Consider the following 576,716-nt stretch of genomic DNA (forward strand, 5'->3'; position numbering starts at 1 on the left):
GAATTTCATTATGTGCTTCTACGTTATTTCTTACTTGGCTATCACACCCCTATGTATACTTGCTGTTAGTCAGGGCTCAAGAGGGAGAGATATTATTCCCCATGCCAAACTATTTATAATAATCTTTGGGAGTAGTTACATTTTTATTTATTTTATGGATGAGAAAGTCCAGTGCTCAGAGAGTAGAAGAGTGACTAGGTTAAAATAACATACAGAATAAGATGTAACACTGGAATTTCCTTTTAAAGATTCTCACAAGTCGTACTGTACCACTTCAGTGACTTGTCTTCAGATTAACTTTATATGTTCATTTCTGATTGCTAGTGTAATAAATAGATATAAATATATTGGTTTCAAACCAAGCGGATGTACTATTTTACAGTATATCAAAGTTCAAAACAGAGTTCAGTTGGTGGAACCACGACAGAGCCCCATCTCTGGGAGTTTCCAGAGGACAGTCCGTTTTTCTGTCTTTTGTTCTTGGGGCATGGAGCTGAACACATTTCTTGGCTACTGGCCCCATCCTCTGTTTTCAAAGCAGATGGTACAACATCTTTTAATCTCATGCTTAGTCTCCTGCTTTTCTCTCCAAAGGACACTTGCGATAACATTGGGTTTATCTGCAGAATCCAGGATAAGATAATCTCCCCACCTCTAAGTCTTTAGCAATCACAGTGACAAAAGCTCTTTTAACCTGCCATATGAAATAACACATTCACAGTTTTCAAGGGACTAGGATATAGAAATCTTGGAGGGACTGAACATTATTCATTCCAGCAACTACAATATTTCTACTGGTGAGTGTGCTCAACAATAGAGTCTAGGTTACCCTATAAAATATTATTTTCCAATATAAGTGATCCATTTTTGGTAATTGAGAAGCCATAGACTTGGTATATGTACCTTGCACTATAAAATGGAAAGACTTGCTGTGTGTATTAAAGGGTAAAAAGGCCAACCAGAGTGTTACATAATGGCATATGATCAGACTTGGCAGCATAATCTCCCATTGTCTTAGAGAAAGTCCTCCCTGGAGCTAAGTAGGATTGAGTCACTTACATTGTTCTTTCCTCTTTTCCTGTGGGATGGAAGAGTATTACAGCCACATCAATGAAAGATAACTGAGTTGTTTATTTATACGACAAAACAGAATTTCATCTGAGGAGGAGAAAAAGACCTTCCTTGGAGCTGGAGAGATAGTTCAGGAGTAAGACACTTGCTTTGCATACCAATGACCATGTTCAAATCTCCAGCACCATATATGGTCTCCTGAGCCCTCTCAGAGATCAGTCTTGAGCACAGCACCAGGATTAGTCCCTGAGAGTTGCTGGGTGTGTCTCCAAACTCAAAAGAAGGGAAAGGAAGGGAAAGGGAGGGGAGAGAAAGGAAGGGGAGAGGAGGGGAGAGAGAGAGGGGAGGGGAGGGGAGGGGAGGGGAGGGGAGGGGTTAGCTCCTAGAAATAATATGATGGTGTGGGTCCATCTGTTTTCTAAGAAAGTTTAGAGAAAGGACATAGCATCCCAAGAGTTCCCCTGAGAAGTGAAGCAATAATTGCCTGGCATGAGCAGTGCCACTCTCCACCCTACAGAACTCACCATTTTCCTCTGTGGTTCTACTTAGTTCAGCTAACTCTCCATATCTGTATCTTCTGAGTCTAAAAATGGAAAAAAATGTACTATAGAGTTAGGTGTGTGATGATTGGGTCTGTATTAAACACAGACAATTTTCCCTTAGCGATAGCACAGCGGTAGGGTGTTTGCCTTACAAGCGGCCAACATGGCCGACCCGAGTTCGATTTCTCCGCCCCTCTCGGAGAGCCCGGCAAGCTACCGAGAGTATCTTGCCCGTTCGGCAGAGCCTGGCAAGCTACCTGTGATGTATTCAATATGCCAAACACAGTAACAACAAGTCTCATGATGGAGACATTACTGGGCCCGCTCGAGCAAATCGATGAACAACGGGAGGACCGTGACCGTGACTGTGATTTTCCCCCAAACAATATAGTATTAGAATTCTTTAGCAATCATTTACAGTGGACAATATATTAGTCCTCTAGGATGGGATCAGAGTACATGGGGAACTGTCCTGAGAGAGACACAAACGCAGCCTCATTTGTTTACAAAAAATACTTGAACATTCTTCAACTCTGGGATCCCACAGGGTTCCTGAAACCAATCCCCTGTGAAAACTATGGATAAGAATCCTCTTACTCTCCACTATGGACTTGGGTTCTTGGTTCCTTCCCTCCTTCCCTCACCTTTTTCATTCAACTCCTGCCCAACTTCCTGCCAGTTCTATGCTCCCTCTGGACTGCATCATCTGCTCCTCTCTGCAGTGACTTCTGCTCATACAACTCCAGCCTCACCACTCACATGAACCTCTGATCTCTTTGCTTTTCTCCAGGAAACTCTTCCTACATCAGCCAACACTTTTCTTAGGCATAAATTGGGTTTTATTATTTCCTTCAGAAGCACAGTGGGGGCCAGATAGGTAATGCCACTGGAAAGGTACTTGCTTCGTAGATAGTTGACTCAGGTTCAGTTCCCAGAATCATGCAGAGTCCCCCGAGCAACCCCAGGAGGGATACCTGACATAGAACAAGGAGTGAGTCCTGGTCACACCTGGATATAGCCTCCAAACCAAAACAAAACCAAAACCAAGACTGGAATCCTAATAGTTTCTGTTGCGCTTAGGTCAACAACGCAAATCCTTATTGGCTTCCTTAAGGCTGACCAATGTCCTCTCTGGCGGCCCTTTCCCTTCTGTCCATGGTTACAGGCCAACTTCTTAAGACTCCTGAGCTTTCCTACGACAAAATCTTCAAACACTGTCTTCTCTGTGCCAGGAACATTCTTTAGCTCTCTATGACTGGGCATCTACTTTTGTACTGAATCTCTCTCTCTCTCTCTCTCTCTCTCTCTCTCTCTCTCTCTCTCCTTAGCTTTTGGTGAGAAAACAAAGCCTTGAGTATATGTAGTGATGGAGAGGCTCTCCTGGGCTACCTGCTATCTGCAAATTTCAATCCTTCACAGTTTCCCTTGGGCTGGAGCGATAGCACAGCGGGTAAGGCATTTGCCTTGCATGCAGCCAACATGGCCAACCCGAGTTCGATTCCTCCGCCCCTCTCGGAGAGCCCAGCAAGCTACCGAGAGTATCTTGCCCGCACAGCAGAGCCTGGCAAGCTACCCGTGATGTATTTGATATGCCAAACACAGTAACAACAAAGTCTCAAGATGGAGATGTTATTGGGCCCACTCGAGAAAATTGATAAACAAGGGGAGGACAGTGACAGTGACAGTGACACAGTTTCCCTGAAGAACAAAGGCCTTTACTAAGGATTGTAGTGCTATAATACTGTCCTCCTGTTGTTCATCGATTTGCTCCAGCAGGCACCAGTAACGTCTCCATTGTGAAACTTATTGTTACTGCTTTTGGCATATCGAATACATCATGGGGACCTTGCCAGGCTCTGCTGTGTAGGTGGGATACTCTTGGTAGCTTGCCTGGGATGGAGGAATCGAACCGAAGTCAGCCGCTTGCAAAGGCAAATGCCCTACCTGCTGTGCTAATGAATTTATTTGCTGGAGAGGGACTCTTTCAACCTGAGCTTGCACATTATAAGAACAACTGAGAACAATGACTTCTTCCTAGAAACGAGGTATGTTTTGAGGAGATGGTTCAATGTATGTTGGCTTGGAGAGATGGTCACCAAAAGCCTCAGGTCACTCATCTCTCACGACATGAGCTGAGAGGTTTATAGAGCCTGGGTTTAGGCCTTGCCAGGTCTGGTATCAATTCCGTGTGTTTTCCTTCACAGGGAAAGACTGCATGATTCTTGTAAGGTACCTCAGTAGCATCTTCTGGACTGTAACGGCTAGAGTCTAGAGTCTAGAGAAAGCTCCTGCTTTCTCGCTGTGTGAGCACAGGGTAGTTTCTCATCCTCTCTGAGCCTCAGGTCTTTAAAGCAATGGTTGTAAATGCTGTTTTGAAGATTAAGGAGAATTTATGTAAATCATTCGGCGCCAGTAATCTTTAAATATTCATGGTAACTACATGTTGATTCATGATTACTAAGATTTACCTTGAACACAATCACTGCCTTGAGTAATATTGCTCAACCCTATTCAATCAACAGATATTTATCTGTCTCCTAATGTTATACTGTGAAGTTCCTGTGACCACAACAGAGGAGGAAACATCCAGATAATAACAGCCACCTGCAGACTTTGTGCAAAAAAAATGACAGGAGATGATGTAAAATTCAAGTACTGGTTACGCTTTCTGGCATAATTATTTCACTAAAAAGATGTTAATTTTCTCCCTTCTTCCTTCTTATTTGGTGAAAGGGTCTTCTTTTGCTTTTCAACAAAATCTAAATGTGATCACCTTCAATAATAATGGCACAGCAATGGAATAAATTATTTGTCTTCTTTTTACTTTAAGTCAAACATGAGTAGATAAGATACAAATTTTTAAATGAATGCCCCACATCGTGCTAAATTATTTTGAATACTATTAGAAACATTAGAGGACAGAGCTACAAAAATGAACAGAAAGGAAATGACAGATATGTCTTGTTCTTATCAGTGATCATGACTATATATGTGCTTATTTCCAGTATCCAGTTCCATTAAGACTGGTAATGCCTAAGGGTAACTTTTGACATTTCAGTTGTTATAAATCATGTGGCTGATCCATAGAGATGGAGTGACAGACAGTCACTGGGCAGACACTGAAATGAAAAACCTCATAAATAATAATTTAAAAATATTGCTTTCTGGTCCCTGCTGTCACCTGTATACTCCTTGTTCCTAAAAGGGATGGAAGGTTAATTCTCACATCCCCACATCACAGCGCCTTAGGCAGGGCAAAGTGACAGCATCTCAGCTCCTCAAGGACACATACAAGGATAAGGGATTGCACAAAACAGAACCTCAGGGAGACAGGGTCCAAACGGGGAGCCAAGAGCCTTTCGAGGCTCAGGGGGTGTACAAAACAGAACCACAGGGAGATTGCATCCAGACCAACTGGAAAATGTATTTACTTATGAAGTGCCAAATGTTTCTGACCAGGTTTTTGCTTATATGTCTGAGCTCAAGAAGCATGAATTGCTGAAAGTGATTTTCAAGGGCTGGAGAGATAATTCGGCAGAGAGGGCTCTTCCTTGCACTTCAGAAACCTAGGTTCAATCCTCATCACCACATACAGTCCCCTGAGTCCCTGAGTTCACCAAGAGTGATTCCTGAGCACAGAGCTCAGTAGCCAAGTGTAGGTGTTGGGTATAATTGGGTGTCACTGGCCCCCAAACCCCAAATCCAAAAGTAAAAGAAAGTTGATATTAAGTAAAGTCAGATACCATCTGTGATCTTAGGGAGGGAATCATATAGAGTGTGCTCTTGTCTCATTAGGGAGTTGAAAGAGAAAACCAGGACTGGGGAGAAAATAGAGTCTAGTTCTCTAGTAAATGAGAATTGAGGATGTGAGAGCTGATAAAATTAAGACAATAGAAGATCTGAGAAGGGGACCTAACATTATGGCTTTGAGTTGCATATATATGTATATATGTATGTAACTCATATATATATATATATATATATATATATCATTTGGAATGGTGGGGAAAACTTATTCAATGTTTGGTTTGCAAAATACTAATAATTTGGCATAAATAAAGGTAAAGGTAAAGGCCCTCCCATTCATCGTCGATTTGCTCGAGCGGGCCCAGTAATGTCTCCATTGGAGACTTTGTTGTAACTGTGTTTGGCATATCGAATACTCTTGGTAGCTTGCCGGGCTCTCTGAGAGGGGCAGAGGAATCGAACCTGGGTCGGCCATGTTGGCCGCTTGTAAGGCGAACGCCCTACCGCTGTGTTATTGCTCCAGCCCTAAATTTATATTGACTCCCATTTTCCTACTTCTAGAATTTGTAGCACTACATCTTAAGTGGTAGCACTAGGAAATTTCTACTACTAAAAATATAGTTTATGGGGCTGGAGCAATAGCACAGCAGGTAGGACGTTTGCCTTGCATGCGGCTGACCCGAGTTCTATTTCCAGCATCCCATATGGTCCCCCGAGGACTGCCAGGAGTAATTCCTGAGTGCAGAGCCAGGAGTAACCCCTGAGTATCGCTGTGTGTGACCCCAAAACCAAAAAAAAAAGTTTAGGCCGGGTCAAAGAAATAGTACAGGGGAAAGGCACTTACTTTGTGTGAATTACCCTAGTATTATCCCTGCATTCTGTATGGTCCCTGGAGTACCAGCCAGATGATCATAAATGCAGAGCCAGGAGTAAGATCTAAGTACAACTGTGTGTGGCACAACCTTCTGCTTTACCAAAAAAAAAAAAATAGTCAAACTGATCATTTTCACTGCACATACAAATAATTCCACAGATGCCTTGGGAAAGATCACAAGTCAATACAAAGGTGTCTTTTATTTTGGACAAGGATTAGTTTTAATCCCATCAATTTTATCAGCTTCCTCGACTATAACCGAACGCCCAGGATGCCTTTAGCCTCCATCAGCAGCTTTCCTTTGGAACTGTTTATGTATTTAAAATACCCTGGCACCTCCCAGGTGAAATTAATGGGTTTGTGTGGGATAAGATAATGATGATAGGTTCAACTTCAATCATCTCGAAAGGTTCTGGACATTTGTTTTGCAAACCAGTGCTAGTATTCTAAAAACATACTTTAATATAAAAAAAAGTTGAAGTCTCTGGAGCAATTTCAGTTATGCTGTAAGCATAAGTGACTAAGTGACTTCTTAAGAGAGATTGGCGCTATTATAGTAAATGAAAAGAAGACATATAGGCCCAAAGAGAAAGAATTAGGTTGTTCTGAGGTGAGTACTGTAAAATATAAATGATGCTACTTTCTAAATGCATACACTTATAAAATTAAACATAACTCTATTCTTGACACTGGCATTCCCTTTTGCAAAGTTGAATCACGAAAATCAAAAGTTCCAAATACACTCTAAAAAGAATGAAAATAGTTTGGAGCCGCCTCTCAGATTTATACCTTAATTTATTTAAACTCTTTCTCAAGGTTGTTACTACTTCCCACTGTGTCCTCTTTATTTTACTTCGGTCTTCTTTCTGTTTTAGAGATTCACTAGCAATTGTCTTGGTGATTTTGTAATATGGGGGGAGATACAATTAGCCAACAGAGATTTATAAAAGAGATACAAAACCTTCGCATGCAGATGCTTTTGAGGGTCCCCGCTGTGCACCTCTGTTCTTAATGTGCCTTTCCCCCATCCAGCAGTCAATCATTGCACTGTTTTATTTTAGAGATGACCTTGGCCCAGAGGGACAGGACAGCCACAGACTTGATGAACGTTGGCTGAGAGTTCCCTTACCTCTAGCGCGAGGATGTGTCTTCTGGTCTGTGCCTCACATTTGCTGTCTTTTCTTCAATTTTTAAAATCAACTTCTTAAAGTCTTAGAAAAGGAGGTCTGCTATGCAGGGTGGCACAGAACATGAAAGAGAGACAAAAGCTTCTGAAAGGGAGACTGGAATCAAGGTAAAAGAGCTAAACTGCAAGTTCCAATTGTCTCTAGGGAGAAGAGAGAAGTATCCTAGAACAAGGGGAAATTTTGAAGAAAACGCTAAGTCAGTTCATGCTGTTGGCAGCATGAAAATGCATTGGTTGAGCGAGGAGGCGGAAACACATTTGCCTTGTGGCTGGCAGGTGAGGAAATATCTCTGATTCTCAAATTTAAGGTTGAAAAGGGTAAAACAGAGCAATGCCTTTTAGCACAGCGGCTTGAATGACTAACAGAACGGCTCGGCTTCTTCCAGAATAAAAATTTAAGAGATCAATGTCAACCACAGCTAGAGAGGTAGCCAAGGCTATTTTTTTTTCCCTCCCAGAAATCTTCCTTTAGATCTTTGAAAGGAAGACAAGTATTTGCAGTTTATTTGAAGCAGATGAAAAAGTTCTGGGAATAGGAGAACTCTGGCCGAACCTGGTGGAGGATCTTGGGGATCACTTCCTGGGAGAAGATGCGGGAAAGAACAGCTCCCTGTATAGGAGCTCACTGATGAATGCTCTTTGAGGAGCCAGTGCTGGATTCCAAGAGAAAGACGGCCGCGAAGGAGTGCATTTCCCCTCCGCCACATTTCTGAGCACCTCTGAGGAACTCTGCAAGTCTGGATCCAAAGATAAATGGAGAAACCTCATTTTTTTGTCCTAAAATCACCAAACTTAGGTTCTGTGCTGACTCACGTGCTTCCACCCCAAAGCCACCTAATATATGTGTTCATTTTTTTATGTTATGACTTTTTTTTCTTTTGGGGTCACATCTGACGATGCTCGGGGGTTCCTCCTGGCTCTGCACTCAAGAATAATGCCAGGCGGTGCTCAGGGGACCATATAGGATGCTGGAAATTGAACCCTGGTCGGCCACATGCAAGGCAAATGTCCGACCTGCTGCACTCCAGCCTCTCTGCTAAGACTTTGGAATCTTATTTACATGTTTCTTGGTCAGCTCTAGGATGATTTTCAGAAACTGAACTTGAGTTCCTAACGTGCCATAGCCAAGGAATAAAGGGGGGGGGGTCAGGGGGAGGCTCGGACTCCCCAGCTGGGAGCAGGGAACTTCTCAGCAATTTGCTTTGAGTTGCCCCCCACCCACTCTCCTTTGTGCCAGGGCCTATTAATTGATTCCCCCTTCTCCCCTCTCCCCAATAAACAACTGTTCATCGTCACTGCTTCTAATTTTTCTTTTATGTTTTAGCTAATTTTTCTGTTTTAGTACTCAATTTCTCCTAAAAGACCACTAGTACAGTGCTCCACCCAGAACAGTGCTCCCCTCACCACAATTTTCGGTAATGTTAAGATTGATATTCTTGAATCATTGATTAATAGTGTTAATATCGATTAATATTAATTAATCAATGAATTTTTAATAGTCTTAATATTGATATTTCAAGAATTCCATATTGCTACCACATTCACCACCAGAAAGTGGGGATCCCTCTATCAAGCCGCCTCTCACTCCCTCCTTCCACCGAGAGACTCATTTCTACAGATACAGTTGCTGAAACTCAGGCTCTGTGGTGGTGGTCTTTGTTTTCCCACTCCCTGTGTGACATTTAAAATGCAATCCTGAAGATGGACTCCAGGGCCCAAGCAGGTGAAATGACATTAGGGATGATAAACAACAGGCTATCTCTTCCAGAAACTCTGAAAGTCCCCGGATGGCCTTTGAAATTCACCGAAGATGTCCAGTTTCTCCTCCTCCTCCTCCTCTTCCTCCTCCTCCTCCTCCTCCTCCTCCTCCTCCTCCTCCTCCTCCTTCTCCTTCTCCTGCTCCTCCTGCTCCTCCTCCTCCTCCTCCTCCTCCTCCTCCTCCTCTTCCCAGTGTATTCTGGAATTGGAGATGCATTTTTTTAGATTTATTTTTTTGTTTTATTAGTGAAACACCATGAGGTACAGTTGTAGACTTACAAGTTGTTGTGCTTGGGTTTCAGTTATACAATGATTGAGTACCCATCCCACCACCAGTGCTCATTCTCCACCCTCACCAATCCCAGTATCCCTCCCACCCCCCACCCCCCCATCCCACCCTGCCTCTGTGGCAGGGCACTCCCTTTTGTTCTCTCTCTCATTTTGGGTGCTGTGGTTTGCAGAAGAGGCATTGGGTGGCAATCATATTTGGTCTATTGTCTACTTTCAGCATGCGTCTCCCATCCTGGGAGGATCCTCACAACACCCTTTATTTGGTGCTCCCTTCTCTATCTGAGCGCATTTTAAAATTACTATTAAACATAAGTATTTCAGTTTCATACAGTTTTATTCTGCAACTGTATAAAAATCTATTTTAAAATTGGAAAGCTGCATCTATTCTGAAACTGCTTAAATATATTTTTGTGTGATTGCCAAGAAAGCTAACTATTTCTAGCATTGTTTCCAAGGGATAAATGGACTTTTGGATCATAAACTGTTTATAACCCAAGAGGCTGCCAGCATACTAAATAAGAATGTGGCTTGTACCAAGTGCTTGTGAAGAAACATTTGATAGAAAATTATGTTCAAATGGCTTTTTTTTTAGGTCTCCTGAAGTTCATCAAATAGAGAATTCTTGATTTGCTACTTAGTTCTGTCACTGTCCTTCTCCATTGATTTTCATTGGAATTAAATATCCTCGTTTATTTGAGGGGTTCTCAGGAACTTTAGAATTTTAGAAATAATTTTGGAAGCTAAGTCTCTTTTCTCCAGATTAGTGCTACTTTCAGTTGCAAAACTATCCTTTTAAGTTTGTCACATGGATACCATGTTTCGTTTCATTTCAAACCAACAATTCCTTTCCGGTTCAGAGGTGACTGTGATTTGCGGGTGAGAGGAGGTCTCTGGCATTCGCATTGTTCTGGAAATGCCTGTCCTGACTGTGGTGGCCTGACTCTCAATGTCCTGGGCCCCTTGTGCCTCTCAGGCGCAGTGTAGCTGGCAGCCACTGACCGCTCCTGCCAAACTCCAGGTCCCCCAAGGCTATGCCCCATGGGGCCAGGACTCCCTCAGAGGTGCAGATTGGACTCTGGGCCTGGAGAACAAAGCATGCCCTCCAGCCCTTTGAGCTATTTCCCTGCCCCATGATGGAGATTTTATCTTCTTGGAAATAAGAAATAACATACAAGCAAAGAACAAAGGGAAACCTTCAAAGCTTTGCAGAAAATCACCAACATTAATTTGGACTTGCTAATTCAACAAAAGACAATCATTCTCTATTAACCTCAATGAAATTTTTCTTTTTTTTTCATAAAGACATTGACATCAATGACAGGACTGTGCCTTAGAGCAACTGACTTTGTGTGTGGGGGGCTAAGTGGGCATTAAAGGGTGGGAAATTGGCCACAATTCGTGATGCTTAGAGGCTACTCTTGGCTCCATGCTCAGGGGATCAGATGTAATGCCAGAGGTCCTGTCAGAGTTGGCTGCATGCAAGATAACCATCGTTCCCTTTATATGATCTCAAACCAGCCCTTTTATTGACCAAGTTTTATTAAGCAAGTCAGAGGAGGCCAAACCAAGAACGTGAATACTGAATGCAAGTGAGCAATCCCTAGCCAGTCTTCCTAATATATTTTTATTCTTGCCACTTTTCAATTTGGGACACAATCAAGACTCTTTGTTAGTCTGAGAGCTGAAGGATCGGTTTCCAATAATGAAAATTTTGATGTGTTAGAATTCACATACAATTTTATTTTTTCCCTGCCTGCATGAATCAGCTTCTCTACTTTTCCCTTCGGTTATTTTCTTGAGCAAGAGCAGGAAGGCTCACACATCCTGGCTTTCATGTTTTGACACGTTGATATGCTAGTAGGGAGTCAGCCACAGGTACCTGAGCAGACACTGCATCGAGAAGGAATTTCATCTCTGAAAGTGGATCACTACAGCCATTCAGGTTCATTTTGTCACTGGCATGCAGGCATCCGCTGAGTGAATGTGAAGCTTGGACTCCATTTGTCTATAATGACTACTCCGGGAGTTCTAACTTCTTGAGTGAATAGCCCTTGCAGGCTCTGATGGTTCTGAGTAGTTGGATTTTTACAGCACTAATAACAGTGATGGACAGTAGATAGTTCACAGCTTTATTTGCTTCTTTATTTCTGTACGGTCGATCAAGGTAGATTTTGTTCAGAGTCTCTGTTGCTGAGTCTAATAAGACCTGATCATCAGATCACCCTGCTTCAGCAGTGCTGTGGGGTTCTCTAAACCAAATGTGCCTTGCCCGAAGTTGCTTCTGGGCCCTTGATGCTGCACCTCCAGAGGATGGATCACTGCCATCCTGGCTCAGAGGACAGGGTTTCTCTTAGGAAGGCGTCGGCCAACTGCCTTGTCTGCTGAGGATACCGTAGAGATACTGGATGCAGGAAGCTACAGGAAGCATTTCTATGGAGAATCTAATTTAGTGCATGCCCAGAAATTCCTAAGGAATGGGCCAAGAAAATGTCAACATTCTTTCAAAATCAAATTGATTGATAAGTTTTCTTTCATATATGCTGGATATACCACTTCAGACACTAACTCCTAGGAAGTCTTTAAAAGATGATACACCTACATTGTGACTTCCTTTATACATGGGGGAAAAAATGTCATCCATGAAGTTCATCTTCAAGCAACACTTTCATTTATACACTGCCATGGGAAACGTTCTCAAAATATGGAGGAATGAAAATACCCTGGTGGATGTTTTTCAAAAATATTAATCTGTAAAAATGAGAAAGCATTTACATTAAATAATCTGAAACTACTGCAAACACAAATTAGAAAACAAGTACTTTTATTTGTTTTATAGCATATTTTGTAATTATTATTTTCCTGTTCACATTTTCTGTGATAATTGTCAATCTTCAACCTTGCAAAAGCACAGGGAAGGTAGAGTTTTACATAATTGTATATGATATTTTCAACAAGTAGGTTTTGTCATTAATTTTTTTCTTTTTTATTTTTTTTCAGTGCCAGGCAGGGAATGAACACAGGCTCACCCAAACATGCAAGGCACATACTCTCTCTCTAAACTACATGCCTAACTTCTCATTAATATTTCTTATTAAAATTTTACCTACTACTATTTTTACAAAAAAATAGAAATTATATTTATTTATTTATTTAGCTTTTTGGGTCATGCCCAGCGATGCTCAGGGGTTACTCTTGGCTCTGCACTCAAGAATTACTCTTGGAGGTGCTCAGGGGACCATATGGGATGCCAGGATGGAACCTAGGTTGGTCACATGCAAGGCAAATGCCCTACCCGCTGTGTTATTGCTCCAGTCCCTAGAAATTATATTTTTTATTGGGACTTTCGCTCAGTTATAGTAAAGTGCACAGCTGGCTGTGATTGCCAACCCTGGCAATTTGACTTTGCTTTAGTCTCCAGCTTCATCTCCAAATAGCAATGACCTGCTACAGTGCCATTTGGTGATTGTGTAAGTACAGTCAACATAGTCACAATTACTTTCAGATGGTACCCAAAAAAGCATATAACATTTCTTGAGTACAGAGATTAAGGAGTTTTCAAAATCTTAGATGTCAGAATGGTTTCATTAAATAAGATTTGATTCTATGGATTTATCAGTCACTGTTACTGTCCTCCTATTGCTCATCGATTTGCTCGAGCGGGCCCAGTAACGTCTCCATTGGAGACTTTGTTGTTACTGTGTTTCGCATATCGAATACATCACAGGTAGCTTGTCAGGCTCTGCCTTGCGGGCGAGATACTCTCGGTAGCTTGCCGGGCTCTCTGAGAGGGGCGGAGGGATCGAACTCGGGTCGGCCATGTTGGCCGCTTGTAAGGCAAACGCCCTACCACTGTGCTATCACTCCATCCCTATGGATTTATATTGGCAAGAATTTTTACAAGGCATACACCAAGAATTTAGACAGTACTTTTAGAAATATTTTCAATAATTACATCTATCTCGTGATGTTTCATTTCTGCTAATATTCAATAATTAGAAAGTAAAGTATTTTGTTTATTATTAAATTTAATCCAGATATATGGGCTAGAAATAATTAAGATTATTCAAAACACCTAGTGGAACATCATATTAATATTTACCCATTTAAAGGAAACCATTGAGAGTGCAGAGTAAAAGTATTTCACTTAATAATGGTACCAAATGCTATTTTTTTGCTTTGGGGCCACACTCAGCAGTGCTCAAGGCTTGCTACTGAGTCTGAACTCAGGGATCACTCTTGAGTGACTGGATTCCTCTGCCCCTTTCGTAGTCCATCATCTGGCTTGGTGGACTTTAAGGGGTGCTGCTAATTGATCCCAAATAAGCTGTGTTCAAAGCAAGTGACTATCCCCACACTGTACTACCCATTCTTCACTTTTGAGTAGTTTAATTCTTTCCTACTTAACAGTTGGGACTAGGGAACATGGATTTTGGCTTGCTCTATCTATCTATCTATCTATCTATCTATCTATCTATCTATCTATCTATCTTCCTGTCACTGTCATTGTCTTCCCATTGTTCATCGATTTGCTCAAGTGGGCTCAGTTATGCCTCCATTGTGACTATTGTTACTGTGTTTGGCATATCGAATACGTCATGAGTAGCTTACCAGGCTTTGCCGTGAGGGCGAGATACTCTCGGTAGCTTGCTGGGCTCTTCGAAAGGGGCAGAGGAATCAAACTCGGGTTGGCCATGTTGGCTGCTTGCAAGGCAAATGTCCTACCCACTATTCTATCGCTCTAGCCTATATATATATATCTGTTGTCCTACCCTGTTGCCAGGAAGTTAATGGAAACCAAACAGAAAACCCATTTCAGTACAAAGTAGGAAAATAATAGTAGTACATGCTGTAGAGAATCATAAAAATAAAGACATACTGTGCTTTGAAAAATGTGTCTTAATAAATAAATATAAATAATGGCTTATTAATGGTTACCACACACTTTTTTACATATTCATCGATTTGCTTCAAGTGGGCCCAGTAACGTCTCCATCATGAGACTTCTTGTTACTGTATTTGGCATATCCAATACGTCACAGGTAGCTTGCCAGGCTTTGCCGTGCAGGCGAGATACTCTCGGTAGCTTGCCGGGCTCTCCAAGAGGGGCGGAGGAATCGAACCCAGCTCGGCTGGGCTGGCTGCACACAAGGCAAATGCCCTACCACTGTGCTATCACTCCAGCCCTACATATTCATATGTAAGTAGAATGAAACAGCTTTTAGAATCCAAGTAAATATTCACTTACTAACATTAGAACACCAAAATATGCTTTGGGTAGAGATGGTCAAAGGAAAATATGTTCTTTCATGCATGTCTACTCACAGTGATCAATAATGGGTCAGTAATTAACATGATTTTTCTCTAGTTTTAGAATGACAATGAGATAAGAGTACAGTCTGCCTGGGATGTCTGATGTACATGTCTGCTTCTGTTCTGGATGAGATCACTAGATTAATTACCAGAACTTGGTTAACCAACTGCTGTGACCCAGAAGTCTTATGCTTAAGAAGACTTGTTTTAGAAGAAGAAACTAACCTATTTTCAAATTTGCCTAGTAGTTAAACTGAGAAATGCTAATGTCATAGAGAGACCAGAGAAACTCTTGTTGCCATAGGAAAGCCACAGGGGAAGCTGAATTAAAATCAGAATATTGCTTGGTGAGTAATGAGTCAGTGCAAGAGGAGCTGGTTGCATGATTAAAATCCTTAATAGTGCCAACTTATAATAACCCAGTGCATCTGCTGCCATCATTAGGACTGGTTGCCACGGGAGCTACATAGTTGAGTATGATGTAGTACCACCACCAGCTCGGTGCACGGTAGCCAGCTTGTCAGCTGGGAGTCACCTTGCTTCCTAAGGTGGCATTTGCTTTGATTATATTACATCTCTTGTGCAAAGACTTTATGATATTCACTTTTAATATCTTGGTAGATCCTTCTGATGGTAGCATGTAGTAAGAACAGAGTAAAAAGAATATACACAGAACACATCCACATGAATATTATGAAAGTATATCATAATTAATATAATATGTTACATTGTTATTATTAATCTCTCACTGCACCTATTTAAGATTGCTACCATTGATATGTATGTATGGGACAAAGCATAATCTCTATATTATATTATATATATTATATGTTCTATATTATATGTGGTTTCAGGCATCCATTGGTAGTCTTGGAACATATTTCCCAGTGGCAAGGGGTACTGCTGTATCTGTCTAGTTAGTATTCAATGTTAGCTCAGCTCAATAAACATTTTGTACTCCATGTGGTGTTTAACAGTATTGATTTTAGAGTCAGAGAGACCTATCTTAGGTTCCAGATATACTATTATTTTTTCTTGAATTCTCACTTTTGTTATACACCCATAAACCCGTATTAGTACAGAATAAAATTTAAAAAAGAGACTTGGTCACAATTTCTGGTTATTCCAATACATTGAATAAAAATGTGGCCACCGGGCTGGAGCAATAGCACAGCGGGTAGGGCGTTTGCCTTGCACACGGCTGACCTGAGTTCGATTCCCAGCATCCCATATGGTCCCCTAAGCACTGCCAGGAGTAATTCCTGAGTGCAGAGCAGGAATAACCCTGTGCATTTCCGGGTGTGACCCAAAAAGAAAAAAAAAATGTGGCCACCATAAATAAAAGTAAAAGCACTATTGGTATTCCTTCCATTTTGAGATTTAACATCCCTCTATAGGAAAATGTCCTTAAACAGATAAATGTGAGACTAATACTTAAAGCTTTTCAGGACTTTAAGGGATCCTCTGGTTTGAAAGGTTCTAACTGTTCCTATTGTTCAATTGGTGGTGAGGGTTGATTGGAGGCAATTACCCTTGAAATTGATGGGCTCTTATCAAGAGATTTTTTTTAACTTGGTATCATTATTGGCCCTGAATAATGGTAAATTCCAAGGAGGTCAAGATCTTACTGCCCATGATACAGTTGTTACAGACATTCAATATGTCAACACCTAATCCTACCACCAATGTTATCTTCCCTCTACCATTGTCCACATTCCTCCTTTGGCAGACACAGAATAATTAATTTTGCGTTGCATTTTGCAATTAAATGACTAATAAAAAATGCTTCAGTAATAGAAAATTTGTATCTCCCCTTGGGGTCATTTAACCCTTGTCTGAGGGTTTATAATGATGTTTGTTGCTGGTTGAGACTTCTGTGTTACTGACTTTGTTTTAGGGAGCTTAGGGGACATCTATGTTGCTTTCCCATCTAATTTGTTAGGATCCTACTGTGGAGGTTGGAAATGTGACACTCTAGGAACTCCAGATTCTGTAGAATTGGGCCATTGGATGAGTTGGCATAGAAGCAGCTAAGGATGTGGATGGGATGCTGGGGCATCCAGAAGTTCTAGGGCTGGGTGACCCCTACTCCAAGAAGATTGCAGAGTCTTCAGCCTGAAAATTGAGCACCTGGGATTTTTATCAGCTTTATGTCTCTGTAGAGATTAGTTATGAAGCAGTGGTGCTGGGCTGTTGGCTTGGTGGCAGTCCTGAGGTGTAGGCGTGGCTGCCACGGCTTTGGGAAGGCTGAGACTTGGCCTGCCTCCCTCTCAAAGATAGCCCAGAGTTTTCATCAGGGAAGACTGGTGTACCTGTGAGACTTAGCAGCTTGACTTGTGTCTGCTTGGAGATTTAATCATAAATTTATAAAACTGAGTCAATGGATGAGCTTTTACCTGGTGTTGGCTGAGGGATGTGAGTCTCTCTCTTTTAACTGGACTTTGATTCCTACAAGTTGGCTCTCTCCTTAGTTTTCTCACTGGCTCTATATTTCTTGTATATATTTCTATACGCTCATCAGCTTTATGCTTCTTGTGATCTCAATTGTTACTTTTGCATCATTAGATACATCATCTGTATAAGGTGTTTTAATGGTTTTATAGAATTTTCAGTTTTTATCTTTAAGTGAATTCTTCAATGTGCCTGAATAATATTTCCTAATATAAACATACCATAACCATCCACAAGGTCTTCTATTATTCTTCAGACATTCTAACCCCAGCTGCTTCTCTAGCTCCATAAGCAAAGACACAATATACATTCTTATACATATGTTTTCATGTCATGGCTGTATTTTATATGTATTGGTTTTTGACTTACCAGGGTAGAAGGTGGAAGATTGCAAAACTCTAAGATAAACAAATTGCAATGTAGGGTTTTTATATCCTTTCAAGATATCATTTTTCTATCACAGTAGAAAAAAAAGATATTTGAAGACTCTGCTTGGATTCTGAAACTATATCAGGCAACATCGGCTCTAAGTAAAATGTTAGAGAAAGCAATCTACAAGACAAATGAATCAGAACGCCCCTGATAGCAAAAGATGAAGTAGCAAGCAAACTGGTGAGCAATGAATCTAGCAAAAAGTACAGTTAATTCTGAATGGGAAGTGATAGGCTGTGAATGTAGAAGTTAAGAGATAAGTAAAGATTGAAATTGAAGAGATGTACTGCAGGTATCCACACGCATGAAGGTACCAGCAAAGGAACAAAGGCATGCGGGTCCCAGGGCTGAGATCTCCAAGCCTGCTCAGATCAGGGCTGAGCATCCTCCACCCAGATCCTCCAAATTCCAGTAGACAGGGGTTACACCCACCAACTGGCCCCCTGGCACCATGTAATCCCATCAACAGCCAAGACTCATAGACTATAAAACCTAGATCCTGGAAGCTCGCGGTCGCATTTGTGGCCACACGACATCTTATTATCTCATTCCTACTTTGGACAAACTGGCAGGCTACCGAATGTAACCTGCCCACACGGGAGAGTCTGGCAAACTCCCCATGGCATACCCAATATGCCAAATACCAGTAACAATGATGGGGTTCATTCTCCTAACCCTGAAAGAGCCTTGAATATGCCACTTTTTAAAAAATCTCAGGGCTAGGACAAAGGAGACGTTACTGGGGCCCTCTCGAGGCAATCAATGAATAACTGCAGGGATAAAGCTGGAATTAAAAGTCTTAAAAGTTACCCTAGCAAAACTTGGGACAGGAGGAAGGTGGGGAACATTTGTTGTAAGAATTCCATCTCATGAGTAGGACCTAGTGGAATGAAAGCCTATTTTCAAAGGGGTGGGTGCATGAATTTCAGGAAACAAAAAATACATTTACACAAGACCTTAAAAATGAGCAGAGCTAAAACCTCATATGTTCCTAACAAAAAAATAACCAACCACCAAACAAAAAACCCAAAAAGTAAGTCAATTACAAAACATAAATAGGATGAAAATAGTAAAATCAGATGAGCACATTACTTGTTACTCTGTGGGCATGCTCAATTATTCTTTTTGAAGTAAGATAATTGTAGGATAACATTGGTTTGCCCTTCCTGCATTGCCTCAGATAGTTTAGGTTTATTGGGTTGCTCCCATCACAGTGCTCCCAATCCTCTGCATTATTTATAATTTCTTTCTTTGTGCACTGTTGACTTGTAAATATCATTTTTCTCTTCTCCTTAAGTCCTTTGCATAGTTTATTCAGAGCAATGTCCTTTTATTATGGACACAAGAAGACTTCAATGCTATGCTTTTGTAATGTGGGAGTTTATTGACTCTCAGTGATTTTTTTCTCCTGGGCATCTGTTCTCTCACCTAAGCTTCAGCTGCCCTTACTTCCTAGCACCCCAAAGGCAGGGTCCCTAGGAGGAACTGGATGAACCCAGGGCAAGCAGTGAGCTATGTGCTAGCCTGGCATCGAGATGGGTCTGGCCAAAGTGCCTAATGCTTAACTATAAATTAAGAGCTTGGTCATGGATAAATGCTGTCATGATCAAAAAAGTAATAACTAGCTTTGGACCCTACTAGGGTTAGGGATGATTAATCTGGCCTGAGCTCTATAGTCTGAGTCTGTGGCAAATTGTCCCCAGGACAGTGGCCCTACAAGCCTCAATGTATCTCTTACTGTGTCCATACAAAAATAACTAGTATTAAGATGTTGACTGAGTTATTGGACTGAGAAAGGAGAAAAACACCTTAAGAGATACTTTGCCCAAGGGCCGTCAGGAAGGGCTTTGGACTTCCCCTAGGTGATGTTTCTGCCCTTGAGACTGATAAGCAGTCAGGAAGGGCTTTCTTATATTGATTTGGCTACCTTGCTGGGTGCAGCATGGCCCAGAGAGAGAGAGAGAGACTTGGAGAGAGGAGAGAGAGCAGGGCAGCAAGATGGAGTGCCACGAGACTCGCAAGGGGGAAAGAGGGAGAAGAATGTAGAAGAAAAATGAGGTGCAGGCACGTGGAGAGAGAAATCACAGGCTGCGAGATGGAGCGCTGAGAGATGAGTGGGAGAGACAGGAGGAGATGGGAATGAGGGGTAGCATGAGACTAGGATGAGAGGCTCAGAGAGACTGGAACTGGCGAGTGGGGAAAATGAAATAAATGGCAACTGATCAATCATCTGGCTTGGCCCTCATTTCCTCCTCAGTCTGCACCATGTCCTGGGCCGCCTGGGCTGGAGGAACAGCCCAAGGCCCCCCAAACCCGGGCGACAAGGGGAAGGGCCAGGGCCCTCCCTAGCAGCCCTGGGAGATTTTATACAGATAATATTTCAGAGTAAAACCTCAAACCTGGCTACTTGTTATTCATTAAAAATACAAAATATTACCCTTGGAAATGAAAAAAATAAAACTGATGAGAGAGAGAGAGAGAGAGAGAGAGAGAGTAGGGCAAAGAAGCAGAAAAAATGGCAAAATTAATATCACTAAAGGGGAGTTTGGGGTTAATGGCAATAAAATGTAAGCAAACTTTAATGAAAAAGTTGAAAATTATAAAAAACTGTTAGTTGAAAATTCCTGTTTATCAAACAAACTCAATGTATTTTAGTACCTTTGAAGCAAAAATTATTAGTACAAGAATACAAAAATTTAGTAAGATTTAAATATATTTCAGCATTAGGCTATAATAAGCAAAAAGATAAAACATAGATCAAATAAATATGATGCAAATTTATAATCCTGTACATGTAATAACTATATCAATACATATATGAATTATTTATGAATCACAAGGTAAAGGTAAAGGTAAAGGCCCTCTCGTTGATCGTCGATTTGCTCGAGCGGGCCCAGTAACGTCTCCATTGGAGACTTTGTTGTTACTGTGTTTGGCATATCGAGTACTCTCGGTAGCTTGCCGGGCTCTCCGAGAGGGGCGGAGGAATCGAACTCGGGTCAGCCATGTTGGCCGCTTGTAAGGCGAATGCCCTACCGTTGTGCTATCGCTCCAGCCCCCCTTGAATCACAAGTTAATAATATTATATACCTAAGATACATTTTAATCTATAATCACAAATAAGTAGCATTGTAGCACTGTAGGAATGTCATCTCATTGTTTATCGATTTTGCTCTAGCAGGCACCAGTAACGTCTCCATTGTGAAACTTGTTGTTACTGTTTTTGACATATCGAACATGTCACGGGTAGCTTGCCAGGTTTTGCCCTGCGGGCGGTATACTCTCGGTAGTTTACTGGACTCTTCGAGAGGGGTAGTGGAATCGAACCCAGGTCAGCTGTATGCAAGGCAAACACCCTACCTCGGTGCTAGAGCTCCAGCTCTGTATGTTCTAAAAAATATAAAATCATACCAATTTAAAAAGGGCTGGAGCGATAGCACAGCGGGTAGGGCGTCTGCCTTGCACGCGGCCAACATGGCCGACCCGAGTTCGATTCCTCCGCCCCTCTCGGAGAGCCCGGCAAGCTACCGAGAGTATTGGATATGCCAGACACAGTAACAACAAAGTCTCCAATGGAGACGTTACTGGGCCCGCTCGAGCAAATCGATGATCAACGGGAGGGCCTTTACCTTTACCTTTACCAATTTAAAATCAACCTAGATTCTCATAAATAGTCACATACAGGAATAAAATTAACATAAAATGCCATTCAAAAGTTAATGTAAATGAAAATTCTTCATGTCATAGCAGGTTTTTTTTCTATGACCTTAAGTGCACATAATAAAAGAGAAAACGCATAGGAAATTTGACAAAACCCTTTTACTGCTCATAAATACTCAGCATTGACAAAATATAAGATCCCATAACTTGAAAGTTCTTGATAAAGTTAGAAGCTCAGATGAATTAAGTTAATAAAAGAAGCTGGAGGGATAACTCGATGGACTCTGGGCATGCCTTGTATGCAGGATGCTGAAGTTTGATCCTATCACTACAAGGTTTCATGAGCACTGCAGGGAGTAACATCCAACACAGCTGGAAGTAATCCTTGAGTACTTGCTTCTGGGCATTGTCCAAAGTCAAAAAAGAGACAGTCAGAGGAAGGAGGGAGGGAGGGAGAAAAGGGAGGAAAGGAGGAATGGAGGGAGGAAGGAAGGAAGGAAGGAAGGAAGGAAGGAAGGAAGGAGAATGAGAAAAATTTCAAAATTTCTTTTAATAAAAAAACAAAATGTATAAAGTATTTTTATCTATGATAAAATTATTATTTACAGAATCCTTCTTGATATACTTTAGTAGTAATGCTATGGATCAGTGATGTGACTCGTGTAGTAGAATATATGCCTCTTACTTTTGCATGGCTCTGGGTTTGATTCTTGGTAATGCATGACTCCCCCCCCAGTACCAGAGTCACCCAACATCAATAAACATACAGTAGTATGCATTTTTATTAAGAAAATGTTCATCTTTATCCAGATCTAAGATGATATATAATGTGAGTGGCACCATGATTTTATGAGGCTCTAAAGAGAGTGCCTGGCAGAGCCTGGCAAGCTACCCATGGAGTATTCAGTATGCCAAAAACAGTAACAATAACGTGCCTCAGTCCCCTGATCCTGAAAGAGCCTTCAATATGCCATTTGACTACATTATCACATGACAGGAACGAATGGAAATGTTACTGGTGTCCGCTGGAGCAAATCCATGGAACCACGAGATAAGTGATAAGTGATAAGTGATAAGAAAGAAAACAGATTATTGTAAGATGTGTGCTGAGGAAAGCTGTGCCTCACAACAGTGGGGGACATTCATGTTTTCCCAGTGATGATGAGACGTAGTTCATGGGTCAGCCTGAATTTTTTTTTTCATTTTACTGATATGTAGTATTCTACACTATGGCTGCATTTACTAATTCTGAGCATTAAGCTTCTTTTGTGTCAATTATTACAACTAGGTTTGTAGCAGGTATTCTTCTAATAAAATATTATTTGTTCGTTTGCTTTGGTTCAGGGCTGGAGCGATAGCACAGTGGTAGGGCATTTGCCTTGCACGCAGCCAGCCTGGCCGAGCCGGGTTCGATTCCTCTGCCCCTCTCAGAGAGCCCGGCAAGCTACTGAGAGTATCTCGCCTGTACGGCAAAGCCTGGCAAGCTACCCGTGACATATTCAATATGAAAAACACAGTAACAAGTCTCATGATGGAGACGTTACTGGGCCCGCTCGAGCAAATCAATGAACAATGAGAGGACAGTGTTCGGACAGTGACAGTTTTTGGTTTAGGGTCCATACCTGATAGTGCCTACGGCTCACTCCTGACTTTGTACACAGGAGTCACTCCTGGTGATATCTTGAGTGACCATATTATATTGAGGATTGAATCAGGTTTAGCTACATGCCTTAAAGGGCAACTGCCTTATCCCCCATAGTTTCTCTCTCCAGTCTCTAACCAAATCTTTATACATAGATATAGCCTAGGCATGGCACTACTCAGTGAAAAAAAATGTGGTTATAGCAAATAGAAATGTATGCAAACATACGCTGCTAAATGCCTATGTTAAAATGCTTAATTTATGTTTTTATAAAAGGTACATTAGAGCGATCATTTCTTATAGTTTCATTTTTGCTATCTATAAATGCTATCATAGAAATGATATTGCATCGATCATTTAATTGGAATTTTCACATTACAAGTAAATATATTTACCTAACTGTATTACTCATTTGCATTTTGTTCTTGGATAATTTCCCTTTAGATTTGTATTGTTATGGTTTAGATTATATGTTGACAGTAGTATTAATGGTTATGATCTTGACGTCCATAGTTACAACTTCAAAGTGCCCCAAACCTTCCACTGATAATCTAATATCACATTTAGCCCACTTCATTATCACCCCCAATCATTTGGTAATCTCACTTCTGTAATCCAATGAGTTTGTCATCATTTGATACTTTCCATTTCCTTGTTTGATGAATGAGGTCATCTGATGTTTATCTCTGTCCTACAGACATTTTACTTAACATCCAAGTTTCAGTAAACTGAAGGATTTCATATTTTGTTATAGTTTCCTAGTACTTAGTTATATATAATATCACATATTATATATTATATATCACATATTATATATATAATGCTGTATATTATGCAAACCCCAGTGGAGGAATGTTCTAGAAACTATCTGCCACATCTTCAAAACTGTCAAAGATCATCAAAACAAAGACGGTCTGAGAAGCCGTCACATCCAAGGGGGGGGTCAAAAAATTCTCAAAACTAAGTGTAATGAGACATTCTGAGGATAAAAAAAGAAAGAGGATGCCAGATAAACTGCCTTCTAACCTCTATCTGTCTTGCATACTCGTCTGTGGAGCTGCAGTTACAACCAAGATAGCGGACCACTGTTTTTCAATCTTTCCACATCTGTAAGTTGGTACCAGTCCACAGACTGAAGTCCACTGAACAAAAGCAGAAAGGTCTAAATGAAGAATTACTTTGTTCTTAGTAAAGTTTCATGATGATTTCATGAATGTCTGCTAAGTACTAAGATGTAAGACACCGGAGGCTCTATTTCTGTGCCAGTTTAGAGGTTTCTTTTGTAAATCTAAAACTGTTCGCAGATAAAAGTTTACTTATAAAAGCAGTATAAGATGAATGCCTGGACTCAACCCTTGTAAAGGTAAATTATATGGTGGAAAATTTTACTTCCTTTTGATATTGCTTGTGCGGTGTCTTGTGGAGATGGTGAGTGTGTGGTTAAGTGGTAACCATGCTGCATGAGGAATTAATATCATTTATGTATGAAAGCCAAGTGGGAACTCTACCTCCAGTGGGAGTAAGGACTGCACTAAGTTCTTTTCTGGAGCAAAATTAATAGATTGAAATTAAGATGGCGCTCTTTCTCCCACTTTCCAATACCTATTCTCACATCTAAATTAAAAGCACTAGAAGAAAGCCAAAAAAAATATTGGGAGATTATATTGAAACAAGGAAAATATCGTAAAAGGATAAAAATTTAACAACCTATTTTTTCCCTACTGCTAATGTACTCTCAGGTTGATGACATGGATTCCTCAAAATGAGATATATTTTTATATATATATATATATTTGGGGGTCACACCCAGCAATGTGGGTTATTCCTGGCTTTGCACTCAGGAAATACTCCTGGAAGTGCTCAGGGGACCATATGGAATGCTGGGAATCGTACCCAGGTCGGCCGTGTGCAAGGCAAACGCCCTACCGGCTAAAATATTATTCCATCCCCAAGATATATATTTAATACAGTTTACACAGATCTTAGGTAAACGATTTTTAGTTCTGTAGCATTTTTATGAGTGTTAGATATTTTCAAATAGTCGTTTTCTATTTAAAATTACAGACCAAGTTTTCTAAAGACAGTGCCTGAAGAAACCTTCTCAGATGTCAACGATGTGAACATTTACTTCAGAGAAACTCTACTCCAGTTTTAATTGGATAACCAAATGAGGATCAGAGCTTACTCTTCTGATTTATACACATATGGTATCTCCATCCTGCACACCTATTATTATTAAAGGAGACTCGAGATTAGAAGTGAAAGCCTTCGAACAAGCCTGCTTCCTTTCTTGTTTGAAATGCTTTCAAACAAGTACCTTCATTTTACTTTCTTTCTTTCTATTTTTTTTATTAGTGAAACACCTTGAGGTACAGTTATGGACTTATAAATTTTTGTGCTTGGGTTTCAGTTATACAATGATCAAGTACCCTTCCCTCCACCAGTGCCCATTTTCCACCACCACGGGTCCCAGCATCCCTCCCACCCCCCATACCACACCCTACCCTGCCTCCGTGGCAGGGCATTCCCTTTTGTTATCTCTCTCCTTTTGGGTGTTGTGGTTTGAAAAAGAGGCACTGAGTGGCAATCATGTTTGGTCTATAGTCTACTTTCAGCATGCTTCTCCCATCCTGGGAGGATCCTCCCAACACCCTTTATTTGGTGCTCCTTTCTCTATCTGAGCTCCCTTTTCCCCTAGCACATGTGGCTGGCCTCCAAGTCATGGAGCAAAATTCCTGGTACTAGTCTTGGCCACTCCTGGGTGTTAGTCTTCCATTATGTTACTTTATGTTCCCCAGATGAATGCAATCTTTCTGAGTCTATCCCACTCTTTCTGACTCATTTCGCTTAACATGATACTTTCCATGTAGTACCACTTGTAATGCACAGACTAGGTCAGAGAGATATCTTCAAGGACTGTAAGTAACTGCATGTGAGAGGCCTGAGTTCTCTCTCCAGCACCAATAGGTCCCAACTTAGTTCCTCTGGAAGCAATCATGAAATAAAGACCTGGGAGCCCCTGAGCTCCACTGAGTGTAGCCCCCAAGTTAATAGTAGTAGTAGTAGTAGTAGTAGTAGTAGTAGTAGTAGTAATGTAACTCCAAATGTGCATACTCACCATTGATCCTAGTCTGTCTTTTGAAATTAGTGTGCATATTGTATTTTTCACAACTTGCAAAATACAGTAATGTCAGTGCTTATGTATTCTGCAAACATCTCATATAACTACTTATACTGATAAACACTTCGTTTTAATAATTATTAAAACTTACTTTGTTTTTCCCAGGGGATAATTGATTTTTAACAGATAAAAATGTTAAAGTGGACTTTAGCTCTTATTGTGTATGACAACAAGCTAATTCCCCTTTTGTTCACAGGCTCATAACTGCATCTGTTGTCCCTATCTTGTTCGAGGACTAACAGCCTTCTTTCACTCAGAATCATTTCTGTTCTTCTTACACTAAAACTTTACTGCTAATTTTGTGTAGCAGCAGCTCAATTCTTGTTTATACAGTATAAAACTTAGTAGCCCAATTTGGGGTTTTTATCATCCATGAAGCTCATTTCACGTCTCATGGATTATATGAATAAAATGTGAAAATAATTGTTTTTCTAAAATTACATTGTTAAAACTGATCCCAAGAAAAAGATATAGAAGAAAATCCAGAAGCTCAAGTAAGTTGATATAGATGTGAAGAATGGGATATTCACAACATCTAGTGGTACTCGGGGTTTACTCCTGGCTCTGTGTTCAGGGATCCCTATTGGCAGAGTTCAGGGAATCCTAAGCAGTATTGAGAATTGAACCTGAGTCAGTCACATGCAAGGTAAAGCCTTGGCCCCACTATCTCTCTAGGGCTGATAGATCTTTTTTTATTTTTCTGTTAATATTTGCAAAAGAATACCAATTGCCTAGCTCACACTTGTCAAGCAATAACCCCCAAAAGTCTGGACCATAACCTTCAAGGTAAACATTAGTAACAGGAGCCCAAGCAGGCGGAGTGCAACATTTGTAGCTTTTCTGACTGTTGCAGACAAAGACAGTCATTATCATTGCTGAGTGCAGATGCGGGCTGGAGCGATAGCACAGCGGTAGGGCCTTTGCCTTACAAGCGGCCAACGTGGGTGACCCGAGTTCGATTCCTCTGCCCCTCTCAGAGAGCCCGGCAAGCTACCAAAAGTATCTCGCCCGCATGGCAGATCCTGGCAAGCTACCCGTGACGTATTCAATATGCCAAACACAGTAACAACAAGTCTCACGATGGAGACGTTACTGGGCCCGCTCCAGCAAATCGATGAACAACATGACTGTGACTGAGTGCAGATTCACATTCTACCAGGCCTCAAACTGAGTTCATGGAAGTAGAGGATTCTCTTAAAAGCAATATGTACGTTTGGGGCCAGAGTGATAGAACAGTGGGTAGGGCACTTGCCTTGCATGAGGCCAACGCAGATTCAATTCCCAGCACCCCATATGGTCCACTGAACGCTGCCAAGCAGTGATCCCCAACCAGAGAGTCTGGACTAGCCCGAAGCAGTGCTACGCTGCTGGGGGTAGCACTATTCCCCCCTGCCCCCCAATGTGTAAATTCAAATTCAAAATGCAAAATCAAAGTCAATAGTTAGTATAAACATTTCCTGGGCTTTGGGAAGGCTTCAGTTCATTTCACCGGGTATTAAGGAATGCACGAATATTGCTTCCGGTTCCCTCCCAGACTCTTTTACCCAGAGAGGATTTTTTCCACCATTCCAAATCATGAACCCCATGTTCATGTGGGTGAGAATAGAAGGGACCTAAAGCTCAGGTGCAATTATCTTCAGGCGAAATCTAGACCACCCCATGATTTCCCCCCTCTGTCTCTGCCTCCAGTGTTACTAAACACACTTCCCGGGCTGTCCTGCAATGTGGGTCCCACTTGATCAATGTAGCTTTTTCCCCACTGGTTACAGCTTTTCTGTAAGCAATGGGAAACAACAACAATTTTAGCTCTTTGGCAATGCTATGACATTTTAAAACCCTCTTTATGGCAGGTGAGCAAACTGGTTTGTACCCAATTCTTAAGTTTTATTACCTTTCCTTTTGATAAAAATAAATATGACCATGTGCTCTTGCCACAGATGTGGAAGAGCTTCTCAGGTTAATAATGTGAATGGCCACAGTAAGTCAGCCACCCGAAGGGAAAATAGATGGTACCTGGGTAAGTTGAAATCAAGATGTCGAAAAGGGAAAGTTGGAGGGAAGCATTATAAGTGACAAATACTTGGCCAATGTTCGTTGAGACTTAGAGCACAAAGCTCTGAGACACTGTGCTCAGCCCTCACTGAGCCTTTCTCAGTGAAACCTAAGGACCACTTTCAGTGATGTCAGGCTGCTCACATAGCCTGCTCACACAGCCTGCTCTGTTTGCATCTGGAACCAAAGGAGAATGCTGATATTAGAATACTGGAACGGAGACGAGACAAGCACATTTATGTGTGCATTTTTTTCCAGTATCATGATACAGTAGCTTGCTCATCTACTATTGTTGAAAATTAACTCAACACTAGTTAGTTGATAATCCTCTGATTCTCTATCTACTTTCTCACAGATAAATTTGAATCTAAAAGGTTAAGTCTCTAATTGGGATAATAAAACTATAAGAGATGCATGGGGTTTCATGCTATTTCCAACTGCCCTCAGGGATAACTCCTGGCTCAGTGCTCACTTCTGTTAGGCTTGGGGAATCTGGTGGAATGCTGGGAGACAGAATTCAGGTCAGCATGTACAAGGCGAGTGCCTTACCCGCTGAACTTTCTCTCCAACCCATTTTTCCCCCCTTTTATAAATGAAGTTTCAGGACAGTTTCAATTCAGGTAGAAGTCTTATAAATTTGGAAAAGCACATTTATAAAGATCAAATTATGAAGAACACTTACATCATGTTTAAATTTAATTGAGTAAAATTAAATATAGTATAATTTAGCTGAGTCTTTTCCCAAATAAACTTATTTAGAAAACTAGTTTCAACACAGTAATTTTTCTAATGGTATGTTATGGGCAAAGTAAACAAAACAAAACACTAGTTGGCTTATAAGAATGGAGGAGGAGTGGTGTTGTATTTATTGAGAACTATTTTGTGCTGGCACTATGTTGAGAATTGTATTATCTCATCTAATGGACGATGCAAATAAGCGAATCAAAGTAGAGACAAGAAGTACTCGTCACTATTATTGGTACCATGTTGTTTCATGACGTAGGTTGGAACATAAGATTTTGGAAGTGGTTGCCAATAAGAGCTCCTGGAAGAAAGTGACAGTTAATTCCTCTCCTGAAGGTCTCAGAGTACTTGGTCTGCCAAAGGAAGAGGAAAGACTTGGCCATGTCAAGGAAAGAACATGTGAAGAGACAAGGTTAAATGCATATAAGTTAGGCATGTTTAAGACAATTTCAGAACAATAAATCTACACAGCACACAGATGATAGTGAGAGATTTAGCTGGTTATGTGTGAGATGAGGACATTTATAGAAACTTAAATGTTCTCATGTTCTCATAGGAATAATGGGAGATATTGAAAAAGGTTAACAAATCAATATGATCATACATTCATAGAAGGTCCTCAGATTGTAGAGAGGGGAAATCAGAACATATTCACTAAATAGATACATAGGTACTACTTTACCATATTTTAGAATGATCCTAGATGTGCTGGTTTGATTTAACAGGGTCTGGCTAACACACACACTAATAGAGCACATTTAAAGTGAAGTCAGCTCACCAGAAGACTTCCCAAACTCGGTCTCTATAAACAGCCATTCCATTTCTAAATATTATACTAAACACTCGGTATAATGTTTACTGACAGATACCTGTCAATTAACCTGATAAATACTAGAAAGACATTAATATTAGTTTTTGAAGAGATGAGAATGACTAAAATACTTCACATATTATCAAACATTGATTATATAGGATATAAGCATTCTAGGAGGTCTGAGCCTACATCCTTTATGATGCTCCGTAAGTTTGATCCCTGGTCAATCCTATACTTAGGAACTGGTTTAGGAGGGTCTCTGATTGCAAGATGCAAACCAGAGGCAAGGATTGAATATTACCAAATACTGCATGTCTAATAAATGTTTACAGATTTGTCAGAATTTGGCCCAAGACTTTCTTTTGTTAAAGTTAATAGCAAGGTAATTGGGGAGAAGGTAATCCTCGCTATCTGAAATTTCTTTCTCAGCTATTATTATCCACCAGAAAAGCACCTAAAGCATGTGCGGAACCAATTTGGCATCATTCAGTCTGTATCTTACCATCACCATCATAACAGCTGCTTTTGCAGATTGGCTTGGGGTAGTCTAACCACTAGACTTAGATACAAGGATTGGCTTAAAGAATATAGCAGAGGTAGATTTATTCAGATACAAGAGCAATCAATGTGATGTGAGACCAAAGGGGAAGAAAGAAAGAAAAATCAATTAAAGTCTCCCCTGCAACTAGACTGGGGAAGTTTTCATTCACAAAGACAGAAAACAAAAGCAGAAACGGGTGTATGAAAAGATGCTGGCTTCAACTTTAATAAACCTTGTGTTTGAAGCTATCAATTAGATCTGCATCTGGAACCACGCAGGATCTGTGTGACAATTGTGATAAGTATAGTTGCCTACCTGCCTTGTGTGTCATATTTTCCCAGTAACGGAAAATGTGAGTCTGGCCATAGCAAGAGTGCATTGGCTCGGGTCCCTGAAATGGTTGGATCTGTTGCTCAGTCATCACGCAGCTCCAACCTTCAACAGGTGCCTTCCTTTTTAGGGACTCCAGTCAATGCACCCTTGCCATGTCCAACCTCACATTTTCCTTTACCAAGAAAATATGAAACACAAAGCAGATAGGCAACTATACTTTTCATTTTGTTTAGCAGGATGTGGGAACTTCCTCCCAGTGGTTCACAGATGCTCTGAGGCTCATTTCTGATAGGGCTCAGGGCACCATATCGTACTAGGGATTAAATTTAAGGCCTCCTGCATATGAAGGGATATGCTCCAGTTCTTTGAGTTATCTCCTGGCTCCCCAACCTTACACTTTATTGGCACAGGTTAAAAATAATTTTAGTGGGGCTGGAGCAATAGTACAGTGGTAGGGCGTTTGCCTTGCACGTGGCTGACCCAGGTTTGATTCCCAGCATCCCATGGGGTCCCCTGAGCACCGCCAGGAGTAATTCCTGAGTGCAGAGCCTGGGGTAATCCCTGTGCATCGCCGGGTATGACCCTAAAATGGGGAAAAATTAAAAAATAATAATTTTAGTGAGAAATAAGAAATGCAGTCTGGTCAGTTTAGCTCGTTTTGTAAAACTGTTTCTCCTGAGACTCTTTTGCAAAGGAAAGCTAACTGCACCTTGAGTTTATTTATCTCTGATATTTTATTTCATTGATTTGGGGCCTCCCTCACAAATGTCCAGTTTTATATTTTAGCATGGGGGAAGTCTCTATATTAAGACTTCTGGCTATGATGAGCATGTCAGAGAGACTGACCAGCAACCGCTGGCTTCTTGTCTCATTTCTTTTCTTCAGTGAATATAAGACAAACTTTCTCAGAGAATTTCTTATTTTACTTCTTCATAATCTCTTGATGACATATTTATTCCTTTGAATGTACTGACTTCAGATATTTCACTTCTACTCACTATTTGATATATCTTTCTTATTCTGTATACTACAAGATCAGGCCTTCAAATTCATATTAGTTTCTTCACAGAGTTTATTCATAGAAAGTGAAGAATAAAGACAGAAGAGGTCCTTGATTATTCATAACTCAAATAAATAGTCCAAGCCAAGCAAATCAGGAGAGGTATTTAGGGACTGTAGTGATGGTACAGCAAGTGGGGCATTTGTCTTGCTTATAACCAACCCAGGTTTGATCATCACTGGGTATTGCTCCCTGAGTCTACCAGGATTGATCCCTGAAAACAAAGGCAAGAGTAGCACCTGAGCACTGCCGGGAATGGTACCCAAATTTAAAAAAAAAATGGCCCAACATAGACAAACTCTTATCAGGTTTAGAGATATAGTTATCTACCCAGAGGAGAAAATGGAGGAGCATAAATTTAAGAGGAAAAAAGATAATTTTAGAAGGAGGAGCAATTAGCAAAGCAATTGCTTGCCCTCATAAACATCTATTTTCCTCAATGATACAAGATTTTATATATATGTATATGTATATATACATATGTGTGCAAGTGTGTGCATTATATATATCGGTCACGGTCCTCCCGTTGTTCATCAATTTTCTCGAGCGAGCCCAGTAACGTCTCCATCGTGAGACTTGTTACTGTGTTTGGCAGATCGAATACGTCAGGGGTAGCTTGCCAGGCTCTGCCGTGTGGGCGAGATACTCTCGGTAGCTTGCCGGGCTCTCTGAGAGGGACAGAGGAATCGAACTCCGGTCGGTCATGTTGGCTGCGTGCAAGGCAAACGCCCTACCTGCTGTGCTATCGCTCCAGGAGCTGGAACGATAGCACAGCGGGTAGGGCGTTTGCTATGCACGCCGCCGACCCGGGTTCGATTCCCATCATCTCATATGGTCCCCTGAGCACCTCCAGGGATAATTCCTGAGCGCAGAGCCAGGAGTAACCCCTGTACATCGCCAGGTGTGACCCCCCCAATTATATATATATATATATATATATATATATATATGATACATAATATATTTTAGGACCATCAGAGGAATAGTATGAAATGAAGAGAAGTAAAAAACAGTTGGCTCAGAAAATGTGGAAGGAGTAAATAATAATCCTTTTGAGACATTTGGTTCATTGGGGAAGGTGTTTAAAGGAGCTAGAGTTATGGGGTTTTGTGTCATCTTTCTGTAAGGTTGTGTTGTGGTTGTAGGGTTTGTCTTGTCTTATAGTAGCCCCTTTAGCCCTTGTTTTAGGTTTGGTTTTGAGTCTATGAAGTTCCTGAGCTGCTGTTTGTCTGGAAAATAGTGTACTGTTCCTTCAATTTTGAGTGAGAGTTTAGCTGGATAGAGTATTCTTGGTGAAGCATTCATTTCAGTGAGTTTTTTCACTATATTTAGTCACTACCTTTGGGCTTGGAGGGTTTCCTCTGATAGATCTGCTGTGAATCTAAGGGGTGCTCCTTTGTATGTGATTTCCTTCTTTTACCTTGCTACTTGCAGTATTGTATCTCTATCAGCAGCATCAATCATTCTAACTATGATATGTCTTGGAGTGTTTTTGTTAGGGTCTCTTTTAGCTGGTACCCTTTGGGCTCCTTAAACCTGAATGACTGCATTGTGGAGCTCTGGGAATTTTTCAGCAGTGATTTGTTTCACCATATTTTTGTCGTTGGGATTGTTTCCCTGAGCTTCTGGTAGTCCAATGATTCTAATGTTGTTCCTCTTGGAATCATCTGCTAGGACTCTGATTCTCTGTAGAACTATGTTGAGGTCCCTTGCCACTGTTTGTTGTTGCTGTTGGCTTGGTGCAGCTGATCTTCCAGCTCACTGATGCTCTCTTCAGCTGCAGTCATTCTATTGTTGAGAGAAGACTGGGTTTTTCTTTTCATCTATGGAATCTTTTAATCGTGACATTTCTGCTCTCATTTCTTTGCGTAATTTGTTGATTTTTTCCAATGATCCTCTTGGAATCATCTGCTAGGACTCTGATTCTCTGTAGAGCTATTTTGAGATCCCTTGCCACTGTTTGTTGTTGCCTGTTGTACCTCATGGTGTTTCACTAATAAAAAAATAAATTTTAAAAAAAGTAATAAAATAAAGATTTCTAGAACAAAAAAAAATAAAGGAGCTAGAGTGGTTAATGGTAGAGAGTAATGTGCAAGTTTGATCCTGGCATCCCACTCACCTCCCCCCAAAAGAAAGTCCTGTGTTGGCTTATCTTTAGAAGTCTGATTTAGTTTCTACACCATAACAAAGTCATCTCTCATCATGGTTTTGGTTTTTGGACCACCCCTGATGGTAATAAGGACTTACTTCTGGCTCAGAGCTCACTCCTGGCAGACTTGGGAGGCCAGTCGGGGTGCCAAGGATTGAACCCAAGTTAGCTGCATGCAAGACAAGTACCAACCGGGTATTCTATCACTCTGGTCCCTAAACTCATATTTTAAAATTTTATTCTGAGCAAGTGTCTCCTTGGCCTTATAGTATAATGGGAAGTGTTTCCTATGTCTATCTTAATCCAGTGTTTTTCAAACGGGGCCCATTACTCACCAGTAAGGCTAAAATTCTATAGGAGATAATAATGGTTTCAATGTGTGTGTGTGAGTATGTCTGTGCCCTGTTCTTGACCTACAATTGGGTTTTCTTATAGATTCTAATCACAAAAAGTGAAAAGTCACTAATATAATCATTTCTATCACTCCTTCATGATTTTTTCTAGTTAAACTGGTGATCTTCTGATTCCTGTAATGGTCTTTTACATTCTATGAAATTGAAGAGCTGAATGCTCGGTCATAATTTTATTAGGATACCCTTCATTGTTAAACAAGGTCAAACTTTCCTATAGCATAACTCACAAACATGCTCAAATCTTTCATAGTATTTAACCAAGTTTTTTGTCTTTCTTATTACTTAATATCTATCTTCCCAATTAGATGCTATTTATTAAATAAAATTTGGTTTTATTTAATTTAAATATTTAATTTTTAATTTAATTTAATTTTTTATTTAATTTAAAGATTTTATTCATTGAAGAAAAGCACCATACTGACACTTATTTGCTTAATAAAATCAGCAAGGCTGTATTAATTGACAGATTTCAAATTAAATGCTTTAATATGTGACCAAAAGGGTGTTTTTAAGGAGATCACACTAGAAGTAACAATTAAATGGTGAGAACAGGTATAAAAATACCTGAGGACAGAGTCAAGTAAGTGTTTACATAAATGTACGTGGTACCAGCCTCACTGGTGCTAAAGAGCATAATGCTGAATAAACGAAAGCATAGAGAACTGAATAAATGATTTTTGCAGATGGCAGGGCTAGTCTCTGAAAAAAATAGTTTTTATGTTTATGAATTTGAAAACATTGCAATAAGAGGTAAGTACATCTTCAGATGGTGTAGATAAGAATATATTTTATCTTTCCAAGGAAATATATAATTATTACTCTTAAAAATGTTCAACAATATGAATGCAATCTGCTTTTCTTTTTAATGCCCATAAAATAGTAATTTGACAAGGCAATGTTTTCATTTTGCAAAGGCATTTGTTAGCTATATGTTTGGCTCAGATATGGAATTACATAATAAAATGGAAGGTAGATCAGAAATTAACATTTTAGAACTCATTTCCTGACAAGATTATACTTTCATATGAAACAGTATAATCTTCAGAAAAGAGAAATTACAATAAGAACAGATGGTTTCATTCTAACATGAACCGCAAAGCCTCTTTCACATTCCTAAAATGAGAGTTAAAAAATAATAACGAACAAATTTCTACACCTGTAAAACTGTATTTTTGTATATCCTTAAGATGGAAAATATCAGAAGCACACTGATTTTAAAACCACAAACTAATTACACATTTCCTTTACGTTTATTTCCTATGCAGATGTACCTAGATTTAACAAGCTATTTCTTTTCAGAGTAAGAGGAAAGTTTTGGGAAGGAATTCTGGAATTCCATTTTATGATCTTTTTAAATAAGTAGTAATTTATAAAATTATTTGCCTTCTTCATTCAAAGCAGTAAAGGGTAGTGGATATCTCTATCTAAAAATGAGTATTATTAGACTTAAAAAATTCCACTAACTAGGGAATGTTGATCACCTATTCAGATGTGAAACTTGTAATAAATCTCTTTATTCACTGTTTGTTTCTTCTCTAATGTTAGTGAGGCAAGAGCTGGATGCTGGTTCTCAAACTTACACAAGATAGTTCCACATGGATTAACTATAACTATAAATGAGATTGTTGTAATGCTTTTCCCAGTGGGTCTAAATATTTTGAGTGCATCTTCTCTCTCCCAGATTCCCTTGCCTAGGCAAGTGCTCTGTTCTTTTCCTTCTCTATTTTGGCGTATGCTCCAAAAGGGATCAGATTGTACCTCCCTCGTCCCAGGAACAAATTCAGAGTATATCTATTTCATGACTGTACTTATTCCTCCAGAAGAGAACAGGTGACTCAAGTTGGTTCATCAAGAGACTTGCCTGGGCCTTGAGAACTTGAGGACAACACAAAGCTCTTTTATCTTTATCCTAAGCAAGGATATGACTTTCGGGTCTTTTGGTATTTCCAGCTCCAATGGGGGGAGACAAACAAAGGAAGAAATTTGTTACACAAAGTGAATCAGAGCTTGGGAGTGGGAAGAAATGAGTAGAAACTCCATAGACCGTTTTCGTTTGCCCTTCATGCCTTGTTTGCCCAGATATTCATCGAGAAAATTGAATGAATATGCATTCATGCCCTCATTATTTTTTATTACCTAAGAAATCTCAAGTTGAATTTCTATTTAAGTTAGAGGGTTAGTTTCAGATGACATATACCAACACTAGTTAGTTTAAGAAAAGAGGCAGATTTGAAGGGATCTTCTAACCCAGACTGAGTGAACCCCTAGGCTGGCCTGGAAGCGATGCATAGAGATGACATATCCAGGACCCTAATGCATACCAATTTACTATCAATCTGGTTATGACCCCTCTGGCTGTTTCCTCTAGGTGCACAAACTGGCTTTGTAGTTGACAGTACCTAGACTCTGACACTTACAACTCTGTAAATTGAATGTCCCTGCTGCCTTGAGCGTCTGTGCTGTGTTTGACAGGAATGCTTCTAGTGACAGGGGTTATTCACCCTCATTCTTGCTGCTGAGGCATTGGTTTTTGACAGTAGGTGTCAGAAATATATCCCCAACTCTTTGGAAGATGTATAGAGAGCTTGGTCACTAGAAAGAAATACAAACGTGACTATACTATAGGTGGCCTACACCCAAATATGTCCATAGTCCTATAGCTTATGGGTTAGGTTGTATCCAAAGGAAGATAGGTTGAACTCTTAAGACCTGAAATCTGAAGATGTGATTTTACTTAGAAACAGAGGCTTTTCTGATGACTGAGTTTGACAGTGTTCTAAGTCCAGTAGGACTGGTGTGTTTGTTGGCGATAAATTTGGACCCAGAAAGAGTCACATAAGGTAGAATCCCTTTGTACTGGTGTTTGACGTATCATTTATTTTGTTTATGATTCAATTCCTCCACTCTCGGAGAGCCCGGCAAGCTACCGAGAGTATTCTGCCCACACGGCAAAGCCTAGCAAGCTCCCCGTTATGTATTCAATCTGCCAAAGACAGTAACAAAAAGTCTCACAATGGAGACATTACTGGTGCTCTCTCGAGAAAATCTATGAATAATGGGAGGACAGTGCTACCGTGCTACAGTGTTCATGATTCCAAAGATATAATAGTCTAAGATGAGAACCATGAATAACTATGAATAAATTCCTTTCCAGTCTATATAGTCATGCAATCCAGGAAGTGATCTTTTCAGGCCAGTTAGATAATACAGCACTCTGGTGTTTGTTTCCTTGCTCATGGCTGACCCAGGGTTCAGTCACTGGCCTGCAAATATTCCACTGGTCATGGCCAGGAATTGATTCCTGTGCATTGACCCATCAGTAAACCCAATCACAGCCATCTGTGACCCAAATTGTTTTTTATCAATAGTAAAATAATAAAGGAATGAAAAAAAGAGAAAATGACCTTTCCTAAATATAATAATAGACTGTATAAGCAGTATTTTATTTTTTTTTAATTTTCCTATTGTTGGAGTACATGGAGCTTAGGTTTATCAGGTTGCACCCATCACAGTGCTCCCGAGTCACTCCCATTACTTTGTCTGTCTGTAACCTCTTCTATGCTCTCTTCCCCAACCAATTTGTAAGGTCTCATCCTGCTTAGACACTGAAGCTGTACTGTAAGTTAATATTGTCTTTCTCCTCTCCTTATGTCTTTTGAGCAGTTTACTTTAATGCAATGTCCTTTTGTATAGATACTGGAAGACAATTAATTAATATTATGGTTTATAATTTAAGATTTAATTGGCTTTGGATATTATTCACTCCTGGGCATCTGCCTTCTCAACTTAAGCCTCAGTTGCCCTCACTTCCTAGTACTCCAAGGGCAGGGTCCCGACGTGGGACTGGATGGAACCAGGGCAAGCCGGTAAGTTATGTCCTACCCTGGCATCGTGATGGGCCAGGCCAAGGTGCCACGATTCTTAACTAAAAGTTAAGAGGTTGATCATAGGCAAATAATGTCATGATGCAAAATTAACAATGAGACTAGGGCCCTGCTGCTAGGAATAGGAAAGATATCTGGCCTGAGCACTGCAGTCTGAGATCCAGATGGCCCTAGTAGAGCAATTCTATAACCTCAAGGTATAAGCTCAAGGTATTTCTTACTGTATCCATACAAAATGATTAATATTATGTATGCTTATATGTTGGTTGGACAAGGAGAGGAGAAACACTTCCTAGAAGCAGTTTTCCTGTGTGTTCTGACTAGCTTGGATGAGACTGCTTTCTCCCCTTCAAACTGCCTTCAGTAAATGATTTCAGTATATTGAGACAGTCTCCCTTTTCTCACAGAAACCTAGCTGGTCTTGGATATGCAGATCTCAGGTGCTAGCCAGGCCTGATCTTTGGGATGTAGATTTCCAGCTCTGGCCAGGCTGGTCTTTGGGATGCAAATCCAAGTGCTTTTAGCTTGTAAAGGTGAGGCCAGGATTCCTGGCCTGTGGATGTAAAGAAACAATGTGGATGTAAAGAAACAATGTATGGTTTGCCACCTCAATGTTCTTCCTGTAACTCCTTTTGATGACATCACTATATTGTGCCCTTTAGAGGTACTATGATCTTTATAAGGGAGATTTCAGGGTTCTCTGGGGGACATGTGCATCAGAGAACCTGGGAAGATGGGGCTGATGACAGAAGCTGAGAGAACAAAGGTGCACGTGCTTGAGGATTCCTGAGGCCTCCATGACATACATCTCTTCCATGTAATAAACTGCTGCTAAGACCAACCAGCTTGGCCTCGTTTCCTTCCTTTGCCTGACCATCGCCATCGACCTCCCTGGAGTGGGGAAATGACCTAACCGCCGGCCTTTTTATTTTTTGTGTGTTTACACATCCTATCATTAAAGAACTGATCTAATTATGATGCTAAGATGCTACATGGATTTTTTAAATGACTAAGAGTCTGTTCTGTTGCTTGAATTTTTTTAAGGTTAATGAACAAAGGACAGTAGATTTAATTCCCCTCTCCTTTCAGAAGACTCTTGAAGTAAGACTTCAACATGGACCCCACTGGAAGGTGAGAACTAGTTCACAGAATGAGTTCTCTGTGGAAAAGACCATGCACAGTGACCTTGAATGGCAGAGTTAGAAGGGCTAATTACGTATCTTCATGCAGCCTAAACACATGGGCCAGATAGGTCTATCCAGAGTCAGAGAATTATTATGCAGGAGAAATATTGTTTGCATAGCTACTGTGGAAACAAAAATAATCCTCCATCTATCAAGACCTGTAAAACTAAAGTACAGAGAAGCTTTTTGTTGACTGTTTCTTTGACTCTGTCAGTATAGTATTTCTAGTGAATACTACACTTGAGTGGGCTGGAGCGATAGCACAGCGGGTAGGGCGTTCGCCTTACAAGCGGCCAACATGGCCGACCCGAGTTCGATTCCTCCGCCCTCTCGGAGAGCCCGGCAAGCTACCGAGAGTATTGGATATGCCAGACACAGTAACAACAAAATCTCCAATGGAGATGTTACTGGGCCCGCTCGAGCAAATCGACGATCAACGGGAGGGCCTTTTTTTACTTTACTACACTTGAGTAATGTCTAAGCCCTGCAATTATAGGCTAAGGATTAAGGCATTTAAGCAATGCATTAGGTTGAAATATTGGGCTGAATTTGTAAGTTTTCTGTAGGCACAGTAGGGCAGGAAGTAGATAAGCTTCCAGAAACGTGCATCCGGTCCTGAGTACTTGACGTGAAGAATTAATGTCTGAGGTAGAATAGTTTATTAGGATGGCATTTATCTTCACATAAAGTAACATTTGATATGAGAGGCCTATTTTTTTATAATTACTCATATGATTTCTTTGGTAATAAACATTGTTTTATCTCTTTTGTTCTTAGACTACTATGAGTTTTTTTTATCTTAAATGCTAAAAATAGATGATGTAATATATTGTTTTTTGGGTTACTCCTGGCTCTGTGCTTGTGAATAACTCCTTTCATGGTGTGAAGGGATTATAATGGGTGCCAAGGACCAAACTTCGGTCAGCCTCATGCAAGGCAAGCGTCCTGCCACTGTACTATCTCTCCAGCCCAGTTTCTCTTGTATGTAAACTTTGCCTCAAAGGAGGCAAAAATCATTGTTGAGTGAACAAAAGACACATATAATACTGATAAAGTATGAGTATATCAAGAACCACAGAAGTAAAATAGCAAAAACTCTTATTCTGCTTTTTTAGTAGTATTTAAGGTGTTCGTAATATTAAGGATCAAGAATATATTTTTATTAAATAAAAGATAGCACATATTGTGGTACATTGTAATAATAAAAATGAATACGATTAAAGTGCTTTAGAAGGAAATATATTATTATAAAAAGAACTATAGTAATTTTTTTAAAATTAATATACCCAATTATGAAATCATAGGTATTGTAAGATACTATGTTTACTTAAAATTCTGGAAGAGTGTCAAGCAAACTTTTGGAAGCATTCTCAGCAGAATTCTGAAACAGAATGTAATGTCACAAAACTTGCTCTACCAGTTGCTAAGACGTATTATTGAAACATTTTCTAAGTCCTTTGAAAAAGAAGGTGGATGATAGGATTATAGGTACATTGTTTCACTTATTTAAGTTTTCCCATATTTTGTTTTCTGCAATTACTAGGTATTATTGTGTAATTAAATATAATAAAAGTTAATATTCAAAAAGTCTCAAGCCAAGTACCTCAGGGTACATTTCCTAAGTGAATTTTATCTCACAATACTCTCACCTATTAAGAAAAGCTGGGCATGGGGTTTCAGTCTCTCCATTTGTGCTGGAAGTAAATTGTCTTCAGTGAAACTTGTCTGCAAGTTTATATCAGTTGAGTATGCTTTCCAAAGTAATTTTTCCCCATGTATTTTTTTTAATCAACTAATACAAGTAAAGTACCAAAAGTATCCTGCCCACATGGCAGAGTCTGGCAAACTTCCCGTGTCGTACTCAATATGCCAAACACCAGTAACAATGATGGGTCTCATCCTCCTAATCCTGAAAGAGCATTGAAATGGCTCTTTCAAAATCTCAGGGCTAGGACGAAGGAGACGTTACTGGTGCCTGCTTGAGAAAATCGACGAACAACAGGATGCTTGTGATCTTGTGAATACAAGTAGAGCACATATTTGCACAGAATTATCACAGCTATATAAACACCATGGTTGGAGAAACTACTAGTCGGACACAACTACTACCTGTTAAATGGGTCTAGTTCCTGAATTAGATTTTGGCAATTGTGGCAATTGTTAACATGCTACAACATAACAATGTGCTTTATTAAGTAGCAATCTAAAACATAGCTGAGCTTATTTGCTTGTCAGAAAAACAACGGTAATTTAAATAGAACTTTATTTTGACTGCGCAGAGGTCAAAAGTTTATTACAGATTTTAAAAGGGGGCCAGAAGAATAGGACAATGGGTAAGAGGCTTGCTTTGTACATAGTACAATGGGGTTTGATTGCCAGCACCTGAAATGGTAATCCTGCCAGGAGTGACTCCTGAGAGAAGAACCAGAAATAAGCCCTGAACCCTGCTTGGCATGGCCCCCAAAACCAAACCAAAAAAAAAAAGAAAATGCAAAGGTATGTGAATCTGGCAACTTTTCTAAATTCGAGTATTTGGCTGACTTACAAGTAGGTAATATGGTTCTTGACTGCTAAGTGGAAACCTTGTTCCAACAAGTATAGAACGGGTGTATATAACTCATGTTCTTGCATAATAAAGTTGTTTCTCATACACAATTCACAATTACTGTACATGCTCAGATAATACTTTTCTTTAATACATTAGACATTAGCTCTAAGTTTGTTTGTTTTTTTATAAACCACGCAGTATATACTTTTTATATTTGGCTTCTTTTGCTTAGTACATTTAGTTGTCCAAGTTACTATATAATTATCTTCTATGAATTTATTACAATTTAGCCATAATTTTATTTTTTATTAATGGGTTTTTGGTTCTTACCAATAAACACAATAAATATGTTTTTCTAGTATTTTTATACCTTTATACATAAACTGGGCCGACTCGAGCAAAAATCGATGAACAATGGGAGGACAGTGCAACAGTGCAACAGTACACATAAACACATATATACACATACACATTCATTGAAGCATACACCCAGGGGAATGTGTGAGTAATGCATATGGTAACATTGGTAAATACATGAAGTTTTCCACAGTAGTTAAACTAATTTACAGTCCTACTACCGTCTAGTTTCTTCACGTCCCTTGAAACACAGTGTAGTTTGGCTCTTCATTTCAGTTGTCTCACTGTATGTAAAGTGACGGCTCAGTGAAGCTTAAATTAGCTTTTCCCTAGTAAAAGTGAATATTTTGTATGACTCTTGATCATTTAGATATCTATGTTTATGGAACACTTGTCTAAATTTAACAAATTTCTATGAGGTGATTTTTTTGTCTCTTAATAATATAACCACACACAGATATCATGTATTGCGTTTGTATAATCACACAACCACTACAAATACATATATATATACATATACACACATGTATATGCACATGTCTGTCAATAATTACATTTATATTATATTTATGTCCTTTTTTCTAGTCTGCTTTTTCCTCCTTTTCCTATGGGTGACTTTTTAAAAAACCTTCCTGGTTTTCTAATTAAATCTAAACTCATGAAGAATAAATTATCAGTCAATTCAAATTTTTATTTATCTGGAAGCCATCCCTTTAGTTAAAATTTTTGATTTGTTGGTATAAACTTTCTATTGCTATCACATTATGATTGAAAAAATTTAATTTGTTGTGCTTAACTCTTTTTTAGTTCTAATGTTATCTAATTATACCCATTCTGTCTTTTGATCTTAATCACATCACACTTTTGTTTATTTATTAGTAAATTAAGATATTTAGATATTTAAAATATTTTCTACTCAGACATCTTAATCCTAGTGGGCCATTTCATATCACAAATTTAAACTTTTCCAAATGTTATGCAAAATATATGGAAGACTTGATAGTCTTTTCTTGAGCACTTGAATATTTAATAGTATCTATATGAGACTAACAACATTTCACAGAGTCCAGAAGGAAATAGAATATATTCTTTGATTTTTAATTTTAGGTTCTTTGTTGAATTTGGTGACATTTTCAGGAATTCATCAATTCTATTATATTTTTAATCAACTTTATTGTCTCATGGATTTTATGTATGGGTCTGAGAAATATGCTAATACTGACAGAAATTATGTTATATGAAACTGTTAGTTACAAAAGTGCTGAATAAACATAATGGAAAAACTTCAGTTCATGATTTCCACAGTAATTTTAGTGTAGAGTAAGTCGGTCTGGAAGTTTGAAAAGCAAAGTTCTAATTTGCTTCAAGACAGAAAACCATACAGGATCTTTGACTTCTGGTGGAAGCCCGTTTTTCTCTAATCTTTGAATTTAAGGTGGTTTATTTTCACTCATATTCGAGGTAGAGCAGAAATCCTTTACTCCCCACTGCAAGTCATCAAAAAAAGCAGGGAGAGAGGAAACAAGAGGAAGAAGAGGAGGATAGAAAGGTAGGAGGGTAGAGCAAAGAGAGGGCGAGAGACAGCACTCGGCTGAAATTAGAGAATATTTGCTCACTGTTCACCTAATAAAGGGTTGACATCCAAGACAGATAAAGCACTGGTAGAAATTTACAAGAAATAAAAACCAACTTCATCAAAATTGGGAGGGAAGAGATGAACAGAGACTTCTGCAAAGAGAACAGCTGGCCAAAAGTCATATGAAAAAAAAATGCTGTGCATTACTTATCATCAGGGAAACGCAAATCAATGAGGTACTGAAGTTGGTGGGAACCCACACATGGCTGATGTGAAGTGGGGAGGAGAGAGATGGTCTCAGACTGTCTCCAGATCCGCCTCACCACCCTAAGACCCAGAGTTACTGGGTTCTTGTCTCGACTCGAAGATAAGTGTTTCAGGAGCAGTATTAGCAGTGAAGTAAACAGATTTTATTTGAAAGTTTTTTTTTAGGAAAGGGAAGGAGGGGAGAGAAAATGGGAGGGGGAGAGAGAGAGAGAGAGAGAGAGAGAGAGAGAGAGAGAGAGAGAGAGAGAGAGAGAGAGAGAGATTCAAGACAGAACAGGAGCTTCTCCAAAGGTGGGGAGAGCTCTTACACACACACACACACACACACACACACACACACACACACAGGAGACATGAGGATTTCTGGCTGGGTAAGAGTTTGTTGCTAGGGTTGTAGGGTTGTTTCCAAGGGTTAGTGTTAAGTGTGGTCTTCTTTGAAATTCCTTTTCTTGACCTTTCTTGTTCCTCCTGGAGCTTTGGAAAGTAGGGTGGTTGCTGGGGGAGGGGTGGGCAGGTTCCAGCTGGCTCTGATCTGGGCTAGCTGAGGGTTAATAATCAGGTGAAAAGAAGAAATCACACATTCTCCAGTAATTTTCTCAGACTCTCTCTGTAAGGAGGGGTCCCATCTCCTCAGGGTCTGCTGCTCAAGGTCTTACAGGCCTTGCTTTCTGTATCCATAAGATGCATCACATTTAGGACTGGTGACTTTTTTACTTCCAAGAAATTTCATTGTCATGGGAGGGGGGGACTTCTTTCCTAATCGCCCTGTCTGCATCAGTATTATCTCACATGAGTGAGACTGACCACATCACAGAGAACAAAAACAACCAGAGTTGGCATGAATATGGGGGAAAAGGGTAATGCTAGTGGAATGTGGACAGATTTACAGTCTTCTTGGTAAACAATATGAACACTTCTCAAAAAAACTATGAATTGAATTTCTGCATTAACCCTCAATACCACTTCTTGCACCAAAAGGTGTGGTGCAGGGTTGCTTAAACATTTCCACTTATCACCCCTGTTGAAAGAATCCATATTAGGGCATCAAATTTTTGTGTGCTTCAGCTAACTTGCAACATTGCTTTCTGTAAAACTGCTTGGCTGCTTTGCACCTGGGGGAGAGGGGACTTGGAAAGTGAACAGGGCATAACTTCTTTCTAAACCAAGTGTGATAGGATTCAGGTGTATTTACTGTTCCTGAAATGTATTGTCTCAGTAAAGTACCCTGCAGACTTGGGTAAAGGATAACTCAGGATGTGGTGGTTGGGGGAAATTGCCCTTTCCTGGAGTGTATTGTCTCACTAAAGCACCCTGCAGACTTGGGTAACTCAAAATGTGGATGGTCAAGGGAGGTTACCTAAGGCTTAATGATTCCGGCTATAACCTTGCTTGTGCTGACAATCGATGTACGTAAATGCTGATCTTTGAATCTATAGGCTAAGGAGTGAGGTACTTTTAAATGGATTGGTTAAGAAAGTATATATTGTTACAAATCTATTGGCTATGAAATGTGCGGGCCTTGCTGTGACGGCCAGTGAAGGCCTATATAAGACCCCCTTTGAAGAAGCTCGGGGCTCTCAGCCACTGCCCACTCTGGGGTATGCTGTGGAGCCCCAGCATGCTGGCCTAAATAAACCCTGTTTTTACTCCTGCAGGAATTGTGTCTATCTGGTCTCTCCGCGCCTCCCAGGGCTAGGGAACTCCCGATCCCAACACTGTTTCCCCAAGAAAGTTTGAATTGACTCCAACATATAGATATCTAAAAGACATGTACAAATCAGCATTTGCTGGTAATAAAACATTGTTTTAAAACACATTCTTTAAAAGTTACGTGACCCTGTATGGGGTCACAGTCCAAAGTTTTAGAAGTTGTATTGAACATCTTAAATACAGGAAAAGAATTCTTACAAACAACACATTCTACTTTAACACCCATCCTGAAAATTAGGTTCATTTGTTTTTTGATCATGCCCAGATCAATATTCCTTGTATTTATTACACATATGAGCTGTAAAATAATTATCTCAGGAAGTTGTGTTCAGGGCTGAGGGCATATAATAAGCAAGTGAGTGGTCATAGGGAAATATTTCCAAATGTTGGTTTCGGTGGCAGCTAAGAGAAACCAGGAAAGTTTACATTGTCCCAAGAGGAGTCAAATACTTCAGTGTCAACTAGCTACAAAGAGTGCTTTATCATATTAGCTCTATTTTTTATCTGCAAGTAGATAGATCCCCAGGGCAACTTCAATTTCTTTATATGACAGTCATATTTTCTAGTGAAGGCTGATCCTTGGATGATATTTCAGTGTTATATTTCCGGGTATCCTTCTCATCCTTGATTTAAAAAAAAAATGAGATGGTATTGATGTCAGTGAGCCCCACCGGTGACTTATGTGAAGCGGGGACGAGAAAGATGGTCACTTTCTCCCCACCCGCCTCTGCCACTCGGGACCCAGGGTTACTGGGTTCTTATCTCGCCTCGCAGAAAGGAATTTCAGGAGTAGACAAGCAGTGAAACAAATAGATTTTATTTGGAGGATTTTGGGAGAGGGAGAGCAAGGGATAAGCAGATAAGCAGGGGAATGGAGAGTAAGAGAGAGAGTAACACATTCAGAGAGAAGCAGGCTTCTCCGAGGGTGGAGAGAGCCCCTACACACATCCTAGCATTAGACATGAAACCATGAAAGTACACATCTCAAGAGGGGAGATGCGGCGACACATGTGTTCGGGCACCACATGTGCTCAGTCACGTGGGCGCAAGCAGCACATGGGCTCGGGCAGCATATATGCGCCCTTCCAGGTGTTCAAGGTGGCCTTTATAGGGTTTCTCCAACCTGCCCCCAAGTGGGGCTTCTTCCCAGGTAAATGTCAGTTGCTAAGGAGGTTACCAGGGAGGATGGGAGTGGTGATGGTCTTCTTTGAAATTCCTTTCCTGGCCTTTTGTTCCTGCAGGAGCTCCTTTGGGTCTGTTGCTGGAGCCAGGTGAGGGTCTTATTAAGCCTTAGTTCCTGTTTTCCTATTTTCTGCAGGGCTGGCTTTTGTCATTGCTTCAGGAGGGGACCTTCCCTGTCTACCTGCCTACATCAGTATGGTCTGTAGCCGGAGTGATAGTACAGTGGGAAGGGCATTTACCTTGCACATGGCTGATCTGGGTTGAATCCCCTGCACCCCATATAGTTCCCTGAGTCACCCAGGAGTGATCCCTTAATGCAGGGCTAGAAATAATTCCTAAGCAGAGCTAATGTGCTCCAAAGCTAGACAAAGACAGGGGAAAAAAAGAAGGTATGATTATCTTCATTATGAATTATGTGATCTTGCCATAATCTCATAGATCCTTTTTTTAATCTCATAGATTCTTAATTAAGTCACATAAAATTCTAGAATATAAATTCCCAGACTTATGTGATCTGCTGTCCCCTTTTCAGAATAAAAACTTACTGGGCCCCAACAATCGATCTTCCTTATACAAAGAGAAAGTGCCTCACCCCAAGCGGGGGCATGAGATTTGACATCACTACTGTCCCCTGGATCACTGGATTTCTTTTGAGGTGAAATACTGCCCATCCTGGGAAATGACACTACATTTATGCAATCTGTAAAAAGATATGAAGATGGAAAAGTATGTTTAAACAACAAAAAAAATTAAAATAAGCAAGTTAAAAGTGTCGAATTTTTGATTGCTCAGTGATTATTTTTCACATATGGAAAAAACTACTCAAATAGTTTATTCATTTTTTTCAATATTTCATCAAAAATATTTCAATCATTCAATTTATTTCTGTCATGGAAAATAATGAACCTTACCAAGTGTAATTATTAAGAATTAATATACAATTCAAAATAAATTAGGACAATGCATTCACGCTGCAATCTGTTCTCATCTCACAGGGAACACCTTCTGCAGACACAAACTGAAATTAAATGCATCGCACTAACTCAGAACAAAATAAAGAAGTTCTCAAGAGACAGTCAGACTGCACAAACCTATTCCAATTGACTATTACATGTGGAGGATTTCAAACATTGTTGACCTAAGAAAGGTGAGTTGAGACTGATCCATAATTTATCAATTGCACTGAAAAACAATTAAAGAGGCACATTTATGCATAACTAGGTATGCTATTTTGCATCCAAAATAGATTAATAATGAGATATTTATGGCAAAGACTGTTCCCTAATAAGGTAAGATTCTATCTTTATCTTGTTAAATAATTTAATAATTAATTTTAATTTTCAAAGGTTTATACCTGTGAGAAAATGCCTAAATATTAATATTTGATCTCTAATGGTTCGGTTTCTCAATATTAAAAATATTTTTGGAGAGTGATATCAATGGAAGAGATAATTCTCTAGTAAGTCGGTGTGTTTTAAGCATAATTTTTATTTATTTATTTATTTTTAATTTTTTTTTATTGAGTCACCATGAGATACACAGTTACAAAGCTGTTCCTGCTTAGGTTTCAGTCATACAGTGTTCCAACATCCCTCCCTTCACCAGTTTACAGTACATTTCCCATCACCAATAACCCCAGTTTCCCTTCCTCTACCCCCCCCATTCCCAGTGTGCCTCTATGGCAGGCACTTTTCTTCTCTCTCTCTCTCTCTCTCTCTCTCTCTCTCTCTCTCTCTCTCTTCATGCCTCCCTTGGGGCATGATAGTTTGCCATATAGATATTGAGAGATATTATGTTTGTTCCTTTACCTATTAAGTATAATTTTATTCCTGCTTTTATTCTGTATTATTAAGAATACAATTCCATGGTAACACAGCAGTATTCTAGTTTAACCATGAAGAACTTTATAATAGGCATTGTAGATAATTATCTATTTATAGCATTAGGTTCAGCTTCTTCAAAAACACAGAGAAATTAGGGTGTGTGTGGAAAAAACTTCACTTTTGGAGGTTGATTTTAATTGTTTCTTTTAATTAATTTTTTGAGTTGGAATGTATGCCTTTGGGGAAGAATGTGAAATTTGAGTTAGTTCAGACAACTAAATATCGTGGCATGAGGATTTTATGTATTTCTAAAATACGGTTAGTTGTTCTCATATTTGTCTTAACACTTGGGGCACTAGTGTTACTTTTATTCTTTCAGAAAGTCAGGTTTCAGATACAATATCCTTTTTTTTGTCCACTTACTCTCTTTCCCCTACTGCCAAACATTCATACTGTGTGTTTAATATAATCCACAATTCTTCACATAACATCTTCTCAGAAACCACTAAAACTTCCCTGTTGCATACTGAATGTTAGTTAAAACCCACTTGTGATCACATGATATTTAATAATCCTAAGAAAACTACGTTTTCAAAATTGTTTCATAAAAGCCATTGTTCCAATAGGTGATGATGGGGAGGCATGGGGAAAGAGGAGGGAAAATAAATAATAGTGAAACAGATACCAAATTATATTTTCTTCAGATATTTTAATAAAATGTCGAACAAAGATTCTATGAAAATTGAAGTATAATAAAGGGCTGGATCCAAACGGAAGCAGGGAAAAGCCAGTCACCACACAAAACATTCCTGGAATGGCTCTGAAGTGAATGTAAGATCAGTCGAAAATCAATAATCTTTGTACCATCAAAATGAACACCAGCACCGTTCCTCTGGACTTCCAGCAGGAAACAGAAGAAAAGAACGCCAGCTGAGCATGCAGTCGCTCTGGCACCAAGCAGGTGTGAGTTGCTATGTTTACTTAATAGTGTTTTGCTTTTACTGAGAAAGGTGCTTCCTCCCTATAACATTAACATTCTATCAAACAGCCACTGGAATCCTGCCAACACTGCTTCTTCAGTATGCAATTGTGCTCATTCCAGCTCATGTCACAGAAACTTACTCAGTGGGAGAGATTGTGGTACAAATTCTGCAATGGAGGGTACAGCTGAAAACCTCTCACAACAAAGCTCGGACCTGCTGACCTGAATTAACTCCTGTTCTCTCTGGTGTTAAGAAAGCCTAAAGGTTAGAGAACTGGCATATCACTTTTCCTTGCTTCACAATTCAACTCTAATACTTTTCTGTAGCTTCCTAAGGTAGATAAGGGGAACACATAATGCCTTAATTTATTCAACTGTAAAGTGATGATATTGATATTACAATCTATATCACAGCAGTAGGGCATTTCCCTTGCATGCAGCCAACATGGCCGACCCGAGTTCGATTCCTCTGCCCCTCTCAGAGAGCCCAGCAAGCTACCGAGAGTATCTAACCCGCACGGCAGAGCCTGGCAAGCCACCCATGATGTATTCGATATGCCAAACACAGTAACAACAAAATCTCCAATGGAGACGTTACTGGGCCCGCTCGAGCAAATCGATGAACAACGGGTGGGCCTTTATCTTTTTATATTTTTTTATCATCCTATTTAGGAAAATAAACTATAGTATTGGCTGGGCTTGTCTCACCATTGGAGGGAGAGGGTGACATCCATACGTTTGCACAGCTACTGATAAATACAAGCTCTTTGCCTCTGTTCTTTCCTATAATAAATATGCTAGTTCATCTTTGTTCAATCAACACCAGCTTATCCTGTAGATCAAGTTCTGACTTTTGTAGAGGTTACAAATGGACAGAATATCCTTTCATTTTGTACTCCATTTGAAGGCCTTTTCATCTGAGACCTAAGATCCAATCATTATATATACACGTGTATGCATGGAAGGGAAGGATTGTAGACACTTCCCTATTTCACATGTGATCATTTGGAAAAAGAGCAACTCATGATTACCTCAGTTAATTGGTAGTCAAGGGGCTGGGAGATGATTGTTCAATGGGCTGGAGTGCTTGCTTGGGCTGCAAGAGTCCTGGGCTCACTCTATGGAGTGGCATGATCCTCCAAGCATTTCCACGTGTGGTTTTCCAGCTGTATGTGTGTGTGTGTGTGTGTGTGTGTGTGTGAGAGAGAGAGAGAGAGAGAGAGAGAGAGAGAGAGAGAGAGAGGGAACAGGCAGACAGACAGATACAGAGACAGAGGAATAGAGACAAGTTATTCCATCTCTGCAACTAGATATGAGATATCACTTGGAAATATTTATCTCCTTGTCAATCTACCTAGATGATGTTCCTGAGATTTCTGCCAGTGACTGATAATCTCTCTGCATCAGTAGTCCAGTGGCTGGACTGGCAGCAATAGCTCTCCAAAGCATGACCCTTCTGGACTAGGCCTGCGTGAGATACTAGGAACCCAAACTAGAAAATCAGAAATTACTCGAGCTTGTTTTTTCTGAGATTTACTTTTTTTAAAAAAAAATTGAATTACAGTGAGAAACACAGTTACAAACTTCTTCATGATTGGATTTCGGTCATACCCAGCACCCGTCTCTTCACCAGTGGACATTTTCCACCACTAATGACCCCATTTCTCCCTCTCTCCCCACCATGTCTTTGTCAGGCATTTAGGTGTTTTTTTTCTTTTTCTTCTTTCTCTCTCTTTCCTTTTGCGCATTATAGTCTATAATACAAGTACCAAAAGGTTATTATAATTTGTCCCTTTATCTAATTTTAGCACTTAGTTTTTGTCCAGAGGAGTCTCTTACTTCTGAGCTTATAGCTAGATTTTTGACAGCTTAAGTTCTCAGTGAATTCTGTCCCAAGAGGTTGGAGTCCAGTCAGAGGCATAGTGTTGACTTGGGATGAGTGGCTGTCAGGGCTCTGTTTGGGTGGGCACTGGGCTGATCCACTGCCCTCTCAGGTGCCCTGGATATTTCAGTCATAAGTGGCTGTCTGAAAGCTTTTGGCAGTTGGTTGATCTCTTTTAAGATTTATTTTATGAGTTTGTGGATCCTCCGTGAGCTGTATTACGGATTCACTACCAGGATCTCACCATTCTACAAAGAAATAATCATTGATGTCAAAAGAGGGGTTCGGCAGGGTGATACCATTTCACTGAAACTCTTCAGTGCCACCCTCGAGAACATCATGCGACGACTGGAATGGGAAGGAATGGGAGTGAAGATAGATGGTCGGCAACTACACCACCTCCGCTTTGCTGATGACATTGTTTTAATAACACCAAACATTAGCCAAGCCGCACAAATGCTGGCCGACTTCGACTGTGAGTGTGGAAAGGTCGGACTACAGCTGAATCTTACATAGACAATGCTTATGAGAAACAGCCTCGTTCCTGACGCCCCATTTGCTCTCAATGGAACGATCATCTCCGAATGCAACAGCTATGTGTACCTAGGTCGAGAAGTCAACATGACAAATGACCTGGTACCTGATTTACGCAGGAGGAAGAGAGTGACTTGGAACGCCTTCAAGAGCATCAAAGAAATACCTAAAAGGATGAAGAACGTCTGGATCTGGGCACATCTCTTTGATTCCACTGTTCTTCCTGCATTAACATATGCCTCAGAGACCTGGACCCTATGCAAACAGGATGAGAACGCTATTCGGGTCTCCCAAAGAGGAATCGAACGAGCTCGAAAGAGCTATGCTTGGAATATCACGTTTCACTCAAATGAGAGAAAGAATCCAGAGTTCCGACCTCCGTCGACGATTAAGAATCAGGGACGCTGTCTCGTTTGCCAAAGTGTCAAAAATCAGATGGGCTGGTCACGTAATGAGATTTAAAGAAGACCGCTGGACTAGAGCTGTTACCGACTGGATTCCACGGAATGTCTAACGACCGCGTGGCCGCCCACCTACTAGATGGTCAGACTTCTTCATCAAGATCATGAACAATCAGTTTGAGGCTCTTCATGTTCCTAGAGCGAACAGATGCCATTGGACTACACTAGTACGCGACAGGAGACGTTACTGGTGCCCACTCGAGCAAATCGACGATTAACGGGAAGTCAAGTGATCAAGTGATCAAGTGGATCAGATCTGTTAGATTACATGGTGGTGCCAGAGGTGGTTCTCATTTATTTAACTTGTTTCATACTGTCCTTTCCCATGCAGTCCATTTGAAATCAGTTTAAAACAATAAACTTTATTTTTCTTTATATTTGTCCAATCTATGAACTAGATAACTATTTTCAACATATACTTGCATATTCTACAAGTAGAACTTTGAATGAAATTAATATCTGTGATTATTAAGATTAATATTGCATAAGCAGTTTATGGTATGTAAGTTTGTTTTCTTTTCAAAGACGTGAGTTTACTAGGAAGTTTTCTCATTTTAAGTGCAGAGGTTGTTATTTAAATAATAATATGACTTCAGGTGATTGTAGTCTATGGGGTTAGTCATCATTTACGGCATAAGTTCAAATAGAAAACATTGTGTTTTAGTAACAAAATATACATGTGACTAATGCCTATGCTTGGGTTTTCATAGATTTGCTAACTAAAGATGCTTTTAAAAATAGCTGTCAACATATAATAGCACTGTAGCGCTGCACTGTCCTCCGGTTGTTCGTTGATTTGCTTGAGTGGGCACCAGTAACGTTTCCATTGTGAGACTTGTTGTAACTGTTTTTGGCATATTGAATACACCACGGGGGGCTTGCCAAGCTCTGCCATGCGGGTGGGATACTTTAGGTAGCTTACTGGGCTCTATGAGAGGGGTGAAGGGATCGAACCCGGGTAGGCTGCGTGCAAGACAAATGCCCTAATCTCTGTGCTATGGCTCCAGCCCATCAATATACAATACTTTTGTTATTTGTGCATACAGGGAAACTGGGTCAAAATAGTCTTAGCATTTAATATATAGATGCATATGTGTTACATAAATTTAGTAAAATAATAATAAATATTTATATATATTTTGAAATTTATGCATTTATATTAATATGTTTTATTATTGAGTCAATACATTTTACTGATTTTATGGTAATGTACATAAGTATATATACATAGGCTATCTTTCATAGCCTTGGATTTTTATGCCTTTTTCATTTGGGAAGCTGTTATTTATTCATGAGCTATACTTTACACACTATTAAAGCACTGTAGCACTGTTCTCCCGTTGTTCATCGATTTGCTCAAGCGGGCCCAGTAACGTCTCCATTGTGAGACTTGTTGTTACCGTGTTTGGCATATCGAATACATCATGGGGAGCTTGTCAGGCTTTGCCGTGTGGGCGCGATACTCTCAGTAGCTTGCTAGGCTCTCTGAGAGGGATGGAGGAATCGAACTCGGGTTGGCTGCTCTGTCAACCGCGTGCAAGGCAAATGCCCTACCGCTGTGCTATTGCTCCAGCCCACACACTATTAAAATATATGAAAATTTACAGTTAGCTTATTTTTATCTTGAACATTTTCTATTGTATTTAAACTTAGCTTTTAATGTTCATTTTTATTATCTTCTGAGTAAGGAATTTTGTTCTCCTAATATGTGACAGAAGAGGCTCCACATGGGGACTATGCTTAGACAGGAGGGCAGTTCCTGTTAAAAGTGCACAGATATAGAAGACCCTGTGGATTGGACTGGCATAAGGATGTAGATGGAGATGCACAGTGATGTGGAGGTGAGGTAAATATGAACATCAAATTCATAAAGTCATCATAAACCTGAGCTCCTGCAGGAATGATTCTAAAATGCAGAGCCAAGTGTACACCCTGTGCACTGCAGCTGGACAGGTCCCTCCCCTCCCCCGACCCTCAAAAGAGTCAGAACTAGTATAAGTGTGTGACCCAACTATAATAAGTAAATTAAAAAATTAAAAAATAAATAATAATTAAATTTTCTAAAGAGGCAGGTGGGCAGATGGAGAGAGCCTTGGGTCATTGATGGGGAACCCTGTAACTGTTAGTGAGTTTTGAGTTCACTTGATCACTTGACATCCCGTTACTCATCGATTTTCTTAAGCTGGCACCAGTAATATCTCCATTCGTTCCTGTCACATGCTAATGTCGTTCGATGGTGTCTGCTCGTTCGAATCTTTCAGTGTCTTGATGAAGAAGTCTGACCATCTCGTAGTTGGGCGGCCACGGGGTCTTTTGACATCCCGTGGAATCCAGTCGGTAATGGCTCTAGTACAGTGGTTGTCTCCAAATCTCATTACGTGTCCAGCCCATCTGATTTTTGATGCCTTGGCAAACAAGACAGTATTCCTGATTCTTGACCATCAATGGAGGTCAGAACTCCAGATTCTTTCTTTCATTTGAGTGAAGCGTGATACTCCAAGCATAGCTCTTTCGATTCCTCTTTGAGAGACCCGAATAGCGTTCTCATCCTGTTTTCATAGGGCCCAGGTCTCCGAGGCTTATGTTAATGCAGGAAGAGCAGTGGAATCGAAGAGATGTGCCCGTAGCCAGAGGTTCTTCATCCTCTTAGCTATTTCCTCAGTGCTCTTTTTTTTTTAAATTTTTCTTTTTGGGTCACACCTGGCAATGCACAGGGGTTACTCCTGGCTCTGAGCTCAGGAATTACCCCTGACCATATGGGATGCTGGGAACTGAATCCAGATCAGCTGCGTGCAAGACAAACGCCCTACTGTGCTACAGCTCCAGCCCCTCCTCAAAGCTCTTGAAGGCGTTCCAAGCTGCTCTCTTCCTCCTTCGCAACTCAGGTGCCAGATCATTCATCATGTTGACTTCTCGACCTAGGTACACATAACTGTTCGTTCTGTTGAGAGTGAATGGAATGTCAGGAATGAAACTGTTTCTCATGAACATTGTCTTTGTGAGATTCAGCTGTAATCTGACCTTTCCACACTCATTGTCAAAGTTGGCCGGCATTTATGCTGAGTGGAGAATGTTTGGTGTTATTAGAATGATGTCATCAGTGAAATGGAGGTGGTATAGTTGCCGACTGTCTATCTTCACTCCCATTCCTTCCCATTCCAGTTATCACATGACGTTTTTGAGGGTGGCACTAAAGAGTTTCAGTGAAATGGTATCACCCTGCTGAACCCCTCTTTTGACAGGGATGATCACTTCCTTTTACAATGGTGAGATCCTGGTAGTGAATCCACAATAAAGCTCATGGAGGATCCTGATGTATTGTGTTTGAAAGTTCTGATTGGCTAGGGCCTCAATGACTGCTTCCGTCTCAACAGAATCAAAGGCCTTCTTTAAATCAATGAACATTAGACAGAGCGGCATCTTGAACTCTCGAGAAACCTCAGTGGGCTTGGTTATTGTGTTATTGTGTGGATATGGTCAATGGTGCTGAATCCTTTGAGGAACCCAGCTTGCTCACATGGTTATCCTTCATCTAGTGTTCTGCCAATCCTATTCAGGATGACTCGAGTGAACATCTTGTAGATGACAGACAATAGGCAGATTGGGCGAGAGTTGCCAATGTCGTGGATGTCTCCCTTCTTGTATAGTAGTACAGTCCTGCTGGTTTTCCATTGGGATGAAACCTTGCATTCAGACAGGTAGCGTGTGAAGAGCCAAGCCAGTGTATTGATGAGTACTGATGGTAGATTCTTCAGGTGTTCAGGTCTGACCTTGTCTGGCCCAGGTGCTCTTTGTTTCTTTACTGACAAGATGGCGTGTCTGATTTCGGAAAAAAATAAAATAAAATAAAAAAACTTACAATTTTCCTGAACAAAATTTTCATCACACAACCTCCATCAGCGTGCACATTTGGGTCTACCATTGTCTTTCTTGGTGCCCCATACCATCCTACTCCTGCAATTTCTTCCCCTATCCCCCTTACCTTATGACTGGAGCAATAGCACAGCAGGTAGGGCATTTGCCTTGCACACAGCCGGCCTGGGTTCAATTCCTCTGTGCCTCTCTGAGAGCCCAACAAGCTACTGAGAGTATCCTGTCCCCACAGCAGAGCCTGGCTAGCTTCTCGTGGTGTATTCTATATGCCAAAAACAGTAATAACAAGTCTCACAATGGAGACATTACTGGTGCCCGCTTGAGCAAATCGATGAACAACAGGAGGACAGTTCGAGAGTACTCCAATGCAGTGCTACCCCCTTCACCTCACCGCCACCCTATAGTAGGATACGTTCTTATCCGCACAACTTTCCCACTTTTAAAAAATCAATTCAAAAATTTCTCTTTTAGATATTAATTATGTCATCACAAAGTCACAGAATAACAGATCTGAGTTGGGATTTGTTTCCTTCCTCCACTCTAGAGTCTTACTTGTGATTGCTGTTACTGTCTTTCAAGCACCAAGAAGTTTGATATGCTAGGCCTTAAAATGTTTTTTGTGTGTGTGTGTGTGTGTGTGGGGCGGGGGGGTCAGATCTGGCGATACTCAGGGGTTATTCCTGGCTCTGCACTCAGGAATTATTCCTAGCAGTACTTGGAGGACCATAGGAGATGCTGAGAATCAAACCCCGGTCGGCCACGAGTGGGGCAAATGCCCTCCCCACTTATACTGTCTCTCCGGCCCCCTGTTTTCTTTCATAGGTGAATAGACCCGTGCCTATTAGCACCTGATTTGATTTTGATTTTTTTCCCTTCCTTTACACTTAAACCTAAATTACGTTATGAAATTTGTATCATTGACACAAAGTTTACTTGATCATTTAGCATTTTGTGTATTTTAACCAGCTTTGTTGCCCTCTGTTTAAAATACACCTTTATGTGGACAGGAAACAAGTCAGATTTAACTGCCCTTATTGCTGTAGGGAAATTCGAGTAAATATTTCTAGTCATTCCACATAGGGCATCTATAGTTGGACCAATAGTGGCTAGTCAGAGAGAAATAAGAGCAACAGCAAGGTAGATACTTAAAAAATGTGAAAAAATGTCCACGGTGTTGGGGGCTGGAGTGATAGCACAGCGGGTAGGGCGTTTGCCTTGCATGCAGCCAACATGACCGACACAGGTTCGATTCCCAGCACCCCATATGGTCCCCTGAGCACCGCCAGGAGCAATTCCTGAGTGCATGAGCCAGGAGTAACCCCTGAGCATTGCCGGGTGTGACCCAAAAAGCAAAAAAAAAAAAAAGTCCACGGTGAATATGAAATAGGCATTATGATTTTATTAAATCACCACAATATGGGACATGTTTTTCAGTGCTCAAATATTTAATTTGTTTTTTGAAATAAACTTCTATGTAAGTAATATTGGTTTATAACATTAAGATAAGTTTCAGGTGCACAGCCTTATAAATTAACATCTGTATATACTTCATCAAGATCACAACCAGCAGTCTAGATTTTCTGAATTTTAATATTTTTGAAATTGAGAAGCTTCTTTTCATTGCTATCAAAATATGAATGTTAAAATAAACTCTATGCCACTGGGAAGTAAAGTAAATTATGAAGTCACAATCAACTTCAGAGCATTTGATTACATGACCAAGAGTGGGAAAAATAGATTGATCTTATAGTTTTCTCATCAAATTGCACATGACAAGAATTTTTTGCCTCTATACCACAAGAACAGGTAGAGTTATAAATTTGGATCTGCATTGTTATTTCAAATGTCCCCAAACTAGGATTTTGCCCTTAGGAAACATGAGAATGGAAAGTTGCTTTGAGCCTCTATGATGATTATTTCTTCTGGTATCCAGTGCAATTCAGTAACTGTCATTGCCAAAACTCTTGAAATTGAATATAGACTTTTTAGAACTAGAGTACTTGTCTGGGACTGATTACTGAGTTAATTGTTGTCTATGCCAAAACAAAACAAACACTTCGTAGTTTATTCCGGTAATGAAAGGCGAAGCCTGAGCAGTATCTGATGTTTTGAAATTGTACTAGTTTTCCAGTAATTACTAAGGAAATTAGTATTATGGGAATAAGTTATCACTGTGGTGAAATGCTTAATTATTGATGGCCAGAATGAATTTAGAACGATCATTAAACATGGGATATATCTCAACTTAGGTCCTTATATTAAAGAATGACATAATTTTACAAATAAGTTTATGCATGTCTCAAGGAGTTTTTAAGTGTGTAAATTTTAATATAGTGACTTTTCTCACAATGTTATTTCTAAATTGACAGGATACTTTAAAAGTCAATACTGTTTTTCTAGGGTTGGAGCATTAGTACAGTAGAGTTCTTACCCCGCATGTGGCTGAGCAGTCCAGTCCCTGGCACTGCATATAATCTTCCAAGCACTACCAGGAGTGATCCCAAAGACAGAACCAGGTATGAGCCCTGAGAACAGCTAGCTGTGGTTCATCCCCTACCTTACCTCACACAAAAAGAACTTCTTCAAAGAAATATAGTAAATGATTGTTATTGAGAACACAGAGAAATTGTACAAGTTCATTTATATTACTCTTAAATTACAAGTTATTCATATCTGTAGTGTTTTCTCTGACAAACAAGGCAGGAAAGCTTATTGAAGGAAGAAAGTCAAGAGTATAATTTGTGTGTCCCTAAGTGTTCCACAAATTCTTGCTTATCTTTAGGAACTCAAAGTAGGTGAAGGAACATCTAAACCAGAGGGAAAGAAGGAATTGAACATAAGTCAGGAACAATACAGGTCTTTGTCATCTGATCTTTGACACTAACATTCATACTTCTAAAAATCCATTCATTCATCTGTCCTCTTGTTCATCCATCCATACCTTCATTTGTCTTTCACATATTAGGAGATAATTTCTTTATGCTAAATAGTTTTGCATGAGAATAAAAAGATAACATAAACCTAAATTTTCTTTGGGGTTAGGGGACTTTGTACAAATTAAAGTTCTCCCATGCACCATATATACACTGGATTTATCAGAGAGGAATTCTAGTTTTCTATATGCAAAATAATAGTAAAATGGTAGTGGGCTCAGAATAGTTGAAAACGATTTCATTTTCTTCATTTCAGAACTCCTATACAGTTTATTGAGGATTTTTAATAAAATTAATCTTTTGTATATCACAGATGTCTAGAAAGAGGATGTGCTGCTTCAGGTTCCTTCACTTTGATTTATTAGTCTTCAGTTGATTTGAATGCCATGTCACAGAGTACAGCTAATAAAAGCACGAGCATTTGTCCTGAAGCGAGTTTGATTTGGGGTGAATAACATTAAACAGTAGCCCATTGACAAACAATTAAACATCACTTCTTTTCCTCGCATTGCTTTGAATTATGGTTGTCCTAACTAATGGCAGCGTCCTTATGTTTTAAAATCCCAATATCATCCAAGATGAGAAGAACCATTTAATTAGATTTTCAATAGCATTGGCCAAGACCCACACTGCTCATCATCTTGATTGCTTATCTTCATTGACTAAGGCCCAAACAAAACAAAGATAAATAGCAAAATTCATTATCAATCCATTTACTTCCAGTGAAACTTCAGACTGAATGGCCATTACTCATTCTTTTTGCTATTTCCCCAGGGAATAGAAAATGACTTTCTCCAGACTGAGAGCTTCTGTGCTTTTTCAGAATAATTATGCCCACTCTTCAGTATGCTGGGTGAACCTGGCTAAAACCAAAAATGTGTTTTTCTTAAAATGCTTATTTGAAGAGTGAGAAATAATCAAGGGGCTGCCAATATTGTGTGCCTCCTGCAATAAATGAAAAGGACCCCCAATAGACAATACTCAAAAATGTCATGGGGATGTTTGCAACACCCAAGATCATATTACTGAGATGTGCCCATTCTCTATATTAAGCTGATTGTTATTCCATCTTGTAGGTGAAGAAACTACTGTTTCATCACCTGGTTTTGATGGTCCAGAAGTTGTAAGATGAAAGTATCCAATGAACCCACACCCTTACTGAGAAAGTGTGAGCTAAATTAACCTATAATCATTTATGTGTCTCCTTAGCAACCTCTGTCCAAGTAAGCCTAGACCCTTTTCTGTCCCTACCATACCTCCAAATGCATCACAGTAACAACAAAGTCTCCAATGGAGACGTTACTGGGCCCGCTCGAGCATCAGTACAGGTATTCTTTTTTTTTTTTTTTTGCTTTTTGGGTCACACCTGGCGATGCACAGGGGTTACTCCTGGCTCTGCACTCAGGAATCACTCCTGGCGGTGCTCGGGGGACCATATGGGATGCTGGGAATTGAACCTGGGTCGGCTGTGTGCAAGGCAAACGCCCTACCCGCTGTGCTATCTCTCCAGCCCCAGTACAGGTATTCTTATGTTTCACATTGTACTCTATTTTGTGGTACTTTAACAGGCAGCATTTGCTGTCAGGTCTGTCTTATTCACAGGCTGCAACAACTGGAGAACTGCTTTAACTCGCAAAGAAATGAGTGACAAATTTTGAATCTGTGTATTTTCATTGCTTGTGCTTTTCAGAAAATTCCAATGGCCATTAGTTTCAAAATCGTACAAGATTTTAAGGGCAAGGAAAAAATTTCACTGCACTATGATGCAGGGTTAAGAACTTTGAAATGATTTATACACTGCCTAAATCATACCTGGTCATTCAAGGAGAAACTAATTATGACTGGACGATAAACAGATGAAAACCAGGTTGCTAAGGAAAAAGACAAGGAAATTAGCTCCCTAATTAGATAACTAAGGCTTTTGTGTTCTACATTATGTCAAAATAACCAATTTAATATGTTGCATGGGTTAGACTGGTTTTTATTATGTTAGCAAAACAAAGCACTGATTCTCTCAATCTTCAATTAGTCATTATGGGAATATACAGACAAATATTAATGTGTTTCAAGCTGCTTTCCTTTTCTTCCTTCCTTTTCTTATTTTGTTATATGTCAGGCAACATTTTTCTAGGGAAATCACTAAAATAGAAAAACTTTTCTCAGTGAGTGAGGCAGTGATTATATCTTTAAATCCATTTAATCATCCTGATTCAGTTTCTCACTACAGATTATTCCACAATCTACAATGTAGGCTGCATTGTCTTTATGTGTGTGTGTGTGTGTGTGTGTGTGTGTGTGTGTGTGCGCGCGCGCGCGTGCAAAGATTGACCTAAATTGGGATATTTTGCACAAAGCAAACCAATTTTTCAAAAACCAGCCAAAAGTGTTAATGCATTTTAGTCAAGAAGCATTGACAAGATTATAACCAGATTGTGACCTGCTTTGGATTGAATGATGTTTCTTCCTATCTGGTTTATCTTTCATGTTTTTTTTTCGGGGGGGGGAGAGAAGTCACACCTGGTGATGTTCAGGGATTTACTCCTGACTCTGCACTCAGGAATTATTCCTGGCGGTCTTCAGGGAACCTTATGGGATGCCAGGGAATGAGCCCAGGTCAGCCGCAGGCAAGGCAAACGTCCTGCCCACTCTTCTATCATTCTGGCCCCATATTTGAGTTTCTAAAGCTAAGCATTCGAGGTCATGCATTCTGCACTATTCAGTCCTTATTGCCCATCCCTTATCTGCTCTTGGTTCTTCTGGAATCCAGTGATATGTGGGAATAATTTATAATAATTATTGACCTTTTTATTGACCTCCTATTCACATTTTCTATTCTTAGCCTTTCTGTGTTAGCTTTGAAATATTTCTTTTCTAATTCATTAGCTCCTTATTCATAGGAATGAGAGTCTTGTTTGAGTCTGCCATTAAGAATTATTTTAGCTTTAGAATTTAGTTTTCACTTTTGTCAAGTGTATAAGGAATCAAGTAATTCTGTAAGCAACTGAAAATAGTAGCATGTAGGGCCTTCCACCTCTCATTTCCCACCTATTCTGAAAATTAATCATTTCTAATTGCAATATATAGTTTGTCTCCTTATTTCCAAATAATGGGCCTGTATTTCCTCTTTATCATCGCCCAACTTTCAGAGGTGATTTATTGGTTTATGAAAATCTTTGGAAGTTAGTTTTTCAGTGGTTCTTCTGATATAGAGACACAAATCCTTCCATTGTGGGGAATATTCTGGAGTGATTTTTTGATGATTGCTTCTGTCAGGTGTCCTCTTTTTCTCTCTACTTAGAAATTGTTATGTGGAAGTTATATCTCCTGGGTTGGTCTTTATATCTTTTATTCTCTTTTTCAGCTCTACTTCCTGGAACATTTCCTTGACTTTATCTTTCAGCGTTTCTATCAAGGCTTTTATTTCTCTTCATATATTTTTCATTCCTGAGAGCTTTTTCATCCCCGAGTTCTTTTTATGTTTTCTTATTTTATGACTTATTCGATTTTCCCTTTATTTAAGGGGGTTAACTACTAGGTAAAGACTTTTTGTATATTTTCTCTGTCCCCTCTAGTCTACTCTGCTTTATTGCTGCCTTTATTTCCATGACTTTCCCAATGTGTGTGTTAATTTTGAGTTGTCTGTACATACATGTTACGAATTGTGGATGCAGGGGCCAGAGTGATAGTACAGCAGTTAAGGTGCTTGCCTTGAATTCTCTTACCCTGGTTCACTGGTTTGATCCCCAGCATCCAGTATGGTTCCCCCAAGCATCTTCAGGAGTAAGTCCTGAGCATCGTTGGGTGTGACCTAGAAATAAAACAAATTAAAATAAAAAGAATTATAGATGCTTCTGAATGCCATTGGCTATGCACCTCATCAGAGAAAGAGTGGTTGAATCTTCATTTGGAAAACTTCCTGTAAAAGAATCTTAGGTTCGATTTTTCAGATTTCTCTGAAATGTGAAAGCCCAGTCAGCTCAGCTGAGTGAGGAGAGTGGGCTTTGTTTTTTTTTTGGAGTGCAAAAGGTGGGAGGGTTGGGGAAAAGGCTCTTATCAAGTGGAATGTTGAAACTCACTTGATTATGATTTATTTGTTTTATTTATTTTTATACACTATCCTCCCTTCAACGGCATCTAATATCTCAGCACTGGAAACTCTTCAGCCAGTGAGGAAAGAAGTCAGTGTGGGGGGACAGGAAAGGGAAGCTCAACAAAGCCTCCTGGTTTTGATATACAGCAGGCTTCGTCAGCATTTCTGTGAGCCTTTCGGGAATTCCAGGAAGAACCTGGGTTCATTCTCTGCTTTCTACCTCAATTAAGACTCATCCTTCTTGACTAAACCTTGTATTCCTATGTCGCTGGCTGTTGCAGCAACTTGTCTTTGTTTTTTCTTTTGTTGTCACAAAAACTAGAGTTTTAGTGGGTTTATTGGTCTTTTCTCAAGGTTTCAGGAGAGGGAGAGAGAGAGAGAGAGAGAGAGAGAGAGAGACAGACAGACAGACAGAGAGATAGAGAGACAGAGATTACATACATTTATGCCACCTCCCAACTTTATTTGAAATTCTTCAGCATATTTTTTAGCATGGGAAAGGATTCTGTCTCCACTATTTTTTTCTCTTGGCCCTCAAACATATATGTGCTTTCTTGTGTACTTGGTGGTGTTTTTATTCTTTGGTGATCCTCTATTTCCTGGAATGTACCAGTAGGATTTCCCTCAGGCTGGATGGTGGGTGTCACTGCATTTACTTTATTAATTCTTAACGTTAAGCAGGTTTAGACAAATTTATATAGGGACACATTTTAGAGCTTCACTATTTTATTGTATTCCAAAATCCTACAGTTTTCACCATTTTCACGGTGGTACTTTATATGTTGTGCCTAGAAATATCCACCTATAAAGCATGGGGTGCGTCTGCATTTCCATCCTCTTGTTCTTTCTCTAGCCAGGAAGGCCATTTCAAACTACACTCTAGTCAGGAGAGTTCCTGGGATACTCAGGATGGTAAGTTCAAGTTTATGAATTCATAGAGAGATTTTTTTCCCAGTTCTTACTCAAGTTTAATATGATTGACTTACTTCTTTCTAACCTTAGTAGGGAACAAAGAAACTGGTTTGGGGGTGGGGCATTGATAGTACAATGGGGAGGCTGTTTGCCTTGCATGTGGCTGGCCTGGATTTGTTCCCCAAAACACCATGCAGTTCCCTGAGCCCACCAGTCCGATTTCTGAGCACAAAGCTAGGAGTAAGTTCTGAGCATCACTGGGTGTGGTCTTCAGGCACCGCCCCCCCCCCCAAAAAAAAAAGAAACTGGTTTTCTGGTTTTCTTTATTCTTTTCCTATGGATGAAATAATTTGGAAATTCAGTTTTTGTGGATTTCTCTTAAAATACCAGATTGGGCTAGCCTTCGGTTTTCCTTTGTTTTCTGATCCCAGAGTAGAAATAAGAACCAAGTGCCATTTTACTTCCATTAAGCAAAACCTTAGGCGTAGAGAGCGACTATCTTCTATGGGCAATTTAGAATTCCACTTAGACTGCATTTAGCTGATGCTGGATCCTTCACTCTCCCTCTCATTGTATTTCTTAAAAAGTTGCTTCTCAGGGGGCCAGAGCAGGTGTTTGTTTGCCTAGAATGGGGCCAACCTGAGTTCCATTTGAGGCATCCTATCAGGTCCCCTAATGCCACTAGGAGTGATCTCTGAGTGCAGAACTAGGGGTAAGCCCTGAGCACAGCTGGGTGTACCCTTAAAAACAAACAAACAAAAAAGTTACTTTTTGTAATTTATCCAGCACTGTAGGCTATTTTCAGTGAGAGGGTCAGTTAGTTATAGCATATAACCTTCCTCTAAATCTAGAGACTTGCAGTCTGTAAAATTTAGCCTGCCTGCCTGCCTGCCTGCCTGCCTGCCTGCCTGCCTGCCTTCCTTCCTTCCTTCCTTCCTTCCTTCCTTCCTTCCTTCCTTCCTTCCTTCCTTCCTTCCTTCCTTCCTTCTTTCCTGCCTTGCTGCTTTTCTGCCTTCCTTTTCTTCTTCTTCCTCTACTTCTTCCTCTTCTTCTTTTCTTCCTCTTTTTCTCTTCTTCTTCTTCTTCTTCTTCTTCTTCTTCTTCTTCTTCTTCTTCTTCTTCTTCTTCTTCTTCTTCTTCTTCTTTTCTTTCTTCTTTCTTCTTTTTTCTTCTTCTTCCTTTTTATGAAATACAGTGCCTCTTTACCAAGTTCTTTAACAGCTATATTCTGATGATGCCAGGATAATTGTCTTCATCACAACTGGTCTCTATAACCATATCTCCAAGGTGACAATTAGTTATCTTAATAATTCTGTTATGAGGTCCAGAGAGATAGTAGAGCAGTAGTCACTTGCCTTGTATGCAGCCATCTTGGATTCAATCCCAGGAATCCCGTATATCCCCTGAGCACTTCCAGGAGTAATTACTGAGTGTAGAGCTAGGAATAATCCTTGAGCATTGCCATATGTGGCCCAAAACAAAACACAACAAAAAATTCTGATATGAGAAATTATTATACTGATAATGGTTTTTGCTTTGTATATATATTTTTTATTTTTCCCCCCAAGAAAGAACTTTTCTTTTTTGCCTTTTTGTTTCTGCTTTGGGGCCACTCCCATTGTGTTCAGAGCTTACTTCTGGCTCTGCATTCAGGGATCACTCCTAGCAGGAGAAACCTGCCACATATGGGGAAACCATATGTGGTACTGGGCATCAAACCCTGGTCAGTCAGATGCAAGGCAAACATCCTACTTGGTGTACTATCTCTCTGGTCCCTTCCATTTGCCTTTTAAAAAAAATCTTGAATAACCTAAACAGTTGCAAAATTTGGACTCCTTGTTCCAATTGTTTTTACTACTCTTAGTATCACATTTAGTTACTAAGTTCCATTGATTCTGTCCTAATAGTATTTTTTTTTTTGATGGGAAACTTCTAAGCAGTGCTTAGGAGTCTGGGCCACAGCCAACAAAATATAGACAAACTTGTGGACAGTTAACGTCTGAAATTCCTTGTGTTGTTAGGGCTCAGGGGTCCAGGGATAATCAGGTCCATGCCTGGTAGTACCTGGGGCATGTGGTATCAGAGATCAAATGTGAGCTTGTGCATATAAGTATCACTGATCCTTGAGCTATTACCCTAGTCTAAATTTTTTTTTCTCCACTCATTCCCCTGATCACACCTAGAAAATCCATTGAGTTCTCTTAATCACTGTATCACTGTCATCACTGTCATCCTGTTGATGGTCAAAATTCTCGAGTGGGTGCCAGTAAGGTCTCTAGTCCTTCCAGCCCTGAGATTTTAGCAGCCTCTTTTTACTCATCTTTTCCCAATGAATGGAGGCTCTTTCAAGGTCAGGGGAATGAGACCTGTTGTCGTTACTGTATTTGGCATATCGAATACACCACAGGGAGCTTGCCAGGCTCTGCCTTGTGGATGGGATACTCTCAGTAGCTTGCCGGGCTCTCCGAGAGGCATATATTTATATATTTTTCTCTTGATTTGTTGCCTACTGTCTGAACCCCATCAGATATAGTGTAGTAATAGTGGAAAATGGTTAGAAAGTGTCTTAAAATGTGTCCAGAAAGCAGCCTGGAGTGTGGCGGTGGTTGGGTAGTGGAGGTTGGCTGCCCGGGCTGGATCCTTTGGGGTAGGGAGGGCTCTCACCTACCCCAAAGCCTGGTGGGGAGTCTGGTTCTGGTGGCATGGTTCTGGGAGCCTCATTTTATACTCCTGTCTGGGAGGAGCATCCTGAGTTCTCTTAATAGTGTTTTATTTTATTATCTCTTTTTTTCTTCTTAGTATTTTTTTTCCTTTTTTTTTTGGAGGCCACACCCAATGGTGCTCAAGGGCTACTCTCGGCTTTGCTCCTGATGATATTCCAGGGGTCATGTGGGGGTGTGATTAAATAGGACTGCTCCCCCCCACCACACACACACACATATACACACACATTGTGCGTGGTTAATCCATTGAGTTAGCTCTTAGCCTTTATTTTTTTTTCTGCTGACATTTTATTATTTCTGATGTGCAAACCTGATAATAATTTCTTGAATAAATTCCTTCCTATGAATTCCAATTGTTTTAAATTAAAAGCCCACATTTCTTAGAATAGCATTTACAATCCTCTTCAATCTGACTTTGATTAGTTTAGTCTCATTGTCTGCTATTTGGTCTCTAAGCTCTAGCAATATTCAGCTCCTTAGATTTTTCCACACATTCACAGGTCTCTGCATTCCTCTCCCTGTGCACTGCTGTCACCCTTCCCTCAGGTCCTTCTTCACTGTCCTGTCATTGAGATCTGGGACTGTATCTCTTTGCATTTGTAGCTGTTTGGATGTAAAACCATTAGCTTCATTTATCTTTAAATTTTGATCTTTATTGATTGAGATACTGTGATTTACAATACTGCTAATGACTTGAACATAATTCCAACACCACACCCATCACCAGAGACCTACTTCCCTAATCAAACATACTTTTTCCAACCCACGGTCCCCGCCCGTCTCCTGCAAACTCAGTTCTGTGGACCAGTTTTACTGTTGTGTGTCTTTGACCCTTTGCTGCTACCTTGCTGTGTATCTTTAAGTCCAACTCATAAGAAGGATCATTCTGTATCAATTCCTTTCCTTCTGAGTGACTTCTGAATATGTACCTCTTGATTAATACTAAATTGAATACTAAAGTTGAATTCCAGAATACTAAAACTTTATTCCTCATTGGTCAAGCTATAAATTGTGCTCTCTTTCCCTATGTATGTTCTTGGTCTGTAGCAGATACACAATACATTTTAAATTTGTGAATGAATGAATTGATTAGAAAGTCTGGAGCAGAGCTATGTGTCTAGACTTCCTTTTCAGTTTGCTTTTTTTTTTTTTTGGCTGCATAATCTGAATCCAATTTAATGAAAGGACTCACTTTTTTTTTTTTGGACATACTTTTCATAGCCTCGTAATTTAAAACTCTTTTGGAAACTTCTGATCTCACAATATGTTAACCTCAGTGCTGGAGAGCCTAGAGCATATTGAACCCTCCCTTCCAACCATTCTCTAACATGAGTTCTTTTGAACTATATTCAGATAACGTCAAGGAATGTGAAAATCAGGACACCATGTGGTCAATGCCTTATAACTTGGTAGAACTATGACCAAAGGTCTACTTTTATATCAAACCAAAATTACTTGCTCTTCAAATTTCATACACTGACCTTGGTAAACCCCCAAAGGCAAGGGCAAAAGGAGGACATATTTCATAGCTCTTCCACAAATTGACTCTTCGAAAAGTTAATGACATGTTACGCTCACCACCCCAGTCTTCTCTATCACAAACTAAAGACACAGTTACATGAGACATTTGTCGGTAATTGACTATGTTTTTTTGATGCCACATTCCTTTTTTTCTCCCCAAAGATAATATCTTGAATGGAATTCAAGCTTTTAAAGTCGTCTGAGGGCATCTGTGGTGAAACTAGTCAGAGACAATAATATGTGTCTTCACTCATGCATGTGCATAAGCAAAACAAATAAGCCACATGGAACAAAGACAAACTTCTAAAACAGTGTTTGTCAACCTTCTGCCATCTATGTCCTTCTGACCTTGTCTGCTTCCTCATCCCATCCTCCAATCCCCAATCCTACTGGTTGACTCCTTACTATTCTACTGTGGCTCCAAATTAGTGTGATTTTCACCTGGGGCACCCCTGGAATAATCTGGGGACCCATAGGGGTTGCATATCTCATGCTGGAAAAATGTGGTCTGGTCCAGACTGCCAGTCTTCATTGATGTTTATAGAAGGGAAGGAAGGAGGGTGAAGAAGTTGGGTATAGGTTGGTGAAAGCGTGTGGATAAAAGGGGAATGATAAAGGACAGAACTAAACTTTAAGTTGTGAGCTTAATTTAGATACACATGTTGATTTTTAATGTACACATGAATCATATACCGTTACACTGCAATGTTATTTCAAAAGAAGACCAAGAACATTTAAAAAAAAACACAAAGGAACTGACTATGAATATTTAATCATGAGCATTCAGAAGACAGGGAATTACCCATACATTTATTCTTGTTATTTCATTATAAAGTAAATGTCTTTTCCATGAGAAATATATATGTGTTGCATAATTCTGCTTTCTAGGTATCACCATTTTTTTTTTTTTTTTGCTTTTTGGGTCACACCCGGCAATGCACAGGTGTCACTCCTGGCTCCTGGCTCTGCACTCACTCAGGAATTACTCCTGATGGTGCTCAGGGGATCATATGGGATGCTGGGAATCGAACTCGGGTCAGCCGTGTGCAAGGCAAATGCCCTACCCATTGTGCTACCGCTCCAGCCCCGGTATCACAATTTTTAGCAGTTTGGAATCTTGACTTTTTCAAATATATTTAGTATTGACACACTATATATGAAATATATGTAGATAATAATAATTATAAAAACTAGGTCACACCATATAGATAACATTCTCTAACTTGCTATTTTCACTTGAAGTCATGTTTCAATGTCTGTTATCTATTTTGTATTTCCATGCCAAGTGTTCTTAACTATGAATATTAGTTGGCAGTACATAAATGTGGAAAAACATTGTACTTTAAACGAAATGCATTTATTAAACTAATTTAGTAATTATTTCCAATTGTTGGAATCAGGGCTGAAGAAGTAGTACAATGAGTAAGGTGTTCACTTTGCATGGCACTGACCTGGTTTTGATACAAGCAGCATACATGATCTCTCTCGCAGCATACACACCAGGAGTAAGCTCTAAGCACTCTATCCCCAAAGTTACCTCTCCCCCAACCCCCAAAAACCCCTTAGGCCATAAAATTTATAAAGACCCAAACAAATGTTAGAGTTATAAAAAATTCAATAAAAATGATTGGACATTAGCAGTAGGCATAATGTTGTATTAACCACTAGAGCAAAGAAGATGATGGCATTGATCTCTTCCTCCAAACTCTCCTGCTTTATTTCGAGATGACTCCATGATCATGATATAGTCTTGGTATATACATGCTGCTCAGGACTGCGTATAGTGACACAGAGCAGATAGATCCTTGCGATATTAAGGTGAAAGTTACATGGAGAGGCTAATGCTTATAATGCTTTTTGAAACATAAGTCAGAGGTCACCAAACAGTAAAGGTATTTCTAATGGCAAGGAATAACATATTTAAAATCATATTGTTATCCCAAATTCTGGTGTATGTGAGCAATTACAAGTTGTACAACATGTGACATGGTTATGGTGGAACCATTTAGGAGATAACAGGTAAAATAGAAAAGTTGCCATAAGAAAAATTTTATATTATACCTTCTGTCAGAGATAGAGGCAGATTAAATTGGTTTCCACTGCTATAGGGTCTTGCATGCATCAGTGTGAGATGGCAATAGTTCTTCTTCAAACAAGGTTTTATAGGAGATTATACTTCTGGGTTTCTCTGCTGAGGCATAACAGATGATATTTCAATTACTCTATCACCTACAGCTTATTATAGAGATCTGTAATAATCAACTCTCTTTCTGATTACATGAGCACTTTTGAAGTCAGAGACAATTCTATTGAAACCCAGAGAGAAAGAGTTGGGCAGGGGGAGGGCCAGAAAAGTCTATATGAAGCAATTCTCAACCAGTTGCCAGTGGAACTTCAACTACACATTCCCTAGTTCTCTCATCCCTGACTTGGGACGATTCTTGGGGACATTCACAACTTTGATCTCGAGCATTCCTCAAGGTTAGCGAAGCCAAACACTAGAGAAGTAACTGGTCTATTGACCCATTCTTTGCTGTTTCTCCTTTTTCTCACTGCATGCTCCTACCCCAAGGATCCCTTCCATAGGAATATCTAAAAAAATCACCTTTCTTTGATTCCTTGTCTTAGGATCTCTTTGTCAGGGATCTCAAATTAAAGGCTTGGACAACAAACTCTTATTCCAATAAGTCATCTTCCAGTCCTGTTACCTGCTTATTGATCTTGTTTGCCAGTTCATTATATGTTTTAAAGAATAATTAGATGCATAAAAAGAGACCGTCCTTATATAATCATGGGTAATACAATATTTTATTTTTGTCTTGGGGCCATACCTAAGTGATGCTCAGGAGCTTCTCCTGAGTCTGTATTGGGAGAGGCAGGGAAAGTTCCGGGTGGTGCTATGGTAGATATTAATATGGTAGTTTTATGAGAAACTACCAAATTTCCCCAAAGCATGTAGGAGGTCTGGGGTTGATTTCATGTACAAAACATGTCCTCACTCAGCAGAATCATCATTACAGCCCAGAGAGTTTGGTTTTAGTGGCTAGAATCTGTGTAAACACAAAAATAAAAAGGCCAGCGGTCAGGCCGTTTCCCCACTCCATGGAGGTCGATGGCGATGGTCAGGCAAAGAAAGGAAACGAGGCCAAGCTGGTTGGTTTTAGCAGCGATTTATTACATGGAAGAGATGTATGTCATGGAGGCCTCAGGAATCCTCAAGCACGTGCGTCTTTGTTCTCTCAGCTTCTGTCCTCAGTCCCATCTTCCCAGGTTCTCTGATGCACACGTGTCCCCCCAGAGAGCCCTGACATCTCCCTTATATAGATCATAGTACCTCTAAAGGGTGCAATATAGTGATGTCATCAAAAGGAGTTACAGAAAGAACACTGAGGCAAAACATACATTGTTTCTTTACATCTGCAGGTCAGTAATCCTGGCCTCACCTTTTTACAAGCTACAAGCACTTAGATTAGCACAACAAAGACCAGTCTGCTAGAGCTTGGAATCTACATCTCCAAAATCAGCCAGCCTGGAGCCAGGCATCTACATCCCAAAGATCAGGCCTGGCTTAGCACCTGGGATCTGTATACCTAAGGCCAGCTAGGTTCCTGTGAGATAAGAGAAACTGCCTCAATATACTGAAATCATTTACTGAAGGCAGTTTGGAGGGGGAAAGGTTCAGTCTCATCCAAGCTAGCCAGGACACACAGGAAAACTGCTTCTAGGACGTGTTTCTCCTTTCCTTGTCCAACCAACATATAAGCATACATAATATTAATCATTTTGTATGGACACAGTAAGAAATACTTTGAGCTTATAGAATTGCTCTCCTAGGGCCATCTCGATCTCAGACTGCAGTGCTCAGGCCAGATAGCTTTCCTATTCCTAGCAGCAGGGTCCTAGTCTCGTCTTTACTTTTGGATCATGACAGCATTTGCCTATGATCAAACTCTTAACTTATAGTTAAGAATCGTGGCACCTTGGCCTGTCCCATTGCGATGCCAGGGTAGCACATAACTTACGGGCTTGCCCTGGTTCCATCCAGTCCCACGTCGTGACCCTGCCCTTGGGGTGCTAGGAAGTGAGGGCAACTGAGGCTTAAGTTGAGAAGGCAGATGCCCAGGAGTGAATAATATTCAAAGCCAATCAATTCCTAAGTTATAAAGCATAATATTAATTAATTGTCTTCCTGTATCTATACAAAAGGACATTGCATTAAAGCAAACTATTCAAAAGACATAAGGAGAGGAGAAAGGCAATATTAACTTACAGTACAGCTTCAGTGTCTAAGAAGGATGAGACCTTACAAACTGGTTGGGGAAGAGAGCATAGAAGTGGTTACAGACAAACAAAGTAATGGGAATGATTCGGGAGCACTGTGATGGGTGTAACCTGATAAACCTAAGCTCCGTGTACTCCAACAAGAATCTACCCAAAGAATTTTAAGATAAAGAAAGTTTCAGGTTGGCAAGCTTAATTGAATGCATTTAACTGAAAATCATTTGACATTTTAATTTTATTCTGTTTTATTTGTGGTTTAATTGTTTTTCATATATAATTTGAAAATTAGAATCTTAAAATTATCAACCTATGAATGTTAGTTTGCACCTGGTAGTTGATTTTAAATAGTATCAAATCTGACCCCAACTATGCCTGGTATTGATCAGATCAACTACATGTTATTAAAGAAAGAATGCAATTTCATAAACATTGGTATTTTTATAAATCAATAAAGCCGGCATCAAAATTAATATAGTAGACATTTTAAATGTTTCCATATAACTTTTCAAAATCTCTTGATTTCAAAGTTTCCCTCTCCTGATCCCTTTCCCCAGGAAATTGCTTATTTATAATCTATGGATTTTAATTTATAAATTATGATCTCACCATAAACAAATTTTTATTTATGTAATTTCTTATAAGTGGGACTGTGTAATAAATATGTTCTTTTATGTCTGGCTTTTTTAATTTTGAATAATTATTTTTAGACATATCCATAGTATTTATAGATATACCACAACTTATCTATAAATCAGAATATTACTTATAAATTTAAAAAGCAATAACTGTTGATACACATAATACTATGGATATGTCTGAAAATACTGATTCCCGCTCAAGCAAATAAATGAACAATGGGAGGACAGTGCTACAGAGCTATCACAACTTATGTTCATTCATTTGGGTGGTTGGGCATTTGAGATATTTGATTTATATCCAATTTGGATTATAATGGTTCTATGAATACTAGTGCATAGGCATTTTTATAAACATGCATGTTTTCATTTGACTTAGGCAAACACTTGGGAATGGAGTTATTAAGTCATATGAAAGTATATGTTTAGATTTTTTATGAGAAACTACCCAATTTCCCCAAAGCAGTTGAAGTTTTTAACATTTCCACATGCAGTGAATGAATATATCAATTGTTTTATATTGACACTTTGTATGGTCAAGTATTTTTAATTGAATCCACTCCCACAAGCCATGAATTGTGGCATCATATTAAGATTTAAACTAGCATTTCCCCAATTGCAGAGTGTGCCAAGCCACTTTTTCTTGTCTTACTTTCCATTATTTGATCTTTTCTGGAAAATCTACTCAAAGTGATTCTCTCCCCCGCTCAAATTGGCTTGCTTGGTTTCTTATTATCAAGGTTTTCTTTTTAAAAAATATTACAATTTTTAATATTAAGTTCTAATTCATATAATGTGAAATGTATCATTTTATGTATATAATTTAGTTTATATACATTTTAGTTTTAGTATATTCAGTTTTAGTATATTTAGTTTTAAGTATATTCAATATTTAGTATATTGGTTTTAGTATATTCATAATATTTTGCAATTATCCCCACTTAATTATTCCAGAATATTTCTATCATCCCATAAAGAAGTTCCATAAATATTAGCAGTGACTCAATTTTCCTCCCTCCTCTCTTCTGGCACCAATACTACTTTCTGTTGCTGTGGATTTATAAATTCTGGACCAGTGATTTCCAACATACCTCAGGTCTTGCACTGAGTGGAAGACCAGTGGCTTAAACATTGTTTTATATATTTTATATTAGTGTACTCATGATTTGTAACTAATGCCTGTTTTTTCTTAATTTAGCGTGTTTTCAACATTTATTTAAATTTATTCAAATTTTAGAGGTCCATTCTTTAATTATTGTTGAATAATATTTGAGTTCTGAGAATTTTTTACCTAGTGAATATATATATAAATATATTCTCTATTTGATTTGCAAATATTTTATCCTAGTGAAAACAATTATCCATATTCTATCCTGTGTCCTATAGGCTTATGTTTTCCTTCTCTTCATAGCATCTTTCAAAGATATAAAGTTCTTAATTTTAATAAAGACCAAATTACCATCTTTTTTTATGGATCATACTTTTGTTTATCAAAAAGTTGATTCTAAGACAAGATTGAAGACATTTAACTTGTGCTTAATTTTAGAAATTTAAAACACAATTTTTGTGTTTAGGCAGATAAATCATTTCACATTAATATTTTTATAATATGAGAATATATCACAAAGTTTTTGTTTTATTGCCTATGGATATCCAATTGTTGTAGTGCAATAGTTTGAAAAGATTATTCTTTTTATCGACTCATATCTTAGCTTCTTTCTTAAAAATAATTTGTGTTTTTATATATTCATGTATATAAATATAGGCTGACATATATATACATATTTCTGGATTCAATCTTTCATTGAACTTACCTTGAAACTAGTACTTTACTACCTCGATATTTAATGTGTCTATAAGTCAGATTGAATGTTGTCCTGCTTTTTAAAACTAGTGTTTTAGCTGTGTATTCCCTTTGCTTTTCCATCTGAATACAAGAATTAGATAATATGTACACAAGAATGTATATTATAAATTTAATTAAAAACAGATTCACTCCAAGTAAATTTTTGGAGATGTAATATTTTAACCATATTTTCTTCTAATTTATGAACATGTCTATCTTTCCATTTACTTAGATAAAGTTTTATTTTGTGATTTTTAATTGTATTGTGTTCATTAGTTTAGGTACAGTTCTCACACATTTTATAGTTAATTGTAGCCTTAGATTGAATTTTAATGTCTTTAGAAATACCATTAAAATGTTTTAACTTCTCAAAGGTCATTCCTAGTATACAGAAATCTGATTTTTTTTTAACTTGAAACTTTATTTAGGAAGATCTGAGGGGAGAGAAAGGGAGAATGCTTGTTTGAGAGTGAACACTGGCTTTCCTAGAGTGGAAAAGACAAACAGACAAGTTGCCAAGCTACATGTTGGAGAACACGGGTGAAGAGCATACTTAGAGGGCTCACTTCCTGTTCCGTGCTCAGGAATCACTCCTAGTGGTGATTCGGGGATCATATGTTGTACTTGAGACAAACCCCTGTCTGCTTTGTGGGGGGCAAACACCCTACATGCTGGACTTTCAATCGCCCAAAATATAATTTTTTAAAATACAAATAATCTGGGCTGGAGCAATAGCACAGCGGTAGGGCATTTGCCTTGCATGCGGCCATCATGGCCAACCCGAGTTCGATTCCTCTGCCCCTCTCAGAGAGCCTGGCAAGCTACCCATGATGTATTCGATATGCCAAACACAGTAACAACAAAATCTCCAAAGGAGACGTTACTGGGCCCGCTTGAGCAAATCGATGAACAAATAGTCTGGAATTTGGAGCGATAGCACAGAAGGTAGGGCATTTGCCTTGCACGAGGCCGACCTGGGTTTGACTCCTCCATCCGTAGCGGAGAGCCCAGCAAGCTACCGAGAGTATCCTACCAGCACGGCAGAGCCTGGTAAGCTTCCAATGGAGTACTCGATATGCCAAAAACAGTAACAACAAATCTCACAGTGGCGATGTTACTGGTGCCCACTCAAGCAAACAAATGAACAAAGGGACAACAGAGCTACAGTGCATCATTCCAAACAGTTACTTGAAGATTGTATTATATATCTGCATTGCAAGGGATATAACTTGGGTTCTCTGCAGGCAAGGCCAGAGCTTTACCCCTGTAGTAGCTCTCTAGCCCCTTGTTAAATAGGTAAAATAGCTTTCTTTACGTATTTGTATCTTCTGCGATGACAGAAACAAACCAGTCTGATATTTGTAATTTCTTTAGGACTGAAGCCATAGCACAGCAAGTAGGGCGTTTGCCTTAGACGTGGTGGACCTGGGTTCGATTCCTCCATCCCTCTTGGAGAGCCCGGCAAGCTACTGAGAGTATCCCACCCACATGGCAGAGCCTGTCAAGCTCCCCGTGGCATATTCTATCAATATGCCAAAAACAGTGACATCAAGTCTCACAATAGAGACGTTATTGGTGCCTGCTCCAGCACAACCGGAGGACAGTGCTACAGTGCTACATAGAAACGTGCAAGGTAAACGCCCTATGCTCAGCACTACTGCTCTACCCCTGATATTTGTAATTCCTGACCCCTCATTTCTTCTCTTCTGGTTACTTTAGGTTTACAATCTTCTTTGTTCTAGTTTAAGGAGGAAGGTGAGGTTATTGATTTGTCTTCTCCTTTTGGCTTTTCATGATATATATCTTTTTCTATCTACAGCTAAGTTGCATCTCATAAATTTTGAATTCCCATCTTTTTTTTACAGTTGTTTAAAATAAATAAATCTCCTTTTTTAAAAAAAACTATATTCCTTGATACATTGGTTTCATGAGGTATTCTACTTTTTCAAAAAACTTTCCAGATAAATATTTATTTCTAATTTTGAAAATTCTGGTCCAAACCCAATGTTCTTAAAATTTCACTGAGCTATGGCTTCTGTACCTGCAATTCTGTGGTGTGGGTTTCTGGGGGGCTTATACGATTGTGAAACGTACTCTCTGGACATGCATACAACATCCTTAATAATATTTGTCAAGCCATGCACGCTACTGATTTTCCTAACTAGTCCCTTAAATATACTGAGATCCCGAGAGATCAGCATCCTTGCGGACGACGACCAAATCCGTGCCGTCAGCATTCCCAGCATCCCTTTCTGCATCCGAGCCCATTCAAGTCCATCCGAGTCCATCTGAGCTGTGTGGTACCATCTGCGCCTATTTTGCACCTCGCACATCCTCAGAGCCTCGAGCACACCCTGTGGGCTCCAGCTGGCGCCTGTTTGCCTTCCCGGGATATGGCAAAGACCACCAGACATCACGAGGTCCGGGCAGGCCCGCGATGTCCTCCCCACTGTTGGCAGCCCCACGTGGGGTCACTTGGACTAGCTCGGGAACACAGAGAAGCATTGGGAGGAAGATGCCTTGCAGATCCGAGATGCCGGAGTGGGCAGAGGAGTCCTAGAGGAGTCTTGAGACCTGTCCCGCTGGAGGGAACAGGTTCAGGATGCATGCGTAGGGCCTCGACTTAATTTCTAATTTTGAAATTCAGGACTTCATCACGGAAACGCTAGATGTTAAATGTGAATTTATTTCTATTTGTTTCTTCAGGCAGAGTCTCCTGCCCCCGTGCCTGGCTGTCCTCACCGGGGCCCCTTGGAGGGGGGATTGAGTTTCTCTCTTCCCCCCCTCCAGCAGAGCCCCAGCAGCTGAGGACCTCCAGAGCCAGCCACGGCCATGCTGGGATGACTCTCCACATATCCGGAGGGGCCTCATGAATGAAAGAACTGGCAGAAGAACCCAGGCATGCGGGTTCTGGGGCTGAGGTCTCCAAGCCTACTCGGGTTGGGACTAGGCCTTCTCCACCCAGACCCCCCCATCTTCCAGTAGGTAGGCGTCACACCCACCAGCTGCCGACAGCGCCAGTTTGGTCCTATCAACGGCCAAGACGCAGAGACTATAAAACCCAGCTCCCGGAAGCGACATCTTATCTTATTTTTCCTTTGGAGAACCTGGCAGGCTACCAAAAGTATCCTGCCCGCACAGCAGAGTCTGACAAACTTCCCGTGTAGTACTCAATATGCCAAATACCAGTAACAATGAGGGGTCTCATTCTCCTAATCCTGAAAGAGCATTGAAATGGATCTTTTAAAATCTCAGGGCTACTTTCACGCCCTACCGAGGTCACCAGTTGCCCCCCATGAGCGGCTCTCCAGCACGGCCACAGCCCCAGAAGCACAAGGACTTAATGCAGAAACCAGCAGCTTGGAGCAGAAAAGTGAAAGGACTATGCGTTAATCCAGGCCATCAAGTCTGCCGGAGGGGAAAGGGTGTTGCCCCATTCGCCCTCTCCTCTCTGGAAAGAAAGATGGCGGCCGCATGGGAGCCTTGTGGACAGCAAGTATGAGCCGGGGGGTGTGGGGGCGACCAAAACCTCATGGGAAGGGGGGCGTTCCGGTCCGTCCTTCACACCCTACCGAGGTCACCAGTTGCCCCCCACGAGCGGCTCTCCAGCATGGCCACAGCCCCAGAAGCACAAGGACCTAATGCAGAAACCAGCAGCTTGGAGCAGAAAAGTGAAAGGACTATGCGTTAATCCAGGCCATCAAGTCTGCCCGAGGGGAAAGGGTGTTGCCCCATTCGCCCTCTCCTCTCTGGAAAGAAAGATGGCGGCCGCATGGGATCCTTGTGGACAGCAGGTATGAGCTGGGGATGTGGGGGCGACTAAAACCTCATGGGAAGGGGGGCGTTTCGGTCTGCCCTTCATGCCCTACTGAGGCCACCAGTTGCCCCCCACGAGCGGCTCTCCAGCACGGCCATGACTCCAGAATACAGAAACCAATTTCTTAACTATCTGACTTTCAGTAGAAATACTTCCAGGGTCAATAGGTAAAATAGCAGAAATCCAAAACCAACATTTAATTCTTGAACCCAGCTGTAGAAAGCAAATCACTTCACAATGCTTTTTCAGCATGTCTGATTTGGGGGGGGTAAACTCTAAATAATAGTGGTGAATCTTTTATTGAAACAGTGAATCTAATCAAAGCAGATAGAGTGTTAACTAGAATTCATCTGCCTCACAGGGACTGGGAGGGGTGGGGGGTGGGGTTTTATTGGGGTTATTCATGGTAAAAAATAAGTATTGATAAAGGGAAATGTGCTTTATATTTGCATGACTGAGACCTAAACCTGAAAGCTTTGTAACCTTTCCCACAGTGATTCAATAAATAAAAAAAAAGATAGAAAAAAAAATAAAAAAATAAAATAAAAAAATAAAAAAAAATAAAATCTCAGGGCTAGGAAGAAGGAGACGTTATTGGTGCCTGCTCGAGGAAATCAATGAACAACAGGGTGATCATGATCGTGATTATGGAGACGCTAGATATTAAACGTGAATTTATTTCTATTTGTTTTTTTTCTGTCAGGTGTTTAAAAAAAATTATGCTGGAGCTGTGCATCAGATGCACAATCAGGATGATCATGACTCTGAGCATGCTGGGTACCACTTCTGAGTATCAGTAACATGGTGTGAAAGTTTCTGCAGGGCGGTCAGACAAACAGAAGCTATGTCCAGGTGGATAGGCATGATCCATCGATTTCCCGTTGGAAACAAGACTCTCATATAAAGACTTGCTGTACAACAGTTGGTGTGGGTGCTCAAATCTGCCAAATCTGCTGCATCGGACTGAATGTCCAGGAACGTCACATGATGACGGGTTCTAGGTAGAAAGCTGAGGACCAGGACTAAATGCTCTAGTTCCTGTCCCAAAGCAGAACTACCAGTCCCAAGGTAAGAAAAAAGTACGAGCCCAGATCAGAGAGTATTCGGGTAGGCAGGAGGAGTCTTCTCAGGGTTTTTGTTCTGTTTGAAAAGGCATTTCAGCCTTTTTGTTCTGTTCAGACCTTCGACTGATGTTCAGACCTTGTTCTGTTCAGACTTTCAACTGATAAGCGTCCCAACACATTTTAAAATTGGCGGTCTATATTGAGTATGTTTATGGTTCTGATTTCTTTTAGAATTCAACTCATTTTTTAAAGACATTTCATATTTTCTCCCTAATCAGTTATGTATCCAATGCAGTGTTTGCTTCCCATCACCCACCCTTCCTGTTTGGCTAATATATAATTAGGGGATGCTGTAGGTTTTAAGGCCCTCCCGTTGATCATCAATTTGCTCGAGTGGGCCCAGTAACGTCTCCATTGGAGACTTTGTTGTTACTGTGTCTGGCATATTGAATACGTCATGGGGAGCTTGCCAGGCTCTGCTGTGCGGGCGAGATACTCTCGGTAGCTTGCCGGGCTCTCCAAGAGGGGCGGAGGAATCGAACTCGGGTCGGCCATGTTGGCTGCATGTAAGGCAAACGCCCTACCGCTGTGCTATATCCTTAGTTTATTTCTACTTTTGATTTATACCGTGTTGTGAACAGTATAAGATCCTTATAATTGTGTAATTGTAATCATTTTCCTCTTCCTAATCTTGGTGTGTTTTTCATACATTTTACTTCTTCATGTACAATAAAGTCCTTGTTTCTTTAAACATGATTATCTTTCTAGGCTGCAACTATTTTGAATTTTTTTCCATGTACTTATTACAACTGGTGTTCTTTATTCTTTCAGTACCTACCCTTTTCTTTCAGTATTTTCTTGCTTACTGAGGGATTGTGTTTAATATTTTTATATTGAGGATCTACTGCTAATATTGTCTTGACTTTAATGTTATTGAGAACGATTTTTCACCTTTGACTTTAAAGGTATCTTACTGTGCTTTTAGATGGACAATTTTCTCATTCTTTTATTGCTTTCGAGATGTTGCTTTACTGTTTTCTGCTTTGGATTATTTTTGCTCAGAAGTTTCATCTCATTTTAATTTTTGTTTGCTTCAACAGACGCCCATCCCTCCCACCTTCCAGTGACTGCTTTTAAGTTTTTCTTTTTGTCACTGGTTTTGAGAAATTCGGCTATGATTTGCCTTATGCCTTCCATATTTCATTCCTGTTGATTTTCTGGAAGTCATGGGTTTATATTGTCTCAGTTAAATTTGGAAGGTTTGTCTTCTTTTTTTTCAATTTTTTTTCTCCTCCCCTTGGAAACTCCAGGTACATACATTTTAGGACATCTTATTTTTTTCTCCCAGTCCATGTATTTCCCCTAGTGTTTTCTTTGTCTACTTCATATTTAATTGTTTCCATTGTATTTATTCAGCTTCATTAATCTTATATTAAACTATGTTTAATATTCTATCCTGTAGATTTTTATCTATAAATATTTAATTTTCATCTCTACAGTTTAAGCTAGAGACATATGATATCTTACTTGTCTCTCCTTATTAGTCTGAATATTTTCTGTAGTTACTTAAACAAACAAAATATACATAGAACATTTTATGCCCCGTGAACTGATTCTATTATTTCTGATATTTGGGGGTCAGTTTCAGTTGATTGGCTTTCTTTTTTCTCCCCCAAAGATAGTGAATTTTAATTACATGTCAGATAAATATGCTGAATTTTACATTTTTGACTGCAAGATAATTTTTTAGTTCCATAAATTTTTTGAGCTTTCTATCAGGCAGTATTTATTTATTCAAAAATCGCTTTAGTTTGGGGGCTTGCTTTTAAGTTTTGCCAGCTAAGACCAGATAAATTGACTGCTCACTGTTAATTGTGCCCCAAATGAGGCAAAGTCATTCTGAGCTCTTTATGATCTTTGGTGCCCTAGAGTAACTGGGACTCAATCCTGGACCCTGAGAAGAGAAAATGATTTGAGGACTTGTGTGAACTGTGTGTATTGTTGAAATGTGTTTGATTTGGTTCAGGTGTTCCTCTTTAGAGCTTTGGTCTTGCCTTCAATGGCACAAACACTGGGAGGTTTTACCTGAGGCTTGGACGGCTCAATCTTGGTGCAACTGTCTCCTCACTCCACTTTGCAGCTCCACTGCCCTGTTAGACTCCCAGCTCCGCCTTCAACATAGGGGCTTAGAGGGGACTCTGTGCAGCTCCCTCTGCTCCATGTTAGAACCTAGAAACTGGGGCTGGAGCGATAGTACAGAAGGTAGGGCATTTGCCTTCCATGCGGCTCACCGGGTTTGATTCCCAGCATCCCATGTGGTCCCCTGAGCACCGCCAGGAGTAATTCCTGAGTGCAGAACCAGGAGTAACCCCTGTGCATCACTGGGTGTGACCCCAAAAGCAATAAATGAATAAATGAATAAATAAAACCTGGAAACTTCCTAAGAAAGGGGGACGTGAAGGACTGACCTCTTGTTTTTCATCACTCAGAATTCATTGTTTTTTATTGCCTAATGTTTTCAAAACTAATTTTTTAAAAAAAGTTTTTCCTAGTTTTAGTTTTCTCAGGTGGATGCTTAAGTTTCATTCCCATGACCCCATTTTAGCAAGATGTAGAATTTAGTTCAGTTTCTAAACATAGATGAAATACATTTGGACTCAGTTTGGGGGATGGTGACCTATGGGGGTGTGACAGGGACATTGGAAATGGGGAAGTAGAACAGAATAGACAGTTTCATGGAGTTGACTCTTCCAGGACACACAGGAGATTGGTCTTTAAATATAAATATGAATGTTTCCTGAAATGGTTAGACAAATGCCATGAAATGTATGGAATATACACTGTAGCACTATAGCACGGTCCTCCCTTTGTTCATCGATTTGCTCGAGCAGGCACCAGTAACGTCTCCATTGTGAGACTTGTTACAGTTTTTGGCATATCGAATACATCACAGGTAGTTTGCCAGTCTTTGTCGTGTGGGTGTGATACTCTTGGCTGCTTGCCAGGCTCTCCGAGAGGGGTGCAGGAATTGAACCTAGGTCAGCCTGGGTCGGCTGCATGTAAGGCAAGTGCCCTACCTGCTGTGCTATTCCTCCATCCCATGAAACATACTCATTTGTTGTCACATTTTAAAATATTATTGTATGTAAAGCATTTTAAAAAACAGAACTAGGGCTATAGTGACAGTATAGTGGGTAGGACCCTTGCCTTGCTTGTGCTGACGTGGGTTCAAGCCTCAAGCATCTCATCTGGTCCCCTGGGCACCACCAGGAAGGAGTGATTCCTGAGCACAGAGTGAGAAGTATTTCCTGAGTATTACTGGGTGTGACCCACCAAAACAAACAAATAAAATCAAAGCTATCAATCTAGCTGTGTGTAAATTTATATATAAAACAAAGTCAGGGGTCTGAAAATATTTCTCAGTATTATTTTTCAGGAATTATGAAAATCCTGCTTTTGGAGAGTTTGAAAATTTCTTTTGTTCTTGTCTAGAGCATTTTTGTACTTACCCGATTATACAGTTCCTGCCGATCATTTATTTCAGAATGAATGACTCTGAATTCTTTTCTTAGATCGAGATTCTCATCTTCTTATTTGAGATTTTTACTAAGAACTCATGGAATTTGTCATAAACATTTATGCTCTATGACTGTTCTTAAGAATATAATTTACAAATCCACCTCTTAAATATAGTTTTCCTACAATAGCATAAAATTTCCAACAATTAGCAGGAAATTTGATAATAATGATTTTTTATTTACACTTATAAATTATATTATGCAGGATGGTTCTCTCTTTCTCCTTGTTTAATGCAGTGCCTCTTAGTTCTGCTTGCTACTCAGCCTAGATTGCACTCACTATGACTTGCTATTTTTCTATTCGATGATAATCAGTTTTATCATGTAATTTTCATCATAGTAGCACTGTAGCACTGTAACGCTGTCCTCCCGTTGTTGATGAATTTGCTCAAGTGGGCACCAGTAACATCTCAACAAATTGTGAGCCTTGTTGTTACTGTTTCTGGCATATCGAATATATCACGAGGAGCTTGCCAGGCTTTGCCGTGCGTGCGAGATACTCTCAATAGCTTGCCAGGCTCTCTGAGAGAGGTGGATAGTACATTTTACATTTTCCCATATTTCATAGTGTCTGACCAGGCATTAAATACCTATGATAGCTACGTGAAATTTCTGCATCATAAATGTCAGTTTTCTAAAGGTTTCAGACATCCTGTCTTAATAGTTCATAAAGTGTTTTTTTAATTTTATTTTGATTTTGCTCGAGCAGGCCCAGTACTCGGATTGGAGTCAAGCATCCTCCACCCAGATCCTCCAAATTCCAGTAGGCGGGGGTCACACCCACCACCTGGCCCCCTGGCACCGTGTAATCCCATCAACGGCCAAGACTCAGAGACTATAAAATCCAGCTCCCGGAACTGTATTCGCAACTTCGGCCGCGCGAGACATCTTATCAGGACATCTTTTTATGACATCTTATTATCTCATTCCTACTTTGGACAAAATGACAGGCTACGAAATGTAACCTGCCCACAGGGCAGAGTCTGGCAAACTCCCCGTGGCGAACCAAATATGCCAAATACCAGTAACAATGATGGGTCTCATTCTCCTAAAGAGCCTTGAATATAATCTCAGGGATAGGATGAAAGAGACGTTACTGGGGCCTGCTCGAAGCAATCAACGAATAACAGGATGATGAATGAATGAATGAATGAATTTTGATTTTAAACAATTTGGGTGTATTTTGGGAAAATATGACAAAGAAGTTTTGGCTTTTTCCTATGGCGCCGTTTGAAACTATCCAGTCTGTCTTTTCTCTTACAAATATGCATATTAATGTTTATGGTGTTTTATGATGGAAGTCATACAAGGAAAAATATGACCTTGTGGGCTGATAAGTCATATTTTTAGGATTTTGATATATTTTCTGTTGACATTGTAAGAGAAGGCAAATAAATATATCTGGCCATATGGTTGATGAATATGGATGTGGTCATTTATTTGAAACATTGGATCCTTGAAAATAATGAGATAAAAAATGATGAGAAAATCCTAAAAATATTAGCAACGATTTAGGTTAGTTTCACTGTTTCACTTAAAAGAGGATTTTTTGCTATCCAGATATATACTGTGTGCACGATGAGCACATGGGTGAATTGTAGAGTAAGGGCAATTATGTTCATTCCATGTGTAAAATAGCTTATGTGCTTTCAAGTTATTAAACTGAGATGAGCCAACCATTGTTTCCTTGGTAACAATGAGGGATAAAATAACTCATTACACTGAATTCACCTGAGGTAATAGAGCTAATGAATTTTCTTCCTCCTACTCTTCTCTTTTTCCCTCCAGTATGTTATCTCCTAAGTTGTCAATCTTTCCTACAGATTCTCATTATTCAGGGTTAATGACACGAATTCAAATTGTAGAGTCATCATCTCTTAATTCTTTGTTATCTGTTTTGTTGAATTTTTAACCAATTACTTCCTTCACATGCTCCTCACTTAACTTTATGTATAGGTTCTTGGAAATTGATACTTATGTGAAATATCTATAATGAACATAGGTCCATCAATAGTCAGTGGGAAGGATTTCTTTTTCATCATAGTAAGGAATATTGGATGGAGTAACATTATTGGAGAACCACCATTCTTTTAAAGCTGATACCTGACATGAAGAGGTAACATAGCGGCTAGTACTCAGTTCATGAGTTGGAGTTATAAAAATAAACACATAGGCGCCAGAGAGTTAGCACAGAGGTGAAGATATCTGCTTAGAATGCAGATGTGAATGCAACTCTAGTTCTACTCCGAGAGTTGCCGCTCTTTGTTGAGCCAGCTATGATCTCTGAATCCAGGTGGGTGGGCTACCTTTGAGAGGGGAGACACATAAACAAATCAAAGAACCTGTATTCAGTGTTTTCTTTGTACTCAATTTAACTCCATACTCACTAGATACTATTATTTCTCCCCATTTTGTAGCCAAGGAAGCTAAGAGTTTAAATTAGTTGCATAGTGTTACAATTCTAATAGTGGGAAAACTGAGATGAAACTCAGATTCCTAGTTCTAGAATTTATGTTCTTAAACATGATGTTATTGTTCTGGCATATCTAATGATGTTTGTCAAAAATATCAGACATAAAAATGAATACAAATGGTTAAAGATAGAATTGAATGGAATATATTGGTCATATGCTATTAGAATATTTGTGATACTCAATGTATTGTTCAGTTATCATTCTGTTACATTGTATTTACTTATTTCTACTTAAAAGTCAGTGACACAATCTTTTTAATTCTTCTGATTCAATTCATTTATTTATAGTTGATATATATATAAATCACAACATTATCAAAAGATACTTCCAGAGAAAACTTACTGCATTTATTCCTTGTCATTTTTACTACTTGTATTCATTTTACTTTACAGTATATCTTCAAATGTGTAAATTTCTTCTTTTCAAATAAAAAAATCAGAATTTCCATATACTATCACCTTTTTAACTGAAAATATAGCCTTTTTAATGGAAATATTCACTGTTTTATTGAAAAGGAAGACAAAAATATGTCTTCTTATAGATGTGGAGGCTCACTGTTAACTAGATCCAGGACCCAGTGGGGCCTAGCCCCCTCAGAAGTCTTATGAGAGCAGTTCTTCTGTTTCCTCTCCTTGTGTAGCTGGTTGCCAACTATCCTGATCAGGAAAGCTGCATCTGTTCTTTCTTTCATCATCCTCATGTGACTCATGCCACAAAGACATCATTAGATAATTTGTTTTCTATTGCTGATTATGAAGAGCATATGATGTCATGTGGCCACAATAGCAGCCATGCGGATTTGGATTTCTGATATTTTAGTAATAAACCTAGAGGAGTTTCTGCCAGAAGCCCCTGAGTTCCGAGACTGGTATGTGTGCCTCTGGAATCATGGACGTTCAGAAGCCGGAGGAGGCGTTTGAGGGTGGCAACCTGGAGCATTGTCATGGAGGGGAGCAGGGCCGATTCCACCCCCCATCCCATGAGGCCCCACGTGCCACATCAATGCAGTCTCATACCTGGCTGTTCATTAGGCTCTAAAAGATGCAGGCCACCATGCCGCCGAAACAAGGGGGGAGAGGCAGAGGGACAGACACACTTCCCCTCCCAGGGCTGCATAGCTCCATAGTTAAATGCACAGTCCAGGTGCACTTCGGTTGGGCATTATATTTTACTCAGATTTTCCCACCACCATTCAAGCCTGTTTTCCAGGGACAAATGCTAGATCATTTACTTTCCATTGATCACTTTGCATATCAGGAAAAGTCAGATCGGAAAATCGTCCTTGTACCCACATACCAGAGCCATGCTTGTAGAAGCTCATGGTCACTGGGATTCCATCTGGAGAAGGCAGAGAGACAGCACGTACCCCATCTGGGACCTCCTGGTGATATTGGCTCAGTATGGGGCCCAGAGAATTCTCCAGGAGTTGTGGAGCCCTCCAGCCAGTTTTCTTTGCTGCTGTGTGCTGTCGTTATTTTCTCATTCAGTCACTGAGTATTTCATTAGAACAATCAGTCGCATGTGAGGTAAAACTCTATGTCTACACCTATTAAAAAGTTATCTATTCCCAAAGTAAAGAGACTGGACAGTCTTCTTAAGGAAAATATATCAGGCCTCAGGAAAAGCCCAAAGTGCTGGAAGGAGTGAGTGCCTCAATTGTGCACCTTAAATTTGATACCCAGATCTATTTCCAGACGGTCTCCTGAGCACTAGCTGTGTATCTCTGGTGGGTCCCAAGCCCATCAGGGCTTAACAGCACCACATCAACAAACTGTCAGGCCTCAGAAGTGACCCCAGGAGCCCTCAGCACTGTGAAAGCCCAGCCCCCACCAAGTCACTATAATATGGAGAGGACAGCAGGGCTAAAGTGAGCACTGTGTAAATTAAGTTCACAACCTTTTAGCGAACCATCTTTTAAGGTTCAGAAACTGAGAATTATTCAGCATGATTTGAGACTTGACTTATGGAAGACCCAAAGCTTGGATTTGATTCTTTCTCATTCTCTTAGTTTGTATTCAGTCACTCTTCCTTGGTCACCATGCTCGACCCTGGAAGTAGCTGTGGACCCCCGAGTGGCTTGTGTTTTGCTGTGGATTAATGAACACAAATTGCAGTGTCCTCAGCTGCATTGTTTTTGAATAAAAGAGAAGTTCCTCTAATTGTATCCAAGTGTAACTATTGCCCCTACCCCTGAATCCTTCCAGCACCCTGTTGTAGCCCACTTTGGGTAGCCCACTGCTGAGTGGAGATGAACTATAATTTATTGGACATTTGAGTTGCTTCAACATTCTGTAATTAGAGACTGTGCTAGAATACCTCAAAAGTAATATATAATATAAACGGAAGCACATCTGTAGAGTTCATTTCCTGTAACTGCAGACTTAGTCTAGGTGTAAATTCACAGGCAGTCATTTAAAATATTTCCAAACCTTATTCTGTAGAAAGTGATACCATCCCACAGTGCCACTGATGTGCGTGGGAGGACCTTTGCCTTACAGCCTCTGCAGCAAGTGCATTGTGTAGTTTCTGTATTTTTGTCAGGCTTATGGGCAACAAATCAAACTTTATTATAGTTGGTGAGTATTTTTCCATATGTTTATGGAAACTTTCATCTTTTCATTCCCTTAAGAGTTCTTTCTATATCAGACATTAGCTTTCTCTGTGATACTAATACTCTTCAATTTAACGTTTTCATTTCACTTGAATCGCAGTATTTTTTCATGTCCTCACCCACCCGCAGGCACTAGTGGTTAGAAGATATGTTCCAACCCCCCCCCCCCCCCCCCACTGCAGACCTCTGCAGTTCCTCCTGTAGAGGGAGGTGGGAACTAGAGAGAAGAAGGGGATGCTGCCCTTCTGTCACTGCTCTAACAAGATGGCTTCTCTCCCACCTGATTGGACTCAGCCTCAGTTTAACAGTGACCCAATATTCCTTGATTCTAAGTAGACACTAGCCGTTCACAGGGGCACGAGGCAGCTTCGAGGCAGCTTCTCCAGACTCAACAGGCTCTTCCACTCCTAGAAGGACTCTGATGTAGGAGATCAACATCAAACACGGGCCTTCCCAACACCCTCTGTTTCAAAATATTGTCTGCTACTCTACTCTGCAGTCTCGGCCAGGCATGACCCAATGATTGCAATCTACCACCTCCAAATAAAAAATTGTTTTTGTTTCCTAAAATTTCCACATTATTTTGAAAAGGTTAGTTCCTTTAGAATATCTTTGCTAACTCAAACAAAAAACATTGTTTTAAAATAAATTAAGCTACGATAAATCTGAGTATTTTTTAACATAATCATGGGACTTTGCGGAACTATTTTCCCTTTTTTCCTGCTTATTCTAAGCCATTTTGCAGTATCTGCATCTTTTTGTATATATCTCTCTCAATCAATTGTATCTTCTTGGTCCTCTTATGCAAGTTCCTGGCAAAGTTAAATTCAGTCCATTTACAGTTGATGCATGGGGCAGTACTCTGACCTATAAATGAGTTCGGTGAGTGGAATGGACCCATCTTCCCTACTTGTTCTGCTCCTGAGGCCCTCTGAGCTGTAGCATAGCCTTTGTCTTCTGCCTTCCCATACTCCAGGCATTTTAGGGTCTCCGTTAAGTTTAGATACCATGCAACCTTCAAACTAGAGTTACTACTTTTTTTATTTTTGGAGGGAAGAAAGATGGTCTCCCCTCCAATTTTGTGGGAATGGAATATGGGGACCCCAACTTAGAGTCACTTCTCTTTCGTTAGGAATATTTGGGGTTACAACTTGGGTGAAGTCTGGAAACTTAAAATATGTAATACCAAGTAGGATTTTTTTTTCTCAGTTGAAGGCCCTAACAGTCAATTCAAGGCAAATCTTACTTGATATCTCACAGGATTGTATTACACAGCCATTTAACAAGCTGAAACGATATCTCCCAACATGCTACTATGAAATCTCATCACAGTTAAGAACTTTAGGGATTTGGGAAACCCAGTAATGTGCTGAGTTTTCAAGAAATCGTCCCAATTTGATCTACAGTAAGGTTTGTTGGCAATTTTCCAGGTAGTTGTTTGAGTTGCTCGAGTACTTTATTTAAAATTTACAATTTGTAATGAAAGTTATATTAAGATACAGGTTAATATGCAATGTCCCTCCTTTTAATATTTGTTTTCTAGCCTCTTACTGTTCAAAAATTATAATTTTGGCAGATATTTCTAATTTGTTTTCTAGATAAGCTCATAATTTGGAACTAATACATTCTTATTCAGCTTTATATGCATAGATATAATTTCTATGTTATTTTTAACTCTAATAAGAAGTAAAATAGGACAAGGTTATAACATGATATTTAATTTTTAAAAACATGGTTATGCAGTTAGAAAAGGAGAGGAAAATAGATTCTGGATAATCACGTCAAACCATAATGATGACGAAAGTGAAAAACTAGAATGTACATTTTTACTTGAAATTTTGTGCCCCATTGAATGAAATGTTAACTATGCTATAACCAAGAAGAGAATAAGCCACACATGGCTCGAGATGTCTTTTCTAAGTAACACATCATTCGTCATCCATGTTTGGGTTGGAGCAAGCTCTTCTCTCCTCGGCCAGTGGAGGCAGCTGAAGAGACAGCTGGCCCAGCGCTGAGATGGACACTCCCTGGGTCACTGCGGCTAAGGCTTCTTGCTCTCACAGAAGCTTAGTTTACATGGGTCATCAGTAATATTGGTTGGTTTCCTCTCCTGTGTGTCTTCGTCTCAGAGACCAGCCACCCAAATGCTTCCTCAAGGGTTTCCCCTGTTGTCTTCTTGAATCCCCACAAGGATGCTTGGAAACACCACCTCACTCTCACTTTGTTGTGGAAATATGGTTGCAAAGATGTTGCAGGTCCCGACTGATACATAGGTAGGGACTATGGCACTTTGAAGAAGCAGGTCCTTGCTGATAGGAAATCAGACTTGAGACATTGATTAGAAAAATCACCAAGGATACTAACGTGGGATGAATGGTACCACATTCAAAGATTTTGTCAAAATATTTGTCCACCAATTTTCTATTTGAGACTTTAGGTTTATCTTTAGGTATATCTATTTGCATTTCAAAAAGTGAGATTATTTGGAATTTTAAGAATAATTTGGGGTCCAGAGAAATAGTGCAGGGAGTAAGGCAGTTTGTTTGTGGTTGACTCTGGATCAATACACATCATCACAAATGGGCCTCTTTGCACTACCAGGAGTACTGCCCTTGCACTCGGCCAGGCATGGCTCAATGATTGCAATCCCTCACCACCAAAAAAACTTGTTTTTGTTTTCTAAAATTTCCACATTATTTTGAAAAGGTTAGTTCCTTTAGAATATCTTTGCTAACTCAAACAAAAGAAAACATTGTTTTAAAATAAATTAAGCTAAGATAAATCTGAGTATTTTTTAACAAAATCATGGGACTTTGCGGAGCTATTTTCCCTTTTTTCCTGCTTATTCCCAGCCATTTTGCAGTATCTGCATCTTTTTGTATATATCTCTCTCAATCAATTGGTCATTCAGTCAAAAGTATTTTATCTCTCATCTATCTCCCTGTCAACCTGAAATTCAGGGAAATTATATAAGGTTATCTTGTTGGTTAAGCATTGTTAGTAGCATAGACCCGGCCCTTGTCTTTGTGTGTTGCCCTATGATTATTTTCATGCACAGAATATTAGTGAACAGGATGCATGTCAATCTTGGACCATTTATCTTCTTCACCATGTCTTTCCTTTCCTTATTGGTTAACTGGATGCAAAGATATCCAGGACCCTAACAAGTAGCAGGTCCATTCATGGAATTGGTGTCAGTCCTTAAGGTGATATAAAGATTATTGTCTTCCAACAAAAACCAGAAGCATTGAACTGGTAGGTAAGTGAAAATTTTCTATGTGCTGGGCCACTGAAAGTTAAGTTTTTTTTGTTGTTGTTGTTGTTCTAGCAGTTCTATTACCTCAATATTTCTTGTCACTCCCCTTTTCCAAGATCACAGGAAAAGAAGGAGGTACAATAAGACCTGAGGATTCCTTCCTAATGTTTTTCTCAAGTCAAACAATCTTAGTACGAAGTGCCCAGTGTCAAAGGACTAAGTCACTTTTACAGTTAAAATTCATTCCCAAGGAAGAGAGAAAGGCAGAAAAAAAAGCACATTGCTACATAAATTATCTTAGTAGCTGTCTTCAGGAAGCAGTTTAGAAGACTATTCTGATTTTCTCAGGATAAATTTTGAAAACAAGAAATTAATCCCGGAATTGATTAAGCCATTTGGGTACTAAGCTGCTACTGCTTTTATTTATTTATTTAATAGGTTGAACATAGATTATAAACATACTTAGGAAAGGAAGGCTTTAAATAGGAAACTTTGGAAATGTTTTTTTTTTTGATCTAGTCTCACTATTAATTGGCAAAATACTATCACTATTAATTAGCAAAAATAGACACCTCATTTAGGGCCTTTTCGGAGGAGGAGGAGGAGAAGGAGGAGGAGGAGGAGGAGGAGGAAGAAGAAGAAGAAGAAGAAGAAGAAGAAGAAGAAGAAGAAGAAGAAGAAGAAGAAGAAGAAGAAGAAAAAGAAGAAGAAATCTCTTCAAGAGATGTAAATTTCAGGGACAGAAATAGAAAAAATAATTCCAAAAGTGTATTAGAAAACCATTCACAACTTTGTGTCAGAGGTCACTTCCATTTAAACTTCCAATTTGTGGAGATCACTGTAAAGCTGACTGGCCCCTTTAAAGCCAGCACCTTTCATCTTTTGCGGCTGGTTAATATAGAGAGGAAGTTAGAACTTGTGTGTTTTTCTCTTCTTTTCCTTTCCTTTTTTGGGTGAATGGCTTCTAAATTTCTTGCTAGAAGAAATTGTCTTGCAGTAGCAGCAAGTGATTTTTATTTTTTAAAATCACGTAGTCTTTTGAAATATAAATGCAAAAAATAAAGGTCTCTATGCTGGGTAGTTCAGGGATGATTCATTTCTATTCTCTTGAATTTCTTTTATACCTAAAGAGTCTTTAGCATAATCATCTATCACCTATCACTAACAAAGAGAAGTGACAATTTCTAGCCCCATCTGCTGCTTCCAGGCTGTGTGACCTTGGGAAAGTTGCAGAAACTCTGAGTCATTCTCTCCCCTAAAATACAGAAATAATAGTACCTAGTTCCATAATACTGTGAAAAATAAATGAAATCACATCAGTGCATTCCTTGGCTCAACATTTCCTTTGGAAATGGAAGCTTCTACTATTATTACAGTGATTTTATTATCACATACTTTGAAAGCTTAATGAGTCATGCATGAACTTCTCCTGAGTCGTCTTTCTTTTTTTTTTTTAAATAACAAATTTGTTCACCAATTCAAGGTCTACTGTGGATAACTACCAGTAACATTTCACCAAGTGACAAATAAAATAACAGGTTGTACCTGGTAACCAATTAGTTAACTGGTTGACTTGAAACAGATTTTCTGAATGTTCCTCTAAACCTCCACCCACCTGCATGCCCTTTGCTAGTTTTGTTGTTCTTGAGACTTCAGATGAAGAGTTTCCTTGTTTCCTTACAGAACTGCCCAAATGGCAAAATCATGCAAAGACTCACCTGCTGCTCTTATATATATATATATATATATATATATATATATATATATTTATACACACACACACATATATGTGTGTGTTTGTGTATGTGTGTGTATACAGGATTTCTTCCTAACTATTCTAAAATCTGTAACTGAACCAACTATTCTATAATCTGGGGATCTGTCAGATAGATCCTATAAGTTATTCTGTGTCTATTAAATTTTTCAAGATCACGACCATCCTGTTGTTCTTCGATTACCTCAAGCAGGCCCCAGTAACGTCTCCTTCATCCTAGCCCTGAGATTTTTTTAAAAGTGTCATATTAAAAGCTCTTTCAGGGTTAGGAGAATGAGACCCATCATTGTTACTGGTATTTGGCATATTGGGTACGCCACGAGGAGTTTGCCAGACTCTGCCGTGTGGGCAGGTTACATTTCGTAGCCTGTCATTTTGTCCAAAGTAAGAATGAGATAAGATGTCGTGGGGCCGCGAATGTGGCTGCGTGCTTCCGGGAGCTGGGTTTTATAGTCTCTGGGTCTTGGCCGCTGACGGGATTACATGGCGCCAGGGGGCCAGTTGGTGGGTGTGACCCCTGCCTACTGGAATATGGAAGATCTGGGTGGAGGATGCTCAGACCCAATCTGAGCAGGCTTGGAGATCTCAATTTAAAAATTTAATTTTTAAGTGAGAACAAATATATGATCAAACTATCATCCTCATCTTTGTTTAGTTTTGTGTTTTGTCCACACCATCAGTGCTTGGGGACCGTATAGAGTGCCTGAACTAGAATCCTGGTCAACCTCATTTCAGGCAGGCAAATGCCCCCACTGTACTATTGCTCTGGCTCCAGTAGATTGCTTTAATTGTAGTATGTTTCCCCCTTTTAATATAAAAGAAAATATGTACGGAAAAATCACTTAATCGCTTAATCACTTAATCCCTGTTATTCATTGATTTATTCGAGCGGGTGCCAGTAACGTCTCCATTCATCCCGGTTGCATGCTAGCATAGCCCAATGGTATCTGTTCGTTCTAGGAACATGCAGAGCCTCAAACCAATCATTTAGGGTCTTGACGAAGAAGTCTGACCATCTTGTAGGTGGGCGTCCACGTGATCTTTTGGTGTTCCATGGATTCCAATCAGTAATGGCTCTAGTCCAGCGGTTGTCTGTAAACCTCATTACATGTCCAGCCCATCTGATTTTTGATGTCTTGGCAAATGAGACAGCGTCCCTGATTCTTGAGCGTTGACGAAGATCAGAACTCCGGATTCTATCTCTCATTTGAGTGAATTGTGATATTCCAAGCATAGTTCTTTCGATTCCTCTTTGAGAGACCCGGATAGCGTTCTCATCCTGTTTTCGTAGAGTCCAGGTCTCTGAGGCATATGTTAATGCAGGAAGAACAGTGGAATCAAAGAGATGTGCTCGTAGCTGGAGGTTCTTTGTCCTTTTAGTTATTTCTTCAATGCTCTTGAAGGCATTCAAGCCGCTCTCTTCCTCCTGCGCAACTCAGGTGCCAGGTCATTCATCATGTTGATTTCTCGACCTAGGTATATATAACTGTTGCATTCGGAGATGGTGGTTCCATTGAGAGCGAATGGAGCGTCAGGAACAAGGCTGTTTCTCATAAACATTGTCTTCGTAAGATTCAGCTGTAGCCCGACCTTTCCACATTCACGGTCAAAGTCGTTCAGCATTTGTGCTGCTTGGCTGATGTTTGGTGTTATTAGAACGATGTCATCAGCAAAGCGGAGGTGGTGTAGTTGCCGACCATCTATCTTCACTCCCATGCTTTCCCATTCCAGTCGTCGCATTATGTTCTCGAGGGTGGCACTGAAGAGTTTTGGTGAAATGGTATCACCCTGCCGAACCTCTCTCTTGATATGGATGATTACTTATTTGTAGAATGGTGAGATCTTGGTAGTGAATCCGCAATAGAGCTCACGAAGGATCCTGATGTATTGAGCTTGTACGCCCTGATTGGCTAGGGCTTCCATGACTGCTCCCGTCTCAACAGAATCAAAGGCCTTCTTTAAATCAATGAACGTTAGACAGAGCGGCATCTTGAACTCCCGAGAAACCTCAATGAGCTTAGTAATCGTGTGGATATGGTCGATGGTACTGAATCCTTTTCCGAATCCTGCTTGTTCACAAGATTATCCTTCATCTAGTGTTCTGCTAATCCTATTCAGGATAACTCGAGTGAATAATTTGTAGATGACAGACAATAGGCAGATTGGGCGATAGTTGCATTGAATTTTATGAAATTTTATGAAAAATTTTATGAAAAATCACTGCATTGAATTTTATGACACTTGGTTTCTTTGGGTTAGAGATTATTTACTTTACTTTTTGAAGGGAGGTTTCCCCTGGCAGGGCTCAGGAGACATGGGGTCTCCTCTCAGTGACTCTCAGTTCTCCAAGCCAGCAATTAATTAGAGGGCCTGAGGACAAGGTATTGCTCTGGTCCTGCAATGCCAAGGATTACCAAGGTCAGTCTGGCATTTTTGGGGAATCCCTGGGCTGTATCAGGTGACCCTTGGGGAACCATGTGGTGTGGGACTGAACTGAGCTCAGTCATATACCTTAAACCCTGGGCCCTCCCTCTGCTTCCTTTTCTTCGAGTGTCTTCCAGAAGACTCAAGAAATCTTAGCCGTAGAAAGAGCTGGTGTAAACTAGAAAGTTTTAGCTTCCACCTGTTTTAATTTTATTATTTAAAATGCAAGGCTTTTAAACTTGAGGCTCAAGATAGTCAAGAGATTTGTCCCTATTGATCAGGTGGTGGCAAATGTACCAGTTTTAATAGCGAACGTTTACTGAGTTGTCACTGTCCTCTAGGTGATCTGTCAAGTGCATTATAGGTGTAGTGTCTCATTTAAAATTCCTAAACACCTGCTTAGTCTTGCCCACTGTGGCATCTTCAGACTGAGAGACTCTCTAACATAGAGTAGACAGACATCCAACAAACGTGTGGAAAAGAATATGTGAATGGCTAACCTTAGAAGATGGAATTCTCAGACCCCCCTTTTATAGATGATGACATTGAAACTTTAACAAAGTTGTGATTTGAATGAGATTCTATAGGTAAAGATCTCCATGATGAACCTCCTCCTAAGAACTCAAACTTCAAGTTCTTAAACACTCTGTGGGCGCCCTCTGGATTATGGTTTAGTGTCGACTAGAAACTGTGAAACTAATTCTCAAGATATTTCCTATATATTCTTGCTTCGGATTTTCTCAGGACACCTTCAGTTTGGCATATTGAATACATCACGGGGAGCTTGCCAGGCTTTGCCGTGCGGGCGGGATACTCTTGGTAGCTTGCCAGGCTCTCCAAGAGGGGCAGAGGAATCGAACCCGGGTCAGCTATGTGCAAGGCAAACGTCCTACCCGCCATGCCAAAAACAGTAACAACAAGTCTCACAATTTGTTGAAACATTACTGGTGCCCCCTCGAGCAAATCGATGAACAATGGGAGGATAGTGCTACAGTGCTACCGTCAATTTAATGATCCAGGCTTTCCTAATATTGTGCAACATGAGAAATGACATGACCTCAAAATCCCACAAATTAGTTTTGAAATAATTGATTCAGAATGGGCTCAGCATAAAAATATGCAAGGGATGAGATTGAAGCCTCAGGTTATTTGTTTTTTCTTAAAAATGATAAAACAGGATTTGTTTTATGTATTTTGAGAATTAGGCAACTGGGAGAGGCACTTACAAGATATAAGGGCCAAGCTCCTGTCATAATCTAATTGCTCAATGTCTTTTACTATCCTCCACTGACTTGTGAACAAGTCTTTGCTTTTATCTACCTGCTCTGAGTTTTTTTCACTTTCACCGGGAATTCTTGACTTTCACATGTCTGTTTTCCATGTTCTTTAAGGCCCTAGTGCATCGCCACTTCCTTCAGGAAGCCCTCCCAAGTCTCTCCCCACTTTGAATCTTGATCTTTTGAATGGGCACTTCACCCATTCTACATTTAATAGCAGTCTGAGAGGGCGTTGCTTTTCGCTTTTCAGATGTGAGCACAGTGAGTACCCCAGTCCATACAAACAGATGGTAACAGATTGTAATTATTGTGGGGACCACATTGGGTGCTACTGAGGGCAGTGGTGGTGGGTGATGGGGGACCACCAGCACCAAACCCCGCATGGTGCTCATTCTGTGTTGCAATTTATGCTTTCTATAATCACAGTTTAATGTTTTTATGCATTATGTTGTCTCAGTTGATATCCATGGGGGAGTATGCAGAAAGATAAGATTATCACAGTTAAAAGACTTTTTGGAGGACTTTGTTTTAGTTCCCCCCAAAATTATAAATCTGTACCCTGATGAGTTTTCAAATATAGTCTTGCACCTTAATAAAAAGAATGTAACAGTTGAACATATTTTTTCCTTAATCTTTACCAATAACTGTGAGAGTTGGAATTTAGTGCTTAGAGCTTCAAACTCAACTGTTTGTGTGTGTGTCTGTGTGTGTGTGTGTGTGTGTGTGTGTTTCCTATTGAACTAATTTGATGGTAGGTGAGGGTGAGCAGCACGGGGGGTGGGGTGGGGAACCACACATACCTCTGTTTAGAGATCACTCATTGTCAGGAGTCTGGCAGGACTCAAGGGATCATGTGGGATTCTGAGGATTGAACCCAGGTCGGCTGCATGCAAGGCAAGGGATACCTGCTGTACTATCTCTCCAGCTCCAACTTAACTAATTTTTGTTCATTCCTGTTTATGTATAAATTTCCTCTTCTATTTTCCTAAACAAAAATAAACGTGTCCTTGGAGGAGATCCATGAAATTTAATTTATTGTTTTGGAGGCCTTTGGGACCTTGATGTGAAAGTGTGTAAAATGCAAATTAACATTGTGGACTCCTACTTCATTTGCATGTGTTGTCTCTGATATAATTCTGAAGGCTGATAATGTTTTCATTGTTTTATACACACACAGAAAAGATTCAAATTTTTTTTTTCCTAGTGAGCAGTTTGGTTCATTGGTGTCATGCTAATCAGTTTTTCATTTTCTCGTCATTTTTTAAATTACAGTTGAGATGTTAATTATCAGCATTGGTAAACTGCAGACAACTTGGAACACTGTCACTTGCACAGACATTGAAGTGGACATTTCCCAATATTCTGGACCGTTTTTCAGCCCCTGTGAGTGACAGTCGCTAATATTTTGGTAAAATCCCAGGCCTGTTGTAAGAAATTGCAGCAAGAGCTTGCTTTGAGAAGTCCAGAGGCTCAGTTAGGTAAAATCACACACATGTACCATTGCCAACTGGACTTGTCAATTAGTATTTGGCATGGCTGGCAGAGTCTGCCAAGGAAAACCCAGTGTTCTTTTGTTCTGATTATCACCCTCTTCAAAGCCAGAACCAAATTAAAGGAATGCTCGGTAATTAGCTCAAGCCAAACAGGATCAAGACTTGTCTTCTTTGCTTTTAAGATCCAAGTTGATAAAGGAAAAAAGTCCAGTAATTAGGATGCAAACAGGCTAGATGTTTCTCTTTACTAAGCTGCTTCTTATAAAGGAGACTGAGGTCAAATGAAACTTGTCATGAAAAGAGATAATAATATGAAAAGGGAATTGAAGCTTAATAGGTTCACTGAATCATTTTCAGAGAGCTAATATGCTGATCTTTTTCTAACCTTGTGAGAATTCAGTGATATGGTACTGATTCTAGATATTTTAGAGAAAGATTTATGTCTGACACTTTGAAGAGATGAACAACCTATGAATATGGAGTTTTACTTATTACACAATGTTCTTGTTCATGCATACACATTTCATCTTCAAAAATGCCCAGTGAAAAAAGGTCCCATCTGGTGCAATTTTAGAAGTTGGGAAATGGGCAATGAATCCTTACATTTAATGTTTTTTCTCAACATTAAATTAGAATTTAAGAAGACTTCTTAAGATTGTAAAAAATGACAGAATGATAAAAAAAAAACACATTAAGAAAACTGTGGATGACAAAGCAAATATACCAGCTGTAAGACAGAGAAATTAAACTCTTGTCAAGGCAGATGAAAATAAGCAGAGAGTGGTGAGATTTACCAAGGAGATTTGGAAATAAAAACGGTGGTGGATTCATCTATCAAATTACTGTAAACTATTCTCAACATCTTGAAAGTATCAAGTAGAGTCAGTTTTGCAAATGTAAAACATTTACTAGGGGGAAACGGTTAAATACTTCATATGTATGTATCCTCCGCCCTTCTCGGAGAGCCCGGCAAGCTACCGAGAGTTTCTCGCCCGTACCACAAAGCCTGGCAAGCTCCTCGTGACGTATTCGATATGCCAAATACAGTACAACAAGTCTCAAAATGGAGATGCTACTGGGCCCGCTCGAGCAAATCGATGAACAACGGGAGGACAGTGACAGTGATGTATGTATACTGTAAAACATCATAATGAGAAAGGCTGAAATAAGTGCTTCGTTTGTAAATTTTGGCATCCGCAAATATAGCATGTTATTTCAGTTACTATGAATCAAACCAGCAGAGGTGAAAAGTGTGACCTTAAGACTCATCACTGGCACCCTCTCATCTATTAATAAACTGAGGAATATAAATGCTGTAACTAATCCAGTCACAAGTTATAGTCTAAAGATTTTCTAACTTCCAGTCAAAATTTCCTGCAGTTTATTTTTGTTCCCTATAATTTTCATGGCTCTCCTCTAAGAGTTAAAACATCTATAATATTTTTCTTCCCAAGGCTCACTTTAGAATGAAGTCCTAGCCTAGACTTCTTTTGCTGGTAACTAATACGTTGATCTATTTATTCTTACAAGTTTTACAACACAGCAATAGTTGATTAAAAAACTAAATGAAAGAATCAGTAAAACTTCAAGTGGTTAGAAAAATTAAAAATATTTGCATAGTAGTTATTCACGTATTTTAGCTTTACGTAAAACGCAGCCAAGTCAGTCTAATAGTTGTTTCTTACCTCATTTTCTCTCTCCTTCTACATTTTCATCATATGCAACCATTGTTTTCAATCTCCACCTAAATTAGCCAGGCCCATAATTTGTGTGGGATTATTAGTACTTTCAGTTTTAGAATTGGATACTTTTAATTATTGCTAAGTCTTCTAGCTGCCATTTAATTAATGCTGCACACTTCTAGCTTCTCTTAGTAGCTTCAAAAACAAACATTGGAATGTTTATGTTTTAAATATTCATCAGAAGACACTGCAATAAGAAAACTGGATTAAAGTTGATAGAGCAAAAATTTTCCAGTTCTACTAATTACTCTCTGACCTTCTCTATACCAGTATTTCTTGTGCTATTACTACTCTCTACCTTTACGTGTACTTTAAAGAAATATGACTATACAATCTTTTAACTTGTAAACCAGTGATCTCATATCTGGTTTATAATGGGATAGAATAAATCTATACATTATTTATGCATTTCTTTTGACCAGTGTGTGGGAAAGTTCTATTCAAATGATATCAAGTTTATGGATTTAGTCTCTAATACATAAAATGAGCTCCAATTTGATGCATGGCATCAAATACTACAGATATCTGAACTGCATCACAAACTGAAGTCAACTACAGTGTCCAGAGTGTTATACAAAAGTAGCTGTTTGGGGTTGGGGATGTGTCTCAGTGATAAAATGTATGCAGGAGAACTGGGTTTGTTTGAGTGCCACACTTTCTCTTTAGGTCTCAAATGACTTAAATTTGCTTAATTTGTAGGCCAGTGTGCAGTTTTTTTCTGTAGAAATGCCACACAGTTTCCTCGGGATTGTTATGTGTCCTGTGGTCAAATTTTTGAGCAAATGAAGTCCATTATGTGTCTCCTTACATGTGATCATGTAAGCACAGTAAAGCTGATGTTTGCAGAGAAGCATGCTACAGCGTTTCTCATGCATCTGACAGTCTTGCTGAGTTCAAGTTTTTTCTGTGCTGAGTTAAAGGATCTGGAAAATGTGGGAAAAGGACTGAGGGAGAATTCTGAGTTCTGCCTGACAGAATTACCCCAAGAAATGAGAACTTAGTACAGAGTAGCAGTGGCAGTACTGTGAGAAGCTGAGGGGATCGTGGCCACCAGAACTGAAAAGGCATCCAGCTAGACCAGTGCAACGATGGGAGAAGGAATCCAACTGGAGTGGATGTGGACATTCTCAAGCATGGCTATAAGGGAAACCAGCAAACCAGCTATAACCTTCTCTTGGTGCGGGCTAGGTAGGAAGCGTTCTGTCAGAGAGTGCCAGTGAGAAATCGCTCCCCTGCCTGGAAGTGTTGAAGTCGCTGCAAGAGAGCCTAGGAAACAGCACCCTCTTCCCTAAATTCTCTCTGGCTTCTACCTTGAATGAGAGCCTGGATGTCAGAGATTGAAGTGAATGTTTAATGCAAAGACAAATTCAAATAATGATTACAGCAGCCTGTAACATGAGCAGAGCCATGTGACTTTCCATGCAGTGAAAATCCCATAGAGAAACAAAAACGTTTGGGGCTGTTGGATTTTTCAACTCAAAACGGGCCCGTTTTTGGCATATCGAATACGTCACAGGTAGCATGCGAGGCTTTGCCATGCGGGCGAGATAGCACAGCAGGTAAGGCGTTTGCCTTGCACGCGGCGGGTCTGAGTTCGATTCCTCTGCCCCCTCAGAGAACCCAGCAAGCAACCAAGAGTATCTTGCCCACACAGCAAAGCCGATATGCCCAAAACAAGTCTCACAATTTGTTGTGAGACATTACTGGTGCCCGCTCAAGCAAATAGATGAACAACAGGAGGACAGTGACAGACCTTTAACATTTTAAATTGTCGAATGCTCTTGACTTTCTTTGGGATCACTTCCTACAGGAAGCCTTCTTGATTTCTGCACTCATTAATTAATTTAGATCAGTGGCTTTCTAATTATACTACTCAATGTTGAGGTAATTTCCTAGGCTCTGATTACATATTATTAAATTCCGGCTACATTTTCTTTTTCTTGTATTTCTCTTCTGGTTTATGAATTGAGTATAGGACATTACCAGCCTTTAAATGATCATTTGCCTTCTCACATGACTTACAGTGTTGCTGTATTGATAATTCATAGAATATAACTTACAAAATTATTTTATGTCAGAATTTTTAATTGTTCTATGATAATTCTGGTGACACTGAAAAAGGACACATAGAAATGCATTCACATATACACGCTTACGTCAAATTGATAAAAATATTTAAAGCCTCTGGATATTTTTTTTCTGGAAAGATCCAGATCTAAGATTCTTAGAATGTGTTTAGTTGGGTTTGAGCGATAGCACAGTGGGTAGAGTACTTCCCTTATACATTTCAGCTATCTGAGTTTGATTCCCAGCACCCCATATGGTTCCTGAACCCTGCCAGGAATGATCCCATAGGACAGAGCCAGAAGTAATTCCTGAGCACTGTCCCGCTATGGCTCAAAAATGAAACAAACAAAAAGAATGTGATTAGTATGGACTTCATGCTGAACATTATTCTCTTCTGTAGTTCTCATTTCCTATCTCTCCACACAATGTGTTGTCTCAAATGGCTTGAAGTTCTTTTAGTTAATTTCTCCTGCAGAATCTTTGGCAGTATTTGAAGGAAAATTATTCCTCTTTAATAGGTGTGTAACTCTGAACTCACTCACTTTTCATCTGCACACAGTTGTCAAAATTACACATGATCAATGAACATTTGCTCAGTTTGTGTCGATATCATAAATTTATTTTTTAATCTGTATTTTCTTTCTTTTAGTTAGGGAAAACAAAGAGATGAGTTCCTTCATTTCCACTTCCATCCCAAAGTCACACCGCAGGATTTCTTGCATGACTCTTTTTCACTGATTCTTTGAATATCTACACACTTTGTACTGAAGAGAAGATCTTTTGATCTTCCTTAGCAAGGTAGGTAGCACAGTGCTCCCGTTGTTCATCGATTTGCTCAAGCGGGCCCAGTAATGTCTCCATCGTGAGACTCATTGTTACTGTGTTTGGCACATTGAATACATCATGGGTAGCTTGCCAGGCTTTGCCGTGCAGGCGAGATACTCTTGGTAGCTTGCTGGACTCTCCAAGAGGGGTGAAGGAATCGATCCCAGCTCTGCCGGGCCAGCTGCGTGCAAGGTAAACGCTTTACCACTGTGCTATCTTAAATATTCCTTATTAAGAACTATTCCTTGACTATACTAGTACTTAGAGAACAATTTTATAAAAATAGATATTAAATGAAATGAAAGGAGATGACATAAATGAGTTAAGAGAGGAATAGAGAAAGGGAAGGATGAAGGGTTAAAGTGGAAAAGAGGAAGGAAGAGAAGAAATACTGAATTTTATCCTAATGGGTATAGAATGATAAATTTTATTGTTTATTAAAAGTAAGTGAGTTTACCTCTAATATGGAATATACCTTTTGTGGAAAAAATGCATATAGTTTTTTTATATAATATCTTTATCTCAGATGAACACAGAGTAGTGCATTTCTTAGTTGTTGCATGGAGATAAAAATCTAGAAATCATGTCTTTCTGCCTGTACATCAGTTGAATATTGACACATTTATGAAAGGAATTTGGCATATGGTAGGCTACTTAGCATGCTATATGAATGAAACAATTTTTACGAAAAATAATGTAAACTTTCAGCTCAGATTCTTGAGAGATGTTTCAGACCATTTGGAGAGGGGTAGGTATCTTTTTATTCTGAATGATATCATCTTTTGATGTTGACATGAATGTTCCCCAGAATACTTCTAAATCCTTTAGTTCCTTTTTAGTCTGTTTTTATTTTTTCAGCTTTAAATTACTCCCAATATATGGATCTTTATTTTGTGAGAAAAAAACTATGGAATCATGTTTTGGGGAAAATGGACACTACTTGATTTTTAATTACCTTTGAAGAAAGCGGCAGCATCAGAAATTAAGTATAAAAGTTGGTTTTAAGCTACGGGCTTTGCTACTCAAAATTTTATAAAGTTAAGAACAATAAAAGTAATTATTAGAATCAAATGCACCTGTTTGAGCATGAGTAAACATTTCTTATATTTCCATCATATTATATTTCCATCATATTATATTTCCAAACATATATTTCCATACATATCCATTTTCTTTTCAGCACTTTGATATTCATGACTGAGAGCTGTTTCTTGGCCTCCTCCTCCCCCACTCCTTCTCCTCCCACCCTCCTCTTCCTCTTTCCCCTTCTCCCTCCTCCCCTCCGCCCCCCTCCTCCTCCTCCTCCTCCTGCTCCTCTTCTTCCTCCTCCTCTCCTTCTCCGTTTTGTTGGGAGAGAACTCAAATCTGACAGAGACATACTGACTCCAGGTGGGGACACCTCAGAAGTAACAGCATAGAATTAGGCTATGAGTGCTTTCTTTCAACTTTGACATTGTTACTTTGGGAGGTGATTTGGAAATACTTGGATAAGCCTACTTTTGTGTTCACATTGATTGTATCATAACGTGTTTATAGTGAAATGTTTATACACTACTAAGAGACAGAAAGACTTTTTTTTAAACTGTAAACTTGAGAAAGAGAGCTACAAGAATGTTCCCTTGTAACTCTAGGAGATAAAGGCAAATATTTGAGGGTTTGATTTTCCTGTTTTCATAGTCACTTAAAGATAATGGAATGAAAATTCTCATTGAAATAATAGTAAGATTTCATGTGACACTTTTTCTCTGTCATATAAAGATAGCAGTCAGTAGAGACAAAATACTTGGATTTCAGAAAGTTGGAAACCTTGAACAGCTAGTGAATTTAATTAGCACAGCTCTACTAATTTGAGCTAGAGTTATGAAATGTACTTATCATTTAAGTTGCTCAGCAGGACAACTGAATCATATTGATGATGTCAAGGGCTTATGTTTCACTTGTAAGAATTGATTAAGGTTCTTAATGTACCAAATAATTCAGCCTCAGAGGGATCATGTTGCTTTGAAAGAGAGCAATGCAGGAATTTTGAAGTGTCAAAATTTAGTATCAATCGAGTAGCTTAAATGAGCTACTAGGATTGGTTTCTGTGCCATCTTAGCCTCCACCTCCCAGTGCTGTCTAGTTTCTGAACGATTGATTGGCATTCCTAAAGTGCAAAATAATTTCCAATAATTAGCTTTTAAGATTAACTGCTGGATGTGTTTATGACCTTTTAATAGTGCAGAGTATGAGAAAAGTGAGTTCGGAGAGTATGAAGTGTATTTGAAAGCCCAGGGAATTTGGAACCTGCACTAACTCTCATTACTCTTTGGTTTGCCCATTCATTTTTCTATACGCAAATCCACTGTTGACCCTGAATGAGGCAGAATTTAAATATATTGGGGAGAAAGAAATGAGAGCTGGGTGATTGAATGCTAATTTAGTCTTTGCCTCTGATTACTTGTGAATTGGGGGCTTCAGTACTCATCAGCTTTGCCCTCTCCTATGAGTTGGGACTCTCCAAGGCCTAGGATGTAAGCACGTATTCCTTAAATTTTCAGCATCAGTATAGCAGGGACAAATGAGTCAGATGATTATTTGAAACTGTGATAGTACAACGCACTCCTCCTTGTGTCTGTTAACTGAAGATTGCAGTTGGAAGAGTCAATGATATCTGCACATATCTATCATTATCTATGAAGATTGGACTGCTATCACAATTTAATGGGTTCAGATACATTCATTAACTCAGCTTTATGTATTTTAATGGCGCTGTGTTCAGAGATTTATTTTTTCAAAGGATTTTCACAAACTGAAAATGACTTGCAATTATATTAATGCAAGCAAGTAAATTGAACACACTCAGGTGAAGAGTTTAACACAAGTATTTGACGTTCATACCGTAAGAGTTTAGGGTACATTTGAAGTTAAGATTTCTTTCCGTGTGCATTTTGTCATATTTTGCCTCTCAGAAGGGACTTATAAATATTTCTAGTAACTATTACTATTTTAATGCTTATGTGTTCTTTAATATTTTGGTGACAATGTCACTGACGTGCATAAGCACTGATGCTAGTTAGTATAAAGAGTCTTGTTAAACAAGTGGGAGGTGGTGGCTTCATATTTCCACACCTTGTCAACAGTGATATAATTTGAGTTTGCTGCATGATTGTTGCGTTTAATTGCCTGTTTTATCAGTCACTGCTGTTGAAGTTATTGCTTCAATAACTGTACCACTAATGTGGCCACACCTTTAAATAATCTAACACTGTCAAATAGGCTGTCTCAATTAGATGTTAGGTGATCTAAGGAACATATGTTTTAATAATTCTAAAGTTTTATGTGTGTGTTTATAAGTATCAACTGTTATAAGTTTATTTAAGAAATAGGTAAGGTTATATATGGGTTTGTGAAAAGTGTGAGATATGTATTAATTCATTTTATTAATATAGCGGTGGCAAAGTAGAAATCAATAAATCTTGCTTCTAAGAGAAAATATTATAGAATATATATTTATATAGAAGTATATTTATTATTGTCATATGGTTACATGTACAAACTTGTCCACACATGATGTTTAGATGTACATATATCCACTATGCATATGTATATTTCTAAATTACGTTATGTGTGTGTTTATTTAGTATATTTGAGCATTATGGATTAGCCAAAAAAAGAAAAAACATGGAAAGATTAGAGAGGCATTCTCTCTCAAGTCAGGATGCTCATCAAGAGTAAAGGAGGATTGGGGCTAGAGCAATAGCACAGCAGGTAGGGCATTTGCCTTGCACGAGGCTGACCTGGGTTCAATTCCCATCATCCCATATGGTCCCCTGAGCACCACCAGGGGTAATTTCTGAGTACAGAGCCAGAAGTAACCCCTGTGCATCACCAGGTATGACCCAAAAAGCAAAAAAAAAATGAGTGAAGGAGGATTAAGTGCTAAGGTATTGGCACTTAGGGACTTGCTTGTGTTTAGTCAAGAGGAATGTTCTTAACACAACTGTTATGTCATACAGAGTTTATTTATGCAGTGCCAAGAGGAATGGGATGTGTCTTCTTTAACAGAGAAACTCACACGGTACTGAAGAGCCAGATTTTTTCTTTTTTTCTTTTTGGTTGTTTTGGGGTCAATACTGAGTGCTCAGTGGTTAGTCCTGAATCTGCATCCAGGGATCATTCCTGGAAGTGCTCTGGGGACCATATGGATTGTTGGTGATAGAACTGGAACTCGTCATGTGCAAGGCAGACACTCAATACACTACTCTTGCTCTGACCATAAGCGTCAGACTTTTCTCAAAGATATTGGAGTCAACATCCAAAACTTAGCATCTCTATTTTCAATTCATTTTTTTAAGTCGTGAATTTATGTCACCATCTAAATCAAGCATTTGTCATGGTCATGGTCCTCCCGTTGTTCATCGATTTGCTTGAGCGGGCCCAGTAACATCTCCATCGTGAGACTTGTTGTTGCATATCAAATACATCATGGGGAGCTTGCCAGGCTTTGCCGTGCAGGCAAGATACTCTCGGTAGCTTGCCGGGCTCTCCGAGAGGGGTGGAGGAATCAAACTCGGATCGGCCATTTTGGCTGCATGCAAGGCAAATGCCCTACCGCTGTGTTATCGCTCCAGCCCTAAAATCAAGCATTTAATCAATGTTAACACTTTAATTGGAACTAGTTTTGTGCTCTTTGTTTCTTTCTAAAGGTAACCTCCTAGAGTCCCGAGATTATAATTACACTTTATAATTTCATACAGTTTTCAATTTAATTAATTCTTTTTATCTGTTATATTGCTTAGAAATCTTCACAGAGTGTCTTTGTCATCCAATTCAATAATTCCCAATAACTTAGAAATTATTCCAGAAACGGAATACACATTTTTCCTTTTTTTTCTGTTTGATAATTCTTTTTATTTATTGAATCACTGCGGGAAAAGTTACAAAGTTTTCAGGTTTAAGTCTCAGTCATGCAATGATCAAACACCCTTCCCTTCACCAGTACTTATTTTTCACCACCAAGAATCCCAATATATCCCCCTTCCCACCCCTCCCAATGCCTGTGAGACAGATGATTTCTACTTAACTCTGTCTCTACTTTGATTACATTCATTATTTGGACAAAAGACGCACCATTATTGTCTAGAATTTCCCCCCAACAATCAGAACTGCTGAAAAGGCATTGTGAAATACTTTGTTTTCTATAGCTAGTTATGAGAACCATATGATGTCGATTTTGGATTTCTGATATTTTACTAATTAAGTCTGGAGGGATTTCTGCCAAGAGTCAGATAATTATGAGATTGATTTCTGTGCATCTGGTGCTATGGCCGTGCCGGAAAGCCGCTCATTGGGGGCAACTTGTGATCTAGGTAGGGTGTGAAGGATGAGCTGGTACCACCCCCCCATCCCATGAGGCTACAGTTGCCCCATTACCACCAGCTCATACCTGGTTTTCCAATAAGCTCTGAGGTGACAGCCATCTTGCTGGGGGGAGGGGTGGAAAGGCGGAGGGGACAGACACCCTTTACCCCTGGGGAGGCATGGTGCCATAGTTTAATGCATAGTCCATTCACTTTTCTGCCATAAACTGCCGGGCTCTGGATTAAGTCCTTGTACCTCTGGAGCCATGACCGTGCCGGAATATACACAGTTTTATGCTCACGAACTAGAAGTAAAACAAGAAAGAAAGTGTCATCTGTGTCAGAGATATCCTTGAACAACCAGGCTTACATATACTTTAATCATTGTCTTCTGTTGCATCAGTAATTTCACAACAGTGTGAGAAAAGTAGTTTATGTAAGTATTTGTAAAGAGAAATGTGTTTGATATTTGCATGACCGAGACTTAAACCTGAAAGCTTTGTAACTTTTCCCACAGTGATTCAATAAATAAATAAATAAAGTGTTTCATTGAAGTACAGCTCAAATGTGGCTAAGTGTCTATATCTAAATGTATAGAACAGCTCGTTAAAATCTTACCTTTATATTCCATTTAGCTACCACCCAGATACAGTTCTAGAACATTTCCAGCATATCACTGTCTCTATCTGAAACTATGTGTCATAAATTGTGCATTTAATGGGACGGGTTCACTCTTAAATGTGTTTACATTGTTCTAATGTAAATCAGTGTATATTTTAAGAAGTCAAAATTACCTTAAGAGATTAAAATTTTGAAATATCTGAAGGGATCTTATTTGGGGATTTAGGGTCACAGCCAGTGGTTCTCAGGGGTGCTTCATGGCTGTGTATTCAGAGAGTATCCTGTGTGCTCAATCTCAGGGGACCGTGTGTGGTGCCAGGAATTTTAACCATGGTCACAGCTGTTACAGTTACATGCGAGGCAGCTAGCTTACCTCTTAGAAGATGTCTGTGGCCCCTGAACCTTTTTTAAAAAATGTTAATTTGTTGGTTTTTATTGATTGTTGCAAAAGTTATATAACATTTGATGCTATATTAATTTATCTTTTCTTATTCTGGAGACCATCCTCAGCAGTACATGAAGCAGCCCTGGGGTGTCCTTTTAGGGCCGTGCACATGGAAATCCTGTGCTCTACTATTTGACTGTGTCACAGCCCTACTTTTATTTAACTTTCACAATCACAAAATCACAAATCATCCTGTTATTCGTCGATTGCCTCGAGCAGGCCCCAGTAACGTCTCCTTCATCCTAACCCTGAGATTATATTCAAGGTTCTTTAGGAGAATGAGACCCATCATTGTTACTGGTATTTGGCATATTTGGTAGGCCACGGGGAGTTTGCCAGACTCTGCCAGGTGGGCAGGCTACATTCGGTAGCCTGCCAGTTTGTCCAAAGTAGGAATGAGATAATAAGATGTCATAATAAGATGTAAAAACCAGGAGCTGGTTTTTATAGTCTCTGAGTCTTGGCCGTTGATGGGATTACACGGCGCCAGGGGGCCAGTTGGTGGGTGTGACCCCTGCCTACTGGAATTTGGAGGATCTGGGTGGAGGATGCTCGGCCCTGATCTGAGTAGGCTTGGAGATCTCGGCCCCGGAACCCGTGTGGCTTTGTCCCTCTGCCAGTACCTTCATGTGTGCGGAGAGTGGTCTCAGCATGGTGGTGGCTGGTCCTGGAGGTCTTCGGCTTCCGGAGCCCTGGTCGGGGTGGGGAGGAAAGCTCAACCTGCTTCCCTCCAAGGGGCCCCGGCGAGGACAGCCAGGTGCAGGGGCAGGAGACTGCACTGTTTTCTTGAACACTGCCAGGTGTGAACAGCTCCAAGCACCAAGTAGGCAATAGCTCCAGAGCACTGCAGGGTCTGATCACTGTTAATCACTTTGATGTAGGTGGACCCCACGGGTGGCTCACATGAGTCAGGAGGAGAGAAAGACGATCACTCTCTCTCACTCCGCCTCTGCCACCCAAGAGTCCCTGGGTAGGCTAGGACCGGTAAAGTCTGCAGTGAGCCCCTGCTCGGCACGGGCCTAAGCCCCGCCAGCCCCACAAGGTGGCTGTCTAGCCACACCTGAAGTCCGCTTGGTCTTCTCGGCACAGGAGTTAATCCCCGCCATCCGATTGCTCGGGGAGCCACGGATTCAAGTTGGGGCGAGAATTATTTAACTTAGTTAAATAATTTAACTTTAGTTAAAATAAATAGACAAAAGCTCCAAGTTTACATAGCTGAAATTCACCTTGTGATGATATGAATTCACCACTGAGTTTACCACTCCAAGTCCAGTTCTGTCCTGTGCCAGGCACTGCACCCTTGTTTGGCTTACTCTATTCTGCTCCCCCACTTTCCCTTCCATTTTGGTAACAACTAGGCTTAAATTTGAAAGCTCAGTTTGTTTTATTGAATTCATTTGTTTGATTTTGCTCTCTACCACTGGATATGAGTGAAATAATGGAGTATTTGACCTTCTCCATTTGACTGTTTCTCTAAGAATAATACTCTTGAAGTCCAATTTTGTTGATGCAAATGGTGAAATACACAGACAGACAGACAGACAGACAGACACACACACACACACACACCATTCTTCTGTGGCCATTCATCAGTCTCCTGACAATTAGGTTATTTACATGTCATGGCTATTATAATTAGGGATTCAGTAAATGTGGGAGTGGATAAAGCTCTATGAATTTTTTATTTTTCAGGAAGAATCAGGAACTTGAGTCTGGCACCTTAGACCAATCAGATTAGGGTATTGCAAGTCCTAATCAATTACAAGTGTTAATCACAAATCATGCAAACTCCAAGGATCATGTTCTCCTGTCCTCTGAACAGAGGAACACATAAGGATTATTCTACCTGATGATGAATTAAGAGTTAAAAATATTTTGGATTCATTATGCCAAAGTATAATCACGATCACGATCTTGACCATCCTGTTGTTCATCGATTGCCTCGAGCAGGCCCCAGTAACTTCTCCTTCGTCCTAGTCCTGAGATATTTTAAAAAGTGCCATATTCAAGGATCTTTCAGAGTTAGGAGAATGAGACCCATCATTTGGACAAACTGGCAGGCTACCAAATGTAACCTGCCCACACGGCAGAGTCTGGCAAACTCCCCGTGGCATACCCATTATGCCAAATACCAGTAACAATGATGGGCCAAAGTATAATAGCTAAATGAATTATAGGAATATATATATATATCACAATATTCTCGTGAGTGTAACTTTTATCCAAAACAAGTGTTGGTGAGAATGTGGGAAGGAGAGAACCCTTGTACATGGTGTTATACAGGTGATGGAGATTGGTGCAGCCATTATGGAAAGCTGTACGAAGATTCTTCCAAAAAAAAAATCGCTGTTTTAAATGATCCTTTCTCTTATGCTTCCTGTTTCTCATCTCCCCGATCCTCTACATAATTTTGGTGATTATAACTTGGGGAACCAAAGGTTAAAATTGTTATTACCAATCTCTTGATTTTTTAGTCAATTTTTCAAATTTTCTAACTGAATTTCAAAAAAAATTTAGTTGTAATAAGGTCTTTCCCAATTTGGAAATTGACACAGTTTTTCTTGCATTTTTGTTACTGACTTAGATGGGTGGGAGTTTCCCCAATGGCGGCCATATTTCTCTGTGTTGCTCCCCAGGTCAAAGCCAGGGTGAAATGGGACAATCCTGGAGATAGGATTCCAGGGAATGAGATTAGAGACCCACAGGTAGGATGGGGATATGAGAAGAAGACAGTTTGTGAAGGGGAGAAGCATGTTTAGAAAAAAAATTTAGAAATACTGATTTCTAAATTTAGACCATTACTAAAATCTTGAATAAAAATGATTGTGGACAGCTATCTCTTTATTTCTGAAGTTAAAGGAAATTCTTTGAACATTCCTTTATTTTCATGATCTATGCTGAACTTCTTTTGCTTCTGGGGCCACATCTGATTGAGTTCAGGGTTCGAATATGACTGTGTGCTCAGAAATCGCTCCTCTTGGCCATGTGCCTGTAGGTCGTGAAAGGGGCCAGGAATGGGTTGGCCTGGGCAAGGCAGGCACCCTAGCTGCCATAGTATTGCCCTAGACATTAATTTTTTTTAAATATAATCCTTACATTTTTTTCAGAAATTAAAAACAAAACCGACAGTGAGGGCATGATAAGAAGCTTTGAGGACCCCCCTTCCAGGAGAGGGCTGGGGGGATGGGGAGGAATGAGGAGGAAACTAAAGTCAGTCAGCAGATCTCATGGGGGCTTCCCGGCTCCCCAAGCAGCCCAGCCCTGGGCCTGGTGCCTTCCTACTGCATCCAGGAGGAAGTCGAAGGCTGCCTTCTGTGTGGGAAGACTAGCTCTGAGGATAACCACTTAATGAAAGAGAAAAAATGCTTTCACTAGAACACCAGTAATCTCACATGACACACCTATATACAACATGCATAAATTATATTGATAAATTGTTAATTTAATTCATAGCCATGGAATCTATTCCTGGCAGAAGAATCTTTTTTGTTTTTGTGGCAGTGAGCATGTGGAAATTGGGGTTCCTAAGAACCATGCCCAGGCTGTACTGAGAGGCGTTGGTGTGTGTTGTTTTGATGCTATTGGATGAGTCCAACTAGAAGCAAAACTCAAGTGGCTGAAGACAAGTGGCAGGGCTCCTAGATCAGAGAGAATTTGCATTAAAGGAACCAGAGGTCTGGAGGCACCCAAAGTCCCTTCCCAAAGGGCCCCAGAAGTACCTGTGTGACATTCATTCCATGCCTAGTTTGGGGGTTCACGTGGTAACTGTCTCCCTTTCTCTCATCTGACCTTTGACTCCTTCCTGGTGAGGTGGGGAGGAATCCTGTAGGGAGAGAGTTGACAGGAACAGATGCCAGCTGTACCTGCCCCTCAAGGCAGCACTGGCGGTAATGGTACAGCAGGAGGAAGAAGGAAGAAGCATTGCCTTTGGAAAGACTTAGGGGGTCTCATCATTGCACTGAATTTGAGAGTTTCTGCATGAAACGAGTCTGCAAATACATGGTAGTTTCCATTACTAATAATTAATAATAATGTATTAATACAATTTCTATATGTTTTGTATGTGTCGTATGAGACAATTGGTGAGAGCATTTTTTCCTCTTCTATTAAGTGGTTATTCTTTCATTTTTTAGAATCCATGCCCATGTGTGCATATCTCTACCATCTTCCTAATACCGGGATGTTAAAAATGAAAATTTCTAGTACATTCTCTATGGTTTGTTTCAGCAAAATGTTAAAATCATCCTCCAGGTTAATTTTTACCTTTTCATAGCTCTTGCGTTTCCACTTTTTAAAAACAGCTTCTCCCATACTGATATCATGCTAATTATTTTTAGGTTTGTTTTTATATTTTCATTTCCAATCTTTAGATTATTGATTCTTCTGTAAAAATAGTCTCCTCGTTGAGTATATATTTTCTTTCAAATATATGATCTGGGATTTCCAAATATGTGTGCTGCATTTACTGTATATTTGATGTATACATCATGCTATTTCTAGTTACTTTATTTATTCTATTGCTCCTTTTTATGTTGCATAATACTTATATTTGTCTGGAAATCCTTATTTTTAATATTTTTCATGTTTTGCTGCAAATCCTTGTAGATTTCAACTTCCCTATAACATTTAAAATAATATATAAAATTTAATATAAAGATCCAAAAAGAATTAAAGTTTTGACTGAAGTTTTATTAGATTTATATATTAACTTTGGATATGTGCATGTTTTTATTTACTTTTGCCATTCTGGATACAGGCCATCTTGCCATCTTTCTATTCATTTGCTTTTTGCTCTCTGTACTTCTAATTTATTTTTCCTCATGACTCCTTCACTTTTGTCATTATTATTGAATTCATTTCCTTATTCTGTATAGAGGTTATTGCTCTTGCAATGAAACTGTCCACAAGTAGCAATTTGGTCCTCCAGACTCCAGGAAGCAAGCGTTAGAGAAACATCAGTCATTATGAGCTTAGGAAAAGGCCAACAACAGGTGACAGTCTATTTTGAGCAGCTTGGTAGGTATTGAGTCATTGTGATACCATAATGTTATAATTCCTTCAACAAAGCTTTACAGGATTGTCATTATTAAGTTCCAGCATACTATACTCAACAAAACTGCAATGATTAAAAAAAAACTCCTTGGATTTAAAAAATTTATACTGTAGTAAGAAAGAGAGTAAGCAAGAGCAGTAAATAATATATACTATGTTAAATAATGCTTAAAATGAAGAAGAAAAATAATTGCCAGAAAGGAGATAGGAAGTGATGGGTGGACTGGAGATTTAGGCAGGGTGCACCATCTACAGAGAAGAGCATTGAAGAGAGAAGTGAGACAGTCTAGGTCTTAGGCACAGAGCTAGGCAATTCGAGCTGAGATTGCTTTTATTCAAGTGAGATGGAAAGTCAGAAAAGATTTAGTAGTATCGTGAAATGGGCTCGGTTAACTGTGTTCTTTTCACTCTGGGGTGAGACTAAACAAAGGGCAGTAGCTCTTACCCTGGTAAGAGATGGCAGCGGGGGTGATGGGAAGTGATAAATTCTGGAGTTATTTTGAAGGAATAGCTGGCTGAACAAACAGGAAAGATTTGCTAGCTGAACGAACATGAGTGTGAAAGAAGTGGAAGAGTCAGGACTGACACCACTTATTTTTGTCTGGATGCCTGGATGGTGGATACCAGGAAGAAATAGACTTGGGCAGGGACTAGGGTTAGGAGCTCCATTCTGTATGCACCATTCAAAAACATGCTTATCAGCAACTGAGGTAGCTGCAGTGTTAATGGTTGTTGAGTGTGAATATAGGGAAAGGAGAGACAACACAGATATTGAAACCTTGGTAACATGGCTGATCCCCACAACCATGAAATTGGAGTTTACCTACCAAGTTCTACATGGCAGAGCCTGGCAAGCTACCTGTGGCGTATTCAATATGCCAAAAACAGTAACAACAATGAGCCTCATTCCCCTGACCCTGAAAGAACCTCCAATACAGCAGCATTGGGAAAGATGAGTAAGAAGAGGCTACTAAAATCTCAGAGCTGGGAAGAATGAGCTGTTACTGGTGCCCACTAGAGTAAATCGATGAACAATGGGATAACAGTGATACAGTGATATGGTGATACCTGCCAAGTTGGAAAGAATAGAGAAGAGAACCAAGGGCTGGCACTTGGACTTCAAGGCACCAGGTGAGAGAGGATAATTTAACAAAAAAGACTGAGATGGGAAAAGGCAGGTAGAAGAAATACCAGCCCCAGATGTTATGCTGTAAGCTGAAGTGAGGCAGTGGCAGCAGAACTACTGAACAGTTCATTAAGATGATGAATGAGAATTGACTGTTGTCTTTGGAAACATAATTTACTGATGTCTTTTATAAGAACAGTTTTAATGAAGTCGTCTAGGAGCAAATTCGCAGCAGTGATTCCAGGAATTTGATAAAGAAAATTAAAATAGGGCTGGGGAGGTAGTACAGTGGGTAGGGCATTTGCCTTGTACGCAGCCGACCCAGGTTAGATTTCCAGCATCCCATATGGTCCCCTGAACACTGCAAAAAGTAATTCCTGAGTGCAAAGCCAAGAGTAACTCCTGTGCATCACCGGGTGTGACCCAAAAATTAAAAAATAAATAAAGAAAATATAAAAAAGAAAATTAAGATAGATCTGATTTTTTTTTCTTTTGGGTCACATCTGGCAGTGCTCAGGGGTTACTCCTTGCTTTGCATTCAGGAATTACTTCTGGCTGTGCTCGGGGGACCATATGGGATGCTGGGAATTGAACCTGGGTTGGCCATGTGCAAGGCAAACGCCCTAGCCACTGTGCTATCACTCCAGCCCCAGATCTGATTTTTTTTAATGGAGTTTTGCTTCTAAGAATAGGAGCAGTATGGGACACTAACTGGAAAATGAAGCTCAAGAGAGATTTTATTCATACAAAAATATTATAACAGATTTGGATGCTTGGGAGTATAAACAAGTAAGAAAAAGAATCAAAGTTATGTTCCAGAAAACAGGAAGAGCATATGTGGAGTGATGTTTTTGAGTAAATGAGAATGAATGACACTTATATTTACAGTAAAAGATTGGTCTCAGCTATGAACAAGGACATCTAAAGAACCTAGATTCATTTTCAAGCCGATGGGAGAGGTGACTGTAGGAGCTTATGGATTTTTCCTTCAGGTTGTTTCAGTTTTTAAGTGGTGTATTTTTTTCTAAAAGATTCTTGGTGGAGTCTAATGTGTACATTATGTTATTTTCAAATAGCAGTAGTTTTAACTTCTTTTCTAATTTGAATCTAGTTTTGATGTCAACTTGGTGTGGATTGGACTTCCAACACTTTCCAGAACAATAGAGGAAAAATTGATAAAATTATCAAATATTAGTTCTTTTACATAAATTATTCACAGCGGGTAGGGCGTTCGCCTTACAAGCGGCCAACATGGCCGACCCGAGTTCGATTCCTCCGCCCCTCTCGGAGAGCCCGGCAAGCTACCGAGAGTATTCGATATGCCAGACACAGTAACAACCAAGTCTCCAATGGAGACGTTACTGGGCCCGCTCGAGCAAATCGACGATCAACGGGAGGGCCTTTTATTCACATTTCTATCTTCTCCTTCTGGAACAGTTATGATGTGAAATTTGTTCCTCTTAATATTATCACACAAATCTCTTATCTACACTAGGGCCAACAGTGGAATTTACCATAAATTTACCTGAGTGTAGGAGTACAAGGAGCTTAGGTTTATCTGGTTACACCCATCAAAGTGCTCCTGAAGCACTTCCACTTCCATTATGTTTAATCTGGTTATACCCATCACAGTGCTCCTGAAGCACTTCCAACTTCCATTGTGTTTATCTGTAAGCAGTCTTTCCTATGCTCTCCTCCCCACCCAGTTAATCAGCTTTCCCCTTAATCAGACTTTGTTAATTTGTAAGATCAGTTTCCCAGAAATCTATGGTTTTATATGTATGAGTGAAATATTGCCTTTCTCCTCTCCTTATGCCTTATGAACAGTTTACCTTAAAGTAATATCTTTTTTTTGTATAGATACAGGAAGACCGTTAACATCATGCTTTGTAACTTAGGATTTGATTGGCCTTGAATATTATTCACTTCCGGGCATCTGCTTTCTCGACTTAAGCCTCAGTTGCCCTTAGTTCCTAACACCCCAAAAGCAGGGTCCCGACGAGGGACTGAATGGACCCAGGGCAAGCGGTGAGCTACCCTGGCAGCGAAATGGGCCAGGCCAAAGTGCCACGATTCTTAACTATAAGTTAAGAGTTTGATCACAGACAAATGCTATCATGATCCAAAGGTAACGACGAGACTAGGATCCTACTAGGGGTGGGAAAGACTATCTGGCCTGAGCACTGTAGTCTGAGATCGAGATGGCCCTAGGAGAGCAATTCTATAAGTTTAAGATATTTCTTACTGTATCCATACAAAATGGTTTATATTATATATTCTTATATGTTTGTCGGACAAGGAGAGGAGAGGCACACCCATGGGATTCTGCTCTAGGGAGGTCCTCTTGCTGAGAAAGGATCTGTCCTAGGAGCGGCCTTCCCTGAGGCTAAGATTTCTACCCCTATTGATTTCTACCCCTATTGATTGTGACCGCACCTATGTGTAATTGATCCCCCAATTCCTCATGGAGAGAGGATTTAACTGTACTGTAGGAGTGGGCTAGGGTTCAGAAGAAAGAAGCAGAGGAAGAGAAGCAGGATGAAGGGGAATGGAGAAGGAGAATGAAGTAGCTGGGGGAGGAAGAATGGGGAGCAGAGACAGAAGCAGAGACAGACAAGAGAGACTGGTGTAGATGGAGAGAGGAATGAAATAAACTGCTACTAATACCAACCAGCCTGGCCCTTGTTTCCTTCCTCCGCCTGACCATGGCCATCGACCTTCCTGGGGCAGGAGAAGGGTGAGACTACCGAACGTGGGTGGCGGGAGAGATAGAGCCACCGCTGCTGTGTGCCATGCCCCCTCCCGCCCCCCCCCCCCCCCCCCGCTTGTGTGAGTTTACACACCTGAGCAACAATTGAAGGCTCATACTTGCAAAGTTGATTTAATTCCTCTGGCTCTGAGATTGTGTAGATCTTGTTATCCACTTGATATTTGTGGCCACAAATGTCCTAGAGAAGCTGTAATGCCAAAGGTGTCTAAAGTGATTGGCATTTGCTGATGTCTGTTGGTGGATATGAACTTGAAACCTTTGAAGATCTTAGATGTGATTAAGGATAATAGACACATGTTCCTCGGAGCACTGTATTTTAGAAGACACATGCTTAACAATATCTTGGCAGTTGGGGGATTTATATGACCAGAGCTTCTAGTCCTGCCCCTTCCCTGAATTACACAGGTCTCGGTGTGGATATAAACAGGATTAATTAATAGGATTAATAGGATGCTGGTGTCTCCAACACCATACTCGACCTCCTTATTTGATTTTCTCCTCTTAGCAAGTTTATAATGTTTGGAAGGTGAGGCCTGCTTACTAGCAGCCAACAGTGGGATGGTATAGCCGCCTTTGTTTCCTTGATTTAGCAAATATCTAGCAGACGGGACCTTGATCTTCTATTGGACCAAAGTGTTGAGACTTGACTCAGACACGTGATGCTGAGACGGGTACCAGCCACCAGAAATAATGTTCAGCACCAGGCTTGACTCTGATTTCTAGTCCTCAATTACTTTACTTCGTACTACTGGGGAAATGAATAGAGAACTGTAGTGAAACCAATGCTGCTTATGGATGACGTGAAAATACACCACCATATCACAGATAAAGTGATAAAGAATATCTGGTAAAAAATACTCGTGGAATCCTCTTCTGCCAGAAGAAAGATGAAGTCCTGTCTTTTTGTAGCAAAGTGTTCCACTTATAGTATATATTTTAGTATAAGTGACTTATAGTTGAATGTAGTAAGTTAGAAAGTGAGACAGTTACAGATGGTTTCCCCTTATATGGAATTGACCTTACTATGTGCTACAGTCAAAGTATTTTTTGGGGGGGATGGGGGAGACCAGAAAAAAGGGAAAAGGATAAATCAGAGAAAACTAATTTAACAGCCACTGTGTAGCAACTTTCTGCTCATTCTTTTGTTGGTTTTTGAGCCCTCCCCACCTTACTCCTGGCTGTGCTTTAGGGTCCTTAAGGGATGCTGCGTGGGGAACCTGGGTTGGCACCATCAGTGTTAGGCAGGAGCTGGCACGTTAGACTGTTGCCCAGGGGCCTTGCACATTATTTTTAAGAGAATGAAATTTACGTCTGAAAAACCACTAGCAGCCCCAAATAAAACTGGTGGAAGGAAGTCCAGGGAAGCTATTTTTCCTTTGCCATAAAATCCCGAAGAGGGCGCCCAGTGCTGATACAGTATTGTAACTTGGGTCGTGAAGGAACCGAGCCTCTATCTGCCACTTGGCATGCGTCCTCCGGTGCAGATGTTGTGACTTCAGCCATCTGAGGGACCCGTACATCGAGGAAGAGAGTGCCAAGGGGGAACTCTCTTCAGCCAGGGAACAATAGGCTGTCGTTTTCCAAGCCTTTTTATAATTTAATTTTTTTTTCTGTGTGTGTGTGTATGTCTTTTTGGGTCACACCCAGCAATGCACAGGCTTACTCCTGGCTCTGAACTCAGGAATTACTCCTGCCGGTGCTCAGGAAACCATATGGGATATTGGGAATTGAACCAGGGTGGCTGCATGCAAGGAAAATGCCCTACCTGCTGTACTATAGATCCAGCCCCCTTTTTATAATTTTAAACAGTCTCTTCACAATCTAATTCTTTGCTCTTAGAGGCATATTATAGTTGATGTTTATTCTTTTAACACTTTGCAGAGTACAGAATAAAAATTGAGATTTTTGTATTGATTATTTATACTTTCTTAGAGAACCTAAAAATGGCAAGTGTCCTCCTGTCTTTCAACTGCAGTCCAATTGTGCTAACTTCAGGCCATATTTTCAGATAAAGACGACAATGAAATTTACCAAAGTGCCACAATTATTTCTAAATGACTGCATTCTATTTGGGGGAAACATTTCTTTTTGTGCTAGGAGGGAAGGGTGCACTTTCTAGCACAGGAATTCCACTTTGTTCAACAGTCATGGATACCCCTGGCGTGACACTCTCAGAAATGAATGGGTCAGACTCCTGTCTTCTGGGAACTGGCCAGTGAGGAGGGAGGGGCTATGTAGGAACCCAGAGAAGCTCACATGGTCATCTGGGGTGCAGAGGACTTGGGCAGAGTTGAGAGTTGACAGTAGGAAATGATTTGTTGCACAGATAGGTACCCTCCAGTAAATATTTCAGTGATCTCACAAGGCAAATCAGAGATCATCTGATATTTTTATTTATTTATTTATTTATTTATTTTTGCTTTTTGGGTCACACCCACATACTCAGGGGTTACTCCTGGCTCTGTACTCAGGAATTACTCCTGGCGGTGCTCAGGGAACCCTATGGGATGCTGGGAATTGTACCCAGGTGTGCTGCATGCAAGGTAAACACCCTACCCACTGTGTTGTAATTCCAGCCCCAATAATCTGATATTTTAAATGTATGGAATTTCTTGGTGTGGCTGGTCCAGTCCCCGTGTCTGCCTGCATTTTGCATCCATGTCCTCTCGGGTTCAGACCTTGTGGAGGTGTTGGCTGGATTTCTGCCATCCTGTTCCTCCTCTGGGTGGACTGAAAGTGAGTGTCTAGGCCCAAGTGATGGTACAGCGGGTGGCTGACCTGGGTTTGATTCCCAGCATCCCATTGCCTTGAACACTGCCAGGAGTAATTCCTGAGGCAGAGCCATGAGTAACCCCTGAGTATTGCTGAGTGTGACCCAAAAAAGCAAAAAAAAAAGTGAGTGTCCCTCTCCTACCCCCTGAGAAACTCCTGTGGGAAGAGTTCCCAGCCTACACAATCGTGGAAAAGGAGAACTATTTTGTGCTCAGTGTGATATGGGCAATAACTCTACGTTTTCTGCGTGTTCACCTTTGGAAAAAAAATCCCTGAAAAGCAGGACAGGGTTTTGGGGGATGCCAAAAGACCTGGAAGCTTGAGTGAATTCCCACTCCAGCCAAACCCCAAACCTGTCACTGCCCTGGCTCTTTGTTTTCTTCTTCCTCCAAGGCAAACTATTTTAGAGACTTTAACTAGTGTTAATTGGGCTTCCGCATTTGCATATAAAAACAGTTCTGACAAATAGGTGTGATAAGAATGCAATGAGTAAGGAGGCCAATTCAGATTCAGACCTCCTTTGTGTTTCAGAATCCCTAACAGCCCCAGCTTTGAATCTTCACACAAAGCCTGTCTAAGTGGCATTTTGTGTGTGTGTGTGTGTGTGTGTGTGTGTGTGTGTGTGTGTGTGTGTATAAGTGCCTGAACAAAACTAATGATTCTGTGAAAAAGTTTGTTGAAGAACATTGCTAATTATGTCTCCTGCCCTACATCTTGTTAGAAATCTCTGAGAAAGCCACCCTTTGGGAGTCTGGAGATCCTGTTCAAAGCCAGCACAACTCCTACTCACCTCTTGTTTGTTTTTGGAAAACAATTTCCCCCATCAAAATTCTGTTCTGAGAAATGTAGTTTAAAACAATTTCACCTAGAGGAAGATTCTAGATTTCAGGTCAGGATTCATATGTAGATAATAGTTGTTTTTTGTGTTCTTTGAGTTTGATTTCTAGATCAAGAAATGTGAAGAACTGCTGGAGAGATCTCTCGGGATGGGAGACGTGTGCTAAAAGTAGACGAAGGACCAAACATGATGGCCTCTGATTATCTGTATTAAAACCATGGTGCCCCAAAGTAGAGAGAAAATAAAAGGGAAGGTGCCTGCCACAGAGGCAGGGGGTGAGGTGAGATGGGGTGGTGGAAGGAATACTGGGACACTGGCCATGGAAAATATATATACTGGTGGAGGAATGGGTGTTCCATTATTATATACCTGAAACTCAATCATGAAAGTTTATAACCGTCTCTCACTGTGATTCAGTTAAAAAAAAAATGAAGAAGAAATCTAATCTCCTAGAGTACGACCTCTTTCTTCCTGAAGCCTAGGCCTCGTTAATATATTTTGCTGATCTTTGAAAATGAATGTCATAGCTGTTCAGATTTGTGACATATTAAAGATGATTATTATTCTGGATAATGAATATGGAACTCTATCAAGTCAGCTGGAAAGGTGAAGTTCATCACAGAATTGCCTGAAAGCATCCAGTTGGATGTGGACTTAATTCTCATATCAGAGTGCCAAACTGTGTTTTGAAAAAAGGCACAGTTTATTATTTTGGAATAAGTCCTGTCTTTCAAGAACAGTTTGATTATTATTCCAATTTATTTCACAGTGAGGAGGCAGAAAATTATTTTGGTAAAATGTAAAAGATTTTATACACTATTTAGAGAAACCAGAATATGGAAAATCATATTGGAATTAGAGCATCTTTTGTCATTTGTATTTTTTCCAGTTATTTTCTAAATATATAGTGCTGAAGAAAAGGACAAATATAATTACAATTATACTAACTATTTAGAAATTAAGCCATTTTAACATTTTTATTTCATAACAAATTATATAAGCAAAGTTCAATTATGTGCACATACAAAATTTGCAAGGAAAATTGTGACAGAAACTGTGACTAATATATATCTTCTTATTCGGTTATTAGAAAATATCTTGGTTAGAGTCCTTTTTAGTCAGAGGTGTATTAATTGTTCTATTTTTAGGGTTTGTAGGAGGCAGAGTTCTGTTGCCCAAATATCAGAATCTGAGGGTGGTGCTTACCTCCTATGATTCTTTCTCCTCATCAGTGAGGCTGAATCTGCCATTTGTAATAAAATGGAAATTTCTCCATGGCTCTTTGCTCCTTTTGAAAGCCCTCCACCTGTCTGGCTGTATTTTGCTATTATGTGCTGTGCAAATAGCTTTCTTGCAATGAGCTTTGCCTAGAATATAGGTCCTACAAAAGCATGACAACTTGTTCTATTCTCTGTTGTATCTTAGCTCTCCAGAGCAAGAAACTCACAGTGTGAATGAAAAAAAGACTTGGTGTGTGAATGTATGAGTAAAAAGAGAGTATAATCATATAAATCCCCATTCAATATTTATTGATACCAAAATTTAACTAGTCTAATATAACACAACATCGCCTGTATGTAAACGGAATTGTTCTTACAGATTAAGTTGTGGGACCTATGGAAAGTGCCACCTGGAATATCTTTTCAGTCGTGCATAAAATGAAACCATCAGTGGTTTTTCTTTTCTTTTTCCACCTTGTCAGCTTCTTTAGGTTTTTAAATACAGAATTTGTTTGTTATAAGGAAAGCTGTATGTTGTCTGATAATGTTCACTTTCAGTTGAGAAAGGTCACATGCTCCATGCCATGTATCTTAACAGGGTCACTGCCTCTCACTTCATTGGGGATCACCATCACCCATTCAGGGTGGCTCTACAAGGGCTGTTGGAGAAGTTTTCTAACTAGGGGCTCAGTAGACTGTGACTTCTATGAAGGAGAAACTTCTTTGTACTTACTGTCTTATCCAGAGTTATCCCTTTGAATTAAAGTAGACTGTGGGTCTCCTGTATTTATGACTGCTTCTTATTCTTTTTTTTTTATCATTTTAAAAACCTAATTGTGTGCCATTACTGAGAAAGTTCCTGTAACCTGTGATTTCACCTCCCACATTTCATCTATTATCCTTCCCTCTGCCATTATCCTGCCTTTCCTGTGACTTGTCCCTATAGATCCTCTCACTTCATCCTTAACCTTCTTCTTCTCTACTTGACTCTAACTTCGTCCCTACAATTCCTCTGACTTCATCTCAACACTTCTTTTTGCTTACTATAGACTTCTTATCATCCTTCATCAGTGGGTTGCAGCAACCCTCCCCTTTCACTCTTTATCTGGATGTTCTCACAGTCATTTCTTGGCTCTTTCAAGATTTCACTAATGTTGCTCTCTCAGTGGGACCTATCCACACTAAACAAACATGCAATTATAATTCTGTTGTAATTATAACATGCAAAATACACTCTGCTGTATTTTAAAAATTTTTCAAAAGCATTAACCAACCTCTAACATAATAGAGAACTTTTTTATTATGTGAATGATTTGTCTGTCTTCTATAAGTATATATATATTCTTATACACTATATACTTATAAGTATATACTTAAGTAAAGTATATAGTATATAAGTATATATATACATAAGTATATATATACTTATAAAAGACATATAAATATATATTTTTTTCAAGTACCAAGAATAGCAGTCGCGCACAATAGTCACTCACAACTGAAAAGTGTATGGAGGGATGTCCCTGTACATGTATGCATCTATGTCTGTATGTTGCACCAGGGGTCAAACCTAGAGACTCTAGCAAACAAAAGCATGTTACTGAGTTACATCTCCCATAATATTTGTATAATTAATAGATACAGACAATTAACTTTGTGAACGACATGAAAAATATATGTAATGCCTGGAAGCCCTGGTTGCCTTTTTGGATGGATGGTGGCCCATGGTGAGGTGGATGTAAGTGCGTTGCATCTGCTCGTCAGCCCACTCCTGGGCCAGTCTGGGTGGTCATTCATTTAGCTCCTGAGCTGTGGTCAAGCCTCTCTGATAATGCTCCAGCTTTATTCCTCCGGCTTCCCATCTGCTGACAGGGAGATGGACTAAGCACAACCAGTTTCCTCTCGTGGAAGCTTCCAGCTGCAGCCCACAGTGTGTTTTTGGGTGCTGTCAGTGTGAACAACACTCATTCCCCGAGGAGAGCCTTGTTCATTCTCCTACCTGGAAAACACTCCTGTGTCCTTCAGCAACTGCTGCTTGTTGATGACCCTTTTCCTCAAAGTACAGCTAGAAGAGGACTGTGGAGATCTTATCAGAAGCTTGGTCGTCTCAGCAGCCCACTATTGACCGCTGATAAGCTTGATGATAATTTGGGTCATGGACAGAGGACTCAGAGAGAAATGCCAAAGACCTTAACTGACATACCCAAACCTATATTTTTTACAGGAAATTCTACAGTAGGCAGTATTTAGTCCAAGAATGTACTGATCACAAGATAGGAAGAAAATTAAGATGAAGAGCTTATACCTTCTGGGGTGTTTTGGGGAAATATTAGTGATGATAGCGTTTGGGTCTCAGCTAAATGCACTACTAAAACTATTAGTGGCACTTGTCACCCAAATCATGAAAGGAGCATACTGTAGAGAAGCTGATGGCAATGGAAAAAGGAAATTTGGAATGAAAGACTTCATTTTTGCACATATTGATATCATCTGGGTTTTTGTGGGGTAATTGGATTACTTTAAAAATTACCAAGTTACTTTGCAGTGAATTATATGCCTATTTTGTGCATTTTGAATTCTATGCCATCTCCCTTCCCAAATAAAAACAAAACTCACAAACCTACTGAAATTTTTAAAAGCCAAACAATCTAAATCTAAAGGCACTTCCATTTTGAGTGTTCATCAGGGACCCCCAGGAACAATCATGACCTATATCATTCTCTTTCCATAGAAAGAGTGACCATCTCAAACATTTAAGTTGTTTGGGATGTGAAATGTCCTTTCTCTGATTTTCAAATTAATTTTACAAAGCTGGTGTAATTTCATTACATCTCTTTTAGTTACTCTCGGTAGCTTGCCAGGCTCTCCGAGAGGGGCGGAGGAACCGAACTCGGGTTGGCCACGTATCTCACCCGCCGGCAAAGCCTGGCAAGCTCCCCGTGTTCTATTCAATATGCCAAACACAGTAACAACCAAGTCTCGCGATGGAGACGTTACTGGGCCCGCTAGAGAAAATCAATGAACAACGGGGAGGACAGTGACAGTAACTGTTTTAGTTCTCTACCTGTCCCAAGAACAAATTTGTTTACACAGTTATGAAGGCAAAAGTGAAAGACTCTTAGGTTATAAGTACAGATTGGCCGCATTTCAAGGCAAGGAGAGCATTGCTGAGTTCTGGAACAAAATACAGGCACACTGATGCCGCTCTTCATCCTGGCAAACAGAATGGGTCTCCCCTGGAATGGGATGGTGGGAAAAGAGGATTAGGCTGAGCTAATTTCTGGGAATCTGAGAGGGTTGAGAATTGAAGGGGTGAGGCGAGCTTAGAGCAATGATGGGATAGGCTTCCCCATTCTTGGCCTTTCAAGTTTTCCATATCTCACTATTCACCGAATCTGCTGTTTGACTGGGAGCACTTTGGGAAGGGAAGCAGCAGTCCTCCTTGGAGGAGCAGGAAGGTCTTTTCTTCCTTCCCTTCCTCCTCCTCCTGTGGGTGGTAGATCAGTCCCAGGATGTTGGGAACAGGTCGGAGAGACCAGGAGTCTTGGGGGAAGTCACTGAACACAATTTTTATTGTTTCCTCAATGACGTTTAGATTGGCAGCTGCCTGCTGGGAATCTCTAAAGTGCTTAACCCTAACCTAGGAAGTGAGAGGAGGGACGAGAGAGAATCAGTGTTGGGGATGTTTCTGGGAGGGGACTTGGAGGAAGTCACGGACTCCCTCTGTGTGAGTGAATGCGGCAGGAAACTGTGATTTCCTCTCCATCCATCAGCCATGGTCTCCTGAAGACCCTCATTCTAACATTCTGACTATGAGAAAGAAAAGAAATGGGAGAGCAAAGAGGATAAAAAAATTAACTTTTCAGAACATTGTTTTAAATGTTATTGAGCATAAAATATGTACCAGGCATTTTTCCTAACACACACACAACACACACACACACACACACACACACACACACACATACACACGTACACACACTGGGTTCAATCTGATTAGAGTTTAGTATAAACATTTATTATTGATTTCAGTTAATGACTGAGGCAATTGAGACACGAAAAGTGCGTAACTTCACCCCCAGTTACATCATCAACTTAGCTGGTCGAGCAGCTCATTTGTATTCCGGATTCTCCAGAAGGTCAAATGAAGAGTAAGGGCTGCTTGTAGTACATGACTGTGGGTCTGAGTAGCTTTGTCAGAATCTAAGACAGGAGTCAAGTAGCTCTGTTGTCAAAATGCTATTTTACATGCAAATAGAGTCATCCCAGAAAGAAATACATGTTAGATACATTGGAAAAGGTAGCATTTATTTTTGTATTTATTAAAAGTAAAATAGATCATGATTAAAAACTGAGCATCCAAGAAATTATAACTACAAATAAATAAGTGAATAAGGGAAAAAATATTCCAGCATTTTCTTATGCTTAGAACAGAACTGTGATTTGGGGAAATGAATCCCATTACATAAAAGATAGAAAATTATGTTACAAATTAAAACAAATTCTTGGGAAAATCATGATGAGAACCTGGATTTTCTATTTAGCATATTATTTGAGCATATTATTCTGTTCAAGTTGGGTTGTATTTACTCACATTCTTTTTATTTTGGGTATTAATACTCTTAAATTATTGAAAGATTGCCAGATAATATTTTGATACATTTCATTTCTGAGTATTAACAAGTTAATGTGCTTTTTTAAAGTTCTAGCATTAACCTTTTGATGATTAGGGCTTAATAGATAGCTCCAGGCATGGAGCGCACCTTGTCCTGCTGGGCATTGCCCTGGTAGCCCCTGGGTATCACGAGGCAAGACCCACATGGCCCCAAGCCCTGCCGATCTGAGCATCACAGAGTCACTGGGCCTAAGTGACAGTCATGACCACACTGTGGGACAGAACATCACTGGGAGAGGACCTTGAGCCTCTGAGCACTGCTGGGGAAGCCTCATCCCCGAATAAGAACAGTAATTTGATGTTTAAATTGCCCTTTGGAGTCATAATTATAGATTGGGAGTGAAATATACTATATCAGTAGAAAATGGGTAAGAAAATATTTTTAAAATGCACGGGAACATAAGTTATATCTAAAAGATAAAATATTATTTTCTTGCCTAGTGGATAAAATAAATAACAAAGTATTTGTTAAGCAAACCACCATACCAGGGATCGGGCACTTGGTCCCATAGAGTGAATCTTTCCCATCTTGCTAGAGTATCTATTTTCTTGGGGGAAATACTAACAGTGATATTCTAATGATGCTTTTTTAGGGAGGATAAACCTCACACAACACAATGGAAGTACTCTTTGTTAGTGAATCCCCATCTCTCTGCTTAGCTTGCAAGCTGAAAGGTCTGGACAAAAGCATCCAGGAATAACTTACCTCTTGCGTGCCTAAATAATTATTACTTGACAATCACGATCACGATCACGATCATGCTATTGTTCATTGATTGCCTCGAGCAGGCACCAATAATGTCTACTTCGTCCTAGCTCTGAGATTTTAAAGTGCCATATTCAAGGCCCTTTCAGGGTTAGGAGAATGAGACCCATCATTGTTACTGGTATTTGGCATATTGGGTACGCCACGGGGAGTTTGCCAGACTCTGCCGTGTGGGCAGGTTACATTCGGTAGCATTTGTGGTTGCACGACATCTTACCTCATTCTTACTTTGGACAACCTGGCAGGCAGGCTATTACTTGACACAGAAGATAATTTGTTAATATTAGGGAAACAATAAAAGGAAAGTTAGTATAGTAAATTTTCCTTGGTTTTGTTTGTTGCTAATTATAATTAGAGTACTCTTAAACAGAGATGAAAATGTGTTAACTGCACAATTTTTATTGCAATAAGCAATCTGGATAGGAATGCCTGAATTGTCATATACTTTAGAAAGTTTATCTATGAACTCAATCTTATTTTGAAGTAGAAACAAGTAATGTCAGATACAATTTTTTTTGTTTATTTGGAGAAGAGAGAGCAAAATATCTGTCTGTAGAGGGTGAGAACCCTTACTAAGGAGTGAATATACCAGGAACGTAGGAAGGAAGGGAGGAAGTAAAAAGAAGGGATGGAGGAGGAGAAAGGAAGAGAATCATTTTAAAGGAACTACTTGTTATAAGGCATAAAAACTCTGTTGCTCATGCTACTTGGAAACGTTTTCTCTTGGCCTAGCCAAACTCTGAGTCTGAAAGTGTTATTTTTTTTAAGCCATGATGATGCCATGCTTTCTGCAGATTGCCTTATTATATTGATAACCCCCAATGTAGGGTAATCTTGAACAATCATCACTTTCTCTGGCAAATTCTAAGTTCCCTAGGGCATCTCTGATTTGGGGGTTGAATGCCTCCAGATTAGGTCCGCAAGACCAACTAGATTTCTGCAACTAAGGGTGAAAGATTTTTGAGCAAACACCCATTTGAGAATTTTTAAATTAAGAGGAATTTTTTAAAATTATCATTTGAAGTGAGAACTATATAACCAAAGATAAGTATGAAGTTATCACACTTCTACATATTTGTGATTGGCAAAACCTTCTGGCACAGGCAGTATTTAACAACTCTATTTTTATTAATTCCTACAGTTCCAGACAAATCTTCTTTCCAGATTCTCAGAACGATATTGAAAATGAATGTTGATTACATATTTAAATATTATAAAAAATTGGGACTATTTAAATTTTGAACATCAAGAAGCCCTTATGTAACATTGAACTAAGCAAGCACTATTCAAGTGTATAAATTTATGGCACTGATTTCTTTAGTGAAGCAACACATTCACAATACCATTTACAGGCTAAAAAAAGAGTCACAAATTTGTAGAACCAATGTTCTTGCCTATAGATATAAAACCTCAAAATAATGACATGGTGATAACTTTCTCAGTGTTTGATAAATTCAGTCAGCTTCAGAAGCTGAATGTTTATACCTTGAGAATTTACAAAGAAGCTGTAAGTGCAAACTCTTCTTCACATGATGCTACCCAACTTAACAAATTCTTGTGATAAAACTGGTGGGGGCAAAAAAATGGAAAATATGTGGAAAGAATATAAAATGTCTTCATTTTAAACTTAGGAAGAGAAACTGTCCTCTCCAGATGAGAGAAAACCTGATTTCTCCTTTGAGACAAGAAATGGGAAGCATTTTGCCTTTTATTTCAGTACATCCAGTAGAAAGGAAAGAGCTAATAAGATTTCATGATGTTCTTGATATTTAGTTTGTTTTGGAAGAGGAAAAGAAACAAAAATGTTCCCTAATTCTATTTTAGTGCTTTTCGGACAGAGAAAATAGTGAGATTGTTCTGAGTGGCTAAAAGGTGGCATCAGTCTGTGGTTCCTGAGGGTTGTTCTCCGTATGGAGAACTTTGTCTCATTTTTGTGGAACAATATTAATTCCCTTGATTTATTAGGTCACTAGCAATGGTTTAAATTCATTGTATATATGGGGGGGTGTAAAACTGTGGTTGAAGTTTTGTTTTTGTTCTTCAAGTGTTGCTATAGAAAACGGGCAGTGACCAGTGAGGCCCCATGGTTTCCTCCCAGAGCTGGCTGACTGGGTTCCCATCTCGGGACAGTTCCTTCACTCAATCGAGGTTATTTCTTCCCAGAAAAAGATGGCGGATTCCTTCCAGGGCCTTCTCTCACCTTGCTCTCTCATTCTTATTCAGGTCCTGCATTCTCTCAGGACAGAAGATGCTGTTATTTAATGGGAAGAGAATGATTTGCTCATCTAGGAACAAAGAAAATTGCTGATCTAGGCTAGGATATACATAATCGAGGATTCCACAGTTCATTGGTTCTGAGAGCCCCCTTTGCTGTCTCCCCCTCTGTCTTTGAGGAAGCTGCAGTAGTGGGCAAAGATCTGGGCATAGCTTCCGTCCTCAGCATCTTGGCCAGTTACTAGTCTGGATCTAAGCTCATCTTCTTAACTCACTCTTAAACTTTGGAATGTGTTCTCTTATGTATCAAGCTTAAGCATAATTTCAGCATATTATCATCTGTGATGTGTACTTTTCTCTCAATTTCTCTCTCTACATTTTTCTCAATAAAACTATTTTACAAAAAAAAATTCTGGGTGGCATTGTTATCTGTGAAATTCAACATCACAAAACCTGGATTCTCTAGAGTTTCCATATAACCCAGAAATCCCATTGATTGGTATCTACCCCTCAAGACACAAAAGCATTCATTTGAAAAAAAAAATATATATATATATATATTTGCTTGAGCGGGCACCAGTAATGTCTCCATTGTGAAACTTGTTATTATTGTTTTTGGCATATTGAATATTCCATGAGGAGCTTGCCAGGCTCTGCCATGCAGGCCAGATACTCTCAATAGCTTACCGGGCTCTCCAAGAGGGATGGAGGAATCAAAACTGGGCTGGAGCAATAGCACTGCGGGTAGGGCAGCCTTGCATGTGGCTGACCTGGGTTCAATTCCTCTGTCCCTCTTGGAGAGCCCGGCAAGCGTCCAAGAGAATCCCGCCTGCACGACAGAGCCTGGCAAGCTCCCCATGGCATATTTGATATGCCAAAAACAGTAACAACAAGTCTCACAATGGAGATGTTACTGGTGCCCACTTGAGCAGATTGATGAATGGGAGGACAGTGCTACAGTGCCTGAAAATATATATCTGCACTCAAGCAAGCACTTAGTACAATGGGCAGTCTGTGAAACAACCTAGGTGTGGATGATGAATTTGTGATATAGCAGTGGAATACTATGCAGGTGCACAGAATGATGAAGTCATGCGATTTACTTTACTTTTACAACTGGATGATATAGCGTGAAGTCAAGTAAGAAGGACAAATGACAGATATACTCACTAATCTGTGACATATAGAATTTGTCAAGGGATTGGAAGCTATCAAAAATTTAAGCAAAATGTGAGCTCTGGGTTATAGAAACAAAAATGCCATGGGAGGAGGCAAATGATGGGGGGAGCAAGAGAAAGATGTCTGGAAGTAACATAGGTTCAAACATGGGAACCTTGGGATTGTCTGTGGCATAGGCTGAGATATTTAAACAACCACTAGACCCAACACTACTTAAAGCAATTGAAACTTTAACCAAACTCCAATAGTTAAAAAATGTGTCTGTTGAGTATCTGGACTGGGGGATGGGAGGGAACCTTGGGTCACTGGGGGAGGGATGTGGTTTCTGGTTTTGGCGGGTTTGGAGGTAGAACCATTTTGTGCTTCAAACTCCACTGTAAACAATGTTTTAGATCATGGTCTCTAGATAAAAAGCTAATGAAGAAAACCCTGGGTTCTCAGTTCTTGACATGTTATTGAACTGCTCCTTTGTCACTTCAAGAATCCACTCTCATTATCACATATCACATTTGCCATCATCTATAACATCTCACTTGGATGTAATAAGTTAAGTCTCCAAAATTCATGATTATAACCAACGTTTGTATTCATTCCTCACTCAACTTTTTCAACTTCCTGACTCTGTTTGGGGAATTTTTAATTTTTGAATCCCTTATTTATTTTATCTCTTCAATAAGCAGTTCTGAATGTTACTTTTTTCCCTGACTGTATGTTATCAGCATCAACTAGCATTTGATGGCATTTCCTCAGTCCATTGCCTTGGAAGCCACAACCTCACACATTCCCACAGTTGAGCAGTTACTCCACCCTCTCTTCCAGGCTAGTCTTTTCATATCATTTATGGATTTCACGTCATTTTGTGTTTTGGAAACACTCAACGACTTATTGTTCCTTTTTTCTGGAGCTTCTTCTATATTATTCTACATCATATGTTTCAGGTTTATAAATACTCAAGTCCTTTCTATAATATGATTGACAATCTTTCTGTCTATATTTTCTTTAATCTTTATTTGTTCTTATCTCCCATTTTATAAAAAAATACAGATATTCATTTGTTTACTATGCCTTCTTTCTTCCCTCCACTTCTCTAAACCTTTTTCTTTTAGAACAGAAACCATGGACATTTATTTTTTATAAGTATAATGTGCTGTTATCATACCTTGGATATACTGACAAAATTTAACATTTCCCATCACTCCTTAAAGTAAAGTAAAGTAAAGGTCCTCCCATTGTTCATCAATTTGCACAAGCGGGCCCAGTAATGTCTCCATTGGAGATTTTGTTGTTACTGTGTTTGGCATATCGAATACCTCACGGGTGGCTTGCCAGGCTCTGCCGTGTGGGCAAGATACACTCGGTAGCTTGCCGGGCTCTCCGAGAGGGGCGGAGGAATCGAACTCCGGTCAGCCATGTTGGCTGCGTGTAAGGCAAACGCCCTACCACTGTGCTATCACTCCTTAAAATGCATCTTTTTCAGGATTTCTTGGACAAAACTTATTTGGACCCTAGTGCTTCCTCAGTCTCTTTGCATATGCCAGTGATATATCTTTTCTTTTAAATGGTGGTCATTCATATGGTCATGAATATCTCCTGTAATTTCAAATATGGAATGAATGTTATCTCCAAATATTGTATGTTTGATAGAATTTTCTTTCTTAGTCTCCAGACCAGGGAATATGTCCATTTATTGGACATTCTAATTATAATTTCTTTTTGATACATACACGTCGTTTTATTCAAAACAGAACACAAAAAGTGGAAACCTTGCTTCTCGGAGAGAGCAGGATGGGCGTCGACTCAGTTGCCCATGCATTAATGTAGAAATCACACGGGACTATGAGAAAGTCAGTGACCCAGATCTATGGATTTGATATATTAAATGCCTTTTAAGCTTTCCCACTAGACCTAGTTCAAAGTGGAATTACTCTCCCACTATAACTTAACAACTCTTCCTGTCTTTTCACATCAACGTTGGAGTCCTTTTAAAAAATATGACTATTTGATTATCTTTGCTTCAAAGCTTGTGGATTCTATTGCTATGACGAGATTTTCAAATTCTTGTCTATGGCTTAAAAGACTTTTTATTCCCCTTGCTTATGTTTTGCCCTCCTTATTGATCGTATTCTCAATATGATCTTTGTAAGCTATGCGGAGTTAATTTCCTTTGTTTAAAGGCAATTGATCTCTATGGAGACATTTGGAGGATTCAGATCTTAACCGATTATTCCTATTTTATCTTCCTTAACTTCTGTCTTCCATTTTGTGACTCAACTTATTTTTTTATTTTTATTTTATTTATTTATGTATTTTTTGCTTTTGGGTCACAAGTGGCCAAGCTCAGTGGTTACTCCTGCTTCAGCGCTCAGGAATTACCCCTGGAGGTACTTGAGGAAATGGGAATAGGATCCTGGGAATTGAACACAGGTTGACTGTGTGCAAGGCAAATGCCCAACCTGCTGTACTACTGCTCCAGCCTCTGACTGTTTCCTTTTTTAATGTGGAAAGCTTCTCTAATGCCTCTTTTCCTCTCACCTGCCTCTCTCCTGTGAATAATCTCTCCCTTTATTTCTGAGAGGAAATTAAATGTTTATTTTCCACACATGACTTACTGTATTAGAATTTCATCTAACTATTCTTCACTTCCCTATATTTCAACCTCCTCTGTAGCAGTGATTTTTATCTGACAATCAATTATTTCCCTCATCACTAACATAGGACTATTTTATAGCCATTATTGTTGAATCAATGTAATTTAGTGTTAATAAAGATTAGTGAATATTCTGTTTGGTTTAGAAGATGGAAGTTATAATGGAAGTTATAAGGCTAAATGCAAAAACTGCCAACTTCCTGGTAGTTTATAATTGAAATGGGAAAAGAAAACTCTGCTCCTCACTGTTCCCAACAGTAGAAGTTTAAAAAGGTCTCACTATACGATTTGACCTTTATATTCAGTGATGTTCAAGAAAGAACGGAGTTTGAAATCAGATTCTCTAGTGCCTGAGACCAAATCAATGAGGTTAGCTTGGAAGTGGCAGAGGACTCTATACTATTATGATGCTTACATATGAATTGAAATAAAGATTTATAAAAAATAAAAATTGCCTTACAGAACACAAGAAGGGAACCCCTCCTTCTATTTTCCTGAAATTTCAATGACTTTTTAATTTCATCTCTGTTTACTGATACCGAGGGTCAATTGTAGATTCAGGGACACCCTTTGGCGGCATCTGGATGTTGCTGATGGCTTTCATTGGCTTTGACGTTTCAGTAGTGCAGAGAGGACTTAAAGAAGTTATAAAGCCGTGCCCTTTGGGAAGGAAGATCACGGAACAGAAATATCTTGTGACTTTCAAAGTCAATGTATAAGTCAAACTGCTTGCTTTGCACTTGAAAAACGTTTTTGATTCAGCATATTTCTATTAAAGCCACAATGATAGTTTTACTTTCCCTTTTTTAAAATAGTTTTATAAAGTTGATCTTTTCAAATGGATCAATTCCTTAATTCTATACTTTTAATATTTACTTCCTTGAGGGCTGAATCTGGCAGTCCTAGAGGCTGTCCCTGGCTCTGTGCTAAGGGTTCCTTGTAGTGCTTCAGGAATTCTGTGGAAGCTGAGCGCTGAGGTGTTGCCGGTGGTCAAACCTGGGCCTCCACAGGATAACCCTGTGCTCCAGCCAATTGAATTGTCTCCTCAGACAATGTTTGATATTTCTGGGCTGCACGTCCTATGCAGTAAAACTGGAACAATAGTCTGTACTTTGTAAGGTTATTGAGAGAAATAAATTAGTTTGTCATCCTTGTTTTAGTTCCTTTTTTCATTTTAAGAAAAAGGAATACTAGAGAGTAGAGTACAGTGGGTAGAGTGTTTGCCTTACAAGAGACCAACCTGGGTTCAATCTTCAGAATCACAGTTAGTTTTTGAGCCTCTCCAGGAATGAACCATGAGCACAAAGTTGGAGTAAGCTCTAAGCATCAATGGATCAATGTTTATGGTTCAACACTCCTCTACCTTCACATCTCAAAAAAGGAAACAGTATTTTACACACACAAATACATATACATGTATATATATGTATATAATGTATACACACACATATATACATATATATGTACATACATGCCAAACACAGTAACAAGTCTCACAATGTTACTGGGCTAGCTCGAGCAAATTGAAGAACAATGGAAGGACAGTGACAGTGACAGTGACAGTGACATATATACATACACACTACACACACACACACACACACACACACACACACACACACACAGAGTTGTTTGTTTTTTACAGAGTTTACAGAGTGAATTTTTGAGTAATTTATAGCAAGTTCTCTCTAGGGTTTCCAGTATTGCATGTTTGGTCGTAGGATTCATCTAATCATCTGTTTATCCTGAGCACTGCTGGGAAATTATCCTTAAAAAAAAAAATCCTCAAACACATTGGCGGCACATGTTTGGGAAGTAATGCATTTCTAAAGTCATATAGAGTCCGATGGACAGCACGTGTTCTTGTTATTACTAACGTTTTATAATGACTTTGCAAATGTGAGACCAGGCAAAATCTAGCACCATATTGTAGACAAGCATCTTGTAGGATGGAGGAATATTTGACACAGCCAGAAGATTCTTTCTAGGACATAAACTATTTTAGGCAGAAATGAGAGTTCCAGAACATCTTCCTAGCTCTTATCCAAAAGCACAGTAAGAAAGAAATATAGCATTATGTAGAAGGATGTAGAAGAGGAAAATCAAAGCAATGCATGAGATTTTGATTTGTGCGCCCCTTTCATAGTCACTCTTGACTTTGAGAATGCTAAGTGTCACTTAGTAGTAGTCACAGATACCATGTCACAAAATGTAGCAATACTAAAAAACAAACACAATTGCAATTAAAAAAAAACCCCTCATTTCTATATGGTGATAGAAATCACATCCATGGTTGTGATTTTGTTTTGGGGGTCGCATTGAACTGTACTCAGGGGTCTCTCCTGGTGGTGTTTGGACCCCAGATGTGGTACCTAGAATCAAACTCAGGTTGGCTGCATGTGAGACAAGTGATTTGACCCCTGTATTATCTCTTTAACCTCTAATATTTCTTATTTGTACAGCGATATTGGACACTTTGGGTGCTATCAGGTTTGTTAGAAACACAAAATTTATCCTTGATAAAATATATCATTTTAAGAAATGTTTAAGACTTGACCATCTAATTGTTTTTTATTCTCCTGAACCTCTGAAGAAAATCACTTTAAAATTGATCCACTTTTTCTTAATTTAGAAAGATAGTATTAATTTTGTCATGTGAAGGTCATGGGTTTTTTGAAATGGAGCTAAGGACACAGTGAAAGTACAAAAAGAGGGTAATTATGGATAACATTCCTCTCTCTCTTCATAAGCACACACTGATATGTAGTCTCCAAAAATAAAATAAAATAGACTTCAAAAATAAAATAAAACAAAATAGAATGAATAATATTCATTTAACTATGCATAAACTACTAACATGCTTAGGGGCTGGAGAAATATTGCGGTGGGTAAGGCACTTGCCTTGCATGAGGCTGACCTGATTATGAGGAGTTGATCCCCGGCATCCCATATGATCCCCCAGCACTGCAAGGAGTAATTTCTGAGTTCAGAGCCAGGAGTAACACCTGAGCACCACCCAGTGTAGACCCAAAAATAAACAGAAAAAGAAAAAAAAAGCTGCTAAGATATTTAGCATATTTCAGACAATATTACATTACTTAAATTGTGACTAGTGATCTCTTGATCTCTTGTCAGTTTTTAAAATGATGTACTTCTTTAAAAATATGTCCAATACTTTTAAAAATGATTACATAGGGGGCTGGAGCAATAGCACAGCAGGTAGGGCATTTACCTTGCACACAGCTGGCCCAGGTTTGGTTCCCAGCATTCCATATGGTTCCCTGAGCACCGCCAGGGTTAATTCCTGAGTGCGAAGCCAGGAGTAACCCCTGTGCATCACCGGGTGTGACCCAAAAAAATATGATTACATAAAAAATATTGTATAAGGGTATTAGTTGATTATTTATGCTTACTGCATTTAAAATTTTAAGATTTTCTTATTATGTACAAGTGTTCGAAAAAGCAATGACTATTTCATATAGTAACTTTTTAGTATTGAAATTATACTTGCAAGCCATACTTTTACTTAATGAACTTAGGTCCTGTGAAATTGTTGTGAAATACTAAGAAAATGCTAGAAATTTAGTGGTCGTATAGATAATAATATCTTGTTTTAATAAACACTCCTAGCACTTATGGAAAAATATTACTTGTCTATTTCAAGTAATATTTGACAAAAAAAGTCTTTATTTTTTCTAAAAAAAGAGTTACATTTGAACAAAACGTAATATATTTTGTTTAATATGGGAGACTATAAATGGAAAAAGTGCTCAAATATGTCCTTCTATTTCTTTGCATGTACATGTTGACACTTTAGAGTGATGATATTGGAGGTGGGACTTGTGCAAGGAAGTAATGGAACTGAGTCTAATAAAATGTGTGGGAAAGCGAGAACATCCTGAACTGCACCGTGCGATGACCATCTGCAAATCAGAAAGGGGGTTTACACCAGACATCAGATCATACTAGAAACTTGTGAGTGTCTAGAACTACGAGAAATGATCCATTCTAGACTGTGGTCTTTTTTTTGTGATCATAGTCTAATCTAGGAGTTCTGTCTATACGAGAGAGAAGGGAAGTAATGTTTGGAGCTGGGTATATTTCTTGGTTTCTTGTGCCTGAGGATTTAAAAACTAGGCATTTGTTTAGTGATAAAGGACAAGTCTTAGGGATGCTCACTCTGAGGCACTGCAGTGATTACAATAACAATAGACTCCCTGAGGAGGTGATCACCCAATGCTCAGATGCAGGCAGCCTGCCACACTATTTTTAACAGAAGCATCTGGCATCGCCCAGATGTTCTACAACTTCCCTCTAGAAGGAAAAGACAGCTATAATTCAGTGGACCATTATTAGAAAACATGTTTTGTGTGTTCATTCCTCTTGGATGACTATTAATTAGAATAATGCAGAAATATGTTCTACATAGTGTAGCTCAATTAGAAATTATGTGCAAAATATGTGCAGAATTCTGTTAAATATTTGGGCAAATGTAGACGTGAATAAGACTATCTCTAAAATAACAGTTTTGGATTTAATTTGTGACATAAGCAGGCTATGTACAAGTGTTCGAAAAAGCAGCAGCTCTTTCATATAGTAACTTTTAAGTTAAAGTTCATGTTCTTTATATAATTCATCCTCAGCTAGTAATGATTTTAGGTGAGGTACTGATATGCTATGAATAAATTACACATGAAACACTCCAGCAAAATTTTATTTAATGTATTTACCAAAGATTTTGACTTTATTCATTTTTTTTTTGCTTTTCTTCTGATAGCTGTTTTAAAAAAATTTTATTAGTGAAACACCATGAGGTACAGTTGTAGACTTACAAATTTTTGTGCTTGGGTTTCAGTTATACAATGATCGAGTATCCATCCCTCCACTAGTGCCCATTTTCCACCACCACTGATCCCAGTATCCTTCCCACCCCCTCAACCCCCAATCCCACCCTGCCTCTGTGGCAGGGCATTCCATTTTGTTCTCTCTCACCTTTTGGGTGCTGTGGTTTGCAAAAGAGGCATTGAGTGGCAGTCATGTTCAGTCTATAGTCTACTTTCAGCATGCATCTCCCACCCTGGGAAGATCCTCCCAACACCTTTTATTTGGTGCTCCCTTCTCTATCTGAGGTGCCTTTTCCCCTAGTGTGTGCAGCTGGCCTCCAAGCCATGGAGTAAATCTCCTGGTACTTATCTCTGCTATTCTTGGGTGTTAGTCTCCTGTTTTGTTACTTTATGTTCCCCAGATGAATGCAATCTTTCTGTGTCTATCCCGCTCTTAGTACCACTTGTATGTAAATTTCATGACTTCATCCTTTCTAACAGCTACATAGTACTAAGATTTTGACTTTAAAAATTAATTACCTCCATATCTATATTACACCATACCTTGTTATATTAATTTAATTATTTTAAAATAATTTTATATTAACATTTAATATAAAATTCATTCATTTTACTGATTTTTAATGATTTCAAAAAATAATTTTTTTTATTTTTCTGATTTCTATTGTCCTGTCCTCCCGTTGTTCATCGATTAGCTCGAGCGGGCCCAGTAACATCTGCATCGTGACTTGTAACTGTGTTTGGCATATTGAATACGTCACGGGTAGTTTGCCAGGCTCTGCCGTGCGGGCGAGATACTCTTGTTAGGTTGCCGGGCTCTCAGAGAGGGGATTTCTAATGATTTCAAAAATAGTTTTTGTGTTAGATTGTATGTGCTTATAATGGGCTACTTTGATAAATAATCTATAATTCCAGATAATTCCATGCTTATTCTTTATTAATATATTTTGTACCAATACTATTCTTGTGTTAATAATAGGAAGGTTATCAATCTGTATCTACTAGCTACTCATAAAATATCTGGATAGGTTTTGGCACTGACAAAGAGAAGTTATTTCTGGGATAATACTTGTTAGGACCTACTCCTCATCTGTTTTCTATTACAAATTTTCTACAGTTACGTACGTGGAAATTGAGTTCTATTATATGATGTTTACTTAAGATGTTTTCATCAATATATTCATATCTGTTAAACTTGGTCATAAGTCTACAATCATATTTCTAACTCCCTAAGATAATGTCAAAAGAGAAGGGTAATTAAAAATGCTCTAAATATATTGAGGCAGAGAGAACGTTCAAAGGCAAGCTACCTGAATATTGTGCAAGCTCATTTTTACGGCAAGCAGCCCAGGATTTGTTTTAAGTTGGAAGTCATTCTCAATGAGTTAATGAGCATATTAAACTTGCCCGAGGTAGCATTTAATTGCTACTTTTAAGCGCTCTGGAGTAAAGTGTTGACCAAGCCGTTCCAAGATTAAGCTGCTCAGAGTTGAAAGTTTGGAACATAACCAATGACCTGTTTATCTACTTATCTACCCATGAGTCAAATTTTTCATATCTTCTCCACAGAAATTCTTTGTCTCAACATGAAGGAGGTCCAAGTTCCTTATGTAATGAGAAAGGTAATATTCACAGGAACTGGTGATTTGCTCTCTGTTCTCTCAACAACTTCTTCAGGAGTTTGGAAATTTGGAAAATGAAGAAACCCAAATATGGATTTCAAAAGGCTAAGACACAGGTTAGAGCTTGAATAGCTTATCACTTCCTCTTCACGTGGGGGTTTCGAAATTCTCTCTATCACATCGATAACTCACAGAACATGACTGCGCTAAGCTTTAGGATTTTCCATCTCAGTTTGGGATTTAGGCCTAGAGATGGAAGCTCCAAATATTTTCACGAAAGAATGAGAATCCATAAAACTACTTTATATTCTCTGACAGTAACAGACATATAGGGAAATACGTCCTCATATACATATGAACACATATCTTTGCATACATGATCTTTCAATACAACCACATTTTCTTTAAGCACTGAGTCCATACACATACTCATTTAATTTTATCAATCTGATATTTTGATTAATATTTTTAGTACTTAGGGAAGTTACATACTTTTATACTCAAAACAAAAATCAATAGTACCTCTACATATGATATTGCCGTGGATTCAACCTTAAATATTCAAATCATCTTCTTTCTAAGAAGTAAAACTGTCTAACATAACTACAGATGAGCTGAATAAAGTATTTTATAAGATGCATTGCTTTTTCTATTTATGTTGTTTTAAGTTTGCTTAGTGAATCAAACCAGTTACTTCAAAGATTCACAATAATATAGGACCTTTTTCCTCTGTAAATAATTAACTAGCTTAGCTTTTGGTGATTTGAAAAGTAAGCTGACTGTTGTTTAAGATATTGAAAGTATGGTCCCCACAAACCCAAGAAAGATTTCACAAAATCTCAAAGGCTAGACTTCATACTCAAAAGCTCTCTGACCCAGTGCTATCCTCCCAGGCATTACTTTCAAAACCTCAAAAGTTCTGTGGTTATTTGTAGACTCATATTGCAAATTCCATAAAGGTAGCCTTGAGAAGCACTCAGAAAAAAAGCCATTAAGGAATAAATCCATTCGCTGTGGGGTCAATGGTGATTTCCGCCCTGAGTCAGGCTGTGAGATTTCTCTGTCACACGGTGGCTGACTGTCCTGTGTGGGCTCTTTGTCCCGTGGGCTTTGGTGGGTAATAGATTGCGATAAGAGGCAACTTCTGGGAAGTGACAGATGTCTAGCGTCTGGACCACTCCTGGTTAGCTCACATTTTGTTTACGAAGCAGCCACTCTGGGGGGAGGAAAAAAAAAAAACTCCTTTCTTGTATTTTGAACAGAGCCTAAAATCACACTTGTCTCTAAGCAGTACGTGATTTATATGTTAACCCAGGCAATTTGCCCCTTTTGCTGCTTGCTGCCAATGTACTTCCAGCAACCATACTCCACAGGCTCCTGCCCCTTTCTGAGGTGTTGTTTAATTATTTCAAATAAAGTGTGCAGCAATGTAGATTTTTTAAAAGGTCAGTGCTCAGGAAGATGAGGAGAATTTCGGTTCTCACACATTGTGCAGTACCTGAAACATCTGTTCTTCCCTTTTATCCAGGAAATGAGACTAGACCCCAGGCCCGGTTTCTATGGTGCAGCCGTTGTTGTCGAGTTATTCCGACTACAAACAGACTTTGCAATTCTCCTGCTTTTGTGTAAGCTCCATAGCTCATAAGCCTTATCTCGGGCTTTTCTTCTTCTTCTTCTTCTCTTTGATCCTGTGCCAGAGAAGTCTTTAAAAGACAAAGCGAATCGGTGATGTTTGCTCATTTTTTAGACTTTGCAGTTCTCAGACAGAACTATCAGAAGCAACAGAAAATTCACTTGCCCCAGCAATGGTCAGTGGCCAGCGATACACTTGGCCGGGTGGTGCTTCCAGGGCCAACATCTGCTTCCTCCAGAGCAGCAGCCATCTTCTTCTCCTTGCTCATGTTTTGGATGTCACTTCTTCCTTCAGTCCCTGGAAGTCTGAAGCTGGAAGCTAAGCTAGAAGTGAGAGGCAGTGAGGAACATATACAGGAGAAAATATTTTAAAAGGAGAGTAGGAGTTTGAACAGTGCAAAAGAAGGCAGATGCTGATGTTTGTTTTTTCCTCTCGGGTTAAATGTGCAAGATTCTTTTGGAATCCAAGATTGCACTTCTTGTGAAAATGCTCTTTTATATAAAGAAAATCCCTATGTAACTTATAATTTTTTGGGGGAGGGGGCAATGTTTTAAAATTGCCGAGGCTGTCTGAAATAGTGAAGAAACGTGCTGTGTTCTGGTTACATGTATAAAACTCCATTTAACACAGGGAAAGTATCAATCACTGATTAGCTTTGTATAGGACACTTGAATTTTTATTTCTTTGTTTTTGCCTCTGTGTTTGTGAGGAAGTCAGCCATTCAGCATTCATATATTGTCTGAGATTTTTGTTTGATTTTGCTTGGGGCCACAACTGGCAGTGTTCAGGGTGCTTATTCCTGTCTGTGTGCTCAAAGATCACTCTTGGTGGACTCTGGGAACCATATGCAGTGTTGGGGATTGAACCCAGGTTGACCGCGTGCAAGGCGAGAGTCCTACCCTCTGTATTATTTCTCCGGTCCTTGTCTTATGAGGAACTGCAATAAATAAATGAGTGCAGAGACTGTGACCTCTGACAAGTGGGTGGAAATTAGCTCAAGAGGGCGATGAGTATGGGATCCCCTGAGCCCCGGCTTCAGATCCCCCACTTTCTGTGGATTCCCCCCCAAGAGGTTGCTCTGACTGCTGGGGTCAGGGGGCCTAGGGTCAGAGCATCCCGCCAAGTCCTGCTCATCCCGTGAGAGCACAACCTGGTTCCTCTTGACCCACATAGTCTTCCTCAGAAAAACACACCTGGCAGGGAAAGAGAGAAGTGGAAACTGCTATTCCTTAAGAAAGGGAGAATAGAGTTTCAACAAGATTGGATTTTGTTTGTCTGGGGACTCACCCAGTGGTGCTCAGGGCTTACTCCTGGCTCTGTGCTGAGGGATTACTCCTGTCAGTGCTCAAGAAACCAAACCCAGGTTTTCCACATGCAAGTAAAGTGTCTAACCCACTGTCTCATCTCTCTGTCCCTTGGCAAGAGTAATTTAAGTAGACAGCTGGGTGAGCATTTGCTATAGAGGTCAGTGGACTTAGAGATTCAGAGGAACAAGAATTCATTACAAATTGCACCCTGGAACTATATATGAGAATGATAGAATACCAAGAAGAAGCAACCCCTAGGAAGGCTTTAGGAAAGTTGCCTATTTAGGGGAGAGAATTTGATACTAATTTGTTTGGAAAACTTTGGTTGCTGACTCTTTGAGGTTGCATGCAGCTGTCTTGGTCCTGTAATAGAGATGGTTTGAGATTAATCTTCAGACATTTTTTTGTTTATTGATTTCTCTAGTTTAGAATTCAGAAGGCTTGTGAGTGATTTGTACTATAAACCAAATTACAATTTCTTAATCTGAAGGGCTAAATCAATCATATTTTCATGGCACAAAGGCAACTGTTACATTTGGGGGATACTTTTTTGTATGTGTATATAGTTGTTTCATGAGTCATGCATTTTATTTTAAAGGCTCCCTGAAAAAATCAGTGTCAGAGATCCAAAATTGCTGACACTTAGACAAAAACAAAGGTAGGAGTGGTTGATGGCAAGTTATTTTATTGCCATATCGTTGCTAGGACAGGATCAATGAAATGCGTGAATCTGATTTTCCCAGTCCTATCCTTAGGGAAACAAGCCAAAGATGTTGAAGTCAGTAGCCTATTATCATATAAGGACCTGTTGTTATATGCTCTATATATCATTAGACAATTTTATGCTCTATTTATTATTAGACATAGATAATTTTCTTTTTTAAATTTAATTTTGCTTATTTATTTTTTATTATTGAGTCACTGTGAAATACATTTACACATTTTCATGTTTGAGTTTCAATCATGCAATGACCAAACACCCATCCCTCCACCAGTGCACATTCTCCACCACCAATGTTCCAACCCTTCCCCTTCCTCCATGGCAGGAAATTTCCCCCATATTCTGTCTCTACTTTTAGGCAATCTGGTCTGCAATACAGATGCTGAGAGGCCATTTGGCTTGGTCCTTTATCTACTTCTGGCACATATCTCCCATCCCGAATGAATCCTTTAACCATCATTGACTTAGTGATCCCTTCTGTATTCCAGCTGCCTTCTCCCCCAGCTCATGAGGTAGGCTTCCAACTATGGGGAAATATTCCTGGCCCTTGTGTCTACTGACATAGACAAATTTCTAACACCCATAAGTTGAAAGAGCTGTGGAGCAAAGGATAGAAGCACAGTGAGCATCTGTGCCATTTTGTGAAAGGCAGGTTCTTGTCCTTGGTACTGCTCCATGGCTGCCTTTGAAGAACAAGGCACCTTAATAACACAGATTCTCTACATAGAGAGCCCACGGAATGGGAAAGAATATTTACCCAATACTCATCTGATAAGGGGTTAATATCCAGGATATACAAGACACTAGTAGAATTGTACAAGAAAAAACCTCCAACCCCATGAAAAAATGGGAAGAAGAAATGAACAGAAGCTTCCTCAAAAAAAGAAATATAGAAGACCCCAGGTGTCTTCCCAGACGCCTGGAGAAAAGCAGTTCTGAGCGTCGGCCTTCCCCTCTTCACTCCTCACTCTGCGCTGATCTCCTCCCAAACCCAGGTTTCTGTGGGGGCGTGGCCTCTTCACAAGTGGGTGTGGCTTCTGTAGAAGTGGCGTGGACAATTTTTCAGCAGGCGGCCACCTATGCGGCCGCAGGTATTTTAGCCATACTAAGGAACCTAGTCCCCAAGGAATCTAGTCCCCAACATACACAGCAAGATGAAGAAACAACGCAAATCCCCACCACAAGGGGAGGACAATGAAAAGAATCCAGAAGACTTTGTCAATACTGCTCACCTAAGGGAACTTTCTGACATAGAATTCAAATACAAAGTCATGAAGATATTCAATCAACTCAATGAAACAGTCAGACAGACATCCAGTAACATGACATAAAAAATCAACAAATTACGTGAAGAAATGAGAGTAGAAATGTCACGATTAAAAGATTCCGTAGATGAAATGAAAAACTCAGTCTCTTCTCTCAACAATAGAAAGACCACAGCTAAAGAGAGAATCAGTGAGCTGGAAGATCAGCTGCACCAAACCAACAGGCAACAACAAACAGTGGCAAGGGACCTCAAAATAGCTCTCCAGAGAATCAGAGTCCTAGCAGATGATTCCAAGAAGAACAATATTAGAATCATTGGACTACCAGAAGCTCAGGGAAACAATCCCAATGAAAAAAACACTGTGAATCAAATCATTGCTGAAGTATTCCCAGAGCTCCACAATGCAGCCATTCAGGTTCAAGGAGCCCGAAGGGTGCCAGCTAAAAGAGACCCTAACAAAAACACTCCAAGACATATCATAGTTAGAATGATTGAAGCTGCCGATAGAGATACAATACTGCAAGCAGCAAAGTCAAAGAAGGAAATCACATACAAAGGAGCACCCCTTAGATTCACAGCAGATCTATCAGAGGAAACCCTCCAAGCCCAAAGGCAGTGGCAAGATATAGTGAAAAAACTCACCGAAATGAATGCTTCACCAAGAATACTCTATCCGGTTAAACTCTCACTCAAAATTGAAGGAACAGTACACTATTTTCCAGACAAACAGCAGCTCAGGAACTTCATAGACTCAAAACCAAACCTAAAACAACGACTAAAGGGGCTACTATAAGACAAGACAAACCTTACAACCACAACACACCCTTACAGAAAGATGACACAAAATCCCATAACAATAATCTCTCTCAATGTCAATGGTCTAAATTCACCAATTAAGAGACACAGAGTGGCAAAATGGATTCAGAGACAGAACTAAACATTCTGCTGCCTACAAGAAACTCATCTCAACAGCCAGAGCAAACACAGACTCTAAGTCAAAGAATGGAAAACAATCCTGCAAGCAAACAGGTCCCTCAAAAAATCTGGGGTGGCCATACTAGTATCTGAGAGCATTAGTTTTGCATTGAAAAAGATTAGAAGGGACAGCAAAGGCTATTTTCTCTTCATCAAGGGATACGTACAACAGGAAGAAATCACACTCTTAAATGTATACGCATCTAATGAGGGAACAGCTAAATATTTAAAACAACTGCTAACAGATTTTAAGGAGGACATTGCTAGCAACACAACAGTAGCTGGGGATTTGAACATCGCCTTATCACCTCTGGATAGATCAACAATAACAAAACTCAACAAGGAATCATTGGCTTTGAAAGAAGAAATAGAAGAGAAAGGGCTTATAGACCTATACAGGATTTTACACCCCCAAAAGAAAGAATACACATTCTTCTCCAGTGCACGTGGAACATTTTCCAAAATAGACCATGTCCTAGGCCACAGAACATACCTAAATAGAATCAGGAAGATCGAAATAGTATCAACAATCTTTTCAGACCACGATGCACTGAGAATAGAAGTGAATCACACACAGACATGGAGAACCAAATCAAACACCTGGAAATTAAACAACTCAATGTTGAACAACGAGTGGATCAGGAAGGAAGTCAAGGACGAAATCAAAAGATACTTGGAAACAAATGAGAATGAAGACACGGGCTACCAGAACTTATGGGATGCAGCGAAAGTCGTTTTAAGGGGAAAATTTATGGCTCTGCAAGCATTTCTCAGGACAGAAGAAAGGATGCACATAAACAACTTGTCTTCACAGCTCAAGATCTTAGAAAAGGATCAACAGAAAGAGCCCAAATTGGGCAGAAGAAAAGAGATCATAAAACTTAGAGCAGAAATCAACGACATGGAAACCAAAGAAACAATCCAAAAGATCAATGAAACCAAGAGCTGGTTCTTCGAGAAAATAAGTAAGATAGATAAACCACTAGCAAAACTCACAAATAAATAGAGAGAGAACCCTAATAAATAGAATCAGAAATAAGAATGGGGATATCACAACAGAAACCAAAGAAATTCAAAAGATCATCAGCGACTACTTTGAAAGTCTGTATGCCATGAAACAAGAGAACCTAGAAGAAATTAATAAATTCCTGGATTCCTATCATCTCCCAAAGCTGAATCCAGAAGATACAGAGTATCTGAATAGACCTATTTACATCAAGGAAATTGAAACTGTAATCAAAAGTCTTCCCAAAAACAAAAGCCCAGGTCCAGATGGATTCACATCACAGAGACTGGCACACATCAAAAAGAATAAGAACAACCAGTGCTGGAGCGGATGTGGGGAGAAAGGGACTCTCTTTCATCATTAGTGGGAATGCTGACTCATTCAGTCTTTTTGGAAAACAATATGGGCATTCCTTAAGAATCTAGAAATTGAGCTTCCATATGACCCATCAATACCACTCTGGGAATATATTCCAAGGGTGCAAAAAAGCACAGTAGAAATAATATTTGCACCTGTATGTTCATTGCAGCACTCCACAATAGCCAGAATCTGGAAATAACCTGAGTTCCCAAGAACAGATGACTGGTTAAAGAAACTTTGGTATATCTACACAGTGGACTATTATGAAGTTGTTAGGAAAGATGAAGTAATGAAATTTGCTTATAAGTGGATGGTTATAGAGAGTATCATGCTAAGGGAAATGAATCAGAAAGAGAGGGACAGACATAGAAGGACTTCACTCACTTTTGGAATATAAACTAATATAATATGAGACTGACACTCACAGACAGTAGACACATGGGTCAGGAATTTTGCTCCATAGATGGAAACCTGCCTCATGAGCTGGAAGCCTGCTTCATGAGCTAGGGGAGAAGGCAGCTAAGATAGAGAAGGAATCACTAAGTCAATGATGGTTGGAGGGACCATTTGGGATGGGAGAAGTGTGCTCAAAGCAGATAAAGGACCAAATGTGATAGCGTCTCAGTATCTATACTGCTAGCTAGTCATAATGACAAAAAGTAGAGAGAGAGAGTGTGGGGGAAATTGTCTGCCATAGAGGCAGGGGGAGCGTTGGTATGTGTGTATGTGTGTATGTGTCAGTGTGTGGCTGGGAAGGGGGAGGGGAACACTGGGAATTGGTGGTGGAAAATGTGCACTGGTGGAGGGATAGGTGTTTGATTATTGTATGACTGAAACTCAAACATTAATCACTTAATCACTTAATCACTTAACTTTCCATTAGTCGTCGATTTGCTCGAGCGGGCGCCAGTAACGTCTCCATTTGTCCCTGTCGCGTGCTAGTGTAGCCCAATGGCATCTGTTCGCTCCGGGAACATGAAGGGCCTCAAACCGATCGTTCATGATCTTGACGAAGAAGTCTGACCATCTGGTAGGTGGGCGGCCACGTGGTCTTTTGACATCCCGTGGAATCCAGTTAGTAAAAGCTCTAGTCCAACGGTCGTCTTTAAATCTCATTACGAGACCAGCCCATCTGATTTTCGACACCTTGGCAAATGAGACAGCATCCCTGATCCTTGATCGTCGACGGATGTCAGAACTCCGGATTCTTTCTCTCATTTGAGTGAAACGTGATATTCCAAGCATAGCTCTTTCTATTCTTCTTTGGGAGACCTGAATAGCGTTCTCATTTTGTTTGCGTAGGGCCCAGGTCTCTGAGGCATATGTTAATGCAGGAAGAACAGTGGAATCAAAGAGATGTGCCCGGAGCCGGAGGTTTTTCGTCCTCTTAGCTATTTCTTCGACGTTCTTGAAGGCGTTCCAAGCCGCTCTCTTCCTCCTGCGCAGCTCGGGTGCCAGGTCATTTGTCATGTTGACCTCTCGACCTAGGTACACATAGCTGTTGCATTCGGAGATGGTCGTTCCATTGAGAGCGAATGGGGCGTCAGGAACAAGGCTGATTCTCATAAACATTGTCTTCGTAAGATTCAGCTGTAGTCCTGCCTTTCCACACTCACGGTCAAAGTCGGCCAGCATTTGTGCCGCTTGGCTGATGTTTGTTGTTATTAAAACAATGTCATCAGCAAAGTGGAGGTGGTGTAGTTGCCGACCATCTATCTTCACTCCCATTCCTTCCCATTCCAGTCGTGGCATGATGTTCTCGAGGGTGGCACTGAAGAGTTTCGGTGAAATGGTATCACCCTGCCGCAACCCTCTCTTGACATCAATGATCACTTCTTTGTAGAATGGTGAGATCCTGATAGTGAATCTGCAATACAGCTCACGGAGGATCCTGATGTATTGGGCTTGAATGCCCTGATTGGCTAGGGCTTCAATGACCGCTTCTGTCTCAACAGAATCAAAGGCCTTCTTTAAATCAATGAACGTTAAGCAGAGCGGCATCTTGAACTCCCGAGAAACCTCAATGAGCTTGGTTATTGTGTGGATATGGTCGATGGTGCTGAATCCTTTGCGGAACCCTGCTTGCTCGCATGGTTGTCCTTCCTCTAGTGTTCTGCCAATCCTATTTAGGATGACTCGAGTGAACAACTTGTAGATGACAGACAATAGGCAGATCGGGCGATAGTTGCCGATGTCATGGATGTCTCCCTTCTTGAACAGTAGTACGGTCCTGCTGGTTTTCCATTGGGATGGAACCTTGCATTCAGACAGGTAGCGAGTGAAGAGCCGAGCCAGTGTATTGATGAGTACTGATGGCAGGTTCTTCAGGTGTTCAGGTCTGACCTTGTCTGGGCCGGGTGCTGTTTGTTTCTTTATTGACAAAATGGCTTGTCGGATTTCAGAAGGGAGAACGTTGGGAACGACATATCCATCCTGTGGAATTTGGTATGTCGGCAAGTGGACATGGCTATCGAAGAGATTTGAGTAGAAGTCATGGATAATCTTCTCCATTGCCGTTCTGGAGGATGTGATGGATCCATCAGGACGTCGGAGGGCAGTCATCTTGGTCTTATAGTTGGCGAAGGACAGGCGGGCGTTACGAATACTTTTCCCGGCTTCTGCTGCATCTACCAGTACTTCTGCTCTTCTCTCTTTGAGGTCTTCCTTGATCGCATCTCTGCACTGCTTTGTGAGCTCGGACGTTAGCTTGCGGTTGCCTGAGGCATGCGCCAAACCACGCTGGCAAATTAGCTCAAGAGTTTTCGAAGATAGGCGATTTTTTGTGGCTATCTCTCTCTTGGCGTTCCTCGCACATTCATGGAGGTGCTGAACCAGTCTATTGTATTCCTCGTCAATGTTGTCAACAGTGGCATCTTCCCATGTTGCTGCAATAGTACCAAAGAGTTCCCAGTTGGTGGTCATTCTGGGAGTTCTCTTTTTGAACTTTGCAGCCCTTTCTCCCCGCTCTGTGAAGTAGAATTTTGCACGAAGGAGACGGTGGTCCGATCCCGTTCGAAATTTTGGGACAACAGCGACATCAGTCAGGCAAAACCGTCGATTGAATATGATGTGGTCTATTTCGTTGTGGAATCGTCCACCGGGAGACTCCCATGTCCATCGTTTTGATTCTGCCTTCTGGAACTGTGAGTTACCATGAATGGTCTTGGTCGACATGATGAACTCAGACAGTCTCTCACCCTGTTCGTTCCATTCTAGGCCATGGGTCCCGATGTGAAGTTCTTCAGCTGATCTTCTCGGTCCTATCTTGGCATTAAAATCACCCATAATGATCTTGTAGAAGGTGTGGTCTTCTTTATAGAACTTCTCCAGCTCCATGTAGAACTTCTCGATTTCTCTTTCATCATAATGAGTTGTTGGTGCGTAAACAACGAAGATAGAAACTGCAGGCAGTGAGCCACATCTATTCAAATGTAAACGTCCGATTTGGGTTGTTAGGCATTCGAATGAATCAATGCTCTTGGCCAAGTTTGTGTTGACAAGGACACCGACGCCTCCAACACCTCTTTTATCACATGTTCCGAGGAACAATTCTTCTCCAGTGTCGAAAACGGCATGGTGAGATTCGTGCATTCTTGTCTCGGTCAGACCAATGATGTCGTACTTGATCATTCGCGCTTGTACCATCAGGTCCTCGATGGATGCATCTAATGCTAGCGTACGTGCATTGAAAGTACAGACAATCATTTTTGTCTTCCTTCGTTGTGGCAGCCTAGGTCGGCCTTGAGATTTTGTCGGCCTCTCCTTTCTCATCCTTCTCAGTGCTGCCATGTCGGCGAAGACTTCAGGGTCAGGTGAATGAGACCAGTTGTAGTTACTGGTTTTGGCATATCGAATACACAGCGGATAGCTTGCCAGGCTCTTCCATGCGGGCGGAATACTCTCGGTAGCTTGCCAGTCTTTCCGAGAGGGATACAGGCTTTTGGGGCGACCTCTAATCACCCTTGTAGGTGTTACCATATTTGAACCCTATCAAATATGGTACGACAATTCCGGAAGATGGGTATTTAGTGTCTTATGACGTGTCGCATGGCTGCTTTGCGGCCGCGCGGGTCCGGGAAGTATCCTGGAGTGTGGCGACGGCTGGGTAGTGGAAGTAGTGTCTCAACTCAAACATTAAAGCTTTGTAATTGTATCTTAAGGTGATTCAATAAAAAACAAAAGTAAAGAAAATATCACAAATTCTTTTGTGCTGAATAATATTAACAGTCACTCTAGTCATTAAGGGAACAAAGGGACTTGTTCTCAGAGGGTGAGTAGGGGAAGTTTTAGATGTGAAGAAGAAAAAAATCGTCCCATCATTTCATGTAGAAGGAGTGGAGAGGAATGGGCAGTAGGCATGTTGCTGAGATCCGAGCAGATTTCCGTGCGCCCTGGAAGAAGCCCTGCAGTTCCATTTGCCTTCTTCACACATGTGATGTCCATTAATCCTTTTTTTTGAGAACCTACAACTTTGTAGTTGAAAACAAGGGCACAGACTAATGGTGAGAAATGCATAAACTGTGTCAAGTATAAATAGGTAGTAAGTAGAGCATGAATTAAACAGAGAAGCTAGACTGAGAAATGATGACTATTCAGGAGATACTGTGTATTCTACATGAGCCACTTGAGCACCAATGCTCATGTAGAATACACAGTGCATTCACTGAAACAATAGGCACTAAATATTTAAGGTGCTCTAAATATGCATTAGCTCTTACTATGTATGTTTTCATATGTTGACTAATTCTATGCATATTGAGTAATTTGAAAACTTACTGTTGACATCATTCTCATTATATGTGCCCTTTACCTATGAGCAGCAGTGAAAACCATGGTTCTTCACCAGCTGTGGCAAGGGGTTCCTGTCCAGCCTTACTGCCAATATGTATTATTGGTTCAGAAAACTGTTCATCCATGGAGATATTTGTTCATTTCCACACTCTTAATTCTGTTTTCCCCCTATTTTTATTGAAGTATCGTGATTTAATATACAATTAGTGGTAGTTTCATTCTTCTGTTGTACTGATACCACACCCTCCACCGGAGTGTTTACTTCTCTTATGTTTTCTTCTCCACCTCCCAAGTGAGTTCAGGGTTATAGTTCTGTTGTCTTGGCCATTTGTTGCTCCATTACTATGTGCTTTTTGTCTCATATGTGAGAGAACAACTTCAATAGGTGGGAAGAGAGAGTAAAAGACGTAAGCCTGCTACCTAGGATTTAACTAACATGCTCATAGCCAGTCTTAGCTGTGTCCAACCCACTGAATATTTCCCCCTTCACTGTGATTTAAGGCTGGAGCAATAGCACAGTGGTAGGGCATTTACCTTGCGCGCAGCCAGCCTGGCCGAGCAGGGTTCGATTCCTCCACCACACTCGAGAGCCTTGCAAGCTACCGAGAGTATCTCGCCCCCACGGCAAAGCCTGGCAAGCTACCCATGATGTATTCAATATGCCAAACACAGTAACAAGTCTCACGATGGAGACGTTACTGAGCCCGCTCCAGAAAATCAATGAACAATGGGGAGGACCGTGACTGTGACCCCACCAAGTGATTGGAGTATTCGAATTTTTCAACTTTATGAGCTGTTCAGCTCTTTTACCTGGGAAAAAGTGTATTTTTTTTCTATTGCTATTATAACATATTTGGTTTAAAACCCACTAATACGTTATTTGCACTTCTAAAGGTCAGACACTCCAAATAGGTCTCACTGGGCTGAGATTAGAGCTGGTTCCTTTCTGTCGGGTGGATGGGAAAATTCCTTTAGTTGTTCTTCCCATCTGCCAGAGCCTGGCCTCACCCCTTGGGTTGTTCCCTCTTTCTATTCTCCTTACCATGTCATGTAATGAGGTCAAGTATCAATGCCATTTTCTGGTTCTGGCCTTTCCTTTTCCCATGGAAGAACTCTTGTGATTGCATCAGACTACTTGGGTAATTATGCATGATCCCATGTACACCTATGTTCCATGGTAAATGCCACAGGGCTATGGATCAGAATGTGTGCACGTGGGAGAGGTTGTATTCCAGATCTTCACATATAACTCCCTTGGCATTGCATCTGGAAGCTACCAATTCAGCTGGAAAATGACATTGTACCAAGGTAGTTTTTTCACACGATTAGTAACCTCATTGAATTGTCTTTCATTCATTTCACAGTGATTTACTAAAATGTGAATTGCTGGGCTAAAGAATTCTCTTCCCAGTGGTGAAAGAAATACTAGATCAAACGGGAGTTACTAGCTCAAATCTGGAGTGACTATGAAGAACTGCACTATTTTCCAGAGTGCAGGATTTTCAGCGCTAACATGGAGTCAGTTCTGAGTCAAGTAGGACATTAAACCTCTATTTTGTCTGTCCTCAGCATTTCCCACAAGGTCCTGGAAATAGAAGCAATATTTCCGTGGTGGTTAGTCTTGGTCAAGGACTCTACAATCAGGTCTCTGTGGCTTAAAGATCTATAGCTATGTGAGTACATCACTGAACTTTTCTTTTCTCAATGTGTGTCATGACTGAATAACTTGGAGATACAGTCACAATATTTTCTCTCAGTTCTAAAGTGCTGTGATGTTTTTATTTGTTTCTGGTAAAATTATTATTAAGGAACTTTTCAGTAGGTTCCAGAGAAGTTCAGTGTGAGGGATTTGTGCTCTTGTTACAGGATTCCTGGCCAGCCAGGCATAGAATAGCTCTTTAAGTCTTCCATTGATTTTTGGCTATTTACATAGAAAGAATTTTGTCGCTTTCTGGAATCTTCTTCCAACCAAGCAAATATTTGAAGTTTGGGGCATCTAAAGCCTTTAAATAAAGTGAGTAAGCATATAATTAGGCTTGAGTTTCTCTCATGGCCCAAAGCCTGGCTTAATCTAAGGTATTCCAAAATTCTGTAGGAAATTGTAACAAGGCTAAGTGTGCATTTGTGGCAAAAACATAAATACTTTTGTTCTGTTACCACAAATGGAAATATGCATTTCTGATTTAATAGATATTTTAGCAAGCAGATATTAAAATCTAGCAAAAGATGAGGAAATTTTATTCCATTTAAATTTGGTAATTTAAAATCAGTAACTATATGGGTGAATATGGAGTTCACACAAAATGGTGATAATTCAGATCTTCAAAGTTATAATTTATGGGATTTAGTGGCAGGTATAAAAAGGAACATACTTTGAGGGCTTGATGACCCATTTTGGCAGGAATGCACATCCTCTAGGGAAGGGAGTTAGAGAAAAAAAGGGAAAGATTGAAGCCTCCTCATTATTTGTAGGAAAAATGGAGCTTTCCTAGGGCATTTATTTAACCATTGTCTGGACTGGTTTTTCTGTGATCCACTTAAGGTCAAACTAGACTTTCCAAAGAGCCCATAGAAGTCTTTCAGAGGTATTTCAGGCTGTCTTTTCTTTCAGGATTTCCCAATATCTTGTAGTTTGAATCCAACATGGAGGTTATCAAGCCCAGCCTTTGTCCTCCATAAATGCCCTTGAGCTGTCATATAAGTGAAGGAGTACTTGACTCTTCCCTACGGACAAAGAGTGAGTGACAGGAAGTGACTCCTAGAACCATGAGGTGGCATATAACTGGTTTTGCTACTTTTTTCCGCTACATAGTCCAGTAGGAGAATAAAGGGAAATGAATAGACACTTGTGAGATTGATTTATAAAGGGAGAATCAGGGGCTGGAGTGATAGCACAGCAGGTAGGGCGTTTGCCTTGCACCCAGCCGACCTGGGTTTGATTCCCAGAATCCCATATGGTCCCCTGAGCACTGCCAGGAGTAATTCCTGAGTGCAGAGTCAGAAGTAACCCCTGTGCATTGCCGGGTGTGACCCAAAAAAAGCAAAAATAAATAAATAAATAAATAAAGGGAGATTCAGTATTCTAGACTTATTAGTCCATCTGTCTGGCTCTGGCCTGAACTAGAATTTTTTTCCATTTGTTCTTCCTGTACTCTTATACTTAGTTCCTTCTTGGGGTTCATGGGGGTTGTGTGCGTGCATGTGTGTGTGTGTGCATGTGTACATGCATGCGTACATGCATGCGTGCATGCGTGTATGGGCGTGTGTGTGTATTTGAATATATGTACACTTTAAAAAATGTTTATCTCTTCCTTTTCTAAAGTCTTCTGCTTAGAGTGTGATAATAGGTATAAAAACTTAAGAACATTTGGGGATTTAGTGAGACAGTGCTGTAGTGGCTTTAGTGGATCCCACAGGCACCGACAGGCCTGTTGGCCTAGTATCAAAAACACTGGCACCTGGGTGCCCAAAGCACTACTTAGGAGGCAAAACAAAACTTTAAGAAACAACTTGTGTTTCAATGAAGCATATGAGATTTGTGATCAGGTAAGACTCTTTCCTTAGAGGGACAGAGAGACCAGGGCAAGCACAGTTGATGATTCCATTTGTGTTATCTAGAAGATTGAGATATTCTGAGACAAATGCATGTTGTGCTTCATTAGAAAATGTGTAGGAAGTGTCTAGTTGTTTTGCTATAAATGTATTGTCCATATGTGCATATTATTTGTATTAATGATCTTAATTTCAGAGGCTTCTCTATAACTATCATAAAATAAGAGCTGAATTACATACATCTTTATGGTATTGCTATGCAAAGAATTGAAATTTAAAAATTATTGTCTTCACTATTATGTTTAAATGAGTAAATATAGTAAATATTTATTAACCATATATTTTTAGAGCTTAAAATAACAATCTGTAAACAGTTAACATGATATATATTCAACAAATATTTACCTAATTTTTAACATATTAGCACTGTGTCACTGTAGTACTGTCCTCTGTTGTTCATTGATTTGCTTGAGTGGGCACCTGTCACGTATTCATTGTGAGACTTGTTACTGATTTTGGCATATCGAGTATGCCATGGAGAGCTTCCAGGCTCTTCTGTGCAGGTGGGATACTCTCTATAGCCTGCCGTGCTCTCTGAGAGGGATGGAGGAATTGATCCCGGTTGGGCCGCATGCAAGGCAAATGCCCTACGTGCTGTGCTATCGCTCCAGCCTGATCTCCAGCCCGACTCCAGACTTGACACGAATCTTAAATACTAAGTAACAAAAATCCAAAAGTAGTTCTATCAGTTATCTCTAGTTTAATATATCTATTCTGACATTACTAATGCTAATAATGAATTATTATAACTTTAACATTTACTTGAAGGAAAAAAATGAAGCATTCAAATTCTAATGTGGTTATAGTAAATTTAATTTTAATGATCTGAATTTAACCACCAAAACTAAACTATTAGCTAAATTTTACATTCATCACTCAAAACCCACACTTTGTTCTCAACTTTCAGATATCAAAGCAAAAGAAACACAAAAACAAACATTCTGGGTTTTAAGTATTCCAGAATATAACCTGGCTTTGTCTGGAGTGGTAGTACAATGGGTAGGGCATTTTGTGGTCAATTCCTGGCATCCCATATGGTCCCCCGAGCTCCTTCAGGGGTGTTTCCTAAGTGCAGAGCCAGAGGGAAGCCCTGAGCATCACCAGGTGTGCCCCCACCCCAAAAAAAATTTAACCTAGTTTAGCTTTTATTCATATCATGAAGTTGACATTCATAATACTTGGGACAATAAAGGTACCTCCCCTCCCCAAACTAAAAGGAGTACTTCAAAGACCTTCCAAACTAGCAATAGGAGACCCAATAAAATCCAAAATAGTCTACCCAAAAGTTACCAACAAGAGACCAATAAATGAGAATGCATAATTAATTGCATGATACCCTAGCTTCTGTACCTGGCATCCCTCCCAAAAATTAAAAAAAAAAGGTAACTGCTAAGATACTGCCACTTTTCTTACATAGTCTGTTTGAAAATTAAAGGAGTGTCTTTTAAATCACACTATACAAGATAAGCAAAATCAAGCAAACCAACACTCACACTTAAAAATCATAGTATGAACTGAAAGTAGAGTGGTAGAGCGTTTGCCTTGCATGGAGCCAGCCCACTGAGCCGGGTTCGATTCCTCCGCCCCTCTTGGAGAGCCTGGCAAGCTACCAAGAGTATCTCGCCCCCTCGGCAAAGCCTGGCAAGCTACCTGTGACATATTCAATATGCCAAACACAGTAACAACAAGTCTCAAAATGGAGATGTTACTGGGCTTGCTTGAGCAAATTGATGAACAATGGGAGGACAGTGGACAGTGGAAAGAACTGAAAAGGAATCCTACCTTCCTGATTCTGACAATAAACATAACAAATTTTATCTGTGGTAAGACTTTGCAAGAAAATCTTTTAAATATATGCTACTGTATTTGGGGCCAGGGAGATAATCCAGGGAACACAGACACCTGCGAACATCATATAACTTTGCAAGCATTGCTGGGGGTAAACCCGGTGGTCTCTAAAGCACCACAGGGCCAGCACCACCATATCCTTCAGTCCCAGTAGTGAATTGCACTGGTTGGCCAAGTATTTCTGGGAATGTTCCAAGAGGTCCTCTTAACACAACTTGGGAAGGCCACCCCGCCCCCTTACAGATAACGCTACAAAGATGACTGGAAGCACTGATAGCTACCAATAAAAACATTTTAATAAAAATAAAGGTCATTACATCTTTCCAATAATACTCAGTGCTTAATGAGAATGTTTTTTCGTTCATGTTTTGTTGATGTGGAGGGTGAGTTGGGAGGGTTTTTTGGTTTGGTTAGAGTTTGTTCTTTTTTTCCTCGGTTTTGGAGTCACACCTGATGATGCTCAGAGGTTACTCCTAGTAGTGCTAGGGGGACCATATGGATGCCAGGGATCAAACCAAACCCAGGTCAGTCCTGTGCAAGACAAACGCCCTACCTGCTGTACTGTCTCTCCAGCCACCAATGAGAATGGCTTTAATTAGTGCCATACATACCAAAGTATTTCAAACTAAATGTTCACTGTCTCATCAGGGCCTCTTCAGGAAATGGAGGCAACATCTACCTAGAGGGCTGGCATTTATCTTATAAAAATTGTTAACAAAATGTAACACACAAGGACCTCATCATAAAGAAAATATCTTCACATCAAGCAATTATCTGTGCTTCTTTTTAATTATTTTCTGGTCTTTGAGCAACACCAGGCAATACTCCAGGGCTAATTCTGATTCTACACTCTAAAATTACTCCTGGTGTATTCAGGGAACCCCATGTGATGGCAGGAATTTAACCCAGGAAGGCTGCATGCAAAGTAAACACCCTACCGATTTGACTAGCACTCCTGTCTCACAATCTAATTATTTAAATTTCTTTTTTTCAATACACTTAAATGACAGAATTTCCTATAAGGAACTACATTAAAATGACTCTGAGCATTTAAAAGATTTTGATTCTGAGCATTTAAGTGCTGCTGCCTCATAGAGTTTTTTACTTTTCTATTCTCTATCACTATCACAGTCACTATCACAGTCCTCCCGTTGTTCATTGATTTGCTCGAGCGGGCCCAGTAACGTCTCCATCATGAGACTTGTTGTTACTGTGTTTGGCATATCAAATACATCACGGGTATCTTGCCAGGCTCTGCTATGCGGGCGAGATACTCTTGGTAGCTTGCCGGGCTCTCGGAGAGGGGCAGAGGAATCGAACTCGGGTCAGCCAAGATGGCCGCTTGTAAGGCATACACCCTACTGCTGTGCTATTCTCAATCTCCTTTTATCATTGACTCATTTTAATGTAGTTCTTCATATCACATATTAATATATGATTTGATCGAGCGGGCCCAGTAACGTCTCCATTGGAGACTTTGTTGTTACTGTGTCTGGCATATTGAATACTCTCGGTAGCTTGCTGGGCTCTCCGAGAGGGGCGGAGGAATCGAACTCGGGTCGGCCATGTTGGCTGCGTGCAAGGCAGATGCCCTACCCGCTGTGCTAATTCACACATGTATAATGCAGACATGTCTAATTTGAAGGAGAATTGAGAAAGATTATAGTTGCAGGAAAATATGTTGGTTAAAGAATAAGAAAGCAAAGAGGTAGATCAGGGAAGACCTTGTAACATGTGAGCCCAAATTAGAGGAGGCCATACTAAGTTAAGAGAAATAGTTTTGAGGTGTAAATATTTTGTTCTGTGGAATTGAATGACATGAATAATTGAGATGCATAATGTTCATGTCTAATGTCTGCTCTCCCCTTCACTAACCCAAACATTAAATTGATAAAGTTGTGATTTAGTTTTAGCCCTAGATTAGATTTTAGAAGTTGTATTCTCATTATATCACTACCACCTCTAAATCTGAAATCTTCCTTTAGCTGTCTTTTATACAGGTAAATCATGTGAGAACTTTTCACTGGTAATGTTGTCAGGGAGACAAGCCTGCCTTCTTTTGAAAGAAGCTTGTTGGAAATGAGGTAAATAGACCCCCCCTCCCACCTCCTGACAGCAGTGCTAGCTAGAAGCATGCAAGTGGGTGGGGGTGGGGGTGCTGAGAGGGAGAAAGAAACAATTTTTTTTAATTAGAAATTCCGAAAGGAAAGACATAGTTACAAAACAAAAACTTGCGATAAAATATGCCTTGTTCTTTGAGCATCCTGGTAAAAATGAAAATAGAAATGAAGCTTAGATCAAAAGACTTTTATTCAATTGGATAATTAATTGCATTTTCAATTTGCTAGAGATTTTCTATTGTGAAACAATAGAAGTAATGATTATTTAATTCACATGCAGTTGGCTAACCAGGATGAAACTCACTCAGTAAGATCTTCACATATTGGACTTTTTAAGCCATTAAATTCTGGAAGGCTTGAAGATAATTTTGGCCTCCATTCCAATTACTTTTTAACTGTATTTCAGGGAACTGTGCAGATTGGAATAGCAAATACAGTTTCTTCAATGTGTGAGCAGAGGTTTCTGACTATGGAGACTTCGGGGAGCTGTGCCTGGCCTTGGCAGTGCCGATGCAGTAGACACTGGTCTTCTGCTCACTGTTTCCTTGGCAACTAAGAAGAACAGGCTTTCTTATTTGGTGGAGAAGTTTTCAATGCGACCCCAATCTGATATCTGCGGAATAAATTCTGTTATAAGGAGCAGTCAATAAAACTTAACATCATCTGAGAATCAATGGAGAGGAAGTAGGACCCTGAGTGAACGGGAGATATGAAGAAACATATTGATCCGTTGGCCCTCACTGGCCTAGAATGAAGAGGTATTAAGATCAGGAGTCATTAACAGAATCCTGTTGTTCGTCGATTGCCTCAAGCAGACCCCAGTAATGTCTCCTTCGTCCTAGCCCTGAGATTTTAAAAAGTGCCATATTCAAGGCTCTTTCAGGGTTAGGAGAATGAGATCCATCATTGTTACTGGTATTTGGCATATTGGGTATGCCACGGGGAGTTTACCAGACTCTGCCGTGTGGGCAGGTAACATTCGGTAGCCTGCCAGGTTGTCGAAAGCAAGAATGAGATAATAACATGTCGCTTCCAGGAGCTGGGTTTTACAGTCTCTGGGTCTTGGCTATTGATGGGATTACACGGCGCAGGGGTCAGTTGGTGGGTGTGACCCCTGCCTACTGTAAGATGGAAGATCTGGGTAGAGGATGCTCAACCCCGATCTGAGCAGGCTTGGAGATCTCAGCCCCAGGACCCGCATGCCTTTGTTCCTCTGCCGGTACCTTCATGCGTGTGGAGAGTGCTCTCAGCATGATGGTGGCTGGTTCTGGAGGTCTTTGGCTGCCGGAGCTCTGTTCGGGCCGGGGAAGGAAACTCATCCCGCCCCCCTCCAAGGGGGTTTTATAGTCTCTGGGTCTTGGCAGTTGATGGGATTACATGGCATTTACAGAATGATGCACCACAAACCACCCAAACTCTCAAAATCCAGTGTCCTTCAACTTTATTACCCAAATGTCTATTTATTTTTTATATAAAGCAGATGTGGGCAAAGAGAATAGTAAATGACTATCATCCTGGAGATATCAGATTTGAGGGGAAGATCAGGGAAGATTAAAGTGAGTCTTGTGACTGTGACGTTCTGGATGCATCTTGCTTGGGAAGTGGCCCACAATCTTGGGGCTTTAGAATCACACAGAGAGAAAATCCACAGAGTTACTGTACTTAGTCATTGTGTATTTATAAAAGGGCCACAGTGCTCTCTCTCTGCTACCTGTGTTTGGTAGTCTTGGACTCCTTCCCCTGTCCCAGGGAGGTTGATGGCGAAGGGAGGATGAAAGAGGAATGAGGGCCAGGCTGGTTGGAGTCATTTGCAGTTCATTCCATTCCCATCTCCATTCTCCTCTGATTCTCCTGCTGCTTCTTCCTCCCCCACCCATGCTATTTCATTCTCTTTCTGGATCCCCCTTCATTCTCCTCCTGCCTTCACTGTTCTCCTTCTCCTTCTGAATCTGGATTCCCCAGCCCCCACTTACAGCCTACCTAAATCCCAAAGCATGAGGGGTTGGGGTAATAATTACACGTAGGTGTGGTCATACAATCAACAGAGTTAAGGTCTTTCCCTCAGGGAAAGCCTCTTCTAGGTCAGATTCTCATTCAGTAGGACAACCCACCCAAGAACGGAATCCCATGGGTGTGTTTTTCCTCTCCTTGTCCAACAAACATATACACATTCATAATATTAATCATTTTGTATGGGCACAATAAGAGATACATTAAGCTTATAGGATTGCTCTCCTGGGGTCATCTCGATCTCAGACTACAGTGCTCAGGTCAGATTAGTCTTTCCTATCCCTAGCAGGACCCTAATCTCATCATGACTTTTGGATCATGACAGCATATGTCCATGACCATGCTCTCAACTTACAGTTGAGTATCGTGGCACTTTGGTCTGGTCCATTTCTATATCAAGGTAGCTCACAGCTTGCCCTGGGTCCATTCAGTCCCTCGCCAGGACCCTGCTTTTGGGATTCTAGGAACTAAGGGAAACTGAGGCTTAATTCGAGGGAGCAGGTACCTCAGAATGCAGATTGTTTGGAGACAATTTAATCCCAAATTATAAAAGCATAATATTAACTGTCTTGCTTTGTCCATACAAAAAGGACATTGCTTTAAATTAAACTATTCAAAAGATATAAGGAGAGGAGAAAGGCAATATTAACTTACAATACAAGTTTAGTATTAGATATGCCAAAAACAGTAACAATAACGGGTCTCATTCCCCTGATATCTTGCCACAGGGACTAATGGAGATGTTACTGGTGCCTGCTCGAGCAAATCAATGAGCAATGGGATGACAAGTGATACAACTGAAGCGATACGATTTCAGTGTCCCTAGAAGGATCTGACCTTACGAATTAACAGAATCTGATTAAGGAAAAGGCTGATTAACTGGTTGGGGAGGAGAGCATAGAGAAAAGGTTACAGATAAACAAAGGAATGGGAATGACTCAGGAGCACTATGATGGCTGTGACCTGATAAACCTAAGCTCCCTGTAGCAAGGGAGAAAGGATTGCCAATGTTATCCTACAGGTCAGTTCTGAATTGGGGGTGTTTGAGACTGACGAGTCAGTGTCATGTTATGAGCTATGGAAGCATGCCCCATAAAACTACCACTGTTATGAAAAATAAAGCCAGACATGTCAAGTAATAGTGAAGGTAACCCATTTTTAACTCCATTGCTTGAAATCCTTGACTAAAGGAAATCATTTAAATACTGGGCAACAGCAAAGTATAGTTGTGCAGAAACTTGGGAAGGGAGACAGAACAGTAGAAACCATCCAAAATACCTACAGAGCAATATGAAGCTATGTCATGGAACTTCATCTGAATGTTAGTATGTCAAAGTAGGTTCTCCAGAGTAGAGATTTTAGGAGTATAACCAAATGCCTTGCTTCTCAAACTAACACCCTGTGACACTGAATAGGGAAATGGACATTCATCTGGTCGAGGTGTTCCCTTTATGTAATTTTGAAATGTATGAACTAGATCACCCGGCCTCCAGGTGACGGCTGGCTCTGCCTCCCTACCTGATACCCAATTCTTCCTTGGACAAGGGGAACCTTCTTGAGCAAGGTGCCATAAACTTGGAGCTCTTTACTTACAGTGCAGCTTTGAACATCTTTATCTGTGACTGATGGTTATCTCACATGAAGACAGGCTCCTCTTTCCCACGTTTACCAGGGTAATATACCTCCATCACTGTGTGCCGACTCGGAGGTCTGCAAGACCTCGATTTCTTAAACTCTGGTCACAACCTCATATGAGGTCACATAACTGAATGTGAGGGTTGTAAGAAACTTATTTAGAAATAAATTTATGCTCTATTATCAGTAAAAGTCTAATTTGTATGCTTATTTTCCATACAAGGGTCATGTGAAAAATTATTAGGGATAGGTAGAAATGCATAAAAATGTTTAAGGAGTGCTTATCTAAAAGTGTTGGGTGTGGATCGAAATCTCCGTTTAATGACAAAGAGACTCCAGAGACTACAAACAGCAAGCAGGGTTTATTGTAAGACTGGTTAGCCAGGTTCCAACCACCTACACAGACAAACAGGTACGGCAGGTTGGGGAAAGACCCTGAGCTTCTTATACAGGCCCTCCTCAGCCATTACCGCAGAGTCCATGCATTTCATAGCTAATAGATTTGTAATAACCCATACTTCCCTGACCAATCCATTTTAAAATACATCACTCCTTAGCCTATAGTTTAAAGATCAGCATTTGCGTCAGTGCTTAGGAATGTCCTGGTTTTTTAGGGTAGTCCTGGATCTTGTGACATGGGTCTTGTGAGAGACATCTGGTTATCTGGTCTGACCCCCACCCCCCTTCTTGTGATTTGCAATTTGGGGCACCTGTATCTGAATTCCTTGATCAGGGGCAGAAAAACCAGTTATTTTGAAATGTGGATTCATGTTAAACTAAGCTAGATTAATTCTGGTGGTTCATTTTGGGCCTGTCCCTCATAGAAGAACAGCCTATACAACTGTGTAGGAGCTTAATCAATTCAGGGGGCACTGGACAAGGAACTGTACAGAAATTCGACATCTAGAAAGGTTTCCAGGCTTCTAATCTTCTTCTTGCCTCTATCCAGATGTAATACTCTGATAATTTCTCATGTTTGTGACCAATGTTCAGGAAAACACGTTTTGAGCACTCAAATATGCATATGGCCAAGTAAAAATAAATAGCTCAAAGACAGAGTATGTACTTTGGGAAGTAGAACCTTCTAGAAATTATATTGCATTTCTACACTGACATGCATGGTTATTTATATATGTATATACATATATGCATACACACATTTTTCCCTTCATTCTTAGTATCTAGGTTGCAGCTGTGGAAATTGTTCTCTCATAAGGTGCATAGAAAAATCATGAATTTCAAAGGCAATATAGCAAAATTTCCTTCTTTTCTTCTAAATTTAATGCGAATCTTCCTAGTTGTGTTTCTCTCATGATCTGTTGAAATATGCACCTTTCAGTTAGTCATTCTGAAAGGGAGCGAAGTTTGTTATTTCCAGGAGGTGTTGGGAACTTGCCTTCAGGGACACAGGCCTTCTCTCCTGCTCTGCGTTTTGATGAATTAGGAACATCTCACAAGTAAAGCTTTCTGTCTTCTCTAAGAGCATTCTAGAAGCTTGTGAAAATGTCCACGTTGGTGTCTGAATCCCGTATGTCCTGAATGACTTGGACTCTGTTATTTTCCATAGAAAATCATTTGGAAGACTTTAGTTTGTGAGACCACAGGAGCACTTCCAAATGGGAAACTTTCCACTCTTTCCATTCTCATTTGAGGAACCTCTGGCATACTTTGGAATGTTTCTATATATAAAACCCTCAAGTCACCCTGTCTTCCCTACAGCCATTGCTACCAATAGGTCTTCAGTAAATGAACACCCACATAACAATGGCATATAACCCCACTGCCTTCCAGGCAAGGCACTGTATAATTCCCTAGTTTTATCAGGAGGTCTATAAAAAATATACCCCCCATGCCACTGATCAGGATGTAAGTGTCACACAGAAATAGCTGCTAATCCCATCCTTCCTCTTCTGTTTGTTTGTGATAAGTGATCTGCAAAGCTCAGGAAGAAACTTCATCTACTTTCCTTATGGTGGCTCACCCATATTTTTGCCTTGGTTGCGACTTTTTACTGTAGCTCTAAATAGATACTGGGCCCACTGCAATGTGAGGGGGGCAGGAAGCAGGGAGAACTCCCTGTGTGGGGCACCTGGGCTGCAGTGTCTCACAAGGAATATCATGGAGTCTCACAGATTCTAGAACTCACCCAAATCTCAAGATCTTTTATAACTGTGCCTTACTTTCTGGAATTGTCACCTTTAACTGGGTGCTTGACAGGCGTAGACTTTCAGCCTTGCCACTCCTTATTTTCTCTGCCTTTTTTTTGGTTTGAATAAACTAGCTTCACTTATGAATGAAATTTAGGAAAATGTCCACGAGTCTTTGAGATGATGGGGGTGGGTTCTGTGTGTATGTGTGTGAGTGCGTGTTTGTGCACTTCTAAGGCAGAAGGACTGTGCTTAGCAGAAGTGAAGCACCTCGGCTTGGCTAGTTGAACTTGCTATGCAGTTTAAACATTGTCCTGGAGATTCACGAGGAGCAGAACATTGTTTATGTTTTAAATTTTATTTATTTTATTATTTTTTTAAATTTTCATTAGTGAAACACCATGAGGTGCAGTTGTAGACTTATAATTTTTTGTGTTTGGATTTCAATTATACAATAATCAAATACTCATCCCTCCACCAGTGCCCATTTCCCACCACCACGGGTCCCAGTATCCCTCCCACCCCCCACCCCCCCCATCCCCTCCATCCCCCCCCCCCGCCTCTGTGGCAGGGCATTCCCTTTTGTTCTCTCTCTCCTTTTGAACATTGTTTTTTTTTTTTTTAGAAAAATACTGGCTTTAAGAAAGACAAGGTAAAATTCTTGGTTCAGATCTGCCTCTTGGTTCACCTTTCCATACCTTGTTTATTTAATTCCTGTTTTTATCTTGCCCATTTCACCCTCTTTTCACCACCCCATTGCAGTTTTCGTTCATTCACTGGTAAACTCATTTCTCCCCTTTCCCGAACTTACTCTTACTCACGGGTCCCTTCTTTGCTAGGCTTCTGTTCTTCTCAAGGCTTTCGAGATGATTCAGGATGGGTCATTCTAGTTGATCCTTGAATATTTCCTCTCTGTTTCTCTTTAGTCTTCCTTAATTTCTGACCTGCTCAGTCACCTCACTCCCAAGCTTATGGTACAGAGACTCTCCCTGGCTATCAGCTCTGTTTACTGTGTTTTCTTGTTTTGTGTTTTCTGTTTAAGGTTCAGGCATTCAGGGACTGGACATTGGCAGGAACTTAACCTCGAACTTTACCCTAGTACCCAAATTAGCTCTTGATCTATTAGATAGAAAGATTATTGCTTCTATGCTTGCATTAGTATGAGATTTCATTCCTCAGCAGGAAAGAGAATTTTTATATAGAAGATACAAATTACAATAAAGCTAACAAAATTGAGAGATGATAGAATCCACTGAAGATCAAATATGCTTATTTATATTTTTCATCCTTAAACATTTCAAAAGCTACAAAAGTGCTTGCTTCTTTGTCCAAATCTAATAGTCAATAGAACAGAAAAGGATTTCCTTGATCTTATTTATGTCTCTGAATTATAAAATTAATCCTTTAAGAACAGTCACAGTCACGGTCCTCCCGTTATTCATCGATTTGCTTGAGGGGGCCCAGTAACGTCTCCATCATGAGACTTGTTGTTACTGTGTTTGGATATTGAGTATGTCACGGGTAGTTTGCCAGGCTTTGCCCTGCAGGCGAGATACTCTCAGTAGCTTGTCACGCTCTCCGAGAGGGGCAGAGGAATTGAACTCAGCTTGGCTGTGCGCAAGGCAAATGCCCTACTGCTGTGCTATTGTTCCAGCCCCATAAACAAATCTTGAAATCAGGGGGTTAAAGGATCAACTATATTTAACTATATATGTATGTATGTGTATATATATATATAAACACTACATATCCATTACATGTAAAATTTCAAATATTAATAACATAAAGCAAATCTATTTGATACATGAGAGATGAGAGGATGAAATATTATAAATTACAGATGTTACATGATTTTATAATAATAATAATAATAAGGTAAATAAGGGTTGGAGAGATAGCACAGCAGTAGGGCCTTTGCCTTGTGCGCAGCCGACCCGGCTGAGCTGGGTTTGATTCCTCCACCCCTCTCAGAGAGCCCGGCAAGCTACCAAGAGTATCTCACCTGCACGGCAAAGCCTGGCAAGCTACCCGTGATGTACTCAATATCCAAACACAGTAGCAACAAGTCTCATGATGGAGATGTTACTGGTCCCGCTCGAGCAAATCGATGAATAATGGGAGGACCATGACTAAATTTTATAATAAGAAAGCAATATGCATAGCCAAAAAGAGTGGACATTTGTGGAGGTGTGATTTGAGTAAATCAGAGGAAAGCAAGGTGAAAAGGCAAGGATACTGCTACACTGCCAGGACAATGTGGAGCCTGGAAATTTTGTTTGAGCCCCAGAATAGACAGGTGTGTGGGTGTCCCAGGTTATGGAAACTGAAATGCCACCTAGAGTACGGAGCTCGAGCTAAGACCAGAAAGGTATTTACTTACAACAAAAAGTGGAAATGGACTCTTTAATAACAAGAACAGGGAAAATGTTCAAATCTTAAGTAGATATAATCCAAGGAAATAATCAGGCAAGTGTTTCAAGAACAAGAATGTTTATTTTAAGGTTATTATTACAAACACTAGACGCAGCTAAATTGTCCAATAATATATTGCTTGGTTAAATAAATTGTGAAAGATTAAAACATTAGAACAGCTTGTAGCAATTAAAATAATGACATAGATTTTAGCTTTATTTTCATGGAATTGTATTCACAATATTTATATATGACAAGGGTATGCTACCACACAGCATTGAAAGCACAATTCATCTAATATTGTAAGATTATATTATACACAGACACACACAGGGGCAGGCCTAGAGAGATATCTTTAATAATGGGACTCTGGGATGGCAAGATTAAAAGTAATTATTTTTTTTCTTTCTTAAGCTCTTCAGTATGTGCATTTTATGCTATTATTTATAATGACTATGTTGATTTTATCATCAGCAAACAATTGAATTAAAGGATTAAGAAAAGTTTGCCAATGTAAATCTATAGTTAAAATGGAAAGTGAGTATTAAGCATTTTATCAGAGCATTTGACATTTTCAAAAGATAGTTTTTTGAGGAACAAATTATATGTTCATTTGTTATTGCTTTCCCCCTGACTGGGAGCTCAATGACTATAAACACACGGTTAAAAAGGACATAGGTCTGAATTATTCACTGAACAAGGACACTTCACAAACCATCATAAATGGAAATAATTACAGGATTCATAGAATTTGTGCTGAAAAGGTTCTTAGAGATGTAGTCAAATTTTCTCGTTATATATACAAGGATGCTGAGATTCAAAGGTGCTTGATTTGCTGAAACGAACACAATAAAAGAAGCAGCAATGAGAACAAAATTCATTATTAAAAAATCTTTTATTAAGTACTGTGGTTTAGAAAGTTATTCATAATAAGGTTGTTTCAGGCATACAATATTCCAATACCACACCAAATCCCCTTTCATTGATCCGTGTCCCCAGGTTCTCCCCAACTCCAAAATTGCCTCTTTGGCAGAAATATAACAATTTATTTCAGATCACTTGCTCCAACAAAACCTAAAGGAATGGCAAATAGAATTACCAGAAAATGAATCAAAAGAGTAAATTTGTGTTAATTGTGTTGATTTAACCTATGTAAATAAAGAAATTAAAATCATTTAACACATTTAACATAGAATACTATCTATTCTCATATAATCAGCTAAGTTTTCAGCTTAGATTAAAAATATATTGTGGGGACTGGAGCACTAGTACAGCGGGTAGGGCATTGCCTTGCACACGGCTGACCCGGGTTTGATCCCCAGCATCCTATATGGTCCCCTGAGCACTGCCAGGAGTAGTTCCTGAGTGCATGAGCCATGAGTAATCCCTGTGCATAGCAGGGTGTGACCCAAAAAGCAAAAAAATATATGTTTGTATAGCGTTAAGTTTTATTTTGTGCTTGAATCTTACTGTGGTAATTATTAGGTAATTCTCTGTCATAAATAAAGCTTTAAATAAAATTCTGAGGCCAGAGCGATAGTACAGAGGGTAGGGCTTTTGCCTTGCATGTGGGTGACTTGGGCTCAATCAATCCCCTGCATCCCATTTGGTCCCCTGAGCACTGCCAGGAATAATTTCTGAGTGCAGAGCCAGGAGTAACCCCTAAGCATCTCCAGGTGTGACCCAAAAAGCAAAAGAAAAATAAAAAGAAATTCTGTGCTAATATATTTTAGAGTGTCCATGAAATAGACAAAACCTACAAATGTAAAATTTAGTAAGAGTTAAGAGAATTAAGAAAGCTTAAATGGGGAAATCTGTATAGGTCTTAATGGTTTTTTTGTAAGAAAGGGAATATTAACTTCATATTATAAAATATTATAGATAGTGCTTAAGTGTCTACACTAATACATGAAATATTGCGATAAAAATCTCCTAATGGAAAAACTGATTGGATGTAAAAAACTCCGAGGGTGGCCAGGGGGTGGCCCCAACGGCTCTTTCCTTGACCGCCCAGATTCTAGGCGGCTCTCTCCCAACTAGGGCAGCCTGGGACAGCCCAGGACATCCCGGACCATGGGACAAACGGCGGAGGAGACGAGAGCCAAGCCGGTTGGTTGATAAGTGGCCATTTATTCCATTCTCCCCATGCATCTGCCCCAGACTCTCTGAGCCCCCCATATGAGTCTCACACAGCTCCTCATTCCCGTCTCCTCCTGTCTCTCCTGCTCATCGCTCTTGCACTCTATCTCGCAGCCTGGACTCTCTCTCTCCACATGCCTGCTCCTGTATTCTTCTTCTTCATCCTCTCTCTGTCCCTCTTGCTATTCTCTGCGGTCCATCTGCCCGCCCTGCTCTCTTCTCTCTCCAGCTCTCATGTCTCTCCAACTCCCTGCACTCTGGGCTGACACTGCACCCATTCAGGTAGCCAAATCAACATAAGAAAGCCCTTCATGAGGGCCCACCAAATTCAAAGGGAAGACCACCTAAAAGGTATTCCAAAGCCCTTCCTGACTGCCCCAGGCAAAATACCTCCTAACGTGTTTTTCTCCTTTCCTCAGTCCAGTAACTATCAACATCTTAATACTAGTGATTTTTGTATGGACACAGTAAGAGATACCACTGAGGCTCGTAGGGCAGCTCTCCGGTAACATCTTGCCACAGACTCAGACTACAGCACTCAGGCCAGATCAATCATTCCTAACCCTAGCAGGGTCCGAATCTAGTTATTACTTTTTGGATCATGACAGCATTTGTCTGTGACCAAGCTCTTAACTGATAGTTATACATTATGGCGCTTTGGCCAGGCCCATCTCGATGCCAGGGTAGTACATACTTTACCGCTTGCCCTGGTTCCATCCAGTCCCTTGTCGGGACCCTGCTTTGGGGTGCGCTAGGAAGTAAAGGCAGCTGAGGCTTAGGTGAGAGAAAAGATGCCCAGGAGGGAAATATCACTGAGAGTCACATTACAAAAGCATAGCGTATACTTTCTTCTTGTGTCCATACAAAAAGGACATTGCTCTGATTAAGCTATGCAAAGGATTTAGGGAGAAGAGAAAAACAATATTTACAAGCCAACAGAGCACAAAGAAAGAAGTTACAAATAAACACAGAGGAATGGGAGCACTGTGATGGGAACAACCCAATAAACCTAAACTACCTGAGGCTATGCAGGAAGGAGAAAACAGTGTTTTCCTACAATTGGACATAAAAGAATCTATATAAATTTGAAGTTAATGGATTACTGGAAGGGTATAAAATTCCTGAGCAAACTAGGAGTAAACATATCTTTCTGAACCTAGGGAAGGGCAACCATAAGGAACCATTAGTGAGAGCCCTACCCAGTGCCACATATTGGGGAGTTGCCTTGTCCTTTCAAGTCCCTCTTTTAATTCTTCTTGCAAAACTGGTTTCATACTATGGATTTCCTAAGCCTGTCTGTGAAATTCTGTATCATTCCCATACATCTGAATAAGGAACTAATGGGTAAAGCTGGTCACTGTCCTCCCGTTGTTCATTGATTTGCTCGAGCGGGCCCAGTAACGTCTCCATTGGAGACTTTGTTGTTACTGCGTTTGGCATATCGAATAAGTCACGGGTAGCTTGCCAGGCTCTGCTGTGCGGGCGAGATACTCTTGGTAGCTTGCCGGGCTCTCTGAGAGGGGCAGAGGAATTGAACTCGGGTCGGCCATGTTGGCTGCATGCAAGGCAAACGCCCTACCCACTGTGCTATCACTCCAGCCCATGGGTAAAGCATTCTTGCTCAATTATACATTTTTTAGAGTTTTTGTACTATATTCCTCCATACTCTTCTGGCTCTTAGAGTTTCATTTGATAGATTTTCAGAATGTCTCATGGACTCTCCTTTGCATGTAATTTTCTTTTTTAATCTTGCTCCTTTCAGTACTCTGTGTCTATCTTTACATTTGTCATTTTGAGTACAGCATGTCTTGGAATTTTCCTAGTTGGGTCTATTTTTTTACTGGAATCCTACAAGCCTCTTGGATCTAAGTGCTTGCCTTTATCAACTCTGGGAAAAATTTTTTAATTATAGAAAGTTTTTTTTAATAATTTTTATTAGTGAGACACCATGAGGTACAGTTTTAGACTTGCAAATTTTTGTGCTTAGGTTTCAATTATAAAATGATCAAATACCAATCCCTTCACCAGTGCCCATTTCCCACCACCATGGATCCCAGTATCCTTCCTAGTCCCCATTCTCCTTTTGTTCTCTCTCTCTCTTATTGGGTGTTGTGGTTTATCATCACGATCAGGATCACGACCATCCTGTTGTTCGTTGATTGCCTCAAGCAGGTCCCAGTAACGTCTCTTTTGTCCTATCCCTGAGATTTTTTTAAAAAGTGCCATATTCAAGGCTCTTTCAGGGTTAGGAGAATAAGACCCATCATTGTTACTGGTATTTGGCATATTGGGTACGCCACGGGGAGTTTGCCAGACTCTGCCGTATGGGCAGGTTACATTAGGTAGCCTTCCAGGATGTCCAAAGTAAGAATAAGATAATAAGATGTCCGGGAGCTGGGTTTTATAGACTCTGAATCTTGGTCGTTGATGGTATTACATGGCACCAGGGGGCCAGTTGGTGGGTGTGACCCCTGCCTACTGAAATTTGGAGGATTTGGGTGGAGGATGCTCAGCCCCGATCTGAGCAGGCTTGGAGATCTCAGCCCTGGCACCTGCATGCCTTTGTTCCTCTGCCGGTACCTTCATGCATGTGGAAAGTGGTCTCAGCATGGTGGTGGCTGGTTCTGGAGGTCTTCCGCTGCTGGAGCCCTGGTCGGGGCAGGGAGGGAAACTCAACCCGCTCCCCTCCAAGGGGCCCCGGCGAGGACAGCCAGGCGCAGGGGCAGGAGGCTCTGTTGTGGTTTATAGATTTTTAAAAATTTTAATCAATCATCATGAAACACAGCTACAGACTTACAAATTTTCATGATTACATTTCAATCAAAGAGTGTTCAAGTACCCATCCTTCCACCATCTGGGAAATTTTTATGGATGATTTCTTTAACTATTGTTTCTTCATTGAATTTCCTTCCAGTTCTTCAGGGTCTCTGGTGATTCTTACCTTGTTCCTCTTGAACTCATCCCACAGTTCTCTGGGATGCTGTTTATTTCTTTTCAGACTAGTTTTCATATTCTGTCATTTCCTGGCGACTTCCTTCTCTTCATCTTGGATCCCTTGATCCGTTGCTTGGCAGCTGTTCTTATCCCGCTGTTCAGAGCTCCTATTCACTTTTTCTGACACCTACCAAGCTCTTCATTTCTGTCATTTCTGATTGTAGTAGTTTTCTCATTTCGAGTGCTTTGCTGATGCCCTGTGCCATAGTTTCTTTGAGCTCACTAAACATCCTCATCATGGTGTCACTAAAGTCATTATTGGAGGATTTACTGGGCTGCCTGGTGTGCCTTGTGCCTTCGGTGGTACTGTTTTTACTCACTGAACTTGATGGGGTTCTGTGTATTTTCCCCATTACATTTCTAGAGTTCTTGCAATGCTGAGCATGAGTCTTTGTAGTTAGACCCGCTGGAGGATGTGAGAGGGATTAGACTGGGATTGCTCTCTTCCTTCTCTGCCTATCTTCACAGAATGACAGGAAGTGTAACTGTGAGTCATGAGTAATTTGCTGAATTAATCTGTTGCATGGCTGTATGTGCAGTGGTGTGCTTCAGGAAGTATGGTGGCGGGGCTGGTAACATAACACAGGTAGGGTTGTGGAGACTGTTGGTGCCTTGCAGGAAGGGAAGGCTCTGCCTCTCTTTCTGGAGCAGGCCCTGTGACGTCATCTGGAGTTGGGCCTCATCTGGGATGATGGTGCAGTAAGCGGACATTCAGAAACTGGGATGTGAGCCCATTAATATAAACTTATTTTTAAAATACTCTATGTGGTTTTACTCTATACTTATATTGAAGGTGGTGAGTTGTTAAAAAAAAAGAACTCTAACTTCTATTATTTTTACTTCTTTATCATATATGAATTATGTGCATGTATTATGTGCTATTGGTAGTTTTGTACACACAGTGTTTTAATAGGGTAAAGGGGTTTATTCTAAGTATGAATAGACAAACTCACTTAACCCACAGTCTGGGTTTATAGTGTGGATTTAAGGCCAGAGCAGTAGTACAGTGGGGAGGGCATTTGCATTGCACAAGCCTACCTGGGTTCTATTCCCCGACATCCCATGTGGTCCCCCAGCACTGCCAGGAGTAATTCCTGAGTGCAGAGCCTGAGGTAATCTTGAGCATTACTGCATGTGACCCAATAAGCCAAAAAATAAAAGTAAATACAAATACGTAGTGTGAATTTAAAAAAAAGGGCATGTCCATTAATCTTGGACATGTAATGATTGATAGTGGATCCTGTTGGAATACAAGGAGCTTAGGTTTATCAGGTTGCGCCCATCACAGAGCTCCCGAGTCATTACCATTACTACATTTGTCTGTAACAACTTCTTTTTTTTTTTTTTTAAATTTATTTATTGAATCACTGTGGGAAAGGTTACAAAGCTTTCAGGTTTATGTCTCAGTCATGCAAATATCAAACACATTTCCCTTTACCAATACTTATTTTTTCCCATGAAGAACCCCAATAAAACCCCACCCCCCACCCCTCCCCGTCCCTGTGAGGCAGATGAATTCTAGTTAACACTCTATCCGCTTTGATTAGATTGTTTCAATAAAAGACTCACCACTATTATTTAGAGTTTACCCCCCCCCCAAATCAGACATGCTGAAAAAGCATTGTGAAGTGATTTGCTTTCTACAGCTGGGTTCAAGAATTAAATGTTGCTTTTGGATTTCTGCTATTTTACCTATTGACCCTGGAAGTATTTCTACTGAAAGTCAGATAGTTAAGAAATTGGTTTCTGTGTTCTGGAGTCGTGGCCGTGCTGGAGAGCCGCTCGTGGGGGGCAACTGGTGGCCTCGGTAGGGCGTGAAGGGCGGAGCGAAACGCCCCCTTCCCATGAGGTTTTAGTCGCCCCCACACTCCCGGCTCATACCTGCTGTCCACAAGGCTCCCATGTGGCCGCCATCTTTCTTTCCAGAGAGGAGAGGGCGAATGGGGCAACACCCTTTCCCCTCCGGCAGACTTGATGGGCTGGATCAACGCATAGTCCGTTCACTTTTCTGCTCCAAGCTGCTGGGTTCTGCATTAAGTCCTTGTGCTTCTGGGGCCATGGCCGTGCTGGAGAGCCGCTCGCGGGGGGCGACTTGTGACCTCGGTAGGGCGTGAAGGACGGACCGGAACGCCCCCCGACCCATGAGGTTTTAGTCACCCCACTCCCCCAGCTCATACCTGCTGTCCACAAGGCTCCCATGTGGCCGCCATCTTTCTTTCCAGAGAGGAGAGGGCGAATGGGGCAACACCCTTTCCCCTCCGGCAGACTTGATGGCCTGGGTCAATGCATAGTCCGTTCACTTTTCTGCTCCAAGCTGCTGGGTTCTGCATTAAGTCCTTGTGCTTCTGGGGCCGTGGCTGTGCTGGAGAGCCGCTCGTGGGGGGCAACTGGTGACCTCGGTAGGGCGTGAAGGACGGACCGGAACGCCCCCCTTCCCATGAGGTTTTAGTCGCCCCCACACCCCCGGCTCATACCTGCTGTCCACAAGGCTCCCATGTGGCCGCCATCTTTCTTTCCAGAGGGAGGAGGGCGGAAGGGAGCAACACCCTTTCCCCTCTGGGCAGAAATGATTGCCTGGATTAACGCATAGTCCTTTCACTTTTCTGCTCCAAGCTGCTGGGTTCTGCATTAAGCCCTTGTGCTTCTGGGGCTGTGGCCGTGCTGGAGAGCCGCTCGTGGGGGGCAACTGGTGACCTCGGTAGGGCGTGAAGGACGGACCGGAACGCCCCCCTTCCCATGAGGTTTTAGTCGCCCCCACACTCCCGGCTCATACCTGCTGTCCACAAGGCTCCCATGTGGCCGCCATCTTTCTTTCCAGAGAGGAGAGGGCGAATGGGGCAACACCCTTTCCCCTCCGGCAGACTTGATGGCCTGGGTCAATGCATAGTCCGTTCACTTTTCTGCTCCAAGCTGCTGGGTTCTGCATTAAGTCCTTGTGCTTCTGGGGCCGTGGCTGTGCTGGAGAGCCGCTCGTGGGGGGCGACTGGTGACCTCGGTAGGGCGTGAAGGACGGACCGGAACGCCCCCCTTCCCATGAGGTTTTAGTCGCCCCCACACCCCCGGCTCATACCTGCTGTCCACAAGGCTCCCATGTGGCCGCCATCTTTCTTTCCAGAGAGGAGAGGGCGAATGGGGCAACACCCTTTCCCCTCCGGCAGACTTGATGGCCTGGGTCAATGCATAGTCCGTTCACTTTTCTGCTCCAAGCTGCTGGGTTCTGCATTAAGTCCTTGTGCTTCTGGGGCCGTGGCTGTGCTGGAGAGCCGCTCGTGGGGGGCGACTGGTGACCTCGGTAGGGCGTGAAGGACGGACCGGAACGCCCCCCTTCCCATGAGGTTTTAGTCGCCCCCACACCCCCGGCTCATACCTGCTGTCCACAAGGCTCCCATGTGGCCGCCATCTTTCTTTCCAGAGAGGAGAGGGCGAATGGGGCAACACCCTTTCCCCTCCGGCAGACTTGATGGCCTGGGTCAATGCATAGTCCGTTCACTTTTCTGCTCCAAGCTGCTGGGTTCTGCATTAAGTCCTTGTGTTTCTGGGGCTGTGGCCGTGCTCCAAACTTAACTCTGACTTTCAGGGAGAAAGATTGGGTGGTTTACTTCTCATTGATCACTTTGTATATAGAGAGATGTCTCGCGGCCACGCGGTTTTGAGAAAAAGTCCTCGTTCCCGCATACTCGAGCTGTGTTTGTAGAGGCTTCTGGTCACCGGGGTTCCATCTGGGGGAGGCGGGATGCGGCACCTACTCCATCTGGAACTTGCGGGTGAACTCGGCTCTTTTTGGAACCTGTTTTTTCTTTTTTTTTTTTTTCCCTCCGGGATCCCGCACCCTCCATGTGTTCTTTCTCTTATGCTTAAGGCTTCAAAGATGGCGCTGGGGGGCGGGCTGTGGGCGTGACTTCCGGAATCAGAGGTTACCTGGGAGGTGTAGTCCGGCAGATTTGAGAAAAAGTCCTCGTTCCCGCATACTCGAGCTGTGTTTGTAGAGGCTTCTGGTCACCGGGGTTCCATCTGGGGGAGGCGGGATGCGGCACCTACTCCATCTGGAACTTGCGGGTGAACTCGGCTCTTTTTGGAACCTGTTTTTTCTTTTTTTTTTTTTCCTCCGGGATCCCGCACCCTCCATGTGTTCTTTCTCTTATGCTTAAGGCTTCAAAGATGGCCTGTCTGTAACAACTTCTATGCTCTCTTCCCCGACCAACTTGTAAGGTCTCATCCTTCTAGGACACTGAACTTGTACTGTAAGTTAATATTGCCTTTCTCCTCTCCTTATTTCTTTGGAATAGTTTAATGCAATGTCCTCTTTATATAGATACAGGAAGATAATTAATATTATGCTTTATAACTTAGGATTTAATTTTCATTTCATTTCATTTCATCATCCTGTTAATCGTCGATTGCCTCGAGCAGGCCCCAGTAACGTCTCTTTCATCCTAGCCCTGAGATTATATTCACGGCTCTTTAGGAGAATGAGACCCATCATTGTTACTGGTATTTGGCATATTTGGTAGGCCACGGGGAGTTTGCCAGACTCAGCCCTGTGGGCAGGCTACATTCGGATAGCCTGCAAGTTTGTCCAAAGTAGAAATGAGGTAATAAGATGTAATAATCCTTCCGGGGCCGAGACCTCCAAGCCTACTCGAATTGGAGTCGAGCATCTTCCACCCAGATCCTCCAAATTCCAGTAGGCGGGGGTCACACCCACCACCTGGCCCCCTGGCGCCGTGTAATCCCATCAGCGGCCAAGACTCAGAGACTATAAAATCCAGATCCCGGACGAGAACAGTGCAGTCTCTGCCCCCGCGCCTGGGTGTTCCTTCCCGGAGTCCCTTGGAGGGGAGCGGGTTGAGCTTTCCTCCCCGCCCCGACCAGGGCTACGGCAGCCGAAGACCTCCAGGACCAGCCACCACCATGCTGAGACCACTCTCCGCACACATGAAGGTACTGGCAGAGGGACAAAGCCACGCGGGTTCCGGGGCCGAGACCTCCAAGCCTACTCGAATTGGAGTCGAGCATCTTCCACTCAGATCCTCCAAATTCCAGTAGGCGGGGGTCACACCCACCACCTGGCCCCCTGGCGCCGTGTAATCCCATCAGCGGCCAAGACTCAGAGACTATAAAATCCAGATCCCGGACGAGAACAGTGCAGTCTCTGCCCCCGCGCCTGGGTGTTCCTTCCCGGAGTCCCTTGGAGGGGAGCGGGTTGAGCTTTCCTCCCCGCCCCGACCAGGGCTTTGAATTGGCTTTGAATATTATTCACTCCTGGGCATCTGCTTTCTCAACTTAAGCCTCAGTTGCCCTCACTTCCTAGCACCCCAAAGGCAGGGTCCCGACATGGGACTGGGAACCAGGGCAAGCCGGTAAGTTATGTGCTACCCTGGCATCGCAATGGGCCTGGCCAAGGTGCCACGATTCTTAACTATAAGTTAAGGGTTCGATCATAGGAAATGCTGTCATGATCCAAAAGTTATGACGAGACTAGGACCCTGCTGCTAGAAATAGGAAAGATAACTGACCTGAGCACTACAGTCTGAGATCGAGATGGCCCTAGGAGAGCAATTCTATAAGCTTAAGGTATTTCTTACTGTGTCCATACAAAATGATTTATATTATGTATGTTTATATGTTGGTCGGACAAGGAGAGGAGAAACACATCCAGGGAAATCTGTTCTAGGGTGGGTTAATCTGCTAAGAGAGAATCTGTCCTAGAAGCAGTTTTCCTGTGTGTCCTGACTAGCTTGGCTAAGACTGAACTTTCTCCCCTTCAAACTGCCTTCAGTAAATGATTTCAGTATATTGAGACAGTTTCCCTTTTCTCAGAGAAACCTAGCTGGTCTTAGACATGCTGATCTCAGGTGCTAGCCAGGTCTGATCTTTGGGATGTAGATTCCCAGCTCTAGCCAGGCTGGTCTTTGGGATGCAAATCCAAGTGCTTGTAGTTTGTAAAAGGTGAGGCCAGGATTACTGGCCTGCGGATGTAAAGAAACAATGTATGTTCCGCCTCAATGTCCTTTCTGTAACTCCTTTTGATGGAATCACTATATTGCACCCTTTAGAGGTACTATGATCTATATAAGGGAGATTTCAGGGCTCTCTGGGGGACACGTGCTTCAGAGAACCTGGGAAGATGGGGCTGAGGACAGAAGCTGAGAGAACAAAGGAGCACGTGCTTGAGAGATCCTGGGTCCTCCATGACATACATCTCTTCCACATAATAAATTGCTACTAAGACCAACCAGCCTGGCCCTCGTTTCTTTCCTTCTCCTGACCATCGCCATCGACCTCCCTTGGAATGGGGAAACAGCCTGAGACCACCAAACGCGGGCGGTGGGAGAGATAAACTGCTGCCGTCCCCCTTGTCCGTCCTTTTCTGTGTGCTTAGACAGATCCCAAGGACCTCACTTCTATTTGTTTAAGTTACTTCAGAGACCTGATAAACCTCCACCTTCTGGAGACTGTGGCTGGGTAAGTAGCTTCTTCCCCAGAGAGCCTTTAGTTATAGACCCGTGGGCTCCATCAGGCTCAGAAAACATCTTTGGGGAAATGGCTTGTTTCAGATCACATTACTTTTGATTATTTCAATATAAAAGAAAATATATGTATACATATATTTTATATATATATACACACACATATATAATAGCTCACAAAGCAGTGCAGAGAAGCAATAAGGAAGACCTCAAAGAGAGAAGAGCAGCAGTGCTGGCAAATGTGGCAGAAGCTGGGAAAAGCATTTGCAATGCCCTCCCGTCCTTCGCCAACTACAAGACCAAGATTACTGCCCTTCGACGTCCTGATGGATCTATCACATCTTCTGGAAGGGCAATGGAGAAGATTATCCATGACTTCTACTCAGATCTCCTTGCTAGCCACATCCACCTGCCCACATACCAAATTCTGCATGATGGCTATGTCATTCCAAATGTTCTCTCTTCCAAAATCTGACACGCGGTTTAATTGGTAAAGAAGTGAAGAGCACCCGGCCCAGACAAGGTCAGAACCGAACACTTGAAGAATCTGCCATCAGTACTCATCAATACACTGGCTTGGCTCTTCACACGCTATCTGTCTTAATGCAAGGTTCCATCCCAGTGGAAAATCAGCAGGACTTGTACTACTGTACAAAAAGGGAGACATCCACGACATTGGCAACTATCGCCTGATCTGCCTGTTGTCTGTCCTCTACAAGCTGTTCACTCGAGTCATCCTGAATAGAATTAGTAGAACACTAGATGAAAAACAACCTTGCGAGCAAGCCGGGTTCTGAAAAGGATTCAGCACAATCGACTATGTCCACATGATAATCAAGCCCATTGAGATTTCTCAGGAGTTCAAGATGCCACTCTGTCTAACATTCATTGATTTAAAGAAAGCCTTTGATTCTGTTGAGACTGAAGTAGTCATCAAGCCCTAGCCAAACAGGGCATTCAATGTCAGTACATCAGGATCCTCCATGAGCTGTATTATGGATTCACTACCAGGATCTCACCATTGTACAAGGAAGTGATCATCCATGTCAAGAGAGGGTTCGGCCAGGTGATACTATTTCACCAAAACTCTTTAGTGCCACCCTCAAAAACATGTGACAACTGGAATGGGAAGGAATGGGAGTGAAGATAGACGGTCGGCAACTACACTACCTCCATTTCACTGATGACATCATTCTAATAACACCAAACATTCTCCAAGCGGCACATATGCTGGCCAACTTCGACCATGAGAGTGGAAAGGTTGGACTACAGCTAAATCTCATGAAAACAATGAAAACAATGTTTATTATAAAAGGTCTCATTCCTGACGTTCCATTCACTCTCAATGGAACAAACATCTCCGAATGCAACAGTTATGTGTACCTAGTTCGAGAAGTCAACATGATGAATGACCTGGCACCTGAGTTGCGAGGAGGAAGAGCGTGGCTTGGAATGTCTTCAAGAGCATTAAAGAAATAGCTAAGAGGATGAAGAACCTCCGGGTACATCTCTTTGATTCCACTGTTCTTCCTGCATTAACATATGCTTCAGAGACCTGGGTCCTATGAAAACCGATGAGAACACTATTCAGGTCTTCCAAAGAGGAATCAAAAGAGCTATGCTTGAAGTATCACACTTCACTCAAATGATAAGAATCAGGGATGCTGTCTCATTTGCTAAGGCATCGAAAATCAGATGGGCTGGACATGTAATGAGATTTAGAGATGATCACTGGACTAGATCCCTTACCGACTGGATTCCACGAGACTTCAAAAAATCTCATGGCTGCCCATCTATGAGATGGTCAGACTTCTTCGTCGAGACCCTGAATGATCAGTTTGAGTCTGTTCGTATTCCTCGAATGAGCAGATGCCATTGGGCTACACTAGCACATGACAGGGATGAATGTAGACGTTCCTTGTGCCTGCTCGAGCGAATCAATGAGTAATGGGATGTAAAGTGATCAAGTGATAATAAATGTTAAATACTTCAAAACAGGTATATTTTAATGAGTAACGGTGTCTTATTCTTCTCTCTCTATATGCATATATATGAGGATTGAGGATTGACTATCCTCATCTCTAAAACTACCCACTTTTGACTGAGACACAAATCTAGGTATATAATTTCTTCCAAGTAAATAATTTGCATCAAATATCTACCCCTTCATTTCTGCTTACTAATGTCATGCATGGCTGTGGCTTGTTCCAGAGGTCTTCAGTTGCTGGGGCTCTCCTCAGGACAACAGCCATGCTTAAGACCACTGTCCACATGTTCGGATGAGCTTCATGCATGAAGGAACTTGCAGAGGAACCCAGGTGTGCGGGACCTGTGGCTGAGATCTCCAAGCCTGCTTGGATCGGGACTGGGCCTCCTCCACTCAGATTCCCCATCTTCCATTAGCTAGGCGTTACACTTTCTAACTGCCCCCAGCACCCTATTATCCCATCAATGGCCAAGACCCAGGGACTAGAAAACCCAGCTCCCGGAAGAGAACTGCGCAGTCTCCTGTCTCCGCACCTGACTGTCCTCACCAGGGCCACTTGGAGGGGGGCAGGTTGAGTTTTCCTCCCTGCCCCAAGCAGAACCCCAGCAGCTGAAGACCTCCAGAAACAGCCACAGCCGTACTTACGACCAGTCTCCACATGTTTGGACGAGCCTCACTCATGAAGGAACCCGCAGAGGAACCCAGGTGTGTGGGACCCAGGGCTGAGATCTCCAAGCCTGCTTGGATTGGGAGAACCCAACAGGCTACCAAGTGTATCCTCCTGCATGGCAGAGTCTGGTAAGCTCCCTGTGGCATATTCGATATGCCAAAACCCGGTAACAATGATGGGTCTCATTCCCCTGACCCTGAAGGAGCCTCCAATGTGGCACTTGCTAAAATCTCAGGGCTAGGATGAATGGAGACGTTACTGGTGCCTGCTGGAGGAAATTGATGAACAACAGGATGACAGTGATACAGTGAATGTCATGCAATATTAAATCTATTTTACCAGCTTCCAAGATTTGTTTGCCGAATCATTGCGTGAATGTAGTCTTAGTGTTTGTACTATTAGATATGTTCCGTTTTAGCCAGGAGTAACCCTGGCTGAAAGAATTCAGAAAAGAATTCTCTAAATTGGGGCAGGGAAGTAAGAATAGAATGTCTTGTTCTCTTTGTCTTCACGGAGAGCAGAAATGAGGTAAGCCATGATTTGTTTGTCATTTCATTGCCATCACACTCATCCAGTTAATCTCATTAATTTTACTGAGTTATTATAAAAAAAATTCCCCTGAAATTCCAATGTAGTTTAGCATCCACAAGATCCCAAATTGTGGCAGGAATAATGTAGAAAGTTGTGTAATTTTCTCCACCCCAGATGTCAGTTTTCCGTGTAAAAGATAGTGCTGGTTCTAGAGCCCAGTGGTCTCCTTGAGTGATGGCTTTTTTTTTTTTGGCCTGGTGTTAACTTGAACCCAACTTTGCTTGCTTACTGCATGAATCACATGCATCACAAAAATGCTCTTTGAGACGATACTTAGAGAAAATCTCAGTTCTTCTGGAAGTCCTCAGTGAACATAATATCTTATTCCAAAGGCTTTGTGATGTTGATACATAGAATAAATTTTATACTTTCCCTCAAAATATTTCTTGCCAAGAGTTGAAGAGATCCTTCAATGATCATTATGGTTTTCAGTAGCTCTCATGATCCGTGCCTGTTAGGTTTCCTCAAAGCAATATTGATTAGTTTGTTTTCTTATTCATTTGGTTTATCTGGCTTATAAATTAGAAATACATACGAATTTAGCCTATGGAATTTTAAAGCCAGGAACTGTAGCAAAAGGACAGTGGGTACAGCATTTTCTTTGTGTGTGACTTATTGGGTGGATGACCTGGGTTCGATCCTCTGCACTCTGTGTGGTCCCCTAAGCACTGCCAGGAGTGATTCCTGAGTGCACAGTCAGTGGGACCACCCTGAGCACTGCCAGCTGTGGGCACTCCCTGAAAAAAATTAAAAAACAAAAAGATAAAAGCATTGTGCACATATATCTAGATAAAGAAAGTCAAACCTTACCCAAACCTCTCTTGATTATTAGGCTGTTTTGGGTATTGCATTTTTATATAATCTCTGAAAATGGGTAAAATCAAAGGCTGCATTTTATAGTTTATTTTTAAACTTATAGTTATATAATTTTTAAAGCTGTGGTTTGAGATATGGGTTTATTAAAATGTATTATTTCTTGCATTAAAGCCTTATTATGCAAATATATGTACATATTCTGAACATTTGTATCATTTGGATCTTTAAGTTACTTATATTAACTATTTTCTGTTAGAAAAAATGGGTTATGTAAGTCCCTCTCAGAGAGGCAGATGGGGTTTCATGATTAGAACAGTAGAACACTATATTAGCACTCAATTTTGTTATTCTCTTTCTACATGGAAGTAGCTTAGTTTTGATATTATATGAAATTAGTATTTTTGAAAGCAAAATATGTGTGCTGTTGAACTTAGAATCGCAGCTAAATATGTATATTTAAAATGTAAAGTAAACAGCATTTCATTTTTGAAACCTGAAAAAAAGAAGTAATTAGAAATTCATTGCTGAAGAAATGCATTTAGTGGAATAGTCAAACACAGATGACCATCATTACTGAATAATAAATCATGACTGTGTGGGGAAAATGTTCTTTTATGTGAGTGCCATACTTTCAAACACAGTTTTGAAAACACAGTGAGATTGTGAAGATGACCACAAAAATGAACTTCATATGAACTTTGTTAACTGGTTGTTTGTATGGAGAAGATACACATGGACAGCCCCTGAAGCTGCATCTATTGCACTGGAGTTTTGGATAAGGGAGATGATTAGAAACAAATGTGATTCTTAAGTGATGTTCTTGTGAAAGGGGGAGGAAGACTTATTGAAAAGCAAAGGAGAAAAATGTATCCATGGAACTTGACTTGTACTATAAAATCCATTAAAAATCCCTTTACTGAGATAGTAACAATCTTACATAGCAAAATGTGTGTGTGTGTGTGTGAGAGAGAGAGAGAGAGAGAGAGAGAGAGAGAGGGGGACGGAGAGACAGAGACAGAAACAGACAGACAGATGGAGGGAAGGAGGGAGGAAGGGAGAGAGAAATACTTAAGCTCTGAGTTATGTTGATAAAAGAGTGATTAAAGGCTGCTTTTAATGGATGGAGGTAGGTGATTTTGTTCTCTCCCTCATGGGTTAGAAGAAACTCATGAGGTGATGGTTGAAGCATCAGTGATGGCTGCTGAGTCCTTCTAGAGCACAGGGGTGTGCCCTGAGGCGAAGTGAGGAGGAATCATGTCTCTGCAATTCAGTTAGAAATTGCTCCATACCACGCACAGAATAGGTGGGGCTCCATTTGGCCCCAGATGGCCCCATTTTTTTTTTTGCTATAGAAAAGGGAGGAAGAGTAGACAAAAGAAGCTCAGAAGGTTTGGGTACTGGGGTCAGCAGTGAGACCCAAAGGGCGGAATAAAAAAATCTTTGCTCATAGGATGTCCGTGGGTTCGGTCCTAACTTCTCTGGCACCAGAAACAAGGTCCTAGGGCTGGATTTCAGACCAGAACAGCTGAGCAGATCTTCTGAAATGCAGATGAAAAGCCAGAGTCGCACCTGAGTTTCAGCCTTAACCCTGACTCCTAATGGAACCTGGCCTGTGGTATGTGTGTGTGTGTATATGCGTGTGTGCGTGTGTGCGTGTGTGTGCGCGTGTGTGTGTGTTAAATCTCCATAACTTTGGGAAAGGAATATTTTTGTTACAAAACTCCTGTCACCCCAGGAACTCACTAAGCAGGAATCCTTAACAAGCTGCTTACTGCATAGGATGAAAACACACAGGGATTTGAAGATTACAAAATGATGTAACACATAAAATTGCATGTTGTATGTGGTATGTATGTAGATATATGAAAGAGGAGGGAATGCTGCAGTGAACGGACTTCTTTTGGACTCAGGATTTGTCCTGAGTATAACTTTTAAGAAGCAGGATGCTGACAGAAGAAGAGTATGGGGGATATTGTCCTCCATAGAGGCAGGGAGAGTGGGTGGGATGGTGATGGGGGACACTGGGAACATTGGTGGTGGAAAATGTATATTGGTGGAGGGATGGGTGTTTGATGATTCTATGACTGAAACTCAAACAGGAAAACTTTGTAACTGTATCTCAAGGTGATTCAATTAAAAAAAAAGTCTTAATCCCTAGGTAAGGCTTGAACCTCCAAACATAAGATGGCAGTATAAATTTGAAACTTTGTTTTATTTTTCTTTTCTTTTTTTGAGCCATACATTGCGGTTCATAGAGTTTACTCGACTTCTTGCTCAGGATTCAGTACTGATTGTGCTCAGGTGAAATACACAGTACTAGGGTCAAGCCTGTAAATGCAATGGGTCTCATTCCCTTGACCCTGAAGAGCCACCAATACGATAGTGTTAAGAAGGATGAGGAAGGAGGACTAATAAAATCTCAAGGCCGAACTAGGCTGCCAAAACAAAGAAGGACAAAAATGACTGTTTGTACTTTCAATGCACGTACCCTGACATTGGATGCATTCATCGAGGACCTGATGGTACAAGCGCAAAAGATCAAATACATCATTGGTCTGACCGGGATGAGAAGGCATCAATCACATCATGCCGTTTTCGACAGTGGAGAAGAACTGTTCATCAGAACATGCAACAGAAGTGGCGTCAGTGGTGTTGGTGTCCTTGTCAATACAAACTTGGCCATGAACATTGACTCATTCAAATGCTTAACAACTCGAATTGGACAATTACACTTGAATAGATGTGGCTCACTGCTGGCAGTTTTTATCTTTGTTGTCTACGCACCAACATCCAATTATGATGAAGAAGAAATTGAGAAGTTCTACATGAAGCTGGAGAAGTTCTATGAAGAAGACCACACCTTCTACAAGATCATTGTCTGTGATTTTAAAGATGGGGCCGAGAAGATCAGCCAAAGAACTCCACATCAAGACCCATGACCTAGAATGGAATGAACAGGGTGAGAGACTGTCTGAGTTCATCATGTCGACCCAGACCATTCATGGTAACTTACAGTTCTAGAAGCCGAATCTAAACTGTGGACATGGGTGACTCCTGGTGGAGGGTTTCACAACGAAACTGACCACATCATATTCAACTGATGGTTTTGCCTGACCAGTGTTGCTGTTGTTCCAAAATTCCAAACGGGATCGGACCACCGTCTCCTTCGTGTAAAATTCTACTTCACAGGGTGGGGAGAAAGAGCTGCAAAGTCTAAGAGACCTTCCAGAACGACCACCAACAGGGCGCTCTTTGGCATTATTGCAGCAACATGGGAAGATGCTGTCATTGACAACAACGACGAGGAATATGATCGACTGGCTCAGCACCTCCATGATTTTGTGAGGAATGCCAAGAGAAAGATAGCCACAAAAAAGACACCTGTCTTCAAAAACTCAGCCTCAGGCAACTTCAAGAAAACGTTCAAGCTCACAAAGCAGTGCAGAAAAGCGATCAAGGAAGACCTCAAAGACAGAAGAGCAACAGTGCTGGCAGCTGTGGCAGAAGCTGGGAAAACCATTCACAATGCCTGCCTGTCTTTTGCCAACTACAAGACCAAGATGACTACCCTCCGACGTCCTGATGGATATATCACATCTTCCAGGAGGGCAATGTTGAAGATTATTCATGATTTCTACTCGAATCTCTTTGATAGCCATGTCCACCTGCCCACATACCAAATTCCGCAGGATGGATATGTCATTCCAAACATTCTCCCTTTCAAAATCCGACATGCCACTTAATCAGTAAAGAAGCGAACAGCACCCGGCCCAGACAAGGTCAGACCTGAAGAACCTGCTACCAGTTGTCATCAATACACTGTCTCATCCCTTGACACGCTACCTGTCTGAATGCAAGTTTCCATCCCAATGGAAAACCAGCAGTACTGTACTACTGTACAAGAAGGGAGACATCCATAACACTGACAACTATCATCCAATCTGCCTGTTGTCTGTCGTCTACAAGCTGTTCACTCGAGTCATCCTGGATAAGATTGCCAGAACATTAGATGAAGGAGAACCATGCGAGCAAGCCAGGTTCTGAAAAGGATTCAGCACAATTGACCATATCCACATGATAACCAAGCTCATTGAGATTTCTCAGGAGTTCAAGATGCTGCTCTGTCTAATGTTCATTGATTTAAAAAAGGCCTTTGATTCTGTTGATACTGAAGTGGTCATTGAAGTCCCTAGCCAAACAGGGCATTCAAACTCAGTACATCAGGATCCTCCATGAGCTGTATTATGGATTTACTACCAGGATTCACCATTCTACAGGGAGGTGATCATTGATGTCAAGAGAGCGGTTCAGCAGGGTGATACCATTTCACCGAAACTCTTCACTGTCACCCTCAAGAACATCATGCGACGACTGGAATGGGAAGGAATTGGAGTGAAGATAAATGATCGGCAACTACACTACCTCCTTTTTGCTGATGACATCATTCTAATAACACCAACATTAGCCAAGCAGCACAAATTCTGGCTGACTTCGACATGAGTGTGGAAAGGTCAGACTACAATTGAGTTTCACAAAGACAATGCTTATGAGAAACAACCTTGTTCCTGATGTTCCATTTGCTCTCAATGGAACAAACATCTCCGAATGTAACAGTTATGTGTACCTAGGTCGAGAAGTTAACATGACGAATGACCTTGCATGCAAGTTGTGCAGCAGAAGGAGAGTGGCTTGGAACGCCTTCAAGAGCGTGGAAGAAATAGCTAAGAGGATGAAAAACCTCTGGCTCCTGGCACATCTCTTCGAGTCCACTGTTCTTCCTTCATTAACATACGCCTCAGAGATCTGGGCCCTACAAAAACAGGATGAGAACACTATTCGGGTCTCCCAAAGTGGAATCGAAAAAGCTATGATTGGAGTATCACGCTTCACTCAAATGAGAGAAAGAATCCGGAGTTCTGAACTCCGTCGATGATTGAGAATCAGGGATGCTGTCTCATTTGCCAAGATGTCAAAAATCAGATGGGCTGGACATGTAATGGGATTTGGAAACGACCGCTGGACTAGAGCCATTACTGACTGGATTCCATGGGATGTCAAAAGATCTCATGGCTGCCCACCTACGAGGTCAGAGTTTTTCATCAAGACCCTGAACGATTGGTTTGAGGCTCTTCATGTTTTATGAACGAGCAGATGCCATTGGGCTACACTAGCATGAGTCAGGGACGGATGGAGACGTTTTTGGCGCCCGCTCGAGCAAATCAATGAATAATGGGATGTCAAGTGATCAAATGATCAAGGGTCAAGTCTGGAATGACTCAACAATTCGGGTGCTTTAGCCCTTGTGCTATCACTCTGGCATTACTTTATTTTTAAAACCAAGAAAGTAGGATATAGTGTAGAAGATAGTCTTTGAAATCATGACCCGGCGTGACATATTTCTGTTCTCAGCAGTGATAATCTGGTGTGCAGAAGAAATTTTAGGTGGAGGCTAGAACAAAGAGATAAACCACACGTTGTCACCATTCCTTCCTCGCCTCCATTCCTGCATCATTGGTTTTCTATTAGCCATCCCTCTATTATATATGTCTCTTTCATCTTTTTCTTTCCATTTCTCCCTTCTTTTAATTGAATCACTGTGAGAACAGATACAAATCTGTTCATGATTGGGTTTCAGTTATAAAATACCCGTTCATTTCCCACCACCAATGCTCCCTGTTTTCCTCCGCCCGCCCCAGCCTGCTTCTATGGGAGGCAGTTCTCTCTCTCTCACCCTCTCTCACTCTTTCTCTCTCTCTCTTCTCTCTCTCTCCTTTAGAGCTTTATGGTTTGCAGTATAGATACTGAGAGGTTATTATGTTTGTTCCTTTATCTACTTCCAGCACGCAGTTCTTATCCAGAACCATCATTAACTTAGTGGTTCCTTCTCTATCCCAACTGCCTTCTTCCCCTGATTTGGAGCCAGGACCAATGCTCCCGGACCTTTTTTCTACTGTACTTGGGTATTAATTTATTTCCCCTTTTGCTGTTTTCTTTTTTCTTTTCTTTTCTCTTTTCACCTCCCTCCCTCCCTCCCTCCCTCCCTCCCTCCCTCCCTCCCTCCCTCCCCCCTCCCCCCTCCCTCCTCCCTCCCTCCCTCCCTCCCCCCTCCCCCCTCCCTCCTCCCTCCCTCCCTCCCTCCCTCCCTCCCTCCCTCCCTCCCTCCCTCCCTGCCTTCTCCTTTTTTTTTGTTTTGCCCACACCCAGCAATGATCAGGGCTTACTCCTGCCTCTGCATTCAGGGACATTCCTGCCAGTGATCAGAGGACCCTATGCGGCTGCATGTAAAGCAAGTGCCTGGCTCACCATCTATCTCTCAGGCATTCTACTATGTTTATCTCTTAAGTGATGATATTCTTTCAAGTAATATATGTCTTCTCAGTTTACAAACTAACTTTAGGTCAGTGTCTTAATATCATAGTATCTACTTTGTTTATTCTTATTTATTTGTGGCAGGTGAGAGGCTGCTTTAGCCTCATTTGGCTAAAGGGGCTTCTCAAGGACTTATCGTTGCTGGGGTCTCTCTCAGCAAAGCTCAGGCCACGTTACTCAAGATTGAACTCCTGCCTCTCACAGATGAAATGTGTGCTCAGCTCACTGAACTACCTCTCTGGCCCTCTACATGACTTAGCTTTTTTTTTCTGATGATTTTGAGAATCTTGAAAAAGGTATGGGTAGTTTCCTTAGATATCTGTATATGGATCTATAGATAGAAAGTTTGTCTAACAGTTTCAGATTTTGCACTCTGTTGGTTAATGATATCTGTATATATTCATTGACAAATCACAGATCTGTGCTTCTCATCACAGTTTGTGTTTTAAACTTTAGCATTGTTCAAATATATTTAATTTTCCTTTGGAATATCTTGAGGGCACTCACATAATTCAAATTCCAAAGGACCCAAACATGATTTCATCATTCTCTTAGCCCCTCTTTCTAAATACTAGACCCATCTGTGCATCTGCCCAACTGGAAACTCAAGAGGCATCCTTGTTTTCTGCGTCTTTGACCTCTCTCACTTCTCCCACCCAGTCCCGCAGTAAGACCAGGAGAAATTAGGAGAAATTGCTAGTTGACGGTAACAGAAGAGTTTACTCCAGCTACTGGGTTGCACACTGTACCCCCAGCACATACTTCATAACTGGGAGTTTGGACTTGTTGACCACTTTCATGCCACATACTTAACTCCATGAACCTTGGTTACCACAATTTGATCTCTGCTCCATGAGTTTTTAATTTAGGTTCCACAAGTGTGTGAGATAATGCAGTATTTGTCTTACTCTGCCTTTTCTCACCAGCATAGTTTGTTCATATTCCATCCATATTGTTGCAAATATGGGATTTCTCTTTTACTTTTTAGGGGTAAATTTGTCTTCCTCTCTGTGAAAAAATGTGTGTGTGTTATGATCTTTTTCTCCATTCATTCATCTTAATTGAAAGAAGAAAAGTCAAAGTACTATGTGAATAATTTTGACACTAAATTGTCTAAAATTAATAAGAACGGAAGTGAAAATAATAATGACGATGTATACCAACTAGTGACCCAAATAATTACTAGTAAGAATGTAAAATGTTGGAGTTCCTTTGAAAGGTCAGATGGCAGTTTAGTTTTAAAATAAAATTTAACAAAAGAAATCTCATCATATGATGTCCCAGCATCCACACATATTTACCTAAGACAAATGAGAAGATTCACTCAGAAATGCTTGCGCATACCTGTATTCCTAGAATAGCCAGGTGCGCAATAACCAATAATTGAAAACAACAGAAATATTCATGAACAGGAGAGTGAACGAAAGTACTATGATATTTCAATCAATCAAATGCTGTCCAGAAAAGAAACAAATTAGTCACTAATATGAGCAAAATTAGATCAATCCCCAAAACATGTATTTATTTAAATGATATAGAAGAAATACCATACAGCTTTTAATTTCCTTTAAATCAAGTTCAAGAACAAAAATAACAATATAAATGACAGAAATGAAGATGTTGTTGTTAAGTACTATGTGTTAACTTGAAATCTTGGGAGTGATAATAGTCTTCTACCCTTGAAGGGTATTGTTATACATCTGTTTGCATTTATCACAACTTATTCAATTGTGCATTTAGAATACATTCATTTAAATATTTGCAGTTTTACCTCCACTCTCTAGCCACCGCTATCCACTCTCCTTGAAACAAAGACATATTAAAGTTAAATGGCCTTAAGGTGGAGAAGATATGACCTGGACTCAACCTTTAGAATCTTATCTGGTGTCCCAAACACCTCCAGGTGTTTTGGGTGTTTTATTTCTTGAGTGCAGAAGCAGAAGTAACCAATGAGCATTGCCCCCAAACCAAATATATATTATACATGTATATATATTTAGATACTTGATATTGAATGGAGGAAACATTAACATAGATCAATTCTAGACATCATAAATAACAATAAAGTGGATATATATATTTTAAAATCTAATTATAACATTAATCTCATGGTTATATGAGATAATACACAGCTGAAGCTTAGAAATTGAAGCAAGAAAATGCTTTTTCAAAGTACTACAGGAAAGGAAGGAAGACAAGATCAAGTGAAAATAAAGAATTCTACATAAGTTTAAGATGTATAAAAAGAGGAATGATTTTTTTTTATTAGTGAAACACCATGAGGTACAGTTGTAGATTTACAATTTTTTGTGCTTGGGTTTCGATTATACAATGATCAGATACCCATCCCTCCACCAGTGCCCATTTTCCACCACCATGGATAATATCCCCCCCACCCCCAACCTCCCATCCCCCACTGCCTCTGTGACAGGTCAATCCCCTGTGTTCTCTCTCTCCTTTTGGGTGTTGTGGTCTGCAAAAGAGGCATTGAGTAGCAAACATGTTGAGTCCATAGTCTACTTTCAACGTGCTTCTCCCCTCCTGGGAGGATCCTCCAAACTCCCTTTATTTGGTGCTCCCTTCTCTATCTGAGCTGCCCTTTCCTCTAGAATGTCCGACTGGCCACTAAGCTATGGAGTAATCCTCCTGGTGCTGATCTCAGCTATTCTTGGGTATTAATCTCATACTTTGTTACTTTATATCCCCCAGATGAATGTAATATTTCTATGTCTATCCCTCTCTTTCTGACTCATTTCGCTTAGCATGATACTTTCCATGCAGTACCACTTGTATGTAAATTTCATGACTTCATCTATTCTAACAGATACATAGTACTCCATTGTGTAGATGTACCAAAGTTTCTTTAACCAGTCATCTGTTCTTGGGCTTTCAGGTTTCTTCCAGTTTCTGGCTATTATAAAGAGTGCTGCAATGATCAAACAAGTGCAGATGTCACTTCGACTGTACATTTTTGCCTCTCTGGGATCTATTCCCAGGAGTGGTATTGCTGGGTCAAATGAGAGCTCAATTTCTAGTTTTTTGAGAATCGTCCATACTGTTTTCCAGAAGGGCTGAAGCAGTCGACATTCCTACCAAGAGTGAAGGAGTGTCCCTTTCTCGCCACATCCACGCCAGCATCGGTTGCTTTTGTTCTTTTGAATGTGGGCCAGTCTCTGAGGTGTGAGATGGTATCTCATTGTGGTATTGATCTGCATCTCCCTGATGATTAATGATGTGGAGCATTTTCTCATGTGCTTTTTTGCCATTTGGGTTTCTTCTTTGAGAAAGTTTCTGTTCATTTCATTGCCCCATTTTTGGATGGGGTTGGATGTTTTCTTCTTGTGGATTTTAACCAATATTTTGTATATCCTGGATATCAACCCCTTGTCAGATGTGTATTCGGCGAATATCCTTTCCCATTCTGTAGACTGTCTTTGTATTTTGGTCACTGTTTCTTTGGAGGTGCAGAAGCTTCTAAGTTTAAGATAGTCCCATTTATCTATCTCTGTTTTCACTTGCTCGGCCAGTGGCGTGGCATCTTTGAAGATAACATTAGCTTCAATGTCATGGAGGGTTTTGCGAACTTTGTCTTCAATGTACCTTATGGTTTCTGGTCTGATGTTGAGGTCTTTAATCCATTTTGATCTTACCTTTGTACATGGTGTTAGGCAGAGTTCTGAGCCCATTTTATTTGCATGTAGCCATCCAGTGATGCCAGCACAATTTGTTAAAGAGGCTTTCCTTGGTCCACTTCACATTACTTGCACCTAAATCAAAGATTTGATGATCATATGATTGAGGGGAGATGTCAGTGTACTCAACCCTGTTCCATTGGTCTGCAGTTCTGCCTTTGTTCCAGTACCATGCTGTTTTAATTATTACTGCTTTGTAGTACAGTTTGAAGTTCGGGAGGTTGATTCCTCCCATTTCCTTTTTCCCAAGAATTGCTTTAGCTGTTCGTGGGGGCTTATTGTTCCATATAAATTTCAGGAGTGTTTGCTCCATTTCTTTGAAGAATGTCATGGGTATCTTTATAGGGATTGCATTGAATTTATACAATGCTTTCGGTAGTATTGCCATTTTGACAATGTTAAGTCTCCCGACCCATGAGTAGGGGATATCTTTCCATTTCCTCGTGTCCTCTTTTATTTCCTGAAGTAGTGTTTTGTGGTTTTCTTTGTACAGGTGCTTTACTTCCTTAGTTAAGCTGATTCCTAGGTACTTGATTTTCTGGGGAACAATTGTGAACGGGATTGTTTTTTTCATGTCGCTCTCTTCTCTCACATTGTTTGCGTATAGGAAAGCCATGGACTTTTGGGTATTGATTTTATAGCCTGCAATTTTATTATACAAGTCTATTGTTTCTAGGAGTTTTTTGGTGGAGGTTATTGGGTTCTCTAAGTATACTATCATATCATCTGCGAATAGTGAGAGCTTGATTTCTTCCTTTCCTACCTGAATGCCCTTAATATCTTTTTCTTGCCTAATCGCTTTTGCAAGTACTTCCAGTACTATATTGAACAGCAGTGGAGATAGTGGGCATCCTTGTCTCGTCCCTGATCTTAGAGGGAAGGCTCTCAGTTTTTCCCCATTGAGGATGATTCTTGCTGTAGGCTTGTGGTAGATGGCTTTAATTATATTGAGGAAGGTCCCCTCGATACCCATTTTGGCTAGGGTTTTCATCATAAAGGGGTGCTGGATCTTGTCAAATGCTTTCTCTGCATCTATTGATATAATCATATGCTTTTTATCTTTTCTTTTGTTGATATGATGGATTATGTTGATTGATTTCCAAATGTTAAGCCATCCTTGCATCCCTGGGATGAATCCTACTTGGTCATGGTGTATGATCTTTTTGATGAGTAGTTGGATTCTATTTGCTAGTAGTTTGTTGAGAATCTTTGTGTCTGTGTTCATCAGGGATATCGGTCTGTAATTCTCTTTCTTTGTGGTATCTCTGTCTGCTTTTGGTATCAGTGTGATATTTTCTTCCTAGAAACTATTCGGAAGTGTTTTTGATATTTCAATTTCGTGGAAAAGCTTAAAGAGGATTGGGAGTAAGTCCTCTTTAAAAATTTGGAAGAATTCACTAGTGAATCCATCCGGGCCAAGATTTTTGTGCTTGGGAGTATTTTTATTACCATTTCAATTTCCTTGATGGTGATAGGTCTGTTCAGGTATTTCAGGTCTTCTTGGTTCAGCCTTGGGAGTCTATAGGAGTCTGGGAATTTATCCATTTCCTCGAGGTTTTGATGTTCAGTGGCATAAAGCTTCTCAAAGTACTCCCTGAGCATCCTTTGAATTTCTGTAGTTTCTGTTGTAATCACCACCTTTTCATTTCTGATTCGGTTTATTAGGGTTTTCTCTCTCCCTTTCTTTGTGAGTTTTGCTAGAGGCTTATCATTCTTGTTAATTTTCTCGAAGAACCATCTCTTGGTTTCATTGATCTTTCGGATTGTTTTTTGGGTTTCCATCTCGTTAATCTCTGCTCTGAGTTTTATTATTTCCTTTCTCCTGTTCGGGTTGTGCTCCTTTTTTTGGTCCATCTCCTAGCTCTTAAGCTGTGAGGTTAGGTTACTTATGTGTGCTCGCTCCTCCTTCCTGAGGAATGCTTGTAGAGCTATAAACTTTCCTCTTAACACAGCTTTTGCTGTGTCCCATAAGTTTTGGTAACTCGTGTTCTCATTTTTATTCGTTTCTAGGAAACTTTTGATTTCCTCTTTGATTTCCTGTCTAAGCCAATCGTTGTTTAATAGCACACTGTTTAATTTCCAGGTGTTTGATTTAGTTTTCTGTTTTTGTGTGTGATTTACTTCTAATTTCAGCGCATTATGGTCTGAGAAGATTGGTGATACAATCTCTATCTTCTTAATTTTATGGAGGCATGTTTTGTGGCTCAGCATGTGGCCTATCTTAGAGAATGTTCCATTTATGCTTGAGAAGAATGTGTATTCAGCTTTTTGTGGATGAAGTGTCCTGTATATATCTACTAAGTCCCTTTCTTACATTGTTTCCCTCAGATGAAGTATGTCCTTGCTAAGCTTGAGTCTGGTTGATCTATCAAGAGGTGACAAAGCTGTGTTGAAGTCTCCCACTAGTATTGTGTTGCTATTGATGTCTTTTTCCAAATCTATGAGTAGTTGTTTTAAGTACTTTGCTGGTCTCTCATTAGGTGCATATACATTTATTATTGTAAGTTATTCCTGTTGTACAGATCCTCTGATCAATAAGTAATGGCCTTCACTGTCTCTTATGACCTTCTTCACTCTGAAATCGATGTGGTCTGATATTAGGATGGCTACCCCAGCTTTTTTATGGGAGCTGTTTGCCTGTAGGATTGCTTTCCAGCCTTTGACTCTGAGTCTGTGTTTGCTTTGGCTATTGAGATGTGTTTCTTGCAGGCAGCAGAATGTTGGGTTCAATTTTCTAATCCATCCTGCCACTCTATGTCTTTTAATTGGTGTGTTTAGCCCATTGACATTGAGAGAGATTATAGTTATGGTATTTTGTCCCATTGTTCTGTAGAAATTTGGTGTATTTGAGGGGCATTTCGTGCCTTAAAGTAGCCCATTTAGTTGTTCTTGTAACCATGGTTTTGAGTCTATGAAGTTCCTGAGCTGTTGTTTGTCTGTGAAACTGTGTGTTGTTCCTTCTATTATGAATGAGAGTCTCGCTGGGTAAAGTATTTTTGGGGAGGCATTTATTTCATCGAGTTTTTTCACTATGTCCCACCACTGTTTTCGGGCCATGGGGGTTTCATCAGAAAAATCAGCTGTGAATTTTAAGGATGCTCCTTTGTAAGAGATTTCTTTCTTCGATCTTGCTGCTTTCAGAATTTTGTCTCTGTCTAAGGTTTTTTTCATTTTGATCAGAATGTGTCTTGGGGTATTTTTATTCGGATTTCTTCTAGCTGGTACCCTTTGGGCCTCCTGAATGTGGTCACAAGTTTTCTTCAGCTCTGGAAATGTTGTAGCAATGAAGTCTTTGACACTTTCTTCTTCATCAAGGTTTTCTTCCTGTACCTCTGGCACTCCAATAATTCTTATGTTACCCCTCTTGGCTTTGTCACGATCTTCTCTTGCCATCTGTTCCCGAATTGTGAGTGTCTTTTCCATTTTCTGCTCTTTTCTACAGAGTCTCTGAACTTCATCTTTGAGCTCACTGATTCTGTTCTCAGCAGCTGTTACTCTGCTGCTGAGGTCTTCCACTGAGTTTTTCAATTCGCCTACGAGATTTTTCAGGTCTGACATTTCTGATTGCATTTTCCTCATTTCTGCCTTCAAATCCTCTTGTCTTCTATTGGCATTGCTTTCCATTGTTTCTTTTAGTTCCCTAAGCATCCTAAGTAGCTCCCTTCTGAATTCCTTGTCAGAGAGGTTGTCTAACACTACAGTACTGTTGGTGTCATCTGGGCTAGCCTCTTCAATAAGAAAGTTTGGTGGGCTTTTGCGTTGCTTTACCATTGTGACAAGTGTGGTTTAGTCCTTCACGTTCACTGTTACTATTCTGGTTGATATGCAGTGTGAGTTAAGATAGGCTTATGAGTTACTGGATACTGTGTTTCTAGTGGCTGAGCTAAATTATAGAAGTTTCCATCTAAGAAGATAGCTTATGGTTCCTATGGCATATGTAATGGGGAAATATTTTGCGGCCACGTTAGCGGCAATGGCTCCGGAAAGAGTCCCTGGCACTGGGCGAGGAGTTGGGAACGTCTGCTGGTTGGAATGAGGAGCCGTTCAGCTTTGTTGCCCAGAGCTGGGCCTCTGTGCCTGTCCCGCACAGATCAGGGGAGAAAACCGGCTTTCTAGGAGATGGAGCTAGCTGCGAATGCCCAGAGAGAGTCCCAGGCGCTTGGGGGCAGGCTGTACCTGGTTGGAATAGGAGCCGTTCAGCTTTGTTGCCCAGAGCTGGGCCTCAGTGCCCGTCCCATGCAGATCAGGGGAGAGAACCGGCTTTCTAGGAGATGGAGCTAGCTGTGCATGCCCAGAGAGGGTCCCAGGCCCTTGGGGGCGGACTGTACCTGGTTGGAATAGGAGCCGTTCAGCTTTGTTGTTCAGAGCTGCACCTCTGTGCCCGTCCCGCGCAGATCAGGGGAGAAAACCCAGGAATGATTTTTAAAAAAATACAGTAGTATTACAGTAATATGGTGGGGCTCTATTTTTCTGTGTAACTGTAACATTGTTTCACTCTCATCCCCTTGTTCATCAATTTACTCAAGTGGGCACCAGTAATGTCTCATTCATCCCAGCCCTGAGATTTTAGCAGCTGTATAACTATATAATTATGTAGATGAATGATTCTGATGAGTCCAACAATGATAAGACATTGGATTTTAGCCACTGTCTGAAATATAAAATTTAAGAATACAGAAGTGATAGGATCTGTTCTAGAAGCAGCAAGTATTCTCATGAACTCTCAGTGGGAGTGGATAGTGAACAGCATTTTTGGAGAGCAGTTTGGCAGCATTTGTCAAGTCAGCCACAAAGAACCTACAGAGACAGGAACAACACATGTGTGTTCATTGTGGATATCAAAGCCAGTAAACATGGCATCAAACAGATTTTAGGAGACTGGGTACCGCTGATGTGGCTGAGATCAGTGCTCCGGTGAGACCTGATGGAGAGAAGACAGCATGCATCTGTTCTCTGGCTTATGATGAGGATGCCTTAGCTGGAGTGAACAAAACTGGAATCATCTCAGCTGAGTCCAGTTGGTTAATTCAAACTACATATTTTCCAAATATCAAACATTGGAAGCAGCATGTTTTATGAATCTTATTCACATGCGCAGGGACACTGCAAATACATATGAAAAGTTTTATCTATGTGAATATTTTGCTCAAAAATTTTTATGCCCTCCCGTTGATCGTCGATTTGCTCGAGCGGGCCCAGTAATGTCTCCATTGGAGACTTTGTTGTTACTGTGTCTGGCATATCGAATACTCTCGGTAGCTTGCCGGGCTCTCCGAGAGGGGTGGAGGAATTGAACTCGGGTCGGCCATGTTGGCTGCGTGCAAGGCAGATGCCCTACCCGCTGTGCTATCGCTCCAGCCCAAAAATTTTTATAGTAGCTATAAATTGGAAGTCGCATAAAACCAGAGAGAAACAGGGCAAGTTGTAATACAAATGTCCTATCGACTCTATCTAGTCAATACAATAAAAAATTACTGTATATTGGCATTTAAAGATAAGCCCATCTGTGTGATGTCATTAAGCAAACAAATTATTTGTGAATATAGCACAACAGAAGAACAGGGAGACAAAGACACACCATACATATAAGCTCTTATGATGGTTGGAGGTTTTAAATACAAAAGATTTTCAAATTTCGTTTCAGGACGAGAATATATTTTTGTGAATTAGAACAAAAATCAATATGGTAGATATTTAATTATTAGCTCATATATCTTACATTTTATTGGAATATGATACTGGAATTTTACATGGATATCCTTACCATAATATCAAATACACATTAATATTTAATGTCTATTCTTTGAAATATAAAAGTAAAATAGAAGTTAATGACTGAAGCAGTGTATTGAACACAGAATTTTTCAAATATGATGTTATCTTACTATGTAAAAATTTGAAATTTAAAGACAAATAGACTTTTTTAAATTACAGCAGAGAAATAGACGGGTTGAGTATATGTAAAATGTAATGTATAATAGATGATTTCAGTGTTTTCAGTAAATTCTGAAAATTCTCTCTGGGATTGCTTTATGACCTTTTCATGAATATTTTATTTTACAAATTTACATATGCCACAATTACACTCCAGAACATAGTGTTTATATGATAGTAGTTATTATCAGCATTCTTATTAAAAATAAGGAAAACATGCATTCAGAATTGATATAGAAAGATGACAAAATGTAGAGATTTTGAATGGTAGAGCTCATGTTGCTGTTACTGAAAATTTTAGGCAATATCCTGTTATTAAATAGTACATATACTTTACCCATCATTCTATGATTTTCTAATTTATATGTAAGTAATTTATTGTTTCTAAAATTAACTCTTAGATCCATAACAAATTTAGCCAAAAAAATTATTCTGAAATGAGGTGAAAGGGAAAGGAAACTGAAGGTAGAAGTATATTTTAGTATACACATACATATAATACATGTATATATGTTTTGGCTTGAGGTCACACCTGGTGATACTCAGGCCTTACTCCTGGCTCTGTACCCTCCTTGTGGGCTCGGGGTACCATATGGGTTTGAACCCATGTAGGTTATGTGCAAGCAAAGTGACTTATCTGCTGTACTATCTATCTTACCCTGAGAATTTATATATTTTTAAGGTTAAAATAATTTTAGTTAAAGCATTATATACAAAAACAAATCTGAAAGGCGAAGTTAGAGCTCATTGGGGACCTACAAGAACTTCAACAAGTGTTTTTGAGTGTCAACTCTGTGCCAGTTTGTTGAACTGAGGGAAAGTCTTTAACCTGGATTTTCTTCTTAGCGAAGGGGAAGACAACCATAAATAAAGGTAGACTGCCAGGCCTTTCTGATTTCTTCATAGGCAGATGCAACAGAGAGGATTTGAGAGTCAGGTGACTTGGAAAATGGTGCATTCTTTATGAGGTTTGGAGATATGAGTGGAATTAATGAGGCTCTTTGTGTAGATGTTTGACAGAAAGAAGAGCGACTTCAGAGTTTCTTGGTTCATAAACTGCCTGGAGCATTCAAAGAAGAGCACTGTATGTAGTGCTATTCAGCCAAGCTACACAGAATATTGTAGGTGTTGTTAATGTAGTATGATTTTATTATAGATTTAGGATCAGGTGAAAACACTTTTGGGGGGCAAGAGAATGGGTGTTGTGATCCAATTTGCTTTTTATTTTTATTTTTTTGCTTTTTTGGGTCACACCCGGCAATGCACAGGGGTTACTCCTGGCTCTGCACTGAGGAATTACCCCTGGCGGTACTCAGGGGACCATATGGGATGCTGGGAATCGAGCCTGGATCGGCTACGTGCAAGGCAAATGCCCTACCCACTGTGCTATCACCCCAGCCCCCTCCAATTTGCAGTTTGAGTAGACGTAATATTTACTCTTTTGTAGAGAAAAATGGAGGTTAAGATTGAAGACAATATTTTCTACAATTGCTTCAGTGAAAGAGCGGTTGATGGGATTAAGGTTAGGAGAGTACATAACTTTGAATAGTATTCTCTTGACCTCACAGATGCAATTAATGTTATGGTCCATCTAACCAGAGAGAGATTGAAGCATCCAGGGAAGTGACCAGGGCCTGATTATATTTTGAAGGGAGAGTTAATGAGACTTTCTGAGAGATTAGATGTAAGGAAAGGAAGCCAAGAGTGATAACAGGGATTGGTACTGAAACACAATTCACTGAGAGGAGCACTGGGAGAGAGAAGGGGGTTGGGAGTACTTTAGGCTGAGAAGAAAGCCCTAACACTAGGATTGGTATAACTGAGACCGGTGAGAAGTGCTGGGGGAGGGAGGGAGTAGGGAAAGGAAAAGGAGAAAGCCAAGCAGGAATGATATAGCATACCCAGTCTGGGAACTTCGGTGCCGAAAATATCCATGGAGCTGTTCCAGGGTGAAGGCTGTTTGGTATGGCTGCATCAGGGGAACAGAATTAATAATCCTAGGGACTCCAGACTCCCTCTGTTACCTGAGAAACTTCAGGAAAAAATGCTATTTGCTGAATTGCATCCCCTAAAATTCATATGTTGAAACTCTTTACCCCCAGGGGATAGCACTTGGTGATGGAACCTTTGGGGGACTTTTAGGGTCACATGACTATTGGAGTAGGGCTACCAGGATAGAATGGATGGTTTTGTAAGAATAGGAAAGGAACACAGATGGCTTTCTTTACTTTTTGAGGATTCAGCAAGAAGGTGGCCATATGTGAGTCGTGTAACTGCACCCTAAAACCTGATGCCTCCACTGTCTCTGGGGCTTGTTCACTCCCCCTTGCTCCTAGAAGGCCTCACAGAACAATCGACCTCACAATCACTCAGCTAAGGCCATCTCAGGTGGTCATTTTTGTGCTTGGCATAAAGTGGGCTCAAGCCATTGCCTTCCAGGACACAAGAAATTTACAAGGTAACGGATAGTATCCATGCCAGAAACTGATGAAATTCTATTAATCTCCCCATTCACTAATTTGATTTGTGTGTTCCTTTCATGCAAGACACTGGCTCATCATAAATCCGACAGGCCTTGTGCTCACGCTGCCTTGCTTTTATTATTATTGTATTACAGAGTTGCAGGAACTTGGATTTAGGATTACAGACATAACTGCCAGAAAAATTTATAGCAGGTTGCCATCCCCACATTTTTATGGTTTAGCTTGCTGCAGTTTCTTTTAAAAATCTTAACACTTATCCCTGGACTTCAGTTTAAAAATACAGTTGTGCCCTTTTTTCTATAGAAACTGTTTGTATCCTGGGATAACTAGGGTTGGAGTGATAGTGGAGTGAGTAGGGTGCTTGCCTGACATGCAGTTGATGAGGTTTGACCCCAGGCACCTGATGCTGTCCCCTAGGAGTGATCCCTGAGCCCAGAACCAGGGTTAAGTCCCGAGAACTGCCAAGTGTGGCCCCCCAAAAAAACAAAACAAAAAACCTGAGATAACTAGTGTGATTCTTGACTTATGTGTAAATGTGCCTGTGTGCGTGCATTTGTGTGTGGCGGGGCGGGGGGGGGGAGGTCTTTCTCATGAAATTTGGAAATAGTCTTAATAGGAAATTTCTTAGGTTAGTCAATAGGAATTAGGCATTATTTTTAAGTAGTTCACATTTTAACATTGCATCTTTAAAATGCACTTTGAGGACACACAATGTCACTTCAAATAAAACTCAAATGTAATAGGAATCTTTGTATTGTAACTCTTAATTAGTTTTGAGGAAACCCAAAGCTTGTTCATTATTATGCTGAGGAGGGCATCTAATTTTTTTTAAAAGGAAAAAAATGATTATTAATTATATGCTTAGAATTTTATTTTTAGGCAAGAAGCATGAGATGTAAGGGAATTTTCTAAATTAATTTTGAATTATTAATGGTGGAAATAGCTAGGTTCTCTTCATTTGCCATTAAGAATAATAAGTGGTCTGTTTGTATTATCTTATTATAATGCCTTAGCATTACCTTAAGAAATAACAATATTTTAAGTGATACAAGTTATAAGGTATTGTCTTAGCTTTCCCAGAATTAAGTTTTTGTTTTTATGTGCATTAAATTTTTAGATTCTTTACAGTTTTCCCAGCATTGTTTAGTACCTGGAACTTCTTTTCTACCTTGGAATTGTGGTGACAGGGACTTTGGACAAGCTACAAAATGAGAAGAGTTTGATAGTTAAGAGTGCATATATCTATTTATATTTTCAAATTTTTTGGATAAATATTGATAAGTGTAATAGCTGGATTATATAATAATTTTATTCTGAGTTTTATGTCTTTTTTTTTTTAGTATCACAACCATCCTGTTATTGGTCAATTGCCTCGAGCAGGCCCCAGTAACATCTCCTTCGTCCTAGCCCTGAGATTTTTTAAAAAAGTGTCATATTCAAGTCTCTTTCAGAGTTAGGAGAATGAGACCCTTCATTGTTACTGGTATTTGGCATATTGGGTATGCCACGGGGAGTTTGCCAGACTCTGCTTTGTGGGCAGGTTACATTCGGTAGCCTGCCAGTTTATCCAAAGTAGGAATGAGATGATAAGATGTCACTTCTGGGAGCTGGGTTTTATAGTCTCTGAGTCTTGGCTGTTGATGGGATTACACGGCACCAGGGGGCCAGTTGGTGGGTGTGACCCCCGCCTACTGGAATTTGGAGGATCTGGGTGGAGGATGCTCAGCCCCGATCTGAGTAGGCTTGGAGATCTCAGCCCCGGGACCTGCGTGCTTTTGTTCCTCTGCCGGTACCTTCATGTGTGGAGAGAGGTCTCAGCATGGTGGTGACTGGTTCTGGAGGTCTTTGGCTGCCGGAGCCCTGTCGGGGCGGGGAGGAAAACTCAACCCACTCCCCTCCAAGGGGCCCCGGCGAGGACAGCCAGGTGCAGGGGCAGGAGAATCTGCGGTGTTCTCTTCCGGGAGCTGCGTTTTATAGTCTCTGAGTCTTGGCCATTTTTTTAGTAATTGCCATAGATTTTCCCTTTGTTTCACCAACAGTTTATTTCCATCAACAATCTATTAGTATGTTTTATACATTCCCTCACCAGTCTTTGTTGTCTTACCTTTTGAATAATAAATTTATAAAGGTAACATTTTTGCTTACTATCTCTGTAACTTAGAAAAGGAAACAGGGAAATCAAGCATGGTTAGAAGACCAAAAGGTTGGCAGTCTATTAAATATTATAGGAAAGTGGTTTACTGGTTAATGATATTTAGAACTCTGGAATTAGAAGGTATTTCAGGTATGGGTGCTAGTTTAAAATATAGATATCAGTAAATCTTTCTTTTGATCATTGCAAGGACCAAACGTATATGCTCTTCAGCTTATAAATACAGTTGCATCTGGGAAATTTCAATTTGGGAATTTTAGCTTTATACCATTTATTTTTAGTCAAAATGCATCCATCCAGAACTGCCATATGGTATTAAAAATTAGCCAAATTTTAAGAGAGAAGGAAATGTTATGATTAATATTCACACTTGGGGCAAACTCTGATGAAATTGAATGTCGCCTTGCCATGAGTTAGTGGGATAGTGCCCATATTCCATTCTTTTTAGATCAGGGATGTGGACTGATCATGACCATTTTTTTGGCTTTCCTCTGACTCAACTTCTCAAATATGTAGTTGTCACTTCATAACACCTCATTTGATGATGTAAGGTCCCAAGGTATGGCTGACGCTGCCCTCTCTACTGGTTTTCTTTCATTTCTGCATGTGGATTCATCCGACTCCTTGTGCTTCTCACTCACTCTCCAGGTGAATGGAAGTACTGCAGTCAGCCATCAGAAAGGGATGGTAGGACACTCCTGGACAGAAAAGCAGGAGATTGCGGTCTTCTTTCCTTGACTTTTCCTTTTCTCAGCTCCTTTGCTGGTTGGTGATCATGTATTGCTCTGATGAAGGCATCTCTGGGCACTGGAGACAAAAAGTAGCTTGATTCCTGTGCATTCTTTGGTGGCCAAATATTCTACCCACTTGCTACAATCATAGTAACTTGGTACTACTGATAGTTTCTGGTGTCTCAACATTTCTTGTAGATTCCTGAGAACCTCAGTCCACCTTAGTCTAGCGTCTCTTCACTGAGGTTTTCTCTCCTGCTAAATTTCTAGAGCAATTGGCATTTGTACAGTAGAATTCATTCGACTAACACACACACATATTTGGCCCCAATGTAGTACGTTTCATGAAAGCTTTTATTAATTCATCTTTGATTATTTTCCCCCTTGTCCAGCTAGGTGAACTCTATGCCCTAGACCGAAATCTCTACAGATTCAGATTATTTCTCACTGCATCCAACATTGCTGCTCTTGGGCAAATTATGCCTGAATTACTGCAAAACCTCCCAACCAGTCCCTGATTGGCCCATGCTCTTTCAAGCCACTCCCCCAAATTCACTGTTTTTCTTTGCTCCACTCAGAATCTTCCAGAGACTTCCCATTGCACTGAAAATAAAATTAAATGGCTTTTCACAGCTACCCCAATGTCAGTATCTGCCTGTCACTGCCTTGCTGCTCCTTCTTCTACACTCTTCAAGTTCCACCCCATCTCCTGCGCCCACACCTTTGCATGTCACATGTGAGGCTTGGTCAGAGATTGTCCCCAAGTTCTGACTCCCCCAGCTGCTCACACTGCCGCTTCCTCTCCTGCTCCAGAGCCAGACTGCGACCTTTTCCTCTTCCATGTCTTTACTTCACAACCGAGTTCTTCTTTTCTGGCTCTTCACAATGCAACTGCACTTACTTGTTTTTGTCTCCCCCTTCTGATGAGCTAATGAAAATTATACAGGCGCAAAGATATTTGCTGTTTTAATTGCTACCTCCCCGGTAAGTGTTTTTACCCATTTCAGAATTTAATAATACATAGATTAAGGCAGGTAATTAATACATATGGGATATTAGAGAACAAAGATATGAGTTATGTTTTGTTTGCATATTTGAATTTATGTAAATTATTTATGAGTATATATACATATATTTGCTCGAGCGGGCCCAGTAACGTCTCCATTGGAGACTTTGTTGTTACTGTGTTTGGCATATCGAATACTCTCGGTAGCTTGTCGGGCTCTCCAAGAGGGCCGGAGGAATTGAACTCGGGTCGGCTGGCCGCTTGTAAGGCGAACGCCCTACCACTGTGCTATCGCTAGCACAGCATATATAACTATGTATTTGCATGACTTACGTGTACTTCTACCCTTAAATAAAATATCAGTTATGTGTACTCCACCCCCCAATTAAATTCAACTAGTGTGAATAATCGACATGAATATTCTTGTTAATAACTCAAAAACATCTGGTCATGATGAAAAAAAATCATGGAAATTAATTTTTGAATGTGACACTGTGAGTAATCTTTTAACAATTACCTTATATATATATATATTATGTATTTAAGATAATAATTTAAAAATGTGCTTCATCTCTGTCATAGTAAACTTAGATCGTGTATTTAACGCTTATTGTTGTATTATGTTTGTTATTTGGTATGTGTCTTTTTTTTTCTTTTTTCTTTCTTTTAATTTTAACAATATCCCCAGGTTGCTTCCCACCCCCAGCCTACCCCCTTGGCAGATATATAGCAAATTTATTTTATATTACTCAGTTCAATAAAACTTAAAAGAAATGACAACAAGAATTATAGGAAAATAAGTAAAAGTCAATTTGTGATATTAATTTCTATATATTTTAACCTTTATGATCGAGAACAACAATATGCAGCATTAGTGGGTGCCATACTCAATGCCATGTAATGGGACATTTTTCTTGTCCATTAAAGTCCTTTTAATGCTTAAAAAATTGGTTTCAAGACTATGAATTCCCTAAGTTTTTGCCTCTCCATAAAGCTCTGTAGAATTCTTTCAAATCTGAATGATAATCTACCTAGACAGAATGTTCTTGGTAAGGTGTTCATTTCATTAAGTCTTTGAATTTTATCCTTCCATATTGTTCTGGCTTATAGAGTCTCATTCCCAGATCTGCGGTACATCAGATGAGGTGGCCTTTGTATATAAGTTCTTTTTATGATTTTGCTGTATTCAATATATTGTCTCCATATTTGGATCTTGTAATTTTGAGTATAATGTGTATTAGAGTTTTGTATTTGGGTCTATATTCACTGAAACCCTAGGTGTTGCCCCCTCTACATCCCCTCTACGCCCTCCAATGCCAGTCCTATCCCCCAGTCCCTTTGAGCGGTATTTTTCCTACTGAATATCCATTCTTGTGTTTGTTGTTACCATTGACTTTGAGTATTTCTTGTTCCCTCCTGAAGTTTCTTTAAATCCCACATATGAGAAATATTATACTTTGTTGATCTGTCTCCCTCTGACTAAATTTACTCAGCTTGATACCCTCCACTTAGCAGTTCATCCATTTAGCAACAAATTGTATGACTTCATCTTTTCTTATGGCCAAGTAGTATTCCATTGTGTATATGTACCATAGTCATCTAATCTTAGACACTTGGGCTGTATCCAGATTTTGGCTATTGTGGATAGTGCTCCAGGGAACATAGGGGTGCAAACTCTTTCCTCAATTTTGTTTACGGGTCTTTCGGGTGTATTCTAAGAAGTGGAGTTGCTGGGTCAAATGGCAGCACATTTTTTCTTTTTCTTTCCTTTCATTCTTTCTTTCATTTTTCTTTTTCTTTTCCTTTTTTTCTAAGGAATGTCCATATTGTTTTCTAGAAATCCTGGACCACTAGATGTTTCCACCAGCAATAAATGCGAGTTTCTTTTTCTCTGCATCCATGCCAGAACTGATTGTTCCTGTGTGCCAGTCTCAATGGTGTGAGGTGCTAACTCATTGTTTTGATTTGCATCTCCCCACTGATTAGTGATGCAGCGCATTTTTTCATGTGCCTTTTGACCACTTGCATTCCTTCTTGGAGGAAGTTTCTGCTCATTCTCTTCTCCCCATTTATTGATGGGGTTGGCTGTTTAGTTTTTGTAAAGTTCTACTAGTACCTTATATATTTTTGACTCTAACCCCTTATCAGATGAGTGGTTGGCAAATAATTTTTCCCATCCCATGGGCTGTCTTTGTATTCTGGTCATCATTGCTTTTGAGGCACAGAAGATTTTTAATTTAATGTAGTCCCATTTGTTTTTCTTTGCTTTCACTTGTTTGGTCAGTGGAGTTTTATCCTTAAAGATTCCTTTAGTCATGATGTGATGAAGAGTTCTGCTTAAGTTATTCTCTATGTACCTTATGGATTCAGCTCTGATATCAAGGTGTTTAATCCATTCTTATTTGATGTGTATTGACTAGAAAGTTCTTTTATTTTTATGTAGCTAGCCAGTTTCCTTAATACCTTTTGTTGAGGGCTGAAGAGGATCCATTTCATACTTTAGCTGTTTTATTAAAATTAATAAATTATTCGGGTCTCCCAAAGAGGAATCTTTGTTCGGGAGGTCTTCGGCTGCCAGAGCCCTGGTTGGGGTGGGGAGGAAAACTCAACCCGCTCCCCTCCAAGGGGCCCCGGCGAGGACAGCCAGGTGTGGGGGCAGGAGACTCTGCAAGCTGAGATCTCCAAGCCTACTTGGATCGGAGCCAAGCATCCTCCACCCAGATCCTCCAAATTCCAGTAGGCGGGGGTCACACCCACCAACTGGCCCCCTGGCGCCATGTAATCCCATCAATGGCCAAGACTCAGAGACTATAAAACCCAGCTGCCGGAAGAGAACAGCGCAGAGTCTCCTGCCCCCGTGCCTGGCTGTCCTCGCTGGGGCCCCTCGGAGGGGAGTGGGTTGAGTTTTCCTCCCTGCCCCTACCAGGGCTCCGGCAGCTGAAGACCTCCAGAACCAGCCACCACCATGCTGAGACCACTCTCCACACACATGAAGGTACCGGCAGAGGGCAGAACAAAGGCACGCAGATCCTGGGGCTCAGATCTCCAAGCATACTTGGATTGGGGCTGAGCATCCTCCACCCAGATCCTCCAAATTCCAGTAGGCGGGGGTCACACCCACCAACTGGCCCCCTGACGCTGTCTAATCCCATCAATGGCCAAGACTTAGAGACTATATAACCCAGCTCCCGGAAGACATCTTATCATCTCATTCCTACTTTGGACAAACTGGCAGGCTACCGAATGTAACCTGCCCACACAGCAGAGTCTGGCAAACTCCCAGTGGCGTATCCAATTATGCAAATACCAGTAACAATGAAGGGTCTCATTCTCCTAACTCTGAAAGAGCCTTGAATATGGCACTTTTTTAAAAATCTCAGGACTAGGACGAAGGCGACGTTACTGGGGCCTGTTCCAGGCAATCGATAAATAACAGGATGGTTGTGATTGTGATTGTGATTCCTGGAGTAGAGCCATTCCTGACTGGATTCCACAGGATGTCAAAAGATCGTGTGGACGACCACCTATGAGATGGTCAGACTTCATTGTTAAGACTTCATTGTTAAGACTTCATTGTTAAGACTTCATTTTTAAGACCAGTTTGAGGCTCTTCATGTTCCTAGAACGAGCAGATGCAATTGGGCTACATTAGCACACGACAGGGACAAATGGAAACATTATTTGCACCTGTTCAAGCAAATCAATGAGTAACGGGGATGTCAAGTGATTAAAATTAAATGATCATATACTAGAAGGTCTGTTTCAGGTGTTATGGTCTGTTTCAACCATAATACCACAGTCTTAACATGTTCAACTTTATTCCATGGACCTGAGGGTCTGTCTTTATTTCAGTAACATGCTGTTTTAATTGCTACCATTTTGTGCTACAGTTTGAAGTTGGGGGAAGTGATGCTTCAATCTTTTTCCTGAGGATTATTTTAGTTATTCCTGGAGGTTAATTTTTCCTATTAACTTTAGGAGGGTTTGATGTATTTATTTGAAAAATGTCATGATACACTTATAGAAACTACATTAATTTTATACAGTGCTTTGGGAAGTATTCCAAATTTGATAATATTAATTCTCCAAATCTCAGAATAGGAATGTGTATCCATTTCTTTGTTTTTACTTTTATTTTTTTAAGTAGTGTTTTGCAGTTTGTTTGTATAGGTCTTTCGACCTCTTTAAATAAGCTGATTCTGAGATATTTGACTTTCTGAAGCACAATTGTGAGTGGGATTTTTAAATATCTCTTTTTTGTCTCTCATTATTTGTATATAGGAAAACAATAGACTTTTGTAAATTAATTTTGTAGCTTGCTACTTCAAGTCTATTGTTTCTAGGAAGTTTTTGGTATTCTTTAGGATTTTCCAAATAGCACCATGTCATCTGCAAATAGTGAGAGCTTGACTTCTTACTTTCCTAACTGGATGACTTTAATACCTTTGTCATGCCTAATTGCTGGGGAAGTTCTCAGTACTACATTGAGTAGAAGTGATGAGAATTGGGAGATTTACCTTGAGGCTTATATTAGGAGATGGCGTTCAGTTTTTCCCCCATTGAATACAATGCTTCCCTGGACTTGTGGCAAATATCTGTGAATATATTAAGAAAAGATCCTTCAATTCCCATTCTGTTCAGAGTTTTTATCTGGATCTTATAACATGTTTTCTCTGCATCTAATGTGTTATATATCACTTATGATATGAGTTATATATCACATATTAGTCTGGAACCACCAACCGTAATACCACAGTCTTAACAGACATTTGTCTTCTCACGGTTCTAGAGGCTGCGACATTCAAGATGAAGAATCTTGTAGGGTTGATCTTAGATGAAAGCTCTGTCTTGAACTAGTATCTGCTTCTTTTGTACTGTGCTTTCTCTCCTGAAAAGGACACTAGTCCTGTTGCTTTAGGGTTGTATCTTTAGGACTTATTTAACCTTTAAAACTTCCTTAGAGTACTCATCTTTAACTTGGGCTTCAACATTAGAGTTTTTGGGAGAACATATTCAGTATATGATATTGAATTTATATATATTTCCTTCCAGTATCTGGCTTGTCTTACATTCTTATAACAAGATCTTTCACAGACCAAACATTTAATTTAGATGAATACCAATTTTTCACAATTTCCTTTTTTTAATCATGAGTTTGTGTGTGCATGTTATGAAAGTATGGAAGAAAGTAATGGCAAAGAATTATTTCTCTATCTGAATCTTGATGGTTTTCTGGATCTTTTCACCTCAATGTTTTTGATAGTTTTATATTTCAAATTTAAACCATTATTTATTTTTAGTTAAGTTTTGTGTGGCTATTTTTTTTTTATTTTTGGGTTACACCTGGTAATGCTCAGGGTTATTCCTGGCTCTGCACTCAGGAATTACTCCTCGCAGTGCTCAGGGGATCATATGGGATGCTGGGAATCAAACCCGGGTCATCCACATGCAAGACAAATGCCCTACCTGCTGTGCTATCGCTCTTGATAAAAGTTATTACTCCTGCTCTTTACCTATTAATGTTAATGTGCCAGAATTATTTTGTTGAGAAATTATTTTTTAGCAGATGATTGGTCAGGTGAATGAATGAGACCAGTTGTAGTTACTGGTTTGGGCATATCGAATACACAGCGGATAGCTTGCCAGGCTCTTCCGTGCGGGCGGAATACTCTCGGTAGCTTACCAGTCTTTCCGAGAGGTATAGAGGCTTTTGGGGTGACCTCTAATCACCCTTGTAGGTGTTACCATATTTGAACCCTATCAAATATGGTACGACAATTCCAGAAGACGGGTATTTAGTGTCTTATGATGTGTCGCGCGGCCGCTTGCGGCCGCGCGGTTCCGGAAAGCATCCTGGAGTGTGGCGACGGCTGGGTAGTGGAAGTAGTGTCGAGAGTGGAAGTCTGCCAGTGGGGTATTTATCTGGGTAGGGTGGGTCTCCTGTGCACAATTCGATCCCTGGGTGGTTGATGGAAGCAGACAGGGCAGGGTAGGGTGGGGCTCCTGATTAGAATCCCTTTGTCACCTGTGGTGGTGGGAGCAAGCAGAGAAGCTCTGTCCCTGGGTCCGCCGAGCCTGGAGTCCAAGGTCTCAGAGAGTTCCGCTTACCTTGTTCTGTGGGTCTTCAGTTGTGCGTGGGTCTCGGCCGGAGCTGCCGCGCGGTTCCGGAAAGCGTCCTGGAGTGTGGCGACGGCTGGGTAGTGGAAGTAGTGTCGAGAGTGGAAGTCTGCCAGTGGGGTATTTATCTGGGTAGGGTGGGTCTCCTGTGCACAATTCGATCCCTGGGTGGTTGATGGAAGCAGACAGGGCAGGGTAGGGTTGGGCTCCTGATTAGAATCCCTTTGTCACCTGTGGTGGTGGGAGCAAGCAGAGAAGCTCTGTCCCTGGGTCCGCCGAGCCTGGAGTCCAAGGTCTCAGAGAGTTCCGCTTACCTTGTTCTGTGGGTCTTCAGTTGTGCGTGGGTCTCGGCCGGAGCTGCCGCGCGGTTCCGGAAAGCGTCCTGGAGTGTGGCGACGGCTGGGTAGTGGAAGTAGTGTCGAGAGTGGAAGTCTGCCAGTGGGGTATTTATCTGGGTAGGGTGGGTCTCCTGTGCACAATTCGATCCCTGGGTGGTTGATGGAAGCAGACAGGGCAGGGTAGGGTTGGGCTCCTGATTAGAATCCCTTTGTCACCTGTGGTGGTGGGAGCAAGCAGAGAAGCTCTGTCCCTGGGTCCGCCGAGCCTGGAGTCCAAGGTCTCAGAGAGTTCCGCTTACCTTGTTCTGTGGGTCTTCAGTTGTGCGTGGGTCTCGGCCGGAGCTGCCGCGCGGTTCCGGAAAGCGTCCTGGAGTGTGGCGACGGCTGGGTAGTGGAAGTAGTGTCGAGAGTGGAAGTCTGCCAGTGGGGTATTTATCTGGGTAGGGTGGGTCTCCTGTGCACAATTCGATCCCTGGGTGGTTGATGGAAGCAGACAGGGCAGGGTAGGGTGGGGCTCCTGATTAGAATCCCTTTGTCACCTGTGGTGGTGGGAGCAAGCAGAGAAGCTCTGTCCCTGGGTCCGCCGAGCCTGGAGTCCAAGGTCTCAGAGAGTTCCGCTTACCTTGTTCTGTGGGTCTTCAGTTGTGCGTGGGTCTCGGCCGGAGCTGCCGCGCGGTTCCGGAAAGCGTCCTGGAGTGTGGCGACGGCTGGGTAGTGGAAGTAGTGTCACTACTAGCAGATGATTGGTAGAAAAAATATTTTCTCCCAGTCTGTATCTTTTTATTCTGGTCATTGTTTTTTTTGTTCTACTTTGAATCTTCTTAGTCAGACATAGTTCCTCTTGTTTAACTTTGTTTTTGTCTACATGACCAAAGACATTGGATCATTGAAGATACCTCTAGATTTAATGCAATAAATAGTTCTTACCTATACTTTACTCAGTATATTTTATGGATTCTGTACTATAACAGGCAAAATACTGAAACAACCCAAATGTCCTTTCTAGAAAAGATCACTTGATAAAGGAAACTGTGGTGTTTAAACACAATGGAATACTACTTGGCTCTAAGAACACAAAAGCTCATTCAAATTGAAGCTATATGATGCATCTGAAGGGTATCATACTGAATGAATTTAGTCAGGAGAGAGACAGATACAGGAAATGAAGAAGTATAATAGGGGATAACAAATAACCAATGGCAACTAACCCTAACAATATAGGGTTATATTATAAAGTATAGAGCTGAGCTTACAGGATAGGGAGGTTGATTGATTGAAAGTGGACACTTTTATGGAAGATGTGGTTATATGCATGAAATCTATCATTTAAAGTATTATAAATCACTCTGAGTACTATTTTTTTAAAAAATAGAGAAAAGGTAAGATATTCCTCCATTTGGATTACTTAGTTATATGTTTGCTTATAAGTGTGATCATGACAGCTGAACATGTTATTGTAGGTCTGTTTTGAGTTCTCTCTTCTGTTGCCTTGACACATGTATCTGTCTCTTTCTATTCCTCTTGAATTTTGTTATCAAATAGTAAGATTTGAAATGAGGTAAACTAATTCCTATGCTTTGTTTTCAAAAATCCTTTAACCATTCTAATTTTTAGTTTGTTTGTCTGGGGAACACATTTCTGGGTGCTCAGAGCTTGCTCCTGATTCTGTGCTCAGGGATCACTCCTGCTATCCAATCTAAATGGCTACTGTACTCTCTTTTGGTCCCAACTTAATGACTCTAAATAATTTTGGTTAAAAATTTTTTGTTGTTTGCTTTGGGGCAACGTCTATGGTTGCTTAATGTTTACTCCTGGCTCTGTGCTCAGGAATGAGCTACTTGTGAGCTACTATGCCATGCTGAGATTAAACCTGGGTCAGTTGTATGAGAGGCAAATGCACTAACTATTGTACTATTGCTCTGTCTCAATAATTACAGCTTGAACTCATCTTTTGCCTTTCCATGTAAACTTCAAAATAATCTTGTTTATAAGTTAAAAAATCAATCTTGCCTGAATTTTGATGGGAATTGTGTTAAACTACATCAATTTTTCAGTATTGACAATTTAATTATGTTGGATCTGCTAATACATGAACCCATCAAGTTCATTTAAGCTCATCTTTGATTTTTTTTAAATGTATTGAATCACTGTGAGATACAAAGTTACAAAGTTGTTCATGATTAAGTTTCAGTCATACAGTATTCAAGCATCCACCCCTTTACCTGTGTTCACTTTTCTCCAGTTTCCCTCCTTCCCCCAACGTGCTTCTATGGTAGACACTTTTCTTTTTTCATTTATGATTTGCCATATTGTACTGAAAGAGTATCATGCATATTCCATTACCTCTTTCAGCATCTATTTCTTGTTTAGTGTGACCACTTCCCACTGTCATTGCCATTGTGTTCCCTGCTTTGACCTAACTGTCCTATATCCTGGCCTTTGCTTCTGTGGTCTTTAGGTATTATTCTCCTACTGTATTTCTTCATATTCTACAAATGAATACAGTTATTCTATGTCTGTCCCTCTCTCTCTGATTCATTTCATCCAGCATGATAATCTCCATGTTCATCCAAGTATCAGTAAATCTCTTGACTTAATTTTATTCTGTTGATGGCTATATAATGTTGCATTGTGTAGATGTACCATAACATCTTTCACCACTTTTCTGTGTGTGGACACTTACAGATTTTGGCTATGGGGAGTGGTACTACAAGGACCATAAGGCTGTGCATATGCCTTTTTCGCATTGTATTTTGGGTCCCTTAATGTATATTACCCTTAAGGTATATATATGCACTGGGTCATATAGAATCTCAATTCTCGTTTTTTAAATAATGTTCCATATTGTTTTCCCAAAAGGCTGGAGCAGTCAACATTCCCACCAGCAGTGAATGAAGATTCTTTTTTCCCCACATTTTACTAGCACAGGTTGCTTCGTTCTTTGTGATCAGTGCAGTCTCTTTGATCTTTGATTTTTTCATTATCACTGTGTATTTTTAGTGCACTCATTCTGTTTGTATTGTACTACTTGTGTTCCCAATTACCGCTCTGGTTTGGGAGCTGATATAAAGTGTGATTATAGAGTTTGTTATAAAATCCAGATCCCGGACGAGAACAATGCAGTCTTTTGCCCCCGCGCCTGGGTGTCCCTCGCCGGGAACCCTTGGAGGGGAGCGGGTCGAGCTTTCCTCCCCACCCCGACCGGGACTCCGGCAGCCGAAGACCTCCAGGACCAGCCACCACCATGCTGAGTCCACTCACCGCACACATGAAGGTACTGGCAGAGGGACAAAGCCACGCGGGTTCCGGGGCCGAGACCTCCAAGCCTACTCGGATTGGAGTCCAGCATCTTCCATCCGGACCCTCCAAATTCCAGCAGGCGGGTGTCACACCCACCACCTGGCCCCCTTGCACCATGTAATCCCCTCAGCGGCCAAGACTCAGAGACTATAAAATCAGATCCCGGACGAGAACAGTGCAGTCTTTTGCCCCCGCGCCTGGGAGTCCCTCGCCGGGACCCCTTGGAGGGGAGCGGGTCGAGCTTTCCTCCCCACTCCGACTGGGGCTCTGGCAGACTAAGACCTCAAGGACCAGCCACCACTATGATGAGACCACTCTCCGCACACATGAAGGTACTGGCAGAGGGGAAAAGCCACACGGGTTCAGGTGCCTAGACCTCCAAGCCTACTCGGATTGGAGTCCAGCATCTTCCATCCAGATCCTCCAAATTCCAGCAGGCGGGGGTCACACCCACCACCTGGCCCCCTTGCGCCATGTGATCCCATTAGCGGCCAAGACTCAGAGACTATAAAATCCAGATCCCGGACGAGAACAATGCAGTCTTTTGCCCCCGCGCCTGGGTGTCCATCGCCGGGACCCCTTGGAGGGGAGCGGTTCGAGCTTTCCTCCCCAGCCTGAACGGGGCTCCGGCAGCCGAAACTACCAGAACCAGCCACCACCATGCTGAGACAACTCTCCGCACACATGAAGGTACTGGCAGAGGGACAAAGCCACGCGGGTTCCAGGGCCGAGACCTCCAAGCCTACTCGGATTGGAGTCCAGCATCTTCCATCCAGATCCTCCAAATTCCAGCAGGCGGGGGTCACACCCACCACCTGGCCCCCTTGTGCCGTGTAATCCCATCAGCGGCCAAGACTCAGAGACTATAAAATCCAGATCCTGGAACCGTGCGGCCGCATTAGCGGCCGCGCGATATCTTATCAGAACTTTTCTTTCTTACATCTTATTATCTCATTTCTACTTTGGACAAACTTTCAGGCTATCGTATGTAGCCTGCCCACAGGGCAGAGTCTGGCAAACTCCCCGTGGCGTACCAAATATGCCAAATACCAGTAACAATGATGGGTCTCATTCTCCTAAAGAGCCGTGAATATAATCTCATGGCTAGGATGAAAGAGACGTTACTGGGGCCTGCTCGAGGCAATCGGCGATTAACAGGATGATGAAATGAAATGAAATGAAATGAAATGAAAAAAATAGTGTTTGCTGTGTGTCTTTGTAGTATAGGAACATGCATCTTATCATTTGTGTGCTTCTTTGACTGAAAATAAACCTGGAACATTCTTCATTTCATGATGATGATGTATCTTCAATAATTACTGAGAAAATATGCTTTTATACTCGAACAACTTGTTTACTCAAATTTTTGAGAGAATCTTGTATTTTGAGATTGAGTAATGCATTTTAAGACTGGCCATGCTGTTTTAGACAAGGTACTTGAAGCTTGAGTGCTCTGGAAAGTGAGTTATTTAAACATTTTCTTTTTTTATCAGTGTCATTCTGTTTAGGGTGCTGGTATATGTATACATCATGAGGCTCAACTTCCTGCAGTGTGTGAAAGGAGAAAATGCACCCTGAGTTAAACAGCTCTTCTGAAGAAAAGTAGCCATTACTGTACATAGACAACAGCTATCTGGATATCACTTTCAAAATAGGATATAGTAAAATTATATTTTGTATTTTCTATTGTAAACTATCTTTCTGTATTGATTAACATTGAAATCATTTATAAATTTTTAATAATGGCCAAAACATGAAAAATATTAAATGCAACAAAGAAATGATTAATATGTAATTGGTGAGTTGTTCTATGACATTGATTTTTAATTGCTTGTTAGTTGTTCAAATAATGTTATATTAGGCTGTTGTCAAACACATGCATTACTCACAGATTTATGGAGAAATATCAGCACTTAAATATAGAAAGAAATTTTGTATGAGGTAATTGTAAACTATTAGACGTCTTCTAAGAGGAAGTTCATGAAAGTGAGGTAAAACAATATGTGAACAATGAAAATCATCCTTTTGGTGTTTTTTCTTGTGGGTTGAATTCAAAGTTCTATTTCTAAGGGTTTTCATTACTTTCCAAACTTAAAAGAGAAAAAAAATGTATATTGTGTTGTATATAGCTGATTTTAAATGAAAAAAAAAATGAAAGCCAAATTAAAAATAAACTAGTCACAACTTTTCAATGGGGTGGGAATAACTATGGCAGTGGGACTTTGTGTCACCATTACCTCGGGGCTGTTGCTGTTTCCTGCCTCTAAAGTGTGCAGATGGCACAACGAAGCAGAGCGGGAGAGGAGAACATCTGAGGACACAGTGAATGTCATGATCTGCATTGAGTCTCAAAGGAGAACATATCCCTTCTGGGTCCCAGTGACTCAGTGGATTTCATTATAACTCGTGTCATTTAACTTCCATTCTCTTTCCTACTTCGTGCTATGCTGCAGAGACTTGATTACTACTTTTCCTCCTAGGCTGTAATGGTTACTTCTGTGGGAAAGATTAACAATATGGAGGAAAGATTGTCAGCAGAGATCTCAACTCTAGGTGGCATGCAAACCATATAACTACGTCTTCCATAATACTCCATAATTACTCTATTGCCAACTCCCCTGTTTTGTTATTAATTAATTTTGGTGTGCTTCCTAGTTCGGGGAACCTAGGCATCACTCCCTGCCATACTTGGCCCAGAATAATAGATCCAGTGCTAGTTGCTTGGTGATATGGTGTGCCTGGACCCCTTGGTTCTGGTGGATGCCAGGGCCACCTCGGTGGTGATGGGGGAGGAGCATGTGTTTTCACTGATCTTAGCTGGGGCCCACACATGTAAGGCACATGCTTTGGTCCTTTGAACTTTTCTTCCAGTCTTCCTGTGTTATTTATTTATTACAGGAATTTCTTTCCAGTGATCTTAAAACATGTGTATTTATTTATTTTTTTCTAGCAATTGTATGAATGTTGGCTGTTGCCTGGCATTGCGGGAACATTCCTTGTTGGTCATTCTCAATAGGGAGCAATTTATTTTGTCAATTTTTATAAATATAAAAAACGCAGAGTTGATAAAATCAACTTGACATTTAGAAGTTGAAGCAGAGATAAAGAAGAAGGGTTTTGATTCATACCACTTAGTAGGGAGACATTCTATTTGGAAGTTAACAGTATTTTTCTGCTCATTTTTGTTTAAACTACTAAACATTTCTGTGACCCTTTCTTGTATGTTCTGCTTGAATATTCCTAGTGACGGATGACTTTTGAGTCAATTCCTTCCAGTTAGGTAAACATGATTACCAGAATTATGCAATTAGTCTTAGTTCTGACCTCTTGAGAAACAGAAAGACGTTTGTTATTTCTTCCTTTTGGAAGGAAATTCCAGCAATTCTGGCCTGGTGTGAACAGCCTCATTCAAGTGTTTGTGCAATTTCTGCACTTTTGTTGACCACTGTTCATGGCCTTCATCCTTTGAGACTCAATTTTAGGATTCTTTGTTCCATTATATAATACACTGGGTTAGATTATGGCAAACCTAGTTTTATCCATACAGCTGTTTATATGTCTAAGGGTTAATTCTAGCATGCTTTAAACATGTTAACGCATATAATCCTCTTAACAAAATGAGTAGTTTGGGGCACTGTTGTTTTCCCCATTCATATAGATGGGGGGCCAAGGTACAGAGAGAAATTAAAAGATTTGACTATGTTAGAAAATGGTAGAACCAGGTTTTCAGAATGGGTGTCATCGAAGGATGCTGTTTCTCATATATCGTGCTTTCTCTCATAGACTTTTCTAATGTGAACCTATAGAGCCCCGGGTTCCATAAGTGGTACACTTCCCAAGGAAGCCAGAAGGTGGATTCGCAGATTCTTCAGAGATATCCTACATCACTTCTCAGGTGCAGCAACTGCTCCTGTTATCACACCATTTTCTCTTAACTGTAACCGAGTGCAGTGTTATAATGCTATTAAAAAAAGCCCCAATGGTGGGGGGAAAAAATCCAAACCATGTAGAGTTCATGAGAATTCTTATGGTCACAATACTATACTTCCTTGAATGCTACCAATGACTGCTTTGGCATTTTGTTACATATATTCAAAGCACAGTGGGTAGGGCATTTGTCTTGCATGTGGCTGACCCGGGTTCGATTCATCCACCCCTCTCGGAGAGCCCGGCAAGCTACCGAGAGTATCTCACCCACCTGACAGAGCCTGGAAAACTCCCTATGGTGCATTCAATATGCCAGGAACAGTAACAACAAGTCTCACAATGGAGACGCGACTGGTGCCCACTCAAACAAATCAATGTACAACAGAAGGACAGTGTGACAGTGCTACAGTTAATGATAGGATTCTGTGGCAGGCATTCCATCACCACGCCCTCCACCAGAGTGTCCCTTTCCCTCACCCTGGCAACCCTGCTCTCAGCAAGCTCAGTTCTGTGGGCCAGTTCTCAGGTTCTACGGACTCTGACTGTATTTTATTTCCGGGCTCTATTTCTTTATATCCTACATATAAGAAAGATCATTCTGTATTGCTTTTTCTCCTGATCCACTTCTGAGCATGATACTCTCTGGCTTTCATGTATGGCAAATTGATGGTTTCTTATTTCCTTATATTCAAGTATTATTCCATAGTGCTAATAAGAATTTTTATATTGTATGTTGTAATTCAGATTTTAAAAATGTGCTTCCATGTTCCATACACTAAGTAGTACATACATATGTGAATATACATGTTATAGATAGATAGGTACCAGGCAAAAGATGTGCATGGCCAGTATGAAGGCCCCAGTGTAACCCCCAGCACTGCATGGATCCCTGAGTACACCAGGTCTAGCCCTGGTGGTCCAAGCCCTTCTGAGTCCAAGCACTGAAATGTCAGCGCATGTAGCTGGGATAGCACTAGGAGTAGCTCCGAAACTCTGCCTGGAGTCTGCCCCAAATCAAGACATAAGACTATCTCTATTCACATTACATATTCCTCTGTGACACTTATAACAATGAGATTATTATATTAATTATATCTTACAACTATATAACATAGTATTTTCATGACTGAATGTTACCTACGTGAAATTCTATTCGTGTTAATGAAGTATATCCCGCATATCCATTACTAAAGATAAAATTATCACCTATGCAAATCATATAGTCTTTAAAACACAAGGGAAAACAATCTTTGAACACTAAATTTTACTTTATTCCACACATTTGGAAGTATTTTGATTTGTAACCAACTGTCAAGATTCTATAGTATGAATTTACAGATAATAGCATAGCTTCATAGGCTTGAAAAAGTCACAGTATTTTATGATACATTTATGATGTGCATAATAATTTTATTGTGTATGTATCATTTACCAAGATATCTACCAAGTTTACTTTACTGAGTGCTAGAAATCATAAATTGGGAAATTGCTGTACCCAACTTTGGTAAAATATATACTACAAATGAATAAGAGACAGTATTCCCAAGTTGTTAAGTTTATGATTTAAAAAATAAAGGCAATGCATAAGATATAACTAAATTAAATCACTGAAGCAATTTATAGTGGATTACTGAAGAAAATATGTGACTTGGAAAATCTTAGCATATCAGATTCATATGCTCATGCTTGTAACATAATTATGAAAAATGTAGCTAGTTCTCATATGTGATCCAATCCTTAAAGTATTAGTGGTGGATATTCTTGTTAAATGTTTGCATGTGTGTGCCTGTTGGTAAAATCTTTCTACATTGGTCCGATTACCCCTCAGACCTATGTAACTAAACTGGTAGGTGAGTCCTGTGAACTCAAGGCTAACATAACAAACTGTCATCATTAGGTTCCTGCAAGTGTCCTAGGGCACTTCGCCTGTGTGGCATGAGCACCAGGAAACTGACCTGCTGCCCACATCTATGTGCCAGGATTAGCTGGCCCTGGAGCTGCCTGCCCTACACACCTTAGTAACTTGATTGTCTACCCGATTGAGTGGACTATCCCATACACTGTGACTCACTGGCATTCTGGAAAGGCACAGAATTGTCTGAAGGCACAGATTGTCTGAAGACAATCACAGAACTCAAAATTTTAAAAGAGGGACCAGCACCTGGATCAGTGAAGCAGAGGAGTGTAGAAGTGACCAGAAATACAGAGCAGTCGAACACACTCAGAGAAAGCATCAAAATGAAAAAAGATCAATAAAAACAAGATGCCTGGAGGGAGATTTCTGAGAAAAAGAATTCGAGAGGAGCAATACTGTAGGGGTCCTTCAAGGAGAATAAAGGGTCAGAAAAGTTATTTGGAAAAACCGTCTTTGTAATCTTCTCTAATTGGGATGAAAACAATGAAGGAAAAGGAATCTCTAAAAAGCATGAGATTCAGACTATAATAACCATAATATAATCATCATCATCATCATCATCATCATCATCTAAGGTTAACTAAATGAAAAAAGAATAAAATTCTTTAAATGCAGAAAAGAAAAAATTAAAAAGTAAAACATATCCCACAGCTATAAAATGATTTGTCTAACATGAGAAACATTAGGAATCAATTAGCATACTTGGGATATGCTAATAATAATAAATAATAATAACTATAATAATAATAACTAGAGCATAAGTTTTCACTAGAACAGAAATTTTCACTGGAGCAAAAATTGATAGAAATTTAGATTTAACCATTTTGCTATCCCTGTCCAGTCTTTGAAAAGTACTCAACAAAACTTCATGAACTAGTTGGTTAATGAATGAGTGTGATTCTAAGAATGCTGGACCCAAAGTGCTGTCTCTGTCTCTTTCTAGCTCTTTCTACACACACACACACGCACACACACACACACATACACACGTCTATCTGTATCTCTCTCTATCATCTATCTGTCTGTCTATCTATCTATCAATCTATCTATCTATCTATCTATCTATCTATCTATCTATCTATCTATCTATGTCTCTATATATACTCAGAGAACCTTCAAAGTAATGTTCAAGGGACCAGACCCACTCACAGCTCTATTGCCAACTGGCTAATTGATTCAGTGCTCAGGTTGGAGAGAGAGAGAGAGAGAGAGAGAGAGAGAGAGAGAGAGAGAGAGAAGAGAGAGAGAGAGAGAGAGAGAGAGAGGAGAGAGTGTGTGTATGCATGTAAGAGTGTGTGTGTGAGTGTGGTAGTGAGTGTGTGTTTGAGTGTGTATGTGAGAGTGTGTGTGTGAGAGAGTGTATGTGTGTGTGTGTGTGTGTGTGTGTGTGGTGTGATAGTCAACACCCCCACAGAGCTTAGGGACCTGCAGGCCACTCACTCCCACTGGTCCTTGTTCAGATGGTTTGTGCTGGATTCTGTGAGACAGAGCTTTTCAGGTCCTGAGGTGCCAGAAGACATTGCAGCAGCAGGCGACATCAGGAACACAAGGGGTACACACGATGGTTCTCTTTTGGTGCAGAGGCTGAATCTAGGGTTTAGTCCATGTAAGGCATTTGCCAAGCTCCCCGTGACGTATTCGATATGCCAAACACAGTAACAACAAAGTCTCCAATGGAGACGTTACTGGGCCCGCTCGAGCAAATCGATGATCAACAGGAGGGCCTTTACTTTACTTATATAATAAAATTACCAGTTATGTTTCTCACCATAAAATGTCATCACAACTATTTTCTATGTATCTCTATTGCATTGTTTCTCTTTGGCCTTTTGGTTTCTCAGTGTCTCATAGTTCTTAAAATGTGGTAGTGATTAGTAATTTTTTTTAAAAAGATATGATTTATCATCAGTGTATAATATTGCCAATTTCAGGAGCACAGCTTTATCTTTCTATCTCAGTCTAGCCCTACTGCACCCACCCACAAGTCCCAGACTTGAGAGGTCCAAAGGACCCCTTGCATCCTTTTCTCCAGCCCCTCTGCCCGTTCTTACCCTTTTGTAACCACCATAGTTTTCATTAGCTAATTGCTGTTTTTGTCATGTTTTGTTATTTTGTTTAGCAGAGATTATTATTTAACAATTGATATTTTATTGATAATGTTCATAGTGCCAAATACTTTTCACTGATATTTCATTGAGTCCTCAAAATAATCCTATGACACAGATTTTTCTGGGGGGATTATGACTTTCAATCAGTGCTCAGAGGAGTTCAGGGCCATTCCCTGGGATTTTTATGAACCATTCAGTGGAGGGGCCTAAGGTACTGGGACAACCAGGGTCAGCTGTATTTGCGTCGCTGCCCACTAGGGCACACCAGTGATAGGCTATTTTGAATAAGTTCATGGAAGATTATAACTTTAACATAAAACTGTAAAACATATAGTTTTAAGAGGTAATAAAGTTGGAACAATATATTAAGAATCAGTTTGCCAACATTTTATTTTATTTTTTCTTTCTGAAATCTTTTGTTGATGCAGTAGAACATATAGATTGCAAGGTGTACCGCAGTTGATGGTGCCTGGGTGTTACTACTGGATGATTTTCTAACCAGACAAATTATTTAACAGTAATTATATCTTTTTATGAAATTTCAATTAAAATTGAGATGATATATTTTCAATTTATAACTTTTTATGAAATTACAAAATAGTGGTTGCTTCCTATGGGTTTTACATACTAATTTTAGGAGGTAATTCATTTGGGGTACATGGCACATACTAACTGGTTTAAACTTGATTATTTATTGAAATATGCTTCTTTTATTCTACAATACCAAAGCAGTCAGGGTATTCATTTTCATTGATTCGGTGTATCCCTTAACTCCTATAATCAATACAGGTTACAATGAACTAAAATAACTTCACAAGACTAATCACAAAAAAACCCAATATTTAATATGGGACGCTTAGAAAACAGAGTATAATTCTTGCTAATATTAACTTTTTGAAAATTTAAAAGGCTGTAAAATTTACCTGAGAGGAAACACTTGCTATTTGATAAAGTGCAGGAGAAAATGAACATTGTACTGACTCATTTTACTTGAGTTAAAATCGGGGCTCAATGCCCATAATTCTCATAATATTCGCTTGCATGAATAGGATGACTATGCTTTTCACGATATTATAAATTTGCTTGAGAACTCCCTTCCCCTCCTCTCTTCATCCTCATGTATCTACCATCCCTGCTATGTTCTGGGACTAAAAAGATTGACAGTGAAAACACAGATTTCATCTTTTCATTCTTGGATCCTACTCTATTGAAGAAGGAATCTAGGCAAGACATTTTAGTAGTGCTGGACGTATCAGTGAAGGTTTGGGGATCTGAAAAATTAAATAATGAAAGGGCTCTAAAGCTTTGGATAAATACAAACACAAATATTCATAGGAATACTGAGTAATCTGAAAATAGCCCCTTTGAGACAATGTGCAATTTAACCTATGTGCACAGCACTGCTGGACAAAATAATGCTTCTTTTCATAAGCATTCCTTTTGTCTCCAATGCCTGGAATTGTGCCAACTGTCTAATTTCATTATGCCTTTCCTACTATAATAATGGTGAGGCATTGTTTTCATTGTGTTCAAGTGACTGATCGTTCAGATACTGCTGTGATTGCTTTTTTTGTATGTGGAGTAGTTCAAATACAAGAAAGAATATAGAGAATAATATAACAAAGCTCATATCCAGTCTTATTAAATGTTGAAATTTTGGTATATTCTTTTAAGATTTAAAAAATTATTCAATAAAGATTCAGCTGTAGCCCGAATTAAAATATGTAAGTAAAATATGTTAGTTCTTTTATATTTTGCTCTTTGTTGATGCTTTGACCTGTCATCAATAATTCAATTTTTAATCAGTATATTTCTTAGTTTTGATCTCACTTTTTGTCTTGACTTTGTCAGATCACAGATCACAGATCATCCTGTTATTCACCGATTACCTCGAGCAGGCCCCAGTAACGTCTCCTTCATCCTAGCCCTGAGATTATATTCAAGGCTCTTTAGGAGAATGAGACCCATCATGTTACTGGTATTTGGCATATTGGGTACGACACAGGGAGTTTGCCAGACTCTGCCGTGTGGGCAGGTTACATTTGGGAGTCTGCCAGTTTGTCAAAGTAGGAATGAGATGTCATAATAAAATGTCAATGCGGCCGCGTGGTTCCGGAATCTGATTTTTATAGTCAACCCGCTCCCTCCAAGGGGCCACGGAGAGGAACAGCCAGGCGCGGGGGCAGGAGACTGCACTGTTCTTCCCTCCGGGATCTGTTTTTTTTTTTTTTGACTTTGTCATGGCTTTATATTTTATCTGTATGAAATAACATCTTTTGTGATGTTTTAAATTTAAATTTTTAGTTTACAACAGTATTGAAGTAAGTTTGATGTCATTACATTTGTTTATTTTTGCTTTTATTTTGTTTGCCAGTGAGTTTGTATCATTATGATCCCTAAGATAGGTTTAACATTGAAGTCTTTATTCGATTTTGAACTGATCTCTGTATATGCTGTGAGATAAGATCCGATTGTGTGTGTGTGTGTGTGTGTGTGTGTGTCCAAGTCAGTGTATTTGTTAAAGAAGCTCTTTTTGCTCCAATTCATACAACATACACCATTGTCATATATTAACTGCCCATTAATTTGAAAGTTTATATCTTATCTCTGGTCTCTGAAGTCTGTTCTATTGAGTTTGTTGTTTTTCCAGCACAATGCCATTTTGATTACCTTAACTTTGTACTAGGGCTTCAAGTATGAAAATCTAATGCCTCCCATCTTCTCTTTTGCTCAGATGGCTATTCAGGGAGTTTTACTATTCCATACAAATTTTAGAGGTTCTTTTTCTGTCTTTAAAGAATCCTGTCAGAAATTTGATAGAGATCACATTGCATCTGAAAATTTCTTGGGTAATACGGTTATCTTAATGATCATATCATTCCAATCCATGAGCAAGAAACATGTTTCTGTTTCCTTATGCCTTTTTTTAGTTATTTCATGAATTAGCTATTTTTATTGAATAAGTCTTTTATGTCCCTTAATAGACTGATGCCTAGATACTTAAAATTTTTTTTGCATCATCATAAATGGGATAGGTTTTTAAATTTTATTCTGTTCTGCATCCTTGTTTGCATATAATAATGCAACAGATTTCTGTGCATTGATTTTGTATCCTGCTTCTTTATTGCAAAGGTTTATAATTTCCATGGGTCTTCAGGATTTTCTATGTGCAATATCAGTCAGCTATGAATATTGATAGTTTTTTTAATTTAATTGTATTTGGTTTGGGGGCCACACCCTGATGTGCTCAGGGCTTACTCCTAACGTCTCTTCAGGATTACTCCTGAAGGTGTCAAGAGTATATAAAAATTATATGTGATACTTAGGATCAAACCCTGGTCCACCACATCCAAGGCAAGTACTTTATCTACTACACTTTCTCTCTGGATTACAGTTCAATTTCTTAACCAATTTAGATACATTTAATTTGTCCTTCTTGTCTAATTGCAATTGGAGCGATAGCACAGCAGTAGGGCATTTGCCAGCCTGGCCGAGCCGGGTTCAATTCCTCCGCCCCTCTTGAAGAGCGCAGCAAGCTACCGAGAGTATCTTGCCTGCACCGCAATGCCTGGCAAGCTACCCTTGACATATTGGATATTCCAAACACAGTAACAACAAGTCTCACAATGGAGACATTACTGGGCCCACTTGAGCAAATCGATGAACAACAGGACAGTGACAGTGATAGTCTAATTGCAATGTCTAGGGTGACAAGAGCTACACTGAGTAATGGTGGTGAAAATATATATGCATGTTTTCAATTGATGTCTTTGCTTATCTTAGGTAAAGGTAAAGGCCCCCCTGTTGATCATCGATTTGCTCGAGCGGGCCCAGTAACGTCTCCATTGGAGACTTTGTTGTTACTGTATCTGGCATATCGAATACATCTCGGGGAACTTGCCAGGCTCTGCTGCGCAGGCGAGATACTCTCGGTAGCTTGCCGGGCTCTCCGAGAGGAGCGGAGGAATCGAACTCGGGTCGACCATGTTGGCTGCGTGCAAGGCAAACGCCCTACCACTGTGCTATCGCTCCAGCCCTAAGCGATAGCACAGCGGTAGGGTGGTATCGCTCCAGCCCTAAGCGATAGCACAGCGGTAGGGTGTTTGCCTTGCTTATCTTAGGTAAAGGTAAAGGCCCTCCTGTTGATCATCGAGTTGCTCGAGCACCTTGCTTATCTTATTTAAAAAATTTTCTTGTTTCCAACATTAAAAGTAATATTGTGTGTTATCTATGGTCTGTAAGATATTGAAATAAATTTCTTCAGTTCTCATTGTTTTAGTGTTTTCAAGTACAGATGATAAATATTGTTGAGCACTTTCTCTGCATCTATAGAGATGATAATAGGTATTTGTCTCTAATTTTTAATGTGGTATATCATATTCGTTTGCAAATATTGATTCATTCTTTCATCCCTGAGAGAAATGCCATTTGATAATTGGTACAGTGTGTTTAATATACTGTTGTGTTCAATTCACCAGAATTTTATTTAAAAGTTTTACATTTATGTTGATCAGGCATGTTGGTCTGAAATTTTGATATTTAGTAATTTCTCTGTCAACTGTTAGTATTAAGGTGATATTAGCCTGATAGAAACTATTTGGGAGTATACCTATTTATTCTTCTTCCTGGAAGAGTTTGAAAAGAATACATAGTAGGTTTTCTTTGAAGATTTTGAAGACCCATTTCCTTGATGGTAATGGGTCTAATTAGGTTATCTGATGCTTCCTAAGTTAGTCTTGGAAGGTTGTAGGACTCTGAAAGTTTCTCCATTTCTTCAATATTTTCAATCTAGGGGTATAAAATTGTGCATAGTAATTTCTTCTAACCTTTTGTGTTTCTGGGTTTTCTTTTATCATTTTCTCCTTTCATTCCTGACTCAGTTTATCAGGATTTTCAGTATTTTTTTGTAAGTCTAGTTCATTTGTGAGTCTTCAATGTTTCTGTTTCTTAAAAAGAGCACAGCTCTTGGTTTCATTTATCTTTTATATCGTCCTTTTAAATTTCTATAACATTGATTTGTGCTCAGATTTTTATTATTTGTTTCCTTCTTCCTTTGGATTCCTTCTGTCAATCTTTTCCTAGTTTCTTGAGGTTTGAAGTTAAGTCATTTGTGTGTGTGTGTTTGTGTGTGTGTGTGTGCGCGCGCTTGCGCCCCTTTTTGTTTTTCCTAATGTAAGCCTTAGTTCTATGAATGTCCTTTTATTGTCCTGTAAGTTTTGATGACTCATGTCTTCATTTGTATCTAGGAATCTTTTTCTTATCACAGTTGAATTATTTTTAGGTGACAGTATCATTGCCTCTTTTATTGATTCTTTTATTACTTCACCATACTATGGAATTTCAGGAGTAATAACACAGTACCTCTCTATGTGCATAAGATTTGCCATAGAAACTACCAAAAATGCAGGGCCGATCCACCACCCAAAATATTCCTCTACCTTTTCCACTTTCTGTCTGGTTACCATAGTTTTCACTGAGTTTGTATTAATTTTGCTGTTTCTTGACAGTTCACTTGCTTTAGTTATTTATATTCCACATATGAATAAAACAAGTTTGTAATTTTCTTTCTCATTTTCTAACTTATCTCACTGAGGATAATCCCTCCAGATCCATCTATTTTGTTCCAAAGAATAAAATTTTATCTTTTCTGATGATTAGAGTAGTATTCATTGAGTGCACAAACTATAACTTCTTTTTCCAGTCATCTGTCAGTGAGCCTTTTGATGACTATTCACCCTCTGGCTAAGTGAATAATACTGATATGATTGTAGACCTGCAACTGTACTTTAAAGTGAGTAGGGATTTTGCTGTTGATATTTTGGGTCATACAGAATTGTAAGTAATGACTATGTTGTTGTTCTTCACAGAAATTGCACAAATTTACATTCCCACTCGAGTGTACGATAGTTACTTTTTCTCTCTGTTCTCACCAACATTTGTAATCTCCAATATATTTTTAAGGGAGGTAAACATTCAGAATATATTTCTTCAGAAATGTAAAACATGTTTTACATATAATCATTTTTGCAAATAAATAATCTAATGGGCACCTACAAGGAGGTGTTCAATGTCCATACATGTCCCACTCATTTATCATTTCATTTGTTGCTAGGTCTTTTAAGACAGTCAAATATCATGATCCGTGTCATTTCAATTGAATAATTTATCCAATACCTTTACAGATTCTGTCTGTTGAGCCCCATCATTTGAAAAGATCAGGTTTTTAGCAGTTTCAGATTATCTACATTAAGTGCAGGCATTTCTGAATTACTTTTGTTCTATCAAAACTCCCAAAATACAACAAGCAATTCAAAAATAACATACTACTAGAATAAAATTTAAAAAAAGACCTCAGTATATCCATATTACTTTCTTATTTCATGAAGGAATTGTGTGCATGACTTAAAAGATGAAATAAGTCACTATAACTAAAAGGAACCATCTTGAAACAGGTCTCATCCTGTGTCTTCCTGGAAATTGCCCCTTTCAACAATGTTTCTTTTTTTATATTTTTTTATTAGTGAAACACCATGAGGTACAGTTATAGACTTACAATTTTTTGTGCTTGGGTTTCAGTCACACAATGATCAAATACCCATCCCTCCACCAGCGCCCATCCTTCACCACCACGGGTCCCATCAAAGCATCCCTCCCACCCCCTTAACCCCCCTGATCACCCTGCCTCTGTGGCAGAACATTCCCCCTTGCTCTTTCTCTCTCTTTCTCTCTCTCTCTCTCTCTCTCTCTCTCTCTTTCTCCTTTTGTGTCCTATGGTTTGCAAGAGAGGCATTGAGTGGCAATCATGTTGGGTCTATAGTCTACTTTCAGCATGCTTCTCTCACCCTGGGAGCATCCTCCTAACACCCTTTATTTGGTGCTCCCTTCTCTATCTGAGCTCTCTTTTCCCCTAGCACGTGTGGCTGGCCTCCAAGTCATGGAGCAAAATTCCTGGTACTAGTCTCGGCCACTCCTGGGTGTTAGTCTCCCATTGTGTTACTTTTCCCCAGCTGAATGCAATCTTTCTGTGTCTATCCCGCTCTTTCTGATTCATTTCGCTTAACATGATACTTTCCATGTAGTACCACTTGTATGTACATTTCATGACTTCCTATTTTCTAACAGCTACATAGTACTCCATTGTGTAGATGTACCAAAGTTTCTTTAATCAGTCGTCTGTTCTTGGGCACTCAGGTTTTTTTCCAGATTCTGGCTATTGTAAAGAGTACTGCAATGAATAAACAAGTGCAGATGTCACTTCGACTATACTTTTTTGCCTCTCTGGGATATATTCCCAAGAGTGGTATTGCTGGGTCAAATGGGAGATCAAATTCTAATTTTTTGAGAATCGTCCATACTGTTTTCCAAAAGGGTTGTACCAGTCGGCATTCCCACCAGCAGTGAAGGAGGGTCCCTTTCTTGCCACATCTGGGCCAGCACCGGTTGCTTTTGTTCTTGTGGATGTGGGCCAGTCTCTGTGGTGTGAAACGATATCTCATTGTTGTTTTGATCTGCATCTCTCTGATGATTAGTGATGTAGAGCATATTTTTTGACATAAGACATTCTTACTATTGATGTTATACTTCATGAAATTTTTATTTTATTCTCTCTATTAAGATTTTATAAAACCCTTTACTTTGTCTTCATACTTAATGCAAGTCTAGCGAGATAAATGGTGTCAATAGTAAATTTACTTCACTATATTTTGGCATTTATTTGTACTTTTTAATGATTAACTTATAATTATTTTGTTGATTGCTTTAAGTTTGTTGATGTTTAAAATTAATTTTGACTTTATTTATAATAGTCTATACTCTTTTTGCTGTGTTCTTTTGTGAACTTCATTTTTTTCATGCTTGGCATAGTCTTTCACAACAGAAACAGTCATTTGATTGATTAGGTTCTTCTGAAGTCTATGAAGATTTCTAAACAGTTTTTCTGTAACACCTTTTATTTCAGTTGTTTATTTTGTTACCATATTTTATGCTCCAGATTTTCATGATTCAACCAGCATTTATAAATAGTTTTTTAAAATAATATATTGTAAGTCTATGAAATTAGTTGCACCTAGAATTTTAATACATTCAACACAAAGGTTTTTACTGCTTTCTTGACTTTATAATAATTTATTTGTGTTCTCACTGCAGTGATACATTTAATGTTACTCATTTATTTAGTTTCTGATTCATACTTTGCTTACTCATCTTTTATGTATCTCTCTTGCCTCACAGTCTTTATTTAGAGTCAGGTATAATTACTTCTGGATTTGTTAATCAAAATATGATTATTGCTCAGAATTTGTACTTCATTTCTGGCCTTTTGGTAATAGTTATTTTATTTTTATACGTGGCCATGTTGTTTTCATTTTTTGTTTTTCAATAATATTTCTCAATATATATTTGATAGCACACATGGGGCAAATATAGACTCATTTTCTATGCTAACTAGAAATCTGTGATAGTTTAAACATGTGTTTTTGCATTGCTTATAGAACTTCCACATCTATTATGTTAGAACTTTTTCTCATTTGGAAAGATAGTAATTGTCAATATTTTATAATAAAATAAAGTGTGGAGTATAAAGTGTGGAGTTATTTGACCTAAATTATGATCTAAATTATCTTTAGTTATAATAACTTAAATATTATGGAAATATTATATAAGGAGAGATATAGGCATTTTACTTTGGGGAGAGGGTGGTAGTGTGGAATATGAGGAATATTGGGCTTAGGGTTTGGAATATGATCTGGGATTATAGATACATAGATTTTAAGGTGAAAACTATCTTTCTCTGAACAATTTACTCATTGGTAAAATTGAACTTTAGACATACAAGACTTCTGAATTTTCTTTTCCAGTTATATTATAGATTTTGACATTCTTATTTATGGTATGCTTTTAAAATAATGTACAAAATTTGTAAGCCACTTTAATCAGGGTAGAAGCTTTTTTTTTCCAGTTGATCAAACTGTAAAGGAACAAATTCCACATGAGACATTTGGATTTACAAAGAAAAATAACTGGCAGATATGTACAGGTAGAAAAAGAAATCATAATAGAACAGAAAATAGCTGAAGTCACAAAACAGTTCAATTTCTAAAAAGGTTTTTTTTTCCTACCAAAAGATCTCATCTAGGCAATTGAAAAGTACAAGATTGTATTTTCAATTTTCAAGTTAGAAAATTACTTTAATCTTGCTTAGCTTCTATTTTATCCTTGAACAAAAAATGTGTGCGTGGAATTCAAATAAGCTGAGTGATGATCCCAGCATATTTCACAAGGTCTTTCATTTGGAGCCTTGCTTCTCATGGGAATTGAGAGAAACTAACAAATGTTCAGGCTCTCACCAAGTAGGCAAAGGGAAGCCATTCCGGAAAGTCGCCATTCTTTTACTACAGAAATAGAAACATATTTCAAATTCAGGATACTACACAGGGTTACCTACTCTTTTTTATAATTTTCTCCATGCCAAATGTTTACAAGTGCATTATTTTATAGCAAAATCCTTGAAATAGAATTTTCTTGTTTTCAGGATCAAGAAGACTCAAAAATATTGGCATGAGTTCTGTGGAAGTCAGGAATCAAGTGGAAATGATATTTGAATTTTCAATATCCAGCTTAGTATTTAGCTCATGTTACTTATGAGTCATTTTCTGAGTTGATCTGGAAGTGAAGGTTAAAAATCAGAATGCGAGGTGGGGCAGAGATTTTTCAGTGTTTATCAGTCTGACAAAATAAATGCAATAGCTCAGACTGCTAGACTTTTAAGAAGTTTTATACAGGATCAAGACCCCTTTACATGACTTTTCTGTGTATAAAAAAATTTAGACCATTAATATCTTAAAAGATCTTGGAGATTACTAATTTTACTAATTTTACATAAGCCTATTGTTTATAGATTATATTTAAAGCAGTCTCCAGAATTCAAGTGAATCATTTCTGTAACAAAATCATGTTTATATTAGGCAAAATGACTGGTTTTGAGTCAGATCAGATTTTTCTGCCAAATAAGTATGTAGCATACCAAAAAAAACCCAAAATATTTTTCAAGAGATTTTTTTTTGTTTTAAAATTACACAGGTGGTGTATTTATGTTAAATTATAGTTTTAGCAACTGGTGGGTGTTGGAGAGAGAATATTTAAACACATATGCACAAAAACACACACACATTTGAATAGAACTGTTTGTATTGTGAAAGTTCAAAGTACCTGAGGACATTTATGTGCTTAGCTTGCACAAGTGCTCTTTGCCCTGGGACTGTGAAAACCTTCTCTTGACGCAGATATATTTTTTAGGGTTTGGGGGATTGGGCCACACCTGGCAGCACTTGGTCTTACTTCTGCCCTGGGATCACTCCTGACACTGCCTGACTGTACATGGTACCAGGGTTTCTGCATCCAAAGCAAGTGCCTTATCTCCTGTATCTTCTTTCTTGACTGAAGAGAATTTATAAAGAAGATGGGTTAGGTGAACTGCATTGAGTAATATGAAAAGTGTGATGTGTGTGTGAGTGTGTGTGTCTGTATGTGTGTGTGTGTGTGTGTGTGTGTGTGTGTGCACATACTGACAACATGAAAGAAAATAGGCTCAGGGTCTTGATTTCTTTAGAGACAGAACAGAATCCACAGAAGTATAATGTGGATCGACATTTAAATATAGTGTAAAAACATGAGCTATTATTAAAATTCTAAAACTACCCTGGGCAGTTTGAGTTGTCATGTGGTGCTCATATGAAGTCACATGAGAGCAAATTCAAATAAAAAGGCTTTACATTAGGGGGAAAGAAGAAACATTGGCTAATTAAATGAATAAGTGACTTCGTTAAAGAGAAAAACTATACTTTAAACAAATGTGCTTGAAATAGTCTTCCTTAATGACAGAAGGGTGTTAAATATATATGCATATACAACCATAATAAAAATATGATAGTTATATTCATACCAATTAGTCTATACTTGTTTAACCTTTTTATTTATGTTGTAATTTGGTTTGGTTTTGGGGCCACACTTGGTGATTCTCCTGGATCTGCAGTCAAGAACAGCTCCTGGAAGTGCTCAGGGGCAATGTATGGGGCAGGGCATTGAGCCTGGGTTGGCTATGGACAAGGAAAATGCCCTCCCTTCTGTGCTACCTCTTCAGCCCCAATTCAATTTTGTTTATTTTCTGGGCCATACCCATAGTGCTCAGGACTTATTCCTGGATCTTTGGCCCAAGATCACTGTTGGCGGAATGTTGGGGATTGAACTTGGGAGTGCCACGTACAAGGTGAGTGCCCTACCAGATATACCATCTCTCCAGCCCTCTGCAGTTTAACTTTTACCTAATTACTGTTAATAGAAGCAGCCTCATAATATTTTCAAGTCAATGCAAAAAATTGAAGAACAGTTGTGCTAATTGTGGAAGGGAGTTGTCTCCAGTGGAATAGCTCAGTTAAACATGGACCACAATACATTTTTTAAAATCCGGAAAAGAAATCATTCCGGTAAAACTCTCTCATCCCAAGTAGATTGAGCTATTTTTATTTTAGGCCTATCTATTTTATGATTCTATTATACAGGGTTGTGTTCTCTACCTGATTGTTATTAAGAAAACTAGCACTTGGCAAGCCAGCCTGATCTCTCCATCACACTGCCCCCTGAGTCTCTCGTAGTCAAAATAATGGCAGACATTATTTACATTTTTTAAGCTGGGAAAAAATGATAATTAGAATAAAATGCTATGCTGATATTGAGGTGTTCTACCAGAACAGCTTCGAGTTTGCTGTGCTGCTGGTTCTGTTTCCTCACCCAAATAGTTTCTGATCCTAGAAAACATACTTAATATCACAAGGCCCTGGTTTCTGAAATTGTCAAACCTAAGAACAATCAGTGTGTGACAGAGAAACAGATGCACGTGGAATGCTCTCGCATTCCGCTGGGGCAGGGCAGATCAAGGTCTTGGCACATGACTTTCCTATATGATGGTGAGAAAGGAGAGTTCACAGTCCTGGTGAGATACCATCTATGATCCTGAGAGCAATGTGGGGCCAGACATGCAGGAGACGATGCTAAGAGAACCAGAGAATGAGGCCATGCAGAGGCAGACTGTCCATGCCAAAGCCACTTGGAATAGCACTTATCTTTTGGTTCATCATTTTAAACTTCATTTTCCCCCCCACTTAAACTACTCTTGTGATTTAATCCTTCTTAGAATTCTAGGGAGCTATGATACTATATCTGCTGTGAGCAGTAGAACATAATTTGATGGGTGCTCTTTAGACTTCTAAATTCTGGGGTTGGAGAGATAGTACAGTGGGTAGGTGCTTACCTTGCATGAGGCTGGGTTTGAATCCTGACTCCCCATATAGTCCCCTGAACACCATCAGGAAAAATTCCTAAGTGCGCAGTCAGGAGTAAGCCCTGAGAATTGCCTGATGTGGCCCCAAAAGCAAAACAAACACATTCTAAATTCTGTTTTCATATCTAAAAATCATTCAATAATTTACTGAGCAACTCTTTAAGGGTTATATGTATTTGTAATTCTGAGTCCGTTCCTAGGTATCAAAAACAAATATAAAACAGTTATAATAATAATATAAAAGTATTAATTTTGAGTACGTACGTACTGCCGTTTAAGTACCACGCACTAATGGGATTTATAACAAAGTGGATTTAAAAAGGTATGTACGTACTCATTTTTCCAGTGGAAGTTACAAATTGGGTATAAGTAAGTTTTCTACATCTTCTGTTACCCTCAAATTATATATATATATATATATATATATATATATATATATCACTTGATCACTTGATCCCCTGTTAGTCATCGATTTAATCGAGCGGGTGCCAGTAACATCTCCATTCATCCCTCTTGCGTGCTAGCGTAGCCCAATGGCATCTGTTTGTTCTAGGAACATGCAGAGCCTCAAACCGATCATTCAGGGTCTTGACGAAGAAGGCTGACCATCGTGTAGGTGGGCGTCCATGCGATCTTTTTTTTTATTTTCTTTTATTTTTATTTTTTTTTATTCGTGAAAAACCATGAGGTACAGTTGTAGATTTACAATTTTTGGTGCTTGGGTTTCGATTGTACAATGATCAGATACCCATCCCTCCACCAGTGCCCATTTTCCACCACCATGGATAATATCGCCCCCACCCCCAGCCCCCCATCACCCCTGCCTCTGTGGCAGGACAATCCCCTGTGTCCTCTCTCTCGTTTTGGGTGTTGTGGTCTGAAAAAGAGGCATTGAGTGGCAAACATGTTCAGTCCATAGTCTACTTTCGACATGCATCTCCCGTCCTGGGAGGATCCTCCAAACACCCTTTATTTGGTGCTCCCTTCTCTATTTGAAGTGCCCTTCCCCCTAGAATACCCGGCTGGCCTCTAAGTTATGGAGTAATCCTCCTGGTGCTGATCTCAGCTATTCTTGGGTATTAATCTCATATTTTGTTACTTTATATCCCCCAGATGAATGCAATCATTCTATGTCTATCCCTCTCTTTCTGACTCATTTCGCTTAGCATGATACTTTCTATGTTGTACCACTTGTATGTAAATTTCATGACTTCATCTTTTGTAACAGCTACATAGTACTCCATTGTGTAGATGTATCAAAGTTTCTTTAACCAGTCATCTGTTCTTGGGCTTTCAGGTTTCTTCCAGTTTCTGGCTATTGTAAAGAGTGCTGCAATGAACAAACAGTGCAGGTGTCACTTTGACTATACATGTTTGCCTCTCTGGGAGATATTCCCAGGAGTGGTATTGCTGGGTCAAATGGGAGCTCAATTTCTAATTTTTTGAGAATCGTCCATACTGTTTTCCAGAAGGGCTGAATCAGTCGACATTCCCACCAAGACTGAAGGAGTGTCCCTTTCTCACCACATCCGCGCCAGCATCGGTTGCTGTCGTTCTTTTGAATGTGGGCCAGTCTCTGAGGTGTGAGATGGTATCTCATTGTGGTTTTGATCTGCATCTCCATGATGATTAATGATGTGGAGCATTTTCTCATGTGCTTTTTTGCCATTCAGATTTCTTCTTTGAGAAAGTTTCTGTTCATTTCATTGCCCCATTTTTGGATGGGGTTGGATGTTTTCTTCTTGTGGATTTTAACCAGAATTTTGTATATCCTGGATATCATCCCCTTGTCAGATGTGTATTCGGCGAATATCCTTTCCCATTCTGTAGACTGTCTTTGTATTTTGGTCACTGTTTCTTTGGAGGTGCAGAAGCTTCTTAGTTTGAGATAGTACCATTTATCTATCTCTGTTTTCACTTACTCGGCCAGTGGCATGGCATCTTTGAAGATACCATTAGCTTCAATATCATGGCGGGTTTTGCCAACTTTGTCTTCAATGTACCTTATGGTTTCTGGTCTGATGTTGAGGTCTTTAATCCATTTTGATCTTACTTTTGTACATGGAGTTAGGCAGAGTTCTGAGCCCATTTTTTGCATGTAGCCGTCCAGTGATGCCAGCACAATTTCTTAAAGAGGCTTTACTTACTCCACTTCACATTACTTGCACCTTTATCAAAGATTCGATGATCATATGATAGAGGGGAGATGTCAGTGAATTCAACCCTGTTCCACTGGTCTGCAGTTCTGCCTTTGTTCCAGTACCATGCTGGAACATAATTTTAATTTTTACAGAAATAATTTTAATTATTACTGCTTTGTAGTACAGTTTGAAGTTCGGGAGGTTGATTCCTCCCATTTTCTTTTTCCCAAGAACTGCTTTAGCTATTCGTGGGGGCTTATTGTTCCATATAAATTTCAGGAGTGTTTGCTCTAATTCTTTGAAGAGTGTCATGGGTATCCTTATAGGGATTGCATTGAATTTATGCAATGCTTTCGATAGTATTGCCGTTTTGACAATGTTAAGTCTCCCGACACATGAGCAGGGGATATCTTTCCATTTCCTCGTGCCCTCTTTTATTTCCTGAAGTAGCGTTTTGTAGTTTTCTTTGTACAGGTCCTTTACTTCCTTAGTTAAGCTGATTCCTAGGTACTTGATTTTCTGGGGCACAATTGTGAACGGGATTGTTTTTTTCATGTCGCTTTCTTCTCTCTCACTGTTTGCGTACAGGAAAGCCATGGACTTTTGGGTATTGATTTTATAGCCTGCAACTTTACTATACGAGTCTATTGTTTCTAGGAGTTTTTTGGTGGAGGTTATTGGGTTCTCTAAGTATAGTATCATATCATCTGCGAATAGTGAGAGCTTGATTTCTTCCTTTCCTACCTTAATATCTTTTTCTTAATATCTTTTTCTTGCCTAATCGCTATTGCAAGTACTTCCAGTACTATATTGAACAGCAGTGGAGATAGTGGGCATCCTTGTCTCGTCTCTGATCTTAGAGGGAAGGCTCTCAGTTTTTCCCCATTGAGGATGATTCTTGCTGTAGGCTTGTGGTAGATGGCTTTAATTATGTTGAGGAAGGTCCCCTCGATACCCATTTTGGCTAGGGTTTTCATCATAAAGGGGTGCTGGATCCTGTCAAATGCTGTCTCTGCATCTATTGATATAATCATATGCTTTTTATCTTTTCTTTTGTTGATATGATGGATTATGTTGATTGATTTCCGAATGTTGAACCATCCTTGCATCCCTGGGATGAATCCTACTTGGTCATGGTGTATGATCTTTTTGATGAGTAGTTGGATTCTATTTGATAGTAGTTTGTTGAGGATCTTTGCATCTGTGTTCATCAGGGATATCGGTCTGTAATTCTCTTTCTTTGTGGTATCTCTGTCTGCTTTTTGTATCAGTGTGATATTTTCTTTGTAGAATCTGTTCGGAAGTGTTTTTGATATTTCAATTTTGTGGAAAAGCTTTAAGAGGATTGAAAGTAAGTCCTCTTTAATCCCGTGGAATCCAGTCAGTAATGGCTCTAGTCCTGCGGTTGTCTGTAAACCTCATTCATTACATGTCCAGCCCATCTGATTTTTGATGCCTTGGCAAATGAGACAGCGTCCCTGATTCTTGAGCGTTGACCGAGATCAGAACTCCAAATTCTATCTCTCATTTGAGTGAAGCGTGATATTCCAAACATAACTCTTTTGATTCCTCTTTGAGAGACACACATAGCATTCTCATCCTGTTTTCATAGGCCCCAGGTCTCTGAGGTATATGTTAATGCAGGAAGAATAGTTGAATCGAAGAGATGTGCTCGTAGCTGGAGGTCCTTTGTCCTCTTAGTTATTTCTTCAATGCTCTTGAAGGCATTCCAAGTCGCTCTCTTCCTCCTGCGTAACTCAGGTGCCAGGTCATTCATCATGTTGATTTCTCGACCTAGGTATATATAACTGTTGCATTCGGAAATTGTGGTTCTGTTGAGAGCTAAGGGAGCATCAGGAAAGAGGCTGTTTCTCTTAAACATTGTCTTCGTAAGATTCAGCTGTAGTCTGACCTTTCCACACTCAGGGTCGAAGTCGGCCAGCATTTGTGCCTCTTGGCTGATGTTTGGTGTTATTAGAACGATGTCATCAGCAAAGCGGAGGTGGTGTAGTTGCCGACTATCTATCTTCACTCCCATTCCTTCCCATTCCAGTCATTGCATGATGTTCTCGAGGGTGGCACTGAAGAGTTTCGGTGAAATGGTATCACCCTGCCGAACCCCTTTCTTGACATGAATGATTACTTTTTTGTAGAATGGTGAGATCCTAGTAGTGAATCCATAATATATTCTCTTTGAGGGGGCCTAGGGCCATACCCAGCTGTTTTCAGGCTCTACACTCAGATATCACTTTTTTGGGGGGCTTGGAGGACCATCTGGGGTGTTGGGATTGAAAAGCGATTGGCTGTTTTCAAGGCAAGTGCCCTACATACTGTACTATCACTCTAGCCCCTATTAGAAGCACTTTTGCTATTACTTTTACTCAATAACTAAAAGAAACATTATGGGAAAAATTTCAAATTTTACTTTGATTGTTTAGGGGATTTCCCAAAGTTCTGATTAGTCTCTTTTTCTTATACAACAGAATTTTATATTGTAGAACTATCACTACTATAGTTGTCTTCCAATTTATTTGAAGTCTGTTTATTTATGACATCCTTGTATAGGTATCAGTATATATATATATATATATATATATATATATATATCCTTTTCCATAAATGATTACATTGCTCAAAAATTAACATAAAGTAGAAAATAAGTAACCTTCCATCATTCAGAGAAAGCGCCAGGTAAAGAATATTTTATGAAATGTCACAACTTGGTTTAATACATATTTCAGAACAGCTGTCTAGCTTGTAAGGTAGAAGAGTTAAAAATAGAATGAGAAAGCTATTTTGACCTTGATTAATAATGACTATCTGATCATATATGAAGGCTTAAACATCCTGTACAAATCCATATTTCTACTAATAAATTAAAGGTAACTTTGAAGTCATCTGGTCCTTTACTACTGAAGATAATGGCAAGCTCAGACTCTCTTCTCATTATTAGGCTGAATCAGTTCTGTAATTATACAAAAACCCTATATTTCTCTGACTGTAAAAAGAAAAATTTAATTACTTTCAATGCTGAGACCACACTGAATATAAAATATTTCACTGCACTAAATCTTAATAAAATAGTCCTCCCAAATTGCTGTGAAAACATCTCAAAAGTGGCCATTTTTTTGAAAAATTATACAGTATTTCTCTAGTTATCATCAATAAAATTATAAATATGTAGCACTGTAGCACCGTCCTCCCATTGTCCATCAATTTGCTAGAACGGGCCCAGTAACATCTCCATTTTGAGACTTGTTGTTACTGTGTTTGGCATATCAAATACATCATGGGTAGCTTGCCAGGCTTTGCCTGGTGGACGAGATACTCTCGGTAGCTTGCTGGGCTCTCAGAGAGGGGCGGAGGAATCGAACCCTGGTCAGCTGGGCCAACCACGTGCAAGGCAAATATCCTACTGCTGTGCTATCACTCCAGCCCATAAATATAGGTATTATGGATGATTTATAAGATATATCGATTGTTTACTATCATCTGCAGTATATTTTCTATCTTCATTAGAATATTAAAATGGAGATGGTAATTCTCCAAATAAAATTAGTGAGTAAAAACCAGAAAATAGTTTACTGAAGAGTATTTATAGGCCCAGTATTTATACTGAATAAAATTTAAAGTATTCGATATTGGGGTGATAACAGAGCAGGTAGGACTTTTGCCTTACATGCGACTTACCTGGGTTTGATTCCTCCGCCTCTCTCAGAGAGCCCAGCAAGCTACCGAGAGTATCTTGCCCACATGGCAAAGACTGGCAAACTCCCCGTGGGACATATTCGATATGCCAAAAGCAGTAGCAACAAGTCTTACAATTTGTTGTGAGACGTTACTGGTGCCCACTCGAGCAAATGGATGAACAATGAGAGGACAATTATACAGGGCTACAGATAATGGATCAAGAGAGATAGAACAAGTTTTAAGGCCCCATTTGCATGTGGCTGACTTTAGTTTGATCACAAGCACCACATGTGGTCTCCTGATCACTGCCTAAGTGATTCCTCAGCACAAAGTCAGGCATAAGCCTTCAGTGCCACTATGTGTGGCTCAAAAACAAACAAGAAAAAAAAACAGAATTATTAGATGCAAGTATACAACATTTTAATTTAACTATTATTTAGAGTCTGACAGAGATCAATTTCTCCACCCTTATTTCCAGATCTTTACTGATGACAGAGAAAAGGAAGTGAATTTAAATACGGAATGTGTTAGAGACCCCAGTGGACTCCACTATAATATGTTCATTTCATTTTATTTTCTACACTGTCTGTATTCTCAAGAACATTAAAAATATTCTTATCATATTCATAAGAAAGATTAGTAACATGTTTGTAAAGAAGAGAGACATTTTTGTAACATTTTTTCAAAAGAAAATCGAAACAAAAAAGAGATTCCTGACTACATCAATTTACAATTTACCAGAAAGTATATTAGCTCATAATCTCTCACACTCCATTGTTAGTCATCTGCTTTTATAGGTGAAACAAAAGCCTATTTTTTGAATAGAATACAGTAACTCTTTTTTCTCTTTGTAGTCAGGTAGAAAATTCAGACTTTTATTCTTTTTTTTTTTGAAAATTAGCATCAAAGTGGTGCAGGAACTGGACAGAACAGGTCTGCATATTAGACATACTCAAATATGGATTTCAGGAAAAATGAGTCACCATTTTCCCAAAGTTCTGAGATGAAAACGAAAGTTCTGCTTACAGATTTCCTGAATGGAGAAAAGTGAAGAAAACAGGTCATTCTCGAATTTCCCACATACTGGAAACACCTGAGATTGTAAGGAATGGGGGACCTCTAAGAATAGTTCTAGAACCAAGAATAAGGAAACTGCAGGGCAGATTTCATGAATGTGGAAGCATTGGCAATGGTAGATTTGAAGTTTCAGAGTTATGGGTTCCCGAATGAAGGGTAATTTATAGAGGAACAGTTGAAATGGCATTAAGGAAATAAAAAGGCTTAAGGTTGGAATTCTTGATTACCTGAATCATTGACTAGATGAACCAAAATAAAGTTTAGGGAGAAAGGTTCAGGATTTAATATAGGTCCAGTATTACTTGATACTGATTATATTCATTAATCACCTGTTAAATTGGTTTAATGGATTTTTTATGCTACTAATTTTTGTATTAATGTTTGACAATCACAAGCTTGAACTATATATACTTGTATTTGATAGATTATTAGTATTTTCAACAGATTGTTACTGTTTTTCTAAATTACATATTATCAAGTTTTATAGTATACGAATGGAGAATGGGCTGGAGCGATAGCACAGCGGTAGGGCATTTGCCTTGCACGCAGCCAACATGGCTGACCGGAGTTCAATTCCTCTGCCCCTTTTGGAGAGCTTGGCAAGCTACTGAGAGTGTCTTGCCCGCACGGCAGAGCCTGGCAAGCTACCCGTGACATATTCAATATGCCACACACAGTAACAACAGAGTCTCATGATGGAGACGTTACTACCCCCGCTTGAGCAAATCGGTGTACAGTGGGAGGACTGTGACAGTGACAGAATGGAGAATAATTCTCCTGTGAACTTAGTCTATAATCTTTGGCACCGTTGGCAGTGATACATTATGGTGATTGTAAATCACACTCTTCATTAAAATTCTCAACTATCGTGTAAGAAAATTGTAAAATATTTACCTAAATTTAAGGAACTTGTATACAACCAGAAGATCTCATGTGTACATTTAATTTCAACTGTAATTTAATTAATTATATCAAGCAGAATGCTGAATTATAAAAATCTCAAGTGGGCATAATTCATAATGCACTGCAAAAAATGTGGATAACTAGAGAAACATATTTCAAAGACAAAAACAGACTTACTGCCTTGCTTGGGGTAGACCTTTGTATTGCTCCCTAGCACTGCAAAAACAGACAACAATCAAAAAACCAGGATCAGTTCACCATTGACAAATAACGTGTACCTATGAATGGTCTGATTAATATTGAATTGTTTTCAATTATCTTGTTATTATTTTTTGGAGTGATAGCACAGCGGTAGGGCGTTCGCCTTACAAGCGGCCAACATGGCCGACCCGAGTTCGATTCCTCCACCCCTCTCGAAGAGCCCGGCAAGCTACCGAGAGTATATTCGATATGCCAAACACAGTAACAACAAAGTCTCCAATGGAGACGTTACTGGGCCCGCTCGAGCAAATCGACGATCAACGGGAGGGCCTTTACCTTTACCTTTACCTTTGTTATTATTTTTAAATGCATTTTATTACACAGTTTCTCTTAGTCCACTCTACAGTTTCATTGTTTGCCACCAGTAAAATTCCAGTGCAGAGAACATTTTCTTCAGTAGTAAAATACTTCATGAATGCAATAAAAATTCCTTCATGGTGTCAGTAGTGTTTATAAGTCTTATTTTAAATATAATGAAAATGAAGGTGAAAGGAGGTTAAGCACTTTTCTAGGGTCATCTTAGAAGTCAACAGCAGACAGAGTTAAAATGAAGAGCAAATGTAGATTATACTAGTTATATCCAGGAAAAGGATCCATTAAAAATGTCAACAGAGCATTTGAATTATTGTGTACTTTCCATTTCAATTATATACGTATGTGTAAGTATGCATACATGTCAGTTCTCCATGTTGACTGTTACAGAATTTGTTTTGATTTTAATTGGATGTATAGGTTCAGAATCGAGGTTGCTTTTCCTAAATTTTTACATGGGCCTTGGTAAAACGCTTTAAAGACCTTTGCTAGAAGACCATATTCATTAAGGTTTTACATAAGAAGTTCTTGAGTTTTGAAAATAAAATCCATTCACTGGATTGGAAACCTACCTGTTTTTTAAAGCAATTCAGTAGATTAAACTCTAGAAAGAAAATAACACCATTGTGATAGAACTTTTCATCCTTACTTAAAATCTAATTGATGGTTTTAATAGTAATTTAAACACTATGCCTCTCACTCACAATTCAGTCAAGAATACTGACTCCCACGAAAGTGATTGAGCAAGCATGAATCTCATTAAAAAAAAGGAACAAAGTTATACTCTTTCTTTGCTTCATTTCTCCCTCTGTTCTTTCATTCCTTTCAATGACTCCCACCCCCCCCACCCCAAATAGGATTTGTAATCAGAATTTTAAAAGATAATACAGCTTTTATTTATCAGCAGTGAATTCTCTACAGGAAACTGAAAAGTAAAATGTTTGCAGTAAAACAGAAAAGCTTGCCAGAAGGGGATGGCAGTTAGGATAGAGAAGGGACCACTATGACAATGATAGATGGAAATGATCTAAAGGTTTTTTTCTTTTTTTTTTTTTATTTGGGCTTGAGCGATAGTATAGAGGGTAGGGCATTTGCCTTGCATGCAGCTGACCCAAGTTTGATTCCTCCTCCCCTTTCGAGAGCCCGGCAAGCTACCAAGAATATTGACCCACACAGCAAAGCCTGGCAGGCTACCCGTCATGTATTGGATATGCCAAACACAGTAACAAGTCTCACCATGGAGACGTTACTGGTGCCTGCTAAAGCAAATCCATGAACAATGGGATGACAGGGCTACCCTTAAGTTAGGTTTTCAGGATGCACTGAAAGAGAGCCAGATCTGGAAGGATTGTGGAGGGAGCCCTGTCAAGTGGCAGAGCCCCAATATTCCATTCTCAGTACTGAATGGCCCCATCATGCCATGAATTGGCTGAGTCTTCCAGGGATAGCTTTAAGAAGCAAATCCTGAATACGCATGTGCCACACAGCTATAAGATCTTCAAGAAGTCTGGTGTGTGTGTGTGTGTGTGTGTGTGTGTGTGTGTGTGTGTGTGTGTGTTGGGGGGGAACGGTGGAGGGAGAGCAAGAGCAGTACCCAATTGTGCTTAGGGCCTGTTCCTTGCTCTGTGATCCCTGGTGGTACTTGGGGCCAAAGGTGATGCTGGAGCTTGAACTCCGGGTTTCTGTGTGCAAGATAAGTGCCCAAATTCCTGTACTTCCTCTGTTCCCAGATAGTTTTATTAGTGATACCTGAGGCACTGCAAGGAACTGAAAATGCTTTATCTGAGATAACATTATAAACTGGAATCAGTAGTATCCTCATAAGTGAACATGGGTTAAAAATGTAAAAAAAAAAAAAAGGAAATTCTGTGTTTTCCTAGAAAATGCCTAGAAAATTACAGATCTTGCAAATCATGCTTTTCTACTCAGAGAGATTTGAGTGCATTCTTGGAGTTCTTCCCTAGTTTCTAGGTATGGAGGAGAATATTGTGAGTTTTCCATTCAACTCCCTTCCACCTACTGGGATATGTCATCTTTGGAAAGTTTCCATCCTTTGAATGAAGCAGAGAAATGTGGAAATCAAGTTACTAATGAAGAACATTGCCTAATGGTGTAAGACTCATGCAACTAGAGGTGGAGTCTCCACGTGGCAGCTGAGGTTCAGAGATAACAGGTTTTTGTATTTTTCAATAGAAGACACACACAAAAAATGTTTACGTGAAATGAATTATCAAATTTTATGGAAAAAAAAACCAAATGTGTGGGTTGGAACTGGTGTCAGAATCCTAAGGTTTTTAGAAAGAAAGGTAGGATGTGGTTTGAGTTCCACCTTTCTCTAACTCTCTGGGATGCCCAATTGAGACCCTTCTCAGGAACCAGATTCTCTGCTTTGTCTCACCTCCACCTTCTCCACTGCCTCTTTGGAATGTAGAACTTACGTGTGTAACTGCTCTTCCACATGGGAATAGAGGATCATTAACTTAGTAGTGGGCATCATCTTCTTCAGGATAGTCTGTGCTTGGAGATTAGAAAATAGGCTGGGACAGAGATGATCATTAATCTATGTATCACCATGAGGGTTTTTTCATTTTTATTTTACAAGTGGGACACACTGAAGCTGAAATTATCTGTCCAACTTGAGGTAATACATGTAAAAGCTGAGACTCAGTTTTCTATGGCTTGGCCCTCCTTCCCAACTCAGTGAACTATGACTGGTGTCTTATCTAGATCCTTCATCCTTCCTTATCTAACATGGTGGGAAAAAAACCTAACAGATTAGGAGAAATTTTGTGCAGATATCTAGTGTTCATGGGTCCCAATTAAATTTTAAAAATGGATTAAAATACTCTGCATGACTATTTCATTTCTCACAAAATTCTATTTGTAATCAAGTAAAACAATTTAGAAGAATAAGAATATTTCCATCACCAATATCTTTATTTTTCTGAATTGAAGCCTCGTTTTCAACTCAAATTTCAATTATCCATATTCTCTACACAGTCTTCACTATGTTCTTATTCTGTGCTCACCTCTAATCAAGCGGTCATGTAGAAACAAATATGCCCCTTAATTTACTTTAGACAAATCTTTTCCCCTTTCAGAAATTTAATACAAAATGAAGAGGGAACATTGTTAAAAAGAATACTCCCACCTTCTTGTGTCTAGGTATAAAATTCTGAATTCACAATAAAAGGGTTGGGCTTATACAAACGTTTCTAAATTGTTTTGAGTAAATCATTTTAAAAGATGATTACTGGAAGCTACAATAAGAAAGCATCTTCATTTGTAAGAAAAAAAATAGAAGACTTATAATTTACAGAGGCAGCATTGTTTCCTGAAATTTCTCTTTCATAACTAACACTTTTAGGAATCTAGCAAGTAGCCTTGAAAACTTTTCATTCAGTAATATGTCATTATAATACCTGACTTATCACCATCAACCTTTGCTTTCATTTTGAATTTATAGTACCCTTTGCTCTCTTAAGAGAGGTTTGACTTTGAAGGCATTTGTCTTCACTTTTCAAAGATAGGAAGTAAAGTAATCCAGATCCATCATGTAATAAAATTTCATTCTACAAATCGCTACCATTTTGGTTTCAAAGACAAATCTTGAGTTTCAAATTGAAGTAATGGGACTTTTGAAATACTATTATTAATCTGATAAAAGGATGGGCAATGCTATTTCTATGATTTTCTTATGCTACCTAATTTATTTTCTACATATGTAATGAATATCTATGAATGCCCAAACGAATCTTCAACTTAATAAAATGAAAATACTTTTTAACAGATGCTCAGAATTTTGGTTCTTCTGATAGTTCCATCTTGATTTTTAAAACAAGCAATGTTTTAAATAAATGTTGCTATAGTTTTCTGAACAAAAGGAAAGGTGTGGAAAAAAAGAAAAATGTAATAAAGTGCTGTGAATAATAGAAAAAAGATAAAGTGAAAGGAAAAGGCTCTTAGATCTATGGATATTTCTTGACAATAAAATACTCACAAGAAAAGTGGAGTTTAATATAACAGAAATGCAGTGTCCAAATGATGATTTCGTTTAGAGAGGGCTTTTTTTTTTGCTAAGATCTTAACAAGGTGAAGAACCCAAGTAATCATTAGCTGATAGTTTGAGTAAATTGGGAAGTTATAATCTGAAAATTTCTGTGATATGCTCTATAAAGTCTATCAAAGACAAAGATAAAGGAGTGGATATCTAAACTTGTTAAATCCAGACCACATATGTTATTTGGGATTGTAATAGCGTAGTACACAAAAATAGGTCTGAAGCTCCACCACAGCAAAGACAACAGTACATGAATGAGAAGGTTCAAAGGATTAGACATTCCCCTTTTATCATAAAGCGCTGTGACCTCTGGTCTCATGAGACCTTTGAACAGTGAGTTCAGTGGCAGGTTGAACAAGATCAGCCTTTATCAGCCATGAGGAACTGAGATAGCAAAGCCCTGCTGACATTAGCTTGAGCCAGAGAATACCCCCTCCAAGATGGATCAAAAAGCTTAAGCACCTTCCTCTTCCTACTCATTTCCCACCACTTACTCAGTTGGATGCTAAGTGAATGCATATTTGAAGATGAAGGAAAGGTGTTAAAGTTGATTAAGTTGGGGGCTGGAGCAATAGCACAGCGGGTAGGGCATTTGCCTTGCAGGCAGTCAACATGGCCAACACAGGTTCGATTCCCAGCATCCCATATGGTCCCCTGAGCACCGCCAGGAGTGATTCCTGAGGGCATGAGCCAGGAGTAACCCCTGAGCATCGCCAGGTGTGACCCAAAAAGCAAAAAAAAAAAAAAAAAAAAAAAAACTAAAAAAAAAAGTTGATTAAGTTAAAATTTTTGACTCAAGGGAATGTCGGAAAAGAAATTCCGGAAAGAATGAGAGTGGAAGAGTGGAACACAGGAAGGAAAGGCGGGAGAAAAGGCTGGTGGCCTATCACTCAAACTTGATTCAGTTACAGTCAAGTTAAATGTTGATGTCCAACTACTAGACATATAATCATAGACATGAAAAGCAGATCAATTGCATCTGTTTCCAGCAAATAAGAATCCCTCCCTCCCTCTGCTTTTATTTAATTTGGGAAACCCTCACTGGTGAGGTCCTTGCACAGAGACACTGACACCTTTTGGTGTCTGAAAAAATCCCAATTCCTGCTTTTCCTTGGAGCTTTTGCCACTTCCTGTCACAGAGTCCTTGTCTCCTGCCTCAATCTACCATGCTGATGCAGATATTAAACTACCAGCCTATTGAGAGGTTTTCCTGGGCAAACAATAGTAACTTTGAAACCTTTTTAAAGGGGAGGAAAATTTAAAAAAATGAATAGGGGTCAAAGAGAACATAGTGGTTTAGGCACTGGGCTTGCATGCCTCAAACTTGGTTAGATTCATGGAACTGCATGAAATTCCCTGAGCGCAGCAGGAATAAGATCTGAGAGTTGCTGGGTGTGGTCCAAGCCATTGTCCCTTCCCCAGAAAAGGAAGTGAATAGGGAGCAGGGAAATATCTCCAAGGACTGGAGTGCGTGCCACTCCAGTGAAGGATCCAGAGATTATCAATGGCATCTGTGGTCCCCTAAGCACCTCCCTGAGAGTAGCGCCTATCTATTCTCACGTCATTAACGTAAATTCATTATTCATCATTATTCTCAGGTGCTTAGGAGTAAAACTCAGACTTCTTAGTTTAGTGCACACACACACATACACACACACTCACACACACACACACACACACACACACACATACCCCTCCCTGACCTATAAATTGCGCATTTTCTCATATTTTTCTAATGGTTGTTATATAAAAGGTTTTGTATTCTGCAGATTTCTTATCTTCCCTTTCACATTTTCCATCTTCTTCTAGTTGCCATTGATATTTGTTGGCATTGTATAAATGTCAGCTGGTCTACTGAATTGTTAATTTATTCAGTCATATTTTTGTATTTCCAAGAAGTTTCTATTTTTTTTATTCCTTTCATAGAACTTTCTGCTTTAGTTATATGGATAATGATATAGTTATATCACTCTGAAGCTATTCATCATGATTATTGATTTTAAAAATTTTATTCTCTCCCCCACGTCTTGTGCCCATATGTTCCCAATTAATTTTGTTGGTTGGTTGTTTTTGTGATTTTTGTTTCTTATTTTGGTTCTTATACTTAGAAACGTAACAAATCTGTTCTTTTTTTCTGTATATGTATTTAATTCAGTATTTAAAGCTGAAAAATTAGGGGTTGATGGAAGGTTTGGATCTTTTTTTGGTGGAGGGCATGATTAGGTCATTGTACAAGTGACTTTACCACTTTGCCGCTCACTGAAATATCAAGATGGAGATTGTTTATTGAAAGCTGCTTGGTTTCTTCGGGGAGCAATCTTCCAAAGCATGGCATGTATAATAGACGATGGGCTGCAGTGATTTGAGAGATGAGTTGTTGTATGGTCTGAGGTTCATTACTCTGCAAGGTCTTGTCATTCATTCCCTAAAACTACACAGTAGGGAGAATAGGTATATCTTTCCACTGATCCTTAAATTTAGAAAAACACAGCACAGTTTTCATTTCTCTCTTTGTCAGAGGTGAGGTCCATTCAGCATGAATATATTATGCAATCTTGTCTGGGATACAGAAATTGGTTATTGCTCTTCAATTGTCCTGATCATTTCCATATAAAGTGAACAGGCAGTGTTTCTCTGAAGTTATGTGTGGTTATATCTTTCCATTCTTCGTACATTTTTTCCATTAGGTAAGATCAGCAAATAATCTCATCTTCTCATGAGGAGAAACTCGGAGGCTGTACGGTAGAATTCAGATTTAGGTAACTTTGCCTACAGATGCGTCAAACTGCACCGGATGTCAGGGCCATGTTTGGTTCTGGAGGATTGACTGCAGGCTAATATATTGATAGGTGCTGACTCTAAACCTTTCATCAGAACTATGGGGGTGATGGTCTTTTTGTCAGGATTGGCCGCCCAGCTTGGTGAAGGAAGGCGCTGACTCTGGATTGCAGCAGATTTGCTTGCAAAGGAAACTGGGGTTTAGGAGTAGATTGTGAACGGCCAGGTGTATTGAAACCTAAAGCAACGCATTTGGTAGGAAACTTCTGCGAGAGACACTGTGGGGTTCCAGGTGTCTGGAACTGGGTGTTCCCAGAAATGAAGAATCGTCTGTGTGTGTGTTCTTGCTGGAAAGTAGTTTTACCCTGCAGAAAAGTCTGGGGGAAAGGAGAATCTTGGGCAGATGAGCTCATTTCCTGATCTTGAATGTGGACCCTGTCCGTGGCCTGGCCTTACTTTATGGAACAAGGAATGTTTGTGGTGTGATGCGAATATTCCAAACCTGGTCTGTGGTAAACAACTCACCACCAAGAATTGGCTGAGATTCACTGTGTGTGCACAGTCAGAACATTTTATATTACATATAAGTACATGGCTGTAAACCTGCTAAAAAGGTTAAAAAATAAAATTTCCAGGTAATATACTCACTGATGGAAATTTCACTTTTTTTCTCTTTTAAATGTACAGTGTAATTATTCCAAGAAGAAAATCATTTCTAAGCTGTTTTCCTCTGAGTGTAATCTTTTCACTCTGTCATCTTGCAGAAAGCAGCGGTCTCCACGGTAACAACTCCTTTTCTCAAAAGCAGTGTAGAAACACAAAGATTCATTGGCTTATCTTGAAGCATAGCTGTAAGTTACTAAAAACCCAAGACTTTACAGAGCCTTTGTCCCTTTGTCATCTGCTGGCATTGTCATCCCAGAAGGCTCCCATTTGAATTTACCAGCTACTTGACCACACCTAAAATCCTTGACTACTTTTCCTTTCACATTGAACCTGCCTGAGACTCAGTGCTCACTTCCGGTGGTCCTAACATTTCCAACCACCTTCAAGACTCTGTGTATTCTGTTAGGGGAAAGTCTGTCCTTTCCCCATGTTTAATACAATGACCCTCCTGGAAAATGGTTCCTTTCTAGTGGCAATATTCTGCTTCTTCAAGTTTTGCAGGAGCTGGTATGAGCAGGGAACTATGGTTTGGGAAAGCGTCTCCTCCGTCTGGCTGTTCATGATCACTGTGTCCTGTAAACATGGCCTAGAGCAGACAAATGGAATAGATTGATTTCCTTGATGAAAGTCATATCCTGTCCCCTTCTTTTCTTTCACCCTCCATCCTGACTCTTCCTGAAAGGCCTGGAATTCTCATCCCTCCATCTGGCCTAGCTGAGAAGAAATTCTAAGTAGAAGAACAGCTCATGGGTTCAGAGGACTGGAGTCCACGCTTTGAAAGTAGGAGACCTGGGTTCATTCCCTGAATGGCCTCCACATGCCCTGAGCTGAGTATAAACAAGCTCTCTGTGAAATGAGACTGAATTTTTTTTTTTAAGGATCAGCTATAAACAGCCGTTTGGTGCCTGTTGCTGAGACATGGTGTGCTATGCTGAGGCCTTAGTTTGTAAGGGGCAGTGAAGGGCTCTAAGACTGGACTGGGAATGATGCAAGTGTTCCTTCAATCCCCTCCACCAAGTAAGATACAAATCTTAGAGTGGACATTGGATGGACGTCCTCCTTCTCAGAAGTCACTTAGACTCAGTGTTGGGCCTGAGTTCAGACACTGGTCAGAATAACAGTACCACAGTACAATTAAAAGTAACCGCGAATGATCACACTGGGACAACAACTGAGTATTAAAAGTCGCTAGAGGGAGGGAGGAAGGGAGGGGGGGAGGGAGGGAAGGAAGGAAGGAAGGAAGGAAGGAAGGAAGGAAGGAAGGAAGGAAGGAAGGAAGGAAGGGGAAGAAGAAAGGAGAAGGAGGAGGAGGAGAAGAAGAAAGAGGAGGAAGATAAAAGAAAGAAAATGAAGAAGGAAGAAAAGGAAGAGGAATAAGAAGACGAGTAGGAGGAGGAGGTAGAGGAGGAGAAGGAGTCTGCCATAGAGGCAGGCGAGTGGGGGGGGAGGGGCAGGCAATGGAATCTAATCTGGGGACCCTGGTGTTGGCAAGTGTACACTGATAGACGGTTGGGTGCTGGAACACTGTATGACTGAAACCTAGTCATGAACAGTTTTGAAGGGGTTTATCTCACTGTGATTCAATAACAAATTTTGTTTAAATATAAAAGTAAATACAATTGCTGCTGTTTTCTTTTCTGCAATAACCCGAGGAGATTCTTTCACCCATGAGCTCTATTGCCGGAGACCAGAGAGCACTCCAGGAGGTCAGACTCACAGATGTTGGAACTCCCTCACGACTGACTGAGTCCTCTCCAACCTTTCTCTCTCATTCTCCTCCATGCAGCATCTCCCATTGGGGTTCCCAACATGTACACAGGCCGCCACAGAGTTTAAGCCACAGAGTTAGTTCCAGAGCTGAGATCCTGTCCATCTGCCCTGGGCTCTTTCCCATGAAGGGACCAGCTCTTTGAGTTGTCACGTTGCTTGTGTCAGCCGGGTTGCTGACTTCTCAGTTCGTTGCATTTTTGACTCTGTAGAATGGAAGGTTGACTTGTTGCCTTGCATCTGTGCACCAGCTGAGATGACCAGGAAGTGGTGTAGGTTTCACTTCTTAGAGGGACTTCCAAGTTTGGCATCCGCCAGTTCCCTGGCCCTCTGGTACAGCTCCTAAGACATCTTGGAAGCAGATAGCTGCTGCTGAGTATGAGGGGCACGTAACCTCAGGGTGGACAACTTCACTGACTCCTTTCTGAATCAAAACAACACAGGAAATTTTTTCTAGGGAACTGCCAGCCAAATATTACAATTTTGGGGGGAGATAAGGCTTTGAGGGGCTTCTGACACATTTCCTCCCCTCAGAAACTTCCCCCCCAAATCGTCATTGTTGTAAGTGACTTCACAGTTTCAATTTAAGTCCCTACTGAAATGTCAGGGTCAGGGCAGTGGGAAGAGACTAATTAAAGGGTCTCAGAACATGCTGTTTTTAAGCAAAATTCATTCCTTGAATAAATATGCTGTGGTTTGCTTCAAAACTTTTTGACTCACCTCCAAAATTCCAAAAGTACGGATCATGAAAACGTTTTCAGCAGTCTCATTGCATAGATGGGAGAGCAGATTTCCTGAGGTTCCTATTTTGTCATTACAAGGTGCTTCTCTTCATCAAAAAAACTATTGACATGATTTAAGGACAGCCCTTAAAGATAGATAACGAATAGCATATGCCTTTAAAAAAATTTAAACAACTAAGATTAATAAATATGTTGACTATCCAGACTCTAAAACGTACAGAAAATAATAAGAGTTGGATTGGGATTATGATTATGCCTGAGAGGGACCATGAAGTAAGATCATGATTATTTAAACTCTTAAGACTGTAGGCATACAGACTTTGTTTTGGGGATTTTAAAATTAGTCTACTAAACAAAAAAACTTTCTAATTTTTCTATACTAATGTATACATATATTCAGATATTACATATATGCTCTTTTCTAACCTGATAGGACATTCTACATAATAAACTCTATTTACCTCTTTTAATGTGCATGGGATCTGAGGGCATAAATTGAATCTATGTGTTTTCTGTTTTCTGATTCAGTTCTGTAAGTGAAATTAAGAAACAATTTGTTGGGGCTGGAGCAATACTACAGTGGGTAGAGCATTTGCCTTGCATGCAGCCGACTAGGATTCAATCCCCAGAATTCCATCTGGTCCCCTGAGCATCAAAAAGAGTAATTTCTGAGTGCAGAGCCAGGAAAATCCCTAAGCATAGCTGGGTGTGACCCCAAAAGCCAATAAATAAAGTCTTTTTAAAAGAAATAATGTGTTGAGATTTTGAAGGATTTTTTTTTTTTGCTGCTTTTTGAGAAGGAAACCTTATTTATGACTTGAATCTTGGCCCTCTCTCTGAACTTAATAGTCATGATTACCTTGTATACATATATGAACTACTCAGGGAAGTGTGATATTGGAAAGGCAGCCTTATAAATAATAATAGCCCTGGACTAATAAATCTGAAATCTGATTTATAAATGGTCTTAATATGCATGGATCTCAATTTGCTGGGTTGTGATCATAATTTTACAGCAGATATTTATGTTTGGATACGCAGAATCTGATCACTGGCAGAGCTTCACATCCAAACTGGTCTGGGGAATTTATTTCCATATAGTTCCAAAATGACTACATTTAGTAGAAAACATAGAAGCCTCCAGACACTCCTTTCCCCCAGTATCTCCTTATTCTCTTTTGGTTTCATTGTTGCCCCATTTTTTATCTAGTTGACATTGATCTAAAACCCATAGACTCAGACTGGAGGGAAAGTAATTAATCAATTAAAAACTTAAGAAGAATGTTAGCACTATCAAATAAGATTTGAGGATAAAATTAAATAAAATGTTTTTTAAAAGGAAGAATAAATCGTCAAATATATTCCCTGGTGGTGTCAGTTGAGCCAGAAGTCTGTAGGAATTTATGTCCTTACTTGTACAATGATAAATGTATGTATTGATAGCTGATGAACGTTGTCCATAAGAAAGGCAGCAAAAAGGCACTAATGGACTAAAGGGGCATGAAAACTCGTAAGACCAAGTGCTGTTATTCCTTTTAATTTTCCACCTCATTAGCATGTCCAGGCGGGATATGCTGAGGGTGCAGACATTGGATTCCTCTATTATTAAGTGCATTGTACAAGCAGTTTGTCATTATACTTAGTATGTGTGGGGTTGTACAGATGTATGTCTGTGTATATGTTAATGTGTATGTGCGTATTTATGTGCATAAGCAGTGTTTATAGGTAGCTATGTAGTTTATGTTGCTGTAATATATTTGAGTTGCAGTCAAAAGATTATTAGGGTGTGAGATGATTCACTGAATGTTTGTTTATATAGTAATTGCATCTATTTAAGATAAAAATAACTTTATTTCTATATTTCATAATTTGGGGGAGGCACAACCAGCTGTAATCAGGCCTTTCTCTTGGTTCTATGCTCAGGAATTACTCCTGATGATACCTACAGGACCCTGTGCAGTCATAGGATATAATCTAGTTGACCCGTGTAAGGCACGCCTCTTTCTCACTGTACTATCTCTCCAGCTGTGATGCATCATACTTAAATAATTTATGCTCTGAAACATCCTATGACATACTAGGAAATAAGTAAAACTCACCCAGGATGTGTGAAGAGAAAATTTGTTTTGGTACCAGTTCTAGCATTAGACATTTGTGTTTTTCTAGAGGAAGTCATTTAAAGTGTCTCATTCTAATTTAAACCAGCTAGAAGAAATCCGAATAAAAATACCCCAAGACACATTCTGATCAAAATGACCAAAACCTTAGACAGAGACAAAATTCTGAAAGCAGCAAGATCGAAGAAAGAAATCTCTTACAAAGGAGCATCCTTAAAATTCACAGCTGATTTTTCTGATGAAACCCTCATGGCCCGAAAACAGTGGTGGGACATAGTAAAAAAACTCAATGAAATAAATGCCTCCCCCAAAATACTTTTCCCAGCAAGACTCTCATTCATAATAGAAGGAACAACACACAGTTTCACAGACAAACAACAGCTCAGGAACTTCATAGACTCAAAACCATGGTTACAAGAACAACTAAATGGGCTACTTTAAGGCAAGAAAGGCCCCTCAAATACACCCAATTTTAACATAACAATGGGACAAAATCCCATAACAATAATCTCTCTCAATGTCAATGGGCTAAACGCACCAATTAAAAGACATAGAGTGGCAGGATGGATTAGAAAATTGAACCCAACATTCTGCTGCCTGCAAGAAACGCATCTCAATAGTCAAAGCAAACACAGACTCAGAGTCAAAGGCTGGAAAACAATCCTACAGGCAAACAGCTCCCATAAAAAAGCTGGGGTAGCCATCCTTATATCAGACCACATTGATTTCAGAGTGAGGAAGGTCATAAGAGACAGTGAAGGCCATTACTTATTGATCAGAGGATCTGTACAACAGGAAGAACTTACAATAATAAATGTATATGCACCTAATGAGAGACCAGCAAAGTACTTAAAACAACTACTCATAGATTTGGAAAAAGACATCAATAGCAACACAATACTAGTGGGAGACTTCAACACTGCTTTGTCACCTCTTGATAGATCAACCAGACTCAAGCTTAGCAAGGACATACTTCATTTGAGGGAAACAATGGAAGAAAGGGACTTAGTAGATATATACAGGACACTTCATCCACAAAAAGCTGAATACACATTCTTCTCAAGCGTACATGGAACATTCTCCAAGATAGACCACATGCTGAGCCACAAAACATGCCTCCATAAAATTAAGAAGGTAGAGATTGTATCAACAATCTTCTCAGACCATAATGCGCTGAAATTAGAAGTAAATCACACACAAAAACAGAAAACTAAATCAAACACCTGGAAATTAAACAGTGCACTATTGAACAACGAGTGGATTAGACAGGAAATCAAAGAGGAAATCAAAAGATTCCTAGAAACGAATGAAAATGAGAACACGAGTTACCAAAACTTATGGGACACAGCAAAGGCTGTGTTAAGAGGAAAGTTTATAGCTCTACAAGCATTCCTCAGGAAGGAGGAGCGAGCACACATAAGTAACCTAACCTCACAGCTTAAGAGCTTGGAGAAGGACCAAAAAAAGGAGCACAACCCGAACAGGAGAAAGGAAATAATAAAACTCAGAGCAGAGATTAATGAGATGGAAACCCAAAAAACAATCCGAAAGATCAATGAAACCAAGAGCTGGTTCTTTGAGAAAATTAACAAGATCGATAAGCCTCTAGCAAAACTCACAAAGAAAGGGAGAGAGAAAACCCTAATAAACCGAATCAGAAATGAAAAGGGGGTCATTACAACAGAAACCACAGAAATTCAGAGGATCCTCAGGGAGTACTTTGAGAAGCTTTATGCCACGGAACATCAAAACCTCGAGGAAATGGATAAATTCCTAGACTCCTACAGACTCCCAAGGCTGAACCAAGAAGACCTGGAATACCTGAACAGACCTATCACCATCAAGGAAATTGAAATGGTAATAAAAAGTCTCCCCAAGCACAAAAGTCCTGGCCCGGATGGATTCACTAGTGAATTCTTCCAAATCTTTAAAGAGGACTTACTCCCAATACTCTTTAAGCTTTTCCACGAAATTGAAATATCAAAAACACTTCCAAACAGTTTCTACGAAGCAAATATCACACTGATACCAAAAGCAGACAGAGATACCACAAAGAAAGAGAATTACAGGCCGATATCCCTGATGAACACAGATGCAAAGATCCTCAACAAACTACTAGCAAATAGAATCCAACTACTCATCAAAAAGATCATACACCATGACCAAGTAGGATTCATCCCAGGGATGCAAGGATGGTTCAACATTCGGAAATCAATCAACATAATCCACCATATCAACAAAAGAAAAGATAAAAAGCATATGATCATATCAATAGATGCAGAGAAAGCATTTGATAAGATCCAGCACCCCTTTATGATGAAAACCCTAGCCAAAATGGGTATAGAGGGGACCTTCCTCAACATAATTAAAGCCATCTACCACAAGCCTACAGCAAGCATCATCCTCAATGGGGAAAAACTGAGAGCCTTCCCTCTAAGATCAGGGACGAGACAGGGATGCCCACTCTCTCCACTGCTGTTCAATATAGTACTGGAAGTACTTGCAATAGCGATTAGGCAGGAAAAAGATATTAAGGGCATTCAGGTAGGAAAGGAAGAAATCAAGCTCTCACTATTCGCAGATGATATGATACTCTACTTAGAGAACCCAATAACTTCCACCAAAAAACTCTTAGAAACAATAGACTCGTATAGTAAAGTTGCAGGTTATAAAATCAATACCCAAAAGTCCATGGCTTTCCTATACGCAAACAGTGAGAGAGAAGAAAGCAACATGAAAAAAACAATCCCATTCACAATTGTGCCCCAGAAAATCAAGTACCTAGGAATCAGCTTAACTAAGGAAGTAAAGGACCTGTACAAAGAAAACTACAAAACGCTACTTCAGGAAATAAAAGAGGACATGAGGAAATGGAAAGATATCCCCTGCTCATGGGTCGGGAGACTTAACATTGTCAAAATGGCAATACTACCGAAAGCATTGTATAAATTCAATGCAATCCCTATAAGGATACCCATGACATTCTTCAAAGAAATGGAGCAAACACTCTTGAAATTTATATGGAACAATAAGCCCCCACGAATAGCTAAAGCAATTCTTGGGAAAAAGAAAATGGGAGGAATCAACCTCCCGAACTTCAAACTGTACTACAAAGCAGTAATAATTAAAACAGCATGGTACTGGAACAAAGGCAGAACTGCAGACCAATGGAACAGGGTTGAATACACTGACATTTCTCCTCAATCATATGCTCATCTAATCTTTGATAAAGGTGCAAGTAATGTGAAGTGGAGTAAGGAAAGCCTCTTTAATAAATTGTGTTGGCATCACTGGACGGCTACATGCAAAAAAATAGGCTCAGAACTCTGCCTAACACCATGTACAAAAGTAAGATCAAAATGGATTAAAGACCTCAACATCAGACCAGAAACCATAAGGTACATTGAAGATAAAGTTGGCAAAACCCTCCATGACATTGAAGCTAATGGTATCTTCAAAGATGCCACGCCACTGGCCGAGCAAGTGAAAACAGAGATAGATAAATGGGACTATCTTAAACTAAGAAGCTTCTGCACCTCCAAAGAAACAGTGACCAAAATACAAAGACAGTCTACAGAATGGGAAAGGATATTCGCCGAATACACATCTGACAAGGGGTTGATATCCAGGATATACAAAATACTGGTTAAACTCCACAAGAAGAAAACATCCAACCCCATCCAAAAATGGGGCAATGAAATGAACAGAAACTTTCTCAAAGAAGAAATCCGAATGGCAAAAAAGCACATGAGAAAATGCTCTACATCATTAATCATCAGGGAGATGCAGATCAAAACCACAATGAGATACCATCTCACACCTCAGAGACTGGCCCACATTCAAAAGAACAAAAGCAACCGATGCTGGCGTGGATGTGGCGAGAAAGGGACACTCCTTCACTGTTGGTGGGAATGTCCACTGGTTCAGCCCTTCTGGAAAACAGTATGGACGATTCTCAAAAAATTAGAAATTGAGCTCCCATTTGACCCAGCAATACCACTCCTGGGAATATATCCCAGAGAGGCAAAAATGTATAGTCGAAGTGACATCTGCACTTGTTTGTTCATTGCAGCCCTCTTTACAATAGCCAGAAACTGGAAGAAACCTGAATGCCCAAGAACAGATGACTGGTTAAAGAAACTTTGGTACATCTACACAATGGAGTACTATGTAGCTCTTAGAAAAGATGAAGTCATGAAATTTACATACAAGTGGTACAATATGGAAAGTATCATGCTAAGCGAAATGAGTCAGAAAGAGAGGGATAGACATAGAAAGATTGCATTCATCTGGGGGATATAAAGTAACAAAGTATGAGATTAATACCCAAGAATAGCTGAGATCAGCACCAGGAGGATTACTCCATAACTTAGAGGCCAGCCGGGTATCCTAGAGGAAAGGGCTATTCAGATAGAGAAGGGAGCACCAAATAAAGGATGTTTGGAGGATCCTCCCAGGAGGGGAGATGCATGTCGAAAGTAGACTATGGACTGAACATGTTTGCCACTCAATGCCTCTTTTGCAGACCACAACACCCAAAAGGAGAGAGAGAACACAGGGGATTGCCCTGCCACAGAGACGGGGGGATGGGGGGATGGGGGTGGGAGGGATATTATCCATGGTGGTGGAAAATGGGCACTGGTGGAGGGATGGGTATCTGATCATTGTATAATTGAAACCAAAGCACAAAAAATTGTAAATCTACAACTTTAAAAAAAAATAAAATAAAATAAAGGGGAAAAAAATAAAAAAAAAATTAAAAAAAAAAAAAAAAAAATATTAGAAAATATCATCAAGGTCATGAGGAGTTCCTCTTGGTTTTCATCCTTCTGTATTTTATCACACATTTCCAAAGAAATGTACCGATTTATAATGATCTATTTATACTCTGCTTAGCTAAAAGAATATGAATTCCTGAAGAGCAACATCTTCAACTTATTTATCTTGCTGTTATGCAGATTAGTGAGATCTAGGGTTGTTTGAAGTCTTAAAACTACATGAAAATGCATTTTGTCTTTTTTTCCCAATGATTTAAAACTAAAATTTTCACTCTTATGAATATTTAGAGAGTTAATATATGTATATATTAACATGACAGAATAAGATCACCTGTCCTTTGAAATTATGATATGCTGTCTAAAAAGGACTTTGCTTGTATTTGTTGGCTTATGTAAAGCTATATCTTTTCACATAAAATTGTTGTGCAGAAATGTTTTTCTTGGGTTTTATTTTTTTGTTAGAATATTAGTCAAGTAAACATATTTAAAACCTTGGTCAGCAAAATATAAAGCATTTAAGAACTTAACCTGTTCACAGGAATAACTGAATATGTGTGTGTGTGTGTGTTCAGACACACACAATGTGAAAGATAAGATGATTAAAAACTTATACTGTAGAAAGTACCATCCATGCTTGTTAATGCAAGCAGTGTGACTTGGGTTTTTGAAGCTGAAATTTTCTTTCAGGGTGTGTGTGTGTGTGTGTGTGTGTGTGTGTGTGTGTGTGGTGTCCAGTTCTGTGAAATGTATTAATTTCCATCAGTATATTGAAAACTTTCTTTTGTTGGGGGTAAGTTTCCATTTCTCTGTCAGTCTTCTTGTCTGGCATTGTCTTCTAGCATGGTGAGCATATGGTTCTGACGAGATCCCTTTGGAAGGGCAAGTGGAGGAGGATGGAAATGAGGGTTCCGGAGGAAGAAAGAGGTGAGCAGAGTGTTCTCCCAGAGTCTGGCCACACACTGAAGCAACAGTCTGCCTGGCCTGTTCACCTCAGCAGGGCCCTGAGGCCTGAGCAGGATGGGAGTGGGGTGTTGTAAATGGAATGTAGTGACACTGACCGGATTGGAATTTTTTCATTCATTTGAGAGGAAGCCATCTGAGCATAGGAGGAGGAGCTTAGGGCTGTACAATATTTTTTTTGTACAGAAAATTGAACAAATAAGTAAATACTCAATGAATGATGGATGCCAGCTTTCTTGTTGCCAAAGAAGGAATTGCATATATAGCCATGGATAAATTAACATGAATCTGGGGAATTTGACTCATTTGGAGGTCTGCATACAAACTCCTGGTTTCTAGTTGATATGAAGAAGGAAACATGGATTTGCATATATTAGTGAATATGAATAAAATATTCATTATGTAGGGTCCATGGTGTGTGTATGTGTGTGTGTGTGTGTGTGTGTGTGTGTCCATTCCTGCCCCTGAATGGTAGTGGGGATACCACATAGCAATGCTCACATCAAGAAGATAGATCTTATTTCTGAACATTTCTCTATTAAAATTAATCTAGTAATTAGTAATTAGCGATAAAAGGGCAAATTCCCAGGTGTGGAGATATCATGCTATTCCAGAAAATTAGGCAGTTTCCAAAGATTTATGTCATATCAGAGCAAAAATATCACCAGTTAAATCTATAACCATTTGAGCACCAAAATAAATGGAATTAGTTTCAGATTTTAAGTTATTGGGAAAATAGTAATAAAATCTGTGAGTCTATTGTAATTTAATCAATTCATTGATGGAAATGTATTAGGCTTATTAGCTTTCTATGCAGTATAACAAGTCACCACAAAAATACCATCCTTTAAATGTTATAAATTTATTATCTCACAATCTCAGTGGGTCAGGAGTTAGTCATAAGGTTTCTAGATTCTTTATAAGACTGAAAACCCTGTGTTTTCCATATTCTCTCCGAGACTGCAGTTAGAGTTGGCCAGAGTTGAATTCTCATATAATTCTGCTTCCAAATTCATCAAGATATTGCAAGAATTCATTTCCTGATGGCGATAGTGCTCATACTCATTGAGTGCTTCTCGAGGTCAGTTCTGGAGATGACTGTAGAATGAGTTTATTAGCAAGAAAAAAAATCTTCAATCAACAGTACATAGTCATGGAAATGACACCCTTTGTCAGATGCATCATGACTCCTACTAATGAGGAAAGCATTCAAGGACTTGATACCAGAAGGTGGATCATTGGGCTAATGTAGGCTGTGTTAAAAATATAATACTTACATAATTAAAAGTATAATACCACAAATAATTTCTTGGAAAGGGTAAAAGAATGATTTAATAACATGAAAATCCTGGCACACATTCCTTTGATCTAATGAGCAAAGTGAATCTAACCTGTAACAAACCAACTGAAATAGAGTGGCACCTTGTAATTCAATGAAAAGAACTACTTTTTTAAGTTTTTACTACTTAAATAAGTATAAGTATAAAAAATATACATTTTTTAATCACAAGGGAGCCTGAGGTAAGCTCAAATTGATAGATATTCTGCAAATCTAGCGAGTCTCACATGTGTCAGAATCATAGTGATTACTGTTTATTAAAGATAACGAAAACAGCTTAAGCCACAACCCTTGGTTAACAAAGGACTTTATTAATCTTACTGGCCAAACCTGGAAGGGTAAAATTATATATATATATATATATATATATATATATATATATATATCACAGCGGCAGGGCATTTGCCTTGCATGCAGCCAACATGGCCAACCTGAGTTCGATTCCTCCGCCCCTCTCAGCGAGCCCGGCAAGCTACAGAGAGTATCTCGCCCGCACGGCAGAGCCTGGCAAGCTACCCGTGATGTATTCGATATGCCAAACAGAGTAACAACAAAGTCTCCAATGGAGATGTTACTGGGCCTGCTCGAGCAAATTGATGAACAACAGGCAGACAGTGACAATATTCATATATTTATATACACACATATATGTATGTATATGTATGTATGTGTATATATATGTATATATATATTTACATATATATTTTGAATTACTGTACCCATGTTATTTAGATGGTGAAATTACGGTTATGTTGGAAAATGTTGTTACTTGTTGAGCATACATGCAAATATTATTATGAGTAATAAAGAATGATAGGGCTTAAGATTGGGAACTTATCTCAAATTGTTCGGAAAATAATTTGCCATTATATATGCAACTTACCTATTGGTAACTTTATTTGTAGCTGTTGACTTAGAAATAGATTGTAATGCAATCAAGAAATAATTGTCCTATAACTTAATCACTTAACTTAATCACTTAACTTCCTGATAGTCGTCGATTTGCTCGAGCAGGCGCCAGTAATGTCTCCATTTGTCCCTGTCGCGTGCTAGTGTAGCCCAATGGCATCTGTTCGCTCTGGGAACATGAAGAGCCTCAAACCAATCGTTCATGATCTTGATGAAGAAGTCTGACCATCTGGTCGGTGGGCGGCCACACGGTCTTTTGACATCCCGTGGAATCAAGTTGGTAACAGCTCTAGTCCAGCAGTCATCTTTAAACTCATTACATGACCAGCCTATCTGATTTTTGACATCTTGGCAAATGAGACAGTGTCCCTGATTCTTGAGTGTCGATGGATGTCGGAACTCTGGATCATTTCTCTCATTTGAGTGAAACGTGATATTCCAAGCATAGCTCTTTCTACTCATCTTTGGGAGACCTGAATAGCGTTCTCATCCTGTTTGCATAGGGCCCAGGTCTCTGAGGCATATGTTAATGCAGGAAGAACAGTGGAATCAAAGAGATGTGCCCGGAGCCGGAGGTTCTTCATCCTTTTAGCTATTTCTTTGACGTTCCTGAAGGCGTTCCAAGCCACTCTCTTCCTCCTGAGCAGCTCGGGTGCCAGGTCATTTGTCATGTTGACTTCTTGACCTAGGTACACATAGCTGTTGCATTCGGAGATGGTCATTCCGTTGAGAGCGAATGGGGCATCAGGAACGAGGCTGTTTCTCATAAACATTGTCTTTGTAAGATTCAGCTGTAGTCCTACCACTCCACACTCACGGTCAAAGTCGGCCAGCATTTGTGCCGCTTGGCTGATGTTTGGTGTTATTAAAACAATGTCATCAGCAAAGCAAAGGTGGTGTAGTTGCCGACCATCTAACTTCACTCCCATTCCTTCCCATTCTAGTCGTCGCATGATGTTCTCGAGGGTGGCACTGAAGAGTTTCAATGAAATGGTATCACCCTGCCACACCCCTCTCTTGACATCAACGATCACTTCTTTGTAGAATGGTGAGATACTGGTAGTGAATCTGCAATACAGCTCACGGAGGATCTTGATGTATTGGGCTTGAATGCCCTGATTGGCTAGGGCTTCCATGACCGTTTCCATCTCAACAGAATCAAAGGCCTTCTTTAAATCAATGAATGTTAAACAGAGCGGCATCTTGAATTCCCGAGAAATCTCAATGAGCTTCATTATCGTGTAGATATGGTCGATGGTGCTGAATCCTTTGCGGAACCCGGCTTGCTCTCATGTGTGTCCTTCATCTAGTGTTCTGCCAATCCTATTTAGGATGACTTCAGTGAACAACCCGAATCGGACGTTTACATTTGCATAGATGTGGCTCACTGCCTGCAGTTTCTATCTTCATTCTCTCATTTGAGTGAAACGTGATATTCCAAGCATAGCTCTTTCTACTCATCTTTGGGAGACCTGAATAGCGTTCTCATCCTGTCTACGCAACAACATCTCATTATGATGAAAGAGAAATCAAGAAGTTCTACATGGAGCTGGAGAAGTTCGACAAAGAAGACCACACCTTCTACAAGATCATTGTGGGTGATTTTAATGCCAAGATAGGACCTAGAAGATCAGCTGAAGAACTTCATATCGGGACCCATGGCCTAGAATGGAACGAACAGAGTGAGAGAATGTCTGAGTTCATCATGTCGACCAAGACCATCCATGGTAACTCACAGTTCCAGAAGGCAGAATCTAAACGATGGACATGGGAGTCTCCCGGTGGACAATTCCACAACGAAATAGACCACATCATATTCAATCGACAGTTTTGCCTGACCGATGTCGCTGTTGTCCCAAAATTTTGAATGAGATCAGACCACCGTCTCCTTCGTGCAAAATTCTACTTCACAGAGCGGGGAGAAAGGGCTGCAAAGTTCAAAAAGAGAACTCCCAGAACGACTACCAACTGGGAACTCTTTGGCACTATTGCGGCAACATGGGAAGATGCCATTGTTGACAATATTGACGAGGAATACGATTGACTGGTTCAGCACCTCCATGAATGTGCAAGGATTGCCAAGAGAGAGATAGCCACAAAAAAAAACACCTGTCTTCGAAAACACTTGAGCTAATTCACCAGCGTGGTTTGGTGCATGCCTCAGGCAACCGCAAGCTAACGTTCGAGCTCACAAAGCAGTGCAGAGATGCGATCAAGGAAGACCTCAAATAGAGAAGAGCAGAAGTGCTGATAGATGTGGCAGAAGCTGGGAAAAGTATTCGTAACACCCGCCTGTCCTTCGCCAACTACAAGACCAAGATGACTGCCCCCCGACGTCCTGATGGATCCATCACATCCTCCAGAACGGCAATGGAGATTATCCATGACTTCTACTCAAATCTCTTCGATAGCCGTGTCCACTTGCCGACATACCAAATTCCACAGGATGGATATGTCGTTCCCAACGTTCTCCCTTCCGAAATCTGACATGCTATTTCGTCGGTAAAGAAACAAACAGCACCCGGCCCAGACAAGGTCAAACCTGAACACCTGAAGAACCTGCCATCAGTACTCATCAATACACTGGCTCGGCTCTTCACTCGCTACCTGTCTGAATGCAAGGTTCCGTCCCAATGGAAAACCAGCAGGACTGTACTACTGTTCAAGAAGGGAGACATCCATGACATTGGCAACTATCACCCGATCTGCCTATTGTCTGTCATCTACAAGTTGTTCACTCTAGTCAATTGTCCTATTATAGGACCATAATTCAGGCCCACAACCCAAGGGTTCTTCCAATATGTGCTCAGCCAAAGACAGTGCAAAGTGGAGTTTTGAGGAGATAATAGAGAAGTGTTCTAATGAAACATAGATGATTTACTTGAAAATTTCAGTGTGACAGTAGTCTTACAACAGGATATAGCATTGTGGGTCTTTGTGTAACAGTTATCAAAATGGAAGGCTTTCCAGCATCTTTGAGTCATCAGAAAGAACGGAGATGTTGTTTCATAATTATGGATAAGGATAAATCCATGAATGAGTGTTGGTATTTTCTCTTTTGTTTAGTACTATGAATGGTCAGGGGCTTCCACATGCTCTACCACAGAGTCACATCATTTTTTCATGAGTTTGTGTCTTTTCTCATAGGATGAAATCTTTGAGGAGATGTTCTTTTGAAGTTGTATAGGAAGTTGAGTTAGCTTACTCTTCACCTAAAAATTTCATCATAGCAGTTAGAGACAAGATGGAGTTTGACTCAAAATAGGTTCCACAGGGGATATTTCAAAGTGAAAAACATTAATTTAAAACCTATTGATTTCTCTGACTGCATACAGCAGCATTTCCTAAAGTGGATTCCTCAGGATGTTAATTCCAATTGCATTTAATATGTCGTAAGCCAAATACATTTGGGAAATGCTGGTTAAATAAAATTAAACAAGCTTCATGAATGCAGGACTTTTTAGAGCATTAAACATAGTATATTGCCACTCTCAAAGAAAGTGAAATAATAACTTGTGTTTTCTAGCTTCATTGCTTTTTTTTTTTTTGCTTTCCCCAGTGAGAATTTCCTAGGATTTGGGTCTGAGAAAACACTCTAAAATGCTAATGTACAAAGAAAATTTAAAGCTCCTTAGGCAGTTTTACAAAGTTGTTATACCTTGGCCCTCAATTATCCACTTCATTACCTCAACAATTAAATTATTTTGCTCTTTAAAATATAAAATGATTAGCAAAATCAATTTGTAATAACTTGTGATATTTTAAGATCTGATTTCTCATGAAGATACACCTGTAACAGACACACTGGTGAATGAAAATATGATTTGTTAGAATTTTATCCCCTAGATTTGGGTTTAACATTTTAATGTCAATATTTCTGTTATTCTCTTCCTTCTCCTATATACCAATTGATCTTGAGATTTTCATTATACGTTATGTATTGCATAAGCTACACTATTTAAGTTTTATAATTCATTAAAGTATCAATAGATTACTCGACATATTTGTTTAAACACATTTCTGAAAAATTGGGAGCTGCCTTCCAATCAGTGCTCAGGACAACTGGAACCCACTCCCCAGAACTGTTGTCCAGCTGAGCCATTAGTTCTGAAGAAAGGGCTTAGGATGAGGACCCTGCAGGACTGTGTAATGCCAGGATTTCCCAGTGCTAAGAATCCACGGTTACAACCTACAGTATAGTGGAGACCATGTGGTATTTGGGATCGAACCAGGGTTTGGCGTAGCCTTAAGCCCTCCACTATTGTTCTTCCTAAGTTATTTCTTACTCTTTACAAACATTATTATGAACCAACAAAGTGTATATGAATCTGTAATTCATTTTCTCATTCAGCTAGTACAGGGAATTATTTCCAGAGTTTATAGCACAGCTGTTAGGGTGTTTGCCTTGCACGTGGCCGACCAGGCCGACCCGAGTTTGATTCCTCTGCCCCTCTCAGAGAGCCCGGCAACATACCGAGAGTATCCCGCCTGCATGGCAAAGCCTGGTAAGCTACCCGTGATGTATTCAATATGCCAAACACAGTAGCAACAAGTCTCACAATGGAGATGTTACTGGGCCCGCTCAAGCAAATCTCTGAACAACAGGAGGACAGTGGCAGTGACAGTGAGTATAGCCAATTATGAGAGGAAACAATCTAGAAAAAAAATCCTGTTTAGAGGATTTTGTAATATTAATATTATTTTTTGGAAGGTAACATGGAAGTTTGTTTTCCCAGTAACTATATATATGAATTCTTTAATGACTTTAGGTACCCAATACCAAATTGATAACTGAAAGACTTAATAATTTTATAGACTTATGTTTTAAAGGATTTTGGTTTCAGAAAAAAAGTGAACAGAGATTCTATAGAGTTCCTGTAGATTCCACAGTGGGAATTCAATCACCATGTCTTAACCCCAAGTGATGTGTTTGTTCATGTCAATAAACCAACCTGAGCCATCATTTTCCCCGAAATATTTAGTTTTGTTTAAGAGTTATTTTTGAAGTATTTCTGTGAGTTTCAGCGAATGCATATGAAATGTCTGTTGTTAGACAGTCTTTGCTCTACCAGTCCATCCTCTCTGCTGCTTCTTTTCAACTCTCTCTTCCCTGACAAACAACGATGGATTATTCTACTTTCTGCAGTGTTGCTTTGCTCTAATGCCAGTTAATTGAAAATCATATTCTTTCACAAAGTGCACCAAGGGCTGGAGCAATAGTACAGTGGTTAGGGCACTACATTTTTACAAGGCTTTACATCTGGACTCTATCCAATATCTACATATGTTCTTACAAGCCCACCTCACAATGAGCCCATTCTGAGCACAGAGCCATGCATAAGCCCTGAAACACAGTGAGATTTGCCTCAAAATTAACAAAACAAAAGAAAACAAAAAAACCCCTAAAAGCTAAAATAGTGCATCAAGGACAGGAGAGATATTACAGTGGGCAAGGTACTTGCCTTGCACATGGCAGATCTGGGTTCAATCCCAGATACTACATATGTTCTGCTTAGCTCTGCCAGTAATAATACATCAAGAATAAGACCAGAACAAAACCAAAAAAGTTCATCCAAGCCTAGTAAGCAAGCCCATTACCTGCATGTTAGCCAGTCCCAATGCTAGCATCAAAAATGTTGGTCCATTTGATCACAATAAGACTTAATGTTTATGTTTAGTGTTAGTCTAACTCCTACTGTTTCATGGCAGTGTGGCAAACACTTGATCCCCATAATCGAGTGAGTCTGTAATAAAATGCTATTTTGTGATGATCTGTATAGCTTTCCATGTTCTTACCGCACTCAGTTCAATGAGTTTATTCTACTGTGTTTATTTCCCTATTGCCAGCACCAGGAACTGTTTTCACTGGATTCCTACAAGGTGATCAATTAATTGTAAACACCACTGCACTCGGATCAGCCGTGTAATTCCATCAATGGCCAAGACTCAGAGACTATAAAACCCAATTTCCAGAAGCACATGGCTGAAAATGTGGCCACGCGACATCTTATTATCTCATTCCTACTTTGGACAAACTGGCAGGCAACTTTGGATAAACTGGCAGAATGTAACCTGCCCACACGGCAGAGACTGGCAAACTCCCCGTGGCATACCCAATATGCCAAATACCAGTAACAATCATGGGTCTCATTCTCCTAACCTTGAAAGAACCTTGAGTTAGGCACTTTTTTAAAAATCTCAAGGCTAGGATGAAGGAGACATTACTGGGGCCTGCTCGAGGCAATTGTGATCCTGTGAGGTGCTAGGCAATTTCAGTGATAAGGATTTTGTACCATGAGCTTAATATCCTGTTCCAAAACTAACCAAGCATCTTGCTACTTCAGTACATTATAATTTTCTCTCTTTAACTTAAATGATTTCTCCCCCTCCTTTATATTCTTAATATATCCTTTTCGATATTACTTGCAAAGATCTTACCTAGAGCATTTTACATGTTTGACGGTTCTTTCCAAAATATAGCCACTTCTTACTGTGTTAGGGCTGGAGCGATAGCACAGCGGGTAGGGCGTCTGCCTTGCATGCAGCCAACATGGCCGACCCAAGTTCAATTCCTCCGCCCCTCTCCGAGAGCCCGGCAAGCTACTGAGAGTATTCGATATGCCAGACACAGTAACAACAAAGTCTCCAATGGAGACATTACTGGGCCCGCTTGAGCAAATCGATGATCAACGGGAGGGGGCCTTACTGTGCTGTATTTGATCTTGTTATCTCTGAGTTTTTCTTACAACTTCTTGTTTTTTTTTACTTAAAAAAAGTAATTGTGCTATTTTGATCTTTCTTTCGCTTATGTTGCTGTGATGACATGGGTTGCACATGTGCTTACAATGCCCTGAAGATTACCTCAGTATTTTGGCACTGGAGATCTCTTCACACTATGGGTGCTGGAGAAGATTCCACTCATACTTTTAATCCCAGAGAGGTAACTAGAAACTTATAATTCAACTTTGGCTCTTAAAAATCACAGCTGAGCCTTATATTCAAACCTCCATTTCTTGTCTCATTAATATTTGATGCATCATAATCACTTAATCACTTAATCCCTGTTATTCATCGATTTACTCGAGCAGGTGCCAGTAACATCTTCCATTCATCCCGGTTGCATGCTAGCGTAGCCCAGTGGTATCTGTTTCTTCTAGGAACATGCAGAGCCTCAAACCGATCATTCAGGGTCTTGACGAAGAAGGCTGACCATCTTGTAGGTGGGCGTCCACGTGATCTTTTGATGTCTCGTGGAATCCAATCAGTAATTGATCAAGTCCAGCGGTTGTCTGTAAACCTCATTATGTGTCCATCTGATTTTTGATGTCTTGGCAAATGAGACAGCGTCCCTGATTCTTGAGCGTTGACGAAGATCAGAACTCCAGATTCTATCTCTCATTTGAGTGAATCGTAATATTCCAAGCATAGCTCTTTCGATTCCTCTTTGAGAGACCCAAATAGCGTTCTCATCCTGTTTTTGTAGGGTCCAGGTCTCTGAGGCATATGTTAATGCAGGAAGAACAGTGGAATCAAAGAGATGTGCTCATAGCTGGAGGTTCTTTGTCCTTTTAGTTATTTCTTCAACGCTTTTGAAGGCATTCCAAGCCGCTCTTTTCTTCCTGCGTAACTCAGGTGCCAGGTCATTCATCATGTTGATTTCTCGACCTAGGTATATATAACTGTTGCATTCGGAGATGGTGGTTCCTTTGAGAGCGAATGGAGCATCAGGAGCAAGGCTGTTTCTCATAAACATTGTCTTCGTAAGATTCAGCTATAGTCCGACCTTTTCACATTCACGGTCAAAGTCGTTCAGCATTTGTGCCGCTTGGCTGATGTTTGGTGTTATTAGAACGATGTCATCAGCAAAGCGGAGGTGGTGTAGTTGCCGACCATCTATCTTCACTCCCATGCTTTCCCATTCCAGTTGTTGCATGATGTTCTCGAGGGTGGCACTGAAGAGTTTTGGTGAAATGGTATCACCCTGCCGAACCCCTCTCTTGATATGGATGATTATTCTTTGTAGAATGGTGGGATCCTGGTAGTGAATACGCAATAGAGCTCATGAAGGATCCTGATGTATTGAGTTTGTACGCCCTGATTGGCTAGGGCTTCCATGAACGCTTCCGTCTCAACAGAATCAAAGGCCTTCTTTAAATCAATGAACGTTAGACAGAGCGGCATCTTGAACTCCCGAGAAACCTCAATGAGCTTAGTAATCGTGTGGATATGGTCGATGGTACTGAATCCTTTTCGGAATCCGGCTTGTTCACATGGTTGTCCTTCATCTAGTGTTCTGCTAATCCTATTCAGGATGACTTGAGTGAACAGTTTGTAGATGACAGACAATAGGCAGATTGGGTGATAGTTGCCAATGTCATGGATGTCTCCCTTCTTGTATAGTAGTACAGTCCTGCTGGTTTTCCATTGGGATGGAACCTTGCATTCCGATAGGTAGTGTGTGAAGAGCCAAGCCAGTGTATTGATGAGTACTGATGGTAAGTTCTTCAGATGTTCAGGACTGATCTTGTCTGGGCCAGGTGCTCTTTGTTTCTTTACCGACGAGATGGCATGTTGGATTTCGGAAAGGAGAACGACATATCCATCATGTGGAATGTGGTATGTGGGCAAGTGGACCATGGCTATTAAAGAGATCTGAGTAGAAGTCATGAGTAATCTTCTCCATTGCCCTTCTGGAAGATGTGGTAGATCCATCATGATGTCGGAGGGCAGTCATCTTTGTCTTGTAGTTGGTGAAGGACAGGCGGGCATTACGAATGCTTTTCCCAGCTTCTGCCGCATGTACCAGCACTGCTGCTCTCCTGTTTTTGAGGTCATCCTTGATGGCTCCTCTGCATTGTTTTGCCAGCTCGGATATTCGCTTGTGGTTGCCTGAGGCATGTGCCAAGCCACGTTGGCGAATAAGTTCAAGAGTGTTTGAAGTAAGGCAGTTTTTTGTGGTTATCTCTCTCTTGGCATTCCTCGCATAATCAGGGAGGTGCTGAATCATTCGATCGTATTCCTCATCAATGTTGTCAATGACTGCATCTTCCCATGTTGCTGCAACAGAGCCAAAGAGCTCCCAGTTGGTGGTCGTTCTGGGAGTCCTCTTCTTAAACCTTGCATTCTTTTCTCCTCGTTCTGTGAGGTAGAATTTTGCACGAAGGAGACGGTGGTCTGATCCCATTTGGAATTTTGGGACAACAGCAACATCTGTTAGGCAAAATTGCCGATTGAATATGATGTGGTCTATTTCATTGTGGAATCGTCCATCGGGAGACTCCCATGTCCAACTGTTAGATTCAGCCTTTTGGAACTGTGAGTTACCATGGAAGGTCTTGGTTGACATGATGATCTCAGACAGTCTGTCACCCTGTTCGTTCCATTCTACGCCATGGGTCCCGATGTGGAGTTCATCGGCTGATCTTCTTAGTCCTATCTTGGCATTAAAATCACCGACAATGATCTTGTAGAAGGTGTGATCTTCTTTATAGAACTTCTCCAGCTCCATGTAGAACTTCTCAGTAATGCAATGATAAATCTTGAATTTAAATGTGGAGGGGTGGATGAGTATGTAATTGGTTGTCTGGCTAAATGTATGAATGGATATTGGAGCTAGTATAGTTATATCATAAGAAGACTCATTTTCTGTCCTAAGCTGGAAGAAGCAGAAATAGGGATAGGAATGTTTCATAGGACTGCTTGTTCTCAGGTGAGTCTTGGACAAAGAGTAGTTCCCCAGGAATTGCTGGTGCTCCACTCAGAGGAAGCAGGTCTGGGTGAAGGTTTCGAAGTGTGCAAGAACATGACATACGAATGAGATTAAGAGCAGGGAAATTAGGGTTAACTTGCAAACATTTATGTGTGGTGTAAGAATTAACTACTTATGAGACCATCATTTGCAGTACCATAAATCATGCTACCTTGAATGGCCAAGATGAAAACTTTTCTTTCAAAGGGAAAAATATTTACTCTAATTTAAAAAATTCATTGCTACTCTAATTATCAAAAGAAATAAAGTTGATACATTTTGAAAAAAACAAATGGATGAATGTGGAGAAAAGAAATAGTTCAGAGTGAACTCATTGGTCATAACAACATAATCAACTTTACTCAAGTTCATTCTGTCTTATCTCATCCTGGTTACTCTGGAAAATATCAATTCATGCTCATGTCCCAAGTTCCTTATCACTATTTCTGGTCTATCCATACTCCATCAGTCACAGCCCCTCCCTATGCTTGCTAGGTACAGAACTGATGCTTCCTAAACCCCGAGGCCTCATATCAGCAAAATTGAAATCTTTTCTGAAATCTCTCTTTTTTGCCACACTTAGTGATGGTCAGGGGTTACTCTTGGCTCTGCACTCAGTAATTATACCTGGAAGTGCTTGGGGACCATATGGGATGCTGGGGATCAAACCAGGTTGGCAGTGGATAAGGCAAGTTCTCCTACCTGCTGTGCTATTTCTGGCCCCTTTCCTGATCTTTCTGGAGAGCCTTGAGTGCCAGAGAAGTGTCTTGTTTATTTGTGCTTTTCTTGGACTTAAGAGTTTCCAATGGTTAGCACTCAGTAAAGGTTAAAAACACTTCCTCCTTCCTATCCTCTGCATTGCCTTCAGGCTTTGCGATTGCCAAGAGCCTGCTTGCGTAACAAACATAATTTAAAAATCTCAAATACAAACTAAAGAATTGTCAAGGAAAAATTAAAGTTTCGGCTGCCTTAAACTTGCATAAATATGGAGGTAGTGGTAGTGGTCGTGTTGATTAATTTTAAAAGAATATATCATTCTCTAAAGTACTGTTAAAATTACTTATAGAAAGCAAATAAGTAGATAGTATATAAAGTGTATAAGTATATAGAGCACATAAAAAGGAGACGGAAATGAGGAGAGATCACATAATGGCTTCTTTTGTTGCTGCATTGCCTAGTAATGCTTTAATTGTTGCTTATTCCTTCTTGTATTTGAACCTTAGATAATTGAAATACTTTCCCTCCGGGAGCGATTTTCACACACCAGAGCGTCATGCTAAATGGTTGCACATGGCTGCATATTTTGGAGCTGTTTAATTTGACATCTTCTCAACTTTTCTGGGTTGAAGATTTAGCTGATTTTTGCTGGGATTTTTTTTCTCCCCTTTGGCTTTTGAGAATGTAGATTGATCCCGTTCCTTCCAGAATGATTAGAGTTGTTAAATAAGTTACCCATAGCAGACTTTGTGAAATAAACCCAGTAATGCAATTCTCAATGGACTGTAAAAATCTGTTAATAGTTAATTATCAAGACTCTTCTGAGTGATATTAAATTATCCCATTTGTCTTCTCATTATTATTCTGGTGTCATGTAAAATTATAAGATGTGTGAAGAGTGTTCTGTTAAGTGCTAAATTTCCAACACGAGTGAGTTTTACAACCACAAATTTAAGTTTTTACTCCCCCAATTTTAAGAAGTTCAACCTTGACTGTTTTCCTTAGAATTCTTCATGGACAGCTATGAAGGAACTTGATCCTAAACAATCAATCCAATGACCACTGAAATCATTATATTTCACTGATGATCTGTGATCATTTGGTTCACCTGACCAAGACATCATTAGTAAACCCTCACCTAGAGATTAGACAGCCAGTTCACTCTGCACTGAGCTACACTGACAAACGAGTCTACTCACTCCACCAGCCTGTTCACCTCTCCCTGCCCCAACACCAAACAGGAACCTTTGATTCACCAATAAACAAGTTTAGGGTTGCTCTGGTCACTATCATACTCATATGCTCATACTGTGATCTGGCTTTACCACTTTTTAACTAAAGTAGAATTTGCATTGAACTGTTTTATAGGTTGGAGGCACGTATGATTGTGAGCCCACAGGCGCAATGATGAGGGGTTGCTCTCAGTGGTGCCCAGGTGATCATGTGGAACTGGGAAGTGAATGAGGTGCTCCAGCTTCAAAGCATGTGCTCCAGCACTTTGAGACATTTCCCAAATAACTCATCATTTTACGTCATTATTTGCGTATATATGAAATTTATCAGTCAAAGTCCAGTTCAGACTTTGATTTCTTTTGTTCCCTTTATCCCCTTCCCTTCTGACAGCTACTTCTTTGGTCTTATTGTTTAAAAGTTTAAAATTGTCTAGGGTAGATCATTCTAGAAAAGTCCAGTTCAGACTTTGATTTCTTTTGTTCCCTTTAAGACATTTTAAAAAATAAAAATGAAAAGTAATAATATCATGGCACAAACTTGAAAAGTTTGATAAATGGTTAAAAATGCTAAAATAAGGTTTTTGCGAAATTTTGTAAGTTTACTCATTTTATTACACAGTTTCATTGCTCAAATTCAGCATAAGGCCAAGTGATAGCCTACACAAGTGTTGTTTGAAATAGTCTTAAAATATTTTGTATAACATGTCAAAGACAAAATGATTAATATTTGTTTAATGCTTTTTTGTATTAAGAAGTCTCATATATTTATTAATAATAGTATAGAATAGTTTGAAAATTTTAATATGTAATGTGAGAAGATTGCAGTGAGTGAAAAAAATCCCAAGAAATTAATTGAAATAAACTTGAAAGTTTGTAAAAAATGTTTTCTGAAATTATTAAATCATCAAAGCTATATTTTATTCTCACTTCAAAAATATCTAAATGTTAATGTAGTTTACATAAGTGAAGAATATGTCTAAGAATGAGTTATAAGAAGAGAAAATTTCAAATAAAATTAATCGTATGGCAGAAGTTTAGAAAAAGCTTTATAAACTGATCTAATCTACTAGGCTATTGGAATGTCTCTTCAAAATGAGAATGCCACAATGATAAACTTGTATTGAGAGATTAAATAAATGTGTTCTGTATGTATATGTCTCAGAAGAGAATAATTTTTAAAAATGTTATACAAATTATATAATAGGGCTGGAGCTATAGCACAGCGGTAGGGCGTTTGCCTTGCATGCAGCCAACATGGCCGACCCGAGTTTGATTCCTCCGCCCCTCTTGGAGAGCCCCGCAAGCTACCGAGAGTATCTCGCCCGCACGGCAGAGCCTGGCAAGCTCCCCGTGACGTATTCGATATGCCAAACACAGTAACAACAAAGTCTCCAATGGAGACGTTAGTGGGCCTGCTCGAGCAAATCGATGATCAACGGGAGGGCCTTTACTTTACTTTACTTACTTTATATATTTTCTTCTTTCTACTATTTGATAAGAGAGGAAATTATTTACTGTTTCTTGAAAATCATAGGTGTGTGAACAAATAATTTTCTAAATATTATTTAGACAAAAGAAAACCTATGAAGAAATAAAATGCTATGTTCTAGAAAATGATATTGTCTCCATCAAAAGAACAGATTTTGGACTAGTGGGTAAAAAGCTTTCCTTGTATGCAGATTTGATCCCCGTCATTAAATGTGGTCTCCCAAGTACCACTATGATTTATCCTCAGCAGCTGATGAGGGTGGGCCAAACACAAAATAAAAAGAAACAAGAAAAAAAAGTATACTGTCATCAAGTATGACGTATTTACTCTTAGGTCAGGAACTATGAGAATATGTGACTAGCACATAGCTTCAGAGCTTTAATCTTTAGGAAAAGTCAAAACTTTTTCCACTAATTAAGTTAGTGATATTAAATACATATGATATTAAATAACAATATAGTGTTATGTAATTTCATATCAATTAATGTATCACATATCCATTATATTAAATAACAAAGCATGTTAGATTACTAATTTATAATATAAATTAACATAATATATTAAATAATGTATGAGATCATTGATATACTATAAATCGGAGGTCTGCCGGGCAGGCTGCTGGTAGCAGACAGAGGATCTCTGCTCTCAGGTTCGTCGAGCCTGAAGTTCGAGGTCACAGAGTTCTGCCTCCCTGTTGTCTGGGGTTCCAATCCTGTGTGAGTCGTGGCCTGAATGTCTGGAAAGCATCCTGGAGGGTGTCTGCGGCTGGGTAGTGGAGGAAGTGGAGGCACTGCCAGACTGTGGATGCCCTCCAGGATGCTTTCTGGACATTCAGGCCGGGACTCAGCAGGAGTGAAGCCCCAGAGAGTCGGGGAGGTGGAACTCTTGTGACCTCGGACTCCAGGCTTGGTGGATCCGGGAGCAGAGATCCTCTGCCTGCTCCCAGCAGCCCAGCTGACCTCCATTATCCCCACTACCTCCACTGCCCAGCCACGGATGGCCTCTAGGACACTTTCCAGACTGTGCGGACTCGTTGCAGCCATGTGACACATCATGAAACACTTAATACAAGATTACCACACCATATTTGAATGCGTTGAAATATTGTTTGAAGCATGGAAACTCCTGTAAGGGTGACTAGAGACCACCCTAAAGGCCTTCTTCCCTCTCGAAGAGCATGGCAAGCTACCGAGAGTGCTCCACCCCCACGGCAGAGCCTGGTAATGTACTATGGTGTATTTGATATGCCAAAACCCGTAAATACAATGGATCCCATTCTCCTGACCCTGAAAGAGCCACTAATATGGCAGCATTCAGAAGGATGAGCAATGAGAGGCTCATAGAATCTCAAAACCAACCTAGGCTGCCAAAATGAAGGACAAAAATGACTGTCTGTACATTCAATGCATGTAGCGTGGCATCAGATGCATCCATTGAGGACCTGGTGGTGCAAGCACGAAAGATCAAGTATGACATCATTGGTCTAACCAAGACGAGAAGGTGTCAATCACATCACGCCATTTTCGACACTGCAGAAGAACTGTTCCTTGGAACATGCAACAAAAGAGCCATCGGAGGTGGTGGTGTCCTTGTCAACACGAACTTGGCCATGAACATTGATTCATTCGAATGCCTGATAACCCGAATCGGTCAATTACACTTGAATAGATGTGGCTCACTGCTGGCAGTTTCTATCTTCATTGTCTATGGACCAACATCCAATTATGATGAAGGAGAAAGAGAAGTTCTACATGAAGCTGGAGAAGTTCTATAAAGAAGACCATACCTTCTACAAGATCATTGTCAGTGATTTTAATGCCAAGATAGAACCAAGAAGATCAGATGAATAACTCCACATTGGGACCCATGGCCTGGAATGGAACGAACAGGGTGAGACACTGTCTGAGTTCATCATGTCAAACAAGACCATTCATGGTAACTCACAATTCCAGAAGGCTGAATCTAAACGTTGGACATGGGAGTCTATGGGTGGACAGTTCCACAACGAAATTGACAACATCACATTCAATCAACGTTTTTGCCTGACCGATGTTGCTCTTGTCCCAAAATTCCAAATGGGATCGGACCACTGTCTCCATGCAAAATTCTACTTCACAGAACATGGAGAAAGGAATGCAAAGTTTAAGAAGAGAACTCCTAGAACGACCACCATCTGGGAGCTCTTTGGCACTATTGCAGAAACATGGGAAGATGCCATTGTTGACAACATTGATGAGCAATATGATCGACTGGTTCAGCACCTCCATGAATGTGCGAGGAATGCTGAGAGAGAGATAGCCACAAAAAGATGACTGTCTTTGAAAACTCTCAAGCTCATTCGCCAGTGTGGCTTGGTGCGAGCCTTAGGCAACACAAGCGAACGTCCAAGCTCCCAAAGCAGTGCAAAGAAGCGATAAAGGAAAACCTCAAATACAGAAGATGCGGCAGAAGCTGGGAAAAGCATTCTCAATGCCCTCCTGTCCTTCACCCACTACAAGACCAGGATGACTGCCCTCCAACGTCCTGATGGATCTATCACATCTTCCAGAAGGGCAATGGAGAAGATTATGCATAACTTCTACTCAGATCTCTTTGATAACCACGTCCACCTGTTCACATACCAAATTACGCAGGATGAATATGTCATTCCCAAAGTTCTCCCTTCTGAAATACGACAAGCTATTTTGTTGGTAAAGAAGCGAACAGCACCTGGCCCAGAAAAGGTCAGACCTGAACAGCTGAAGAACCTGCCATCAGTACTCATCAATACACTGGCTCAGCTCTTCACACGCTACCTGTCTGAATGCAAGTTTTCGTCCCAGTGGAAAACCAGCAGGACTGTACTACTGTACAAGAATGGAGACATCCATGACATTGGCAACTATCGCCCCATCTTCCTGTTTTCTGTTGTCTACAAGTTGTTCACTCGACTCATCCTGAATAGGATTGGCAGAACACTAGAAGAAGAAAAACCATGTGAAAAAACCATGTGAGCAAGCTGGTTTCCAAAAAAGATTCAGCTGTATCAACCATATCCACACAATAACTAATCTCATTGAGGTTTCTCGGGAGTTCAAGACGGCGCTCTGTATAATGTTCATTGATTTAAAGAATGTCTTTGATTCTGTTGAGAATGAAGCGGTCACTGAGGCCCTAGCCAAATAGGGCATTCAAACTCGGTACATCAGGATCCTCCGTGAGCTGCACTGTGGATTCACTTACCAGGATCTCACTATTCTCCAACGAGGTGATCATTGACTTCAAGAGAGAGGTTCAGCAGGGTGATACCATTTCACCGAAACTCTTCAGTGCCACCCTCGAGAACATCATGCGACGACTGGAATGGGAAGGAATGGGAGTGAAGATAGATGGTTGGCAACTACACCACCTACACTTTGCTGATGACATCGTTCTTATAACACCAAACATCAGTCAAGTGGCACAAATGCTGACCAACTTCAACCGTGAGTGTGGAAAGGTCGGACTACAGCTGAGTCTAACAAAGACAATGTTTATGAGAAATAGTCTTGTTCCTGACATTCCATTCACTCTCAACGGAACAAATATCTCTGAATGCAACAGTTATGTGTACCTAGGTCGAGAAGTCAACATGACGAATGACCTGGCACCTGAGTTGTGAAGGAGGAAGAGAGCGGCTTGGAACACCTTCAAGAACGTTGAAGAAATATCTAAGAGGATGAAGAACCTCCGGCTCCAGGCACATCTCTTCGATTCCACTGTGCTTCCTGCATTACGCAAACAAGATGAGAATGCTGTTCGGGTCTCCCAAAGAGGAATAGAAAGAGCTATGCTTGGAGTATCACGCTTCACTCAAATGAGAGAAAGAAGCCGGAGTTCCAACCTTCCTCGAAGTTCAATAATCAGGGACGCTTTCTTGTTTGCCAAGGTGTCGAAAATGAGATAGGCTAGACACAAAGTGAGATTTGGAGATGACTGCTGGACTAGAGCCATTACTAACTGGATTTCACAGGACATCAAAAGATCGCGTGGCCTCCCACCTATGAGATGATCAGACTTCTTTGTCAAGACCCTGAATGATCGGTTTGAGGCTCTTTGTTCCTAGAATGGAGCAGATGCCATTGGGCTACATTCACACATGACAGGGATGAATGGGGATGTTCTTGGCACCCACACGAGCTGATCGATGAGCAATGGGATGTTAAGTGATACTGTAAATCAGTGATATTAAATAACATATTAAATGTTATTATTAATTTTGTTTTTATGTTAATACTATGTTGTTAATATTAATTTATTTAGCATATCAGCACATCACTTAATATTTGGCGGTATCATTCATTGAATATATTTTATGACCATAGGTGTGTCTCTATATATCCAGATTAATTCCTTTATAAAGTTGAAAATGTAAAAGCTTTAATTGGTATATAGCTTATATAAAAGAAAGAATGAATGAAAAGATTAGAAATACAAACACTAAGCTATGCTGCCCCAGTTCTGATTTTTGTATAGCTTTGAGGAAAAGAAACTAGAGCTTGCTACAAGAATCAGAGACTCAAGAGTAGGGTAGGCTTCAAGAAGATTCTGTAATTCCAAGCTTCTCAGAACTCTAAGTAGGCCCAGATTTAGGCAACAAGTGGGCTCGTCAAGTGAGGCTGTTGGACACCCAACTCTTGCCTTTTTGGTGTGCATTTTCAGTTTGTCAAACATTCCGATTGTGCTCTCTTGAGTGTCCACTCACACCTGTTCTGCACGTCTCTGTGTTTGTGTCACTGACTTCCATAGTGGTCTTCATTGACATTGACGGATGTTCTTTTGGAGTTCTAGCAACTTTGACAAATTCTCATATTACAAGTCTATTTAGTGACAAGAAAATACAAATTGTGGCAAAACTTGATGCACGTGTCAGAAACTTAACAATTGGGAATTTATTGTAGTATGGATGTTTAGGTTTTCTACTTGTATTAGAGCAGAATACTTTATAAAAACTACAAATAAAATGATTCTGCCAATTTGTATGCAGTATATGGCACTGAGGAATGGATTAAATACTTCTGCACTGCAGAACATTTTAATATATGATTAGAATCTGTCAGTTCCCTTTGCTGCTGTGTCTGAGCACGTTTTCCTGTCATGTTATGATATACTCTAACTGTGAAAGTATTTGACTTGATTACAACCTAGTGACATTCTTCCAGAATTTTATCATGCACCAGTCAATTGATTCTTAATAAATACCTTTGGAGCTGAATTAGAGTTTTATTAAAATGCTGCAACAAGAAATACCACATACCAGAACTCACTGACATCTCACCAAACAAAGAAAGTGACATTTATTATAGGGTTTGCAAAAACAGTAGAACTGGGTGAAATTTAAATGCAGCAGTGTATATAAGGTTAAATGTATATTTTCTTAGGCACTACTAAGCTATGCTTTCTCACTCCACCTCCACTTAAAATGCGAATAAGCTTTTTCAAGACTAGCTCTGGATTTCACATAAATGTTAGCCAAAACTAAGGAACACACAAGTGGGTGGGAATCAGGAACTCGTTACCTGCCTTCTCTTACAGGGGTCAGGATGAGGGCCATCCCAGATTTTCACTGTTACAGACTTAGCTGTGGGTCAATTTTTAAGTGTTTCCATTAATTACAACACCAAATCTTGCGTGAGTTTAAAAACCAGGGTATACATTAAATTCTTGACAGTGCAAAGTCAAGGTGTTGATGCCATTTTGAATCCACTCATTAAGCTTTGTTTCATAGATTGTTGTTGAAAGGGTTTGGGGTTTTGAGCCACACCCAGTGTGCTCGGGGGCGTTTCCTGCCTCTGTGCTCAGGAATGTCCGCTACTGGTTCTTTGGATGCATTAAGTGGTGTCAGGGATTTGGTGCAGGGTTGTAGCCATCCACTCACCAGTACCAAGTGCCTTAGCTCATTTAAACATCCCCAAATGTCATTCCATTCAATTCCATAAACTATTCAGCATGTTTTTACCAACATTAATAAACAAATATTGCACGTTTTCATCATCTTTTGATGAAAACTAAGGCCAGGGACTAAGGCAGAAGGTCAAAGATAGCGTGTGTCATTTGCATAAGGTCCTGATTCAGCGCTGCCATCAAAAACAAACAACAGCCACACACCTATCAGTGAATCTTATTGTGTAAAACGAAATGCCCAACTAAAGAGTTTTGTAAGTATTTTTGTTTATTTGAGGGTCCTACTTCTGAATTTTGGTTTTGTTAGTTCCCTTATTTTAGCTATATATTCTTAGAAACTCTAAATTATTTCATACATTTTTTTCTTTAAAACATAGTATGGATAGGCAAATAAATAACACTAAAATATAAAGTTATGGTTACCTGCATGAAACTGATACTTTGTAGAAAACATGTTTATTACTTTGTTTTACTCCACAGTGTAATTCTCTGTGGCAAGTCTGATACATATTGTTAACATTCATGAATAATTCAGGATTTCTAATTCCTAGAGTCAATTTGATGTGGTCTATTTCATTGTGGAATCGTCCACCGGGAGACTCCCATGTCCATCGTTTAGATTCTGCCTTCTGGAACTGTGAGTTACCATGGATGGTCTTGGTCGACATGATGAACTCAGACAGTCTCTCACCCTGTTCGTTCCATTCTAGGCCATGGGTCCCAATGTGAAGTTCTTCAGCTGATCTTCTCGGTCCTATCTTCGCATTAAAATCACCCACAATGATGTTGTAGAAGGTATGGTCTTCTTTATAGAACTTCTCTAGCTCCATGTAGAACTTCTCAATTTCTCTTTCATCATAATGAGATGTTGGTGCATAGACAACGAAGATAGAAACTGCAGGCAGTGAGCCACACCTATTCAAATGTAAACGTCTGATTCTGGTTGTTAGGCATTCCAATGAATCAATGCTCTTGGCCAAGTTTGTGTTGACAAGGACACCGACGCCTCCAACACCTCTTTTATCATATGTTCTGAGGAACAATTCTTCTCCAGTGTCGAAAACGGCATGGTGAGATTCGTGCCTTCTTGTTTCGGTCAGACCAATGATGTCGTACTTGATCTTTCGCACTTGTACCACCAGGTCCTCGATGGATGCAACTGATGCTAGCGTACGTGCACTGAAAGTACAGACAATCATTTTTGTCTTCCTTCGTTGTGGCAGCCTAACTCGGCCTTGAGATTTTGTCGGCCTCTCCTTTCTCATCCTTCTCAGCGCTGTCATGTCGGTGAAGCCTTCAGGGTCAGGTGAATGAGACCAGTTGTAGTTTTGTCATATCGAATACACAACGAATAGCTTGCCAGGCTCTTTCATGTGGGCAGAATACTCTCAATAGCTTACGATTCCACAACGAAATAGACCACATCATATTCAATCAACGGTTTTGCCTGACCGATGTTGCTGTTGTCCCAAAATTTCGAACGGGATCGGACCACCGTCTCCTTCGTGCAAAATTCTACTTCACAGAGCGGGAAGAAAGGGCTGCAAAGTCCAAAAAGACAACTCCCAGAAAGACCACCAACTGGGAACTCTTTGACACTATTGTGGCAACATGGGAAGATGCCATTGTTGACAATATTGACGAGGAATATGATCAACTGGTTAAGCACCTCCATGAATGTGCGACGAAGGCCAAGAGAGAGATAGACACAAAAAATAGCCTGTCTTCGAAAACTCTTGAGGTAATTCGCCAGCGTGGTTTGGCGCATGCCTCAGGCAACCGCAAGCTAACGTCCGAGCTTGCAAAGCAGTGCAGAGATGCGATCAAGGAAGACCTCAAAGAGAGAAGAGCAGAAGTACTGGTAGATGCGGCAGAAGCTGGGAAAAGTATTCGTAATGCCCGCCTGTCCTTCGCCAACTACAAGACCAAGATGACTGCCCTCAGATATCCTGATGGATCTATCACATTGTCCAGAACGGCAATGGAGAAGATTATCCATGACTTCTACTCAAATCTGTTTGATAGCCATGTCCACTTGCCGACATACCAAATTTCACAGGTTGGATATGTCGTTCCCAACGATCTCCCTTCTGAAATCCGACACACCATTTCCTTGGTAAAGAAACAAACAGCACCCAGCCCAGACAAGGTCAGACCTGAACACCTGAAGAATCTGCCGTCAGTACTCATCAATACACTGGCTCGGCTCTTCACTCGCTACCTGTTTGAATGCAAGGTTCCTTCCCAGTGGAAAACCAGCAGGACCGTACTACTGTTCAAGAAGGGAGACACCCATGACATTGGCAACTATCTCCCGATCTGCCTATTGTCTGTCATCTACAAGTTGTCCACTCGAGTCATCCTAAACAGGATTGGCAGAACACTAGATGAAGGACAACCATGCGAGCAAGCCGGGTTCCGCAAAGGATTCAGCACCATCGACCATATCCACACGATAACCAAGCTCATTGAGGTTTCTCGGGAGCTCAAGATGCCACTCTGTCTAACATTCATTGATTTAAAGAAGGCCTTTGATTCTATTGAGACGGAAGCGGTCATTGAAGCCCTAGCCAATCAGGGCATTCAAGTCCAATACATCAGGATCCTCCGTGAGCTGTATTGCGGATTCACTACCAGGAACTCACCATTCTACAAAGAAGTGATCGTTGATGTCAAGAGAGGGGTGCGGCAGGGTGATACCATTTCACCAAAACTCTTCAGTGCCACCCTCGAGAACATCATGCGACGACTGGAATGGGAAGAAATGGGAGTGAATATAAATGGTTGGCAACTACACCACCTCCGGTTTGCTGATGACATTGCTTTAATAACACCAAACATCAGCCAAGTGGCACAAATGCTGGCCGACTTTGACCGTGAGTGTGGAAAGGTAGGACTACAGCTGAATCTTACGAAGACAATGTTTATGAGAAACAGCATCGTTCCTGATGCCCCATTCGCTCTCAATGGAATGGCCATCTCTGAATGCAACAGCTATGTGTACCTAGGTCAAGAAGTCAACATGACAAATGACCTGGCACCCGAGCTGCTCAGGAGGAAGAGAGCGGCTTGGAATGCCTTCAAGAACGTCGAAGAAATAGCTAAGAGGATGAAGAACCTCCGGCTCCGGGCACATCTCTTTGATTCCACTGTTCTTCCTGCATTAACATATGCCTCAGAGACCTGGGCCCTATGCAAACAAGATGAGAACGCTATTCAGGTCTCCCAAAGAAGAATAGAAAGAGCTTTGCTTGGAATATCATGTTTCACTCAAATGAGAGAAAAAATCCGCAGTTCTGACATTCGTCGATGATCAAGAATCAGGGACACTGTCTCATTTGCCAAGGTGTCAAAAATCAGATGGGCTGGTCACGTAATGAGTTTAAAGATGACTGCTGGACTAGAGCTGTTACCGACTGGATTCCACGGGATGTCAAAAGACCGCGTGGCCGCCCACCTACCAGATGGTCAGACTTCTTCATCAAGATCATGAACGATCGGTTTGAGGCTCTTCATGTTCCCAGAGCGAACAGATGCCATAGGGCTACACTAGCACGTGACAGGGACAAATGGAGATGTTACTGGCGCCTGCTAGAGCAAATCGACGACTAACGGGAAGTTAAGTGATGAAGTGATTAAGAGTCGATAAGTCCAGTAGTTTGCCATTTAGCTTTAGAAACAGTAATTTTCCAGGTCAATCTCATATTCTTTCCAATATGCAACAGTGCCTCAGATACGTTTCGAAGTTTTCTTTGATGCTAGTTCTGTGCAAAGATAATATAAAATGTTTTATTTTCACATACAAAAGAACTGGTCTCAAACTTATACTAAAGAAAAACAGTACTAGAAAGTTATTATATTTGAGCAATAAAATTTTTATTTGGGAGGTTTATTTGTATAGTTTTACCAGATTTTTATAGATCAAAACCAGAATGCAAATCAAGGACATACTGAGTCACATCTAGGAAGATATTATTTCTTGAAATAGAAGTCAGAAATATTAAGTGATGGAGTTGCTTTATGTTTCAAACTTATTTTAAAATCTTTCTCCTTTGTTCATATTAATGCTTAAAGCATTATTACTTTTTTACTTGTATATTTTATTCAATTAAATTTTTTATTTTGTCTTGCTTTCCAAGATGCTGAAAGCCCCATAATTATGTTAACTAAAGGATAGCAGGGTAATATTTCTATATTAAGTCTTAGCAAGGCACTGCACTTACTATCGATAGAATTACAAAATCTGTCATGGTTCAAAGAATATAGAAAATACCATAGCTCTATTAATTCTTTAATTTTGATAGCAGTAAGGGATTATATTATATTTTTTATATCTGTTGTTTTAAAAAATTTAATAAAACATTTATTTATAAAGGGGACTAATAAAATTATGCACATAAAGATGGGTATGTATTATAAGGTGCCAAAAGCAGTTGCATTAGAATAAGGTCTATAATAAATCATTCTAAAACGAATGAGACCTCCAAATTCCCAGAGAATTTCTATGTAAAACATTTAAAAATTCATCTTTCATTTGATATGCTAAATGCCACAAATATTATATTTCTGAGAGTAACAAAGGAAACTAATCAGTAATTATGGTTAGCTGTTTATAATGGAAAAATGACTCTCATAGAAATAAATTGATCAGAAGCATCAGGTAATTAACACAGGATGGTATAATCTGTTCCTGATTCAATAGAGTGGATTACTGCTTAAATGATAAATATTCTGTGACCTATATCTATGTGATATAAGTTTGGGAAATCAAGATTGGGTTTTTGGTGGTAGCTGAAAATTGCTTTTGTATCTTTGTATACTTTTAGCAATAAAGACCTCTATAGAAATTTATTTAAAGTTCTTTAGAAGTTAAGTTATATTTTTTACTCTTTACTATATATTTTACGTATAAAGTTAAAAATGCTAAATTCCATCTAAATTTTGAGTGATTCTTTATAGTAGAATCAGAGTGATAATTTTATTACCCAAATAATTGTAAATTAAAGGTGCATCTAAACAGATCTGCACATAGAGTCAATTATTATGGTTCAGTAAATGTGTTCAATCAAATCTCTATTGGAGGGAAACAATATAACTAAGATGTTCTTTATCTCATGCCATACTCAGAACCTAAATCCAAGATAACAAATTTATTTGTTTATTTATTTATTTATTGCTTTTTGAGTCATACCTGGCGATGCACAGGGGTGACTCCTGGCTCATGCACTCAAGAATCTCCCCTGGCGGTGCTCGGAGGACCCTATGGGATGCTGAAAGTCGAACCCAGGGTGGCTACATGCAAGGCAAACTCTCTACCCTCTGTGCTATCGCTCCAGCCCCCCAAATTAATTTTTACTGGAAGGAATATGAAAACGCAACGGGTCCTAGTATTTGAAATGAAATTTCTTTTATATATATATATATTTTAATAGTGAGATATCATGAGGTACAGTTGCAGACTTACACATTTTTGTGCTTGGGTTTCAACTATACAATGATCAAATACCCATCCCTCCACCAGTGCTCATTTCCCACCACCACGGATCCCAGTATCCCTCCCACCCCCATCCCTCCTATCCCACCCTGCCTCCGTGGCAGGGCATTCCCTTTTGTTCTCTCTCTCTTATTGGGTGTTGTGGTTTGCAAAAGAGGCAATGGGTGACAATCATGTTTAGTTTATAGTCTACTTTCCGCATGCTTCTCTCATCCTGGGAGGATCCTCCCAACACCTTTATTTGGTGTTCCCTTCTCTATCTGAGCTCCCTTTTCCCCTAGTATGTGTGGTTGGCCTCCAAACCATGGATTAAAATTCCTGGTACTAATCTCGGCCATTCTTGGGTGTTAGTCTCCTATTTTGTTACTTTATGATCCCCAGATGAATGCAATCTTTCTATGTCTATCCATGCTCCACATCATTAATCATCAGGAAGATGCAGATCAAAACCACAATGAGATATCATTTCACACCACAGAGACTGGCCCATATCCACAAGAACAAAAGCAACCGGTGCTGGCGCGGATGTGGTGATAAAGGGACACTCCTTCACTGTTGGTGGGAATGCCAACTGGTTCAGCCCTTTTGGAAAACAGTATGAACAATTCTCAAAAAATCAGAAATTGAGCTCCCATTTGATCCAGCAATACCACTCCTGGGAATATATCCCAGAGAGGCAAAAAAGTATAGTCGAAGTGACATCTGCAATTTTCTGTTCATTGCAGCACTCTTTACAATAGCCAGAATCTGGAAAAAACCTGAGTGCCCGAGAACAGATGACTGGTTAAAGAAATTTTGATACATTTACACAATGGAGTACTATGTAGCTGTTAGAAAATAGGAAGTCATGAAATTTACATACAAGTGGTACTACATGGAAAGTATCATGTTAAGCGAAATGACTCTGAAATGAAATTTCTGCCTGCAAATGTTTCTTTAAAATAGTGTGTGGGCGTTAAATTGCCAAAGCCTTCGTTCTCTTCCTTTAGTTTGATCTTTCAGCTGAATCTGCCCTGACATTCTCAAGAGTTTTCTTGAGCTGCTTGTTTTTTTCCTTAGTTTGCTTTCTTAATCTTTCTTGTCTGTCTTCTTTTCTGGCCAGTACCTATGCACTTGTATTTCCCAGAGTCCTGCTCTCTTCATATCCTTTTATATTTACAAAATGTTCTGGATGATGACAACTGTTTTATTGCTTCTCTTATAACTGATACCTATTTTTCTAGCTATGATCTTCATCCTGAACCTCAGACTCACATTTTTATCCTTTATCTTCCTCATTTTTCCCCCCAAAGCTGCTTTTCTTCATTTTTATCATCTTTAAAAATTTGACAGCATATTAACCGAGACTGTCATTCACTCTCTATTTTCACTGCAATCCATTGTGTCCTTACTGTTGAATTACTTCCTAAATATATATAATTATTTTATCCTCAATGTTCATGTCACTGTTTATTATTGCTTCCTTTTTGAAGATCTGTTGTTTCTACTTCATTTTCCAAACTCCAAACCCCAACTTTTTCAATTATTTTTCATTCCCAAGCCCTGGTTTTATGATTGTATCCATACACATCTTTTGCCTTTCCCACAAATTTATGACTCTTCTCTTCTTTCCACAATCATCTTTTAATAAATTGTAAAAGGACACAAGGAGAAATCTAAGTGAGACCCTTTCCTACAGAGAGACAGGCTACCTTTCTGAGGAATTGCTTCACTGCTGAATATTTTTGAAGGTAACAAACTCATTTACTGAGCTGCCTCTTAATCAGGTTCCATTATTTACCAAGGCTTAAGTTTCACTGGTATAGAATATACTAATTAGCATATTTTAAAATATACTACTTTGTATATAATTAAGTTATTTTGTTATCTCTTGTATGTCAAAACTATTATTACGATTGTGATAAATAGCTTTATATAGATATAAATATGGAATGAGTAATCATTTAAATAATCACACCTTCACTTGTATCACTTGTCATCCCATTGCTTATCGATTTGCTCGAGTGGGCACCAGTAACATCTCCAGTCATCCCTGTCACGTGCTAGTGTAGCCCAATGGTGTCTGCTTGCTCCAGGAACACACAGAGCATTCAGGGTCTTGGCGAAGAAGTTTGACCATCTCATAGGTGTACGGCCAGGAGTTCTTAATCAAAAAAATGAAAAGTCAGAGGTTTTTTGCTAGTTTCTAACCAACAATCGAAGAAAAATTCCTTCATTGAATAAGTTCCAAAACTTAGTGGAGAGAGCCAGGGATGCAGCTCAGTGCTAGAAGACTAGCCTGGCCTGTGTGAGGATGTAGGTCTGATTTCTGTACCAGTAACAGAAAAAAGAGAGAAGTATGGGGTAGTGGGGGGGGTCATTCACCCCAACTCTGAGATTTAGAGTTTTCATCACAAGAACCCATGTACCAAGAGTTTTTGGCAGATTAGGTCCTTTGTGATGTTCAGTCCTAAGGAGGTGGGGTCTGGCCTTAATGCATGACAGCGGTTTTGAGGTGTGGAAGTGGCTGCTCGGGCTTTGCTGGGGTGGGCACTGGCCAACCCTTCCACACACACACTCCTAGTTTAAAAATTGTTTCATTCCTTCCATCACCTTGGGCTTATCACCAGTACACAGCTTATAGTAGGAGACAGAGACATAAATGACTATTCTAAATTCCTCTGGAGGTCAATCATTTTTTTTCTATATTCCCCAAATTGTGACTGTGATTTCTCTTCTTTTGGATTGTTTGATGAGTGTGGGGCTCATGAAAACAGAGGGTAGGAAATTGCTCCAACTGGCCATTCTCGTGAGAGGGTTTACTCTCTGGTTCTCATGGCTGTTTGAGCTGCCCAGCGAAGGTGAGTTATTTACAGCTCTCCTTGACTCTGGAGCTCTTCTACTGGACGCTCTCTTGACCCAGACAATAGCATCACTTTTTTGCCTCTTGGATTCATAGACACCTTTGGCTTTCCTCTGCCGATGGCCCTTCAATTCTCCTGATAGATTTTTTAGACTTAAGATGACCTCAGAGTGGCTGTTTCTCACACATGGCCACATTTGGTCCTAGAAGAATTCTTTTTTTTTAATTTATTTTTTATTGAATTACCGTGAGATGCAATTACAAAGCTTTCATGTTTGAGTTTCAGTCATATAAGGACCAAACACCTATCCCTCCACCAGTACACATTTTCCACCACCAATATCCCCAGTGTTCCCCCCACACCCTTCCCCCTGCCTCTACGGCATACAATTTCCCTCATTCTCTCTACTTTTGAGATCTGAACATCAAAGCAAACACAAATTTAAAGTCAATGGCTGGAAAAATTCTTATTCCAAAACTCTGTTGCCTTGTTGCCTCTGTCCTTTGATTATAGGGATGCATACAGAGTTCTCCAGCCTATCTATTTAAACATTTCTCACATGGGTTGCAGTGAGGATCAAATGTTCTTACACACTAACCACTTCTTCAACTTGATACTTTGGTTCCTGTGACCTTTGAGTCTTTCTCTAGAACTTATAATCAAAAGCTATACCTTACTTTATGACCCCAGGACATTAGAAGATGCTCCAAGTTCATGCTATATTGTTCAGACTCAAAACCTGGGGTGAATGTTCTTTTTTTTTTTTTGTACTTTTTTGGGTCACACCCGGCGGTGATTCACAGGGGTTACTCCTGGCTCGTGCACTCAGGAATCACTCCTGGTGGTGCTCAGGGGACCATATGAGATGCTGGGAATCGAACCCAGGTCAGTTGTGTGCAAGGCAAATGCCCTACTCGCTGTGCGATCGCTCCAACCCCCTGGGGTGAATGTTCCTAGAAATGTTTTGCTCCCTTTAGTGAAGAATGGCATTTAGGAACCAACTTTTTGGTTTCTATGTTTGCTCATTTCTGTAAGAATCGCCACTGTTTCTAGCCCATCTAGTGGAGGTATAATTATAGATACACTCTTAAATATACACGTATAAATTGCACACCTATACTTACTACTGTATTTACATATCCTTTCTCTCTTTGTGACCCCATTGAGGCAATGTTTAGTTTTCATCTCAGGGTCCATTCTAGCTTTATTTCCTTATTTATATCTTTAAAATATCATGGTTTTCTTAAAAAATTAGGCACTGTGATTTTTTTAATTGTGTTCACAGTAGATTTTCAGGAATACTATAGTCCAACATCAATCTCTCTGTCAGTGTCTACTTCCCTTCCCAAGATCCTATTCCTCCAAACCATTCTGCCTCCTTAACAAGCACATTTTAAGGACTAATTCTTGTGGTTTGGATATCATGCTTCATTAGTTATAGCTTGGTGGTTTAGTATATACATATACCACTCTTCTATACCACTAACGTGTCCAAGGACACTGACACCCCTATTACTTATTGTCTGCATAGTACTTCCCCTCCACTTCACTCCTTTTTGAAACTTTTAATTTCAGTGATCTAGGATCAAAATTTTGCCCCACTATGGTACCTTTCATTTCCTTCTGATGTCATTCAGACATTTGGTACTTGGTATTTGGTACTTGACTTTCTTCTTCTGATTTACTTCACTTAAAATGTCCTCTGGAAACATCAAGTGGCAGTAAATTGCATGATTTTTATCATTCAGTTGTGTAGTATTCCATATGTGTTTATTCACACTTTCAGTATCTACTCATCTGTCATTGGACACCAGGATTTATTACAGATTCTAATATTTTACTGAGTTCTGCAATGAACAATGTTGTACATATGTCTCTTCGAATGAAAATTTTTGTATCTTGCAGGTAGATACTAAGATGTGTAATTATCGGATTATGTGGAAGTTCTATTCTTACATTTCTGAGAAACAACCCATGTGTTTTCTCTAGTGATTGAACCAGACAATGTTCCTATCGGCAGTGGTTGAGTTGGGTTTTAACCACATCCTTGCCAACCAGGTTGTTTCCAGTCATTTTTATATGTGCAATTCTCACCGGTGTAAGATGGCATCTCACTGTCATCTTGATGTAGATTTCTCTGTAAATAAGTAATGGACAGTTTTTCATATAATTACTGAATATCCGTTGATCTCATTCAGAGAAATGTGTGTTCAATTATTCTGCTTTTTTAGATAGGGTTCTGAGTATTTTGTGATTGATATTTGTGAGTAGCTTGTATATATTGAATATTAGCTTAATACTAATTGACCATAGAACTGGGATTTTTACTTCAGGTTCTCAATTGGTCAGAGTGTCTAGCCTTAGTCCAGTACCATACCATTTTGATTATTATAAGTTTTACAATATAGTTTCTATTCAGGTAATGTGATACCTCCCAATTGTTTTATTTCTAAATATGTCTTTGGCTATCTGGATGTTATTCTGGATAATATACAATGAAAACTTAGTAGCCATTATAAGGACTTGAAAAACGTCACCAGATTATTGATGGAGGTTGTGTTGAATGTGTACAGTAGATTCTTGTTTATTGATTTTTGTGTCTGCTATTTTTTGGGATTGTTGTACCTAGTATCTTTTTAATGGGATCTTTAGAGTCTTTTCTGTTTTTATGATGTTATCTGAAAATAGTTGTAGTTTGACTTATTTTCCAATTTGGATCGTTTTGATTTCTTTTTCCTGGCTGATTGGTGTTGCTAGGATTTATAACATTGTATTGAATAAAATTGGAGTCCGTGGACACCCCTGCCTTGTTACTAATCTCAGAAGGCATACTTTCGTTCATCTTTTAACCATGGAGAATAATACTGTATATATATTTCTTATAGATGGTCCTTAATATATTTTGGAAATTTCCTGGTATTTCTATTTTGTTGAGAGTACTTCTTTTGTAAATCTTTTTTGGATTTTATCAAAAGATTTTTTTCTGCATCAACTGATATAATTTAATTTTATTTTTTAATTTATTGATGGGCTGGAGCGATAGCTGATATAGTATATTGCATCGATTTATTTGCAAGTATTGAACCATTCTGGCCTCCCTGGAATGACTCCCACCTGATCATGGTGTGCATGATCTTTTAGATATGTTGTTCTCAATTTCCTAAGATGTTTTTTCCTGAGGACAAAAATATTTTATCTCTGCAATAATTGGCTCTCATTCTCTATAACACATATTTGCTCAAACTTAATATTTAAATATGCACCAATAGAACTTTTAGCCTATGCTTTTTTGAGCACAGAATTTTAAACTTTATTTTAGTGTGGTCGAACATCTCCGAATGTAGCAGCTATGTGTACCTGGGTCGAGAACTCAACGTGAGGAACAACTTGGCGCCAGAACTGCACAGGAGAAAGAGAGCAGCGTGGAACACCTTCAAGAGTGTTGAAGAAGTTGTTAAGAGGATGAAGAACCTCCGGCTCCGGGTACATCTTTTCGACTTCATCGTTCTTCCTGCACTAATGTACACCTCAGAGACCTGGACCCTACGAAAACAGGACAAGAACGTTATTCAGATATCCCAAAGAGGAATCAAAAGAGCTATACTTGGAATATCACATTTCACTCAAGTGAGAGAAGGAATCTGGAGTTCTGACCTTCGTCAGCAATCAAGAATCAGGGATGCTGTCTCCTTTGCCAAGGTGCCAAAAGTCAAATGGGCCGGACACATAATGCAATTTAGAGATGACTGCTGGACTAGAGCTATTACCGACTGGATTCCACGGGAGGTCAAAAGGATGGGTGGCCGCCCATCTATGAGATGGCCAGACTTCTTCGTCAAAACCCCGAACAAACGGTTTGAGGCACTTTGTGTTCCTGGAGCGAGAAGATGCCATTGGGCGACACTAGCAAGTGACAGGCACAAACGGAGATATTACTGGCTCCCGCTCGAGCAAATCAATAATTAATGGGATAACAAGTGATACAAGTGATTACAGTGTAGTGTTTACTAGACATTTAGCTTCGGCCTTTTAAGGTCCTTTCATAGAACATTTATGCACACAAAATGCATTTAATATTTATTAATGCTGTTATAAATGAGTAGTTTATTCCAACTTCTATTTCCCAGTTTGTATCTTTAAAGTTCATACTCTTGGAATGTATTTAAAACCCTTTGCCTAAAACAGTGTCATCTAGGTTCTTTACACTATGTTCTCCTGCAAATTTTAGTTCCTGATGTTTTGCATTTAAATCTGTAATTTCTTTTGAATCGATTTTTGTGTGATCTGTGTAGACTCCTCCCACCCAAACTCAGTTTTTGACCTGTGCATGTCCAATTGGTCCAGCTGCACTTGCTAAAAAATACACTTTCTTACAATAGTCTTTTCTTGCTTGTTATAAAATATTGATGCATGTGTGTCTGTGTGTATTTCTGGTTTTCCTGGATTTTCTATTCTGTCAGCTCATCTATGTATTAACCTTAATGTCAGATTGTAGAATTCTACAAATGTTTTTTCAAAATCCTATTTTTTCTTTTCTGAAAAAATACTGTACTCTTTCTAATACACACACATATATACATATATATATACATATACACACACATATATATGTAGCTATATAATAACATTGGAACTTTGGTTGGAATGGTATTGAATCTTTTGATCAAATTAGAAATAGCAGACCAGTTTATAATATTGAACTTTCTAGTCTATGGACATTTTTTTGCTCCAGTAAGTCCTCTTATTTATTCTTTAGTATTCTATATATTTTACCAGATTTTAAGATATTCTCCACATAAGTGGCTAGTTTTAGATTTTGGCTTCTTTATTTCCTTTTCTGTCTTCCCTCTGTTTTAGAGTTGTTTTCTAGGGCTGTCATAGAAATATTTTTTTGTTCATACAGTATGTGTCTTTAAATGACTGAAATGCTCTCTCTCTCTCTCTCTCTCTCTCATTATTTTGGAGGCTACAATTCCAAGAACACAGTGTCAGCAGATTCAGTGATCTCTTTTCTTGCTTCCAAAGTGAGCTGTTTCTCTTTGTGTCTGCCAAAGACCTTTAATCTGTGGGTATATATACCTGATGTCTATTTTCAAATCCTAATCTCATTTCCTTCATAAGAATACCAGTTACATTGGGTTGGGTTGGATTGGGTTAGATTGAAATGGATTTGATTGGATTGGGTTGGATTGGGTTGGATTCGGTTGGATTGGGTTGGATTGGATTGGATTGGATTGGATTGGATTAGGTTGGATTGGATTGGATTGGATTGGGTTGGATTGGGTTGGTTTGGATCAGTTGGATTGTATTGGGTTGGATTCCACCCTAATGACACACTTTAACTTGATCACACTGTATAATCTCAGTGTACAATACAGTGCTCAAATCACTCCAAAGGGACACAGGAAAACCATCTGGGGTTCTGGGGATCAAACCCAGGTTAGACATGTGCAAGACAGTTGCCTTACCTATTGCATTATACTCTGGCTTAAAAACAATTCTAATTTTTAGTTGATGCTACGTAGAAATAAAATTAAGGGAAGAAGTGAGCTCCACCTGCTGGTGCAGCACCATTACTCCTGCCTCTATGCTCAGAAGTGACCCTCTAAAGTGCTCATGGACTGTTGACTGTGCTCAGGGTTGACGAGGGGTTGACCTCATCCCCTCATTCCCTACTAACTGACTAGTCAATAGAATTAGTTTTTAATTATTTTTTACATAACAAATCATAGGGGATTTTATCTTACTTGTTTATATCATAGTGCCTTAACCTTATTAATTAGATATTTTCAATCTTCCAAAAATTATCATGTATATCATATGTGATTTTGACTCTGATGACAATTTTTCTTCATACTTTTTTCTTACTTGTGCTATTCCTCATATATCATGTTGAAAGGCAGACAGTGTATGGGAGATAGCAGATAATTTGACACATCTTGTGTGTGTTTATGTGTACTCTTTTCATCAGCTGAAACTTTAGAGATAGTTTCTATAATATATTGAAGAGTGGATACATTTGATAGTGTTGCTATGATTATTTATAATTACTTCAGATTTCATATTTCAATAAGCACAGGTTGTGTGTAGAGTAGGGCATGTCTCATGGGAGCAGTGTCTTTTTTGTTTCTGTGAGCTAGGTACTCCACCATGCCTTAGAGACTGTCCCTTGCTAGTTCTTGTTTCTTTCTTTGTAATTTGTTAGTTGTGGTGGGGTATGTTTGTAGATTTTCTGACTAAAGTTCAGTCTTGCACGAGCACTGGATCATGCATCCTGGAGACATAATTTTCTCAGTTCTTTGTGACTTACGGTCATAAATTCAGTGCCTAATCCTGGCTGTTGTCCAGAAGTAAGGGTTTTTCCGTCTCCCTCTCACAAATGTAATCAGATCTATCAACGTCTCAAGGATATAAACTATCCATGCCCTTCCACAGGTAAAGGCTTATTTCTTTTTAATGCAGGTAGAGAATGTATGTGATGGGTTTAAATTTGCTCCTCCAAGCACTTTTCTTTTGAGTCCTTATTCCCAATATCTTAGACGGTGAACTTTTTGGGAGACGTGATCATCATAGAAGAGGCCATCTGTGTAGACCTTAATGCATTAGGAACTCTGTCCTTTTTAAAAGGGGGAAATCGCCATAGAAAGACAATAGAAGTCACATTAACATGAACACAAAGATGGGGTGAAGAAGCAATCTGTAAAGGAATTACTAAGTTGACAGAAAGCCCTAAAAAGCTGAGTCTAGGGCCCAGAGCAACTCTACAGTGGGCAGTGAGCTTGCCTTGCATGTGGATCATCCCTGGCACCAGACATGATCTCCTAAGCCTGCCAGGATTTATCCCCGAGTGCAGAGCCAGGGAAGAGCCCTGAATACCACTGGATGGGGTTCCCAAACAAAAACAAACAAAACAAAAAGCTAAGACTCTGTAAAAGTATTGCTTCTCACAGTCAATAAAGACAAAGAACTCTTGCACATTCCTGTATACACTTCTTTGTTAGACATGCAGATTCTTGTTGATGAGGATAAAAAATCTTCTTAAGGGGCTGGAGCAATAGCACAGCAGGTAGGGTGTTTGCCTTGCACAAGGTGGACCTAGGTTCGATTTCCAGCATCCCATATGGTCCTCTGAGTACCGCGGAGGTAATTTGTGAGTGAGAGCCAGGAGTAACCCCTGTGCATCACCGAGTGTGACCCAAAACCCCCCCAAAAAATACCTTCTTAAGATACCCAGTTGGTAGGTCTTTGGTACAATATTTCTAGCTACCTGATAATGAAGTAGGGCCTTTGCGGAATTCTGCACTGTTTTCCATAGTGATATTTTTTCATTCTCCTCCCTTATGACTGCCTTATACATCCTGAGTCTGTTCCCAGCCTTTTCCCTGAGCACCTGGGACTCCTCCACTACTTAGACTCCCAGAATAGGATGTTCCCAAGGAATAATGTAATCGCACTTCCTGTCTTCTTGAAACCACGAGTTGCCAACCCTTCTTGTCAATTCTTCTTTCCACTGTCAAGTTTCATTAACTAAGATGGATTCGACTCTGCACGGTTGTGCTCCTTCTTTCTTGCAGAACCCTCCTCACTGAGATTTGGTGCCACTGACTGCTTTGGGATCTTGATAGTTGAAGCACTCCAGGTAAGTCACAAATTCATCTCTTTTCCCTTTGAAGGTTGAAAGCAATGAAATAGTTAGGAACCACATCTCTTTCAGAGTGGTGAATAGTTATATATGTTACTGGGTTGTTTAATGTTTCCCAATTTTATTTGTTATTCATATTTTGTCTTTTTTACTGTGATATCACATTTATTGTGCTCCACGTGCAATAATCCTTTACTCTTAAGTTTAGAAAATCGAAATTTGTGTTTTAAATATCTATTTTGTCCTTATATATTTTTATTTCCTACAATCGACTAGGAAATGATTCCATTTTTTTCCTGAAATAATAAATTGAAGTTAAATCTTCTGAGTTATAACTTCTTAGCCAATACTAATCTTGCTTTTAAATGTAATTGATGTTTTGTCAAAGTAATTTTGCATTCAGGACTATATCTGAGAACTTTATAAATCCTGTTCCTTGCAGTGACATGCGTACATAATAACCAAGTCTGATGTTATTTTTGTGCTTTCCCTAAAAAATCTCATGATACGTTATTAAATAGTTGAATTTTTCAGTTCATAAACTGAACTAAACTCTGGAAAAAATCAATCAATTTTTTTGATTACTAATAAATGTTATTATTTTATAAAAAAAGTTAAATCAAGTAAATCATTATTTAACAGTGATCTCATTTACAAGAGACTTTGTTTAATTGACTTATTTCATCTACTAGAAAGATTTTCTCCTCTTTTCAGAACTTCTGTAGCTCTCATTTATTTAGCAAGGAATATTTTAATTCAGCAATATTCTATATTATATTTCCTATGTTACATCTTTCTCTTTGATAATGACTTTTAAGATAGATCCAAGTTTTATTTCTATTTTCAGAAGGACATAAGAATTACATGCTATTAATACTTTGCTATTTCCTGAAGGTTTTATTTAAACATCAATTTTAATGATTTTTTTGAAAGGGTACTAGGCACTCATTCATGCTTGGATCTCAATTGCTTTTCTGGCTCTCAAAAACCAGATAAGTTATTCTATGTATTTCAAACAAAATTTCTACAGTTACAAGTAAGTGAAATAAATTTAGTTTATTTTCTTTCAGTTAAATGTATTTTAATATCGTCCATGAGTTTGTGTTACTGAACATATAGCATAAAATTAAATGAAAAAACAAAATAGTAATTTGATGGTGAGATGGGCTGGAGTGATAGCACAGCAGGTAGGGCATTTGCCTGGCAAGCAGCCAACAAGGCCAACCCGAGTTCGATTCCTCCGCCCCTCTCAGAGAGCTGGGCAAGCTACCGAGAGTATCTCGCCCACACGGCAAAGCCTGGCAAGTTACATATTCATCAAAGCCGTGACGTATTCGATATGCCATACACAGAAATAATCGTTGCAATGGAGACATTATTGGGCCCGCTCAAGCAAATCGATGAACAATGGGTGGACAGTGACAGTGACAGTAATGGTGAGATAGTTCAATGGGTAGGGTGTTTGCTTTGTGCATGCCAACCTGTGTTTGATTCCTGACACTCCATATGGTCCCTTGTACCGACGAGGAGTAAGCCCTGAGCACAGACCCAGGAGTAAGCCTGAGCACAACTGAGTATGACTCCACCTCAACAGAAAAAAAAAGAGGAAAGAAGAAATGGAAAGAAAAACATAGTGATAATATAGGAACTTGATGATTAAAAGGATTCTGATGTCGCAGTTGTTCATGCTTTCTTTTGTTAGTTGTCAAGCCTTATTGAACATTGCCTATGATGAAAATTAGTTTCCAACTCCATTGCATTCATTTGATTGAATACATATCTCTGCCTTTCCCCATGGAAACAATTTGAAACTTTAAAGATGCTAAAAACTTCAAGGATTTCAATTTTCACATTAGATTTCATTTGGAGCAAAATGGCCTGACCTTATAATCAGCTCTTTTTTATTGGGATTTGGGTTTGAGCAATTTTCTCTACTGTGGTCTGGTATGCCCTCGGGGATTCTCCTTATTTCCCTTGTTGACACTTTTAAATCAATATATTAATAGAACAAAGACAAATAGTTTTTTTGATGAAAATGTAATTGAAAAAAAAAAACAGAATGAAGACAGTTGTTTATGCTCAAGTCCTGCCAAGCATTAATCTTAGCAATTTGAATGTTTCCTTATAGGAACTAAAGTAGTCATAGAAAAATGCCCACATTGGTTTTGAGAGTGTCAAAGTGGTCAGCAATAAGTTCATCTTGCCCTATGATCTCATGTTCAAATGTGCAAGAATTTGGCTTCAGGGTCAAAATGCAAGCTTTCACGTTGGATTTAAAATCAAATCACTTTAATCTAGAGAATGAATTTAGTCTGGAGTATTTGTTGTTGACCTTATCTCTACATAATTAGCCTTTATTCTCTGAGCATCCAATACTCTGCCAGACATTTCATAGCTGTTATTTCATCTAACTTTCACATCCCTGAAGGAAAAACTTTCTTATTCATCTTCTAGGCAGTAAAGGTGACAATTGTACCATCACACACACACACACACACACACACACACACACACACACACACCTTCAAATATCAAAATTTCTCTGGGAGAAATCATTCAGAATTGGGAACAGATATGGGATTCTAAGATTGTTTAGGTCTACAGTGTCTTTCCCTTTATTGAAAACTGCATTCTGAGTGCAATTTTTGAAGGTGAAGTGGGGGTACAACTGGAGAACACAAGGCATGTTCGTTAACTACTATGAGAAAGAAGTTGTGCTACTATTTTTTATACATATTTATTTTAGGTCACAGATCTATGAACTATGAGTTAAATCATTAACATTTTATAGACAATATGTTAGATTCATGGTCCAGCTAACCAGATAGTCCATGAGGGACTATGACTCATATTCTGAAAATAATTTTGTGCTAATAGTACTACAAATGTAGTGATTTTTAATCTCTTCATTAATAAGTGTATGGAAAACATTTTGAATATATATTTACCCTGTCAGCTAGTCTCCAATGGAGATGCTACTGGGCCTGCTCGAGCAAATCGATGAACAATGGGAGGACAGTGATGCAGTGATACCCTATCAGCTGGGCTGGAGCGATAGCACAGCGGGTAAGGAATTTGCCTTGCACGCAGCCAACATGGCCGACCTGGGTTCGATTCCTCCGCCCCTCTCGGAGAGCCCAGCAAGCTACCTAGAGTATCTCGCCCACACGGCAAAGCCTGGCAAACACAGTAACAATTGTCACAATGAAGATATTACTGAACCTGCTCGAGCAAATCGATGAACAACGGGAGGACAGTGACAGTGACCCTGTCAGCTCTACTATGGAAAATATATTTTCAAGATCTGACCAATTTTACCTGAGATCTTTGTTATTCTCTGCTTTTGGTTCCATTAGGATTATTTTTATTGCTTAGAACTTACTTCTTTTTAACTAACACTTATTTCTCTTGTTTCCCAACATATTTTGTATTTTTATTTCTCAAAAAGATTTCCTTAAGGGTTCTGGGGCAATGATATGGCAGGTAGGGCATTTTCTTTGCTTGTGGCTGACCCAGGTTCAATCCTTCACATGCCATATGCTCCCCCAAGCATTGCCAGGCAAAATTCTTTAGTGTAGGCAGATCCAGGAGTAACCCCTAAGCATCACTGTATATGGTACAAAAACAAATAAAAGATTCCCTTCAGCCAAAATCCAATGCTTTTATTATCTTTCTTTTCACTGTATTATTATATTTTAGGGATGGAGCAATAGCACAGCGGTAGGGCATTTGCCTTGCACTCAGCCAGCCTGGCCGAGCCGGGTTTGATTCCTCCACCCCTCTCAGAGAGCCCAGCAAGCTACCGGGAGTATCTCTCCCACATGGCAAAGCCTGGCAAGCTATCCCTGATGCAGTCAATATGCCAAACACAGTAACAACAAGTCTCAAAAATTGGAGACGTTACTGGGCCTGCTCGAGCAAATTGATGAATAACAGGAGGATTATATTTTAAGATGTTTATTATGTCAAAATATTTAGATCATAAATAGTGATAAAAATAACTTTCATCAAGTTTTAAACAGTTTTCCAAAGAAGGACAATTAAAACACCAATGCTTGTAAAACTGGCATGTTTAATAGCCTCAATATGTAGATATCTATTTATTTGTATAACTAAAGTTCATTTTTCAAACATAATTTTCTCTCACTACATTACAAACCATAATACCCATAAGTAGAGATAGAGTAAGAGGGAAATTGTCTTCCATGGAAACACGGGGAGGGGTGGGATGGGGTTTAGGGGAGGGATACTAGGGACATTGGTGGTGGAAAATGTACACTGGTGTAGGGACAGGTGTTTAATCATTATATGACTGAAACTCAGACATGAAAATTTTATAACTGTAGCTCATGGCGATTCAGTAAAAAAAATGAGTGTAGAGAACACTTTGATAAAGAAATAATGAATATTCTCAACTAAACACATCTAAAATTCACTGTCTCCACTATCAATGGAACAGAAAGTGAATGTGTGTTGGAGTGTCCTCATCAGACCAACCAGCTCTGTTTCCTTCCCTGGAAACCCCCTTACAACTTTTGATTCAGCTCTGATTCACCATCTGCTTCGTGGAACAAAATATCATCCCCACAGTCAAGAAAAGTGGTTTATGATAGTGATAGTGGTTTATGATAGTGAGTAGATATATGGGGCTTGGAGGGGGGAAGGGGGAAATCATCCTTCTCTGTCAGAAAGTCTGGTTAGGCAAACCAATTTCCATAGTGTTTACAAAAATTTTATGATTCTAGCTTCTCTCTTTGTAGCACTGACATCAAATGCATTTCCCTGGCTTATCTGTGGCTTTGCACTGAAGAAGTCCTGAGCTCATGCCAGTATTTCTGTTTGACACTTGCTGAACAGTGATGTATGATTCACATATAGAGTCACAACAAGGCACAAAGGAAACACCAATTTAGATGGGAATATCCTGTCTCTGCTATCCAGATATCTTGTCTCTGCTATGAATTTAAGGAACTCATTAGATTTTTCATTGCTTTCAGAAGATCTAACCTAAATAAATGTGTTTTGTTCTTGTTATTCTCCTAATGGACTATTGCTCTATTTTGCTCTAAACTCTAAAATGGCTAATGCAGTGATTAATGTCAGTTTGGGAAATCATGAGAGCAGAGAACTTTAATATAATTCTTTGTGATTTTTACATTAATTTTAATTTATTGAACGCAGGGAGAATAGTGGCTTCACTGAATATGCTGTTTTGCAATTTAAAACGATTTCTAGAGAAGAAATATCTTATGTAGCTACTGCTAAGCAGAATAGCTATGATTTATGTATATTACTAAATCCTCATGCCTATATTAGGGTATTTTTTACATATGAGGATATTGAGGTTTGAAAATTAATATATCCAATAACCACACCACCATCATCAAAGTCAAAAATAAAACGCATCTGTTATATTTTATAGGAATTCTGCTTTTAATTCTTCAACAATCCAGTTCTGTAGATTTTTCACTACCTAGGGTTTGGTGTTATTTTGGTAGTCTGATTAATTATAGGTCAGATCTTCCACGAAATGGAATTATACTGTAGTTATAACTATACTGTGTTCATTATTGAAAGAAAGCTGTGTTCTTCACTAATTTCTCTAATCTTGAAACTTTATCTTCACAAAGAATAATGTGTGTGATCTCATAGTATCTTTTTCTTATTAAAACATAAAATAGTAGTTCCCCTGTCTCATTAGATTTCTGCCTTTCAGATGGATTTTTATTGCTGCTTACTACTTGTGACATTTGCATTTACATTTTGAGGAAAACGTGATTTTTGTGCTGCTTATTTTTGTACTTTGTGCTTCATAGACCATCTGTTGATTTTAGATGGACTGTCTGAGACTCTATTTATGACTCTATGAAAATACCCTTTAACATTGCTAGTACAGTCATATGGTGATTTTACCTTTGTTTATGTTTGGTGCTTATGTCATTTCTTATCGGGGGGTGTCTCCCACATGGTATTTGGAAGGCCCAGGAGTTTCTTCTAATGATTCTTGTCCAAATGCACTGACCAGTCAATGTAGGATCTGATGCTGCAATACTAGGGTATCAGGGATTAGCTAGGCAATGCCAATGCTTGTGGGGAACTCTAGGGAAATTCCCAGAGAGGCTGGGATGTTGTGCAGAGGATAGATCTTTGGTTGGTTGCATGCAAGATAAGCCTATTACCTCGCTATACTATCTCTCTTACCTGGTGTTTATATTATTACAACCATTTAAAGCTCCGTTCCAAGTAAATTATGATTGATTTTCATTTACACTAATAGTTTGTTATTGACTATCATCACCAATGCTTATTTGAAGTTTTGTGGATTATTCATTATATATAGCTTCTCACATTGTCTAACAATTGACCTAATATGATCAAACAGAATCCTAGAGTCAATGTTGGAATGCAATGACTGAGGTCAGGCTTTGCATGCAACCAACCCTGGTTCAATCATTAGCACTAGTTATTGTTACCTGAGTGATACTGGGAGTGATCCCTGAGTACAGAACCTGGAGTCATTCCTGAGTACCTCTGGGTGTTGCCTCCAAATGAAACAAACTAAAAACAAAGTAGAATCCTCCTTCCCTCACTAAATGAGCTTAGTCTCTCACACTGCAATAAGATTCTTGGGATTTCTCTTGCACACCACCTTAAAGAATTTTGATTCTTATGTTTCTGGAAGTCTATGCCATCTTATAGAACAATTTAAATCCTCCAGTGTGCAACACCAGTTCTTCAGCATCTTGCTGAAAATAGAAATGATTTTTTAATCACCTTAAGGTCTCCTGGATCTGTTCAGAGATTGGGGCAGTTCTCAACTTTTACTTCTTTGCTAGTCAGTCTTTACTATTTCTTTCCTCTCCTGGAATTCCTATGATGGAAGGTTATTCCTGTTGATATTAGAAAATATAACTTAAATTCTCTTCACTTTTTTTTAAAAAAATCTCTTCTATCACCTCTTCTTTATTGATCATGTTATTTACCTTGAACTTGAGGTAGCCAATGTATATTTGGACTCCTCCATTCTGCAGCTGAGTACTGCTAATATATTTTTGTACCTTTTATATTTAACTTGATTTTTTTTTCATTTTTAGATCAATATTTCTTCATGTTTCTTGATTATTTCTCAATGCCTTTGTAATTACTTTTTCAGTTCAGCAAGCATTGGGAGCACTGTTGAACACTGAAGGATTCCCAGCATCCTTAAGCTGATGATAAACTCTGATACTGTGGGGCTTTGCTGGGCTTCTGTCTTCTGTCTATTGATTCTATTTTCTGGCTTCTGTCTGTTGATCTGGCCAAGGTCACCTCCTCTCGCTCCCACTTTGTTTCATTATTCCTGTGCTACCTGGGAACTAAATGTGGAGCTGTCTTGTGATCACACCAAGTGGTGCTCACTGCTTACTTTTAGCACTGTACTCTGGGACCACTCCTGAAGAGGTTTGGGGAAGCATATGAGTGTCAGAGATAGAACCCTAGGTCATCCATGTGCAAAGGCAAGTCTCTTGCCTGCTCTACTATCTCTCTGGCCCAATGGTAGAGCTCTGAGTTCTAGTTGCCCTTAGCAGTGATCTCATACCAATGAGGTTTGTATTTCTAGTTGCCCTGGGAAATCCCTAGTCAAGTATGGATTTTCAAGCAGGTAGTTGTTATTCTGCAGCTTCCTGTCTTAGAACATAAGTGGCCACCATTTCCTATTTCTATCACTGAGCAGACCAACAGAACACCGGAGCCTTGGGTGTCTCTTAGAAGAAGCTTGCCTTTCTCAGGAGAACTGTAACCTATGGCCTAGTCAAGTCCCCAGTATCTTTCAGAAGATTCAGTATCAAGTATTTCCACAGTGGGAGCAGACTTCACCACGAGGCAATTTGTTAGACCACAAGCATTTTTCTAGAACATGATAAAAGGATTCTTATTGTGGCTGCTGAATTGATTTCATTAAAAGGTTATTAGTTTTACAAATACATGGAAAGATTTATTTTAGTCTTATGTACTCATATTTTATCTATTTAAATAGGTCTGGATTATGACCTATCATAAAGCTTTTAGACTTCTTTGAGAATGCCTATGGGGTAATAATGCTTGCTTTCTAGATTCACAGGGAATTTTTTTCTTACTTTATGATTTGCTCTGGGACTTTTTTCAGTCATGATGCTGAGTACATACAGTTGATAGTTTTCTGGGAAATTTTTGTTACTGTTTTTCTGGTCTCTGCTATGGATTTGCTAATAGACTGTTCCTTTGGTATCAGTACCTTTGCTTTTAATTTTCACCCAGAACCCAGAACTCACAGAATTTAGGCTGCACCTGATGGTACTCAGGGTTTACTCCTGGATATGCACTCAGGGATCACTCCTGACTCAGGGGACCAGATGGGGTCTCAGGTCTACTACATGCAAGGCAAGTACCCTACCTACTATACTCTCTTTCTCTGGCCTCTGACATTCCTTTCCACTCTATAAAATTGAGACCAAGTGAGTCAACATTTATTTTGGTGGCATGCAGAGTTCTTAATTATCGTGATAAAAGGTGGGTATATTTGCCATAAGTGATAAAATTCTCAGTGGGTGGGTTTTATTTGCTCATAAATGGCTCAGTGTAAAATAATATTCCTCATCCTCCACACAAACAAAAAAAAATCCATGATCACTGATTTGAATAGGCTGAAAATTCTATAAATAATTTTATTTTTCAATTCTTTTCCATAAAGTTGTTCACAGTAACTGATTACATTCAATATTTCAACATCAGTCCCACCATTATTACCCCTTCCTTCCACCATTATGTTGAATTTTCTCACCACCACTAAAACCTGCCCCACAGAGGCAGATGCTAAATAATTTATTTTGTATTGCTTATTATGAATAGTACAGGATGTCTAAAACTTTAAATACTTTGGGTCTGGGACATCTATGTGGTGAGCTCCCATCTTCCAAGATCTGTTTGTGAATCTCTGACTCATGTGCTTAAATGGCACCAGGAGGCAGTTCATGGGCATGAATGCCAGGACCCCAGATGGGTTGGAAGACGGGGAGGGAGAGAGGGAGGGAGGGCAGGAGGGAAGGAGGATGAGAAAGAGGGAGGAGGGAGGAAGGGAGGGAGAAAGGGAATGATGAAGGGGGGACAGAGAGAGACAAAGACAGAGAGACAGAGACAAACAGAGACAGGAAGAAAGGATAATGGCCTCTTAAATGGATCCCCATAATTTTTATAAATTATTTTATTTCTTTATAAAATACCACTTTATATACAACTTAAGCTGGAATTAGACCTAAATTTTCAGCTCTCACAGTCCTTTGGTAGGAACTCTAACCATGGACTTTGGATTTCTTTACAAATGAGTGGACCGAGGTTGACATCTATGATGTTTTACCCAAAAATATGCAATCCAAGATTTTCCATTTGTTTATTAGAGAGCCAAACATCAGTACTCATTCTATTTGGGTATGTTACATCCAAATAAAATTTACCTTTGATTCTCTTGAAGAAAAGAGCAAAGGAGCAGGAGACCTTGTAACCCAAAACTTCTTTTAATAAGAAGTCACAAAGGAAATTTTAGGGCCCTGCCTTTATGAAAAGGGAAAATACTTTGTTTTGGGTGCTTTGCCTGAAAATCGAGTGTTTTAGTGCCATTAAAAGTGGTTAAGGAAGAGGAGACATGAGCAGGGGCTTTGAGGAGTACTGAGTATTTCTTTGACTCATGGCATGTAAGTCAAGTCATTGATTCAGTGCCGTGAAAGCAGAGAAATGATCGATTTCTCACTGTGTACAATTTTCTGGGGGAGTCATTTTTTTCTAGCAGCGACTGTGAGGCCTGAGCCCTTCCTTGACATCCTGAGTCAAGCAAGCTGCTGGTTCATTGTGAGGAATGTAGGATGCGGTGCTGCTCAGGTTCTGGAGTGATGGAGATTTCATGGTCCAATTGCCTGTCCTCAGTGGTGCCCTGCAATGCAAAGGGTACCCTATGGTTCCAGGAATCGAAACACTGTCAACTGCACGCATGGCCTAATGCCTTAGGTAACTAACCCTGGACCCTCTGTGCATTCTGAGTGTTGATATGATCTGTGTATATGCCTTTTGTTTTTAGAGTATGATTATGGGGGAACATTTCAAAAAGAAAACACTATAAACATTACGTTTGTTCAAGGTGTAAGAAATTCACTGTCACGCACAGGCCACCAGAGTGTTCTTCGAAGCGTATAATCAGAATTGTTGAGGCACAGTCATGTTGAATGGATAGGAAGAGCACATTTTAAATGCGTTTGAAAGTTCAAGGTCCAGGTGTTGGCGAGAGGATTCAGCGCCTGATCCCATGCCCTGCGTGCAGGAAGTCTGGCTCCACTCTCAGGAGCAGTTCCTAAGCTCTGCTCCACTGCCAGGAGCAGTTCCTAAGCTCTGAGTGTGGAGTAGCCTCGGAACACCCTGGCTGTGCCATGGTTCCTCTTCTACCCCAAAACTTCAATTCCAAAACCTACTTTAAAAATATTTGTAAACCATGCAATAGCACTTCTGGAAATATATCCTGGAAATGCAAAAAAAATCATAGAAACAACATCTGCACTTGTATGTTTATTTACAATAGTCAGAATCTGGAAAAAACCCAAGTGCCCAAGAATAGATGACTGGATCAAGAAATTTTGGTGCATCTACACAATGGAATATTATACAGCTGTTAGAAAAAAGGAAATCATGAAATTTGCATAGAAGTGGACGGACATGGAGAGTATCATGCTAAGTGAAATGAGTCAGAAAGAGAGGGACATACATAGAATGATTACATGTGTTTTGAAAGGTTGTGAAAGGTGCCTGAGTACAGCAGGTGGGATGCTTACCTTGAAGCGGCTGACCTGGGTTCAAACACCTAAGGATACAAACACCTGAGGAGACAAACATCTAAGTATAGTAGAGATCGGGGCCAGGAGGACTGCTCCACAGCTTGGATGCTGGTCTTATGTGCTGGCGGAAAAGGCAGTTTGGACAGAGAAGGGACCTTAAATAAATGATGGTTGGAGGGCTCGCTCGAATTCTGAAAGTAAGTCACGGACCAAACATAATGGCTGCCTAGTAACTGTGTTGCAAACCATAACACCCCAAAGGAGAGAGAGAGTGAGAGGGAATGTGCCTGCCACGGAGGCAGGGGTGGGAAGGGGTTGAGGTGGCAGGAGGGATACTGGGAACATTGGTGGTGGAGAATGTGATGGTGAAGGGATGGGAACTTGATCAGTGTATGACTGAAACGTAATCACGAAAGTTTCCAAGTCTATAACTGTATCTCATGGGGATTCATTAAAAAAGACATATATATTTGTAATCCACATGTTAAGCTTATTTATTCACCTTTACTACATTCTTACCCCTTTGATCCTAAAGTTTTCAAAGTGGTATCTACAGGAGAAATTAACTGAATTTCTCTTTCATTGTTAAGAATTTTTAAAGTTTTGGGGCTGGAGCAATAGCACAGTGGGTAGGGCGTTTGCCTTGCATGCAACCAACCCAGGTTTGATTCCCAGCATCCCATATGGTCCCCTGAGCACCGCCAGGGGTAATTCCTGAGCGCAGAGCCAGGAGTAACCCCTGTGCATCGCCGGGTGTGACCCAAAAAGAAAAAAAAAGAATTTTAAAAGTTTTTCTAATGTTAAGAATTTAACATTAAGAATTCTTTAATTTTCTTAAATTAAAATATTAATTTTTAAATTGATTTTTATTGAAAAATTCTGGTTATTGAAAAAGGGAAAGCAGTATAATGTGTCTGTTTAACTATTCTACTGCATTCACATTTACGTTTAAGCAAGATGGCACACAGTACCGATAGTTTTGTGTTATGCTACCAGTTACTAAGTTCTGCTTCTTTAAAAAAACAGTATTTAATATTTAATGTTTTATTTTAGATTGAAATTCATATCAGTGATTTTGTGATTGAAATAAAATGTGTAACATGAAGAAGACAGATCTTAAGTATACAGCAAGATATGTTTTTGCAAAGCAAAACAGTGATGGATCATAGTACAGATGATTATATATTTAGCATTGCAATTTTCTTTTGTACATTTTCCTCATCATTTCTATAAGCAACCATGATTCCAGCTTTGGCCCTCAGAATCACATTTCAGGATAATAGATTTAGCCTGGCTTAAAAAAATAGGATGGGGGGATGGGAAGAGATTGTGAAAGGTGCCTGAGTACAGCAGGTAGGATGCTTGCCTTGAAGTGGCTGACCTGGATTCAATCCCCAGCACCTCATGGGGGTCCCCAAGCATCACCAGGGTAATTTCTGCATGTAAATTCAAGAGTAACTGCTGAGTTCCTATGTGTGTTCCAACCCTCTTCCCCTCAAAAAAAGAAAGAACGTGGAACTGTTTTCCCGATTCTTCCTCTAAGACAGTGTGAGGGAGGAGACTGACTTAATTAAAATATTCAAGAAATTCTTCTTAGTTTGGTTTATTCAAAATCAAAATGGGCTCTTCGGTTATATCTACTAGAGTGAAATATTCTTTACTTGCCCATAAACCAAACAGTTGCATTGAAGATTAACTGTTAAGATTAACACTGAAAAAGTCTCTTGTACATAGTTACTTGGTAACTTTTGGGTTCCATATATATATATATATATATATATATATATATATATATGCTCTATAGTCTTATGAACTTTACCTACATAATGACATAATGAAGCAATTGATCATTTAAAAGTTATTCTTTTTTATTTATTTTCTAATAATTTTATTTGCATTCTTTTAAAGATTCTTGCCGGTCAAAAAATATGACATGAATGTGTTTTATGTCTTCTAAGAGGGTAATTTTAAAAAGCTTCATTTATGGCAGGGAAGACATAATAACTATTGCAATAATATAAAAGTACAAAATAAAATTAAATGCAATATATTTTAGATGCATGGTTGAAAACTTAGTTTTGTAAATGAGGCTAGAGAGTGTACTATATTGTATAGAATAATCAGAATTTTTAAAATTTACATTGACTAAAATCATATAGAAATCAATCACTACAAATTGATTTTTGTTGATTGATTTCTGATAGTTCCATTTACCATTTCTTTAACTTTTTTTGGAGCAAGCAGCATAAAATAAATTTATTTTATTTCAACATTGTAAATCTCAGTGTCAATAATTTTTTTAGTCTTATATTTTGCATTCTTTATTCTTTTCTTAAAATTGTTATTAGTGAGACAAAATGAGTTTCTCTCCCCCCCCACCCTGAGCAGAGCCCCAGCAGCTGAGGGCCTCCAGAGACAGCCACGGCCATGCTGGGACCACTCTCTACACGTCCGGACGGGCCTCATACATGAAAGAACTGGCAGAAGAACCCAGGCACGAGGGTCCTGGGACTGAGGTCTCAAGCCTGCTCGGATTGGGACTGGGTCTTCTCCATCCAAACCCCCCATCTTCCAGTAGCTAGGCATCACACCCACCAGCTGCTGACAGCGCCAGGTTGGTCCCATCAACGGCCAAGATGCAGAGACTATAAAACCCAGCTCCTGGAAGCATGCGGCCAAGAATGCAACAACTTATTATCTTCTTTTTTCTTTGGAGAACCTGGCAGGCTACCAAAAGTATCCTGCCCACACGGCAGAGTCTGGCAAACTTCCCGTGTCGTACTCAATATGCCAAATACCAGTAACAATGATGGGTCTCATCCTCCTAATCCTGAAAGAGCATTGAAATGGCTCTTTTAAAATCTCAGGACTCCGGAGGGGAAAGGGTGTTGCCCCATTTGCCCTCTCCTCTCTGGAAAGAAAGATGACGGCTGCATGGGAGCCTTGTGGACAGCAAGTATGAGCCGGGGGTCGGGGGCGACAAAAACCTCATGGGAAGGGGGCGTTCTGGCCCATCCTTCACGCCCTACCGAGGTCACCAGTTGCCCCCCACGAGCGGCTCTCCGGCACGGCCACGGCCACAGAAGCACAAGGACTTAATGCAGAAAACCAGCAGCTTGGAGCAGAAAAGCGTCACGGCCATGACTCCAGAACACAGAAACCAGTCTCTTAATTATCTAACTTTTAGTAGAAATACTTCCAGGGTTAATAAGTAAAATAGCAGAAATCCAAAACTGCGCGGCTGCGATAGTGGCTGCGCGACAACGTTTAATTCCTGAACCCAACTGTAGAAAGCAAATCATTTCACAACGCTTTTTCAGCATGTCTGATTGGGGGGGGTGGTGGTAAACTCTAAATAATAATTGTGCATCTTTTATCGAAACAATGAATCTAGTCAAAGTAGATCGAGTGTTAACTAGAACTCATCTGCCTCACAGGAAATTGGGAGGGGTGGGAGGTGGGGTTCTATTGGGGTTCGTGGTAAAAAATAAGTATTGGTAAAGGGAAATGTGTTTGATATTTACATGACTGAGACCTAAACCTGAAAGCTCTGTAACTTTTCCCACAGTGATTCAGTAAATAAATAAATTATAAAAAAAAAAATCTCAGGGCTAGGTAGAAGGAGACGTTACTGGTGCCTGCTCGAGGCAATTGACGAACAACAGGATGATCGTGATCGTGATTCCTTTTTTTTAAAATTTTATTAACAAGACAACATGAGGTACAGTTGTAGACTTACAAATTTTGTGCTTGGGTTTCAATTATACAATGATCCATTGTATATGACCCATCCCTCCACCAGTGCCCATTTCCCACCACCACGGATCCCAGTATTCCTCCCACCCTCCATCCCCCCATCCCATCCTGCCTCTGTGGGAGGATATTCCCTTTTGTTCTCTCTCTCCTTTTGGGTGTTGTGGTTTGCAAAAGAGGCATTGAGTGGCAATCATGTTTGGTCTATAGTCTACTTTCAGCATGCTTCTCCCATCCTTGAAGGATCCTCCCAACACCTTTTATTTGGTGCTCCCTTCTCTACCTGAGCTGCCTAAAAGTTATTCTTAAGTGGCTTTTATTTCCATTCTGATTTACTATTAATGATTTTCTCTAGCCATACAGTATTCTTTAAAGTCTAATTAATGGGTGTTGCATTAAACTATATTTTTGAGTGTCTTATTGATCTTTTTAATGGAGGATTTAAATGCTTTTTATTAAACCATACCAGGACTTTGCTTTAAACTTTCTGTTACTGTTCATTTTAATAAAAAACTTTATTGGATTTTCTGACAAGAAACTCAGTAGGAGATATTTCCTTCATTAGAAAATTTAAAATGCTTAAGGGAGTAGAACATGTTAGCTTTCTGTTTTCAAATTCATCATACTGTTTTTAGTATTTGGCAAGTGGGACTTCAGGCAGAAGGGAAATCATCTTGCATTTTTTTTCTTTACTTGATAATCCACAGCTTTATACATTGATATTTGCAGTCTGATCTGATTTTTATAGAATGCATAATAATTTGTGGAAGATAAGTAAAATATTAAATTTCTTTTCAAGAATAAGGAGAAATAACAAAAAACATACATGGTGAATAATTTTTCTAAATTGCATTCTACCTGATGATATTTTCACATTTCTGTAGCAGCTGTAGGACAGATAAATTCACTTCCACTTACTAGATCTATAATCTGATTTCAGCTTTTGGGAATTTGTTTTTTGTTTTTTGTTTTTCCCCCCAAACTTTTCATATGAGTACATTTTAATATGCATAGAAACCACACTGTCTGGAGCTAAGAAAAGAATTCTTATGTAAATGAATTATTTAAAATTCTGAATAGCAGTTTCAGACAAATGGAGGAGAAATGCAAGGGAATTAAAACTTTGGAGGAATATTTCAGTATGGTAATTGGATTCAAGTAGTTTATTTTTCTGGAGAACATAAAAGACCCCCTCACAAGCTTGTGCCCAGATTAAGTGAAAGTTACAAGACATATATTTGAATACATTGAAGTTTAAGTTTTTCCCTAACAATTTAAAAATGTAATTTCTACATTTATTAGATTTTACTGCCTTTTTATATCCTAGTCTTTACAATATGAGTTTTGTGAGCAGGAATGGCAATAAAAACATTGATCAAATCCTTTGTGAACGGCAGCTGGCCAAGTGGAATGGGAGCAGTCAAGCCCATCTTATATCTGGCCTCTCTTGGCTACTGGGCGAAAACTGAGGCCAGGCTCTCATTAATTACTTCTCTCATTTTTTCCTAATGGACCAACATAAGGCTAAGAAGATTTTCTCTGAAACATGTATTCTACTTGTGCTCCCAGGATCACCTGGATTTTAGATGTCTATCAATCTTTCTACTCTTCTATTTTCTGTAGTAGTAAATTGAAGCTAATAAAGTCTATGTCATTTATCTAAAAATGTACAAAAACAATAATAAATATTCTCTAAGCATGCTTATTCATAAAAATATCAAAGCATTATTACAGCACATCATTTTTTAGCAAGAATGGTAAAATATATAATTCTATCTGTTGAAATAAGTAGAAAACAAATCTGAAGAGTCACCTGTAATTATAAATGTTGAATTAAAGTGTATAGTATAATGTCTTTGTCTTACGTTTGATATATATATAATATATTTGAAAACAAAATAAAGTGGATTAATTTAATAAAAATAATGCTATCAAATGCATCCTAAAACTATAAAAGAATGTTTTACTCAACATTAAAAGACGTTTCTCAAATTATAAAGTAATTATAACTTACTCACATTGTGAAAAATTTGAATTTATTTTAATAACATTGTTACTAAGACAAAATAGAGGGAACTTGTTGGGAATATGGAATCAAAAGCATTTTGTATAACTATTACCAAATTTATCTAACACTGAATAAAAAACATAACTAGGAATTAAAATAGTGTGCAATATTCAAATATTAATTTAATTTACAGTAACATATTAAAATTTTAAAATTCTATACATTTTGATAAAATGCCTTAGCAAACACTGAATAAACAGGAGCATTTTCATTTGATAAAAAATTATAATATAGGGTCAGAGAGAATAGTACAGCCATGCAAGGCACTTGTCTAGATGTGATTAACCTATGTTTAATCCCTGGCACCCCAGAAGGTCTCCTTAAGAACCACCATCAGTGATTCCTGAATTTAGAGCGGAGTAACCTTTGAACACAACTGGGTGTGGCTCAAAATGAAAAAAAGTTACACCTATAAATGTACACTAATATTCATTTTTAGCATTGAATAGAAATATTTTCATTAAAATTAAAAAATGAAAAAAAGTTCAGAGTTGTTGTAATGTACACCAGTCAATCTCAATGTTTAATTAAGAGAAGATTGAGAAAGCTATTATTATTTTTGTTAGTGAAATTACTCCTCTGGAGGAACTGAATAAAATTAATGAACAATTATTTTAAGTAAGAAGAGGTTTTCATAACACAGCTGGAAACATATTAGTATATCAAAACAATACACTTCTAGTAACTGAAAAATAAAATAAAAATACATTTATGAGAGCAACAAAATTTAAAGTAGCAAAGAATAAACAAGAAAAAAGAAAAAAATTTTAAAATGAACTATAAACATTAAAGAATGTCATACTACAGAGGTACATCGTTTTGGAAAAACATACTGAATCAATTTTCTTTCAATTTGTTTATAAATTCTGTATAATATAAATGTAAATTCTATAATTTATTGCTAACACAAACTATTCATAGCACAGATGTTTCTAGTAAATTCAGGGATGCATAAACCAACCCAAACCATATTTTTTTAAAAAAAGGAAAAAAGGGCTTACTAGTTATCAGGATATAATTATGATATAGCATAAATGTATAGTTTATAAATATTGATAGTTAAGTAACACAAAGTCGACATTGTGTTATTGGATCAGTGATAAAGAAACAATGCAAATGCCATTTAATTTACTCATTTATTTATTTTTGTTTTGGGGCAAAACCCGAGTTTGCTCAGGGCTTACTCCTGGCTCTGCACTCCATGTGCATTCCATGTTTCAAATGGATTAAAATTCTAAATTAAAAAAGAAAAAACCTCTTCCCATTGTCTCAGTTTTCACTTGATTAGCTATTTAGTGATAGCTCTGCGTGCTTTCTGTCAGGAGGTTGCTCATTTCCTCCGTGTCCACATTACTGCCATTTCATTTCCACAACATGCCAGTTCTTCAATGCATTTCACTACTTTTTTGTTGCTTTTCTTCATAGAGTAAAATATTCAACATAATCGTCATGTTATTGATTTAAGGCATTTGCCTTGCATGCGGCCAACCTGGGTTCTATTCCTCCGCCCCTCTCGGAGAGCCCGGCAAGCTACCGAGAGTATCCCACCAGCATGGCAGAGCCTGGCAAGCTCCCCATGACATATTCGATGTGCCAAAAACAGTAACAAGTCTCACAATGGAGATGTTACTGGTGCTCACTCGAGCAAATCGATGAAGAATGGGAGACAGTGCTACAGTGCTATTAAAATTTTGTTACACCCTCTTTTCTTATTTACAGTACCATACACTTGCCTTGGTTTTACCAATTTTCTTTCTACCATTTAAATAGAAGTACATAACTCATTTATTCTCACCAGAGTTGGTGAATCTAGAAGCGTAAGAGCCTACCATTTTGTTTCTTTATTTGTTATCTGGCCACTATATTTAAAATCTTGATGATTTTAAATCAAGTAACAATGATGAGAAAAACCAACAATTTTTTCCTTCATATGTGTAATTGTAGCTAATCAGATCAGGCCATTTCGATACAACTTCTTTATAAAATCCTAAAATATATATTAACTTAGATTCATTCATAGTTATAATATATTCCTTTTTGCATACAGAGAAAAATGAAAAAATATGGTCAGCATGTAGTACAGAGGTAGGGCGTTTGCCTTGCACATGGCCAGCCGACCAAGCCAGGTTCGATTGCTCCGCCCCTCTCGGAGAGCCCGGCAAGCTACCAAGAGTATCTTGCTCGCACAGCAAAGCCTGGCAAGCTACCCGTGATGTATTCAATATGCCAAACACAGTAACAAGTCTCACAATGGCGATGTTACTGGGCCCACTCGAGAAAATCAATGAACAATGGGAAGACAGTGCTACAGTGCTACAGCATGTAAAAAGATTATTAATTTTTCAAAAATATTATTAATATGTTACTCCATTTTCCCACTCTTATTTCCATCCTAACTTTTTCATTCTACAGTATATTATTTGCCAATGAGTATTCTTAGTGGGTTCACAAAGTGGTCGTTCCATTACAGAATCAGTGATCCAACATGTACTTACATATGTTAATTAGAAAAAATTACATTGCCTTAAAACATGTCAAAATTAAAAAAATTACTAAAGTTTCCTGAAACTTGGCAGAAAAATGGAAGTAATTTCAATAGAAAAGACATCTGTCCCTTGCTAGAACAAGCTAATTTACAGTCGTTTCCGATACATGGCAGTTTTCCCGTGTCTTATTAACCTAACTTTCTTGTTTCCTTTTATTAACACCTGGTTGGAGCTCAAACCCCCATTGGGAAACACCTGTCTATAGTTAACAAGGTGTTAATTGTAAAAACAATAAAAAGGGGAGTCAGGGAATTAGTGTTACTTCATGTTTCTTATAACAAATTATTTTAAAAATTCAAGAGTAGACTATCAAAAATCACTGTGCAATTTTTGTGAAAAATCAAAGTTTGATAGTAATTCTTGCTTTGAGGCTCTGCCAAGTTATTGAACCTCTTGTTTCCATGTTTTACTATTCCAAGAATGGAGATAATTATATTTCGTAAAATTATTTGTAGTTATCAATAAAATTAATAGAAGCAGTTGCACGTGGTATAGAAAAGGTGTCAGTCATTATCAATATCATTATCATCAAATCATCAGTTTCATTAGTTGGTTGGTTTTTCACTATGTGTATTTTTATTTTGCTAGTGCCAAGGACAGAACTTAGGGTCACACACATATAACACACACTTTGCCATTGGTGTGTGATCTCAGGCCTCCATATGTGTATATATTCTATGTATAGGTTTCACTATATCCAAGCATCACAAATTCATGATTTTCAGTGCTCTGAGTGCTATTTGTCTATTGCATTAGAGTTAGTGGTCTGTACTATTTTTTCAGAGTTAATAAATTTTATCTTATGTGAAGCAAATGCTGTGAACCTATGTGTTTTTCCAATATTATGACTTGAACTTCTACACTTTGATATTCACTTCATGTTGTGCATATGTCTGCCATTCATTTGAATTCTGATGAATTATTTCATCTATAATCATGCAAAAAGTACAAAAGATAATGCATTTGAAAAAAAGAAGAAATAGGGGACAGGGCAGTAGCTTGAAAAACGGGATTACATGGTTTGCGTTCCTGTTTTCATGTTTGATGTGTGATGATTCTCCAAACATCATTACTGGGAGTGAGCCAGGAGCACTGAGCTTGGAGTTGCCCCTGAGCTCTACCAGGTTGTAACTCTTAAGTTGAAAGAGAAAACAAAAACTATAATATATGTATATTATATATATATGTATTTATATTTTCCTCCTGGCACCTGAGTTGCGCAGGAGGAAGAGAGCGGCTTGGAATGCCTTCAAGAGCATTGAAAAAATAACTAAGAGGACAAAGAACCTCCAGCTATGAGCACATCTCTTTGATTGCACTGTTCTTCCTGCATTAAAATATGCCTCAGAGACCTGGGCCCTACGAAAACAGGATGAGAACGCTATTCGGGTCTCTCAAAGAGGAATCGAAAGAGCTATGCTTGGAATATCATGATTCACTCAAATGAGGGATAGAATCTGGAGTTCTGATCTCCGTCAGCGCTCAAGAATCAGGGACGCTGTCTCATTTGCAAAGGCATCAAAAATCAGATGGGCTGGACACGTAATGAGGTTTACAGACAACTGCTGGACTAGAGCCATTACTGACTGGATTCCACGGGACGTCAAAAGATTGCGTGGACGCTCACCTACAAGATGGTCAGACTTCTTCATCAAGACCCTGAATGATCGGTTTGAGGCTCTGCATGTTCCTAGAACGAAAAGATGCCATTAGGCTATGCTAGCACGCAACAGGGATGAATGGAGAAGTTACTGGCACCCGCTCGAGTAAATTGATGAATAATGGGGGATTAAGTGATCAAGTGATATATATATATACATATAGATATATATATAATGTGTGTAAAGTAAAACAAAGATAATAATGCTAAATATTGATATAGAAGCTTTCAGTTCTTTCATATCTGCTGACTTATTAAAACAACTATAAAATAATAAAAAATAAAAATAAAACAACGATAAGACTTTACAGTATTTGAGGAAAGCGAATATTATAAGCATTGGTAAATAGGAAGCACAGCCTCTTGGCCTTGAGGAAGGAAGTGTGTAAGATGTGAACCCTGTATTGTTCAGTGGTTCATGTCATGAGTCAAACTGCTATGACTTGGAATATGAGTAGATTAAGGTAGTATTTCTCAACTGTGGAGAAAGTAATATTGTCCCTAACAAATAGAGCAACTAAGTTTTAAAGGACATAGCATGAGAAGCTCCTCAGAATGTCTCCAAAATTACATGAGAGTATTCATCATGTGTTTTTAGATAAAGGCTGGGAGGTACGTGCACTCTGTAGGATCCCAAGAGCCCATCTGAATTCACCTGCTGTTGAGGTTAAGCTGAAACACATCAGGATCATGTAGTTTCAAAGTGAAGTCAATTAGCACCTCGATATTCATTGAGTCCCAAAATAAGGTAAAATTTGAAAAATCAGAGTCACGATCCTCCCGTTGTTCATCGATTTGCTCGAGCGGGCCCAGTAATGTCTACATTGGAGATTTTGTTGTTACCGTGTTTGGCATATCGATTACGTCACGGGAAGCTTGCCAGGCTCTGCTGTGCGGGTGAGATACTCTCAGTTGCTTGCCGGGCTCTTCAAGAGGGGCAGAGGAATTGAACTCGGATCGGCCATGTTGGCTGTGTGCAAGGCAAAAGCCCTACCACTGTGCTATCGCTCCAGCCCAAGGTAAAATTTGAAAAATAGGTATTTAAAATTAATCATCTAAGATAGCCATTACATAACAAGAAAACAGATAAAATTGAACCTAATATTAGCAGAAAGAAAATGTTTAAGATGATCAAAGTTAAGGTGAAATCACTTAATCACTTAATCACTTAACTTCACATTAATCGTCGATTTGCTCGAGCGGGCGCCAGTAATGTCTCCATTTGTCCCTGTCGCGTGCTAGTGTAGCCAAATGGCATCTGTTCGCTCCGGGAACATGAAGGGCCTCAAACCGATCATTCATGATCTTGACGAAGAAGTCTGACCATCTTGTATGTGGGCGGCCACACGGTCTTTTGACATCCCGTGTAATCCAGTCAGTAACAGCTCTAGTCCAGCGGTCATCTTTAAATCTCATTACGTGACCAGCCCATCTGGTTTTCGATACCTTGGCAAATGAGACAGCGTCCCTGATTCTTGATCATCGACGGACGTCAGAACTCTGGATTCTTTCTCTCATTTGAGTGAAACGTGATATTCCAAGCATAGCTCTTTCTATTCTTCTTTGGGAGACCTGAATAGCGTTCTCATCTTGTTTTCATAGGGTCCAGGTCTCTGAGGCATATGTTAATGCAGGAAGAACAGTGGAATCAAAGAGATGTGCCCGGAGCCGGAGGTTCTTCGTCCTCTTAGCTATTTCTTTGACGTTCTTGAAGGCGTTCCAAGCCACTCTCTTCCTCCTGCGCAGCTCAGGTGCCAGGTCATTTGTCATGTTGACCTCTCGACCTAGGTACACATAGCTGTTGCATTCGGAGATGGTCGTTCCATTGAGAGCGAATGGGCCATCAGGAACGAGGCCATTTCTCATAAACATTGTCTTTGTAAGATTCAGCTGTAGTCCTACCTTTCCACACTCATGGTCAAAGTCAGCCAGCATTTGTGCCGCTTGGCTGATGTTTGGTGTTATTAAAACAATGTCATCAGCAAAGCGGAGGTGGTGTAGTTGCCGACCATCTATCTTCACTCCCATTCCTTCCCATTCTAGTCGTCGCATGATGTTCTCGAGGGTGGCACTGAAGAGTTTCGCTGAAATGGTATCACCCTGCCACACCCCTCTCTTGACATCAACGATCACTTCTTTGTAGAATGGTGAGATCCTGGTAGTGAATCCGCAATACAGCTCACGGAGGATCCTGATGTATTGGGCTTGAATGCCCTGATTGGCTAGGGCTTCAATGACCGCTTCCGTCTCAACAGAATCAAAGGTCTTCTTTAAATCAATGAACGTTAAACACAGTGGCATCTTGAACTCCCGAGAAACCTCAATGAGCTTGGTTATCGTGTGGATATGGTCGATGGTGCTGAATCCTTTGCGGAACCCAGCTTGCTCGCATGGTTGTCCTTCATCTAGTGTTCTGCCAATCCTGTTTAGGATGACTGAGTGAACAACTTGTAGATGACAGACAATAGGCAGATCCGGAGATAGTTGCCAATGTCATGGGTGTCTCCCTTCTTGAACAGTAGTATGGTCCTGCTGGTTTTCCATTGGTACGGAAACTTGCATTCAGACAGGTAGCGAGTGAAGAGCCAAGCCAGTGTATTGATGAGTACTGACAGCAGGTTCTTCAGGTGTTCAGGTCTGACCTTGTCTGGGCCGGGTGCTGTTTGTTTCTTTACCGACGAAATGTCGTGTCGGATTTCAGAAGGGAGAAAGTTGGGAACGACATATCCATCCTGTGGAATTTGGTATGTCGGCAAGTGGACAAGGCTATCGAAGAGATTTGAGTAGAAGTCATTGATAATCTTCTCCATTGCCGTTCTGGAGGATGTGATGGATCCATCAGTTTGTCGGAGGGCAGTCATCTTGGTCTTGTAGTTGGCGAAGGACAGGCGGGCGTTAGGAATACTTTTCCCGGCTTCTGCCGCATCTACCAGTACTTCTGCTCTTCTCTCTTTGAGACCTTCCTTGATTGCATCTCTGCACTGCTTTGCAAGCTCAGAGGTTAGCTTGCGGTTGCCTGAGGCATGCGCCAAACCACGCTGGCGAATTAGCTCAAGAGTTTTCGAAGATAGGCGATTTTTTGTGGCTATCTCTCTCTTGGCATTCCTCGCATATTCATGGAGGTGCTGAACCAGTCTATAGTATTCCTCGTCAATGTTGTCAACAGTGGCATCTTCCCATGTTGCCGCAATGGTACCAAAGAGTTCCCAGTTGGTGGTCATTTTGGGAGTTCTCTTTTTGAACTTTGCAGCCCTTTCTCCTCAATCTGTGAAGTAGAATTTTGCACGAAGGAGACGCTGGTCCAATCCCGTTCGAAATTTTGGGACAACAGCGACATCAGTCAGGCAAAACCGTCGATTGAATATGATGTGGTCTATTTCATTGTGGAATCGTCCACGGGAGACTCCCATGTCCATCGTTTAGATTCTGCCTTCTGGAACTCTGAGTTACCATGAATGGTCTTGGTTGACATGATGAACTCAGACAGCCTCTCACCCTGTTCATTTCGTTCTAGGCCATGGGTCCCGATGTGAAGTTCTTCAGCTGATCTTCTTGATCCTATATTGGCATTAAAATCACCCACAATGATCTTGTAGAAGGTGTGGTCTTCTTTATAGAACTTCTCTAGCTCCATGTAGAACTTCTCAATTTCTCTTTCATCATAATGAGATGGTGGTGCATAGACAACGAAGATAGAAACTGCAGGCAGTGAGCCACACCTATTCAAATGTAAACGTCTGATTCTGGTTGTTAGGCATTCCAATGAATCAATGCTCTTGGCCAAGTTTGTGTTGACAAGGACACTGACGCCTCCAGCACCTCTTTTATCACATGTTCCGAAGAACAATTCTTCTCCAGTGTCGAAAACGGCATGGTGAGATTCATGCCTTCTTGTCTCGGTCAGACCAATGATGTTGTACTTGATCATTCGCGCTTGTACCATCAGGTCCTCGATGGATGCATCTGATGCTGGCGTACGTGCATTGAAAGTACAGACAATCATTTTTGTCTTCCTTTGTTGTGGCAGCCTAGGTCGGCCTTGAGATTTTGTCGGCCTCTCCTTTCTCATCCTTCTCAGTGCTGCCATGTCGGTGAAGCCTTCAGGGTCAGGTGAATGAGACCATTTGTAGTTACTGGTTTTGGCATATCGAATACACAACGGGTAGCTTGCCAGGCTCTTCCGTGCGGGCAGAATACTCTTGGTAGCTTGCCAGTCTTTCCGAGAGGGATAGAGGCTTTTCGGGCGACCTCTAATCACCCTTGTAGGTGTTACCATATTTGAACCCTATCAAATACGGTACGACAATTCCGGAAGATGGGTATTTAATGTCTTATGATGTGTTGCGCGGCCGCTTTGCAGCCACACAGGTCCGGAAAGCATCCTGGAGTGTGGCGACGGCTGGGTAGTGGGAGTAGTGTCGATAGTGGAAGTCTGCCAGTGGGGTATTTATCTGGGTAGGGTGGGTCTCCTGTGTGCAATTTGATCCCTGGGTGGTTGATGGAAGCAGACAGGGCAGGGTAGGGTGGGGCTCCTGATTAGAATCCCTTTGTCACCTGTGGTTGGTGGGAGCAAGCAGAGAAGCTCTGTCCCTGGGTCCGCCGAGCCTGGAGTCCAAGGTCTCAGAGAGTTCTGCTTATCTTGTTCTGTGGGTCTTCAGTCGTGCGTGGGTCTCGGCCGGAGCTGCCACGCGTGTCCGGAAAGCGTCCTGGAGTGTGGCGATGGCTGGGTAGTGGGAGTAGTGTCGATAGGTGAAATAAGGAAGAAAAATATAGAGAATTTTGGTGAGGACCCAGCAGTCACTCCCTGCCTGACCGACTGGGCCTCATGCTTAAGTAAAGCGTTGCTGTTCTGGTCCATTGATAACGGGGATCACTGGAACCAAATCCAGTGGACTTGGGAAGGACTAGTGTGGTACTGGGGACTGAACTTAGTGCTTAGTTGCACACAAAGTAAATGTTTATTCCAGCCCTTTGAGCTATTTACTTGGTCCCTAGAAAAATATTTTTGAAAAGTAAAAATCAGAAGAAAATCGCTCAAGAAACTTAATTTTTTTTTTTTTCCCCTTTATTTTATTTTATTTTTTTTAAAGTTGTAGATTTACAATTTTTTGTGCTTTGGTTTCAATTATACAATGATCAGATACCCATCCCTCCACCAGTGCCCATTTTCCACCACCATGGATAATATCCCTCCCACCCCCATCCCCCCATCCCCCCGTCTCTGTGGCAGGGCAATCCCCTGTGTTCTCTCTCTCCTTTTGGGTGTTGTGGTCTGCAAAAGAGGCATTGAGTGGCAAACATGTTCAGTCCATCGTCTACTTTCGACATGCATCTCCCCTCCTGGGAGGATCCTCCAAACATCCTTTATTTGGTGCTCCCTTCTCTATCTGAATAGCCCTTTCCTCTAGGATACCCGGCTGGCCTCTAAGTTATGGAGTAATCCTCCTGGTGCTGATCTCAGCTATTCTTGGGTATTAATCTCATACTTTGTTACTTTATATCCCCCAGATGAATGCAATCTTTCTATGTCTATCCCTCTCTTTCTGACTCATTTCGCTTAGCATGATACTTTCCATATTGTACCACTTGTATGTAAATTTCATGACTTCATCTTTTCTAAGAGCTACATAGTACTCCATTGTGTAGATGTACCAAAGTTTCTTTAACCAGTCATCTGTTCTTGGGCATTCAGGTTTCTTCCAGTTCAAGAAACTTAATTTTAATAGAATCAAAATACCAAATAAAATTGGGACATTTGATAGAAAATTTTTTAAATCTCATTGCCAAAAGCTTCAGGATGTATTATCACCTACATAACTAAAGAAATCATTTTATCAGTTAGAAAATTCAGTTCCTTAAGATGTATGTTTGAGATTGATTCATACATACATTCAGTTTCCATGAAAGTACCAGTGGGCTTCTTTTGAAGAATTTGATAACTTATTCAAATTGTATGAAAAAGTTAAACATGGAAGATTTATAATAATCTTGAAATATAGCTGTAAAACACCACCTTGCGATGCCACATGACTAATGCAGTATATTACTGAGAAATAAAAAGATTACAATAGAACAGAGAATCCAGATAGAGACGCATACTTACAAATTTGGTTGGGATTTGGAAATGTGTCAGGGAGTTTTAATGACCTAAGAAAATGATTCTCCATAAGTGGAGTTATAAAAACCAGAGGAACAGAAAAATAGGCCTTTTTGCACAACTTGTACAGAAATTAGATATGGACTATATGAAACAGTAACATTTTGTAGAAGAAAATGTATGCAAAATTTTCATTACATTGAGTTAGACAAAGGTGTTTTAATGAAGAAAAAAATGATTTCATTAAGAAAGTCATAAGATGAGAAGTCTATAACATAACTGATAAAATATAGCCAGTTTATAAATAGTTTGATGCATTGATAGTAAAAGACAATCAAATGCAAAAGATGATGAAAAGACATGAAGCAATACTTCCAAAAATCAAGGAATACTGATTTCTAACAAGTAAATTAAATAATGGAGAACTATATATGAAAAGTAATACTGACAAAAAGATTTGGAACATTAATAAAGAATATTATATGGATATTTTAGCTTGGGAAGTTGAGCACTAATTATACAATTAGATATTTAAATAAAGTAAGCCTGAAGATTTTTGTTGAATCATTGATTTGAGATGAATTGCAAATATATAAAACCCATAAATAATATATATCAAATCCATGTAGTGCTGTTACAGAAAAAAAATTTTTTTTCCTTTTTGGGTCAGATCCAGCAATGGTCAGGGCTTACTCCTGGCTCTGCACTCAGGAGTTACTCCTGGTGGTACTGGGGGGACCATATGGGATGCCAGGGATTGAACCTGGGTCAGCCACGTGCAAGGCAAACACCCTACACACTGTACTATTGCTTTGGCCCCATCAGAAAAAAATACTTCTTAAAAGTATTTTTGGTAGCAAACAGGTATTGACAGAGACTATTTTGTGTGGAAAAGCACTTTCACTTGTCATTGTGGATCACTTTTGCTATGGAGTCATAGAGTAGGTAGCCAACGCAAGTATTCTACCCAACAATATTTTGAAACAGATTTCTTAAAATTTTTCTCTTAAGTGCACTTCTAGTCCCTTTTCTGCTTGAATTCCAGGTAATGAAGAGGAAAGAAATGGAATGGAATGCCTTTTTTTTTTTTAACCACATCCTAACTACACTGGTTGTTTCTAGTCTTTTAATGTAAGACTTCTTCATTGCTGAGAAGAGAGCTCTTTATAGTTTTGATTTGCACTTTCCTAATAACAAGGGACAAAGCAACCTTTTTCCCATGCCTACTGGCTCTGCGTGTCTTCTGCAGGGACCTATCTCTTCCCTACCTAGACCCTCTGTGCCCTGTTTATTTTCTTTGTTTGTTTTATGGAGCCACTCTATCCCTGTGGTTCTTGTGAATGTTTTGTGTATCTCGAGCCTTTATCAGAAATATGTGCAGATAGTTTTTTCCAATTCTGTAGTGTGATATTTATTTTTGCACAAGATTCTTTTGCCATGCAAAAATATTTCGTTTTGTCTATTTCCTCCCCCAGGTCAGTCAGTATTCAAACTTGGGACTTGGCTTACTGTGCCTATGCACTCCAGGCGTCCTCTAGGACCCTGGAATGTTCACCATCCCTGAGCCTCTTCCTGTTCCTCCCCAACACTCTGCCCAGTCTTCTTACTCCCCCAGATTGTACCCCCCGAACAGGTACCCGTAGGGGACGTGGACTCTTCAAAAGTGGGCGTGGCTTCTATAGAAGTGACCATGGCCTAATTTGGAGCCACCGGATGTTCACTTGGCAGCAGGTAGTTTACTCATACCCAGCAGTCTCGTGTAACATCTCAGTCTCCATATCTCCACACCAACATGAAGAAACAACACCCCACCATGAAGGGAGGACGAGAACGAGTCCAGAAGACTAAGTACATGCTTCTCCCCTAAGGGACCTCTCTGAGAAGAATTCAAATATGAAGTTATGAAGATGTTCAATGAACTAGTGAGACAGATATCCAGTAAATTAAAGGAGGACAGGAAAGAAACAATCAAGAAAATACGGGAAGAAATGAGAGCAAAATCTGAAAAGCTGCGCACAGAAATGTCACGAAAAAAAGAATCGGTAGATGAAATAAAAACTCAGTCTGTGCCCTCAAATGTAGAATTGCCACAGCTAAAGATAGAATCAGTGAGCTGGAAATCAGCTGCACGAAGCCAACGGGAAACAACAAACAATGGCAAGAGAACTCAAAATAGCTCTAGAGCAAATCAGTCCTAGGAGATGATTCCAAGAAGAGCACCATTAAAATCATTGGAGTACCAGGTCAGGGAACCAATCCCGATGAAAAAGCCATGGTTAAACAAATCATTGCTGAAACGTTCCCAGAGTTCAGATTCAAGGTGCCCGAAGGGTGCCAGCTAAAAGAGACCCTAACAAAAAGACTCCAACATATCATAGTTAGAATGATCGATGCCACCGATAGAGACACGATACTACAAACAGCAATGTCAAAGAAGGACATACAAAGGAGCAACCCTTAGATTCACAAAAGACCTATCAGAGGAAACCCTCCAAGCCTGAAGGCAATTGTGTGATATAGTGAAAATAAAAAAACTCACTGAAATGAAAGCTTCACCAAGAATACTCTATCCGGCGAAACTCTCACTCAAACTTGAAGGAACTGAACACTATTTTCTAAACAAACAGCAGCTCAGGAACTTCATAGACTCAAAACCAAACCTAAAAGAAGGGCTAAAGGGGCTATTATAAGACAAACCCTACAAGCACAACAGACCCTTAGAGAAAGATGACACAAAATCCCACAACAATAATCTCTCTCAATGTCAATGGTCTAAATTCACCAATTAAGAGACAGAGGATGGCAAAATGGATTCAGAGACAGAACCCAACATTCTGCTGCCTAGAAGAAACTCATCTGAACAGTGAGAGCAAACACAGACTCAAAGAATGGAAAAAAATCCTAGAAGCAAACGAATCCCTCAAAAATGCTGGGGTGACCATACTATTCAACAACATAAATTTCAGGTTAAAAAAGATTAGAAGGGACAGTGAAGGCCATTTTCTATTTATCAAAGGATATGTACAACAGAAAGAAATCATATTCTTAAATGTATACAACCTAATGAGGGAACAGCTAAATATTTAAAACAACTGCTAATTGTATTTGAGGAGGACATTGCTAGCAAAACAATAGTAGCTGGAGACTTCAACATCGTTTTATCACCTCTGGATAAATAAATAAAAACAAAACTCAGCAAGGAAACATTGCCTTTGAATGAAGAAAAAGAAGAGAGAGGCCTTATAGACCTATACAGGGCTTTACACCCTAAAAAGAAAGAATACACATTCTTCTCTAGTGTACATGAAACATTTTACAAAATAGACCATATCAAGGCCACAAAACATACCTCAATAAAATCAGGAAGATAGAGATAGTATCAACAATCTTTTCAGACCACAATGTACTGGGAATAGAAGTGAATCACGCACAGACACGGAGAACCAAATCAAACACCTGGAAATGAAACAACTCAATTTTGAACAATGAGTTGGTCAGCAAGATAGTCAAGGGCAAAATAAAAAGATAACTGCAAACAAATAAGAATGAAGACATGAGCTATCAGAACCTATGGGATGCAGCTAAAGCCGTGTTAAGGGGAAAATTTATAGCTCTGCAAGCATTTCTCAGGAAGGAAGAAAGGCTCCACATAAACAACTTGACTTCACAGCTCAAGACCAAAGAAAAGGATGAACAAAAGGAGCTCAAACAAGTCAGGAGGAAAGAGATCATAAAATTTAGAGCAGAAATCAACAACGTGGGGAAACCAAAAAAACAGTTCGAAATATCCTTGAAAACAAGAGCTGGTTCTTTGAGAAAATGAACAAGAAAGATAAACCACTAGCAAGACTCACAAAGAAAGAGAGAGAGAATCCTATTAGATGAATCAGAAATGAGAAGAGGGATATCACAACAGAAACCCAAGAAATTCAAAAGCTCATCAGATACTACTTTGAAAGTCTGTATGCCATGAAACAAGAGAACTTAGAAGAAATGGATAAATTCCTAGATTCCTATAATCTCCCAAGGCTGAATCAAAAAGATCTAGAGTACCTGAAGAGACCTATTAACATCAAGGAAATTGAAACTGTATTCAAAAGTCTTTGCAAAAACAAAAGTCCAGGTCCAGATGGATTCACTAGCAAATTTTTCCAAACATTTAAAGAGGACCTATCACCAGTTCTTCTAAAGCATTTCCAGGAAATTGAAGAAACAGAAACTCCCAAACAGTTTCTCTGAAGCCCACATCTCTCTAAAACCAAAAGGAAAGAAATACACCACAAGAAAAGAAAACTACAGGCCAATACCCCTGATGAACACGGATCCAAAGATTTTCAACAAAATACTAGCAAATAGAATTCAACAACTCATGAAAAAGATCATACACCATGACCAAGTGGGATTCATCCTAGGGATGCAAGGATGGTTCAACATTCAGAAATCAATCAACATAATTCATCATATAAACAAAAGAAAAAATAAAAAACCATATGATTATATCAATAGATGCAGAGAAAGCATTTGACAAGATCCAGCACGCCTTTATGATGAAAACCCTTGCCAAAATGGGCATAGAAGGGACTTTACTCAATATAGTTAAAGAAATCTACCACAAGCCTATGGCAAGCATCATCCTCAATGGGGAAAAAACTGAGAGCCTTCCCTCTAAGATAAGGGATGAGACAAGGATGTCCACTCTCTCCACTGCAGTTCAATATAGTACTGGAAGTACTTGCAATAGCGATTTGGAAAGAAAAAGATATTAAGGGCATTCTGGTAGGAAAGGAATAAATCAAGCTCTCACTATTCACAGATGATATGATGCTATACTTAGGGAACCCTAAGACCTCTACCAAGAAAATTTTAGAAACAATAGACTTGTATAGTAAAATTGTAGGCTATAAAATCAATACCCAAAAGTCCATGGCTTTCCTATACGCAAATAGTGAGAGAGAAGAAAGTGACATAAAAAATCCCTTTAACAATTGTGTCCAAGAAAATGAAGTACCTAGGAATCAGCTTAACTAAGGACGTAAAGGACCCCTACAAATAAAACTACAAAACACTACTTCAGGAAATAAAAGAGGACACGAGGAAATGGAAAGATATCCCCTGCTCATGGATCGGGAGAATTAACATTGTCAAAATGGCAATACTCCCCAAAGCATTGTATAAATTCAATGTGATCCCTATAACGATAGCCATGACATTCTTCAAAGAAATGGTGCAAACATTCCTGAAGTTCATATGGAACTATAAGCCCCCACGAATAGTTAAAGTCATTCTTGAGGAAACGAAAATGGAAGGAATCAACCTCCCTAACTTCAAACTCTACTACAAAGCAGTAATAATTAAAACAGCATGGTACTGGAAGAAAATGCAGAGCTGCAGACCAATGGGCCAGGCTTGAATATACTAACATCTCCCCGCAAATATATGAACATCTATTTTTGTTTAATTTTTATTAGTGAGACACCATAAGGCACAGTTGTAGACTTACAAATTTTTTTCTTCGGTTTCAATTATACAAGGATCAAATACCCATCCCTCCACCAGTGCCCATTTCCCACCACCACGGATCCCAGTATCCCTCCCACCCCCCATCTCCCCCATCCCAACCTGCCTCTGTGGCAGGGCATTCTCCTTTGTTCTCTCTCTCCTTTTTGTGTTGTGGTTTGCAAAAGAGACAATGAGTGGCAATCATGTTTGGTCTGTAGTCTACTTTGAGCATGCTTCTCCCGTCCTGGGAGGACCCTCCCAACACCCTTTATTTGGTGCTCCCTTCTGTATCTGAGCTCCCTTTTCCCCTAACATGTGTGGCTGGCCTTCAAGCCATGTAGCAAAATTCCTGGTACTAATCTCGGCCATTCTTGGTTGTTAGTCTCCTATTGTGGTACTTTATGTTCCCCAGATGAATGCAATATTTCTATGTCTCTAATCTTTGAAAAGGAAGCAAGAAATTTGAAGTGGAGCAAGGAAATCCTCTTTAACAAATTGTGCTGGCATCACTGGATGGCTACATGCATAAAAATGGGCTCAGATCTCTGCTTAACACCATGCACAAAAGTAAGATCAAAATGGATTAAAGACCTCAAAATCAGACCAGAATCCATAAGGTACATAGATTGGCAAAAACCTCCACGCCATTGAAGCTAATGGTATCTTCAAAGATTTCACGCCACTGGCCAAGCAAGTGAAAACAGAGATAGACAAGTGGGACTATCTTAAACTAAGAAGCTTCTGCACCGCAAAAGAAACTGTGACCAAAATACAAAGACATTCAACAAATTGGGAAAGGATATTCACCAAATACCCATCTGACAAGGAATTGTTATCAAGGATATACAAGGCACTAGTTGGACTCTACAAAAAGAAAACATCCACCTCCATCAGACAATGGGGCGACAAAATGAACAGAAACTTTCTCAAAGAAGATACCTGAATGTCCAAAAGGCACATGAAAAAATGCCCTTCACCACTATTCATCAGGGAGCTGCAGATCAAAACAATAATGAGATATCATCTCACACCTCCTAGACTGGCCCATTCCAAAAGAACAAAAGCAACCATTGTTGGTGAGGATGTGGCGAGAAAGGGACCCTCCTTCACTGCTGACAGGAATGCCGACTGGTTCAGCCCTTTTGAAAAACAGTATGAGTGATTCTCAAAAAACTAGAAATTGAGCTCCCATTTGAACCCAGCAATACCACTCCTGGGAATATACCCCAGAGAGGCAAAAATGTATAGTCGAAGTGACATCTGCACTTGTTTGATCATTGCAGCACTCTTTACAATAGCCAGAAGCTGGAAGAAACCTGAATGCCCAAGAACAGATGACTGGTTAAAGAAACTTTGGCACATCTACACAATGGAGTACTATGTAGCTGTTAGAAAAGATGAAGTCATGAAATTTACATACAAGTGGTACTATATGGAAAGTATCAAGCTATGTGAAATGAGTCAGAAAGAGAGGGGCAGACATAGAGAGATTGCATTCATTGGGGAACATAAAGTAACAAAATAGGAGATTGACACCCAAGATTAGCTGAGATAACTACCAGGAGTTTCACTCCATGGCTTGGAGGCCAGCCGCACATGATAGGGGAAAAGCCAGCTAGGATAGAGAAGAGAGCACCAAATGAAGGATTCTCCCAGGATGAGAGATGCATGCTGAAAGTAGACTATAGACCGAATATGATTGCCATTCAATGCCTCTTTTGCAAACCACCACACCCAAAAGGAGAGAACAAAGGGGAATACCCTGCCACAGAGGTGGGGTGGGATGGGGGGATGGGGCCTGGGAGGGATACTGCGATCATTGGTGGTGGAGAATAACCTCTGGTGGAGGGATGGTTACTTGATCATTGTATGTATAACTGAAACCCAAGCACAAAAATTTGTTAATCTACAACTACCTCATGGTGTTTCACTTATAGATTTTAAAAAAATGGATTTTGGTCTAATCATGAAATATTTAATCTACTTTAAATGAACCTTTGTGAATGGTGTCTAGTAGCCTTGTTTTGTTGCCTGTTATTCTTCCAATTTCCAGTTCATTTCCTTGTTTGACTTGTACCCAGCTCCCTTGTCATAGATTCAGTGTCTGTACATCTGAGGGTTTTACCTCTGGGTATTCTAATTATTTGGTCTGAGAATCTATCCTTATCCCAATCCACACTGCTTTAATTACTATATTTTTATAGTACAATTTTAAAACAGGAAATGCAATACCTCCTGTATTCTTTTTTTCCCAAAGTAGCTTGGTTATGGTGAGAATTTTAAGTTAACATAAATGTAATTATTTTCTAAGACATGGAGATTTTGATTGAAATTACTTTCTATCTGTTAGTGCTTTTGGTAGGTTGGCCATTTGATAATGTTAATTATTTCAGTACTCAAAACATGAAATATATTTTCCATTTTCTGGTGTCCTTCTATTTCTTTTGATAGTGACATAGATTTCGATAGACAAAACTTTTGTATGATTTACGTTGATTCCTGAGTACTTGATGTCTGAGTTAATTATTTTATTTTTCTTGTTTCATTTGGGGTCCATATGTGGTGGTGCTCAGGGATTACCACTGACTCCGTGCTCAAGATCCACTCTTGGTGATGCTTGGGGGACCATAGGTGGGTGAAGGGCAAGACAAGTACTTAACTCTCCTGCCTCGCACATTATTTTAAATGGTTTCGTCTTTAATTACTATAAATAATAGTAATTATTTAGTAATAGTAAGTATTTATTGATAGTACTTATTTAGTAATCACTTAATCACTTAATCCCCGTTATTCATCGATTTATTTGAGCGGGTGCCAGTAACGTCTCCATTCATCCCGGTTGCGTGCTAGCGTAGCCCAATGGTATCTGTTCGTTTTAGGAACATGTAGAGCCTCAAACCGATCATTTAGGGTCTTGACGAAGAAGTCTGACCATCTTATAGGTGGGCGTCCACGTGATCTTTTGATGTCTCGTGGAATCCACTCAGTGATGGCTCTAGTCCAGCGGTTTTCTGTAAACCTCATTACGTGTCCAGCCCATCTGATTTTTGATGTCTTGGCAAATGAGACAGCGTCCCTGATTCTTGAGCGTTGACGAAGATCAGAACTCCAGATTCTATCTCTCATTTGAGTGAATCGTGATATTCCAAGCATAGTTCTTTCGATTCCTCTTTGAGAGACCCGAATAGTGTTCTCATCCTGTTTTCGTAGGGCCCAGGTCTCTGAGGCATATGTTAATGCAGGAAGAATAGTGGAATCAAAGAGATGTGCTCGTAGCTGGAGGTTCTTTGTCCTTTTAGTTATTTTTCAATGCTCTTGAAGGCATTCCAAGCCGCTCTCTTCCTCCTGCGCAACTCAGGTGCCAGGTCATTCATCATGTTGATTTCTCGACCTAGGTATATATAACTGTTGCATTCGGAGATGGTGGTTCCGTTGAGAGCGAATGGAGCGTCAGGAACAAGGCTGTTTCTCATAAACATTGTCTTCGTAAGATTCAGCTGTAGTCCGACCTTTCCTATTTAGTAATAGTAATAGTAATTATTTCTTTTTCATGTTTTCACTTTAATTACTGTATCTTGATTGTATAATTTTAAAATAAGGAATGCAAAAGCACTTTAGCTTTTAATTCATTGTTTGCATATAGAAATTTGGCAGATTTTTAAAGTTATATTTAATCTGAAATTTGGCTGAATTGGTTTATTGTTTCAAATTGGTTTATAGTGTAATCTTTAGAGTTTTGTACCCATGTTTATCATGCCATTAATATAATGATAGTTTTACTTCTTTGCCAGTTTAAATATTTTGATTTATTTTTCTCACCCAATTGCTGTGGTGAGAAGTTTCAAAATTATGTTGAATAATAGTGGAAAAAGTGGACATCCTCTCCTTTAGCTGATCCAGAGAAGAAAGCTTTCAGGTTTTCTTTCCGTTGAGTATAATTGGACTGTGGACTTCTTGCCTAAGGCTTTTGGTCTCTTGAGAGCTATTACTGTTACCCTTATCTGTTGGAGGCTTTAAAACCATCATTGTTTGGACTTTACTTCTATTTGTTGGGTGGTTTTTACTGGGTTGGTTGCTTATGCCATGAAGCTTTGGTTGTAATGTTTTCATATTTTGGAAATACTTATAAATGAAATATGTATTTATAGGCAAAATCAAACTGAATTTTATGTAAATATGCCTTTATTTTATTGTCTATTCAAATATAATTAATCTTAATCCCATGAAACCTCTCTATTTAATTCTAATATAAATTAAAAATCTAGAAATTTCCACCTGTTTGTTACCTCAACGACATAAGCTATTCCTGTCCCAATATCTCTCTATTTTATCCTTATGGTATTCTTACTTGAACTAAAAATCTCTAAAATAGTCCAGTGCTACCAAAATGCATTCTCACCTTATGGCACATACAGAGTTTAGTAATGGGAAGGTAAGATGTACGTGCCCTCTTTCTTTTGTAGAGTGATAAAAGGTTAATTTTGAGATGGAAATTGGAACAGAAAAAGAACTGGCAAATCTCAGATGCTCTCTGGAAGACTGATTTTTCTAAAGGACATATTGAATTTGAGGGTCTGAAAATTGATTTTTCGAAGCCATATATATCTTTGCCCATATATCTGCTAGAAACTTTTGTGTATCCTTGGGTGCTTAGGTACCCAATTTTGAAGAGTATTGCTTTATGAATTAGTGCCTTAAAAAGTGTTAGGGTAGTTTTCTCTTTTGCTTTTATGTATGTTGTTCTGTAGAAAATTACATTACACTATGATTCTGAGTTAGAGCAAACCAGTTATAAATGTGGATTCCCCTCCCCCCGTAAACACAAGTAGTTTTTGTCTGTTTTATTTAGATGCATGTACACTCACATACACACACACACACACACACACACACACACACACGGATGCACATACCAAACACTCAATTTTTCTGCAACAGACTATCCTCAGCCATGTCTTACTCATACTTATTTAGTAGATTTGTAAAGTCATATGTCTACTAGGTTATTTGCTAGGCTCTGTGATGGTGACTGTACGATGCTGCCCCTCTAATCTCAGGAGTGTATGTGTGGTATGGGGCGGTATGGGGAGGTGGGGGTGGCTCATTTAACTGGCCCTTCTTGCCTCTCTGTGATTCCTCAATACACGTTCAAGCAAGAATAGCAGTGTGGATGGGGACTATTCGGGTGCAGAATGTGCTGTCTACACAGCAGTCTCTCTTTATGTGCTGGCATGTTCTAGCTGCTTCTGTGACATCTCCAGTTCATCTACCTAAAGAGTTCATCTATCTATTGAGAACTGTTGCTATGCCCACAAAGTCACAAAACTGTTCCCTTTTTATTGTTAGATTTTATTTGTTCATGCAAGTCCACAAGAGCACCATTTCCTCACCCTAGAATAACGGTATCTGAGAAGCTCGGGCTCCTGTGTAGGGTCTCTTATTCGATTGTGAAAGTTAAAAATATCCAAGAATTCTTAACTTGAATATTAAAGCATGTATTTAAATGCTCAGCTATAGTTCCAGTCACAGCTATTAATTAATAAATTAAACATGTAACTTCATGGGGATTTGGTCATTTCTTGTAAGAATAGATTTTTTAAAAGCTTATTTGGCATAACGAAGTCAACCTTATTCTATTTCTTAAAATGGGACCCTTTTGTCAAAATTTATTGTCTAACCATTTTGAATATGCTTCATAGACATTAATTGAAACAATATTAAGCAGAGAAAAACATAGTCTGGACATAAAAACTATCACTTAGAAACAAAGAAAAGGAACCTAAATACATTTCGTAGCTTATAGATTTTCCAATGCTTTAGTCCAAATTAAAGATTCTTTCCTGCCAGTCACTAAAATTATAAAAATGAAGGTCATTTTGTTGTCACACAATAATTTTTATTTAGCAAAAGAAAACCCTGGATAACTGCATTGATTCTTCCACACTTGAGGTTATTTAATGGAAACAAAAGTATTGTACAAAAGACATTTTAAAATAACAGCATCAAAGGGCAGCTGTTGGAGCTTTAATGAGATATTTTGTTCAGATAAAGTTTAGCATTCTGCTGAATAAGATCAATATTGGCTTATTTTTTCTCAGGTATCTTGGAATACCTCTTACTGCTCCTACAGCAGTCACCTCTGTCCATGGTCATATTTTCTGCAATATCACTTAGTGGTTCCCCCATTCATGGTCTAAAAATATGTTTTGCAGTATGATAACATGTTTAAGAGATAACACATTCATATTAATTTTATTTAGTGTATATATTCCTTTACTGCTAACTCATGGTATATCTTAATGTGGGGCTGGAGCAATAGCACAGCGGGTAGGGCGTTTGCCTTGCATGGAGCCAAAATGGCTGACCTGAGTTCAATTCCTCTACCCCTCTCGGAGAGCTGGCAAGCTACCAAGAGTATCTCTCCTGCATGGCAAAGCCTGACAAGCTCCCCGTGGCGTATTCGATATGCCAAACACAGTAACAAGTCTCATAATGTTACTGGGCCCGCTCGAGCAAAATCAGTGAACAACGGGAGGACAGTGACAGTGACAGTGATCTTAATGTGCTTTATCTATTGTATTTTATGTATTTATTGCTTTGAGTACCACACATAGCAGTGATTAAGGCTTACTGATGGCTTTATACTCAGGGTCACCCCTGCCAGTATGCAGGTGACCATATATGGTGCCAAGGATCAAAATAGAATCAACCCCATGCAAGGAAAGCCCCTAAACCACAACACTACATTTCCCCTCTAGGGTGTCTAATTAATAAATTAAATTTAATATACCTAGGATTCCATGTTGTTTGTAGTTTCAGGTACCCATGGAGGATCTTGGAATGGAGGTCCTATGGGTATTTAAAAATCACTGAATCTGCTAAGAGATGCCTATAGCTTGGAAAGGAAGCCACAGAGATTTCTTGATGTGTATTAAAGTTGACCTTATTCCACTATATGGAACGCTCAATCTAGGAAGCAAAAGTAAAGGCATATACTGACAGGAAAGATAACTAGACAAAATTGCAAATTTCAGACCCTCTGTGTGCACATTTTTTAAAACTATGCCTACTATTGATCAAAGAACTTTTCTTCCTAGTGTTGACATTCTTGTTCTGACAGACAAATTTAGATTTTACGAGAAGGAAACTAAACTCTAATGTAGAGGGCTTGTATCAAATCATTGTTCATAATAATAGCTATTAAAATGTTGGTGAACCTTGCGGCTTCTTCATGATGGATACCTTTTTTTCTTCGGGGGTGGGGCAAACCTGGTTGTCCTAAGGGTTTACTCCTGGGTCTGTGCTCAGGGTTCTCTGCTGGCGAGCTCTGAGGACCGTACATGGGCCCAGGAATTGACCATTAATCATTGTTTTCCACAAATGGTCATTAGTCTTGAGAGATTTTGTTATATAGGGCTTTACATCTACATCCATAAGAATCTGATTCATATTTAATTTGGGGCAAGACAGATGCAAGTCCTGTGGTTTCTCCACTACAAGACACCTACAAAAAATTCTAAGCTAGATTTTTCAGGACTTTAATGCCGGTTGACATCAGGCACTTGTGCAATAAAGCAATGTCTTTACTTTCTGTTTCAGAAGTTATGGGTAGACCCATAAAATTCACCAAATGTAACATCGCAATTATTTGATTCTACATATTACATATTCACTTCTATTAAAGAGTTCTCATAGACCAAAGCCGTAATATCTTATTGTTTAACTTCTAGCTATATTTTTTAAAAAAATATATAAATGTGCTGACATAATAGGTTCAGAAATTTGACTCTCTGGAATGGGACTTTTCGCCTTAGCACAGGCAATCTTCTTTTAATTGATCTAGACAGCAAATATAGCCATTTCATTTTACACTTTGTGTAACAAATTTCAATTTTTGACAGTAACATTGTTTGTTTTATTATTTACAATTAAAATATATATACTTACTAGTAAATCTCTTGGATTCTGTTTACATAAATTAATTTTGTTATACAAATTCCAAGTTTCAAATTACACAACAGAAGTATCTATATATCTGCCAAAATTTTAGATTGATTTTATGCACTGTATTCATTTTAATACTGAAGGAAAATATCTAATTGGCAGATTCTTTTGAAGCACACCAAAGATGCTTTTACTAATAAATAGAAAAATTGAATTATGAGTTAGCTCAATTAAGTACAGATGGATTTACTAGATCTTCAAAAGAGTCCCTTGATATTCTCATGTAACATTGATTGTATTTTGGAAGAATAAAAAATACCATAGATTCTTTTGAAACACTGTAGGTAGTGAATCACTTTAGATAACTATCAACAACAACAACAAACACTGTCTTCCCGTTGTTCATCGATTTGCTTGAGAAGGCCCAGAAATGTCTCTATTTTGAGACTTGTTCTTACTATGCTTGGCATATTGAATACGTCATGGGTATCTTTCCAGGCTTTGCCATGTGGGCGAGATACTCTTGGTATCTTGCCGGGCTCTTTGAGAGGGGTGGAGGACTCGAACCCAGCTTGGCCGGTCTGGCTGTGTGCAAGTCAAAAGCTCTACCACTGTGCTATCACTCCAGCCCTATCATTATATAGAAAAAGCCAAGTAGAACTTGCTTAGTGCAAGAAAAAAAATGTCGTTTTTGTCTCAAAGCACTAGATTTACATAGAACTTTTACTAAACTCTTTGCATATATGTTTCATATCTTAAAGAAAATATAGCACAACGGTAGCCTTGTGTTCCGCCGGCCCAGCTGAGCCAGGTTCAATTCCTTCACCCCTCTCGGAGACCCCGGCAAGCTACTGAGAGTATCTTGCCCACATGGCAAAGCCTGGCAAGCTACCCGTGAGGTATTGGATATGCCAAACACAGTAACAAGTCTCACAATGGAGACGTTACTGGGCCCGCTCGAGCAAATCAATGAACAACAGGAGGACAGTGCTACAATGCTTTATGAAATTTAGTTAGGAATGGAAAATTATTATTTCATAAAGCATTTTTGCAGCATTGTTCAAAGATGTATTTAAGTAGTCATCTCAATAGCTCTAATGTTGGTGCACACTAGTGACTCCAAATCCTCATTCTTCGTCACAATCTCAGGTGGGTACCACAGTCTTGCCCCAGATGTTCTCTGTATTTGGTGGAAGTTCTGGCCTGCTCAGCAACATTGTGTTAAAAAATTTCCATGTAATCTGAGCATGAATCCAAAGTTGAGAACTACTGGTTCAGATTGAAAGTTGAAGAGATGAACTAATAATAGTTCCTTAAGCCCTCTCAGGAAATATATTGATTTCACAGAGAAATCTTCCCTTTATTAAAACTACAAGGTTATGTACTGCCCATATTCAATACAAGATGATTTCCCGAATTCCTGTCACTGTCACTGTCACTGTCTTCCCGTTGTTCATTGATTTGCTCAAGCGGGCCCAGTAATATCTCCATTGTGACAATTGTTACTGTGTTTGGCATATCGAATTGCTTCCTGAATTCCTAGCCCTCTATATTTATTTCTTTTTTATTAACAATTATTATTTACTGAGAAGCATTGGTGCACTATTAGGTAAGGTGTTTACTGTAGAAACATTTGAGAGAAAATTCAGAGAACTGAGTGATAGATTTTGAGGAAAATCATCATGAGATGAGATGAGATGAGACAGCGTCTGTCTGTGTCCCTCCGAAGGAGTGTGGATGAAGCAGCAACATGTGCTGATTAAACAACCAAGCCTTGAGAATACATTGTGATTTTTGCAAACATCTAAGTCAAGCTACGTCACTAACTCACCATTTGCCTCTTGTGATGTTGTTCTAGTGAAGTGATGGGAGCAATAGGAAAAATATGTTGTCAGGAATTTGTGCCGGTGTGGTAGAAAATTTTAAGTACAAATTTTCCTTTTCCTAGTAAGATTACTCCCCAGATTATAGTGCATATTAGTGCATGCAGTGCCCACACTGCTGATGAACATGATTCACATGGCAAAGCAAGATGCGACCTCAGAGCACCTTGACTAAGGCGCCCTCAGGAGCAGCACTGCTGTTAGCCCTGATTGTGGAGCACTGTGGAACTTCTGGGAAGATGCAGATTCTCTCCTCCTTTCTTACATCTCATTTTTTGGACCTTCCTTGACTCTTCCCTACCCAACACTAATATACCAGCTAATAAGGAATGCTCTAGCTTCCTAAAATAGTTCTACAGCTTTCAGTTAACTAGAAAATTACTAGTACTTGTAATTTGTAAGTTCTACAACTTACAGTTAACTAGACTTGCTTTTGTTTCAGGAAACTAAGGACTCACTCCCAAGCAGCCAAAGTTGAACCTACATTGTTAGTGTAGTCTCACGAAAATTATTTCTGTCTCTCTGAGTTCCTAATTGTTCCTTCAGGGGATGTCAATTTTTCTTCCTTTCTGGGACTGGTGCGATAGAACAGTGGATAGGATGTTTGCCTTGTACATGACCAACCTGGGTTCGATTCCCAGCATTCCAAATGCCACCCCCACCCCCCTCAAGAACCACCAGTAGTAATTCCTGAGTGCAGAGCTAGGCATAATGTGCATCGCCAGGTGTGACCTAAAAAAAGAGAAAAAAAGCTTTTTCTTTCTTTCTGGTCTCTGGGACTTTACCAGATTTTTTTTTTGCATGGGCTAAAGTGTTCATAGCAAGATTCGAGATGGATTTTTTTCCTCAACCCTGAGCTTCATCAACCCCGCTTCTCCCCTTTCTCCCATAGCATCAAGATGTTGTCAGTGAATGACTTTAGGTGAATTTCCACAGTAAAGCCACCATAGGTACTCCTTAAATAACCTACACTTTTTGGTCTGGGAGATTAGTGCATGCAGTGCCCACATACAAAGTATTTAGGGGAGGAGAAGTGGGGAGATGTACCATGGCAATATGATGCTTGGCTCTGAAGATAAATTAGAATACCATTCAGATATCTGTACTAAACAATTGATAAATACAACCATCCTTTGAGCAAGCTCCATCAGTACTCTCTCAGTAACTATTGAGAACCAACAGTGCTTTTGTCCCTTTGACCAAAATGAAGACTTAAAGGTAAGACAACTCTGAAGTATGTATATACTCTGAATGTATGTACTGGGTACTTTAACAAGCTGATGATATATTATCAAGAGCAAAATTTGAGCAGACCAAAAATAAATGGGCAAATTCTCAAACTACACAGAAGAGTCATGACATTAGCCAATTGGGAATCCAACTTTCTGCACATCACCTAAAACCCACAACATCTCTCCACTCCACATTGCCCTGGTACTCCATGAATACCAACTTCCTTCTAGTTTTAAAAGCATGCGATTCTACCCTCAGCCTTCTCCATCTCTTGTCTTGAATGCTTTTCCCTTATACCTCCTCTTGCTTCATTTCTTTAACCATAGTAAATTCACTTCCTCAGAGAGGACTTAGCCTGCACTTTTCACATCAATCCTAGTTTCTTAAGATGTGGGTCATTACTCCATTAATTGAATGTGGGGGTCAGAAAAATGGTTTTAAAATAAATTCATTACTTGAGAAATAGGATAAGAGTAAGGCACTTGCCTTGCACGAGACCAACCCTGGTTATCCCTAACATTGCATATGGTCTTCCTTGTACTGTGTATGGTTCCCTAGCACTACCAGCAATGGTGCCGGAGTACATAGCCAGGAGTAAATGTTAAACATAGCCAGGGATATATATTTTTATATAGCTGTTGTTGCATTCAATTTTCTCAGGCAAAAGGAGATATGAGTGAACAAAGTTTAAGTCCTTATCTACATAGATACTCTATACTCTTTTACTACTATGTCTTTTAATTCTTTACAAATCATTGAGCACAGACATTTTCTTGTTTGCTTATGTATGTGTGAAAATATATATATATTATATATGGTATATATAATACTATATATGTATATATTTTTACCCATTGACTGATATTTCCTACTTCTGTGTAATAGGTTCAAAAGCATGGGCCTTAAGACTACAATCACCAGGTTACTAAAGAGAAAAAGTCATAAAGTGCTATGTAGGTCTATATGATTCAGAAAAATACAAGTGTTTCAAGTTCTTCAATCTTAAAGGTATTCAATAAATATTTGCTGCATGAATGAATAAAATTAACTTTCAGCTATGCAACACAAATTCATTCTTCAAGGCAAATTGACTAGAAAATAAACACCTAGATATATGAATAATTTGGCTTGTTATGTAAAGTATTTATTTATTATACAGTTTCAAAGGTCTTTTCCCAAATACAATGATGTGGGGTTCAGATATTTCTTTTCTGGTCTTCCTTCTGAGTGCTTTGTAATCACAATACATAATTTACACCAAAGCCAAATATGCTCATAAAGCCAATTCAACCTATAATGGAAGCTTTATTCATATTCCCAATTGAAAGAAGTGGGAAAGAACTAAAAGTTAGGCTTAAGCGATAGCACAGTGGGTAGGGCGTTTGCCTTGCACGCGGCCAACATGGCCGACCCGGGTTCGATTCCTCCGCCCCTCTCGGAGAGCCCGGCAAGCTACCGAGAGTATTCGATATGCCAGACACAGTAACAACAAAGTCTCCAATGGAGACGTTACTGGGCCCGCTCGAGCAAATCGATAATCAACGGGAGGGCCAATTATTTCTAACAAAATGTTATCATTCTATCAGACACAGTGAGTTTATTTAGATTGTCACATGATGCATTCCAAGATTCAAGTGGTATGCGTTTATGATCACATGTCCTCTATAACTGCTGAGTCACTGATTGAGGGGCAGAACAAAATAAGTGCAGAGTAGTCAAGTCTAAAACGCAGGGAATTCCCTTATAACATCGCAACTGTGGTTTATCTAACAGAAAACTTGCATGCTGAATTCACTGGTTACTTGGAAGGACAAATACTTTCTTTTATAAAAATGATGATAGACTTCTGGATTGAGCAAGAAAAAATGATGAAAACAAGTTTTTAACAATTACAAAGAAATTAATGCTGCTCAAACTAATATTTTGGGACAAACAGAAACATACTTCTTTAGTATGAACGTTTAAATTAATTGCATAATATGATATAACAACCACATGTTCATATTTTAAATTGTTTACTTGGCACATAAACTGAATCACTGTCACTGTCTTCCCATTGTTCCTCGATTTTCTCGAGTGGGTCCAATAACGTCTCCATTGTGAGACTTTGTTGTTACTGTGTTTGGCATATCAAATACATCACAGGTAGCTTGCCAGGCTTTGCCATGCGGGCAAAATACTCTCGGTAGCTTGCCGGGCTCTCCAAGAGGGGCGAAGGAATCAAACTCGGGCTGGCCATGTTGGCCGCTTGCAAGGCAAACAAATGCCCTACCTGCTGTGCTATCGCTCCAGCCCATAAACTGAACAGAAAATATTAATTATATATTTTTCTAGGAAAGAAAAGTTATTAAAATATTGAAGATAAGTTAAAAAGGTGTGTAATATGTTTTCAGTCCTTGTATGAATGTGAACTCACATGAAGTTTAAGGAACTAATCTTTTCAGTTCGATGTATGTTATTGACTAGATTTTGATTTAGCAAAGTTGAATTTAGTTCATCAAAATTTGCTCATTATAATCACTTAATCACTTAATCACCAGTAACTACAATTAGTCTCATTCACCTGCTCATTATAAATGCAGATGATTTACATTTAGTGGGATAAATAATCCAAAAGTCAATAGTTTATTGCTCTTCTTGACATTAACCAGTCTTAATGGTGAATTTTGACCTAACAACCCCTCTTAAAATTGCCCAACCATAAATATTTTTTACCTGGGTTAACAACGCTCTCCATATTAGTCAAATACAGTATCTGCTAGATTTATAATTTTGTGTTCATGAATCACATAATTTTGCCTTTGGAATATGAACTTAGCAATTCTAAATCCACTCATCATTCACTAATATGTTCTTAATGTTCTTCCTCTTTAAGTAGCTTTTTTCTACAAATCAGCTCTGGTGCATTTACCATTTTTCATTGCTTTTATACTCCTTTGTCTACAGGATAAAGCCCAAATTTTTAAGAAAGAATTCGAGTCCTCAAAAGCTTATGCCTCAGCTTTTCACCTTGTTTTATCTACCCGCATACTCTATCTCCTACCCTGTTGAGCTATTAATAGTTTCTGTGAACATGCCCAGCTGCTTCATGAGACTTTCTGCTTTTACCTCGATATCCTTTTTGTCCGAGAGTGTCTTTCTTCTAAACATCTTTTGTCGCTTTTCAAAAAGTATCAAATATCACTTGTTTTATATAAAAATGTTTCTGGACTAATTGTCTCCAAGTGCCCCATGTAAAACTGGCTTTCTTCTGTAGTTCTGGAATTCTCACTTAATAGCCCTCAGTACATCTGCGGTTCCTTATTATAGTTATCTATTTACATGTGTTTCTTCAAAAACCAGATTCTACATATTGTTATACTTTGAAGGTAACTGGGATATGATTCTTGAAAATTAATCGTAAAATGGATTGGGGGTAGTCACATGAACTATTACTGTCAAGGTACAAACTGTAGAAATCCATTATTCTAGGGTTTATAAACATATTATACCATTTAATTCTCTGTCATAGGCAACAAGAATATAAAGATGGAAATGTCTACTGATTGACAAAGATCTAGAATCTTTATTTTGTATGAAGAAATTGAGGCCATCCATAAAATCAATCTGTTGATGTTCATACTTATGTGAGAGGCATGAGAATATCATTCATCTTAAATCCCTGAGAGAATTTAATATATTGATTAAGATTTAATATATTGATTAAGTGTACACAGGACATAAAGGATTTTTCCAGAGATCCATTTTGATTGAGATGCTGAAGTAACCTTGACATCAGGGTACTGCATTTAGAGACAAGTGAGAGCTGGTGGAGAGGAAGATGACCCCTCTAATCACATTGCATTATCACCATTCCAAAGAACATTCTAATCTTTTCTTTTTGGTGTTCTTAAACCTCTGAGATAACCAGATCTCTATAAGGGGCTATTTCAGTTTTCCTCTAGAAAAAAAAAAAAGTGACATTATAGTGCCTTGGTTAATGGCTTAATCTTTCAATTCAGCGATGCTCATACTGATAGCACTTGAGAAATTTCTTTTTTTTTCCTTTTTTGCTTTTTGGGTCACACCCGATGATCCACAAGGGTTATTCCTGGCTCTGCACTCAGGAATTACTCCTGGAGGTGCTTAGGAGACCAAATGGGATGCTGGGAATTGAACCTGGGCCGACCGCGTGCAAGGAAAACACCCTACCTGCTGTGCTATCACTCCAGTGCCCTTGAGAAATTTTTTAAGAAACAAAAATAAAGAAAAACAAAAATACCAAGAATGTTATGTTTTTTGTTCGAAATTCTGGCCAATTTATGGCACTGTAGCACTGTCCTTCCATTGTTCATCGATTTGCTTCGAGCGGGCCCAGTAAAGTCTCCATTGAGACTTCTTGTTACTGTGTTTGGCATATCGAATACGTCACGGGGATCTTGCTAGGCTTTGCCATGGGGGCGAGATACTCTCAGTAGCTTGCAGGGCTCTCCGAGAGGGGCGGAGGTATTGAACTTGAGTTGGCCATATCGGCCGCATGCAAGGCAAATGCTGTACACTGTATTACCATGACAAATGGTCAGAAAGACTTCTTACATAATGTACTTTTTTTCATAGTTTTATTTATTAACTCCAATATACCCCCCTCCCACCCTACCCAATGCCTATGAGGCAGATGATTTCTACTTAACTCTTCTCTACATTGATTACATTCATCATTTCGACAAAAGATGCGCCATTATTGTTTAGAATTCCCCCCCCCCAACAATCAGAATTGCTGAAAAGGTATTGTGAAATACTTTGTTTTCTATAACTGGTTATGAGAATCATATAATGTTGTGCAGCCGTTATTGCGGCCACGCAATTTTGGAATTCTGCAAAGATAATTTAGAGATTGGTTTCTGTGTTTCTGGTGTTATGGCTGTGCCAGAGAGCCGGTTGTGGGAGGCAACTCAGGACCTCAGTAGGGTATGAAGGACGAGTCGGTACTGCCCCCCTTCCCCCAGAGACTGCAGTTGCCCCGTCACCGCCAGCTCATACCTGGTTTTCCTATAAGCACTGAGGCAGCGGCCACCTTGTTGCCGGGTGGGGGCAGCGGAGGGGAGGAGAAAAGGTGAAAGGGAGCAACACTCTTTCCCTCCCTGGGAGGCATGGCACCGTAGTTTAACGCATGGTCCATTTGCTTTTCTGCCGCAAGCTGCCAGGCTCTGGATTAAGTCCTTTTTCCTCTGGAGCTATGGCCATGTATGCGGTCCAGATGCATTTCTGCTAAAAGCCGCTGGGTTTTGAGATTTTTTTCTGAGTCTCTTGGATGATGGCAATTAATCAGCTTGATCGGGAGCCAGAGAGGCCATTTGTAGGCTGTGATTCTAGGTCTCGCTGGGATGGTGAGGAAAGGGTCGGTTCCACCCCCATCTAGTGAGGTCCCACGTGTCTCATCACTGCAGGCCAAAGCCTGACTGTTCAGTGACCTCTGAAGGATGACGGTCACCAGGCCGCCAAGGGGAATAGGCCATGGCACAAAGCTATTCCCACCTGGAGTGGCCCAGCCCCAGTAACCTACTGCAAGAACAGGACGCATTTCTGCCAAAAGCTTTTGGGTTCTGAGATTCGTTTCTGAGCCTCTGGGATCATAGCTGTTAAGCAGTTCGATCAGGAACCAGAGAGGCCATGCCTCTAATTATATAGCTGAGCCATAGGTGGTTTGTGGGTGTGTCTCCCACATACCTAACTTTTGGCTGTTTACTTTCTTTGTAAACTTTGCCCCAAGTTTTTGGGGTCTGGCCAAAGGCACAGCAGCAATTTTGGGGTATCTGAAGGCCTGATGGTGCCATCAGGCTGCTGATGCACTCGCCTCACAGGTACAGATTGACCTGCTGGCGGCACCATACCCCCCATAATGTACTTTTAAATGTAGCACTTTCTGTTTATAAGTAATCAAATTAGAAGAGAGCCATTTAAAATAAAAATTGAAACTCATCAGATTTTTAAATAGTATAGAAGAATGATTTGAATAGTCTTAAGTGGAACAGGGAAAATGCATATTAACTTTCATAAACATCTGATGTTTTCAGATGTCAAGATAATTCATAATTAAATCATTTCAAAATGATGAAATAGTCATAAAGATATAGCAAAAGATATTGCAAACAATGAAAAACATTGCTTCATTCAGTAAAGTAAAAGTAAAGTAAAGGCCCTCCCGTTGATCGTAGATTTGCTCGAGTGGGCCCAGTAACGTCTCCATTGGAGACTTTGTTGTTACTGTGTCTGGCATATCGAATACTCTCGGTAGCTTGCCGGGCTCTCCAAGAGGGGCGGAGGAATCGAACTCGGGTCGGCCATGTTGGCCGCTTGTAAGGCGAACGCCCTACCCGCTGTGCTATCGCTCCAGCTTCATTCAGTATCTTTATGTAATTTTAAGAATGAGAAAAACATATCAGTTAGGTTGAATGGCCTGAAAAATATTTGAAGATCTGCTTTATAGATTGTTCACTCAAAAGTATAGTTTCTATAGGTAGTCAACAATGTAATGATTTAGTGCTCTCTATACTAACATTCCAATCATTTTCTTAAAACCATAGTTAGAATGTTCCTTGGGACTAGAATAAAACATTAGTCCATAACATACATCCTTTTCCCCTTTTGAGAGGCAGAAAAAAATACTATGTTTAAAAGATATGGAAATATACATGTTCAAACAGACTGCACTATGCTAATATACCCTTTCTCAAGTACAAACTCTTTGTGCTTCACTGTTATTTCTTCTTCTCCTTTAACTCAACCTTTTTATTTCCATACTCCTTATTTTTTAATTGTTCAATCTGAATATGCATGGAATATGTTTATTACTAAATAAATGCAGCAGAGGGTTAAGAAAATGTCATTAGTTTATGGAAGAAACGAATAAAATATTTCTTGACTGAAAATGCATTCATTTGTAAACTCTTTATTCTGGTGATAACAATAACTAAAATATACTTACACACCACTGACAATATAGGATGCATATACTGAAATGTAAGTGGATTTGAAAATAAGATTATTTTAAAAGTTGTATTGACTTTATTGATTTTCATAAGGATGTACTCTGCACTACGTAATGGAGTTTTTATTGCAATTTACAAGTAAATGTTTGAAATAGCATGAGGCATGATTTTCTCTACCGTTGACAAAAGCTAGAAGTTGTATATGTCTCCATTAACCTTGAAACTGGGTTTTATTGGTTTGCATTTCAGCCATCTATTATTTAAATTTGTATGAGTAGTTATAATATCTACTCCCAGTTATAAGGCACACAGGGAATCATTTCTATATTTCAGGGTTAATGGTGACAATATTATATTTCAGGAGCTATTTTAAGATGCTTTTTTAGTGAAAAGGAAGAAAATACTTCTAATATATTTCTGTAAATATGCTACATCGTATTTTCCCTGAAGTCAGTTAGTTTGTAATTTTCTGCTGGGTTATCAGGCACAAAACAAATATATAACAAATACATAAGCTTATATCTTGACTCCTAAAGTCACAATAAATGCTAGATTATTCCCCCTACAGGACTTCATTCTGTGGTCACAGTGTCTTGAAAGAGAATGATCACTTTAAGGGATTCTACAAGTTTTGAATGAGGCAAGTTGTTGAAAATGCTTTTGAGTTTTTTGACTCACTCTTCTACATGATTAAATGTCTCAATTTTCAGAGAACCTTGAAATGAGACAGCATGATAGGTTTGGGAAAATAATGGAGATGATGAATTAACTTGAAAACTTGAAGTGGAAAAAAACAAGCTTTATATCTTTTTTTTTCTTTTTTGGGTATAGAATAAAATTTAAAACTCCAAAGAAATCATTCCCATATTGATTTTAGAATTAATTATTATGCAAGTTGTTTTACTCTTTAAAAGTTTGTGTTCAGAATTATTAATGTCTCTAAAAAATATCAAGAAAAAAGAAGCAGGGCCATGGTACAGGGGGCAAAGCATTTGCCTTGCATGCAGCCAATCCAAGTTTGATCCCTGACACCTCAGATGGTCGACAAGTACCTCCAGGAGTGATTCCTAAGTGTAAAACATGTAGTAACCCTTGAGAATCACGAGGTGTGGTCATAAAATTATATTTTATATGTAAATATATGCATATGTATATGAAGAAGAAGAAAAACAAAATAAATGAACTGACTGTTTAGAAAAATTAATCCAAATGCACGAAGATGTGACTATGTAAAAGTTACTTAGCTTTCCATCTGAGTAATTTTGGCAACATCCTTTATCTCTCAGCCCCAGTCCCCTCATTTGTTAAAAGGAGATAACAATAAGGAGTAATCCTTACTTTTAGAATAGCAGTAAGGATCCAATCAGTTTTTCTGTGTAAAATAACGAAATGTGTTTGGCATGCTAGAGGAAACGTTTGCTGTGGCTTGTAGGAGATCCGACACTGGTGGTCTGAAGCTGAACGATCATGTGACAATCTCTGAGACCCGAGCTGTGTAACTTCCCATGGCAGCAAGCAGACCTGAAGATAGTGGAGTTGTGCTGGAATGACCCGGTGGGTCCATCTAACCACGTGGACTTTTTAAAGCAAAAGCGAGACTCGGAGACCTTGTCAGAGAACTGAAGAGAGAAGGAGGAGTGATGGAAGCCTGGAGCCAGTTGACTCATAGCTGATGTCTTTGATAATGGGAGGAGAGAGCCATAAGTCAAAGAGCATTCTGGAACTATTCGAACCTGACATTCAGCACAAACCACAGATCTCAGGACAGTAACTTAAATTCCAAAATTCTGAAAATAATCATAATGAGCCAGTGAACAAATCCTTCCTTAAAACATTCACAAAGGAGCACAGTCCTGAATAGACCTTGCTTTTATCCAGTCTGTGTATGAAAATGCATGCCAAAGCGTGAAATAACAAAGACATTTGTGAAAGTTTGTTAGGATAGTAATTAAAAATTATCTAATATATTTACCATGAGTTTTCCTAATGAAGTATTACCCCAATAATTTAGCAATTGCTTCCAGAAAACCTGAGATCCAAAGGATTTCCAGAGACCCAGCTGTCACCCAAATATTATGCACAGGAACTGATTTTCCCTAAGAAGACCCCAGTCTGTGCAGAACGGGATGCTGCACCAACAGAAAGATGTTGGTAAGGTCTCATGCTGGTATTATGTTGTATTTTCATGTAAACTGTAGGGCATGTGTTACACAGCTAATTTCTGAAAAGTAGCAACACTGGTTTCAACATCATTTCTGCCCATTTTATAGGCTGTAGAAACATGCATAACTGTTTTACATATGGAGAAATAGGAACTATAATGTGTCTTAAACCAGACAGTCATAAAACTGTCTTGCAAAGCAAACATCTCTAAGTGATGGAGTTGAGCTACTGCTTCTGTGCCCAGCACATTACTGGCTCAGAGTGTGAGAGCTTGTCCTACTTGAACTATTTGCAGAGAACTGGAGTTGGTTCTTACGAAGCTCACACAACATCACTTCTGTTCATCTCAGATGTTTTTCCCCTGGGAACTGTCTGAGATGAATGGTTTAAGCATCCATCAAAATTGCCTTTCATTGTTCATTTGAAAATACAGACAGAAAGAAATGCCCCTTGAATTTTAGGAAAACAATATAATTTTTATGAATGTTATGAATGTAGTAATTATAGAATGAGTAATAACTGCATGTATATATACTATCCAAATATTTTGTTACTGTGGGAGAATTGTTAAGCTGGAGAAATTGCTAGATTAATATACACAAATCTTAGTTGCTAAGAGTCTATTGTAACATTATGTATTTACTGGATTGTACGAAGAACAATTGCATAAAAATTCCCAACATAAAGGGCTGGAATGATAGAATAGGGGTTAAGTTTTTCCCTTGCATGTGGCTGACTCTCATTCGATCCCCAGCTTTACACAGACTTCCCCAAATACAATCATGAGTGGTCCCTGAAAATAGAGTCAGGAAATAGCACTGAATGTGAGTACTGAATATTTTGGCCCCAAAAACAAAAATAAATGAGATAAAATAAAATTACAAAGTTACTCTGGTCGACAGTTACACCCTCCAACTGCCGTGTAACCCCAACAAAGGCCAGGATCCAGAGATTATCACAACAAGCTCCCGTGAGAGCACAAGGCAGAGTCTCCTACCCTGTGTCTGACTATCCTCGCCAGGGCCCAACAGCTGAAGACCTCCAGGCCCCAACCAAGGCCTTACTGGGGCCACTCTCCACACACTTGGATAAGCCTCAGACATAACAGAACTGGCAGAGGAACCCAGGTGTGTGGGACCCGGGGCTGAGATCTCCAAGCCTGCACGGTTTGGGACTGGACCTGTCAGTAGCTAGACAGTTACACCCTCCAACTGCCGTGTAACCCCAACAAAGGCCAGGATCCAGAGATTACCACAACAAGCTCCCGGGAGCGCGCGGCCGCATTCGCGGCTGTACGACTATTTAATTACTTTTCTCTAAATTTTCAGGGTACCTTAAATATCCTTAATATCCAACCCGCAGTGCAGAGCCTGGCAAGCTATCCGTGGTCTATGCCAAATAGACCAAATTGATATGCCAAATCCAGTGATAAATGGATCTCATTTCCCTAACCCTGAATATTCAGAGTCGAGAAGGATATGGAAGGAGAGGCTGATAAAACACCAAGGCAGACATAGGCTGCCAAAACACAGAAAAACAAAAATGATTGTCTGTACTTTTAATGCTCGTACGCTGGCATCCGCGGCATCCATTGAAGACCTTATGGTACAAGCACAAAAGATCAAGTATGACATCATTGGTCTGACCGAAACGAGAAGACATCAATTCCATCATGCTGTTTTTGACACTGGAGAAGAACTGTTCCTTGGAACATGTGATAAAAGAGGCGTCAGTGGTGTCGGTATCCTTGTCAACACAAACTTAGTCACGAGCATTGATTCATTTGAATGCCTAACAACCCGAATCGGATGATTAGACTTGAATAAATGTGGCTCACTACCGGCAGTTTCTATCTTTGTTGTCTATGCACCAACATCCAGTTATGGTGAAAGAGAAACTGAGAAATTCTACATGGAGCTGGAGAAATTCTATAAAGAAGATCACACCTTCTACAAGATCATTGTCGGTGATTTTAATGCCAAGATAGGACCAAGAAGATCAGTCGATGAACTCCACATTGGAACCCATGGCCTGGAATGGAACGAACAGGGTGACAGACTGTCTGAGTTCATCATGTCAACCAAAACCTTCCATGGTAACTCACAATTCCAAAAGGCTGAATCTAAACGTTGGACATGGGAGTCTCCCAATGGACGGTTCCATAATGAAATATACCACATCATATTCAATCGGCGGTTTTGCCTAAGCGATGTTGCTGTTGTCCCAAAATTCCAAACGAGATCAGACCACCATCTTCTTCGTGCAAAATTCTACCTCACAGAACGAGGAGAAAAGAATGCAAGGTTTAAGAAGAGGACTCCCAGAACAACCACCAACTGGGAACTCTTTGGCTCTGTTGCGGCAACATGGGAAGATGCCGTCATTGACAACATTGATGAGGAATATGATCGAATGATTCAGCACCTCCATGATTGTGCAAGGAATGCCAAGAGAGAGATAACCACAAAAAACCGCCTTTCTTCGAACACTCTTGAACTTATTCACCAACGTGGCTTGGCACGTGTCTCAGGCAACCACAAGCAAACGTCCGAACTGGCAAAACAGTGCAGAGAAGCCATCAAGGATGACCTCAAAAACAGGAGAGCAACAGTACTGGTAGATGCAGCAGAAGCTGGGAAAAACATTCGTAATGCCCTCCTGTCCTTCACCAACTACAAAACCAAGATGACTGCCCTCCGACATCATGATGGATCTATCACATCTTCCAGAAGGGCAATGGAGAAGATTATTCATGACTTCTACTCAGATCTCTTTAATAGCCACATCCACTTGCCCACATACCACATACCACATGATGGATATGTCGTTCCCAATGTTCTCCCTTCCGAAATCCAACATGCCATCTCGTCTGTAAAGAAACAAAGAGCACCTGGCCCAGACAAGATCAGACCTGAACACCTGAAGAACTTACCATCAGTACTCATCAATACATTGGCTCGACTCTTCACACGCTACCTGTCTGAATGCAAGGTTCCATCCCAATGGAAAACCAGCAAGACTGTACTACTATACAAGAAAGGAGACATCCACAACATTGGCAACTATCGCCCAATCTGCCTATTGTCTGTCATCTACAAACTATTCACTCGAGTCATCCTGAATAGGATTAGCAGAACACTAGATGAAGGACAACCATGTGAACAAGCTGGATTCCGAAAAGGATTCAGTACCATCGACCATATCCACACAATAACCAAGCTCATTGAGGTATGTCGGGAGTTCAAGATGCCACTCTGTCTAACGTTCCTTTGTTTAAAGAAGGCCTTTGATTCTGTTGAGATGGAAGCGGTCATGGAAGCCCTAGCCAATCAGGGCATACAAACTCAATACATCAGGATCCTTCATGAGCTCTATTGCGGATTCACTACCAAGATCTCACCATTCTGCAAAGAAGCAATCATCCATATCAAGAGAGGGGTTCGGCAGGGTGATACCATTTCACCAATACTCTTCAGTGCCACCCTCGAGAACATCATGCGACGACTGGAATGGGAAAACATGGGAGTGAAGATAGATTGTCGGCAACTACACCACCTCCGCTTTGCCGATGACATCGTTCTAATAACACCAAACATCAACCAAGCGGCACAAATGCTGAACGACTTTGACCGTGAATGTGGAAAGGTCGGACTACAGCTGAATCTTACGAAGACAATGTTTATGAGAAACAACCTTGTTCCTGACGCTCCATTTGCTCTCAACGGAACCACCATCTCTGAATGCAACAGTTATATATACCTAGGTCGAGAAATCAACATGATAAATGACCTGGCACCTGAGTTGCGCAGGAGGAAGAGAGCGGCTTGGAATGCCTTCAAGAGCATTGAAGGAATAACTAAAAGGACAAAGAACCTCCAGCTACGAGCACATCTCTTTGATTCCACTATTCTTCCTGCATTAACATATGCCTCAGAGACCTGGACCCTATGAAAACAGGATGAGAACACTATTCGGGTCTCTCAAAGAGGAATCGAAAGAACTATGCTTGGAATACCACGATTCACTCAAATGAGAGATAGAATCTGGAGTTCTGATCTTCGTCAACGCTCAAGAATCAGGGACGCTGTCTCATTTGCCAAGGCATCAAAAATCAGATGGGCTGGACACGTAATGAGGTTTACAGACAACCGCTGGACTAGAGCCATTACTGAGTGGATTCCACGAGACATCAAAAGATCACGTGGACGCCCACCTATAAGATGGTCAGACTTCTTCGTCAAGACCCTAAATGATCGGTTTGAGGCTCTACATGTTCCTAAAACGAACAGATACCGTTGGGCTACGCTAGCACGCAACCGGGATGAATGGAGAGGTTACTGGCACCTGCTCGAATAAATCGATGAATAACGGGGATTAAGTGATTAAGTGATTAAGTGACTCTGGTCGATTGCCTGGAGCAGGCCCGAGTAATGTCTCCTTCGTCCTAGCCCTGAGAATTTTAAAAAAGTGCCATATTCAAGTCTCTTTCAGAGTTAGGAGAATGAAACCCATCATTGTTACTGGTATTTGGCATATTGGGTATGCCACGGGGAGTTTGCCAGACTCTGCCATGTGGGCAGGTTACATTCGGTAGCCTGCCATTTTATCCAAAGTAGGAATGGGATAATAAGATGTCGCGTGGCCTCGAATGCGGCTGCGTGCTTCTGGGAGCTGGTTTTTATTGTCTCTGAGCCTTGGCCGTTGATGGGATTACACGGTAACAGGGGGCAAGTTGGTGGGTGTGAACCCCCACTACTGGAATTTGGAGGATCCAGGTGGAGGATGCTCAGCCCCGATCCAAGTAGGTTTGGAGATCTCAGCCCTGGGACCCACTTGCCTTTGCTCCTCTGCCAGTACCTTCATGTGTGCGGAGAGTGGTCTCAGCATGGTGGTGGCTGGTTCTGGAGGTCTTCGGCTGCCAGAGCCCTTGTCGGGGCGGGGAGGGAAACTCAACACTCTCCCCTCCAAGGGGCCCCGGCGAGGACAGCCAGGCGCGGGAGCAGGAGATTCTGTGCTGTTCTCTTCCAGGATCTGGGTTTTATAGTCTCTGAGTCTTGGCCGTTGATGGAATTACACGGCACCAGGGGGCCAGTTGGTGGGTGTGACCCCTGCCTACTGGAATTTGGAGGATCTGGGTGGAGGATGCTCAGCCTCGATCCAATTAGGCTTGGAGATCTCAGCCCCAGCACCCGCACGCATTTGTTCATATGTTCTATCTCCCCAGCCTCTGAATATTTTTTTCTAGCCATCAATGTATCACTGTCATCGTATTGGTCATCGATTGCCTCAAGCAAGCCCCCATAACGTCTCCTTTGTCCTAGCACTGAGACTTTAAAAAGTGCCACATTCGAGGCTCTTTCAGGACCAGGATAATGAGACCCATCATTGTTACTGGTTTTTGGCATATTGAATAGGCCACAAGGAGTTTGCCAGACTCTGCCATGTGGGCAGGATTTTTTTTTAATTTTTATTAGTGAAACACCATGAGGTACAGTTGTAGATTTACAAATTTTTGTGCTTGGGTTTCGATTATACAATGATCAAGTACCCATCCCTCCACCAGTGCCCATTTTCCACCACCATGGACCCCAGTATCTCTCCCACACCCATCTCCCCCATCCCACCCTGCCTCTGTGGCAGAGTATTCCCTTTTGTTCTCTCTCTCCTTTTGGGTATTATGGTCTGCAAAAGAGGCATTGATAAGCAATCATGTTAAGTCCATATCTACTTTCAACATGCATCTCCCCTCCTGGGAGGATCCTCCAAACACCCCTTAATTGGTGCTCCCTTCTCTATCTGAGCTGCCCTTTCCCCTAGAATGACTGGCTGGCCTCTAAGCCATGGAGTAATCCTCCTGGTACTTATCTCGACTATTCTTGGGTATTAATCTCCTATTTTATTACTTTATGTGCCCCAGATGAATGCAATCTTTTTATGTCTATCCCTCTCTTTCTGACTCATTTCGCTTAGCATGATACTTTCCATGTTGTACCACTTGTATGTAAATTTCATGACTTCATCTTTTCTAACAGCTACATAGTGCTTCATTGGGCTGGAGTGATAGCACAGCGGTAGGGCGTTCGCCTTACAAGCGGCCAACATGGCCGACCCAAGTTTGATTCCTCCGCCCCTCTCGGAGAGCCCGGCAAGCTACCGAGAGTATTTGATATGCCAGACACAGTAACAACAAAGTCTCCAATGGAGACGTTACTGGGCCCGCTCGAGCAAATCGACGATCAACGGGAGGGCCTGTGTAGATGTACCAAAGTTTTTTTTAGCCAATCGTCTGTTCTTGGGCACTCAGGTTTTTTCCAGATTCTGGCTATTGTAAAGAGTGCTGCTATGAACAAACAAGTGCAGATGTTATTTCGACTATAGTTTTTTGCCTCTCTGGAATATATTCCCAGGATTGGTATTGCTGGGTCAAATGGGAGCTCAATTACTAATTTTTTGAGAATCGTCCATACTGTTTTCCAAAAGGGCTAAACCAGTCGGCACTCCCACCAACAGTGAAGGAGTGTCCCTTTCTCCCCACTCCCGCGCCAGCATCGGTTGCTTTTGTTCTTTTGGTTGTGGGCCAGTCTCTGAGGTGTGAGATGGTGTTTCATTGTGGTTTTGATCTGCATCTCCCAGATGATTTATGATGTAGAGCATTTTCTCATGTGCCTTTTAGCCATTCAGATTTCTTCTTTGAGAATGTTTCTTTTCATTTCATTGCCCCATTTTTGATGGGGTTGGATGTTTTCTTCTGTGGAGCTTAACCAGTACTTTATATGTCCTTGATATCAACCCCTTGTCAGATGAGTATTCGGTGAATATCTTTTCCCATTCTGTAGACTGTCTTTGTATTTTGGTCAGTTTCTTTTGAGGTGCAGAAGCTTCTTAGTTTAAGATAGTCCCATTTATCTGCCTCTGTTTTCACTTGCTTGGCCAGTGGTGTGACATCTTTGAAGATACCATTAACTTCAACGTCATGGAGGGTTTTGCCAAATTTGTCTGCAATGTACCTTATGGTTTCCGGTCTGATATTGAGGTCCTTAATCCATTTTGATCTTACTTTTGTACATGGTGTTAGGCTGAGTTCTGAGCCCATTTTTTGCATGTAGCAGTCCAGTGGTGCCAGCACCATTTGTTAAAGAGGCTTTCCTTACTCCACTTCACATTTCTTGCACCTTTATCAAAGATTAGATAATCACAATATTGAGGGGAGATGTCAGTGTATTCAACCCTGTTCCATTGGTCTGCAGCTCTGCCTTTGTTCCAGTACCATGCTATTTTAATTATTACTGCTTTGTAGTAGAGTTTGCAGTTAGGGAGGTTGATTCCTCCCATTTTCTTTTTCCCAAGAATTGCTTTAGCTATTAGTGGGGGCTTATTGTTCCCTATGAACTTCAGGAGTGTTTGCTCCATTTCTTTGAAGAATGTCATGGCTATCCTTATAGGGATTTCGTTGAATTTGTATAATGCTTTGGGAAGTATTGCTATTTTGACAATGTTAACTCTCCCGATGCATGAGCAGGGGATATCTTTCCATTTTCTCATGCCCTCTTTTATTTCCTAAAGTAGCATTTTGTAGTTTTCTTTGTACATGTCCTTTGCTACTTTAGTTAAGCTGATTCCTAGGTACTTGATTTTCTGGAGTACAATTGTGAACGGGATTGTTTTTTTCATGTCACTTTCTTCTCTCTCACTGTTTGCGTATAGGAAAGCCATGGACTTTTGGGTATTGATTTTATAGCCTGCAACTTTACTATACAAGTCTATTGTTTCTAGGAGTTTCTTGGTTGAGGTTATAGGGTTCTCTAAGCATAGTATCATATCATCTGAGAATAGTGAGAGCTTGACTTCTTCCTTTCCTACCTGAATGCCCTTAATATCTTTTTCTTGCCTAATTGCTATTGCAAGTAAATCCAGTACTATATTGAACAGCAGTGTAGAGAGTGGGCATCCTTGTCTCGTCCCTGATCTTAGAGGGAAAGCTCTCAGTTTTTCCCCATTGAGGATGATTCTTGCTGTAGGCTTGTGGCTACAACTATGGCTTTAACTTTGTTGAGGAAAGTCGCTTCTATACCCATTTTGCCTAGGATTTTCATCATAAAGGGGTGCTGGATCTTGTGAAATGCTTTCTCTGCATCTATTGATATGAGCCTATGGTTTTTATCTGTTCTTTGGTTGATATGATGGGTTATGTTGATTGATTTCCGAACGTTAAACCATCCTTGCATCCTTGGGATGAATCCTACTTGGTCATGGTGTATGATCTTTTTGATGAGTAGTTGGCTTCTATTTTCTAGTAGTTTGTTGAGGATTTTTGCATCTGTGTTCATCAGGGATATTGGCCTGTAATTCCCTTTCTTTATGGTATCTCTGTCTGCTTTTGGTATCAGGGTAATATTTTCCTCGTAGAAACTGTTCAGAAGTGTTTTTGATATTTCAATTTCGTGGAAACGCTTAAAGAGGATTGGGAGTATATCCTCTTTAATGATTTGGAAGAATTCACTAGTGAATCTATCCAGGCCAGGACTTTTGTACTTGGGGAGACTTTTTATTACCTTTTCAATTTCCTTGATGGTGATAGGTCTGTTCAGGTATTCCAGGTCTTCTTGGTTCAGCCTTGGGAGTCTGTAGGAGTCTAGAAATTTATCCATTTCCTCGAGGTTTTGATATTCCGTGGCATAAAGCCTCTCAAAATACTCCCTGAGAATCCTTTTAATTCCTGTAGTTTCTGTTGTAATGACCCCCTTTTCATTTCTGATTCAGTTTATTAGTTTCTCTCTCCCTTTCTTTGTGAGTTTTGCTAGAGGCTTATCGATGCTGTTTATTTTCTTGAAGAACCAGCTCTTGGTTTCATTGATTTTTCGGATCGTTTTTTGGGTTTCTATCTCGTTAATCTCTGCTCTGAGTTTTATTATTTCCTTCCTCCTGTTCGGGTTGTGCTCCTTTTTTTGGTCCTTCTCCAAGATCTTAGGCTGTGAGGTTACATTATTTATGTGGGCTTGCTTCTCCTTTCTGAGGAAGTTTATGCTTGTAGAGCTATGCTTTCCTCTTAACACAGCTTTTGCTGTGCCCCATAGGTTTTGGTAACTCCTGTCCTCATTTTCATTCATTTCTAGAAATCTTTTGATTTCCTCTTTGATTTCCTTTGTAAGCCACTTGTTGTTCAATAGTGCACTGTTTAATTTCCAGGTGTTTGATTTAGTTTTCTGTTTTTGTGTGTGATTTACTTCTAATTTCAGTGCTTTATCATCTGAAAAGATTGTTGATACAATCTCTATCTTCTTAATTTTATGGAGATATGTTTTGTGTCTCAGCATGTGGTCTATTTGTGCAGTCTTTTGCCCCCGCGCCTGGGTGTCCCTCGCCGGGACCCCTTGGAGGGGAGCGGGTCGAGCTTTCCTCCCCGCCCCGACCGGGGCTCCGGCAGCCGAAGACCTCCAGGACCAGCCACCACCATGCTGAGACCACTCTCCGCACACCTGAAGGTACTGGCAGAGGGACAAAGCCACGCGGGTTCCGGGGCCGAGACCTCCAAGCCTACTCGAATTGGAGTCGAGCATCTTCCACCCAGATCCTCCAAATTCCAGTAGGTGGGGGTCACACCCACCACCTGGCCCCCTGGCGCCGTGTAATCCCATCAGTGGCCAAGACTCAGAGACTATAAAATCCAGATCCCGGACGAGAACAGTGCAGTCTTTTGCCCCCGCGCCTGGGTGTCCCTCGCCGGGACCCCTTGGAGGGGAGCGGGTCGAGCTTTCCTCCCCGCCCCGACCGGGGCTCCGGCAGCCGAAGACCTCCAGGACCAGCCACCACCATGCTGAGACCACTCTCCGCACACATGAAGGTACTGGCAGAGGGACAAAGCCACGCGGGTTCCGGGGCCGAGACCTCCAAGCCTACTCGAATTGGAGTCGAGCACCCTCCACCCAGATCCTCCAAATTCCGGTTGGCGGGGGTCACACCCACCACCTGGCCCCCTGGTGCCGTGTAATCCCATCAACAGCCAAGACTCAGAGACTATTTTATGACATCTTATTATCTCATTCCTACTTTGGACAAACTTGCAGACTATCGAATGTAGCCTGCCCACAGGGCAGAGTCTGCAAACTCCCCGTGGCCTACCAAATATGCCAAATACCAGTAACAATGATGGGTCTCATTCTCCTAAAGAGCCGTGAATATAATCTCAGGGCTAGGATGAAAGAGACGTTACTGGGGCCTGCTCGAGGCAATCGACGATTAACAGGATGATGAAATGAAATGAAATGTGGTCTATCTTGTAAAATGTTCCATGTATGCTTGAGAAGAATGTGTATTCAGCTTTTTGAGGATTAAGTGTCCTGTATATATCTACTAAGTCCCTTTCTTCCATTTTTTGTGGGCAGTATTCTTTTGGTAGCCTGTCAAGTTCTCCAGAGTATGACCTAGAAAATAAGATGTCGCGCGGCCACAAATGTTTCCTCGTACTTCTGGAAGCAGGGTTTTATAGTCTCTGGGCCTTGGCCGTTGATGGGATTACATGGCTTCGGGGGCAGTTGGTGGATGTAATGCCTGGAAGATGGGGGATCTGGGTGGAGGAGGCCCCAGTACCAATCCGAGCAGCCTTGGAAATCTACGCCCCAGGTCTTGCACGCCTGGGTTCCTCTGCCCGGTTCCTTAATGCCTGAGGCTCATCTGAACGTGTGAAGAGTGGTCTTCAGCATGGTGCCGTGTAATCCCATCAACGGCCAAGACCCAGAGACTATAAAACCCTGCTCCCAAAAGAGAACAGCGCAGAGACTCCTGCCTCCATGCCTGGCTGTCCTCACTGGGGCCCCTTGTTGGAGGATGGGTTGAATTTCCCTCCCCACCCCGAGCAGAGCCCCGGCAGCTGAAGACCTCTGGTTCCAGTCACAGCCATGCTTTTCTAACCATAACATTATTTTATTCTTTTAGAAAAAATCTATGGAAAATTGTAATTTTAAATAACAAATTATCTCTTGTGTTAGTCTATATGGCCCCTCTTGAGAAGATGCCAGGCTATTGGGGTGGTTGAGTAGATTGACTTGGATTCTCTTCCCAGTGTGCCAAGAAGCAAGCATGTAACACATCCTGGGCACCAATAACTGTGGTCCAAGCACTCCTCTCCCCAACGAAAAACAATCAGAGATGGTGGATAAACTTAAAAAATTTAAAATTATCTATAGTTAATTTTAATGGGCCAAGTTAGTTTTCTGTGTCTAAAACTATCCTCTCTAGCATTATAATAATGGCTTAAATTACTGTAAATTAAATATAGATAAGTATAACTATAGAAGCTTGCTAAAAAGAACAGCTTGAGACATTTAAAATTTTAAAAAGCATACTTTTGTTTTGTTTACTGTGATCAAAAGAGATTTAAAGATACCTAGAAAATCTAAATATTTCTTCTCATCTTCTAAAGTGTAAATACTTTGATTCTCACACGTGCTTTTCACAAGTTAGTCATAATACTCAGGGGTCACTATCTACCGTCCATCTTTTCAATCCTTTGATAGGCAGTTAAAGTAGTGTTTGTCTTTTTATTTGTCTTCAAATGTGGAGAGAGAGAGACAGAGAGACAGAGAGAGAGTCAGAGAGAGAGAAGGGGAGGAAGGAGGGAGGGAAAGTTCATGGGTCTCTGACTACAGTGTTTGCTTTAGTTTATAGAAAGTTATGGATATTCCTTATTATTCAATGATTCAAATATGTTAGAAGTCACACTGACATCCTCATCTCTGGGTACCCAGAATCTTGGTATTGATAGCATTAAGTATAGAAGATCTTTGCAGACAAGTCATTTACTTCTTATATTTCCAAAGTGTGGTTTATGTAGGGAACACCTGATATTCATTTCTCTAGTTTGTGGAATCATTGCCATAGTATTGCTACCATGGAGCATGTAAAGGAGAAAATATCTGAAATCAAAGCTGTTTGCACTTTATATTTCTGGGAATAGATGAATTTTATTTATTATGATAAATAATAAAGAGAGAAAGATCAAGTACAACATCATTGGTCTGACAGAGACAAGAAGGAATCAATCACATCACACCGTTTTTGACACTGGAGAAGAACTGTTCCTTGGAATATGTGACAAAAGAGCCATCGGAGGTGTCGGTATCCTTGTCAACATGAACTTTACCATGAGCATTGATTCATTTGAATGCCTAACAACCCGAATTGGATAATTACACTTGAATAGATGTGGCTCACTGCCAGCAGTTTCTATCTTTGTTGTCTACGTACCAACATCCAATTATGATGAAGGAGAAATTGAGAAGTTCTACATGCAGCTGGAGAAGTTCTATAAAGAATACCACATCTTCTACAAGATCATTGTTGGTGATTTTAATACAAAGATAGGACCAAGAAGATCAGATGAAGAACTCCACATTGGGACCAATGGCCTATAATGGAACAGTCAGGGTGAGAGACTGTCCGAGTTCATCATGTCAACCAAGATCATCCATGGTAACTCACAATTCCAGAAGACCGAATCTAAACATTGGACGTGGGGGCTTCCCGGTGGACGGTTCCACAACAAAATTGACCACATCATATTCAATTGACAATTTTGCCTGACCAATGTCACTGTTGTCCCAAAATTCCAAACAGGATCAGACCACCGTCCACTTCATGCAAATTTCTACTTCAAAGAATGGGGGAAAAGGGCTGCAAAGTTTAAGAAGAGAACTCCCAGAACGACAACCCACTGGGACTTCTTTGGCACTATTGTTCCAACATGGAAAGATGCCATCATTGACAACATTGACAAGGAATACGATCAACTGGTTCAGCACTTCCATGATTGTGAGAGGAACACTGAGAGAGATAGCCACAAAAAAAACCTGTCTTCGAAAACTCTTGAGGTTATTCTCCAACGTGGCTTGGCACATGCCTCAGGCAACTGTAAGAAAACGTCTGAGCTCACAAATCAGTGCAGAGATGCAATAAAGGAAGACCTCAAAGAGAGAAGAGCAGAAGTGCTGGTAGAAGCTGGGAAAAGCATTTGCAACCCCTGCCTGTCCTTTGCCAACTACAAGACCAAGATGACTGCCCTCCGACGTCCTGACGGATCTATCAAATCTTCCAGAAGGGCAATGGAGAAGATTATTCATGACTTCTACTCAGATCTCTTTGATAGCCATGTCCACCTTCCCACATACCAAATTCCCCAGGATGGATATGTTGTTCCCAACGTTCTCCCTTCTGAAATCCAACACGCTATTTCGTCGGTAAAGAAATGAACAGCACCTGGCCCAGACAAGGTCAGACCTGAACACCTGAAGAACCTGCCATCAGTACTCATCAATACACTGGCTCTGCTCTTCACATGCTACCTGTCTGAATGCAAAGTTACATCCCAGTGGAAAACCAGCAGGACTGTACTACTATACAAGAAGGGAGACATATCCACAACATTGGCAACTATCTCCTGATCTGCCTGTTGTCTTTTGTCTACAAGCTGTTCACTCGAGTCATCCTGAATAGGATTGGCAGAACACTAGATGAAGGACAACCATGCGAGCAAGTTGGTTTCTGAAAAAGATTTAGCACAATTTACCATATCCACATGATAACCAATCTCACTGAGGTTTCTCGGGAGTTCAAGAGGCCGCTCTGTCTAACATTCATTGATTTAAAGAAGGCCTTTGATTCTGTTGAGACTGTAGTGGTCATCGAGGCCCTAGCCAAACAGGGCATTCAATGTCAACACATCAGGATCCTCCATGAGATCTATTGCAGATTCACTACCAGGATCTCACCATTCTACAGGGAAGTGATCATTGACATCAAGAGAGGTGTTTGGCAGGGTGATAGCATCTCACCAAAACTCTTCAGTGCCTCCGTCAAGAATGTCATGCGACAACTAGAATGGGAAGGAATGGGAGTGAAGATAGACGGTCAGCAACTACACCACATCCGCTTTGCTGATGACATCATTCTAATAACACCAAACATTAGCCAAGCAGCACAAATGCTAGCCAACTTCGACCGTGAGTGTGGAAAGGTCGGACTACAGCTGAATCTCATGAAGACAATGTTTATGAGAAACAGCCTCGTTCCTGATGCTCCATGCACTCTCAACAGGACGAACATCTCCAAATGCAACAGTTATGTGTACCTAGGTCGAGAAGTCAACATGATGAATAACCTGGCACATGAGTTGCACAAGAGGAAGAGAGTGGCTTGGAATGCCTTCAGAGCGTTGAAGAAATATCTAAGAGGATGAAGAACCTCTGGCTCCAGGCACATCTCTTAGATTCCACTGTTCTTCCTGCATTAACATATGCCTCAGAGACTGGGCCCTGAGAAAACAGGATGAGAACACTCTTCAGGTCTCCCAAAGAAGAATTGAAAGAGCTATGCTTGGAGTATCATGTCTCACTCAAATGAAAGAAAGAATCTGGAGTTCCGTCTATGGTCAAGTATCAGGGATGGTGTCTCATTTAGGAAGGCATCGAAAATCAGATGGGCTGGACACACAATGAGATTTGGAGACGAACGCTGGACTAGAGTCTTTACCAATTGGATTCCACAAAACGTCAAAAGACTGCATGGCCGCCCACGTACAAAAAGGTCAGACTTCTTCGTCAAGACCCTGAATGATCGGTTTGAGGCTCTTCGTGTTCCTACAATGAACAGATGCCACTGGGCTACACTAGCACACGACAGGGACAAATGGAGATGTTACTGGTACCTGGTCAAGCAAATCAATGAGTAATGGGAAGTCTAGTGATCAAGTGATTTATTATGATTTACTTACATGCTGAAATAAGTTTGGTTTCTCCTACATTATGAGACAATGAATAGAAGATGGGCCCTGAGGGCTGGTGAGATAGTACAGAAGGTGGATGTTTGCCTTGCATATAGACAACCTGGGTGTAATACCCAGGCACCACAATTAGGCCTTCAGTGCTCATATTAAGACAACACTGAGCACACATCCAGGAGTAATATGTGAGCACTGCTGGGTGTGGGCACCCCCTAAAACTGTATAGACTTCTCCTAGACCAGAGTGCAATATGGCTGATAAATGCATCGCCAAATTTCAATAGTTTTAGTCCAGTGTATTTTATATTTTGTCAACACAATCAAATTCTGTAAATAGTTGACCCATTTTCCAGGACATATGACATTTCTCATTAACAACAAACATTTCTAAAGAGGATTTCTATATTCTTTCTTTTAATACATGTGATTCTAATTGATAGTGAAATATGTGCTTGGGCAGTTTGAACTGTGCACAGCAGATATTTATTTTTATCATTGTTTTCCCCTTATCATTCTCCAGGGTTATAAAATATTTCATTAATGTTTTCTAAATAATGCATTCCCTTTCATGCTATGTAGTAACTGTGATTTTGATCTCAACTTGATTTCTTTCCCTCTAGTAAAAGTCATAATTTAATGTTTATCACTGCACTCATAACAGTTTAACACCTACAAGCCTGCATTAATTAGCATACCTTTTGACAGCTGTTTCTCATTTGTTGAGACAATTACTTACTGAAGCAATAAGTTTGAAATATAAAAAAAATTCATAATTGTATTTCACTAAAATTAGTTATTTGGAGTACCCCGAATGAAATTTGAAAAGGTGATCCCCCAATTTTGGCTTACATTATCGTTTCCACTTCCAAGTTTCAGATATCTATTAATTTAATGCATTATATGACTTGACTGTTAATGTGTTATTTACAGTCTAAACAAATACCATCTGCATCATATGTCTACTATATTTTGGTATTTCATGTCCTACAAATGGTAATTCTATTATAACGAACAGTTGGTCATTGATCCATATTTCATTTGTATTTTAACTTAATTATATAGAATGGAATAATTTACTGGTATGGGATGAGTTGTGAGAATATGTAAGAGAGTGGAAGAATATGAATAATTAAAAGGAAGAAAAATAAGGGAGGAAAGAAGCAAGGAAAAATATAGGAAGCCTCCTTACTTTATCAACTGGATTTTAAACTCTCTAGTACCTAGAATGACAAATAGGAAAATGGACACTGGGTCAGATATTTTTACAAACTATTAAATAAAGAAAGAACAAATCTGAAAAGTATGAGTCAAAGAAAACACCAAATTTTGAACTGCACTTTGAGTAATATTATCCAACTTAAATTACTTGACATTTTATTCTGCTGATTTAAAACATGTCAAAAAGTAGTTAATAGTAAATATATCATCTGTGCATGGATATTCAGTTGTTCTTATTGTTACTGATGTAAGACTTTTACAAGCACATGGGAAGATTCCAGGTAGAGAAGCAGTTCCAAGTCAGTCTGATGATGTGAATGAGAGTTGAATGTTGAGAGAATGAAGGAGATATTGTCTTGACTAAATTGAAGAAACAAAGGCAAACTTGATTGAAGATTTTTAGATTTTTTTTTTAGTCAACTAGTCAACTTGCCTTATACCCACATCCTCCAGAATCTGTGTTTAGGATCACTCCTGGCAAAGATCTGGGGAGTATTTGTAGAACCAGGGATTTAACCAGGCTTGGCCAAAAAGCAAACGCCACAGTCCCTGAACTATCACTTGGCATTTTTATAACCTCAGGTTATAAAAATTCTTGGATTTTTTAAAGAGATGTGATATCAATTCATTTCTTTTCTGCCATTAATTTTTAAAATGTCCTTGTTCATGTACAGCAGTAGGGTTTCTGCCTTGTGTGCAGCCGGCCCGGTCGAGCCAAGTTCAATTCCTCTGCCCCTCTCAGAGAGTCTGGCAAGCTATTGAGAGTATCTTGAGTATCTCACCGGCACGGCAAAGCTTGGCAAGCTACCAGTGACGTATGCCAAACACAGGGACAACAAGTCTCACGATGGAGACGTTACTGGGCCTGCTGGAGCAAATCGATGAACAGTGGGAGGACAGTGCTACAGTGCTACATTGTTCATGTTAAGATATAATGAGAAAAATAGCACAGAATATAAAGTAGAAACATTTATAATATCACCTTTTTAATATATTTACAAACAGTTAAGTTTTATCCTCAAGAAGAAAATTACCCATGGAGTATTTAAAATTATTTGCCACTATGGCTGATGTTATATTATAGTTAAACATTTGTACCTTGTTTTATTTCAGTTTAATATAAAACAATCATTTCCCTTGTATTTACTTGCATGTTTAAACAATTATTTTATGGCCAAAAACTCTCTCCTTACTTTCTCTTTCTTCATACACTCCTGTCACCATTGGAAGTTTTCAATTTTTTAAGAATCCTAGCTGCAATTTCGATGTCTAAATTTTCTCCTCTGTCCCAATAACCAAATGAATTTCTCACATCTCTTTCCACCTCCCCTCTTTAAGTTTTGGTCAGACTTAGCTCAAACACCACTGACTCTTAGAGGAGAGATCTTATCACTCAGAAATATCTGGAAGACATCTTATCACTTAGATCAACCACTTTGTGTAGTATCAGCCAAAGGAGAATAATCATTTTTTCTAGAGGAGGTTAGACCTCTTTATTTAAGTAAAATAGAGTGAGACATTGAGGTATGAGGCAAGATTCCAGACAGAGATACCCTGTCTGAAAGTATTATTATATAGGTCACAAGATTTTTTTTTAATCATTGCTTCTCGGGAATTTAATAGGTGAATCAAATAGACTGTAATAAAAGAGGATAAATTATGAGAATTAAAAAAATGTATATGGCCAAGAACATAACCTCTGGAAAACTAACCAATGGAGATAAAGGTCACAGCCATATTACACTGGAAAGGGCATTTGCCTTGCAGCCGGCTGACCCCGTGAGTCATATTTACTCCCTGGGAAATCACGTGGTCCCTGAAGTGATGAGTGGTTCCTGAGCCCAAGCCAGAAGTGATCCCTGAGTATTGCCAGGTGTGGCCCCCAACCAAACAAAAACAGACATTGAAAAGGAATGTGAGGAGTTTAGATTCTGACACAGGTAAAGGCATGAGAAAATTTTATTAGGCAGGACATAAGCTACAAACTCCAATGCCATTGATGAGTGAGTGTAGTTCATAAGGTATTTTGTTTATGTGTGTGCTTTTGGGAGAATAAGCAAGAGAAGAAATGCCATAGTGGTGTGAAAAACTAAAGTATGGGATATTGATAATATTCTTATCTCCTTTACCCCTCTCGGAGAGCCTGGCAAGCTACCGAGAGTATCTCGCCTGCACGGCAGAGCCTGGCAAGCCGCCCGTGATGTATTCGATATGCCAAACACAGTAACAACAAAATCTCCAATGGAGACGTTACTGGGCCCGCTCGAGCAAATCGATGAACAACGGGAGGGCCTTTACCTTTACCTTTACCTTATCTCCTTTAGAGTAATATTCTTATCTCCTTTACATTCTGATTTCTCAATATAAACAGTAACAGTTGGGATGCTTACTAGGTGCCAAATATAAGTATTCTCAGGGCATTCTGGCCTTCAAACAATCAAGTCAGCTTAGTAGGCCGAATAAATGAGTTATAAATTGAAGTCTATTCACAGAGAAGGAAACTGATGGAGTCATGCCAAAGCTGAGGAAATCTTTTTCACAGAAAACCTTCTTTTTTAAAAAAAAAAAATTATTACTGAAACACCGTGAGGTACAGTTGTAGACTTACGAATTTTTGTGCTTAGGTTTCAGCTATACAATGATCGAGTACCCCTCCCTCCACCAGTGCCCATTCTCCACCATCTCTGATCCCAGTATCCCTCCCACCCCCCATCCCCCACATACCACCCTGCCTCTGTGGCAGGGCATTCCATTTTGTTCTCTCTCTCCTTTTGGGTTCTGTGGTTTGCAAAAAAGGCATTGAGTGGCAATCATGTTCGGTCTATAGTCTACTTTCAGCATTCATCTCCCATCCTGGGAGGATCCTTTATTTGGTGCTCCCTTCTCTATCTGAGCTGCCTTTTCCCTAGCATGTGTGGCTGGCCTCCAAGCCATGGAGCAAACCTCCTGGTACTTATCTCGGCTATTCTTGGATGTTAGTCTCCTATTTTGTTACTTTATGTTCCCCAGATTAATGCAATCTTTCTATGTCTGTCTCTCTCTTTCTGACTCATTTCTCTTAGCATGATACTTTCCATGTAGTACCACTTGTATGTAAATGTCATGAGTTCATCTTTTCTAACAGCTACTGGAAGTACTTGCAATAGCGGTTAGGCAAGAAAGAGATATTAAGGCATTCAGGTAGGAAAGGAAGAAATCAAGCTCTCATGATTCACAGATGATATGATACTATACTTAGAGAACCCTAAAACCTCTACCAAGAAACTCCTAGAAACGATAGACTTGTATAGTAAAGTTGCAAGCTATAAAATCAATACCCAAAAGTCAATGGCTTTCCTATACACAAATAGTGAGAGGGAAGAAAATGACATGAAAAAAACAATCCCATTCACAATTGTGCCCCAGAAAATCAAGTACCTAGGAATCAGCTTAACTAAGGAAGTAAAGGACCTGTACAAAGCAAACTACAAAAACACTACTTCAGGAAATAAAAGAGGACACGAGAAAAATGGAAAGATATCCCCTGCTCATGGATTGGGAGAATTAACATTGTCAAAATGGCTATACTGGGGCTGGAGTGATAGCACAGTGGGTAGGGTGTTTGCCTTGCACGCAGCTGACCCAGGTTCGATTCCCAACATCCCAAATGGTTCCCTGAGCACTGCCAGGAGCAATTCCTGAGTGCAGAGCCAGGAGTAACCCTTGAGCATCGCCAGGTCTGACCCAAAAATAAAAAAAAAATTAAAAGAAAAACAAAGTGGCAATACTTCTCAAAGCATTGTATAAATTCAATGCAATCCCTATAATGATACCCATGACATTCTTCAAAGAAATGGAGCAAACACTCCCGAAATTCATATGGAGCAATAAGCCCCTACAAACGGCTAAAGCAAATCTTGGGTAAAAGAAAATGGGAGGAATCAACCTGGCTAACGTCAAACTCTACTACAAAGCAGTAATAATAAAAACAGTATGGTACTGGAACAAAGGTAGAGCTGCAGACAGGGTTGAATATACTGACATCTTCCCCCAAACATATGATCATATAATCTTTTAAAAAGGAGCAAGAAATCTGAAGTGGAGCAAGGAAAGCCTCTTTAATAAATTGTGCTGGAAAAACTGGACAGCTACATGCAAAAAAAGGGGCTCAGATCTCTGCCTAACACCATGTACAAAAGTAAGATCAAAATGGATTAAAGACCTCAACATCAGACCGGAATCCATAAGGTATGTTGAAGACAAAGTTGCTCAAATCCTTCAGGACATTGAAGCTAATGGTATATTCACAGGAAAACCTTCTGAGGCATATGCAAATCTTGGAGAAAGAAGCAGTCCAGCAATCAAACTCTAAACCTCCATGAATAAAGTGGACGAATCTTGTTAGTTTATCCCTAATGATTTCCTATTTGGGACACTGTGCTATTGGTGTTATGGCTTTGACTCAATTGTGCTCATTTGATTCCAACCATCAGAAATATGATCGATTTTTATTCATTGATATTGCGTCCTTATGCCTTGCTAAGCACAATCATTACCTCTTGAGTGTTTGAGAAGTTCATGAAATGACCTGGAGTGAAGCAAACACTAATTGGTGTGCCAGCTGGTTTCATTTGCCAGGTTCCTGCCATCCCCAGTGTGTGTGTGTGGTACATGGGGTCCCTTTCTCTCCCTGGGAACAGTCCTCTCCTCACAACTGCCAAAAAACAAAGACAGCTTTGTGAATATTTGCCTCTTCTGACGCTTGCCCCACCTCATCCCACTCTGTGCTTACCTCATATTGGAGCGTTTACCTCCCACAGGATGTCTGCCAGTTGCTGGCAGGATTCCTGGGTGTGGGGGTGTCCCAAAGGGTCTCCTAGGGGTTCGCTGGATGAAAGTTCCATCACTTCTATTACCCATTCACTGGGAATGTCAGGAATAGTTGGTAGCATTACACTGCACTTTCCTCCTGTTGTTCATTGATTTGCTTGAGCGGGCACTAGTAACATCTCCATTGTGAGACTTGTTATTGTTATTGGCATAATGAACATGCCATGAAGAGCTTGCCAGGCTCTACCATGTGAGCTGGTTACTCTCGGTAGATTGCTTGGCTCTCCAAGATAGATAGAGGAATTGAACCCGGGTGGGCTGCATGCAAGACAAACGCCCTATCCGCTGTTCAGGTTTTGTCAAATACTTTTGCTATGTCTCTGGCCTTCTTAGAGGGTGCTCTGGTAACTTCTGCATGCCCCAGGGTGTTTGGGCAGACTTGCTCCAGTGGATTCCCTAAGGACAGTCTTTTTGGTTCTGGGATGGTCACATTAGCAGCATTGACACTAATTATTGTTTTTGCTTTGAGCTGTTTATTTTAGTTTATTTACGGGGGTGACTGCCAGCATTATCAATATCAGTATCCTGATTCTTTTCTCATGGATAACTCCTGGAAGTGCTTACGGGAAAATCTGGGATGCCAGGGATGAATCTGAGATGGATCACTGACAATCAAGGGAGCTCATCCAGGGTCTTGTGTGATTTTACTGGACTCCATTCTCTAAGTATGATGGATCATTAGGATTCTCACACAGTTGATCTCAGACTTCAGGTAACTGATGTAGCTTGACCCAGATGCCCCACTTTAAATCGCATGGTTCTATTCCTCTCATTGCCCAACCCACACTATACTAGCGATTCAGGTCACACCCTAAGATCCAGTGTGGCCAGCCCAAGGACTAAACAAAGATCCTCCTATCTGTTGTAATGTGCAGGCAAAGGCAAAGCTAAAATCTCACTTTAGCCAAGTTGAAATTCTTTGTGGCATTGCTAGACTGGAAGAAAATTTTCTCTCTTATTCAAAAAACAATCTCAATAAGAGAGAAAGAACAAAAGGGAATGCCCTGCCACAGAGGCATGGTGGGATGGGGGGGATGGGGGGTGGGAAGGATACTGGGATCTGTGGTGGTGGGAAATGGGCACTGGTGGAGGGATGGGTATTTGATCATTGTATAATTGAAACCCAGGCACAAAAATTTGTAAGTCTACAACTGTACCTCATGATGTCTCACTAATAAAAATTTTCAAAAAATGATAAGAAAAGTGGGATTGCAATAAACTCTACTTATATTTATCTCTGTAACATAGGATGATGAATAAAATTTTATAACACAAAGATAAAAAATCTTTTAGTAGACTGCCTCATTTTATACAGTGGAATTCAACTACAAACTATAAGTTTCTCGCTGAACCCTGGTGACTTCACTCTAATGCCTCTGCACTTTTACCTTCAGAGGAATATTGTCATTTCCTTCCCCTCCCCCCAGTTCCCTCCTGTCTTTAATTAGAGCAGGTTTCTTACACTTACTTGTAGAGGCTGAAATTATATAACCAGATTGGGCATTAATGTCAATGGAATGATAGAAACTCAAGAGGTCTTCAGAGTTTTAAGAGACTGGTTGTCAGCATAGTGATCATTAGAAGAAATCAAGACATATTGTGATATTGCTGGACTCATGCTGCTTGAATAGGTGGTACTGGTTTCTGATGATGAACTAAGTTATTCCTTTCTGTGAGTTAGATCCAGAAAAATGTTGCTTGCCTGTCCTGTAGATCAACTCAGTACACCAGAGTCAGTACCCACTATTTCCTGGTCTGTCATTTCCTGTGGCCAACTCTTTTGACAAAGTAGTAGAAAATAGAAGGCATGAAGTATGGAGTTTTAGGAATTACCACTATCTTACTATGGCAGTGAGACTTTGGGGAGAGATATTTGTAGGGGCCATGGGAAGGCTCTGAGACAGTGGTGGTAGGTGTGATATTGGAATGTATTCTGCATAAAAATACTACTTCAATAGTATAGAACTCTAAATCACAGTGACTAAAACAAGCTATCAAGCGGTTCTAGTGGGGGATTTGGTTATGTCATTAAATGTTTCAGCGTTCAGTTATGGAAGACTGATGGTGAGGATAGGGCTTTGAAGATGCTGTCTCTCTCTCTTTCTTTCTTTCTTTCTTTCTTTCTTTCTTTCTTTCTTTCTTTCTTATTTTTTTTTTTTTGACTTTTTGGGTCACACCCGGCAATGCACAGGGGTTATTCCTGGCTCTGCACTCAGGAATTACCCCTGGAAGTGCTCAGAGGACCATATGAGATGCTGGGAATTGAATCCGGGTCGGCCACATGCAAGGCAAACACCCTACCTGCTGTACTATTGCTCCAGCCCCTGAGGAAACTGTCTGATGGCAAATTCAGAAAGCAAAGGTAAAGAGCTGTAGTGTAGCTCAGTCACTGCATTTTCACCTTTGCAATGATAAGAAGGAAACAGCCTATACTATAGACTACTATAGACACTACCTCAGAGCACCAGTGACCATGTACATACTCATCTGTGTTCATCATGTTCATATATGACCCCAGGCAAGTGCCACCACAGTTTAGAAACACATTGCCAAAATTGAGAATGTGCAAGTGGTGGGTATTTGTTTAATAACACCAATTTCACGCTCATTTCTAGTTATACTACAGAGAATTTTATAAGTACCTTTTTTAAAAATACAAATCACAACAAATTACCTCAACAAATGTGGGTACTTGGACAAAAAAAATTGAAGAAATGTATGCACTATCATTTTTGTAAGTCATGATGAAAAATAGTCACTATCAGGAATTTGTTTTGGAAGAAAAATAACTTTTGCATGTCATTATATATCCAGAGTAGGCATACTTAAACATGAAGTTTGTCTACCTTGTTAAGACAATATCAAATATCTTTACAGAGATTTTTATATTTATTTGCATAGAATTTATACTCCTATCACATTGATATTTGAAGTATAGCTTCTAGGAACCTAGTATAAAATGTTTTAGTATTCTTCAGCACCAGCAGGACCTGCTCTGTAGTTGTTACAGACTAGCAAAAACAATTTTAACTTTCAGGTTTATTTTCTCTGAATAAGAGAAAATGACACTTATTTGGTTGTAGCTTCCCATTACTGTGCAAAATAGAGATGCAACTGTCTTATTACTGAGCTAGAGGAAAAGATAACTGGTTCACCTGCAAGTACGTGAAGGAAGTGCAAGAAAAAACTTGGAAAAAATGAACATTTTAGTATAAGGTACGAGAACGATGGCCCAAACTTGAAAGGGAGGGAAGGAATAAATAGAAATAAACTCAGCAGTGAATCTTTTGAAAAAGATAGCCATACCCCATTGAATATTGGCAGAATTAAAAACATTAATCAGAGTTACGGCCATCTAAGATAAACCTTTATATTGCGGTGCTTTGTTCAGTTGTTTGCAGATATAAAGCCATTTTATTTTTGATATTCTTTATTAAGGGAGGTTGGGGCTGGAGCGATAGCACAGCGGTAGGGCATTTGCCTTGCATGCAGCCAACATGGCCAACCTGAGTTGGATTCCTCCGCCCCTCTTGGAGAGCCCGGCAAGCTACCGAGAGTATCTCTCCCACACGGCAGAGCCTGGTAAGCTACCCGTGATGTATTCGATCTGCTAAACACAGTAACAACAAAGTCTCCAATGGAGACGTACTGGGCCTGCTCGAGCAAACCGATGAACAACGGGAGGACAGTGATGGACAGTGATGATTAAGGGAGGTTGCTTGGAGTCACATCTTGTGGTGCTGAGGAGCTCTATCCTGCGGTGTGCTCTGGAGATACCTCTTAATATCCAGGGGACCAGAGTGGTACCTGGATTTGAACCAGGGTTTCAGCTCTTAAAGTTGCATACAAGAAATCCTGCAAATTATGCCCTGTACTATATCTCTGCTGCTTATCTTGCTTAACTTTAATGGAAAATTTTTTATTTTTGAGTTTGTTCCTTCAAAGGCAGGAGAGATAGTATAGGGAAAAAGGTGCTTGCTTTGTACACTGCCGATCCTGGTTTGATTTCTTGCATCTCCTAGGGCCCTTTGAGCACTACTAAGGAGTAACTCTGGAGCATGCAGGGCCAGGAGTGCCTCCTGAGCATTTCTGGGTGTTTATATACCACAGCCCTTCACTGAGGTTTTTCCTCTCCCACAAGATCTCACCTTGTGCAATCTCCAACATCTTCCTTCTCTCAATGATTTGTCTACTAGTTTTCCAAACTCTAAGTTGCAGTGTATAGTATTTACATATTTCACATTCTGTTAATCATTTCTGATTATGCTAATTTAATGTCTTATAGTCTTGGTGCTGCTAATTGAACCACTTACTTTTATCAATGGAATTTTACTTCATTAATCTCACATAATAAGACTTCTTTCCACGAATCAGTGGAACAAGATCATCTTTCATCTTATTAAAATTACTACATGGGCTGGAATAATAGGGCGTTTGCCTTGCACGCAGTTGACCCAGGTTCAATTCCCAGCATCCCGTATGGTCCCCCGAATACCACCAGGAGTAATTCCTGAGTGCATGAGCCAGGAATAACCCTTGTGCATTGTGTGGTGTGACCCAACAGCAAAAAAATAAATAAATAAAATAAAATTACTACAACTTCCTAAACATTTATACATACATACATACATACATACATACATACATACATATATCACGATCACGATCATCCTGTTGTTCGTTGATTTCCTCGAGCAGGCACCAGTAACGTCTCCTTCTTCCTAGCCCTGAGATTTTAACAGAGCCATTTCAATGCTCTTTCAGGATTAGGAGAATGAGACCCACCACTGTTACTGGTATTTGGCATATTGAGTACGACACGGGAAGTTTGCCAGACTCTGCCATGCGGGCAGGATGCTTTTGGTAGCCTGCCAGGTTCTCCAAAATAAAAATAAAATAATAAGCTGCTGGCAGAGCCCCAGCAGCTGAGGACCTCCAGAGTCAGCCACGGCCATGCTGGGACCACTCTCCACATGTCTGGACGGGCCTCATGCATGAAAGAACTGGCAGAGGAACCCAGGCATGCAGGTCCCAGGGCTGAGGTTTCCAAGCCTACTCGGATTGGGACTGGGCCTTCTCCAACCAGACCCCCCATCTTCCAGTAGGTAGGCGTCACACCCACAAGGCTGCTGCCAGTGCCAGGTTGATCCCATCAACAACCAAGACTCAGAGACTATAAAACCCAGCTCCTGGAAGTGGGTTTTATAAATATATAATATGTATATATATTACATACATATATAACATATGTATAATATAATATGTGTATATATTACATACATATATAATATACAAATATACACACTAGTCTGAAAATAGATTAAAGAGCCATTTCCCTTTTTTCCTATTAATTTCTTCTCTAAGGATTAAAATGCATAGTATTGTAATGCATCTGTACATATAACTATTGAGCAACTAAGAAAATGCTAACTTTTCCAAAAGAAAATTTTGTCAAAATAAGGACAGACAGAAGATCTATGTTATGTTATTAGAAACAAAAGCTTTATAAGTTTTTATTGATAATATCTATAAAGTTTTGGATTAAGGAATAACATTTTAGGAAAATATGATGTTGATATATGACTTGTTTTCATGTTTCTGGAGAATAGAGTTAACTCTTCATGTATAAGGATTTTGCAAGTGGAATAAATTATTGAATTTTCTGAGAATTAAACATTTTATAGGACTGCAGAGATAGTTTAATTGATTAGAACCTGATTTGCATGTCACTGACTTGAGCTGAATCCCCAGCACTGCACGTGGTCCCTCGAGCTCTGCTAGGTGTGATCCCTGAGCACAGAGCCAGGAGTACTCTTTGATAGCTGTTGGGGATGGCCCTAAACAAAAAAGAAGCAAACAAATAAAAAGCCCCACTTTATTTAAATTTTTGCCATGTTTACTCCTGTATCTCGTATAGAAAGTGAACATGTATAGAAAATTGCTATTATAAAAGCAATAACCTGTTCACACAATTGTTTTTCCTCAGTACTCTGAAAATTCATATTTTACCATAAAGAATAATTTCTTTTCACAAAACATATATGTTAAAAACCTTTTGGTACTAAATATATGAGATGAAATTTTAAGAGGATGAAATAACATATTGTCTTTTAAGTTTTAATTGAGATTCAGCTATTAATAAAGATTTATAATGCTATTAATAGATTTCTTTTGCACATAATTCCAATACCACATCCCATCTAGTGTGCCCCTCCCTGTCCCAAGGACCCGAACCACCCTTTTCTCCCGGTTCCTACTCCCCAGCTCAATTGTCCCCATCACGTTGCTTTTGGTCCTTTGTTATTACCTTGAATAATATCTCAAGTCCCACGTGTGAGAGTGACCATTCTGTATCTCTCTGTTTCCTTCCAACTGTATATATCCCACAACTTCTCAATATATTCACCTGTAGTTGGCATTTGGTTTGTTTCCATGGCTTGGTTATTGTACTGGGTGCTGCGATGGATGTAGATGTGCATACATCCTTTCAAATTAATGTTTTTGTGTAGGGAGAGAGATGCGAGAAGTGGCATGGTAGTTCTATGACTATTTTTATGCTTTTTATAAAGGCTGAATCAGATGACATTTCCACCAATAGTGGACAAGTATTCCTTTCCCCCACAACCCCACCAACAATATCTTTTATCTATTTTACAATTTGGTGAACAGAAGGGGTGGTGTACCCTAGATTTCTTCAGAATGAAAATATATTTACTCTGAGTAAATAATGAAAAAAAATAATGATCACTCAACAAGTGAATCAATCAGGTCTTACTGATGTTTTTCACACAAGATACATATAACATTCTACTTTCTCCTTTGAGTTTGGTGGATAAGTACATAGATTGATAAATGATAGAGCTTAGGCATCAATAAAGTTAAGATACTGGAGGGAAGGAAGTTAGAGCAAGTGGGAATAACTCAATTGAAAGCTTACTAAGTGAAACTTTTAGGTTGCGGCAGACTGATCTAAGAAGAAGAATACCAGTGTTTCATATCAAGAGGCAGAGATGGAAGTAGGGAATTGTGAGGGTTCTGTTCTGTGAAAAGGTACATGAGGACCAATGAGTGTTTTGGGAAAGAGTTTGCACTGATTCTCAAAGTCTTGAGTGCAGAGCCATGAGTAACCCCTGTGCATTGCTGGTGTGACCCCCCCAAAAAAATCAAAGTCTTGAAAGTTGGAGGATACATGTATCTATACGAGATACATGAGCCAGAAAGTGCTTTGTAATTTTCATTTTTTGAAGTATTCTTAAATGTGTTACTATGGAAGAATTAGTCATAAAAGGAAGAACTGAAATGAGGAGGTGATTAGAGTAATTCAGAAAATGATGGCCTCTAGACCTATGTGCGTTCTGTAGGAATGGAGAAAGTTAGATACATTTCATTGATAAGGAGAGAAAATTAGCTGATTACTTTGGACTATTCCACGTGGTAGTTGAGAGGAGTAACACACAGTCTCTCCCATGTTCATAGGTTAGGTCAATGGTGTTCTCAGAGACACAGATAATTACCATACAGATAGTCTCCATGTGAGGTGAAGTAGAGTGACCGTGAGTCGCACTGTGCCCTGCTGGAGGGCTGATGCCAGCTGTCCTGTGAGACAGACGACTGATAAGGGTCAGATGCTTCATTCATTTCTCTGACAGCAGCTGGACCTTTTCACAAAATGTCTACCATAAACACACGTTGGTTCAAATATTTTTATTTTAGTTTTTATTTAAAGAATTATGATTTGCAAAGTTTATCTATGGTTGGGGTTGGAGTGATAGCACAGTGGGTAAGGCGTTTGTCTAGCATGCGGCCAACCCAGGTTCAATTCCCAGAATCCCATATGGTCCCCTGAGCACTGCCGTGGGTAACTCCTGAGTGCAGAGCAGGAGTAGCCCCTGTGCATCGCCAGGTGTGAGCCCCCCAAAAAAAGTTTTCAATGGTTGGGCTTTAGGCATACAATATTTTAACTACTAACCTCAGGCACTAGTGAGGGTCAACTTCCTCACACTCGTTTCCGGTTCCCTGCTGCCCCCAGTCCCCAGCTCTCTTCTACATCTCCAGGGTAACTGAGGCCTCTGACTCTGGTACTCCTAGGGTTTTTTATTATTGCGATTTTTATATATTTTATTTTCAAAAAGTAGTTCATAGTGGTTCATTACAGATAATATTCGAACACCCACCCCACCAGCAAGTATCTTCCCACTAAAACAAGAGGGAAGTGTATGAAGGTTGTTGTATTTCATTCTGGATAAATTAAGCCTGTATATAAGAGAATACAAGAAAGTGTGCTAAAACCAAACAAATGTGTGCTACTTTAGATACATCAGTGGGCTAGAGTATAAGAAAAACTGCATTGCTCTCTTCCGGGAGCTTTGTTTTATAATCTCTGGATCTTGGCTGTGGATGAGATTACATGGCTCTGGGGACAGTTTGTGGGTGTGACTGCCAAGCTACTGGAAAACTGGGGAGCTGGGTGGAGGAGGCCCAGTCCAGCTCCAAGCAGGCTTGGAGCTCTCAGCCACATACCTGGGTTTCTCTCTTGGCTCCCTCATGGGTGAGGCTCCTCTGGGCGTGTACCCCCCAGATTTTTAACATAAGAATTCAATCCATTAAAAACTCCTGCCTCCCTTATGTTAATGAAGGATTTTAGCTAGTTACATTCTAGAAAAGAATATTTTTCTTTCCCTGAATTTAGATTCAGTCACTGGAGAGGTTGTGTATTTGCATAATAATTTCCCCAAAAGTCAAATTACTTGTGATTATAATGTATAAAATTAAAAACTGGCACAAGGAATTCTTTCAGCCGTGATTTCCCCAAATGGCTTTCTTTCTGACTTGGATGAATTCTAGGATTAAATATATATATATATATATATATATATATATATACACATATATATATATACTTAAAACAATGAACTGTGGCTTTATTTCTCTGTTGAGCTAAGATGAAGATGTTCAAGTCCAAGTGTTTTTGTGGGGAGTGGGGTTCTGAAGTGTACAGAGGAGGCTTGGGGGAGTCTCCTGGTAAGCCACCAGCTGGCAATCAGTGGCATTTGAGGTCCAGAAACTCCACACTGGCCTCATGTGCTGGAACTTTCCATGACCTCCTCTGTGGGGATCAAAGCCTCCAGTGCTGCACCCAACAACTTCAGAAAGAGTATGGGGTGTGGGACATCACACCAGGATTGCCCCCTGCAAAGTCTCCACCTTAAGTCCTGTACAGTCCTCTACAGTCTTTTAAATTCATATTTCAAACTTGAATTTTGTAGAATCGTTGTGCTGAGAAATGTGTTTCTCGCATTATGCAATTTTCTCCATGTACCCTATGGTGAATGATTGAAACACACACACACACACACACACACACACACACACATACACACACACACACAGTTGAAATCTTCCAATTATTTTCATGGTTTCACCTCCTTTCTGGTGTTGCTCTCCTGAAATGACATAAAATGAACTAAGGACCATGCATGTGTGTGCATACGGGCTGCTCGGGGACCTCCTCCTTTGTGTATGGCAGAGACACAGGGGTACCTTTATACAATGTTCTGTGGCAAGTATTTAAACCTTATTAAATCTTTTCATCTACTGGAGTGAAACATCCTGCTGATATAATTTCCTTTCAGTCTGGTTCTGTCTCCTTCTCTCAAACCTCTGAGCAACAATATTCTGCAGAAAGCCAGATGTGAACTCACCACTATTTCTGTGCTCATATATAGGTAAGAAGGAAACTGTCATCAGTGTGTAATGTCCATTCATTTAAAAACATACCAGCTGTACCACATAGCAAACTGTCTTAGACTCGAGTGGATATAATGATGACAAAGCAGGTATGATTTTTACTTTCTAGCAACTGAGACCAAGTTCAGTGGAGAATATAGGTGACAATTTTTAAAGAGAGTTACTAACACACAGACCATTCTCTGTTAGAAATTCCTTCCTCACTATTGTCTACCTGAGACCTGTTAAGGTTGATTTTCTATGTCAAGTGACCTTTTATTCCAGGGAAATCTCAGATATAGAAAAAGCCATAGTTCCACAGTCTAAATGAAAAAAAAAAACTACAGGATGCCTCATTGGTTTTAAAACAATTCGGATGAAGCTTACTGAGGTGAATATAAATAAAAATAAATTAGTGCATAGAAAAACAATCTTTTCAATAGTTATGCCATTGCTTTTTTTATCTCTTGCAAAAACTTTACCTTTTTGTTCTTCTATACAATCATGTACATACATTTTCTTTCTTTTGAGAGGTAATGACATAACCTTAAATAAGAAACAATTGCTAAAAAGATTTAAAAAAATTAGAATTTAAAGATGATTAAATTGATTTATGAGACTTGTAACTAGAGCCACTGCTTAACTTATCTTTTTTCCATTGACCACAATAAGCTAAATGTATCAGCTTAAATAGTTGTATCAGCTTAAAATAGTTTTTGATTGCAAATAAGAAGACCAGACATCAGAGTCGCATCACTATGATAGAGCTTCTCTTCTTTCTAAGAAGGATATAGGAAAACAAATGTCTGGAGACTGGCAATGGGCTCCTGAGCTGATAAGATCTGTCCCTGAATAGCAGATAAGACCTATCCCTGCATAGCGACCCAGTAGGGAGAGTCTGGGCTCATTTGACAAGCACCAGGTATCCGGCCTTGAGTCTCACCCAAACCCCCCAAGAATTGTACCCTACCCTTGGCAAGTCATTCCTAACTGCAGCATCTAGCCCTAATTGGGATTGGGCCAAAGCAAAGCAAAGCAGAGTTGGAAAGGTGATAGGTCAGGGATGCTAAACTTTATGTGATTGGACCATCTTCTTCAGCTGAGACCCTCTAAGAAGTATGTGTGTATTTGTACTCCTGGGAATATATCCCAGAGAGGCAAAAAAGTATAGTCGAAGTGACATCTGCAGTTGTTTGTTCATTGCAGCACTCTTTACAATAACCAGAATCTGGAAAAAACCTGAGTGCCTGAGAACAGATGACTGGTTAAAGAAACTTTGATACATCTACACAATGGAGTACTATGCAGCTGTTAGAAAAGATGAAGTCATGAAATTTACATACAAGTGGTACTACATGGAAAGTATCATGTTAAGCGAAATGACTCAGAAAGAGAGGGATAGATATAGAAAGATCGAATTCATCTGGGGAACATAAAGTAACAAAATAGGAGACTAACGCCCAAGAATGGGCGAGATTAGTACCAGGAATTTTACTCCATGGTTTGGAGGCCAGCCACACATGCTAGGGGAAAATGGAGCTCAGATAGAGAAGGGTGCACCAAATAAAGGGTGTTGGGAGGATCCTCCCAGGATGGGAGAAGCATGCTGAAAGTAGACTATAGACCAAACATCATTGTCACCCATTGCCTCTTTTGCAAACCACAATGCCCAATAGGAGAGAGAGAACAAAAAGGAATGCCCTGCCACAGAGGCAGGGTGGGATGGGGGGAATGGGTGATGGGAGGGATACTGGGATCCATGGTGGTGGGCAATGGGCACTGGTGTGGGATGGATATTTGATCATTGTATAATTGAAAGCCAAGCACAAAAATTTTTAAGTCTACAAAAAAAAAAAGGGAAATGTGTGTGTATTTGGCAATAGAGTGAATGGCCATCAGCTGTCTCCTCGAGTGGTTTCTCCATGCAACTCTCATCCTTTGCCCCACGTCTGCCTGGACCCGGTATGCAACATGTCTGGGCACATTGGGGAAAAATCGTTCCCCAACACAAATGTAGGCAAACTAGAGCTATTGACAACTATAAAGCCACTCAGAAACGCCTCCATTTGCCTCTTTCCACTTGAACATGAATGTATAGGAGTGATTTGTGGAATTACCTGCATTTGTAAAATAGTGGAAAGAATGCCTGCTTTGGAGCACCAGTCACCCCAGCTATATTTTCAATACCTTGCAGAAAAAAAGAGAAGGGATTCCATGGCAGTTTCTTCTGCATCTGCTTACGAATGACCTTTTCCCAATCCCCATCTACTTGGTTTTACTTCTTATCTGCCTTCTCCCGCTGTATGAGGGTATGATTAGCGTAGTGACTTCACTATGAATATTGTTATCTACAATCATGCCCTGGTTTCGTATTAAAAAAGAGGGGAGAATAAGAACTGAGGCTCTGTCTGAGTCCCAAGCACTAAAGTTCCAAAACAGTGAACATATTGCCAATATGCATTAATCAGGCACTTTTAGTAGCTTGGCTCTCTTGCTAAGGTTAATTGGGAGTTTGCAGAATCCCCTGAGAAAGGACTTCAAAGGGAAAAGTGAGTGATCTTGTAATTTATGTAGCTCAAATCAGGTGAAAAATTCAGTTAAACTCTTATGATGTGCTCTGGGTCACAAAGCTGTCTGTCTGCTTGCATTTTCTCTCATCCCATCAGAATGAATGATTTTAATCAGCAGTATCAGTTTGAACTATATTAAGTATGCAATTTCATATTTTAAGCAACTTTCCATCAATCTAGGAGACATTTTAAGATAAATTATCAAAAGTTTGATTATATTTTCATAATTAACATCTTATATTCATACTTCACATTCATAAACATATTACAAAAGACATCCACATGCCCCGATACTATCCAGAAATTATGCCTCCCAGGGAATATTTTCTTTTTTTTTTAATTAATTAGTAAGTATTTTTTTTTAAATTTTTATTAGTGAGACACCATGAGGTACAGTTGTAGACTTACAAATTTTTGTGCTTGGGTTTCAATTATACAATGATCAATACCCATCCCTCCACCAGTGCCCATTTCCCACCACCACGGATCCCAGTATCCCGCCCACCACCCATCCCCCCCATCCCACCCTGCCTCTTTGGCAGGGCATTCCCTTTTGTTCTCTCTCTCCTATTGGGTGTTGCGGTTTGCAAAAGAGGCAATGGGTGACAATGATGTTTGGTCTATAGTCTACTTTCAGCATGCTTCTCCCATCCTGGGAGGATCCTTGCAACACCGTTTATTTGGTGCTCCCTTCTCTATCTGAGCTCCCTTTTCCCCTAGCATGTGTGTCTGGCCTCCAAGCCATGGAGTAAAATTCCTGGTACTAATCTCGGCCATTCTTGGTGTTAGTCTCCTATTTTGTTACTTTATGTTCCCCAGAAGAATGCAATCTTTCTATGTCTATCCCTTTCTTTCTGAGTCATTTCATTTAACATGATACTTTCCATGTAGTACCACTTGTATGTAAATTTCATGACTTCATCTTTTTCTAACAGCTATATAGTACTCCATTGTGTAGATGTACCAAAGTTTTTTTAACCAGTCATCTGTTCTTGGGCAATCATGTTTTTCCAGATTCTGGCTATTGTAAAGAGTGCTGCAATGAACAAATAAGTGCAGATGTCACTTCGACTATACTTTTTTGCCTCTCTGGGACATTCCCACTAACAGTGAAGGAGTGTCCCTTTCTCACCACATCTCACACCTCAGAGACTGGCCCACATCCAAAAGAACAAAAGCAACTGATGCTGTTGCGGATGTGGCAAGAAAGGGACACTCCTTCACTGTTAGTGGGAATGTCGACTGGTTCAGCCCTTCTGGAAAACAGTATTGACAATGCTCAAAAAACTAGAAATTGAGCTCCCATTTGACCCAGCAATACCACTCCTGGGAATATATCCCAGAGATGCCAAAATGTATAGTTGAACTGACATCTGCACTTGTTTGTTCATTGCAGCACTCTTTACAATAGCCAGAAACTGAAAGAAACCTGAATGCCCAAGAACAGATGACTGATTTAAGAAACTTTGGTACATCTACTCAATGGAGTACTATGTAGCTGTTAGAAACGATGAAGTCATGAAATTTATGTACAAGTGGTACAACATGGAAAGTATCATGCTAAGCGAAATGAGTCAGAGAGAGAGGGATAGACATAGAAAGATTGCATTCACCTGGGGAATATAAAGTAACAAAATATGAGATTAATACCCAAGAATAGCTGAGATCAGCACCAGGAGGATTACTCCATAGCTTAGAGGCCAGCCAGGCATTCCAAGGGAATGGGCAGCTCAGATAGAGAAGGGAGCACCAAATAAAGGGTGTTTGGAGAATCCTCCCGGGTGGAAGATGCATGTTGAAAGTATACTATGGACTTAACATGTTTGCCACTCAAAGCCTCTTTTGCAGACCACAACACCCAAAAGGAGAGAGAGAACACAAGGGATCTCCCTGCCACAGAGGCAGGGTGGGATGGGAGAGATGGAGGTGGGAGGGATATTATCCATGGTGGTGGAAAATGGGCACTGGTGGAGGGATGGGTACTTGATCATTGTATAATCTAAACACAAGCACAAAAAATTGTAAATCTAAAAAAAATTTAAAAAAATATTAAGGGCATTCAGGTAGGAAATGAATAAATCAAGTCTCACTATTCACAGATGATATGATGCTATACTTAAGGAACCCAAAAAAATTCTACCAAGAAACTCCTAGAAACAATAGATTTGTATAGTAAAGTTGCAGGCTATAAAATCAATACCCAAAAGTCAATTGCTTTCCTACAGAAAAATAGTGAGAGAGAAGAAAGTGCCATGAAAAAGACAATCCTGTCCACAATTGTGCCCCAGAAAATCAAGTACCTAGGAATCAGCTTATTAAAAAAGAAGACCTGTACAAAAAAAAAAAAAAACTACAAAAACGCTACTTCAGGAAATAAAAGAGGACATGAGAAAATGGAAAGATATCCCCTGCTCATGGATTGGGAGAATTAACATTGTCAAAATGGCCATAATTCCCAAAGTATTGTATAAATTCAATGTGATCCCTATAATGATACCCATGACATTCTTAAAGAAATGGAGCAAACACTCCTGAAATTCATATGGAACAATAAGCCCTCATGAACAGCTAAAGCAATTCTTGGGTAAAAGAAAATGAGAGGAATCAACCTCCGTAACTTCAAACTCTACTACAAAGTAGTAATAATTTAAACAGCATGGTACTGGGACAAAGGCAGAGCTGCAGACAAATGGAACAGGATTGAATATATTGACATCTACCCCCAAACATATGATCATATAATCTTTGAAAAGGGAGCAAGAAATCTGAAGTGGAGCAAGGATAGCATGTTTAACAAATTGTGCTTGAAAAACTGGACATCTGCATGCAAAAAATGGTCTCAGATCTCTGCATTAAACCATGTACAAAAGTAAGATCAAAGTGGATTAAAGACGTAAACACTGGACAAGAAACCATAAGGTACGCTGAAGACAAATTGGCAAAACCCTCCATGACATTGAAGTTAATACAAAGACGAAATACAAAATACAAAGACAGTCTACCAAATGTGAAATTATATTCATCCAATACCCATCCAACAATGGGTTGATATCAAGGATATACAAAGTACTGGTTTAATTCCACAAGAAGAAAACATCCAACCCTATCAAAAAATGGGTCGACTAAATGAACAGAAACTTTCTCAAAGAAGAAATCTGAATCGCAAAAATGCACATGAGAAAATGCTCCACATCATTAATGATCAGGGAGATGCAGATCAAAACCACAATGAGATATTATCTTACACTACAGAGACTGGCTCACATCCAAAAGAACAAAAGCAACCTGTGTTGGCACGGATGTGGTGAGAAAGGGTCTCTTCTTCTCTGCTAGTGGAATGCTGACTGGTTCAGCCCCTTTGAAAAACCGTATGGACGATTCTCAAAAAATTAGAAATTGAACTCCCATTTGACCCAGAAATACCACTCCTGGGAATATATCCCAGAGGCAAAAAAAAGTATAGTTAAAGTGACATCTGCACTTTTTTGTTCATTGCAACACTCTTCACAATAGCCAGAATCTGAAAAAAACCTGAGTGCCCAAGAACAGATGACTGGTTAAAGAAACTTTGGTACATCTACACAATGGAGTACTATATCGCTGTTGGGAAAGATGAAGTCATGAAATTTACATACAAGTGGTACTACATGGAAAGTGTCATGGTAGATGAAATGAGTCAGAAAGAGAGGGACAGACATAGAAAGATTGCATTCATCTTGTGATTATAAAGTAAAATAGGAGACTAGGGACTGGAGCGATAGCACAGCGGGTAGGACGTTTGCCTTGCATGCAGCCAAAATGGCCGACCCAGGTTCAATTCCCAGCATCCCATATGGTTCCCCGAGCACCTCCAGGAGTAATTCCTGAGTCCAAGAGCCAGGAGTAACCCCTGAGCATCGCCGGGTGTGACCCAAAAAGCAAAAATAAATAAAAGACTAAACCCCAAGAATAGCCGAGTTAAATACAAGAAGGTTTACTCCATGGCTTGGAGGCCAGCCACACATGCTAGGGTCAAAGGAAGCTCAGAGAGAGAAGGGAGCACCAAATAAAGTGTATTGGGAGGATTCTCCCAGGATGGGAGATACATGCTAAAAGTAGACTATAGACTGATCGTGATTACCATTCAATGCCTCTTTTGCAAACCACAGCACCCAAAAGGAGAGAGAGAACAAAAGGGAATGCCCTGCCACAGAGGCAGGGTGAGATGTGGGGTCTGGGGGCTGGGAGGGATACTGGAAACGGTGGTGGTACAGAATGGGCACTGGTGGAGGAATGGGTACTCGATCATTGTGCAATTGAAACTCAAGCACAAGAATTTGTAAGTCTTCAACTGTACCTTATGGTGTTTCACTAATAAATTTTTTTAAAAAGGAAGAAAAATAAAAATATAAGATATAACTTTGATTAAATACATAAAATTATATAGTCCACATGGGGTCCAGGTATGGAAAATATATGGATGTTTCTGTTATAGAGTGTAGGGTAACATTGCTTTGTCCTTCTTCCACAAGAAGCTTAGGTCTATCTGATTACACCCATTAATCTGGTTACACCCATTACAGTGCTCCTGAAGCACTTCCACTTCCATTGTGTTTATCTGTAAACAGTCTTCCCTATGCTCTCCTTCCCACCCAGTTAATCAGCTTTTCCCTTAATCAGACTTTGTTAATTTGTAAGATCAGTTTCCCAGAAATCTATGATTTTATATGTATGAGTGAAATATTGCATTTCTCCTCTCCTTATGCCTTATGAACAGTTTACTTTAAAGCAATATCCTTTTGTATAGATACAGGAAGACTGTTAACATTATGCTTTGTAACTTAGGATTTGATTGGCTTTGAATATTATTCACTCCTGGGCATCTGTTTTCTCGACTTAAGCCTCAGTTGCCCTTAATTCCTACCACCCCAAAAGCAGGGTCCCGACGAGGGACTGAATGGACCCAGGGCAAGCGGTGAGCTACCCTGGCAGCGAAATGGGCCAGGCCAAAGTGCCACGATTCTTAACTATAAGTTAAGAGTTTGATCAGAGACAAATGCTGTCATTATCCAAAGGTAACGACGAGACTAGGATCCTGCTGGGGGTGGGAAAGACTATCTGGCCTGAGCACTGTAGTCTGAGATTGAGATGGCCCTAGGAGAGCAATTCTATAAGTTTAAGATATTTCTTACTGTATCCATACAAAATGGTTTATATTATATATTCTTATATGTTTGTCGGACAAGGAGAGGAGAGGCACACCCATGGGATTCTGCTCTAGGGAGGTCCTCTTGCTGAGAAAGGATCTGTCCTAGGAGCGGCCTTCCCTGAGGCTAAGATTTCTACCCCTATTGATTTCTACCCCTATAGATTGTGACCGCACCTATGTGTAATTGTTCCCCCAATTCCTCATGGAGAGAGGATTTAACTGTACTGTAGGAGTGGGATAGGGTTCAGAAGAAAGTAGCAGAGGAAGAGAAGCGGGATGAAGGGGAATGGAGAAGGAGAATGAAGTACCTGGGGGAGGAAGAATGGGGAGCAGAGACAGAGATAAAGAGAGAATCAGAATAAACTACGACTAATACCTACCGGCCTGACCCTCATTCCTTCCTCTGCCTGACCATCGACATCGGCCTCACAGGGGGGAAGAAGGGTGAGACTACCGAACGTGGGCGGTGGAAGAGATAGAGTCACCGCCGCTGTGTGGGTGCTGCGTGCCCCGCCCCTTTGTGTGAGTTTACACAATAGAGGACACATGGCATCTAGGTATGGAATGTATATTTGAGAGAGAATATGGATGCTGTTAGGAATGTCTGTATCTATATTATATGGAATAGAACCAACACGATATTTAACTAGATCCTCTTCTGAATGGAATCTAGATTCAGCACATTGTCTGTGAACTGACTGTGTTCTTAGAATACCTACTTAAGTCCTATGGAATAACTGGCTCTAAAGGGATATTGGGGCTCATAATAAAAAACTTTTGTTGCCTCTTGGAATAAAGCAATCCTTTTGCTTTAGAATATAATATTGTAATCCAGAGGGGAAATGTGTTGTCTCAGTATTGCCATACCACTGCAGAGGTATCTTTTGCTTCTCCCACATTGTCTTAAATATTTGGAAATTGAGAAGGAATATCTTGCTATGCTCACACGGTATAACACTGAGAAAAGCAATGATCACTCCCTGTAGCAGAGCAGCAGGGTTTAGTGGTTATACCCACCATGTCCAACTCTGCTAAAATTACTCTTTACGGAGAGTTGCATGCTGGGTAGACTCTTTGAGAGAAATTTATAGTAACATATCTAGAACTCCCACAATTCATGCTGAGGACAGCCATTAGAAAGGACCAAAAATTCTGAAGTTAAGCAGATAGACTGAGTCAAAAAAATTTGGTGACATATGTAATGCTGACTAACTCATTTATCTTAAAATTTACATAACAAGGATAGCAATCTTGTCTCATGTCACATGCTCATTTATAAAGCGACAGAAGCTAGGTGGAATAAACTCGTTATTTAGACAAGTGGTTTTCACTGCAAGCCCGTAGACAAATGCTGGACCACAGATCCAAAAAGATTGAAAACCACTGACGGGGACTGTAGTTCAGCAAGTGGTGGACAGTTATCTCTAAGAAGCAGTGGTGATATTTTGGAGCCCAAGGTTAGATCTCAGGAGGAAAAATCCATAGATCCAGACTGTGGGCAAAGAAAACAAGACCTAGTTGAATTACAGCATAGAGAAGATGTTTATTCTGAACTTCAGCCTGGAAGGCATGGACCTAAGTACCACATGAGCTCTGAGTCTGAGTTATCATTTATATACAGCTGTGCAGAGGAGCATTTATATATACATAGAAGACACATTAGTTCCTGCTCAGGTCTGTTCACACAAATGAGGTCTTTGGTTAGTTAAATTTTTGATTGGAGAATTTTATAAAGTGTTGATGGGTTGAATTGAAATCTTGGGAGATTTTCTGTGTGTTTCTCTTCGGGTCCCCACAGGACTGACTGCCCAGGGGAGCCTGTAGTCTGTCCTGCTACCTCCCAAATTTTGTTTATACTCAAACTCAGGAAACCCCACCACCTTTGTTTTTTCTAATATTACTCATCAAATTTGTACTTAGGTATAAGTATTTCCCCTGGAATACAGTGCTAATAAATTGGAGAAGTTCCATGTTGCTGTGATAGACTTGGCCTAGGAAATCTTGAGACTTGTATGTGTATAAATTATAATATCTCTTCAGTGGAGATGTTCTCAGCATTTCAGGCATCATTAGAGAATTGATCGCACCTAAACCACTTTCTCATGAAGGTTGCATGCTTGATAAATCCAGAACCTACGACATGTCAAACTACCATAATGGATGGGCTCAAGGCACATGATGATCACCTATATTTTGACCAGAAGAGAATTTACAAAGTAATAACTGTTAACAGAATACTTTGTAATCCTGACCTTGAGATTGTCTCAATTCCTGAAAAAAACATCTGGAAATGTCAGGAAACTCAAAAAAAGTGAACTACTCATGCATGAATGCATAATGACCCTTTAAAGATGTAACAAGGTTAAAGAGTTTAGCAGTTCCCAATTTTACCTTTAATGAGGTTATTAACCCAAGTGAAAAGTGAAAATTTAACAATAGCAAATACCCATCTTGGGGCTGTAATTTGATGTCAGGAATGAAATTTAGGGAATTTAAAGACCTTTGTTAAATACTATGGGTGTTGCAGTAGCTTTTATACTTGTATTGGTGCTTCTAGTGGACTTTGTATGTACAGTTTAGCTTTCTCATCATCACTTCAAGTTTTGCGCTTCCAAGTCCCCTTCAGGAAAACAGAATGACTGTCTTTCAGGAGATGTCTTCCTACAAAACCTTAACATTCTTCTGGGAGGCCAAAGACCTGGCCATGCCCACAACAGAATGTGACCATATCTCTGTTAGTTCAGCAGCAGTAACATCCTGAATAAAGAGGTGTTTGGGTTTTTTTGGTTTGAATTGTAGATAGGTCCAGTATGAAAGGTTTGGTTAAGTGTCTTAAGGAGAAAAAAATTCCTTTTATTTCCAATCATGAAAACTGTCCTGAGTCCAACTAAAGGTCATGGTTGCAGATAACCGTGAGGGGCTGCATAGATAAATTCTGGAAATAGACTTTGCAACAAATTTGTAAATTAGTGAACGAGGGGTCTTTTAAAGCCTCATATAGTTTTATTTGCCTAATTGTGTATCTCATGATAAAAATTAAGTTAAGTAAAGTAAAGTAAAGGCCCTCCCGTTGATCATTGATTTGCTCGAGCGGGCCCAGTATTGTCTCCATTGGAGACTTTGTTGTTACTGTGTCTGGCATATCGAATACTCTCGGTAGCTTGCTGGGCTCTCCGAGAGGGACGGAGGAATCGAACTCTGGTCGGCCATGTTGGCTGCGTGCAAGGCAAACGCCCTACCCGCTGTGCTAACTTGAGCATATGAAATTGTTTGGCCAAATACAAAGCAAAAAACTGTGTCAATCTAAAGGTTTTTACAACTGCGATATTATCATCAATCTTAGGTTTTGACCCTTATAGCGAATCTATCAAATCTTACTCAGATTCACCACATAGTTTTCTTCTACAATATTCCTTTCTTATAAATGTTTTATGACTTTTTTCACTTTCTTGTTTTTCCTTTTCCAAAATAACCAATTTTAGTTTGAAACAGAATTTCTTTCTTCTGTGCCCAAACAAAGACACCGCTACATTCTTTTTTCCACAAAACTTAGAGCCCTGATGCAGCCTGGTGCCTATGGGAAGATAGCTAAGTGCAAACGTTCCTTCAGAGATGCTGCCCTCACAAATGGCATAGGAAAAAATATTCATTTTGGGGTTAAGAACTGACATGGTTAGAGGTAGGCTCAAGAAGCACTAAATATTTTTATTCGAATTGCTAGGGCTGGAGTGATAGCACAGGGCGTGGAGCATTTGCTTTGCACACAACAGGCCCGGGTTTGATTTCTCCATCTCTCTTGGAGAACACCACAAGCTACCGAGAGTATCCCACCTGCACGTCAAAGCCTGGCAAGCTCCCTATGGCATATTCGATATGCCAAAAACAGTAAGAATAAGTCTCACAATGGAGATATTACTGGTGCCTGCTCGAGAAAATCGATGAACAATGGGAGAACAGTGGATAGTGGCACAGTGCTACAGAGTGGAGAGCATCTATATACACAAAATATTGGCTCGTCCTTACTCAGGACTGCTTGTCTGTGCAGTTTCTGTGATGCAAAGTCTTTGAGGCCCTGTTTGGTCACATTTCAATCCCAGATGGTCTTTGGCATGCCACTTTCATTTTCTTTTTTTTTTTTTTATCTCCCAAGCAGTACTCAGGAGGCCCAGATCTGCTTTGGTGATTCTCAAAAATCTAGACAGGTGATGCAAAGTGAGAGCCCACAGATGCAGTGGTACTGGGAACCAATGGGAGCCAGGATTACCTGGGCAACCCTGGTGACTCTCAGGGCTTCCAGGGATGCACCGGTTGATACACAGGGTGTGGGTGAAGGTCTTGGTGCTGGGGCTTGAGTTATGGTTGGTCGCTTGCAAACCAGGGGTCTTAACTCACATACTATTTCTTTGGCCCTTTGCTATGCAGTATAGATTTCTTTTTCTTCTTGGTAGATGAATCTGGGCATCATCCCTTCCCCCAGTTACCTCCTTACTCTGGGTTTTGTTCAGTCAGTTGTTTTTATTGGTTTCCAGTGTTTTGTTACTACTACTACTACTACTACTATTACTAGAGGTAGTAGAAATACTACTACTACTATTATTATTATTATTTTGTTTGTTTGTTTGGGTGCCACAGCTGGTAGTACTTAAGAACTTACTCAGGGCTCTATGCTCAAGGATCACTTTGGTCACTGCTCAGGGTACCAGTGATAAAAGGCTATTTCCTTACCTCCGTTAGCATCTTTCTGACCTCTTCCTTAGATATGTGAGTCAAGACACATGCACACAGACACACAGACACACACACACACACACACAGCTCTTGCCAACAGGACATCAGCTTTGAGTTGACACGCAAGTCCTTGCATGCCAGAGAAACTACATTTCAGACCAGGGCTTGAGAGACACCCCATGTGGTAACCAGAATGAAAGGTGAAGTGTCCAGGGAAAGCAGCCTGGGCATCATTTTTTCCTGTTGTTGTTGTCATTCTTCTGACTATAATGTCAAAGGATCAGATGTCAAAATCCATGGCTACATTTTATTTTAAGAAAACATTATAATAAACAAATACACAAACAAAACAATCACAATTCAGCTTTAGATTTGAATTTCATGTTGCTGTTGGAGGTTCCCATGTGGCTTCTGTGATATGTGAAGGAGGGAGGTGGAATCTTGGAGAAGGAGAACTTCCGCTTTCTCTCTACCCACTCTGTCACCATGGGCACATGCCTTGGGAAATTTAGGACTAATAAGAGTCTGCTGGGAGCCCCTGCACAGCACTGACCTGACGCTAAGGCCCGCCAGTTCCACAAGGCAGCCAGAAGATGCCTCACTGTCCACAATGTCTTGTCCTGCAAAGCGTGAGAGATGAACCCTGAAACTGATGTCTCAGGGTACCATGGACTCAGGCTGGAACAAGGAATTGATCCTTGTGGCAAACAGAAAGTCAGCCCTAATCTTATCTAGGTCTTCGGGGTTCATTGTTATTTTTTTAAAAATTTAATTTAATTTAGTAGTTTTTATTGAATCACCATGAGCTATGTTTGAGTTTCAGTCAGACAATGCTCGAACACCCATTCCTCCACCAGTGCACATTCCCCACCACCAATGTCCCCAGTACCCCTCCTACCACCCCTCCCGCTGTCCCACTCCTCTCCCCGTCTCTTAGCACGGTAGCACAGTCCTACAGTTGTTCATTGATTTGCTTGAGCGGGCCAAGTAATGTCTCCATTGTGAGACTTGTTACTCTGTTTGGCATATCAAATATGTCATGGGTAGCTTGCCAGCCTCTATGGCAGAAAATTTCCCTCTTACTCTCTACTTATGGATTATAATGGTTTGCAGTACACATACTGAGAGGACATCATGTTTGGTCCTTTATCTACTTCCAACCTTTTTTTTCCACAGGAAAAAAAAAAGGCAGGAGGGGACAAAGAAATAGTGTGGTCTGACCAGGTGATTAGGAAAGTAGCCTGGTAAGGAGAGAGGGAGATAAAATGCATGCTCGGGACTGGAGCGATATATAGGTAGGGCGTTTGCCTTGCTCCCTGCCAACCCCAGTTCGATTCCCAGCATCCCCTATGGGTCCCCTTAGCACCACCAAGGGTAATTCCTGAGTGCAGAGCCTGGAGTAACCACTTGTGCATCGCTGGGTGTGACCCAAAAAGAAAAACAAATAAATAAAATGCATGCTCACGGGTAAACAGGGGCTTCTCCAGAAGAGACCTAGTGGACACTCAATGGTTAAGAAGTATAAAAATACCCACCTGGAAAGGGAAGATTGGGTGTTTGCTCACCTCTCTCCTTCTGACCAGTTAATTTGTAAGCAGTTATCCCAAACTGCTGCACACCCCCACCCCCCTCACTTCCCAATCTGTTGCTAGGAAGATTGCCCAGAGGGGGAGTTTGCAGTTCTTGATGGTCTTTTGATATTCTTTGCATGACCTTTATCCTCAGGGATCTAGTCACCTCCCCTCTTAAGGATCCATTTACCTCAGGTCTGGAATTTTGCATCTTAATGACTTCTCTATCTTCTGAGATGGCCTTTTGTTTTTTTCTCAAAGGTCTCCCTGCCTTTGGCTTTGGCTGGTTCAGACTTCAGGCCCTGCTTCCCCAAACACACATTACCAGGATCTCTCTCTCTCTCTCTCTCTCTCTCTCTCTCTCTCTCTCTCTCTCTCTCTCTCTCTCTCTCTCCTCTCTCTCTCTCTCTCTCTCTCTCTCTCTCTCTCTCTCTCAGAGTTCTGTAACTTTTTCTCCCCAGTAATGAATGGATTTTCTGGGTTTCTTTAGGTACTAACCGTGGTTTCCTGCCTTTCTGATCTTGCCTTCTTTAAGATTCTAATTTGATTTATTTCTATAACACTTGCTGAGATTTCAGTAAAAGTTGTATAAAGTTCTCCAAGCTTTCCTGATCGAGACTTTTCTTAGACTATGCTACTTCCTGAGGTGACAATTATTAACAGGTTCTCTCTGTATTTAAGCAAACTCTTTCCCTGTAGAGACACACTTTGTTCTGAGCATTAAGTTGGCCAGTTTCCAAGAACCTCTGAGAGTCCCTTGCCTTTCAGTCAATTCTTAATGCCTGTTAGAATATTTAAATATTCATAGACAAACCACTAATTCCAGACAAAGTCTTACCCGTAACATAAACTTGCCTCTAAAGAGCAAATATGCTTCAAATGAAGTTGATATCTTAACACAAGGAGATGGAATGCAAAATCAATACTAAAATGAAAGTTGCTAAGCCTTCAAAGGATGGGTATTAGGGTCCTGCTTCAAGGTAACTACTTGATTTTGTAAAATGATGACAAGGAGTTGTCTAGAAAAGGTACATGGGGAGGAGTGGTAACCTGGCCCTGAACCTTGGCCTCAAGCTGCATCTTGTCTCTTCAACTTTAGAGTTGCAGATCATGATCACCATCACAACCATCCTGTTGTTCGTTGATTGCCTCGAGCAGGCCCCAGTAACGTCTCCTTCTTCCTAGCCCTGAGATTTTAAGAAAGTGCCATATTCAAGGCTCTTTCAGGCTTAGGAGAATGAGACCCATCATTGTTACTGGTGTTTGGCATATTGGGTATGCCCCGGGGAGTTTGCCAGACTCTGCCATGTGGGCAGGCTACATTCAGTAGCCTGCCGGTTTGTCCAAAGTAAGAATGAGATAATAAGAACGAGATAATAAGCTTCCAGGAGCTGGGTTTTATAGTCTCTGGATCTTGGCCATTGATGGGATTACACAGCGCCAGGGGGCCAGTTGGTGGGTGTGACCCCTGCCTACTGGAAGGTGGAAGACCTGGCTGGAGGATGCTCAGCCCTGATCTGAGCAGGCTTGAAGATCTCATCCCTGAGTTGCAGATGCTTCTGGAATTTTCTATTCTTAGAATAATTTCGCCACGATAGGATATCTCTGCATCAGACATTTCAGGGCTCTTAAATTTGCATGCCAAATTGTCCTTAATTTCATTTGATTTTGTCTGTCCCTTTACCTCCTGAAACAGGAGCTGGCCTAGAATTAGTTGAGTGTTAGGATGCCGATCGCGATCTCCCTTTAACGACAAAGAGACTCCAGAGACTGCAAACAGCAAGCAAGGTTTATTGTGAGACTGGCTAGCCAGGGTTGAGCCACCTACACAGACACGCAGGTCAGATAGGTGAGGCAAGACCCCAAACTTCTTCAAAGGGGATCTTATATAGATAGGCCTTCACTGGCCTTTACAGCAAAGCCTGCGCATTTCATAGCCAATAGATTTGTAACAACATATACTTTCTTAACCAATCCATTTAAAAGTACATCACTCCTTAGCCTATAGATTCAAAGATCAACATTTTCGTACATAGGCATTGTGGCTAGTGAGCATCTGGTAACTCTGGACATTTGGTTATCACCTGACTTCCTTTGATTCTCAGCTCATGGCTCCTGCAATTCAGTGGAGGTGGATAAGGGAAAAGTTCCTAACAGAGGTAATAGATAAGGAAGGCCCAACAAATGGTTTCAGAATTTACATCCCAACAGGGAAGAGTCAACAAATGGTTTCAGAATTTGCATCCCAATAAGGAATGGTTTCACTCTAAAGCTCTGCTAGGGAGGAGCCAGGAAAGGGAGAGTTACTAATTAGTAGAGTTTTAACTCTGGAATCTCCCTCTGGGTCCCAAGGGACCTTACATTGAGTGGGGTCATTGATCTCCTTGATAGTCACTCTTGCTGTCTTTTTGTTGTTTCTCCATAAATATTGGTACTTCTGAATTTCAAAATAAGCACCAGCAATGATTTGTATCCAGTGTTACCCAAAATGGGTGACATCACTTCCTTACAAGATGAGGAAGGGTGCGTGTGTACTGAAACAATCCAGAAAGGTGGGAGTAAGCAGCCTTGGCTGACGTTGGGGGGGGGGTGTTTTTCTAGCAGAAAGAAAGCAGATTTCTGTTTGGGGTGCACTGAGTGTTTTTGCTTCTGAAAGAGGGGTAACAAGGCAAATCAATCTGGAACTCTGTTTTATAATAACATCCTCTGGAACTCATGATTCCTTAGAAGAGAACTAACTAGGCAAGTTTAACTGGGTTCTGTAAAAATACTTCTGTGGGATCTCTGTTGGCCCTCATTTTTCCTGGATATATCTCTTTTTTAGGGGGGGGAGGGTTACACCCAGTGATGCACAAGGGTTATTCCTGGCTCTTCACTCAGGACTTACTCCTGACAGTGCTCGGGGGACCATATGGAATGCTGGGAATCAAACTCGGGTGGGCCACGTGCAAGGTAAAAGCCCTACCCTCTGTGCTATTGTTCCAGCCTTCATGTATCATTTTATAGTGGAGAAAAATAATGTGACAATTTATAGTTTTTCAGGTTCTGAGGGAGAAACTTGTTTCAGTGTGTTAGACCAGAATGACACATCATTAAGTCACTTGACATAGGAGTAGGGTCTTATCACAGGACAATAATCTTCCTTCTGTAACTCTGAGGCTTAAATTGCAAGCCTGAAAGTATCCTAATAAACATGAAACAGTACAAGGGAGACTGGGTGCACTTAAAATATTATTATTAAATTATGTGTCATGACTGACTTTTCTGATTCAGGTGTAAAGTGTTCAGGATGAAATGAATTAAATTAATCTTTGGGGATCACCCATTAAATTATTTGGTGAACAACAGGAGACACTTTCGCATTTTCAGGTTTTATTTTAGATGTCATTTAAATTGTATCAGAAATGTCATACTTGCACAACTTTTACCTCTAATTATAATAGAATAATAGGACACTGCACTGTAGCACTGTCCTCCTGTTGTTCATCGATTTACTCCAGCTGGCCCAGTAACGTCTCCATTGTAAGACTTGTTGTTACTATGTTTGGCATATTGAATACATCACGGGTAGTTTGCCAGACTTTGCTGTGTGGGCGAGATAGTCTTGGTAGCTTGCCGGGCTCTCCAAGAGGGGTGGAGGAGTCAAACTCTGGTCGGCCAGGTCAACCGTGTGCAAGGCAAATGCCCTACCCGCTGTGCTATCGCTCCAGCCCCCAATAATAGGACAAACACCCATATATTTCTAAGATTCAAGAAATGTTAGAGTCCTAAAACATTTGCAGATATTATCTTTGTCATATGATCACTACCTAATTTGCTCAAAATGTCTGAGCTGTTTGATATTATTTTTAGTTGCTGAAGATAATATAACCCCTGTGACACAGCAAACATTACATTCTCTAAAAATGATAAATCGCATATGATGGTTACTCTTATGGTTATTCTTTCTTCATATATTTAGTTTTATATTTTAATTATAAAACTAAATATAATTTAATTATCGACTACATTAAATTCTGTACAGGGAGGATACTAAGCTTGGGGTGCAGGCCTGCTCCCAACAGAAATGGGGGGTTGGACTTTGATGTTTGGGTTACCCCAGCGTGGTTTTAAGAGTCACATGGTCATTCTCATTGGTCCTGGGATCTACCTGGATTCTACCCTCCTCGGCTCAGGGGCCAGGCCCTACCAGAGCTCAAACTCTGGGCCTCATACATGATTGGTATGTGCTCTGCCACTTAACTTATCTGCATGACCTTAGCTTTTTTTTTTTTTTTCCAAAAATTAGCTCACCTTGATGTTTATGGTACACTGGTCTCATGAGTAATAAAGAAAATATGCTCTAGCAGATTTAGAAACATCATTTCCTGATGCCAATTGGGTTTGCAACTTTGACCTACGTCCGGTGGGGATCAGTCTCAGAGAATGAGACAAACAAACTTATCAGGAGACAAACACACATGGGCATTCCAGGTTTCAGGCTTTATTATTTATTATATTATATTGGGTAGGGAGTTTGCCTTGCACACAGCTGACTGGGCCAACTCAAGTTTGATTCCTCCGCCCCTCTCGGAGAGCCTTGCCAGCTACCGAGAGTATCTCGCCCCTACGGCAAAGCCTGGCAAGTTCCCCGTGACGTATTCCATATGCCAACACAGTAACAAGAAGTCTCACAATGGAGACGTTACTGGGCCCGCTGGAGCAAATCAATGAACAATGGGAGGACAGTGACAGTGACAGGTTTATTTATATATTATCCACTATAATATTGCCCCCCATCCCTAGTTCTCCCAACAGGTGAGCCCTTTTTTAAGTTGACAGAAACATTAAGGGCTGTGAGGAAGCACAACAGCCTTCCTAGCACAAGGGCTGGGTGTTCCACAGCCCATCAGAAGGCACCCTTGAAATATCAAAGTCCTATTCTCCTTTTCCCTATCCCGCCTTTACATCTGAAAGACCTCAAACAGTCTTATTCTATGCTTGCCTGGCTCACAATTTTAGATATTTGTCAATTTGCCATCTGTTATATCTCCACTACCCCCCACCTACCCATTCTATTCTTTCAGGATACATATTGGCAAACCCTTTGCATTTTAATACCTAGACTATTTTACCTTGGGTATTTTCAATAGCACTGTAGCACTGTCCTCCTGTTGTTCATCGATTTGCTCAAGCAGGCACCAGTAATGTCTCACAACAAATTGTGAGACTTATTACTGCTTTGGGCATATTGAATACATCACGGGTAGCTTGCCAGGCTCTGCCGTGTGGGTGAGATACTCTAGGTAGCTTGCTGGGCTCTTGGAGAGGGGCAGAGGAATTGAACCTGGGTTTGCTGCATGCAAGGTAGACCCAGGTTGGGCTGTGCTAGGGGAAGAAATTCCAACCATAGAATTCCCACAACAATAGCTACTGTGACAGGAGTAATTTCCCAGGACAAAGCCAGGATAGTCCCTGAGCATTGCCTGGTATGACTCCACAGCAGAAACAAAAAATACCATGGCAAACTGAAATAAAATATACACCTCTAAGCCCTGAATGATTCTTTCTAAATTAACTAGTTTGTTGAAGTCTCAGATTTTCTTATTGGTTAAATTAGATTGTGTTTAAAAGTCTTAAAGACAGAACACTAGACTAATAAACAACCTGCAGATGGTAACGTGACTTGCAGGAGGACCCATTAATGTTCATAGCAGAATTGCAAAATGCTGTGCAGTTATATCCCTCTTACTGTCTCACAGAGACTTATCAGCTGTCTTAGTTCATTTACTGCTTTAAAAAGACATATTTTCTCAATCCATGGGTAATTATTTAGATGTATTTTGAGCCAAGAATTTAAAAAAAAATTCTTGCTACATCTATTTCCATTGAAATTAAAATGTTGGTGATCTATATGATTTAGATATTCCAGGTGCACTAACACATTCTTATGAAGTAGTGATGTTTGGTAGTTATTTTGCTGTAATTATTTTTAATGATATTTGGAAAGAGATGAAGTATTAAGTATTAAACATAAGTCAGAAAATTTTTGTAATCTTTTTCCACTCTTGCACCATTTTGATGATTGGCCTTATTTAAATATGAGACACCTGGGGAATGAGTACACGTATATCTTGAAAATGCAATTATAAGCTATTTTTCATTAGCCCCACCTGTCCTTAAAACCTAAATTTCTTTCCATTTATGAAAGACAATTTGAAATAATTTATATGACTTTTTGATGAGGTATCTTTTATGATTTTTCCCATTACATGTGTAATTCTGATTTTATTCCTAATTCAGAAAAAAGAGCAGCATTCATTTACATTATTTATTATTTGGTGCCTAGTACTTTTCTAGAGAAGAATAATCGGGGATTTTTCTCTACATTAAAGTCAGCACAGTTTTATGGATCTTGACAGAAAATAAGACACACTTATGTCGAAGACGAAACTTTTTTTTGTTATTAAAGTTTAGGGTAATATGGTTGGTTTGATAAGATTAACACTTGTAATTTTGATGAACAAAATGTATAGTTTTGATGGAACCTAAAAGCTAATATTTATCATAACCCTAACCCTAAAGCTGATTTTAATTCCCACATTTAAACTAGTTTTGGCATAAACCTACACATTATCCTAAATTTAGCATTTACTCTCCCCATAACTTTGTCAACTTCTACCAACAAAAACCTTACTGCAAAGCTAGCACTAATCCAAATCAAAACCTTAGCCTTGGCCTTATTCTACCAATTACTTAAATGTGACATTCACCACCACCCTGAATTTTACATGAACTTCTCTGTTGGCCAAACCAAAACCTTCTACTTAATCCTAATCCTAACACTAAATTTAGCCCTTACTCTATCCTAATCTTAAAACAAACTCCACTGATATATGTCACCATGAGGTATAGTTACAAAGCTTTCATGATTAAGTTTTAGTCATTCAATGATCGAACCCATTCCTCCACCAGCGTACATTTTTCACCACGAATGTCCCTGGTATCCCTCCCGCCACCCTACCCAACTCCACCCTCTGCATCTTTGGCAGACAATTTCTTTCTTACTCTCTCTCTTCTTTCGGACATTATAGTTTGCATTACAGACAGAGAGGCCATCATATTTGGGACTTTGTCTATTTTCAGCTCATATCTCCCGTCCCAAGTGATATCTCCAATGATCATTAACTTAGTAATCCCTTCTATATCCCAGCTGCCTTCTCCTTCAGCTCATGAGGCAGTCTTTCAGCCATGGAACAATCTTCCTGGCCATTGTCTCCACTGTCCATGGTTGTTGTGGAATATCTTATATCCAACAAATGAATTCATTCTGTCCATCTGTTTATGACTCATTTCATTCAGCATGATACTCTCCTTGTCCATCCACTTATAAGCAAATTTCATGACTTCATCTTTCCTAACAGCTGCATAGTATTCCATTGTGTGGATGTACCAGAGTTTCTTTAATCAGTCATCTGATCTTGGGCAGTTGGGTTTTTTTCAGGTTCTGGCTATTGTGAACAGTGATGCAATGAACATACAAATGTGGATGCCATTTATACTGTGCTTTTTTTGTACCACAGAATATATTCCCAGAAGTGGTATTCTGGATCATAGGGAAGCTCAGTTTCTAGTTTTTTGAGGAATGCTCATATTGTTTTCCAAAAGGGCTTGGCCAGTTGGCATTTCCACCAACGATGAAAGAGAGTCCCATTCTCCCCACATCCACACCAGCATTGGTTGTTTTTGCTCTTTTTGAAGTGTTCTAGGTGTGTAAGATGGTATCTCATTGTTGTTTTGAATTGCATCTCCCTGATGATTAGTGATGTAGAGCACCTTTTCATGGCCCTTTGTCTATTTGTATTTCTTTTCTGAGGAACTTTCTGTTCATTTCTTCTCCCCATTTTTTTATGGTATTGGAGGTTTTTTGTTTGTTTGTTTGTTTTTTCTTGTACAGTTCTACTAATGTCTTGTATATTCTGGATATTAACTCCTTATCTGATGGGTATTGGGTTAATTATTTTTCCCATTCAGTGGGCTCTCTTTGTATTTTGGTCATTGTTTCTTTTACAGTGCAGAATCTTCTTAGTTTAATGTAGTCCTATTTATTTATGCACAAATTTCACTTGACATAGGCTTGGCCAAACTCTAAGAATTACATATGTTTTACATTCATCTCACCCTAACTATTATTCTCAGCTTTTAGCATGGACAAAGTTAAACCCTAAACATAAACCTAACTATGACCTAACCCTAACCATAAGCATAATCCTCACTATGTCTCAATCCTCATCTTTGACTGGACCTACCCCTATGAAGACTCACATTCTCAATGTCTACTATAATCAAAACTCACCCAAACTCTAGCTCTAAAACTATCCTTAACACTAAAGTTTAGCCTAGTCATGACCTGACCCCAATTATTCTAAATTTAAAATTCAAACTCATATTTTTTTATTCTCAACTTCTACAATGACTAAATCTAAACCATAGCCTTAACTCTAACCCCAACCCTTATTTTAACCTTCACCTAACCTTCACAATTACCATAAATTTAACATTCTCCCTCATCCTAACTTTTATTTCCAACTATTATGATATAACCTAAACTATAACTCTAATTCTAATACAACCCTGACCTTAACTCTAATCTTAATCCACACCTAAATCTATCACTTACCTAAATTTAACATTCACACTCACTATTGCTTTCATTCTCAACTTCTACTGTGTCCAAGCCTAGCCCTTTGCAATTACCCTAACCCTAACTTTCATCAAACGTTGGTCTGACATTACCAATTAACTTTTATTTAGCCATAACCCTCACCCTATCCCTTAGGACATAATTTCTTATGGTATAACAAGAAATTATGCTCCCTATTTAATTAACTTCCTCTGCTCTCAATTACTGTACAGGCAAATAGATATGTGTATGCCACACAGAAAAGTGAGTTGATTGCAGCTACGGGATCTTAAGTTTGGGTTACTCAAATGTTTTATGAAGCAAAAGTGCCCAGTGATTTCTTTGTGTGTAGGAGGTGGTGAAAACATTATCTTCTAATCTACGGTAAATGCATCTAGTAAACCTCAGGAGGTGGTCTCTTATCTTCCAATGCTCTTTCTTTTGCAGGAGTTAAGAGTATGCTGGTGAAAGGCATCTGTGCCTCATTACACGCTTTGCAGAAGAAAAGAGTCCAAGGGAGAACCGCTGCCCAGTCACAATTCATAAAGAAAAAAATTTGTGGCATCTAATAAGCTGTTAGCAAACACTTTTTACTTAAGGCGGAAGTCTGAGAGCCAGAGTATTTAAACATACAGTGGCCAGAATATATGTGAAAGTAGAACTCTTTATGAGCCAAGCACGTACAGTATTCAGCCTAGCAAGCAAATTACAGCTACTGTGTAACTCAGTTCCAGATGGATGGAATTGGTCAGTCACACCATTTTCTCTAATTTATCTCTCTGCTTCAACTCAGGACAAACTACAGTCAAATAACCTTCCCCAATCAACCCGCTAGGGGATCCTGCAGTCAACTTGCCAACCTTTAGTTTTCTCTGCATTCTCCCATGGGTTCATCCAAAGCCCTTCCTTTATTCTTACTGTAAAACTAAACTGCCTTCCTGCTGCCTTGAGATTAGGCCAAAAGCAAATGATGGGCCTGACTCCCCTGTGATGATGAGTTCTGAACTGCCAATTTTCTTTCACTTCAGATTAGAACTGGGTCCAGTAATACTTGAGTTTCTAGAAAGGAGACTGAATTAAGATATTGAGACAGACGTGTGTGTGTGTGTGTGTGTGTGTGTGTGTGTGTGTGTGTGCGTGTGTGTGTAAGTGAGAAAGGAGAAGAGAGGAAGGGAGGGAAGAAAAGCACAAAGGAAGGGAGAGGTGTACAGGGGAGGGAAGAGTATTTATTTTTTATATATTCTGTAGTGCTCAGGGCTAACGCCTGTCTCCGTGCTCAGGGGACACTTCTGGCAAACCTCAGAGATTATAGGTGGTGCCAGGGTAGAATCCACATTAGCCATGTGCAAATCTAGCACCTTATTCACTGCACTTTCCCAAATAATATTTTAAAAGAAAAAAAATTGGGTTTGGGGGGCAGGGAATCTTTTTTTTAATTGGTATTTTCTTGTGGGCCTGTATATATTTTTGAAGTAGTGTGGGTGCCAATGTTAATGATTAAAAAAAAGGGCAAAATTCTCACTTTCTTAAATTATATATTGCCTCTAGATACTTATAAAATGCCAAGCAGCTAGATATATTCAGTATGAATAGCTTTAAAAAAACCTTTATCATATAAACATTTAAAATCTACTAAAATTGTATTGCTTTTATAACCTTACTACCCATGGAAGGCTTTAGCTGAGATGACCTTATACGCTGTTGTTCCTTAGTACAAAGTGAGAACATTTCAAACCGAACCTGCCTTATCAACATGGGTGGCATTTTCTAGCAGACAAAGAACTCTAATAAAATGTGAACATTAAAAGAGGAAATAAAATGAGATTTCAAATATGTTCTTCCTATAAAAACTGATGAAAGTGGATTCGATGTGCTATTCTTTACAGTCCTACTCTGTCTAGCAGTTATTAGGTGTTGAAGTCTATTTGCTTACTAGAGAACTGAAGGGTTTTGAATGGGATGGAGAGATAGATCGAGGTGCTGAGCATGGGCTTTGCCTTCAGCACATCCTGGTTCAATCCCCAGCCCTGCATAAACCCCTGAGCACCACTGGAAGCAATTCCTAAGCACTGAGCCTGGAGTCATCCCTGCACACCACTGGGTGTGACCCCAGAATCAAATTCAGAAAGAAACTGAGACAACAATATAAAGTCAGAGTTATGAAGCCCCCAACTTGCCCCTGAAACGTTGAATAAAAGGAGGAGTCATGTTCATATGATGGCCTTCTCGAAGCCCCCTCCTTTTGTACATTTCAGGAACGTTTATAGATATTACAACGGTCATTTCTGTCAGGCACTAACAAAAGATGGGTTCACTCTGTCCCCAGTCAATGTTCCCACCCCAAGGGAATATCACTACAGAAAAGTATCAATATTGTTGGGCTAATCTGGACTCAAAATAATGGCTGTATTAACTAAGAATTGATTGATAGAGATTTAAAGATTAAAACTGAAATTAGAATCTTATGCATTAGAATTTTTTTTTAACTTTTGGGCCACATCCGGCATTGCGCAGGGGTTACTCCTGGTTCTGCACTCAGGAATTACTCCTGGCAGTGCTCAGGAGACCATATGGGATGCTGGGAATTGAACCCGGGTCGGCTGCGTGCTAGGCAAATGCCCTACCTGCTGTGCTATCGCTCCAGCTCCAGAATCTTATGCATTAGAATTCTTGCTCATGCTTCACAGAACTCTAAAATGGTAGGAAACTTGGAAATAAGATCATTTCAAGTAACACATGTGCAGTATTCTTTACCTGTGATTATTTGCCTCAGATGTCAACTAAGAAAGCTTATTAATTGTAAAGCAGCCATTTTATTGTCAAGCTGGTTTGATTATTAAGAATATCTGCCTGATAATGAGGCAAAATGAGCTGTCCTGTAAAATTCATTCCTGTTCTTACTTTTGTATACTCAAGGATAAATACAGCCTATCCTTAAATTTTATAACCTTTGAATATAAAATTTGAAGGTTAATGTCATTCACATTAAGTCTCCCTAATCATTTTACTAGTGCCTCTCCTGTCCCATTTCCAAATGTTGGAACACTCAGACTGTCTGCTTGGGGTCCTATTTATTTGCAGGTAGTCTTTGAAATGATGGCGCTCTCCATTGATGTATCACTCTGAAATGAAATGATTCATTTATAACTCAGGGATCCATTGCATCCGTTCTTCAAGCCTTTTGAGCTGTGAGCATTAATACTCCGTATTTATTTGTTAGGTCATTTGTTCTACATTTGACACAATTAAACTTTTAAATATGCCTTTTGAAATTGTGCTATTTCAGGTCATATATCATTTAACTTTTTCTTAATCTTGACTTAGGGACAATGTTTCTTGTCATTTATTGGTTTACGCCACATAAACCTCATATTTTATGTCTTGGTTAGTCATCACATAGTAACCTTTTTCCTTATACAGCTCTGATGTCCCACTTGGGCTATCACCCAAGCAGCCCAAGATTAGTTCACATAGAGACAACAGGGGCCTCTATAGATTGGGTGTGGAAGAAAAAATACATCAAAATAATGCATGCAAATTGTCCAGATGATGAACAATCACTTCTCTGCATTAATAACATAGACATGTCTATATCCATTAAATTTTGAAGAAAAAAATAGGCAATCTTCGGGGGTAATCTACATGGTGCTGTCTGGGTTACTTTACTTAGGTCAACATAATTCTTGGTGATTTTTATAATTTTTATCATAGCTTTGAAGCAAATGAAATAAGAATTTTATTTAGAAAATAGAGAGGATAAAAGCATCCCATAAAGTAAAGAATCCAAAGTATGCTCCCTGTGCTGGGATGTGGAGTGTGAGACTGTATTACTGTCTTTAGGTTATAGGTAGAATTGGCAATGTGTTTGCAGCTTAACCATGAACTGCACAGTAAGAATCATTGATACTAAATTGAGAGCTGGCAAGACCACTCTACACATGCTCAGATGAGCCTCATCCAAAAGGGACGAGCATCACCCAAGTGGGAACCGGAAGGAAAAATCAAGTATGTGGGAACCCTTGACTGGGATCTCCATGCCTGCTCAGATCAGGGCTGGACCTCCTCCTCCCCAGTTTCCGAGTTTTCCAGTAGCATGGCAGTCACACACACAAACTAACCCTGACACTATGTAATCTCATCAATGGCCAAGGCCCAGAGACTATAAACTAAAGCTCCCAGAAGAGACCAGCACAGAATTTCCTGGAGCGACCTCTTACGCTCTATCTCACTTATCAAAAGTAGCACATATTTCTTTGGTTTTAACATACTTGCTTGTATTCTCTTTTCTACGTGCTTAAATGACTCCAGAATGAAATATAACAAACTTCACACACTTCCCTCTTATTGTGGTGGGAAGGTGCTTGGTGTTTGAATATTATCTGTAATGAACTATTGTGAACTGTTTTTATGAAAATAGAATATATAAAAAAATAAACTAAGAGTAGGTATAAGGCCCAGGTACAGAGGAAATGTTGGTAGGGATAATTGAACAGAAGTTGTTTCATTGATGATAATTCTTAAAAGTAACTGCATGGGACTAATGATAGTGAGTTGTTGACGTGACTGGGGTTTGATGCTTAGAGGTCGACTAGATGTTCTCCTTGTGACTTGACTGAAATGATCCTTCTTGGGGATCACTTTAGAGGCTGTGTCCACTTTGGTGGGTGGCACTGGCGCAGTGTCTGTCTGTGGTCAGTCCCTAAAGTTCACCTGATGTATACTTAGAGTGAATCCAAGGTAGAATATGTTTATTTTTCCAACACTTCAAACATTTTATTTACCAAAGTCTGATTAGGATTTGGTGATATATGCTAAAAAGTGGAATGTATTATTCTTTATAGATGTGTATGTACACCCATATGCGTTACATGAATACATTGCAAAAACCTAAAGAACAATCAAATCATTGTGTGTTTATCATGAATTGTGGATTTATTTGTTCTCCTTTACCCTTTTTAAAACTGTTTCTCAGGGAAGGCAATGCCTTTTTCCAGCTAAACAAGCATCAATAGTGAGATTCAGTGAATATTGGAAGCGCTTTGTATATATCATCACCCTACTAAAAGAAGGGACATTGCAGTTTATTATGTAAGTCATGTGATTTTGAACTAGATTCTATAGGAACATAAAAGCAAAAATCTGTCGGTTTGTACAACATGAGTACAAGAATGATAGCACAGCAGGTAGGGCGTTTGCCTTGCACGCAGCCAATATGGCCGACCCCAGTTCGATTCCTCTACCCCTCTTGGAGAGCCCGGCAAGCTACTGAGAGTATCTTGCCCTCACGGCAAAGCCTGGCAAGCTACCCATGGCGTATTTGATATGCAGAACACAGTAACAATTGTCACAATGGAGACATTACTGGGCCCGCTCGAGCAAATCGATGAACAATAGGAGGACAGTGACAGTGACAGTGACAGAGTACAAGAAAGTGATACATGAGTTGCAGAAGTACTCAATGAGTTAAGAGTGTTAACTAATCACCTCTCTTCCCCATCACCTCTGCTCCCATCCAGTCTTATGATTTTGATGAACATGTGAATTTGTATTACTATATATTATAGTATTTTACAGCATAATTATTTGCTATAGGTGTGTACTGAAAAAATTGTTAAAATAGTTCACAGCAGCTCACAAAGTTATAACTTTCTTCTTGTGAGAATATTTAAGATTTACGTTTTCAGCAGCTCTCATGAATAGAATGCAGAATTAATATTAGTATTAGTACTATATTTTTATCATTTTGGTTTTTGGGCCACACCATGCAATACTCAGGTTTACTCCTGGTCCTGCTCTCAGGGATCACTCCTAGTGGGACTAGAAGGAACATATGGTGTGCCAGGGATTAAACTCAGGTTAGCCAAGTAAAAGAGAAGCATGATACCCAATATACTATATTTCTGGCCCCAGGAGTGCTTTATTTTTATGAATGATTAGTAGATTATTACACACACAGACATAATTCTATATCTTCTTTATTTACTCTGTCAATGAACTCAGGCTGTTCCTGATTCTTCACTATTTTAATTATGCTGTAATGAACACAGGAACCTATCTTTTCAAGCCAGTGTATTATTTGCCCTCAGACACATAGTCAAAGGTGGAATTAGAGCAGTGAAAACACAACAGGTAGGGCGTCTGCCTTGCATGCGGCCAACCTGGGTTTGATTCCTCTGCCCCTTTCAGAGAGCCCGGCAAGCTACTGAGAGTATCTCACCTGCTCGGTAAAACCTGGCAAGCTACCAGTGATGTATTCAATATGCCAAAAACAATAACAAGAAGTCTCACAATTTTTTGTTAGATGTTACTGATGTCTGCTCGAGCAAATCGATGAACAAAAGCAGGACATAACAGTGACACATGATAGTTCATTTATTTCTCTCCTTTGTGTGAGGCAGGAGAAAACTCCCATGTAGTGCTTATGAGACCTGAGGGCCCTAAGTGAAATTGTGTGGAGAACAAATTGTGTGGAGAACAGCGCTTAAAAGAACACAAGGATGCAATGCAGCTTGAACTCTTCACTGACTTTCTGCTTAAGGCACACACAAGAGCCCCAGTCTACTGACTGAAATCAGGTCAATCATCTCAGGAGACCAGTATCTCCCCTCTCTGCCCAGTCACTGGAACTCCAGTGTCATCCTGTCTTTCTAGAGTGTTCTATGGCTTTTCCCATTATCTTGGTGGGCTCCCAATGCCCTTCTCTTCTGTGAGAGAACACACAGAGACATAAAATACAATTTTCCCATAGTGATAACTTTCCTTTTTGGTTTTCTCTTTGTTTCCACTATGTCCCTAATGAGTAAGAGTCAGTTATTACCTGGTCAATATTTGCTTTGAATTATTAATTCATGTAGTCAATCACAAAACAACATGAGAAATGCACTTCCAGGTAGCATCTTACAATGGTAAACATGTTTTTATGATCAGCAGTCATGCAATCTGACCATTTCAGGGCTCCAACACATGTAAAACAGGGTGACATAATGAAATAAACATAGAATTCAGTATTAAAGAAAACTGCATTTAAATTTAAGCTCTAGTGACCAATTTAGAAATAAGAATGACAGTTAAAATTGAGATGAGAGAGAGGGTAGTGATTGCAAAGAACATAAGAAAGAATGTGAGAAAGGACTCTTGAATGTAATGTTTTATTTGCCATCTCTTGCTATGTAAAGATATTCACTGATAATTCACTGACTTGTAGTTTACGAAAGATGCAGTTTTATAAATAATAAATTACATATGTGAAATTATCCATAATTTATCATCATTAATATATGTGGCTTTATGTAAATATGTATTATGCATGCAATTAATCATACTATATCTTATATAACATCTCTAATCTAAAATGTTTATAGGTTAGGGGGTATGGTGCCACTAGTAAGTCAATCTGTACCTGTGAGGTGAGTGCATTAGCAGCCTAATGGCACCGTCAGACTTTTAGATACTCCAAAATTGCTGCTGTGGCTTTGGCCAGACCCCAAAAACTTGGGGCAAAGTTTACCAGGAAAGTAAACAGCCAAAAGTTAGGTATGTGGGAGACACACCCACAAGCTAACTCCGGCTCAGCTACGTAAGTGCAGGATGGCCTCTCTGGTTCCTGATCGAACTGCTTAATGGCCATGATCCCAGAGACTCAGAAACGAATCTCAGAACCCAAAGGTTTTTGGCAGAAATGTGTCCTGTTCCTGCAGTAGGTTACTGGCGATGGGCCACTCCAAGTGGGAATAGGTTTCATGCCTTGGTCTGTTCCCCACGGAGGCCCAGTGACCACCATATTCCAGAGGCCACTGGACAGTCAGTTTTGGGCCTGCAGTGATGAGACATGCAGGACTTCACCAGATGGGGGTGGAACTGGCCCTTTCCTCCCCATCCCAACGAGACCCCGAGTCGCCACCTATAAACAGCCTCTCTGGCTCCTGATCAAGCTGATTAACGGCCATGATCCCAGAGACTCAGAAACAAATCTCAAAACCCAGTGGGTTTTGACAGAAATGCTTACGAACCGCATACAAGGTGGCCATCGCCTCAGAGCTTATTGGAAAGCCAGGTATGAGCCGGTGATGACGGGGCAACTGCAGACTCATGGGAAGGAGGTCGGTACTGGCTTGTCCTTCATGCCCTACCAAGGTCACGAGTTGCCCCCCACGAACTGCTCTCTGGTATGGCCATAGTTCCAGAGGCAAAAGGACTTACTCCAGAGCCTGGCAGCTTGCGGCAAAAAAGTGAATGGACCATGTGTTAAACTATGGTGCCATGCCTCCCCAGGAGGGAAGGGGTGTTACTCTCTTCCACCTTTTTCCACCCCAGCAGCAAGGTGGCCGCTGCCTCAGAGCTTATAGAAAAGCAGGCATGAGCCAGTGGTGATGGGGCAACTGCAGTCTCATGGGAAGGGGGCGGGGTGGTACTGGCTCGTCCTTCACGCCCTACTGAGGTCACAAGTTGCCCCCCACGGATGACTCTCCAGCACAGCATAACACCAGATGCACAGAAACCAATCTTGCAATTATCTGGCTCTTTGCAAAAATCCAAAATTGCGCAGCCGTGATAGCGGCGATGCAACATTATATGATTCTCAACCAGCTATACAAAATGAAGTATTTCACGATGTCTTTTCAGCAATTCTGATTGTTGGGAGGGGGGGAATTCTAAATAATAATGATGCATCTTTTGTCGAAATAATGAATGTAATCAATGAAGAGAAGAGTTAAGTAGAAATCATCTGCCTCACAGGCATTGGGAAGAGTGGGAGGGAGGGTATACTGGGGTTCTTGGTGGTGAAAAATGAGTACCGGTGAAGGGAAAGGTGTTTGATCATTGTGTGACCGAGACTTAAACCTGAAAACTTTGTAACTTTTCTCACAGTGATTCAATAAATATAAAAAGAAAAAAATAAATAACAGAGCCTGGTACCACGGCAAAGCCTGGCAAGCTCCCATTGACGTATTCGATATGCCAAACACAGTAACAACAAAGTCTCCAATGGAGATGTTACTGGGCCCGCTCGAGCAAATCAATGATCAATGGGAGGGACTTTACTTTTTATGAAAAAAAGTAAGGTGGAGTTCATGTATAATTCAATCAGCTAATTAGTGGCTGAATAAATAGCAATACTCCTACATAAATAAAATAAAATGTTTATAGGTTAATTAAATACTTGATATGAGAGTCTGAAATATACTTATTGAAATGAATTCCCATATTTTCTTTCAGAAATTGTCAGCTCATTTCCTTCACTCATTCATTTACTCAGCAAATATTTACTATTTACTTACAACTCAACTTACTAATTGATGGCACATGATAACACAGTCATCTCATTAAAATCCTTTTCGTACTTAATGCTAAATATAAAACATATTTTCTTTCCATGGCCAGTGAAGTGGCATAGTTAAAAAATATTTTTCCTCTAAGATGTATTTTCATATAAATTATGCCTTTATCACATACTTCTTATTTTACTTACTTTTTTCCTTCCTGTTTCTGAGCCCCATCAATGGTGCATAGGGGCACTCCCAGCTCTGTGCTCAGAGATTATTTCTGGTGATGCTTAGGGGGCCAGGGAGTGCTAGAATCAGATTTCAGGCTTCCTTTCATCCCATTGAACTGTTTCTCTGGCCTAGAGTGTGCTGATTTTTATTTTGAGACTTCGGGTTCTTTAGCTTTTAATTATTTTTTGTGTTAAACATAACCCTAACTTTCCTTATTATGGAAAAGTATTCTAGAGAAAGAGCCAGAGTGCTCTGAAATTAATTTTTCTTATCCAGAAAATTTCACTTGTTTCATTTGTAACTCATCTATTCATGCAGGAAAGGACTAGAAGTGGATTTAATCAGATATTGCTAGAAACAGTGCAAATGGATAACAGATGAATTATTTCTAGATATAGCATTTTTTAACTTTCCCAAATTCATTATGTGCATGGTTTGTAAATTTGAAAAATAAATAAAACCTACAAGGCAGTTAAAATGGAATTTGGAATGTAAAAATGTGGTTCTCCCTTATCTCATTGATCTTATTTTCGTCAATTACCTCCTCTTCCCTTGCTTTGTCTTCTCTAGGCTGTAATAATTCATGGATGCATAGACCCTGTGCTTTTGCTGACATTCCCTAATGGTCACTGTGTGTTGTTTACCCTCGACCACACACGTAGAAATATAGCAGGAGAAAGATGACAGTGAGCACTTGCTGTTGGCGGGAGAAACTCTGTATTTATTGTCTATTGGGAGTTTGGGGAACCCACGCTTTCAAGACCTGGGCATTATCATACTTTGTTTTCTTGATCTAGAATATTCTTCCTTTTAAACTTATCCAGTCACATTCTATCCCTTCTTTAACTTTCAGCTTAAATGTTTAGACTCAAAATAAATTAGAATTTGGACTTTCAGTGGTGAACTTGATATAGTTGATATAACAGATACTGATTTTTAATGATGATCATCTGAAAGGTAAATAATTCTAATAGTGGAATGAGAGTTCACTGAAAATTATTTTAGAGTAAAATAATTTAGGCAGCATGTTTAATTTCTTCATATTATAACCAGTGTATTTTTATTTCATTTGCACTTCTTTACTCTCTACGATTAGACTAGAGATACAAATTTAAGTACCAAGTTCACACTTACTACTCTCAGTAAATCGTTTTCAGAGTGTGTCATAAGGATCCATGCTGGGAATGTGATCACACTTCAATTAATGCATCCCTTTTCATTTATAGTCCATTATATTTAAACATTTATTAGGGAAATGAGATCCATTTATTACTGGACATTTTACAGACAACCGCTGGACTAGAGCCATTACTGATTGGATTCCACGAGACATCAAAAGATCACGTGGACGCCCACCTATAAGATGGTCAGACTTCTTCGTCAAGATCCTAAATGATCGGTTTGAGGCTCTACATGTTCCTAAAACGAACAGATACCATTGGGCTACGCTAGCACGCAACCGGGATGAATGGAGACGTTACTGGCACCCGCTCGAATAAATCGATGAATAACGGGGATTAAGTGATTAAGTGATTAAGTGATATTTAAACATTGGACATGGAGAGTTTCAAGTTCAATGATGGGGTTTTTCTTAAGATGATTCATATAAACATCATTTACTTTCTTTTAAAAAAGCCTACATCACTTTGTTATATGTTATACCATAAATTACTCATTCTGTATACTTGAACATTTGCCCTGTTGATATTTTTATGTCATGCTTACTATAATGAAAATATACTTTTCACCCAGAAATGAATGCCTAGAAATGAATTATTATATGTAAAATATTTGTAAGTGTAAGACCATTGTGAACAAAACAGTGAAAGTACATGATAGAATAACATTTAGAGACAAATATAAATCTTAGTACATGACCAGGTAGTCAATAATTTTAATTGATTGGACCTTTTGAAAAATCAGCTTATCTAGTTGGTATTTTTATTAGCATCCTTGGCCCCTAACGCCACCTCCCCCACCAATGCTTTTTTGTTCCTGATGTTCTACTTTGGTTATATGTGCATAAATTATTCAAGAACAATGAATTTGAAATACACAGACATAGTTATTAATGATGAGGCTGGAGCAATAGCACAGAGGGTAGGGCGATCGCCTTACACGCGGCCAACAGGGCCGACCCGAGTTCGATTCCTCCACCCCTCTCGGAGAGCCCGGCAAGCTACCGAGAGTATTAGATATGCCAGACACAGTAACAACAAAGTCTCCAATGGAGACGTTACTGGGCCCGCTCGAGCAAATCGACGATCAACGGGAGGGCCTTTACCTTTACCTTACCTTAACTATGTAATAAGGCCATACTTATAGCACAGGGGTAGGGCGTTCGCCTTACAAGCGGCCAGCATGGCCGACCCGAGTTCGATTCCTCCGCCCCTCTCGGAGAGCCCGGCAAGCTACCGAGAGTATTCGATATGCCAGACACAGTAACAACAAAGTCTCCATTGGAGACGTTACTGGGCCCGCTCGAGCAAGTTTTCTCAACCAACTTATCTGGCTTCCATCTATAAATATTAGGTCACTTGTATTGATTTTATTGGTATTATGATAGTGTTTTTGCATTTCTGACAAGTTAAAAGCAGAGGTTTGAACATAGTTATTAATTATTATAGCACAATTACCATAAAATAAGTGGTGTCACTTACTGTTTGCCTTATAATTAATGCTAGAATTGTATAGCTATTAGTATAATTCAGTAATACTTTTGTCTGTGTCACCTAATTTTATATGTAAAGTATTCTTCAAGATTTAATAACCTTAGAAATTTAATTATGTCATAGAGAATGCTAACCAACTCCCTTAGTCCCAACTTTCTTGTCTTCCTGCATAATAAAAATATGATTATTTGGGAAGACAAGACTTATTAAGATTCTAGATTTCTGTGCTTCCTGGAAACTAGGGTTAGTTATACCAATGTTTTGTCATATTGGATATAAAAAATTATTGTGATTCCCAGTAATTATCTCTCTCTACCTCCATATTTCTTCCACTTTCTGACTGACCTAAAATAATCCTCTTTGACCATGGTACATTAGGTGGTTATGAGCCCATCAACATGGAAGCTCAGTGAACAGCCCTGGACTATCTCTGGACATTTCTTTAAAGAGGAATTATGACCATCGTGAGCTAAATTATTTGGTATATTTTGTATGTATAGCCAGACCCAATAAGCAATAGAGAATATTGATATTTATCCCAAATACTGAGTCTGAACCTGACTGTTAGCCTGGCTTGTGGTCCTGTTCTCTATGAGGCGTCCATGAGTCCTCAACAGGAAGTCCTCAGGTAGAAGGGAAAAGATCTGCCTGGACCCTAGGTTGTCATTCCTCCTAGAAGATCTCAAGAAAGTAATTTTCCTCCCTCTAATTTCTCATTCTTGTTTTAATTATCTTTCAGTATGCAGCAAGTCATCACCAAATAAGCTTCAAGCAGCACCAGGACTGTCTATTGGAAGTCTGGGTAGCTTTGGTGGGTTTTGGACCCTTGGGTGTCATCTGAAATCTGATGTTAAGGTGTTGGTCACTGTTGGGATTGTTCAACCAGGGGACGGGGTGCTCAGACTACTGTAGACCCTTGCAGACTCCAGTAACTCGGTTGAGAGAGGTCTTTCCTTCTCTGTGGGGCTGGTCTCCTTCTCTGGTTGATTCTTACCTAGTACAAATTCTTTCTTCTCTGCCACCAGGAGCTTCTGACTTACTTTTTTCATAGCTGTCAAGAGCGTTTAGGACGAGGCAGTGTGACAGGCTTTGAGCTCTCTCACCGAAGTGACCTCCTGTCACCATGTCACTGGCACCTTCTAAGGCACAAGGGCCTAAGAACTGGTAGGAAGGGAAAGACAAGACCATTTTAGGGTCCGTAGGCCAGAATGATTCAACACAAGTGTTTCAAATGTCTCTATTGGAGACAAGCAGATGGCCAGAGCTCAGGGACTCCCAATTCCATTCCACCACTGTTCTCCAACCAGGCATGGATTTCCTGAGCAACAATGGGGTAAAGTACCCAAATCAGAGCATTCTATATTCTACATGAGCACTGCGAGCACTGTCCTCCCATTGTTCATCGATTTGCTCATCGATTTGTTACACCAGTAACATCTCCATTGTGAGACTTCTTGTTACTGTTTTTGGCATATCAAATACGTCACGGGGAGCTTACCAGGCTTTCCCATGTGGGCGGGATACTCTCAGTAGCATCCCGGGCTCTCCGAGAGGGGCGGAGGAATCGAACTTGGCCACGTGCAAAGCAAATGCCCTACCCACTGTGCTATCACTCCAGCCCATATATTCTATATAGACAACATTTTAAACCTTATGTTTAACTTTCATTGACCTGAAATCTTCTGAACACATATTTGGTAATGTCTTTGTTGAATTATATTATTTTTCAGAAGTCTCAGAGCTTTTCCTGGTTTTGGAACCATCTAGAAACATAAAGTAAGCTTTAAAATACTTTCAATCAAACCACCACGAATTAATTTCTGATCTGAGTCTTTATCTCAGTTACAGCTGTTAAATCTGCTTGAGGAAAGATGGAAATTGTCCTGTAAATGGCTGTAGCCATTTTAAGGTAAATAGTACATGCATGTAGTATACTGTAGGGAAAAAATACATGTATATGTTCCTACTTTATTTTTCTACAGAGGTCGTCAGTGCAGAATATTAAATAAGAAAAAAAACATTTTGCAGTCAGCATTATATACTTAAATCAAGGCAACCAAAGGAATATACTTTTATTTCTTGACAGAAATGGAATTAAACTTGGGCCTTACACAACAGACAGCAAATGCTCTGCAACTGAACTGCACCTGAGTCTCTAAATTTTCTTCTATTTCTGATTAAATGTTAAACTTTTAAGTCAGGGCCTGGGATATGGCAAAGAGGAAAGGCTATATTACCTTTTCTAGCACAGGTCCGAGATTTTGAAGTGAAGTGCTAAATATCCCTTGACTACATGATTTAAATATTTTTGTTTTGGAATCATATCTGGAAGAACTCCAGTTCGACTAGGATTTGACTCTTAGTTTGGTGCTCAGGGGCTTTTCTGGCAGTGCTCAGGAAATCATATGAGGTATCAGAGACTGAGTGGGGTTCAACCACATGCAGGAGAGGTTACTTTCCTTTAACCTCTGCAATATTCTCTGGCCCCAACTTACTTTAACTGTATGAAACATCATAAGCCTCTATAGGAAACTGGTGACAATTATTTTAGAAAGGATTAGGGGCTGTAGAAAAATAGAAATAGAAACAGAAAGCTTTGCAAAACAGCTTTGAGAGAGATAAGGAAATCTGAGCTAAATAGAGTGTGACTTTAGAAGGTATTTCTTCACTATTAGGGTGGTTGGAGAGTCCTGCGAGAAAAATAGAGTCCATAGATTTTTCCTGATAGAATCTTCCAAGATCTGTCCTGAAACAGTATACTTGTATTATTCGCAAGAAATATGATTCAAATTTTTACCATATGTTTACTTGGAAATTCATGTGGAAAATCACTTATAGTTGAGTCTTAATTTTATCCCCTCTAAATTGAGATTAAAATTTATACCTCTCCAGGGCTATTGAGTATTCAATGAGATTGTGTTGGTAAAGTGCCCAAACAATTCTATAATCAATATGTTATTGTAAAACTGAAATAGAAAACTGTTGGGCTGTGTCTATTGATTGTGTGTATATTTTAGACAGCTAGGTATGGCAAATGAAATCCATCCTTGAATACCCCCAGGGTTAATCTAGCACCTTCACTTTCTCCAAGGCCTTAAGTTTACAACCAACTATCCAAAAGTTTGTTAGAAGTCAGAATGAAAGACTGTATTAGATACTGTATTTGCAGTGCATAGGGTTGCTGTTGGCCCATTCCGAGACCTCAGTAAACTACTTCTTTTGCTAACTGTCCTACTGCACTAGTGAAATTCAATTTTAAAAAGGCCTGCATGCAAATGCTTTTAATTTTATAAGCTAAAACTTCTTTTTGGTTGAAAAATGCATTTAAAATACCCCAGGGAAAATCTGATTTACCCTTATTGTTGTAAAGCTGGCTTATGGATAAAATTATGAGATATTGTTCTGTGTGGGATGATCGAAAGTAAATTTAAAGAACAAACCATCACTGTGAGTGATGAAACTTGTAATTTAATTTTTAGGTGAGGTTCTAAATTTGAATTCTTATTTTATTATTTATTTTCTGTGGGGGCCACATCTGGCAATGTTCAAGGTTTATTCCTGGTTTGGTTGGTGTTCAGGGATAATGATTGTCAGAACTTGAGGGACCATATGGGCTGCCAGGTATTGAATCTGGATCAACCACATGCAAGATAAGCACCCTACATACTGTACTACCACTCTGGCCCCTACACTTAAATTCTTTTCATAATATTCAATATATTTATTAGAAAATTTTGAATTATTTATTTTCTTGGACTTATCCCAATTGCTAAAAATTAGATGCAGAAATGTTCAAAAAAACAGAATCAATTGGATTAAATCGGTACTTAAAAGCTGTTTCTCTATATTGTGAAATTTCATTAAAATTTTGGTCTTCAAAAACCCATTCAATAGTACACATTTATAATCTTTTTGGTTTTTGCATGTTATAAAATCTATTTTAAGAACATTTTATATTATAATAAAATCATTATATCCTAATTAATTTATAACAAATATGGTGCAATCTGAAATTCTTAAGTATGTATGATTAGCTACAAATATCAGTGGTAATAATAAACTTAGAATTTAAAATAAATTGGAGATGCTCTATAGTATGTTTTTCTATTAATATACAGTTATATCTTAGAGAAAATTTCAAGCCTATATGTTTATCCAAGAATGAGTATAGTTCTATACATGTTAAGTATATGGTGATTGTAAAATTAGCAATATCTATTGCATAAAGTGGACATGGTAGCATGTGATATTAAATATGTAAGTTACCTGTGGTATTTGTGGAATTACATAAGAAAAATGAGAAATCTGCTCTCATTTATTTACACCTTAAAAAGTGTTTAAAAACCATGCTTAATGAAATCATTATTATATGCAATGATAAATGAGGTCCTGGTTTAGTCCCTAGTATACTCAGAAAATGCACCACAACTTTTTGGCAGCTATTAAATAGGGAAATTGCACTATATTTGCAGTGGAGTCATGAGTTACATCTCTGATTTTGTTGCTGAGTTAAGAGTAGAGGGTCATGTCATCTCCAAGTCACAATATCTGTATCAGCAACACAGGAATACAAATCCTTAACTCACTTATTATCTGGCTAAAATTAGACAGTGTGAAAATCTATTGCAACTGTTGGGAAACAGTTATTCATTACTAAAATGTTTATGAAAATACTTTGTCACTGGGACAGAGAGATAGCACAGCAGGGAGGGTGCTTGCCTTGCGTGTGGCTGGTCCAGCTTTGATCCCCACAAGAAGTGAAGCATTTGCATGGACTTAGGAATAAGTACTGAGCACTACCAGGTGTGTCTCTTCAAAATGAAAATATTTTGTCAAATATGTAGTACTATTTGTTCCTAAGGTAATATTCAACTTATGTATTTTTGTTAGAATTGTAGTTTTGAAACATAAATTGCAAGTTTATTCAGCAAACGGTCATCTCCATAATACATGTGTGCCCCTGGGTTGTAATAAGGTAAACATGTAACATAGAAATTTCTATTTTTATTATATAATGTATATATAATATGTTACATATTATAACACACATATGTATTTATACATATATATCAAATTTGTAATCCTGAGAATATAATTGGCTTAGGTGAGATGTGTACAAATGATATTTATCTCAGGAAAACTGGATGAAGATTGACCACCAGTGAAAACTGGAAGAAAGAATAAAATGAGGGCTTCTAAAGGAGAGGTTAGAAAACTTAAGAACAAGTTAAGTCACAAAATTTGCTTATCCATGGATGGATATGGAGAGTATCATACTGGAAATAAGTCAGAAGAAGGACAGGCATACAATGGTCACACTGGTCTACAGGATATAAAAAGAAATATAGTATGAGATAGATACCCAAAGACAGTAGAAACAAGGACCGGGGTCCTTGGCTGGAATTTTGTCCTAAGTAGGTTTGGTATAGAGGTGCAGTTAGGAGAGAAAAAGGACCCCCATGACAGTGATAGTTGGGAATGATCGCTCTGGATGAGAACTGAGTGCTGAAAGGAGATAAAGTGAGATAGATATACATGATAGCCTTTCAGTACCTGTATTACCAAATACAATGCCAAAAAGGAAAAACAGAGAGAGGAGAGAGGAGAGAGAGAAGAGAGAGACAGAGAGAGAGGGGTGTCTGCTGTACAGGCAGGCTGGGGGGTGGTGAGAAGAAAACGGGGGACATTGGTGGTATGAAACCTCTACTGGTGAAGGGACAGATGTTGAAACATTGTATGGCTGAAACCCACTCATGAGCACCTCTGTAAATGTGTAAATCACAGTGACTCAATAAAATACATAACCAAACAAAGGAGGAGCTGAATTCTTTTTATGTTTGTTTCTAGTATTATCATTTTTTCTCTTTAAATAATTATTAGCTTGTTTCTACCTTATTGTTACTAATAATTCTTCTAAGCAAATGACTTTTGTTCACTAAAAAAATGTTTTTAGCCATACCTCCTCTGCTCAGGGTTTCCTCTTGGCTCTGTGATCAGGGATAACTCCTGGCAGTGCTTTGGTGACTCGAGGCATTGCTGGGGATTGAACCTGCATGTGAGGCAGAGGACCTTATCCACTGTACCATTTTTCGGGACCTCAATTGTTCTAAGTTTCACTTGGTTACTGGTTTTAAATGTTTACTCCCCTTCATGAAGATAACCAGAGGGTAGAACTGAACTAAGGCAAAACAGATGGAGAGAGAATGTGAGATCTCTATCAGAAAGGGAACAAGAGGAAAGTTAATCGATGTCGTTTATTCCTTTTAAAAATAATCAATAGTTAACATAGGAGTGATGTCAATGTGAACTTAGGCAATATCCCTTTTTGCCTGTAATTTTCAAATTAAAAAAATACTATTTCTTGTGTAAGTGATTTGAAGTGGAATGTAATGAGTGAAGAACTTTTGTTTGCTATATTGATTCAGTCGTAGCTGCGGAAATCTGAGCAAACTATAAGCTCTCTTGGTCTTCTTCTAGAAGTATTTTAATGGGAAGGAATAATATCCGTTATCAAGTTTTGTTTTGAGTATTAAGTTATAAACTCTTCAGTTATTTTTTAAAATAATCATTTCCTCCCAGACACCTCATGTCAATACACAAATTATCGCTATTTTCCTCTGTGCTTTATATGTATATGCTATATATACATATATATAGTTGAATTTTCATTATCTTCTAAAATTTGAATTCACATTAGTATAATTAAATGAACAATTTCTTCTTTCACAAAACATTTCTCTCCATGAGAGTCCATGTATCTGCATTTTCTTAATTTTTTATATCCAAGAAACCCCCTTCATTTTCAAAAGTTAACTCAAAGAATAAAGCTGTTTTTCCTCACTTTATTTCCTCTTTGATAAAATTTCTTTCCTTCTATTGTTTCCATTTATCATTCATTAGACGTTGATGTATATAACCACATGTATATAACCAAATCACACCTTTCCTCTGAGCACCGCTGTCTATTCAAAATTCCCACTGCTCTGGGACATGCCAGTCTCATCATAAATTCACTGTGTCTAAGATGAAATTATCGACCTTTTAAATATCTTCCAAAATAGAATCAATAACAAGGCAACAGTAAAGCACTTTCCTGGTTTTCTAATCCAGTGGTGCTTGTTTGGTGAATTTCTGCTTCCCCTTATCCATTTGGGCTCAAAAGTCCGAATCTTAAAAATGATCCTGATTCCTCTCTCCTCATATTGACTCCATAGAGTTCTTGTAATTTCATCACTCACTGTCGTTTATGTGCGTTTCTACTTCTCTGTCACTGTTTTACTATTTTACGTACTTTTTTCACCCATTGTAGTGTCTACAACGTCTACTCGAAGCCTTCTCTGATTGACACTTTGAACAAGAACAACTGCCCTATACTTAGAACACATTGCTGTTACTGTCACACTCTCCATCACGTTGACGAAAATAATCTTGTCTCCTCTTCATGATTCTTAGAAGCCCAAATACCCAAGAGTTGCAGAACCTTCTCCTCCCTGCAACCTTTGGGTCACTTTCTTTGGCTGCCTCACCAGCCCCCTGGCTTACAGGTCCCCTTACCTGTTCTCCTGACAAGGAACCTTTGCATAGAATGTGCTGTGCCCAGATGATCTCACCAACCTTCTACCTGTTTCCTTCCGCCTTTGAGATTTTCTAAACCTCCTTTTCTGCCTGGAAACTTGCAGTGTTTCTCCTTTCTTTTCCGGTCCTTTGCTGCAGAACCGCCATGTATAATGCTGTCTTCCTTCCTCCCACCCTCCAGACTTGGTTTGTGATGTGCCTTTATTTGAACAATGTCTGTATTTTCCTGTAAACTGTCTGGTCCTAGAGAGAAGTGGCTTGTCTGCCCTCACTCAGGGCATGACCCAGGCAGCAGTTGCCTGAGGAGTTATTTTGGTTCTGTTCTTGGAGAAGGTAAAGATCTCCCTATGTCAAGGATTACGGTCAAAGGCTAGTGTTTACTTGTGTATATCTTTGTTTTTCTACACTCTTTTTCTTCATTTACATCCATTTGAGAGCTTACTTTATTAAGTACCTTTAATAATAATTCATTTTCCCCGATGGCACTTCCAATAAATCTGATTTATATGTCTGTTTCCTATATCTTCAATTCACCTTTCTTTAAAAGAAGGCATTTCAAGGCAGGAGTACCTTGACTTGCATTACACCCATAATGTTAAATGGAAATGAAATACCATTACACAGCCTTGTCCTTTAGGGTCTATCAGAGCATGAAATCAGTGTCACCATTAGTTCAAGTTCAATCAAATATTCTTTCCAACTTCTGTCACTTTGTGTCACCTACATTTGCAATTTCATGACACTCTTCCAACACACGCTTCCTTTCTGCATACTTCTGCAAAATCCACACAATGGTCTAGAATTATCAAACAGTCAAACGGGGCCAAAGAGGATTGAAATGAGAATAAAAGGTATGCCTCAAGCAGTACCAGCAGGATTGCCTTGCTTCTCTTTTCACTCTGTCTATACATTCTGTTGTCACAGGAAGCGGCACTAGGGAATCATTGGCATCCCAGTGCACGTAGCTGGGCTTGGTGTGGGAAGGCGCGTGATGCAGGCAGAGGCTGGTCTCTTAGGATACCAACCTGCTGGAACAGGGTTCACAGCACAGCCTGGTAAAACCTTAGGGAAGGCTCAGAGAAAGAGCTCAGAAACCGGGCAGAAATTAACCCAGAAATGGGTTAATGTGTTCAAATGAGAATAATCAAAGGGAATTTAAGAAATGCAGTTTTTCAGATGAATCAGTACTCATCAGAGAACATTCTGAAAATAATAAAAAGAGAGGCTGGAGTGATAGCACAGCAGGTAGGGCGCTTGCCTTGCAGGAGGCCGACCTGGGTTGGCCGACCTGGGTTCTATTCCCAGCACCCCATATGGTCCTCCAAGCACCGCCAGGAGTAATTCCTGAGTGCAGAACCAGGAGTAACCCCTGAGTATTGCTGGGTGTGACCCAAAAAGAAAAAAAAATAATCAAAAGAATGGACGAAAGGAAACATTTCAAAATGTTTAAAAGAGTCTGAAAATAAGATGAACATCCTTACATTCAAGTGTGCCACCCAACACTGAATAGGAGGAGATTCATATTCAAACATATCTTAGCGCATATTTCAGAATGCTACAAATAAAGTGAGGTCTTCAACCTTTACCAATGAGAATTAATGGGCTTATTTATGAAAAGAAAAATTAGATATCTCCAGACTTCTTATTAATATTGTCAAGTAGAAAAGAATGGTAGGAAAATAAGGGAATTCCTGAGGGGGATCACTACTGCCCTTTTCTGGAGGAAATAATGAGAAAACTAGGAGGTAGAGGAAGTTACAGTGTTCAACTAATGAATAAAATAATATACTCTCTTATATTTCATTGTAAGAAAAACTACTATAACATATCTAATTTATCATTTCAATATATTGAACTTTGCTATACCTCAGAAATTCAAAACGTACACACACAGAATCTTAATGACAGGGAGGTTAAAAGATATTTGGGAAGAACTCACGTAAAAGAACTGGAATATTATTTTCTTATTTGCAAGGAAGAAATTTTAGCATGGAAGATAAATGTAGGCATTAGTTTAGCGTTAAAATTCCATAAGCCTTCATATGTTTATTCGTATAAAATAAAGCGATAGGGTTAGATAGAAGCAGATGAATATACACAGGATGTCAGATCTCCTTAACCTGGTAAGGGATTCTTAGCACATGCTAAACACAGCCAAATAATTTTTGTATCCAAAAAGAGTTAATAAGAGCAAGTAAAACTGAATTTGTGTTTCATAGCAAGTTAGGGAAAGTTGAAAGATAGAGGTAGGGTATATTTGTGTTTAATAAATAGAAGAATTACAAAAACACCAACTAAGCCAAATAGAACTCTAAGAAAAAATTCATGGCCTATTATATTGAAGGATATTTCATATGGTTTAATTTTCTCTGTTTAAAATATGGCTAGCCATTTTTCTACCTTCAATTTTTTGAGATGATTATTTTATGCTGGAAAGGAAAATATTGACTATTGCATTTTTTAGCAATTTTTTATTTCTTGAAAAAAGATTAGATCCTTGTTAAATGTTTTCAAAAGTAAATTTCAAATAGAAAAAAATCAACAAAATGTTTTCTCATTGTGTTTATAGGATTTGCAAGTAACATAAAACTTTCCTAAAATAAGATGCAAATTCAAATAGAAAAGTATTAATTAAATCGCAAATATTTTAAGTTGATAAAAAATACTCCATAAATATAAAGTTTTAAAAAATGTATGTGAGGAAGATGGTTGTGTTTTTATTAGAGAAAGTTGACTAATATTTGAAAGTAATTTTTACAGTCTGTCAATATGATTAAAAATTGGTAAAATGTTTTAGGTTGAATAGGCATAAATAAGCATACTATTTAACCCAAGATTCATTGAAATGAAGGGAATATCCAGCTTTAGGGGAGTGACTGTGTGATGTGGGATGGAGCCACATGGAACAGTAAGCAGGAACAGAGAGTGCCAGGTAGACCTATTACATACTGCTGTGAAGAGCTCTAGAGTAGTTGATAAAAGACCCCAGGGCAGAGCATATCTGCAGTCTGGTAGCATTCATATCAAATGCATGAATATACAAAAGCTGTATTTACTGGGGGTGAGATAGAGGCAAGGAAAACAAACGAAAATCAATTCTTGGAACTGGGAGCTAGACCAGCAGTTAGGACCCACCATCCAACCCAAATTTGACTCCTGGCACTGCAGGGCACCCCAAGTATCGAGGATGCAGCCCTGGAGCCTCCTGAGGACCACCAGGTGGGACTCTGGAGGCCCCCACACCACTGGGGGGGGGCGCAGAAATTCCTGGCACTTCGGGACCCAAGTAGCATCGCATCCTCAGGCCTCTGAATTGTCTCACCTGCCAGGTTGGCTGAGAATTGCCAGTGTGTTCTGGTGTGTCTCTCAGGACCCTTGAGCATCTCTTGAGAGGTCCCACCCTGAAAATGATAAAAATAAATGCAAAGAAATTTTGGTAAGATACACAATAAAATAATAACGACTATAGCTGGGAGGGACCAAATTGGAATAAGGCTGCAATTGAAAGGATCAGTCACTATGTTTTGTTTAAATATTTTATTATTGGAATGTATTAGTAACTAATATATAATTTAAAATTAAAGCAAAATTGTAGGCTCAAAACTGGAGTCAAAACAGTAAATGTTCACTTTAAAGAAAGAAAAGAAAGAAAAAAGAGAAAAAAGAGAAAGAAAAAGAACATGCTATGGGCTTAAAATTGCTTTAACTCAGTGGGAACAAAAGTTCTTAACCTTTGTAATTAAGAATGAAAGATACTGATTTTTTTTTTATGTGGCGTTTTGGAGGCTGGAGAGATAATACACGGATTAAGGCACTTGTCTTGCATGCAGAAGAACCTGGTTTGAGAATTAGGAAAGCAGAGTAGATCACCATAAATGGGGAATCATATCCCCCAACACCCCAGAAATGCCACAGGCAACAGAGCCAGGAGTCAATCTCCAGTGTAGTGTTCTTTTAATGTCATTTTCTTGCAGTGACACTGTAGTCACTTATTTAAGTTACATTGGTCTATAACATTAAATAGGCTTTAGTTGTTTAGGCTTATAGATTAATGTAAAGTAAAGTAAAGTAAAGGCCCTCCCGTTGATCGTCGATTTGCTCGAGCGGGCCGAGTAACGTCTCCATTGGAGACTTTGTTGTTACTGTGTCTGGCATATCGAATACCTCACGGGGAGCTTGCCAGGCTCTGCCGTGCGGGCGAGATACTCTTGGTAGCTCGCCGGGCTCTCTGAGAGGGGCGGAGGAATCGAACTCGGGTCGGCCATGTTGGCCGCTTGTAAGGCGAACGCCCTACCGCTGTGCTATCGCTCCATAGATTAATGTATGTGCCTATTAATGCCTGTGATTTATGATTTGTTAGAGTTTTCAAAGAGACTGTATACAGTTATTCAAAGGGAAAATAAGATGTGAACACACATAGCTAAATCTAAATATCTTTAACTACAAGAAATTATACCTTTGGCTTTATGCATCATTCCTGAAGTAGGGACTGTGACCAGAGCTATACTAGATGAAGTTGGGTAAAAGAGATGCTATCATACTCAGCATCCCAAGTGGGGAATAAGAACACTCAAATGGAGAGACTAAGAAAAATAATGAAATTTTTAGATTTTCAGTACTTGGGGTTCACACCTGTTGAAACTTGGGGGAAAATATGTGGTTATAATATTTGAACCAAGAGTTCAAATCTGGGTCAGTCATTTGTAAGACAAGTGCATTATCCATAGTACTATCTCCAGCCCAAGAAATAATATTTTTAAAGTAAACTTAAATACCTTAACACTGGCACAGTCTTGCATTTAGCCTAGAATTATGCTTTTGATGGGGGTATACAACGCTATGTTTGAGAATAGAGACTTGTATTTCTGAACAGAGAGTTTTCCAGAAACTTCATGATGATATATAGAACGCGTTATTTTGATAAAAAAGATACCATAAGAATGAAATGAGATGGTGGGTGTGAATATGCATCTTTATATAAAGTGTTTGAGCATTTAACCAGGTATTAGTTCTATAAATATTTTTAAACTGCCAAGCCCTGGAGTAGAGTTCCAAGTTAAGAGGTGATAAAGTCACAAGCCTTGTCCTTCCAGAATTTGCAGCTTATTTAAGTTTATTACACATTCAGAATACAATTGAGTATAGGTGAGCCTTTGGTATGAATGAGTTAGTGTGCTGTCTCTTTTCTGAGATGATCAGAGTGGGGACCAACTGGTAGAGAAAGGGGAGGAGAAAGATGTGGGAGCTAGCTCCTGACATAAGTGAAGTTTTAGGAAATTGATATTATCTTTTGAATTTAGTCACTTTTTCCATATTTCTCAAATCCTTGGTTTTCGTGAAAAACTTCCAACTGTTGGGTTCACATTTTTAGACTGAGCAAATAAATACAGTGCCCTCAGTAGAAAAAAGTGAACAGGACAGTATGTACTTCTGTTAAAATTTATGTGGTCTAATAAAAGGACATCAAGTTTATTAATTCAAGGACTGCCTCTTAGAGGAATAAAAATATAATATTCAAGTAAGTGCTTTCAAATTTTCCAAAAAACAAAAAAATAGTGTGTCTGGAGTAAATATAGGCAGGAAGAGAAATCATGGGTTTCATATTCACTTACTGAAGAAGAATCAAGATAACTAATTCTTTGTAAAAGCTTTGAACTGCCAAGGGGGGGAGGACTAGACTAGACATTTCATAAGAAATGTAGGAAAGGAAACTTTGCATCTATTTGATTTGGAAAGCTGAGCTAACTTCTATTCTCAACTTCAGCTGTGCTGTGCATGAGGAGAGAAAGCTGCTCTCTCAAATGAGGTCAAGTTCCTCGCTGGCCCAAAGGCAACTGTTGTCAAGTATTGGAGAATTTCATTCCTGCACCTGCAATCTCATAGTGCCAGAATTGCTGAGTGGCCAGCCCAGCTGTCCTGTCCATCAGCTGCCCAGACCTCTCCCTGCAGCCTCCAAAAAAAAGTAGCCCAGGACAGTGAAGAGAACGCATGACACCTTTGAGCTGAGTTTGCATCGCCATTTGCCTACCTGTGCAATCTATAATATTTTGACAGCCATGGTATGCAGAAATGGTTCTGGATCATGTCTCGAGGCCTCGCTTAAGATTATCTGGCCTTGCCAATGTGGTCCGCATTCAGCAGCCCTCTGGAGTTCTTCAGATAGTGATCTGCTGTCTCTGACAATTGAATTTTTGCAGAGTCTAAGAACTGAATTTAGGAGACTCACATGACTGTGGCGTGTATCTCGAGAAAACGCGCTCAAATTATTAGGAGAGACATTCCTGGTAGAAATAGCACAGCACCCCTACCCCAACTCTTGCCCAAATCACGTGTCTGCTTCTGACTGACTTGTCAGGGCTGAGTGATGGCTTACTGCACATTTGGTCCTGCCCTCCCTGAGTGCCACAGATATGTCACTGGAATTCGCTTTTGGCTTCGTTATTTTGCTCTCCATACTTCACTCATTTCTTTTACTTCAAGAAAGAGGGTGTATCTTTCAAGTTTCTATACTGTTTCATTACCTACAGTAAGAATTCTTTCTGAAGAGCTCAGTTCATGAAATCTCAGCCCAGACCCCAAATCCTTCCTTCCACCCTTTTGTGTCAAGTGTCTTTTCCTTCCCCTTGTATTGTTTCCTCCCCAAACTGAGGAACATGTCCTTTTGACATGTAATTACTCCAGCATCTGAATTGAGTTAAGTGGAGATTCTGCAGCATTAGTTTGGTCTCTGGCTTTCCTCCTTCCTAATGATTCCAATCCAGGCGATGCTGGGGTTTAAGAAGCTTGATTTTCCTGCAACAAATGATAAATATCCTCCCCCTTCTAAATGATAAATATCCTCCCCCCTCTAAGGCTTGCTTCCTGCACCCCAGGGAATGCCTTTTCTGGCTTGGCACAGAACTCTTCCCTTTGATTCTCTTCTGGCTGCAGCTCCCTTCTAGGTGCCTGTGGAGAGGGTGATGAAAGCAAGGAGAGAGAGAAAGAGGGAGGGGAGGAGAAGGCAGGGGCGGGGGAGGAGAGAGAGAAAGAGAGAGAGAGAGAGAGAGAGAGAGCAGAGGCTTTGGTGATAGAGGAGAGGAAATGTTGTAAAGTGAGATTGTGCATGCCTGCAGTTTGTGATAGCAGAACTATTTCCAGTTTGTACACTGAATAAAAATATTATTCACTGTATGTAATTCTAGCTTTCCAACAGAGAGTCTGTCCAGTTTGAGCTCGGCTTGAAAAACTTGCTTTTCTTCTCTGTGCATAAATTTCTGACACTTCCTATGGAGCATTTTAAAACATACTCCAGCCCCAGCTAACAACCAACGTTTTGTTGGAAATCTAGAGATTAGCCTCGTTTTTTAGGCCATGCTGATACAAGGTATGTTCCCAGTCGAGCACAGAGCAAATGTCTGAGAGTTAATATGAAACACTGCCTGCTGATGCTAACACTAAAGAAATCTGGGATTACCGAGCACCTTAATTCCCAGACCTGCCTCTGGGACCTGTACACTATTTTGTGTGGGCACACATAGAAGTAAATGATGTGCTTTGTTTAACTCATCAGAGAGAAGTCAAACAATACCAGCCGAGCATGTTAAATAGGCATTTCTAGAGCAACAGTTACTGACCTCTTTTGCCTCCCATGGAATATCATATTACTGTATTATTTTACTTTTTTTCTTACTAAAAAACAATGGCATTTAAACTTTTTAGAGTTATAGAGCAAATAATGTGGTAGATCCTTGTCAAAGAAAGGATTCCCTAAATAATCTTGATATTTGTGTTTATTTATGGTATGCACTTGTGTATGCAGGCACTTGCGTGTGTGTGTGTGTGTGTGTGTGTGTGTGTGTGTGTGTGTGTGTGTGTGTGATGAGCTATACAGTTACAAAGCTGTTTATGATTGGGTTTCAGTTATGCAATGTTCTAACACCCATCCCGCAAGCCCAGCATATTTAAAAACTCTCTCAATTTCCACCCACTTGATCTTATCAGTTCTTTATTTTCTCTAGAAAAGAACTATCTAAGTCCTATACCTTGAAGAACGGAGACACTGTCAGAGGCTTCTGCGAGTTTTGTATTTGGGAGATATGAGGTCTTTCAAACCTGACTTGAAAAGTTATATTTCTCCTCATCAATTCACTGTCTCAAATGTTTATTTTCATTAAATCTCAGGTTATTTTATATATACATATCCTAGTTGTTATAACTACTTCTAAATTTAAGACTTTAATCTGATGCCCGCAGCAGAGTCTTGATTTACAATGGCCTCAGTGTGTTGATTTAAGTAATACTCATGAACTTTGAAAGATATAGAAACAAAACTCCTTAGGTGAAACCACACTAAAAAACATGACTTGTAATTTGAGCCAAAAAGCAACCTCAAGGAGTATTTTATTTATCTTTGAGGAGTACTATGGAACTGTGCGATCTATAGTGCTTTATTTTATATATGCTTATATAAATTTCATTTTACAATATTTTGTAAATTAAAAGTATATATATATATATAAATCAATGTTGATAATATTTAGAAAAAGTCTGATGGACACTCACTTATGAAATACTGGCACACACAGAAAGGCTAGAAAGTCTCTGTCTTTCATGAAAAAGAATGATCAAAACCAGAAAGTATTCTAGAGAGGTCAGTATTTGATCATGTTTAGGTCAGAATTTCCAATATTCTCTCAGATTGACTGGGGTCAAAGTCTAGAGTTGTAAGTAGACAGTGATGCTGCGATGCTTACTTCTCATTTATTTGTCATTATGGAAGAAGAATGTGCCGTGTTAAAGTTCATAATGTTAGTTTTAAAGAACAACATTGATTCACCAAATCCTGCCAAAAGAGATCAGCGCATGTATCAAAAGGTGAAACAACAATGGGATATGGAGACAGGCTAGTGAATAAAGCTCTTGCCTTGCGTGTGGCTGATTTTCATTTGATCTCCTGCACCCGGGATGGTCTCCTGTAGCTACCAGGAGTGATCCCTGAGCACTGAGCCAGTCATCAGCCCTGAGCACAACTGAGCGTGCTCTGTCTCTTTCTGAGAGAAAGAGAGGGAAAGACAGAAAGAAAGCAACAAAAGCATGTGAGTTCTAGGGTTGTTTCCATATCTTGCCAATTTCGATTGGGATATTTTTGTTTTTGAATTTTGTTACTCCCTAAGAAACATTGGATATTTGCACTTTGTTATAAATAAGGTAAGCAAATATTTTCTCCCAGTCAGTGATATGGCTTCATTTTATTAGTTTGGGTTAAAAAAAAAAAAAAGAAAAGCTTAAGAGCAGAAGATTTAAGTTGGATGTACTTCATTTGTTTATTTATATTTTCGAGTACAACTTGATTAATATGAAGTTACTTAGAGTTCCAAAGATTTTACTTTACGACAATTTTAAGCTAAAAATATATTACTTCATTTCAGTCACTCTAGTTTGACTTTACAATAAACATTATAAAGTCAGCAGTTATAATGAACGTGCATTAAATTCAGTTTAAGCATACTTTCTTTGATGTTAAAATCTGAAAAAGAAAAAAAATTATGCACTTTCTTCATTTGTAACTGGTAACTAGGTGCTTATTTAATGAAATATTCTTTGCATAGCCCATGAAAAGTAAAATAATGAAACCGAGTCTATAATAAAGGCAACATATAGAAAACTAGGACCGAGAAGATCAGTCGAAGAACTCCACATCAGGACCCATGGCCTAGAATGGAACAAACAGGGTGAGAGATTGTCTGAGTTCATCATGTCAACCAAGACCATCCATGGTAACTCACAGTTCCAGAAGGCCGAATCTAAACTGTGGACATGGGAGTCTCGCAGTGGATGGTTCCAAAACAAAATTGACCACATCATATACTATCGACGGTTTTGACTGACCGATGTCATTGTTTTCCCAAAATTCCAAACGGGATCAGATCACCCTCTCCTTCAGGTAAAATTCTACTTCACTGAGCAGGGAGAAAGGGCTGCAAAGTTTAAGAAGACTCCCAGAACAACCACCAACTGGGAGCTCTTTGGCACTATTGCTGCAACATGGGAAGATGCCGTCTTTGACAATATTGACAAGGAAGACGATGGACTAGTTCAGCACCTCCATGATTGTGCAAGGAATGCTGAGAGAGAGAGATAGCCAAATAAGAAACCTGTCTTTGAAAACTCTCGAGCTCATTCACAAATGTGGCTTGGCGCAAGCCTCAGGCAACCACAAGCAAACCTCCGAGCTCGCAAAGCAGTGCAGAGAGGAAGCGTGATCAAGGAAGACCTTAAAGAGAGAAGAGCAGCGTGCTGGAAGATGTAGCAGAAACCGGGAAAAGTGTTCACAACGCCCGCCTGTCCTTCGCCAACTACAAGACCAAGATGACTGCCCTCCGATGTCCTGATGGATCTATCACATTTTCCAGAAGGCAATGTAGAAGATTATCCATGACTTCTACTTGGATATCTTCGATAGCCACATCCACCTACCCACATACCAAATTATGCAGGATGGATATGTCATTACCAATGTTCTCCAAAATCAGACACACCATTTCGTCTGTAAAGAAGTGAACAGCACCAGGCCCAGACAAGGTCAGACCCGAACACCTGAAGAACCTGCTGTCAGTACTCATCAATACACTGGCTCGGCTCTTCACACGCTACCTGCCAAAATGCAAGGTTTCGTCCCAATGGAAAACCAGCAGGACTGTACTACTGTACAAGAAGGGAGACATCCGTGACATTGGCAACTATTGCCCGATCTGCCTATTGTCTGTCATCTGCAAGTTGTTCACTCGAGTCATCCTAAATAGGATTGGCAGAACACTAGATGAAGGACAACCATGCGAGCAACCTGTGTTCTGCAAAGGATTCAGCATGATTGACCATATCCACACGATAACCAAGCTCATTGAGGTTTCTCAGGAGTTCAAGATGCTGCTCTGTCTAACATTCATTGCTTTAAAGAAGGCCTTTGATTCTGTTGAGACTGAAGCAGTCATTGAAGCCCTAGCCAAACAGTGCGTTCAAACTCAATACATAAGGATCCTCCGTGAGCTTTATTACGAATTCACTACCAGGATATCACCATCCTACAAAGAAGTGATCATCCATGTCAAGAGAGGGGTTCAGCAGGGTGATACCATTTCACTGAAACTCTTCAGTACCACCCTCAAGAAAGTCATGCGACGACTGGAATGCGAAGGAATGGGAGTGAAGATAGATGGTCGGCAACAACACCACCTCTGCTTTGCTGATGACATCATTCTAATAGCACCAAACATTAGCCAAGCAGCACAAATGCTGGCCAACTTTGACCATGAGTGTGGAAAGGTCAGACTACAGCTGAATCTCACGAAGACTATGTTTATGAGAAACAGCCTTGCTCCTGATGCTCCATGCGCTCTCTATGGAACAAACATCTCTCAGGCAATGATCAAACACCTTTCCCTTCACCATTGCTTATTTTTTCAACACCAAGAGCCCAGATATACCCCTCTCCTACCCCTCCTAATGCCTGTGAGGCAGATGAATTCTACATAACTTTCTATCTACTTTGATTATGTTCATTATTTCGACAAAAGATGCACCATTTTTGTTTAGAGTTTCCACCGAACAATCAGAACTGCTGAAAGCTGAAGAGGCATTGTGAAATAATTTGTTTTCTATAGCTGGTTATGAGAACCAAATGATGTTTGGAACCAAATGATTGCGGCCGTGCGATTTTGGATTTCTGATATTTTACTTATTAAGTCTGGAGGGATTTCTGCCAAGAGCCAGATAATTACAAGATTGGTCGGTGGCTCTGGAACCATGGCTGTGTCAGAGAGCCTCTCATGGGGGTCAACCCTTGACCTCGAAAGGGTGTAAAGGACGAGCAGTTGCCCCGTCACCACAGGCTCATACTTGGCTTTCCAGTAAGCTCCAAGGTGGCTGCCATCTTGCTGCCCAGGGGGAAAAAGGTGGAAGGGAGCAATACCCCTTCCCTCCCGGGGAGGCATAGTACCATGGATAAACGCACAGTCCATTCACTTTTCCAGCAAGATGCTGGGCTCTGCATTAAGTCCTTGTGCCTCTGGAGCCATGGCCGTACTGGAGAGACACTTATGGGGGGCAACTCATGACCTCAGTAGGGCATGAAGGACGAGCCAGGAATTCCCGCCTTCCCGTGAGGTTGCAGTTGCCCCATCACTGCCAGCTCATACCAGGCTCTCCAGTAAGCTCCGAGGTGGCTGAGATGGTCAGACTTCTTCATCAAGACCCTGAATGATCATTTTGAGGCTCTTCGTGTTCCTAGAATGAGCAGAAGTCATTGGGCTACTCTAGCACGAGACAGGAATGAATGGAGACATTACTTGCTCCCACTCGAGCAAATCGATGAGTAATGGGATGTCAAGTGATCAAGTGATAGAAAACTAGTAATTTTATAAGAGATACATTATATTTGGTAAAGTTCATGAAAGAGGCTGGTAGATAGCTCAGACAGATGGAGTGCCAGCCTTATATGTGTGAGGCCTCAAGTTTAATACCTGACAGTGTAACCTCAACCAGAACCACCAGGTATGACACTGGTAGCTCTTAGCCACACTGAATCAAGCATTGATTATATGGCACATTTTATTAAACATAGCAGGAGTTGAATCCTGGCTTCTTGAGTTTGCCTAGAACTTCTTTCTCCCAATTTATGACAACTGGTTTTTGCATTTTCATTACATAAAATGAAAATTTTGAAAAATTGAAATGATATATTTGCTTCATATTTATGTGATTTATAACTAAAGTGGACTATCAGATAATAAAATAAAAATTCTTGGAACAGACACATAATTATTACTTAATTATTGTCTCCCTCTACATCTTCATTATACTCTTGCCATTGTATAGTCGCCGTTCATTTTGATTGCATTGACCCAATTCCAGTTACTGGATGGGCATTCATTCACTTAAGGAGAAATAGCAAAGGTGGTCTTATTGGCCTCATGATTTGTTCAGTGGGGAAATCATATCTGTATCGACCCTATTGGCATATAATCCAAAATGTCATTCAGAAATTTGGGTGGTAGTCAACAAGCTTCTGAATTTTCTATTTCAAACTTGTTATATAGAGCTAGAACCAAAGGTGCACAAAGTACTTCCTTGAAAGTTTGACTTGACTTGATTTGGAAGTTAATAGATTAAAAAAAAGAAAAAAAGAAGTGAATTGCTTTGATCAAAGCATGTTTATTGGTCAACCAGATCTTGGATTTTCTCCTTGGTCAGTTTAGCCAGGTTGAGTTGAGATTTCTGTGACGTGCTACTGTAAACATCTTAAATTATAAGACGAATGAAGTTTCATAAACTAGTCCCAGGTTTATCATAAGAATTTTCACCTACAAAACAATTAGAGATTGTTTTCATTTCTGGCATTACATAAAATTGTATTTATTCCATGAGACAATATTGGTTTCCAGTCTTCCACAGTGCTGCAGTCTCATACTGATTATTTTAAAGTTATTTTGATCATAGTAACTGATTTATGTCAAGTGAGTCCAAATCCCCGTGGACCATACTATGGAGAAGAATTTTAAGAAGACAAAACAGAAAGTTTTTTTAAGTCATTTTAAATAGGCAAAGGTTAATAATAGTAACAAAAACCATTTGTATGAACATTCTCTGTGACACAGACGTTAGTTGTTCTGATCATGTCTAATTCTTGTATGTGATCCAAAAGGTCTGCTTAGCTGTCAGCATTTTGGAACTGAACACATTGACACTAAGGGAGGTTTGATAATGGGTCACAGATTTAGCTAGCTAATAAGAGAAATTTTAAAATGTAACCAAGTTGTTTTGTAACCAAGAGCCATGGGTTTTACTCACCCAAATGCTTCTTTTTCACAAGTGTAGCAAAAAAAATCTTTAAATTTAAAACAAAATTCTGAAAATTCTATCAGAATAAAATTTGTACATATTATTCAATATATTTCTCAAAAACCAGAGTGCTTTATCTATATAGGGAAAAGTGACTACATGGGTAGTTCTTTATAATACTAAGAACTGACTCTAGGACAAATGCCAAGAGAGACAAATGACACTCAGATCAGACACTGAATTCTCATTCAAAAGTCACTGACTTTTGCAGAGAGTGGGATTCATTTCAGTTAAATATAAAAGGACACAAAAGTTTTATAGCTACAGAGAGGTGAGGAAGACATCCTGGCTATAGAATATCTGTGAATTTCTACTTAAAGTCAACAGCATTAAGAACATTTAGAGGACTGAGCTTTGTTACATTTGTGTCTAGTGAAACTATGCAATAAAATTAAAGACTGGAAAAAAAGAACTATAACCAGGTTTTTTAGGTCTAGAAACTGCAAATTCGAGGTACACAGAAAATTGTCAAATATGACATTCAGTTCCCATTGGATATACAACTCCATATCTGACTCCTCACTCTTCATGGTGTAGAGCCCTGGGCCCTGACAATGAGCATCATTTTATAAAATGGGATTGAAGGATAAGGACTTGTCATGAGCTCAACTGTGTTTATACGGACAGCTTAAAGAGCAGTTCAAGAGTTGCTGAGGTCGCTTATATGTTGACGCTGTGGAGACCCGTTTGGGGTTAATACAATATTGATGCTCTTTTAAAAAATTGAGAACAGAAAAGCACATCATAGCCTAGGGGAACCAGAAGTGGAAATTAGAAGACCAATTTCAGAAATCTTCCATATGACTTTCCAGTGATTAATAATATATTAAAAGAATTAATAAGATTAACGTCAGCCATGAGCAGACCCTTAAAACAGAAAAAGGACGCCTGCCTGCAAATAGCACAAAACCTTTTGATTCATATGTCAGGATATCTCTTATGGGTACTACTTATTCCTTTAAATTTTGGAAATTAAACAAAATATGTGATTAATAAAGTGAAGCGTAGGCAAGGTCTTCAAATGGCCTTTTTGAATATATGCTATTGAGGTAGGCACTCAAGAATATTTTGAACAAATCAGTACCAGGGATTTTGGCTCTTGTTACATTAGGAACAAATTTGTTTTTGTTCTCTAAACAAATATAAGGCAGTAGCACTGTAGCACTATCCTCTCATTGTTTATCGATTTGCTCGAGCGGGCACCAGTAATGTCTCCATTGTGAGACTTGTTACTGTTTTTGGCATATTGAATACGCCACAGGTAGCTTGCCAGGCTTTGCCATGCGGCGGGATACTCTCAGTAGTTTGCCAGTCTCTTTGAGAGGAACAGAGGAATCGAACCCAGGTCGGCCATGTGCAAGACAAACGCCCTACCCGCTGTTCAGTGTACAACTTTTTCATAGAAATTTCATTCAAGGCTTGGCTCAAACATTGGCTCAAATTCAGCTTGTTCATTTTGAGTTGTGGTAAATTTTGTCTAGGGATATAAATGTGTTGCATCTTTAGCACACTTTTATACATGTGTGAACACACACACTCTCTCTCTCCAAAAAATACTCTCACTGAACACACTGAACAACTGTATAAACCGATATCTAGATTCAGGCAATTTCACCTGATCACTTCACTGGATCACTTGACTTCCCGTTAATCATCGATTTGCTCTAGTTGGAGCCAGTAACGTCTCTATTCGTCCCTGTCACGTGCTAGTGTAGCCCAATGGCATCTGTTCATTCTAGGAACACGAAGAGCCTCAAATCGATTGTTTAGGATCTTGAAGAAGAAGTCTGACCATCTGGTAGGTGGGTGGCCATGCAGTCTTTTGACATTTCATGGAATCCAGTTGGTAACGGCTCTAGTCCAAACGGCGGGTGTCTCCAAATCTCATTACGTGTCCAGCCCATCTAATTTTTGACACCTTGGCAAATGAGACAGCAATTCTTGATCGTTGATGGAGTTTAGAACTCCGGATTCTTTCTCTCATTTGAGTGAAGCGTGATACTCCAAGCATAGCTCTTTCGATTTCTCTTTGGGAGACCTGAATAGTGTTCTCATCCTGTTTTCGTAGGGCCCAGTTCTCTGAGGCATATGTTAATACAGGAAGAATAGTGGAATCGAAGAGATGAACCCGTAGCCAGAGGTTCTTCATCCTTTTAGCTATTTCTTCGATGCTCGTGATAGCGTTCCAAGCCACTCTCTTCCTCCTGCGCAAATCAGGTGCCAGGTCATTCATGATGTTGACTTCTGGACCTAGGTACACATAACTGTTCGTTCTGTTGAGAGCGAATGGAATGTCAGAAACTAGACTGTTTCTCATAAACATTGTCTTTGTGAGATTCAGCTGGAGTCCGACCTTTCTACACTCAAGGTCAAAGTTGGCCAGCATTTGTGCTGCTTGGCTAATGTTTGGTGCTATTAGAATGATGTCATCAGCAAAGCGGAGGTGGTGTAGTTGCCGACTGTCTAATTTGGCTTAAAACTAACTTTTACCCTTTGAATATATGACTTTTCGGTGGGCACAGAAGTTTCAGAATAGACATCATAGACTAGTGCTACTACTTACAAAGCTTGCATTACTTCATCTTTTCAAATCTAAGGAATAAAAATCAACAGACCATGCTTGGTAAAGTGTGACCTAGAGTTGTTTGTCACTGTGCCACATGTGATCTCATTTGAGAATCCATAATCTAGAACCTTGTGGACAGTTAATCTGATTATTTAATCTCAAGGGCCATGAGATTCAAAAGCACTCTATGTGAGTGGGTAGTTTCCCTTGAAGATACTAGATATTCCCATCGTCAAATGGTGGGCAATGGGAACTGTGTGGTAAGAAATGGAGTAATCCTTAAACAAATAAGGAAAATGCTTGCTTCTGGGACTTTGGGAAAATGGTACTTGAGAGTAAAGCCATGTGTGTGTTTTGAAAATTTTGAAAGTGGATGTTTGTACACCAGGAGAGCTGAAGAGTATGTAGGCGGGTCACTCCGAAATCTTTATTCTCTGGATTTCCCATGGTTTTTCTTCTACTTTGTACCTGTGACTTGCTACCTTTCAATTCCATTGCCATGAAAATTGTCCCTGAAACAGATATTTGGAAAAATCTGGTTCCCCCCCCCCCCGTATTTCCGTCAAAGTCTTATCTCAATGTCCAACACAGAGAGTCTTAGTTAAAAAGGAAGAACTTTCTGTAACAAACATATGTGTGTTATGTGTCTTCAGTGATTTTCTATTCACTACAGAGTAATTTTTGAAATCTTTGGCTACTGTTAAAGAATTATTTTGCCTTTAAGTTTTTGCTTTTAAATTTATTAAAAATCCATGTGCATCAGACAAATATTGTAGAGAAATTTTTAACAATAGCACTGTAGCACTGTCCTCCAATTGTTTATTGATTTGCTCGAGTGGACACCAGTAACATCTCCATTGTAAGACTTGTTGTTACTGTGTTTGGCAAATGGAATATGCCACAGGGAGCTTACCAGGCTTTGCTGTGTGGGCGGAATACTCTTAGTAGCTTGACGTGCTCTCCAAGAGGGGTTTTAAACAATAAGAGAGTAAATAATTTTTAAAAGACCAATATATTTAAAAATCATAGAAAACACAAAATAAAATCTGTATGGTTTTCCATTTAGATAGTTAAATTTTGAGTCAAAATCATGAAAATGTATCTGCCTGAATATCTTCCTCATAGATTTTATCTGTACATAGAAGGAATTGTATCCAGTTGCATATAACTGTAAAAACAGATCAACTAAAATTTCTAGTTTGAGAAATGAGATAATCAAATGGGCATGTATAGCTGAGAGACAATATGAAAACAATGCACTGTAGTCCCAGAAGCAATGTTTTAAAAACTAATTCTTCCTCGAGGTATATTAAATGTTAGAAACCATGATTTTCTGATACAGTGATGTCATTCATTAATCTCAATTTTTTATAGGTAATAGTAAATCAAAGTTGAAAAACATGTGTTCATTTCCATGTATTATGTTCTCATTATTTTACCACATGTGTAAAAATGTGGACATGCATTTTAGTAAATGTTTGCCATTAGAAAATCTTTCGTATCCATTTAAATCAGTAAGTTATCATAAGAATGCAAACCCATACCCTTGTCATGATATATATATACAGTTTCACTATGGATACCCACAGCAAACATTTAAGAATTATATATGTGCCCCTTGAACTTCTACCACCTTTGTTTTTGAAATTAAATAAAATTATTTGCAAAACAATTTATGTAAAAGTTACAATAAAAAGTAAAAATATTATTTGAGAGTTTACACAGTCCCCAAAACAATGACAATTTCAGTTCAAAATAAAAAGTTATTTACTTTTCCCATCTAAATTTTCTAATGACAACTGGAGGGAAAGTTGACCATTTGACTAGTGGATATATGAGGACAGAGATGACATGGAGGGAAATACTGTTACAATGATTAGAATATTGACATACCCCAACCTATATTGAGGTTGGAATCATCTATCTCAGATACAGTTCCATTTTCTTTGTTTCACTAAGAATTTAGTGAATTTTCTACATATTTAAGGACCTGAGATAAAGTGGTAGAAGACAGACAATACTTTAGAAGAGAACTAGTCTTAAGTAAATAAAGGAGTTGGTGTAAGTTCTGTAGAGAAAGTGAAAGGTCATTAGGGGAATAGAGGTCATTGCTGTTAATTTTTGAGTAATGTTGAGAAGTCCATCAGAGATATGAAGGTCTTGCTGGTTAGGGACACAATGTGCAAGTTACCTGTGAAGTAAAAACTCACTGTAAAGATAACATTAAACACAACTGTATCCAACATATTTCAGATTGTTGGAGGGAAGTGAGGAGGTCCATGTGTTGGAATTGTGCAGCAGTGGAGAATGATTGGCAGTCAGGTCAGAGAACTGGGAATGAGCCAGATCACATAAAAACCTTTGTCACAAGCTGTTCACCAAAGCAGAACCCAATTCCACCTGGAGGAACTCGTTTGTTTTTCAGTTTCTCTGCCATACTACAGAGCCATAGACTGACTAATGCCTCCCAGTACAGGAAGTTCTTTGACCTCTTTCTCTCTCCATAGCCACTAAAAGCCTCTCAGATTCGTCATATTCTTTCCCCATCTGCTGACTTGAAACAGATATGCTCAGTGACCCTGAAAGTTTCATGTCAGGGCAGTGAACACAGGAGGCTGATTTTGTGACCTTGAACAATCAGAGGAATGGGAAGCTACCTTCCACTTGGAAATGTGAATTTTGGGACTGACAGTGAAAATTGAATATTTGTCACAGGCAAACCATTCTACATTCTGGCTTTGTGTAATCCAACGAAGCTAATATTGCTTTAATTATTTTTGAGCCATTAAAAGAAATCTGTCTTTTACTCTGCAAGAGAGGAAAATCTTTTAAATATTTTGTGCATAAAAGTTACACCCTTTTTGTGGTTAATGTTTTGTTTGGGCTGGTGTGATAGCACAGCTGGTAGGGTGTTTGCCTTACATGCGGCGGACCCTATTCGATTCCTCTGTCCCTCTTGAAGAGCCCGGCAAGCTACCAAGAGTATCCCACCCACATGGCAGAGCCTGGCAAGTTATCCGTGGTGTATTCGATATGCCAAAAACAGTAATAACAAGTCTCACAATAGAGACATAACTGGTGACCACTCCAGTAAATTGATGAACAACTGGAGGACAGTGATACAGTGCTACAAAATTTTGTTTAGGTGAGGGCCTCCCAAATCATTCTTAGGAGGGCTACCAGCAATTCTCAGCCAACCAGACTGGTGGTTTAATGCAAGGCTGGGGTGGAAGGAGGTACAGGTGCAACTGAGTTCCTGCAGCGCCAGGTTTTCCCTGGATCACTGCAATGGTGCTGGGACCTTTCATAGTCATTCCTGGAAGTGCTCAGATTCCCCCAGGCTGAATTCCCTGGCAATTCTCAGGGAACATTTGGTCCCAGAAATAAAATCCTGGTTGAGTTCATGCTAGACGTGTGGCCTATCTTCTGCCTAACTTTCATATTTAGAGTTTAAAAAGGGTGAATTTGCTCATAGTAGAGAAGTTAGATTATTGCAGGGAAAGAATAAAAGGAGGGTGATTAGTTGAAGGCTGTAGTTTTCTTTTCAGATATGATTATTATTTAGCAGGATTGGTACTAGTGAGGTGGTAGGAAGTGGTTATATTCTGAAAAAAAATATAACACTGCATCTTGCAATAGCACCGTGTTAGGGCATTAGCCTTGTGCACAGCCGGCCTGCCGATCCTGGTTCTATTCCTCTGCCCCTCTCGGAGAGCCTGGGCAAGCTACTGAGAGTGTCTCAACTGCATGGCAAAGCCTGTCAAGCTCCCTATGACGTATTCGATATGCCAAACACAGGAACAACAAGTCTCACAATGGAGACGTTACTAGGCCCTCTCGAACAAATCGATGAACAAGGGGAGGACAGTGCTACAGTGCTACAGTGCATCTTGTAAGGAAACTGCATAGGAAAGAAAAGAATAAAAACTATTTATCATTCTTCATTTGAGTCAATATTAAAAATGGTTTCCTGAGATGGGGAAGACCAGAATGAACAAATATGTCAGATATGTCTTTACAATAATTATTTATGTTGAATACGCATTTTAAATATGAGCCCATGTCCAGAGTGGACAAGACCAGAGTCCATTTTCATTGACATGAGGCATTGTGTGTTGACTGTGGTATTTAAAGCCAGGAGGTTGTGCAAGCTCCCGATAGAGTCAGGAGTATACCCACAAAAACGAAGAGGTGACAACTCACTTCCTTTGCTTTCCAGCATTGAGAAACACTCAGGAGAACGGAGATTAGAGAAGCCAAAGATGGAGTCCACAAAACAGCCACTAGAGAAGTAAAACATCAAACACTTCAAAGTGGCTCTTACCAGTTAAGTGGGGAATTGTTTCAAAAAGGAATGAGTAAGAAGCTATGTACACCATTGCCGTTAGCTCAAGGAAGATGAGGATGGAGAATTGAACATTAAGTTGGATTTGCAAGTGAATCTGTCTACGGCTATTTTAGTGAAGCGTATATTCAAAGATGAGAAAAGATTCAAGAGCATAGGCTGGAAGAGAGAGAAATTGGAGATAAGCACATAGAATCTATTCTAAACTTTTGTTGTGAACAGAGTAAATATTTTGTTAGCTGAAGGCTAAATTCGGTGAAGAGTTTTATCACTGAGTTGGGCAACGTTAGACTATATTGAGGATTCTTTTTGTGGGGGTGAAAAGATAGTTTCATTAGAAAATAAAAAGGATTACTGGGACAGTTGAATTTTCAAGAGAATATGGATTGGTTTAAGTAGCTTATGAAGATTTTACTTGAAGGGGAAGTGAAGTAGCTTGGTATAAGCAAGAGATACGTTTCATGAAAACTTTTGGAAGCACTGGTTGATTTCTATTTTCTTGACGGGACTGAAAGCAGGATGGGACGGGGAGGGGGGATGAGGGGTGGGGGGGGATGTTGGGACCCGTGGGGATGGATGACGGGCACTGGTGGAGGGATGGGCACTTGATCATTGTATAACTGAAACCCAAGCACAAAATTTGTAAGCCTATAACTGTACCTCATGGTTTTTCACTAATAAAAAAATAAAAAGAAATAAAAAAAATAAAAAAAACACAAGAGTAAAAAAGTGCATATAATTCATTACCTTCAATGTAATAAAGACGGGGAAAAAACTGCTAAAAAAAATAAAATAAAAAAAAAGAAGGCTCTATAGTGTTAAGTAAGCACTGTTTGGGATAAATGCATAGGCTTTACAGGATCATTTGCTTAGACTCTGGAGCACTGACAAATGCATTTTTATTTCTGTTGCCATAACACTTTTATGTTTTCACATTTTTTTTTCAGCTGACACACTCTACCACTCTATTGTGCAAGTCTGGTTTGAAACAGAATTGTTCAGTAGCCAAGTGTTTCCACATAAAGCTGAATATGTATGGAAAGTAGTTAACTGCAATATTCTGATAAAAATTGGCTTAGAAAATAAAGTCTTGCATCCTAGTGACACATAATGTATCATTGTTAATTTTGCAAAACCATTGAAAATGTGGTCGTATTAAAAATAGAGCTAATTAAAAGGCTTACTTGAATCTCAGTTCTCTTGATACTGATCAAATCCATACCACTAAAGAGACTTTTATTTGGGAAACTTTGAAAAATACCTAACATGATGTATAGCAAATGGGATTAATTACTTTGATATAGTTTTCAGCAGTTGGCTATGCTATTCAGTAATTCAAATCCCAAATTCCTTCTCTTTATTATTGCAATGAAGTGAACCTGTCTATTGGGAAATTTATTCATTGTTTAATTAGATTTTTACTCCATTTGGTGGGCGAGAAATGATCCATTTAGTGTTTTACCCTTACCTATACAGTAGACTCATTTAAGAATACTTTCAAAAAATGTAAGTTCAATCCCTCCCACTAGCTCTAGGTTTGAGGCAAATGCTTTTTTTCAAAATTGTCCCAAGTAATAGTATCACCAGATAGTTTTGAGAAGCATTGATCCAGACCAAGTCAAATGTGCACGAAAAAGAAGGAATAAATACTCTACTCCTTTAGCTCAGCTGACATGGTTTTTATGGCTTCATTACATCACTGTCCCTTTGTTCTTTGTGTCATGTTAAACTTAACACAGTGACTTCCGCAGATGAGGCATTTTTATGACATCTCTGAAATTGTGAACAATATAGAGATCTGCTTGAATTTAATGAAGAAGACTATAAATGTGAAATAGAGGTACAATATTGCATCAGCTTTTTCTGGTTGTTATTGTCTTCTTAATTATCTTTTTCTATTTTTATAAATGGTCTACCATAATTATAATAACTCAATATTGCGGTGCGATTTTTTTCATACATACAACTGGGATAATCAATAGAAGCTTTCATTGTAGTGGTACATTTATTTTTTTTAAGATTGTAAACTTGACAAGGCTGATGGCATTTTGACTATTAAGGGTGAGTTATTTCATCCCCTCATACCTTCATCAAGGAAATTGGGAGTGCAAGTTTCCACTGATAACCAGATGCTGTGTTGGCGCTAATGTGTCCGATTAATCAGACAGCAGCCTTCCAGCATCGCAAAAATAGAAGATGGAAGAAGCCATCAGAAATATCCTTACAGACTCCAAAGTCTTTAGAAATTGTTCTCCAGAACTCTCCTTCCCTCAATCCATAATTTGACTTTAGGTAAATAGAAATGAAGATTCCAGCCATAACACCACAGAGAAGCTACCATTTCAGTATGAAAAAAAAGAGACTATAGAACTAGTAGAATTATTATCTTGAAAATATTTGATTTTTTCACCTGAGGAATTTTTTCTTAATAAAGTTTGATCAAAATATAATCTAATCGTTGGGGCTGGAGTGACAGCACAGCTGGTAGGGAAATGCCTTGCACTCAGCTGACCCAGGTTTGATTCCCAGCATCCTATATGATCGCCCAGCACCACAAGGAGTAATTACTGAGTGCATGAGCCAGGAGTAATCCCTGTGCATCGCCGGATGTGACCCCAAAAGCAATATATATATATATATATATATAATCTAAGTCCACAACTTACACAGCTAGAATTTTTCAAATATATAAATTCATAGCTAGTAATTAATTTAACAGAATACATGCTCTTTTAACAGAATATATGCTCGTAGCAGAGAATCTTGACTGATGATATGAAACAGAATTAACTCTGTGCTTTCTATTCACCTAACTTTGTGTTAAGAAAAATCCAAGTTGTACCAAAGTTTAACCAGTCATCTGTTCTTGGGCACTCAGGTTTGTTCCAGATTCTGGCTATTGTAAACAGTGCTGCAATGAACAAACAAGTGCACAATGGAGTACTATGTAGCTGTTAGAAAAGATAAAGTCATGAAATTTATATACAAGTGGTACTACATGGAAAGTATCATGCTAAACGAAATGAGTCAGAAAGAGAGGGATAGACATAGAAAGATTGCATTCATCTGGGGAATATAAAGTAACAAAATAGGAGATTAATACCCAAGAATAGCCGAGATCAGTACCAGGAGTATTACTCCATGGCTTAGAGGCCAGCCGGGCATTCTAGGGGAAAGGGCAGCTCAGATAGAGAAGGGAGCTCCAAATAAAGGGTGTTGGGAGGATCCTCCAAGGATGGAAGAAGCATGCTGAAAGTGGACTATAGACCAAACATGCTTGCCACTCAATGCCTGTTTTGCAGACCACAACACCCAAAAGGAGAGAGAACAAAAGGGAAAGCCCTGCCACAGAGGCAGGGTGGGATGGGAGGGATGGGTGTGGGAGGGATACTGGGATCCGTGGTGGTGGAAAATGGGCACTGGTGGAGGAATGGGTATTTGATCATTGTATAATAGAAACCCAAACACAAAAATTTGTAAGTCTACAACTGTACCTCATGGTGTTTCACTAATAAAAATTAATTAAAAAAACAGATTGCAATGGATATATTATGGTGACAATTATGAAGGTCTATTTGCTATGAGAGTATTCTGCCCACACGGCAGAGCTGTCAAGCTATCCATTCTGTATTCGATATGCCAAAACTAGTTATTACAATGGGTCTCATGCACCTGACCCTGAAGGCTTCACCAACATGGCAGCACTGAGAAGGATGAGAAAGGAGAGGCCGATAAAATCTCAAGGCCAAACCAGGCTGCCACAACAAAGGAAGACAAAAATGATCGTCTGTACTTTCAAGGCATGCACGCTAGCATCAGATGTATCCATCGAGAACTTGATGGTACAAACACGAAAGATCAAGTACGACATCATCAGTCTGACCGAGACAAGAAAGCACAAATCTCACCATGCCGTTTTCGACACTGGAGAAGAATTGTTCCTCGGAACATGTGATAAAAGAAGTGTCAGAGGCGTCGGTGTCCTTGTCAACACAAACTTGGCCATGAGCATTGATTCATACGAATGCCTAACAACCCAAACCGGACATTTACATTTGGATAGATGTGGCTCACTGCCGGCAGTTTCTATCTTCGTTGTCTACGCACCAACACCTGATTATGATGAAAGAGAAATTGAGAAGTTCTATACGGAGCTGGAGAAGTTCTATAAAGAAGACCATACCTTCTACAAGATCATTGTGGGTGATTTTAATGCCAAGATAGGACCAAGAAGATCAGCTGAAGAACTTCACATCGGGACCCATGGCCCAGAATGGAACGAACAGGGTGAGAGACTGTCTGAGTTCATCATGTCAACCAAGACCATCCATGGTAACTCACAGTTCCAGAAGGCAGAATCTAAACGTTGGACATGGGAGTCTCCCGGTGGACGATTTCCACAAGGAAATAGACCACATCATATCCAATCGGCAGTTTTGACTGACCGATGTCGTTGTTGTTCCAAAATTCCGAACAGGATCAGACCACCGTCTCCTTCGTGCAAAATTCTACTTCACAGAGCGGAGAGAAAGGGCTGCAAAGTTTAAAATAGAGAACTCCCAGAACGACCACCAACTGGGAACTCTTTGGCACTATTGTGGCGACATGGGAAGATGCCATTGTTGACAACATTGACGAGGAATATGAACGACTGGTTCAGCACCTCCATGATTGTGAGAAGAACGCCAAGAGAGAGATAGCCACAAAAAAAACGCCTGTCTTCAAAAACTCTTGAGCTTACTCGCCAACGTGGTTTGCACGTGCCTCGAGCAACCGCAAGCTAACGTCCAAGCTCACAAAGCAGTGCAAAGATGCAATCAAGAAAGATCTCAAAGAGAGAAGAGCAGAAGTGCTGGTAGATGTGGCAGAAGCCGGGAAAAGTATTCCTAACGCCTGCCTGTCCTTCGCCAACTACAACACCAAGATGACTGCCCTCCGATGTCCTGATGGATCTATCACATCCTCCAGAACGGCAATGGAGAAGATTATCCATGACTTCTACTCAAATCTCTTCAATAGCCATGTCCACTTGCCGACATACCAAATTTCACAGGATGATGATGTTTTTGAGGGTGCCACTGAAGAGTTTCGGCAGGGTGATACCATTTCACCGAAACTCTTCAGTGCCACCCTCAAAAACATCATGCGGCAACTGGAATTGGAAGGAATGGGAGTGCAGAAAGATGGTCGGCAACTACACCACCTTAGCTTTGTTGATGAAATTGTTCCAATAACACCAAACATCAGCCAAGCAGCACAAATGCTGGCCGACTTTGACCGTGAGTGTGGAAAGGTAGTACCACAGCTGAATCTTACAAAGACAATATTTATGAGAAACGGCCTATTTCCTGACGCCCCAATCGCTCTCAACAGAACAACCATCTCCAAATGCAACAGCTATGTGTACCTAGGTCAAGAATTCAACATGACAAATGACCTAGCACCCGAGCTGCGCAGGAGGAAGAGAGTGGCTTGGAACGCTTTCAAGAGCGTCAAAGAAATAGCTAAGAGGACGAAGAACCTCTGGCTCCGGGCACATCTCTTTGATTCCACTGTTCTTCTTGCATTAACATATGCCCCAGAGACCTGGGCCCTACACAAACAGGATGAGAACTCTATTTAGGTCTCCCAAAGAAGAATTGAAAGCTATGCTTGGAATATCACGTTTCACTCAAATGAGAGAAAGAATCCGGAGCTCTGAAATCCGTCCACAATCAAGAATCAGGGACACTGTCTCATTTGCCAAGGTGTCAAAAATCAGATGGGCTGGTCACATAATGAGATTTAATGATGACCGCTGGACTAGAGCTGTTACCGACTGGATTCCACGGGATGTCAAAAGACCACGTGACCGCCCACCTACCAGATGGTCAGACTTTTTCATCAAGATCATGAACGACCGGTTTGAGGCTCTTTATGTTTCTAAAGCGAACAGACGCCACTGGGCTACACTAGCACGCGACAGGGACAAATGGAGACGTTACTGGTGCCCGCTTGAGCAAATCGATGATTAACGGGAAGTTAAGTGATTTAGTGATTTGCTGTGAAGATCAGTTACAAATTTATTAACTGTATCCAGTAATTCTGTTTTTTTTAGAAAGTTATCTTTTTTGACTAATGTTTTACTGTTATAATATAGGTAATATACAGTAAAAATAAAAAAAGAAAGAAAGAAAAATCCAAGTTGGGGCTGGAGCAATAGCACCGCGGGTAGGGCGTTTGCCTTGCACGCAGCCATCATGGGCGACCCAGGTTCGATTCCCAGCATCCCATATGGTCCCCCGAGCACTGCCCGGAGTAATTCCTGAGTGTATGAGCCAGGAATAACCCCTGAGCATCGCTGGGTGTGACCCCCCAAAAAAAAATCCAAGTGAAAGAGAACTTTCAAGTTATTTAAGAAGTCAATTTATTGTCTTTTTAAAAAAGTGCTTTGTGATGTCTTCATATTCTACTGTTTTATTTCAACCTCCAGTAAATGTCCACATGAGCTGTTAGTACAGCCTCTTCACTCCCACTTTCTGTTTCCTTTCTCCCACCCCAGTTTTTCTCTCACATTTAGATTCAAGAGTGCCTTTAATACTAAACATCATGTCACCCTTCTTATTAGAAAGGAAGAGAAGAAAAGATTAACTTTTTTCTTAGTGAGGAAGCCCTGTGGCTTCAGAGGCCATTTCTTTTCAGAGATTGGCAACTTTCAGAGTGGTTTAAGGATTCTAGAAGCAGTTTAATCTGGAGGGAAGGTCACCAATAGGACGTAATCAGAGATTGTCCTCCTGTTGTTCATTGATTTGCTCGAGTGGGCCCAATAACATCTCCATTTTGAGACTTGTTGTTACTGTGTTTGGCATATCAAATACATCACGGGTAGCTTGCCAGGCTTTGCCGTGTGGGAGAGATACTGTCAGTAGCTTGCCGGGCTCTCCGAGAGGGGAAGAGGAATTGAAACCGGCTGGGCTGGGCTGGCTGCGCACAAGGAAAACGCCCTACCGCTGTGCTACTGCTCTTCATTGAAATAATTCCACTTCTATCTTCCTGATTAAAGCATAAATGAATAAAGTGTTATTGATGATTACTTACATGCAGAAACATGTTCACTAAGAAAAATATTGAAATTGGTTAAACAGAGAGTGAAATGGTAGTATATAAAATATGAAATTGGTTTATTGATTGGGCAAGTATGTGGCCACTTTTAGGAACTCCTTATTCTGACTAAAGCCCAACTGTATTTCCCAGGAATATAGGGATTTTAACTGTATGTTTTCAAAAGGTCTGGTGGCACTCTCTCTCTCTCTCTCTCTCTCTCTCTCTCTGCCTGCATTTGGTAGTCTCGAGCCATTTACCCCACCCGGGGAGGTCAATGGTGATGGGCAGGCAAAGGAACGAATGAGGACCACGCTGGTCGGTATCAGTTGTAGTTTATTCCAATCTTCACTCTCCTTCTGACTCTGCCCAGAGGGCTCCAGAGAGCCCAAGCTCCCGAACCCAAGCCCGCACCTCAACCTGAGCCTCTGTCTCTGCTCTCTCAAACCCAAGCCTGAGCCCGAGCTTGAGTCTGAGCCTTCTTGCTCCTTGAGCCCAAGCCCCCTCTGAGCTTACAATCTTAGTTCATATAGCAATCATGTAAGGCAGTGACAGAAAGGTGGGTTGAACATTAACAAATCAGCAAAGAGAGGTAAGACCACTCCTCGAAGAGATTAACTCAAGGATAAAATCTCATCTACAGAGATTTATTCCAGATTACTAGGAGATCTGCTCAAGGGTGGGATCCCAACAAGGATGTGTTCTTTCCTCAGATAGTAATCTACCTAAATAGTTGTAGTCTACTTCCAATATTTCTAGCAATGTCATTCTGTATGAGCAGAGTAAGAGATATAAACTTACAGTTTGGGTCTTCCTGAGGACATCTCACTTTATACTCCGATATATATATATATATATATATATATATATATATATATATATATTTACAGTCCTCAGGCCAGGTTAGTCTTCCTAGCCCCAGCAGGGTCCTAGTCTCATTATTACTTACTTTTGGATCATGACAGCATTTGCCCATGATCATGCCCTCAACTTACAGTTGAGTATCGTGGCGCTTTGGTCTGGCCTATTTTGATGCCAGGGTAGCTCACAGCTTGCCCTGGGTGATTTCAGTCCCCCGTCGGGACCCTGCTTTTGCGGTGCTAGGAACTAAGGGCAACTGAGTCAAGAAAGCAGATGCCCAGGAGTAAATATTATTCGGAGTCAATCAACTACCAAGTTACAAAGCATAATATTAACGATCTTCCTGTGTTCATACAGAAAGGACATTGCTTTGAGGCAAACTATGCAAAGAACATAACTTACAATGCAAGTTCAGTGTCCTTAGAAGGATCTGATATTACAAGCTAACAGAATCTGATTAGGGAGAAAAGGTGACTAACTGGCTGGGGAGGAGAGCACAGAGAAGAGTTTACAGATAAACAGAGGAATGGGAGTGACTTGGGAGCTCTGTGATGGGTGTAACCGGATAAACCTAAGCTCCCTCTGGCAACGCTATTCTATATTTAACCAAATAATGGGGGCTATATTTATCTTGCTTCCTAATTTCTTATTTCTTTAGCCTAAATTATGGGAGACACTATCAAGGATTAACTACTTTTGTGCCTAGTTCTGTAAAATCATTCCCTGTTTTTACTAAGTTGACTTCACTTAAGCTCCAGTATAAATCAGCTTAATTTCACTTTTTTTTGAATCATTTGTTGAAATGTTTGAATAGCAGATATATTTAAAATTCTGTATACAGACACTAAATTAGTTTGAGGCATAAAAGAAAATAAAATGGAAGATTCAGAATGGGCCACAGTGGGTAAGGCACTTGCCTTGCATGTGGACAACCCAATCTCATCAATCTGTGGTTAAGTCAATGTAGCATGTGGTCCCCATGGGAGCACCAGAAATGCTCCCTGAGCAGACTCAAGAGAAAATTCTGAGCACTTACAGGTATGGCCCAGTCTTCCTTCTCTACCCCACCCTATAAGACAGGGAAACATTAAGAAGGCCTTCAGTACTTCTATATTAGGGTAAACTAGAAACAGTAAGTTTAAACACTGAAATAAGTCCAAATAACTTCTTATGTGTAATTTAAGTATAAGATTTTTTTTTCTTTTAGCTGGGAAGCAAATGGTTCAATTTTGCCTCCAGTATTATATTTCAGCTATCACACAAAGGTTTACAAAATGCAGATAGCACCTGATTGCTCAAAAGAAAAAAAATAGCTATTATTTATCAGAGAAATCAGAGTTTTATCTTGGATTCAAAGTTATTAATTGAATTATATGTTTGACATATATGACACATTTTTGGTTAGCATTTGATGATTTCCAGCTTCTAAAGATGGTTCCTTAAGTCTTCCCACTAATTATTCTTCTTTTTCCAATGAAGAATATTATATTGGACTATTTTGAAGAAGTCCTAGTAAACTGAAGTCATTTACATGTGCAATCATTTGCTAGTTCCACAAAACTTTGAAAGTAGCTATTCAAATTGCTTATATTAAGAATTTCTTGGAAGGCCAGGCTCAAATGGAGAGCACTTTCCTTGCAGAAGATCCTGGGTTCAATCTGGTCACCAGAAAATAAAAAATGATTCAGAGTTCAATTATGTCACTGTCACTGTCACTGTCACTCCGTTGTTCATAGATTTTCTCGAGGGACCCAGTAACGTCTCCACCATGAGACTTTGTTGTTACTGTGTTTGGTATCTCGAGTACGTCACTGGGAGCTTGCCAGGCTTTGCCGTGCGGGCGAGATACTCTCGGTCGCTTGCCGGGCTCTCAGAGAGGGGTGGAGGAATCGAACTCGGTTTGGTCGAGTGGGCTGCGTGCAAGGTGAATGCCCTACCCGCTGTGCTATCTCTCCAGAGTTCAATAATAAATTTGGAAATTTGATGGTCATTCGTCCCCAAGAAAAGAGGGCTATGTGACATACCGACAGGAAATTTATGATCAAGATAACAGTGTTGAGTAGGATTTAATATCCCTTGTCTCTTATGTATTAATGTAGAAACCACCTGTATCAGGAAGGCATCAACTTCTCGGAAGATGTTAGCTGTTAACATTTACTGATATTAATTTTTTTTGGCGCTTATATCTAACATTAAAGTTAAATTATATCTAACATTAGAGTTAAACATAGCATATGCTATAAATTTCTACTTCTTCTTATAGCCTGTCTTCCATTTTACCAGAGGTTGAAAGTAGTAGGATTGAGCAAATGATTTTCTTACTTTCTTTCTTTAGTTTGTGTGAGTAGGGAGGGTATACCTGGCAGTGCTCAGACAATACTCTGGGCTCTGTTCTGGGGATCATTTCTAGCAGTGCTTGAAGATGTGACATTGGGGTTGGTCATGTGTAAGGAGAGCATCTTAAACCCCTAAATTCAAGTTCTTGAGCAAGAAGTCAGTGTTTATATGATTCATAGAAGTTCTCTTATCTATATGCTTCCTTTCTGATAGATAGATGATATAGAGTATCTTATGTAAGATGCATAATATATGTTATTTTTCACACCATAAGTTTAAAAATAGAATGTTCCAGTCCACCCTGGACTATGCATGCTATTAGTAGAATAATTTTATGACTCAAAGAGGAAGCAATTGCATGAAGTCCACTAGTAAATGCGCAAGTGTTATTTAGGATATGGCTCAATTTTGTGCAAATCCAATGTGGTTGCCACATAATGGAGGCTAAAGAATACAGTGACTCTGTCCTGGAATATTTAAACACTTTTTCTCCTATAACTAGGTAATAACATGTTTGATCTGTTCCAATAGGGACAGATTATCTCATGGAGAAATTTTAGCAAATGTCAACTTGAAGTTATGTCTGTTGATAAGATACAGTCATTCTATTTTTTGTCAGCTCTTATTCTCATTCTCTTCCTCAAAATTTTAGAGAACTGATGCACATATGTGAATATGATGAAAACCCTAAATTTCTAGATGGGATCACCTGTCTTTCGCACAAACAGATTTTAGTTTGTAAGTGGCAGGTTAATGAGATTATCTGCTGAAGCATTTCCTCTATATTATGTAATACCTCTTTTACTATGAATTTCTCTTAAACCACCTTTATTTCAATGGCATTTTCAACAGTAATGAAATAGTAAATAATCATCTCTCTATGAAAATACTGTATCTGTATCAACATGTTTATTCACACTTTTGTTTTTAGTAGCCTGACATGCTTTTAAAAATAAATTGTGTATTTCAGTTTTCTAACCTTATTGGAAAATATAACAATAAGAAGCAAGCAAATTGGACTAAATCAAATTATAAAGTTTTACATGGTTAAATAAACTTTAGCAAAAATAAAAGACATGCTGTTGAACACGGGACATATTTGCACATGATACATCATGCTGGTACTCAAAATATATTAAGCAGTCACCAAGCACAGGAACGGAAATCTCACCAGCCCATGAAAATTGGAAGAACTGTGGAGAGATGAATTGACCCTTCCAGGAGAGAAGATATGGGTGGGCAGTAGGTGTGTAAAAAGAGTTCATTATCCCCAGTTCCTCTGTCTTTCTTCTTAAAATGTGGGCTAAATAAAGGAATCCTCTTGTCACAAGTTGAGAGATACAGTCTGTTTTGTAAAGGACCCAAAACCAATTTGTCTGTATTAGCATTTTAGGCCTTTTGGATTCCAAACTGTTATATAATACATAACTGTTGGTTTATTATTTTGTTTGTTTGTGTTTTGGGCCACACCCAGAAGTGTTCAGGGGTTACTCCTGGCTCTGCACTCGGAAATTATTCCTGCCAATACTTGGGGGGACCATCTGGGATGCTGGGGATTGAACCTAGGTGGGCTGGTGTGCAAAGCAAACGCCCTCCCTGCTGTGCTATCGCTCCAACCCCAGCATGACTGTTGTCTGAAACAGGAACATTCATTACCACAGCCACAGAAATAAATGCAACTACTTTATTAAAAAATGTATTTGCTCCCCATGTCCTAGAATAATAGCTACACCCAGTCACAGGATTCAGTAAACACAGTCAGCACTCAGGAACATAGCTGGGGATTGCTTATTGTCAATCTGTCTAAAAAAGAAGAATATGAACATCCCTTATGCAGAAAGCTGGACCGGAGTTCTCCAGAACAAAATTTCCTTCTCAAAGAGGATGAAGATCCCTTTATGATCTCACGAGCAATCACGCTTACTCACTTTTAGTTTTTTTTTTCTGTTTTTTGTTTTTTCTTTTTTGCTTTTTTGGGTCACACCCAGGAATTCACAGGGGTTACTCCTGGCTCTGCACTCAGGAATTACTCCTGGTGGTGCTTGGGGGACCATATGGGATACTGGGGATCGAACCCAGGTTGGCTGTGTGCAAGGCAAGACAAATGCCCTACCCGCTGTACTGTTGCTCTGACCCCATCACTTTTAGTTTTTAGAATTTGGCTTCAACACCTGGCAGTGCTTTGGGCATATTGCTGTTCTGTGCTCAGGGCTCACTCCTGGTGGAACTCAGGGCACCCTGTGCAACATTAGGGATGGAACTTGGGTGACAGCATTCCAGGCAGGTGCCTGCACCCCTGTACTGTCTCACAAGCCCAACTTTACTCACTTTTATATCACTTGATCACTTGATATCCCATTACTCATCGATTTGCTTGAGCGGGAGCCAGTAACATCTCCATTCGTCCCTGTCACATGGTAATGTACCCCAATGGCATCTGCTCACTCCAGGAACACAAAGAGCCTCAAACCAATCATTCAGGGTCTTGACGAAGAAGTCTGACCATCTCGTAGGTGGGCAGCCAAGCGATGTTTTGAAGTCCCATGAAATCCAGTTGTTAACAGCTCTAGTCCAGCAGTCATCTCCAAATCACATTACGTGTCCAGCCCATCTGATTTTTGATGCCTTGGCAAAAGAGACAGCGTCCCTGATTCTCGATTGTCGACGGAAATTGGAACTCCAGATTCCTTCTTTCACTTGAGTGAAGCGTGATACTTCAAGCATAGCTCATTGGATTCCTCTTTGGGATACCCAAATAGTTTTCTCCTCCTGTTTACATAGGGCCCAGGTCTCTGAGGCATATGTTAATGCAGGAAGAACAGTGGAGTTGAAGAGATGTGCATGGAGCTGAAGGTTCTTCATCCTTTTAGCTATTTCTTTGACACACTTTTATATACCTGAAAAATATTAATTAGTTATAAACTCATTATGTTGGAATTCTATGGTTAAAAAATGTATTGTTCTGTTAGGTAACTTGTCTCACAAATGCCATATAAAGTATTTTGATGGGCAGGAAGGAGTTTAATGTCGTTGTTTATGGGTTTCATGTGAATCAATCTAGGGGTCTCATGTTGTGATGGTCCCTGGGTCTTTATCAGGAAATGTAATATGTATCCATTAAAAAAATAGGTTTTGAGATTATGGGAAATTATGGCCATTTAAAAATAACCACAAGTTGTCAGATTTATTTTTCTTTCTTTTTTGGGTTATATTTATTTATTGAATCACTGTGGGAAAAGTTACAGAGCTTTCAAGATTAAATCTCTGTCATACCAAGAAAACGGGAGACTAACACCCAGGAATGGCTGAGATTAGTACCAGGAATTTTGCTCCATGACTTGAAGGCCAGCCACATGTGCTAGGTGAAAAGGAAGCTCAGATAGAGAAGAGAGCACCAAATAAAGGGTGTTGTGAGGACCCTCCCAGGATAGGAGAGACATGCTAAAAGTAGTCTATAGACCAAACATGATTGCCACTCAATGCCTCTCTTGCAAAACACAGTACCCAAAAGAAGAGAGAGAGAACAAGGTGGAATGCCCTGCCACAGAGGCAGGGTGGGACGGGGGGGATGAGGAGTGGGAGGGATGCTGGGACCCGTGGTGGGGGAGGATGGGTACTGGTGGAGGGATGGGTACTTGATCATTGTATAACTGAAACCCAAGCACAAAAATTTAGAAGTCTATAACTGTACCTCATGGTGTTTCACTAATAAAAAAAAATAAAATAAAAATAAAAAAATAAAATTAAAAAATAAATAAATAAATAAAAAGTTAATTTGCCCCCTAGATAGGCAATAAATAAAGAAATAAATAAATAAAAAGGAAAAAATCTCCGTCATACAATGATTAAACACCTTTCCCTTCACCAGTACTTATTTTTAACATCAAGAACCCCAATATACCCCCTCCCACCCCTCCCAATGCCTGTAAAGCAGATGATTTATACTTAATTCTCTCTCTACTTTGATTACATTCATTATTTTGACAAAAGATGCACCATTATTGCTTAGATTTTCCCCCCACCAATCAGAACTGCTGAAAAGGCATTGTGAAATAATTTATTTGCTATAGCTGGTTATAAGAACCATATGATGTCAATTTTGGATTTCTGATATTTTACTAGGTAAGTCTGGAGGGATTTCTGCCAAGAGCCAGACAATTATGAGATTGGTTTCTGTGGGTCTGGTGTTATGGCCGTGCCGAAGAGCTGCTCGTTGAAGTCAACTCATGACCTCGGTAGGGCATGGAAGGATGAGTCCGTACTGCCCTCCCCTTCCCATGAAACCGCAGTTGCCCCATCACCGCTGGCTCATACCTGGCTTTCCAATAAGCTCTGAGGCGGAGGCCACCTTGCTGCTGGGGGGGGGGGGGACGGCGTGGGGAGGAGACAGAAGGGAGTGAAACCCTTCCCCTCACTGGGAAGCATGGCACAGTAGTTTAATGCATAGTCCATTCACTATTCTGCCTCAAGCTGCCAGGCCCTGGATTAAGTCCTTTTGCCTCTGGAGCCATGGCGATGCTGGAGAGCCGCTCGTGCAGACTTCTTTTTCTTTTTTTTTCTCTTTTTTCTTTTATTATATTATTATTAGTGAAACACCATGAGGTAGATTTACAATTTTTTTGTTCTTGAGTTTCGATTATACAATGATCAAATACCCATCCCTCCACCAGTGCCCGTTTTCCACCACCATGGATAATATCCCTTCCACCCCCATCCCTCCCATTCCACCCTGCGTCTGTGGCAGGGCAATCCCTTGTGTTCTCTCTCTCCTTTTAGGTGTTGTGGTCTGCAAAAGAGGCTTTGAGTGGCAAACATGTTCAGTCCATAGTCTACTTTCAACATGCATCTCCCCTCCTGGGAGGATCCTCCAAACACACTTTATTTGGTGCTCCCTTCTCTATCTGAGCTGCCCTTTCCCCTAGAATGCCCGGCTGGCCTCTAAGCTATGGAGTAATCCTCCTGGTGCTGATCTCAGCTATTCTTGGGTATTAATCTCATATTTTTTTATTTTATATTCCCCAGATGAATGCAATATTTCTATGTCTATCCCTCTCTTTCTGACTCATTTTGCTTAGCATGATACTTTCCATGTTGTACCACTTGTATGTAAATTTCATGACTTCATCTTTTCTAACAGCTACATAGTACTCCATATGGTACTCCATAATGAAGCTAATGGTATCTTCAACGATGCCACGCCACTGACCAAGCTAGTGAAAACAGAGATAGACAAATGGGACTATCTTAAACTAAGAAGCTTCTGCACCTCCAAAGAAACAGTGACCAAAATACATAGACAGTCTATAGAATGGGAAAGGATATTCACCATTTACTCCATTGTGTAGATGTACCAAAGTTTCTTTAAACAGTCATCTGTTCTTGGGCATTCAGGTTTCTTCCAGTTTCTGGCTATTGTAAAGAGTGCTGCAATGAACAAACAAGTGCAGATATCACTTCGACTATACATTTTTGCCTCTCTGGGATATATTCCCAGGAGTGGTATTGCTGGGTCAAATGGGAGCTCAATTTCTAATTTTTTGAGAATTGTCCATACTGTTTCCCAGAAGGGCTGAACCAGTTGACATTCCCACCAAGAGTGAAGGAGTGTCCCTTTCTCGCCACATCTGCACCAGCATCAGTTGCTTATATTCTTTTGGATGTGGGCCAGTCTCTGAGGTGTGAGATGGTATCTTATTGTGCTTTTGATCTGAATCTCCCTGATGGTTAATGATGTAGAGCATTTTCTCATGTGCTTTTTTGCCATTTGGATCTTTAAGAAAGTTTCTGTTCATTTCATTGCCCCATTTTTGATGGGGTTGGATGTTTTCTTCTTGTAGAGTTCAACCAGTATTTTGTATATCCTTGATATCAACCCCTTGTCAGATGAGTATTTGGTGAATATCCTTTCCCATTCTATAGACTGTCTATGTATTTTGGTCACTGTTTCTTTGGAGGTGCAGAAGCTTCTTAGTTTAAGATAGTCCCATTTGTCTATCTCTGTTTTCACTAGCTCGGTCAGTGGCGTGGCATCGTTGAAGATACCATTAGCTTCAATGTCATGGAGGGTTTTGCCAACTTTGTCTTCAATGTACCTTATGGTTTCTGGTCTTATGTTGAGGTCTTGAAGCCATTTTGATCTTACTTTTGTACATGGTGTTAGGCAGAGTTCTGAGCCCATTTTTTTTTTTGCATGTAGCCATCCAGTGATGCCAGCACAATTTGTTAAAGAGGATTTCCTTACTCCACTTCACATTTCTTGCACCTTTATCAAAGATTAGATGATCATATGATTGAGGGAAGATGTCAGTGTATTCAACCATGTTTCATTGGTCTGCAGTTCTGCCTTTGTTCCAGTACCATGCTGTTTTCATTATTACTGCTTTGTAGTACAGTTTGAAGTTAGGGAGGTTGATTCCTCCCATTTTCTTTTTCCCAAGAATTGCATTAGCTATTCGTGGGGGCTTATTGTTCCATATAAATTTCAGGAGTGTTTGCTCCATTTCTTTGAAGAATGTCATGGGTATCCTTATAGGGATTGCATTGAATTTATACAATGCTTTCGGTAGTATTGCCATTTTGACAATGTTAAGTCTCCCGACCCATGAGCAGGGGATATCTTTCCATTTCCTCATGTCCTCTTTTATTTCCTGAAGTAGCATTTTGTAATTTTCTTTGTACAGGTCCTTTACTTCCTTAGTTAAGCTGATTCCTCGGTACTTGATTTTCTGGGGAACAATTGTGAGCGGGATTGTTTTTTTTTCATGTCACTTTCTTCTCTCTCACTGTTTGCGTATAGGAAAGCCATGGACTTTTGGGTATTGATTTTATAGCCTGCAACTTTACTATATGAGTCTATTGTTTCTAGGAGTTTTTTGGTGGAGGTTATTGAGTTCTCTAAGTATAGTATCATATCATCTGCGAATAGTGAGAGCTTAATTTCTTCCTTTCCTACCTGAATGCCCTTAATATCTTTTTCTTGCCTAATCGCTATTGCAAGTACTTCCAGTACTATATTGAACAGCAGTGGAGAGAGTGGGCATCCTTGTCTAGTCCCTGATCTTAGAGGGAAGGCTCTCAGTTTTTCCCCATTGAGGATGATTCTTGCTGTAGGCTTGTGGTAGATGGCTTTCATTATGTTGAGGAAGGTCCCCTCTATACCCATTTTGGCTAGGGTTTTCATCATAAAGGGGTGCTGGATCTTGTCAAATGCTTTCTCTGCATCTATTGATATAATCATATGCTTTTTATCTTTTCTTTTGTTGATATGATGGATTATGTTGATTTATTTCCGAATGTTAAACCATCCTTGCATCCCTGGGATGAATCCTACTTGGTCATGGTGTATGATCTTTTTGATGAGTAGTTGGATTCTATTTGCTAGTAGTTTGTTGAGGATCTTTGCATCTGTGTTCATCAGGGATATCGGTCTGTAATTCTCTTTCTTTGTGGCATTTCTCAGACTTATTTTTCTTAAATGACCACAAACATCGTGCAAGTTACGTGACCGGGCATGTATGTTGACAGAACGGTTGGAAGTTAGGTTGCTCAGTTTCTATCCTTCTCTGCTTCTCTCTCACTCAAGAAAGAACAGTGAAATCAATATAGAAATGGACTCTGCAAACTGGGACCAAACAGGATGAATTACAACCCACCCTGCTCTTATAGAATTGAGGTTTCTGGAGAAATGTAGATAGAAATAGCCAGGTCAGATCTCAGAAGGTACCAGATACCAGAAAAATCATAAGGATTCATCATGAGTGGAACCCACTTGAGAGGAATGCCTGGATTTTGTTGCTTGTTTATGGTTCAAATTTAGAATTTATGAATGACCTGCTATGTTTGAACATACCCTCTGTATAATCATTTGTATCACTTGTCATCCTGTTGCTCATCGATTTGCTCAAGCCACCACCAGTAATGTCTCCATTCATCCCTGTTGTGTGCTAGTGTAGCCCAATGGTGTCTGCTCACTCCAGGAATATGAAGAGAATCAAACTGTTCAGGGTCTTGATGGCCCATCTGATGATGGCCCATCTGATTTTTGACATGTTGGCAAATGAGGCAGTGTCCCTTATCCTTGATCGTTGATGGAGGTTGGGTCTCTGGATTCCTTCTCTCACCCTCTATATAAATATTGGAATATACCAATTCTCATTAAAGTAGTTTCCTTAGTGCAAATAGTGTACCCTATGCATATTTGGAGCTTTTATTTTGTCGGCCATACTAGTCAGTGCCCAGGGACCATTTCTAGTTGATGCTTGGGAGACATATGTGCTACCAGGCTTCAATCTGGAATTGACTGCAATAAAGAGAAGCACCTTAGTCCCTTTATTATCTTTCTGGCCTTTATACATTATTTAAAACTTGTGTGTTAAAACTCAAATCCTAAAAAAAAGGATCTTGTGGCTATGTAGTTTCTGACTTCTCTACCTTGACCCGAGTCTGTATTGTTTACATTACCTGTATCTGTATCTGGACCTTTGCCACAAACTGTTCACCAAAGCAGAGCCCAACTCCACCTGGAGGAACTCATTTAGTTTTCAGTTTCTCTGCCATACCAGGGAGCCATAGACTGACTAATGCCTTCCAGTACAGGAAGTTCTTTGACCCATTTCTCTCCGTAGCCTCTAAAAACCTCTCAAATTTGTCATATTCTTTCCCCATCTGCTGACTTGAAATAGATATGCTCAGTGACCCAGGAAGTTTCGTGCTCAGGGTAGTGAACGTGGGAGGTTGATTTTGTGACCTTGAACAATCAGAGAAATGAGAAGCTCCCTTCCACTTGGAAAGGTGAATTTGGAACTTATAGTAAAAATTAAACATTTGCATCATTAAATACTACTTTAATTATATTATTATCTGCATCTGTATCATTTTCATTATTTGTGAAATTTAGAATTATGATAAAACTATTTAAAGTTAATTTGATCATCTGTGTTATGAATTAAACCCCAGTTGCTTGAATTTTATAAGTAAAAGAGTGTTCAAAATGTTTCCAAGTTGCCCTTATAGGTATATACATGTGTATATCATAACATAAATGGAATCCAGTTTGACAGAATTTAAATTCATAGTTTATAGGAATCATAGCTTATATGGAATCCAGTTTGACAGAATTAGAGATCATCTTGATTACAACATAAGAACTTAATAGATAAGCTATGCATAGCACAGACTTTCAAATATCACCTAGAGATTTATTATCATGGTGCAATAGCTTTTACTAAGGCAAGCAATATTTTATGGAGGTAGTTATGTAGATATGGTCGATGGTGCTGAATCCTTTGCGGAACCCGGCTTGCTTGCATGGTTGTCCTTCATCTAGTGTTCTGCCAATCCTATTCAGGATGACCATATCCACACGGTAACCAAGCTCATTGAGGTTTCTCGGGAGTTCAAGATGCCACTCTGCTTAACGTTCATTGATTTAAAGAAGGCCTTTGATTCTGTTGAGACGGAAGCGGTCATTGAAGCCCTAGCCAATCAGGGCATTCAAGCCCAATACATCAGGATCCTCCGTGAGGTCTATTGCGGATTCACTACCAGGATCTCACCATTCTACAAAGAAGTGATCGTTGATGTCAAGAGAGGGGTGCGGCAGGGTGATACCATTTCACCGAAACTCTTCAGTGCCACCCTCGAGAACATCATGCGATGACTGGAATGGGAAGGAATGGGAGTGAAGATAGATGGTCGGCAACTACACCACCTCCGCTTTGCTGATGACATTGTTTTAATAACACCAAACATCAGCCAAGCGGCACAAATGCTGGCCGACTTTGACCGTGAGTGTGGAAAGGTAGGTCTACAGCTGAATCTTACGAAGACAATGTTTATGAGAAACAGCCTTGTTCCTGACGCCCCATTCGCTCTCAATGGAACGACCATCTCCGAATGCAACAGCTATGTGTACCTAGGTCGAGAGGTCAACATGACAAATGACCTGGCACCCGAGCTGCGCAGGAGGAAGAGAGCGGCTTGGAACGCCTTCAAGAACGTCGAAGAAATAGCTAAGAGGACGAAGAACCTCCGGCTCTGGGCACATCTCTTTGATTCCACTGTTCTTCCTGCATTAACATATGCCTCAGAGACCTGGGCCCTACGCAAACAAGATGAGAACGCCATTCAGGTCTCCCAAAGAAGAATAGAAAGAGCTATGCTTGGAATATCACGTTTCACTCAAATGAGAGAACGAATCCGGAGTTCTGACATCCGTCGACGATCAAGGATCAGGGACACTGTCTCATATGCCAAGGTGTCGAAAATCAGATGGGCTGGTCACGTAATGAGATTTAAAGACGACCGTTGGACCAGAGCTGTTACTGATTGGATTCCACGGGATGTCAAGAGACCGCGTGGCCGCCCACCTACCAGATGGTCAGACTTCTTTGTCAAGATCATGAACGATCGGTTTGAGGCCCTCCATGTTCCCGGAGCGAAGAGATGCCATTGGGCTACACTAGCACGCGACAGGGACAAATGGAGACGTTACTGGCGCCCGCTCGAGCAAATCGACGACTAACGGGAAGTTAAGTGATAAGTGATAAGTGATAAGTTATGTAGATCAGAGCAAGAATACTAGAAACAGATGGGTGTCAGGAACTGTCATCATCCGCCAGTTATTTAAGAGACGACAACTTGGCCAAGGGTGTTGAGGGTGGAAATAATGTGAAAAACCATTACTAAGAATGGCTTCTCCTGAGGACTGGTCAATGGTTGGAAGCTTGCCACAAGTGTGTGGGAGGGCAAAGGACAATAAAGAAGGGACCGGTATGACTATAATCAATAATAGTTAGAAATGATCACTATGGACAAGGGATATTCTTGATAGTCTTTCTGTATCTGTATTGAAAACCATAATGCCAGAGAGAGAGAGAGAGAGAGAGAGAGAGAAAGAGAAAGAGAGGGAGAAAGAGTGAGAGAGAGAGAGAGAGAGAGAATGTTTATGCCGTGAAGGTGGGGTATTGGGAGGGAAACTAGTGACATTGGTGGTAGGAATTGTACTTTGGTGAAGAAATGATGTTGAAATATTGCATGACTGAAACTCAATCATGAAAAACTTTGTAAAAAAATTTTTTTGGTAAAAAAACTGTGTATCTCACTGTGATTCAATTAAAAAATAAATAAATAATAAAACCATAAACATTTTTTGCAGGAAGAATCAGGAAGACTACGTGACAGATTGAACCCATTAAATGAAATCAATCCCAGGTACACAAAGATGGCTATGAACTTTCTACTTAGGGTCTGAAATGATTTCTGTACTGTTTTGCTCCCCAATTTTCATTTCTCTTTCTTGCATTAGGGGATCTTAAGTGAGTTTCTGTTCCCTAAGATAAAACTGCATTCAGTTATTTTTTAAAATGACTGAGGTTTCTGTTAGAAAGAACATGAAATAGAATGTTCATAGAAACTTTACAGGTATTCTGTAGCTGAAATTTCAGCCCCCTAATGTGAACACCACCAATATTATAATTATATGAAAAAAGTAATATGACACAAATTATTTCCAGTTTTACTAAACCCTGGCATTTTAGTGAATACTTCCATATTTTCAATCTTGACATCCATTCATCTATCATTGATCATTGATATCAATATTGCTTTTATAACCTTGTGGACTTACAAGCAGTAGAATTATAAGAATTATTATAAGCAGTGGGAATAAGCATGGCTCTTAAAACCACATGTACATATGTTTAACATATTCAGTTGTTTCCTAAGTGTTGTATTTCATAACGGAAACTAACAGTGTGCTCTGTTTCTGAAAATCCCTTCTCTTCACACCTGAGTCTTGCAGGATTTCTTTCATAGATGCCTTTGTTAGTTCATTGCAAAACTAACCTGATAGGGAGCAAGAAAGGCAGAGCATTGCAATGACATTTTGATGAGGAAGGGAGATTTGATTGGACAATTGCAAGCTGCCACATTTGCAGAGTTTCTTAGAAAGTGGCATGAGTGGTATGAAGTCACTGCTTCCACCATTATATAGGAATATCCCTGTATTTATCCTCCCCAAATAGGTGAGGTTATCATATGGTTGGTACTTCATTTCCTTTGGGAAGGACTTCCACACAGTGCTCAAGGACTTAGAGCTGTTCCCAGTGATACGCAGACACCATGGCCAGAAAACATGTGGGGCCAGGAAATGCATCACTGCTCAGGCTCAGCTGCCCAGGGTGACCAGGGCATCCAGGTAGTAATTGGGGGTTCCCATGGTTCTGGGAACCAAAATTGTGTCCTTGTCAAGGTAGAGAAAGTGCCTGTGAGTTGAACTCTCTCCCACACCTCTGCTTGTGCAATTGCTTGTTTTCTGGTTGCTTGGGTACTTTTTTCTTATTATGGGAAAAGCAATATACAACTTTCCCTTCAGACCTCACAGGAGTAGACCTAAGGGCCCTGATAGAATTTCTCAGCAGCTTAGATCCCAGAACTGTGAACTGTGGGAGTCATGAAACTTCAACAATTGTAACAATTTTATGGATATGGGAGAAACACAAATTAATTCCAAATCAAGGATGTGATAAGCTCAAAGTATTTCTGGCAGCTACCTAGAGTATCTTGCCCACATGGCAAAAGCCTGGCAAGTGCCCCGTGACGTATTCAATATGCCAAACATAGTAACAACAAATCTCACAATGGAGACGTTACTGGGCCTACTCGAGCAAATCGATGAACAATGGGAGGACAGTGACAGTGACAGATTTCTGGCAGCACTCACCTGTGTTTCATTTCTAAGTCAAAAGAGGACCACAAGTAGAAACCTTTAAGAAGCCCTGGCATAGAAGAGGTCCTGCCTTACAGGTGTATGGTCACGAGTTCAAAGCACTGGTGTCTCACATGTGTAAATGAGATCCTGGCAGATCTGGAGGAGCGAGGTAACTCAGCTGTCCATGATCCCTGGGGCCACAGCTTATCACTAGCCAGTCCACCACTGTGCTTCTGTAGTACCACAGAAGAGGAAGCATGATACCCAATGAACACACATGGGAGCACCAAGACCCAGCAATTGCAGATGTCAGGGAGTCCCATGGGGAAGCATGCAGCACACAGCATGTGAACGACACCGGCAAGAACAACAATTAGAGTATGTCAACTCAGCCAGGCATGCCTGAAACTCAGGGAGGCAAGGACGGGCAGGAGGGAGAAAGAGAGGAGCAAAGAAATAAAGCTATACTCTTTTTAAAATTGATGGTGCTGATCCTAAGAAAATCATAATATAGGTATAAGAGCTGAAAAATGTTTTATGTTTTAACAATTTCATGCCATATTATACTTCCTTGTATACGGGAAAGAAGTAGATTGCCTTCTTGCCAATTTGTGCATTTATTGGTAGCATTTCATGTTATGGGAACATAGATGTGTAAAGATCTTTATTTTTCCAGTTCAGAGATAAGGTTTTTATTTTTCGTTTATATATATATATATATATATATATATATATATATAATGTAGGAGTACTGCTATTTATTCACCGATTGATTAAGCTGAATTTCATTAGTTATTACAATTTTAAAACTACTGCAGTCATCATCAATAAGTTTTGATTCTTTAAAATAGTTACAAGACAAATATTAATATATATATATATATATATATATATATATATATATATATATCCCCCGAGAGGTGCCTTTTTTTCTCTGAGCATTTCAGGATATATTTTGGCTCAGGACATGCAGTAAAAGCATGAATCACACCATTGGTATACTGGGTCCCTGACTGACAGGGCTCTGGAAATGTCACCTGCTCTGAGCTGCTCACTGAGGTATGTGGGAACCATAATTGCATTTCAAGAGGCAAAAAGCCCCAAAGGCAGGGTTCGCTGAGCATTTCACAGAGAGGCACAGGGAAAATCTGATATGATGTAAATCGACCAGGCTGGTCTTAGAAGGAGGAAGATACTATACCCACTGCTGCCTCTGAGACCTAGGGCTTCCACACCTCAAGACTCCCTAATGAAGTCCACCAGTAGTCACTGAAGCATCGATTCTTGTGATGGAAAGGTGGCAATTAAGTTCAGAATGTTGAATTATTAACGCCACGCCTTTTTGTCCAGGAAAGAAGTAAAAGATTACCTGATAAAATTTATCATTGATTTTTTGCCTGCCTCATAATGACAGATATTTGATGTACTTAATCAGTACTCTGATTTTTGAATAATAAAAACTTCTACTGGTAATAATCAAGGAATTATGAGAACATATTAGTCAAGTGGTTATTAACACAGGAAATGACATTAGTCTGTACAGTATAATAGATGCATTCTTATGGACAAAATATTAAAAGTAAGTGATACATTTAAATTAATTTATATAATAGGGGCTGAGGAGATAGTACAGAAGTTAAAGTTCTTTCCTTGCATGCAGTCAACCCTCATTTGATACCTGGCACCATATCTGGTTTCCTGACATTGTCAGGACCAATCCTTGAACAGGAGTAAGCCCTAAGCACTGCTGTGTGTGACCCCCAAGGCAAAATATAAAATAATATCCATGTATCATTCTTCATGTGTGGCTGTGTTGGTACTGGGGACATCTCCTTCGGTTAAATTCAAGGTCCCAGAAGCCTATTGAGGCCAAGAGGTAAAACCCAGTTACCATATTTGAGCAGATACACAGTTAGAAGGGGGGTAGGGGAATACTACTAAGGTGAAGGCCCATGATGTCTGCTGATCCTGGTTTTATTCTCCACATTATGTGGTCCCCAAACATTGATGAGGATGGCCCTGTACCCTGATCATCATCAGGATAGACCTAATTGTCCCTAGAGATACAGGGCCCAAGCAGCAGCATTTCCTCTGGCCCTAGCATTGAACAGCCTGATCTGGTTGGCCAAAAATTGGTAGAAATCACCACTAGCCTTCGTTGGCTACTACTTTGGAGGCTCAACTCCATCAGAAAAGAATACAATGATGGAGCTTATACATCTTTGCTTCTCTGATGCCTTGTGCTGTTTCCATAGCAGAGGTTCAGTTTGTTTTTCTCACTGTGGTAGCAGTGTTCTTTTGTCCATCCTTTACGGGGATGTGGTGAGGAAGAGACTTGTTCTGCTTAAGTGCCCACACACAAGGCTGCAGTTCTTTGGTGATGTGGATTGATTGTATGTTCACTGCCAACACTCAACATCTGTATCCTGACTCCTGATACAATTCTGTGGAAGTCAACCTCATGAGTGAGTCCCTTGGAACTTAGAAATTAACACTGTCATGGGAACGTCTCTTCCACTGTCACTTTTCCTCCCAAGTAATTTCCTCCTCCAAAATTTCCAGTGACTTCCCCTTCTGGAGTGAAGGACTCTCTTAGCTGGCTTCTGTGTCATCTAGGCATATGCATTTCTTGCCTTTCTTACTCTTTTTTTTTCTGGTTTTTATTGGTTTTTATTGTGTACACATTTAATCTCTTCTGTGTGTTCGGGAACTCAATGATCGCACATTTATGGTAAAAGACAATACAATTTATCCTTTCACCTTCGGTAGGCTAGAAGTCCGCTGCTCGCCTTGGGGTCTCTGCTGAGGTCCCTTTGGTTCTGACTTGGCTGGGCCCAGCTTCCTCTAAGTTGCCATGGTGCTTGAGGAATTTATTGTCATACTTCATAGTTTATATAAGAACTGCATTGTTACAGCCTTCTGGACTTAGTATCTTAACTCTCTGTAAATCTTTCTTTGAAGTGACCATTGTTTAGGTCACATACAACCAGAGCGATATCCTTTGGATGAAATTAATTGATTGTAACAGCATTAAAAGGTAAAGGTAAAGGCCCTCCCGTTGATCGTCGATTTGCTCGAGCGGGCCCAGTAACGTCTCCATTGGAGACTTTGTTGTTACTGTGTCTGGCATATCGAATACTCTCGATAGCTTGCCGGGCTCTCCGAGAGGGGCGGAGACTCGGGTCGGCCATGTTGGCCGCTTGTAAGGCGAACGCCCTACCCGCTGTGCTATCGCTCCAGTCGTAACAGCATTATTGAATCTTTTTATATCTGCAAAACCAGAACCTATATTGCATTTGGGCCTATAGACTGGTAGTTAAACAAGGCATAGATGAACACTTTGCAGCATTTCTACAGCTAAATAAATGCAAGTACTGGTCATGGACTGGTAGTTGAAGACCACTGAGTTAGAGGCTTTCGGAAAATCCATAACACTCCTTTTTTTTTCCAGAGACAGTCATGTAATTGTGGGAGTGACATGCTCTCAAATTCCCGGGTTCCATCATAGCCCAGAGGAGCGCAATCAGAATGTTTCTGCCGTAAAGTGAATGGACTATGTGTTAAATCATGCCACCATGCCTGCCTGGAGGGAAAAGGGTGTTGCTCCCTTCTGCCTTTTTCCCTCTGGACAGCAGTATGGAGGCCACCTCGGAGCTTTTTGGAAAACCAGGTATGAGTCGGTCGTGATGGGGTGACTGAAACCTCATGGGAAGGGGGTCGTTCCAGGCTCGTCCTTCACGCCCTGCCAAGGTCACGAGTTGCCCCCATGAGCCATGGCTCCAGCCCACAGAAACCAGTCTCAATTATCTGACTCTCGGCAGAAATACTTCCAGGCTTAATAAGTAAAATATCAGAAATCCAAAATCATTTGATTCTTGTAACCAGCTATAGAAACAAATGATTTCAGAATGTCTTTTCAACAAGTCTGATTTGGGGGTGTAAACTCTACATAATAATAATGCATCTTTTGTCGAAACAATGAATCTAATCAAAGTAGATAGATAGAGTGTTAACTAGAATTCATCTGCCTCACAGGCATTGGGAGGGTTGGGAGGAAGGTATATTGGGGTTCTTCTTGGTGAAAAATAAGTACTGGTGAAGGGAAATGTGTTTGATGATTGCATGACCGATACTTAAACCTGAAAGCTTTGTAACTTTTCCCAAAGTGATTCAATAAATTAATAAATAAAAAAAAGAAAAAGAATATTTCTGCTGGGATGTGCATCCTGGAAATAACCTCTAGAATTTTGCCCATCACATGAGAATATTTAGCTCTGTGTCTCCTTTGGTCTACTGGATAACCATTTTCCCGTGTCCCCAAATGAAAATCTTTCATGATTTTTTCTCAGCATCATCCCATAACTTTATCATTTCTGCACCTTTACTTCAAGAATTTCTTTGATCTGGGGTCGGAGCCATAGTAGAGTGGGTAGGACGTTTGCCTTGCACGCGGCTGACTCGGGTTCGATCCCCCCATCCCATATGGTCCCCCAGCACTGCTAGGAGTAATTCCTGAGTGCAGAGCCAGGAGTAATCCCCGAGAATCGCTGGATGTCACCCAAGAGGCAAAAAAAAAAAAATTCCTTTGATCTCAAAATTTCCTGCTTTTCTAACTGCTTTACTTTGGCCCATCCTTCAGAGTTCAGAGCAAATGCAGTTGTTTGTATTTCTCGAGGGAATATACACTTTTTCTTTTGGATTCCATAGGAATCTGCTCCTGACCCATCTGGCATCTCTCAGTTGGAGGAATAATTTTGTGTCTTTCTAGTTCCTCCACAACTAGACAAAAGGTCCTGTTTATTTTTTAGTCAGAACATGATCATTGGGTCTTCTCTAACTTTTCCTCTCAAGATCTTCAGAAAGCTGCTGGGGGCTTTGATTATTATTATTTTTAGCCTTGAACCTGTATTGAAAAATTGTGTTCTCATGGACTATTTAATTGTAACTGGTAAAGGTAAAGGTAAAGGTAAAGGCCCTCCCGTTGATCGTCGATTTGCTCGAGCGGGCCCAGTAACATCTCCATTGGAGACTGTGTCTGGCATATCAAATACTCTTGGTAGCTTGCTGGGTTCTCCGAGAGGGGCAGAGGAATCGAACTCGGGTCGGCCATGTTGGCCGCATGTAAGGCAAACGTCCTACCTGCTGTGCTATCGCTCCAGCCCTATTGTAACTGGAGTTAGGTATTAAACTATCATTTTGAAATCTTTTATCCTTAACTTTTGCCCAGAAGCCTTTTGGCAGATTATCTTTGTTTCCCTGGCTCTTTTGTTACTGGGAGGTTTTAGGCAGGTTTGAGCAGCCAAAGTGATAAGGTAATTCTTGCTATGTTGTTCTTCGCCATTGTTCCCAGTGAAAAGGGATTTTAGTCTTTATTTAGTACCTCTTTAGTGTAAAGAAATGCTTCTTTAATGTCAATAATTGTTTGCAGTTCCAAGTACAATGAACTTGAAAGAAACCTTGTTATTTTTTTCGAATGCTTTTGTGCTTTTGAATCATTTATTGAAATACAGTTTAAAATACTATGTACTTTTCAAGCATATAGTGACAGCATTGTAATTCGATATCACTGAGTGACACTATGTTTCTTATTCACAAGATGTTCTGTTCACCACCAAAAATCAAATTTCCACAGTTTATCATGCAGTAACCCCTTACCCCAGGTTTTCACTCCAAACCCCTTTCCATCTGATTATCGTTGTTCTGTTCTTCTATGGATTTGTCTCAGTTGAGTTTTCTTCCTTTGTTTCCTTCTTATGTCATTTATAGTTTTTTGAAGGTAAAGGATAACTGAAGCCAGAACTAAGGTGCTTATTGGTTTTCTATTAGTTGGTACAGAGAATCATATTTCTGTCATTATATATCAAAAAAATATGTCTCTGTGTTGTACTTTAATAAGATTAGGCGCACACCAAAAAATCTGTGTCGACTTTCTTTGATGTGTGAGTCTGAGAAGCAGTACATAGGGTATTTTCTTCTAGGAGGGTGGAATACATTGAACTCTGCCGCCTGCGGCAGAAATGATAAATTTTCATTTTTATTAATTAGACTCATTGGGGTTTGTGTGATTTCTATTTCTGTGATAAATCTATCACTCCTTTCAGTATGACTTTTGATGTTGTGTATTTCATTAGAGAATGTATAACAACATGCTAAAGAAAATGTGAGTCAGAATGATTAACCAAATTGTTGAGGGTTAAGATTAACCATTGGCAAGAGATTGATCAAATGTCATCTCCAATAAATAAAAAAAAAAAGAAAAAGAAAAAGAATCTCATGACTGAGTGTACAGAAAGCCTGGAATTTTCCTGGTATAAAACATAAACCAAAAATAGGCTTACCTGAATTTACAGCTGTAGACACTGGAAAAGCTGGAGGAAGAATGGATTTGCTTTTGGAGATTCACATAGAGGTTTTCTGTTCCATATTGTTTCAATTCCTCAATGATACAGGATTGCTTGTTTCAGAAAATAACAAGTATTTTCTGATACATTAATAACACCTTAAAACTTGATAATTTTTCTGTAGAAAGAATCTGAAAAATCTGAGAGACAGCTGGTATTCAAACACTTGAACATGAATAAAAGGTTTTTAATAAATTGCTAGACATGCTGTAACATATAATTCCCAAAGCATGGAAAACACATTTGGTTAAATCAAAGTTTTCTTTAGAAAAATCTGCGTTTGAAATTAATTATCATAATTTATTCTAATTTGCATAATATTTGATGAGAAAACATAGTCTTGGAAATTCTTAGAATTAGATTCAGCAGAAAGCTAACAATCCCTTTAGCTTCTAGGCCACACAAACATTCATCAACCTTTGCCAAAAATGAAAAAAAGCAGATTTTTTTCCCTTTGTCAGAGATGAAGGAATTTTGTGTGAACACTGTTTCTTTTATACGATGACTCAACATAGAAAGATAGCTCTTGCTTGGAATATGGCATTAGTACAGGGTGATTTATCTTACGATGTTGGGGCTTTTGAGAATTTCTTTTGGAATTTCTGTAAACTCTTCTGAATATGGCCAGTGTCTTAGCTATTGCCTGGAAATTTTTAGCTTAAATCAAATTTTCTGTTAGCGTATCTTTAAAACGTTTTAGCACTTTCTTACTTATCCTTGCTTTTCATTTCTTTTTGAGCTTCACTCAGCAGTGTCATGGGCTCCCAGAGGTACGGTGGTACAGGGTCACTTCCAGTGATACTTACTGGAGATCAAACCCAGGTTTCCTCCAGGCACGCCATGAGCTTCAGGACTTTCTGCTAGCTACCAGGCCAGCTGGCATTCCTTTCTCTCATGGTACCTCTGCCCTATTTCATCTCTTCCAATTCCATTATCTGTATAAACTCAAGTTATCTCACTGTGGCAGAAGAGCATGGGTCTCATTAAGGGGTTCACCTCTGAATAGAAACTTGAACACTAGGCACTGAATTTACTCATAATGTAAAAATTCTGATACAAATACCTTTTCCAAGAATTCCCTACCAATCAACCATTATATTACTAGTACAATAATAATGACTTGCAAATGTGGCTTTTGACTAGAGTGTTATTTGTTATTCATCTATTTATCTATCTCATGTTAGAGACACCTTTTGTGAACAGGGAAGGAGATACAGAAAAAAAATTATAATACAACAGTAAAGCACTGCTTTTAACAAGTGCATCAAAATATATACAATAAAAGACCCCTGGCAGTTTTAATAATAGTGGAGATGAGTTGGGGAGGGGAGCACTTGTTCTGGGGAATATCAGGACTAACACGTTTGTCTAGGAATTAAACCGGTGGCAGGGTGTGTGCTTGGCATACAATACAGACTTTTGAAATATATGTGTGTATATATATATATATATATATATATATATATATATTTGCTCGAGCAGGCCCAGTAATGTGTCCATTGTGAGACTTGTTGTTACTGTGTTTGGTATATCGAATATGCCATGGGTAGCTTGCCAGGCTTTGCTGTGGGGGCCAGACACTATCGGTAGCTTGACGGGCTCTCCGAGAGGGGCAGAGGAATTGAACCCGGCTCGGCCGGGCTGGCGATGTGCAAGGCAAACGCCTTACATATTATCCCAGAGAGGTTATTTGAAGAATAATTTGACAAGAGGGTTAAACGGGACTCCTTAGGCACATGGATGCATGGGCACAGTTGAAAATCTGAGACATATTCTGGGAAACCTAAGAGGAAAAGAGGGATAGAAGCTTTGTCGAGGCCAGGTGAACCCAAAGGTACACCGGAATCTGGTTGTCACCATAATCTCCATTTGGAAACAGCCAAGAACTGGCAGTGACCAGCACTCATCTCCATTGTTCATTGAAGAAATTTCTCTGGGATTCCAGCATCTGCTCCCTGGACATTGCTCTTGATTCTGGTCTATGGATAGTGTCGGGGTTAGAATACAAAATCCTTGGGGAAAAAAATTTGTGCTTTTCATTTGTGCATTTAATTTAATTCAGATTTTTTTCTTTATAAAATTTGTCTGAGGCACTGTGATTTATAATTCAGTTATGGTAGGGTTTCACTCATACAACATTCTAATGCCACTCCCGAACCTTTCCCAGGGTCTGCTTCCCTCCACCATTGTCTCAGGGAACCCTTTCCCAAACTGCCCTTGTCAAACTCAGTTCTCTAGATGCTTGCTAAGGCTTTGTGGTGTCTGCTCCCATTAACCTTTCCCTCAGCACGCTGCCCTGAAGATCCATTCACATGTGGGAACTTACATGATTCTGTATTTTCTTATAGCCTAATCATTTATACATCCCATAGTTTCATTATCTAGCTGTCCATTTCTGAACACTGGCATTTCCAGATTTGGGTATTTGGAATAACCCAAATCTGGAAATGTCAGTGTATAGACAGACTGTCACTGCCAGTTCTTGGCTGTCTATTTTTTCAAAGAATATAGGAGCACAAATATCTTTTTTAAAAAAACAAACAATTTTTTATTTGGTTGTGGTAAATCGTGGTGAGTTTTTTATTATAATTTTTTTTTATTTTACAAAGTAATTCACAATGTTTGATTACATTTAATATTCAAACACCCATCCCACCAAAATCATGGTGAGTTATAAAGTTACAAAGATACTCGTGTTTCATTGCTTCCTTTGGCTAATATCAAGTGTAGTACAAAGATACTCATGTTTGAGATTCTGGTGCAAATGTTCTAACAGCAATCCCTTCACCAGTGCCCACTACCTTCACCAATGTACTTAGTTTATAACCCTGGTCTACCCCCAACCCAGTTTCCAAGCCTATGGCAGGTACTGCTCCATCCACCGTGGGCTTCATGATCCCTTCCCTAACTTATCTCCCACTTCCAACCCAGAGACCAGTTTTACTCACATTTTCTATTGTCTTTGGAAAGAACTCTTTACAAATCAACCATTCTACTTTACTAGAACAATAATGATAACTTACAGATGTGGTTTTCAACTGAAAACCACTCATTATTCATTTATCTATTGTGGGAAGTCAAGAGCCCTCTCATAGACTCTGGCCTTGGTTCCCATGTTAGGAACTGCTTAGGACAGACATTGGTGACAGTCTCCTAGGACTTCCTGACCTCAGTGGATGGCTGATCTATAGCCACATACATCAGGCTGTCAGTTATCTTATCTGGCCTTATCTATAGTGACTTCCAGGATGCATCTACTGCCATAAGACCCTTTGATATACAAATATAAAGCTTAGGACCCTTTGATATACAAACGTTTACCTTGAATGCTAGGTAAAGCTCTTGTTGCTGACCTTACCATGTATGGTTATATTGCTTCTGCTCTGACTGGGTTGCCCCAGACCCTATATAAACAGCCTGTAGCCCTCAATAAAGCTCTGTACTTTTTTCTCTCTGTTTCTAAACTATACTCTGTCTCTTGTGTCTTATGTTCATTCAGTTGGTCCCTCCTTGCACCAGCTGATCAATTCCCAGGGCCAGAGAGTGGTTAGTGCCCCCCCCCCCCCCGCAATCTGTCTCATATTAGATGCACATTTGGTGGAGAGGAATTGAGAGGAAGGCAGAGAAACGACTATAATACAATACCATTGTTTGTTGTAACACAATAACATTGTGCTTGGAGATGTCGAAGTGGAATTGCTGGGTTATAGGAAAGCACAATGATTAGTTTTTGACAAGTGTCCGTATTGTTTTCCAAAGAGGTTGATGCAGTTGACATCCCATGGGCAATAGCATGGCTGAGAGCCTCTGTCCCACAATCATACCAACACTAGCTGCTTTTGTTCTTTCTGCGGAGTGCCAAACTCTAATTGTTTTGGTTTGCATTTCCCTGATTCTAAGTGATGCAGAGCATTTTTTTTTTCATTTATCTGTGTACTGAATGTTGGGATCGGGAGTTCCTTAGCCCTGGGAGACGCAGAGAGACCAGATAGACACAATTCCTGCAGGAGTAAAAACGGGGTTTATTTAGACCAGCATGCTGGGGCTCCGCTGCATACCCAAAAATGGGCAGTGACTGAGAGCCCCGAGCTTCTTCAAAGGGGATCTTATATAGGCCTTCACTGGCCGTTACAGCAAGGCCCACACATTTCATAGCCAATAGATTTGTAACAACATATACTTTCTTAACCAATCCATTTAAAAGTACCTCACTCCTTAGCCTATAGATTCAAAGATCAGCATTTACGTACATTGATTGTCAGCACAAGTAAGGTTATAGCCGGAATTATTAAACCTTAGGTAATCTCCCTTGACCATCCACATTTTGAGTTACCCAAGTCTGCAGGGTGCTTTAGTGAGACAATACACTCCAGGAAAGGGCAATTTCCCCCAACCACCCACATCCTGAGTTATCCTTTACCCAAATCTGCAGGGTGCTTTACTGAGACAATACATTTCAGGGACAGTAAATACACCTGAATCCTGTCAAACTTGGTTTAGAAAGAAGTTATGCCCTGTTCACTTTCCAAGTTTCCTCTCCCCCAGGTGCAAAGCAGCCAAGCAATTTTACAGAAAGCAATGTTGCAAGTTAGCTAAAGTACACAAAAATTTGATGCCCTAATATGGATTCTTTCACTGAATATATGTCTTATTTGCAAAAATGTCTATTCATTGTCTTGATCCATTTTTTATGAGGTTGATTTTATTACTGCGAAGTTTTAAAAGTACTGTAAATAGGTGCATATTAACCCTTTTCCAGTATTCTTTTAATGAGAAAATTTCTTTTTATCTAGTTTATAGCTGAGAATAAATTATGACCCAGTTCATGACAATATCTAGGCAGGCAGTCTGGGAGAAAATGTGGATAAGAATATGATGATGATATGACCGAATTAGAGCTTTGATTAAAACGTTTGATTGTGTGCAAGTTGCCTGTCCTTGAACAGGTGACAAAAACAGTGCTGAGTAACTGAGAAAATAATGTGGTCTTAACGAGCCAGCAGCAAGTGTTTCCATTTGTCTTTCACCCTCTGTTTGGGGTGCTCCTTCCCAGGACTAATCCCGTTCCCTCATCATTATGTTGGGATGTCTCTTGAGCACTGCTCTTTCTTTGTCCACACAGAGCACCACACAGCATAATCAGCAAGTCTCTTCTTGATGCCCCTTTGGGAGAAAACAGTCTCTGCCCTTCCCTCATTAAACGGCTGTGCTGGATGAATCTGTTTAGTTAATGGATCTTGCTTGGTTCACGGCGGCTTTTGACCCAGTCAGAAAAGTTCTTTTTAGGATGTCCTCTGCCAGGCTCTTGTTTGTCAGTTATATTCAAGCACAGAAAACCAACTACATTCCCACTGACTGAGACCTCATCTTTATTTGACAAGCCTTGGTGGGGTCCCAGAATTGTGCCTGGCTGTCTGGGTTATTTATCTTGGGATTTATCAAACCTGCAGTGACTCAGGGATTAATTTTGAGTTGCAGGTTGTATTCTTTTACCTAGCATCAAGCTCTCTAACACTGTCGGGAGATACGGGTTTATTCTTGCTAACGTTTATGTGGACTTCACAATGGCCAGTCATGGCCACATAAAACTTGCCATTCAGTCATCTTCATTTTTGACTGAAATAGAAAAAAAATATAGACCTCGCTATGATTTTCCCCATTTAGTAGCCAGAGAAGGCCAGCATAATCTGAGCAGGAATTGATGCGCTTCCTGGTATATTTCCGTTCTTCACAACAGAGTCTGTGTTGGAGAAAGAAGCGAAGTGCGGCTGGGGGCTTGTGCTTCCTTCCAGAAAGGCTGCTCTAGGGGCTGGAGAGATAGCACAGAAGGTAGAGCATTTGCCTTGCACGCGGCAGACCCGGGTTCAGTTCCCAGCATCCCATATGGTACCCTGAGCACCGCCAGGGGTAATTCCTGAGCGTAGAGCCAGGAGAAACCCCTGTGCGTCGCTGGGTGTGACCCAAAAAGCAAAAAAAAAAAAGATAAACAAAAAAATAAATAAACAAAATAACAACAACAACAAAAAACCCAGAAAGATTGCTCTAATCTCCAATGCTCCTTAGTCTTTCAACACTGAGGAAACCCAGGGCTCTCTGTGAGCCTCTAATTCCTCATGTGACCAATGGGATATTCATCCATGCTATGCATTCTTGGAACACCTATGCAGATGGTGCATATTTTTGTTTTGAAGTCTTGCTTCTTTCCTTTGCTACGTTGTGCCATTGTTCCAGAAAGGATTTAAAGCAGGGAAATGATGAATTTGGAAGCCCTTTGCAGCTGTTCAATGTGGAGCTAAGAGTGGCTCGTAAACTAACCTTCACAGAGAAGAGCTTGTTTCTTCTGCCTGCTACTGACTGTGAAGAGGAGGCGTGGCAGGCCTTCATCTGCAAGATGCAACTGTATTTGATTCACACCGAGCACGGTTGTTAGAGGAAGTGGGGGTTTCTCTCACACAGATGCTCACAGGACCTAGTAGACTCACTTGGTCCAGAGAGAGGGGTGAATAATAGCAGGCAGGCACAGAAGTTTGAAATTTTGAAAGGAATAAAGTTGCAAATGCATGTTAAAAGAAATAACGTAGCAGAAAGCAATAGAAAGTGATAGAATCTGTGAAGACATTGGTTAAAATGTCTTCATTTTAACTGAAAATAAGAATTTGTATGGCAAAATTTGAGTTAGCAAGAGCAGAGATATTCCAGGTTTAAAAAGATAATAATTTCATTTTTTAAATCTAAAACATGCCTCACTTTTTGGACATTTCTTCCAAACTGTTGTTTTCTTCACCAGTTAATTTGAAAAATTGTTTAGAGTTCAACAGCATGTGTGAGCAATTACTCTCAGCAAATAAATGATCCATTTGTATTCATACCACTGATGGTAGTAACACGAAGACTAAGTGAATCATACCAATTCGTGTGTACTTGGAAGACAATTTAGCTCTAAGTATTGTAATATAGGGAATAGATGCAAATTTTAAAAGTATAGGAAAGGGAGAATTCAAGTAACTAATATGCCATTGTTTCATACTGTAATGCTTTATGAGAATACAATATTGAATGAAATTCAGACACATTTTTTATATTTAGAATGCATGTCCCAAACCTATTATATGCATAATAGAATTTTTAGATTAAAATAATTTTAACTATTTTCCAACTTTCATATTGAAGCAACATTAAAACATAAAATTTAAGAATTATAAATGCACATTTTGCATGTTTTTACTAAAGATTAAGAAAACTTTGGCTGTTAAGAGGAAATATATTCTGGGGGCTGGAGAGATAGCACAGCGGGTAGGGTGTTTGCCTTGTACGCGGCCAACCCGGGTTCAATGCCCAGCATCCCATATGGTCCCCTGAGCATCGCCAGGAGTAAGTCCTGGGTGCAGAGCCAGGAATAATCCCTGTGCATCGCCGGGTGTGACCCAAAGAGAAATAAAAAAGAGGAAATGCCTTCTGAGGACTTGGATTTAAATTCTTAACTTGCCGCTATCTTTGTGCTGAGCCCATATATAAGATACTATGATTTCCGATGCCTCACTTTCCTATCTGTAATATGAATAAGGACAAAGAATAATTAGAGGTCTGTAAGACTAAAGTGAAAGTTCTAACTATCATACTGTTGTTTTTTTCAGAATTTTGAATGTTACTGGGTTTAATTTTGATATTTTGCTGGTGGGTTATTAGATTGTAATAATGCAGACCTTATTGGTACTTAAAGGTAAAGGTAAAGGTAAAGGTAAAGGCCCCCCCGTTGATTGTCGATTTGCTCGAGCAGGCCCAGTAATGTCTCCATTGGAGACTTGGTTGTTACTGTGTCTGGCATATCGAATACTCTCGGTAGCTCGCCGGGTTCTCCGAGAGGGGCGGAGGAATCGAACTCGGGTCGGCCATGTTGGCCACTTGTAAGGTGAATGCCCTACCTGCTGTGCTATCGCTCCAGCCCTATTGGTACTTATAAAGAAAATAAATACTCATTGGCAATACATCTCTTACATGTCAGGACTTTTAATAGACTGATCTCCAGTAGGGAAATAAGATCAAACATATTTAATTTCATGAAATGTATTTTCTTTATGAGAATGAAATGCAGCTGCCATTCTTTTAGCATCTACTCTATGTTAGAAAGCTTATTTGGTGCTTTACTATAGCACAGCGGGTAGGGCACTTGCCTTGCATGTGACCAACCTGGGTTAGATTTCTGTATCCCTCTCTGAGAGCCCAGCAAGCTACCAAGAGTATTCTGTCCACATAGCAGAGCCTGGCAAGCTACCCGTGGCATATTCGATATGCCAAAAGCAGTAGCAACAAGTCTCATAATGGAGACGTTACTGGTGCCCCCTCAAGCACATCGATGAACAACGGGAGGACAGTGATACAGTGCTACTTTTGTTGTACTCTGAATTGGAATTATTACCCTATTTTTATAGAGCAAGATCAAGCATAGAATGTTTAGTACCCATTCTTTATTAGTCTGACTACGGAACAACTGGTGATGGCTTTCAGATATGAATTCTTTAGGCATGGAGTCAAGCTAGATTCCAGATGGTTATCATGGTCCTGTCCAGTTAGGTGTGGAGATGTTATTTTTGAAAGGAGAGAGACACTCACAGCCCTTACCTGCAGTGTTTTCATGTCACTGCCTGCTCCAGGCCATTTGGTGATCAAAGGGAACATACCCCCAGCTGTGGGACTGTTCAGCAGGTCTTGTTCACTGCCCTGCCTTTCTTTACACACTGGCTGTGAAAAGTGCAGGCATCACCTCTCCTATTCTGGCCATTTGACATTTTGCTGTGCGGTCAATATTGCTGTGTGCTGGATGATGCATGAGGGGCTGAGCTGGTGGTACTTCCTCTCTGCTCTTCTCTGAGGCAACTGAATATTAAGCCACGAGGACGAGAAGATAGATCCTGTGCATGTGTGAAGCTGAGTAAAAAGTCGATGTTCGGTGGGAAAACTGACAGTTTCCAAAAACGATTTTAGGAATGAAATCTTATGATGGAATTGGGTGACATGGTTCACAGAGATAGAGTTAGCTAATTTCTCCTTTTATCGACTTTTGAATTAAATATTCCCAGGAATTTCCAAGATTTTGACCGCTTTTAGCATCCAGCTGATAGGTAGATCAAAGAAAACTCTTAACTCTGATATAAAGTCTTAGCTGAGAAAATCATCTTAAACAAAGATATGTGGAAAGGACAAATACACACATTTATTTTTGTATTTTACTATACAAAACACATAGTTTTCCATTTCTCTCATTAATAATTTAGTAATGTAGCGAGGATACCTTTATAATACTTTTAAATATTTGATTTGAGTCCAAATGTAACCATTGATTCTCAGAGGAGTCCTCAATTGAGAAAAATCCTTTGATGGGAAAGTAAGAACACACATCTAAAGAACTTTAATATGTATCATATAATTTTACAATCATATTTAATTCAATTTTAAATTTTGGAGCCACATCTAGCAGTGATCAGGGCTTATTTCTGGCTCTACACTCCTGTATCACTCCAGGAATGCTTGGGGGATTAATGAAGGGTGTCAAGGATTGAAGCTAGCTTGATCATGTGCAAGGCAAATGCCCTATCCGCTGTGCCATTTCTCCAGTGCCATTCCCCTCTACTTTAATTTTAAAAATTTCAAATGCCTGTTATGCAGTGATTGTTCTTTTTTAATTTTAATTGGCTCTGATTCTATAGCAAATTCATACTGGCTGGTTTATTTGGTGAGGAGAGAATCAATATAGAAACACTTGGTGGGTGTAATGCCTATATACTGGAGATGGGGGATCTGGGTGGAGGAGGCCCTAGTTCCAATCCAAGCAGACTTGGAGATCTACGGCCCAGGTCTTGCACTCCTGCGTTCCTCTGCCAGTTCCTTCATGCGTGAGGCTCGTCCGAACGTGTGGAGAGTGGTTTTAAGCATGGCTGTGGCTGGAACTGGAGATCTTCAGCTGCCAGGGCTTTGCTCGGGGCTGGGAGGGAAACTCAACCTGCCCTCCTCCAAGGGGTCCCGGTGAGAACAGCCAGGCGCAGAGGCAGGAGACTCACTGTTCTCTTCTGGGAGCTGGGTTTTATAGTCTCCGGGTCTTGTTCATTGATGGGATTATCCTATGTAATCCCATCAATGGCCATATAGAAACACAAGAGATGTAAATGGTATTCTTTTCTATTTTGCATTTTTCTTAGTAATTTTAGAATATTTCCTTAATATGTTTACTCAAGTGTCATATTTTTGTGCAAAACAATTCTATAATTCTACTGTTTAAAATTTAGAGTAATGAATAATCCTATACTTGATATTTTTTTTATAATTTATATAGATGAAGAAGTAAACACACACATAAAAGGAACATAATTTATTCCCTGAAGAAGAAGAAAGGCAGATGGCCAATAGGCATATGACATAGTGTTTGTCACTTATCAGGGACATCAATATATAGATAACAGTGAGGTATCATCTCAAACCAGTGAGAATGGTATCTACCAAGATGTCTAGATACAACCTGGGTCAGCAGAAATGCAATGACAAAGGAATTCTTATGCATTGCAGTTGGGCATATTGTATGTTTCACCCTTTCTGAAAACAATATGGAGATCCTTCAAAATCATGAGTAGAGCTCTCCTATGACCATGCAGTCCCACTACTTTGTGTCTAACCCAAGACACAAAAATAGTCATTGAAAACGACATTGATGTTCACTGGAGTATTTAGTTCAACTGCTAGGATACAGAAACAACCCAGGTGTCCAATGACAGAAGAATGAATAATGAAAGCTGTGCTAAGCCTATACAGTGGAACAACACAGCCACAAGGAATGATGAAATCATGTGATTCACTGCAACTTGGGTGGAAATGAGGGATCTCATATTTTGTAAAGTCAGACATAAGAACAAGGTAAATATTGATGTTCCCACTAATGTGCAGTATGTAGAATGGCATATGCAGGAAATGGGAAGCATCAAAGATGGGAGAAAAATTGACTCTGGAAGATGTATTTTTCTCCCATCTTTGATGCCAAATGATAACTGAAATGGAGCTGGGGGTCAAGAAGAGAAAGTCCATCCAGAGGTAGTTGCTTCTTAGAAGCAAGGGCCAGTGACCTTGGGTTCATCTGTCATCTACAGATGAAGTACTTTATCTAAATCAGCACAATATTACTGAAAAGAGGTGAAAGTTGGACCAAACTATGCTAATCAAATTAAAAAAATGTATCTGACAGATGTTTCCTCCCACAGGCTGGTGGTTTGGAGGGAACCTGGGGTCATTGATGGAGGGATGGGATTATTTGGAAGTGTGACTGGAGGTCACTACATTGTGTGCCTGAAACTCTATGATAAACAGCTTTGCAAGTCATGGTGTCTAAATAAAAATTTTAAAATGCAAGTATAATGATTCCTTTATTTTTATTTGACATTGCAAGCTGGGTACATTAGACATTAAAAATCTTTCTTTTTTACGATACAAAATTGTCTTTATTGAAATGTTTAGAAATGGTAGAGAGGAAGTAAATGTTAAAGGGAGAGATAGTGAGAATCTGATGAGATATATGTTCCAAAGTGAACACATGCCTGAAAAATCAGCCCCTACTAGATTTCAGGTAGAGAAAAAGAGATTATTTATGGCAGAACATACTTATTACTAGCATCTTTTAAATTACTGTATCACTGTCATCCTGTTGTTTATTGATTGCCTCAAGAAAGCCCCAGTAACGTCTCCTTTGTCTTAGCCCTGAGATTTTAGAAAGTGCCACATTCAGGCACATTCAAGGCTCTTTCAGGGTCAGGAGAATGAGACCCATCATTGTTACTGGTTTTTGACATATTGAATACACCACGGGGAGTTTGCCAGACTCTGGCGTGTGGGCAGGATACTTTTGGTAGCCTCCCAGGTTCTCCAGAGTAAGAACTAGATAATAAGATGTCGCAGGGCAGGAAATGAGACCGTGCACTTCCAGGAGCTGGCTTTTATAGTCTCTGGGTCTTGGCCATTGATGGGATCACATGGTGCGCAGGGGGGGGGAGGCAGTTGGTGGTTGTAAATGCCTACATACTGGAAGATGGGTAATCTGGGTGGAGGAGGCCCAGTTCCAATCCACCAAGCAGGCTTGGAGATCTACGCCCCGGGTCCCACACACCTGGGATCCCCTGCCTGTTTTAAATATGTTGGTGAATTTTATGGCCTAATACTCGTGTTTTCTTTATTGATTGTATTGTTCTTATAACCCCCGTTGAAGTATGGTAAATACTGTATACCCATACAAGATTAAATCATAGAAGGTTTGTCAATCAAAAAATGTTTTATGGTTTTCTCGAATCAAGGTTACTTGTAACTGGTTCATAGTCAAATGCTGTGTTCACAAATGAATTTTAATGAAATCAGTGTGCCAAATTTTTTTTGACTAACATTTTATCAAGGTATATTTTGGTCATAGAAGTATTATGGGTTCTGATGGAATATACCTCAAAATATTTTAGGCCTAACATTGGCTTGTCCTTTCCCCCTTGCCACAAGAAGCTTAGGTTCATTGAGTCATGCCTATTACAATGCCCCCCCCCCCCCCGAGTCGAGTCACTCTCATTCATTTGTTTATCTGTAGCCACTTCTCTGTGCTCTCTTCCCCAACCAGTTAATCAGCTTTTCCCCCTAATCAGGCTCTGTTAATTTGTAAGGTCAGATACTTCTAGTACACTGAACTTGTATTGTAAGTTAATATTGCCTTTCTCCTCTCCTTATATCTTATAAATAGTTTACTTTATAGCAATGTCCTTTTTTTGTATAGACACAAGAAGACAGTAAATATTATGCTTTTGTAATTTAGGATTTAATTGGCTTTGAATATTATTCACTACCGGGCATCTGCTCTCTCTACTTAAAGACTCAGTTGCCCTTAGTTCCTAGCACCCCAGAAGCAGGGTCCCAAAGAGGGACTGAATGGATCCAGGGCAAGCTGTGAGCTACCCTGACATTGAGATGGGCCAGGCCAAAGTGCCACAATTTTTAACTATAAGTTAAGAGCTTGATCATGGACAAATTCTCTCATAATCTAAAAGTAACAATGGGACTAGGATCCTGCTAGGGATAGGAAAGACTAATCTTGCCTGAGGATTGTAGTCTGAGATCGAGATGACCCTAGGAAAGCAATTCTATAAGCTTAATGTATCTCTCACTGTGTACATATAAAATGATTAATATTATGAATGTTTATATGTTTATTGGACAAGGAGAGGAGAAACACATCCATGGGATCCCTCTCTTGGGTGTGTCATCCTGCTGAGAGGGTATCTGTCCTAGAAGAAGTACCCACTGAGAGAAAGAACTTTACCCCTATTGATTGTGACCACACCTAGGTGTAAGCCCCAATCTTTCATGCGGGGGGATTTATCTGGACTGTAAGAGTGGGGTGGGGGATCCAGATTCCAGAGCCAGGAGGAGAAGGAGAATGGAGGAAGCAGAGAAGAGAAACAGGAGTGAATGGAGAGGGAATCGGAATAAACTGCAACTAAGACCAACCAGCCTGTCCCTTGTTTCCTTCCTTCACCTGCCCATCACCATCGACCTCCCCAGGGTGGGGAAAATGGCGTGAGAAGAATGCTGCTGTTGTCTTTTTGTGTGTACACAGGTTCCTTTTAAATGTCACAATTATCATCAATTTATTCAAAATCCACTGAGTCATTCAAAACTGTTGATCAAAGGAAAAATGAAGTGACTAACATGTTTCAAGATGAGACATTCTGTCTATAACAACTCTAGCATATTTTCAAATACAATGTCTCTTCAGTATCACTAAAGCATAGTAGCTGGTATTTTGTCCTCCAATTTTGTTAAAGCATTACAGAGTTGTCTTAGTCAGCTATGCAGCATACTACAGTACCTGAAGATCTGAACATACTAACATCAAAAGGGCTGTCAGAAATGCTTAATTTCCCCCATTTTCTTCTTTCCTTCTTAAAACCATATTGAGACCAAAAGCTTGGCCTTCATGGAACATACTATTAAACAACACTGTATAGTAAATTAGGAGGTAATCAATACTATAAAAATGGAGAACACGATACAAAAAAAAGACAAGTGAAAATTCTGGGCAAGCAAAAAGGGTTCAATTTTGTTTTATATTTTCATTAACGCATCATGATTTACAAAATTATTCATAATTGACTTTTGCATCACATTGTTCAAAACCGAATTCTGTCACCAGTGTCAATTTCCTACCACCAATGTCCCAAGTTTCCATCCCCTCTGCAGTTTGCCTTTTTGACTGTCACATTTTAAAATTTGGTTAATGTAGTCTCATGTGTTTGGTATCAGTTTTGTGATTTATGTACATAAATATACCACTCCTCTACACTGCCAATGTGCCCGAGGCCATGCCTGTTCCCCATTTCTGTTGAGGTCCATCTGACTATCCTCCCCCACTTCAGGGTCTTTCCTTCTCTCTCTTCATTTCTAAAATCCAGATTCCAAGGTAATCTAGGCATCCCCCATTTGATACCTTCCATTTCTTTGTCCTCTTATTCTGCATACCAGAGGTAAGGGTTTAAATAATGCTGTAAGTAGTTCTTATTGAAAAGTGATATGTGAGCAAGGGACCGGAAAAGGAAAGGACTTAACAATTGGGATTTATAGTGCTAATCCGGGTCAAGATCTCCCCAGAGAAATCATATGAAGCAAGTTGTGATGCAATAAGCAAAGGGTCTTTATTGGCCAGTTTGGCAGCTCAAGCTAGGACCCCTGTCCAGCTCACTGACACAGCAGCTTCCTTGGAGCAAATAAGCGGCCACGAGTCTCAAATTGAGGGTTTTTTATAACATAGCATTATATAACAGGGACTTTACTAGACCACCGTTTTGGCAGGCGTCTGAGGGGCTTTCCACTACCTATACTTATCTGATTGGTTATAGTCCAAGTTACATAAAGGTTACATAAGGGTTACATAAGGTGGGCTTCCCTACCTGCCTCTGATTGGTAACACTAGTTGACCTCACCATGGCTATCTCACATCGGGGAAATAATGACTCAAATCCAGAAATCTGCACTCAATTCCAGGAATTTTGGAATGGAAACCTAGGCCTAGCTTCTTCTAGCTTCTTTATCGAGCCTATCGTGGAGCTGCCATTGCTTCTCTATCTCTCAATAGTAGAAGATTTCACGTTGACAAAATATCCCCATTGGAGATCAAATCAAGTTTATGACTCTTATAATATAGAAATATCCCTGAGTATTTGATTTGTCCAGAATGCATAGTGGGAAATTATAGCTCAGAGACTCTGAAGTTCCAGATGGTCTATGACAGGAATTAGCTAAACGATGACCTAGGTTCCAATCTGACACAGAGCCTATTTCTGTAAATAAAATTGCCTGAAACATAGACCAGCCTGGTAACACAGTGTCTGACAGTTTTTGTGCTCCACTAGTGGCAGAGCTAACTTGCAGATTGAGACCCGCAAATGCTACAATATTGGTTTCTTATTTATAGGAAAGGAGCACCACTCCTTGTAGAAGTTTTAGTATGTTTACTGAAGTAAACAAGGGGCTATTATGTTTCATTGAAGAGAATAATAATGTAAGATGACAATATTGAAAGTGTTCATTTTTATGATATTTAAAACATTTACTTTGTGAATATAAGTAAAGAGGGAAAGAGTTGTATATTAATATTTTTGTAATTTTTATTTTGAAGCATAACAGTTACCTTGAAGATTATCTAATGCATTTCTCAGATCATATGGGCCCCTAGACCCACAGAATATACCAAGGTAGTCATAGGTTAAAATTATGTAAATGAGGGAGGGGCCACAGCACTCAACTAGGTGCCAATTAGTACACCAAGAAGTCAGCGGGTCTAAGGGAGTTGTTAGGGTGGGGCCATGGGGGTGGGGGTTCACGCCCCGTAGTATTCACGAATTCCTGCCTCTGCATTCAGGGATCACTTCTGAGAGTCTTTGGGAATGAACTGGACCAAATCTGGGTCTATTGTGTGTAAGGCAAGCACTATAACTGCTGTATGCTGTATGCTTAATACTTTAGGACAGCCCGAAAACATATCCTATGGTATTAAGGGTTGGAAAGGTTGAAAACTGCTGATCTAAAACATCTACAAGCCTCACAGACATTAATTCAATTTAATAATACAACTATATGTTATCTATATCTACATAAATATCTCCTGTAGCCTGCATTTTTTTTTTTTGCTCACTGCATGTAACTTGCCTTGCTTTTAGGTACTATCAATTTATAATTTACATAAATAAAATAATAATTTGTTTTATTTATTTTCAGATATTTGAAATGTAAATTGTGTAGAGTTATGCTGATTTAGACCTTTCTAACAGGTTGTTCTTTTTGAGTAACTATTTCTATAAATCATATTTATTGAAACACGATTTATAGAACATTGATAATCAGTTTTACCAAGATATATACTGATAACTTTAAGATAGTAAAATGTAGAAGTATTACAATGAAAATATATTGTCCTATGGCTTTCTTTTTAAATCACTTTTAATGTGTATTTGTGTGTTCATTAGGAACATTTCAATTTAAAATAAACCAAACAAGCATATAACTTGATAAGAGAAAGAATCCTTTATGACTTTATATAAAATTTTACTGCAAGATTTCATGAAAACTTAGCATACAAAATTATTCCTCTTTGACTCCTTTAAGGAATTATACCATATTATGAAATGTAATAAAATTTTAAGATAACTTAAAAATCTACTTCTTTAACATCCACTTGTCGTTCATAACAATCAAACTGCCATTAAATGTTGACATAGTCTATGTCAATATGATATAGTTGATATTTTTCAAGATATGTTCTGCTGGCTTATTCTATTTATACACTCATATTTTGGCATACTGAAACTGAATTAATGTAGCACCTTTAATGCTATAACATAAATTGTTACAATATATCATTATGATGAAATAAAACAGGAAATTATATTACTAGATCTTGAAGCATTTTGTGTTATGTCATTAAGTGGTACTCAGGTGGCTGAATTCACTATAGTTGCCAAATATGTTTATGTCCTATTAATAGTTATAATGTGATAGATCAACTCTATACAAACTACATAATACTTTGTTAGCTCTCTGTGGGCATCAAAAATACGATAATAGTTTGACACAAATTATGTACAGAAATTTCTTCATGCAGAATTATGTAACAACCTGATAAAAGGATGACAGATACCATATTTTGATTAGTTCATAAAGATTTTTGACAACAATAAGGTGTTTAATATATTTTCATAGGATGGTAGATATAAATTTTTAATATTTGAGGTGAGAAATAGTAATCATATAATATTAAACACATAGGCATGTAACAAAATATCTATATCAATATATCTTAGTTTATGTTAAATTCTATGAAGGAAAAAATCTTGTCAAATTTTGAATGTAGCTGTTATTTTTATTTATGGTTTAGCTTTGTTTTATTTCCCATAAATTGAAAGAAAGATGTACAATTAAACATTTTTGTGATCCTGTTTAATTTTAATGTTATTTGAAAATACATAAAAGCGATTAGCTCTTATCACTTGATCACTTGACTTCCCATTAATCGTCGATTTGCTCGAGCGGGCACCAGTAACGTCTCCATTTGTCCCTGTAGCGTGCTAGTGTAGCCCAATGGCATCTGTTCGCTCTAGGTCTAGGAACACAAGAGCTTCAAACTGATCGTTCATGATCTTGATGAAGAAGTCTGACCATCTGGTAGGTGGGCAGCCACGTGATCTTTTGACATGCCGTGGAATCCAGTCAGTAATGGCTCTAGTCCAGCGGTCATCTCTAAATCTCATTATGTGACCAGCCCATCTGATTTTTGACACCTTGGTAAATGAGACAGAGTCCCTGATTCTTGATCATCTATGGAAGTCGGACTCTGGATTCTCAATCTCATTTGAGTGAAACGTGATATTCCAAGCATAGCTCTTTCAATTTCTCTTTGAGAGACACGAATAGCGTTCTCATCCTGTTTGCTTAGGGCCCAGGTCTCTGAGGCGTATGTTAATGCAGGAAGAACAGTGGAATCAAAGAGATGTGCCCGGAGCCGGAGGTTCTTCATCCTCTTAGCTACTTCTTCGACCCTCTTGAAGGCATTCCAAGCCGCTTTCTTCCTCCTGCGCAACTCGGGTGCCAGGTCATTTGTCATGTTGACTTCTCAACTGAGGTACACATAGCTGTTGCATTTGGAGATGGTCGTTAGGTTGAGAGCGAATGGGGCATCAGGAACTAGGCTGTTTCTCATAAACATTGTCTTCATAAGATTCAGCTGTAGTCCAACCTTTCCACACTCATGGTCGAAGTTGGCCAGCATTTGTGCCGCTTGGCTAATGTTTGGTGTTATTAGAACAATGTCATCCGCAAACCGGAGGTGGTATAGTTGCCGACCATCTATCTTCACTCCCATCCCTTCCCATTTCACTTGTCACATGATGTTCTCGAAGGTGGCACTGAAGAGTTTTGGTGAAATGGTATCACCCTGCCGAACCCCTCTCTTGACATCAAGGATTACTTCTTTGTAGAATGATGAGATCCAAGTAGTGAATCTGTAATACAGCTCACGGAGGATCTTGACGTATTGAGCTTGAATGTCCTGATTTGCTAGGGCTTCAATGACTGCTTCCGTCTCAACAGAATCAAAGGCCTTCTTTAAATCAATGAATGTTAGACAGAGCGGCATCTTGAGCTCCCGAGAAACCTCAATGAGCTTGGTTATCGTGTGGATTTGGTCGATGGAGCTGAATCGTTTGTGGAAACCGGCTTGCTCGCATGGTTGTCCTTCATCTAGTAATCTGCCAATCCTAATTAGGATGACTCAAGTGAACAACTTGTAGATGACAGACAATAGGCAGATTGGGCGATAGTTGCAAATGTCATGGATGTCTCCCTTCTTGTACAGTAGTATAGTCCTGCTGGTTTTCCATTGGGATGGAACCTTGCATTCAGACAGGTAGCTTGTGAAGAGCCGAGCCAGCATATTGATGAGTACTGACGGCAGGTTCTTCAGGTGTTCAGGTCTGACCTTATCTGGGCTGGGTGCTGTTCGTTTCTTTACTGACGAAATGCGTGTCGGATTTCGGAAGGGAGAACATTGGGAACAACATATCCATCCTGTGGAATTTGGCATGTCGGCAAGTGGACATGGCTATCAAAGATATTTGAGTAGAAGTCATGGATAATCTTCTCCATTACCATTCTGGAGGATGTTACAGATCCATCAGGACATTTGAGGGCAGTCATCTTGGTCTTGTAGTTGGCGAAGGACAGGTGGGTGTTACAAATACTTTTCCTGGCTTCTGTCACATCTACCAGCACTTCTGCTCTTCTCTCTTTGAGGTCTTTCTTGATCGCATCTCTGCACTGCTTTGCGAGCTCAGAAGTTTGCTTGTGGTTGCCTGAGGCATGCACCAAACCAGGTTGACGAAGAAGCTCAAGAGTTTTTGAAGACAGGCGTTTTTTTTTGTGGCTATCTCTCTCTTGGCGTTCTTCGCACAATCATGGAGGTGCTGAACCAGTCGATCATATTCCTCGTCAATATTGTCAACAATGGCATCTTCCCATGCTGCTGCAATAGTGCCAAAGAGCTTCCAGTTGGTGGTCGTTCTGAGAGTTCTCTTTTTAAACTTTGCAGCCCTTTCTCCCTGCTCTGTGAAGTAGAATTTTGCATGAAGGAGACGGTGGTCCGATTCCATTTGGAATTTTGGGACAACAGCGACATTGGTCAGGCAAAACCGTTGATTGAATATCATGTGCTCTATTTCATTGTGGAATCATCCACTGGGAGATTCCCATGCCCAACGTTTAGATTTGGCCTTCTGGAACTGTGAGTTACCAAGGATGGTCTTGGTCATCATGATGAACTCAGACAGTCTCTCACCCTGTTCGTTCCATTCTAGGCCATGGGTCCCGATATGAAGTTCTTCAGCTGATCTTCTCGGTCCTATCTTGGCATTAAAATCACCCACAATGATCTTATAGAAGGTGTGGTCTTCCTTATAGAACTTCCCCAGCTCCATGTAGAACTTCTCATTTTCTCCATCATAATTAGATGTTGGTGCATAGACAACGAAGATAGAAACTGCCGGCAGTGAGCCACATCTATCCAAATGTAAACGTTCGATTCAGGTTGTTAGGCATTCGAAGGAATCAATGCTCATGGCCAAGTTTGTGTTGACAAGGACACCGATGTCTCTGACCCCTCTTTTTTCGCATGTTCGGAGGAAAAATTCTTCTGCAGTGTCGAAAACCGCATGATTAGATTGGTGCCTTCTTGTTTCGGTCAGACCAATGATTTCGTACTTGATCTTTCACGCTTGTACCATCAGGTCCTCGATGGATGCATCTGATGCTAGCATACGTGCATTGAAAGTACAGACGATCATTTTTGTCTTCCTTCATTGTGGCAGCCTATTTCAGCCTTGAGATTTTATCAGCCTCTCCTTTCTCATCCTTCTAAATGCTGCCATATTGGTGAAGCTTTCAGGGTCAGGGGAATGAGACCCATTGTAGTTACTGGTTTTGGCATATCGAATACACAACGGATAGCTTGTGAGGCTCTGCCGTGAGGGCAGAATACTCTTGGTAGCTTGCCAGGCTTTCCGAGAGGAATAGAGGCATTTGGGGCGACCTCTAATCGCCCTTGTAGGTGTTACCATAATTGAACCCTATCAAATATGGTACAGCAATTTGTATTATAATGTGTCGTGCGGCTGCTTTGCGGCCACACAGGTCCGGAAAGCGTCCTGGAGTGTGGTGGCGGCTGGGTAGTGGAGGTAGTGTGGTAGTGGAGGTCTGCCAGTGAGGTATTTATCTGGTCCCGGTAGGGGTAGGGTGGGTCTTCTGTGTGCAATCCAATCCCTGGATTAGCTCTTATCATAAAATTAAGGGAACAAGAAAAGAACAAATTCTGATCATTTAGACATTCAGAGATCAAAAAGCATTAATAAAAATGGTGTTTGTGTTTATTTTTGATAGTATATTCTATAGGAAGAGGTTAATTACCATAGTGAGTTTCTAGATTCTACATTAATTTCTTTTATTTTTTTTTAATTTTTATTAGTGAAACACCATGAGGTACAGTTGTAGACTTACAAATTTTTGTGCTTGGATTTAGATTATACAATGATCAAATACCCATCCCTCCACCAGTGCCCATTATCCACCACCATGGATCCGAGTAACCCTTCCACCCCCATCTTTCCCATCCCACCCTGCCTCTGTGACAGGGCATTCCCCCTTGTTCTCTCTCTCCTTTTAGGTGTTGCGGTCTGCAAAAGAGGCATTGATTGAGTGGCAATCATGTTCAGTCCTTAGTCTACTTTCAACATGCATCTCCCATCCTGGGAGGATCCTCCAAACACCATTTAATTGGTGCTTCCTTCTCTATCTGAGCTGCCCTTTCCCCTAGAATTCCCGGCTGGCGTCTAAGCCATGGAGTAATCCTCTTGGGACTGATCTTGGCTATTCTTGGGTATTAGTCTCCTATTTTGTTACTTTATGTTCCCCAGATGAATGCAATCTTTCTATTTCTATCCCTCTCTTTCTGACTCATTTCGTTTAGCATGATACTTTCCAAGATTCTACATTATTTTCAACAGATCAAATCCCTTCAGTGGCATACAAAAAATTAATACACTGGATTTGGTTAACTTTGGCTTATCTGTCTTTTAGAATTAACCTTAAATAAGGACACATATGTCAGAACTTTATCAGGAAACTGTTCCACCGTTAATAAGAAGTATTGCTTGAAAGCTTTCCAAAATGATAATTAGTGAAGAGAAGACACATAAAACTGTCAGGGTAAAAGAGTTATTGGCACTGTTGCTCCTTGTCAAAATGCAGATATTAATTATCTGAAGACATTAATTATGGATGGATTTTTAAAAGTAGGTCGATGGATAATTTCCATTGGCTCTCTCTTATAAGAGAGATTAAGAACCATCACAATGAACTGGACTACCATAATTTTGATATTTTCATTTCAGGCATGACAAGGTTATCTTGAGATCTTAACAGTATGGTAAATTTGAAACTTGTCATGAAATTAATCTCAATGGATTCATTTCCTAATGTATTTCTAGTTCTGTCAGTACAATAGTTCTAAAACAAATTGGGCCCAAGTAGACCAATTTTTATTTCTCATATTTTAACTCATATATATTCAACCTGTAAGAAACTCTAAAGGGCTAAATAATATTTCACACGTCATTAAATTAGAGGCTGGAGAGACAGTACAGGGGTGAAGGCACTTACCTGACATGTGACCAACACGAGATGAGTCTCAGCTCTTCATGTGGCTCCCAAGAACTCCCTGGAGTAAGCTGAACAGCATCAAGTGTGGCCAGACTATCAACCCCAATCAACACACACACTGCTAAAATGTCTACTTCTGTCAGACTGTAAATGTTTCATTTTTGTGTATAACTTTGGCAAATTTTTAAAAGACATTAAGTTTGTGGGCTTGAGCATTAGCACAGTGGTAGGGCGCTTGCCTTACAAGCGGCCAACATGGCCGACCCAAGTTCGATTCCTCCGCCCCTCCTGGAGAGCCCAGCAAGCGTCGAGAGTATCTCACCCGCACGGCAGAGCCTGGCAAGCTACCCGTGACATATTCAATATGCCAAACACAGTAACAATAAGTCTCATGATGGAGACGTTTTCGGGGCCCGCTCGAGCAAATCGATGAACAACAGGAGGACCATGATGACCGTGATTAAATTTGTAAGTTACAGCTTTTAAAATGAACACTTTTAAAATGGGAATTATTAGAGGACAAATGGGCACAAGATGTAGCTATGAAATGGCAATTAATAATTTCAAATATATTTGAATTAGAGATTTATTAAAACCCTCAGCCTTAAAATTAACATGAAGATCACTTTAAAGTATTATAATCCAATGTATCATATATTTATATATTACATAAAACAATTATACATATATAAGATATATATAGTTAAGGTAAAGGTAAAGGCCCTCCCGTTGATCGTCGATTTGCTCGAGTGGGCCCAGTAACGTCTCCATTGGAGACTTTGTTGTTACTGTGTTTGGCATATCGAATACTCTCGGTAGCTTGCCGGTCTCTCCGAGAGGGGCGGAGGAATCGAACTCGGGTCGGCCATGTTGGCCGCTTGTAAGGCGAACGCCCTACCCGCTGTGCTATCGCTTCAGCCATATATATATATATATATATATATATATATATATATAGAGAGAGAGAGAGAGAGAGAGAGAGAGAGAGAGAGTCTGGTAAAGTTCCTGTGTCATACTCAATATGGCAAATACCAGTAGCAAGGATGGGTCTCATCCTCCTAATCCTGAAATAGCATTGACATGGCTCTTTTAAAATCTCAGGGCTAGGTAGAAGGAGACATTGCTGGTGCCTGCCTGAGACAATCGACGAACAACAGGATGATTGTGATCGTGAAAATATATTAACACAAAGTTCGAACAGGAACTGTTATCACCTCATTCAAATCCATTAACATTTGGAGTTTCTTCTCAAGTAGTTTCATGAGGTCTACAGGTTGGTCCTAGTGGCCACTAGTTCTCTGCTAGGGCCTATAGATGAGATGCCACTCAGCTCGGAGGTGATTCATCCGAGCACTGCCCCAGTGGTGCAGTGGTCAATTCCCCGGATTCCTCCAGTGTGCTCCTGGCAATTTGTGATGTGGAGATTGATCTTGGGTCTGACGCCTGCCTTCCGCACACCATAACCACTGTACCATCTACAAATATCAACGCCTCCTAAGACTTTAATAATTATATTCATCAATCAGATACACTTCATTTAATAGCTAGGTTATATTTGCACACAACATTCCCATTTCTCTCTCTCTCTCTTCTCTCATTTTTCTGCAGAAAGTGAATTTATTTGCATCAAATACAAGGCTGAATATAGAATTTTTAAGTAATAGAAAAAATACTTGAAAAGCAAAAACTTGAGAGAGAGATATGAGTCTTATGGGTTTTTTTTCCCCTTTATTTTATTTTATTTTTTTTACAGTTGTAAATTTACAATTTTTTGTGATTTGGTTTCAATTATACAACGATCAGACACCCATCCCTCCACCAGTGCCCATTTTCCACCACCATGGATAATATCCCTCCCACCCCAATCTCCTCATCACCCCTGTCTCTGTGGCAGGGCAATCCCCTGTGTTCTCTCTCTCCTTTTGGGTGTTGTGGTCTGCAAAAGAGGCATTGAGTGGCAAACATGTTCAGTCCATAGTCTACTTTCGACATGCATCTCCCCTCCTGGGAGGATCCTCCAAACATCCTTTATTTGGTGCTCCCTTATCTATCTGAACTGCCCTTTCCTCTAGGATACCCGGCTGGCCTCTAAGTTATGGAGTAATCCTCCTGGTGTTGATCTCAGCTATTCTTGGGTATTAATCTCATACTTTGTTACTTTATATCCCCCAGATGAATGCAATCTTTCTATGTCTATCCCTCTCTTTCTGACTCATTTCGCTTAGCATGATACTTTCCATATTGTACCACTTGTATGTAAATTTCATGACTTCATCTTTTCTAACAGCTACATAGTACTCCATTGTGTAGATGTACCAAAGTGAGATGTACCAGTCATCTGTTCTTGGGCACTCAGGTTTCTTCCAGTTTCTGGCTATTGTAAAGAGTGCTGCAATGAACAAACAAGTGCAGATGTCACTTCGACTATACATTTTTGCCTCTCTGGGATATATTCCCAGGAGTGGTATTGCTGGGTCAAATGGGAGCTCAATTTCTAATTTTTTGAGAATCATCCATACTGTTTTCCAGAAGGGCTGAACCAGTGGACATTCCCACCAACAGTGAAGGAGTGTCCCTTTCTCGCCACACCCACGCCAGCATCGGTTGCTTTTGTTCTTTTGAATGTGGGCCAGTCTCTGAGGTGTGAGATGGTATCTCATTGTGGTTTTGATCTGCATCTCCCTGATGATTAATGATGTAGAGCATTTTCTCATGTGCTTTTTTGCCATTCGGATTTCTTCTTTGAGAAAATTTCTGTTCATTTCATTGCCCCATTTTTGGATGGGGTTGGATGGTTTCTTCTTGTGGAGTTTAACCAGTATTTTGTATATCCTTGATATCAACCCCTTGTCAGATGTGTGTTCGGTGAATATCCTTTCCCATTCTGTAGACTGTCTTTGTATTTTGGTCACTGTTTCTTTGGAGGTGCAGAAGCTTCTTAGTTTAAGATAGTCCCATTTATCTATCTCTGTTTTCACTTGCTCGGCCAGTGGCGTGGCATCTTTGAAGATACCATTAGCTTCAATGTCATGGAGGGTTATGCCAACTTTATCTTCAATGTACCTTATGGTTTCTGGTCTGATGTTGAGGTCTTTAATCCATTTTGATCTTATTTTTGTACATGGTGTTATGCAGAGTTCTGAACCCATTTTTTTGCATGTAGCTGTCCAGTGATGCCAACACAATTTATTAAAGAGGCTTTCCTTACTCCACTTCACATTACTTGCACCTTTATCAAAGGTTAGATGAGCATATGATTGAGGGGAGATGTCAGTGTATTCAACCCTGTTCCATTGGTCTGCAGTTCTGCCTTTGTTCCAGTACCATGCTGTTTAATTATTACTGCTTTGTAGTACAGTTTGAAGTTAGGGAGGTTGATTCCTCCCATTTTCTTTTTCCCAAGAATTGCTTTAGCTATTCGTGGGGGCTTATTGTTCCTTATAAATTTCAGGAGTGTTTGCTCCATTTCTTTGAAGAATGTCATGGGTATCCTTATAGGGATTGCATTGAATTTATACAATGCTTTCGGTAGTATTGCCATTTTGACAATGTTAAGTCTCCCGACCCATGAGCAGGAGATTTCTTTCCATTTCCTCATGTCCTCTTTTATTTCCTGAAGTAGCGTTTTGTAGTTTTCTTTGTACAGGTCCTTTACTTCCTTAGTTAAGCTGATTCCTAGGTACCTGATTTTCTGGGGCACAATTGTGAATGGGATTGTTTTTTTCATGTTGCTTTCTTCTCTCTCACTGTTTGCGTATAGGAAAGCCATGGAGTTTTGGGTATTGATTTTATAACCTGCAACTTTACTATACGAGTCTATTGTTTCTAGGAGTTTTTTGGTGGAAGTTATTGGGTTCTCTAAGTAGAGTATCATATCATCTGCGAATAGTGAGAGCTTGATTTCTTCCTTTCCTACCTGAATGCCCTTAAAATCTTTTTCCTGCCTAATCGCTATTGCAAGTAATTCCAGTACTATATTGAACAGCAGTGGAGAGAGTGGACATCCCTGTCTCGTCCCTGATCTTAGAGGGAAGGCTCTCAGTTTTTCCCCATTGAGGATGATGCTTGCTGTAGGCTTGTGGTAGATGGCTTTAATTATGTTGAGGAAGGTCCCCTCTATACCCATTTTGGCTAGGGTTTTCTTCATAAAGGGGTGCTGGATCTTATCAAATGCTTTCTCTGCATCTATTGATTTGATCATATGCTTTTTATCTTTTCTTTTGTTGATATGGTGGATTATTTTGATTGATTTCCGAATGTTAACCATCCTTGCATCCCTGGGATGAATCCTACTTGGTCATGGTGTATGACCTTTTTGATGAGTAGTTGGATTCTATTTGCTAGTAGTTTGTTGAGGATCTTTGCATCTGTGTTCATCAGGGATATTGGCCTGTAATTCTCTTTCTTTGTGGTATCTCTGTCTGCTTTTGGTATCATTGTGATATTTGCTTCGTAGAAACTGTTCGGAAGTGTTTTTGATATTTCAATTTTTCTTGGAAAAGCTTAAAGAGCATTGGGAGTAAGTCCTCTTTAAAGATTTGGAAGAATTCACTAGTGAATCCATCCGGGCCAGGACTTTTGTGCTTGGGGAGACTTTTTATTACCATTTCAATTTCCTTGATGGTGATAGGTCTGTTCAGGTATTCCAGGTCTTCTTGGTTCAGCCTTGGGAGTCTGTAGGAGTCTAGGAATTTATCCATTTCCTCGAGGTTTTCATGTTCCGTGGCATAAAGCTATTCAAAGTACTCCCTGAGGATCCTCTGAATTTCTGTGGTCTGTTGTAATGACCCCCTTTTCATTTCTGATTCGGTTTATTAGGGTTTTCTCTCTCCCTTTCTTTGTGAGTTTTGCTAGAGGCTTATCGATCTTGATAATTTTCTCAAAGAACCAGCTTTTGGTTTCATTGATCTTTCAGATTGTATTTTGGGTTTCCATCTCGTTAATCTCTGCTCTGAGTTTTATTATTTCCTTTCTCCTGTTCGGGTTGTGCTCCTTTTTTTGGTCCTTCTCCAAGCTCTTAAGCTGTGAGGTTAGGTTACTTATGTGTGCTCGCTCCTCCTTCCTGAGGAATGCTTATAGAGCTATAAACTTTCCTCTTAACACAGCCTTTGCTGTGTCCCATAAGTTTTGGTAACTCGTGTTCTCATTTTCATTCGTTTCTAGGAATCTTTTGATTTCCTCTTTGATTTCCTGTCTAATCCACTCGTTGTTCAATAGTGCACTGTTTAATTTCCAGGTGTTTGATTTAGTTTCTGTTTTTGTGTGTGATTTACTTCTAATTTCAGCGCATTATGGTCTGAGAAGATTGTTGATACAATCTCTACCTTCTTAATTTTATGGAGGCATGTTTTGTGGCTCAGCATGTGGTCTATCTTGGAGAATGTTCCATGTACGCTTGAGAAGAATGTGTATTCAGCCTTTTGTGGATGAAGTGTCCTGTATATATCTACTAAGTCCCTTTCTTCCATTGTTTCCCTCAAATGAAGTATGTCCTTGCTAAGTTTGAGTCTGGTTGATCTATCAATTGGTGACAAAGCAGTGTTGAAGTCTCCCACTAGTATTGTGTTGCTATTGATGTCTTTTTCCAAATCTATGAGTAGTTGTTTTAAGTACTTTGCTGGTCTCTCATTAGGTGCATATACATTTATTATTGTAAGTTCTTCCTGTTGTACAGATCCTTTGATCAATAAGAAATGGCCTTTACTGTCTCTTATGACCTTCCTCACTCTGAAATCGATGTGATCTGATATAAGGATGGCTACCCCAGCTTTTTTATGGGAGCTGTTTGCCTGTAGGATTGTTTTCCAGCCTTTGACTCTGAGTCTGTGTTTGCTTTGACTATTGAGATGCGTTTCTTGCAGGCAGCAGAATGTTGGGTTCAATTTTCTAATCCATCCTGCCACTCTATGTCTTTTAATTGGTGAGTTTAGCCCATTGACATTGAGAGAGATTATTGTTATGGGATTTTGTCCCATTGTTCTGTTAAAATTTGGTGTATTTGAGGGGCCTTTCTTGCCTTAAACTAGCCCATTTAGTTGTTATTGTAACCATGGTTTTGAGTCTATGAAGTTCCTGAGCTGTTGTTTGTCTGTGAAACTGTGTGTTGTTCCTTCTTTTATTGTGTTGTTCCTTTTTTTCCCAGCAAGAGCTGGGAAAAGTATTTTTGGGGAGGCATTTATTTCATTGATTTTTTTTACTATGTCCCACCACTGTTTTCGGGCCATGAGGGTTTCATCAGAAAAATCAGCTGTGAATTTTAAGGATGCTCCTTTGTAAGTGATTTCTTTCTTCGATCTTGCTACTTTCAGAATTTTGTCTCTGTCTAAGGTTTTTGTCATTTTGATCAGAGCGTGTCTTGGGGTATTTTTATTCGGATTTCTTCTAGCTGGTACCCTTCGGGCCTCCTGAATGTGGTCACAAGTTTTCTTCAGCTCTGGGATTGTAGCAATGATGTCTTTGACAGTTTCTTTTTCATCGAGGTTTTCTTCCTGTCCCTCTGGGACTCCAATAATTCTTATGTTACCCCTCTTGGCTTCATCACGATCTTCTCTTGCCATCTGTTCCCGAATTGTGAGTCTCTTTTCCATTTTCTGCTCTTTTCTGGCGAGTCTCTGAACTTCATCTTCGAGCTCACTGATTCTTTTCTCACCCGCTCTTAATCTGCTGCTGAGGCCTTCCACTGAGCTTTTCAATTCGCCTACGAGATTTTTCAGGTCTGACATTTCTGATTGCATTTTCCTCATTTCTGCCTTCAGATCCTCTTGTCTTCTATTGGCATTGCTTTCCATTGTTTCTTTTAATTCCCTAAGCATCCTAAGTAGCTCCCTTCTGAATTCCTTGTCAGAGAGGTTGTCTAACACTACAGTACTGTTGGTGTCATCTGGGCTAGACTCTTCAATATGAAAGTTTGGTGGGCTTTTGCGTTGCTTTACCATTGTGAGAGGTGTGGTTTAGTCCTTCACGTTCACTGTTACTATTCTGCTTGATATGCAGTGTGAGTTAAGATAGGCTTATGAGTTATTGGCTACTGTGTTTCTAGTGGCTGAGCTAAAATAGAGAAGTTTCCATCTAAGAAGGTAGCTTGTGATTCCTATGGCATACGTAGTGGGAAAATATTTCGCGGCCGCATTAGCGGCCGAGGCTCCGACAAGAGTTCCTGGCACTGGGCGAGGAGTTGGGAACGTCTCCTGTTTGGAATTGGAGCCGTTCAGCTTTGTTGCCCAGAGCTGGGCCTCTGTGCCCGTCCCACGCAGATCAGGGGTTGAAAACCGGCTTTCTAGGGGCTGGTTCTAGCGGCGCATGCCCAGAGAGGGACCCAGGCCCTTGGGGGCGGGCTGTACCTGTTGGAATTGGAGCCGTTCAGCTTTGTTGCCCAGAGCTGGGCCTCTGTGCCCGTCCCAAGCAGATCAGGGGTCGAAAACCGGCTTTCTAGGGGCTGGTTCTAGCTGCGCATGCACGTTGAGGGACCCAGGCCCTTGGGGGCGGGCTGTACCTGTTGGAATTGGAGCCGTTCAGCTTTGTTGCCCAGAGCTGGGCCTCAGTGCCTGTCCCATGCAAATCAGGGGTCGAAAACCGGCTTTCCAGGGGCTGGTTCTAGCTGCGCATGCCCAGAGAGGGACCCAGGCCCTTGGGGGTGGGCTGTACCTGTTGGAATTTGAGCCGTTCAGCTTTGTTGCCCAGAGCTGGGCCTCTGTGCCCATCCCACGCAGATCAGGGGTTGAAAACTGGCTTTCTAGGGGCTGGTTCTAGCTGCGCATGCCCAGAGAGGGACCCAGGCCCTTGGGGGCGGGCTGTCATGAGTCTTATGTTTTGATGCATCAATTTGATGTGTCTAATCGTACAAGCTTCTGCAAGGTATAGATATCTATACTTACTGTAGGTGTATAATTAAGCATTATTTTCATGTATGAGAGTGATCTAAAGAACACAACCTTAGCCAACCTGGCTTCCTGTATGCTGATGTATGCTGTTTGGTGCTTAGACCCGCAGCAACTTATGACTCTGTGTCAAAGGTCTTGGTGGACCGTGTGATACTTGGAATTAAACCCAGGATCTTGCAGGAAACACATGTGCTTAAGACAGCTTATTAATGTAGAATCATTATTTCTTTGATGTTTTCTCAATTCTTACACAATTTTCATATCAAGAGAGACTTTCTCTTTCTGTCTTGGAAGGATCAATAAAAATCACCTATACTGTGGTATGGCACCTAAAAAAAGGTCATATTTTTGATGAAGACAGAACTCAGTTCAAATGGCTTCTCGACCAATCTCAGTAGTGCCTCGTAATGGACAAGTTAGTCAAGCTATCCCAGATTCATTATTACAGTCCATAAAATGAAAGAATGCATGCATTGCCCTCTTTCACTGAGATTAAAATAAGAATAAAAGGCCAACTCTGGTGCATACAAGGCACTTCATAGTAGGGGCTTCAAAATATTATTGATTATTAATATCAACCATTAGTGACCCTTGGCTAGACCATTCTGACAAATGTCATAAATTTTAGTGTATGATAATGGCAGACTCATATAAGACATTTAATCAAGTATTCACAGAATATTTTTATATTTTTCTGTGCCTCTATCTAATAGTCTTTCATAAGCAACTAATTCTATTTTCAAAATAGGTAAAGGTAAAGGCCCTCCCGTTGATCGTCGATTTGCTCGAGCGGGCCCAGCAACATCTCCATTGGAGACTTTGTTGTTACTGTGTCTGGCATATCGAATACTCTCGGTAGCTTGCCGGGCTCTCCGAGAGGGGCGGAGGAATCGAACTCGGGTCGGCCATGTTGGCCGCTTGTAAGGCAAACGCCCTACCCGCTGTGCTATCGCTCCAGCATTTTGCCTCGCCTCGCATTTTCAATATAATACATATTAAATTAATTGTAATTAATAACTTTAAGTTTATTTACTGTTATAGGTGTATTTAAGTTTTTCCCATTTTTTATCCTATATGATTTTATAAATTTATTATCTATATTTGTCTGTGTACATACTACATTTTTGAAAGATAGAGTTTATTGTTTGCTTTATATATAGTCACTTGATCACTTGATTAATGAACACTTGATTTCCTGTTACTCATTGATTTGCTCAAGTGGTGCCAGTAACGTCTCCATTCGTCCCTGTAATCAGGGGAATGAGACCCATTGTGTTTACTGGTTTTGGCATATCGAATATGCCAAAGATAGCTTGCCAGGCTCTGCCATGTAGGCGGGATAGTCTCGGTAGCTTGCCAAGCTCTCTGAGAGGGATAGAGGCTTTTGGGGTGGCCTCTAATCACCCTTGTAGGTGTTCCCATGGTTCAAACCATATTTGAATCCTATCAAATATGGTGTGGCAATACTGGAGGATGGGTATTTCCCTCATAAGGGAAACTTATGAGTTTCCCTCTCCTCCCTAAGCAGAGCCCCGACAGCTGAAGACCTCCGGGACCCAGCCAAAGTCATACTGAGACCACTCTCCACACGCTTGGATGAGGAACCAGCAGGGGAACCCAGGTGTGTGGGACCTGGGACTGAGATCTCCAAGCCTGCTCAGTTCGGGACTGGACCTCCTTCACGCAGCTCCCCCAACTTCCAGTAGCTAGACAGTTACACCCACCAACTGCTGTGTAACCCATTAACTGCCATCCAGAGACTATAAAACCAAGCTCCCAGAAGTGCGTGGCCGCATTTGCGGCCGTGCAACCTCTTATTCTCTAGTTCTCACTCTCACAGAACCTGGCAGGCTATTGAGAGTATCATACCCGCCTATATGCCTGACTAGAAACACCTGTAAAGGTGATTAGAGTCTGCCCCAAAAGCCTCCATCCATCTTGGAGAGCCTGGCAAGCTACCGAGAGTATCCCGCCCGCACGACAGAGCCTGACAAGCTACCCATTGCGTACTCGATATGACAAAAATGGTAACAATGAATGGTCCTCATCCCCCTGATCCTGAAGGAGCCCCAAATATGTCATCGGGCTACACTTGCACGTGACAGGGACGAATGGAGATGTCGTAATCCAATCCCTTGGTCACAGGCAGTTGGTGGAAGCAGACAGGGCAGGGTAGGGTGGGGCTCCTGGCTTTAATCCTTTTGTAACCTGTGGTTGGTGGGAGCAGGCAGAGGATCTCTGTCCCCAGGCCCGTTGAACCTGGACTATATATAGTCATAGGATTTAAATCCCAAGTTTCACACACAGAACAAAAAAAAAATAATGATCACTTTATGCTGATGTTGTTCACTCTGAAAGTATCTTCCAAATGAGCCATCTGCCTATACACTTTAGATGAAACATCAGTCTGAATTCATCTATAGAATTCTGCAAACCATCATTACTCATTGGTTGATAGCACATTTTCCCAAATGTAAATCTATTTCAGTAAATTTTGGAAAACATTAGTGCAATCACATTTTATAAATCAAAAAAAATTATTTTTTAATGGTAACTGTATCAGGATCTTGTTCTTAGTGTATCTGTTATATCCACAATTCCCTGACATAGAAGTTATTAATTAAAGACTGAATCATTGGACAACAAGATAAGAATTACAGGAGTTGGCAAACACTAAAGTGTTTGCTTATGAAAAATCGAGCTCAGTTAATGCTTTCTACCCCATCTCCTCATGTCTCAGTGGATATTATGTATGCAATAGATATATTTTTAAAAGGAGTTTCCAGGGCAATTTTCCAAAGCATACGTAAAAAACATTTCTTGGGATAAATATTTCCCTGTCACTCAACTCCTACTTCCTTTTGAAAGAAGTTAAAGAAAAAAATCAATGCCTTGCCACATGGCAAGTAGAGATTTACTCACTCTTCTGAATTTTATTGGTGTATTCGTCATCTGCCTGAAAATTTGAGGGAACAAGGGACCTTTTCTAGATATATTAGAATTCTCCTGTTGTGTGATTAGTCATCCTGCTGTGTTTGTTCTTGTGGAATTAGTGCTGGCCGGAAAGTTATTATTTTGCTTATATACCTCAGTTTTAACAAATATGAGAACTTTGGCTTGAAATGTATCTGGACTTATGTTCATGTTACTTGATTAAAAAATCTTGCATGTGCAGTAGTATAGATCAATGCTTTTCAAGGTGGTCATTAATGCCCTCGGAGCATTTGCAATTTGGGGGGCACTTTATTACTTTACATTTATTAAATGTATTACTGCACTTTACATTTATTATATAATTTAGAACTCAAACCTTGCTCACATAAATTTATTTCCATACTATAGAACCCCCCCCGAGGTTCACTGAGGTAATAACTATAAGACTTGAATTGTGACCAAGATCTAACTAAACCCCACATGGTATAATCAACTTTGCACCACCACAAAAGTTAACATTAATTTGTTCATTTCTTTACTGATGTGTATTGGTCCATTTCAGGATACATTCTGAATCAGTAAAAAATACGAATTAATAGACAAGAAAGGCAGTGATTTCTGATAATGTCCAGCCAAAATTATATAAAGACAGTTTTTAAAAATGATAATTCTAACAAAAGTAACCAGAATTTTGTCACTGGAATTTCCAACTGTATTTTGATAGTCTGTCATTTTTTATTAGGTTTTAAAATGTAAGAGATATTTTGAATTAAAATTCATATTTAAAGGCCTGAGATCTCCAAGCCTGCTTGGATCTCCAAGCCCACGCCTTCCAGATCCCCCCTTTTCCAGTAGCTTGGCAGTCACACCCACAAACTGCCCCCAGCACCATGTAATCCCATCAAGAGCCAAGATCCAGAGACTATCAAACAAAGCTCCTAGAACAGAGTGAGGCAGAATCTCCTGCCCCTTCTTATAGTTTAGCCCACTGATGTACCTAAAGCAGTACACATGTGTTTGGTTTTAACGTACTTGCTTGTGCTCTCTTATATACATTCTCTGTTCCTCTTGGAGAGCCCGACAAGCTACTGAGAGTATACTTCCTGCATGGTAGAGACTGGCAAGCTCCTCGTTTCGTATATTCAATATGTCAGAAACAGTAACAATAACGGGTCTCATTCCCCTTACCCTAAAAGAACCTCCAATACGACACCATTGGGAAGGACAAGTACGAAGAGGTTGCTAAAATCTCAGGGCTGGGACGAATGGAGATGTTACTAGCACCCACTCAAGCACATCAATGAACAATGACAGTGATACAACGATACAGTGATTTAAGGATGGAGGTTTTGCTCCACCATTAACCCTCATAAAACTCAAGAAAACTAAGAAACCCAACTGCTGTTTCTGATCCAGAAACTCAGGCAAAGCCTCAGTCCTATTAAAACTCTCAGCCTGTTGATGAGAACCTGAAATCAACTCTCACTACAATTGGTAATAGAAATTAAGCAAGCACTGGCCGTGAAACTGTGCATTCACTGAGATGATAATTTTCACCAACACAAAGAAGAACTGATTCCTATGATGACAGATTTCATACAAAATGAACTGAAGGAACTAAAGAACACAATAATAAACTGTAGTAGTAGAATTTCACAGGCTGAGAACCACATTGATGAACTTAAAGACAAAAATACAAGCCAGCATTGATAAGGAAGTGGAGAAATAAAAGAAACAAATAAATGGAAGAGAATGTAAGGTATTTAATAGATAAGAGCAAGAGGAATAATCCACATTATAGAAATACCAGAAGAAGAATAAAAAGGAAAAGGAAAAGAATAGATGGTTGGAGATATTATAGCTGAGAAGTTCCCCACTCTTTGGAGGAAGGCCACTGTAAAGGTTCAAAAGGCTACAAGAGTACCATGAGAAATAAATCCCAAAAGAACAATGCCACAACACATAGTAATCAAAATTTCAAAATTCAAGAGAGAGATAGACTTTTTAAAGAATTAGGGGATGAGGGTATGGTGCCACCAGCAGCTCATTCTGTACTTGTGAGGCGAGTGCATCAGCAGCCTCATGGTGCCTTCAGACTTCTAGATACCCCCAAATTGCTGCTATGCCTTTTGCCAGACCCCAAAACCTTGGGGCAAAGTTTAACAAGAAAGTAAATGGACAAAATTTAGGTATGTGGGAGACACACTCACAAACCATCTCCGGCTCAGCTATATAATTGGAGGCATGGCCTCACTGGTTCCTGATTAAATTGCTTAACTGCCATGATCCCAGAGAATCAGAAACAAATCTCAAAACACAAAGGCTTTTGGCAGAAATGCATCCGGTCCCTGCAGTAGGCTATGGTGCTGGGCCACCCCAGGTGGGACTAGGTTTTGTGCCTTGGCCGGCTCCCCCTTGGTGGCTCAGTGGCTGCCATCCGCCAGAGACCATCGGACAATCAGATTTGGGCCCGCAGTGACGAGACACGCGGGGCCTCATGGGATGGGGGTGGAGCTGACCCTTTCCTCCCCACCCCAACAAGACCACGAGTCGCTGCCCACCAATGGCCTCTCTGACTCCTGATCAAGCTGCTTAATGGCCATGATCCCAGGCACTCAAAAACAAATCTCGAAACCCAGCGGCTTTTGGCAGAAATGCGTCTGGACTGCGCAGTACGTTACTGTCGCCGGACCACCCCAGGGGGGGAAAGGTGCTGTCCCTCTGCCTGCTTCCCCTTGGTGGCCTGGTAGCCACCATCTTCCAGGGGCTATTGGACAGTGAGGTTTCGGCCAGCAGTGATGAGACACGCAGAGCCTCATGGGATGGGCGTGTAGCCAGCCCTTTCCTCCCCATTACAATGAGACCCTGAGTTGCCACCTACAAATGGCCTCTCTGGCTCTTGATCAAGCTGCTTAATGGCCATGATCCCAGAGACTGAGAAACAAATCTCGAAACCCAGCAGCTTTGGGCAGAAGTGCCTGCGGGCCACGCAGTAGGTTACTGTTGCCGGGCCACCCCAGGGGGGAAAGGGTGCTGTCCCTCCGCCTACTCTTCCTTGGCGGCCTGATGGCCACCATCTTCCAGAGGCCATTGGACAGTGAGGTTTCGGCCCGCAGTGACGAGACATGCAGGGCCTAATGGGATAGGGGTGGAGCCAGTCCTTTTTTTCCCCATTCCAACAAGGCCCTGAGTCACTGCCCTCAAACGGCCTCTCTGGCTCCTGATTAAGCTACTTAACAGCCATGATCCCAGAGTCTCAGAAACAAATCTTGAAACCCAACAGCTTTTGGCAGAAATGCATGTGGGCCACACAGTAGGTTACTGGCTCTGGGCCACCCCAGGTGGGAACAGGTTTTGTGCCTTGGCCTGCTCCCCCTTGGCGGTTCAGTGGTCGCCATCTTCCAGAGATCACTGGACAGTCAGGTTTGGGCTCGCAGTGACAAGACACGTGGTGCCTCATGGGATGGAGGTGAAGCCGCCCTTTCCTCCCCACCCCAATTAGATCACGAGTCGCTGCCCATGAACATTCTCTCTGGCTCCTGGTCAAGCTGCTTAATGGCCATGATCCCAGAGACTCAGGAACAGATCTCGGAATCTAGCAGGTTTTGGCAGGAAATCTCTCCAGATTTAATTGTTAAAATTTCAGAATTTCAAAATTGCGCAGCCACTACTGCGACCACAAGACATCATATATTATTTTTGACCAACAATTGAAAATAAATTGTCTACTGTTGCCTTTTCGGCAGATCTGAGTGTTGGGGTAAAATTCCAAATAATAATGTTGGGTGCGGTTTCGAAACGTTGAATGTGACCAAAGTATAGAGAGAGTGATTTGGAAATCATCAGCCCCACAGGTAGGGGGAGGGTGTGGGATGGGGGTATACTGGGGGTTTTGGTGATGGAGAATGGGCACTGGTGAAGGTACAGGTGTTTCACTGTATGCCTGAGACTTAAACCTGAAAGCTTTGTAATTGCTCTCACGGTGATTCAATTAAAAAATATTCATATATATATATATATATATATATATAATGGGAGAAAAAAAGTAAGGTGGAGTTCATGCAAAATTCAATCAGCCTAATCAGTGGCTGAATAAATAGCAGTACTCCTACAAAAAAAAAGAATCAGGGGAGAAGAGAAGCATTAAATATAAGGGGAAAGATATAAGAATCACAACTGATCTCTCATATGAAATGGTACAAGAGAGACAATAGTGAAATGATGTATTCAAATGACTCACTGGAAAAAAAAAACTTTCAGCCTAGAATCTACTACTCTGCAAAGCTCTCATTTAGATGGAAGGGAAGAATAAAAAAATTCTCAGACAAGCTCGAGATGACAATATTTTCTATAACTAAACCAGTCCTAAATGAAATACTTAAAGATCACTTATGTAAACTAAGCAATCAATTTTAGAAGCAACAATCCCACATAATAAAATAGAAAAGAGCCCTTAATATTAACAATTTATTTGAATGTCAATAGGCTGAATTCTCCCATCGAAAAGTAGAGGTTATTGGGGTGGATTAGAAAAGAAAATCCATTCATTTTCTGCTTCCAGGTAACATATTTAAAATCACAAGATATACATAGGCTCAAAATGAAAAGATGGAAAACTATCATACATGCAAATAGTAAACAGAAGGATGCTGGGACCGAAAAATATTGCATTCAATCTAAAGAAAATAATTAGAGATAGGGCTTTGCCCCAGCTATTCAAAAATATTTCAATCTCTGCATCAATTAGCATAATATCTTACATCAGTAAAAAGAAAGAAAAAAATAATATAATCATATCAATCAATGCAGAGGAAACTTTTGTCAAGATTCAACATCCATTTGTGATAAAAACTCTCAACAAGATTGGAGTTATATAAACCTTCCTCAAGGTACTAAAGGCTATAACAAGTCACAGCCAATATTGTTCGTTTTCTTTTCTTTTTGGGTCACACCCAACAATGCTCAGGGATTTCCCCTGAATATGCACTCAGGAATTACTTCTGGCAGTGCTTGGGGGACCATATGGGATGTCAAGGATCTAACCCAGGGCAGCTGGCTTGCAAGGCAAATACTGCTATACTATTGCTCTGGGCCCGCCAATATTGTTAATAATGGTGAAACACTGAAAGCATTCCCTTTATGATCAGTTTCAAAGTGAGGATGTCCACTTTCTCCACTTTTAATTCAACATTGTAGTAGAAGTATTACAATAGCAATCATACAAGAAAAGGAAATTAAGGGGGTCCAGATTGGAAAAAAAGAATTCAAATTATCTCTATTTGTATATGACACAATTACACAGTATTATACATAGAAGATCCACATGATTCCACAAAAAAGTTTCTAGAAACAATAAACCAGCACAACAAAGTGACAAACCACAAAATTATACAAATATAAGACTCATTCCTCTATATAAAGAATGAATCAGAGGAGAAAGAGATCAAAGTCTATCCTATTCAAAATAGTGTCCAAGAACATCAAGTAAATAGTTACCAACTTAGCAACAGAGATGGGAGATCTATACCATTAAAACTACAAAACACTTAAGAAAGACATAGAAGAGCTTAGGAAATGGAAAAATATTCCATGCTCTTGGGTGGGAGAATCAATGTTGTCAAAATGCCCATCCTACCTAAGCTATTATAGATTCAATGAATCCCAATTCAAATTCAGACAATATTCATTAAGGATTTAGAATAGTCCATCGTTGCACAAACATTCTTTCGGTCAGAGGCACAGAGACAAGACATGTGAGAAGAATGTAGAGAGCATGGAGGGCCAAGCCATCGATCTAGCTCAACGCCAAAAGAGACTGACAGAGGCCTCCTTTTTATTCTATTTTTTATCAGTTACATCCTAATGACTTCATAACAGGGAAAGATTCAGTAACGAGACTACAAACAGTTATAGTATGAGCATTCCCCAAAAGAACACCAGGGTATAAATTGTCTTGTCAAAGCTATATTGTCAATGTTATGTTGCCATGATTTAAGGCATCAGAGGAAGATATGGAGCTGGACACGTAAACTCTACAGATTATATCCCCCACCTTCTTGTGGTTGGTTACACCTAGAGCAAAGAGAAGGCTCATACTGATACTTGAAGGTCAATCCAGATTAAAGATGTGTAAGAGAGGAGGAATTGCTGGTTTGTACTGCCCAAATATTGTATGACCAGGAAGGCATATGAGAGCATGCTGTACTTCTCCAGACCATCCAGACTCACAAGATCTATCTTGCCCACTTAATGTAAAAGAGGGGAATGGGTTCAGCTTCCTGCTTGCAGGGCAGTCTCCAGAGGCTTGTCCTAATGTCCTGGCTTAGCACCAACAGTCTATAATAAAGTTTGTATATAATCATAAAACATTCCAAATTGCCAAAGCCGTACTGAAAAATAATAAAGGGGGATATCTAATTACCTAACTTGAAAATATACTGTAAAAGCATACTGATCAAAACAGTATGGCATTGAAATAACATTTGATTACCTAATCAATAGGTCAAAATAGAATACCCCCATTTTGACCCCAAGCTATTATGGTTCAAAAAACAAAGATAGTTAAATGCAAAGAACTTGCTAATCATGCGGGGATTTAGATGGTCTATGTTTTAAGTTCATAATTATCTATAGAAAAAGTAGTTGAGTTTTGGGCTGGAGCGATAGCACAGTGGGTAGGGCATTTGCCTTGCACACAGCCCACGTGGCCAACCCGAGTATGATTCGTCCACCTCTCTCGTAGAGCCCAGCAAGCTACCGAGAGTATTTCGCCTGCGTGGCAAAGCCTGGCAAGCTACCCATGACGTATTCTATATGCCGAACTCAGTAAAAACAAGTCTCACGATGGAGAGGTTACTGGGCCTCCTCAAGAAAATCGATGAACAATGGGGGGACAGTGACAGTTGAGTTTTTAAATTATAAAGTAACTTGCCCAGATACCCACAGCTAGTCATTAACATAGAATGGGAAAAAAAGAGGACCTTGGAATTCCCTTGTTGGTACTTCTGTACTAAATTGTGTCTTTATGTTTTGGAAATACTATATTGTTGTTTCTCAGAACATAAAATCAGATAGATATGAATTCAATTCCATTCCTTACCTGTTAGTTATATGCTTCTAGACAAATTATAGACTTTCTAACTCTCATTCTCCTGATGAAGACCATTCAAATATGACATTCTAAGCTTCGAAGGGTTGATTAAAATATTAATTAGTTATATAAGAATATGGGTTAGCTTTTTAAGAATTTAATAAAATATGTTTATTTTATTCAATTATAATATAGCCCATTTTAATGCCTAAATATTTTTTCTTACAATTTCAGTATAGTTTTGTGCAATTTAAAAAGAAATCTTGGCAATGAAAAAGCATGGTTGTTTTCTAGTCTAGAGACATAGGATACTGATTTTATCTGCAAACATCACTAAGTCATATGTGTGAAACTTCATTTCAAAAACAAGTTAGTAAGTTTTAATCATTACAGAAACATTATTTTAAATGTCTTAATTTCACATTTATTATTAGAGACAAGAGTCTTGAATTTTGTATTTACAATGTAGTAAATGAATGATCTGATTTCTTCACCATAGATTCAGAATTAAAATATGTATAACAACCAGCACTCTAATCAAAATGAAATTACATTTACTTTAAGTGAGAAACTCTACTTTAAAAATGTGCATGAATCCAATAGAATACTAGTATAATTCAACAAAACAGTTTTAAATGTTTAGATGAAATTATAATGAAAAGAGCAGCCTCTCTAACATCTTTCAGAATATCTGATATTATGAAATATATTAATATATCTTAGAAGAGCAGTTTTTATTAGAGATGATTTTTAATTTAATATTTATACAGTTGATCAGTGGCTCAGAATGATAATGTCAGTAAACAGTTGGTAGATTCAGAAAAAGAATTCACTTTTAATAATCTTCAAATCTTTTTCAATTTATGAAATCAAGTTACATATTTATGGTGCTAACCTAATTATTGATAGAGTATTGATGAGATGTGATTTTCATTATGATGAATAGCTGTTTTTTATTTGAACTAAATTAGGGGAAAACAAATTGATTTATGTCTAGTTGAATAGCAGGATTAATATCAAATTTCATATTACAGTAAACTAGATTCAATGGAGATAATTATTTTTTTTGGAATGACTGTATTTTTTTTCTGATTTTGAAAGGATGTGAAGTATCTTCATCAAGGAAAAATAAAAGTAAACATCAAATTCAATCTTAGATGCCAAGCAATAGAGGTATAAAAGGAAAATATGTCTTTAAGGGGTTTAGCAAATGCTTGTCATATGTAAAGCTCTGAGCTTTATCCTGGTCCCTAGCCAGGACCACTGATCATTCTGCTCACCAGAACTCCCACACCCCCAAGCATTATGGATGTGATCCGAACATAAACACAGGCCCAAACTTTAATCAGTAGGGTTTTTGTTTTGTTTTGTTTTGTTTTAAAGAGTTTGCTAAGGAGGCAGGATGGGCAGAGAAACAGAACCTGGGTCTTTGAAACTGGCTCTGGTGGTGGGTTTAGAGTTGGAACATAAATGCCTGAAATTCTATTATCAATCTTTTGTAAATCATGGTGAATAAATACTATTTTAAATAAGAATGGATCGAGTAATATGGCTCCCAATGTCTACTATGAGATAACAACACAAGCTTCCCATTAGAAAGGAAAAAGAGAAAATTACATTAATCTAACATCAATCTGTCAGGGAAATTTACTGGCAGTTTCTATGTGTGAGATTTGCAGTGAATGATCCTATAACATTTGACATTTCTTTCCGTGAAACTATTATAAACCTAAGACAAAATGTTAAATGTTAGCTCATTGAAAGCACTACTACGAATAATAGAATCCAGTTATCTTTCTTATCCTCTTTAAAAGGGAAGAATTCTAGAGACTGTAGAAATAAATGTCCCTTAGGTTAAACTTCTCAAATATCAATTGTCAAGCTTTCACTGCAACTGTTAGAGATGAAAATTCAAGTTGAGAACTCTGACAAGTAAAACGTTTTCTGAGATTTTTTTTGTTGAAATACTCATGCATTAGAGACATCAATAAACAAGTTGTAAAGTTTACATTTTGAAATGAGAATTATGTATTATGAATATATGAGATTATGTGCATTGCTGCATATTATCATTAATCTATCTATCTATTTATATATAGTTCCATGAGTTATCAAAAGGATAAAAAATTACTTTTTTTTTGTGTGTCATACCCAGTGATACTCAGAGCTCACTTAGTTGGAATAGGGAAGCAGGTGGAGCTTTGGGGATCAAACCTTGGTCAGCTGTGAGCAAGGCAAACACCCTAACTGCTGTATTGTTTTTAAAACTTAATTTAATCATTCTTAAATCAATTTATCTTGCATAGTGACTTAAAATTTAGTACTGTTAATAAGGAGACTTTGTTTTTTTATTTATCTCCATTTTCTCTCATTTGAGAAATTCCCTCTATAAAAGCACAAATTTTCTTAAAAAATAAAGTTATCTCTAAGATTTTTGTGATACTTTACGTCATAAGAATTTTAAGGTAGAATGCTTATATAGTAGTATTTTGACTTTTCTAAAGTCAGAATATTAACATTTCTTTATGACATCCTATCCTTGGTACTTAATATTTGTCTTTTTTTCAAATATAATCTTCATGAATATCATATTGTGTCCAATATATTTTCCACACCATGGTAAGCCATGATAGATTGTTTTTCACAAGTACCTAATTGTGAGTTTCTCTTCTCAGCTCTCACCTATTTTAAAATGCTTGCACTGATCAATCCAACTTACATTGTCAAGCTAATATGATGAGAAACTCATACCAATAAATGACAAAAGAAGCTTATGTGTAATAACACTATTTTTCCATAAAACAATCACATATAAATATTGCATTGGAACCAGAGGTTGTGCTAAGAATGATGGTTACAATCTGTTCTAATATCTATCTGTCATATGACTGTTAAGAACGAATGATGATAAATTCAAATTAATTAATATTTGAGGCTCTCTTTGCTCAGAGCTTTATTGTGCTAGGCATTATTAAGAATACAGATTCACATTATCCATTAATTTAGCAAAAAAAATTATTAAGTTACACTGTTCTAGGAACCAGGAATTCTGTGTACAAGGACAGACAGGTAGATAGAGAAATTCCCCATCTTTCTATGACCTGGATGGGTATCACTAAGAGGGTATCATTAAGCAAAATAAGTCAGAAGAAGGACACATGGTAGGTATGCCCATCCATGTGTTATGTAGAAATAAACCAGGAAGGGAGATGACCCATGGTGAGTGAAAGTAAACTTTTGGCCTGCAACACCAAACTGAGGTTGCCAGGTGGAAAGGCAGGTAAGGGGACAATGGGGAATCCATTTGGGAGCAATATTAACTCTTTTATAAAAAAGATAAAGCATTGAATTTTCAGAAGACAATGACAACATCTTAGTAAGACCCTATATCCTTAAAAAGTTAATAACAAAAATAAATCTATCTCTTAACTTTTGCCGTGGTCCTCAAAAATACTGAAAACTTTTATAGTGGGGCTAGAAAATAAATTGTAAAACTCATCCATGTAAGACATGTATTATAGCACTGAGCTACACCCCCAACTCCCAAATACCTAAAAATGAAAAAGAACAATACCAAAAAAAGAAATCACCCTAAAATTTAGTAGTCTTTGAATAGAATGAGGAGATTATTGACATTATTGAGCATTAAGAGGCTATTTTTGTTCCATGACTGCACCGGATTTTCCCCACCTTTGGTAAAAATCTTTATTTAGGGGAATATCTATTTTCATTAATAAATATTCATGTTCACATAGCACTGGAGCACTGTCCTCCCGTTGTTCACCAATTTGCTCGAGTGGACCCAGTAATCTCTCCATTGTGAGACTTTTTGTTACTGTGTTTGGTATATCGAATACATCACGAGTAGCTTGCCAGGTTTTACCATGCGGGTGAGATACTCTCAGTAGCTTTCCAGGCTCTCCGAGAGAGACGAAGGAATCGAACCCGGCTCAGCCGGGCCAGTGGCTTGCAAGGCAAATGCCCTACCGCTGTGCTATGTTTGCATAAAGGTTTTTTTTTTTAAAAAAAAATTAAAGTATCATGATTTACAGTGTTATTTATAGTTCAGTTTTAGGCATACAATGTTTCAACACCTAATTTCAACCAGTGTCAAATTCCCTTCATAATGCCCCCAGGTTCGCTTCCAGCCCACTGCCTGTTGCCTTGAGAGGCCCATTTTTAATTGAGTTGTTGTGTTTTGGATCTCTTGCTGTCAGTGTCATTAATTCTGTGGTTTAGATATACAGACATACCAGCCTTCTGCACTGCCAGATGACCTGAGGCCACTGAACCCATTCCCTGATACCTCACATCTGCTTCATCTTTTTAAAATTTATTTATTTATTTATTTGCTTTTGGGGTCATTCGCAGTGATTCTCAGGGGTTGCTCCTGGCTCTGCATTCAGGAATCACTCCTGGTGTTGCTCTGGGAACCACAGGGGATGCCAGGGATCGAACTTGGGTCAACCTCATGCAAGGCAAACGCCCTATTCTCTGTACTATCGCTCCAGCCCCTGCTTGATCTTTTGGAGCAGACCCTTCAAACGAGTTCTTTAGAGAAGAACTAATCTACCAGTGACCGTTTGAAGCAAGGCCATATTTTGGAGTAATATCCCCCTGTGAGTTCTGATTTAAGTCAAAACTGTAATTAAATCAGTAGAGAAAAAAAAAATCTCCAGTCCTTAAAAGAGTATTCCAACTTCTGTACTTCTGCAGCCCTGGACGGATGTGTCCATCACCCTAGCCCTTCTCCCAGCAGTATGTGTCATGTCTGTTTTGACCGCTGGAGGGCGCTGCTTGAGGATGAGGGTGGACTATTTATTTATTTTTTTTATTTTTTATTTTTTTTGAGGGTGGAACTATTTTCCCTTTGTCAGACACAGATGAATTGAAAGAGGAATTGAAAGAGCTTTGCCTGGAATATCACGTTTCACTCAAATGAGAGAAAGAATCCGGAGTTCCGACCTCCATCGACGATCAAGAATCAGGGACGCTGTCTCATTGGCCAAGGTGTCAAAAATCAGATGGGTGGTCACTAATGAGATTTAAAGATGACCGCTGGACTAGAGCCGTTACTGACTGGATTCCATGAGATGTTAAAAGACTGCGTGGCCGCCCACCTACCAGATAGTCAGACTTCTTCATCAAGATCATGAAGGATCAGTTTGAGGCTCTTCATGTTCCTAGAGCAAACAGATACCATTGGGCTAAACTAGCACGCGACAGGGACAAATGGCGTCCGCTCAAGCAAATCGACGATTAACGGGAAGTCAAGTGATCAAGTGATCAAGTCAGCCACAGCACTTAGCCCCCTGCCTACACATAGGCTAAGTGCACAGCTCACAAATATGTCCCAATTAAATTTTAATAGTGCAGCATTTTGAGACCAGCCCAGTGTCACATTAAAAAGGAAACGAGAATCTGGTTCATAGAATCCTCACAACAATGAAAAGGTCTTTGCAGAATATTTTTTTTTCTTGAGGAGGATGGCTTAAGGGATTGAGAGCTCACCTGGCATGCTCCCCTCTGTACCAGGGTTCTCTCATCAGCAGCAACCTGTTTTTCTTTCTCTTCCTTTTTTTCCATTTTACAAATTCCCTAAAGAATCCACAGAGCCTGGAACTGCTGCAGTTTTCTTACCCTTTCACCTTCATAGTTTTCCTCACTCCCATCTCATCCGTAGACTTTCAGCACAGGCTAGTCCTGCTTGGATTCCTGTTGAAGTTCTCTCCATCCCTGTTCCTACAGTCAAAGCAAGAACTTGTTAGTGCTGCAGACCCAGCAACAACAACAAAAAATCCGAAAAAAAAAAAAAGACAAAATAACACCTCTTACAAGAGCGTGGTGAGAGCCGATGAGTGCGGAGGCCCTAAGTCATATTTTTAGTTTATTTGGTTTGTGTGTCTGTCATGAGCAAAAGACCTGCTGGTTACAAGTGCCTGCTTTTTACAGTCTTTGAGAAAAAAGGAGCAAAGGCAGAACCAGCTCGGTGATGCTCCTCTGGCAAGATGTTCAGGATCCAGATGAGCCAGGACCGGGTCACCCTGCACCACAGAGGAAACCCGAGCACCCCAGTTACTGGGTTTAGACACAGAAAAGAAAAGATACAGAGACTTTATCCTTTGGTTAGAGAGCTCCTGATCCCGAACTAGTACTTAGTAGAAAATGAAATCAAATAGGACTTGCATGATTCCTATAGTTAGGCATGCTGCAAGGTTCTCTCCAAGAGCTAAATGTCCCTGTGGTCTCATGCTCCATCCTATCCAGGTAGAAAATGTTGTGCCCTTCATTGACAAGCATATTTAACGGAAACATGGGTCTCCATTGCTCTCATCCCTGGAAACATGGGTCCATCATATTTTCGGCCTACCTCACAAGCATTTCCTTCTAATTCTTCTGGGCTGACACTTCATCCTTCAAGGTCAAAATAAATTTTTCTCCTGCTTCCACTTTTCTCTCACAGTCTTTTATCTTCACAATCTCCATGGGTTGTATCATTGAACCAGTCCCATAATTTGAAATATTATCACTGTGTAGAATTCTCCCTTGAAGTCCACAATACATCATCTCTTCTTGGTTACCTTCATGTGCTTGTCTAAACATATCTTCGGTGTGTGCCAGACCATATGAAACTCTGGAGTTTAAAAAAATTAAGTCTCATCATGTAACTCCTCTAAAGATGCCATAATTTTCTTTCCTGGTTAGAAAATGACCTAAGTTCATGATTCTGACAGAATTTGGAATGATCTGTTTTCTATCCACCTTCTGCTCTGAAGTCAAGCCCTTATTCCTATGATTAGTCTATGTTTTATTTGTGGGATTTATCCTTTTTTACAACATTGATGAACTCAGGTCTTTTGGGGGTTTTGCATAACATCTCCCTTCCATATTTGATTATAGTTGTATTTTCTCAAATAAAAAAATGTCAGTGATAATGTTTAAATTATCAGCAGACAATCTCTCGTCCATTTCCAATTCTAAATGCGCTCATTTACTAAGTCTGGGCGACTCACCAAGACATGCAGGTCTTCATTCTGACCTTCTCGAGATGGTCTCCTCATTGTCATTCACACACTAAGCTAAGTCACCTGCAGGTGGCTCCATGCCTGTCACTTTCTGTTACATCACTGTTTTTTTATTTTTTTATTAGTGAAACACCATGAGGTACAGTTATAGACTTACAAATTTTTGTGCTTGGGTTTCAGTTTTACAATGATCAAGTACCCATCTCTCCACCAGTGCCCATCCTCCACCATCGTGGAGCCCAGCATCTCTCCCACCCCCCATCCCCCCATCCCACCCTGCCTCTGTGGCAGGGCATTCCCTCTTGTTCTCTCTCTCTCTCTCCGTTTGGGTCCTGTTGTTTGCAAGAGACGCATTGAGTGGCAATCATGTTTGGCATACATCACTGTTTTTAATTTCCCTCTGTGTATGTGTATGTATGTTTATCCTCTGTCTCCCTCCTTCAACTAGAATATAATTGTGATGAACATCACTTTGTCACTGTATCACTTTCATCCCATTGTGCATCGATTTGCTAGAGCAGGCGTCAGTAACGTCTCCATTTGTCCCAGCCCTGAGATTTTAGCAGCCTCTCCATACTTGTCCTTCCCAGCCCTGCCGTACTGGAAGCTCTTTCAGGGTCAGGGGAATGAGACCCATTACTGTTACTGTTTTGGGCATATCGAATATGCCACGGGGAGCTTGCCAGGCTCTGCCATGTGGGCGGGATACTCTCAGTTGCTTGCTAGGCTTTCTGAGAGGGGATCATGATGAACACAGGGATTATAACCCCTTTGTACTTTTTCACATCCCTGGGACCTGTGCATGGCCTCTGAAGGCATTCAGCTACAACATTCATGGCATTGGATTACCATCTCCATGGCTGTTACCCCAGAGCAAAACTGGGCCAGATTGAGCAATAGCTTCCAAAAGTTCACATTTTCAGAGTCAAGCTTTATGTCCTTTAGGACTCACAGTAACTGATTCGCAACTGTTTAGACTGGGTTGTCATCCCAGTGTTTGGTCATGAAAAAAGAAAAAAAAAACAGAGATGGAAACTAACAGAATTTTGCATACAAATCGAGAGGGGGTATTTTATAGTATCTTTAGAAAAGGTAACAGAAAATAGATGTACAAATTTATGCAACACCTTATAAAACGACGTGGCTACTGCCTCTATTTGTACAGGTATAAATAAACTATAAATATTTTACCTGCCATAAGCGTAAATAATCATAAAGAAAGAAATAAACTCAAATAAAATGGAAATTCTGTCTCTACATGTAAAGAATACCAGATTATCTTTCTTCAAAGATACTCCATTTTGTCACTATATTTCTTTTTTTTATCTTTCTGTATCTGCTGGTAACATTCCATTATTAAAAAAAACAACAATAATAACACTGCACTGATAACAAATGCTCGGATATATGTAGAGGGTGAGTTTTGTTGCTACCTCTGTGTGTTATCCTTTGTTATTGAATTTATTCTGCATATCACTAAGTATTTTTAAATGGATTATGAAAATTAAGTTAATTATATCCTATGAACCTCTAACTTCAGATAATTAATGGTCTACACACCATGAGGACTGTGTACTAACTCTGTTTTTTGTTTCTTTGGAGTCAAATATGGAATCTTGCTCAGGGCTTATTCCTGGCTCTGTGAACAGGGATCACTCCTGGCAGTGCTGAAGGGACCATATGCAATGCTCGGGACTGAAATAGGGTCAGCCACATGCAAGAGAAGTATTTTAAATTCTCTATTTGCTGCAGTCTTCAGTCTATAATTTCTGTGTAAAACATACTCAAAGATGCAATTAAGTGAGAGACCATGACTAAATTGTTTTGAGAACATGTTTCTGTAACAAAACACAGTGTTTTATTACTTGGGGCATTTTAAGTTAACAAAAGTGGAACATATGCTACGATTTTTACTGCCTCTACTTCCACTAGTGCTGTCTGTTGTTTTAAGAGATTTTTTTTCTGTCCCTCCCACTGTCTTTAATTTAAAATTCAAGGTCAGAATGTCAACTTATTTAAACTACTTGAATAACATTTACAAAAAATCATATTTTCATTCCCCCCCCAAATTAACTGGAAATAACTTCTTTATTTGATCATGTAGACTTTTTTCCCCATAAAATGTTTGTGGTTAATGTTTAAATTGCTATAATCACCAGAAAGTCTCCTGCATTTACAATTCAAAATAAGCTCATTTACCTGGCAAAGTTGACTTACAAATTCATTCTGCTTTAAATACTGTCGTATATTAAGTGCCAACAGATATTTAGTGAAATCAGTGTCAAGTGTCACATGTCTCCAAAACAACTTACTAAGTAGTTTGCAGACCAGGTTCCCTAAAAAAAAAAATGTGTTTAGCAGTCCACATTAAAACGTGACATCACAGCCTGAGAGATAAAAACAGGACAAGTCCTAGGAATTGTGCCCAGAAGGTTATGGCCCAATTATGTGGTGGTTTGCTTAGTTTTAGACTGTTCCCTTCTTACTGGTGATGTTTATCTTAAAATAAGTCTTTGAGAAAAATGATTTATTAAAGGACTGGAGTGATAGCACAGCGGTAGGGTGTTTGCCTTGCACGCAGCCAACATGGCTGACCTGAGTTCAATTCCTCTGCCCCTCTAGGAGAGCCTGGCAAGCTACTGAGAGTGTCTCGCCTGCAGGGCAGAGTCCGGCAAGCTACCCGTGATGTATTCCATATGCCAAACCCAGTAACAACAAAGTCTCCAATGGAGACATTACTGGGCCCGCTCAAGCAAATCAATGAACAACGGGAGGACAGTGACAGTGACAGATTTATTAAAATGCCTTGCATGCACTCCAAGCAATGAGAAAGGTAGAAGTTATTTTCTAGGATAGTGTAAGTGTGTGTGTGTGTGTGTGTGTGTGTGTGTGTGTGTGTGTGTGTGTTTTACTTAGTGTGTGTGCTCTGAAATCAAGAAAGTATTTTGCTAACTTATTCCAAGAAGGGCTGAACCATTAGCACAGTGGGTTGGGCCTTTCCTTTCACGAGGCCGACATAGGTTTGATTCCTCCGTCCCTCTCGGAAAGTCCAGCAAGCTACTGAGATTAGCCCGCCTGCATGGCAGAGCCTGGCAAGCTTCCCTGGCGTATTCGACATGCCAAAAACAGTAACAGCAAGTCTCAACATGGAAACATTACTGGTGCCTGCTTGAGCAAATCCATGAACAACGGGAGAACAGTGCTATACAGTGCTATTCCAAGAAAGCCAGAAAAACAATTATGCCAAGGAAAAGTTCAGTCTAAGAGAGCTTTGGCATAATGATTAGGGGAAAATTAAGAGTGGTCAAAATCTCTTTAAATTTTCTAAAATAATCACAGTTTATTATATCTTTTGCTTTAGCATATTTACCTTAAAGGATAATGAACAGAATGAAAGAGAGGAGTCAGTACCTTACTCGACCACCTGCTCTGAGAACAGAAACTCTTAATTTTTACTGACAAGGTCTGTGTGAACGTCACCTTAATTTCATTTTAATCTCTCACTTACAAATCTCCTTTTGGGATGCCTTCTCTCAAAAAACTGTAAGTGGTCTGTAAGTTAATTGGTATTTGACTTTTAGATATCTGCTAATAGCACCGATGACAGGATGGCTATGAAGTGGATTCAGCACTTCAACATCACTTTATTTTTTAATCTCTTATTGAGATCAACTTTTATTAACTTTCTAGGCAGCTGGATTAAGTAAGGTGTCAGTTATTTTTCTTTGGGGTGTGTTAGACTGTTTTAAGAAATGCAGAGACTTTCCTCACATGTTTTAGACAAAATGATGAGTCCCCAAACTTGCTGGCCTACAGATGTGTATTTCTCTGACTGTCCTTGGGTCTGTGATTGGTCCCTTCAGTACGTGTTTGGCTGGACTGTTGGATGCCTCTTCACAAGTGGATTCCCCATTGTTTCAGGAGCCTGACCTTGGTGTGGGGTCTCTGGTTGCTGACTGTAAGCCCATTTGCCTATGCTCTGTGCTCAAGGAAGTGTCCCCCCTAAAGAGAACTGTTTCAGGGCCAGTGGTCCAGGGCTGGGCTTCACCCATATTTTAAGCAGAAGCTTTGTCCTTCAGGTGATCTCTGTTCCCCGCGTGGCTGTTACGCTGTTTACCAGGTTGTCTACCAAGATTATTACTTCTCTGAAACCAGCTGCCCCAAACAGTGTAGTTGAGAATCGCAGTATTTCTGCAAAACTCACCCGGTTCTGAAACAGTGGCTCAGTGCAGCAGTGGAAATTTAAATCGCTGAGGACTGGGTAGGATTGGAGAACATCATGTCACCTCTGACTCAGCTGATGAGTGTCCTTCAAATTGGATAGTGTCATTTAAATATGCTCTACTACTGAGGGTGACAACAGTTGAGTACCAAGCTCCTTGAGCAAAATCGAATTGAAACTTTCATTTTGTTTATATTTACCCTTGCTACTTAAAATATGCGAATGAGCGCTTGGTTAAAAACATTATTTTCCCATCTTTCTTGCTCATTATAAAATCATAAATATGTTGACAGTACTCTCCATCAGGCTTGTCAACTGTTGAGAAACCTAATGTCATCTTAATGTGATTTAAATTTAATCAATGATTTGTTCTCATGCTTGCTTTTTCATTTCTTTCATCGAGATTCTTTGGCAGACCCCTACCTCCTCTGCTTTTAAGTCACGTCTATAAAGATCAAGTATACAAGGAGAGTCCACTTTATAGGACACTTAATCTATAGTTATTTTCAATTGTAAAAATTTAACAACAGCTCTGGGAGGTTGGTTGAGTTATGTTGCATTTTAAGTTCTCTAATAGAATTCTTTAAATTTGACATTTTCAGATGCCTTAAAAAATCCAACTTAAAAAAATCCAACTAAGCAATAAATTATTTTCAGCATACTGACTGCTCTGAAGGTATCCCTTGGTATATAGAAAAATAAAAATATGAATTTCAATGAGCTGAAAATAGATTTTTATTTTCTCTTGTGAAAATAAGAAACCCAGGTCTGTACTGTTTTTATTCTATGTTCAATTATACTTTGGATATATGAGAGAAAATAGAGTTCATCATGCCCATTTAGAGAAACAAAATCGTGAAACTTGTATTATTACAAATATTCCCCGAGATGTGAAAAGACAGAAAGTTTCTAATTATACAATTATTTTAATTGATGTTAACAACCATAGACTCCTCTGTTTTCCTGAGTGTATTGCATATTTAGGGTACAAAGGAGTTGTTTATGGAAAAAATGACTTAAAATAGAAAAGAATAGTGAGTTGTTCAAAGTGAAAACTAGAAGTTAACCATAAAAATAGCATTGTATCATAATTGAAATATTAACTCCAAAACCATATGTCTAGGTATCACACAGGTAACAGAAAGCAAATTTATAGGGGTTCCAAATTGCTGACATTGCTTTGTTGGCAGTTGGCAGTTACAAAGCCAATGGTTTGGGTGTAACACTTATGAAGCATATGAAAATATGAGAACCTGGTCTGGATTTAATAACATGAAGACAACCTGAAATTCCCTTTGAAATTAGGATTCTACAAACAAGATATATCATAAAAGTGTATGCTTTTATGTATTAATAAGTTGCTTCTGGCTTATTAATAAGTGTATAAGTGTAATCTAAAAACAAATATATACATTTATATACCCATGTACACACAAATGCATCGATTCATGATACATATATAGAATTACACATTCATTTATTTATTCATATACAAATTTATTTGTACATTCATAATAAACATCTGCTTTTTAAGGAAAGTGACAGTCAAATACCAAAGTAACTCATAGGAAGGGGTCTTTTAATCTTTTGAAATCTCACTGAGATAAAACGAAAAAAAGATAAAGATAATGACCAAAATCTCAACAATTATACTTTTCTCAGAGGAGTTAGGAAACATAATTGGTCTCATGATTTCTATTTAGTTTGATTTAAAGCATTGATAATGTAACTATTATTTTTGTCTTTTGGGTTGATTTAAGACTCAGAATCATTCCCACTGATTTTGTTGTTACACATTTTGGTTACAGTTTCAATGCGGTAGAATTTTCATACATATATATATAGTGTACATTCTGATAAATTTAACATGTGTGTTTAGCCATAGCACAGATATCATGATGGATGTATTCATCAGGTTCGTCCACCACTCCATCGACTTTCTGATACCTTTTAATATACTTTTTTTTATAAACTATCATCTCTTATGACATTCCAAAACTAATCTGATTCTTTTGATAATATAAATTCACTCGAATCTTCTGAAATTGTATATGAATGTTGTGATCATATATGGTCTTTTGTGACATTTTTTAACCATCATAAATTTTATTAATATTTTGTGAAGCAATAATTTATTCCATCTTATAAACAGTGGTTTTGCTTCTGGTTTATTAATTTATTTGTTACTTAAAAATTCTGGTTTTTCTCCACAAGAAGAAAACATCCAACTCCATCAGAAAATGGGGCAATGAAATGAATAGAAACTTTCTCAAAGAAGAAATCCGAATGGCTAAAAGACACATCAGAAAATGCTCCACATCATTAATCATCAGGGAGATGCAGATCAAAACCACAATGAGATATCATTTCACACCACAGACACTGGCCCACATCCACAGAACAAAAGCAACCGGTGCTGGCGCGGATGTGGTGAGAAAGGGACACTCCTTCACTGTTGGTGGGAATGCCGACTGGTTCAGCCCTTTTGGAAAACAGTATGGACGATTCTCAAAAAATTAGAAATTGAGCTCCCATTTGACCCAGCAATACCATTCCTGGGAATATATCCCAGAGAGGCAAAAAAGTATAATCGAAGTGACATCTGCACTTGTTTGTTCATTGCAGCACTCTTTACAATAGCCAGAATCTGGAAAGAACCTGAATGCCCAAGAACAGATGACTGGTTAAAGAGACTTTGGTACATTTGCACAATGGAGTACTATGTAGCTGTTAGAAAAGATGAAGTCATGAAATTTACATGCAAGTGGTACTTCATGGAAAGTATCATGTTAAGTGAAATGTGTCAGAAAGAGAGGGACAGACATAGAAAAATTGCACTCATCTGGGGAACATAAAGTAACAAAACAGGAGACTAACACCCAAGAATAGCAGAGATAAGTACCAGGAGGTTTACTCCATGGCTTGGAGGCCAGCCGCACATGCTAGGGGAAAAGGGAGCTCAGATAGAGAAGGGAGCACCAAATAAAGGGTGTGGGAGGATCCTCCCAGGATGGGAAAGGCATGCTGAAAGTAGACTATAGACCAAATATGATTGCCACTCAATGCCTCTTTTGCAAACCACAACACGCAAAAGGAGAGAGGGAACAAAAGGTCATGCCCTGCCACAGAGGCAGGGTGGGATGAGGGTGATGGGATATCGGAGGGATACTGAGATCTGTGGTGGTGGAAAATGGGCGCTAGTGGAGGGATGAGTATTTGATCATTGTATAATTGAAACCCAAGCACAAAAATTTGTAAGTCTACAACTGTACCTCATGGTGTCTCACTAATAAAAATTTAAAAATTTAAAATTAAAAAAATTCTGGTTTTTATCTTCACCTATTACGTTTTCCCTTAAAGAGATCATATATTATATCATATAGAGTTGGATATACTTAGTTTGTTTTCATTTCTCTTCCTAACTTTTGTGCTATTGCTGCTAGTTTATTTTACATGTGTCATAATTCCTTATATATTTTAGTTGTTTTGGTTTAAACATCAGTTATCTTTTAAGGATGCATAAATAATTAGAAAAAGATCTTATAGTTTTGCCTGTATTGTTATCAGTTCCATCTTTCTATGCATATATAGATCTGTGTTTCGGTGTGGGAGTATTTCTTTTTTCTTGAAGTCCTTCCCTTACTATTTTTTGTAACATACATCTCCTAATTATGAATTCTTTAGTTTATTTATATTTAAGAATTATTTGTGTCTTTGGGGCTGGAGCAATAGCACAGCAGGTAGGGTGTTTGCCTTGCATGCGCTGAGCCGGGTTTGATTCCCGGCATCCCATATGGTCCCCTGAGCATGCCAGGAGTAACTCCTGAGTGCAGAGTCAGAACTAACCCCTGTGCATCACTGGGTGTGACCCAAAAAGAAAAAAAAAAGAATTATTTGTGTCTGAAAAAATTTTAATCTCTACCACTTACTAGCTACAAGGCCCCTGGGCAATTTCTCTATTACTCATTTTATTCATGTGCAAGATGGAGATGGTAATTGTACATTACTTCAAAGAAATTTGTTTAAAATTAAGTTAATTAGTGCATATAATTCACTTATGTAGTGCTTAATGTATAGTAACCCCTCAATCAATGTTTTTAATTGTGAAACTTGTGGATTCAAGCAATAATAATGTGAGTACTTTGGACTTAGCATATTATGATGTTTGCTGGTTTTATAGGAAACCAAGAAAATGCAGTTCTAAGGTGTTTGAACAAAAATCATGCACTGCAGTGCTTTTCTGTCTTTGGGCCCCAAATGGTTCTTTTGGTTCAAGTGTGTTTTTATGTGAGTTATTAAGTGCATGAAAGAAGAATGGAAGAGGATAAACAAGTAAACCATCGTTCTACTCTCATACTTTTACAGAAAGAAATTCTTTCCCCTGGTACTCTACTGCTCTAGAACCAACTAGAACCAAGTGCAAATATTTAGGTAAAGGGATAGTGACTGACTGCTGGGGGTCAGAGCTATATTTCAGCGGGGAGAGAGCACTTGTCTTGTACACAGGTTTGATCCTTGGAATAATATATGTGGCTAGAACATTACCAGGAGTGATGTCTGAATGGAAAGCCAGGGTTCATCCTTGAGCACTGCTGGATGAGGTCCAAAAAACAAAAACAAAAGTGAAAAAAGAAAGAAAAATAGCAGACCTCATGTAATTCATCCCAGGGGATTAGCTATGATGCTACTGGTAAGTAGTTGGGGAGATTTTCATAAGACAGAAGGGAAGTAACTAAGTAACTGGAAAAACATTCAGGTTTGGAAAGTTTATATTAGTTTATTCTTTTATATTTTTGGCTCACAGACTCAACTATAATAACATAATTTTAAGATTTTTATTCAATTTCGTTTGCAAAAAATATGCTTTTGTAAATGTCGGTGAAAACTGGTTTCAGAAACATAGAAATTGGCTTAGGGTCTGATTGAAAAATCTGATTGTTTCTCTTTTTCATCTAATTATTGCTTTCTTTACAACAAATTCTATTTGAGTAAAATCACCTTTGGCAAGAAAAATCATCAGTGAATTACAGGTGATTTCAAACCTGATGATTAACTGATGTTTCTGAATATTTGGAGCCTTGTCACATATTCTGCCATGAATAACTTAAGGTGAAAAATACCCGACATGAATTACCATGCTTTGCTTTAAAAGATAGTTCTCTTTTAAATTATGTTAAATATGGGATGTCTTTTCTTGGTTTTTGTAATATCTGTAACTTGGCAAAATTTAATTTCCACCACTCTCATCAAAATGATTCCATTACTTGCTTTTGTAGTACTTTAGGGGGACATAATAACAATTACATATAGTGGACCAGGACAATGATATATCCGGTGGAGTGTGTTCATTGCTTTAGGCCAAACTGGGTTCCGTCCCCTGAGCACCAGCATGAGTAATCTCTGAGTGCAGGGCCAGGAGTAAATCCTGAGCACCATCAAGTGGTTTGAAACACAGAAGATACGAATTATATCTGTAAACATAAATTCACTTATTTTAAACGGTGTTTGTAGGATTCCTTTGATGTCACAGTTTTAATACCTAAGTGGTAAAGAGCACAGTGGTAGGGTGTTTGCCTTACACACGGTTGAAACAAATGACCCGGGTTCGATTTCTCCGCCCCTCTCGGAGAGCCCAGCAAGCTACCGAGAGTATCTTGCCCGCAAGGCAAAGCCTGGCAAGCTACCTGTGACGTATTCAATATGCCAAACACAGTAACAAGTCTCACAATGGAGACATTACTGGGCCCGCTCGAGCAAATCGATGAACAGCGGGAGCAGAGTGACAGTGACAGTGAAGTGGTAAATAAACTCTTCTTGCTCCTAAGTCTTTTATTTTCTTCCCAGATATGCAGTACACTGATTTGACAGTGAAAAATTTCCAGAATCATTTTCGTTCATCAGGGCTGATTTTTAGCAAGAGCTGTTGGCACTGACTTCAAAGACTCCATTCGCAGGTCCCCATGGCCACACTCCCCAGTAGGAGAAGACTTGCAGGCAGGATGGAGGCTTCATCCCTGTAAAAGGAGACAGAGGTGGTAAAGGGAATGCCCGTCACGTGAAGGATTCAGAGAATCCCTAGATTTCACCTGAGTTCCAGAGGACAAGATCTGTCTCATATAAGGTCAAAATACTAAATTTTAGCCTCTTCCGTTATATTTGGAAGAGCGGGAGGCAAGTGGAGTCTCTCCCAGCCCGGGTCTACCCTGAGGGTGCTGGGGAGTGAGCACTTCAGAAAGGGCAATGGTGGGTCTGGTGTTGAAATATCGAATGTAATCAAAGTAGAGACAGAGCAATGTGGAAATCATCTGCCCCACAGGTAGGGGGAGGGTGTGGGATGGGGGCATATACTGGGGTTTTTGGTGGTGGAAAATGGACACTGGTAAAGGGACAGGTGTTTTATCATTGTATGTCCGAGACTTAAACGTGAAAGCTTTGTAACTGCTCTCATGGTGATTCAATAAATAAATTTATAAAAAGGAAAAAAACAAAAGTAAGGTGGAGTTCATGCCCAATTCAATCAGCCTAATCAGAGGCTGAATAAATAGAAATATTTCTATATTAAAAAAAGAAGAAAGAAAGAAAGAAAGAAAGAAAGAATGAAAGAAAGAAAGAAAAAGAAAGGGCAGTGGACACGGAGGTGTGCAGGTGAATCTGGGACCAGAAGGTATGCAGGTAAGATGGGGGATCGGAAGGGGTGCAGGAGAGATTAGGGAAGGGAAGGTGTGCAGATGATACTGAGAACAGCAAGATCTGTGTTTTATCTGCATGTATTTAACATTATAATATGATTTTAGATGATCTAGTTTCTCATCTCGATTAAAGAGATAATTTTTAAATTTCTCAATGAAATCCATACAAATGTGCATAGGCCCCTCTATAACTTTTATCTGGACATACACAAAATTACGTCAAATCCTCAATTAGAAATGGGTTTAGGAACCAAAAACCTTAGAGAAAAATATGTTGTCTGTTGAGCAAATAAACGTACATATTTTGTTTAAAATGTCCTTCAAGGGGGCTGGAGCGATAGCACAGTGGGTAGAGCATTTACCTTGCACAGGGCCAACCCGGGTTCGATTCCCAGCATCCCACAGGGTCCCCTGAGCACCTCCAGATGTGATTTCTGAGTGCAGAGCCAGGAGTAATCTCTGAGCATTGCCAGGTATGATCCAAAAAGCAAATAAAATAAAATGTCCTTAAACTTAAGGGAATGTTCATGTTTAGTCGCAATTGTTGAAATACTGTGAAAATATGGAAAAAAGACTGAGTTGAGACAAACTCTGGGGTCAGTCTCAGTTGATGTCTTGAAAAAGTGTCCTAAGGTCTTGGAAGCTAACATTAAAATTCAGGGAATACACAGAGGGCAATTCAAAGGGATCTGCTTTAATCAATAATTGTTTTATTGAACTAAACAATTGAATTAAGTCTGAAAGAAGCTTATGTTCAGGGTCCAGTAAGAATATATTATTTGTTCTTTTCTTTTCTTTTCTCTTCTTTTTTTTAAAATTGTTTTGGTAGTGGTAGGGCTGGAGCGATAGCACAGCGGTAGGGCGTTTGCCTTGCACGCAGCCAAAATGGCCGACCCGAGTTCGATTCCTCCGCCCCTCTCAGAGAGCCCGGCAAGTTACCGAGAGTATCTCACCCGCACGGCAGAGCCTGGCAAGCTCCCCGTGACGTATTCGATATGCCAAACAAGTAACAACAAAATCTCCAATGGAGATGTTACTGGGCCCGCTCGAGCAAATCGATGATCAACAGGAGGGCCTTTACCTTTACCTTACCTTTGGTAGTGCTGCTGTGAAATAAAATCTAGAGCCTTACACATGTGAGACAAGCACACTGAGTTTTACCTCAATATAATGTTATTATGTTATTTAACATAATGTTATTTTTAGAAGGTGGGTGCAGTTGGTCCAAGCCTGGAGATTCTCAGATCTTACTCCTGGTTCTGTGTCCAGGGGTCACTTCTGGTGGTGCTCTGGGGCTATTTTATGCTAGGGACTGAGCCTAAACCAGCATGCAAGGGGAAGTGCAGACTCTCTGTACTACCTCTGCACCCCCAAAAGAAAGTTTTTAGGTGTACTGGAAACTCCTCTGTTCCAATTTTCTAAAATATATTCAAAAGTCCATCAATCTTTTTTGCCTATTAAAATTGAATGAAAAGCTTAGAAAATGTGCATAGTTGGAATGACACTAATTGCACTAAACTCTATTCAAAAGTTGTCTCCAAATTGCCAATTAAGTGATTTCTTCACAGTATGTAATATATGAAAGTGAGTGGGTCATATCAGAAACTTAATGTTCATTTCACTGCAATTTTAATGCTGTCTTGAAAGCGTTGCAGACACATGATGTAAGTATACATTACTATCCCTTAAATCTTTAGCAAAGACATTATGTTTTCCATATGGACTTTTGTTGATTAAGCCATATATAGCAATTTCAGAGAATGGTTATTTGAATCTAAATTGCCAATGCTTTAACCTGATTTAAAAATAAAATCAAAACTCATTCTCCCTGTTTTTATTAGAAATGTTTGCCAAATGTATTAAACCAAATGAGGTCAAATTCTTTCTTTCAGAAAATATTTATAAATAATTCACCTAAAGATAAGATATATAGGCATTTTTATTGAAAATTTGACAGCAAGGGGCTGCTTAAATGAATAGAAAGAAGACCTTTAATTGTATTTATCTCTTCCATTCTTTTTGTTTATGTGCTGCTGGGCACACCTGGTTATGTTTAGGGTCTATCTCCCAGTATCTTTGGGAGGTGCTTGGGAAACAACGCAATTCAGGAGTTAAACTGGACTTCTTGCACCCCCAGCCTGTTTATCCATCTCTCTAACCCCATCTTACATTTTCTTTTCACATACCACAGACCATGCAGTAGCAGTTTACAAAAGTCATTGATGAGAACCAGTGAACAGGAAAGAATGAAGGCTACAGAGGAGAAAGGACATATAGAAGTGTACAGATGCAGTTTTAGAGAGAACAATTAACAAAATGTCTTCTATCAATTTTATTCGACTTAATGATTATTGATTAAATTGTGTTTTACGGAATAACTAATATCTTATTTTCCAGAATCTCTTCTTAAATATTTTTCTTGTTAAATATATAAAGGTCAGGCAAAGACAATGTTAATATTATTCAATGTCTATAGAGCTTTATTTAGCTTCTTAGTAATACAACTTAATAGGAAGTTATACTACTTTGTGTATCGAATGAGGCTTAAGATTTAGGAATCTGAAACTAATGATGCTAAAGGGATAGAAATTATAGCATAATGTATATGAGAGATTTAAAAGGATTTTCATTGTTTGATCATTTTCATTTTTCAGTTTTTTTAAACAGGGCCATTCTATAATATAATGTACTATTATCAAAGGCAGACATTATTATCCAATTTTACTACAATTTTCTGTCCATGTTAATTTTCAACAACTTGGGATAACTTCTTGACAATAAGTTGTAACACTATTGTGGTCTTTCTGATTTCTAAAACCCATTCAGTATCAATGAGGAACTCTTGTTATTCAAAAACTAGTGTGGCCCTAATGAGGTGTACATCCTTACTGCTTTACCAATGATGTGTTGTATTAATACATCATTTCTGAAAGCTGTCTCTTTAATGATGTATTCACACAACACATCATCAGGTTGAGACAGAGAGAAGATGGATTGCCTAAAGTATGGTTTCTTCCATGGAACAAAGATAATTTAAGCAGATTAATTTTAATTATAGAACAAAGGAAGTCTACTGGGAAAATCATATAATTTATTTCTAGTAGATATCTGCATTTCTTTAACTAAATTTAGAGATGTCTTTTAATTTGAACATTTTACTTTCAAGCAAAAAAAATCAGTTTCACATTGCTTTAGTTGCCACTCAGATTTTAAATATTGCTCTTGTTCAGTTTCCAGGTATAATATCCACATGAGATAGCATCTGAAGAAAGTTCTTGAAATATGGTATGTATGCTTGCATTTTCGAGGGATTTTTTCCATATGTCTGATAATTTATGAAAACTTATATTACACAAAAGATGTGTGCCAACATAAGAATACACAATTGACCATCATGATAGAATGCTTCTTGCCTTGGCATTCTTTTATGGTTTTGTTATTAATGTGAAATTGGCAAAATATTTAATCCCTTTGAATTTGATCTCCTTTCTAAGATTGTCTATCAGTTTTAGGGAACTGTTAGGTCAATTTCCAGCTCGGAAATATGTGTCCTTGTCAGTGTATGCCAGAATAAGGAGCTTTTCGAGAATGAATGTTCATGTTTCTACAAAACTTCTATTTAAAATATAACCCCCAATGTGATGGCATTTGGACTTAAGCATTTGAGAGTTAATTTCTGTCTTTATAGAAGAGATGTGAGATAGCTTGCTCCCATCTTTTTCCATGAGATAAAATAGTGAAAATGTCTTATCTTTGTTTGTTTATGTCTTAATTACTTAATTTTTTAAATAGAATCACCACAAGATATGTGTATCTCACAAGGTTGTACATGACTGGGTTTCAGTCATACAGTGTTCCACTACCCATCACACTTCACCAGTGTACATTTCCCAACACCAATGTCCCCAGTTTCACTCCCATCACCTTCCCCACCTGCTCCCAACCTCGCCCCAGGCTGCTTCTTGGGTAGGAATTTTTCTTCTTGCTATATCTCTATCACTCTCTCTCTTTCCTTCTGGGCACTGTAGTTTGCAATATAGGTACTGAGAAGTCACTCTGTATATCCCTTTACCTAATATCAGCACTAGTTCTTGTCCAGAGTGATCATTTCCAACTGCCATTGTCATACTGTTCCTTTCCTATCCCAACTGCCTTCCCCTTGCCCTTACATTTGTGGCACAGTTCCATCCCTTTACCAGTCCTCCTGGTCCTTCTTTTTACTGAACATATTAGTATCATATGACTCTTTTTATATTTCATAAATGATCACTTGATCACTTGACATCCTGTTACTCACCGATTTGCTCGAGTGAGCACCGGTAATGTCCCCATTCATCTCCTCATTCTAGGAACATGAAGAACCTCAAACCGATCGTTCAAGGTCTTGATAAAGAAGTCTCACCATCTTGTAGGTGGGTGGCCACGCAGTCTTTTCACTTCCCATGGAATCCAGTCGGTAACGGCTCTAGTCCAGCGGTCATCTAAAAATCTCACTACGTATCCAGTCCATCTAATTTCCGATGCCTTGGCAAATGAGACAGCATCCCTGATTCTTGACTGTCGATGGAGCTCAGAACTCCAGATTCTTTCTCTAATTTGAGTGAAAGGTGGTACTCCAAGCATAGCTCTTTCAATTCATCTTTGGGAGACCCGAATAGTGTTCTCATCCTATTTTCATAGGGCCCAGGTCTCTGAGGCATATGTTAATGCAGGAAGAGCAGTGGAATCGAAGATATGTGCCTGGAGGCAAAGGGTCTTTGTCCTCTTAACTATTTCTCTAATGCTCTTAAAGGCATTCCAAGCCACTCTCTTTCTCCTGCGCAACTCAGGTGCCAGGTCATACATCATGTTGACTTCTCAATCTAGGTACACATAACTGTTGCATTTGAAGATGTTCGTTTCATTTAGAGCACATGGAACATCAGGAATAAGGCTGTTTCTCATAAATATAGTCTTCGTGAGATTCAGCTGTAGTCCGACCTTTCCACACTCATGGTTGAAGTCGGCCAGCATTTGTGCTGCTTGGCTAATGTTTGGTATTATGAGAACAATGTCATCAGCAAAGTGGAGGTGGTGTAGTTGCCGACCATCTATCTTCACTCCCATTCCTTCCCATTCCAGTCACCGCATGATGTTCTCAAGGGTGGCACTGAAGAGTTTTGGTGAAATGGTATCACTCTGTCGAACCCCTCTCTTGACATCAATGATTACTTCCCTATAGACCGGTAAGATCCTGGTAGTGAATGCATTATACAGCTCACAGACGATCCTGATGTATTGAGTTTGAACGCCCTGTTTGGCTAGGGCTTCAATGACTGCTTCCGTCTCAACAGAATCAAAGGCCTTCTTTAAATCAATGAACATTAGACAGAGCAGCATCTTGAAATCCTGAGAAACCTCAATGTGCTTGGTTATAGTGTGGATATCGTCAATCATCTGAATTGTTTGCTGAACCTACCTTGCTTTCATGGTTGTCCTTCATCTAGTGTTCTGCCAATCCTATTCAGGATGATTTGAGTAAACAGCTTGTAGACAATAGACAACAGGCAGATTGGGTGATAGTTGCCAATGTTGTGGATGTCTCCCTTTTTGTATAGTAGTACAGTTCTGCTGATTTTCCACTGGGACATAACCTTGCATTCAGACAGGTAGCGTGTGAAGAGCTGAGCCAGTGTATTGGTGAGTACTGATGGCAAATTCTTCAGGTATTCAGGTCTGACCTTGTCTGGGCCCGGTGCTGTTCGCTTCTTTACAGATGAAATGGTGTGTTGGATTTCGGAAGGGAGATAGTTGGGAACCATATTCATCCTGCAAATTTGGTATGTGGGCAGGTGGACATGGCTATCGAAGAGTTCTGAGTAGAAGTTATGAATAATCTTCTCCATTGCCCTCCTGGAAGATGTGATAGATCCATCAGGACATTGGAGGGCAGTCATCTTAGTCTTGTAATTTGCGAAGGACAGACAGGCATTGCAAATGCTTTTCCGGCTTCTAGTGCATCTGCCAGCACTGCTGCTCTTCTCTGTTTGAGGTCTTCCTTTATTGCTTCTCTGCACTGCTTTGCGAGCTCAAACATTCGCTTGTGGTTGCCTGAGGTTTGTGCCAAGCGACTTTGGCAAATAAGCTCAAAAGTTTTCAAAGATAGGATCTTTTTGTGGCTATCTCTCTTTTGGCATTCCTCAATCATGGAGGTGCTGTACCAGTCGATTGTATTCCTAGTCAAAGTTGTCAATGATGGCATCTTCCCATACTGCCACAATAGTGCCAAAGAGCTCCCAGTTGGTGGTATTTCTGGGCGTTCTCTTCTTAAACTTTGCAGCCCTTTCTTCCCACTCTGTAAAGTAGAATTTTGCATGAAGGAGACGGTGATCTGATCCCATTTGGAATTTTGGGACAACAATGACATCAGTCAGACAAAACCATTGATTTGAATATGATGTGGTCAATTTCATTGTGGAACCATCCCCTGGCAGACTCCCAAGTCCAACATTTAGATTCAGTCTTCTGGAACTGTGAGCTACCATGGATGGTCTTGGTCGACATGATGAACTTAGACAGTCTGTCATCCTGTTTGTTCCATTCTAGGCCATGGGTCCCCATGTGGAGTTCTTTGGCTGATCTTCTTGGTCCTATCTTGGCATTAAAATCACCAACAATGATCTTGTAGAAGGTGTGGTCTTCTTAATAGAACTTTTCCAGCTCCATGTAGAACTTCTCAATTTCTCCTTCATTATAATTGGATGTTGCTGTGTAGACAACAAAGATAGAAACTGCCAGTAGTGAACCACATCTATTCAAGAGTAATCATCCGATTTGTGTTGTTAGGCATTTGAGTGAATCAATGCTTATGGCGCCAAGTTTGTGTTGACAAAGACACCGACACTATCAATGCCTCTTTTGTCACACATCGAGGAAGAGTTCTTCTCCGGTGTCGAAAACGGCTTGATGTGATTGATGCCTTCTCATCTCGGTCAGACCAATGATGTCATACTTGATCTTTCGTGCTTGTACTATCAGGTCCTCGATCAATGCATCTGATGCCAGAGTACGTGCATTGAAAGTACAGACAGTCATTATTGTCTTTCTTCGTTTTGGCAGCCCAGTTCAGCCTTGAGATTTTACCAGCCTCTCCTTTCTCATCCTTCTTAATGCTGCTGTACTTACTGGTAGCTCTTTCAGGGTCATCTCCTAGATGAGCATAATCATTATATGTCCATCTCTCTCTCTTTGACTCATTTTAAGCATGAAATTCTTCATGACTATCCCTTTATAAGTAAATTTCATGATTTTGTTTTTCCTGGTGGATGCATAGTATGCCCTTATGTAGATATGTACTAGATAAATCCTGTTTTCAGGCACTCAATTTTTGTTTCCAGATTATGATCATTGTGGATAGTGCTGCAATGAACAGAGAAGAGTACAAGGTACTTCTGCTGTGTTGGCCCCCCAGGGTATATTCCTAGTAGTGGTATTGCTGGGTTATATGGGAGCTCAGTTTCTAGTTTTTTGAGGAATGACCAGATTATTTTCCAAAAAGGCTGGATCTTATCCAAAGATATAATCTTTGAACTTGCAAATAGTCTTACTCATGTTGAATCTGCACACACCTTCAACCTGATCTTCTCTTCTCCATTACTATAGCATTACTGTAGCACAATAGCACTGCCATCCCATTATCGATTTGCTCAAGCAGCCACCAGTAACATCCCCATTGTGATACTTGTTGTTTCTGGTTTTATAAAAACCAGCTCCCGGAAGAGAACAGTGTAGTCTCCTGCCCCCGTGCCTGGCTGTCCTCGCTGGGGCCCCTTGGATGGGAGCGGGTTGAGCTTTCCTCCCCGCCCCGACCAGGGCTCTGGCAGCCGAAGACCTCCAGGACCAGCCACCACCATGCTGAGACCACTCTCCGCACACATGAAGGTACTGGCAGAGGGACAAAGCCACGCGGGTTCCGGGGCCGAGATCTCCAAGCCTACTTCGATTGGGGCCGAGCATCCTCCACCCAGATCCTCCAAATTCCAGTAGGCGGGGGTCACACCCACCAACTGGCCCCCTGGCGCCGTGTAATCCCATCAGCAGTCAAGACTCAGAGACTATAAAACCAGCTCCCGGAATCACATCTTATTATGACATGTTATTATCACATTCCTACTTTGGACAAACTGACAGGCTACCGAATATAGCCTGCCCACACGGCAGAGTCTGGCAAACTCCCCGTGGCGTACCCAATATGCCAAATACCAGTAACAATGATGGGTCTCATTCTCCTAAAGAGCCTTGAATATAATCTCAGGTCTAGGATGAAGGAGATGTTACTGGGGCCTGCTTGAGGCAATCGACGAATAACAGGATGATTTGTGATTGTGAGTGTGATTATTGTTTCTGTTATTGACATATTGAATACTCCAAGGGGAGCTTGCCAGGCTATGCTGTGCAGGCAGGATATTCTCAGTAGCTTGCTGGACTCTCCGAGAGGAAGGAAGAAATTGAACCCCGGTTGGCCATGTACAAGGCAAACGCCCTACCTGCTGTCCTATTGCTCTAGCTTAATCCATTACTATAAGTGAAAAAATATGTTTTTAAACTATGGAGTCTATGTTTTTATAGCAATCTGACAGTCTAAATACAGCTATTATGTCAATATTTCAGTAAAATTTTATTTTAAAAGTTTGATGATTTAAAGCAAGAGTCTAATCAAATACCATTCTCTATTATTCTCCATCTGATTTATTGAGATTCTTATCTCTTGTTTTTAATATATCCTTGAACTTCCTTCCTTTCTTTCCCTCTTTCTTTCCTTCCTCACTCCCTTCCTCCTTCCCTCCTTTCCCTTCACTTCCTACCTCCTTTTCTCTCACCCTTCTTCCCTCCTTCTTTCTCTGTCTCTCCTTTCCTCCCTTCCTTTCTTCCTGAACATCCTGCTGATTCTTACTCTAGATTCTTGAATTTAGTCTTTACAAGACACTATTCAATTCCTGATCTTTATCTCCTATTCACATTACTAAAACAACTTTCTATCTGGACTCATTCCTATTGGGCATTTGGTAAGGTGACTTGTCTGTAGCTTATGATCATAATTTTAATGGTTTGAGATGGTAAGAGTTATTTGTTATAAGAAAATGTTGCAAGTTGTATAGCATATTAAACACATGCTTAGCTTCTTGGGGAACTGGGTTTATTCATGTAGGTAGAGTGAGGGCAAAACTTTTCTTTACTCATTTTATATTGATTCAGCATTGGTCAAAAGCAAAGTTCAAAGGAGCTATCCTAAATTATTATTTTATATCTCATCCGCAGTAAGATAAGCTTTCTTTTATCTTGTGTCTAGGGTGAATCCCTCTTGTGGTTGATTTTAGCTTTTCATACATATCTCTTGAAGTGTTGGCTTTGCTTCTTTCACTGAAAATGTTGTCAACAACATGTATGCTAATCACTTAATCACTTAATCACTTAACTTCCCATTAGTCGTCGATTTGCTCGAGCGGGTGCCAGTAACGTCTCCATTTGTCCCTGTCGCGTGCTAGTGTAGCCCAATGGCATCTGTTCGCTCTGGGAACATGAAGAGCCTCAAACCAATCGTTCATGATCTTGACGAAGAAGTCTGACCATCTGGTAGGTGGGCGGCCACGCGGTCTTTTGACATCCCGTGGGATCCAGTCAGTAACAGCTCTAGTCCAGCGGTAGTCTTTAAATCTCATTACGTGACCAGCCCATCTGATTTTCGACACCTTGGCAAATGAGACAGCGTCCCTGATTCTTGATCGTCGACGGATGTCAGAACTCCGGACTTTTTCTCTCATTTGAATGAAACGTGATATTCCAAACATAGCTCTTTCTATTCTTCTTTGGGAGACCTGAATAGGTCTCTGAGGCATATGTTAATGCAGGAAGAACAGTGGAATCAAAGAGATGTGCCCGGAGCCGGAGGTTCTTCGTCCTCTTAGCTATTTCTTCAACGTTCTTGAAGGCATTCCAAGCCGCTCTCTTCCTCCTGCGCAGCTCGGGTGCCAGGTCATTTGTCATGTTGATTTCTCGACCTAGGTACACATAGCTGTTGCATTCGGAGATGGTCATTCCATTGAGAGCGAATGGGGCATCAGGAACGAGGCTGTTTCTCATAAACATTGTCTTCGTAAGATTCAGCTGTAGTCCGACATTTCCACACTCACGGTCAAAGTCGGCCAGCATTTGTGCTGCTTGGCTGATGTTTGGTGTTATTAAAACAATGTCATCAGCAAAGCAGAGGTGGTGTAGTTGCCGACCATCTATCTTCACTCCCATTCCTTCCCATTCCAGTCATCGCATGATGTTCTCGAGGGTGGCACTGAAGAGTTTCGGTGAAATGGTATCACACTGCCGAACCCCTCTCTTGACATCAACGATCACTTCTTTGTAGAATGGTGAGTTCCTGGTAGTGAATTCGCAATACAGCTAACGGAGGATCTTGATGTATTGGGCTTGAATGCCCTGATTGGCTAGGGTTTCAATGACCACTTCCGTCTCAACAGAATCAAAGGCCTTCTTTAAATCAATGAACGTTAAACAGAGCGGCATCTTGAACTCCCGAGAAACCTCAATGAGTTTGGTTATTGTGTGGATATGGTCGATGATGCTGAATCCTTTGCAGAACCCGGCTTGCTCGCATGGTTGTCCTTCATCTAGTGTTCTGTCAATCCTATTTAGGATGACTCAAGTGAACAACTTGTAGATGACAGACAATAGGCAGATCAGGCGATAGTTGCCAATGTCATGGATGTCTCCCTTCTTGAACAGTAGTACGGTCCTGCTGGTTTTCCATTGGGACAGAAACTTGCATTCAGACAGGTTGCAAGTGAAGAGCGGAGCCAGTGTATTGATGAGTACTGATGGCACATTCTTCAAGTGTTCAGGTGTGACCTTGTCTGGGCCGGGTGCTGTTTGTTTCTTTACCGATGAAATGGCGTGTCAGATTTCGGAAGGGAGAACATTGGGAACGACATATCCATCCTGTGGAATTTGGTATGTCGGCAAGTGGACATGGCTATCGAAGAGATTTGAGTAGAAGTCATGGATAATCTTCTCCATTGCCGTTCTGGAGGATGTGTTGGATCCATCAGGACGTCAGAGGGCAGTCATCTTGGTCTTGTAGTTGGCGAAGGACAGGCAGGCGTAACGAATACTTTTCCCAGCTTCTGCAGCATCTACCAGTACTTCTGCTCTTCTCTCTTTGAGGTCTTCCTTGATCGCATCTCTGCACTGCTTTGCGAGCTTGGATGTTAGCTTGCGGTTGCCTGAGGTATGCGCCAAACTGCGAGGGCGAATTTGCTCAAGAGTTTTCGAAGACAGGCGTTTTTTTGTGGCTATCTCTCTCTTGACGTTCTTCGCACATTCATGGAGGTGCTTAACCAGTTGATCTTATTCCTCGTCAATGTTGTTATTGACCCTACCTCCACTACCCAGCCATCGCCACACTCCAGGATGATTTCCGGACCCACGCGGCTGCAAAGTGGCCGCGCAACACATCATAAGACACTAAATACCCATCTTCCGGAATTGTCATACCATATTTGACAGGGTTCAAATATGGTAACACCTACAAGGGTGATTAGAGGTCGCCCCAAAAAGCCTCTATCCCTCTCGGAAAGACTGGCGAGCTACCAAGAGTATTCCGCCCGCACAGAAGAGCCTGGCAAGCTTTCCGTTGTGTATTCGATATGCCAAAACCAGTAACTACAACTGGTCTCATTCACCTGACCCTGAAGGCTTCACCGACATGGCAGCAATGAGAAGGATGATAAAGGAGAGGCCGACAAAATCTCAAGGCCGAACTAGGCTGCCACAACGAAGGAAGACAAAAATGATCATCTGTACTTTCAACCCATGTATGCTAGCATCAGATACATCCATCGAGGACCTGATGGTACAAGCATGAAAGATCAAGTACGACATCATTGGTCTGACCGAGACAAGAAGGCACGAATCTCACCATGCCGTTTTCGACACTTGAGAAGAATTGTTCCTCTGAACATGTGATAAAAGAGATGTCGGAGGCGTCGGTGTCCTTGTCAACACAAACTTGGCCAAGAGCATTGATTCATTCGAATGCCTAACAATCCGAATTGGACGTTTACATTTGAATAGATGTAGCTCACTGCCTGCAGATTCTATCTTCGTTGTCTACGCACCAACATCTCATTATGATGAAAGAGAAATCGAGAAGTTCTACATGGAGCTGGAGAAGTTCTATAAAGAAGACCATACCTCTACAAGATCATCGTGGGTGATTTTAATGCCAAGATAGGACCGAGAAGATCAGCTGAAGAACTTCACATCAGGACCCATGGCCTAGAATGGAACGAACAGGGTGAGAGACTGTCTGAGTTCATCATGTCGACCAAGACCATCCATGGTAGCTCACAGTTCCAGAAGACCGAATCTAAATGTTGGACTTGGGAGTCTGCCAGTGGATGGTTCCACAACGAAATTGACCACATCATATTCAAATCAATGGTTTTGTCTGACTGATGTTATTGTTTTCCCAAAATTCCAAATGGGATCAGATCACCGTCTCCTTCATGCAAAATTCTACTTTACAGAGTGGGAAGAAAGGGCTGCAAAGTTCAAAAAGAGAACTCCCAGAACGACCACCAACTGGGAACTCTTTGGCACAATTGCGGCAACATGGGAAGATTCCATTGTTGACAACATTGTATGCTAATATTGATATGAATAATTGATTTTCTTCAGTTATCTAAACTTGAGTCTCATTGATGCAAATAAAATTTGAATAATTTTTGTTTTATTCATGTGATATTTAATATATTATCAAATTTTATATCTTATACAAATTATAAATAACAGGATTATAGTTTTTTTATATAGCCAACTTATAATTTTATTTTTTTATAGTTTGAAGAGCATTTATTTTTAATTTTGTTTTCATTTTATTTATTTTTTATTAGTGAAACACCATGAGGTACAGTTGTAGACTTACAAATTTTTGTGCTTGGGTTTCAGTTATACAATGATCAAGTACCCATCGCTCCACCAGTGCCCATCCTCCATGGGTCCCAGTATCCCTCCCACCCCCCAACCCCCCCATCCTACCATGACTCTGTGGCAGGGCATTACCTTTTGTTCTCTCTCTCTCCCCTTTTGGGTGTTTTGTTCTGCAAAATAGGCATTGAGTGGCAATCATGTTTGGTCTATAGTCCACTTTCAGCATGCTTCTCCCATCCTGGGAGGATCTTCCCAACACCCTTTATTTGATGCTCCCTTCTCTATCTGAGCTCCCTTTTCCCCTAGCATGTGCGGCTGCCCTCCAAGCCATAGAGTAAAATTCCTGGTACTAATCTCAGCCATTCTTGGGTGTTAGTCTCCTATTTTGTTACTTTATGTTCCCCAGATGAATGCAATCTTCCATGTCTACCCCTCTCTTTCTGACTCATTTCGCTTAACATGATACTTTCCATGTAGTACTATTTGTATGTAAATTTCATGACTTCATCTTTTCTAACAGCTACATGGTACTCCATTGTATAAATGTACCAAACTTTCTTTGAGTTTTTTTTTTTTTAAATCAGAAACTGAAATTGTGCATTGCTGGGTCCATAAAGTATTTCAGCTAATTTTAGCTATTGTGTTTTTCCTTGTTTTATAGGACAGAGTGATAGTACAGAGGGTAGAGTGTTTGCTTTGCACATGTCAATGTGGGTTTGATTCCCAGTCCCCTGAGGATGCTAGGAGTGATTCCTGAGCTCAGAACCAGGAGTATCCACTGAGCACCACCACATGGGGCCCCCCAAAAAACAAAAATACCCTTTTGTTTTGTATTTCTGGGACAGCAGCATGATCAGGGCTTCATACTTTCTCTGCTCAGGAATTAATCCTGACAGTCCTTGGGGAACCATTTGTGGTGTTGGGGATTCAAACTGGAGCTGGCCCCATGCCATGCTAACACTTACCACCTTCCCTGCCTCCATAGTGCCAACTATGAAACATTCAGAGATAATTCGAGAGGTGAGAAAAATCAACGACTTATCCTTTTTGCCAAATATGATTTAATAGAAAAATAAAGGGGACTTTTTAAATTAAACACCACAATTGACAAAGTTGTTCATGATGCTTTGTTACAGGCATTTTGTATTCCAACGCCAAAGCGCCCACACCTGTCACCTTCCCTCAACCATTGTTCCCACTTTCCTAAACATTCCTTAAGCCAGCCCCCATATCAGGCCCAAAATAATTTCTTTTATGTTGCTTGTCACCATGAAATGGCAGTGGAATTATAAAACAATTTTTTCAGTGAAAGAACATTTGTGAAAATTGTTATATCTCACAATGGGGACAGACATTAACCTCACCTGAGGGTTATCACAAAGGGGATAGTAAACCTTTGCCTTTGCTGTGGGTTGTCACTATGGGGACATGAAGTCCTTATCTGAGGGTTGTCACCATAGGGACATCAAGTCCTGGTTAACTAAACTGCTGGTGCTAGTTGAAACTTCCGTCTTAATGTTTTGGTAAATCCATTTCTCAAGTTAAAGATCAGGAGTCATTCTCTTTCTGTTTCTGAACAGGGTTTGTGAAAAGATAACCATTTCTGAAATACTCCAAAGTAATTTTTGTAACAAAAGTAGGCCCTCTTTAGTATTTCTATCAAAGCTCTTTCCCTGTTTGAGAAGTACAATCAGCCAGCTGCAGGCCTTTCTAGCCTTTACGTCTAAAGGAAGGGTAGAAAAAAATCATCAAGAAATTATTTTTGGTGGTCACAGCCCAGAGACTCAGTTCAGTAAAATAACTTCATTTTATCTGGAAATGATAAGACTCAACCTCTCCTCCAAGTCTACTGTGTCATTCAACAGGACTCAAGGAAAATAATAGCAGGTTAGAACAAAGTGAGTCGAAGACACTGACTTTATCTAGGGAGATTTTAGAGAAATCAAAGATAATAGGGAAATAAAGCAGAAAGAAATAAGAGAAACCATTTGACATCTAGAGGAGTGGTAGTTATTAAATGCAGTTCCACTGAGTTAGGCATATTAAAATAAATTTTCGCAGTGATTGACTAATAACCTCCAATACTGCTGCTTAATACATCACCATATCACAGGTTAAAAAAACAAAACAAACACACACAAACACTGCTAAATGGATAAATACAATTGTATAGATAAACTCACATGTAGGGATATCATATTAGAAACTAGAGAAAACCGAAGGTAAAGGTAAAATCTTAAGAAGCTTGAGTATAAGGCCAACTTAAGTAGAGAAGTTAAAAGGTCAAGATTACTTTAAATGTCTTATCATGAAAATAATAATAAGAGAGTAGATGGACTTCTAAATAATAAGAGAGTAGATGGACTTCTAAAGATCTGAGGAAGAAAAAAAGCAGAAATTATTTTCAGTTTCTGGACAACATCTTGTTGTGGTTAGGGCTTTCTCCTTGTTTTTCTCTCAGGGTTCACTCCTAGTGAGGCTTGGGGGAATCATATGAGGTGCCTGGGATTAAACCGGTTTTGACCACATGGTAGATCATGCCCTTCTCTCTGTACTATCTCTCCAGCTCTGGAAATCCCACAATTTTAGCAGAAATATTTATTTAATTTTTTTCTGCAAGGATAGGTGATACACTGGAGGAGAAAAAATCTGAGCAGAGATAGGACTGGTTTTTCTTTTCCTGAAAAGAGGGATTCCTTGCTCTAACCCAAGCCCACAGGTCCCCAAGAAATCTGGTGGTGAGAATTATTCCAGGCAGTTTGCTGACTCCTGTGTGGATTGGTGAGAAGTTAGGTTTATACCCAAGGTGCTCTTAAAGATTTTTATTAGTCCTGACCCTTCTAGATAATTCTCCAGGCTACTGAGGTGGGTTAGGCTGGAGGACTCACAAGTTGCCCTCTCAAGGTGATTACCTCTGCTATCATTTAGCACAGGTCACCTGAAACTGAAGGAACCAGATGTTGGGAACACAAAAAAGAAAATCATTCTCTACCCCTTTGGATCATTCAGAGACTGGGGAAGTGTGAGGCAGACTGAATAGGAAAAGTAAACACATTTCTAACTTTTACAGCACTTGCACCCAATAGATTAAGCACAGTTAAATAATCACTTTGAGGTCATAGGTGCAATTTTAAATAGTTAATGCAGAGGAAATTGAGAAAAAGAAAGGGAAGGATGTTGGAAGGTAATCTAAAAAATACAAGTAAAACAAAGATGCAAATTTAAGCCCTACCCCCCATGCCCCCTTGATTAGATCCTCCCTGGGAAAAGCTTTCAAGGGAGATTTCAAGGGAGTTGCTTATATGTAAATTGTTTTCAAATGTAATTTCCACTTGAGTTTAAGGCCCCTCTCTTGAAATTAGTCTTTTGCTGAATATATATTTTGGGGTGACAGCTGTTTTGCTTCCCTTTACAGACCTACTAAATACAGATGCAGTGTTATGTACTTGTGAACTTAGACCAGTTTAAATGTATTCTACAAACTCTAGACTAATTATTTTTTCCAAATAAAAGGATAATTGATATGCTGAGAGACTAGAGAAAATTATATCATAAGTACTTTCAAAAATATAGGCAGTGGTGAGAAACAGAAGAACAAATCTAATAAAAAGAACACTTTTACGAATGCTAATCTCACCACATTGATCATCGATTTCTGGCTGCCCCCCCCTTCCGATATTTTAAAATAGATTTAAAAATAGTTTAAAAAAATAGTTCAGAAAACTCCTGAGGAAGGAACTACTTACAAAGACACTTGCCTAGGAGCTTCAAGTCTGGGGACTGATGCTCAGTGATATTGGGGGGTGTCATCTTTAAGGCAGCCAGGGCCACCCCAGCAGTGCTCCAGGACCATCAGAGGTAGCTGGAGGTACTTGGGGAGTTCACACACTGCTGGAGATTAAGTGCTCCGTGCCTTGTGCATGCCAGGTTACACGCGCCTTCGGAGCTGTCTGTCTAGCCATAGACACCGTCAATCTGATTGATCTAACACACCAATTAAAACAGAATTGTTTGCCGAACAGAGGCAAAGTGTTCAATTTATGTTTTCTACTAAAAAGCAATTTTAAACAACAAGGCTAAAGAGAAGAAAACAATTCAAACAAGGCCAAACAGGAAGTGTAGTTGTATTAATTTTATATAATATAAAATAAAACACTGTCCTCCCATTGTTCATCGATTTGCTCGAGTGGGCCCAGTAACGTCTCCATTTTTTGAGACCTGTTGTCACTGTGTTTGGCATATTGAATAAGTCATGGGTAGCTTGCCAGGCTTTGCCGTACAGGTGAGATACTCTCAGTAGCTTGCTGTGCTCTCCGAGAGGAGTGGAGGAATCAAACCTGGCTCGGCTGGGCTGGCTGCATGCAAGGCAAATGCCCTAATGCTGTGCTATTGCTCCAGCCCTATATAATATATATGCATAGAAGACTGGGAAAGGGGAAATTATTAGAGATAGGAACATTTTCTTAATAAAAATAATCTATTCTCTAACAAGAAATAACAGTCCTTAATTTGTGTGCACCTAACAGCAAGGCATCAAAATATGTTTGTGTCTATTACAAAAACAGAGCCAATAATTAATTGTCTTGCACAAAAGTGCACTCAGGTGAATAATTTCATTTGAAAATTCCACCCAACATTAAAGGAAAAATATTAAATCATACTTTTGTACTTCTTCCAGAAAATAACAGAGTGATCACTTTCTAATTGAATTTCTGATGCCAGAATTACCCAAGTACCCAAATCAGTAACACTGTAAGAGAAAATATTAATAAATTAAAAAAAGAGAAAATGCAAAACAGAACTGAATCTTTCATAAACAAGATGCAAAATTTTAACAATAAATTCAAAATTTGATTCCAACAGTGCACGTAAAAGAGCATACACCATGCAAATTGTCCTTGTTTACAAATGCGATTATATATTAAAAAAACCAAAATGAATAAGCCAATGAACTTAGAAAATAACACAAATTCTTAGAATTCGTGAGCATTTATGGGGGTGGAGAGATAGTTTCATGTGTAAGGCACTGGGAAAACCTCAGTGATACCTGGCATTACACATAATTCCCTTAACCTCACCAGAAGTAACTCCAAGCATTTGCTAATATGGACCCAAAACAAAAGTAGAAACAAAGAGTACACAGCAGTTATAATAAGATTTTAGGTAAGGTTCCTGTTTTTTCTTTTTGGGTCACACCCAGAAATGCACAGGGGTTACTCCTGGTTTTGTACTCAGGAATTACCCCTGTCGGTGCTCAGGGGACCATATGGGATGCTGGGTATCGAACCCAGGTTAGCGAAATGCAAGGCAAAATGCCCTACACACTGTGCTATCCCTCCATCTCTGGTAAATTTCCATTCTATCAGTAAATTATTGAAATAAAAATAAAAAGCAAGTACATTTATATTAACTCCAAAATATAATACTTAAATATATAATATGTATAGGAAATGCATAAACAAAATCAAATAAAAACACTAATAAAAAAAGTCAACACAACACCCAAAAGGAGAGAGAGAATAAAAGGGAATGCCCTGCCACAGTGGCAGGGGGGGATGGGGGGAATGGGGGGGAGGGATATTATCCTGGTGGTGGAAAATGGGCACTGATGGAGGGATGGGTATTTGATCATGGTATGACCGAAATCCAAGCACAAAAATTTGTAAATCTACAACTATACCTTATGGTGTTTCACTAATAAAAAAAAAAAAAAGAATATCTAAGCAAGTTTGTTTGTGGATCTGACTCATCTTTGTGATTTGGAAAACTTGATATTGATGACTTCCTAAATCTGTAAATTCAAGACAATCTCATTGATAGCTGCAAAAATTTGACTTATTGGTATTGGAAAATTAACTCAAATACTTATATTAAATGGTAAAATGGCCCATCCAGAATGGCCAACTAACCACTGTGGAGAAGAGAAAGTACTGATACTACCCAACTTCAGTACCTAATGCTGTAGTAATACAGAGAGTATAAAATTAGTGAAAGACAATCAGTGGAATGGAAAGAGAAAAAATAAATCCTTATAAATATATTTAACTCACCTCTGAGAAGGGAACATTGGTAACTCAATAGAAAAGAATTATTCTTTTCAACAAATAATGTTAGAAATATTTGACATCCACATTACACGATTAACTAAAAAAGAACCATAACCCTAAATGTAAAATGCCTAAACTACAACACTTGTAGGAAATAACTCAGAAAAAAATCTAGGTGACTTTGGGACTGGCAATGAGTTCTTAGGTATAATACCAAAAGCTTGATTGGTGGAAAAATAAAATTGATAAATTGAACTTTGTTAGAATGAAAACTTTTCACTTTAATATCATGCCATATACAGACTGGGAGTAAACTCTTTGCAAACTATATCTCATAAATGTTATATAAAATGCAATTTATAAAGTTCAATATTTGTTCATCAGTATCAATTTGTATATTTTGATATAACTCATTGAACTCTATTATAACAGTTTTACCTAAGTTATCATATGAAATAAATTGTAAATCAATGAATAAAACCTCAGCTTTTTGCTCCCATGTATGAAAGAATAATTTTAAATTAAATTTAAAAAAATAAACAATCAATAAAGGATATAAATGGAGAAACACCAAAAAAGAAATATCAAGTCAAAATAAAAACGCTTGTAGTGTCATAAGCAAATTGGACGTGAGATGCTGTTACACACACTTTAAAACATGACAGATCCAAATAATCCATATGGAATGCTGTCAAGAAGGCAAAACACAAGAACTCTCACTTGTTATAGAAACAAGGAATGGTTTAGCCACCTGGGAAGAAGATAGGTTGGTTGCAATGGTTCACACACAAAACCAAAATTAGTAGTACCATATAGTCCATCCATCATTTTCTTTTTGGGGGGCGGGGGCAATGAGTATTTTTGGGCCATGCGTGGTGGTGCTCAGTACTGACACCTGGCTCAGAGATCCCTCCTTGCAGGATTAAGGGGATGCCAGGGCTCAAACCTGGCAAGGGCCCTACTCACTGTATTATTACTCTGTCCCTCCTAAGGATCATTTTCACCCAATTAAGTGAAAAACCATATACATTTCCACATCAAAGTTTGATTTATAACTGCTGAACACAGGCAAGTAAAATGTTTCCAGCACCTTCATACAATGGGATATTATTTATTCATCAAAAGAAATGAATGATTAAACCACAAGAAGACACAAAGAAACCTTAAATTCATATTGAAGTTCACACAGTAAATTTATATTCATATTCAGTGAAAAGGAACCAGTGTGAGTAGGCTCCATACTCTATGGTTCCAACTGTGTGATAGAAACTAATGATGGAGAGAGCTGGTTGAAGGAAAAATAGTCCATGCTTGACAAGGGTAGGAATGGGGAGAAATGGGGAAGTGAAACCAGGCAATTATCTGCCCACTCATGACCGATGACATCTGCTTTTTTGATGGTCAGTACATGGCATTATGTGCTTGCCACAAGTTGCAGAAACATACCATGCCCCCCCCCCCCCCCACACACAAAATTAACGTTAGTGTAAGCAGTGATTTTGATTGGAGCGATAGCCCAGAGGGTAGGGCGTCTGCCTTGCACGCTCTCAACCCGGCCCACCAGGGATCCATTCCTTCACTCCTTTTGGAGAGCCCGGCAAGCTACCTGTGATGTATTCATATGCCAAACACAGTAACAAGTCTCACTATGGAACTGTTACTGGGCCGCCAAGCAAATCGATGAACAACAGGAGGACAGTTCTAAAGGGCTACAGTAAGCAGTGAGCTTTTGCTAACAATTAGCTGTCAATATAGGCTCATTGATTATAAAAAATGTGCTCCTTTAAGGCACAGTGTTTATAAGGAAAGCTGTGTCTGCATGTGGGAGGGGTGTTGGATGGTGCTGAATGAGAACTCCAAACAATCTGCTCTTATTTTTTAAAAAATTTCAAACTGTTGTTCTTTAATAAAGTGGGGAGATAGAAAGAGAATAACTCTTTCTCTCAAAAATCTAAATCCAAACTATGGTTCTTCCACATGATTCTAGGATAAAGATCAGAACATGGCTTTTGGGTTTACCCCCAAGAAGCTTCATCCTTGTACTCCATTCCTTCTTCTGAGATCTCATTTTCTATGCAGATTAAGGACCTGTAGCTACCGTATTCTTACACCTTGAGCTTGACATCTGCATATTGGGCACCAGAAATTAGATGTTTTCTCTAGGAGATTATTATCCTAAAATAATCTTCTCAAAGCTACTGCAATTATCTCCACATTTTAAAGTCATAGATGCAAACGATCTCACCTACCAACACCACTGTTTCTGAAAGCCAACCCTGAGGGGAATAAAGGGTCTAATAGAAGGACTGAATTTGGAGTATTCATTGTTTTTCTGGGAGCAGTGCTCCATTGACACAAAATAATGAAGTGTGATGTATAAACAAGTAAAATGGGCTTTTATTTTAAAATTGTATTCCTTTCTCCATTATGAATATCCTGCTTAGCTATTAACATGATGAATTAAAAGTTATATCAATAGTCTTATTCACAAAGTGAACTAAAAGAAAAGTAAAGAGAAAGAAAAAAACTATTAAATTGTGTTTGAGAAATGAAATAGTCAGAAATCCTGATTAGTGTGGGAGGAATAAATTATTAAATCTACCCACACTCTCCATTTTTATTCCCTACTATTCAATTTGTATCCATAAATGTTCTCATAGAATCATTGGTAAAGCACAAATTAGTATTTTAGAAAGGGCTAATTTTATGCTTGACCTTTAGCTAATTTTAGTTTGTGAATTCTATTTTTCAGTCTACAGATTATTTGGCAATCAGTATTCTTTGGTATTCTTTGGGCTAAAAACCCAATGTTTATTTAAACTAGTACTAAGTTGTTTTCTTTCTTTCCTTCTTTCTTTCTTTCTTTCTTTCTTTCTTTCTTTCTTTCTTTCTTCTATTTCCTTTCTTGTCCCTAGTGAAGCCGCATGTCATTCATACAGTGTCCTTGATGAAGGAAGTATTCTGTTAGGGATAAGGCCTTTTGACCCTGATCTGTGTCCCAGGCTCATTTGACTTTACAGGAAAGATAAAAGTGTAAGTCTGAGAAGCAGTGCATAGAAAAATGCTTACTAAAGAATAGAACACATTTGATGTGTTCAGATCTCAGAAATAACTTAGAGAGTTATTGTTCCTAAGACAAATAGTTTATGAAAAGCAGGGGTTAGGGTGAAACATCCCGCAATAAGGCTATTTCTACATACCATACTGGTTTTATAAGTATGGGGATTATGTAGGTTAATATGGAATAATAAGGAATGGAATATAATGTGGATTTGGCATTCTGATTTCCTATTCAGTTGTTTCCCTTTGAATTTTTCTGTTATTTTTGGGCCATACCTATGGTGCTCAGAGTTTACTCCTGACTCTGTGCTCAGGGATCACTCTTCATGGGGTTTGGTGACCCATGAGCAGTATCAGGGATTGAATTTAGTTGGACTGTGTACTGTATTTCAGCCCATAATTTCCTAGTCAAGATGCTACCCAGATTCTTTAACCTCATTGCAGAAGTGCCTGGATGGCACTAGGATTATTAGGTTTCTCTCGGCATCCCAGGTTCAGGTTATAATTTGTCAGATAAATAAAATATAGAAAATATTTATTAAGGAATTCACTCAAGAGTCAGAATGTCAGCATACTCAAAGAGTAAGCAACGTGTTTCTTTTTCTTTTTTTTTTTTTTTTAGATTTTTTTGGGTTACACTCGGTTATGCTTAGGGGTTACTCTTGGCTCTGAACTCAGAAATTACTCCTGGAGTTGGTTGGGGGACCATATGGAATGTTGGGAATCAAAGCTGGTTGACCGTATGCAAGGCAAACGCCCTACCCGATGGGCTATTGCTCCAGCACCGCAAGATGTTTCTAAGAGTGATAGTACACACTCCATTGCTCAGAGTGGGAGCATCCCCAGAGAAAGTGATGACTTCTTTCAACATGTTATTAACCTGTCAAAGCACATCAGTAGGGCGAATTCAATAGGGGTGGACTACTCGTGATGTTTCAAAGAAGGAGATTCCTGGGAGGATATTTGCTGTTGTAACCAGATGCTGACAACCAGGAGCTATTAAGTGTATCATAAGAAGATGGAAGTGGGGTCTGGAGTGATAGTACAGTGAGTAGGGCGTTCTTCTTGCACATGATCAACCCGGATTTGATTCCCAGCATCTCATATGGTCCCCCAAGCACCTCCAGGAGTAATTTCTGAGTGCAAAGCCAGGAGCAACCCCTGTGCATTGCCGGGTGTGACCCAAAAAAGAAAAAAAAATAGATCAAAGTGGTAAAGGTGGGTGATTTCTACTGTGCAGATGCATTCCCCTTACACTGAGTGTCTAAGGAAGTTGTAAATGGAAAGCAGTCACTTGATCCTCCCTCTTGAGTTTTCTTGACTCCTACTGATCTTTGATTCAGACAACGTCTCAGACTTTGTCAATTTCACCTTTTAAGTGTACAGCATCTTAAGCACGTTGATTTCTTTGACAAAAGTATGTTAAGCTACTCAGCGTTGTATCTGGCTATGTCAGAGAGACGTGATCAAAGACAGGAACTGATGGAAAATGGAAGGGGGACGATTTTGACACATTAAGCGGTCAGGGCACAATAATACTTAGTCCTGAAATAAGTACAGTAATGTTTGCTTAAGAGAAGAACAAAATGTTGTAGTTGTTAAGGTTTGCACCGGGGTATATGTGTCCAAGAGAACAAATATTTCTTATTCTTTCCCCTGCTACGTTAATTTTTACCAGATTTTATATTGGTCCTTTTCCTATCTTATCTTCATTTATCATTTTAGGAGTAAAAAGAATTTCTTTATAGAGAATGATTTTCACCAAATAGGGTAAAATTTTAAGAATATCATGTAATTATTTTTATCATAATTATAAGGTAGGGAATACTTTGATTATGCAGATTAAAACCCCCAAAAACATACAATTAAAATAATCTATAGTTAAACAACAATGGAAATGGGAATCAAGTTAATGTTTCTTTTATCGTGTTTACATTTATTCAATTAAAAGGTACCATAGAAAGCATTTACTACTTTTTTTTTTTTGCTTTTTGGATCACACCCCGCGATGCACAGGGGTTACTCCTGGCTCATGCACTCAGGAATTGCTCCTGGCGATGCTCAGGGGACCATATGGGATGCTGGGAATCGAACCTGGGTCGGTCACGTGCAAGGGAAACACCCTACCTGCGGTGCTATCACTCTAGCCCGAAAGCATTTACTACTTTCCCTAGAATGTTTGGTATAACTCTGTATATAGAATAAATACAAAGACCACAGTTGTCCCCAGTTTTTAGTTCACAACTTTAGTGAAGCACGTGAGTTGTATCTAGGCTAAGTCACAGGTTGGTTCTCTTTTCATGAGGTACTGTAAAATCAAATTGATGAATGAGAAAGATAGAATTTAGAAATGGAGGACTTCAGTGATCCCAACCCTTTCCTATATCAACCGCAGTGAAGATTCTTAGACCTGCTTCTGGATGGGGGAAGCCACTTTGCTAGCTGGCCTTTGTTTCAAAGCAAAAATCAAGTTGTGTATAATAAAGTTTATAATAAAATTTCGGGGTCCATATGGATAGTTTTAGGCAGATCTTGAAAAGTAGAGAACTAGTTTGGAAGGAATGAAACTTAAAATAAAATTTGGGGTTGAAGTTGACAACCAGAAGAGGATCTTGGAATAATTCTTAATAATATGCGTTGATAAAAATGCTTTTATTTTTTCAGTCTTATAGTTCAATAGAAAGTATTATTCGCCTCATCAGCTTTATTATTGTCTCTGATTTCCAATTTTGCTTTATAGAGAATACAGAGGGAATCCAGTATTTACGACTGGGAGAAAGTCTCTGCCATTTAACTACTGATTTTTTGGTATCGACTCACATCAGGCACCAATGTGAGTGTGCCAGGAGAATGTTTTTAAACAGTTTATGTTTAACTCCTAACTTTCCAACAATGTGGGAAAGTCAACATTTTGTTATTAGAAAGTGATTCATTTTACTAAAAAGCCACACTTCGCCTTCTCCAGATGGAACCCTGGTGACCACAAGCCTCTACAAGCATAGCTGGGGCATGCAGGAACCAAGACTTTTACTCCAAACTTCTGGGACTGCCCCGGCTTCCAGGTAACCTCTGATTCCGGAAGTCATGCCCACAACCCGCCCCCCAGGGCCATCTTTACAGCACACAGCAACAAGAAAAAAGACCGTTGGGAGGCTCCACAGCTCCCAGAGAATACTCCAGGTCCCAAACAGAGTCGAGATCACCAGGAAATCCCAGATGGAGTAGGTGCTGCAACCCGCCTTCTCCAGATGGAACCCCAGTGACCATGAGCCTCTATAAGCATAGCTTGGGCATGCAGGAACCAGGACTTTTACTCCAAACCATGTGACCATGCGACATTTCCTTGTATACAAAGTGATCAATGGAAAGTAAATCATCCAACGTTTCTCCCTGAAAATCAGGCTTAACTCTTTTAGAAACCACAACACCCAATAGGAGAGAGAAAACAAAAGGGAATGCCCTGCCACAGAGATGGGTGGGTGGGGGATGGGGAGGATGGGGGGGGTGGGAGGGATACTGGGATCCATGGTGGTAGGAAATGGTCACTGGTAGAGGGATGGGTACTCAAAATAAATAAATAAAAATTAAAAAAAAATAAATAAAGAGCCACACTGCCTGCCAGTGTCTATGTTAGTGCTTATCAGTATTGATGGGATCTTTGCTTCTGGGTTCCTCATCAGATGGCAGTGGGTTTGACCTTCATCAGACTCTCATTGGAACGAATAACTTTACTGGCTATCCAAGAACCTTGTATTATCACACAGATCAAAAGATGTCTTTAACAGCTCAACAATTTCGTAGCATGAACTGAAACCTCCATATCCAAATATCAACCCTCCTCCCCCCCAAAAAAAAACATCCGCACCATACCATGATCGGGGCTTAGATAGATGAGGCAAACTTTCTTTGCTGTATGATTGGCTGCCATTATGTAAATGAGGGTTTGTGAAATCAACAAACAGGTCACAGATGCAAATAAAGTTTGTATGATGAACACTCAGAGATGCAAGGTACTAATCATCTTAATGACCTAGCCCATCTCTCCTCATTTCCTCCATAATAACTGGTATAGCTCTGTCTTATGGGTGCTTCCATGCAATCTCGTCAAATGCCACAGAGAGTTGTTTTTGTGTTCTCTTAGTGCATGGAAATGCTCATCTCATTTTGTAAGATCAGGAGCGAATTTTTAGAATAATTAAGGGCCATAAGCTTCAAGGTCCATCACATGTACAGGCCCCATTAGAGGCATTTTGAACAGAGCAAGCAATATGTAACATTCATAAACATATTTTTTACCAAGAACTGTTAGAATTTAAATTGATCTTGGGTTCTTCAGTATACTCATTTGTGTCCATTTTGAAAGTTGTAATTTTCCAGAAAATTGTGCCCATTATATGTAAGATGTCAAATGTATTGGCTTAAAGTTGTTTATGATATTTCCTTGCTATCCACTTAATGTCTACAGGACTTTTGCAGTTCTGCATATGTCTGTAAATGATCATAAAAAGCACTTTCAAATATTGATTTTCTTGAAAAATAAATTCAGTGAATGGGCAAACTCACAAATACAGAATCCATCATAACTGAAGATTCACTGCCTACCTATTTTTAAGTTTATATAACTTAGTTTTGGTATACTTAGGGTTTTTATATTTAAAATAAATGTTTTCTATCCAAAGTAAACATAATTTCTGTTGCTTATCAATTTGGCACTTTGTTTTTAGTTATATTAATAATTGGAGTTTAATATGTTAGCTGTTTTCCTAGACCCTTACTCCCTCCCTCCCTCCTTCTCCTCCTCCTTCCTTCCTTCCTTCCTTCCTTCCTTCCTTCCTTCCTTCCTTCCTTTCTTCTTCCCATTTTATATATTTACAACACCCAGTGGTGTTTAGAACCTAGTCCCTACTCTGTGCTCTGGTGACCACATGTAGTCATGAATTTCAAGCCAGATTAGATACATGCAAGGCGGTCACTTTAACCTTATACCCCTGTACTATCTCTCTGGCCTGCCATACTCTATTTTTAAAAGATCTCATTTTAATAAAATCTGTTGCATTTGTAGCTATCCAGGTTCATTGTTCCCCAGGGATTTTGTTATAAACTTTCTAATTTCAAGAATCTATTTAGGATTAACATCTAACCTTTTCTACAAAAAGGTGTTTTCTAAAGTGTGCGCTACTACCTGGCATGGGTGTTAAAATATTGGGGCAGGTTGATATAACCGTGGATGCAATTGGTTAAATACTCGCTGAAAAAAGATAGGTTATGGGGGCAGGGTGATTTATGCATTTCTTTTTTGCTGAAAGGGAGAAATTGAAGTTGGCAAAATAAATTTAAGAACTTCTGCTGTAAAATGTAGAAAAGTTTGCAATTTGAGAGTTCATTTACCTGGGCCAGTCATACTTGGTAAATGATTATATAGGTCGTGATATTCTATGGAGGACTGTTCCCCATGGGAAAGCGTGATGATTTCTGCTTCAGAGTCAAATTTCCTTCCATTTCTTTGCCATTTCTATTAATTTCTGAAGATCAGTGCTTCAACTGGAGTCCAGGTACCTACATATACTATTTCTAGTTGTACATCTTTTCTGGGAATACATCTTGTTGGTCTGCTTTTGCTTATATATCTCTGCTTGTCATATGTGTGAGGGGTGAATTTTCTGAATAAATAATTCTGGGCCGATACATTTGTCATCAAACCTGAAAATTCCAAGAATTTGGGGGCCTTTGTAACTTCTGAAACAAAGTCTGTGGTCCTTGCGTTACTATTTCCTCATGTTCCAATGATCTAATTTGCAGTTGGCTTTACAGCCTCTGTTTTCCTCATGAGTTTGCCCTCTGTGCTTTGCCCAGTGTGCAGGAATGGCTCCTGTGCAGAACATCAAACTAAAAGCTCCACTCTGCCTGGTACCTGCTGTAAAAAGACTGGACAAGCTGGCATCAGGGCAGATGAGCTCTACAGGTGCCCTCATACTTCAACCTAGTTCATCACCGACCCCCTCTCCCTTGTCCCGTGTGAGCCAGGCCTCTCTGGCTGTTTGAAGGCTCTATGCTCTGTGGGTGCAAGCAGCGGGACTGTCATCAGGTTCTATGAAAGTCAATAAAATGCCAGGAAGAAGCAAGGACACTTAGGAGGCCTGAGAATTGGGGAAAGGCCACCTCCCTCCCACACCAGTGCTGAGGAGGCTTGGTCCATGGCCAGCAGGCCAGGCCTAGAGACTGTTGCAAACTCATTGGAGGACATCAGAAATACCAGCGATGTGCATTAAAGATAGAGCCCAGAGCTAGAGAGATAGTAGAGTAGGGCATTTACCTTGCATGTGACTGACCCAGATTAGATCCCAGCCCCCTGGATGGCCCCTCAAGCTCCACCAGGAATGATCCTGAATACAGAGCCAAGAGTAAGCTGTGAATACAGCCAGGTGTGGCTTCCACACAAAAGCAAGCAAAATAAGGGGTGGGGGCAGAGAGATGTTACAGTGGTGAAGCACTGACTGTGCACAAGGCCGACTTTGGTTCAATCCCCAGCACTGCATTTTGGCCCCGAAGCACTGCTAGGAGTGATCCCAGTGCACCGAACCAGGGCTGACCTCTGAGTACCATCGGGTGTGAACCCCCCCTCCCCAAAACATTTTAGCCCTATTGGTTTGTTTATCAAAAGATCAATTCTTTACATCCTGCTCTTCAGGAAATCACTCTTGTCCCTTCCAAGAGTGCCTGTTTCGTTCCTGTTTGTTAGTAAAGTAGAACTGCCTCATGGTCTTTATTTTTTGACTCTTATGCTAGTTCTTTGACTTATTTTTGCTTTATTATATAAAAAAGTGTACTTTTTTCATTTTTTTATAATTTTATTTATTGAATCACCATGAGAGCAGTTACAAAGCTTTTGGGTCTAAGTCTCGGTCATACAATGAAACGCCCGTACCTTCACCAGTGCCCATTCTCCACCACTAAAAACCCTAGTATATCCCCATCCCACACCCTCCCCCACCTGTGGGGCAGATGATTTTCACATTACTCTCTCTCTACTTTGATCACATTCAATATTTCGACACCAGACCCACCATTATTATTTGAGATTCTACCCCAACACTCAGATATGCTGAAAAGGCAACAGTAGACAATTTGTGTTCTATTGCTGGTTATGAATAACATATGATGTCTCGTGGTACTTTTTTTTTTACTAAAAAAATTCAGTTTTGGGGGCTGAAATGATAGTACAACAGGCAAGGCGTTTGCCTTGCACGCGGCTGACCTGGGTTGGATTCGCAGCCAGGAGTAACCCCTGTACATTGCCAGGTGTGACCCAAAAAGCAGAAAAGAAAATTCAGCTCACATCAGTCTCCTTTGCTTCTTTCATTTGGAAGTTTTGGGTTTATATAAGATTGTTTCCCTCCCCTTGTTTTGCACAAAGAATCATAGCCGGAAAGGCTACCTGTACATGGCGTGGCCTTGGCAGATTTATTCAATTCCCTGAAAATGGAGGAGTTCTAGGAAGCAAGTGTTTCCATTTCCTGCATATCCTTTGTCTAAGTTTGTGTGTTAAAAGTTATACTGAAACATTTTATCAGCACCAATGTTCAGGACTTTGTGAAATGTCTCCAGGTCTTATAAACAACTATTAGAACAACTAATTTTGAGCACATAGCACTTTCCTTGGTGAGAAGATTATTTAAACATTGTTAAGTACACAGGATAGAAACATAATGCAAACAAGTGCTAGACAGCAGGTCACAATGGCTTCCTCCCAGCCCTCAAGCCCCACCTCTGACTTACTCAGCCTTAGCTAGTGTTTCATGCCACTCCTTAAACTCACTGGTGACGTTCCCCAGGCAGACCCAGCGGTAAGGCTTTTGCCTTGCATGCAGCCAACAGGGCCTACCCGAGTTCGATTCCTCCGCCCCTCTCGGAGAACCCGGCAAGCTACTGAGAGTATCTCGCCCGCACGGCAGAGCCTGGCAAGCTACCTGTGACGTACTCAATATGCCAAACACAGTAACAACAAGTCTCATGATGGAAACGTTACTGGGCCCGCTCGAGCAAATCAGTGAGCAACAGGAGGATTGTGACCTCTCCTTTCAGTGCTCTCTTTTTATTGTTTCTTTTCGGGTCATGCCCAGCTGCGGGCAGGGCTTACTCCTGGCTCTGTGCTCAGGGATCACTCCTGTTAAGGCTGGGAGGACCCAGTGAGGTACCAGTGATGGAAACCAGGCCCCAGACCTCCTTGCAATTCTCTTTCCTCAAATAAGATCCTGGCTCACACCAGTCCCAATCTTCATTGCTTTCTTTTCAACCCTGCCAATGTGATAGTCACCTGCCCATCCTTTATTTCCTTGCTCTGAACATTTCAAAATGTTTCTGACTCATTTATTGCACGCTGCTCAAATTCTCTTAAGAATTTTATGTTTGTATACACTTGTCAATAGTGTATAAACAAAAATATGTTCACTTGAATAATAGAGTTTTAAGTAAACTGAAGGTTTGCTTTTTTATTTTTTGTCACTTCTCCGCCCCTCTCAGAGAGCCCAGCAAGCTACCGAGAGTATCTTGTCCGCACAGCAAAGCCTGGCAAGCTATCCATGACATATTCGATATGCCAAACAGAGTAACAAGAAGTCTCAAGATGGAGACGTTACTGGGCCCACTTGAGCAAATCGATGAACAATGGGAGGACAGTGCTACAGAAGCTCAGGATGGGCATTCCAGGGATAGTTTTTGTAGTTCTATACTAGCATTTCTCAACCTTTTAAAAACTGTTGTCCTTCCTTTTGTGTTTCCCCTTTGTACTAGCAGTTGGCCCTATGTGCTCATGCCATGACCTCTAGTTTATATACAACGTTTGTCTGCATTCTCCACAAGGAATCACATAGCCCAGGTTGAGAAATGAAGCTTTTGGCATTAGATTTTCCACTTTTCTATTGTCACCCAGTATTAAGCACATGTGAGCACACTTTGCTTTTCTTATTGTTTTCTTGTTAGGTTTTTATTATTAGACTCTGAGCACTGAGAGGAATTTCACATGCGTATTTGGTTCTCAATATTCTAAAAATATTGATTCAATAGACCAAATAATTGATCCATCAATTCATGCATTTAACTATTTAAATATTTGAACACCTTTTTAAATGCCGAAACTATATAATGATTATTCCTTTTTCACAGGCCTCTATGAATTACAAAAGCTGTAGCAGACAGAGGTTATTCTTTTGATCCACACTTGTTTCCTTGGAAATGAAAGCTTCAGGAAAACTCTGTGATTTTATGCTTAAAATAGACAAAAGGCTTTTGTTGGGTAGGAAAGAGATTTCCAGAATCTACAACTGTTGAAATTCTAGGGGTTGTCTAGCACCAGTGCTCACTGGCTGTGCACTGGGAAATGGTGGGACACAGGATAAAGACTCCCCAGAGACTCTCGTGTTCCTGCCACTGCAAGCAGGAGCCATACAAAGGGGACTGAAGACACTTTCTACCAGAGTCACCTCAGATGGTAAAAAAGGCCAGGGCAGTGCCGAGGATTTGTAGTCAGGGAATCCGGTTGGAAAACCCATCTACAAACAAAATCATTCATTTTGTTTAGTGATATTATTTTTCTTATTTGGCCAGGGTGGGGGACATTGCAGAAACTAGTAGCTACTCTTGGCTCAGGGCTCACTCTGGACTGTTCAAGGACCCATGGAGCTCCAGGGACCGAATCTAGGTTGACCACATGCAAGGCAAACACCTTAATTCCGTACCATCTCTCTGCCTTTTTTTATTTTGGAGACAATTTATTTTTGAACTAAGATTTGCACATCCTAGTGAAAGTTGAAAATTTCTCTTAGGAGTAACAAGCTAAGTGATGGATCCAGGGCACTGCCCTGCTAATGCATTATACTTCCTGTCTTTCTTCCATTTCTGTAAACTAGTTTCAAAAAATAGGAGACTCCTGGGTGGGAAGTTGGCCTAATATATGCAAGTAAAGCTCAGGAATAAGCCGGAAGAAGATATTCCATGAGCGGGGGAGGCCCTAAGGTGGTGTGGGACCCACTGAATCTCCTCTTCCTCTCTACTTGGCATGTTCTATGTTCATGTGTGTATGGGCAGAACCGAAAAGGACTCAGAAATGTCCCAGGAAAAGATCACATCCCACAGCAAAACCTGAATCAGTGTGGGATTCAACGATAACTTGATTTCTTGCTTGTTACTGTGGGGAGAAGGCATACCCCCAAATAAAATGGGGTCCCATCACTGAAAGATGGGGTAAAAAATGAAATAGCTTAACGTGGTGTATATATTATAATACTATCAAAATATAATAATATTAGATATTTCTATGTATCCCAGAAACAAGACATATTATGAAAGTTTAATTTTGAACTTCTTTCACAGAAATCTGCCTCTAGAATAAATTGAACTGTTTCCAATCAGGGAAAGATTTAAAAGGATTATCCTATTCATTGTTTCCCAAATCCTGTCTTTATATGGAAGCTTAGGGGGAACTGGAATGACTCCCAGTGAGAACAACACATATTGAGTTATTCTACTTTTAAATCCAAAAATTACATTATAAATAAACCTGAATAAAATTCTATAGTCTTTCAATAATGTGCCCCTAACCGGATAATAATAGCACCTCCTGAGGAGAGTAGAAACCAAATCCACTTAAGCAGTTGCTTGAATATCTAGTTCTTTCCCATTCATTCTACTATAAAATAATTGTGCTCGTATAATGCACCTTTCACAGGGTACATATTTTCATTTTTAAAGCCCATCATTCCCTCTTACACTATGTCTGAGGAAATTGCTTTCAATAATAATCAGTTCCACTCTTAAAAGTCTCCATCCATGATCCATATTTATGAATGTAAAAGAAAGCAGTCAAAGAGATAACAGAGGAGAAAAGGTGTGTTCTTGGTACAGCCAATCCCAGTTCATCCCTGGCACAAAATCTGGTTCTCCAAGCACAGCCAGGGATCGCTCTTGAGCAAAGAGCCATGAGTAGCCCTGGAGTACCAAGGACTGTAACTCCATCACCATCCCTCCTCGAAGTCCAGAGATATTTTCTTTAACAGAAGAGAAACATTTGCCATTTCTTGTGGCTCTGCTTCACTCCAAGAATGGGCATGGCAGAATGAAAGCATTCGTTTCTGAAATGATTGTTTTCTCGTTTCAAAGAAACAAATGCTGACAGATACAGGAGACCAGTGAAGAGGCTGCTGGAAAACCTCTTCAGGAAGCAAGGGACATTAAAAACAGGGATCGACTCGTCAAGACAGAGAGGATAATGTATCCAGATCCCTGATGGGACCATGTATGTTTCAGCAAAGACGAGCAGCATGTGATAAAACATTGATATGAAAAAAAAATAGAATTTAAGATCTCCTGGGATTCTAAAGTGGAGGCTATCTTTTTATTTTTAATGTAACGGTCATAAAAATCATTACTAGAAAGAATATTTACCCCTACAATGAATACTTAATAACAACAGGATCTTTCATTACTACCTATAAATTGATAACCAGGAGCAACTAGAGAAAAAAATGCAAAACTAAGGTGAGCTAATGAGCTGACTGAACACACAGTACTTGGAATGGCAGCAAATTCCCTGTGAGTCTGGAGAGCTCCAGAGTTGCCTTGACAGGCCAGACAGGAGCCTGAAGAAATGGCTACAGGCTGTGAAGACTTCCTGATGTCCCAGGAGATTGAGAGCATTGGTGAGGAATCCACAGGAGCAAGGAAGCAGGAAAGGAAACAGAACTAACTCTGAAATTAACCTAGAAAGCAGTTGATGAGTTAGGAGTTCCCTAGATTTCTAGGAGATTTTTCTTTTTAAAAACTGAGTAACAGATGACTGGTTAAAGAAACTTTGGTACATCTACACAATGGAGTACTATGTAGCTTTTAGAAAATATGAACTCATGAAATTTACATACAAGTGGCACTACATGGAAAGTATCATGCTAAGCAAAATGAATCAGAAAGAGAGGGGTAGACATAAAAAGATTGCATTCATCTGGGGAACATAAAGCAACAAAATGGGAGACTAACACCCAGGAGTGGCTGAGATTAGTACCAGGAATTTTGATCCATGACTTGGAGGCCAGCCACACGTGCTAGGGGAAAAGAAAGCTCAGATAGAGAAGAGAGCACCAAATAAAGGGTGTTGTGAGGATCCTCCCAGGGTGGGAGAAGCATGCCGAAAGTAGACTATAGACCAAACATGATTGCCACTCAATGCCTCTCTTGCAAAACACAGGACCCAAAAGAAGAGAGAGAGAGAACAAGGGGGAATGCCCTGCCACAGAGGCAGGGTGGGCATGGGGGACGAGGGGTGGGAGGGATGCTGGGACCCATGGTGGGGGAGGATGGGCACTGGTGGAGGGATGGGTACTTGATCATTGTATAACTGAAACCCAAGCACAAAAGTTTGTAAGTCTATAACTGTACCTCATGGTGTTTCACTAATAAAAAAAAATTTTTTAAAAATTAAAGAAAAACCAAAAAAAAAAAAAAGACTGAGCTTTTTATTTTAAGAATTGGCTAAGACGTTAGGGGACTTTGGTGTAAAGTGAACCAGTAGTAAGGACCAGGCTGGGAATGTTTGATGCAGGACCAGGTAAGACCCATGAGATCATGAGTTTTGGCCCTGGGACTGGATGAACGGACACTTGGGCTTGGAAGTAGCTGTGACCCAGCAGTCTAGAACTGTGTGGCCCAAGAGTAAATGATGCTATAAATACACAAATGGCCTCTGCAGAGAGAAGATTCTCCAATCCTGTCTTAATATACAAAATATAGAAAGTATATGCAAGAAAACAAGTAATGAAGCAGGTGTGCTAATATCAGATAAATGAATAATTGCATGCACTTCCTTTATCACCTTTCCATACCATTAAGATTTAAAACAGATTCTCCGAAATTTTTGTATGAAGAAATAGAAGGGGAACAGAAGGGTTATAAGAGAATAAACAAAATCCTTGGAAATCATTTACATATGTTGTTAACAGTGATTCAACAGTGGAAAAGAAAGGTGTAGAATTTTGATAAAGTGCCCCAAGTTTGAAGAAAAGACAAATCATGTTCTCTATTGAAAAATTAAAATATCGCTGTGTATGTGACCTTTATAACCCTTGAAAAAATGATCTGAAATCTTAAAATTAGACTATTCCAAGAAGTTTCTGAAATGAATGGACATAAACTTTTTATTTTCATGTTCCATGCTTCGATACTAACTGGATTAAAAAAAAACAACGCAACCCGGCATTACTGTTACAATATCATGAAAATTTAAATAGCAAAGGGAGTGACCCATGAAGCATCATTGGAAAGAGAACTGCATTGCTCAAAGATCACCCCATATGCTTCCTTGTTGCCACTGTCTCTGCTTAGGACTATGGGCATTACAGCTGACCAAGTGTCCCTTCTTTCTTTTTTCTTTTTTTGCTTTTTGGGTCACACCTGGCAATGCTCAGGGGTTACTCCTAGCTCTGCACTTAGTAATTGCTCCTAGCTGTGCTCAGAGGACCATATGGGATGTTGGGAATCAGACCCGGGTTGGCCGCATGCAAGGCAAATGTCCTACCTGCTGTGCTACCCTCTAGCCCCCCAAGTGTTCCTTCTTACTGCCTGTCATCACTCATTACTCTGCTAATGCTTAAAGCAACTGCCTTATCCCTATAACCATTCGCTGCAGTACTGATCTGTGTGAAGAAAGCTTTGGCCTCACCACGAAAAGGAAAAATTTCCTCAGATTTCTTTTTTTCCATGAAAACATCGAGTATATGGAGGTAGATGTACCTATTCTCAGGACTCTAGAATCTGGTGTTGGTTCGTATATTTCTCTGAAATAAAGACTCTGGCACACTTTGAAGGCCCAGGAAGGATCTCACATCAGTATTCAGGGCGAGCATTTTCACCATCCTTATTCCATCCTTTCGGACACATTGTATTTCTCTATGATAAAGGCAAGGCAAAGTCAGTCAGCTGCTTCTCCTTTTCCCAGAAGATAAAAGAAAGAGGCATAAATTTCAGCTGACTGCTTCCTGCATCAAAGAGAGACGGGCAAGTTCCTGTTTGTCTCGGATTTTCTCTCCTTGGGAAAAGAAGAAAGAAGTTGAAAACATTGACTTGTGAATCATACTTTTTAGATTGAGATACTTGGATATTAATTGGACACACACACACATATACACACACCGTACATACTTATTTCTATTCGGTAGTCCAGGTTTCACAAAACTCAATGTAGTTTTTTCACAAAACAACTGAATTGCCAGCAACTAAAACATCTCTTTCTTGCAGAAATGTAAAGCAGCTAGGAAAGGTAAGAGAAGGGCAGGAAAAGGAAACAATACTTGGATTGCCATTGGTGGCAGCGACTGGGATTATTACCACATATGTTCTGTGAATAAAAGCAATGCAAAGTCCAGGGTAGATTTGCTATATTTTCCGTTGGAAGAATGCTGAAGTTGTTCTTCAATGGAAAGCTGCATTTTGGCACTTACTTAGGTCAAACAAACATTCCTGGAGTGTGACAGGGTGCTGTTTTAGGGTCTGTATAGGGGATATGTGTTTTCACAAGAGCATTTTGCATATCAACTCTCTTCTTCCACTTGAACTTGTATTATCACCAAACACACCAGTCTCTGGAAAGTTCGGAGTTCTCATTTTGACCTTCAAGTCCTTCCAGATGGCTGTTCCAGGTAACATTTGACATTCCTAGTGCCCTACCTTGCTTCTAACACTAAAGATCAAGTCAATGGCATACTTCCAACTGATGAGAAAAGAGTAAATATTACATTTCTCTTCAATATGGATAGAACTGGAGAGTGTTATGCTAATTAAAATGAGTCATAAGGAAAAAGACAAGTGCTGGATGATCTTATTCATGCTTGGGTTAGAAAGAGATGAAGGGGGTGGAAAATAACTAGAGGAAAGAAACCCTGGAGAGATAGAGGAGAGAGAAATTCCCTAGGTCAGAGGTGGAAAGATATTGACATTTCTTGAAGTAGGTGTGGTGAAGTGGCATTGTAAACATAAAACAATAACATACTCCTGGTGATCATGATACCCCAATAACAGTTAAAAAATAAAATGAAATCCTTCCTTTTGTAAAACTATAAAATAAAGTTCATGAGTAGGATGATGATGAATCATAGTGAATCGAACTTTTATATCCAATGCTAAGTTTAATTTCAACTTTTAGCAGTTTGATATTTAAAAAATATGGCTAGGTTGATAGTGCAGCAGGTCGGGTGCTTGCCTTGAATGCCGCTAACCAGGGTTTGATCTCTGGCATGCTGCACAGTCTACCGATCCCCTGCAAGAGTGATCTCTAAGTGATCCCTAAGTACATGAGCCAAGAGTAAACCCTGAGCACTACTGGGTTTGGCCCCCCAAAATCAAAGCAAACCAAAACAAATAAACAAACAAAACCCATATAGTATGTCCAAGAATACATGGCATGTGACCTTATTTCTTCTCTCTTTAATTTACTTATTTTGGGGCAGGGAAAAGAGTTTGGACCATACCTGATGGTGCTCAGAGATCATTCCTGGCTCTGAACTCAGAGATCACTCCTGGCAGTGCTCTGGTGACCATATAGGTGATGAGATTGAACCCAGGTCAGTCATGTGTGAGGCTGAACTTACCTGCTGTACAATCTCTATATCCCCCACAAATTTATTTTAATAAGTTCTTCTCTACCTTATCTAGTTATAAATTTGATTATTAATCCATCTATAGAGATAACACTTAAAATTTAAGACACATTATGTATTGGACATGATTTATAAGAAAAAGTTAAGTTTAAAAAATTAAGAATTGAAATGTTAAATTATACATTATTCCCCTCTTATATCCAACTTTCCTCATTCTCTGTTTCCTTTCCGGTTATGTTTTATAAGACAGTTTTGAAAGTTTATCATGTACATCCTCTTCCTCCTTCCAGCACCAGTTCTTGTCCAGAGTGATCATTTCCAACTATCGTTGTCATACTGATCCCTTCTGTATCCTAACTACTCTCCTCTGTCAGCACTTGAGGCAGTGTCGAACCACACATCAATCTTCCTGGTTCCTTTTTCTACTGTCCTTTTATATTAGTCATATACAATGTCTTCTTTTGTCCACAAATGAATGCAATTGTTCCTCTTCTCCCCACTCCTTTCACTCAGCATGATACTCTCCATGTCCATCCATTTATAAGTGAATTTCATGACTTCATTCTTCCCAGTGACTGAGTCATATTCCATTGTGTAGATGTACCATGGTTTCTTTATCCAGCCATTGTTCTGGGGAACTCAGGTTATTTCCAGATTCTGGCTGTTGTGAACAGTGCTGCAATGACCATAGACATGCAGATAGTATTTCCACTGCGTGTTGTTGGGATTCCATGGTATATTCACAGAAACAGTATTGCTGGGTCATATGGAAGTTCAATTTCTAGTTTTTTGGGGAATGCTTGTATTTTTTCTCAAAAGACTGAATGCTGGTGGTGGGAAATATTCAGTGGTGAAAGAATGGGTGTTAGAACATTGTATCACTAAAAACCAATCATGAAGAACTTTGTAATTATATATCTCATGGTGATTCAATTAAAAATATTATGCATTGTTTGGAGAGAATTTGAAATAATTAAACATATTTTAGTAAGAACAATTATAAGACTTTGATTTGTTAACCTATTTAGGAAATACAATTTTAATAAAAGACTAATAAGTTTATATATAATAAAAGTTAACAAAATAACTGTTGGTATACATAAACTTACTATTTTATACACACTTACATCTTGTTATATGTGGAAATTATGCTATTAAAATAAGGAAACATCAAAGTTTATTATGTAATCTGTTGCATGTAAACAAGTGTATTACATGGTTCCATGTAAACAAGTGTGTTATATAAACCAAAGTAGTCATAGATGATTTATTTAAAATACAAAGTAAATATTAATTGCTTACATTGTTAAGATATTAAAAACTGATTGAAATGGCATTACTTATTATCAATCTCAGTTTAAAAGGGCAGCCACCATATTTTTAAAAGTAACAGCACCATTTGCTAAAAAACCATAAAAAATATTTCATTTTTTATTACCTATGGAAGTTCACAGTGGCACCATGTTTCCGGTATGTAGTATTATAACTGCCACCATAAAATTTTATGATGATCTATTTCTAAAAATATGTTTTACTATCTAAATATTCAATGACAATTGCAAGACACATGGATACCATCTAAATGGTCACTACATGTTGGGAAAGTACAGGTAATTGCCAATAGTAAAAATTGTTACTTGTGCAAATTATCAGAGTTAAATTGTCAAAGAGATATGTGAATTCTGACTAAGGAAATCTCTATCCTTAAACGATTTTAAGTGCAAGTGACTTCTATTTTTATGAGGTTTTAGCTCAGAAAATCAAACTGCCATTTAATTTTGCCTGAGTGAACCTATTGTCTTCATTTCATGTCCTTCTTGGGATACATTTTTCTCTGTATTTGTGAAGATTTATTCATGAACTCCCATTAGCATTAATAGGGGTTGTATAATTCTATCCCCTACACAGTCAGTGGTAAATGAAGTCCCTTTGGCACAATTTCCTGGCGTTTAAATGAGTCTTGGGCTTTATAAAATACAATGATGGTGCAGTGTTACTAATGTAAATAACAAGAAGATATGGGAAAGAGAATGAAAGGTGCCCTTTGGAATGACACATGAGACTCTGCACTTTCTCAAATTGAGGGACACAGTGGAGAGTTCCACATTATCTACCTGCTCATCCCCAGTTTGGGGAATAGTGCTAGTGAGAGTGGAATTTATTCACTAAATACAAAATCCAATTTATCACTGGATCACCCCTCCCTCTCTCTCTCCCTCTCCCTCTCTCCCACTCTTTCCTATGCCTTTATATTCTACCATTCTCTCTATTACTGGAAAGAGAGAAAGACAACATGGCTTCCCCCCTCTTTTTAATAGCCAAAGTTTTGCACTCTAAGATATTATATGTAAAAGTTCACCTTGCTTACAGAAGATTGATCATTTACATATTTTCTTAGTTTGTGTAGCCTCTGTGTCTGTGTTATAAAAATGATTTAATTTCCAGTGGAAAAAAATCAGAGATAATGGTGAACAAGGTATCTAAAGTAAATCACCCTCAAGTCATATGAAAGTTCTCAGGCTCCTTAAGCATACGACCAATGAGACGTCTTTATACCCTTCACAATTCTTAGGTTCCTGCCACAGGCTCAAGTGTGATTTCCTCTTTAAGTGCCCTGCCTGTTACAAATGTAGATAAATCACCTTTCACCAGTTTCACATCTCTCTTGTCATTGTTACTTTAATTTTACCTTTAGCAGAACATCTCCTGATATCTCAAAGTGGTTTCACAGAATATCTGAGAGAGCAATTTTTAAAAAAATGAGTCCAGAACAAAACCACCAGAGACTTAAAAGTCGGGAACAAGCAGAATGTTCAGTCTTTAATTGTTGAAGCTTCCTTTTCCAACTCAAACAAATCCATGAATGTTTTGGATTTACTTGAAAGGGACAAGTGGCAAACTGAGAGAAATGGGGTCATCAGACCACTGGAATAAGAAAGAGGAAATATCAGAGACAGGGGAACATTTCTTGCCCCATCCTAGTGAACTTGAAGGTGGCCCAGCTCAAAGTCACTGCAAATTTTAATTGTAGCACAACCTTGCTGATCCCATTAGGTGATGGCTTCATAGTTCAGAGTTGTGTGGTATGGGCAGCAGATTTGGACAAACCTAGGATAATGTCCTTGAGTTTTAAATAAACATGCTTTCTGAACCTGTTTTCTTAACCTCTTTACATTGACAATGACAAGAACCTGGGAGTAGCTAGTCTGATATTGGCATGTTCCCTTTTGAATCACACAGAGGAGTTCCTGCAGTGGCTAGACCAGCAATAGGAGATCATTCTCTGACAGAATTACAGAATCTAGAGGAAAGGCACTCTTCACTGGAGCTCACACCACACTCAAACTTATGCTATTTAGACTCAGTTGTGTCTCATGAATTATTTGATGTACATTTTGCTACGGAATAGGATTCTTTGTGGCATTCTTTGCAGATGTGCTCACCTGCCCTGTGGATCCTATCCCACAGGTATTTGAGGTGAAGGTATTTAGCTGTGTATTTTGCACCCTGAGTTTCATTGA

At 39.8% G+C, this 576,716-nt stretch overlaps 1 non-coding gene across 1 annotated transcript; it reads right to left on the reverse strand.

Moving 5' to 3' along the window:
- Nucleotides 1-111,984: 111,984 nt before the first annotated feature.
- On the reverse strand, nucleotides 111,985-112,118 carry LOC130023878 (U8 small nucleolar RNA). Its single transcript, XR_008792536.1, has one exon. It is a non-coding gene; the product is annotated as a U8 small nucleolar RNA (small nucleolar RNA).
- Between the last annotated feature and the right edge of the window lie 464,598 nt (nucleotides 112,119-576,716).

The sequence above is a fragment of the Sorex fumeus genome, unplaced genomic scaffold (assembly GCF_029834395.1).
Source record: "Sorex fumeus unplaced genomic scaffold, SorFum_2.1 ptg000024l, whole genome shotgun sequence".
Lineage (NCBI taxonomy): Eukaryota > Metazoa > Chordata > Mammalia > Eulipotyphla > Soricidae > Sorex > Sorex fumeus.